Source organism: Ornithorhynchus anatinus, chromosome 17, assembly GCF_004115215.2.
Source record: "Ornithorhynchus anatinus isolate Pmale09 chromosome 17, mOrnAna1.pri.v4, whole genome shotgun sequence".
NCBI lineage: Eukaryota > Metazoa > Chordata > Mammalia > Monotremata > Ornithorhynchidae > Ornithorhynchus > Ornithorhynchus anatinus.
The window spans coordinates 20,887,328-21,462,345 of record NC_041744.1 but is presented as its reverse complement, the minus strand read 5'-3'; the positions used below and the strand labels follow the sequence as shown (position 1 = coordinate 21,462,345).

At 49.8% G+C, this 575,018-nt stretch overlaps 4 protein-coding genes, 2 long non-coding RNA genes and 2 other non-coding genes across 19 annotated transcripts; 4 read left to right on the top strand and 4 right to left on the bottom strand.

The window, feature by feature from the left end:
- Positions 1–238,136: 238,136 nt before the first annotated feature.
- Positions 238,137–238,274, bottom strand: LOC114818131. The gene has a single exon (XR_003765952.1). It is a non-coding gene; the product is annotated as a small nucleolar RNA SNORA7 (small nucleolar RNA).
- Positions 238,275–274,554: 36,280 nt separating this feature from the next.
- Positions 274,555–462,572, top strand: RUNX1 (RUNX family transcription factor 1). Of its 5 annotated transcripts, none has more exons than XM_029082304.1 (9): positions 274,555–274,684; positions 274,927–275,043; positions 386,129–386,388; positions 393,276–393,432; positions 408,161–408,265; positions 431,449–431,646; positions 433,861–433,926; positions 456,009–456,170; positions 458,097–462,572. In XM_029082304.1, the coding sequence occupies exons 2-9, from the start codon at positions 274,965–274,967 to the stop codon at positions 458,588–458,590; spliced, it is 1,521 nt and encodes a 506-aa protein (XP_028938137.1). In that variant the 5' UTR covers positions 274,555–274,684; positions 274,927–274,964; the 3' UTR covers positions 458,591–462,572. The 5 variants fall into 5 exon arrangements, with proteins under 5 accessions (XP_028938137.1, XP_028938136.1, XP_028938139.1 ...); XM_029082303.1 differs by having other exon boundaries at positions 433,861–433,932; XM_029082306.1 differs by lacking the exon at positions 433,861–433,926.
- LOC114818091 lies at positions 354,073–354,210 on the bottom strand. The gene has a single exon (XR_003765912.1). It is a non-coding gene; the product is annotated as a small nucleolar RNA SNORA7 (small nucleolar RNA).
- Positions 462,573–464,968: 2,396 nt separating the features above from the next.
- On the top strand, positions 464,969–468,668 carry LOC103170683. Its single transcript, XR_005661001.1, has 4 exons — positions 464,969–465,054; positions 467,962–468,105; positions 468,370–468,436; positions 468,577–468,668. It is a non-coding gene; the product is annotated as an uncharacterized LOC103170683 (long non-coding RNA).
- On the bottom strand, positions 468,427–501,886 carry CLIC6 (chloride intracellular channel 6). Of its 5 annotated transcripts, none has more exons than XM_029082656.2 (8): positions 500,989–501,886; positions 486,311–486,388; positions 475,069–475,178; positions 474,674–474,799; positions 474,468–474,574; positions 470,782–470,963; positions 469,928–470,085; positions 468,427–468,996 (listed from the first exon to the last, which is right to left on the bottom strand). In XM_029082656.2, exons 1-8 carry the CDS (start codon positions 500,992–500,994, stop codon positions 468,894–468,896), a joined length of 870 nt encoding a protein of 289 aa, XP_028938489.1. In that variant the 5' UTR covers positions 500,995–501,886; the 3' UTR covers positions 468,427–468,893. The 5 variants fall into 5 exon arrangements, with proteins under 5 accessions (XP_028938489.1, XP_039770492.1, XP_039770494.1 ...); XM_039914558.1 differs by having other exon boundaries at positions 468,427–469,225; positions 469,888–470,085; positions 500,989–501,883; XM_039914559.1 differs by having other exon boundaries at positions 468,898–468,996; positions 469,888–470,085; positions 500,989–501,882.
- On the top strand, positions 497,926–561,142 carry RCAN1 (regulator of calcineurin 1). Of its 4 annotated transcripts, none has more exons than XM_007669738.3 (4): positions 497,926–498,248; positions 555,917–556,090; positions 558,123–558,282; positions 559,600–561,142. In XM_007669738.3, exons 1-4 carry the CDS (start codon positions 497,967–497,969, stop codon positions 559,773–559,775), a joined length of 792 nt encoding a protein of 263 aa, XP_007667928.2. In that variant the 5' UTR covers positions 497,926–497,966; the 3' UTR covers positions 559,776–561,142. The 4 variants fall into 4 exon arrangements, with proteins under 4 accessions (XP_007667928.2, XP_028938495.1, XP_001513390.3 ...); XM_029082662.2 differs by lacking the exon at positions 497,926–498,248 and adding an exon at positions 527,981–528,083; XM_001513340.6 differs by lacking the exon at positions 497,926–498,248 and adding an exon at positions 552,146–552,354.
- Positions 502,960–515,322, bottom strand: LOC114817952. The gene is made up of 4 exons (XR_003765783.1): positions 515,185–515,322; positions 512,008–512,061; positions 508,549–508,870; positions 502,960–502,993 (listed from the first exon to the last, which is right to left on the bottom strand). It is a non-coding gene; the product is annotated as an uncharacterized LOC114817952 (long non-coding RNA).
- A 7,824-nt stretch (positions 561,143–568,966) lies between the features above and the next one.
- KCNE1 (potassium voltage-gated channel subfamily E regulatory subunit 1) lies at positions 568,967–569,805 on the top strand. Its single transcript, XM_001513365.3, has one exon. It carries the CDS (start codon positions 568,967–568,969, stop codon positions 569,411–569,413), a length of 447 nt encoding a protein of 148 aa, XP_001513415.2. The 3' UTR covers positions 569,414–569,805.
- The last annotated feature ends 5,213 nt before the right edge of the window (positions 569,806–575,018 follow it).

Below are 575,018 nucleotides of genomic sequence, written 5' to 3'. Positions count from 1 at the left end.
ATGACCTTGAGCAAGCCACTTAACTGCTCTGTGCCTCAGTTACATCATCTGTAAAATGGGGATGAAGACTGTGAGCGCCATGAGGGGCAACTTGATTACCTTGCATCTACCCCAGTGCTTAGAACAGTGCTTGGCACATAGAAAGCGCTTAACAAATGCCATTATTATTATTATGATGATGATTAGTGGAAAGAGCACAGGCCTTGAAGTCAGAGTAGCTGGATTCTCATACCAGTTCTTCCACTTGTCAGCTGTGTCATCTTGGGCTTGTGACTTGACTTCTCTGGGCCTCAGTCTTTTCAGCTGTAAAATGATGAGTTGTTGCCTATTTTTCCCTCCTATTTGGACTGTGAACACCACGTGGGATAGGGACTGTGACCAACCTGATTGATTTGTATCTATCCCAGCTCTTAGAACAGTGCTTGATGCATAGTAAGCACTTTAAAAGTACCATTAAAAAAAAAAAAGCAAAACTTGGCCAAATCTCTTCCAGGGAGGAGCAAATGGTATGAATCAGAGAGGCTGTCGATTTCCTACCAAATATGCCGCATCTGGGCTTTTAGCTCTTTCCTTCCTGGTCACTGTTGCTGCAGCGGCTGGCCCAGGGAAGACCCCTTTCCCCCTACTATCCCCCACCCAGTGATGGGTTTGTCATCTGTGAGGGTCTCCCTCCACAGCAGTGCATAGACAGGGATCAGACAGCCAGAGATTTGCTGCCCCTCAACATCCTAATCATCTCTCAGTGCCTACTGTTGGCTTCAAAAGAGTGTGGATGGCTCAGCACCTCCATCCCCTCTTCTGAAAAGCAGCTCAGATTGCTGATGGTGGGAACCCTGGTGTAGTGGATGGAGCACTGACCTGGGAATCAGAAGGTCATGAGTTCCAATCCCGGCTCCGCCAATTGTCTGCTGAGTGACCTTGGGCAAGTCACTTCACTTCCCGTTGCCTCAGTCACCTCATTTGTAAAATGGGGATTGAAACTGTGAGCCCCACATGGAACAGGGACTGAGTCCAACCAGATTGGCTTGTATCCACCCCAGTGCTTAGTATAGTGCCTGGCACATAGTAAGCGCTTAACAAATGCCTCATACCTTCCACTCAATCAATGGTATTTACTGAGTGCTTATTTTGTGCAGAGCACTGTCCTAAGCACCCGGGAGAACACAAAAAATAGATCACAGTACATATGATCCCGGCCCTCTAGGAGTTTACAGTCTACTGGGGGATTCAGACATTGAAATGAATTACATTCCAAAAAGTCCTGTTTGTGAAGATATTTCAGGCAGAACACCCCACCCCCCAACCCCCCCCCGGCCCCCCCCCCCCCACACCTGTAGATGAATTTCACTCTCAGTCACAGCTTCTTGGAGCAGTTATGGAAAGCATGTTTGTATGTGTAAATCTGTCTTCTAGAAGTCAACTCCATTCTAGAGGACCAAGCCAGATCTGAACCCATTCAAGGTAGATTCATTTTCCAGGGCTGCAGTTTGATTTAGTGGAAAGAACATAATTCTGGGAGTCGGCATACCTGACTTCCAACCCCAGCTCTGCCGCTTGCCTGCCGTGTGACCTTGAACGAATCACTTAACTTCTCTGGGCCTCAGTTTCCTCATCTGTAAAATGGTGATAAGTTGCCTCTTGTCTGTTAGGCTGTGAGCTCCAAGCAGGGTGGGGGCCAAACTTCACAGGATTATCTCGCATCCACCACAGCACTTATCACAAGGCTTCCACTTAGGAAGTGATTCATTAGACTGTAAGCCCGTCAAAGGGCAGGGACTGTCTCTATCTGTTACCAATTTGTACATTCCAAGTGCTTAGTACAGTGCTCTGCACATAGTAAGCGCTCAGTAAATACTAATGAATGAATAAATACCAGAACTAAATAAGAGATTTAGGGCTCTTCTGTGCTCCTCTTTCTGGGGCCAAAGGCTTTCAAGAGGGTTTAGACCTAGTTCCTTTGCTCCAGGAAAGGACAGCTGGCTACCTGAAGTCCAGAGAAAAGATGACCGTCTCCATGGAGATTGTACGGCGTACTGCCCGTAGTAAGTGCTCAGTAAATACCTTTGATGATATTGACGATTGAGTACCCAGAACAGACCTCATTTCCAAGAGCTGGAGCTCTATTGGAGAGAGTAGATGGTTTTTGGGTGGCCCAGGGAGATGGCCCAGGATATCCCAGGCCAGCTGAGGGCTAAAGGGGCAGCAGTCCTTCTGTACTATAAGTTTGTTTTGGGCAGGGAATAATAATGATGGCATTGGTTAAGTGCTTACTATGTGCCAAGCACTGTTTTAAGTGCTGGGTTAGAGACAAAATAATCAGGTTTTCCCACATGGGGCTCACAGTCTTAATCCCCATTTTAGAGATGAGGGAACTGAGGCACAGAGAAGTGAAGTGATTTTCCCAAGGTCATTCATTCAATCATATTTATTGAGCACTTACTGTGTGAAGAGCACTGTACTAAGCACTTAAAGCAGACAAGTGGCAGAGACGGGATTAGAACCCACGTTCTCTGACTTCCAAGCCTGTGCTTTTGCCTCTAAGCCAAGCTACTTCTCAGGGAATGTGTTTATTGTTCTGTCGTACTCTCCCAAGCGCTTCGTATGGTGCTCTGCACAAAGTAAGCGCTCAATAAAGATGATTGACTAGAGATCCAGATTGGCAGATTGGGTCGTGCCATCACTGGAAAAAGAGTCCCCCAGGGGTGAGTCCTGCCCCTCTGCCACATGTCCTGAATCTCTGCCTCCTTTTACGTGCTCAGGAAATGGTGCTGTCAGCACAATCACCTCTGAATCCCAAAGACAATGATAAATACGTTAAAAATGTAGTACTCCTTGATTTATCAAATCATCCTACCTAGTGAATCTATCACATTCAATAGAAACCACATTAGCAATTCCTGTTATGAGTCTAATCAATCCAAATGCCCTAGAGGTTCACCTCAATCCCCACGTTATCTATTCAAGGGAAACGGAACGGGAAATTGAAGCCGCTTTCTTCGGGGACGGACCCGACCCAAGTTGAAAAGGGAGCGAGTGGGTAAAGGGTGAAATTCCTCCTCAAGATGCAAGAGAAAGCCTCTGGTTCCTGGGCCCCTGCTTTCAGTCCCCAGCCAGGATTGGAGTGCTTAGAACAGTGCTTGGCACACACTAAGTGCTTAACAAATACCAAAACAAATACCAAATACCACTATCCTACAGTGTTCACAGCTACAGACTGAAAGTTCATTGTTCTAGACTGAAAGCTCATTGTAGGCAGGGAACATGTCTTCCAACTTTGTTGGATTGTCCTCTCCCAAGCGCTCAGTACTGTGTTTCGCACATTGTAAGCACTCAGTAAATATCTCTGAGCACCCAGTAAGCGGAGCAGAGAAGGTGTGTCTCTGGGGAAGCTCCACAGCTCAGAGCGCAGCAGTTGCTCTGCCTTCAACCGTGGCGTGACCCGGGTCCTCGAGCCCTTCCCTTTCTTGATACTGGAGTTTGGCCACTGCAGCCATTTTCAGGATGCCATTGGTCCGGTGCTCAGCTGTTCTGTCCCCTCGCCAGCACGGGTGGGCAACTGGGCACCCTCGGGCTTGTAGTTTGTGTTTTCAGCATCCGGCCTCCCTCCAGCTCAGCTCTTGCAGCCGGGGTCCACAGCTCGGGAGTGGTGCCCATGTCTGGAAGGATCGGATTGGGGGGGGTGCAGCAGTTCTGGAGTGGGTGGTGAGACATCGGGGAACCCCGGAGAAATGTTTGAGGGCAGAGGAGGGGCTCAGGGAGGCTTTGGCAAAACGGTGCGCATGATATCACAGTTCTACTCAAGTGTTACTTTGACTTCACATTTGACTCTTTCACTGGCCACCCAGAGCTGTGGCAAGCAGAGGTAGAGCCACTTCGGGGGCTGCTCTCCTTATCAGTCAGTGTTATTCATTCATTCAGTCGTATTCATTAAGTGCTTTACGGTGTGCAGAGCACTATATTAAGCTCTTGGGAAAGTTCTATACAACACTGTGCAGAGTACTAGATTCCAGTAAAATGGGGAAAGCCTTCCCTCTCCAGAAGCACCAAAGGGATTTTGTTGAGAGGGGTCGATGCCCTGAAAAGAGGTAGAAAGGGGTCTGTCTCTTCCTCTGAAAGCCTGCTGATGGACTAGAATTCCGGGTGGCCAAAACCAAGGAATCCTTGAGACCTTCTCCCAGGGATTTGGCAGGAGAACATAAGCTACTAACAGCATCTGAGTCCTTCAGCAAACGTTCCCATTTACTAGGGCTTTGTTATTTATCATGGGCCAAAGCAGCATTTTCAGTGTCAGCAACTTAAGGCACAAGGTCATCCATCTTCCCGGAAAATTCTGCCACCTTTTTATCAATGGCTGACGACAGTCCCTCTGTTCCTCTGTGAGATGTTCATCTGTGGGAACGGGCCACCTCACCCCCGCTCCCCCCTGCCACAGCCTCTTGAGTTGTAAAAAAGGCCTGATTTTATTTTTATGGTATTTGCTAAGCGCTTACTATGTGCGAGGCACTGTACTAAGTAGTGGAGTAGATTCAAGTTTACCAGATTGGACATGGTCTCTGTCCCACAAGGGGCTCGTAATCTTAATCCGTGTTTTTCAGATGAGGTAATTGAGGCCTAGAGAAGTTTAGTGACTTACCTAAGGTCACAGCAGGCAAATGACAAGACAGAAATGCACTAAGAGTTCTATTTCTCCAAGGGAAGGTGGAGCTAAAACAGCTTGGAGGGAGAGAGAGCTACATAAAACACATTTGGGTGAAATTGACCTGAACCATTTCCAGTATGTATCCACTAAGCAGGGTTAAAGCTTGGCCTAGTGAGTAGGAGAAGGATCAGAATCCCTGGTAATAATAATAATAGTGGTATTTGTTAAGCACCTACTATGGGCCAGATACGTGTATTGAATGGGGAAGATACAAGATAAGTTTGACACAGTCCCTCTCCCACACGGAGCTCACAGTCTTAATCCCCATTTTACAGACAAGGAAACCAAAGCACAGAGAAGTGAAGTGACTTGTCCAAGGTCACCCAGCAGACAAGTGTCAGATTCTGGATTAGAACCCAGATCCTCCGACTCCCAGGCCCAGGCTTTATCTACTAGGTTACTCTGCAGTAGAAGTTTCACCTTTTTCAGCCTGGAAATGAATATACAGTTATAAAGCATATGGATATGAAACCCTGATTCTCTTTCCAGTTGTTGCCCTTTTAAAGTAGAGTCCCTTCTCCCCAGTCTTTCTCTTCCAAACATCTATCGATCCATCAACACTAATAATAGACTACTTATTGTGTGTGTTTGTGTCAAGTACTGTATTAAGTGTCTGGGTGAGTACAATATAATTACTGTACAAAGTCCCTACCCACAAGGTTCTGACAGTCTAGTGGAGAAGATAAACGCTAAAATAAATTACAGATAGGAGGAAGTAATAAGGTCCACGACTCGGGAGTGGTGCCTGTGTTTGGAAGGATCAGGGTGGGGGATGCAGCGGTTCTGGAGTGAGTGGTGGGGCATTGGGCAACCCTGGAGAAATGTTTGAGGGCCGGGGAGGAGCTTGGGGAGGCTTTGGCAAAATGGTGCGCGTGATATCACAGTCCTACTCAAGTGTCCATGGAAGAGCAAGTGCTTTGACGTCATATATGACTCCTTCAGTGGCCACCTCGAGCTGTGGCAAGCAGAGGTAGAGCCTCTTCGGGGGCTGCTTTCCAATCAGTCAGTGTTATTTATTCATTCAATCATATTCTTTAAGCGTTTACTGAGTGCAGAGCACTGTACCAAGTGCTTGGGAAAGTTCAATACAACTCTTACTGTCTATGAGTACTTAAGTGTAAAGGTGACACACAAAATGTGGAAACAGCATTTGGTGGGGATCTCAAGTGAGGAGATTAGCAATTAGCCAGGGAAAACCTCCGTTTCCTCATCCTTTCTCCCTCCATCTTAGTTGGTGAGTGCCAGGGACTGGGTCCAACTTGATTATTTTGCATCTAACCCATCTTTACTCTGCTGAGGGGATCCATAATCCTAACCAGTGCAAGCTGCATTTCGTGTTGGACTCCCGTGTCCTGCCTTTTGTGGTTGACTGATGCCTATATCGACCTTTCTCTTGGTCCTCTATCTCTTTGGTATTGGAAAATTGGGATTTTTTCCCTCTTGTTTTCCAAGCCGTAGCCTGATTCTTGCTCTCCTGGGAACAATCAAGAAACCACCGATCACGGTAGTGTCTGACCTAGCTTTCCTTCATTGGTCAATTTTAGATAATTTTCCTCCCAGAGGGATTTGGGGAACTTCATTCAACTGTTCCTTATCACCAGTAGACCACATAACTGAACACTGCCAGTCTAAAGATCTTGGGCTTGGGAGTGAGGCAACTTGCTTGGCTTTTGGGTTGCTGTGTGTGGCTAGGGGTGAGTCACTTCACCTCTCTGGGCTTCAGTGTTTTCATCTGTAAAATGGAGTAATGTGGCTTTTCCCTTCTCAGAGATACTGTGAGGATAAAATGGAAAATAGATGTCAAAGTGCTTGGTAAAATTGAGTGTGCTGTATACATAGTAATTGTACTCATTATTATTATTATTACCATCCCAATCCTGAAAATCTGAAGTAATTATTGCGCCCCCAGAAACACCTGCCGTATAAGTGAAGAGGATGTGATCATACATCAAGTTAAAAAATCTGGCTTGCTCAAGGGGGATAAAATATCCAGAGGGGCCACCATAGTTTCTTTTCCACGTCACAGGATTGATGCTCATCCATCAGTTTATAAATGAAAACTCAGATCCCTGCTTTGGGGAAGAAAGGCTATTTGGGTCCCTGATGTAGGCAGGCCCTTGCAGAAGCATCCACTTTTCACTGCCAATGAGGGGGTGAAAATGGAGCAGGGATTGAGGTTTGGCGGTTGGGTGGAGACAGGTTTCAAAGAGTCAACAGTCTGGAAGGCCACCATCTTGGGTCTTTCGAGACCTAACTGGAAACTCTCACAGTTTGTCAGAGCACCTGGGATGAGCGAGGCTGAGAGTCCAGAGTAAACGACCAAGAGGGCCACCCCCCACCATTACCATGGGGTCCCGGGTCATGTGAGGAGAGGTGAATAGCTCCATCGTGTCGCAGTTATCCTCACGACGTGGCAGATGGGGAGACCTGACTGGAGCGCCTCTGTTTCTCCTGACCCTCATGGATTGGCACCGCTATGGATTTCCCGATGGGAACTAGCTTCCGACCAGCAGGCCCGGCTTCACCCCGGATCTAGTCCCCACCTGCGCCTTGGGCAAGGTTGCCCCGGTCCTCAGAAACCCACAAGGCTTCCTTCACTGGCCTGCGGGCTGTCGATGCCTTAATGAGACGGTAAGGGCTGTGTTGTGGCAGGGTACTTAGTTACTAATTGCCATTTAATCACAAGATGAATATAGTTATTTCTGTCCTCTCTAGTAGAGTGCCAGTGATATGGTAATTACTTTTGAACTAAGTACTCTAAGTGCCGTCTCCGTGGGGCTTTCTGGACTATTATGCTTGGGATTACTGTCACCTCTCAGGCAGAACTGCTGCTGGGCTGACCCCAGTGTGAGAAATTCACTCTTTCTCCTCCCCCTCCTCCACCCACCCAGTTCTCTTGCGAATGATTTTCCAGGAAATTTGAGTTTCAGTGGAGATTTTGTTTTTGAGACCAATGGCCTACTGGGAAGTCTAAGGAAGCCAGAGCTGATTTAAATAGCCAACCGGACACTAGCGGCACAGTCTGAAATTAACCGTGTAGAAACTTTTCCTTTGGTTAATCCTTGCTGGACTCGAGGTTGGTGGGAAACTTTTACATAGCCCCCTGGGAGTTTTGTACAGCAGGATGGAGCCAGAATATTGTTTCTGGTGCTTCGAATCGTGGAGTCCTCTGGGTATGTCCATGCCAGTACTGTTCAGTACCTATGTTCATCACCGTCAAATGGGGCGTTGTCATGAAACTGTTTCCATGCCTACATTCCCTCATCTGTGAAATGGGGATTCAGTATCTATTTTCCCTTCCTCTTAGCCCATGAGCCCATTGTGGAACAGGTACTGTGTCTGACCTGATGATCTTGTACCCAGCCCAGCACTTAGTACAGTGCTTAGCATATAGTAAGCACTTAACAAATAGTAGACTTATTAATATTTTGTGTCTGAGGCCGGCTTCTGGCTCTGTTCCAACAAGAGCCCGCGAGTGACCTTTATCACCAAACACCTGCTCCCTTAGTCGGACTATGCTGCACTGCAAACACTCCTGATTAAAACGGCATCTACGACCGCATGATATGATTCTAGGAAATGTTAGCAGATAGTGAAAGTGAAAAAAAGGATCCCTGACCTCCAAGCAAGTTACCGTTGGTCTGAGAAAGGCAGGGCTGATGGAGACTTAACCCCCATTGCTCCAGATCCAGCTGAGGCCCAGGGGAACTTACCAGGTGCTCATCTTGGCCGGCCGGACTGACGGACAAGGCCGCCTGGTTCCTCGGTCCACCTGAGTCTAATCGTAGTTCCCTTTTCCTCACCTCTCTGGAATCCTCCATTCGCCGATCTCATTAGTGAGGCTGGCCCGGGAAGGGTTTCTCAGACCTACTGAAGAGAATAAGACAGTAACAGCAATAATACGTGTGGTATTTATTAAGTGCTTACTATATGGGAAGCGGCGTGGCCTAGTGGAAAGAGCCCAGGCCTGGGTTCTAATCCCGCATCCTCCACTTGTCTGCTGCATGTCCTTGGGCAAGGCACTTAAATGATCTGGGCCTCAGTTTCCTCATCTGTAAAATGGGGATTTGCTACCTGTTCTCCCTCCTCGATAGGCCGTGAGCCACATGTGGGGCAGGAAGTGTGTCCAAATGGATTCTCCTGTATCTTCAGGAGGAAATACAACTTCATCTATCTACCCCAGCACTTTGTTCAGTGCATGTCACCTAGCAGGTGCTTAACAACTGCCACAATTATTATAACCATTAGATGCCCAGTATTGTACTAAGCACTGGGTTAGACACCTAAATTTGTCCTTCACCACAGACCCAGGTCATAGAGGGAGCTGACTCCAACTCTGGGTCATAATTGGGGACCATTTCAATCCTGGGGGAAGGAAACAGCTCACAGGAAAATAATTCGGATCACCCTACCCTCACCCCCATCCCAGCCACCCTGCCGTAGAAGTTAATTTGCTGGCAATTACAGTGACTTTACCGAACACTTAGAATCCCATTCGTTTACATTGCAGGAAGAGGGATGCCTCTTCAGGCCTTTTTTATTTAAATTATTGATGCTTAAAACCATGAGCCATTCATTTCCTGCTTTCTCAACACTGGTAATTGACAAGTTTGAGGCAGGTGTGGATTTGTGAAAGCACGGTTAGTTGGGAGGAGTAGGGATCCTCCTGATACTCCTTCGGTAGTGATGATAACTGGACTGTTAATTCAGGCTGCAGGCAATCATCGATCCTAGGGACTAACTCACTAGTCTCATACTTGAGCGTGCATTTAGCCACTCTTCTCTCCCCAAACACATCTCTGAAAATTCACCCCCTTCAAGAAGTCTCCCCAGATTTATTCCTTCTGAATCCAGTCACACGAATCACTCAGTAGTTATGAAAAAGTAATAATAATAATAATGTTGGTATTTGTTAAGCGCTTACTATGTGCAGAGAACTGTTCTAAGCGCTGGGGGAGACACGGCGGAAAGTCCGAGCTGGAGAAGCAGGAGATATTCTAAACTAGGTTAGAAAATCCTTGAGGGCAGGGATCGGGTCTATCAGGTAATCAGTGATATTTACTGAGTGCTTATTGTGGACATAGCTCCACTGCTTTCCTATTGGGTGACCTGGGTCAAATCTCTTAGCTTCTTGGTGCCTCAGTCTCCTCATCTGTAAAATCAGATTAAATACCTGTTCTCCCACCTCCTTAAACTGAAGGTCCTGTGTGGGGCAGGAACTGTGTCTGACCTGATTATCTTGTATCTACCCCAGTGCTTAATACAGTGCTTGGCACATAATAAGCGTGTAATAAATACATGACGATGATGATGACTATAGTTATTAATATCATTATTACCATTATTACTATTCTCAAAGCCACTGTGGCTTCTGACCTGGGATCAGAGAAGGGGTTGGGGACTATTGACCACATTTATTTGGGAATGCACGAGTCAGAGCTCAGACGGGAATGGAACTGCAGAAAACCTGATTTGGATGAATCTCCCCCTTCCCCTGTAGGTGGAGCAAAGGGAGAAACAATTCTGTCACGGGCCAGCCGAGCTCAGGAAAGCAGGCTACCGAGTCCATAAATTGGCCAATTGGTTTGTGCCGATACGAACCGCTTCAGGACCCAAAGCCCAAAACGAATGAGGGGATTGGCCTCATTTATTTTTCTGAAAATGGGAAGGGGAAAAAGAGACTCCACTTATTTCAGGAAAAAGATTTAATCCAACTGTCTTTTAATGATATTAAGTTTCCCGGAATCAATATTTTCTTCCCCTTGAATGGTTGCTGAACACCAGTTGCTAGCGGGAGGCCGGGAATCAATAGCCAAGTCTGCTGGCTGCGGAGAAGGTTTCAAAGGCAAAACGGAGCGTCGCTGAGGGACGGAGGGATTGAGTTTGAAGAGTGAGGTGGTGGTGGTCCAACCCTTTGAGACCCCCTGGATTATGTATAGTGTTGTGGCCGGAGGGTCCGGAGACATTTTTGATAGGGGCTGTGCTGCTGGGAAGCCCTGGGTGGGTGGAGAGGGCTGGCCTCGGTGTTCCAATGGGTCAGATGGGCTGGGGTGGGTTGAGCCAGTTAAGTGATTTGGTCCCCGCTGAGACCGAAAGGGCTTGCGGTCTGAGGCGGAGCCAGCGGCTTTAAGGCGGAAGATTCCACAGCCCGAGTCTTCAGAAGGCAGGAGTTGGAACAGAAAGCCAGAAGTTCTTTTTGGGCCTCTAGATCAATTCTGATATCTTTGAGTGACCTCAGCTACATCACCAGTGCTGCGAGAGATGTGATTTTTCCTGTGTACGTTAGAGGTTCAACTCTAAGATGAGTAAAACGCATTATAATTTGGTTCTTGCCAGGGCCTTGGATGCGGTCACTGGAAGAACCCAGATGTGAGACCGTGTCGGTTTTTTCCAACTCTAAGTGCTAGGGATCCCATGAAGTGTTCACGGCTCCATGGAAAGAGCTGGGAAGCCCCCAGGTCAGGCGCTCTGAGGCGGAACTCAAGCTCATGCTGCAGACCAAGCTGCTATGCGTTGGAAAATGATTCCCAGTCATAATTACTGTGGTAGTCTCTGAGTGCTTAGTTAAGCACTGGGGAACAAGCAAGATAATCAGACTGGACAGTATCCATCCACGGTGGGCTCATGGTCTCAGAGGTAGGGAGAGCTTTTATCATATCCTCATTTCCAGATGAAGAAACTGAGCCCCAGAGAAATACAGTGGCTTGCTCCAAGTCACACATCAGGCAAGGGACTACAACCAACCTCCTAACTGCTTTCCCAGACACTTCTGAGTAAGAGTCGGACACAGGGCCGATGTTTGGGTCTTCAGAGTCCCCAGGGACAAGGGAGACTCTGAACATCCGGTTGGTGGAGGCGGGGTGGGAATGGCTCTTGTCAGACCCTCTCCCTCTTCTGAGCTTTCTCTCACCCAGGGGTTTGTCCTCCCTTTGTTCCTGACTGTTTACCGAGCATGTGCTGTGTGTGCCAGCCATCTCAAGGGACTGGAGCCCTCACACCAGTCACCCATTGCAGCCCTGGTGCTGCTACTGAGTTCCCTTCTATGACCGGGTTTTCCTGGGCCCAGTGTATGCACAAGATGATACGAGAGATTCCCGGTTACAATCCTGGAGAAGCAGTGTGTCCTAGTGGAAGGAGAATGGATCTTGAAATCAAAGGACCTGCCTTTTAGTCCCAAATCTGCCTATTGTTTGCAGCGTGACTTTGGGCAAGTCATTTGACTTCTCTGGGCCTTAGTTTCCTCTACTTTAAAATGGGGATTAATCTCTGTTTTCCCTCCTACTTAGATTGTAAGCCCCAAGAGGGATAGGGACTGTGTCTGACCTAAATGACCTGTTCCTACCCCGGTGCTTAGGCACGCTTAACAAATGCAATGAAAGAGAAAACAAACCCAAAACTTCCCTCTGGCTTTGGATGACGGGGAAGCTCGACCTCACACCCGGGGTACAACTCAGATAGATCAACAGGCACCCGGCTTCAGGGCTGAGTGGACAGGGGAGGGCTAACCCGCTCTCTCTGGCCCTCACGAAGAGATGGGTGCTGGAAGTGATGTGTTTTTAGAGGTCCCTACCCTAACGCGGCACAGGGAAAATATGTATGGAAGGAGTGGGGCTGGGCTTGGTATTCTCAGCCCAGAGAGGGGCAGCTCTGCCCAGCAGAACACTGTCAGCCTCTCTGTTGGAGCCTTCCACTGCAGGAGCAGGCCACTTCTCCAGGTGAAGTGTGGGCAGCAATGTGACAGGGAGAATTTGACAGCTGAGCTGAGTCCAAAGAGGAACAAAAGACTCTGTTGCTTCTCTTGATTCTCTCTGCCCAAGAGTTTCAATAGTGTTCATTCATTCAATAATATTTACTGAGTGCTTACTTTGTGCAAAGCACTGTACTAAGCGCTTGGGAGAGTACAATGCAACAAGAAGCAGACACATTCCCTGCATGGTTGTGATATTTATTAAGTGCTCATTAGTTGTAAGCGCTGGGGTAGGCACAAGGTAATGAGGTTGGACACAGTCCCTGAACTACATCGGGCTCGCAGTCTAAGCAAGAGGGGGAACAGTTATCAAGTCCCCATTCTACAGATGGAGAAACTGATGCCCAGAGAAGGCAAGTGACCTGCCCAAGGTCATACAGCAGACAAGTGGCAGACCTCGGATCAGAACTCAGGTTCTCTGACTCGAGGCCTGTGTTTTTGCCGCTAGGTCATGCTGCTTTTCCGATTTCATTGAATGTACCCGGAGCTTAGCACATAGTCAGGACTTAATAAAAAGCATAACCAACATGAAATTCTGTCCCTAGTAGCAGGGGGTTGGCTTTTTCCTGTGCGATTGGAATTTCGCTTGGACTTGGAGCTGATTCCGATGGGGGAGACAGGCTGAGGAGACTAGTGGGGGAGCCGGAGACCTTGGAGCAGTCTACAGAACACACCCAAGTTGGCATGGTCTCCAACCATACCCCTCCTAAAACGAACGATTAATGGTTGAAAAAGTCTGAAAAATGGATATCCCTTTGACCTTTCTAAGGTTTGTCATTTAGTTGACATACCCATTACCTCAGAAATCAAATGTGTTTGTCTAAACATTATTCTGATGTTTCGTTTGGGCACCAAAGGGCAGACAGCTGACCACTAACTCGCTGACAGTGATCAATTCAGTCTCAAATCTTGTCACTTTCACTGTTTATTCCGCTATCAATCTCCTCTTTGCCTGCCACCACAGCCACTTTCTGCTGTTCAGGCGCTTTTAAACCTAACAATAATCCAATTTAGAATTGATCAATGAGAATGTGTGGTCAGTAAGCAAAATGACAAAGTCTGCAGGCAACCACTGACCACACTCGGGTGATACGTTTTACACGGGGCCGCGGGCGAAATCTGAAATGTTAACAGCTCTCGACCCTCTTGTCTCTAGAATTCGCGGCTGTCTCTCCTCCTGGCCACTGTCTAGTGGGAGACTTTTCTGTTCCCGAGCCAAAGGATGGGCCAGGGCCGGCCGCAGTCAGCCAAAGTCAAAGCCGTGGCCTGGCATTCGGCTCTTATTGCAGCCTAGTGGACGCACCGTGGGCCTGGGAGTTGAGAGGGAGAGAATCTCCCTCATCTGCTGGGAGACCTCGATCAAGTCACTTAACCTCAGTGAGCCCATTTCCCCCACTTTTTTGACCGTAAGCCCCATGTGGGTCGATGACTGTGCTTGGCACCTAGTGGGGGCTTAACAAATGCCCTAAATTAATGTATCCAACCCTACTACACTTGTTCAGCAGAGACGCCTCATTTGCTGTGTTTGGAAGACGAGTTGTTTCTCATCCCAAAAAGTAGCTGAGTGGGTCCTCTGTCCCTCTCCGGGGAAGGGGGTTCGAGAGGGAAACCGAGGCATCAGAGTGGGACGGCTGCTAGAAGAGGACTGGGAGCAGAATCATCTCGATATGGGGCAAAGAACCGTTTTCACTTTCTTACTTCCCAAGACTGCTGTTAAAAAGAAAACTCTATGTCCAAAAAGAAAAATGTTATGTGAGCTTGTACAGTCAAGCCCGGACCTGAACCTGGCTTCTAAAACCTTTAAAAAAAAATTTAAGAACTTTGAAAACAGTTTTAACCTACCACTTTATTACAGTGGGACTTCTGGTTGAAAAATCCTACGCCTCTCGGACAGTCCAGGCCAACACCCACCGGAGTCCCTGTTGCTAAATCAGGCACAGGACGGCCGATGGTTTGGTTTTCTTCCAGACAGCCTGATTTTCAGCTGATCTGTCCCCTGTCCGGTAAGGTTTAGGCCCTGGGTGCTTCCGTGACCAGTATTTTTCCTTTTGGCCCCCGCCTCCCTCCCTCCTGCTGCAGCCAAATTCCACTGCTCCAACGCTCGAACGTGACCCTGTGCTCACGAGGACCAGGGAGGGGAATATAAAGGATCTGGGGCAAATTAGGGGAGTCAGTGGTCCCCTTCCCTCCCTCAATCCCACCCCATAGTTACACTCAAGGTCTCAGTGAACTCTTCTTACATGTGATAAATGGTGCTTCTGATGTCACTTGGTCATTCTGTACTCCTGGTGTGATGCGTGTGACATGGCACCATCCACATATCCAGTACTCTAGAGTGCCATAAAAATAATAATGATGATGGTATTTAAGTGCTTACACTGTGCTAAACACTGAGATGGGGTGGGGTGAGTCTCTGTCCCACATGGGGCTCACAGTCTCCACCCCCATTTTATAGATGAAGTAACCGAGGCCCAGAAAAATGAGGAGACTCACTCAAGGTCATACAGCAGACAAGTGGCGGACCCAGGATTAGAATCCATGTCCTTCTCACTCCCAGGACCATGCTCTATGCCGTACTGTTTCTGGTGGCCCTCCTCATTGGGCCACCTGGAGCAAAGTTTAAGCCGGTGTAGACACATTTTAGAAGAGATATTTTCTTCTACTTGAGGTAGTTTTTTTCCTCAATTGTTTTAGGACAGATTATAAGGAAAATAGCAGCATGGTTTAGTGGATAGAACACTGGCCTGGGAGTCAGAAGGTTATGAGTTCGTATTCCAGCTCTACCACATGTCTGCTGGGTGACCTTGGGCAAGTCACTTAACTTCTGTGGGCTTCAGTTACCTCATCTGTAAAATGGGGATCAAGTGTATGAGCCTTATGTGGGACAGGGACTGTGTCTAACCTGATTAGCTTGTATCTGCTCCCGTGCTTAGAACAGTGCTTGGCACACAGAAAGAGATTAACAAGTTAATAATAATAATGATGGTTTTTAAGTGCTTACCATGTGCCGAACACTGTTCTAGAAGCTGGGGTCGATACAAACTAATCAGGTTGTCCCACGTCGGGGGTCACAGTTTTAATCCCCATTTTACAGATGAGGTAACTGAGGCACAGAGATGTGAAGTGACTTCCTTAAGGTGATGCAGCTGACAAGTGGTGGACCTCGGACTAGCACCCACAACCTCTGACTCCCAAGCCCATTCTCTTTCCATTGTGCCATGCTGCATCTCATAATAATAAAGTATCATTATTAGTAGTATTAATTAGAGCCAGAAGGGAGCTTGAAAAGTTATTCCAGTCCAATCTCCTGCCTCCGTGTGGGTGAGTGACTGTACCATCCAGGACAGATATTAGTCTCTTTCCCGAAAGGTCTTCAGAGATGGAAACTCCATGGCCTCCTTCTGTGTAGCTTGTTCTGGTGTTTTATCACCTGATAGGAAGTTCTTCCTTACGTCTAACTGAAATCTCTCCTGCTTTCTCTTAAGCCCATTTATTCTTGCACAGAACCCAGTGGAGAACACTGTAGGCTCACGTGCAAAATCTTCTATTCCCCTGCATATTTGTCAGCAGCTTTTCTTTCTCAGGACCCGGTCCAGGTCTGAGCAACTTTGGAGTCGGCAGTTTGTGGGTGGAAAGACGCTCCATCCATTAATACAAATGAGTTTTGTGCTTGCATAAAATAAATTATTCTGTTTCTCCCAGGAGAGTGCAAACACATCTTAAAACACAGTCGACACCAACCAGGTCTGCACATTCTGAAGTATCTATAATCATTTTCTCATACATACATCTCTCTCAATGGACATCGGTTTGTTGTTAAGATAATAACATCTCAGCAGTACGGTCTTCTTCGGCTGGCCTGTTCAATACATTTATAGAACGTAATTAAACCATATCAGCACCGTGACAGGAAATTGATAACCTTTTAATTATTTTGGGATAGCCGAATGTGTAATCATTTCACCTCCTAAACTTCAAAAGAAAGGGGAATGTTTTGGGGGAAGCTAGAAGTGAGAATACCCCAACCTCTCCTTTAGCTCATCCTTTTTCCTTTAGCAAGGTAGTGATCGGGCAGGGTTTCTTCCACACTATCGGAATACAATTTCAAGAGCTGTTCCTGGATGTAGGGAACCACCTGACTTTCATTGACCAACTGATGAGGAAACATTTATCTTCCCCATTTGGGGTTGGGACGGCAGCAAGAGAGAACCTTGGGGCATTCATGATTGTCTTGGTGTCAAATGGGCAAGTGAGACAGGCAAATATCTACTTCAGAAAGTCAAAAGGCATAATGACCCTAGAACTTCTGTTTTCATAGGGGTTGAGGCGTCGCAAAGGGAAGAAGACTGTAAACTCACTGTGGATAGGGAATGTGTCTACCAACTCTGTTGTATTTTCCCAAGCACTTAATACAGTGTTCTGCATAGTAAGAGCCCAATAAATATCAATGATAGACTGAATTGAAAATGAACCTGATCCTTCTGGAAAGTGAGTTGGTTCAGTGGTATATACAAACTCGATTGGATGCTCCCAAGTGCTCGGCACAGTGCTCTTCTCAAGGTAAATGCTAAATATCAATACATGGCATTGATGGACACATGCAGAGAACAGCAGGTGTAACATTTGAGAGCAGCAGCTATAGAAAAAGGGGTGTTGATTCTTTTTCATTGCATTAAGGGAGCGGGTTTTCCTCTGTAGCCAGGTGGGACTTGTGTTTGAAAAATCAACTACTTAATTTTCAGCCGGAATTCCACTCAGCACAATTACTGGGGGGCATGGGACCACTCTGTTAAAAAGTCCCCAACCCAAGTGATCTTGATGTATTATTGTGCCTTTATTAAATGTATTCACCGGGTCTACCCACAGCTCTTAACTGGATACATTTTACAAGGAAATTAATATTCTGCCTTGTGCACGGACACTTACATTTTTTCTCCCTCTTAAAGAGATTGCCGGCAATTTCTTAAATAAGAGCTTTCCCCCCTGGAAACCAGTTTATTTTTCACTGACCTCTTGCCAAACCTTAGTTTCCTAAGCGGAGTGTGGGGAGAGGAAGGGGGAGAGTGAAAATGCCACTGTGGTCACCACACTGCAGGCTCCTTCATCGAGATGGAAGAGACATGCAATGTGTCATTCCTCCCTGAGGCGGCCCAGGTTAAGAGTTCCCAACTAGGTCTTTCACCCATCACTTGCCACCTGCTCGGGTAGAGAAGGGGGTTAGAATGCAGAGAAGTCATGCGGTCTAGTCGATAAAGAAATCAACACCCTCGTGCCTGATGATCACAATGTTTACAATGTGGTTGGGTTGGCTTTCTGTTGGAAGGTGAGGCACTCACCTGAGCAAAGGCTGGGCACTAGTTAACCGAGCAGGGTAGGCTTCTCCAGAAAGGTTTCGATTAAGTGCTTACTTTGTGCTAAGCACTGTTCTAAGCACTGGGGTAGATTCAAGTTAATCAGATTGGACACAGTCCCTGTCCCGCAAGGGGCTCACACTCTTAATCTCCATGTACAGATGAGGTAACTGAGGCACAGAGAAGTGAGGTGATTGTCTTAGGTCATATAGCAGACATGGGGCAGAGCTGGTATTAGAACCCAGGACCTTCTGACTCCCAGGCCCGTGCTCTATCCCATATTTCTCTCTGAAGAAAAAAAAGCCAATCTTCAGGGTCTCTTTATCTTGGGCCATCCACTAATGAAAAAAGTGAAGATGTGAACTTGAGCTCCTAATTGTATACCATCAGATCCACCCAGCCGTGCCACCTCTCCCAGTGCCCAGAAATGTCGCTCTCTCAGGAGCAGCTGGATCTTCACTGTGGGCAGAATTTCACCCCCAGAACCAAGATGAGTTGACACCAGAACATGATTTAAAGCTAGTCAGAATAAGGGCATTCGTAGTTGTGTTTTTGGTAGGTTGATCCTAATCAATCCATCATTCAGAGGTATTTATTGAGCTCCAATGGAATGGTAAGCAGGGTTCTAGGGACTCGGGAGAGTACGAGAGGAGGAGGAGATCTTATCCTCCAGGAGCTTAGATTTCTGTACTGTATGGAGCCAGACATCATAGGATTCAGGTAGCTAAGGAACTGTTTTCCTCCTGCTACACTGCAGGAGGGTGGTAGGTGAAGCAGCATGGCCTTTTGGGGAAAGCAGGGCCTGGGCATCGGAAGACCTGGGTTCTAATCCTGGATCTGCCACTTGTCTGCTTTGTGACCTAGGACAAGGGTCTTAACTTTTCTGTGTCTGTTTCCTCATCTGTAAAATGGGGATTCAGTTCCTGTTCTCCCTCCTCCCTAGACTGTAATTCCCGTGTAGAACGAGGACTGAGTCTGACCTGATTATCTCGTATCTACCCCTTAGCTTAGTACAGTGCTTGGCACATAGTAAGCGCTTAACAGATAACACCATTGTAATTTTTATTAGAAGGAGAGGGAGGAGGCTAAATTCCCATTTGAGAGTCTTCCCTCAGAAGCGACTTTTGGTGAGAAAGGAAATACACTTAAATCTGCCTTTACCGGCTGAGGTTTTTGACCTCTGCCTCACTGTCTTCCTCTAGGACTGGGGTCCGTGTCTCCCACACCAGCACACATTTAAAGGTACCTTTCCCATCTTGATCATCAGCCCAGCCCCACACCGGAAGGTCTTAGTATTTGGTGTTCAAGCATGTTTTTCCAAAGATTTTCCCTGCTGCTTGGGCCTAGGAAGACACAGGTTGGTTTTAGAACTTGAAAATCCTGGGAGATCACCCGTCTGTCAATCAGTCAATTAGTCAATGGTATTTATTTAGTGTTTACTATATTCAGAGCACTTTACTAAGCATTTATTCTCCCTTCTCCTTAGACTGTGAGCCCCACCTGGGGCAAGGACTGTGTCCAACCTGATTAATTGGTGTCTACCCCAGTGCTTAGGATGGTACTCGACACATACTAAGCATTTAACAAATACCAAAAAAAACAAAAAATAAATACAACAGAGTTGGTAGATATGTCCCCTGCCAACACTGAATTTACAGTCTAGTCTGGAAGACAGACATTAATGCTTGTTACCCTAACTCCAGGCCAGGGTGCTGAGAAATGCAGGGAAACTGGATGAAATGGATTGGAAACTCCAGGGACATCCTGAGCTCTAAAATGTCTTTGCTTTTTAAATTTTTTTTTTCATCAGATCATCTGAGGTCTAATTTCCTGAAGATCTATCAAATGCCGCTTGAATCAACTTAAAGCCTTAACCTCTTCCCATCTGTCCATGTAAAACTCCTAGCATTTGACAGCTTTTAAGTGCAGTAAAAATTTTTTTCACGTACGATTTCAAAATTCAGATACTGCTTAAGTTCATCTCTTGGGGGGATAGTTATATTCCCAGACCCTTTCAGGGAGAAGATAGTTATTTTTTGTTGTTGTTGGAGGTTTTTTTTTTTCTTAAGGCAGAGGGGAGTCTCGATACTTGTTTGAAATGTCCTCTTATCTCGTTGGGGTAAAATAATGACTGAAGTTGGGGGTGAATGGGGAGGAAATGAGGAGATGGCTAAATCTAAGGGAATCATGGAGGGCTAAGGATGGGTCCTGGCTCTGCTCCCGTCATTTGCCTGCTGTGTGACCTCGGGTAGACCACTTAACCTCTCTGGGTCTGTACAGAGGAGAGAATAATCTCCATCTAATTGGGCGATGTGACTGATGTGCATGGAACAAGTATTAGAGATGAACCTCGCTTTTGCTTTCCTGCCCTAGAGACCTCTGGCTTCCTGGTCCACTGGGGGTACTTCTGACTTGTAAGCTAACAGAATCTTTGCATGGTAGAGGTGGGAATGAAGCCGCCCCGAGAGGGAACTTTATGATCACAGATGAGTCACCAAACCCTGTGTTCTAGTCACCCCATGCGGGAAGGGAGCTCAATTTTGTGTTTTTGTGCCTGTGAGGATAATCAGAGTAATTGTGGTACTTGTAAAGTGCTCACTGTGGGCTAAGCGCTGAAGAAGATAAAAGATAATCAATTCAGACACGTCCCTGAACCGGGTGGGACTCTCAGTCCGAAGGGGAGAGGAAACGGGAAATTCATTCCCATTTTACCAGATAGGAAACTGAGGCTCGGAGACCTGAAGTGACTTGTCAAGGTCACCCAGCAGCCGAGTGGTGGAGCTGCCATTGGAACCCAGGTCCCCTGACTCCCAAACCCGGCCTTATTTCACTAGGCCACGCCGTGAGGCGGAAATACAAAGCAACACTTGGTCGGGCTCCCCGCTCTCCTCGCTCACGTCCTCCTGCTCCCCAGGGAGAGAGTCGACGCTCTGGAGCGGTGACAGGAAGAAGGGGTGGTTTGGGCCCGGTCCCCGTCCACCTCCGAAGCCCGGGCCCCGCGGTGGCATCGGGCGGTGGCCGCCTGGACCAGTGACTCCCTCGTCTCGGCTTTGGCCGCCTTATGCAGTTCTTGTCTTCGCCTTTGGGGGTCATTCTGAGATTGAGCTGAGACCTGGCTGGCTGGCTGAAAGAGCAAGTCCTCCAGGCCTTTTCTCCTTTTGGTGGAGAGATTTCGTATTTTTGGGGGGTCCTCAAACCTTTCATTCATTCAGCCATATTTATTGAACGTTTAATGTGTGCAAAGAACTGTCCTAAGCGTTTGGGAGAGTACATTATAACAAGGCCTTCCCAAACTGAGCTCCCCTTTTCCCTCTGCTCCCTCTTCTCCCCCTCTCCCTTTCACCTCTCCTCAGCTAAGCCCTCTTCCCCCCTTTCCCTCTGCTCCTTCCCCTCTCCCTTCCCCTCCCCTCAGCACTGTACTCGTCCACTCAACTGTATATATTTTCATTACCCTATTGATTTTGCTAGTGAGATGTACATCGCCTTGATTCTATTTATTTGCTATTGTTTTAATGAGATGTTCATCCCCTGGATTCTATTTATTGCTACTGTTTTTGTCTGTCTCCCCCGATTAAACTGTAAGCCTGTCAGAGGGCAGGGACTTTCTCTATCTGTTACCGATTTGTACATTCCAAGCGCTTAGTACAGTGCTCTGCACATAGTAAGCCCTCTATAAAGACTATTGAATGAATAATGAATAAATAGACACATTCTCTGTCCACAGCGATCTTTCAGTCTAGAGGGGTAGACAGAGAGTAATATAACCTGTATAACTCTCGTTATATCCCGGCTAGACTACTGTGTCAGCCTTCTCTCTGACCTCCCTTCCTCCTCTCTCGCCCCGCTCCGGTCTATTCTTCACTCCGCTGCCCGGCTCATCTTCCTGCAGAAACGATCTGGGCATGTCACTCCCCTTCTTAAACAACTCCAGTGGTTGCCTATCGACCTCCGCTCCAAACAAAAACTCCTCACTCTAGGCTTCGAGGCTCTCCATCACCTTGCCCCTTCCTACCTCTCCTCCCTTCTCTCTTTCTACCGCCCACCCCGCACGCTCCGCTCCTCTGCCGCCCACCTCCTCGCCGTCCCTCGGTCTCGCCCATCCCGCCGTCGACCCCCGGGTCACGTCCTCCCGCGGTCCTGGAACGCCCTCCCTCCTCACCTCCGCCAAACCGATTCTCTTTCCCTCTTCAAAACCTTACTTAAAAATCACCTCCTCCAAGAGGCGTTCCCAGACTGAGCTCCTCTTCCCCCTCTACTCCCTCTGCCATCCCCCCTTTACCTCTCCGCAGCTAAAGCCTCATTTTCCCCTTTTCCCTCTGCTCCTCCACCTCTCCCTTCCCATCCCCACAGCACGGTACTCGTCCACTCAACTGTATATATTTTCGTTACCCTATTTATTTTGTTAATGAATTGTACATCGCCTTGATTCTATTTAGTTGCCATTGTTTTTACGAGATGTTCTTCCCCTTGACGCTGTTTAGTGCCATCGTTCTTGTCTGTCCGTCTCCCCCGATTAGACTGTAAGCCCGTCAAACGGCAGGGACTGTCTCTATCTGTTGCCGACTTGTTCATCCCAAGCGCTTAGTACAGTGCTCTGCACATAGTAAGCGCTCAATAAATACTATTGAATGAACCTGTAGCAGAGGCCGCTGATCTGAACGAACTAATACTCAGCTGAACGCCTTCAGTGGATTTATCTGGGGGAGTAGTGACTTTGAAGTAGGGAAAGCAAGCAGCATTAATAAAAACTGAGGTAAAGCAGTCAGCTCAGGTAAAACTGCCTTAGTTTGTTGGATCTTATAAAATTACATAAATATATATGTATATATATATATGTTAGGAGAAGCATCGTGGCTCAGTGGAAAGAGCCCAGGCTTGGGAGTCAGAGGTCATGAGTTCGAATCCCGGCTCTGCCCCTTGTCAGCTGTGTGACTATGGGCAAGTCACTTCACTTCTCTGTGCCTCAGTTACCTCATCTGTACAATGGGGATCAAGACTGTGAGCCCTACGTGGGACAACCTGATTCCCCTGTGTCTACCCCAGCGCTTAGAACGGTGCTCGGCACATAGTAAGCACTTAACAAATCCCAACATTTGTTGGAAACTACAAAATCAACCCCTCTGGGAGATGGGGCTGCATTTAACTCGGGAGCTTAGATCCAAGGAAATTAAACATAACCAAACAGAGTAAAGCAGAATGGTCTGTCGGAGAGAGCCCGGGCCTGGGAGTCAGAAGACCTAGGTTCTAATCCCTGCTCTGCCACTTGTTTGCTGTATGACCTTGGGCAAATCACTTAACTTCTCTGTATCTGTTACCTCATCTGTAAAATAGGGGTTAAAACTGTGAACCTCATGTGAAACACGGACCCTATCTAATCGGATTACCTTGTATCTGCCCAGTGTTTGTACAGTACTTGACCTGGCATATAGTAAGCGCTTAACAAATGCCATTACCAAAAAAATAAAAATAAGAGAGATTCCCCATGCAGAAAGCCATGATTCTCAAGGGGAAAATCTCCGAAAGAATCCAGGATCAATAAGAAGCTTCACATTGAATTAGGTGAGGAGAAGGGAACCGTTTTCTTGGATAGAAGTGTCCAATTCAATTTCTTTTAAAATATTATCGTTTAATTCACAGATGAATAATGGGAGATGGAAGACCCATTGAAGGTTAATGCAAATTGTAATATCGCAAAGGGAGAGAATTGGGACAGATGGGAGATTAGTGGGGTAACTAGGCACTGTTGTCATCTCTATGGCAATTTTTGCCAGGATTTCCTGACTCCATTTCCGATTGTTCCTGGAATTTCCCTGACCCTCCCCCTCGCCCCTCCCTCCTCTCCCCCTCTTCTCCCTCTCTCTCCCCTTCTCCCCTTTGTCCCCCACCCTTCCTCTCCCATTTCTTTCTTCCTAAATCTCTCCCTTGTCCCCTTAAACCACCTCAACCCCTTTAGCGCTCTTTGTTTTATTGTTAACTAATTAATTGATTAATAATAATAATTGTGGTATTTGTTAAGCACAAGCCAAGCACTGTGCTATGCACTGGGGTAGATACAAGATAATCAGGCTCCACATAAGGCTCTCAATCTAAGTAGGAGAGAGAATAAGTATTGATTCCCCATTTTGATATTCCACACCCTTCGTCCCCTGCTTTGGCTAAGATTCTCTCCGCTGGCTCAGCACACTCTTCTCATCTCCATTCCACTAGCCTACTCTGGTCCTTGCCCTTGACTTAGGAGAAGCCCTTACCCTTTAGAAGTCAGAGCAGGTGGAAGTGGTCCAATGCAATTCCCAGATCTCAACAGGGAAGTCAGCAGCCTGTGCCCCTCCCTCAGGCCTAAAATTGGAGGGGAGGGGCAGCACCCCTCATTGGGAGCATCACCTTGTCAAAAGAGCATGGGCTTGGTAGTCAGAAGACTGGGGTTCTAGCCCCAGCTCAGTCCCTGGCCACCTGCTTGTGACCTTCAATGTGTCACGTCACCTCTCTGGGTCTCAGTTTTTTCACCTGTCAAATGGGGCCGAGATCTCTGTTCTCCCTCCATCTTAGATTGTGAACTCTGTGTGGGACAGGAACTGAGTCTGATTTGATTCTCTTGGGGTTATCCCAATGTGTAGTGAAGTGTTTGCCATACAATACATAACTAAATTAATTAATAGATATCAAAATTATTATGGTTAGAAGCTGGTCTTTTGGCTTCCAGGGTGAGAGAACAGGTTGGTCTCAGAGGCCTAGATGTCCATCCTGGATGTAGTTGCTGCCATCGACTTCCCCCAACTCCTCTGCCTTTTCCCAGGCAATGACAGCCCCCTTCTACTCCCACCCCAAGGACCGGTCCTACTTAAGTAGAAATACACGTGTTCATTCCCATTGCCCACAGCCCACACACTTCAAACCACAAGTTACTGAAAAAGATGAAGTGGTGAATTCTTTGGGGAAAGCTCAAAATAACAAGAAAGAAGTGACTTTTTAAGGTATCACCATCCATGACAGCTATTTTTATGAGGTCTCTTGGGAGAGTAAACCGTGCAATGAAAATATATCTGATGCGAGCCTCTAATATGCTGCACTCCAAGGTGCTTTCCGGCATGGGGGAGGGGTTCATTGTGGGGACGGAAGAAGAAGGAGGAGGAGGAAGAGGAGGATAAAGTAGGAAGGATTGGGGTAGGGCCTGAACATGGCAGGAGTGTTTGCTGAAAGGAAGTGGAAAACGATTCAGTTGAACTGTAGAAATTTCCTAGGTGGGTTTTTCACATACAAGCTTTTATTTTTTTAATCCCCGCTTCAAATTTCTGCTCCATTTCTTTTTAGAACTCATCTTTGTGAGTAGATTATTATAATTATGGCATGTGTTAAGCACTTACTATGTGTCAAGCAGTTTGCAAAGCTCTGGGGTGAATACAAGAGAATCAAGTTGGGCAGAGTCCCTGTCCCACTTGGGACTCACAGTCTAAATAGAAGGGAAAAGTCTAAGTAGAAGGGAGAACAGGTATTCAATCTCCATTTACAGTTGAGAAAACCGAGGCACAGAGAAGTGAAGTGACACTCCCAAGGTCACGCAGCAAGCAATTGGAAGAACCAGGATTAGAGCCCAGGTCCTCTGACTTCTAGGGTCCGTGCTCTTTCCACTAGACCACGCTGCTTCTCGTAGATATTCTTAAGCTTTTCTTTGGAAACCCTGTTTGCTGCAGGGTAGCTTGGGGTTATGGCAGAAACAGAAAAAGAGATGGACAGATAGAGGGATGGAAAGCGGCAGACACAAGAACAGTCAGGCACACACCCACAGACACAGAACAGATCCCCCAAATGGAAATCTTTCGGTCTAGGCCGTGAGAAAATCCAAACACCTGCCCTGGCATTCCTGGCTGGGCACGGTCTGTGCCGTGACCTCCCTTTGCTCTAATAGGGTAAGTGAATTCTCTCCTTCTGGCCTCCGTGGGTGTAGTTTGCTTTCGTGTCTTAATTTGATATTAGATTTCTGATACCAGAGTCTGGATCAGCCAGGGCTGGCTTTTATCTCTATCTGGGAACTAAGATTGGAAAGAACAAAAGAAAAGCAACATCACCTAGCAGAAAGAGCACGAGCCTGGGAGTCAAAGGACCTTGTTTCTAATCCTGGTTCTGACAATTACTTGCTGTCTGAGCTCAGGCAAACCTCTTAACTTCTCTGTACCTCAACTGCCTCATCTGTAAAATGGGGATTAAATACTCCTCTCTCCAATTTAGACTGTGAGCCCCATGCAGGAAAGGGATAGTGCCCAACCTATCTACCTCAGCACTTAGAACAGTGCTTGATACATACGAGCGTTTAACGAATACCATTAGAGAAAATGTCATTAGCAAACAATACAGTGGAGAGGTTCGCTTTGAGCTCAGGTTTCGGTGTGGGTAGAGCCGACACGTCACAGTGCAGCTCTGTGTCATGACTCCCATTTTTCCCGGCCCCATTCAATACTTGCCTGGCTGCATCCTCCAACTCTGGACAGCCACAACAGGGATGTTTGGAGGAATTCTTAGGAGAGAGTTTCTCCACAAATAGAGGGAGACTGAGTCAAGGAGGACTTCCGCCAACCCGGTATTCTCAATCTCTCATTGCCAAGCTAGGACATCAGATTTGAAACACTTTCACTCACTGGCCAAATCAAGTTAAGGATGAACGTAACTTGGACAGAGGTAATAGCCTCTTAAAGACCAGGGACTTGGAGTGATTAAGGAGATCCAAATTAGGTGGGGTTAGTCTGGGAAAGCTTCCTGCAGGAGGTAGAGTTTTAGTAGAACTTGGAAGGAATGAGGGATGCATGTTGGTGAAGGAGAGCAGGGAGGACTTTCCAGGTTTTGGGAATGGCATGTGTAATGAGCAGTAATGTATTTGTATCCCTGATCTTTGGAAAGGATGGGTAGATGGGAACTTCTCCCAGAATGTCTTTCTGGCAACCCAAACCCTCCCGTATGAGTCCAGCTCCTCAGGAGCCCTGTGACCTTTCCCAAGTGACACAGGTCCCATTGCCTGAAGAGTCCTGCTCTCTGGAATGAACTGTTCTATTCACACCTAGCACTTGGGGTTCATGGAAAAATAAGGTGTTCAAGGCCTGCTGGAACTCATGGATCAAGGCAGAAATATCTTCCCCCTTCTTCCACTGCCCTTCCAAAAACCGAACTCTTTTTACGTGATGCCTTTCATACTGTTTTGGCTGTATCCCTGGCCACTCCCCGTCAACTGATATTCATCCACTCACATAACAAGGCTGAGCTAGGTAATCTAGCAGTGGAGCGGGATTAGTCTTTCCTCCCTTTGAGGGGAACCAAGGGTGATCAGGAGATCAGCGTTGGTGTTAGGAGCCATAGTTCAATCAATCTCATTTATTGAGCATTTACTGTGTGCAGAGCCCTGTACTAAGTGCTTGGGAGAGTACAATATCACAGTCTCTGCCCACAGTGAGCTTACAATCTGCCTGCAGGCCAAGCCCTCTCTGCTTAGGCCCTGCAGCTGCAGAGGGGTCTTGGGGAAACTGCAGTGCTGGACAGCACCACGGCAATAAAAAGTTCACTGCCGCCCCAAGGTGACCATTGTGCACTGAGCCTGGTATCGGACACTGGGTGAGGGTCAGAGGGAGGAGATGATCACACCCCATTACCAGAGGAGCTGACTCACTAATAGGGGAGACAGGAGAGATAAACTGACATATAAGTAGTCATATAGAGAAGCAGTGTGGCCCAACAGAAAGAACATGGGTCTGGGAGTCAAAGGAGCTGGGTTCTAATCCTGGCTCTGCCACCCATCTGCTCTGTGATCTTGTACAGTTCACTTCATTTCTCTGTGCCTCAGCCACCTCATCCATAAAATGGGGATTAAATCCTAATCTCTATCCTACTCAGTCTGGGAGCCCCATGTGAAGAGGGACTGTGTCCAACCTGATTAACTTTCATTTACCTTAATGCTTAGAACAGTGTGAGGCACACAGTAAGAGTTTAACAAGTACCATTATTATTATCATTATTATTCAAGTGCCTCGTCAGAGGCGGAAAGCAGAAGTATCCAATTTAAAGATGTAGGGAGTTGGAGTGATTAAGGAGATCTGAGTTAGGTGGGGTTAATCTGGGAAAGATACCTGCAGGAGGTAGAGATTTAACAAGCGGTATTGTCTTTGTATCCTTGGTCTTTATCTCTCAGGGCCTGACATCTATATCTTGTTGGTTTTCCCTTCTTTAGAAGGCATGAGAATATGAGAAAGAGCAGACTGAGTGGGTTTGGTCTGCTTTCGGTCATATGTACTGTGAGCACAGGCTCTCTGCCTGCCAGATTTAGGAGCAGGAGTGTTGCCTAATGGAAAGGGCACAAATCTATTCCCTGCTCTGTGACGTCAAGCAAGTCACTCACTTCCTCTTTGCCTGAGTTTCCTCACCTGTAAAGTAGGGATTCAAATGGAATCACGCAGTAAGCAATAGGTAAATGGGGATTCAAATGGGGGTCATCCAGCAAGCAATTAGTAGAGCTGGGATTAGAATCTAGATCCTTTGACTCCCAGGCCTGTGCTTTTTCTACTAGGCCACTCTGCTTCTCTAACAGTTGCTGCTGGCTTAGCTCAAGGGCCCCCGCTTTAAATTGACAGGGTAGGAGCCGCACCCCCAGCTCAGCCCGGTACGTAGTCCAGCCAAGGTACATGCACACACACACCCGTGAACACACCACAGGCAGCCTCTCAGACCCCTCATTCTGATGTCCTTTTGAGCACAAGGGTTCCAGTTTCATCAGTAGCTGAACAGGTGTGAAGATGAACAGCTGATGTAAACAGAATACTAGCCACAGGTCTGCCCACCGGGCTAGGGCCTACCACGTTCCCGGGATTGGCCAGAAGAGTCCCTTCCCTTCTCCCTTTAAACAAGGAAGAACTGTCCATATGGAATGTATCTTGGACATCTTCAGGCTAGAGAGGTCGGGTTTATGGCTTCCAACAACTCCAGAGATCTGGTCTCCCTCCCTCTGTCTCTCTCTCACTTTCTCTCTCATCCCACATTCCCACATTTTCCACATTGGTTGTTTCAGGGCGGCCCAAATTGATCCTTTCATGCCTCAACTGTTCCCTCAATAGCGAAACCATTGTCTTAATTGCATGGCATTCACAACCCAAACGAATGCTCAGCCCACGGTAACACAACTGCCTAGGCTCCCTCAAACTGGTTTAGCTGGTTCATACACGGGGGCTGGTGTCTGGCTGAAAAGCATTTCTAAATGCACATGAACACTCTCTCTGCAGCCCCTGGTACTTCCTTCACACCTACTGACAAGGGTTCCTCCTCCAAGACTGTCTGAACACCACGCAGATGCGTTTGGATTTTTTAAAGTGGCACTTGTTAAACGCTTATTCGGTACTAAACACTACTAAATTCCAGGGTAGATTCAAGATAATCTGGTCAGACACACAGTCAAAGTACGAGGAAGAACCGGTATTGAATCCCCACGAGGAAACTGAAGCACAGAGAAGTTAAGTGTTTTGCCCAAGGTCATACAGCAGGTAAATGGCAGAGCCGGGATTCCAGGTCCTCTGGCTTCCAGCTCATTTTTTTTCCACTACACCAAATTTTATACATATATTTTTAAGGAAAAATTCATCTTACCTACTTTTTCCCCCGCTGTGGCAAATACAACAGAATACCACAATTAGTCAGTGCCAGTTCAATTTCCTGTACCCCTTTCATTTGCCTTCCTTAAAGAGAAAAGTTTTGGTACAGGAGATATCTTACAGTGTAGGAATTGTGTTTTCAAAGTACCTTATATTTTGGGAAAATTGCTTGGTTTCCCGGGGAATAATTGATTAGCTGGGAGATGGTTCCAACATACCACCACAACTCATACTTTTCAATACAATTTTCTATATTGCTATGTCCACCAGTAGCAAACCATTTTATGCACTTCACCCTCACTGCTATTTTAGTTGATTAAGAACCATAAAGCTGTAAAAGGCCCCCCAAGACACTGACGACCAACCTGTACAGTAAAGCTGAGATAGAGATCTCCCCCTCTTCTAGACTGTGAGCCATTGTTAGGTAGGGATTGTCTCTATCTGTTGCCGAATTGTATTTTCCAAGCATTTAGTACAGTGCTCTGCACATAGTAAGCGCTCAATAAATACGATTGACTGAATGAATAAACAACATAGCATCACACCTTGCCTGGATCAGGCACTTGTGCACGATCATTTTTTTCAATTAATCTATTTGCACCAACTTGGAGATCGTGTTATACCAGAACCGACTTGTGTCGACGGAAAAACGTTGTCGAATTTTTCCATCGGGACCTATTGGATCATGTAGTAAAAACATGGGTTGTAGTGGATCAGGTTGTATGGTCAGAAACTTTCCATTTAGTGCTCTGTTTCTGCTCTTGACAGCTGGGGTGGGGTCTCCTACAGCCCCCTGAAAGCTCAAACCCTGAATCCGCTACCTATCTCCGGAGAGGAGACGCGTGTTTGGTGCCAAGGGATACATGCTTGTACCGGCTGCTTTCCCCTCTCAGTACTCTACCAGTCTCAGCTATGGGAGGGAGAGTGAAGCAGAGGCCTTCTGCTACAAGTCAGAACTCACCCATTCTAGGCAGCAGCGACATGGGAGAGAGTCAAGAGAGGAGACTTGAGTTTACTGTGTGGAAGGTGGCGATGGTAAACCAATTCCGTATTTTCACCAAGAAAACTCTACGGATACACTACCAGAACGATTGCAAGTGGATAGCAGGGCATTCTGGGAAAGATGTGTCCGTGGTGTCGCTATGGGTTGGAAACGGCTCAACGGTGTAAGACAAGGCAAGAGTGGCTGCTTCCTTGAGGCCCCAAGGTCTGAGACAGTGGGAGTCCCCACGCGATATTGCGGACCCAGTCGCCCGGCAGGCAGTGATTCATGAGCTCCGGGTTTCCCCGAGGAGACGACGAGGGCCACCTAACCGTTGGGAGAGTTGCTTCCGGGGGCCCCTCTGGACTTGAGCAAGCAAGAAAGCCACTATGCTCCCCTGGATGTTAGAAGATATTCCCCCAAAGCTTTCCTTTGCCTTAATATTCCATAATGTTGTGATGCTTTTAGAGTCAATAACCCATTAGTAATCAAGAGATGTATAATTTATTAATTACACTCCACATTAATATTTCATCTTTTTGGTTGCTGAGCATACTTCTAAATCCACTTTTTAATTACATTTGAAGAATATAAATCTTCCAGGCAACCATTAGAAAAGTAATTTTTCTGCACATTATGATTTCAATTACTTTAAAACAGCTGGTGGTGAACTCCTGCGACGATACTTGGTAAAGTAACCGTCTCACATCAGCCAGACTCTTCCCTCTTTGGAAAGCTAATTGGCTGTTCGAGCTAAGAGTCGAGGGGGTGTTATAAAGAATTTCCAAAGTGGGGGGGAGATGGGAAAAGGATGGAAAATGTGGGTTCTGCCCTCGCTCCCTGCTTGTCACCACCAAGTTGGGGCTGAGGAGGGCGACTTCTGAACTACAGCTACACTGAGCCTGGATTCTTCCCGGACACCATACTGAGCCAGAGACATCAGGGAGCTGTGGGGATTTTTAAACTGCAAAGTATTCGGGAGCCACTTGGGCCAGGGTGAACGCCATGACTCTTAGTGCCCGGCTTTGCTGTCCTGATTCCTAGGCAGAGGACATGCGACGTGAGAAGCAGCGTGGCTTAGTGAAAAGAGCACGGGCTTGGGAGTCAGAGGATGTAGGTTCTAATCCCGACTCGGCCACCTGTCTGCTACGTGACCTTGGGCAAGACACGTAACTTCTCTGTGCCTCAGTTACCTCCGTCCCTGTCCCACAATGAGGCTCACAGTCTCAATCCCCATTCGACAGATGAGGTAACAGAGCCCCAGAGAAGTGAAGTGACTTGCCCCAAGCCACACAGCAGGCAAGTGGCGAAGCTGGGATTAGAACCCATGACCTTCTGACACCCAGGCCTGTCCTCCATCCACTCCACCAGCCTGCTTCTCTGACCCAGACAGTGGCACCTGGATGTTAGGAGGGACTACCTGATGGATGCCCTTCTGGTCATTGATCCTCATGGCTGGAAAATGGTGGCCCAAGTGCATTACAATCCATCAGGCAACTAGTGGAATTTACTGAGTGCTTACTGAAAGGTTTGTACAGTTCTTACTGTTTAAAAGCAATAAGACTAAGGACTGTTCTAACTCTTGGAGTTTCCAGCCTAATGGGAAAGATGAACAGATACAAAAATTATGCACAGACCAGGAGAACAAGGGGACAGTTGTTAAATGCTTAACTATGTGCCTTGTATACACTGTGCTAAACGCTGCAGTGGATACAAGGTAATTAGATTAGACAAGGTCCCTGTCCCACTTAGGGCTCACAGTCCAAGGTGGAGAGAGAATGGGCACTGATCTCCATTTTATAGGTGAGGAAACCGAGATACGGGGAAATGAAATAACTTCCTCAGTGCCAGATGTCAAGTGTCAGAGCTGGGATTAGAACCTAACTCTCATGGCCATGTTATTTCCACTAGGACACACCGCTTCTTTAGTACAAATACGTTAGGATAAAATGACTCCAGCTCTAGAGGCTCCGAGAGCCAGTTAGCAGTGGAAAACGTCGATCAATCCCGTTGAATTCTAGCACCACAGTCTCAGGACAGTCTCAGGATGGGGGCCGGAGGGATGTCTTGGAACAGGGCCTTGGATTCACACTTCAGCTTTGAATAAGGTGACATTGGGCCCTGCGGCCAGAAGCTGACACTCTCTGCCCTTTGAGCCCCCTCCCAAAAGTCGAGTGGTCCCAGGCGGTCTCTGTGACCCTGGTACACACCCAGGGCTGGTACCTGGAGACTCTGGGGGAGGACTCAAGCTTCTTGCAGGAGGTTTGGTCGTTTTCTTTCTCTTGATTTCTGGTGGGAGAGGAAAAAGTGTGCTCAGCGGCAGACCTCATTTCTTTTTCCCTCCAACATATTTAGCTAAAAAGAAAAGAACGGTCCTAAGAGAATGTTTGTATTTTGGTGGCAGAGTGAAAAAGGTTTTCTGAGCACCCCCACCTTCAAGCTAGTGCTGGATTTTTAGTGAGGAGAGAGGCCCATTCAGTTTCACCTGGAGCTAGGCTGAAATGTCCTCTCGGAACCGTACCAAGCCTCTGCCTTTGATAGCACGTGTCAAGGGAGCTGGGTGGACAAATTGCGTTCCCTCTCAGGCTGGCCGGCGAGCCGGAGCCTGAACACGGTGAACATCTGGAGCAGATTAGTACCTGACAATCCCCAAGTGATGGCCCTCACAAGGAGCTGTTTCTCCTAAATGGTGCTGCAGACTGTTCCTGGCTGGGGATGTTTTTTGGAATCACAATACGTCCGTTTATAAGGCTGACGGTAGTGCTGCCGTCCTGGGCTCTGAGGAAGATGGAGGGAGGGGGAGAGGGGTTTCTAGTTAAAGCAGTGGAGTCTGTTGGGTCAGTAGTCAGTGAGAAGGAGGAAGGGGTGGAAGAGGATCGGGGAGGGAGAAATGTTATGGCTAGATGGGCCCTAACTCTGCAGTGGCAATTTCTAGATTGGGGATGCATAGATAGTGGACTGTCCAGAGCAGAAACAGTGTGGCCTACTGGAAAGATCCCAGGCCCGAGAGTCACTGGGCCTGCGTTTTAATCCTAGCTCTGCTACTTGCCTGTTGTGTGACCATGGGCAAGTCACTTGACTTCTCTGGGCCTCAGATTCCTCTTCTATAAAATGGGGAGCCCGTACCAATTAGAACGTGAAGCCCATGTGGGATAGGGACTGTTTCCAGCCTGATTATTGTGTATCTACCCCAGTTCTTGTTATGGTTCTTGGCACGTAATAAGCACTTAACGAATATACAGATATTACTGTTGTTATTAGCAAGAAGCAGCATATTGTCCACTCTAGCAAATGGTTAAAAATGGAGACAAGAAATTTTGTCCTCTCCAGTCCCCTCGCGGTCATGACAGAACTGGCTAGGGCAGGCCCACTGGGCCTTCAGCTGGAAAGAAAGCCATAAAATCTTTCCAATCTTATTGCGGTCCACACGCCTCTTTACTTGATGGGTTATCATCTGAGTGTTTTCTAACTCCACTCTCACTTTCCAATCTCTCTCCATCATAGTTATTCCCTGCAGATAACGTATTGATTTTTATTTTCCTCTCTCTTTGGCGGGATATCTCCTCCCCGTCCGCCAGCCCCATGTGACTCTTCTGACTTCCTCCTTCCCCTCTACCTTCTCCTGTTGTTTCAATTAATACACGGTTGTGTTACTTAGAGGAGTAATGCCCAGATCCCCACCCTTGGGTAGACTTCAATATGGGCCTTGTCCGGAGAGCTGGTAGGGGCCATTCAAAGGGCCGGGACCCAGAGTGGCTGATGGGACTGAATTGACGAGGGTCACACTGAAGGGAGTCCTGGGTGGTCAACCCCAAGGACTCACGAGAAGACCTGTGGGAAAGAGTGAGGATCATGGAGGGCTGTTTGGCAGAGGAAGCAGTGCATTGCTCAGAGTTGAGGAAAGTGTATGTTATCTCTCTTGAATGGCTTTGGGTGTGAGTCTGCATCACATGCATCTTGTTCTCTTTGTCCGTTAGTCCCCCTCGCTCATCTGGGACCCATCAATCACTGTTTACTGTCATCTTGTATTCTTGTACACAGTAGGTGCTCAATAAATACGATCGGCTGAATGACTTCTTCATGAGGCTCATGGTTCAGTCCTATTATGTGCTCTTATTGGCCAAGGGCTTATCTAATCTTCCTATTGTCTTATTCGGACATGAGTGATAAGATGTTGGCTGCCTTTTTTTTTTTTAAATCCACTTGCTACATCCCTATTGGCGAAGGGAAAACAAAAATTATGAGGTATCAGTTGGTATGTGCCCCAGTTCCCTCTTATTGAACCAAGGCTGGTTGATCCCCTCTGAACTAGTCCAGAGGCTCGTTTCATAACTAAGAGGCTGGGGCCATTTCAGATGGGGAATTCCTCAGACTGGGGAGGACCCAATTCAATCAATCGAACAATCGGTGGTATTGATTGAGCGCTTACTTTGTGTCAACTGCTGTGCAAAAGTGCTTGGTTGAGTACGATACAGTAGTAGACTGGAGCTAATAGTCTAGAAGGGTAGACAGGCATTAAAAGAAATTACAGGTAAGGAAAGCCACAGAGTCCAAATGCTGTGGAGGTGGAAATCGGATGAGTACCTCAGGTGCTCAGTGGTCATAATAATAATAATGGTATTTGTTAAGCACTTACTATGTGCCAAGCACTGTTCTAAGCACTGGGGTAGTTACAAGGTAATCAGGTTGTCCCACGTGGGGCTCACAGTCTTAATCCCCATTTTACAGATGAGGTAAATGAGGCCCAGAGGAGTTAAGTGGCTTGCCCAAGATCATGCAGCAGATGAGTGGCAGAGCCAGGATTAGAACCCACAACCTCTGACTCCCAAGCCCACTAACCCACCTTGCTTCACCCCTGGGGGTCGTTTACCGTAACTCGTCCCCATGGGAAATATCTCTCAAATTCTGCCCGGCAGAAGTTGGGGGGACACCTACTTCTGGTTTGGGAAAAAAACAGTTCCCAGGGAAATCCAGAGACCCACAGGGGCTGGACTCTGTAACATTGTATGGTTAACTCCTCCGAACTAATGTTCAGTGTTAACGCTCCACAAACCCAAAGCAGAAAAAAGAGATCCTTGTGCTTACCTCCCTGCCTTTGCAAGGTGAAAACTCAAGTTGATCTGTCCATTAAGGAGGCCAGTAACAGGTTCTCGGATTTTTCATAGGACATTAAAAGAGTGATACATATCGAAGACATTCTATTACAAAGGAACTCTAATCAATGCTGAGAACATTTGCCATAAATTATTCACATTTGTTATAAACTACTCAAACCCTTTAAAAATTAAAAGTGTACGGGCTGTAATTGGGAAACTGGAGCGGGGCCGTCTCACCTTGCGAGTTTTAATACGATGAGCCGGTGTTTTGTATGGCAGCTGAGCCGATTCAGTCCAATGGCTGAGTTTAGACTTATGAGAAATAAATCACCGAATGGACTTACATCTGATAAAACATGATCCCTGCTCCTTATTGTGTGCTCTCCGCTCCCCACACATTAATTTTTAATGCACCATTTCAAAATAAAGTCATAATGTGAGTCATAAATCACCAAACTGTGGTAATAAACCACTTTGGTTTATATTAGCTGGATACCGGTGTTTCTTAAGTATGTCCACCATTAGCAAGGCCTATCTCAGCTTTCTGCGTGCTCCCCGTTTGCTCAATTTCTTCCATTTTAAGTGGTGGAAACGCGGAAAGCAGTGCGGGAGGTACTCATTAGAGATAGTCTCATAATTGAATTCAGGACAAATTTGGACCTGTGAAAGCAAGAGCACTTTTGAAAATGGTAGCACTCTAACCCCCGTTCTACCTGAGAACACCAAGCGGGCACCCTCGTAACCGGGAGAGGGAGAGGAACTCTGCCGGAACTGGAATCAGAAAGTCGGTCCTCGAAGGGATTCAGATGAACAGCGGTGACTGAAGCAGGGAGGAACAGGGGAGGGGCTGGAGGTCCCCCTATGAATCTAGAGAGGGTAAAGAGGGTGTTTACCACGAGTTACAGAGAGGACGCATCACCCGGGTATGGGGATAGAAAAGGATGGTGGGCAATTGGCCTGTTCCCCCTCTACTTTTTGTCTAGAACACGGGGTCACGATTATGGAGCATTCTTTCTCCCTGGCGCCCTTGACCGGCTATGTGGCTTGGGTTTAACTCAGTTTCTCCAGTCACCACATTTGTAAAAAGGAGATCAAGATTGTGAGCCCCATGTTGGAAATGGACTGCGTCCAACCTATCTTAGTACTAAGTGCTTCGTACAGTGCTTTGCACACAGTAAACACTCAGTAAATATGGATGAATAAATCCTGTATTTATCCCCGTGCTTTGTACAGTGGCTGGCATAGAGTAAGCACTCAAAAGACAGCATAAAAAAAGAATTAGGGAAAGGTTAGCCCAGAGAGGTTAGGTGACTTGATGGCGGGGATTGTGTTTTCTAACACTATAGTGCCCTCCCAAGTGCTGAATCCTCGGCACCCTCCTCAGTATATATTATTGATTGATTAATATCACGTTGCCTCTGAAATAATGCTAATAATGATAATTATAATAGACTGTAAGTGTGTTGTGGGCACGGAATGTGTCTGTTATATTGTTATATTGTACAATCTCAAGCACCTAGTACGGTGATCTGCACACAGTAAGCACTCAATAAATATGATTGATTGATTAAGGATTTACTATGTGCCAAACACTGTACTAAGCCCTGCGGTAGGTACAAGATATGATCAGTTCAGACACAGTCTCTGTCCCACAGGGCTCAAAGCATAAGGGGGTGGGAGAACAAGTATTTAAATTCCCATTATAAAGATGAGGTAACTGAAGCACAGAGAAGTTAAGTAACTTGCCCAAGGTCACCCAGCAGGCAGATGGGGGAACTGGGATTAGAACCCAGGTCTCCTGACTCTCAGGCCCATGGTTTTTTTGCAGGCCTTGCTACTTCTGGATTGTTTCTCAGAAGTTCTAATAAACCCCTTTGATCCTTAGGGAGGAGGATGTCACGTTTCCCTTCTTGAGTGTCCATCGTTGGCTCTCTTCATTTTATATTCCCACACCTGCCACTGAATAGCTGACCGAGATTGAACTCTTGTGTGCACATTTGGGGGTGGATGGGACTTGTAATTAGATAAACTAACACCCACCCACAGAATTTAGCACCTAAATAACTCAGAGAGAAGAAGGAGAAAGAGTAAATCCCATTTGAAAGACATTTCCTCAGCTCAGGGAAGCAGCCAAACCCATTCACGAAGCACGGAAGCTTGCTCTAAAGCTGGCACCAGACTTTCACAGAAGAAAAACCTGAGCAGCTCTGCCTCTCACTGGGGGACAAGGAGAAAGCCGAGCTTTGACCTCAGAAAGGAATTAGATCTTCATTTCCAGAAGGCGCTTTAGAAAAAGACTCCCGCACTTGGAGTACCTTCCCTAAATGGACGATAGAATCTGTCAGAAAACCGCAGGCCGCGTTTAGTAGAAAGAAAATAGGGTGAGGTGTGCGAAGGTAGTGGGTAGAGAGGAATGATCAGTCCAGGGGAGGGGAAAAAGCCTTGGCATTCAGGGAGGGAAGGATCGACTTGCTTGGAGATGACAATATTTATAACAGTGAGGCCTCTGGGAGAGTAGGTGCTCAATAAATGCTATTCATTGTCTGAGTGAGCACCCATTCTATGCTTACATAGATGAAGGAAGAGGGTTTTTTTTGTATTTTTTTTCTTTTTTGGAACATAGAACCAAGATTATAATATGTCTGTTTATCTAGGCAGTGACAAACCCACAGAAGGTGCAAAATAAATGGCAACATTCAAAAGCAGAAGAGCAAACCTGTAGGTGAGGGAAAGCTTGGGAAAGAAAGGAAAAAAATAACCTCTCTCAGCCATTCCCTGGAGGAGTAGCATAGCCTTATTAAAAGAGAAGAGGCCTGGGAGTCAGAGAACCTGGGTTCTAATCCCAGATCTTCCAGTTCCCTGCTGTGTGATCTTGGCCAACACACTTAACTTCTCTGTTTCTCAGTTTCCTTATCTGTAAAATGGGGATTCAATGCCTGTTCTGCCTCTTTGGACTGTAAACCTCATGTGGGACAGGGACTGTGACGGGATTAGCTTGTATAATACTAATACTAATAATGGTGATATTTGGTAAATGCTTGCTATGTGCCAGGCACTGTAATACGTGCTGGGGTGAATACAAGAAAATCGTGTTGGACACAGTAGCTCTCCCACATGGGGCTCACAGTCTTAATTTCCGTTTTACAAATGAGATAGAGACACAGAGAACTGAAGTGACTTGCTGAGGTCACATAGCAGATTAATGGCAGAGCCGTGGTTCTAATCCAGATCCTAATCCAGAACCCAGAACCTAATCTAATCCAAAACGCAGACTCCCAGGCCCGTACTCTATCCACTAGGCTATGGCGTTTCTCTTTTAAAACAGTGCTTGACACATAGTAAGCGCTTAACAAATACAGTAATAATAATTGCCTTAGAGCTGGCTTACAGAACAAGTGTTATCGAGAACTGTAAACTCTTTTAGGGCAGGGATCATGTCTACATAGCCAGTTGTATTTTGCTCTCCCAAAGGCTTAGTACAGTCCTCTGCATGCAGTAGGTACTCAGTAAATACCACTGAATGACTGAGCAATTACGTCACCACCGTGCACAGCCGATTCACTCATCCATTCAATTGTATTTAATGAGTCCTTACTATGTGCAGAGCACTGTACTGAGCACTTGGGTTCCAGCCCTTGAGAAACTTGCAAGGTTACATTCTGCTGCCTTTTTTGTCAGGCTCCTCCCTCCAGCCTTCTTTCAACCAAGCGGGGGCTGGAGAGCCAAAATTCGGGACTTTCTCTTAGAAAGAAAAATGACTCATTCCTACGTATGGTGTATTTAGAGCCAAAGATGTGTGTACCTATATTTATAATGATGTGAGAATAAATATTTAGGGAGATGTATATACTGAGTGAGCATATTTACATAGACTTTATATTTGCATCAATGTATGTACAGTAGGTGTATATATTTACATTGATGTAGCTACCACCTGTGTATATAAGTACAGAGATGTACCTACCATTTGTGCAGATATTTACAGAGAAGTGTGTAAAATGTGTATGTATGTGTATATGTATATAAACATATATATGTGTATACATTATATATATATAGAGAGAGAGAGAGATGTATTCTGTGGGGAGTTGTGTATAATTGTATATATATGGAGGTCTGCCCAAACACATATGCATGTGAGTATACAAAGAAAGTCCCAGGAAGTGGATAGCTGTCAAGTAATGTACCATGTCTACCATCTCTGCGCTCCTCAGAAACTCCTGTGATTGTGTCCATTCATCTTCACATCCAACCATTAGCTTTCAGGCATCTGGTCAGCTCTTTCCCCACTACCTAACCTCGCTCCTCTCCCAGCCCGCGCACTCCTCGCTAACACCAACTTACTTCCAATGCCTCAATCTCGCCTGTCTCATCGTGGATCCCTTGCTCAAGGCCTCCCATCTGCCTGCAACTCCCGTCAACTCCACAGCCAACAGACTACCACCCTCCCTTCTTCAAAGCTTTACGAAATTCCTACCTACTCCGGGAAGGCTTCCCTGACTAACCCTTTGTCTCCTCCCCCTATTCTCCCTCCCTTTTAGGTCATCCATGCCCTTAGGTAAGAATGATAATAGTAATAATAATGGTATTTTTTAAGCACTTACTATGTGCCAAGCACTGTTTCAAGCTCCAGGGTAGATACAATGTAATCAGGTTGGACAAAATCCCCGTCCCTTGTGGGGCTCACAGTCTCAATCCCCATTTTACAGATGAGGTAACTGAGGCACAGGGAAGTTAAGTGTCTTGCCCCAGGTCACAGAGCAGGCAAGTGTTGGAGATGAGATTAGAACCCACGACCTCTGACTCCCTAGCCCATGTTCTTGCCACTAGGCCTTGCTGCTCCTCGTCCCATCCCTAAGGATGTCACTCATCCCATTCCTAGCTCCACCGCACTTTTGTCTACATCTTCAAACTCTGCCACTTCCCCGCATTGTGATTTATTTTCATCTCTCCCATACTAAATTGTAATCTCCTTATGGGCAGGGATCAAGTCTACCAACTCTATTATATTGTACCCTCCCTAGTGCTTAGCAAAACTCTCTGCTCACAGTAAGTACTCAGTAAATAGATAGATTGATTAATCACAGTGGCTTGAGAGGGCATTAGACTTGCAGAAGAAGGAGAGGTGAGATGGAAAAATTATTCCACAAGGAGCCTGAGCCCTTTTCTTCCAGCTACCATACCTAATTTTTTAAAAAATGATATTGGTTAAGTGCTTAATACATGCCAGGAACTGTACTAAGAGCTGGGATAGATAGAAGCTAATCAGGTTGGACACAGTCCCTGTCCCACATGGGGCTCGCAGTCTTAATCCTCATTTTCCAGATGAGATAATTGTGGCCCAGAGAAATGAAGTGACTTGGCCATGGTCACACAGAAGATAGTACTAGTAGTAGTAAGTGAAAATGTTCACTGTGAGAACTGGGTCTAGGTACCTATGGAATCCAGAGCGAGAGGAAGTTTACAGTTTCCTTGGGGTCTGCTCATGGGCTTCCCAGGGGTTCATGGTACCCCTGAGTGACCTGCAGAGTCAAGCCCTCCCCACCCCCAACCCAACTTGTCACTTAGTCTGAACCCCCTGAGTCTTCATCCTGGGTGTACCCTGGAGCATTTCAAAGTGTGAGCTCAAAATCGAGTTCAAACAGCAGCTACGGAAGAGAGCTAATTTAGGAGCAATTCTTCTCTTAATTGGATACTTTGGCGCTCACTTCCTTGGTTGAATGAGTTTAGCTTGTCAATTGATGGGATTGGGAAGATAACGCTTTTCCTCTCCAGGAAATGGAGCCCCATGTCGATATCCTAATGGACAGCCAGCCCTCTGCCGGCAACCCGGGGATCCACCGCTCCATTCCGATCCGTCTTGCGAGCCGAACGCAGCAGCATTTGTTGTTTTCAGGGATTCTGCCCGATGGACAGGCCCCAGACAGTAGAACTCAGATCCTCCTTTTCCCCTCCTCCAAAGCCCCTCCTCTGCCCCTGTCAGGAAGCCTTCCCTGACTAACCCCCATCCTCCACTCTGTCCTTCCCAGAGATTACCTGTGCCATTTCTGTCCAAATTTCATGGGTTTGTATCCAGCTTGTGTTCTCATTTTTTTGTTACGTGTCCGTCTCCTAGCATGAGACTGTCGATATCCGGACACAGCATCACTTACGTTTGCCAAGGGGAAGTCGGGAATCGAAGGCTCTGAGCGATTTCACGAGAAGACCGGTCCAGGATCAAAACCAGGACGTTTGGTTGCATTCCTGAGATCAGGCTCATTTTGAACTTTTGCCATTCTTCTCACCGAGCCAAATTATAAAACGAACAGCAAGGACTTATTTATTAGCACGTTCCCTGGAACCTTCTCCGACATTCTTTGAAAATGTAACCTGTGAGGTATTGATTAAGATGCCGGTGATTGTACGTTGAGTCCACAAAACCTCCAGTGCTTCTCAGAACTTGGGTCAGCACAATCAGATTTCTCTTCTCCTTGCCTCCTTTTAAAATTGTTTAAGCAGTGTTACCACTTAATTGCTAACTCATCTGTAGCAGGAAACGATTACAGGGAATAAGTCCACGCACTGCAACCTGGGTTCCAGCAGATTATTTGAAAACAATATTTCCTTAAGATAACAATTTTGATAATGATGCAGGAAGGAAATATATTTGCAATTAAATGTACGTGCTTTAGCCCAACAAGCAATAAAAAGCTTAACACTGAGCCCTTGTGAATTAAATGCCGGAACCACACTGGACAAAAGTCAAGGTTCTGCTGACACATTTATTTCTCAGTAAATGAATACTGTTTAGGTTTAATGCATTTGTGGTTAGCAATAGTTTAAGAGATCAATGTAAATTCATTCTGAACTAGTAAATAAGGCTTTAATGAAACTTTTGACAGCCAGCTTTCACACCTCAGGTATCTTTATCTTTCCAAATGCTCCAAGAACCCCCAGCATGCCCCACTCTGCACCCACTGATGCACCGTTGCTTTAGGATGTTGCTTGACGTTTGTTGGATTTGTGCAATTCACGTTAGATTTCAGTAGCTTGGATTTGTTTTGTATTTTCTCTCTGTGTCTTTTACACATGGAGAATAATTTCTTTCTGGTTGGTGTTCCGAAATGTTTGTGTGAGAATAAATCTGTGGAATATAGCCTCAGTTCCCCCAAACCTTTTCGTAGTTCTACAAGCCCTAAACTTATACATGTTTCTTCTCTAACTCCAGTTTCCTTGGGAATTCTCTATTTCACAGGGGGATCTTTTTGCAATTTTCATTCTTTACCGAGGCAGATAGCTCTTCCCACTTTGTGGAGGATTTATTGGCAACCCCCTCCAGCTCGGGCAGCGCTTGGATTTACAACTCAATTGGTTCCCAATAACGGGGCTGAAATTGCAGAGTTGCCCATCTGAACCAGTTTTCCCCTGGGAACAAAGCACCGATTGGGGGTTTGGTCCTCAAACCCGGGTTGGAGACCCCACCTGTACCTAAATGACCCAGAATTGTGTAGTCAATTAGAATTGAGCGATAGAGCTACATGACTGCATTTATATAAAGTCAGGGAGGGTCCAAGATACAGTAGCTCATATTCGCTTCATCAGAAGTAAGATGGTTTCGACTCTCCCTCATTCAGCCTCTTCTACCCCACCCACTCCCACACTCTTTAAACTCTTCCCTCCCCATCATTTTTTATGTGATTTGTTAAGGGTTTACTATGTGCTAGGCACTGTACTAAGAGCTGGAGTAGATAAAAGAAAATCAGGTGGGACACAGTCCCCATCCCATGTGGGGCTCACAGTCTTCACCCCCATTTTATAAGTGAGGTAACTGGGGCACAGAGAAGTTAAGTGACTAACCCAAGATCACACAGCAGAAAGTGGCAAAGCTGGAATTAGGACTCAAATCCTTCTGACTCCCAGAATCGTGCTCTATCTAACAGATGCCCTGCTATACTAAGATTTCCTACATCTACCCTTTTTTCAACAAGGTTGACATGGGTCTGGCCCTTGAGAGATCTAGCAACTCTTAAGGGTAGCCAAAGTTGTCTTTGAGCACTAACTTTATTTAGTTCCCCTCTCTTTTCCTCTGTGTACAGGGGATGAAAAACTCTGGAGAAGTTAACTCTAGCAGAGTTAACACACCTTCCACCGTGGTCTGTGGGATGGGATGAGGAGAACATCATCAGTAAGTCGAGACAAGTGAATTTCTTCAGGTTCATCCCTGAGATAAAACAAGGAACTTGCCAGATTTACAAGTGAGGCTACTCTGTAATACCTAGAGAAGGACACCACTGCATTGGTGGAGTAATGGTGGGAGAAAACTTTGGGGTCTTGGGGGAGTATTTAATAGGTGGGAAGTAGGGGTCATTCCTAATTCTAGTCTCTCTCTGATGAGCACTACAAAAACTTCTGAATAAAGTCCATCTCTTTCCTTTTCATATATGACTTACCACCCCCTTCAAAGCTTTTTTAAAATCACATCTCCTCGAAGAGACCTTCCCCTCTAAGGCCTTATTTTCCCTCGTCACTCTCTCTCCCACATCACGTATACACGTGGATCCATACCCCCTAAGCATTTGATATTCATCCCACCCTGAGACAGGTGCTAATGTATTTATGCATAATTTAATGTCTTCCATGCCCTCTAGACTGTAAGCTCCTTATCTGCAGGGTACATATCTACCAACTGTGTTGTATTGTACTCTCCCAAGCGTTTAGGACAGTGCTCTGCATACATTTAGCATTCAATAAATACCATCAATCGATCGATTAACTAGATGGGTGATATTGGTAATGCTAGGGTCCCAGGAAACAGCTTGTCTGTAATGGCAGTGGTATGGTACTGCATAAAACTATCTGGAGAGAGAGCTCATCGTCAAGTTTCTGAAGGAATTGGGAATTAATTTTGCGGGGGAAGAGCCATTGGCCTGAATGAGTTCACAGTTATCGTTGGTCATCTGCTTGCTTTCGAAGCCCATTAGGTTTCGTCACTGGTTAAATTTGAACTGGTTTTCTTGAATCTACAGTGCTCCCACCTGGGAGAAGAAATCAGACCTAAACAATCAACTAAGAGTTCGTAGTGAATCATAGCTATCCAGAACTGAAAGCAATCCAAAGAGATCATTCAATCCAGTCTCCAGCCTCCACATGCGGAAAGGCCATAAATCATTGTCTGTTTATTGTTATACGTTACTCTCCCAAGCACTTAGTACAGTGCTTTGCACACAGTAAGTGCTCAATAAATACAATTGAACTGCATTGAAAATCATCTGGAACCACTGACTGAGGAAGTTTAAGGAAGACCTGTGCACCTGCCAGACCAAGGGTGAACGGATCACACCCGTTCTGTGGAGGGAGAAACTGAGACTGGGAATAATTAACCGGGTTTCACACCCAGACTGTGGTGGAGCCTGGAACACAAACCCAAGGATTCTGCTCTGACTTGTCAGATGATTTTGTCTCTGGTACGGGAATGTTTTAGATTTGTCTTTCAAGAGGCACAGAGAAAGAGAAGATTAAGTTGTGGCTAAGAACTCATTAGGGAAAAGGGTGGGTTTGGGGGGTTTTTTGTTCTTTTTTTTTTGGCCAAGAAACAAGTCATTTACTGTACTTCTTTTCAAAACATTCCTGCGAGACATCCAGGTGAGCCTCTTGAGGTACGTACACGACTGATTTTACAGTGCAGCATGTCAGCTAGGCTGATGCTGACATTTTAAGTAGTTTACATGAGTGTGTTCAGACTTGTAGCTCCTGATGGGTCTTAAATGCCACGAAGGGGCATGGAGGTTTGCAAACTAATTCTCAAAGTAGCCAGACCTAGAAAACAGTTGGACCAGTAAGCCTCGAAACAAAGCATTGTCCATTCTCAAAACAATAGTAAACGGGTCTCAGGTGGTCTTAGGTTTCAGCAGGAGGCTATTGGTCTGGAATGTCTTAAGAGGTGACTGACTCAGAAGGAGATAATTTCTGCGGGGCGGGATTCTGGATCCTGGAGTTCACGTTTGATGAAATGGTCATGGTAGTTAACTCAGGCTGCATCTTCTTGGGGACATTCTGCATTGATTATTTTTTCCACTGGATCCACTTTTCTGAGGCAGCATGAAACCTGAGTGGGTAGGAGAGTGTCAAAGAGAAACAAAATGGCTGCCTAAGGTTTGGGTCTTCTCCGATTGGAGGGCAGTGAGGGTCTGGTACCATTGGCTAAGAAGTCTCTTCTTAATGCTCGGCACCCAGTAAGCATCTAGTAAGGGGTCATTCCTAATTCTAGTCTCTCTCTGATGAGCACTACAAAAACTTCGGCACCCAGTAAGCACTCAATAAAGGGAACACCTCTATCAACTCTGTTGTATTTTACTTTCTCAAACACTTAGTACAGTGCTCTGCACAGAGTAAGCGGCGCGGGAAGCAGCATGGCCTAGTGAATTCATTCAGTTGTATTTACTGAGCACTTACTGTGTGCAGAGTGCTGTACTAAGCACTTGGGAGCCAGAGGACACGAGTTCTACCCAGGCTCTACCACTTCCCTGCTGTGTAACTTTGGGCAAGTCAGCTGCTGCAAAATGGGGATTCAGTACCTCTTCTCCTTCTACTTGACTGTGAGTCCCATATGGCGCAGGGATGGTGTCCGGCCTAATTGTTAAGCTTGCCCCACCCCCTTCAGACTTGCAGAAGAAGAAGAGGTAAACGAGTTTACGTTTTAGAGGACGAGTTTAGAGTCTAGTGCATAACGCACAGTGAGAGCTCCCTTCATTCATTCATTCAATTGCATTTATTGAGAGTTTACTGTGTGCAAAACACTGTACTAAGCAATTGGGAGAGTACAGTATAACAATGAATAGATACATTCCCTGCCCACAATAAGCTTACAGTCTAGAGACGAGCTTACAGTCTAGAGTTATATACTCTTCCTACCACTGCTACCTCAGGGCCCCAAAACCTTCCTAAATCCGATAGCCACCAACAGAGAATTTGAAATTTTTGCTGGGTCTCAATCTTTCCTTTTGGTCAGGGAGGGATCCATCGCTACTTCTTTGTCTATTCAGGATAAAATGTAAAAATGGTGATCCCACTGGTATAAAACACATTAGCTCTTCTAGGACCTGACTGAAATGCCAACCGCTGGAGGCTTGGTCCTCCCCCTTCCCACTGCTGCAGATTGGGCCAGGAGCTTGTGAAAGTTGCAGTCTTCCTAAAGTTCCACAGGGGTTTCTCTCCCCTCCCCTCCAGTGGGAAGGGGCTTCTCCACAGAGATGGTAGGTCAGGGAGGGAGCTGTGGCTATGCAAAGTCCAGAGCCCCGAGAACAAGGGGGTCCCAGGCTGCGTGACTGGGGCTTCAGTCAATCTAGTAATAGCATTTATTGAAAATAGAAGCACAGTACGTTTGGGAGAGTGCAGTAGAGTGAGGAGACACGGTCCCTGTCTTCAAAGAGTTTATAATCTACTTGTGCAGAGAACACTATACTAACCACTTAAGAGAATAATAATAATAGCTGTCATAATTGTATTTGTTAAGCGCTTATAATGACAACAATAATAATTATTATCGCTACGGTACTTGTTAAATGCTTACTATGTGCCAAGCACTGTTCTAAGCACTGGGTTAGATACAAGTTAATCAGGTTGGACACATTCCCTGTCCCACATGGGACTCACGCTCTTAATCCCCATTTTACAGATGAAGTGACTGTGGCCCAGAGAAGTTAAGTGCTCAGGGCGCTGTAGTAAGTAGGTAGGTAGGTGAGGTATAAGCAAATCGAACGTGGTCCCTAACCCACATGATTTTGAGGTAATCAGGAGAGTACAGGCAGAGAGTTAGCAGACACGGCCCCTGCCCTCAAGTAGTTTGCAAACCTCGGAAGCCTCACTTTCTGTCCTTTCTCTCTCTGGCCTCCAGCAGTCTCTGCTGGAAACTCCTGCTGGGAGGTCACAGGGGATCATTCCTCTGCCGGTGTCTGAGAAATGAAATTCTCAATCCCTGGCAGCCCTCGTGGTGGATCTCAATGAGACCCCCAGAGGAGTCTGGGATATTCTGACAAAAGCTTGGGGTCAGGGTTGCAGGGAGAGGGGCTTCATCATGGGCTGCTCCATACACGTTCTCATCCACTGAGAATGCCGGCTTCTCCAGAGAGCAAGTTTGAAGAATAATGAGCTCCAGAGTCGGGAAACTGGGCTTCCAGAATCTTGGCAAAGATTTCAGAATTCAAGAGTGACCCTAAGGGTCATTAGGTCTTCAGTGCCTTCTTGGAAAAGTGACATTTGGTTCCCCTGGCCTCTGAAGCTTCCTGTTTCTCTGTCCACCCAGCCCCCGTATTCCTCCCCCGCGTTCCGGGCCCATCAAGCTGCCATCACCGGCGTCGTGGCGGTGGTGGTCATCGTCATGTGGTTTTGGAGGCCTCCAGAGAGCCGGCCACAAATGCACACACACACAGGCTCCCCTGTTCTGCCCGTCCGCGGCACGATGAATGAGCCTGACTCTTGCTTTGTGTGGGCTCTCGTCATACTCCTGCGGGCACTGGGCCGGGGGCGGGCTGGTGAAGCCAGGGGTAAAGGTCAATCCCGGAGAGGACAGAGGGCAACCTCCCACCGTCTCCGAGGGCTGGACACAAACCGCCTTCCACCAGGTGGCCCTGCCTTCTCTCTCCCGTTCCTGCTCACCCGCTTCCTCACGTCACTCTTTCCCAGAGTGTCCATCCATCCACACACTCGCCCTCGCTAGCCTCAACGGACAGCACAGTTGACCGCCTGGCATTTGCCAGCTGATGAATCTGCCCTCAAGGCACAGGAAAGGGATACGGTCCCCACCACTCCCTGAGACAAATCGAATCTTAAATTTATCCAGTTGATGTTGAAGTTAATTGGATTTGCTCTGGTGTGAGAGAGCTTTGAAAAGCAGCATCGCCTAGTGGAAAGAGCCCAGCCTAGGAGTCTGAGGGCCTGAGTTCTAATCCCACTCTGCCACTTGCCTGCTGTGTTTCTTTGGGCCAGTCACTTGACTTCTCTGGGCTTCAATTACCTTATCTATCAAATGGGGATAAGATTCATGTTGTGCCTCCTAATAGTAAGTATAATTGTGGTATTTGTTGAGCGCTTATTATGTGTCAAACACTGTTCTAAGTGCTGGGTACATAGAAGTTAATCAGATTGGATTAGTCCTTATCACATATGGAACTCACAGTCTAATAGGAAGAATTATCCTTAGACTTTCAGTCCCATGTGGCTCAGGGGCTAATTATCTTTTATCTACCCCATACAGTGCTTAGTAAGTAATAATAATAACAATGGTATTTGTTAAGCGCTTACCATGTGCCAAACACTGTTCTAAGCGTTGGTGTAGATACAAGGTAATGAGGTTGTCCCACGTAGGGCTCACTGTCTTAATCCCCATTTTCCAGATGAGGTAACTGAGGCACAGAGAAGTTAAGTGACTTACCCAAAGTCACACAGCTGTCAAGTGGTGGAGTGGGAATTAGAACCCACAACCTCTGACTCCCAAGCCCGTGCTCTTTCCACTAAGCAGGAGAGACTTATATTTTATATTATTATTGTTATTACCATTGCTCCACATTGGTGTGTTTTCTGGTTCACTTGAAGTCAGCCTGCCCCACAGTCGTTCACTGGTGGAATTTCCATCTTAACTGTCATGCCACATCCCAGGCAACTCCCTTCCCTTTGCTCCTTCTCACTTAAAAAAAATTCAGCTATTTCATGGCATTTCCCAAGGGATAAAGAAAAACTTGACAGTTTTAAAGAGTGCTATTCATTCAAGTTTTTTTTTTTTTTAAAAAGAGGCTTGGCATGTTTCAACAAAAGACTCTTTACTCAATGGATGCTGGTGCCGGGAAAGGGAGAGCTTTGAGTTGCGCCTTTTTGAAGGAAGGTTTGGCCCAGGAGAAGACTTCATCCATCACCTTTGTGATTCTGTTAGATGTTTGGTATCGGGGTTGATTCAGGCTGGCCTGAATGCAGGGAGGCAGTGAGGCCTAGTGGAAAGAGCTTGGGAGTAGAAGGATCTAGGTTCTAATCCTGGCTCCACCAATTGCTGCCTGTGTGACCTTGGGCAAGTCAGTTTACCACTCTAGGACTCAGTTTCTTCCTCTGTAAAATGGGGAAAAGAGAGATTGTAAACCCAGTACTGGGACAGAGACTGTGTCTGATCTAACCCAGTGCTTAGCACATACAGAGTGCTTAATAAATGTCAAAATCACTTACTTTATTTATTAACTCCAACTGGCTTCTATTTGCACTTGACAAGGGAGAGAAAAGCAAGAAGGCTTCAGCCCAAGTGCTTTGATTTATTCCAGGATAGGGTACACAATTGAGATGACTAGGGATTAAAGGACACAATTCCTGTCCTTGAGTGAATGACCATCAAATGAGAGACAGGACAGAAATAGAGATACTGGAAGATGAGTAGATCAGATGTGCATGAGAAAAAGAAAGGACATGTCCGATCCATAAGCGCTCAATAAGTCAACAGTCGTTTTATTGAGTACTTACAGAGTGAACAGCCCTACACTTGGGAGAGTATTATCATAATAATAATATTGGTTAAGCTCTCACTGTGTGCCAAGCACATAGTGAACGATACCAATTCTGGAGTAAGTGGACGGGCCAGGGTCAGGAGGGGTTAATCTCAGAGCACTTACTGGAGGAGGTAGCGTCTGAGCAGAGCTTTTGTGTCAGGGCCAGTGTACCACTCCATTGGCTGTGGAGGTGAGTGGTGCCACGTCAGAGCCAGAGTGGTCCCTTTCCGGGCATCGAGCCCGGGGGGTGTTGCAGTTGTCAAAAGCAGCAGGCTGTGGAACGATATTCTCATTGAGCAACCACAAAAAGCATTTGGGGAATTGGTGCTGTCAGATGCGGGTGCTCGACTGCAGTGGCCAAACGGTGGTAATTAATACATAATGATACTGCAAATACTAATGAAATTTGTAATGTGATTGCTATTAATACATCACAGGCATCCATAATGACTTGAATAGCACACTCAGCCTCTGTAGGATTCCACCTCTCCATCACACTGGGCATCAGGATCCAAGAGATTAGGGAATTTTGCCCTTGTTCAGCCTCAGAGTTGCTTTTAGTGATCTTTTCTGAAAAGTAAATCCCCAATCCTGAAATGGTATCACAGTTTCCTTCATATTGTGGGTAATCAGCATTAATATTCCTATCCCTTCCTGCTGCAGGCTCACTGTTCCTTCATGTTCTGGATAACTAGCATCGTTATACCTATCCCATTCTGTAACAGGTTCACTGTTTCCTTCTAATTCTGGACCACCAATGTCATATACCTATCCCATCCTGTGACAGGGCCACCTTTTCCTTCATATTCTGGATGACTGGAGCCAACATAATGCGTGTTCTTGAGGAGCTGAGTGGATGCCAGCAAGTTGGCAGGGTAGAGTGTAATGGAAATGGTGATTCAAATTCAGCCAAGACAAGGGCACTGGGAAGCAGTGGAGTCTATGCAATTTTAATATGTTAGTCATTAGAGAAAGCTGTTCACTTACCCTGCTTCATGGCAAGGAAGGCCCAGGCACACATGATTTGCCGCTCCTAATGGTGTTCCCATAAATTCCTACCCGCCCATTTCCCTCCCACTCACGTTGGGCCTAGCTGAGAGGGAGATGCTGTGGCTAGCGGGGGGGAGAGGGGCTGGCTCTGTCCTCTGTGGGGTCTTCCCAGTCCTCCCTCCTTCTCTTCTCAGCCTTTCACCCTCTCCACCCTGGCTATTCCATTGCCAGAGGGAGCAGAGGGGTTGGGGGTGGTTTCTCCTGTTCACATGTCAGAATCTCTCCCACCCAGAGACGGAATGACTGTGGGGGTCAGCACCCCCTCTCCGGATGAAAGCCTCAGATCCTGTTTCTTCACCAGCTGGCTGGGCTGTGATGAAGATGTGACTGGACAATTAGCTGAGGGAGAGTTGATTTAAAAAAAAAAATCCATCCTCGTTCTGAAATAGAAATGAAATGGCCAAACGGCCTGATGATGTTGGCAACGGAAAAATGACCGTCCTCTAATGGGGTTTGGAATGGAACCACTTCACAAAAATAGGTACAAAATACTAGGGTAATTATATGAAAAGGTCATGGAAATCATCAATTTAGATGAATATGATATGAGAAATATGACTTGAAACTTCCAGTAAACTATCTCCAAGAGATTATTTGAACCACAAAAAGTGGTTTGCATTTCCAGCTTAATAGCCAAAGGCAGAAGGCCATATCATGCTCTTGGTTTGTGAGATCTCATTGCATCACATCCCTAATTGGAATCGTTCAGGGATACAAGCATGCATGTTCATTTCGAGCAATCTACCTGCTGGTAGCTGAGTACAATCCAATTAGACCGAGGGCTGGGGTGTGCTTGCTGATGAGTGCTTACGAGCTCCTTCACAATAAAATGGCAATTAATCTCTTTAAATGGAAAGGGAAGATGAGCAGCTTTCTGTTTCTCAGTCCATAATCAAGATCAAGGGAGAATTTTGTAAAAAACATCTTCTCTGAGAATTGTGCGAGATTCTCTTCTTGCTCGGACCCAGAAATTGGAGCTGGGAAGATCTGTTCTATTGAAAACCACTCAACTCGTGAAAGTCTCTGAGGGGAGAGAACTTTAAGAAAGTGGAGATTAGGAGTTTACGTTTAGCTGGGATCCAAAAGGGGAGGAAATCCAGGGAATCCCTGAGGCAGATGTTTCGGCAGGGTGTGAAAGGAAGGAAAGAGCCACTTTGCTCCTTCCAGAAAGGAAAGGGGTCAGGAAACAGTGATTCTAGTGAAGAAGAGGGACTCTTGCACGGTTGGTTTCAGGCATTTGGACCCCCTAAACAAATCACTGGTGTTTATTATGTGCTTATTGTGTGCTGAGCACTGAACTAAGCACTTGGAAGAGTTCAGTGTAGCAGAGTTGGTAGCCACAATCCCTACCCTCAAAGATCTTGCGATCTAGTGCTAACTAAGCAGGAAGTCTGATTTCCCCACTCAGGCCGGGCACCAGTTTCCAGAGAATTTCCATGGCAGAGGCCGGATGGGGCAAGCCTATAGGAGCAGGCTTCGAAGGGCTCCCCAAAACTTTAGTTCTGATTCAATGGGTTGAATTCTTCTAATTGGATTTGTGAGGTGTGACCTCCACTGCCTAATTTTAGGTCTGTTGTTCATTCACCATCTGAACTGGAGATGGCCAGGCCCAACTATTGTGGGCAGATTTCTTTAGGCTTCCCTTCAGAACAGTTAAAGCAGAGAGGTGTTTCACAGGCCTCCAGATTGACATCAAACAGTCAACAGAATCTAAGTGAGCCAGAGTGCATGGAGTTACTGGGGGAGACTGACAGGAGGATAACAGATTTTCCAATCTGTCAATCTGAAATATTTTTTTGAATCAGTTCTTGGGAGAGCGCCATGATAAAATCTGCTGGATCGCAAGATCCTCGAAGGCAGGGATCGTGTTTAGTGCTGACTAATTAATGAATTAATGATGGTATTTAACTAGCCTGTCAGTAGCACTGACTAATGGAAAGAGCCTGAGCCTTGGAGTCAGAGGACCTGGGTTCTAATCCAGGCTCTGCTACTTCTCTGCTGTGTGACCTTCGACAAATCATTTAACTTCTGTGTGCCCCAGTTTCCTCATCTATAAAATCAGGCTAAATTACCTGTACTTTATACATCTGATTTAGATCGTGAGGCCCACGGGGGCAGGGACAGTGCTTGACCTGATTATCACTACCAACAGCACATGGAACAGTGCTTGACGCATAGTAAGTGCTCAACAAATACCATAAGGACATCACAGATTATTAATATATTATATGACTTAGCTATTTACTTTTATTGTTATTATTCTACTCTTTGTGGGCAGAGATTGTGTCTATTTTATTGTATCGAACTCTCCCAGTTGCTTAGTACAGTGCTCTGCCCACTGTTATCTCTCAATAAATACCACTGATAGATGGATTGAATAGGAGAAAGACACACTTTCCAATCACTTAGTCTATTGACAGTATTTACTGAGCACTTTCTGAGCACAAGGCCCTGTTCTAAAGACTTGTGGGAATATAAATGAAGCAAGACACACGTGTGCTCTTTGCCTGCCACTGGAGCTGCCAACCTAATGGGAGCTGAGGCCCCTCAGGCCTCTAAGAAAGCACTTTGCCTCTCGACCACAGGTCAAATCTCACGGCACCGGGGAGAAGCGGCTCCTCTGGGCAGCTTGTGTACACCGCTTAAACCCAAGGGCATCGGCTCCCTGGAGTGACCTCACCCCCCGGCCTCCTCCGACTCCAGCCTCGCCAGCCCCCACGGCCTCCGGACAAAAGGCAATCTCTTTTCAGACAGAGCACGGCCTCATACGCCGTGAACTTAGCTCCCTCTGTTTGGTGTTACTGATCCGTTAGTCTAAATATGGCACATGGCAGTTTGATGGAAATCATTTCCAGTAAGGGAGGATGTTTCCTCAGCAGTTTTGAAGTTGGCTCTGACTCAAGCGTCCTCAAGGGAGACCATTTAACTGGTCATTAGGGAGACAGCAAAGAGGCATGGAGGAATTTTGTAACAAAGATGTTCATCCTGTGGAGAGAACACCCCCCCGCCCCCGCTGGCCCCCGGGAGACTCGTCCTGGCCGATGACTCTAGGTACGCCGGGGAGATTTCATTAATGCCGTTGGAAAAGGGCTGCTGGAACCGATTTATTATTTGTGTATCATTTTAGAGAAGCCGTGCTGTACCAGTTCCAGCTCAGCCATGGAACGTTCAGCTTGAAAACCCGGCTTTCAAACCAACAGCAAGTAAACATTCCAGCAGATGAAGATACCAACTGCAGTACTCTGAACTGGGAGGAGAGAAGGACTGGGAAGAAAGGCCTGGTTTTTCTTGGCAAAAATCTTTGCGAGCAACTGTTACTGGTGACGTACAGTGCTTTGGCCCAAAGCAATGGCTGGGTACTGACGTAGGTGAATCTTGGGATTCGGGAGGCAGGGAAGTTGAACTTCTGAAGGAGCCAGCAACATGGGATTGTTGTCAGCTCCATAGCATTTCTTTGCTCATCCATAATTTATCCCTTTTTTTAATTAATGTCTGTCTCCCCCGCTAGACCATAAGCTCCTGATGGTCAAGGAATGGGTCTACCCACAGTGATGTCTCCCAAGCATTTAGTCCAGTGCTCTGCACACTGTAAGCGCTCACTTAGTACCACTGTATAATCGATTGTCAGGGATTCGGATGAGTAGCTTGGGGAAGAGTGAAATATAGGATTGATCTCATGTGTTAGGGAATGGCAGAGGTGGACTTCCGCCTGAAGGCAGAGGGATGAGCTTGATGGACCTTCGATGACCCTCTCAGATTGGACAGGCAGGTAGAGAAGGGAGGCCCATGAGCATGCTGGACATAGTTGTGTTTTCTGAAGGTTTGGAGCACTGTTGACTTCGAATTTTGAAGGAGGAAGGAAAGAAAAGGAAAGTCGAAGTGTGTGTGTGTGTGTGTGTGTGTGTAGTTGGTAAGAGTGGGAAATATAATCTTAAATGGAAGAAATCCACATCTACCACTGCAACAATTGAGCAGCACCAAGCCATGGCTCGCCAACTAGCAAACGCTGTACCTAACCACAGCGGTGGCCACAAAATTCACCCTGCCTGCGGCCGACCTTTCCCGATCACAAGATGCCCTGCACGATCCCTGACAGTTCCCTGACAGGGCCTGGCTTTCCCGGCCGTGCGATTCCACAGTCACCATCAGATTAGTCAGGGAGACTGTCTTTTCAACAGCACTGGATATTTGGAAAGTTGAGTAATGTGAACTAGATCTTCTAAAGGGCTCCTTGAGCCCGCTCTGATTTCTCTTGTTTTCAGGCCCTGTATTGAACACAGGAACAGTTGGTCCAGTTTAGAGGTCGGTCTCCATTGTCAGTTTTCACACTGCTGACTCTGAGGGGGCTGGAAGTCAGCCTGTAACCCAGTAAGAATCTGAATCAAAATGAAGGCTATCACCCCCTCCCCTCCCACCCTCACCCCTACTCCCACTCTTTCTATCCTGGTCATGGGTGTTTCTAGCCAGCTGGCCCACAGCTGGAAGGATACTGGTCAATTTGAGGATGGCTGGGGAGATTAAACGGTTGGAGAGAGTTTTGGGGAGAAAGTCATGGTCTGCAGGATCTGGGGCTGCAGGAAAATCAAAGATTAGATCCTTAAAAAGAGAATTTTGGATTTGTCCCAATGGAACTTATTTAAGTCCTTGGGCGAAGGTAGAAGCAGGTCATGGAGGCATTTGGTAGAAAGGAAATGGAGGCAGGATTTGAATATATATATATATATATATATGTATATATATATAGTCAGTGAGATATATATAGTATAGTGCTTACTCCCATATAGACATGATGACATACATGGGGTATGTATGTCTATGCATATACATATGTGTGTGTGTGTGTGTGTGTGTGCTTAAAGCCTGCTTTTCCATTCAACTTGGAAATGTTAGCCATTCAGGGAGAACAGGGTAGAATATCACCATAATATTCACTATCCATCTGTATTATGAATGCACCCACAGGCTTGGCAGTAGGTCCCGGCTTAGAATTCCAGAGCAAACAATTCTAATAATAAAAAGAACACACACACAAAAATCCAGGAAACCAGGTAGCATCTGTTTAAATTACCACCAACAACCAATCTGGGCTCCACATTGTGTTTGCATAAGTCCCTGTAATGCATATTGAACAAACTCTCACTCCGCAGATTATTGACCCAATTGTGTAAACACATATTTAGGGAGCTTTTAAGATGTCCATTCTGAAAGATTGTTTATAGCTCGGTGAAGGTATTAACTGTCTCTCAATGAAATGCGTATTTGTGAAAGTTTTAAAATGTGGGTTATTAATGACCCCCATCCCATAAATCCAGCTGTCGGGGGTTTGAAAAGAATCCCCCTGATCTCACCTGGAATGGACACTTGGGAAGCCGGGGTCGTCTTTTGGGCAGAGTCCAAGGTCACTCACAGACAGGGGTCTAGTGGTCACCGGGGTGGGCCAGTAAGCTGTTTGCGGAGGCCCACTCTCAGACGAAACCTCGCCCTTGTGTATCGTGGGGTTCATAGTGCTGATGAGTGCCCGGGATGGTTTTGGATCCCAGGCCACTTCCACCAGAGGCCTTCGGTTTTCAGGCCCTCTGTCCACTCCCTCCATCTTACCTATCACCCATCACTCGACTACTTGCACTCGTCTCTCCTCCCAAGCCCACCTTCTGACCCCACCCCTTTATCATCCTGTCTCCTTCCAACAGTTTCCTCACACTGCCCCTACATATTCACCACACATCCACTCTCTCCGCTTTCAAAACCCTCCCCAATCCCACCTCTTCCAAAAAACCTCCCCTCGCTAGTAGAAGTAGTGATCATATTCATTGAACACTTACTATTTTCTTTTTTTTAAGGTATTTGTTAAGCATTTGCCATGTGCCCTAAGAGATGGGATAGATACAAGCTAATCAGGTTTTATACAGTCCATGTTTCACATGGGGCTCACAGTCTTAATCCCATTTTACAGATGAGGGAACTGAGGCACAGAGAAATGAAATGACTTACCCAAGGTAAGTCAGTGGTGAATCTGGATTTAGAACCCAGGTCCTTCTGACTCCCAGGCCTGTGCTCTATTCCCTAGGCCATATTGTGTGCAGAATAGTGTACTAAGAGGTGGGAGGGAATACATGGGTGAGAATCAGACACAGTCCTCGCCCCTTGGGGGTGTCTCATCCTAAAAAGACCAATTAACAGTACCCCAGTTCTTATTACCCTCAGTATCTCTTGCTTTTATGATTTTTTTCCCTCAAGCTTAACCTCAGTATTTGTGGACATTTGTATATTTGATATTTCTGGCAACAAACAACCCCCGACTGGGCAGCCCGGTGTCTCACTACATTTAAGTCTTGCCCACTGCCTTCTCTCACTCCTCTCAGCTCTTTCCCTCACATCCCTCCATTCCCACAGTCTCACCACTCAGCAAAGACTGCCCTTTGTAATAAAGAGAATCTAACAGCAAAGTGCACCCTTGTTTCTCTAAACGCTGAAGGCTCCATCCACCTTGGTGTCTGGGGACTAGCCCCTCTCCTACAGAGTTCAAATGGTTACACAAATTCTCCGCGTATCTCATTAATCCTCGGGTATCATTATCCCCAGATTATAGCCAGCGAAGGTGAGACACAAAGGGCTGGAATGATGTTACCCACGAACCCCCAGTGAGACCTAAAAGGGAAAGCTAGCCAGTTTAACCAACCCCTGGTCACTTGAAGCTGCGTGCAAGGAAGTTCCTTCGATCCTGTGGCCATTTAAGGGCTCTCGGTTCAGAAACGCAAAAGCCAAAGGAGGGTCTTTGGGGTTGAGGCTGTGGGGGTTTCATTTAAGGGGGCACCTCACCCACTGTTCTTCCCGACTAGTTTCTAAACTCCTTAAGGGCAAGGATCATGACTACCACCTCTACCAACTCAACGAAGCAGAGCGGCCTCGTGAAAAGAGCATGGATTTAGCAGTCAGGAGACCTATGTTCTAATCCCACCACTGAGCTGCTGTGAGACTTCGGGCAAGTCACTTAACTTCACTGTGCCTTCCCCACTGTAAAGTGGGGAAAAAAAAAACCTGTTCTCTCTCCTATTTAGACTCGATGCTCCATGAGGGGAAGGCACTGTGTCTGACTTGATTGTCCTTGGGTCTATCTCAATGATTTAATCCTGATGTCATTATCCTTATCACCAATGGTATTTATTGTAATGTACTAAGCTCTTAGGAGAGTGCAATATAACAGGATTGGCAGAGACATTCCTTGCCCACAAGGGGCTTACAGTCTGGGGAGGGAGTCAGACAGCATTAATATTATCATTATCATTGTATTCTCGCAAGCATTTAGTACAAAACATGATAAGGGCTCAATAAATACCACTGATTGATTGACCCAGCATGACCCAGTGAAAAGACCTCAAGGCTGGGAGTCAGGAAGCCTGGATTCTCATTCCAGTTGTGACACTGGCTGCTGGGGGATCATGGGCAGATGCTCTGGGCCCCGATTTCCTTATCTTTAAAATGGGGAGACACAATCCCTGCCCCTCACTGGCGTGTGGTGCGGGGACCAAATGACGTAATTGCTGGGAAAGCACTTAGAGGAATGAAGGGGTTTTAGGCAACTGAGCCATCACTGACTCTTGAAAAATGAATTTGCAATGGACCCGTGAGTGACAGAGACAAGAATCACTCTCCGCGGCTCTCCCTCCTCCCCTCCGTCTTGCACTCCCCCAGGATCTGCAGGGCTGTTAGAGGAGTAGGTTGCATGCCCCATCATGCACTGTTGGTGCTGACTGGCTGTTTGGCAACCCATTTCCCAAGCAGGGGAATGGGGAGGGGGCGATACTTAACCCTTCATTATCAGGGTGTCTCCCATGTCAGGAGGAGTTAGGAGGCTTGCAAGACTTTGAGTTTGGGGGTCAATCTTAAATGTTCTTGGTTCCCGGCTCGGGATGCCATCTGTCAAATTTGCCACATGTGCCTGTGTGAGAAGAAAGAAAAAGATGGGGGCTGGGAAGGGGGTGGGCAAACTCTTGATGAAAATGGAGGCAGGGCATTGGGCCGGGTGATCGCTACGGGTCCCTTCTGATTCTAAAATTCTAGATGCTCGTCCCCAAAGCATCACCTATCTTCCAAATTAGTGTCTTTTCCCCTTTGTCCCCAATCTCATGGAAAATAAATTGCTCTCCATCTCAGTTAAGATTTGTCCCTACTTTCATCTCCATCATCTTCATCATCGTTATCGTGATCATCGTGAGTCTCTTCGGAGAACCCACAGGTGCAGCACCTACCTTGGTCTTTACCACTAATTCATCTATTAGAGTTGACAGAGAAGTAGCATGCCTTAGTGAATAGAATTGAGGGCTGCCAGGGGACCTGGGTTCTAAACTGGGCCGTCTGGCTTTGGGCACGTCACATAACTTCTCTGTACCTCAGTACCGCATCTGTAAAAATAGAGATAAAAATCTCTGCTCTTTGTCTCTCTTAGCCCCACTTGGGAGAGAACTGTGTCTGAGTTGCTTGAGTTGTTTCTATCCCAAGGTTTAGCACAGAAAAAAAAGTACCACAATTATTTTTATTGTTATTATCATTACTATTGTTATCAGTCAATCCACGATATTTATTACGTTCTTACTGTGTGCAGAACATTGTACTCAGCGCTTGGGAGAGTACAATACAACAGAGTGGGTAGACACAATTCCTGTCCGCATGGAGCTTACAGACTACAGGAAGAGACAGACATTAAAATAAACCAGGGGCAGGGAAAACAGTGGATTGTAAGGGTATTACTATAGTAGTCACAGCCTTGTATATATATTAGAAATAAAATTGAGGGAGAAACAGGAGAGAAATCTTTCCATACTCCTGGTAACTTCTAGTGCATGCCCTTAGCTCTCCCAAGCAAACCTCATAACTGCCCAGAAATGTTGAATCTCGTACTATTCCACTGAGAACACGATTTCTCAGTCAATAAATCTCTACTGTGTGTGGAGCACTGTGCTAGGCGCTTGGGAGAGTATGATGCTGTAGAGTTGATAGGCACAGTCCCTGCCCTCGAGGAGCATACTTACTCCCCTGCTTGGATCATCTCCCTATTCAGCTTTGCCAAATCACGTCTCTCTCCTTCTCCAAAGCCATCCTAAAAAGTTATCTCCTCCCGGCAGCATTCTTTAATTCATCCCTCACCTCTTCTGGTTACGCTGCCTTATCAGCCACCTCAACCTCCATGTGTTTATCAGTACCCTTATTTATTATTTAGGAAGATCATATGTTTTTATCCTTTCTTCATGGTGGGGTATTTGTGAATTTAATGTGTCTTTCCTCTCCCATTGGATGGTAAATTCACTGAGGACCACAGTAGTGTCTTCTACTTTGGTTGTTTCCTAGGTGCCTCCTTTAATGCTCTGCACACCATAAGTGCTCTGGAAATATCATTGATATAAATTTGGATACGCTCCCCAACTCTCTTCCCTCACACTTATGGAGAAGTGGAAAAAGTAAGATGTGATAGAAAAGCATGAGTGGAATGAGAAAACAAACAGGGTGTGATGTTACAGGTTTTGTTCAGGGCAGGAAAATTCACTATGGAATGAAAATATCGCCCCATAACAAACTGGATTTTGAAAGTTTCCTGAGAGAAAAGTATGGGCTGTACATGCTCTGAATCTTTAGGGACCAGTCGTAAGATTCTGGTTTAAGAATAAACATACATAAACTGTCCGAGGACAGGCATCACTCTGGTTTATGTCCGAAGGAGAGTACGGCCCTTAGCCGAGGGTGTGATTCTCGTGGCATAGTTGTGGTTCAGTGAATGAGAGGATTCCGAATCCTGACCCTCGCGACGCTGCTTATCACCTGCGGCTCAGAAGCGAGACACCACGTCAAGTTAACCACAAGGGTCCCCCAGTGGCCTCTGTGGGAAGTCACTATCTGCCTTTCGGAGGGAAGGTAAATACCTGGTTGATAGCAGCTCTCAGGGTCACCCTTGGAGGTCAGCGCTCCTCCATGGCTGCTACTTGGGTGGGGAAGACGTGTCATGTTGACTTGTGGTGAACCTCAAATCACTGTGAGCATTGGGAGAGCAGCAGCAGCAGAATTATTCATGTGTTCCACAGTAGCGGGGAAAGGGGTCGGGGGCGGGGGAGTGGCGGGCGGGGAAGGGGAGGGGCACGGTTCGGGGAACCTCTACTATTAGTTTGGGCAAAGAAATGCTGAGCTCATCCAAAAATAAGAAATATGGGAGGAAAAGCCCATGGCTCAAATTCTCTGGATGGAGGATCACGAATGTATCATTGTGAAAACATTGGTGTTAACCAATTTCAGCTAAACCAGCCTCCCGGTCAGCGGCTCTGTTAGGGAGAGCTGGAAGCGGGCCTCCCCTGCAGATGCTTTTAATGGGGGAAAATGGTCATCTGCTGAGAAAACCTAGAGGGTGCGTGGGCTCTCTGGATCTATGTTTTATGACTGTCCCGGGGGCTACTTGACTTCCAAGCAGACTCCCTCTCATCTCATGCCTCACTCATTTTCCATCCCAACCGTCTGGGGCTCAGTGGATGGAGATCTTGGGATGTGCTACTGCCTCTGGGTGGACGGGACAGGGATGGTGACTCTATGGGAAGTAGAATCCTGATCTGAATGGGCCGTGGATCCGATCCAGGGATGGAGTTCCTTAGTGGTCTTGCATTTCTGATGAACTGAAGGTGCACTTCTCTCCTTGGTGGATGGTTTTGAGTTGGTGTTTGGTTGACTCTCTGGCTGAGTTTCTGGGAATTAGAGCTGGCCCTCTGCCCTATGGCTGAGGGATTTGCTAATTGTAGATCTGTGTCTTTGAAAACATATCCAGCCCCTGGAACATCTGACACTCTAAGGGTCCAAATGCGATCCTGGTGGTATTTTCTTTTCCATGGCATTTAAGTGCTTTCTATGTGTCAAACACTGTTCTAAGCACTGGGGTAGGTGCAAGTTAATTGGGTCGGACACAGTCTCTGTCCCGCATGGGGCTTACAATTTAAGTAGGAGGGAGAAGTAGGAGGAAGTAGGAGGAAGCACAGAGAAGTTAAGTGACTTGCCCTAGGTTACACAGCAAGCAATTGACGGAGAGGTTACACAGCAAGCAGTTGAAGGAGCCAGAATTAGAACCCAGGTCCTTCTGACTTCCAGCCCTGGGCTCTGTCCCCTAGGCCATGCTGCTTTCTCACTCTGGTGGTCAGGGAATCCCTAACTTCTGGGCCTGGACCTCTGGAGGGGATGTGTGGATCAGGACACATCAAACGCTGGCAGGCAGCTAGGGGCATGGTGGTGAAAGAGAGCTTTGGTGAGGTCTCGTCATTTTGGTCAGTTCCTGTCAGTGTCTGGACGGCTTTGTCGGTTTCCAGGACCTAATCTCCTTTCCCCATCCCTCCCCCCACCTCCTCCCCACCCGTAGGGGCAGACGGTATACGCCACTGTGGTTGGGTTTCTCGGAATGAGATTGGCAAGGATTACCAAGAGCAGATGATTCTCATTCTCAGTTAATGTTCTGGCAAAATTCTCTTCCAGGGTGTCCTTTCCTCCTTTCCTCCCTCCACCCCCCACCCCCACCAAGCTGCAACCCACCAGGAGATTAAACCAGATTCGCTTCTGGCTAATTACATTTGGCAAATTCATTTCTGCCCTGGCCGGAAGAACCAAAGAAATGTCCCGTGGCATCAAGCTACCATCGGTGCAAAAAGACGCACCGGGCCAGAGAGCAGGCGATGAGACTGTGGCACGTCAGTTCATCTCGATAGGAACGATTGCAAGCCGAGGCAGGGAGCCCACGTCTCCGTATCGGCAGCCTTCAAATATTTAACCTCTTGTATGTTAACGACGACTCCCATCAATTATTTCATCATATTGAAGTGCTGCCTTCTCAGCAATGAAAATGGGATCAAAGCCACCGGCGGGGAAGGGAGGTGATTTCTTGTCTCGTCTGAAGTCGACAACACCTGTTATTATGAAGTGAGACGTTGCCCGGAGCGGTGGCTAAAGGCGTGGGGCGTGGGGCAGGATGGGGCAGACACTATCGTCCCCCCCTGCACCTTCCTACCCTCATTTCAGGGGGGCCTGAAACCAGTCTGTCACCACTTAGGGGTTAAATCCGAGTCTGGAGATAAGCCGTCCCATGTCCTCATTTTAACTGCTGAAAATGAGACGTACAGAATTCCGCTTCCTTATTTCAACCGTTGAAACTACACACTAGCCATTTCACTTCCTTATGCCTCTCACGCCAAGCCCCGGGTGTGAAGCAGCCTGAAGGCATCTTCCAGGAGGACTTGAACTTTCTTTTCTCCTTTCTTCGCGTGGCCTTCCAAAGTGCACAAGTCCATGGACGTCATCATCAAAAGCGTCAACAAAGTGCCTGTTTTTGCAGGGCCATGAGCTGACCAGAGAGTGGTCAGCAAAGCTTATAGTTGTGGGAAATTTAAAAGTGGACCCGGATTCTGCAAACGTGGTGGCTATTTTCTTTTATCGCACTGTTGCAGGGAAAATTCTCCAACCATTCTCCACAGTGCTATCATTCTGCTCTGAAATTATTCCGTCATGGATTGATTGCAGACTTTTCATCGCAATAGTGTATTTTAAACAAAAAAGGCTACTCGGCCTCTGTCCTAAAATCATCATTTTAGAGCAGAATTATAGTGAGATGGGTGTTTCAACACCATACGGTTCACTTAGCCGACATAGTGGCTGTACACCCAGAGTTATAAGATGAGGGAAAGTGCTTTTGCTTTACATCTCAGGTTTGGGAAGAGTCTTTCGTCATTACATGGGATCCCCCTGAGGGGTTTTGATAAGAAATTTCCAGACCTCTGCAGACGTCAGAATCTCCTACATGCCGCTGTGTTAATAAACTCAACCATCTTCAGGAAAGCCGAAAGTCCTTCAGGGAAGCCGCGAAAGTGTCCGGCGGGTTCAGGGTGGTCTGACTTAAAGCCAGCAGTCACCCACAGTGCTGGCTGGATATCCGCTGAGGTCAGAGCCAGGCATTTGCAGGGAGGATGGGGGGAGAAAGCAGTGCACTCTCCCAGAGCCCTTTGCTTCTCACCCCAACCCTTCCCGCTCCACAGCGCGTACATATGTTTCTGTATACGAGCTGTACTTTATTTTTGTGTCTGTCTCCCCCGGCAGACCGTTGGCTCCTTGAGGCAGGTAAAGTGCCTACTTGATCTATGTGAACTCTTCCAAGCACTTAATATAGTACAGTAAGCACTCAATAAATAGCACTGGTGGATTCCATGCCCTAGAGGAGCTGATAGAGTAGATGTAGACAGGCAGAAAGACCCCAGGGATATAGGCGGAGAGCGAAACAAACACATCGGAGAAATCAGCCAACCCTCAATTTCAGTGCCGTGGGAGAGCTGGGAGCTGGGAGTCCGGAGTCTAACTGGCAGGGTCCGTTACGCCAGATCCTCCATTCGAACCTCCCTCTCACTAGCTCCATTACCTCAGTGATTACATGGCTTTGTGTTCCAAAGCAGCTAGATAGAAACCGGCAAATTCAGTAATTAAGTGACTTTAGTGGCGGAATATCCCTTAGGCTCCATAATACAGAACACCTCACCTAATTGGGACCCGCGTAATCGGGAAATCCACTTATCCAGGATGTTCTCAGGGAGCTGATTTATCCCTAATGATATTTAATGGCAGCCGCTGCTCCTTAATGGGGGATGATAATTCCATGTAATTGGGGGGGGGGGCCTCAAGGTGATTGAATGCTACTTAGTGGTTCTGCATTTGGGTCTCTGTCTGACTCAGACAGGGGCTTCCTCTGTCTGTTTCCTCCCCGGCAGTCAGAGTCTGGTCTCTCTAGCCAGAGAACTTTAGGAAGAGTACAAGCCCCTTTTCCTGTCCCCGCCTCTGGCCCCTGGCATGGTTTCTGGCTTGGTTCAGGGAGAGGTCTGTGGGGAAGCTGAGAGGAGAAGGAGCTGGACAGGTGGAGATGGGAACTGCCGGCATCTCAGCTGCCCTGAGGTGGAGGCAGAGGGTGCCGCATTGAAGGAGCATCAGACAGGGATTTGGGAGACCCAGGTTCTGTCGCTGGCCCACCGTGTGACCTTGGGCAAGTCACTTCACCTCTCTTGGGCTCCTTTTCTTCATCTATAAAATGGGTATAAGATTTCTGTTTTCCCTTCCTCTCAGAGTGGGAACCCAAGGAGGGTACCTGAACTGATTAATTCATCCGATCGTATTTACTGAGTGCTTACTGTGTGCAGAACACTGTACTAAACATTTGGGAGAGTACAATTCAACAATAAGTAGAATGCCCTCAATGAGTTTACAGTCTAGAGATTATCTTGTATCTGAACCAGTGCTGAGGACAGTAATAAGCTCTTCATAAAGGCCATTAGAATTAGCATTAATCTTAGCATCTCAACCTGTGATAATATAACTGGACTGCCATGGATTCCAGGATTCCGGCAGCCACTCGAAAAGTTTTTTTTGGGAGCTGTTGGAATGCTGCTTCCAGCTGGGGGCAGAGGGGACCGGCAGCCATGGTGGCTGCTTCCTGAAAGTGGGAACAGGGAAGCAGAGGGGTGGAGGAAGCGGTCACCCTTCTTGTCTTTCACTGTCCGGGGTCTCCACCACTCCCTCTGCTGAGGTTTCAGAGGCTTCTTATACCTGACGTGGGCCCAGCAAGACCCCTAAGGTTGGGGGGGATAGTGAGCGGCAATTACCCTGAGCCCCATTTCTTGACTGGAGCAAATGAAGTGTGGCGGCCGGGAAGGGTTCACTAGGAGACGGGGCTGCTGAGCCAAGAGTGGAGGAGGAAGAGGAAGGGGAAAAGGCTGTTGGAGGCTGACTGTCTCAAGTTTTCTCTGTGGAGTTGGATGTGAGGCCTCTTGTTTGGGAGAACTCTGGGATGTGAGGCCTCTGAGACACTGGAGGGGGAAGTTGGGGAGAGAGGAGGCCACTGCACAGATAGGAATCAATTCTGGGACACTCTTAGGCTGGAGCTTCTGAGGGTCTAAGAAAATGGCCAAAAGAAATCACTTAACTCCAAAAGAGCCTCAGGAGAGGTTTCCCCTCAACCCCACTACTTCCCCACCATTGGGTACTTCCGGGGGTCTGCATGTGCACATCAAGGCCTCACCTGCTGTTTACAGATAGGAGACAAAGGTGAGGAGCTGCAAGGAGGCATTTGGGATTATAAACGAGGAATGGGTAAGAGAGAGACAATTCCGGCAATTGTGGACAGAGTGCGGGGCTGAGGGAGAGGATCCAAGTTCTGGTTATGGTCCTTCCCCATAGCTGCTGGCTAGCCTCAGTCGATTCACTTGTCATGCTGTGGTTGGAAAAATTCTGACAGCATTCAAAAAGTTTATGAACTTACGGTGGCCCATGGCTAATTTTGGGTGGGGGTGGGAAGCAGATTCTCTCTGGACACTGACTCTCCACCAGTCAGACTACTGACCGATTGTGCAGAGCACCTTTCTGTAAGGGGTTAGGGGAATACAGAGGAGCTACTGGACTCAATCCCTCTTCTCAAGGAGCTGACAATCTAGGTGGGGAGATGGACACAAAAATAAATTACACGTAGGGGAAGCAACAGAGTTGAAGTATTGAGGTAGGTAGGGTATGAGTATCGAAACGCAGAGGTGACACAGAAGCCCTCAAGTGACATTTGCAGGGAAAATGGGGTGGGAAGACGGTAGTAATCAGGAAAGACCTCCTGGAGGAGAGGTGATTTTTTGGGAGGATTTTGAAGATGGGAGAACAGTGCACTGACAGATGAAGTTAGAGTTAGAAGGGAAGCTGTGAATGAGGGGTTAGAGAAGAAAGAAATGAGAACGAGACCCAAAGAGCAGGTTGGCTTGAGGGGAGACAAGTTTGTCAGTTATGGGGTCGCTCTGGCTGAAACGTCCTCCTGGGCCCCCAGCTCCTCATTTTTCACCTACGGATGTCAGTTATGGGAGAACAGACCACCTCCTCACTCTCCTTTGTGCTGATCTAGTCTTTCCCAACCTCATCCCTCAGCTTTTGTGTCTGCCGAAGGGAGATCAATGACAGTCCCGAAGCCTAGAACGGATGAGTCCCAGAAGGATCGGGTTGAATCAATCAATCAATACTATCGATCAAGGGCCTCCTGAATGTAGAGCGTTGTACTAAGCGCTTGGGAGAGCACGATGCAAGTAATAGAATTGATCCCGGCCCTTGAGAAGCTTTGAACCTTCCCAGTTTGGGTACCCGTGCCCATTTCCAAACCTCACCTGGATACGTGGGGCTTGGCTAGTGGAGCCTCCTGTCTGGCGGGAAGTTATTGCGATGTCTTGGAATCCAGGTGTAAGCTCCCTGTGGGAATGTGTTTTATGCTTCTGTTACCCCAATCCATCAGTGGTATTTATTGAGCGCTTATTGGGTGCACAACACTGTACTAAGCTCTTGGATAAGTACAGTAACAACAGAATTGGTAGATTCAATCCCTGTCCACAAGGAGCTGATAGTCACCCTTACCTAAGTTGCTTAGTAGAGGGTAAGGCATTCAGGAGGCACTCAATAAATAGCCATCGTTACTACTACTGCTCGACTCTGGCCACCACAGTTCTTTGTGGTGGCGTCCCATAAACTCCAGACCTGGAGGAAGCTCAGCGATCCCTTGATCCAGCCCCCTGCCTCGAGGTAAAACAGTTTCAACCATTCTTCCCATCTCCGAGATTTATCGGTTATTTTCCACGCAGGGCGGAGATCTTATGGTAATTGGGATCACTCGGAGATGCCTTCCATGAACGTGGGAGCCCCGGTTGATGGCAAGCTGGGGTACCCGAAGCCGCTGATATCATTGTGAGCCGAGGGCAGTATAATAATATAATAATAGTAACCATGGGTACTTGTTAAGCGCTTACTATGTCCAAGAACTATTCTAAGTGTTGGGTATGTTAAGCAGGTTGGACACAGTTCCCTGTCCACATGGATCAAACTCTTAATCCCTATTTTACAGTTGAGGTAGCTGAAAACGAGAGTGAAGTGACTTGACCAAGGTCACACAGCAGATGGTAAACATCATGCAGGTTCTCTTCCACTTGATTTGATATTGCTTTCCCAGGGAACTTGCTTCTGGGCCCAAAATGGTGCGATGCTCCTAAAGAACTTCTGCCTTGGTTTCATTATTTTTTCAATGGTATTTGTAAAGTGCATATTATGTGCCGGTCACTGTACTGAGCCACTGGGGTAGATACAACATAATAGGGTTGGACACAGTCCCTGTCCCACATACGGCCTCACAGTCTTAATCCCCATTTTATAGATGAGGAAACAGCGACACAGAGAAGTTAAGTGACTTTCCCAAGGTCACCCAGCAGACTAGTGACGGATCCCAGGTCCTCTGACTCCCAAGCTTGTGCTCTTTACACTAGGCCACGCTGTTTCTCACTTGAAACCTTGTGACTGATAGAAATGGGTCACCCTGCTCTCTGACAGTCTTATTATGGGGAAGGAACTTGGGCCAGTCACACCCCATGAGACATTACGTACCGATGAGTGGCACGGTATCCATTCATAGTGGAAGGGGAGCCGGGGAGAGTCGGGGTGGGGGGAGCAGAGAGTCAATTGCTGCCTTCTCGTTGTTGACTCTTGGGTTCCGCTGGCCTTGTTCTCGGGCGAGTCAGCCGCAAACTGAAGGGGAACAACCCCTGACAGGCCATAATGAAGAGATGTACGATGTCTCAGATGTATTCGAGGGAATCTTTCCCGCTTGTGGTTTTGTATATGGTCATGGTAAATAACCATCAGGCTGATCCTGTGGTCTGGCCTTTACTGGGAGCACTGGACCACGGGGGACTCTTTGACCCTAAATAACCCACCCCGTCACGGAGCCCGAGACACGAACACATCAAAAAGCGGCTCGGGAGGGTCATCCATGGCCCAGGACCGGTCCCCCAGCCCCCCACACCGCTTCCTCCCACGCTTCCCCCTCCACAACCACCCCCCTCCTGACCCCGAGGAATCTGGAGCTCTGTACAAGCCGAGGCCTCCCGAGTACCTCACTTTGTGTTGGTGTTGTTCACCGAGAGTTTCCCCTTTCCCATGGCTGTTCCTGCTGATTCTCCTAATAATGAGCCCAAGTGGGAGAGAAGCTGACGGGCAGAAGCCTATGAGTTGCACCTCGCAGGGGGATAGCAAACCGAACGTCTTGACAGAAAGCATTCAACCCGAACTGAAGCGGCATTCGAGATTGAGGGTCCCTGTCTCAAATTATAGCTCAAGCTCCAGGATCCGGGCCCAAAGGGACTTTTCTCTCTCTCGCTCGCTCTCTTCCCTTTCTGAACTGAAAATGAGTTTATTCTTTTGGTGAATCCTTATGCTGGTGAGCAGTTGCAGCGGGAGAGGTTCCAAACCCTGGGTCTGCCCAAGAGCGGCATTACAGCTACAGTTACGGCTTTAGAGAAGTAATATCAATTCGGAAGGTACCTTTGTGAACCTGCTGGACGTAAGAGAGAGGGGTCATGGCTCCAAGGAAACTTAAGCTGTAGAATGGTGTCCTAGAGGTTGGATATAATGGTAATGGTATTGGACTGGTATTTGCCGCCAAGAGATCGATTGATTGTAGTATTTATTAAGAGCAGACCGTGTCCTGAGCCTGAGGAGGATATGCAAATAAAAACAGTTCAGACACCATCCCTGTTCCACAAGGGCCTCACAGTGTAAGTAGGTGAGGACAAAGGAAAAGAAAAAAATGTTAACACTGGACGTAGACTTTGATCTCATTGTGGGGAGGGATCTTGTCTACCAGCCTCCATTGAATTATACTATCCCAAGCACTTAATACAGTATTCTGTGCACAACGAGTACTCAATAAATTTCATTGATTGAAATTTGATAAAAGTAAGCTTTTAAAGGGCACAGTTAATGTCTGCTTACTGAAACTCCTCTCTAACCAGTGCTTAGCACAGAGTACTGTGCACAACAGTGCTTAATAAACACCACTGATTGGCTAATTGGTTGGGAGCTAATACGAATCATGCAAACAAAAACATTACATGAGGAAACAAAAAATTGGTCGTCTCCTTGGACTGACCCCTGACCAAAACCTAAAGGAGTCTAGATTATTCATCAGGTACATGGTGGGTGGAAGTCCAAGATGTTTTCTTCTCAGAGGGATACTCTCAGATGCTTGGTTGACTCTTTCCTGGTGTAGAAAATTCGATTCAGTCAGGAGTGGGGACCGGTCTTCATGGGCTCCAGGGTTGGTTTCTTGCTCTCCCCAGGCTGAAACATGAGAGAAGATGGAGCTGAGGAAGAATGAGAAGTAGGGGGCTTCTGGTAATTGTAGTCTCAGGGTTGGAACATGAGAGAAGGTAGATTGGAGATATGAGTAGCCAGGGGGCTTCTGAGACATGTAGTCCTGGAGTTAGAGCCTGCACATTATAAATGATTTAAGGTCCGTTATAGCAGCTCCAGTCACTTAACCCAGAAGACTGGGGCTCCTAGTCCCAGCTTTCATGTTAGTGGACCTAAACACAGCCTTTTGGGGGAAAGGACCCTCTGGTCTGAAAGGGAGAACAGGCCCCTTTCAACTCCAGGGCTCCAGAGCTGTAGCTGAATTTGCTCACCAGAAATTGTCTCCTTGATGTTGCATTTCACGATCAATTTGACAGGCTACTTTGAAGAAAAATCCCCCCTCACATGCCTAGGCAACAGAGGCCTCTAGGAAGGCTGTTTATTGAGTTAGGAGGGCAAAAACCTCGAGCTGCTTTGAAGCCGGGGAAACCAGAGCGGGATGTGGGCTGCAGTGGGCTTCTCCACTGGAAGGTAGCATGTCTCGCTCCCTACACCTTTATGTCATACTGTGAGCCGCCTGTTGGGGAAACCCTCCTCCTTGTCCATTGGATGGGGGCTAGCTGGGAATGGGGAGGGCAAAATGGCTGCTCTTCAGCTGGGGGTGGCCAAAGTGACTGTCTTTTTCCCAGATCTTGCCCCTCTTTCCTTTTTTCTTTCTCTTTCCTTTCTCTCTCTTTCTCTCTGAATTCCTCTTCTCCTCTCTCTGAATCCCTCTTCCCCTCTCTCTCCCAATCTCCCTCCATCCCCCTTTCTTTCCTTCTCTATCTCTCCCTCTCTCCATCTCTCTCCATCCCATTCCCTCCCTTTCTCTCCATCTCTCCCTATCTCTCTATCTCACTTTCTTGCTCCATCCCTCCCTATATCTCTCCCTATGCCAATCTCTTTCCAACCCTCTCTCTCTCCCTATCTCTCTCTCTCTTTCCAAATCTCCCTCACTTCATCTCTCCCTATCTCTCTCTATCTCTCCCTACCTCTCCTCTCCCCCTGCTCCATCTCTCCCTATATTTCTCTATCTCTCCCTCTCCCCCTCTTGCTCCATCTCTCCTTATCTCTATCTCTCCCTTTGCCCCTCCCCTTCTATCTTCCTCTCCTCTCTCTCCATTTCTCTCTCCCTCCCTCTCTCTCCCACACCCTCTCTATTTCACACACGATCAAAGCCCCCAGCAGGGTATCCGATGACACTGTGCAGCACCAAGAAAGAAGCAACCAAGAAGTATTATGTCAGCATAGAAAATTCCACTGCTGTGTTATGCAGGTGGGAAAATAACCTCTCATCTGTGGGAGATGTGGGTACCCACTGGCCATATCCTCAAATAAGTCAGACCCTGCCCTTTATCTCCTCCCCCTCTTCTAGGCTAGTCTCTCCTAGGATCCCTAGATTCTAGCTGAAGCAGTCCAGGAGACCTCCAGCGGCCCATTCCATTTTCAGCCACTCCAGAGTCTGCTGGGAGAATTTGGACAGGTCCTTTAAGCTCTCTGAGCCTCAGTTTCTACATCTGTAAAATGGGGACGATAGCGGCTCTCCCTCCCTATTAGACTGTGAACTCCAAGTGGGACAGGGACCGTGTCTGACCGGTTACCCCATATCGACCACAGGGCTAAGCGTGCCACTTGGCCCTTAGCAGGTGCTTTATAGATTCCAAAATGAATTACTTTAATATATAAGCTGGTAGTGGGCAGGGACTGTGTCTACCAACTCTGCTATATCAGACTCTCTTAAGTGCTTAATACAGTACTCTGCACCCAGTAGGCAATCACTAGATACCAATGATTGATCGAGATCCAGATTGAATTCACCAATATTATTATATAGTACACTCCCAAGCATTTAGTACAGTGCTCTGTTCATAGCGAGAGCTCAAGAAATGCCATCTCAGTTGATTGACTGATGGGTGGACAGACTTGGGGAACACCAGCTTCTCCCCTATTCGGTTGACAGAGATTCAGAGAAAGCCCAGTGCTTGTTGTCTTCCAAGTGACCTGGCGGAGACAGAGCGGGGTATTGATCGGGGAATTGATCGGGAATCAGCCCTCCCAGCTCCTTGCCCGGCCGCACGGCCTATGAGGAGGAATTTCATGCTCCTCGTTGGAAACATCAGGTCGTGGGCCCGTCTTGATTGGTATCTCAGAACAGAATGTTTTCCTGGGGCTGTGCCAGTGGTGCCTTTCTGTCTGATTTCAAAGTCCTGTAATTGAGTGATAATTGCAGGATCCTATTTTGAACACCACCAGAGCGAGGCCTGATAAACTTTGTAACCATTTAGATAGAAATCTGAGAACTCTAAACAATTTATTTACAAAGAGAAGACACTGATCTGTTTTGACGTATCTCCTAAATTGTCTCTCCTGGACCGCAGAGACAACACACAGGCACGGATCTAGGAGGAGTCAATTAGCAATGGCGGGGAATTGCTTCTTTCAGATCTGTCCCTCTGGGTAACCAGGGTTCAGCCCAGCTGGCCTAATGCGCTGGATAGTCCCCTGCCTCCTCTCCGCCTTCTTCCTCCTACTCAGACTGTGAGCCCCATGTGCGTCCCGATGATTTCGTATCAATCCCAGTGCTTAGTATAGTGTTTGGCATGTACTAAGAATTTAACAAATACCAGCACTGAGGGGTAGCAAAATCCTAGTTTAAGGTGAATTTTTGGAGGAGTGTATGTGTGTATTACTACACGCGTATAGGTTGGTTAGGTTAGCTTAAGTATGTATTGGGGTATGTGTGTTTGGAGATACATGTGTGTGGCATGTATGCAGATATGTGTGTTTGTGGTGTATGTATATGGTGCACAGGGTCATGTGTATGTGCTGTGTGCACAAGGGTGCTTTTGGGTAAAGGCATGATGTATGGGGGCATGTAACCTTATGTTTGTGTGAGTGCATATGTAGATACGCACTTGTGTGGAGGTGCAGATACATGTGTGTTAGGGCAAATAGGTGTAGATTCATGTATGTGAGGAGTGTGTGAATGGGTGCGTATATGTGTGCTTGTGTGTGTGTGTGTGCATGTGTGTATTCATTTGGGAAAGGAGTGTGCAGCTCTGGGAATACATTTTGTAAGTATCTATCTCTCTACTGGATGAGGAACTATACCATTACAAAACTGGGAGACTGACTTGGCATTTAATTGTCCCATGCAGGTTCTTTTTCAAGCCTATCCGTTTTTTTTTCTTTTTTCCCTTGCTGATTGCTTGTTTGGAATATCACCTCCTGCCTGTTCCTCCCTCCTCTCCCAGGACCCTGCTCTAAAATTACATATTGGCTAATTCTTACGTCTTTAACCTGACGCTTTGAAAGGAAGCGCTTTTATCTTCTCCGTTACACTGAGTGGGGGGTGCGGGGCAGGGGGCGGGGGAGAGCTGTCTATTGCTTGGCCTGCACATTTTAATCCTTCCCCCGGCCCCTGTCGGAGGTCCCCCTCCTCTCAGCTCTCCTCTTCTTCCCCATCAGAGCTGGTACCAGCATCCTGACGGCATCTGAGGCCCAGTTAACAGCCTCGAGGAAACCTTGGAAGGTCATTTCCTTCCCGCCCAGCCAGCCACAATACTGAGGCTTTCCTGAGAGATAATTGAAGGCTGTTTCTCAGCCTTTACCCACCGGAGTAAGCCAACCTGGCTACAGTCCCTCACTTGCCGGGGCAGGGGGCAGGAGGAGGCCCCAAGAGGCTAGGGTGTGGGTAGGATGCGTGGATTTGTGCAACACACACTGTGTGCAGGGCAGAGTCCACAGAACTATCCTTTCAGACCCAAAGGCCCTGCTCGGGGGGTTTCAACAGGAATAGGAAGCCCCTCACCTGAATTTTGTTCCAGCTGTGAGCGAGAGTGTTAGCAATTGTCTTTGCCTTGTTTTTTTGGTGTCATCTTTGGTAAGCGCTTACTACGTACCAGGCCCTGTACTAAACAATGGGGAAGATACAAACTAATCGGTTGGGCACAGTCCGTGTCCAAGTGGGGCTCATGGTCTTAATCCCCATTTCCAGATGAGGGAGCCAAGGCCCAGAGAAGTGAAGTGACTTGCCCAAGGTCACGCAGCAGACAAGTAACGGAGCTGGGATTAGAAGCCGGGTCCTTCTGGCTTCCAGGCCCGTGATCTTTCCACTAGTCTATGCTGCTTCTCTACGTGCTGCTTCTTTACCTCCATTGAGTCTTCACTCACTCAGTGGAGAAATTCAGAAATGAGTTTCAAATGTTGAGATCGAGATGGGAGCGTGGGACCCTTTAATCTAGTCAGGAGATGGGTTCCTGGGCAGCCCTCCAGTACACAGTGTGTCATAAATTAGATGGCTCCAATTTTTTCTCATCGTCTAGTGATTTCCCTGAGACAAATAAACTTTCCACTGAGCCCCTACTGATCTTGCCTTTCAGAGAAGGAAAACATATGTAAAAACCTCACTCCCGTGCCTGAATCCGGGTACCCCTTCCTGCTAGATTTTAATCTATCAGTGGTATTTATTGAGCACCTAATGTGGGCAGAGTACTGTACTGAGTGGATGGGAGAAGGCGATGCAAGAGAGTTTGTAGACGTAATGCTTGCCCTGAAGGAGCTGACAGTCTTGCGATAAATACCTGACACTGTTTTCTATTTTACTGTTACTGATAATAATAACTATCAATATCAATAATACTTAATATCAACATCAATAAACATTACCGATCGATCTGTGAAAGGTGGAATTATTATAAATTGATAATTTACCTCATCTGTAAAATGGGGATTGAGACTGTGAGCCCCACGTTGGACAGGGACTGTGTCCTACCCGATTTGCTTGTATCCACCCCAGTGCTTAGTACAGTGCCTAGCACATAGTAAGCACTTAACAAATACCTTATTATTATTATTCTTGGAGATATAGCTGCTGGGAGGGGCATTTTACAACCTTCCCTTTTCAACCTTTAAGAATCACCTCACTGTTTTGTTTCTAGAAACCAGGGTTAAACCTGAAAAGAGGCCAGCGTTGGGCAGATTGTATCAAGCCACAGACCACGTAGTGAACCAGGATTTGGGTGCGAGTTGAGCATTAGCCACGCTATCTGATTCTAGATACTTTGATGACTACTATAACTTATGTTAGGTGAAGTAAGTCAGGACATCATAGTACACACTCATATCGCAGATCTTTGAAGAAACGATACAGTGGGTGAATGTGTTTCTGGGAAGACTGTCAAAACCTCCAGTGGTTGCCCATCCACCTCCGCATCAAACAGAAACTCCGTACGCTGGCTTTAAAACTTGAATCAGCCCTCTACCTTACTCGCTGAACTCCCTACAACACCAGCCTTCTCTCATCTAATACCAACTTACTCTCTTCACTTCTATCTCATCTATCCCACACCCACTTACCTACATCCCTTCGGACTGGAACTTCCTCTCTCTTCGCATCCTACAGTCTGCTCTCGCCCACCTTAAAACTCCCTAAAATACATCTCCTCAGAGAGACCTTCGCTGACTAAACCTCGTTCCTCTCACTGTCCTCCCCTTGCGTCAACTATGCACTTGGGTATGTACTAAGTATTTGATTTCACCCCAGTCTGAGGAAGCATACAAATATTCTAGTATTCCACTATATCCAATTTGTATTTATTTAGTGTAGCCCCCTTTAGACTGTAAGCTCCTTGTGATCCCAGTCCTGAGGAAGCATTCAAATATTTCTAATTCTACTGTACCCTATTATATTTATTTTATGTCACCTCCCCAGTAGACTGTAAACTCTGTGGCCAGGGTTCTCATTGGCAACTCATATAGTACTTTCCCGAGCGCTTAGTACAATGCTCTGTACACAATAAGCTCTCAATAAATACACTGATAGATCGACTGATTACCAGGGAATGTGCCTGCTGCTTTTAAAGCTCCTTGTTCCCAGTAAACTTAAGATAACAGGAAATGTCTAACGTTACAATTCAATACCCTGTGCAACACTACTCGTGCATGACAGGCAACGAGTGGGAAGGTAGCTTGCTTGAACAAAGATTATGTTATCTCAGCCTAGGAAAACTGAGTTTGCTCAACTCTTAACTGCAGTAGCCAAGATTCATTCATTCATTCAATCGTGTTTGTCGAGTACTTACTGTGTGCAGAGCACGCTACTAGGGTTAGTAGAAAAGGAGCGTGGCTCAGTGGAAAGGGCATGGGTTTGGGAATTGATAGATTCTACTCCCGGCTCGCTTCTTGTCAGCTGTGTGACTTTGAGCAAGTCACTTCACTTCTCTGGGCCTCAGTTACCTCGTCTGTAAAATGGGGATTAAGACTGTGAGCCCACGTGCGACAACCTGATCACTTTTCTCCTCCAGTGTTAGAACAATGCTTCCACATATAAGTGCTTAACAAGGCCATCATTATTATTATATTAAATCAATAATAAACTGTCAATTCTCTCTACAGTGAACTTACAGTATAGAATGGGGAAAAGATGAAACCAGAAAGTGATGGGCTGGGAAAGCCTGGGCCATGAGGACATGAACTCCTCTAGACTGTAAGCACCTTGTTGGCAGGGAATGTGTCTTTATATTGTTACCTGCACTCTGCCAAGTGCTTAATACAGTGTACTGCACATTAATCTCAATAAGTAAATGATGACTCCGGGGAGAGGTGTTAGGCTTAGCAGAATCCCTTGAGTTGGTCAAAAGAACTCAGCTTCTCCTATCTCTCCTTCGGTGTTGGTGCTGGAGAGATGGGCGCAGATTAAGAAGAGCATACTGTATCAATGTCTTTCCTCCATTTCAGAAATAGAGCAGAAATAGGGAGATTTGTGAATGTTCAGCTGAGAGATGCCACAGGGGCTGGGCTGAGACTGGGTAATGATGGGTCAATTTTTCTCTCTTTTGCAACATGGCCTGAGTGAAGCGGGGGTTGCTGAAAGTGATTGGACAAAAACCTAGCTTAGTTTCCAACAGAGGGGCTACCTTGGGAGGAGAGGGAACTACTGGTCCTTAGGTTGAGCTGGAGGGAGCTTCAGGAGAAGGACCGAGTAGCTGTGGAGAGCAGCTAGAGCTTTAAGTGGCTGTTTGCTCAAGTATGGAAATGGTCAGCTCTGGAGATTTGGGTTCTGGGCTTTCAAAGGTTGAGAAATGCTTTCGGAACACAAAAGATGGTGACTTGGGACCCTGTGTCCGAACTACATGCATACAGTCTAAATAGGAAACAATGGGCAAATTCCAGGTGATTTTGTTCCATGAGCAGCATTTATAAATACGTTAATAAACAAGTGGAGTTTGCAACGAGAGTTCAGTAGACAGACTCACATTCCGCAGTGAATCAGCAAAGGCACCAAGTGGGGATCCTTCCTGCAGGGGATAATTGAGAACCATTCCACAGAAAACACAAGTTTTGGCATTGGCTGTGCACAATTGCTGGTGACTTCTGACCTGGGCAAATGCTGCCAACAGTGTGACCGGTCAAAATGAAGAAATTAATGTGTGCTCCCTCCCTCTCCCTCCCCTCATTCCTTCTATCTCATTCACCCCTCTCCTCCATTCATCCTTCCCCTCTCTCAAAATCCTTTCTCTGACATCCTGCCTTCCTTCCACACCCATCTTTTTCATCTCCTCTTATTTTTTCTCTCCTCTTTCTCTCTCTCTTTCTTTCTCTCTCTCCCTCCCTTTTCTCTTCTCTCTCTTCCTTTTTCTCCTCCCTCTTCTTCTCCTGCTCTCTCTCCCCTGTCTCCCTCTGTCTTTCTTCCCTCTGGTAAACAATGACAAGCCACAGGGCTTCCATTAGCACAGCTAAAATAAAGAGTCACTTTGAATCCCCACTTCAGAAAGTTGGGTCAGTCCACAATCTTTGGGAGGGGAATCTGCCAAGTAGAAATCCGACGTTTAATCAATGCACTTGCTTTGCAAGTTTAAAAATAAACAACCAGCAAGACTGCGCTTTCTTCTTTTCTCTGGCAGTAAACACAAACGTTTCTCACTTGGAGCCTAAATGAGGCGGTGCGGCGGGAAAGGCTACTAAATGTGAATTCTCTGCTGGGAGTATCAGTTCGGGAAAGTTTTCTTCTGAAGAAGCATTCTGTTTTCCTGAGGACTTTTTGTCCCATCCATTCATCCGTACTTCTAGTGGAACTCTTTTCATTGAGTCCAGCTTGGGGCAAAGTATAATATAATAAATCACTGTGGTATCTGTTAGTGGTTATTGTGTCACACTGTAATAAACGTCGGATAGTTATGAGATAAATCAGGTCCTATTTTAAATAGGAGGGAGCAAAGTTCATGATTCCACTTTGTAGATGAGGGAACTGAGACATGAAAGCTGTGACTTGCAAGGTCAAACGCAGTAAGTGGCAGAGCGACATTAATGATAATAATAATAATGTTGGTATTTGTTAGCTACTATATGCGACATGGTTCTAAGCGCTGGGGTAGATACGGGTAATCAGGTCGTCAGTATGTGAGACTCACAGTCTTAATCCATTTTCAGATGAGGGAATTTAGGCCAGAGAAGTAAAGTGCTTGCCACAGTGACACAGCTGACAAGTGGCGGAGCTGGGATTCGACTCCATGACCTCTGACTCAAGTGGCTCTTTCACTGAGTCACGCTGCTTTCTCTAGAACCAGATCTCTTGATTCCCAGGTATTCTTTTCCACTACGTGCGCTACACAAGTAGAGAGCCCATATCATTTATTATATGCCCAAACTTGTACATTGAATCTGTTATCAGTGTACATGTTTGTTTAAGGAACTGTTGGGTCATTCTTTCTTCTTCTTATATTCATATATTATAGTATATATTATAGTATATTTATAATGTATTATATTATTTATATTTAACAACATGTGCTATTGTTTACAATGCATCGAGCAATGTACTAAACTGGGGCAGATCGGTGAGACACAGTCCTGTCCATGGGGCTCACAGTCTAGGGTAAGGAACCAGATCACCATAAATCAATTAGTCACTAGTTTATTAAGAATCTGTATGCAGAACATTGTACACACTTGTGAGAGTGCAAACAACAGAGTGGTAGATATGTTCCGCCACAGTGGAACTTCAGTTTAGAAGGAGAACACATTGAATTCCCATTTACCTGTGAGGAAACAGAGCGTAAGAAGTCAAATGATTTAACAAGGTCAACTCAGGGCAGTAGCAGAACTAGAATTAGAACTCAGGTTCTCTGACTCAGGGTCTGTGCTTTTTCCCCTAGAGCTAATTGTTTATTATGGTTCTCTTTTGTCAGTATTTTTGAGCACTAATGGGGTAGAGCCTTTACTAGACACTTAGGAGAACACTAATAGAAGTAGAAGACATGATCTACCTGAAGGAGCTTAAAATCTAATGGGGAAGAAATTAGATACAAATTACCTACATAGATGGAATGGAATTTATTGAGTGTTATTTGGTGACTTATCCGAGCACTGGGAAAGTACAGTACAAGTAATGAGACATGTTCCCTGCCCACAAGGAATTCCATCTAGTGGAGACAGGAACTTCAAAATATTTCAAGGATTGGTTAGGGTAGAACAAATATGCGATTGGAAATATCAGAATCAGTGACTGAAGGACAATTGAAATTACATATGCGTAATAGCCGAGGATGGGTAAAATCCCTATGCATAGATAGGAACTTGAACACTCCCCCTATTGACTTTTATTAATTAACTTGTGAAAATACCTGGTCTAAGTAGACAGCCCTACACCATTCTCTTCTTGCTCCCCTTCTTGTCCCTACATCTGCTCCCTCCGTGGCTAGATTCCCTCCTCACAGGCTGGCTCTGCTGCCTCTCTCTCTCCTCACATCTGTCCTGATAGTTCCGGGCTTTCGAGGCCCAGCTCCCCTATTTCCTCCTCCTCTCCTTTGCCTCTTCTTGTTCCTGCTCCTCCAATGGTGACCCAGTTCTCCAATCTCCTTTGCTTGGAAGCCATCTCTGAGCCAAAGGCCTCGTGGACGACACCTACCCTATGCACCCCTATGTCTATGACTTGACTTGTATCTGTTTTCCTATTTCTGGGACCCAGGGACCTCAAAACTGTGGAAAACCAACATGGAACCTGAACTTGCCAAAGGGCAAAGTAGCAGTTATCCCATGAGCCAACTAGTACCAGGAGTGTCTTTCTGAGGTGCCGATTGCAACCTCTCTTTCAGGGCAAGGCCCCTAATGGGCCTAAACTTCAGCAAATTTATACTCCACATGAGAAATGGGGGCCATCATTTGGGACTTAATTATGCTATTTTTTAAAAAAATTCCCATTATCATGCTGTTGTGACTCCCAAGGATTCATCTGCTTCATGAGAAAAAGATTCAGCCTATACGGGAGCTCCCTAAATTGTCTGTCTGATGGGAGGAAATCTCCAAACAGGAGTCTGGATTCTTGACAAGGTGGGATTTGTGTTGGGCTCAAATGAAGAGGAGGATCTGAAGATTAGTAGAGAGAGGGAAGAGATCATTAAAAGGGAAAGTGAAGAAGAGAAACAGTGTGGACTAGGGATAGAGCACAGGCATGGGAGTTAGAAGACCTGGGTTCTAATCCCCACTCCATCACTTCTCTGCTGGGTGACTTTGAGCAAGTAGCTTCATTTCTTTGGGCCTCAATTACCTCATCTATAAAATGGGGATTAATACTGTGAATCCCATGTGGAATGTGTCCAACCTGATGATCTTGTATCTACCCTAGCATTAAGTACAGTGCCTGACACACAGTAAGCCCTTAACAGTTATCAAAAAAAAAGAGATAAATTGAGCAGTCCCCCATAGTTAATAAGGAAAAAAAAAAGGATAGGCAGGCAAGTTGATATGCCTTTTCCATTATAAATAGACTGTAAGTTCATTTGTAGGCAATGGGTCTACCTACTCTGTTACATTGTACACTCCCAAACATTTAATATGGTTCACTGCAAACAGTAAGAGCTCAGTAAATACCATTGATTGATTGACTGATTGATATAATAATAATGTTGGTATTTGTTAAGCGCTTACTATGTGCCGAGCACTGTTCTAAGCGCTGGGATAGACATAGGGGAATCAGGTTGTCCCACGTGGGGCTCACAGTCTTAATCCCCATTTTACAGATGAGGGAACTGAGGCACAGAGAAGTTAAGTGACTTGCCCACAGTCACACAGCCGACAAGTGCAAAAGTCTGGAAAAGAATTGAATAACTAGAAGAAATACACAGATTCATTGTTTCCTCTTTGCTATATAATTGTATAGCTGCTCTGATTAAAACTCATTTTTGCCCACTGACCTTGATGTAATAATAATAATAATAGTGATGATGATGGTATTTGTTAAGTCCTTACTATGTGCCAAGCACTGTTCTAAGCACTGGGGTAGATATAAGGTAATCACATTGCCTCACATGGGGCTCACAGACTTAATCCCCATTTTACAGATAAGGTAACTGAAGCACAGAGAAGTTAAGTGACTTGCCCAAAGTCACACAGCTGATTAGTGGCAGAGTCAGGATTAGAACCCATGACCTCTGACTCCCAAAACCAGGCTCTTTCCAATAAGCCATGCAGCTTCTCCTTCTTTATGTAGAACACCATGGTTTCCTGGGGAAAAGTCTTCATTTTCACCCATTTTTTTCAGTGTCTCCCCAAACAGACAAAAGAAACACCTGATGCTTTGTGTCTTGATGGAGACTCTGAGTGGGCAGAAAGAATAGATCTGAGCAATAGATTGAAACACGAGTGAGAAAGTCTCTGCACATCAGTTTCTTCAGCTGTAAAATGGGGATAAACTACCTGTTCTTCCTCCTTCTTAAGCTGTGGGCCTCACTGGGGGAAAGGGACTGTGACCAATCTGATTATCTGGTACTGGTGTCTGGTATCTGCTCTCCAGAGTTCAACACAGTGCTTGGCACATAGTGAGCACTTAATAAATGTCATCATTGTTATTAATAAATACTATTGATGAATTACTATTGTCTCGATCCCAGACCTCCCATCACCCACCCTCCCTGCTCCTGGGCCAAGAATGCAGCTGGACACGGTAATGCGGCTTTTATTTCCCACTGATTGAGATTAAATAAAAGCACAAGGCAGCGATGTATTATTCATGGTTTCTTTGTAATGGAATCCAGAACCCTCTTGACGCTGAGAATACCTCAATACTAGCTCAAGGCAGAGGAGACACAAAGCGAGTCAGTGGTGCCAGATATTTTGTAAGACTTCGCTCTGTCGGCGGGAGGAATCCCCCATCACAAAGTCACTAAGGAAGCCAGGGAGCTGACTGGGAAAGGATGGACTCGAAAGAGAATCACTCCCTTCATGTCAGAAGTGTCGAGGTGTTGACGAGATGAGATTTCAATCATAACACTAGCAAAGGGAGCACATCGCTTCAACTCAGCTCTGAGCACGGAAGACACTTTCCTGCCAAAGGAATTGGCCTGTAGGTAAATAAATTCCTGTGAGGAGACCAGAAGCCCCCAGCGTACGGTCTCGGAACTCGTATCTGCTAAGCCGGGGAAGACGACTCGCCCCGGCTTTATCTGAGGCAGCTCCGTCCTCCCGTCTAGACTTTCGTGTTCTGACACATATCCAGAGGGCAGGTCGTGGCTGCTCAAACCCCCTACGTCACCCTTCTCCATCCTGATACTCGATCCTCTTCCTGCCCTCACTCCTGCCTGCCAGGAGCCTCGCTAAGACCTTAAATCTCCCCGGCTTCCCAGGGGACCTCAGCCCGTGAAACTCCTGTGAAAACTCAAGAGCCGCTGAAAGCAGAATTGATCTATTTTTTTTCCCCTTCTCCCCCTCTGTAAAGAGGCTTAGCAGGGAAAGGAGACATTTGGTGGTGGTGTTGGGAGGGTGGGAGGCAACTTGTGGTGAAAGACTGATCTAGGGCCCAGGGTTGAGAAAAAGAAAAAAAAGAAGAAAAAGAGCCACGTTCTTCTAATGCTTTCCATTGTTGTTTTGGTTGAAAGAGAGAGAATCAGAGGCGAAGTAGCTCGACTTAGTAAAAAGAGCTTGGGCCTGGGACTTGTGTTCTAATCCCGGCTCTGTTGCTTGCCTTGCTGTGTGACGTGGGGTGAGACACTTAACTTTTCTGGGCCTCAATTTCCTCACCAGTAAAATGAGGGTGAGATACTCGTTCTCCCTCCCACTTAGATTGTGAGCTCCATATGGGGCAGGAACTGGGTCTGATCTGATCCGATCAGTGTGGTGGCATTTCAGATTCTAGAACTGTTGTGAGGGTAATAACTTGCTGCTCTTAACTAAGGCTCTCTGGTAAAAATGTCCCTCTATCCCAAAGAGGAGACACTTCCTGACAGGATTTTTTTTCTGCTCATCCCTCCCCCCCGCACCACCACCACCTGCCTCTTCTGAAAGGCTGAGCAGCTCAGATTATCCCACTGAACCAGGCCCAGAGTTGAATTTATCTGAGGGTTTCTCCTTAACTCAGCAGCCACAGGATTTCTTTATGACTTCCCAGCACTGCTGGCAGCTCTTGCAGTTTGTCTGTGGTGGTGAGACAAGCAACGTTTCCGTCTGTGTCACAGGAGAAAAACAGGAAGCTCGCACACTGTCAAAACTGGCTGGAAGTGCTGCAAAATGCTCTGATCCTGACGCGCATTCATGTTCTTCTCATAAAGCTTTAGCTTTGTGTGGGGAGAGATCCCAAGATCTTTTTTTTCCTTGTTATTTTATTCATTGACTTGTCTGGATGCCAGGGATGCCCAAAAGTGATAGGGAGAAATGAAAACATAGCAGCGGGACTTAGGAGAAAGAATATGAGTCTGGGAGCCAAGAGACCTGGGTCCTCATCCCAGTTGTGTGTGTCTGGGCTGCTGCATGACACATTGCTAAATCTTTCTTGGCCTCAGTTTCCTCAACTGTAAAATGGGGATGAGATGCCTACCCTCCCTCCCTCTTAGACTATGAACCCTGTGTGGGGCAAAGATGGTGTCTGATCCTCTTGCCTTGTATCTTCTCTAGGGTAGATTAGCACATAGTATGCACCTGGTAAATTCTATTATTATTGTTATTTAATATGGGGGCAGGCGTAAAATAGTGTGGCGTAGTAGAAAGGACACAGGCCTGGGAGTCGGAGGACCTGTGTTCTAATCTTGGTTCTGCTGCTTTGCCTACTGGGTGATCTTGGGTAAGTCACTTAACTTCTCTATGCCTCTGTTTCCGAGTCTGTGAAATAAGGATTCGATACCTCTTCTCCTTCCCCGTTAGATTATGAACTCCAGGTGGGACAGTGACTGTGTCCAGTTGGATTATCTTGTATCTTCCCCAAGCTTGGCACATTGTAAACAGTTAGCAATTACCGTGACTACTATTATTGTTATAAGAACCGGAGCCACCTCAGAGAAGCCATCACATAGTTATCTGTGTCCTTGTGAAATGTACGTTGTATGTCATTCTGAGGCCTGGCCAGACGGGCTATAAACCAACCAAACACTAGTGTGGCCTAGTGGAAAGGGCACAGGCCTGGGGGCTAGGAGACCTGGGCTCTAATCCCAGCTCTGCCCCTTGTCTGCTGTTTGACCTTGGGCTAGTCATTTTACTTCAAGTGTATTTATCAAGCACTTACCTTAGGCAGAACACTATACTATGTGCTTGGGAATGTACAATACCACAGAGTTGGTAGATGCGCTATGCGTTCCCTGCCCGCAATGAGTTTGTAGTCTAGGGGGGAGAATGACATTAATATAAATAAATAAATTATGGATATGAACATAAGTGCCGTGAGCCAGACGGAGGGGTTAAATAAAGGGTGTAAATACAAGTTTGAGGGTGGCACAGAAGGGAGCGGGAGAAGAGGAAGTGAGGGCTTAGGGAAGGCCTCTTGGAGGAGATGTGCCTTCAATAAGGCTGTGAAGATGGGCAGTCATTGTCTGTTGGATATGAAGAGGGAGGGAGTTGGAGGCCAGAGGCGGGATGAGGGCGAAAGGTCAGCAACGTGATAGACGAGATCAAGGCACCGTGAGTAGCCGAGTGTGCCGGCTGGGATGTACTAGGGGAGCAGCGAGATAAGTTAGGAGGGGGCAAGGTGATGGAGTGTTTTAAAGCTGACGGGGAGGATTTTCTGTCTGATGCAGAGGTGGATGGGCAGCTGCCGGAGGTTCTTGAGGGGTGGGGAGATTTGGACTGCTTTAGGGCATGTTACAAAACCAGGGATTAAACCCTACTTCCTCCTACTTAGACTGTGAGCCCCATGTGACACAGGGACTGGGTCAGGGCTAATTATCTTGATCCTGTCCCAGCGCTTAGCGCAGTGCTTGGCACATAGTAAGCGTTTAACAAATATCAGCATGCTTATAATTACAGCCCGCCAGGCCGATAATAATGATAATTATGGTATTTGTTAAGCGCTTACTGTGTGCCAAGCACTGTTCTAAGTGCTGGGGGAGATACAGGGTGATCAGGTTGTCCCACGTGGGGTTCGCACTTTTAATCCCCAGTTTACAGATGAGGTAACTGAGGCCCAGAGAAGTGAAGTGACTTGCCCAAGGTCACAAAGCAGACAAGCGGAGGAGACGGGATTAGAACCCACGTCTTCTGACTCCCAAACGAGGCCTCTATCTGCCTCAACACTGGCCTTCCCCCACAGTCCTCTGCTCCTCCCACTGTGTCTGCCCTGTGCCTTGTACATTTCACATACATCCTCGGACGTGGAGCACGTACACAACGTAGAACCACGCACCCGTCCTTCATCAGAATGGAAGAAAGATCAGAAATAAACCATGGCAATGGGCTGTAGTTGCAATCCAAGGAGGAAAGAACTAGTCCAACATACGTGTTCCTGTCTGTTTGCATGAGACAAATCCAGCAACTCACCAGCTTAGAGTTGAGAACCCAGGAGATGGGAATGGAGACCCTGGGAATATCAGATATAAATTGAACTCTAATCACATTGAGGATTTTATGTTAATGCGATACCGGGAAACTCTCCTCTCACTCTTTGTCTGTGACCCTCTTCCTCCCCCTTTTCTGGATGCTAAGTAGCAAACTAACACACGGCGAACATCCATGAAGCTAATACACACGTTTGGTTGAGAACCCCGAGAGGTGCTTCTATGGCGGGGGGTCGTGTCTCTCCACTTAGAGTGTGTTGGGAGAAGAATCCATTAAAGGGAAAACAAGATCGATAGAACAATTAGGAACCATTTGATCATATAATGATGCCAGCTGCAGGATGGGCCACAGGGGCTCCCTTTGAACTCCCAGCGTGCTCCTGCTCTCCACGTTTCTTAAAGTTACACCCGGGGCTTCCTGCCTGACGACGAGGATATTGAAGACAGGGAATTAAGCCCCGTATCACTCTTCGAATGGGAGGCACCAACCCAGTCTGCTATTCATTTTTGTTTTAAATACCTTGAACTCTTTTTGAGGCGGGGAAATGATATTGCAGTCCCATTATTTTGGGGGAGGGTTGAGTTGGATTTCTTGCCCTTTCTTCCCCGCCGCTCTGCCAGGTGAGGAATTTGAGTCAGGTGGTGTTGGTTTCAGCCAGAGCTGGTTTCAGATGGGCAGGGCAGTGGGTGGGTGAGGAACAAGGAGGGTGAGGTGGCTACTCAGAAGCACCCAAAACGGTGTTGGGGGGGAAGTGATGATCCACCCATGGGGTGTTAGTTGGGGTCTTGGAGCCTAGTCATCTGGGTTGGTTGGCGAGGGATGGCTCCAGTGAAGAAACACTCTCCCTCAAATTGTCACGTAAACTGGCATGTGATGGCATGGGAAGCAGGATTGCACAGTGAATAGAGTGTGGGCCTGGGAGTCAGAAGTTCGTGGCTTCTAATCCCAGCTCTGTCACTTGTCGGAGTGACTTGGGCTAGTCACTTCATTTCTCTGGGCCTCAGTTCCCTCATCTGGAAAATGGGGTTGGAGACTATGAGCCCCATGGAGGACAGGAACTATGTCCAACCCGATTTGCTTGTATCCACCCCACTGCTAAGTACAGTGCCTGGCATAGAGTTAAGTGCTTAACAAATACCATTATTATTATCATTATTAAGTCACTTCACTTCTCTGTGACCCAGATACCTCATCTGCAAAATGAGGATTGAGGCTGTGAGCCCCATGTGGGACAGGAACTGTGTCCAACCCGATTTGCCTGTATCCACCACAGCGCTTAATATAGTGCATGGCACACAAGAAGCACTTAACAAATACCACCGTAATTATCATTATTATTATTATTATTATGGCAATTGAGGCACCGCCTGATGGTCATGATGGTGAGAATTTCCAGTATGTGCATATCTAAATTGTGTTTAAGGCTTAATCTGCATTTTTGCAGAAAATTAGATCACTTCCAAGTGGAGACAGAGTCGTCTTCTTTCAGAGCTGCCCATCTCCGGAAACTATGAAGCCTTTACATTAGTGTGGGCTTCAGAAACATTTCATAACACACACATCCACGCCCCCCCACATGTGTACACGTCAGTAAATCCGGTTGCCCACTACTTTTGATGAAGGTAAAGTCGAAGGTTGGCCATGGCTAAGAACCCCAGTTTTCACGGAGTCTGAATCCGAGCATCTCTGCCGACTCTCGTGCCTCAGGAATTTGGAGATGGTGTTGGTTTATTTTCACTCTGCCATGGAGCAAGTCGTTGGGTGAGGAAAGCATTCCTGATTAGCTGAAACTTTTAAACTGATAAGGACTAACACCCTGCTGCTTGGGTGAATAAGGCTGGGAGTGGCGATCCTGGGTGAAGAAGCGAGGGCCAAGGAGGAAAACAATGTTGTCGGTGGTGATAGGAAGGTGAAGGAAGTGGGGACATGGCAGGATGTCCTGATAACTTTCTCTTTTTCCCTCCTCCCTGTCTTGCAACGCCCCAGGAGGGCCTTGAAGAAAACTCTCACTTACGGCTTTACTACTTCCTCCACCTCTTCCCTTGAGCAGCTGGATCTGTATTTGATTTCTTTAGAAGCCACTGATTCTTTTTTTTTCTACAGCCTTGCCCATTTTTATTGCTCATAATCCCCCTCCTACTGCCACATCCGGAAATGTAATTCCAGCGTTAGGCAATTCTTCAAACCTTTTCTCTAGGCAGCGGCAAATAACGTTAACACATCTGTTATCTCTGTATTCCAGTTAGGGAAACTCCTCCGACCCTCTTCAAACTTAGAAAGTGTATCACAAAAAAAACTGTAACTGACCATTTCTTTTTAATACTTCTTTAACTTTTGAGATTTTTTTCCCATAAGTTCTTACCCTATTTATTGGCTAATAATCGAATGGGGTTTGTAGAGTGCCTATCAGTACACGATCAATTAACCAGTCGTATTTATTGGGCATTTAATGTGCACAGAGACTGTACTAAGCAGTTAGAGTGCAATTCATTTGCTTATATTTATTGAATGCTTACTGTATGCAGAACACTGTACTAAGACACATCCATAACTCACAAGTAGCTTGCAGTCTAGAGGGGGAGACAGATATTAAAAATAAATTATGAATATGTACGTAAGTGCTGGGGCTGAAGGCCGGTGAATAAAATGCCAAGCAATAATAATAATGGTATTTATTAAGCACTTACTCTTTGCCCGTCAAAGAGCAGGGACTGTCTCTATCTGTTACCGATCTGTACATTCCAAGCGCTTAGTACAATGCTCTGCACATAGTAAGCGCTCAATAAATACTATTGAATGAATGAATGAATGAAGTCCTCGATCTAAGAAGGAGGGGAATGGGTAGTTTATCTCCATTTACAGATGAGGAATTGAGCGCCCAGATAGTTAAGGTCATAGAGCAGGTAAGTGACAGAGCTGGGATTCAAACCCAAAGCTAGAAACCTACCTATACTGTGAGCCCCAAGTGGAACCTGATTAGCTTATATCTACCATAGTGCTCCGTACAGTGGCATGTAGCAAATGCCGCCATTATTATTATCATAACTAAGCACCCCTTTGGCCTTAGGCAATATTGCCTCACCTAAAAAATGAACACTGCACTAATGATTGGGGTAGAAACAATTCATTAGATCAGGCACAATCCCTATTTTTCTGCCTCCTCCCCTACTCAGAACTCACATTCTAAGTCAGGGCAGGAAATTGCTTTATCCCCATTTTAGAGTTGAGGAAACTGAGGCATAAAGCAAGCCAGTGGCAGAGGTTGCACTAGACTCCTGGATTTCTCAGTCCCATGCCTTTTTCACTAGGCCACTTAGGTCTCCCTAAAGAGGGATTTAAATGGATCTGGGGTAGAAATAGTTTCTCCCGACGTTTAGTTGAGTAAGTACTTTCGCCACAACAAGCTAATGAGTGGAAATCATTATGGATACCACAAACTCCCGCAAACATAGATCTCATTTATGTTTTACAGCTGACACAAGGAGCCAGGAGGGGGGGGTGAAGATCTAAAAAGAGATGTGATTAAAAAGGAATTTGGTTTGCGTTTGACTAAAGTTATCCCTCTACAATTATAATTGCAGGGAACAGGTCTACCAACTCTGTTGTATTGTACTCTCCCAAACTATTAATACAGTGTTCTGCACATAGTAAGCACTCCATAACTGTGACTTGATAGAACGAAAAAAAATTAAAATGAGCCCAAATCCCCACCTTTATAGCCTCGGACATGAGTCAGATTGCCAGGATTCACTCACCACTCATCAATCAACCAATATTTAGCTCTTGTTGTGGCAGGCTCCGAACCAAACGTGGGCTAATCCATAGTAGGAGACTATCTCTGACTTAGAGGAGCTTAGCCTAGCAGTGGGGCAGACACAAAGGAATTTACAGAGAGGAGGAAGAAGCGAACAGAAAAACGTCTATGGAGACGTTGTAGCATGGGTACATATCTGCGCCATCCCTTTCCTGTCTTTTGCGGGCCTTTGCATCTGGGCATCTTTCTAGAAAAGGCCAGATTGGTACGGATCCCCCCTTCCCCAGGTGGTCTTCAAGAGCACCATCAATTATTTGCCAAGTGCTTAGTACAGAGCTCTGCACACAGTAAGAGTTCAAGCAGTGTTGTCTAGTGGATAGAGCACAGGCCTGGGAGTCAGAAGGACCTGGGTTCTAATCCAGGCCTCGCCACTTGTCTGCTGTGGGACCTTGGACAAGTCACTCAACTTCTCTGTGCCTCTGTTACCTCATCTGTAAAATGGGGATTAAGGTCGTGAGCCCTATGTGGGACACCGCTGTGGGCAGGGTATGTGTCTATTTATTGTCGTACTGTACCTTCCCAAGTGCTTAGTATAGTGCTCTGCACGCAGTAAGCACTCAATAAATACGATTGAATTCATTCGTTCGTTCAATTGTATTTATTGAGTGCTTACTGTGTGCAAGACACTGTACTAAGCTCTTGGGAGAGGGCAATATAATAATGAATGAATAAACCTACCCCAGGGCTCAGAACAGTGCCTGGCACATAGGGAGCAATTAACAAATACCATTATTATTAATTATGTAATGATACCACTGATTGATTGACAAGATGGAGCCCAGCCAACTCCAGCTGGTAGTCAGGTGCCCATAGCTGCATAGAAGCAGGATGGTGTAGTGGATAGAGCAGGGGCCTGGGAGTCAGAAGGTTATGGGTTCTAATCTCTGCTCCACACCTAATCCCTGCTCCGCAGCTTGTCTGCTTTGTGAACTTGGGCAAGTCACTTTACTTCTCTGGGCCTCAGTTCCCTCATCTGCACAATGTGGATGGAGACTGTGAGTCCCACCTAGAACAGGGACTGTGTCCAACCCCCTTTACTTGTATCCACCCCAGCGCTTTGTACAGTGACTGGCACATAGTTAAGCACTTAACAAATATCATTCTTACTATTATTATGATTATTATTAACACAACATGGTTATTATTATCATTACTACTTCTCCCACCTGGGAACTGGGACGTGAGGATGCGAGGTCGCATGGACTGCCGCGCGAGCCCTCCAGCACCGCTGTCTCATCCCATGCACAGGGAGGGGCAGTCTCTGGGGCTGCGTGTGGAAACAAGGGGGGTGCAAGTCATTTAACTTCTCTGTGCCTCAGTTACCTTATCTGTTAGATAGGGATTAAGACTTTGAGCCCCATGTGGGACAGGGACTGTTTCCAACCTTATTAGCTTGTATCTCCCCCAGCAATTAGAGTAGTGCTTGACACATAGTAAGCATTAAATAAATACTATTATTATTATTGTTATTACAGTACTCACTGTCCACTGTGGAGGCTTTCTCAGTCACTATAATGATGATAAGGCCACTGACATTTTCAGTCCCTATAGTGCAACCTCTTACCTCTGTCTCATTATAGAGAGGACTGTTTTCAGCTGGCGATCCTACAGAGGTATCATGCCACTTTTAAACTGGGCTTTTCCCTCTTCGATTGTTGCGAATTGCAAACAATTACCAGCTTGTTATGTTTAAATGTGTCTGCATAAGTATGACCCTAAATATTCAGAGGGGCTCATTTGTTTGGGCAGCGATTAGCTTGGGCCACTTGTCTCTGGACAGGAATCAATCACACAGAATGCAAGTAGGCTAGAGAGAGAGAGAAAGACATTACCTTCGGCCCTCAAGTCCACCTAAAAAGACTTCCAGAAGTTGAACCACTGCAGTGCTTTTTGGGGCAATGGGTTTCATTTCTCTTCCTTCATGGAGATGATCTTGTCACTCATTCTTTCAAATTATTATTTTTTCCCTGTCCCCAGTTATATGGAAGTTTCTCAGCCATGAGATATCTTGAGTCTTGTGTGGCTTACAATCTCCAAGTCTCAGACACTGAGATCCACTGAGTTTAAAGCCAATTCCAGTGAGGAGAATGAAAAAGGCCAAGTTGGGTCTGATGCCAGTCCTAATCACAAAACGGGCAAGGGGGAAAACTTGGTTTTGATTCAGCCTGTGAAGAATTTTTACATCCCACCTCTTCTGGCTGGGCGGCTGACCTGGTCACCATTTTCTGTTCTCTTTCTAAACCCATCAGTGCTTTGGGAGAGATGCTCTTGAGGAAAACCAAGAGCTACACATTCTGTCCAGTGCCACACAGCATCCAGTAAAAAGGAACTCTTTTTTTTAGAGGCTGGAATCCAACAGAATTAAACTTTTTTCCCCAAGAAAACTCTGCCAAAACTCCAGATGTAAATGGCTTCTGAAATCAAATAGTGCCAACTCAATTTCACATGAAGCAGGATCAAGCCTGGAACACCCTCTCCCCTGTTTCACCAAATGTCAAGCCAGTTTGGATTATCTCTTCCTAGGCATCGTAAAACTTGAAATTACCTCCAACATAAGATGGATAATAATCAATTAGTGATATTTATTGAGGGCTTTTTGTGTGCAAAGCATTGTGCTAAGGGTTAAGTGTACTAAGGCATGTATGTGTCTGTATCTCCCCTGTCTTCTCATCAGATTGTAATTTTCCTGAGGGCAGAACCTTCCCCTAAGGACTTCGACCAGTGATCTGAACATAGTAGACCAATGAGAATGGGGAAGTGATTCAGTCGGATTTTCTGGCAGAACTACTAACTAATTCAGCAACATCCAGTTCCTTGAAATTTCTTGGATTTTAAAATCCATTCTGGGAGTTTTCAGAAGCAACCGGACCCTTAGCTATGGATCACCGGGCCTTGAGGGCATTTGGGAATGCATTTTTGACACGGGCTGTCAGGAAGCGGGGGACCATGCTCTTATTTCTTCAAGTCAGCGGGACACGGTGTGTCTGAATGAGACTAATCCAAACGGAGGGGAGTGGAAGGAAGCCTGGGGAAGAGTTGGATGGATGCGGTGACCAGCAATTCCAGGGCAAGGTTGGGAGCAGAGAAGAAGGGAAGAGAATCCTGGAGAGCTGTGGCAGATTTGAGAGGAGGAAGAGATGACAGTGGTTGGGTGGGGTGAAGAAGACTTCTTTGCCACTTGTCAGCTGTGTGACTGTGGGCAAGTCACTTAACTTCTCTGGGCCTCAGTTACCTCATCTCTAAAATGGGGATTAAGACTGTGAGGCCCATGTGGGACAACCTGATTCCCCTCTGTCTACCCCAGCACTTAGAACAGTGCTCTGCACATAGTAAGCGCTTAACAAATGCCAACATTATTATTATTATTCTTTTGGAAGGGCGAGCAGTAACTTCCCAGGTAAACCAGCCGGCTCTCTGCCCACATCCATATTGTTTCGCTTGGATCCGGTCCATCAGAATAAAGTCCCTAGGGCAATGCCAGTTCCCTGCCTTTGTTTTGCCAGGGCCCCTTTTTAGATTCCGTAATGTCTCAGCCTCTCCCCAAGCCCCAGCCCCAATTCCCTGAGCAGTGATGCTAGGGCCTGGGCCCAGCTGCTGCGTAATTTACTTAAAGGTGTGGCCTGTGGCCCTCCCTAGTAATTTATTCTCCAGCGCCTGGGTAAACATTGCAAAAGCCACTTGGATAATAAAACTCTAAGACTGTAATGAGGAGCTTATTCTAAGTAGATTGTCACTTGAAATGAAAAAGGGAATCTCCGTACCAAACGCCCGAGCCAAACCAAAATTCAGAGGCGGGGAAACTCCCGGGAGTTTGGAACTCTGGGCTGGTCTGTGTCCGGGGTCAGTTGGCCTTCAGTCTCTGACGGGTGGGTTCGGGATGGACCGACGGGCTCGGATGCTCCAACGGGAAGGCCTGAAGTGTCCCTGGCAGCTGCGCACAGGGGGTCGAGTGAGGTGATCCTGTCAGGAATGGACAAACTCGAAAATCTTGCTCTCGAGCTTTAGAAGTTGTGGCATTTGGTGACTTCCATCAACTGAGCCAACTCTTGAAGTTAGCTGTGACATCATCTCGGAATTGGGTTCAGAAAGATGGGCCTTATCTGGTCATCTCGTATATAGCCCGGTGTTTAGCACACAGCTCAGGGAAATTCTAAGCGTTTAATAGATACCTAATTATTCTTGTCACTACATCTGCTTCAACTACCATGTTGCTTTTTCATGCAGGTCACACATTCACTGCACATACCTGCAACACCCACTCACTCTGTTTCACCAAATGTCAGTCTTTAGAAAGGTCTCCTCCTCCGCAGGAAGCATTCCTGATGAATTCGCTCATCTTCCCCCATGTGCCTTTCCCTTCCACCCTCTCAGCACCTCCTTGCATTTGCTTGCTTGTCTTTTATTCTTGACTGACTTGTTATTCCACCTAGCTTGATTATTCCCCATCTCCCACGCACTGTTTTTTTAAACTTTTATATTTTATAGTTTGTTTTTTCCCTCTTTAAAGAGTGAAGCTCCCCGAGGGCAGGACTCGGGCTTGTACTCACCATCTTGCATGAACTCATCAACGTGGCGTCGAGAAGGGTGGAGATTTTAGCTGAGCAGAAAGGGGTTTCTGGAAGTCCTTCTCGCCACAGCTGCTGCTCAGAGCCCACCAAATGCAGGGGCTCCCAGGGATTGGTAGAGTGACATCCCTAAAACTCTCTGCTTCCGGGAGATAGTTGGGCACCTCCTCTTGGTGACACGGCCTTGAAGCTGACTGTTGGGAGAGAATCTTTTTGGGTTTGGTTTCGGCTCGCCTCCGGCATGACTTAGTAGCCGGCATGGGGAGATCAGCGTATGGCAGAGCTCCCACCGCAAACTTTACACATAGGGCAGCTGGCTCCCGCTCCGAACCGGCTTCTAAGCCACCCCACGCCAAGAAGATGGAGGAAGGTGTGGAGCAGGTAGATTGAAGCAGAACTCTGATTTGCTGGCAGTCATGAGAATATTTTAAATCGGCCCTTTCGTGGACAACCCCCCCCCCCCACAAAAAAAAAATATGTGTGTCTCATTTTGGGAATTAATACAGGATTAATCAGGATGTCTTGGTTTTTTGTGCCCTTGATGAGTTGTGTCATCATGGGAAACATGACAGTTACTTCATAATAATTGCGGTATTTCTTAAGCACTTACTGTGTGCCAAGAACTCTGCTAAGCACTGGGGTGGGTACAGATAATCAGGTCAGAACCAGCCCCGGTTCCACATGGGACTCACAGTCTAAGAAGGAGGGAGAATAAGTATTTAATCCCCATTTTACAGATGAGGAACTTGATGCCTAGAGAAGTTCAATGACTTATCCAAGGAAGTAGGGTGGCTGGGATTAGAACCCAGGTCCTCTGACTCCTGGGACTGTATTCTTTCCACTTTTTTAAACACAGTCAAGGGGTGCATCAAGTGGCTGGCTGCAGGGACTGGGTGGGAGCATGGGAAGCTGAAATGAGTGAGGGTCGGAGAGATGGCCAGAGGGAAGGGTGGAGTAAGTAGGAAGGCCAGCAAGAAACCAGGGAGGAGCAGCCTGGCCCTCTGATGTACCCCCAGCTTCCCCCACCCACCCACAGGCCAGCTCTTTTCCCAGCCCCGATTGACCAGGAACCCCTGCATTTGCCCAAGAGTTCCAGATAACCTAACCAACCAGCTTCCCTGCAGTCTAAATGCAATAGATTGTTAAACAGGCCTGAGATAGCAAGATAAAGTAGTTCATTGTTTCCAGAGTTACATTTTTTTTTTTTAAAACCAAGTGTCGGACACTTAAGACAAAGAAACAAGTCATTTTAGCACTCAGCCATAAATTGCCATTTCTTTAATCTCCCAGTATCCTTTGAGAGCAGGTGGTCCTAATCCCAGGTGGTCCACGTCCCATAGGGAGTCCCTGGAGAAAGAGATGACTGATGTGTGGGGCAGCAATATTTCCATCTGCGGGTGAAGCCATGTCTTTCCCTCCCCTTTCCCTGTCAGCTGTTGGTGCTAGATTCCCTCATCCCAGAATCCCTGGCAAGATCCTGAAGCCTGCCAGTGGGCCCTAAAGATCCTGAATGGACCTGGGGACCCAGTAGCTCTCCCTCCCAAGCCGCAGCCCACATCATGCTCCTCCTTGCCCGAGCTGCCAGTGATATCATGGTGCTTGAAGCAAATCCTTCTGAACCAAAGGCGGGAGACATGGGACAATTAGACTGTTCCCCTTTTAGATTGTGAGCCCATTGTTGGGTAGGAACTGTCTCTGTCTGTTGCTGAATTGCACTTTCCAAGCCCTTAGTACAGCACTCTGCACACAGTAAGCGCTCAGTAAATACGACTGAATGAATGAATGAATCCTTGCCACCGCATAATGAAAACGAGGCAATTCTGCAAATTCCTCAGCTGGGCAGAGAGAGCCTGCTTGGCAGACACTCGTGCCGTGAAGTGGGTTGTGTGGGCAGAGAGACTTTTATGGAGGATTTGGCTGAGGGAGAAGGCACTAGTAATGACAATGATATTGTGGTATTTGCTAAGGACATACTCTGCCAAGCACTAGGGTAGATAGAAAATAGTCCACTTGGACACAGTCCCTGTCCCAAAGGGGACTCGGAGTCTAAGGAGAAGGGAGAAGTTTAGAGGCCCAGAGAAGTTTAGAGGCTTGCCCAAGATCACACAACAGGCACAAATTAGAGACAGGACTAGAATCCAAGTAAACATAATATCTGCCTCAGTGATATTGCCAAGCTCCAGACCATAATTCTAGTTATCCTTGATATCTTTTAACTCCGACTACAAGCACCCCAACTTAGGTTTTTTTTTTTTTTTAAGACTGCTGCCTCAGACATATACATCACTTTGTTTCATGTTACTTCAATTTCTGAATTTTTGTTGATGAAAAACCTTTCACAGTAAATTGAGTTTTTTGTATTGAGGGTTACTTTCACATCATTTCCTAATGGGAAATTTTGGAGCTGAATGTAGGGATAAGGTGATTTTTGAATCCTCGGATGAGACAGTGTGAGTTTTTAAGCATAGTTCTCTTACTTTCCTTGTCTAGCAAAGGAGTAAATGGAAAAGGAGATTTTTCCTTTAAGCCTTTTTTTTTTGGGAAAGAAAAAACCTTGCTCCTGGAACTCAGGGCCTTTTTTGTTTCAACGGGCCAAGATGTGGGCACAGAGCTGTGATGTGCAGAGGTCGGTTGTTCCACCTTAAATCCCAAAAGGGCGAAGGGTCAGCGGGCAGCTCCGACAATGATCCCATTACACAAATGAAATGGGAAAATGCAGGGAAATCCCATCCTTCCCTGGGGAGCGGCTCCACTTAGAGGTTAGAGGAATCGCTCGACACGCACTTACCCCGGCCGGCCTCCGTCAGGGTCGCTCCTGACCAGCGGTTCAGATTATCAGCCCAAAAACTGGGGGCACCTACTGCCTCTGGGGGAGCCTAATCTGAAGCCCATTGAGTGACCCAACCGGAGGCTCCACCCCCACGGGAAGAGTGGAGAAGGGGGAGCAGGAGGTGGGAAGTGCTACTATAATGTTTGGTTTCTATTAATTAATTATTAATTAATAATGATAATAATAGTGTGCCATTGTTGAGTGCTTACTATGTGCCAAGCATGTACTAGACACTGGGTTAGATACAAGGTAATCAGGTCAGATGCAGACCCTATCCTATATGAGACTCAAAGTCTAAGTAGGAAGGAGAATGGATACTAAGTATCCATTTTATAAATGAGGAAGATGAGGCACCGAGAAGTGATGTGACACGTCCAAAGTTACCTAGCAGATAAGTGGTGGAAAAGGGATTGAAACCCAGGACCCCGATTCCCAGGCCCTGGCTCTTTTCATTAGGCCTCACTGAGGAGTCGGAGCCGAGAATGGAGATTCCCGGGATGGAGTGGGTAGGCCCGAGAGGCGAGTAGCCCCTTCACACGAATTTTACCTGTCAGCATGAGCCATCCAGGCCAGGGCTCTTAAAGGAAGGGCTTTAAAAAGGGAGCAAATACTTTCTGCACTGCCAAGAATTAGAGAACTAGAGAAAATTTTCTGGGAAAGTTGAAAAAAAACAAGCAGCAGGTCCCAGAAACTAAGGTCGAGGTGAGAAAAGTCCAGACTGAATTGCTGAGGTGGAAAGAGCGCTATCTAGCATCCATGGTTGGAAAGCAACATCTCCGGTCCAAACTGGATCACAGAGGCTGCCCCCCACTCACTGGCATGGAGGGTTTTGGGGACCCAAGAAAGAGAAGGCGGTGAAATGACTGACTAGGATGTAGGGTGGGTTTTTTTTAATGGCATTTTTTAAGCTCTTACTATGCTCCAGGCACTCTTCTAAGAGCTAGAAAAGATAGACGATAATCAGCTTGGACACAGTCCCTGTCCCACATGGGACTCACAGTCTTCATTTCCATTTTACAGATCCAGGATTGGAGAAGAAGTGAGGTCTAGTGGCTAGAGCATGGGGTCAAGAGTCAGAAAGACTTGGGTTCTAATCCTGATGCTCACATGTACTTGTTGTTTTACCCTGGGCAAGTCACTTCACTTCTCTGTGCCTCAGTTACCTCCCTTATAAAATGGGGATTAAGACTTTGAGCCCTATGTGGGACATGATAACCTGATTAGCTTATATCTACCCCAGCACTTCGTTCAGTGCCTGGCAAAAAGAAAGCGCTTAAATATCAAAGCAAAAGGAAACCAAAAAAAGCCGGGTCCGTTAACTCCCGGATTCACGTGCCTTCACTTAGGTCACGTTGCCTCTCATTCCCCGCTATCTACCTTACCTACCATTTAGGAGTGGGGAGGGTAGAAAGGGTTCTCACATGCCTCTGCCTTCTGGTTCCTGGCCCAAGGATTGCTGCACAGTTTACAGGACAGTGATCAATATTCATTGATATGTTTTTTATTCCAGGAAGAAAGCAGAGCACCAGTAACAAGCCCCTCTCCAGTCACTGCCAGGCAGAAGCTTCTCATATTCCACCAAAGCCTCAGACTGGTGTTATAGGGAGTAACAGTGTGTCTCTGTGTTTGTCATTTCCACTGTTTTTTTAGTATTGTCTTTGGGAATCCCTCTAAACTTCGATTCGCCCTCCGTTGCCTGGTTTACATGCCAGCTCGTAACCTCCTAAAATCTGAGCTGGGTCAGGGGCCCTTTAAAGAGAGATTTCACTTCTGAGTAAATAATAACAACAATGATGATTGTTGACAATAGTTAACTGCTGACTATGTGTCAAGAGCTGTTCTAAACTCTGGTGTAGATATAAGCTAATCAAGTTAGACACAGTCTCTATCCTGTATGGGGCTCACGGTCTTAATCCCCATTTAACAGATGAGGTAACTGAGGCACTGAAGTGACTTGCCCAAAGTCCACAGCAGACAAGTAGCAGAGCCGGGATTAGAACCCAAGTCCTTCCACTCCCAGGCCCGCGCTTTATCCACTAAGCTACACTGCCCCAAAATGGACAGCATGTCCGGGGTGGCAAAAGCCAGGTCAGGAAGCCAGTGGCCGCCTCACCGACAATCGGGGCTGAAAGTGGCGACAACCCTAGCTAGCAGGGAGTGTCTAAACCAGGCTACCAACCACTGAACCGAACCGCTCCGAGGGTCGGAGCTGGAACCGGTCCCCATGAAATATATGCTGATGGCATCAGCCAGACTGCCGTAATCAGGAATGACCGCCAAAGTGTGAACTGGGGCTTCTGGGTAGGACTCGATATCGCCTCTCACCCACCCCGTCGGATCCCAGGCTCCTCATTGCATTGGAAAGCGTGCTCTCTTCGGGTAAGTCGGCGGCTCCACCGGGAGCTTCCAACCAGAGGGATGGCAGGGTTTGAGCCTGAAATAAGTGTCGTTGACCCCACCACTAACACTAATTTCTCCCCCGCAATTCCATGTAGAAAAGTAGCAGTAATCCGCTTCACTAGAGAGCAGTGTGCTGGATCGGAGTAGAATCAGGACTGGCAGGGGTTTTTAGCTCTCGAAAGCATTTTAACCAAATCCTATGGGAAAAGGTTCCCTTCCCAGCCAAAGAGGGAGCAAGTTCCCAGGCCAGAGTGGCAGAGAGAGAGAGAGTGCTTCCAAGGGCAACAATGCCACCCCATTTTGCTGAATATTCCTGGCCCTTCTCCATCAAAAATAAGAAAATCAAGAGTGTCTGAATTCTGGCAGGTCCTCCTTGATTTAAATATTACTCAAACAATGGAATTTATTAATAATAATAATAATTGCATTTTTTAAGCACTTTCTCTGATTCAGACACTGAACAAAACACTGGGTCTAGACACAAGGTAATCAGGTCCCACATGGGACTCACACTCTGAATAGCAGGGAGCACAGGTATCGAATCCCCGTTTTGCAGATGAGGAAACTGGGGCCTACAGAAGTGAAGTGGCTTGCCCAAGATCACGCAGCGGGTAAGGGGAGAAGCAGAAATTAGAATCCAGGTCCTCAGACTCCCAAACCCGTGCTTTTTTCACTAGGCAATACTGCCCTTACCGTGTGTAGAGCGCCGTGCTAAGCACTGGATAAAAGTATAGTGCAGTAGAGTTGATAGACACAGTCTTTGTCCACAAACAGCTTACGATCTACGGCTTACGACTCCGGAAATAACGATAATCAATGTAGTATCTGTTCAGTATTTTCTATATATCAAATACTGTCCTAAGCGCCGGGCCAGGCACGTATACAGTTCGGACCCAGTCCCTGTACCACCGGGGACTCCCGGCCTAAGGGGTTCCTTCTTCCCCGTCTCAGCAGCAACCCCCCATGTGATGGTCGGATGGTGCTGATGCCGGCCCCCTCGGCCCCGGCCCCTTGCCGCTGAGAGAGAGGCTGCCAAAGATCTCTCTGCTGCGTGACTAGGATTCTGTCCCACTGTGGATATTTCAGTTTTAAAAGTGAGATAAGCCCTGATAGTGATACCGCATTAAACACATCTCTTATTGATCCTCTCTAGCCTTGCGAAAGAGCTATCCTGCATTAAGTACCTTTCACTTGAGCATGGCTGATGGGACCACAAATGTTAACTGCCGGGACTAAATATCCTCCGAGGTCAGCCGGCAGGGCGATCTGGAGGTCAGCGAGTGATTGTTTCCCGGCTAAGTAACAGTAGGGGACTATTTACCCTCTCTGCCCTCTAATGCAGACGGAGGGCAGGGAGCTGGATCACTGGGGAAACATGGGCAAATTCAGTAAATAGTTCTAAGCTTCTCTAGCTCGCTCCACCTGGACCTTCCACACCGCACCCCTCTCCCATCCGGATCAGGTGCTGTAAAATCCCCTGACTGTTTATTGCCCCCGTCCTTCTGCGCCTACCCCATACTGAATTGAACTCTCCCGGGCCCCTCAGGCCACGGACTGGCAAAGCTCATTCTCCTTTCTAAAGCGATTGTTCTGTTGCTGGCCGAAGCGACACGGTCCACTGGAGTCAGGAGAAGTGCTTAGTATAGTGCTCTGCACACAGTAAGCGCTCAATCAATAGGATGGAATTGATCTGCTTTGTGCCCTTGGGCAAGTTAAGTAACTTCTTTGGGCCTCAGTTTCCTCGTGGGTAAAATGATGATTAAATACCTGCTTCCCCTTTCCCTTAGATGGGGAGAGGCTGGCTCTGATCTGATTGTACTGTATCTGCCCTGACTCTCATCACAGTCCTTGGCCTGTAGTAAGCACTCAACAACACCACAATAACGATCGATATCATCTTCCTGCGCTTCCTGGGTGGCTCCCTTTGGTGACCTCATTCTCTAGCCTGATTTGTCCATCTCCGGTCTCCACAGAAGCGGGAAGAATTAGAACCCACACCCTCCCCTCTCCCTCTCTTGAGGCCGCTACCTCGGCACTGGGAGCTTAGAGGCCTCGCCAACAGGTACCTGGCCCTACAGGAGGGAATGAGTCTTTTTCCTAGCTGATGAGCCATCCTGGATATTGGAGTGAACACTGCCGGGCCTCGTTCGGCTACCGGGACGAGGCCCAGAGCGGTCTGGCTGGGCAGTTCCGGCTTGTGCAAGGAGACAGGGTTGTAAAGGAGGACGGTGTGGATTTGAATTGGGAGAAACTCTCCCCGGGATCCAGAGCCGGATCAAGTTGCAGGTTATCGGTACCGGACATCTCCCAGAAGTACTTGGGATGATGTTACGGCGGAATTATCACCCCAGGGGATCAAACGGGAGTCGGCTGGGTTTCCTCTTTCAGAGCACCATCCTGGCATCGGGGACGATCCCGGCTACTCCGGCCCCCGGTCCCCAGGTCCACCTCCTGGGAGCGGGATGGTTCCGAGCACAGCGAGCACTGTCAGCTGGGGAAAGGGGATGGGATGAGGAGAGGGGGAGGGAGGGGCACGAGTCCATCAAAGTTCCAGGCAGCTGACCTTCAGGAGTCAGGTTAAAATGATGCTTTTAAAATCGGCATATTGTTGACTGTGCCGGCCTCTGTTGCTGGTTGATTTATTTCAATTTCTCAACTCCTTTCAGTACCTTCGCTATGCAATTTTCTTGCTCCCCCCAAAATTCCTGGAACTGTAAGCCTTTGGGCCCAAGCTTGGCTGCGAGACCCAGAGCTGGGGCAGAGGGAGTCTCAGTAAAGCTGGTCTTGGAGCCAGAGTTAGAGGTCTGCACAACGGTTTGGGGGAGGGGGCATGTTGATGGCTGCGCTGGAGGGAGAAGGGGAAGCTAAAAAAAGGCTCCTGCTGCTGCTGACCTTGCCCTGACCTAGAGGTCACCCCAGTTCACAAAGGACCTAGGAAGTCACAGTGGCCTAATAGAACTAGCTACAGGATCGCAAGTCAGAGTCCAGGTTTAGAGTTCCAGCTCTGCCTGTGCCCTGCTGGGTGGCCTTGGCCAAGTCACTTGTCCCTCTGGGCCTTGATTTCCTCATTTGTGAAAGGGGGAGAAGCTAGATTATGAACGCTGTGAGGTTTGGTGGGGGGTGAGCCTGGGGTGGGCCTCTTTGAAACCCTCCTCCTGCTGCTGATAATAATAATGATGGTATTTGTTAAGCTATGTGCGAAGCACTGTTCTAAGCACTGGTCTTACCCTGGCCTAGAGGTCAGCTAGCGTCCTGGGGCTTGGGCACTTCCCAATTTCACAAAGGGCCTGGGGAGGCAGTGTGGCCCAGTGGAAAGACCAAGGAGAAATAGGACCTGGCTTCTAAACGGTGTGACCTTGGTCAAGTAATTTCTCAGGGTCTGTTTCTTCATCTTTAAAATGGGGATTTGGTACCCCATCTCTCTCCTTCTTAGATAACGACTTCAATGCAGAGAGTGTCTCTGACTTGATTAATTTGTATTTACTCCTGCTTGACGCACAGTAACTACAACAATGTTGGTATTTGTTAACCGCTTACTATGTGCAGAGCACTGTTATGAGAAGCAGCGTGGCTCACTGGAAAGAGCACGGGCTTTGGAGTCAGAGGTCATGGGTTCGACTCTCTGCTCTGCCACTTGTCAGCTGTGTGACTGTGGGCAAGTCACTTCACTTCTCTGTGCCTCAGTTCCCTCATCTGTAAAATGAGGATTAAGACTGTGAGCCCCACGTGGGACAACCTGATTCCCCTGTGTCTACCCCAGCGCTTAGAACAGTGCTCGGCACATAGTAAGCGCTTAACAAATACCAACATTATTATTATTATTATTCTAAGAGCTGGGGTATATTCGGAGTCATCAGGTTTGTCCCACATGAGGTTCACAATCTTAATGCCCATTTTACAGTTGAGGTAACTGAGGCACAGAGAAGTTAAGTGACTTAGTAAGCACTTGACAATTACCAAAATCATTATTAATAGGGACAGGGATCGTGAACATTTATAGCCTGTATCTGTCCCAGAATTCGGCATATAATAAGTGCTTAATAAATGCTGAAATTATATGACTGCCCTTAACATGACTTCTTTCCACTTTTGGCTGTAAGCCCCAGGTGAGACAGAGATGGGTCTGAACTGATGAGGGCTTAGTTCAGTGCTCAGCACATAATAAGAACTTAATGCCACAATTATTAATTACCATCCTGGAAGACCCCGCCAAATGTTCCTAATAATAAAAATAAGAATTACTTTTATTAAGTGCTTACTATGTACGGTACTCTATACCAAATGCAGGGTAGATAAAAGACAACTAGGTTGCTTACTGTCCCTGCTTCACATGAGGCTCACAGCCTAAACGGGAGAGAGAACAGGCATTGAATCCCCATTTTTCAGATGAGAAATAAAGTCACAGAGAAGTCTGGGAACTTGTTTGGGGTCCCACATAGTAGGCAAGTGGTAGAGTTAGGATCATATCCCAGATTCTTTGCTCCCAGACCCACGATTCTGCCACTGAACCTTGTTGTTCCTGTGAAATTCATCGGCATTTGATTTGTTTTTTCCTTGCTTTTGTCATTCCTGAAATGAGCTCTTGGGCTGGAATTTTATCCTGGGGATTAGCAGGTCCTTTCAGAGAAATCAATTCTGAGGGCCAGACATTGGCTGAGTGGTCATTCCTGGCCAAATTGAAATGGCTTCTTTCACCCTCGGACTCCGTTCAAAGAGGGGAAACCTTTAGGCTTTCAGCAGCCGGGGATTCCAAAAGGAAGATTTTAATGATTATCACATGAAGGTGGGGGACAAGACTGTTTAACTTCACAGGTTTCCCTCTAGGAGTTGGATTCTGTAATGCTAAATCACCTGAGCCACAACATACTGTAAATAGAGGCGAGAGAGATGGAATTTCTGTCCAGTTATTATCAGCAGGAATCCTCCCCTTGGACACCTTTCATCCTCTGCTGGAAACCAGTGCTCTTTCTCCCCCCTCTCCAAGCAGCCCAATAGAAACCTCCCTACCCCCCAATTCCCTCCCCTACCTTAGAGTAACAAAAAGCATCCAGTCTTTGGAGACCCTTTAGGGTCTACTGTGCTACAAGTTGGCCGGCCTTGAATGTGTTGACAGACTGAATGGCTGCTTTATCTCCCAGCGTCTGATGTGGCTTCTGTGTCAGACACGAAGCAGACAGGGAGAGGGGGAGGTAGTTGGCAGGGAAGGCAAAGAGGACTGAGAGAAAGCAAGTAGACGGAGAGCTTCTGGCCGGGGCTTAGCTGCTTCAACATCAGCTGTCGGAGAGTTTTGGGAAGAGCACGAGTTAAACGACGAGCTGGAAAATGTGTTTCCTTTGAGATTGCCCGAAGCGGTGGTGTTCACGACGCTTCGGGAGAGGGTTAACCCTGGGTTGTTTCCCTCTGTCTTCCAGGGCCTTCCAACTTTGCCTCTAATAGACAGCATGGTCCAGTGGAAAGAGCAGGGGCCTGTGACTCAGACCACCTGGGTTCTACTCCCAGCTCAGCTCCTTGCCTGCTGTGTGACTTTGGACAAGTCACTTCACTTCTCTGTGCCTCAGTTACTTCATCTGGAAAATAGGGGTTGAGATCCAGAGCCCCACGGGGGACAGGGACTGCGTCCATCCTGATTTGCTTATATCCACCCCAACGCTTAATATCATTCCTGGCAGAGAGTAAGCGCTTAACAAATACCGCCATTTATTTACTTTTTTTAAATTTCACTTCTCTGAACCTCAGTTTCCTCGTCTGTCCAATGGGGATTCAATCCCCATCCTCCCTCCTACTTAGACTGTGAGCCCCAGGTGGCACAGGGACCAAACTCTAGTACCTAGCCCGGTGCTTGGCAAATAGTAAGTGCTCGACAAATACCACTCTTAGTGTTATGCCACCGATGAATGCTGCAAGGTAAATTGTTGATTCATTAACCCGAATTCTCATTCAGGGAACCCAAGGGTGGTTCCCCAGTGGGAGCTCAAACAAGATTCCTACTTTCATTCATTCATTCATTCAATCATATTTATTGAGCTCACCTGGGGCCTGAGATGTGGGCCGTGGAGAAGGCTTTAGTGTCTGGTAAGTGACACTTGACCTTGAAAATTTGGCTTTTTTGATATTATCCCTGGCACAGACCTTCATCCGAGTCCTCTAAACAAATGATCCAACTATTAAGGTTAAAAAGAGCAGAGTTGGCGATATGAAAAGAGTTCCGTGGCAGAAACCCCAGATTTGAAAAGTCCTCTTGTCGAAAAATATTTCAAACATAATCCCCCTGCCGTAGCTTCCCGCCGACCCAACCGTAGCCTCTTTCAGAACTTTGGCTGCTGACTGAAATTCACTGGTGTCTCCTTTGTAAATTCTCATATTTTCCACTCTGATTAATGAGGGGCTTGTAGGTGTATTGCAAGCTGGTCTGCTTGTGATTTAGGCAGAAAAACATTCAGAATTAGCCATTGTGTTTCTCAGAACCCTCTCTGCAGTTTTAAATCACAATCTAGTGAGTGAAATGAATGTCTGCCTCTTAACATCAAATGTGAGAGTTCTTCTAAAGAGACAAGATAGAAATTCTAGGGAGAGGAGTGGGAGTTGCGGGGGGGTGGGGTGGGGGATGAGAGGATCTCGCAGCATTAAATACCACTTTCAGGGAGAACAATTAGTGATGTAAGTGTATTCTTGAAAATGAACTGCTTTAGAGTGAGATTACTTACAAGCATCATCTCGGCTAAAATCTCCATAAAGGGTTCCGCAGTTCTGAGAAGTCGTCTTCTGAGACAATGCTTATTGGAATTCATAGATAGTATTTCATGTTGTACTCTCTGAAATTAGCTAATGTTCTGGTCATTCTGAAGCCTTTAAAAATGGGCAAAGTCTCCAGGGTCTTGGCAGAGGGGAAACGGGGCGGTTGATGTGCTACCAGTGAACTGCTCCTCACAACCATCTATTTTAAGACAACACCTCTGGGATGCATCTTCTTTGAACTGGCTCATCCAATCTTTCCTCTCTTACTAAAGTCTCCCCATCGACAGTTGATGGGCATCTGTCCGACCAACCTACCAATAAGGTTTCAGATATCTATTTCTAGAGGTTACGGATGTCTCGAAGTCCACCTTTGTTGTGGTTTAAATAGCTCTTCTATGTGATCTTTCCCATGACTTCTCCCGGGGCCATTTCTAACGCTCAGCACAGAGTTGGGGGCAGGTGGAGGGGAGAGAAAAGGGCAGATTTTCCAACCTGAAACTCCTGCTGAAGATGTTTTTCGTTCACTGGCAGTGGGGGAATTGACTTCCATTCCTAGGCACTGGGAGAACTGGTTTCCAAGTATTTGTGAGCACTAAGAAGAACTATCCAAAGCACTTATGTATGTATCTATAAATTGTATATTATTTCTATGAATTCATGAATTCATTCATTCGGTCATATTTATTGAGCACTTGCTGTGTGCAGAGCTCTGTACTAAGCATTTGGGAAGGACAATTTAGCAACAAATGGAGACAATCCCTGCCCACACGGGCTCACAGTCTAGAAGGGGGAATGTCAGCCTCTCCCTCTAGACTGTAAGCTTGCTGTCGGCAGGGGACGGGTCTACCAACTCTATTGTATTGTACTCTCCCAAATGCTCAGTACAGTGTTCTGCACACAGTAAGTGCTCAATAGATACCATTGATTGATTGATATATGTGGATTACCTGCATCTCCGGGGTGGAGAAAAACCATCTGAGCTCCTGCGCGCTGGGAGAGTGTGCCTTGTGTTGTTTTCTTCTAAGTGCTTATTAAGGTGCTTCACCCTCAGTAGATGCTCAGTAAATACCACTGAGTGATAGACTGGCTCATTGGATGAGTTCTTCCACATGATGATACGGCTTGGGTAAGCATAACCTTCTAGAAGCAGTTAAGGTGGGCAGGTTAAATGACTTGCCCAAGGTCTCCTAGCAGACAAGTGGCAGAACCAGGATTAAAACGCCCAGTAAGTGCTCAATAAATACGATTGAACGAATGAACGCACGACCTTCTGACTCCCAGGCCGGTACTCTTTCCACTAGGCCATGCTACTTCTCATGCTTCACTTTGCTCAATAAATACCATTAAGTGATAGATTGTGTGGTTCCTGAGGACTTCACTTATTGTGTAATCATGTTTTTATCTAACTGCTTACTATGTGTTAAACACTGTGCTACAGATAATCAGGTCAAGACACAGTCCCCCTCTCTCATCGGGCTCACAGACTAAGAGGGAGAACAGGTATATAGTTCCCATTTTACAGGTGAAAAAATTGAGGCACCGAAAAATCAAGTGACTTGCCCAAGGTCACATAGCAGACAAGTGGTGGAGAACCTGGAATGATAATTACGGTATGATAATTATAGTATATGTGGAGCGCTTGCTATGTGCTGAGCACTGTCTTAAGCACTGGGGTAGATACAGGGTAAGCAGATTGTCCTACATGAGGCTCACATTGGAATAGAACTCTTCTAGATTGTGAGCCCATTATGGGCAGGGATTGTCTCTATTTGTTGTTGAATTGTACTTTCCAAGCTCTTAGTACAGTGCTCTGCACACAGTAAGCACTCAAAAGATACGATTGAATGAATGAATGAACCAGGTCCTCTGGTTTCCAGGCCCATGATCTTTCCATTAATCCACGCTGCCTATGTTATTTACACACTAGTGTCTATTACAGTGCTGAGCCCAAAGTAAGCACTTAATAAATACCACTTAATGAGTGAATGAAACGGTCTGAGAGGATCTTGAGATTCTCTGGTGATGGGTACAGTCAGTGCTGGGGATCTCAAAAGTCCGAGCTTTTGACGCACAAGAAAACAGAAGGGTCAAGCAGCATCACGCCCAACAGTCTGGGTGACTTTTTCCTCATTTGAAAGTTGGAGGCTGTCCGTCACTGTTGCCACAAAGCCAGTGCCGGTCTCCCTCGAAATATCACCCGAGAGCTTCCCCTGGACCCAGAAAACTGCATTCCCACATGCCCCCCGGCTCAGCCCCATCGGAGTTCTCAAGGGCCTCAAGTGAGCTAAAATAACATGGAAAGCCCAGCTGCGAATGGCAGAAAAGAGCTTTCTGGCTGGGGAGAACAAAACAATGCATTTTCTTTTTTTTTTCTTAAAAAGGGAGGCCATTTATCTAATCCAAACCAAAAGTCAGTTGAGAGGTAAGATTGGTGGTGGTGTCGTGTTCCCTTCGGTTGGGAAACTGCCCTTTATCTTGGGGCCAACAGATGTCTCAGATAGATGAGTTGCGATGAATAAATGGTTCAAATGAAACAAAGGTAATATCTCTCTTAGACAGAGAATGATGCCTTGATAGAACAGGACAAACAGGAAAAGCAACCAGGAGGGCTGAGCGGCCCAGATAGGCTGGGAAAGGGGACCCTCGGTGCTCGGCCCGGGGCTGGCTTACCCAGCCGGTTGTGGGGCTTGCCCCATTGTCTGGAGAACAGCGGCCTGGGAACGAGGTGACTATTGATCTGTTTGGGCAAGAAGACTTTGCTTCCCACTACTACCACCGGCAACCTCTTCTGGGTGGGATTGACAGTGGGTTGGGAGGAAAGGGTGGTGGGGACGGAAATAGAGTTGACGGAGATGTGGTTGGGTTGAAGGGCTTGGCCCAGCCAGGAGCTGATGTGAAAGAAGAGCAGTGGGATTTATGAGTCTTTAAAAATCATTTTTAAAAAAGGCAGGAGTTTTAGATGTCATTTATTACATGAGCAGGGATTGTGCCTTCCAGCTATTGCAGTGTAATTTCCTAAGTATTTATTGCAGTGTTCTGCACACAGTAAAACCTCAGTAAAAATGTATTGATAACAGACTCCTTCCTCCAGGTTGATAAATGCCTCAACTCTCTGGACATATGTATGGGGAAGCACTGTGGCCTATTAGAATGAGCAGAGCTGGGCGGTAGGGAGCCAGGGATCTAATCCCAGCTCTTCCACTTGCTTTCTGTGGAACCTCGGAAAGTCACGTAACTTCTAGGGGCCTCGGCCTCCTCTTTTCTAAAATGGGAATTAAATGCCCGTTCTCCTTCCTTAGACCGTGAGCCCCACGGTCAACTTTATCCGTCCCGATCGTATTATTTCTTCCCCAGCGACTGGCACATAGTAAGCACTCAGTACCACGGATGATGATATTATTATTAGATGATCTTTTCTTTAAAATCTCCAAGACAGTGCCGCTGAAATGATAATTTGGTCATCTCTCAGCGTAGGCTGCTCGGGGAGAGATTGGGTGGTTTGTGGATGTGAAATTGGGAGAGCAGACTGCTTTTCGTCCCAGGTGGAAATACAGAGATGGGAGGTGGTAGTGTTTATCTTTGCAGCTTAAGACCTGGGCACTCAGAGTCCCACATCCCAAACACTGGAGTAACAGCATCATTCTGGATTTGTAAGGAGCCATTCTCCAGAGGGCCTGGGGGCACTGACCCAGTTTGTGGTGTTAGCTGGCTGAATGGTCTCTGGGCACAGCGCAGGTTCTCAGATTCAGCCGCTGCAGGCATCAAGTGTATAAGCCATGGACACACATCTGTGGGATTTGGAGAGTTAACTTGAAAGGGATGAATCTGGGATGGAAATTGGAGTAAACTCAAATAAATGGCCCCGAGGGCTGCTATTCTACAACCTAAATATTCCCAATTTCTTCCTTTTAAAAAAATGATATTTGTTAAGCACTGTGTGTTAAGCACTGTTCTGAGCTCGAGGGTAGATACAAGCGAATTAGGTTGGACACAATCCCTGACCCGCTTGGAGCTCACAGTATAAGTAGTAGGGAGAACAGGAGAACGGAGGCACAGAGAAATTAAACGACGCTTCCAAGGTTACATGGCAAGCACTGGGCAAAGCAGGGATTAGAACCCAGGTCCTCTGACTCCCCGGCCCATTCTCTTTCCACTGGGTCATGCTGCTTTTCTGATCTTGCTGCAGGTGACAAGCTCTGTCCAGATTCCTTCTAGCCTGTGAACTCCTTGTGGGCAAGGGACACGTCTAGCAAGTCTGTTGTATTGTACTCTCCCAAGCGCTTTAGGATAGTACTCTGCACACAGGAGGTGTTCAGTAATTACCATTGATTCCAACACTTCCTAGGACTGAAAATCAGTGAGGGAGAACAGAGGGACCTTCCCTAATGAGGATGGCATTTGTTACGTGCTCACAGTAATAGTAACAAAAATAATCATAGGAATAATAACTGTGGTATATGTTAGTGGTATTCGAGAAGCAGAGTGAGCTAGTGGAAAGAGCGAGGGTCTGGGAATCAGGGGATCTGGGACGAATCCCAGCTCCACCACTTGCCTGTTGTGTGACCACTGATGAGTCATTTGTCACCTTAGTGCCTCAGTTTTCTCATCTGTGAAATTGAGATTCAATACCTGATCCCTCTCCTACTTAGACTGTGAACCCCATGTGGGACAGGGACTGAGGCTGAACTGATCATCTTGTGTCTACCTAAGTGTTTAATAAAGTGCTTGGCACAGAGTAAGTGCTTAACAAATACCACAACTATCCACAATTGTTAAGCACTTTCTGTGAGCCAAGCCCTGTCTGATCACTGGGGTAGATAACAAATAATAAGATCAGATTCAGACCCTGCCCAATTTGAGGCTTACTGTCTAAGAGGGAGAGAGAAATGGCAAATCACTGCTTTCTTAAGAATGGCACATTTTGGATGATGAAATTTTGTCATCCTACAGGCAGGCGTTCCTATGCCAATGAGCAAATTCTTGTTCTTGCCTCGGGAAGAGAAATAGAAATGTTGTTGGGCAATTGCAGAGTCGTGACCTGATCTTCGTTTTTACAAAAGGTCCCAAGATGGTGTAGTTCCTGACTCTAACTCAGTGGAAAGGCGAGTTCCTGCTTCTAGCCTAGCAGTCAGAGGCTCGAAGGCAGAAGGTAGGATTTCCCAGTGAGCTGGTGGGTGGTGAGAGGGCCGAAGTAATCCTTCCCCTCTTTCCGCTTTCACAGTTCTTTGCCCTAGTGCTCTGTGCATCTCCCCCCACTCCCCATTCCCAGAACAAAGGGGGAAAAGTCTTATCTTGGCACCCCGTGGATTTTACTTGAAGATTTTACTTGAAAGACATGATGCTGGCTAACAGCACTAGAACAGAGAAACAGCTCAGTAGGACAAGAGCTCTGAGGGTGGCTAAGAGGCACTGAAAGAGAGCAAGAGATTGCAGAAGTGGTGGTTTTGTTTTCCCTGGGCACGAGAAGCGTGTCGATCTGTTTCTGCCTGCCTCCGAGAACCGTGTCTAGAATTCTCCGCGTAAAACAAAAAAAGCCTGTCTGTGTTCGCTGTCCACCATGCTCTTCTTTACGAATAGACGAGTTCACTTTATTTTTAGGACACTTTATTCCGAAGCCCACCCGTGAAAGTATTTGAACAGAATAATGGCTGTAGCTTCTTTCAGGGCTCATTTTTTGTGGAACAGAGTAGACAGAGTCAAGCCAGAGGGAAGCCTGCACAGTCAGTCATTTCAATGCATTTCAATCGTATTTGTTGAGTATTTACTGTGTGCAGAGCACTGTACTAAGCACTTGGGAGAGTACAATACAGTAATAAAGACAGACAATCCCTGCCCACAATGAGCTCACAGTCTGTGGGTGGGGAGGGCCGGGGACAGACATCAAGTAAACAGACATCAGTAGAAATAAATATTCATTTGAGTAGGTCTCCGTTTTCCCAGAGTTCTGTTAGCTCCAACTTGGGTTTGGTGAACCTAACCTGCGGGAGCCCAGGGGGTACTTTGGGATTCACAAAACTGGATTCACACAGGATCCGAAAATCTGGGCAGAGAGCTGCTCACCCTCGTGCTCTTAAGCCTTCCAGCGTCAGTGTCCTAGAAATGTCTATCGTGGGCTCCTCTTTTGCATAGAAAAGTTCCAAAACCTATCATTGAGATTGGAGTACTAGGTTTTGATCAAAATCGGAGAGATGTTCATAAACTCAAAGACCCAAAGAAGAAGGGACTATCTCTTGGCCCTCATTAAGAGGCTTGAATCGAGATTACCCTCCCGCCCCCCGGCTCCAGGCCCGCATCAGGGAAATTTACCAGTCCCACGCCCACGCCATCTTCGCCAAAGCTGCCGGTGTCGGTATTCACCTCCAGGAAAAACGGTCTCTCCAGGACCTGCCAATATCGGCAGGTTTCAATTCCCTCCCAATGGTTTCTTCTGCATCATGTCATTTGGGTGGCTCGTGGTGTGATAAGCTGCTGAGTTCTCTTGGCCGGGGATGACATTTGGCCAGCTCTCTAGGTCACGTGAGTGTGATTCAGGTGTGCTTTCCATCCTTGTGACCACTTAGTGCGGCTGTGAGCCCTCTGGCCTCTCTCCAAAAACCGCCGTCACCCGCTGGCTCTGGGGAGAATGACTGGCCAGCAGGGCTGATGTTGGACTTTGTGCCTCTCAAGATCAAAGATTTGGGTTCCCGGTCCCGATTCTAGGTTCGGACCAGTTCCAGTGGGGGCAGGAGAGTGGGTCGACTGTGGGAGGAAGCCGCAGGGAGAACCGTCTTTTCAGTGTGCAGGCTGTGGGATTGTGGGTGGGATCTCCATCTCCCGATGAGAGTGCACCTAGGTATTCTGGAAGAAATCCCTGGCATTAGGACTATCACGGTGTGGGGGAGTAAAGGTTCGTATCGATGTTGCCAGGTCGATTTCACCCGACGATCGTTCTGAAGTACTGCAAAGACTTTCAGTCGCCTGATGAGGTGTCTCATTCTCTGACACACAAGCAGTGTGGCTTAGTGGAAAGAGCCAGGGCTTGAGAGTCAGAGGACGTGGGTTCCAATCCCAGCTCTGCCGCTCATCTGCTGCGTGACCTTGGGCAAGCCACCTCACTTCTCTGGTCCTCAGTTACCTCATCTGTAAAGTGGGGATGAAGACTGTGAGCCCCACGTGGGACAACCTGATGACCTTGTATCTACCCCGGCGCTTAGAACAGTGGTTGGCATATGGTAAGTGATTAACGAATACCATAATTATTCATTATTATTATTGTTAAAGAGGACCCGACTGACCATCGGTTTGTAACATGCCACTGCTGGGAACCCAACACGGATTCATCCCCTATTTCTCGATGAGATTCGGGACCACAGTAAATGTCCAGTTCCTGGACTTCCCTCCCCTCTCCCCGTTCCTCCTTCCTTCCTTGATGTTAACTGGTTTAATATTCCAGGCAGGATATCAGGATTACACTCCATGCCCCCTGCTGGTCTCCCGATAAAATGATCATCCTCCCATGGGAGTGTTTCAGCTTCCAGACCTATCGGTAACATTCCAGACTGGAAATACTGGGGGGAGAAGAGAGGGAGCCACCAAGCTCTGTACTGAACGCGAGGGATTCGTTCTTCGACCTAGTCTGTACCAAACTGAAGAATGCCAAAACCTGTAGCAGTTCCCCTTTTTCTTTTTACTGCCTCGTGGGATTTCTGGGGGTGGAAAACGAGAGCTTGAGATCTGACCTGGGTTATTTCTTGAGCTCTCCGAAGCTTCTTTTGGCTTTTCATCTTCCCTGATGAGGAACTGCATGCCCAACTCATTTCTCTGATTCAGAGAATAGTTTTTGAATGGCTTTATTTTTGTTTTTTTTTAGTTCAGAAATATCTCAGCCTTTTCCTGTATTCAGCACGGATGCAGCAGATGGTAGTTTATATACATCTCTAGGTTAGATGGATACACGCATAGTGTGTGTATACATATACATATGGTTACATTATATATATATATATGTATTTGTATACATATATCTCCCCTGACTTGGAAAGTACTTAACATTTCCAAATCAAGCTTGTAGCAATTAGAGCTTGTTGTACAGTGGAGAGGATTGTGTTGACTGAGCCAATTAAAAGATCAATTAGTGCAGGGCAGAATGCTTCAAGAAATAGCTCCGGGTGACATTGGCCCAATTGTTCAGTCCCTTCAGAGGAGAGAGATTTAATGGCTTACAAATTTTGGAACAAAGGGTCTCCTGTCTTGAATTTCGAAGGGCTTTTTATTCCCCTTTAAACATTTTAGTATCTTATTATAGAATTAAATGTAGGTGCTTACCGGCATGTACTAAAGGTCAGTATCTGGTATCGGAAAAATTCCTTTTCTGCGAGCCACCCACAGTGAATAAATCCCCAAGACAAGTTTGTTGACGAAAAACCCTGTTTCTGCTGTTAGTGTCCAGTGGTCTCCGAGAATCTTCCTCAATGTTGGTATTTGTTAAGCGCTTACTATGTGCCGAGCACTGTTCTAAGCGCTGGGGTAGACATAGGGGAATCAGGTTGTCCCACGTGGGGCTCACAGTCTTAATCCCCATTTTACAGATGAGGGAACTGAGGCCCAGAGAAGTTAAGTGACTTGCCCACAGTCACACAGCCGACAAGTGGCAGAGCTGGGATTCGAACTCATGAGCCTTGACTCCAAAGCCCGTGCTCTTTCCACTGAGCCACACTGCTTCTCCTGAAGAATCATTCAGGATATAATCATTCAGGATATAATCATTAGTACGAGAGACGGACTGGCCTGGCTGAAAGAGCATGGGGCTGGGAGTCAGAGGACCTGGGTTCTAATCCAGGTTCTGCCACTTGCCTGCTGAGTGACCTTGGGGGAGTCACTTAACTTCTCTGGACCTCAGTTTCTTCTTTGGTAAAATGGGGATTATGTTTCTGTTCTCCCTCTTCCTTAGTCTTCGAACCTCATGGGGAACAGGAACTGTAGGCAACCTAATTATCTTGTATCTACACCAGTGCTTAGTTCTGTGTTTGCTTTGTACTAAGTCCTTAAAAATGTAAGAATTATTCTTTTAATTATTAGAAACATTTAGAGAGGCTCCGTGGAGTGGAGGAAAGGGGGATGGGGGATGGTGGGGGAGCTGTGTACAATCTGATTGTCTTTTTTATATGGCATTCATTAAGCACTTACTGTGTGCCCGACATTATTCTAAGCCCTGGGGAAGATACAGAGTAATCAGGTTGGACACAGTCAATATCTGACATGGAGCTCACAGTCTTAATCTCCATTTTAAAGATGAGGTAATCGAGAAACAGAGAAGTCAAGTGCCATGGCCAGAGTCCCACAGCAGGCAAGTGGTAGTGTCGGAATCAGAACCCGGTTCCTTCTATAATAATGATGGCATTTCCAGGCCCATGCTCTATATCCACCAGGTTGTATGCCTTCCCCAGCGCCTTGTACACAGTAGTTGCTTCACAAATGCCACAATTATTATTTACTGGATGCCTGCTGCCTGGACCTCATTCTATTGGGTGCTTGGAAACTTGCAGCAAAGAAGCTGCTGCGGTCCTTGTCTGGGAAAAGTTTAGGACCAGCTTATATCTTGGAGATGGTTAATGTTTTGGGCCGACTGGGCTGTCTTCCACCTTCCCATGATCTTGTTTAATCCTTCCCATGGAGTTCAGTTAGTAACCCGCCCTCTGAGCCAAGTCTGCCATTTCTAGTCCTCCAGAAACCCTGGGAGCCTCACAATCGATGGGAATCATGTCAAGCGATGGGCTGATTTATCCCTTAGGGCCATCGGGGTGAATTTATTTGCACTGATGTCTGTCTCCACCCATCTAGACTGGAAGCTCATTGTGGACAGAGAATGTGTCTGCTTATTGTGGTATTGTACTTTCCCAAGCGCTTAGTATAGCGCTCTGCACACAGTAAGCGCTCAAGAAATACGATTGAGTGAAAGAATGAATGAGTATGAGGAAGGCTCATGCAGGGAGGTCTACACCGAGCCTGCCAGGTCCCGGGCTAGTCCAGAGCGGCAGGATCGTGAGCAGGCACTATTAGTACTCGATTCACCCTTGAGGGGTGGAGATCCAAGGGTAAATAAAGGTGGTTTCCTTGAGCATCTGTCCAAGCATTAGTTCAACCAGACCAGGCACTATAAAGATCTCTAAAGGGACCCAGATAAAAATAATCTAAGACACCAAAAAACACCTCTGTCCCTGGTTAAAGGGCAAGAAAGAAAGAAATGAGTTGCCCTTCACGACCCTCAATTCTCCCCTCAGTCAGACTCCCAGTTCAGAGCTCTGTACCCTCTGGCTCAGTGAGGAGAACAGGGGTCTAATGGATATCATGGAGAAGGAGAGCAACAGACTACCAAAAACCTGAAGCTCTCAGTGTATTCTGATCATGAAAATTTCAAACAACTGAATTCAACTTGCGACCGCCTCAGAGTCGGTCTGGGTTAGAGCCGGGGTATGCCTGGGGTTAGAGGCAACCAGTCAGGATTAAGGACATGGGTTAGGGTTAGGAAGGAATGATTTGTTTATCGATGCTTCACCTGGCCAAGGCTGGCATGTTGAAGATTGAATTATCAGACAGTTAACTGGCCACCGACCTGCAAGTGTCTGATTTTTGACTATTTGTTTTGACCCTCTCTGTAATATTTTTTTCCTTATAAATGTCTCTTAGATAAGATCTTTTTCTTCCCTGTTATGTTTTCCTAAAATTTTGAAATTCTAATTTGCCAGGATTCCTTTATTTGGGAAGGACACAAGGGGCGGGTTTTGAGTTAGTCCTGTGAGTAGAAAATGGTTGTCATTTTTATATTTGCTTAAAGAAATGAGGAATGCATTCTTAATTCCCAGTAAGTACCATTTCTCTAAAGCCATGATTGATGACTCCCCATTGTTTACAGGGAGGAATAACCCCCGTAGAATACAAGTCATATCTGAAACTAAATATTCCTTAAATACCGCTAAAGGTTTCCAGTAAAACCACTGAGAGTTCTTTCCTTTTGATCTTCACGCAGCTCCGAGGACAGACACCACCCCATTCCTCCTAGATAATACTCTGTTGTTATTACGCCACTTAAGGAGGGAACGGAAAAGTATATCCAGTTCATTGGTCTTTTCTTCTTTGTGAACACATTTAATCCAAGCCTTTAGTGTGTGAGTCTGAACAGGGATATAATCTCCTCAGGGAGACAAATAATTTGCCATAATCCATGCTGAAATACTTTGATCTTTCTGTTTAAGCTTTCCAATTGCCGAAGAATATTACAGACTTTGTCTAATTAGTCCCCTAATCAAGGAGAATAAAGAAATACAGGGAGGAATTGTCATTGGAATCCTGGACCTAGCCGGCAGTTAAAGAGAATTTTCGGCCCAGCGTGTACAACTTCCAGAAACCCCCAGATTTCAGAGGGAGTTGTAGGACCAGATGGGGATACCTGTCTCAGAGGAAGAAGGGAGTAAGGTGGTAGTGGGTGGGGAATGTGGGGAGAGATGGATACAGAGGGAGATTGGGTCTATCCTTAACTCTGAAACCTAGAAGCTAGGCTCACCACTCATGTGGAACTTTGAGTTCCTTTCCCTCCAAAGAGGGTTTCAACCTCCCCATGCTGAGCCGGATTGGTTTGGGACCCAGCATCCTTCATTCACTTCTCTTGTACCTTTTCAGAATCCATAGTGATTTGCTGTGACTGACCCTCATCCGGACCTCCCTGCAAAAGTAGGTCTGGGACTGGGGTGCCCTTCTTCCCCCCAAGCCCCCCAGAACCAGTCCCAGTGCACTGACCTCCACGCCAGCAGCAGGTGAAAACTTCTGCTCCCAGGTGTGATGAGCAGACTTGTTTCACGTCCAGCACCAATAGGTGGCAGAGCGATCTTGGCTACGCTCAGGAGTTGAGCTTGTGGTGTGAAAAGGTCCTGGGCGAGGCGGGGAAAAGGATGGAGGAAGAGCTCGGAACTGCCGGTTGGTTTAACGATTAGGTAATAGAAGAACGCTTTTGTTAAGTCACCTGCTAAATATAGAGCTGGAGGGTTCCAGTGGATTGCAATCCCAGTCCCACACTGTGCATCCAGTGTGCTGAGTTGGCCCAATGTGTTAAACGAGAACATCATTTGATTTGCTACTAGCATCCTTCTAACATCCTTCCAAGATTTCTCTGCTGGGGAAAGAGAAGCAGCCAACTAGTCAACCCGACATCTCCAGCAGCTTGGCTCTGAAGCTGTTCTGGAAGTCAGGCTCCTTGCTCCTGATTTACCCTTGGAGTGATTAGAGGCATCCGGGGTTTCGAAGACATGCTCGAAGAATTGGAGATGGGGAAGATCAATCCCTTAACTTAGGGTTTCTTGTGAGGGGCCATCGCCCCTCCATTCCAGAACCAATCCCACTCATGTTGGTTGAGTAGCGGGTGGGGAATCGGAGGGCTATTGTGGGGGCTCGACCCAGGAGCGGGGAAGAAACAACCCAGGGACAACGGGCTGGAACAGAGTCATAAATGGAGGAGAAGACCCAAACGTCTCCCAGACACCAACCCCCCAAGCTCCCAGGATCACCCGACAGAGGCATTCTCTTCAGACCGGCCCTCTATCCATAGCAGATGGCCCATCCGGCGGCTGTTTGATATTTTCTTCCCCCACGTGGCATCCCCTGATGTTCAGTCCATCAGTGGTATTTACTGAGCACAGTTGGAAGCGTTCTTTGCCAACTGCAGATTGGTCGTGGTTGTCTGGGGCTCTGCACACAGTAAATGCTCAGTGAATACCATCGATTGACTGTAGGGCTGTGGGAAGGAGGGGTGGGGTCACAAGAGGTAGGCACTCAGGGCCCCCCCATGTGGCAGGGCCCTGCACCTCTATCCCTGGTCCCCTCTCCACGAAACAGCTGGGCTCTGGGGTCCAGAAGGGGTCTCAGTTTTTCCCCACAGAGTCCAGCCCTTTGCCTGGTGATTTTTCCCTGAAACGTTCATTTCCTCCCACGGCTAATGCCCTTTATCTCTTCTCCTTTCCTGAACTAATGAATCTGTTCTCTTCTTCCCTGGATTAATGGGCTGCATTCGCACACTGAATGGAGCCGAATGGCACTTAACCATCCGGGACCCCTCCTTCCCATTTCCCAAGAATGACTTCCAGGTCTCCGGCCGGTGACGTTCATGTTCAGTCACATTTACAATCGATCACGGTTTGGGGAATGCAGGTTGGGGCGTGGGGTGTCATAGATGGTTGCTGGAGACCTCGTGTCTCTCGAGGAGTAGGGGTCAGATGCAGGATGGTGTGCAGGCAGAGAGTTCCCTGGGGCAGCCTTAGCTGTAGGTCAGAGTCAGCTGGCCACCCGAGAACTTGGAGCAGGCGGCCAGCCCCCCAAGCAAGATTGGGCAGAGGGTCTGGGACCCTCTTGGGGGGATTCGTGCTGGGAACCCTGGCTCCCGGGTTGGAATCTTCTGAGATCCTGAGCCCCTGGCTTCAGAGATGTGGCCAGATGTGATTTGTGAAGCACTTACTTGGTGGCAAGCATAGTATTAAAAGCTGGGGTAGATACAAGATAATTAAGTGTAGATGCAAGATAATTAAGTCGGACATAGTCCCTGTCCCACATGGGGCTCACATTTTAAGTAGAAGATATTAAGATATTGAATCCCCATTTTACACATGAGGAAACTGAAGCCTGCAGAGGTGAAATGATTTGACGTCTGTCTCCAGCCCTCTAGATTGTAAACTCGTTGCTGGGCGGGGAATGTCACTCGGGCTGAGTTCCGACAGAGTTCTCTTTCTTTCCTCTCAGAGTTCCTCTCAGGCTGTGAACCCCCTGTGGGATGGAACCCGAGTCCACTCTGATTATCCTGAATCTACAGCAGGGCTTAGCACCATGCTAGGAACCTAATAGGTGCTAAATACCAAAATAATGAGTTAGAGGGAAAGCTGTGGATGGTGTTTTCATCTTTCTTGAAGACAGTGGGAACTGTGCTGTCCTTGGACTCCACTTTTAATAATTATGCAATGTATTAAGCACAAGTTAAATATTAATCTCTAATAGAAGTTTTTCGGATTATTCTCAGAGTGGTGAAGTGATTTCTCTAAGGTCACACAGCAGCAGGCAAGTGGCAGAGCAAGAACTTGAATCCAGGTCTATTGACTCCCAATCCCAAACTCTTTCCACTAGGGCCACAGAAGAGCCTCTGTGGAGCTTTTAGCCGGCTCTATCTGCTGTCCTGCTGGAAGCCCAGGTTCTCTTTCAGTCAATCAATCAATCAATAGTATTTATTGAGCACGTACTGGGTGCAGAGGACTGTGCTAAGCACTTGGGCAAGTACAATGTTACAAGGTTGATAGACACGTTCCCTACACATAAGCTTTCAGTCTAGAAGGAGAGACAGACATTCATATAAATTAGGGGTATGTCCCCTAAGTGCTGTGGGACTGAGGGAAGGGTGAATAAAGGGAGCAAATCTGGAGAACACAGAAGGGACTGGGAGAAGAGGAAAGGAGGGTTTAGTCAGGGAAGTCCTCTTGGAGGAGGTGGGCTTTCAATAAGGCTTTGAAGGCGGGGGAGTCGTCCGTCGGATTAGAAGAAGGAGGACGTTCCAGGCCAGAGGCAGGACGTGGGTGACAGGTCGGCTGTGAGATAGACAAGTTTGAAGTACAGAACCCTGTACATCGATGGGGACACCAGGTCCTAACTGCAGTGATGAATTCCACTAAAGTTGAGGGAAAATCTGTGTCATCCCTCAGACAAGTCCTCCTGGGGAGCTTCACATCTGATGTAGGCAGGGCTCTGGGGAGGTCACCGATGCCAGGCTGAAGCCTACCTGACCGTGGAGGCCTGTTTTGTCTACAAGAAAACCAGCCTCTTCCCAGGAAAGTCAAGGTCCTTGCAACCCTGGGGCTGACTAGTAAAGAATACATTATCTATCCTGTTCAGCAGTTACCACAGGAATCTTTTTGGTTAAAATGCAATTCAGACTGAGATGAACTCAAATAACCGAAGTACCCTTCATTTGTGTTAATTTTTTTAAGAAAGCAAAACCTCAAAGCCCAAATTGATTATTCTCTGTGTTTAGCTGATGGGGGGAAAAAAATAGAAATTTTCCATCTCCTGCCCCACTAGATTGGGCCAGATTGATGATCTTTAAATACGAATCATAGAAATCCAATTAGCTGAGTCTCCTGGAGGGGAATTGTTTGTTCACATGACTTCAAAGATGGATGGAGCATTTTTAATATTTTGGTAGTTGTCAAAGTGATAATAGTAGCAATTACTGAACACTTAGTGAGGTCCACTATACTAGATACTTGAGGAGTACAGAATAACAAAATGACATGTTCCCTGCTTTCAAGGAGCTTACACTCTTACAGGGGAGAAAACCTAAGAATATTTACCTCAGTGTAAAACTGAATAAAATGGAATGAACACATATGCCTGAGTGTTCAGGAGCGGGCATTTAATATCACAAATGTTAGAAACGGATGAAGGGATTAGGTAGTTCAAGGCATTGGGCCCTGATTTCATTTCCATTTTTATTTTTCCCTAATCTCTCTGCTGGTGGAAATGCCTGCACATATGAGTTTGGGTCTTTCTCTGCACAGATGTCTTTGGATATCTTCCTCCCTTCTCCCTTTCCCTTTTCACCTCAATCAATCATTTAATAGAATTTGCTGAGCACTTACTGTGTTCAGATCACCGGATTAAGCCTTTGGGAGAGTGCAGTGGAGTAAATAGGCACCATCCCTGCCCATAGAAACTTACCACCTAAGCAGGGAGACAGACACAAAAATATTTTACTGACAGGATGAAGAAGGAAAGGGGTGATGGACATGCGTTTAGCTCCCCTTTCAACGGAGCTGAGTATGCTGTCCAACTTCTCCATGGAATCCTGAAAAACAGTATTTTTCCCTTTCAAATGATTCTTCGAGGCATTGAGGCCCAAGTTATTGACTTGTTGAAGGATAAATGCGAAGAAACTCTACCACTCCAGGGATGTGTCGGTGGTAGGAATATTTAACATCTTCCTGTGACAGAACAGCTTCCCAATCATGCTGCTGAGGCCAGTTCACGGAGCCGTCCCCGACTTCCTTGGCTTCCTCCCACAGCTGCTCTTCACCCCGCTCTTCCTCCTTCTCCTCTTCCTCCTCTCTCTCCCCACCACAGTTCCCATTCTCTGCTCCCAACCATCCCAACACAGTGGATATATTTCCCAGCTAGACCCATTCTGGGTCCCAGCCCGGGCTTCCGTTCCAATCAGACTCGCCTCACTGGGGATGTGCATTAGGGGAGAACTTGGCTGGAGAAGGGGAAGACCTGTTCAGGGCTCTAGTATTTATTGAGTCTGTATCTAGTTAAACCCCTGCCTCTTCTGTGCATGGGGCTATTTGGTATGCCCTGCTGGTTTAGGATTTATAGAACACGTAGAGAGCAAAGGAATGTTTCCAGCTCCTCCACTTACTGTACCACGTGACTTTGTGTGAGTTACTTCAATTCCCCATGTCTGAGTTCTTCCTCACCCTGTCCCCCCGTCTGCCTCTGGGGAATTATCTGTTAAATGATGGAGATATTCTGCTAAAATGCACGCTATGAGAAAGCTTCATTATCATCCTTGTCATCAGCGATAATGGGACCGTCCCATAGAATTTATCAGGGAAGATGGGGTGGGGAGGTGGTGGCTAAGGACATCAGAAATCACCAACAGTCAACCCACAGGACATCGAGGATTGACTCCAACAAATACAGAAGACACTGGAAAGTCACTGGAAAGCTCACGGTTCCCCACTGTTCTGGTGCAGACGTGGTTGTTGAGCATTCCAAAGACACACGCCCATCCAATGGGTTTTTCCCCAGATCGGGGCTTCCCTCTACCATCAAGTTTATCAGCATATCTGTAATTTATTTGTTTTATCCGTTTTTTCATCATATCTATTATTTATTTATATCAGTGTCTGCTTCCCCCCTAGACTGTAAGCTCACTGTAGATGGGGAACATACCTACCCAACTCTGTTATATTGGTAGTACAGTGCTCTGCAGACAGTAAGCACTCAATAAATAAATGCAACTGATTGATCAGCTGAGCAATACCTCCCGGCAATGCTGGTTTGCGGGCACTGGACAGGAATATGTCTGATGGACATAGAGTTTTAGTCACAACCTAGAGATTGAAATGGATTAAGGAAGCAGGAGTTTGGCCAGTTGCAAGGAAAAACAAAAAAAAAAAACCCACCCAAAACAGAGGCTCCAGGCCCCATTCTTGAAGGAATTTCATGTTTGGTAAAAAAAAAAAAAAAAAAAATTCTCACCAGCTCTGTCTGGGACTAAACATTCCCTTGTCTTATGTAACTCCAACGTGTCTCGGCAGGCGGCTGGGTGCACCAGAGAGAGTTGAAGTGCAGTTTACTTTGAGGGGGAGGGGAGCCCCTTCCTTGTGACTAGCTGATAGGTCGGTCCCGATGAAAGATGTGTCTCAAATTATGTCTAAGTATCAGTCCCGGCCCTTGCCAGAAAGTTGGAAGGTACAGCTAAGCCCGAGACAAGCCAAAGATCTGTCTCAGTGCTCTGAGCCAGAACTTGAGCCCAGGCACTGGAACTGATTCCCTATCCACCATAGGAAGAGAAAAAAACAGAGAGGTAGAAAAACTCATAACGTGCCACAGAAGGTCAAGGTGACCACCAGGAAGCCATACCAAATGAGTCTCCCCAGCTGCGCTCTCCCTCCCTTCCAGTTCATTCACGGGCACAGAGCGGAGGCGGTTTGGTTTGTGACCCTGGCCGGCCTCCAGACCCGGTTTCCCTCCTGCCTGTCCCAGGATGTGGCTCCCATAGATGGCTGGGGAGTTGTACAGTCGGCCGCACTGCTGCCTCTCTATAGTGTCCGCTTTCCCCGACCCTTTCTCCTCTGTCCCTCTCTCCCTGGAGCAGACGGCGAGACTTTCTCCGCTTCAACCGCAGCGGGACAGAACTCTGCTCCTGGTTGTAGCCGAAGTGCATTGGGTATTTTCCCCCTGCAGTGCCCACAGGCACCCCTAGGCCTGCGGGAAAGGAGACCAGGCCCTCCTGCCCCCCAGGAAGATTGAGCCTTTACCCCATGGCCTGAGTTCACCCCCAAACCTGAGATCTGATGTTATCATTTCCAATTCTCCCATTTTGAGAAGAATCACATGATTTGCCAAATGGTCAACTGATGATACTGTAAAGGCTGTGGTAGCCAGGCAGGAAACCTCCTTGAAAGAGAAGAAGAAAGACCCAATGAAAGGGGGAATTCCAGAGGCACAGGAAGACAGCTATCCTGGCTCTGCCACTTGCCTGTTACATGACCTTGGGCTAGTCACTTATCTTCTCTGGGACTCCATTTCTTCATCTGGAAAATGGGGATTCTCTTCTTGTGGTCCCTCCCCATTTAGACTGTGAGCCCCTTGGGGCAGGGACTGTGTCCAACCTGACTACCTTGTATCTACCCCATTTCTTAGTAGTGTTTGGCACATAGTAAACACTTTTGGGAACCAGCCTGGAATAGTGGAAAGAGCACAAGCCTGGGAGTCAGAAGACCCGGGTTCTATTCCACGCTTCGTCACTTCTCTGCCGTGTGCCCTTGAGCGAGTCACTTAACTTCTCTGTGTCTCAGTTCCCTCAGCTGCAAATTGGTGGGAGGGGGATCGATACCTGTTCTCCCTCCTACTTAGACTGTGATCCCCACGTAGGACCTGATGATCATGTATTCACCCCATTTCGTAGAACAGTTCTTGGAACATAGAAAGCGTGAGACAAATACCACCAACAGTCTTCACAGATGCCACAGTTATGAGTATTAACTGTCCAAAGCAAGAGAAACAGTAAGCACACCAGTAGATGGAGATTGAGAAAGCAAGTTCAATTCCAGAGAGGGAGAGAGAGTGTGTTTGTGTGTTGGATGTCTATGTAGTGTAATTTAAAACTCCAGAGGTAATAGCCACTTACTTTAAGGAAATGAGACACCACCTCTTCTGAAGGGTGAAAGAAGAGAGAGTTGGATGGCCAGGTGGTTGATCAAGGTCTTCCTCTGCTTTTCTAGCACCTGAGATCACACTTTCAGGCCTGAGGGAAATAAGAGCTAAGTATGACTGGGTTCCTCCTTCGATCCCTCTTGTTGGGAAACTGGTGTGGACTTTCATTTGAAAGTACTGGGTGATCTGGAGGCTAAACGTTCTGCGGGGAACACGGCTCTTAAGCATTCCCCCTTGGTCTCTCCTGCCTGCTTATTTCTAATTCCTTCAACTCCCTCTTTGGTAAAACGAAGGTGACAGCTTGAACAATCCGAAATGGCTGGATTTCCCTCTCTGTGTCCAGTGTGAGTGTGAATTCGACCCCGGCGCTTAGCGCTGTGCTTCATAAATACCACTATGATTATGATTGTTGGGTAATATAGCTACCTTCTTACTGGGGGCATTTCCTCTTAGATGTTTTGACTGGTGGAGAGGTAACTTTGAATCACCCATATTTCTGCTGTGATTCAGGGAATTATACCGGTTGACACGTATAGACCAGAAATGTAAACATGCTATATACACTGGCGTTTTGGGACTTCTTAATTGTGTGCCTCTTTTAGGAGAGCTTTTGAGGTTAGAGGGTTTAACAGGGAATGACCGAATTCCCGATATTTTCAGGCGGATTGTTTTCTCCATCGAATAATAGAGGACTACGGGATCCAATTAGGATGTTATTCAAATAATTTGTAGATGAGCATTTTTGAAACGGCCATCTTCAGAAAGCAGGGATAGGGCCTTGCAGCTCTCCAATTATTCTGAGCAATTAGGGGAGATCATCAGACATTTCTGAGGTCTCATTAGCAGAAGTGTTGGTTGTTACAGACATCTTCCCAGATCACAGTCGTGTCTGGGTCTCTGGCCGCCCACACAAGCTTTGGAGCGAGTTCCTGTAGACAGTGAGTCACTCCAATCGAGACAAAGGTAGCTATTTTCACAGTCTGTTTCTCCCTCCTCTCTAGAAAGTCATCCGTTACTGTTTTTCCTCTAAAACAGAGACTGCAAATGCCCATCTTGGAGTGGAAGGGCTCTCGGATTTTTTTCCCCCTAATTTGAATCCCATCATTAGCTTAACATCGAGGGCTGGACTTCCGAGATTTCCCAGCAGTAACCTGAGTGGTGTGGAGCAGTCAGTCCAGTTAATAGCTGTCCTCGTAATTCCAGATTTGTGTCCACAGAGAGGCCCGAGGTTTTTACCGGTGCTCGGCTCTGAGAGAGCCCTCTTCTAAGAACCCATAAAAATGGTGTGAAACGCTTGAGCGGTAAATCGGGTTGCTTGGCAGACAGAATTACAAGGTTTCTCCTCGTGATTTTGACTTGATGAGGCAGTTTTCAGTCCCAGAATCCTGGATTGTAACTGTTCTGGCCGAGAACCCTGGGGAAGCTGTTCTGTGCTATTCCTTCCCAAGCGGTGTCCTGTTCCTCTCCGCCGAAGACCTCCCCCGCTCCGTCTCCTCTTCCCTGGAGCCTCGGGCTTTCTAAGATGGTAATGCTCCACCCTGGAATTGGGCGGAAGCCAGGAGCTTCTCTGAACAGGGTGGGAGCCTCCGTGCTGCTCTTGGCCCAGGCTCGGTCAAGTGCAGAGAGAAGAAGGAGCCCACCGCTCTCTGTCTCCAAGCCGGCCCCCAGCTGCATTCAGCACCTCAGGGGCTCGGAGAGGAAACTCCAGATGGATTCCCAGGAAGCCAGCGACAAGTTCCTCTCAGAACTGGACTTTCAACTATGGTCCAATATGGGGGCCCTGAGTCCCCCCCGCCAGACTCCTAGTCCCAATCCTATGGGGCTATTTTTTAAGCAGTCCTCTTGATATGGTGACCACTTGCTGCTCTAAAGGATACCATAATAGTATTTGGGGTATTTGTTGTATGCTTACTATGGGCCAAGCACTGGAATAATAATAATGGTATTTGTTAAGCACTTACTATGTGCCAAGCAGTGTGCTAAGCACTGGGGTAGATACAGGGTATTCAGGTTGTCCCACATGGGGCTCACAGCCTTAATCCCCATTTTACAGATGAGGTAAATGAGGCACAGAGAAGTTAGTGGCTTGCCCAAGATCATACAGCAGACAAGGGACAGAGCCAGGATTAGAACCCACATCCTCTGAGGCCCAAGCCAGTGCTCTTTCCATTAAAATCACTTCACTAAGGCCAGGGGTAGGAATAAGGTAATTAGGTCAGACCCAATCTCTGTCCCCCTTGGGGCTCACAGTCTGAGTTGGAGGGAGAACAGGTACTTAATTGCCATTTTACAGGGGAGGAAACTGAGGCTCAGAGAGGTTCAAGATCACCCAGCAGGCAAGTGGTGGGGTCGTGAATAGAAACCAGGTCCTCTGACTCTCTGTCCTATGTTCTTTCCACTGGGCTATGCAGCTCATGATGTAATGGTGTCAGAAAGACACACGCAAAGGTTCTTTTTGGGAATTGACAAAACCTTGACAGTGTCACTGGGGGTTCCTCCGCCCCGCCCCCTCCCTCCTCTGCCAACTGCCTCCAGTGCCTTTGAGTTCCAGGGCCTCTTGGACCTAGGCGACACCCCTCAGCCATAGAGCATGGTGGAAATTTCACCGAGGCCGTGGCGGTCCCCCCGAAAGTCGATCTGGGGACCTTGTGCCCACTGGCTGGCCAGTGCGGTCTCCCTCCTGGGTCTGAGGTCAGCTCCCATCCCGGGGCTGTGGTTTTGAGGTTCTCCCTTTTCCCGAGGGGAGAGAAAAGAGGGTTTTGTAAAGAGTCACTCCTGAGTTCATCTCAGGTCCTCAGCAGAGCTTCAAGAACTGAACTAGAGGAAGGGAAAACCATGAGTCAGAAAATGATCTATGTGAGGAGTTACCTGGCTCCCTAATTTCTGGTTCCATCCCACTTCACTTGGGGTTTTTTCTCTCCCACACCCTCTTCCTTGTTTTCTCTCTTCCCCTTTCTTTTCCCTCTCCCTCTGTCACTGTTTCTGCATCCCTATTGCTAAAGATTTCTCTCTTCCTCTTCATCTTCCTCTTTCTCCTTTCCCTTCCTTCTCCCACACTCTCCCTTCCTCCTTTCCTCCTTGTGAAATAAGAAATTCCCTATGAAATGACGATAGATATGAAGAAAGCGTACTTAACAACCTCAACTTTGCCAAGGTCTTTAGGGATTAAATTTCCACCCTATCGTCAAGCGATAATCTAAAGATCAGGGCCATGTTGTTACTCTCAAGGACCTGCCTGCATCGGCATCTTTTACTTTTCCTCAGGTTAGGGGGATTATTTGATATCTCTTAAAAAGTCATTTATGATTCCCCGTTGATATCATTTTTAAAGAGAAAACCCTAAGGAGAAGATACGTCAATGATTTGGGGTTGGGGGAGGCCCAGCCATACAGGAAGTCTGTGTCTTTGGCCCCTGGCGGGCAGAAGAGCAGAATAACCAGCAGAGCACGCTGGAGCTGGTTGGACCGTGGGAGCTTTTCGAAAACCTTGCCTTTGAGGAATGCATTTAAAGGAGGGAAAGTCTGACTTATTTATAGGCTGTGTTTTACAGTGCTACTTTGTGTCTGTCCCAGTACTGTCTAGAGTACCGTCTATAATGGCTGATCTCTCGTGCATTGGTTTATCTCCCTTTCGGATCACCCTTTGGTTTTAGGGGGAAAAAAAATCACCTGAGACTTTCGTTCCCAAAGAAATGGCTGTGATTTTACGCAAAGGGTGTCCGGGTTCCCATCGATAATCACTGTCCAGATGGAGGCAGGAAGGCAGCCGTGGTTTTGCAGCAGGGCTATGCCCCAAATGCTTTTAGTGTGGGGCTATGGATAAAATCTGAGCAACTGGGTCTTGCGGGAGGAAGCCCACTCCCAAGTCAGGTACCAAAATGGGAACCCGGGTTTAGAAAATCCTGGGATAGAGTTCACTGTGAAGAGGTGCAGATGAGGGGTAGGGCAAGCCAAGACTTAGAGGCATCCTGAAGCGGGGATGACAGCTGAACTCTGAAAGGAGGTTCATTCATTCAGTGGTATTTATTGAGTACTAACTTTGGGCAAAGCACTGTACTAAGCGCTTGGGAGAGCAACAATAAAACAGCAAACACAATTTCCCTGCCCACAGCAAGCTCACAGTGTAGAGAGAGCTCTACTGCCCCATCGCTCTTCACCGAATCGGGTCCAACGACCTCATGGGACAGGGCCAAGCTCCACTGCCGTCTTGTCAAAAGGGTGGCCACTGGGGGCCCTCAGGAACACTGGCCTTTCTTTGCTGAACCGACTCACAAACTCCTCTCACACATACGCACACAGACACCCAAACACACACACACACAGTCCCTGGCAGAGTCCGGGACCGCTGACCTGTAGACCGTCTAGTGTGAAAACGGACACTTGGTCATCCTACTTGTTATTGTTACTGACTGTATTTGAGTCACTGGATTCAGCTGTTCAGCCATGACAGGCACTTCCCTGACAGGATGTAGAATCCCATACGGGCAGTTTGAACATCCCCTACAGAGATTTCCCTTGAGCCCATGGGAATGGTCAGGAAATAGATGCTGGACTATGGGCAATGAAGAATAAGAGATTGTCAGTGGAGAAACAGAAAACCTCATTAATTTGGACTAATTACCAGTAGGGAAGTTGCAATTCTCAGCCCACTCGCTGCAGGTTCTCCTTAAACAAACTTTGTTGACCATGGTATAGTTCAACCAGTTGCTGCTGTAGATCCAGACTCGTCTTCCTCGGGCAGCAGTGAAATTGGTAGAGGGGAGGGTGGGGCTGGGGGTAAGGAGACAGCTTCTCTCCTCTCCATGTGTCTGTTTATTGTTATATCGTACTCTCCCAAGCACCTAGTAGAGTGCTCAGCACACAGTAAGCGCTTAATAGATGTGATTGACTGACTGACTCTCCAGGCCAAACTTCAGTCTTCTCCACCCACAGCATCTTTCTAAAATGTCATTCTGTCACCATGCCTCGTCCTCTATTCTTCTACCTCCAACCCCTTGCTCATGCATCTGATGGACTGATTCCTCTACCTAAAATCCCTCCCCTTTCAAGTCCACCAGACCTCAGCTCTCCTCCTCTTGAAGGCCTCCTGAAATGTCCCCTCCTCCAGAGGCCTTCCCCTGTGAGTTTTTTTTCTCCCAGGTCATTTCTTCCCAACTGCCACTTCAGCCTCCTGAAGCACTTGTGTACACATCAATTTACAAACTCTATTTGTTGAACACTTATTTATTCCCTTGACCATCTTACCGTTCCCCTAATGAGCAGTTCATTCTCCATCTCCCTCTGTATTAGTAATAGTATTTCTAAAGCGCTCACTGTGTGCAGAGCACTGAACTACGTGCTAGGAGAAAATGTCAGATCTGGAAGACCATTACTCTCCCCCTTTTCGGAAACCTCCTGAAATTACATCTCCAAGAATAATTGCTAGAGTTCTTATTATATGTCAAGCACTGTACTGAATGCTGGGGGAAGACATAAGATCATTCATTCATTCATTCAATTGTATTTATTGAACTTTTCTCGCGTGCAGAGCACTGTACTAGATGCCTGGGAAAGTACGATACAACAAGTAACAGTGACATTCCCTGCCCACAACGAGCTCACATCCTAGAGATAATCATCAATACAGATAAATAAAATTACAGATAAGTGGTTTAGACACAGTCCCTGTCCCAAGTAAGGCCCACACAGATTATGGGGGAGGTAAAAACAGGGATTTAATCCCCATTTTATTGATGAGTAAACTGAAGCACTGAGAAGTTAAGTGGTTTGCCCACAGTCATTTAGCGGGCAAAGTGATGGAGCCAAGATTAGGATCCAAGTCCCCCTGTCACCCAGGCCCCTGCTTTCCCCCTAGTCCACTGTGGGTTTTACAAGAGATTCATTTCTACTCTGCTCAGGTTTTACTCTCCTAACCAACACCAAGCCACTTGAACACTTGTGAACTCATAACCCTCTCATAGAATTCAGTGCTCAAGTAGTAAGATACGGAAGATACGCGTCTAAGATACGTAGACACTCCTTTTTCCATCTTCCTCCAAACTGCAATTTGTTTCAGCATCTGCTTCCCCTGCTCAATTGAAAGCTCCTCGAGGGTAGTGTGTCTATGATTTGAGTGTCCACTCTCCCAAATACTAACTATGGTGCTTGTACTAAGTAGTGATTTTTTTGATTCATGGAGTCTGAATTATAAATTAAAGAGGTTTAATGACATTTTTCTTCAAGTGAAAGATGAAACGATGATGATTCAATGCCAATATTGTCTCAAGCAGGGTTGATTTGATCCATCTTTAGCAATCTTGGAAAGCTGTGGAGAATTCCGGTTAATGGGAGATGGAACAGTGCCTGGACACATTTCATCTACTTTTGACTGGATGTTGGGATTGTCACCATTTAGTTCAACACTGTTACCTGAAAATGATTTGTTTTCAACTGAAAAGAAAGATAGCTAGGAATGGTTTTCCTGGAGAAAAGAGGGATCTGAGAATGATTTTTGAAATTACCATCCCCCAAATCTGATGCAAATTTTAAATGAATCAGGTGCTCTGAATCAAGATGGGATCGCGATCTTTGTTTTCCAAGCCCTTATCCGCAAAATATAACTACCTTTCAGTCAGCAGACCTGATCTTAAACTCTGTTTCTCTTGTTGCTTTCGATGTGCTTATTAAAATGGGTCACGTCACAAATCGGTTAAATTCCAGCTGGTTTCACTGTGGTTTGATTCATTCTCTGTGATTAACTCAGTGTAAATATAATCAAATATGCTTACATGAGACTTGATGATTTAAAAGTCATTGTTCTGAAGGTCGCTTTTCCATACTGGCTTCTCTCCTATGTCATTCATTCATTCATTCATGCAGTCGTATTTATTGAGCGCTTACTGTGTGCAGTGCACTCTACTAAGCGCTTGGAAAGTCCGATTCAGCAATAAAGAGAGGCGATCCCTGCCCACACCGGGCTTACAGTTTAGAAGGGGGAGGCAGACATCAAAACAAGAAAACAGGCCTCAATTTAAATAAATGGAATTATAGATCTATGCACATCAAAACAAATTAACAGGCATTAATATAAATAAATAGAATTATAGATATGTACTTATATACACAAGTGCTGTGGGGTGGGGAGGGGAGTGATAGAGCAAAGGGAGAAAGTCGGGGAGATGCGGAGGGGAGAGGGAACTGAAGAAAAGGGGGCTTTCCCTTGCTGCCCTCAGCCTGGGATTTCCTCCAGGCCTCACTTCTCGAAGCCCTGGATCAAAATGCTCAGGGCTTTGAGAGCTCCTCTTTCACTCTGTCGACCCTTCCACGATGATAATAAGGCAGTGTCGGTGTATGATTGCCCTCGCTGAGCTGCACTTTTCCCGTCAGTCAATCAGTATCATTTACTGAGAGCTTACTCTGTGCCAGTGTACTAACTGCTCAGACGCATACGGCACATGAGTTGGTTGTTCCCTACCACTAGGACAGCGGTGCAGAAGTCCCTACCTGTTCCCCTTTTTAGGGCAAGTGCCAGGAACAAGTGAGACCACAGACCGGCTCATCTTGGGAAAGTGACCTGAGAGCCAAGTGGGCTAATGGTTCAACCTGAGACGCCTTCCCCAAGGATGGGTCCGGCTTGTTGGTTTTTTGGCATCTATTGCACTATCCCCAAGTCCTACAGGAGAAATGTGCCTCGAGAACTGTGTGACTTTTACAGCTGGGTAGCTAAAGTTTCACGGGGGAAACCACAAACCAATATAGTATAATAACACTGGCAGAGAAAAGAAGAAAGAAAAAAAAGCCCCTCGCATTCAGTACAGACTGTAATTACAACCCGAGAGGCAGTGGCCGACAGATAAACCAGCTCCAGATTGCGGCGGCAGTGGGGAGCCGCACTGAGGAATCCAAAATAAAGGAGATGTGCGAAGCAAGCGTCCTCCCTCCAGAGGAGAACTCTACGTCGTGGCTTGTGGACCTCTGCCCTCATGGCGGAAACAGCCGGCGGATGCTGAGCCCTCACCCCCAGACTTCTCTCTCATCCCCTCCCTGAGAGAAGCAGCATGGCCTGGTCAATAGAGGACAGACCCAGGAGTCAGAAGGAGCTGGGTTCTAGTGCTGACTCCGCCACTTGTCTGCCGTGTGACCTTGGGCAAGTCACTTCTCTGTTCCTCAGTTCCCTCATCTGTAAAATGGGGGTTAAGACTGTGAGTCGTGTGTGGGACGGGGACTGTGTCCAACCTGATTACCTCGTATCTACCCCAGTGCTTAGAACAGTACCTGGCACATCGTAAGCACTTAACAAATACCATTTAACCAAAAAAAAAGAGTGGTCAGTGACCACGGGGGTCATCGTTGGTAGGCCCACCATGTGTTCAGCAGGAGGAGAGAACATAAACCCGGGGGCCTTCCCTGACTCTTTTTCTCGTCTCCCAACATGTGACCCCCTAACTTCCACCTCAGCCCTTGGTAGCCTGCCACGCACTTGTTTACGCACCACCACCTGCAGCACTTTGGTACATTTGTCTCCTCTGCCAAATTATGTAAACACTCACTCAGCTAGTAATAACAGTGATTATGGCGGTACTCGTTAAGCGGTTACTATGTGTCAAGCACTGTACTAAATCTTGGAGAAGACCCAAGATAATCAGGGTAGACATATTCCCTCTCCCGTGTGGAACTCAGAGTCTGAGGGAGGGGGGACAGGCCCAGTTATGATTTTTTGCAAGTGAGGAAACTCAGGCATGGAAAAGTTAAGTGACTTGCCCAAGGTCACACGGCTGTCAGGGGATGGAGCTGGGATTAGAACGCTAGTCCTCTGACCCCGAGGCCCGTTTCTTCTCCATTGGGCCATGCTGCCTCTACATCCATTTTTCCTTTTTCTCTTATGTGGAGCTTTTTTTGGTGTCCATCCTCCCCGCTGGATTGTCAACTCAGGGAAGGCAGGCATTGGGTTTCCTAAATTTATTGTACTCTCTCAGTGCTTAGTACTCAAAATCTTAAAGGTGGTGGAGAAAGGAACTGGAGACAGACCCATAAGGGAAAAATAACCAGAATAAATTAATGAAGCAAAAATAATGAATTACAAGGTAAACCATAAGAATGTAAGTTCTTCAATACATTACTCATAATAATAATTGTGATATTTGCTAAGTGTTTACTATGTGTCAAGTGCAAGGATACGTGTAAGATAATCAGGTCAGGCACAGTCCTTATCCCACACGGGATTTATAGTCTAAGGGGGAGGGGGAACAGGTACTTATTCCTCATTTTACAGATGAGGAAACTGAGGCCCAGAGTAGTTAAATGACCTGTCCAAGGTCATTATCTTATTTTTCTTGGACAGTTTGCCTCTAGCAGATGAGGCCTTAGGGGTGTCAAGTCTCCCACTTTCATGATACCCTGCCCCAGGTGCTACTATGCTGAGGCGGGAGAAAATTGTCAGCCCAAGCTATAAACGAGCGGATGAATAAATCAGTCGATTATCGATGGGCCCGAGCACTAGCCTCAGCAGGCAGGGAGCTGTGAATGACAGAGTCACTTCTTTGGCGAGGTGTGTGGCCTAGGGGGAATGGCTAATAATGATAATAATGATGGTATTTGTTAAGTGCTTACTATGTGTCAGACACTGTACTAAGCACTGGGGTGGATACAAATAAATGGAGTTGGACACAGCCCCTGTCACATATAGCGCTCACAGTCTCGATCCCCATCTCAGAGAGGCACAGAGAAGTGACTAGACTTGCCCAAGGTCACTCAGTGGACAAGTGGTGGAGCTGGGATTAGAACCTATGTCCTCTTGTCTCCCAAGCCCAAGCTCTACCCGCTATGCCAAGCCAGTGGCGGCCAGGGAACCTGTCTGCCAGCTCTGTTGTATTGTACACTCTCAAGTATTTAGTACGGTGCTCTGCACATAGTAAGCGCTTAATAAATACCGTTAATGGTGAAACCGATCATAGAGGAGAAGCTGGAGAAGCTGGAACAGTCAGCATTCGATCAAAGTTGAGGAAAAAGTACCCCCTTCCGACGCTCTGTCCTGACAGAACGTCATCTCCAGACAGAACAATAGACCGCTAACTCCGCGATTCAGAGTCTAAATTTTGCCGCCCTTCATGAGAGCGTTTTTGATGGTTGAACCTATGACTTGGATTTTTCACATCCCCATCGCCTCCTCTCCACACTCAGTGGCTGCTTCACCAGGGGTCTTGCTAGGTTGCTTTTTACCCTCTAGCCTTTTCAGACCAGGGCCAAACAGGAGTCAGAATCACCCCTAAATCCCCCTTAGCTGCTGGGAGCTGACTAAACCCAACCACAAAATAAACCACTATAGAAAGTGAATTAGGGTAAGAGTATACCTTTGCATCCATGGCTATCTGGGAGGTACAGATTCGTCACATAACAGCGAATTGATGTAAACCACAAGGGTTTAACGCTAGCCCCGGGGGAGTTGTTGACATCGTTTTCTTAATATCCTTCAGAAAATATTCTTTAGAATTCGGAGAGCCTCCTCCTCCCGCTCATAAACTCTTTATGAGTGGGTTTGGGTTTAATTCGAGCAGGAAGTTAAAGTTAAGGCAACTTGGACTCTTTAGGTCTCCCTGCTCGCTGCCACCCTGGCAGGGGGGCTTGGAGAGGTTTCTAAGGTGCGGAGAACTTCGCTTAAGGGGGAGGATGTTGGAGAAGGATGATTTCCTTAGCTCCTCCTGTTGGGCTCTTTGGGGGCTGGTGAAATTTGGCAAGGTGCTATTTGAAGCGTTCTTTGGAAAAGGACCAGAGTATGGATTCTCTGTTTCCTTCTTCACTTGCCCAGCCTCTCCCTTTCCCTGCTCTCCTCTCTCTCAGTCTCTCTATCGCTTCCTGTATCTCTCTCACTTTCTCTTCTGGGGGCAGCATAGCCTAGTGGAAAGAGTATGGTCCAAGTTAGGAGACCTGGGTTCTAGTCCCAGCTCTGCCACTTGCCGGTTATGTGACCTATGGCAAGTCACTTAATCTCTCTGTGAAATCGGACTTAAAATGCTTGTCCTCTCTCCCCATTAGATGGTGAGCCGCATGAGAGACAGGGTCTGTGTCCAATCTGATTATTGATCTCAGTATTCAGTACAATGCCCGGCACGTAGTAAGCACTTTATAGATACCATTATTATTATTATTATGGCTCTTCCACCTCTCTTTATTTTTCCCTCTCTCTGTCTTAATTAAAGTGTTTATCTATAAACTTTATCTGCTTATGAATGCACAGAACTAGTCTTTTTATGAAGAAGGTTGTTGCTGACGGTGAGCTTTGATTCCCGGGGTCGAGTGGCATAAAAAAACCAGCAGGCCATCAGTAATCCCTTCCCTTATGCGCCATGAATAACGTATTCCCCGATGGGCACGTGCAGATTGTCTTTTTCTGAGGTTTTGCACTTGCTTTGTGCCAGGCACTTTTTCTGACTCCTTCTTCTGGCATCGCGTTCTTCTCGTAGTTGCTCTTCTTAAAGGCTGTCTCCTGTTCTGATTGCCCTAAGGGAGGCGAGTGTGGCCACAGCTGCTTTCGCTTCTGCTGTGGTCTCCCAGCAAGCCATAGCTTTGCCAGATTGTTCGAAGTCGGGCTTCCCCGTGTCTCTTCAAAAGGATTTCTCTGTGTTCCCCACACAAAACAAGAGGAGAGTAAACCACAGAAACCCGAAAGGCACGGGTGCTACCAATCGGATTCTTTGGACAGATTCTCGGGAGCAGAAGTCTCAGAACCAAGAGTCGTCCGTTGCTCTCGATGGGAAACCCCATCAGCATCTGTCCATCAGGACCGATGCATTACAGCTAGTTAAGACCGGTCTTGACTGATTCTCAGAGCTGTGACCCACTTGCAGGAGAACAACCGGGGTGAAGGAAGGAGGGAATGCCCAAAACAGAGAGGGGGAAGGAAGACGGAGTCTCTGAGAGTCAGAGATGCTGCAGTCTACCCACACCGCCTGACCTAGAGAAAAGGCAGTCGAACTCCCAGCGCTTAGTACAGTGTCCAGCACATAGTAAGCGATTAACAAGAACCGTACTTATTATAGGAATTTCTGCTTTCACCTGGGATGTCATATTTGATTTGGGCAGCTTTGTGTCTTTTCTCACTATCACGGGAGCATCTAAAGAATCAACGCAAATGACTGGCGGAATTTGTCATTGTTTCGTTGCCCTTAGGCCTGCTTCATCATGACCGCCTTGCCTCTCTCCTGATGTGAGGAAAGAGCTCCCAGAGGCTCTGTTGAAATGCAGTTCAAAGTACCACTGTGGTCTCATTCCATTTTGGAAGGGGGACTGTCGTTGGAACAGGCTGTTGACCTCATCATTTTGTCTCTGGGGCGATATGGATTTATTAGTGGACGAATGGTTCATAAGAGGTGACTTGAAAGAAAATTAGGGGTGCAGAGGGAAAAATGAGGGATGTGAGATGGACACTCACGAGGGCCACCGTGCCTCAGCTTCCTCAACAACCCCGTGACCATGGTCACTCCCAGAATGCTTAGCTGGATGGACCATTGTTCTGGCCCGGTGACGCTACTGCTGATGGTTTATGATCTATGGGTGTCTACCTTCAGTCACCAGCCTTCATTCTCTTTGGTAGAGTCATATGTGATTGGTTTAAATTTCCTTTTCTCCCTGGTATGTGATTCGGGATTAGTGTGTACCCTCCAAGTTTAGGAAACAGAGAACTTTTCAACAGGGTAAATTTTCATCATTTTCCAATATCACCCTTCATCTGAATTGCATTTTTGCACCATCTGAAAATGACACATGGATGTGGCATTGATTGAAATGATTAGACAAGGTATTGTGTCTGCACAAGTCATCCAGGCTAGGGAATCAAAAATAATTTATGTTCCCAAGGAGATTCTTCAGTGGAAAAACCTCTCCTGGAACTGGGTACAAGTAGCCCCTCGTAATAATAATTATAGCAATAATTATTGTGTATCTGTTGAGTATTTACTATGTGCCAAACTCTGGGGTAGATACAAGATAATCAGGTTGGGCCTAGTTTCTGTCCCACATGGGGCTCACAGTCTAAGGAGGAAAGGAGACCATGTGCTGAGTCTCCATTTTACAGATGAAGAAACTGAGGCCCAGAGAATGAAGTGACTTGCTCAAGGTCACACAGCAGGCACGTGCTGAGCCAGGATTGGAACCTGGGTCCTCTGGCTCGTAGGCCTGTACTCTTTCCACTAGTCCATGCTGATCCCTGCCCTCGGCGAGGTCGCAGGCTGTGATGGGAGGCAGGGAAACCACATAGACAAGCCGCATCGACCTGTGCTAATCTCGTTCTCAGCTCCATCTGAGCAGAGGTCCCAGGGTGGCGCGCTGGTTTCCACGCTGCTACGCACTTGGACTGTAAGGCAGATCCAGCCCCGCAGATCCCTTGGGCCCCCCCAACCCCACCACGCTTCATTGATGTCAGAAGGAGATTATGTCCAAAGATTAGTTCCAAGTGGCCCTTTAACAATTTGAAAGCAGAGATTGAGTCTGGAGTTAGCATGACGTTTTAGAAAATGTGAAGTATTTCACATAACTGAAAGCAAGGCAGATTCCTGGGGTGGGATTCAGATTGCACAATACATGGAGGCTTCCTGGAAGCTGGGAACATCCCTTCATGTTACAAGAAAGACCAAATCCCAAGCCAAGTCTTTCTTATTCCTTTGGGATTAAAATGAAGGCAGTGCCTTTCAAAGGATCTCTTGTGCTGCAAGGTTTTGGAATGTCTTTTGAGTGAGAAATCTAAGATTGTATTTGTGTATTTAGCTTATTCGCTTTATCCCCATCCCAAACATCTCCTACCCGCGTTGTGCGTTCGCTCATTTATTTCCCAGTGACCCAAGGGAAATGTTCTATTTGACTTTCGGGTGGGAACACTGACTCCTCGAATGGAAGTTGTCAAAGTTGTTGCTGAAGATAATTTATCTGAGAACTGAAACGGGAACCTCTTTCTTAAGCATGAAGGCACTGCTTGTTGGCAGATGAACCATCATGAAAACCAAATTTCAGGCTAATTTGGCTCCCTCTTTGCTGAAGTCCTGGAAGGCTGCAGAGCTGGTTGAAACAGAAAAGATAGGAGTTTTGTCATTGTCTTTGCTGTATTATTTTTGTGTTTTTATCATGGTATCCCTTTTTACTTCCCTTCTCCCTCTTCCACCTTGGTCCGGCTCGTGTCTAATTCTCTCCCACGTCTTTCTTACCAAGAGCTTTGAACAGGACTCGGCACATGGTTAGACGCTTAATAAATACCATTTCTCCTACTCTGCTTCCCCTCTCCAACACACCTTCTAGCAACGTATTAGAGGTTCTTGCTGCTTCCTGTCCCAGACAAGTTCTTCATTCATTCATTCATTCATTCATTCAATAGTATTTACTGAGCGCTTACTATGTGCAGAACACTGTACTAAGCGCTTGGAATGTACAAATCGGTAACAGATAGAGACAGTCCCTGCCCTTTGACGAGCTTACAGTTCTTGAAAGCTGAGGAGGGTGATCAGTGTTTGAACTCAGTGACGACTGCAGTTGTCCTCAGAGGCAGTGAGGCCTAGGGGATAGAGCACAAGCCTGGGAGTCAGAAGGTCATGGATTCTAATCCCACCTCTGCCACCTGTCTGCTGTGTGGCCTTGGGCAAGTCTCTTCACTTCTCTGAGCCTCAGTTACTCCCCTGGAAAGTGGGGATGGAGACTGTGAGCCCCACATGGGACAGGGACTGTGTCCAACCCGATTTGCTTGTATCCCCCACAGCTAAGGTATAGTGCCTGGCACATAGTAAGCATTTAATGAACACCATAACACCATTGCTATTATTATTATTACCACCTGTAATTTATTTTAATATCTGTCTCCCCCATTAGACCGTAAACTCCTGAGGGCAGGGACCATATGTGCCAACTGAATTGTACTCTCCTGAGCACTTAGTACAGTTCTCTGTGCAAAGTAAGTGTTCAATAAATACCAATAACTGCTTATTATTATAATTATTATTGTAATCATTATTATTAATGTTATATTTAAGTGGCAAACACTGTTCTAAGCGCAAGGGTAATCAAATTGGACACAGTCCCCATTCCACATAAGGCTCACAGTCCAAGTCGGAAGGTGAACAGGGATTGAATCCCCATTTTACAGTTGAGGAAACTGAGGCACAGAGAAGTTAACTGCCTTGCCCAAGGCCACACAGCAAGCAACTGACTGAGGCGGGATTAATCAGATCCTCTTGACTCTCAACCCTATGCTGTCTGTACAGTGCCTGGCACATAGTTATGCACTTAACAAATACCATAATTAGTATTACTAGACCATGTTGCTGTCATGGATTAATTGATAGCTTTCATTTAGGCAATTTGCCATCACATCAGGAAGGTCCTCATTTTATTTTCTACCCTGGAAAAAAGAGAGAGAGGCTGTGCAAATTGCTGTTTCCATCAATCAATCAATCAATGGTATTTATTAACACAGAGAGTTCAACAGTAGCAAGACACTTGCGTTCTGCCCGCTGGGAGTTTACAATTTAACTGAGAAAACAGACCAAATTCTTTACGTATTGTGAAGGCAGGAGGAAGACTTTAGTAAGAAGTAGGACATTTCTCTCGGGAAGAAATTGCTGGAAAACAAAACTGACTGGACAAATGTATAAATGATTGAATAGAAATATACTTCTTGCGGAAGTGCCAAGGCAGGGAATAAAATAAGTGCTAAAGCTGGGTGTTGGGTTGAGAGTAATGAAGCCTGTGGGATTGGTTTGGTTTACTTCAAGCCAAACACTATACTAAGCGCTGGAGTTGATGTAAGATAATCGGGTAAGATACATGGTCATAGGTTCAAATCCCGGCTCAGCTGCTTGTCAGCTGTGTGACTTTGGGCAAGTCACTTCACTTCTCTGTGTCTCAATTACTTCATCTGTAAAATGGGGATGAAGACTGTGAGCTCCACGTGGGACAACCTGATCACCTTACATCCTCCCCAGAGCTTAGAACAGTGCTTTGCACATAGTAAGAGCTTAATAAATGCCATCATTATTATTATACAATCCCTATCCCACATGGGACTCAACATCCAAGTAGGAGGGAAAACAGGTATTTAGTCTCCATTTTTATGGATGAGGAAACTGAAGTACCGAGAGTGAATTGAGTTTCTCAAGGCCACACAGCAGGCAAGAGGCAGAGCCTGGATTAGAACCCAACTCTGACTCGCTGTACTCTTCTGTCGCTGAGTAGCCGAGGGATAATAATAACAGTAACAGTTGTGATATTTGTTAAGCTCTTACTATGTGGTAAGTGCTGCTATAAATGCAAGGTAATACTATTGGTTAGAGTCCCTGTCCCAGGATCTCGGTCAGTTCCGAATACAGCCAAATTTACCTGAGCAAATGCCAGAGGCCAGAGCCGTTTTTAAACCCTCTGCAAATATGGTAAAGAGGTCTCAATATTTAATACTCGTACCATCACTCTGGTAGCGGTAGCTGTGGATTCTAGTAAATTAACCACAATCTGGGCACCTTTAAGAGGAACCTGTGGCCTCTCTTGCAGTGAAATTTTTAACCACTTAGACTAGATGCCAACAGACTTCTTTTCCCAAATGGCTTTTTCTTGTGACCTATTTTCATCCGAGAAGGAAGGGTTGACACATCTTATGTGAGGTTATTTTCCAACACCCTCTAACTGATGAGGCCCAAACAACAATCAGTGGTATTTATTGAGCACTTACCGTGTGCAAAGCATTATGCAAAGCACTTGGGGAAGTCCAGTACTACCGAGTTGGCAGACATCTTTCCTGCCCTCAAGGAACTTTCAGTCTAAATGGGGAGAGGACACAAAAATAAATTACAGATAGGGGAAATAGTAGAGTATAAGGATATGGACATGAATGCTGTGGCACTGGGGAGAGGTGAAGGGATATGGTCACTTGAAGAATCCACTCTTATTTTCTCCTGATTGTTTTAAGGATTCTCAAAATCACCTGGCTTTGCTGCTATTGCTGTTATTTGGGAGATTCCCAGCTAGAACATAATAATAATAATAATAATGTTGGTATTTGTTAAGCGCTTACTCTGTGCAGAGCACTGTTCTAAGCGCTGGGGTAGACACAGGGGAATCAGGTTGTCCCACGTGGGGCTCACAGTCTTCATCCCCATTTTACAGATGAGGGAACTGAGGCACAGAGAAGTGAAGTGACTTGCCCACAGTCACACAGCTGACAAGTGGCAGAGCCGGGATTCGAACTCATGACCTCTGACTCCAAAGCCCGGGCTCTTTCCACTGAGCCACGCTGCTTCTCTATCATGAGGTCTATCTCTTCCACCACCACTTGCCTTTTGCTGTTGAGTCGTCTCCGATCCATAGTGAGGCCAAGGATGCATCTCTCCCAGAACGCCCAAATTCCATCGCGGTCATTCTGTCGAATATCCACAGAGATGGAAGTGGTTTACCATCGTCTCTTTCCGTGCGGTAAACGTGAGTCCACCCTTGACCATCTCCCATGTCGCTGCTGCCCAGCACAGGTGGGTTCCACTACTGCCAAGAAATTTCCACCAAGTTTTAGATTTCTTTAGGCCTAGGCCTCTCACTTCCATGGAGCTACAGTCCAAACTTTTTCTCTTCTCAACTGGCAGAGGGTACCTCTCCTGCCCCACTCTAAATCCTTCTGAATCCAGACTCCAAAGCAAATTCCATGCTCAGAGGGGAAGGAGTCCAGGAAAGACCGACACCTCTAGAGGAAGACGGGAGTTTTCTCTGCAATTGGCATGTGGTGGTTCTCTTCCTTGAAAAGGAGCTTTCAAAGGCTGGCAACACAGTGGGTTGAAAACGGATTTTCCTTCGGTCCCCAATGGGGAAATAAATATTGTTTCAAATCACGTTTCACCCTGGCGATTTGTCTGACAGAGGCGAAGAGATCCGACTGGCCGATTAATATCATGGCAACCCTTGCAGTTTAGGATGTCTCCTCACTAGCAAAAACACACCTGTAAATAAGAGCTGCTGGTTTCTTGTTGCTACTAAATACATAGTCCTTTCAGCTGGTTGAGGATGGAATGAGAAATAATTAGACATTTAGGGGCACGTTTGTTTTCTTTTGATAAATAAGCAGTTTTTGGGTTAGAGCTAGAAATAATTGAGAAGGGGGAAAGGGGAAATGCAGTACTTAGGAAAAGCATTCCATATCAATAGGAAGACAATAAGCAGTGTTTCAAACCACAACTCCTGGAAAGGATGTTGCTTCCTCATGCACTGGTAATTAAAGAAATCCTTTTGCTGCTGACTTAAAAATACCATTTTTGGCTTTTCAAAACAGAAATTCAAATCCTTTCCCTTTTTCAAAGAAACCACTTTGAGAGTGGCCGGAAGTTAACAATTTTCTTTTTATGAGGAGTCAATCTGCGAATTACTCAGGGAAATCCAATTCTGTTGAATCCATCTCTACTGACTTGATTGCTGACTCGCCCTCTAATTAAAAGCTTGATGTGTTTTGAAGTCAGTTCTCAAAGGGGCTGGAGTTTCCTGGTTTGGGCTCTTAACTGTTTTGATCTGTCACTGGTCATTTGGTGGTATTTACTGAGGGCCTACTATGTGCTTCACACTGTACTGAGCACCTGATAATAATAACTGGGGGATTTGTTTTAAGCGCTTACTATGTGCTAAGCAGCATATTAAGTATTGGGGCAGAGAGAAGATAATCAAGGCGGAGACAGGCCCTGTCCCACACGGAGCTCACCATCTAAGGGAGAGGGAGAACTGGATTCATTCATTCATTTGATCGTATTTATTGAGCACTTACTGTGTGCAGAGCACTGTATTAAGCACTTGCAGAGTACAATTCAACAATAGAGAGAGACAATCCCTGCCCACACTAGGCTTACGGTCTAGAAGGAGGGAGACAGACATCAAAACAAGTAAACAGGCATCAATATAAATAAATAGAATTATAGATATATATACACATCAGAAGAAGTAAATAGGCATTGGTCAATTTTTTGATTCTTGCAGTATAATACTCTGGGAGGAGGCATATGGATTAATGGTTGCACAGGCAGATCTCCTCAAATGTGGGAATTGTAGCTTGTTTTTTTAAAAATGGCATTCATAAATGGTATCTGTTAAGCACTCACTCCGTTCCAGGCACTGTACTAAGCATTAAGGCAGATAAAGGATAATCAGGTTGGACACGGCCCCTGACCCACACTGGTCTCACAGTCTAAATTCCCATTTTACAGATGTAGTACCTGAAGCACAGAGAAGTGAAGTGACTTACCCAAAGTCACACAGCAGACAAGTGGGAGTTTAGAACCCAGGAGCTTTAACGCCCAGGCTCTTTCCACCAGGCCCCGCTGCTTCTTCATTTTCCTGTAGAAATCCCTATTTGGGAAAAGTTGATCTGCGGTTCTCACCGTAGCCGCCGTTACAAACACGAGCACAACCTTTTCTTCCAACACCATATTGCCCTCTCTCTAAATGGGCTGGTGTCATAAGAAAAGCATCCTCGTCTTCCCTAACATTACCCCTGCCAAGGGGCAGAGAGGAGAAGACGTGTGGTGACGGGAGTTCTTCTATGCAGCCCTTCCAGAGAAAACTTTGTCCTTTCATTTCATTTGTTCCCCCACCGGCACCTGGACTCTTGGGAGTCAAAAAGTCAAGGGTTCTAATCCCAGCTCTGCCACTTGTCTGCTGCATGGCCTTGGGCAAGTCACTTCACTTCTCTGGGCTTCATTGACCTCATCTGGAAAATGGGGATTAAGGCTGTGAGCCCCAAGTGGGCCAACTTGATGACCTTATATCTACCCCAACACTTAGAACAGTGATTGGCACAGAGCGCTCAACAGATACCATCATTTCATTTTTATTTATTTTTTCTCTGTGCCTCAGCTCCCTCACCTGTAAAACAGAGATTAAGACTGTGAGTCCCATGTGGGACAGGGACTGTGTCCAGTCCGATGTGGGTGTATCCACCCCAGAGCTTAGTATCTGCCTGGCCCATAGTAGGCACTTAACAAACACCACAATTATCATTATTATTATTCTTGCACTTCGGCAGTGGTTGGTCTTTCCCCTCCCTTGACTCCCCCCAGCATTCCCTACCGTCTGCCTCAGTGGACTCCACTGGCCATGAGGCTCAGCAAGCCCCATCCACAAAACACACCCAGACATCATTTCCTGAACAGGAATTTCCCCCCTGCAAAGGAGAAACCCGGAAAGGCTTGTGAAATATCCTCAAGCATATTTATCCCTGCACGTGCGCAGTGTGGATGAGTATTGGTCAGATTCATTCTTTTCAGCCACACCCGCACCCAGTATGAGGCTCCCTGCCTAGAATGTCCTCTCTGACCTTGAAAGGCACCTGTATCGATCATATTTATTGAGCACCCACTGTGGGCAGAGGACTGTACTAAACTCTGGAGTTAGTAGACGTGATCCCTGCCCTCAGTTAGGGTCACCGTCTAGTTTACCTTCAGATACATATGTATACAAATGTGTGTGCTTGTGTCTGTGTGTACACAGATATCTTTAACTGAAGACTGGTGAAAACGTCTCCATTTCTCAGCTCAACACCGGTTTGCGAAATTCCCCTTTTCCCCATGTGCCCCTGGAAAGCGTCTCCTTTCCTGAGAGAAGCCCGGCTGGGTGGGGAAGGGGAGAAGGAGCTGGCCATGCTGTCAGTCTTCGGCGTTTTCTTCCTGGGGAAGCCAAAATACATATGTATGCAGTTGCTCCTCTGCTCCCACACCAGCCCCCCTTTTATAGGATCTTGGATGCTTATGGCTGTTTGTGTAATTGCTTCTTGTAAACGGTCTCCTCCTCTGTAACACTTTACAGTAAGCTGCTTGCCCGTGCCATCTGGTATCCAGTTGTTGCAACCGGGTTTCCAGGATTCGCATCCGTCATTTACAAGAACCTTTTGAACCTGTAGAGAAGGAAGTCTTTGGAGTCCTCATTGAGCACCGGCTGCCAGACCAGCTCGGGGGTCCGGGGTCTTGGGGGCCAAGGAGAGCACTCAAGGCTGCCGGTGGGGCGCAGTACCGTCCTCGAGGTGGTCCAGGTGATTGGACATGGCGGCCGGAGGCAGAGGTGTCTTGGGTGGGTGGGGATCCGGTGGGTGGGGATCCCTGCCAGAGCTGCTCGCCATGGACACAAACACAGGCACACGTGATTCCTCCCCTGATCCCCTGGCTGGCCACACTCTAAGGTTGGCTGCATGCCCGTCCACCCTACTGGCCCAATGACAGTAGGTCTCACAGTTATGATTATTACTGTATTGTAATGATATAATAATAATATTAAGTGCTTACTCTGGATCAAACATTGTACTAAGCCCTGGGATTGACTCACAATAATCAGGTCGGACACAGTCCCTGTCCCACATGGAGCTCACAGTCTAAGTGCGAGGGAGAACAGGTATCGAATCCCCATTTGACAGGTGAGAGAACTGAGGCACATCACGGAGGTGATTGCCCAAGGTCACCCACAGCAGGCAAATGGAGGAACTAAGATTAGAACTCAGGTCTCCTGATGACTCCCGGGTCTGTTCTCTTTCCACTGGGCCACGTCTCTAGATCTAGGGGTCAGAGCCTTTTTCTCCCTGGGTGAACATGGAGAGTCATCTCTGGGTCCTGGCTCCTAACTATCTCATTTTACCCCACGGCTCCCTAGTTGCAGTCAGTTAAACACTCATTTATCGCCCTGTGACAAGCAACATGGCCTAGTGGAAAGAATGCAGTCCTGGGAGTCAGAAGACATGGGTTCTAATCCCGGGTCTGCCACTTGCCAGCTGTGCGATCCTGGTCTTCACTTTTCAGAGCCTCGGTTTCTTCATCTATCAAATAGGGTTTAAATCCCTGTTCTTTCCCTACCTTAAATGGGGAACCCTGGATGGGACAGGGATTATCCTAGATCTGCTCGGGCCCTTTAGCACAGGGCTTTGCACCTAGGGACCCCTTAACAAATCTACAATTCTTCTCAATCAATCAGTGGTATCGATTGAGCACTTGTCTGCTGTGTGACCTTGGGCAAGTCACTTTACTTCTCTGAGCCTCAGTTCCCTCATCAGTAAAATGGAGATTAACAATGTTGGTATTTGTTAAGCGCTTACTATGTGCCAAGCACTGCTCTAAGCGCTGGGGTAGATACAGGGTAATCAGGTCATCCCACTTGAGGCTCACAGTATTAATCCCCATTTTACAGATAAGGTAACTGAGGCACCCAGAAGTTGTGACTTGCCCGAAGTCACACAGCTGACAGTTGACGGAGTTGGGATTAGAACCCATGACCTCTGACTCCTAAACCCGTGCTCTTTCCACTGAGCCATGCTGCTTCTCTGGTTACCTCATATCTACTCCAGTGCTTAGGACAGTGCTTGGCACATAGTAAGCACTTAACAAATACTGTCATCCTCATTATTATTATTATCGGTACGGTGTTCTGTGTCCTGTGTGACACAGAACAGTGTTCTAAGTACTTGGGAGAGAATGGTGGATTTGGTAGACAAGACCCTGCCTTCGAGGAGCTTTCGGTCTATTCGCAGAAGACGGTTAAAATGAATACGGTTAAGGGAAGGAGCCAAGTATAAGGATGTCCAAAGGAGTGCTGTGGGTGTAGGGCGAGCGTGATCGACGTTGTTATGAGGAAGGCGCTCTTGGTAGGGGGCTTGGAGTGTGTCCTGGGGAGGCTCTGTAGAGTTATTGCCCGGACGGGGAGTCAGGGCAGTCACTTAAGGGTGAACAGACATTTCGGCTGCAGGTCCAAGATAAGCAGAAAAGTTCTGGATTCCACCGCTCGGCGTTCCAAGTCAACATTCTGCTGAAAAACACCAAGAGTGACCAAATATTCCGAGGGACAAACTGTTCCTGTTCCGGATCCAGGGGCTCTCAATCCCCCCCTCCACCGCCCCACCCTCCCCGGTGGGAAAGCGAGAAGAGAGACGGAAAGGGAGGGAGAGAGCCCTGAAGGAAGCGGTGGGCTCCCCAGGAGGCCGAGTCAAGCAGGGGGTTGGGTATTGGAAGCAAATGGAATTTCCTGGAATGTATTTTAGTGCCTGTCTTTCCTACTGCATTGTAAATTTCTTGAGGGCTGGCAAAAGAATTGTGGTATTTAAGTGCTTACTATGTGCCAAGCACTGTACTAAGTGCTTGGGTAGATATCCATTCATTTGGTCGTATTTACTGAGTGTTTACTGTGTGCAGAGCACTGTACTAAGCGCGTGGGAGGGGACAAAACAACAATGAACACAGGCCCTGCCCACAACGAGCTTACAGTCTAGTGGGAGCATATGAGATAATCAGGTTGGACACAGTCCCTGCCCAATGGGACTCACACTATAAGAGGTAGGGAGATCAGGTAACTCATCCCATTTCACGGATGAGGAAACCGAGGCAATAGAGAAGTGAAATGACTTGCCCTGAGTCCCACAGCAGGTAAACATAAGAAGCAGTGTACCTCAGTGGCAAGAGCCCGGGCTTGGGAGTCAGAGGTCGTGGGTTCTAATCCCGGATCCGCCACTTGTCGGTTGTGTGACTGTGGGCAAGTCACTTAACTTCTCTGTGCCTCGGTTCCCTCAGCTGTATAATGGAGATTAAGATTCTGAGCCCCACGTAGAACCTTGTATCTGCCCCAGCGCTTAGAAGTGCTTGGCCCACAGTAAGCGCTTAACAAATGCCATCATTATTGTTATTATTATTATTATTATTTTAAGAGCTGGGATTAGAAGCCAGGCCCTCTGGCTCCCAGCCCCATGACTTTTCCAGGAGGCCACGCTGCCTCAAGCATCATGTCTACTCTCTTTTTTGTACTCTCCCTTGAGCTTAGTACAGGAATCTGCTTAGAGTAAGCTTTCAGTAAGCTTTCAGTTAACACTATTGACTGACTGATTGAAATAGACCCTACCAAGTGATCTGGGAGTGGATTGTCCACTCTCCGGTCTGTTTGAGGCCGACTTCCAAAATCACCCTCCACTCTTTTCCCAGGACTACAGCACTGCTTTCCCCACCTAGGGTTCTCCTGGACCACTTCATACACAATTTCTAGCCACCATTTAACCGGACAGGGATACCTTTTCTCATTGCCTTGCTGGATCCTGTCTTCTACCCTCCTCATCGTTATCAATCAACCACATTTACTGAGTGCTTGCTGTATGCAGAACACTGTGCTGAGCGCCTGGGAGGGGACAGTACAACAGAGTTGGTCGACATATTCCCTGCCCACGAGGAGGGATGCAGAGATGACTATAAATAAACTACGGATATGTACGTAAGTGGTGTGGGGCTGATGGAGGGGTGAATCGAGGGTGCAAACCCAAGTTCAAGGGTGATGCAGAAGGGAGTGGGAGAAGAGGAAATGAAGGCTTAGTCGGGGAAGCCTTCTCGGAGGCCTCATCGACCAAGAGCACTGGACTGGGGCAGAGTAATGCAATAAGTAGTGGAACATAAAGAATATATAAGAAAAATAGAAGGTCACAGTGCCTGCCTCCTAGGAGCTTACGTTCTACCGGACCACCTTCTGTTGTCAGCTGCCACTTCTCTCCTCTATTTGTTCGATCGAGAGACGCCAGTAGACCTCTCTGGGAAGGAAAAGACAGATCCGGGAGAGGAAGGCGGTGAAAGAAGCGATGTCTTTCTAGAAGACGGAGGGAGTGCTGTTTCCCAGGGGTCTGTTCGGAAGCCAGGTTGGGTAACAGTTGCATCGGTGACCCAGTTGATGGAGTAGCAAGTTTGCTCTTGCAATTCACAGACGACACCAAGGGACAAGGGAGGGGTGAATTTAAATGATGGATTTAGTAATGGGCTTTAGCTTACACTGTGCAACTCGGGGGCTCAGTCGTGTACGGGCAGCTCGGTAATCTTCTACGCTGATAGAGTCTCCCATCAGGAAGGATGGATGAGGCGTCAGGACTGAGAGACTGAGAGGAGGAATTGATTCCAGTGCCAGTAATTTGGGCGGGCCCTGTTGCAGTGTCTCGTCCCGGGCCAGTTGTGTTCCCGCCAGGGCCCAGAGGGCATGGAGCAAGTAGGCGGATGAGGGGAACGGCACACTGCAGAGGGCAAGTGTGATCTTGGTTGGCATTAGTTCATTCAGTCCATCAGTTCAGCATTTACTATCTGCATAGCACTGGGCTAAGCTCTTGGGAGAGTAATAATAATAGTAATAATAATAATGATGGTATTTGTTAAGCGCTTACTTTATGCCAAGCACTGGGGTAGATACAAGGTAGTCAGGTTGTCCTACGTGGGCCTCACAGTCTTAATCCCCATTTTCCAGATGAGGTAACACAGAGAAGTTAAGTGACTAGCCCTAAGTCACACAGATGATAAGTGGCAAAGCCGGATGAGAACCCACGACCTCTGACTCCCAGGCTGTTTCCACTAAGCCTCGCTGCTTCTCATGAATGAGGCATGGAGAAGTGAAATCACTTGCCCAAGGTCACACAGCAGACATGTGACGATGAGGGATTAGAACCCATCACCTTCTGACTCCCAGGTCCTTGGTCTATCCACTATTCCATGAGTACAGTATGGAAGAGTTGGTAGACACAATCCCACCCCTCAAGGAGTTTACATTCTATACAGATCTTCCCGGAGCAGGGCTTTCATAGCAGAGCTACAGTTTTCTACAGGATTAGAGAGAGGCTGAGAGGGCCATGGGAGGGGAATGGACAATAGCAGGACACCCAGACAGCTGTTTTTGGAGAGCTGAAATGAGGTCAGACCACCACCAGACCAAAAGCACCACCAAACCACCACAGACCACCATCCTTCCATCTTCAACCCCCCCTCTGAGAAGCCTTCCCTGCCTAACCTCTCTTCTCTCCTCCCCCAATATCACCTATGCACGTAATAATAATAATAATGATAATAGTATCTGTTAATCGCTTTCTAGGTGCCAGACACTGTATTAAGCACTGGGGTGGATAAAAGCGAATTGAGTTGGACACAGTGCCTGTCCCACATGAGGCTCACAGTCTCAATCCCCATTTTCCAGATGAGGCAACTGAGGCCCAGAGAAGTGAACTGACTTGCCCAAGGTCACACAGCAGACAAGCGGTGGAGCCGGAATTAGAACCCATGACCTTCTGACTTCTGGGCCCTTGCTCTGTCCACTAAGCCAGGCTGCTTCCCACATTACACTTGGGTCTGTACCCCTTAAGCTCTCAGATACCCCACCCCCACAGCTGTCCTGAACATATCCTTACATTCCATCGCTTCCCCTCGCCATCATTTATTTTAATGCCTGTCTCCCCGACTAGATTGTGAGCTTCTTTAGGGCAGGAATTGAGTCTGCCAATTCGACTGCATTGGCCCTCCCAAGCGTTGAGTATGGTGACGGACACCCAGAAAGCGTTCAGTAAATGCCAATGATCTATTACTCTAAAGACACTGTGAGACAAGACCTCAGCCTAGCAGTGGGTGGTTAGGAAGCAGCTACAGAAGCCAGATCAGTCCAGTAAGGCCCAGTACTCAGAAATAGGTAGAGTGTCTTGGGGCAGAGACTCCAGGATGATCATAAGAATAATAATAATAATAATAGTACTTATTAAGCGCTTACTATGTGCCAGACACTGTTCCAAGAACTGGGGTAGATACAAAATAATCAGGTTGGGCAGGGTCCCTGCCCACATAGGACCCACACTCTTAATCCCCATTTTCCAGATGAGGGAACTGAGGCACAGAGAAGTAAAGTGACTTGCCCAAGGTCACACAGCAGACAAGGGGCGGAGCCAGGATTAGAACTCATGAGTCCCAGGCCCATATTCTATCTACTAACCCACGCTGCTTCCCATAACATCATGACACCACCTGGAGGGAAAGGACCTCGGCCAAGTCACGTGACTTCTCTGTGTATCAGTTTCCTCAACTATAAAATGGGGTTACCCGTTCTCCCTCCTACTTAGACTGTGAGCCCCATATAGGACAGTGACTGTTTGATCTGATTAAGTTGTACCTGTCCCAGTGCTTAGGATGGTGTCTGACACATAGTGAGTGCTTAACAAAGACCATTTTACAAAAATGCAACAGTGGAGTCAGGGACGATCTCTCCCTGCCCCGAGGGTGGCAGGGATTGTTGGACATCCACACGGGTTTATCAGCCACACCCGTGGCACCCCGATAAAATCTCACCCGGGTAGCGTCGCCTTTGACTCCCACACGACAGCTACATCCACGCCGGCCCTCAAGCACGCTTCGCCATCAGATAACCCGCCCCAGTTGAACGGTCCTTAATGCTGCAAGCAATTCAGCCTGGGAGTTATAGAATGATTCAGTCTGAGAGCTGGAGGATAAAATAATTCACACGGGGCGGGTCTAAACCAAGCCCAAGGGACCAACCAACCCTGAAGCTTAAACAATAACACTGGAAGGTATTAAGATAACAGCTGTCTGGTGAAGCACTTCTCAGGGCCCCGGCGTCCTATTCCAGCGGCTGGTTCTCCCCTGGATTGTCAAATGCCATGGGCAATTTGGGGTTCAAAAGAGGTCGTCGTTTAGGTGGCCCCCAGGGGAATCAGAAGGCTGTCAGAGGAAGGGAGTGACAAGAGGCTTTACTGGTCAGTTTGGAATCAATCCCTCCATCAGTGGTATTTATCAAGCGCTTACTGTTTTTTACTTAGACTGAATTTCTTTTTAGAAAACGTCACCCGTGGGAGTGGACCGCACCACAGGTACCCCAGATGATAGGCTCTCGTCAGCCAATGTGAAAGAATGCTATTGAGTTTAATCTTATTTTATTTATTCATAAGCTATTTGACTTATTAAGAATGGCACCGGGCCACAAGCATTGATATGATGCGGCACCTTACGTGCGTTTATTTTGTATATAGCAGAATCCAAAAGAGTATTCGAAAATAGAGCTTTTTTTTTAAAAAAAACAACCTGTAAGTTATAAAGCTTGGGAGAGTACAGTACACTAGAGTTGGTGGATACGTTCCCAGGAGTTTACAGCCTAAGAGGGCAGGCAGACATTCAAATAAATCACAGACATATAGGCGAGTGCGGTGGGGCTTAGGGGGAGGTCGAATATCTAATGCTTAAAGGGTTTCGGATCCTTTAAGAAGGACCCAGAAGGGTGAGACAGTTAGGGAACAGAGCGCTTAATTGGGAAAGGCCTCTTGGAGGGGATGTGATTTTAACAAGACTTTGAAGATGGGGAGAGTGGTGGTCTGTCATAAGGGAACGGGGAGGGAATTCCAGGCCAGTGGGAGGACATGGATAAGATAGCAAAATTGAGGTACAGTGAGTAGGTTGGCGCACCTACTTATACCTACCCAGGGAGGATATAAGGGAAATACCAATAATAACAATAATCATAGTAATAATTTTGGTATTAGTTAAGCGCTTACTATCTAACAAGCTCTGTTCTAAGGGCTGGGTAGATACAAGGTAATCAGGTTGTCCCACGTGGGGCTCACAGTCTTAATCCCCATTTTCCAGATGAGGTAACTGAGGCCCAGAGAAGTTAAGTGACTTGTCCAAAGTCACACAGCTGATAAGTGGGGGATCCGAGATTCGAACCTATGACCTCTGACTCCCAAGCTCAGGCTCTTTCCACTGAGCCACGCTGCTTCTCATAATGAGAGCTTAGGCCAATCAGAAAGTTCACCCAGCAGACTTTGCCTTTGGAAACTAACGCGACAGGAACCAAAGGGGTTAGGATGGACTGGCCCCATTGTCCGGAGTGAATGAATTTAGTCATCTTGTTCTCACCGTGAACCTAGGACTTTCTGGCTCCTAATCTTTAACCTCCACCACACTACGACCCCGTAGTGCAGGGCGGGGCCGGGGGCAGCCGAGGCCACAATCATGAGAAATTACTTAGACTTCATTTGGCATTAATGACTCTACGAAGATGATAACTTAATTGCCTTAATGGCGGGACCTGGCATTTCCCCGGTCCATCTAGATGTTTCTGACAGTTTCCTGCCACAGTGCACCTCCTGGGGAAAATTTCTTCCAGGAGCAAGTTGGGCTCAGTCAAGGCTGTGATACATGAGGATTCAAGGGGGTTGTAATTTTTTTCCAACCAAGTGGCCCTATTTGGATTCAGAAAAACCTCTCTGGATTATTTTTAGTTGGCCATCTCAGTTCTGTCTCACAGCAGGCTACCTAGGTGCCCAACAACCACCCCACCACCCCAAAATTCCTTTTATAATCAGTTTTAAATTTTAATAACCTAGAATGTGTCACTGTACTATCTTGGGGATTGCTTTTATTAGCACATTGAATAATTCACTTTACTTACCTTTCACAATAATTTGTGTATTTTTTTTTCCCCCTGGAAGTTGGCCAGTGCAGTATCTGATTTATGTTTGTTTTATAGGATGGGCTCCTGCTTTACTCTGAAACATTGATTTGCCCGTCATTCCAAATTTAAAATCGGTAATGCAGTTTTCTTGTGGTACTTAAGGCCATCCCGGGATAGCTGCTAAAGATAAAAATAAGATCCTGTTGCTAAGAAAAATTTAGTCACAGATTCAGGTTTTTTGGAAGCCCGTACTTAAATTGCTAAAGGGCATCATTACTGTTTTATGGTCTGCAGAGAAGAGTGTGTCTTGCCAAGATCGGAATCTGCTTGAGAACTGTAGGGTCTGGGGCTTTGAACCACGTTTGAGACTTTGTGTCCAAGTTCATTTATTCTTGGCAGATGTCAACTTCCTGTTTTGAAGGAAAATGGCCTGAAGAGGCTCAAAAGTTTGAGTGGGTAGCAAAGTGACCCTTACAAACAAACTTTTTCTGAGTTAAGTGAAAATGAATCTCCGGACTCACTTTTTTAGTTCAACCCATGGGAGTCCGAAGCACCGGGAGGGAGATGTGTCACTGTATACACCGGAGAGGCTCACCAAATCTTGGAAAGCCATGAGGATGAGATGAGGATGGAATATTTCTTGCTGGATTCTCCCCCTTCTTGGAGACTTTTGATGTCGATGGTGTTCCCCCAGGTTGAATCCATGGCAGCGCAACTCAGCTTCACCCGCCGATGGTCCTTCTGTCTCACAGGGGTTTAGAGAAACTCGTGGTCCATCAGTCGTCCATAGTGCACCAGTGGAGAGAATGTTAGTGTGTGTGTGTGGGGGGGCGGGGAAACGTTTGAAATGGCAGATGATCTTCCCCTGATAGAGAGGGTGGGTGTCCGGGAGGACAACTCTCTAAGGTTCTTCCAAAGCATCCTGGGGCCACAGTCAGAGAAGGAATCCGGAATGGGAACGATCATTGGTCTGGCGCCGTGACAGTGAGTGTCTAGAGTCTCTGTGTGTGTGTGTCTCTCTCTCTCTCTGTCTGTCTGGGTTGCCACTCTAAGCTCTGATGAGTTCACAGGTTCATAGGTGTTGAATCCCTGGGCAAATTGATATACAGAGAGAGGAGAGGTAGCTTGCCTTCTTGGACTCCCAGATGCCCCCGTGTTCTTCCTGCCTCAGTCCTATCTCCTGGAAAGCAGGAGATACAGTGGTCTCAGGAGGGGATGCGGTTTACCACCCCACCCCCCACTCCCAATCCGTAGGGTGGCCCCTGAGAGCCCTCAGGAGCACAGGTGACATCGTATGCATTTTGGGGGGCGACCAGTGTAGCACGGTGATGTCACATGTACCATTCGGCTACAGTGTGATAGTTTTATGCGATCCTGGGGCTTTTTTCTGGGGAGACTCCTGATCCTCCCACTATTGGTGAGTTGTCGCGTTTCCTTCTCAGAGCCGTACCAACTCCGCTCCGGGTCTGAGTCGTGGGACTTGGCAGGCTGCCACCAGGGAGGGAGACTCAGGGCAGAAAAACAAAAAGATGTTTTATATATATGCATATAACAGAGTGTGTAGACAAGTTCCCTGCCCATAAGGAATTATTCCCCTAAGGCCGAGGAACCTGACACTCTCCCTGATCTTATTCCTCCACTGGTCTTTCAGTATTTATCACAGTCTTTTCCTTTCATGTTGCTTCATGTTTTTATTGCTTCGTCTGTCCTTACGTGTCTGTCACCAACCACCTGTCCCCTCTATGTCTGGAGGTCGTGAGCTCTTCGGAGACCAGGGACTGTGTCTAGTTCTCACTGGAGGATTTTTTTTCCCAGCACTTAGTACAGTAGATGGACTCGAGGAGGGTTCACGGTCTTTTGGTTAGTGCCTATGATGTGAGTTTTTGTCTCTTCAGAGGAAGTGGGAGGGAAAAAGATGATTATTTTTTTTTGGCAATCACTTATGTATCACTGCCCTGTCAAGAGAATCATGGGAAATACTTTTTCTCCTCCTGATACTCCGCTGCCTCTCCACTCTCTGTCCCCAGATGCAGAGGCCAGGGATTAAGAAAATAAACAGAGAAAATCCCGAGAAAATGGAACAAAGCGCTCTCTGATAAACCTTAAGTGCCTTGCACCAAAAGAAGCCTTTAAGGAAGGGGCCCCTTCTCGGGCATAAAAACCTATGGTTCAGTATTGAGATGTTCGGGTCTTCAGAGGAATGTTTCACAAATGCCATCTCAAATGAACATGTGGTAGTTTAGCTTGTCATCCCAAAACAAGCACGAGGGCAGACCGACCTGTGGCTCCAAATAGGATCGCAGACCCTCTTATGCTTCCTTTCAGGTTGGCGTTTGCCCCCCTAATTTCAATCTGACCATCCATTAGTTTATTCTGGATTACCTTAAAATTGGGGAAATCATTGAGATTTCTAAAACCATAAGGATGGAGAAACACAGCCTCAGATTCAACAGTGACTGGTAAAATAGTTTTTGGATGAGAGGCCTAGTGGAAAGAACAAGAGATGGGAGATCGGAGGACCTGAGTTCCAATCCTGACTCTGCCATCTGCCTGCCGGGACCGTGGGCAGGCCACTTCTCCATACTTCAGTTTCCTTATCTGTAAAAATAGGGATGAAATATCTGCTCTCTGTCCTCTTTAGACTGTAAATCTTGGCGGAGAGAGAGGAAGTGTACAGTCTGGTTGGATAGTATCTAACCCAGAGTTTATTAGTGCCTGGCACGTAATAGGTACTTGAAAAATTCAACGATTATTATTATTATTACTATTATCATTATTATTACTTATTGCAGCCCAAGATCTTTGTGGGCAGGAAACGTGTCTGCTTATTGTTATACTGTACTCTCCCAAGTGCTCAGTACAGTGTTCTGCACACAGTAAGCACTCAAGATATCCTGTTGAATGAATTGATGCAGAAGAGCATGCTGGTGAATTGGGGTATAAATCCTCATTTTTGGGGTTAGCCTACTTGGGCGAGGTTAGGATTTAAAAATATCGGTGCGCATCCATGCCGCGTGTTTGTGTTGGCAGGCGGGGCCACCAGCTGCTGCCTTTTCCCGTCTGAGACCATTTCACCGGCTCGCTTGATGTTGTGTTTAGGCGGACTTCTCGGTCATCCAGAACCTCGGTCCTTCCTAAATTAAACGGCATCTTTGGGGAGAAACTGCATCCTGAGGAAGAGGTCCAGAGCACCTGTGGCCAGAAAGCCCTCAGGACGCCTCGCTCCGAGAGTGTTCCCGACAGCAACATTTTTTCGGGGTCCTGACTGCCCTGGGAGGTGCTCCAAAAGGAACTAGAGAACTAGCCCTCACCCCTCAGGTTTGGGGACGATGGGCCGGGTGCCCAATCAGACCAGCTTGAAATCGACGCCTTAGGTGGTTCGAAAAAAGCAGGGTGGCTGAGTGGAAAGAGCATAGGACTGGGAGCCCAGAAACCTGGATTCTAATTCTGCTCTCCCAGGTGCCTGTTGTGTGACCTTGGGCAAGTCACTTGCTAGGTTGTGCCTCGGTTTCTTTATTTGTAAAGTGGGGATTCAATACCTGTTCTCTCTCCCTCTTGGTGAACCCCTGTGTGGGACAGAGACTGTCTGATCTGTTTGTATTGTATCTACCCCAGTGTTTAGCACAGTGCTCAGCTCATAATAAGCACCGAACAAGCACCACAATTATTAATTTTTATTATGGCCATTTGGGGGGACTGTGGGTGTAGGAGAAGGGTGTGAGGGTTGGTTCTGAGGGGGCCTCCTTGGGGTTGACAGAGTATGGGACCAGGACCATTTTGGGGGAGCCACTGGTGAGACAAGGATGTAAAGATGCCTCTCGCGGGTGGTGGGCAGGCCTTGTGTCTACTCTGTGGATGTTCCCTGTGATATAGGTTGGAGGCAGGCCAGGTTGGGGGATGAATAGAAGGTTGATTAGTCTCTTCCTACTCACAGAGGTAGATATTTTGCCATCACAGAATTAGATGTTTTCCCAGCCAAACCGAAAATGATTCATTCATTCAATCGTATTTATTAAGCGCTTACTGTGTGCAGAGCACTGTACTAAGCACTTGAAAAGTCCAATGCTTCTATTGCCCTTCCCATCTTTTCAACCTTCTTTGAAATGATCCCACCTCCTCCAGGAAGCCTTCCCTGATGATTTCCCAATACACCAAGCCCTACCATCCCAGTAGTCTCTGTTGATTTCCGCTCGCCTATTCATACCCATCCTCAGCCCTTATGCACATATGCACATTCGCATGTACATTCGATGGATTTCTTCTGATGTTTCATTCTCTAGTACTTATTCAATCCTCAGTCTTCCTCTTGCCCCTACTCTTGGCTAATAATTGGGTACATCTCCCCTGTCCAGTGATAAATACCTCGTGGGCAGGGAATGTGGGTTTTCTCATCAGCTGTACTTGGCCAAATGCTTGGTATAGTGGTTGGTCCTCCTTAGGCTCTCAACCAGTCCCCCTGATCGACCCCTGGACTTAGGTATATATACTTGGTGTAGATATCTCTATGCTCAAACGATTCCTTCTTCATGGAATTTAGTTTAGAGTCAGTCTCCTCTGCTAGATACTAAGTTCCTTGAGGATAAGCAACATGTCTACCAACTTGCCTGTACTCTTCCACAGGGCTTGGCACATAGAAAGTGCTTAACAGATACCATGATTATTACTATTATTCCAATCCCTCAGTAAAATGCTTTACACAGAATAAGCCCTTGATACGATGGATTGATCGATCGATTGGGCAGTTTGTATTCTCTCATCTCTCCCGTCGAGGTCCTTTTCCTATGATTCTCTGTTTCCCAGGAACTAAGTGCAGTGGCCTTGATCATCACTCTTGACAATAATGAATGCTGCCCGATCCTCAAACTAGTATGCTAGGGGGCACAGCCCCAGAGCTTCAGCATGTTCGAATTCCTCACACTGAGTTCCACTTCTCTGGTTGTTGATGGGCCAAGTTGATTTTCAAAACCAGCAGCAGCAGCAACACAGTTGTTACGTCTGGGTCCCTAACCAGCGAAGATCTAGCAAGCTGCCACGCAGTGGGGTCCGGTGAAGAGAGTGCGGGACTCGGAGGACCTGGCTTCTAATTTCGGCCCTGCCATCTGCCTTCTGTGTGACCTCGGGCCAGTAACTTAACTTCTCTGGGCCTCAGTTTCCTCATCTGTGAACTGGGGATTTAAGAGAGAAGCAGCATGGCTCAGTGGAAAGAGCCCGGGCTTGGGAGTCAGAGGTCTTGGGTTCTAATCCCGGGTCTGCCGCTCGCCAGCTGTGTGACTTTGGGCAAGTCACTTAACTTCTCTGTACCTCAGTTACCTCATCTGGAGAAAGGGGATTGCAACTGCGGGCCCTAAGTGGGACAACCTGATCACCTGGTAGTCCACCCCCCCCAGCGCTTAGAACAGTGCTTAGCACATAGTAAGCGCTTCCCAAATACCACCATTATTATCATTAGCCATTCATCCTCCCCCTATGTCAGGGGTCTGCACCCGACCTGATTATCTTGTACCTACCCCAGTGCTTGGCACATAGTGAGCGCTTAACAGCACCATTATCATTTTTAGCCAGGCCGGTGAGAGGAAGGGCGCCCCCTGCTGGCGTGGCCGAGCACCCGGGGTCGAGTTTCTCCCTGAAGAAGTCTTTGCCTCAGTTTGTCATCTAGCTCCAGGCGGCTGCTCTGTTGCAGAAGGTACAGGACAGGATGGGGAATGCCAACAGGCACTCGGAGTCAGAGGAAAAGCCCAGCTAGGGAGGATGGCAAAGTTTTCCGGCTTGGCTCCGCTGGCTCCGCTCGAGTCTCTCTCCAGGGGAGATCTCAGTGGTGGGTGGGTCTCTCTTGTTTTGTTTTGTTGGGTTTCGAAGCGCTTACTATGTGCCGGGCACTCTTCTGAGCACTGAGGTAGACACAGGCTAATCAGGGTGGATGCAGTCCTTGTCCCAAGGGGGCTCACGGTCTTAATCCCCATTTTACAGATGAGGTAGCTGAGGCACAGAGAAGTGAAGTGACCGGCCCAAGGTTACACAGCAGATTAGTGGCAGAGCTAGGGTTAGAATCCAGGTCCTTCTGACTCCCAGGCCCAGCCACTATCCACTAGGCCAGGCTGCTCCCCTTCCTTGCGGGGACATACAAACACACACTCAATTACTAACAAGGCAGTCGGGAATATCCTGAGCATCTCCTGGGTACTGGGATTCTGTCCTGGATGCTGAGGAGAGGTGAACTAATAAAAAAAAAGTGGTATTTATTGAGCACTTACCATGTGAAGAGTAATAACAATGATAATAATGATAAAGTTGTGGTATTTGTTAAGCACTTGCTATGTGCTAAGTGCTGGAGTAGCTACAGGATCATTGGATCCCACATGGGTTTCCCAGTCTAAGTAGAAAGGAGAACAGGTAATCCCCATTTTGCAGATGAGGGAACTGAGGAGAAATGAAGTGATTTGCCTAAGGTAACTAATGGCAGACTAATGGCAGAGCCCCACCCGGGATTTGCTTGGAGCTTAGCATAGAGCCTGGCACGTATTAAGTGTTTAACAAAGACCACAGTTACTATTATTAGCGGTAATAGTAGAGTCGAAAACAGACTGTCCAGTAAAAAAATGGGATGATTGGTCCCATAGATAGATCTGGAACGACTTTCTACAGACTCCCCTAGGCGGCAAGCTCTCTGTGGACAGGGAATGTCTATTTAGTGTTATATTGTAGTCTCCCAAGATCTTAGTACAATTCTCTGCACACAGCAAGCGCTCGATCAATACAAGTGAATGAATGCACGAATGAGTGGATGCAGAAAGAGGGATCCCTGAGAAGTGGATCTCGGAATGGAGGTTCCGTGAGGTCCTAGAGCGGTAGTCAGGAAGAGTGATGTACACTGGGTACACAGCACTGTGCTAAACTCTCGGGAAGCAGCAAGCCACCAAATGACACGTTCCCTGCCCACAAGGAGGTTTCACGCCAACAGGGAAGACGGACATAAAAATGTTTATGTGGGACCAAGTCCCCAACCCGAACCAGTTCATGTGCGCCGACAGTGGAAATTTTGGAGGCATAGGGGTCTGGCAACCCGTCAAGAAAACCTTTTCAAAGAACTTCAACCGTTTTACCACTTTACTGTAATTGGGCACAGAGAAACTTACTGTTAGCACCTGGCAGTTGAGATAATTATCCTGTTCCTTCCAGCAGTATAATAGACACATTGTTTGCCCGGCGCGGTGCGCTGGAGTGCACTGAGCAAATTGAGAAGTCAGTCTGAGGGCCTGAATGCATTGTAAGGCACAGCCTTTGATGTGATTCCAGCCTTTGGTAGTGGACACGGGCTGTGAGAAATGAGTATGTCAGAAGATCTTTGTCTTTTCACCTGTGAGGACACTTCTAACATTGCAAATCCCCGCCTTTATCTGCCTGGAACCGATTAAAGCCAACACTGCCAGCTGTCAGCAAGGGGAGCTCGCCTGAGTCTCAACGACACGCCTCACCAGCAAAGGCGAGATCGGATAGCCACCGAGCTGAGACTCAGGGCGGTGCAGAGACCCGACTGTCACTTCTCACCGACACCCACACCTATCTCCCCATCCCAGCTTTGAGTCCCGGAGGAATGGTCCCAAAACTGAAGTCCGTTTCCTGGACCGGAGGACGCTGCGGTGTGGGAGAATCATTCCCACGGACTTTGATGCAGTTGGAGGACACAGGATTTCATAATAATAATAATAATAATGTTGGTATTTGTTAAGCGCTTACTATGTGCAGAGCACTGTTCTAAGTGCTGGGGGAGATACAGGGTAAGCAAGTTGTCCCTCGTGAGGCTCACAGTCTTAATCCCTGTTTTACAGATGAGGTAACTGAGGCACAGAGAAGTTAAGTGACTTGCCCACAGTCACACAGCTGACAAGGAGCAGAGCCAGGATTCGAACCCATGACCTCTGACTCCCAAGCCTGTGCTCTTTCCACTGAGCCACGCTGCTTCTCGTGGATTTGAAAGTCATGCTGGGGCTCAGAGATGATTTCATCTCTGGGGTGATGAACTCGGGGTCACCCAGGCCTCCCTGGGCTCCTTTTGCAGGATTCCAGCGTCAAACTTGGTTTTACTCTTCCGAGCGCTCATTACTGTGGTCTGCGCTCAGTAGGAGCTCAATAAATGCAATGGATAGGTTAATTACTTGTAATTCATCCCCGCCATTCCCTTCTTTCTAAAATGAAAATCAGACCCTGAAAGGTGTACACTATCAAGTTTTCCTGTCCATTGCTGAGAAGTCAGTTTGGCCTAGTGGAGAGAGTATGAGATAGGAGATCTGGATTCCGATCCTGGCTCGGCCATTGCCCTGCCTGGGTCCTTGAATAAGCTACTTAACTTCTCTTCATTTCAGTTTCCTCACATGTAAAATGGGGGTATTATTTTCTCCCCAACTTTGACTGCTAGCCCCATTTGCAATGGAGACTGTGTCTAATCTGATTGTAGTATATCTACCTCAGCGCTTAGCACAGTGTTTGGCACCTAACAAGCACTTAGCAAATGCCACCTTCATTGACTACAGTCAGCCCACTTTCTTCCTTCATCCAACTTTGGCTCCCGCTTTGGGACTAAAAGGCAAGAGAAATCGGGGTTGCTCCAGGATTAGTGATTTCTTGAGCCCAGAGAGGGAGAGAAAATCTATGGCAATAAGGGAAGAATATCCATTTTAAACTGTCCTAGGAATAGATTTCAAGGAGTCATAGTCTCAGTAAAATATCATTTTGTCCTTCGATAAACTTAATCTTTCGAAATTAGGAGTCATAGAGTGACTTGGGTCTGTCAGGACAGTGCTGCTGCTGGCGAGATCCCATTTGGTGCAGGTCATTTATTAATAACAATTATAGTTATAATAATAATAATAGTGGTATTTGTAAACACCATACTAAGCACTGAGGTAGATATAAGGTAATTAGGTCCCACATGAGGCCCATAGAGCAAGTAGGAGGAAGAACAGGGATTCAGTTCCCATTTTAGAGATGAGGAAACTGAGGCACAGAAAAGTGAAGTGACTTGTCCGAGGTCCCTCAACAGGCAAATGGTGGAGTCAAGATTAGAACCCAGGTCTTCCGATTTCCAGGACTGCACTCTTCCGCTAGGCTGCACTGGTTTAGCAGGACACTGACAGTTGATGGGTCAGTCAAACCCCTAAGGTAGCCTGGGGAAGCTATTCATAATCTTGATAGAATCTAGTCCATCTGGGCAAGTAGTAACATTTCCAAATTGGAGGAAAGGTGTCGGCCCCTAAGGATTGATGGATTGATGGAATGATGGTTGGATTGAGCAGGGGCAGTCCCATCTGGGGAAGAAAGGTGGGAAGGCAAGCCAGAATCGGAGAGGGGGGATGATGCCCCTTCCAGAATCCCAGAGGGTTTTGGGCCTCCTTGAAGATCATTTCTGAGAGGTGGCAAGTCAGAGTGAAGGGGGAAACCCACTCCATCTCCCTCCCTAAAATGATCTCCTGAAACAAAATCTGGGTTTGGAAAGCTATGTCTCCAGTCAGAAAAAACAGCCTGAGAGAAGTTGGGATTCGATCTACATGCTACCCCAGAGCGCCCCACCATAACACAGGGGGCCAGCCAAGTGGAGCGATAGAGCTGTGCGTCCTTGGCTAAGTGACTTAACCTCTCTGAGTCCCAGTTTCCTCATCCCTCAGAAGGGGATAAAATAAACTGTGAGCCTCATATGGGATGGAGCTGTATCCGATCTCATAACCCAGTAACTACCCCAGCTCTTAGCTTAAAGTAAGTGCTTAATAAATGCTACAGTAATAGCGATTATAGTTGTGAGGAGGCGGCAGAAGAGCTGGTAACATTTTCTATATTCCACCATCTCTCAGTAGCCCTGAGGATAACTGACATGGGAGCCAGCTGACAGGAAATTAATAATAATAATAATTATGACTTTTTTAAGCTCTTACTATGTGCCAGGCACTGTACTAAGCGTGGGGGTAGATACAAGCAAATCAGTTTGGACACAGTCCCGGTCCCACGTGGGGCTCAAAATCTCAATCCCATTTTACAGATGAGGGAACTGAGGCCCAGGGAAGTAAAGTGACTTGCCCAAAGTCACACAGCAGACAAGTGGTGGAGCCGGGATTAGAACCCATGACCTTCTGACTCCCAGGCCCTTGATGTATCCGCTACATCATGCTTCCTACCAGTCAATTGCGTCCACCATTTGGTGATGGAACCCAGAAGACCCCGGGGACCGAGGTGGGGGGTCAGGTGATTGCCGAGGGAATGAGGAGCAGGCAACTGGTCTGAAAGGATCTTCGACCTCCAGGTAGACCTGCCCAGGTAGAGTTCCTGGAGCCAGCCCAAGGGCATGATGGGCGTTGGGCATGATTTCCAAAATGCCAATGTCGTCTTCTCAGTCAATTCCGGCCCCACTGAGTCTATGGCCGATTCAGGCCCCGAAACTGGTTTTTTTTTCCCCTGAAACCGTCTCTTTGATGAGCCTTCTGGGCCCCTACCAATCACAGAATCCTAAAGAATGACAACTTCTTCCTCGGGAAATATGAGGAACCTAAAAAATCAATCAATCGGTGAGAATAATCAAGTGCTTACTATGTGGTGGGCATTCATTCATTCAATAGTGTTTATTAAGTGCTTTCTGTGTGCAGAGCATTGTACTAAGCACTTGGGAAAGTGCAGTACAGCAAAATAGCACAGAACTCTATTGTGGGTACCCATGATCCCTCTCCTCAAGGAGCTTACAGTTCAGTGGGGGAGACAGACATGAAAATAAATTATAAGTAGTGTAAGCTGCAGAATATAAAGATATGGACTTAAGTGCTGTAGGATAAGTATCAAAGGGTTTAAGGCGATGCAGAGGAGAAGGTTGCCATCCTAGGCAAATCTTTTCGAAACCACGAGTTTATATTCAGTGCAAAATCTGTCATTTGAAAGGAGCAGATGAGCATCAGCTGATATTTACGTGGCAGGAACACCAGGCCGTCTAGGCTGCGTGGGAAAGCCGTGACTACGCCCAGTGTGGGCTTGCCCAGGAACCGATATCGGGGATTAAACTGTTTATATTAATGTCCATCTCCCCCTCTAGGCTGTAAGATCACTGTGGGCAGGGAATGGGTCCGCCGACTCTACTTGCCCAAGCACATAATATAGTGTTCTGCACACAGTAAGCGCTCCATAAATACTGCTGAAAAAGTTGGTAATGATTGAACTGGGCAGAGCTATTTCCAGATCAGTGAATCCATCAAATGATATTTATTGAGCGCTTTTGGTATGCAGAGCACTGTACTGAGCACTTGGGAGAGTACCAAACAACTCAGAGATTCCTCACAATGTTGCTTTTGTGCTTTAAGTATTTTCTTTGGAGAGCAGGAAGTTTAATTTGGTAAAGGAAATTAAACCGAAGGTGGGGGAAATCCAACTGTTTCCCAAGCTCTCTCCCAACATGCGCCCTAAAAGTAATCATAATCCTAATAATTGTGGCGCTGGTTAAGTGCTTACTAGGCACCAATCACTGTTCTAAGCTCTGGGATAGATAAAGGTTAGACATAATCAGTTTGGAGGCAGTCCCTGACTTAATAGTCAACGAGGGGAGGGAGAGCAGGTGTTTAATCCCCATTTTTCAGATGAGGAAACTGAAGCTCACAGAGGTTCAGTGACTTGACCAAGGTCCCTTGGAACTCCTTTTTGGCAGGACAATCTTGTGGCGAAGCGAGTTTCACGAGGGTGTCTCTCCCTGGTCACTTCTGTCCACATCACCCTGAGAAGGAAGCAGACCAACAGCCCCACACAGAAGCACTCGCACAAACACACAATGTGCCGTTCAGAAAACAGTGAGTAACGAAGACAACTTAAGTTCAACCACAAAATCCACAGTTGCTCCTCGCAAGCAACAAAGACAAGCACCAATTATTTAACCACAGGACTACAGAATCATTTAACCACAGTATCCACGGTACATCACCCAAAATATTCATTTAACAGAAGAGGAGTTAACATCCCCAAACGAGGTAAATACTAACCGAGAGACTCTTCCTTTGGGCCTCAGAAACTGGATGCCTGCCTGATGCCGGAAGCATTCTTGGGAGCCTGACAATAGAGCTTGGAGACAGTAGGTCTTGCTGTGTAATTCCAGAATCCCAGGCTTCCGTCAGCTTCCCCTTCCTCCTCTGGCTCTTCCCCACGGACACTTCGGTTGAAGATCCTTTAGGAAAACTTGCCGAAATCGAAACTTTAAAATCCCAACAATATACAACATTGGTCTGAAAACCAATAGACAACAGTCTAGAACGAGGGCCTGCCATTTGCAGAGCACTGCGTTGGGTGCTGGGAGAAGGAAGCCCCTCTCTTTCCCCTCCTGCCCCCCTGGCATTGAGACTCTGAGCATATGATAGGGCAGTCAGGGCGGACACACGGATGCAGATCCACCAGTAGAGATGAAGCCAAAGTGTCATGAAGAGAAGCAGCGTGGCGTAGTGGATAGAGCCAGGGCCCGGGCGTCAGAAGGTCCTGAGTTCTAATCCCAGCTCCACCACTTGTCTGCTGTGTGACCTTATGGGCAAGTCACTTCACTTCTCTGTGCCTTTCTGTAAAATGAGGATCGAGACTGTGAGCCCCACATGGGACAGGGACTGTGTCCAACCTGATAAACTTGTATCTACCCTTGTGCTTAGTAGAGTTCCTGGCAAAATAAGGGCAAAACAAATACCAAAACTATTATTATTAAGAGCAGAACAGAGGAGCGAGGATCCGGGCAGTGGTTCCTCTGAGCTCTGAGATGAGACGCTATTGATAGTTTTATCCTCAGGAGCCAGAGTGACCGACAGAACGTCACCCGCGGTCTGCTCCCCATCGCTCCCTGTGAAGATCAGCACTTGCTAGGTTGTTCTTTTTGACTCTGCTCCTGACAGTTCCTGGACCGATTTGGACTCCTCTTCTTATACTCATGACCTTCTTAACACCATGGATGAGCCCAGACTCCTTGAACATCCACCATAGATAAGCAGTATTTCAAGTTTTCTTGCCTCGAAAGGAACAGCATGCCCTAGAAGAAAGAGCATAGGCCCGGGAGTCACAGGACCTGGGTTCTATTCCCGGCTTTGCCATTTGCCTGCAAGATGACCTGGGGCAAGTCACTTAACTTTGTGCCTCAGTTTTTTCACCTGTACAATGGGAAGTCAATCCCTGCTCTCCCTCCTGCTTACACTGTGAGCCCCATGTGGGACAGGGACTGTGTCTTACCTGATTGACTTGAATCTATTCTATCAGATCAGTACTTGTCACAGAGTAAATGCTTAACAAATATCACCCACATAAAAAAGAGAAATGTTTTTAGCAACTAGAGTGGAACTTCCATTCTAAGTATCTAAGTGTCTATGTTCTTCCAAAAATCACCGCATCCTCCAGCAAGAGATCCATGTATTCAGTGAGGTTGGTTGATTGTTGCCGAATTATACTTTCCAAGCGCTTAGTAAAGTGCTCTTCACACAGTAAGTGCTCAATAAATTCAATTGAATGATTGAATGAATGAATAATAATAACAATAATAATCATAATAGTGGTGTTTGTGAGCCTGGGATAGTTGCAAGATAACCAGGACCCACATGGAGCTCATAGGAGGGAAAACAGGTATTGCATCCCCATTCTGCACCTGAGTGAATAATAATAAGAAGAAGAATGATAGTATTTGTTTAAGGGCTTACTATGTGCTAAGCACTGTTCTAAGCTCTGAGGGGGATACAAGATAATCAGGTTGTGGGGGTCACAGTCTTAATCCTCATTTTACAGATGAAGGAACTGAGATACAGAGAAGTTAAGTGACTTGCCCAAAGTCACACAGCTGAGGAGTGGTGGAGCGGGATTAGAACCCATGACCTCTGACTCCCAAGCCCGTGCTCTTTCCACTGAGCCATAATGGCATTTATTAAGCACTTACTGTGTGCCAGACACTGTTCTAAACTCTGGGTTAGAAACAAGATAATCGGGTTGGACGCAATCCCTATCCTACAAAGCGCTCACAGTCTTAGTCCCGTTTTTACAGATGAGGGAACTGAGGCACAGAGAAACTAAGTGACTTGCCCAAGGTCACAAATCAGGTACATGGCAGAGCTGGGAATGGAACCCAGATCCTCTGACTCCCAGGCTCTTTTTCTTTTCACTAGCCCAGCCTGTTTCTCATTCCCCAAAACAAGCCCATGTTCAAAGAAACAAGGGACAGCATTGATGGAGGGTCATCATTAGGGTCACTGCGGTAACCTTAATAAAGTCAAAATCACAGACCTGATTTCAGTGCCCTGTTTAACATTGGTATCAAGAATGAAGCGGCTGTTTCGTTCACTCTTTAGGTACATGGGCGTTTATGACACACCCAATTGTAGCAAAGAGCACACCCAACTCTTTACCCCATCCCGGTTGGTTGGTTATTTCCAGGGTTATTCATAAGCAGTAGAAGGATGTTTAACTGTCATTAGTCGCTGTAGTTAATCTGGGCTCATCTGGAAAGGTTTCCTGGAAGAGGTGGAGTTTTGGTGGCACTGGGAGGATTAAGGTAGCCATGCCAATTTTCACCAGCCTACAGGCCCAGGCCTGAGAGGAACCGATCAGGCCCCAGGGGGAAGCAGGCAGTCCACTCAAAGCAGCCAGCAAATTTCGCAGGCCACTGTTGTATTTCTGGTTCACAGTACCCTCCTGCATCATTCCTGGGACTCTACGAAGCCGGGCAAGCTGCCGATGGCCGTTTTTGAGGGGGGCTGATGGATTTCTGGACAAATCTGCCAGGCTGGGTGAGGGTCTTGGCCAAAGCAAACTTCTCCCCAAACAAAATCCTGGAATTCACTATGGAGAATTAAGGCACATGTTGGCATAAGGTTCCAAATGGGACTTGTAGGATGTAGACGCCAGCACGAAGCCGTTGCCAAGGCCCCTTGATTAACACTCATTATGGTAAAAGCTTTACATTTTCCCTATTGTACAACATCATTTAATCTCATTATGCTAAAAGCTTGGCTCCTTATCTCATCTTTCCCCTTTTTACAAATCTTTATTCATCTCCCACTCAGTGGTTTTCAGTTGTTTTCTCCCCATCCTCAGTTTGGGCTTTGGGCCATGGACATTCCGCCTTCTGGAGCTTCCATTCTTTTTATTTTTATTTAAATCACCCCTCCAATTTCCAAGCAGAGCTCCGTTTCCTTCCCCGCTTCCTGGGGTCGAGCGATTTGACTGGCTCGGAGGTGGTGTCCGGCAGCGTGATCGGCTAAGGGGGTTGGGGTCGAGGAACGAAGCCCCCTCCCCTGTACTGTCCAAACTCCTGCCTCCCATGGAAACAAATGGCCCTTGGTGGGGGGTTGGTGATGAGGCGGTTACCTCCTCCCACCCTCCAAATCAAACCCACGGTTGCTCTCACGGGAGTGGATTTCCAGGCTTAACCTGGGAAGGGTGAGACCTATCACTGGCCTTCCGCCTCCCATCCTTGGCCCCCTGCCACGATGTCCCCACCACAGCAACCACTCTAACCCCCGCCCAACCTCCCGCAGCCAAACCAGAAGACTCCATGGGGAAGACAGAGTGGGCAGATTGGCCGAAGCAGGGAGAGAATGAGAAAGTGAGAGTTTCACAGAGTTGGAGAAAAGGGAGGATAATAGGAAAAAAGAAAGAGAGAGGCAGGGCAGACAGAGAAGGCCCTTCAGGAGCGGACTGGGAGAGGAGGAGAGGGACAGGAAGTGGGGAGGAGGCATGACCGTGATAACAATGGTATTTATCAAGCGCTCACTATGTGCTAAGTACAGGGGTCTGGAAGAGATAATCAGATCGGCCACAAACAGCCACATGTAGGGCTCTCAGGCTAAGAGGTTGGGAGGTGAAGTATATCATCTCCTATTTATAGGTGGGGAAACTGAAGAATAAAGAAGTTAAGTAAAGTGCCCTAGAATCCGCATCAGGCAAGTGGTGAAGTGGGATTAGAACCCTGGTCTCCTGACTAGCAGACCTGTGCTATCTTCAATAGGTGACATCGCCATCCCCCCCGGGAGGGGATAGCAGGGACAAAGAGTGACACAGGCAAAAGGAGATTGGGAAGGGGATGAGAGGTGGCAGGAAGGGAGAAGAGAGACAGGGTTTAAGAAAGGGGGTCACTGAGGCACAGGAAAGTGAGTGACTTGCCCAGGGTTCACTCATTTGATTGTATTTATTGAGCACTTACTGTGTGCAGAGCTCTGTACTAAGCACTTGGTAGAGTACAATACCACAATAAACAGACACATTCCCTGCCCACAGTGAGTTTACAGTTTAGAGGGGGGAGACAGACATTAATAGAAGTAGACTGTGAGCCTGTTGTTGGGCAGGGATTGCCTCTATCTGTTGCTCAATTGTACATTCCAAGCACTTAGTAGAGTGCTCTGCACACAGAAAGCACCCAGTAAATACAATTGAATGAATGAATAAATAAAGTCACCCAGCAGGCAAGCGTCAGAGCTGAGATTAGAACCCAACTTCTAATCTGACTTCCAGGCTGGTGTTTTTCTGTAGCCCCACTTAACTGAGAGCTCCTTCCTTAGAACCTTCTTCTAACTTCTCAATGTCTCAGTTACTCCATCTCTAATATGGGGATTAAGACCGTGAGCCCCATGTGGGGCAACCAGATTCCCTGCTGTCTACCTCACTGCTAAACACAGTGCTCGGAATATAGTAAGTGCTTAACAAATACCACGGTTTTCTTTCTTCCCGCCTACCCCACCCAGCATATTGATGAACTTCTCAAGTCACTGTTGGTTCGGCGCCCTGAAATATGAACAATTTGCTAATTGCCTTAAATGCCTGTAATTACTGGGGAACTTTGTCGGCTGTGGCTTGGGCATTGGTTATTTACACATGGGTCACATCAAGAACCCTGGCGCTTGGCAGCCAATAAACAGAGTTAGACGGGTCTCAGCCTTGAACTCACCCTCTAGGCCGCTGGGCTGCTTGGTTTCCCCACCCTGGGATATTTCTGCTTTGGCAAGGGCTGGTCCAGGCGTGGGTTTGACCAGGGCAACGGAGACCCTCCTCCCCCGGATGCCAATGGGTGGCCCGGGGGCAAAGCGCCCCGCTCCATGGCCAGAATGTGACCGGATCCGCCCACGGCTGACTAGCCCGAGAAACCCTCTCAGTTTTGAAGGCACTAATGTGACCAGGCTCGCCAGCCCACTGGCTAACACGAAGGGGTACGGGTGGGATTCGGGGGTCGGGGGTCTCCTGTTTCAGCCAGATCCAGCAGGTCCCGGTCAGGGATCCAGCCCACCGGGGGTGGGGGGAGAAGCTCGGGGAAGAGGGGCCTTTCTGACCTGGAAATGCGATTGATCGGTCAATTGATCACACCCTCGTCCGAGGGACCCCAGCTGGCCTGCTATCTCTTTGCTCTGGGCCACGGAGGATGAGGCTATCCAGAGTTAACTAGTCACTCTCCCCCACATCAGAGCTGAGCACCCCTGGGCCGGAGGGAAGGGACACAGCTGGAGATGGGAAAAGCCTGAGGCTCCGTGGCATTTGGGGAGGGAAAGACTAGGGCAAAAGGAGAATGATGGGAATAGTGTGAAGTGTAGAGCCATGCTTGGGCTTAGCATGAGGGATGGGGCTGGTTTGAGGGGTAAGGGAAGAGATTTAGTTCGTATTAGGGTTAGGAGCACGGATAGTATTCTTTCGAGTGGATTTGAGAAGAGCCATGTTCTGGTGGAAAAGAGCACAGATTTGGGAGTCAGGAGACCTGGGTTCTAATCCTGTCTCCACCACTTAACTGCTGTAGGACCTTGGGAAAGTCACTTAACCTCTTTGTGCCTCTGTTTCTTCATCTTAACCAATGGTATTTATTGGTCACTTACTGTGTGCAGAGCACTTCACTGCAATCTCCTTGAGGAGATTGTCTTGTCTTATGCCGTCGAGTCGTTTCCGACCCATAGCGACACCACGGACACGTCTCTCCCAGGATGCCCCGCTCTCTGTCTGCCATCGCTCTGGCAGTGGATCCACAGACACTTCTCGGTAAAAGTACGGAAGCGGTTTACCATTACTGCCTTTCGTAAACTTGAATCTCCGCCCTCGACTCTCTCCCGTGCCGCTGCTGCCCAGCGTGGGTGAGTTTTGACTTGTAGCAGATGGTCTCTCTTCCCCTGTGCTGTATGGTACAATATGTTGTATGGTACAATATGATAGAGTTGGTAGACTGGAACCCTGCCCTTAAGGAGTTTATAATCCAGTGGGGGAGGCAACGGTTAAAATAAATTCTAGCTAGGAGAAGCAGCTGCCCCACGCACCCTAGTGTCTTGGAGGACGTCCTGTGACGACTCAACGGGCAGGACTGAGATACCGCCCGCACCCAAGACAGGGGATGGCGGCCTCTCCGTCGGAAGAGACCGAGGCCTCCCGCCCCGGCGGGGCCCGATTTAATGACGAGCTGGATTAATCGGCCAGGTTGCACAACAGGGGGTGCCTTTGAACTTGATGGGGGAGTGAACGGTAATTATCGTCTATAAGAACAGAGATCCCTTTGAAATAATGGAGCATTAAAATTCGGCATAAAAGCCGTCGAGTGGCTTCCATCTGGATGGCAAAACAGCTCCGGGCCAAAAGGGTGCCCGACCTAGAAGGGGCGTGTGGAGGGAAGGGTGATGTTTGCCCACCTGGCTCCCAACTCTGGGGCTCGTCGTTATTTTTGTTGTGGGTGTAGCTAAGCCTAGAACTACCGGGAAGGCACTTGAATGGGGAGAGTTAGAACAACACCCGCCCAGGACTGGTTTGGGGAGTTTAGTGGGTGTGCTGGGTGCAGTTTTGGGGGGAAGCAGGGTTTACCACCCTAGGGGGCAGGCGCTCGGGTGAGACCCACGTAGGGAGAGCAAAGTAAAGGGATAGAGTCTAGGGGTTCCCTCTCCCCAAGGAACGTGACTCGAGGACCCAGATGCTCCCTTCCCAGAGGAACGATCCAGGGCGGCCCATCGGCTCAGTCATTCATTCAATCATATTAATTGAGCGCCTACTGTGTGCCGAATGCTGTACTGAGTGCTTGGGTGAGTACAACATAACCTTAAACAGAAACATTCCCCGTGCACAACGAGCTTACAGTCTAGAGGACTGTAAGATCGTGCACCTGCCCTCGGGAAAGGAGGCCAAGGTTACGTCCCGGTTTACAACCCCATGGCAGCGAGGGAGGCGGCTCTGTGCCGGGGACTGTCACGACAGTAGCTCCGACCCTCACCTCACGGAGGTGGCCATGGTAGCCTCCTTGCATCGCAGCCTCAGAGTGTCAGGGGAGCGGAAAACGACCGCCATGCCTGAAAGGCCGGTGGGTGTAACGTGGACCGATGGTGGGGAGATTTGAAGACTAATAATAATATCTGTGGTATTTGTTAAAGCACTTATCATGTCCCAGGCACTGTACTGAATGCTGGGGTGGATACAAGCCAATTGGGTTGGACACAGTCCCCGTCCTGCATGGGGCTCACGGTCTTAATCCCCATTGTACAGATGAAGTAACTGAGGCACAGAGAAGTGAAGTGACCTGCCAAGGCCATGCAGCAGACAAGTGGGATTAGAACCCATGATCTTGTGACTCCCAGGCCTGGACTCTATCCACTATGCCATGCGGCTTCCACAGTGGGCAGAGAATGTGTCTATCACCTCTGTTATATCCTCCTTCCCCAAGTGTCTAGTATAGTGCTCTGTGAGCAGTAAGCGCTCAATAAACATGATCGACTGATTGAAGGAAGGGTGAGTTTGGAAGTGTCACCCCAGAGCACACAGAGAGTAATAAGAGGGATTTGGGGTGCGGGATTGAATTGGGGTTGCTGGCCTTTGCCACAAGGCAGGAGCTGGAAAAAGACAGGGGGAAGGGAGGATGAGTCTTTGTGAGTGGGTCCATAAAGCTGCCCCGCTGGGACCACTGATGCTAAGAGCTTAGTACAGGGCTCTGCACGCAGTAAGCACTCAACAGATACGATCGAATGAATGAACTGATGCCACTCTTTGGTTCTGCTGCAGGAAATCCCACTCTGTGGAGGTGGGATTTCCTACTTGGACCTCGGCACTTTGTCACCAAGGACGAGGAAAGGTTGGAGGAAGAGTCTGGGAGTTAGAAAGAGCAAGGATGGTCTGAAGAAGAAGGGCAACAGGAAAGCAGAGAGCAGCAGGTGGTCTCCCTGGGAAAGACCTCCCTCCCCCTCCGTTGCTGCTTTTCTGCCCACCACTTTTCTAATAATAATAATAGTAATAATATTTGTTAAGCGCTTACCATGTGCCAAGCATCCCTACCTACAAGGCCCAAAGAAGCCTAGGGGACGTCCCATCTGCTGTGGGCAGTGAATGTGTCTATTTTGTTATATTGCACTCTCTCAAGCCCTTAGTACACAGTAAGCGCTCAACGAGTACGATTGACTGACCTCAAGAAAACCTAGTCTCTTTAAGTAGTGCCCTGGGGACATAATCCTTAAATCATTTGGGAAAAAATGGCAACATTTGACCCATTCGACTGAGAAAAACAGGGCAGGAGCCAGGTGAATTTCTAGGCATGATAAGAAATTTCCTGTCATCCATCGTTTGGTCTGCCACTGGATCACACTTGCCGAGGCAGATCAAAGGAGAGTGAAAAGCGATCTAGCAAGTTGTGGAAGTACAGCTTCCCAGACCTACTCCAAATAATGCTATCTATGCTTTACTCTCCTCATTTGGGTCTTGCCCAAACTCCCACCCCCTGGGTGGGAAGCTCTGTTGCCCCCTGTTTTTCCAGGATTCAGCAGCCCTTGGATCACCAGTTAATCTGACAGATTTCCTTAATTCTGCCAAAATTAAATCACGCATGTCACCGACACTTTAAATAAGAGTCAGTGCTTCTCTTCGTCCCTCTTCCCCACTTGGGCCGTGGGCCTCCTCTTCGCTGTCTGTAAAATGGGTTAACGAGCCCTGCTCCTCTTCACTTTCTCTATCCAGGGAGAGAGTGAATGAGGTGATTAATGTGTTGGAAAATCTCAGGAATACAGGCAACAATATCCTTTTCTGACTTAAAAAAAAAATCATTATCACATAGTATTTTGCACTTAAGTTTTAAATGCCATTCATTTACATGAAACGAAACCTTTGGTGACCATCTCCTTTGCTACAAAAGCCTCCAAAAGATGATGCCATCTCATGGTCTCAGCAACCCACTGAGTAACTCATTACTCTCTTTTATTATTAATAATAGTCATAATGATGGTATTTGTTAAGCACTTAATACGTGCCAAGCACTGTTCTAAACACTGGCGTAGATACAAGGTAATCAGGTTGTCCAACATGGGGCTCACAGTCTTTATCCCCATTTCACAGATGAGGTCACTGAAGCGCAGAGAAGTAAAGTGACTTGCACAGAGTAACATAGCTGACAAGAGGTGGAGCCGGGATTAGAACCCACGACCTCTGACTCCCAAGCTCGGGCTCTTTCCACTCTGCCATGCTGCTTCTCGTCTTTAAGAGACATACCTCCCTTCACAGAATTACCCATTAGCAGTGTCCCCTCCTCATGGGTCCCTTCAATCAATCAATCAGTCAGTCACTGGGATTTATTGAGTTATACTGTGTGCAGAGCACTGTACTTCATGCTTCAGAGAATGTAATACAATAGACTCATTAGACATGTTTCCGGACCACAAGGCGTTTCTTTTTGAAAGGACCAGACTGGCTGAACTCATTTAGAAGGATTTAATGTCGTTCACTGGTGTCCAGGCTCCCTTTCTGATGTCTCCTTTGTAGCGTTCCGCTCTCTTCTCCCACTATACCCCAGCTCACACTTATCACTCCTCACCAGCTGATCTCCCAGATGAGCCCTTCTCCGATGGTCTTGCATGGGCCCTACACTCTGCCGGCTCCTTCCCCCATCAGATTTTCCAAACGGTGACCCTTTCTATCTGCAATGCCTGCCTAAAAATATTACTTCTATGGGAAGCCTTCCCTGACAAATCCCCCTCCTTGCTGGAAGGGGGATCCCATCAGCCTCTTATAATACTATATGTCAGCTTATCCTTTCCACTTATTGTTGGTTGACTTGAATTACCCTGTAATTACCCTGTAGTTACCTGTATCTACCCCAGTGCTTAGAACAGTGCTCTGCACATAATAAGCGCTCAACAAATACCATAATATTTTTTTTTGAATTTTTGTCATCTGTCTCCAGCCTTTCATCTCTGTTCTTTCTGTAGGGATCCAACAGGGGCCCCCTTCCTGTCTTCCCCCATTAGGCTGTAAGGAGCAGGAGCTGTGTTTAGGGGTGCACCCATCCATTAATTAATTCAGTCATTTATTTGATCAGTCGTATTTATTGAGCGCTTACTGTGTGCAGAGCGCTGTACTAAACTCTTGGAAAGTACAGTTCAGCAATAAAGAGAGACAATCCCTGCCCACACCGGGCTTACAGTCTAGAAACTGCCACAGACGGTTATCCCCATCCTAGAGAACTTGGGGGCCACTGTCAATCCTGCATTCCAGAGTGGGGCAGTGGCCCTCTGAATGAGATTTTTGGTAAATTTGAAATGGTAAATTTGGTAAATATGAAATGGTTTCTTGGGAATTTTCCCTGCAGAACCTCCCTCCTAGGGAAGATCTGAGTGGAAAATCCCTGAGAAGTAACCTAATATGCAACAACAACAGAGGCATGGTACATCCCTTCCTGAGCCCTGCCTCAGCTCACCGCTGCCAACGAATAATAGTCACAACAATAATAATAATAATAATGGTGGACTTTACTTTCCAGGCAATGAGCTAAAGCACTGGGGTAAATAGAGGATAGTCAGAGCAGATCAAGGTCCTGTCCCACATGGGGATCACAGTCTGAGGGGAGGGAGAACAGATATCGAATCCCCATTTTACAGATCAGGAAACTGAGGAATAGAGAAGGATCTGAGGAACTTGCCCAGTATCACAGAGCCGACAAGCGGTGGCACCGGGTTTGGAAACCAGAATTCCTCACCCCCAGCCCTATGCTCTCTCTGTAAGGCCACGCCGCTTTTCAACTCTTCGTAACAACCAGGGACCCTAATATAAAGTACGGACACCAGTGGGCTCTTCCAGTTTCTGATTTCTTTTCAAAAGCAAATGGTCATTCGGAAGAGTCCTTCTGGATGGGGCGAGGGAGAATCTCAGCCGAGAGCGCTCCACGGAGCAGAAGTCTGATCTCTGGGCCGATATTCCACTTCTACGTCTCGGTGCCCACATTGGCTAAGGGGCTCTGTGGGTGGCCAGGGACAGTTACAGAATCACTTTCCCTGAATCTCCCATCCAAGGAATGGGATGCTCCCCTCCTCTCTCTCCACCCCTCCTCCTGCTCCCTTCCCCCCTTTACTTAATAATAATAATAGTGGTACTTGTTAAGCACTTACTAACACTAGGGAAGATACAAGATGATTGGGTTGGACACAGTCCCTTTCCCACATAGCACTCCCAGTCTCAATCCCCAGTTTACAGATGAGAAAACCTAGGCACAGAGGAGTGAAGTGACTTGTCCAAGGTCACATAGCAGATAAGCGGCAGAGACGAGATGAGAACCCAGGTCCTTCTGACTTTCACACCAAGGATCTATCCACTAGGCCACGCTGCTTCTCACTTCCACTCTTTCCCCTCTCTCCATCCTCTCCTACCCCTCCCTTCCTCACTGCCACCTGCCTCTCCCCTTTCTGCTTCTGTGCCTGCCTCTCCCTTCCTCCCTCACGTGTAGCTCACGTTAACGAGGCAACGCTTGTAAAGGCCTTTGAAGATGAAAAACGTCAGGGGAGGTTATTGTTATTGTTTTGGGTAATGGGCGATTTTGTTCGTCCTCATGCCCTCCAGAGGGACAGAGACATGTCCTGAGCTCTTCCACGGTGGATTCCAGGGGTAGATTTTATATCTCAATAAAGAGTCTGAGCCTGGGAAGCTTTCCTTCTTGTTCAGAGCGGTGTTTTCTGGACCCTCCCCATGCAGACTTCTGGTTTGGCGTCGCACAATAAGCGGTCAGTAAATCCCATCGATCGACTGACCGGTTCACAAACCGGGCCTGAAAGGACCGAGGAAGGTGCCACAGAGGAGGTAGGAGGTGTCCACCTCCCCGCGGGGCAACGTCTCTTCTCGTTATCAATCAACCCGTCACCCACTCTGCCCACGTGTTTCCTAGCTAGTTGGGAGCTGGGAATGTGTCTGCTAATTCTGTTTTATTGTGCTCTCATTCATTCAGTGCTCTGCACACAGTAAGTGCTCAATAAATATGATTGAATGATTGATTGGCCCCGCGAGGCTGGGGTGTCAGGGGATGACTTCAGGGTGGGGCTGAGCCGAGGTAAGGGGCAGGGTCTCTGCCGGAATATAACTATAACAAGCAGTTGGGGGAATACAGTCCAGTAGAGTGGGTAGACATGATCCCTGGCCTCAAAAGCTTTCCGTCTATTGGGGGAGGCAGATATTCAAATCAGTTACAGACAGGGAAATGGCAGAAAATGAGGATTTGGCCATAACCACTCTGAGGTCTCCCACAGCCAGGGGTGCGGTTTAGATGAGTCCACTCGTCCTTCCTGCTCTGGCCTCGTCCTTCCTCTTGCTCCGGCTATTTCCAAATCATTTTTCTCTCTCGGTCTCCCCCCATTCTAGTCTGAGCTCCTTGAGGGCAAGAGATGCAAGTTTTGCTTCTGTTGCTCTCTCCCTAGGGCTTAGCACAGGGTCCTGGGCATAGTAGGTGCTCAATTCATACCACTGCCAGATTTGTGCCAGGGGCAGAGCAAAGAGAGTGGATGAGTCATTCGGAGAGCACTGTAGACTTTGGAAAATCCAGCAGGAGCTATTTATTGAGTGCCTTCAGTGTACAGAGCTTGGGAGAGTAGAATAAAATTATTAGCAGTGATCCCTGTCTTCAAAGAGCTCATGTAATGCAAGAGTGGAGGTTTATTCATTCATTCAATCTTATTTATCAAGCGCTTACTGCGGGTAGAACACTATACTAAGCACTTGGTCCCCACTTTGGGGGCCCTTTATATGGGTTTTGGTCCTTTTTTCCCATTACATCCTGGGACCTAAGCATATTGGAATAAAGGGGCATATTTGGAGTGAATGTTATCTTTGCAGAATCCAACTTGTTTTTGACATAGGAAAGTAAGTCAAGCATTTCTGACTGTCTGTAGTTTTAGCAAATGTAGACTTTCAAACCAAACTTGAACAGATCGTGTCAGAACGACCGTTAGTTTTCAAAATCATGGCTCGCAAAGGGAATGGCCGGAAAAAAGTGATCAGTGAACCCTCCCACCCTCCCCAACTTCATGTGTTCATTCCCTTTAGTGAGACCCTCAGGATTGAGAGAACTTCCAGGTGAGAGTTGATTATGGGCAGGGAACGTGTCTGCTAATTTTGTTATATTGTACTCTCCCGAGTGCTCAGTACAGTGCTCTGCACATAGTAAGCGCTCAATAAATAGTTTGATTAATTGATTTGACTCAACTCCTTGTAATTTCGCACTCCTTTGACAATGTTGGGAGGTGCTACTGTACCGTGATGGTTAAAACACACAATTTTCAAAGGATCTCAGGGCCCATCTGACTTGTTCAAGGAAGAGAAGCCTGGTGAAGACTGATATCTGATCCTGTGATTCTAGAGCTCCCCCTGTTTGCCCCCAAAGCAAGCAGCCCTAAAGATCTGACCAGGGCGTGGAGTAGCCTACCGAGAATAGAACACGTGTTTGAGTTGCTTTATCATTAGTGGTGGTGTTTGGCACAGCCCCATCCACACTCCCTCTTTTCCTGGTCCCCTATACCCAGCAGGAAACAGTGCAGAGTGGCCGATGGGGGTTAGAGGGGCATCCTGTGGCCAGGGGATAGAAATAACTCTGTATATGCTTCCAGAAGCCAATATCCTTGTTCATTTTTGCCACCCGTGTATCGAGTGAATCGGTGGTTATTTATTGAGGAGGACACTGTATGAAGCGCTTGGTGGAGTATGATACAGCAGAGTGGGTAGACGTGTTTCTTGCCCACTCTCTCTCGGGCCCCCAGCAGCTGCCGGGGTCCCGGGCCCCCACCTACTAGGGCAGACCACCTGGGCCCCGCCTGCTCCACCCCTGGAATTCGGTTGGTGAGTGGAGCCGAGTGGCAGGTGTCACTCAGGCCCGTCGGTGGGCAGGGCCAAATGGCAAGTATCAGTCAGGCTGGGACTGCATCCGGTTGACCCTCTAGGAGTGCTGAGCTAGAGAGAGCTGAGAATCCTCTTTGGGCCGGGTGGGAGAAAGGGTCACCTCCTGAGCTCTGGACAGCTGCAGCTGAGACTAACGGTAACTTAGCGCCGGACAGCAGCTGCTCCTGGCTGGCTCCCAGCTCTGGGAGTTCCTGATCTGAGTGATCCCGCACCTCCCCGCCCAATTGACTGACATTTTGTCCTTTGAAGGTTAGTCCGAAAGACAAACTCGTAATATTTGTTCGGCACTTATTATATGTCGAGCACTATGCTAAGCGCTGGGGTAAATCCAAGATAATCGGATCAGACGCCGTCCCTGCCCCGCACGGGGCTCATACTCTGAGAGGAAGGGAGAATAGGTATTTTAATCTCCACTTTACAGGTGGAGAAACTGAGCCCCAGAGGAGTTAAATGAGGCCCCAGGTCACGTAGCAGGAAAGTGGCAGATCTGTGATTAGAACTCGGATCTTTTAGCTTCCAGACTAGTGCTGTTTCTGGTTGGCCAAATGCTGTAGTTTTGGTGGCCTCTTACTGATGCAAGAGACCCCAATGGAGACATTAAAGAGAACAAGGAAATAGGGACATCTCCAGATTCATGGGGCGGGGGGAGGCTGGAGCAATATTTTAAACAACTTTAGGAACTATGCTGCGAGATATCATTCTTCTCTATGCTATCAAAACTCTTTCTGAAGAATGATTCTCTTTTCAAGGAAGGGGGCTTCTTCTCTTTACTATTACTGTGTTGATCGTGATTATCCCATGTCCACTCCAATGCTTAGCACAGTAAGTACTTGTCACATAGTAAGCACTTAACAAATGACATTATTATTATTACTTTTATGGTATTTGTTAAGTGCTTACTGTGTGCCGGGCACTGGGGTAGATTCAAGATAATCGGGTTGGCCACGGGCCCTGTCCCACATAGGGCTCACAGTCTTCATCCCTATTTTACAGATGAGGTAAATGAGGCACAGAGAAGTTAACTGACTTGCCCATGGTCATATAACAGACAAGTGGCAGAGCTGGGATTAGAACCCAGGTCCTCTGACTCCAAGATGTGTTCTCTTTCCACTAGGCACAAAGCTTCTGCATTATTATTATCGGTTATTAATGGTTTTTTAATTTTTTGTGCATATGTGCAAATGATTGAGTTCTTGTGTTTATGTAGGTGAAGGAGTGTTATAGAAAGAAAAATCAGTTAGTGGCATTTATTGAATGCTTCCTGGGTGCTGAGCACTGTCCTAAGTGTTCAGGAGAGTCCAATACAACAGAGGTGATGGACACAGATCCCTGCCCTCAAGAAACATAGAATCTAGTAAAGTCAGGGAAGAAGAGATGCAACTCCGGGGTGCCCCCATTGGGGCGGAGCTGGGAAATGGCCCCCCAGAAGAGCCAACGACCCCCACAGAGATCATCCCCTGCCCACGGTCCCGCTCGGGTCTCCCTGGCAGCTTCTTCAACCGTGACCACTCCCACTTCCTCCCATGAGTGAGGTCCCCAGTGCCGGGCGGAAAGCCGGCTTCCCCTCTAGGTCGTGGCTCTGACGTCGTGGAAATGTGAGCCTCGAACCTGAGAGCTCAGGTGTGTGATGAGGAAAGAAGCTACCCTTGAAAAGGACCCTGTCTAATCCCACTGTAAGAAACATGCATTTTTAATCATTATCATTATTACTATTGCTATTATTAGTAACTGCAAATCATAGTATTTGTTAGGTGCTCACTCTATTCCAAGCACTTTGCTAAACGTTGGGAAGGTTGCAACACAATCCACTTAACACTCATCCATACATTAGTTTTTGTATTTGATTATTAATTAGGCTATTTAGCCCTGCCATATTTTTTACTCTGACTTGCTATATCCCTGTCCTTCCTTCTGCCCCCGCCCCCTCGATTTGCAAATCAGTTTTGTCCCTCTCTCCATTAGATTATAAGCTCCTTTAGGGTAGGGAATCCATTTTGAATCCACTGTCCTTTCCCTGGAGCTTAGCCCAGGGTTCTGCGCTCAGTAAACCCCACTGATTGACAGCCTGAAGAAAGACGATGAAAAGATTTTTTTGAAAAAATCCACAGACGACAAGAAGAGACAACTGCGAGTCAGATTGGCATTTCGAGCGTTTCCAAAGTATTCCCACCACAGATCGAATGGAAACCCTATTCTGCCAGGGTAGAAGTTACCCGTGTCTCTCGGTTTATGAGTGAGGTCAAGACGACCACGTTGCCGGTTGGCTATCAACCCCCGCCTCCTTCAAGCCCAACAGCTGTTTCCAAATTTCCCAGAGACACCCAAGAGGAGGGTATGGAGTCAACATCCCAGCCTGGGACCGTGACTCACGGCGGGCCACGGAGGGGGCCAGGGAAGCTGGCCAGGGTGGGGAGCGGGACTGGGCAGGGCCCCGGCAAGAGTCGGTCGGGTTGAATCGCAGAATTGCGCCGAGTCATCCCCCGATGCCTGCTTGCTCGACCTCAGCTGGTGGGGGGATTTTGAGGTGGATTTTTCCCCTCTGTCCCCGAGCAGGGGCGGGAACTGCACACCGGGCAGCTGCTGCTGCTGCGGGTTTGAAATAGCAGCGAGCCTGGTATCTGGAAGCGCTCGGGGCAGGCTGTCTTGCAGGCTTGTGGGATGAGACGCTCAGCCTGGAAAATTATGGCTCCAGAGCAGGAACCGACTGCTCACTGTCGGGAAGTGTAGACCGGCAAATATGAAGGGATGGTGCATTCTGCCTTTCTGCTCAGCCCCCTCCTTCCTCAGCTGGGTTTCTTGACGAAAAGACTTCGGGCTGACGAGCTTCTTTAAAGGTATCCAATGTCTCCTATGGACCTCTTCTGAAGGTCTTCTTTCTGGATCCACCAAGAATTGGCACCACTGACAGGGAAGTTTAGAAAATTCCCCGTGCCCTGCAAGACTACCAAAAGGCCAACTAAAGAAGGGAGGAGAGAGAGAAGGAGAGTGAAGTAATAATGATAAGTTTTTCTAAGTTGTATTTTAGTACTCACTATATGCCAACACACTGTGCTATGCACTACGGTAGATAATGTTACGAGCAGATCAGGCCCAATCCCTGTTTCACCCAGGGCACACAAAGGAAGTACAGGTACTGAATCTCCATTTTACAGATGAGGAAACCGTGGTCTGGAAAAGTTCAAAAGGAGAAGGCGAGCAAGGTAGAGATAGGAGTAAAAGAAAGGAAAGTAAAGAGGAATCAAGAGAAGGAGCGTGAGGATAAAAGGAAGGAGAGAGGGACAATGAGGGAAAGAAAAAGGGGAAAAGAAGGACAGAAAGGAGGGAGAGAGAGAGAGCCGGACAGAGCCGAGCTGAGCTGCTCTGCCTCACTTTACTTAATGTCAAACTTCCAGTCACTCACTGATTTGATGGTGACAGACAAGCTGGAAGACAGATCAGGATTTGAATTGTTAACCAAAGGAGGCCTTTGATTTCAAGCAACGATAGCTTGCTTGCTCAACTGGCTGGTTTCTAAATATTTATTGGGCGGAACTGCCAAAGGGCTCAAACTCTGCCCAAGGGAGCTCATAGTACGTTCCCCTGAGAAATGCATGGGTGTTTGGCTCCCTGCATTCGTACATTCGCTTGTTCTTTTCACGCTTTTGGCCACAGTTTGGGGTAAGGAGTCAGGCAGGGGAGGTCTCTCCATTTTGTCTCTGTCTTCTTTCTTAGACTATAAGTTCCTGGAAGGCAGGAACCTGTGTCTTCTCACTCCCCTGTACTTATCGAGGTGTTCTGCATACAAGTGGTTGATAGCAGCGTGGCTCAGTGAAAAGAGCCAGAGCTTGGGAGTCAGAGGTCATGGGTTCGAATCCCAGCTCCACCACTTGTCAGCTGTGTAACTGTGGGCAAGTCACTTCACTTCTCTGGGCCTAAGTTCCCTCATCTGTAAAATGGGGATTAACTGTGAGCCTCACGTGGGACAACTTGATTACCCTGTATCTACCTCAGCGCTTAGAACAGTGCTCTGCACATAGTAAGTGCTTAACAAATAGCATTATTACCTTAAACTCCTTGAGGCAGGGACCGTGTCTTCTAATGTCGCCGTTCTCGCCCAAGAGAGGCTCCGCACCCTGTCAGTGCTCAATAAATACTACTGATGAATTGATTAACTAATTGACCATATGCAAGGCACTGAGCTAAACCTGAGGTAGATTCAAGAGAAGCAGCGTGTATCAGTGGAAAGAGCACGGGCTTGGGAGTCAGAGATCATTGGTTCTAATTCCGGCTCCGTTGCTTGTCAGCTGTGTGAATTTGGGCAAGTCACTTAACTGCTCTGTACCTCAGTTCCCTCACCTGTAAAATGGGGATGAAGACTGGGAGCCCCACGTGGGACAACCTGATTACCTTATAACCCCCCTCCAATAGCTTAAAACAGCATTTGGCACATAGTAAGCGCTTACCAAATTTCCATTGCCATTATTTTTATTATTCAAGGTAAACAGATCTAACCCATATGGGGCTCAACAAGAGGGAAAATGGATATTTCGCCTCCTTTTCACCAGACCAAGAGAGGGTAAATGACTTGTCTGAGGTCATGCATGAGGCAAATGGCAGAGATGGTTGTTTTGAACAGGTCAGATGTCCCTGAATCCCAAGCCCAGATCCTTCCCACTGAGCCATCTCTCCTCCCAGCACCGCCCTCCTTTTGTACTTTCCAAATGTGTACCAGAGAACTTAGCATTGCATTTAGTAGACATTCAATAAAATAATAATAATGATGGTATTTGTTAAGCCCTTACTACGTGCCAAGCACTATTCTAAGCACTGGAATAGATATAAGCTAAACAGATTGGACACGGTCCCCAGAGCTCACAGTCTTAATCCCCATTTTTCCAATGAAGTAACTGAGGCCCCGAGAAGTTAAGTGACTTTCCCGAGATCACACAGCAGACAAGTAGCAGAGTCAGGATTGGAACCCAGGTCCAACCAAGGGGAGAGATGCTAGAGGGGGCAGCTATTCAGAGAGCAATCCCTCAGACCTCTTGTGGTGAAATTCCCACTCCTCACTGAAAAAAGTTTTAACGATAATGATCAAGGTATTTGGTAAGTGCTTGCTGTCTCCCAAGCACTTTTCTACATCCTGGGAGATCCAAGACCATCAGGTTGGACAAAGTCGCTGTCCCATGTGTGCTGCCAGTCGAAGGGGAAGGGTGAATAAGTAAGTGAATCTCCATTTTACAGCTAAGGAAACCAAGACCCAGAGAATTCATTCATTAGTTCATTCAATTGTATTTATTGAGCACTTACTGTGTGCAGAGCGCTGTAGTAAGCACTTGGAAAGTACAATTTGGCAACAAGTAGAGACATTCTCTGCCCAACAATGGGCTCACAGTCTAGAAGTGGGGAGACAGACAACAAAACAAAACAAGTAGACAGGCATCAGTAGCATCAATGTAAATAAATAGAATTATAGATATATATGCATCATTAATAAAATGAATAAAATAATAAATCTGTACATATATATACAAGGCTGGGGGGCAGGAAGGGGGATAGAGCAGAAGGAGGGAGTCAGGGCGATGGGGAATGGCAGAGGAGCAGAGGAATAGGGGGGTTCAATCTGGAAAGGCCTTCTGGAGGAGGTGAGCTCTCAGTAGGGCTTTGAAGCGGGGAGAGAGCTAGTTTGGTGGATGTGAGGAGAGAGGGCGTTCCAGGCCAGAGGTGGGACATGGGCCAGGGGTCACTGGCAGGACAGGCGAGAACGAGGCCCATTGAAGAGGTTAGTGGCCACAGAGGAGCGGAGTGTGCAGGCTGGGCTGGAGAAGGAGAGAAGGGAGGTGAGGTAAGAGGGGTCTTTGAAGCCAATAGTGAGGAGATTTTGCTTGATAGAGAAGTTAAGTGATTTGCCCAAAGTAACCCAGTGGGCAAATGGCAGAGATGAGATTAGAATCCAGGTCCTCAGACTCTCAGGCCAGGAATCTTTCCACTTGTCTACGCCAGTCCTCAGGCCATTAGTGATGGAAATAATAGCAGTATAGGAATCATATCCAGAAATGCGAGTATCTGAAACTATGAGTTACGGTAGTATCTCAAATCACCTACCCCCTAACCATTAACCCCCGTTGAATCGATGGTCACTCGAAAACCATTTTCCCCTAATCAGTAAGCACTCAGTAAATACCACTGATAGATTGGTGGATTGATTTTCATTTCTCTGGCTCAGTTTAGACTAGAGGAAGGGTCAGTGTAGACACTCAGCCGGAGACCCCGCCAGCCTCCCCCAACTCCGGCCCTCGGAGCCCTCGGGTAGCTCCCGTGGCCTCCTGGGAGCCCGAAGGCCTCCAAGCCGGGGCCCTCCCTCTGTCCGGACGGCCGATTTCATGCCACCAGGAGGGGCCGGCCGGCCGAGGGGACAGCTGTAGCCGCCGCCTGGTTATCTAATCCCTCACACGAGCCGCGGAGGCCCGAACCCCGAGGAGTCAGGGGAGCTTGGCTTTTTATTCACAGGGAAAAACAATCCCTATTGGCAGCTGAAGAGGCAGCCCCACAGGGGACCAATTATTCTATTTTGTGCCGTACAAACTGCAGCAGTCTGCTGCCAGCAGCCCAGGAGCCTCTCCGCCGGGCTTTGCCAACGGGGGCCGGCCCGGGCGCGAGACACAAGTTGTCCTTCATGTCAGAACTGCTGCTAATGACATGGAGAACCAACTGGGGACTGCTGAGGAGCTCTTAATTAGATAAACACGGCTCGGGGAAAATGACTGCCCGGTTTTCGGCGCCCGAACCCGGCTCCCGTCAGATTTTCAGAAAGAGGAAGGAAGAAGCAGCGAGCATCTTTGGGACCTGATTTCAGTCCACCCACGGCCTCCTGCTCGGGCCCACTTGGGCCGTTGGAAGCAGGGTGGCATCTTTTGGAACTCAGAGGCAGCGGACGCTCGTTCCGCTCTTTCAAAACCCGAAGCGGGGATAGAGGAGTTCATGTCGGGGCTCTGAAAGACTCTTATTATCGGGTGTCCCAATTAAAGGCAGCCCTCACTAACACCAGGTTATAGACACAGGTCTGATGGACTTCTTCCCTTTTAGGCACAGGAGACTCTGATGATTCATTCAGAGAGCCCTCTGCTTGGCTCACCAACTCCCCTTCCTCTCGGACCTGGATGGCTCCACACCAGTCACATAAAGAAGCGGTTTCTTTTACCAGGTGAAACTAACAGGCTACCCAAGAGTTTGGAGTGGGGTTCAGCAGGGAGAACACAGATCGAGGGACACTACTTACTGAGCCATGTCCTCTGAGTTCCAGCAGAATGGCAGTGAGGCTTCCTTCACCGATTCGACAGCGTCTACTGAGAGTGTACTGTTGTGTGCAGAGTATGGTACCGAGCACTGGGGAGGAGTTCGTGGGTGGTCTTTCAGACACCGTCCCTTGACCACAGTAGGCTCATAATCTAAGAGGAAGGTCTGCAGTGAGGCCGACAATGGACAAGGGAGGGACGATCAAACAGATAGATTGAAAATTACCTAACCATGACCTCTTGACTGTCTTGGACACTGTGGACCAATTTCTCTTTCTTGAAACACTTTCAGATTGGGGTTTTGCTCATATGGTATTCCATGGGTTCTCCTCTTCCCTCTGATCACCCCTTCTTGTCTCATTTACTGGTTCTTTCCCTCCCGTCTCCAACTGTTGGTGCCCTCCCAGGCTCTGTCCTGCGTCCCCTACTCTCTGAAGGAGCTCATCTGCTCTCAGCTACCACATCGACGAATCTCCCCGGTCCAAAGCCTTGTCGTATCCTGGTTATGCTACCGTCTTAGCCTCCTCACTGGTCTCCTCACCTCTAGCCTCTCACCCCTTTCTTATTTATTTCGCTGCTGCCCAGGTCTTCTTCATGAAAAGATGCCCAGCAAACATCTCTCCACTCCTCAGACATCAACAATGGCCACCCTTCTCCCACAGGGCTTTTCACCAGGCTCTCCCAACCTTATATGTTGGCTCTCTTTGCACATCACTCCCTCCCCAGCTGGTCCCCTTTCCACCTTCTAATCCCCCCCTCTAAATCTACTTCACTGTCGATCCTCATGGATCCTCCTGGCTGCTCCTTCTCCCAGAGTTCCCTGCTCTGTCCTCGGTAGCACTAGGCTCTCACCTCATCTGTCACCTCTCATCTCTCTCACCTGCCACCCCCTTTGCAGACCCAGGATTCCGCAGGGTGGGGATTCACCAGTTAGCATGGGAAAGAAATATAGAGCTGACAGAATCCCTAGTCATAATGATGGTATTTGTTAAGTGCTTACTATGTGCCAAGCATTGTTCTAAGCCCTGGGTAGATACGAGGTAATTAAGTTGTCCCATGTGGAGGTCACAGTCTTAATTCCCATTTTATATATGAAGTAACTGAGGCCCAGAGAAGTTAAGTGACTTGGCCAAAGTCACAGAACTGACAAGTGGCGGAGCCGGAATTAGAACCCACAACCTCTGACTCCCAAGCCCATGCTCTTTCCACTGAGCCACACTGCTTCTCAATCATGATTCCTTCTCAGTCATGAAGAAAGAGGGGCTTTGAGGACGGGGTTCAAGGAAAGGGGAAGATTGATCTATCTTCCTTGGACTTTTCCTCAATTTCTTAGCGGTTTAGAACAGCTACAAGGTTTCAGATGCCCAGAAGGTTTGTGAAGGATGGCTGCTGCTGCTTCTCCGTCTCCCTTCCTTGCTGTGTAACTGGGCTGGGACTCCAGCCCCGGATAGCCCGGGTAGAGGGTGGCCACTCATCCAGGTGACCGACCTTGGCTCTCAGATGGAGAAGAAGTCACTGAGGCAATGGGGGGCTTTGGGGTGGGGGGGTGATGCTTCTGTTTCTCCCTCTGTCCTATCTTTGAGTAGGTGAGAACTGTAGCTACCTGGGAACCAATGAATGACCTTGGCAATCATAATTTATGCTAATAGTTGTGATAGTTGTTAAGAATTTGCTATGAGACAAGACCTGTGCTAAGCATTGGGGTAGATGAAGTCTTCTCAAAGTCCCTATCCCACGAGAGGCTCACAGTACGAGGGGGAGGGAGACAAGTATTTAATCCCCATTTTACAGATAAGGAAACCGACACACGGAGAATGACTTGTACACAGATATATATCAGGAAGGTTAAAGCACTCGTCTTCTGACCTTATGTCCTGTCCTCTTGCCACTAGGCCATGCTGCTCGCTGTATTTTATTGCTGCTTTTATTGCTGTATTGCACTTTCCAAGCACTCAGGACACACGGGAAAGGCTCAGTAAATATGATTGAATGAATGAATGCTTGGCCAAAAGTCCATGGACATATACTGGCAGGGTAACCCAAAATAAATCAGTAGTGTTTGTTGAGCACTTGCTCAATGTAGAGCAGTGTACTATGGTATTGTGCCATAGAGTCCGTAGACACGATCCCTGCCTTCAAACTGTGCCTAGTGCCAAGGACTTATCTGAAGAAGCCTCTGAGGCCATTGAGAAATTCATTTCTCCCTCCCTGAGCATTTTCTCCTCTTGAACAACTGTGCGATGGTTCTACAGACCAAACCGCAATTACCGAGTTTATATTTAGGATGCTGACTTGTGTCGCCAATTTAGAGAAGATGTGGTTAAGCTAACAGTCACTTCCACTGCTTACATTTCTGACGTTCCAAATTAAAAGCAAAAGTCACTTTTTCTACCGCAACGAAATAATTTTCCATTGATTCAGAAGCAGAGCTAATGGACACTTCACCAAAACTTGGTCCTCAAAATCCCAGGTTGGACTCCATCTCACCTCAGTCATCTGTAAAACTACTTAGAAGAAACCCAGGGGCGTGAGGGTTCTCTCCCAGCTTAAAGGAAGCCAGAGGGCAAACTGGGGTCCACATAAGGAAAGTGACCACCTCCTTTTCCCCCGCAAGATTCGGCCTCCTCCTCTCCTGGAGGGGAAATGGTCAAGAACGTAATGGCCAACCACCACCAAGCTTCTTTCCTCAACCATGTTGAAAACTGAAGTTCAGGTATTGACAAACTCAGCCATTTACAAAGAGTTTTGGAATCAGGGATCTGGTCTGTGTTAGAAAGAGCAATAGGGTGGGTGGGGCTAAAGCAGGGGTTTGGTAGTGGTTGACTCTTGGCTAGTGGGTAGTTTAATCTCTGATGACGGATGGATGTGTCAGTACCTAACTCTTAACTCTATGTGTGTGATTGGCAACAGGGCAACATGAGAGGATTTTTCTTGTTTCCTTATTAGGGCAAAATACCCAGTCTCTCATGCTTTGGGAGCCAGGGCAGCTTGATGGCGGCTGAGGCTTCCACATTGCGGCAGCGGCTGGTTTGAGATTTGAGGGAGGACCTGACTTCCTGGCAAAGTGAGGAGAGGTCTGTGAAATGGAGGTGGACCCAGTGCCCTCTTAGAGCTGTGCTGGGTCCAGGAACCAGAAGAACCTGTTCCTAAAGGTCACTCCCCAGAGGGCTCCTCACGTAGTCGGGGGGGATGTTTGCCCCCTCAGGAGAACCCACTTCAGCCTTGAATTGGGATTTACCCACAAGGCACTGGGAGCTGAATGTATTCCTCCAGGGAAACTATTTCACTCTGCTGGAAACATTTTCTTTCCAACCACCAGAGAAAAACTGTGGCTCGAGGGACTTCTTGGCAAAATAAATGTACTGAAAACAAGTTTCTGCTTTTTCAGAATGCCAACAGTGTATGTTGGCCTTAGCCTATAGAGGGGGTGAAACGAATTAAGGGAGACGGCAGGGGCCTTTGAAGTGTGAGACTCTGGACTTCGTATTTCATTGTTAAGGCAAAGTATTCAACCACTCGTGTCGGAAAGGTTAGTGATGAGGTAGCCTCTGTAGTTTTATTTATTAAGTTTGGTTTGGGCCAGAATCCCAATTCTTATTCTCTTTTGGGTTCAGAAAACATAATGTATAGCATGTAGGAATTAAACAGTGTCAAAGACTTCTTCCACTTGCCTGCTTTCTCAAGGAAGACATTAACCTGACAAGTACTGCTCCTCAGAATAGGAAGAGAGAAACAAACTAAAGGAATCTCTTCTTTCCCAGTTAGTATGGGAACAGAAGGTGGAGAAAGAGATTTTCATCGGACCTTATGGGCACATCCAAGGCAAATAGACAAGTTTGATGGATTTCTTTCAAGAGGTGAATGACGGTGGGTCATCGGTGAAGTAAGCTTTCGATAGGAGCCCGCTGTAAGTAAGAGCAATTCAGCAAAGGGGATTAAAGTGTGTCAAGGTGGAATACAGTCCATTTGCTGAATTTTGAGAATCTGAGCCACCTGTTATCGACAGATGCTGAGAATGAGGAGCTGGCTTTCAAGAGAACCACAGACTCTTAGAATCCTGGAGCCAGAAAAGACCGGGAGATGTCATCTGGTCCAACTCCCTGCCTCCAGATAGACATCTGGGACAGGTTGTGTCCTTTTATTTTAAGGTCTTCATGGATTCTAACTTTGATAGTCAACCTTCCAATTCACAACTTTTTTTTTTTCATGTCTTACCCAAATTTCTCCCCCTGCCATTTAGACCTGGGTTTCAACTTAGCTGACCTCCCAGATCTACCTCAATTCTGACCCAATTTGGACCCTAAGCCTTTGGAGACTGGGTTTTGCCAGAACCAGGTTTTCCACCTCCAACTCTTTGGACATTGAGGATGGACCACTCCCGACAGGTCATGCCAGGACTTTCATTACTCTGATACTTGGCATGAAAGTGCAAATAGAATGGAAAATTAATCTGGGAAGGATAAATCTGTATTGCATCCTGGTTTCAGTGAGAACAGCAGTGAAGATTGGGAGAGAGTTGGCAGAGAACCTGCCTTAGGATTATCTATCCATAAGAACATCAAAGAGAAAGAAGCTGGAATTAAGTGATTGACACAGCTGTAGATTCCTTGGGTGCAATTCATCTGGGATTTTTCAGGCGACAAGAATTAGGAGGGATTAAATAGAAGAGAGTCATAATCTAGAAAATGAGTAATGGGAACAAGTAATTAATGACAGCCATGCCACCTTGGGCTACAATACCATGCTCCCATTTTCCAAGTAGGATTGGTTCCTTGAGGACAATATTTGGATGGGGAAATAATAAAGTCCCATGAGAGGGGATCTCAACAATATCTTAGCTCTGCCATCGTTGGAAGGGACAGTTGTGAAAGTGATTTGGGAGCCTTGTCTAGAACACTTGGGACCATGAGGAAAGTGCTGAGGGACCTTGGATGTGCCCTTGAATGCGTCCTAGCCATATCGTAACCTGGAAAATTTCCATCCTGACTATTCCCCGGTTGACTCGGGTTTGTCTCAAGAGCTCAGCGGTTCCAGATAGGAACACAGGTTCCTTTTGAAGACCCTGGATCTTAAATACTCTCCCGCTAAGCCATGTGACCATCTTCCCTCATATGTGTGCCCAGAAGATCGTGGGTTTCTAAGTGATGTCCAGACCAGGTGGGAGGCTGACCATCTCCTTCATTATCGCGGTCATCCACATGCTTTACTGAACATCTACTGTGTGCACTACAGTGTTCGGGCCGGCCCATACCGGACAGGCATGACTCGTTATGATCTGGCCTCCAAAGGGCCTTGAGATTCGTGGGCACAAGGCACAGTCTCACTGGACAGTGTGTTGGGTCTGGGGAGATCAGACGTTGGCCGTTTCCCTCCTGAGCAATCCCAAGAACGGTGCTCTGCATGCAGTAAGCGCTCAATAAATATGAATGGATGAGTGAAGCAATCAATCAGTAGTATTCACTGTGCACTTACTACATAAACCAAGCACTTGGAAGAGTACAGTACCCTTAGCAGACACAATCCCTGCCCTCAAGGACTTTAGAGTCTAGAGGCAAGTTCAAAATACTCTAGTACTCTTCAGATAGAAGAGAAAAGGACAATGGATAGGAAGATGAGTAAGTGTTGAAATAGTAGGTTACTTAGGTCACTTTGGAATTGCTCTCAGTGAGTTCATAAGTGAATTACTGGGTCAGAAATGCTGAGGTTGTAGATATTGGAGTGATGTGGAGGGCTCAGCTGAAAGCTTCGTTCTCAGCAGACAGGGGCTCTGAAGCCAGGATTGGGTCTGGGAAAGGAAGCCTTCACCTCAGGCATATATTTCTCTCAATGAAACCCAGCATTGACCTTTTTGGAACACAACAGAAGGCTGACCTGTTCCCACAGGCCTTCCCCTGATTGATGTGGGAGGATTTTCTGGGGTGGTGAGTTTGGGATTTACTGGGAAGTTTTTTCTGACTGCCTGTCAATGGAGAATTCTGCATTGTATGCAAATGTCCCTGGATCAGGAGTGTCTCCTCCCCCTCACTGTCACTTCCAGCCCTGCCCAGCCCTCCAATTCTGATGGAGCTGGGAGTCCCTGGCCTTCTCTCTGAAGGCACAGTAAGTCTGGGAGGAGGGGAAGAGCAGAGGGAGCAAATCAGGGCGAAACAGAAGGGAGTGGGAGATGAGGAAAAGAGGGGCTTAGTCTGGAAAGGCCGCTTGGAGGAGATGTGCCTTCAATAAGGATTTGAAGGAGAGGAGAGAGTAATTGTGGAATTTGAGAAGGAAGGGCGTTCCAGGCTGCTAAGCGTCGGCGGGGAGACAGGCGAGATCGAGGCACAGAGAGAAGGATACCACTGGAGAAGTGAAGTGTAGGGCTGGATAGTAGAAGGAGAGAAGCGAGGTGAGATAGGAGGGGGCAATTTGATAGAGTGCTTTAAAGCCAATAGTGAGGAGTTTTTGTTTGACACTTCCAGACAGCAGTCATCCAGCAGGGCAACTCTGGAGGCCTCCAGGTCTCTCCATGTCCTCAACCAGTTTACTGCGTTGAATGGTAACCAGATGTCCCTGTATAATAATAATTATGGTACTTGTTAAGCACTTTATGCCAGGTGCTGTTCTAAGCACTTGGGTAGATAAAAGTCAGTCCTGTCGGACACAGTCCCTGTCCCACATGGGACTCATACTCTTAATCCCCAATCTACAGATGAGGTAGCTGAGGCCCAGAGAAGTGAAGTGACTTCCCCCAGGTCACAGAGCAGACAGGAGGTGGGTCCTGAATTATTACCTTCTGACTTCCAGACCTGCGCTCTATCCATGAAGCCTTGCTGCTTCCTTCTCTCTGCACAGCTTCTAATGGTCAGTCAGTCAGTCCATCGGCCGGAGACGTGGGCAGAGCCCATCAATCGGCTTCAACCCGGGGTCCGGGTGCATGTTCCAACAGGTGGCCCGGACGCACTCTCTGGGCCAGACTGTCCCCTGATCCTGGACGGCCGTCTCCCAAGGGGAGCAAACCTTCCCACGGATGAGCTCAAAAGTTTGCCCTTGGGAAGACTCTGCGGCGGGTTCCTGTGGGAACCCTTCTCAGACCACACATGCGTCTGGGTTTGTGCAATAGCGAGTTGGTGAAATTAGCCATTTCCTTTGTGCAGAGGTCAGCATGGGGCCTACCGGTCAGGAACTCTCCCGGGCGCAAGCAAGCCCTTGCCCGAGAACTGTCCGACTGCTGCACCTAGAGGAACCGGGGGCATCTTGGGTCCAGACGCTAGGTTGGATTTCCAGCTTCACGAGGTCCTTTGGCCTCATCCCGGATATGCTGACAAGTCTCCTTTGGTCTCAGTTTCCTCCTTCTTGGTCCTCGCATTCTTCAGGAAGCAGCATAGACTAATGGAAAGAGGATGGGCCCAGAAGTCAGAGGACCTGGATTCTAATCCCATCTCTGCCGCTTACCTGCTGGCTGACCTGGGGCAAGTCACTTCACTTCTCTGTGCCTTCATCTGCAAAATGGGGATTCAATCCCTGTTCTCCCTCCTACATAGACTGTGAGCCCCATGTGGGACCTGATTATCTCCTACCCACTCTGGTGCTTAGTACAGAGCTTGGCACATAGTAAGTGCTTAACAAATACCACTAGTATTATTACTATTCAGATAAATAGGGGTTTTGTTGCCCCAATTCCCCACACCAGCTGACCAAGCCGATGGGCGATAGGAAACTCTGGAAGATGAAAGTGCTATCGTGGAACAATTCCCAGAATTTTCATGCCACTTTGATTCCCCAGAGCCTTTCCCTTCAGAGATTTCACTGGTCCTCTCATCGTTCCCTTCTTCACATAGTGGGTGGCCAACACATGGAATTCATTATCACGGGAAGTTTTTAAGATGAAAATATCCATAGCTTCAAATATCCATAGCTCAGATAGAGACGTAGGCCAGAGACTCATCGGGGATTGAGAGGAGGGGAGTTGGAGGGAGGAAGTAAAAGGTGAAGGGTGTTCCACTTTCTAATGGTGAGGCTGGACATCCAGGAGAGCAACCATCACTTAGTTCCTCCTGTGGGACTGCTGTCAGAGACCAAATCCTGAAGTGGATGCGGGGAAGCAGTGTAGCTCAGTGGCAAGAGCCTGGGCTTCGGAGTCAGAGGTCATGGGTTCGACTCCCAGCTCTGCCACTTTTCAGCTGTGTGACTGTGGGCAAATCACTTAACTTCTCTGTGCCTCAGTTACCTCATCTGTCAAATGGGGATTAACTGTGAGCCTCACGTTGGCGACCTAATTACCCTGTATCTACCCCAGCGCTTAGAACAGTGCTCTGCACATAATAAGTGCTTAACAAATGCTAACATTATTATTATTATTATGTAGGTCTGAGCAAATAATGCCATGGCTTAGAAGTCTGGCATAATCCCCGTCTACTAGTCAGTGAGGAAACTGAGCCCACGGAGGCTAAGTGACCATTTGCCCTATACTAGGTGGCCATTGGCATAGTTGGGGGTACTGGGGCCTCTCAACCCTAGGGGAGCATCATTACCTGGACCCACTGGATATATAGTGGCATTTATTGAGCGCTTACTATGTGCCCAGCACCGTATTAAGCACTTGAGACTCATTAATACTCATTAATCATGGTATTTGTTAAGTGCTTACTATGTTCCAGGCATGTACTAAGCACTAGGGCGGATACAAGTGAGTTGAGTCGGACACATTTCCTGTCTCTCATGGGGCACATGGTCTCCATCCTCATTTTGTAGATGGTCTCCATCCTCATTTTGTAGATGAGGTAACTGAGGCCCAGAAAAGTGAAGTGACTCACCCAACGTCATACAGCAGACAAGTGGCAGAGCTGGGATCAGAACCCATGTCCTTCTGACTCCCAGGCCTCAACCCTATCCACTAGGCCATGCTGATTCTCTTTTTCTCAGTTACCGCTTAGTGACTGGTTTCTAAGAGGTGTGCTAAAAGGATATTTGTAGAGAGGTAAAATATATACAGTGAGTATAACGGCTATGATCAGGTCCACCAGTATTGTACCTTTGAGCCATTTCTTTTTTTATTAATAATAATAGTAATAATAATAATGGGATTGTTAAGCCAATGTGTCAGTCACCATTCTAAGCGCTGGGGTAGATATGAGGTGCTCAGGTTGTCCCATGTGGGGCTCACAGTCTTAATCCCCATTTTCCAGATGAGGTAACTGAGGCACAGAGAAGTGAAGTGACTTGCCCGAAGTCACACAGCTGACGATCGGCGGATCTGGGATTAGAACCCACGGCCTCTGACTCCCAAGCCCATGCTCTTTCCACTAAGTCATACTGCTTCTCTAATAATGAAAATAATTATCATTATTATCAGGAGGCAGAAGGGAGGGAGAGTCCCAGGGGTCAGAACCCAACGAGGAGAGGGATGACCTGGTCTGAGTGCGGTTACTTCTACTTCCCCTCCGCTCCGAGCAGCTGCTCCACAAGCCACAGTTGAAGGTGGTTGATGCCACGGCCTTGGGCTCTACCAGTGTCTTGGGCCATTTGGTTCCCAGCATGCCTGTGCGATTAGAGTCAAACATGAAACTCTTCCAAATGATCCGAATCCAGAAAACTATTGAAACCCAATGACATCCGATCCTCCAGGAGATGCACCCCACCTGGAATTCATTTCCTAATTGAAATTTCTTGAGTTTGTGAGTTGCTCGTGGTTTTCCGTAGTCATGTCTCCTCATTCCAAAGGGAAGGAGTGATTGCATCTGCAGGGAGTGGGAGACGGCGGGGGAAGAGCTAACCGGTTTTCCCCAAAACGTTGCAGAGATCCACATGCTTATTAGAGGCTGTCACGGAATCGGCCTCATTGCCCAACTGAGACCCCAGGAGGACATTCTCCTGGCAGTTTTGACCACCATTTAACAAGGAATCGATAGATGGAATTTGTTGAGCCCTTTCTGCTTTCAGAACACGGTACTAAGGTCTTGGGAGAGTACCACCGAGTCGATAAGCACGTTCCCTGCCCACAGCGAGGTTGCAGTCCAGAAGGCTGAGAACCTGCTGCAGTAACGGAAAGCTGGGCAGACAGTTTCGGTTTCTGTTTTTTTCTTTTAAGATTGCCTTCTTTAGGGAAATGCAGATATCCGGCTCGTTTGATTTTTGTAAATTCCAACCCCCACAATGAAATTTGAGGTCGCATTGCTCCTTTCTGAGTCCCTCTGGGAGTGTCGAGTCATCCCACGTCATTTTTCACCATTCCTCGCCCTCCTGTGGCATGTCAGACTCTCAACGCTGAGCTGACAGCTGTTAGCCCACAACCTTGGATGCCCTCTCCGCTCGGGGCTAATGTCCAGACTGCACAATCGAGCTGTGGCCTGTCGCTCCCCTGCCAGAACACCGGCGGTGGCATGACGCCCCCACAGCGCTTCAGTTTGGGGGGCAAACCCCCCGTTCCCCGATGGGTCACGTCCCCATCAACCACAAAGGTCGGTGATAGCGACACAGCCTCCTGGGATTCCACAGAGATTCCTGGAGTGCTTTAGAAGCCGAGCCCGATGAGCTCAGAGGGGTGGGATTCTCTTTCTGGCCCTATTCAAACGTAGGAGGCATCCAGCCTCATTCCCACTAGTGGACTCCTCTGGAGGGTTTGGGAAAAATTCATGGATCTCCGCCTCTGGGTTCCTTTCAGTGAAAGAAAGCCGGGCCTACAGAACTTTAGGGACACGGGGGTTAGCATGGTTGTGGTTGTGGTTATTGCGGCTGTTGGACCATGAGCCTGGAAGATGAAGTGCCTGAAACTTGCCTCTCTCCTTGTATTCAGTCTTGTCTTTGTCTTTTTATGCATTCCCCCCTCCCCTTTTTTTTTAAGTGTTTCACCTTTCTTGACTGACACTGCCTTCCTTCTAGAGTTTTGTGGTTTGTAATCTTCATTTTTTTTTGTGCTATTTGTTAAGTCCTTGCTTCATGCCCAGCCCTGGGTAGAGCTGGGTAGATAGATAATAATAATAATAATGTTGGTATTTGTTAAGCGCTTACTATGTGCCGAGCACTGTTCTAAGCGCTGGGGTAGACATAGGGGAATCAGGTTGTCCCACGTGGGGCTCACAGTCTTAATCCCCATTTTACAGATGAGGGAACTGAGGCACCGAGAAGTTAAGTGACTTGCCCAAAGTCACACAGCTGGCAAGTGGCAGAGCCGGGGTTCGAACCCATGACCTCTGACTCCAAAGCCCATGCTCTTTCCAGTGAGCCACGCTGGTTGGACACAGTCCCTGTCCCTCTTGGGGGCTCACAATCTGAAGCCCCAAGTTACAGACAGGGGTAACTGAGGTCCAGAGAAGTGAAGTGACTTGCCCGAGGTCACACAACAGACCTGTGGCGGAGCAGGGATTAGAACCTAGGTATTTATGACTCCCAGGCCCTGGCTCTATCTACTGACTTGCCATTTGATTTTGAGTAGGGAACTGCCCAGTGAGCTAGAAGTGAAATCTGGATAGGGTCCAGATATAGGTGTCACTGCCTTTAAAGAAGTGAAATGACCCAAACGCTATCAACCTCTGGTTCACCTGCAGCCTAATACCCCATGTAGCCCCATTCTGACAATCTCTCCAACATGTGTCAGCCTTCTTGATTTAGTCCGCTACTTCCTCCTTGTCTACCTTCGTGTTGTTGGCCAGGGTGCTCCCCAGGCAACAGAATTCTGTTTAGCTCCGGACTGCCCATATTAACTTTTCGTTGTGTTTATGGCTTCCCCAATGCAGACGTACCTCAGTTTTCCTTTAAAGTTATCATCGGCCCAAGCCGCCTGGCTGTTTCAATAAAGTGGTTTGACTGTAAGCACCTGGCGGGCAGGGATCGTATCTACCAAGTCTGTGGTATTGTACTTTCCCAAGCACTTAGTATCGTGCTTTGCACCCAGTGAGCGCTTAATAAATGCTACTGATTTGCACGTCTTCTCAGTGTGGGCCAGAGTCACCAGCATTTGGCAGTTCCTGAATGACTTTGGATGATGAAGTCGGTTGAGTCGAGCCAAAGGTTCAGAAGCATGTTCTAATGGTTGCAGCCGAGTCTCCAGAATGAATTGAACAGGGCCAGGCCTACTCCATAACCCTGCTTTATTCCATCGGCAATGGATTAGACAGGGTGTCCTCTCTGATCACCCCTCTGATGCTTATGTAATCATTCATTCATAACCTCTCCCAGCACTTAGGGATAGATGTAAAATCAGCTGTGCCATCGATATAGTTATTCAGATCGCTCTGTTTGTAAATATTTTTGGGTCGGTCTCCCCCATTAAAGCGTATGCTCCGTGCGGGCAGGGATCGTGCCTTACATTTTTGTTTTGTCCCAGTCGCTTAGTGCAGTGTATTGAACCCCGTGGGTACTCGATAAATACCTTAAACATTGCTCAGAGAGTCTTATAATCTAATGGAGGAGGGAAAATGGGTGGAAATCCCGGCACCAGGCCTTCCCCTACAGGCTGACCACAGTGGTTAGAGTTAAACAGGCCCAATTCCCATTATTATTCTCATCAGTATTACTGTTGTTTTCACTCTTATTATTATGATTGATTATGGAGAAGCGATACAGCCTAGTGGAAGGAGCACCGGACTGGGAGTCCGAAGTAGGTTTAAACCGGACTCCACCTCTTGTCTGCTGTGTGACTTTGAGTAAATCACTTAACTTCTCTGAGCTTCAGTTTCTCCATCTGTAAGACAGTGATGAAAGAACTGCTCTCCCTCACCGCTGTGGGCCCCAGGTGGGACAGGATCTATGGACCTAGCCCACTGCTTAGCATAATGTTTAGCCCATAATAAGTGCTTAATAAACAGGCCAATTAGTTGTAGTGGTATTGTTATTGAAATCATCATCATCTTTTTAAAAAAAAATTGAAATTCTTCAGTGTTTAGTTCAATGCTGAGCTCTGTGGCCAGACACTGAACAAAGACATTGAGTCAGGCACTATGTATAAACCCTGGGGGGGTGGGGGGGTGGAGGGCAGGAGGAGGGTTGCTCAGAGTCTAAAGGAAGACAGAAACTGTGGGAAAATACAGTAAAAGACAACAAGAAAAAGGAAAGGCCCATATAAAAATCCACAAAAAATGTCGAATTCTGAATCAGCTTGAAGAGCAAAAGATAAAATGGTCTTGGAATTCTACCTGCAGTATTGTAACAGCTTTGAAATACATTGAAGGAGACACTCTCTCCAACAAAATAGGCCGAAAGGCCCTCCCAATTCAGTCCCAAGATCGACATGCATGCTCTCTTCTTCCCAAACCCAGCAATAGCAAACACTTTGAGGAATAATTCTCCACCACTGTGGCTTATAGGGACGACGATTGGAGAGTTCTTTTATTCTATTAGTATGGAAAGGCTCCAGGAGGTACTTAGGACAGGGGCATTTGGATTCTAGCTCCTTGATTTGACCAGGCACACTCCCCATCCCCCTTCACCCATGGAAATGCCTCGAGACCATACCGGAGCCCACTCTGAGAATTATCACCCATGTTTCTCGGTTTCATCTAAGATCTCCGGCGGCGTCGGTCCAGAGCTTCATCCCGTGCGGATGCGGGAGCGTTCCGAGGGAGTGACATCAGAATGCAAATCAGACCCAAATGTTCTCTTTGGGAAAGCTGCTTGGGGCGGCTTGCTGACCAAGGCTCCACATTTCTTTCATGTGATTTTTCTGGCCCCTACACACTCACACCACACACGCACACCCACACAGACACACACACATATAGAGATGCACACTCACGGGCACACTCACATGCACACACTCCCGTAAAGTGATACCCGTAGAAGCTGTGTGGAAACGGGAGCCGGGGCCAGTAATGCCTCTTTCCATTCCGGCAGTCGGGACCTCTGCGTCGGGGTTTCCAAACGCGCTGTCTGGGCTGCTTACACTGGTGATTTGGGGCCGCTCTTAGCCGGTTTTGACTATTTTTGAAATGCAGCTGTTGGGTTGAAACATCTGATAGTTTCTCTTCTCCAGGATGGCTTGATGCAAGATGCCAGTAAACGATCACTTGTTTCGGTTCTTATTAGTGCCAAGGAGCTAATATTAGATGGTGGACCCTCCCATCCTGGCCCCACCTTTCTGCTTTGATTTAAGAGCCTCGAATTGCTCATCTCCAAGCAAGAAAGCATCTCGAGAAGGCATAACAATAATAATAATCATAACTGTGGTATTTTTTAAACACTTCCTATGGGCCAGGCATTTGTTCTTCCGTTCAATTAAATTTCTTGAGCGCTTACTGTGCAAAGCGTTGTACTGAGCACTTGGGAGAGGACAATACGACAATAATCGGACACATTCCCTGCACCGTACTAAGCACTGGGGTAGCCATAAGATAATAAGATAGAGAAGCAGTGTGGCTTAGTGGAAAAGAGCATGGGCTTGGGAGTCAGAGGTCATAGGTTCAAATTCCGGCTCTGCCACTTGCCTACTGTGTGACCTTGGGCAAGCCACTTAACTTCTCTGTGCGTCATTTACCTCATCTGGAAAATGGGGTTTAAGACTGTGAGCCCCACGTGGGACAACTTGCTTACCTTGTACCCACCCCAGCGCTTAGAACAGTGTTCGGCACATAGTAAACGCTGAACAAATACACTTAAAAATCTTATTATAATGAGGTTGGACGCAGTCCCTGTCCCACAAGGGGCTCTCAGCCTAAGAAGGAGGGAGAACAGGTATTGAATCACCACTTTACAGATGAGGAAACCAAAGCACAGAGAGGTTAAGTGATTTGCCCAGGGTCACACAGCAGAGCTGGAATTAGAACTCAAGTCTTCTGACTCTCAGGCTCATGCTTCTTCCAGTAGGCATCTCATCCACACCCCTGCTTCTGGGACTACTTCAAGATATCCTTGAAATTTAGGATTTAAAGCTTCTCTCAGCTGCCGGTGCCCGGGTCTAACAATTCCCCACCAGCAGAAAATCCTCCCTCAGTCTCACAGTCAAGATCACAATCTCTTCTTCACCTTCTCACCTCATCAAATAAGGAGAGCTGCCGGTCACCACCCCTTTTAAACATCTTTCAGATATGTAAGCGCCTCCATCTGAATGCCCCTTTGAGACTAGTATGGGGCTTTGCACAGTGAAAATGCTCAGTAAACGCAGTAGTGACCGAAGAACATTATGAAATCCATCCTCAACCCTTTTCTACTCCAGGTTCAATAATCCCAGTTCCTCTGACCTGGCATCATGTCCATCGTAGAGTTCTTTTTCCCTCCCTTTTTGACCATCCTCTGAACTGTGAAGCCAAGCGCCAGACCCAGGACTCTGGGAAGGGTCTGGCCAAGGCAGAGGAAGTGACGAGAGGAGGAGTGAGGAGGATCATAATAATAATAACGGTATTCATTAAGTGCTTACTATGTGCCAAGCACTGTTCTAAGCACTGGAGGAGATACAAGGTAATCAGGTTGCCCCACGTGGGGCTCACAGTCTTAATCCCCATTTTACAGATGTGGTAACTGAGGCACAGAGAACTGAAGTGATTTACCCAAAGCCGCACAGCTGACAAGTGACAAAGCCTGGATTAGAACCCACGACCTCTGACTCACGAGTCCAGGCTCCTTCCACTAAGCCACATTGCTTCTTCAGCATGAATTTCCCCAAAGGACTTCTCTTCATAGTAGCCCCTAATGAAGCAGGCTTGGCTTTTGAGAGGACTTACAGCAGTTCACCACAAGCCACATGTGGCTAGTCAAGCATCCGGATCAGCTCTCTGGACACCCCCCCCCCTTCCACTCTCCCCCCGTCTCCAAGAGTTAGTAGACATGATCCCCGTCCTCAAGGATCTTCCACTCTGGTCAGGGAGACAAGATACTACTATAAATTACAGGTAGGGGGAAGCAACCGAGCTTAAAGATATATAGGTAGTATTGTCGGGGAAGAGAGTGAGTGCTTAGGAGTTGAGAGAAGCAGTGTGACAGTGGAAGGAGCAGTGCTTGGCACATAGTAAGCGCTTAACAAATGCCATCATTTTTATTATTATTGAGGATTCAAGTGTGCAGGTGGCTCTGTAGGTGAGAAAATAAGGTGGGAAGATGAAAAGTTAGTCAGGGAGGGCCTCTTGGAGGAGATGTTGAAGATGGGCAGAGCGGTGGTCTGCCAGATGTGAAGAGGGAGGGAATTCCTGGTGTGCGCAGACTAGACTGCCGTGAACCAGAGGTCAGTGGCATGAGACAGATGTGAATGAGACCAGGGGTGCAGGTTGGGATGGATTTTGTTTTCATGAAAGGTAGATGTGGGGGCAGAATCCAAGAAGCGAGGAGCAGCGTGGCTTAGTGAAAAGAGCACGGACTTGGGAGTTGGAGGTTGTGGGTTCTAATTCCGGCTCCGCCACTTGTCAGCTGCATGACTCTAGGCAAGTCATTTCACTTCTCTGGGCCTCAGTAACCTCATCTGTAAAATGGGGATTCAGACTGTGAGTCCCATGTGGGACAACCCGATTACCTCGTATCTACCCCGGCGCTTAGAACAGTGCTAACAAATTCCATCATCGTCAGAATCGACCAGGGAGACAGTAGTCTTTTCTCCCCAAGATGAAGCTGTAGGATGTCTCCCTTTTTTCTCCTCCGTCCATCCCTCCAGTCTCACCTTCCCCGGCTGGCTACTGTGCAGAGCCGCTCGGCACCCTCCGCACTGAGGGGTGTCGGGCAGGCAGATCATGTTGTTACTGTGTTTGACAGTAGCCGTAACTCACCACCAGATCCTGGAACCCGAGAGGCGCGAGGTCCGGGGATCTCGCCCACATCTGGTTGGAGCTACTAAAACCGGCCGCCGGGCTGGGCCTGGACCGACCGGCCGACCGCACGCCTTGGAAACCCAAGCCTCCTGGAAACCGAAAATCTGACAAGGAAAAATGTACCGCCGTCGTACAAAGTGTTGAGGTAATGGGTCTGCTCTTCGGAAAAGCAGCTGCTTTTCCTTCTTGTTTGTTTGCTTTAAAACGGAGGGAGATTCTGGTTGCCAAAGGAACAAAAAAGGATACAGTGTATACGGCTCGGGCTAACCCACTTCTAACAGAGGCAACCGTCTCTGCCTGCCAACGACCTTAATCCCCTTTGTCTGGATAGTTTATTCGCTGAAGTTTCAAATCCTCTGATCCAACACGTACTTTATCATGTGTTTCCCTTGATCGGTGATATCACCCATCCACCTACACAGGCTGATTCACTGAAAATGGCCCAAGGTGAATTCTGGTCGGCAACTCTCACTGGCCCAGACTTCTGGCCTGGTGAAGTCGGAATTCAGTTTAACCACCGAACCCAGGCCATTCTCAGGGAGAGAGTGTTGTCATCTCCACCGACACTGCAGCTGGATTGTACACTCCTTGAGGGTAGAAACTGTCTCTTCTAGATCCCTTGTACTTTCTCCAGCACTTAGTAATAATAATAATAGTGATGGTATTTGTCAAGTGCTTACTATGTGCCAAGCACTGTTCTAAGCGCTGGGGAAGATGCGAGGTAATCAGATTGGCCCACGTGGGGCTCGCAGTCTTCATCTCCATTTTACAAAGGAGGGAACTGAGGCACAGAGAAGTGAAGTGACCTGGCCAAGGTCACCCAGCAGACAAGTGGCAGAGGCAGGATTAGAACCCACGGTCTCTGACTCCCAAGTCCGGGCTCCTTCCACTATGCCATGCTATCTCTACAACTCACTGACTCTATTACAGGACACTAACTCTCCTGTAGTCTCCACATGCCTAATTCAGTGCTCTGCACACATTAGTTTGTAAGCTCCTTGGAAGCAGGGTTATGTTTGCTGACTCTCTGTGGTCTCAGAGCACTCAGTACAGCACTCTGCCCTGAGTGAGCACCCAGGCAATACTATTGAAGGATTGATCGCGGAGGAAAAAGCAACAGTACGCATTTGGTTTGGGCAGCCAAGCCACCACCACAAGAAGCTTTCAGAGATCACTTTCCTTCCAAGCTTTCCGCCCATTCCGTAGCCACCGCGAGATGGGAGGTTCAGAGCCGGCACTGGGGGGAAGAAGTGGACAAGTTCAGGAGGAGGCTTGAAAGCTGAGCAGATTCCCCGGACGGCCATTCCAAATGGAATGGATCCGATCCCATGCTTCCCGGAACCCGATGCTCAGCCGAGGGGCGGGGGTGGCCTGCGTTTCGATATCACGGGATAACGCTCGCTCCCTTTAGCCCCCGGGGGCTCTGCAAAAATCACCTCTGGTTAAGAACTTCAGCTCGCTGGGGGAGGGGATCCAGAGGGTGGCATCGTCAAACCATTGTTTAACCACTGTGGGCACTGAGGTTGAAACTCCCAAGGCAGTTGGGCTATACAGTTACACTCAAACCGTGCATTTTCCAGTCAATCCTTTGGTTCCTTTGGGACCCCATGGGGCAACCAGAGCGTGTTTCAGTATAAGCGAGACGGGTGGACAGTTGATGGCTGAGCCCACTGGAAATTGCGGAGAGCAAGCTGTGCTCTGAGGCCAGCCTATTGGTCTAATCGGGCAAACAGCAATCGCACCACCTTGAATTTAATTAGCAACCTCATTCTGCCCTGTCTTCTCAACTGCCTAACTCATTGATCTTCACACTCTGCCTGTAAGATCCTTTTTTAAAAAATGATATTTGTTAAGCCCTTCCTACGTGCCAGGCTCTGTACTAAAGCCCTGGGGTAGGTAAGGCATAACCAGGTTGGATACGACCCCTGTTCCGCATGGGATTTACAGTCTAGGTTGGAGAGGAGAGGATTTCTTCCCCATTTGAAAGATGAGGTCACCGAGGCACAGAGAGGTGACTTGCCCAAGATTACATGGCAGACAAGTGACGGAGCAGGGAATAGAACCCATGTCCTCTGATTCCCAGGCCCGTGCTCTTCCCACTACACCACACTGCCCCTTCTGGGAAAGGATCATGTCTACCCACTTTTTTTTGTATTGTTCTCTCCCAAACACTTAGTATAGTGTTCTAATACTAATAGTAATAATGATAATAGTGGTACTTATTCTTCCAGTCTTTTTTATTGAGAGCTTACTGTGTGTAGAGCACTGTACTAAGCATTTGGAAAATACAATTCAGCAACAAATAAATTGCTTACTATATGCAAAGCACTGTACTAAGCACTGGGGCAGATGCAAGATAACCACGTTATTCCAGGCCAGTGCTCTTTCCACTAGGCCATGCTTCTTTGTGCGCAGTAAGTGCTCAATAAATGCCACCGATTGAGTCATTGACAGTCTCTAATTGGTTTGAATGTCTGCCTCTCCCTGAAGACTTGGAGCTCCCTATGGACAGAGATTGCATCTCCCAACTCCATCATACTGTACTCTTCCAGGTGTTCAGCACATTGTTCAGCACACAGTAAGCCCTCAGATATCGTCGATTGATTGACTGACGGCCCACCCCTGGATCTCTTCAGCTTTGGTATTCAGTTGAGCTTCAATCAATCAAAAAATCAAGTGTATACTATGTGCAGAACACTGTACGAAGTGCAATAGAGAGTACCACAAAACATCGTTGGTAGACACCTCCCCTGCCCAAACATGCTCACAGTCTAAAGGACTTTTACAATCTAGAATACTCAGAAGCCCTGGAACCACAGGAGTCCTTTAGAGAGCTCTAGAGGAAAGGAAAGGGATGTTGACTGGTCCTCACTTAATCGATCGATCACATATAATTTAATCACTTACATGTGTCAAGCACATATCTGGGGGTAGATCTGTGTTAATCAGGTCAAACACAGTCCCTGTCCCCCGTGGGGCTCACAGTCTACATAGGAAGGAGAAGAAGCATTGAATCCCCACTGTGTGGATGAGAAAACCAAGGCACAGAGGAGTAAAGTGAGTTGCCGCAGTTCACTCAGCATACAGGTGAGTCACTCAGGATAAAAGAGAAGCAGCATTGCCTAGTGGATAGAGCACGGGCTTGGGAATTCTCCGGTTCTAATCCTGGTTCAGCCACTTGTCTGCTGTGTGACCTTGGGCAAATGAGTTAGTTTCTCTGGGCCTCCGCTACCTGTAAAATGGAGATTAATACTGTGAGTCCTGTGTGGGACAGGGACTTGATTATACCCCAGTGCTTAGTTGAGTACCTGGCACACAGTAAGCCCTTAAAAAAAAGTGTGGGGAGCTGAGATCAGAACTCAGGTTCACTGACTCAGGCCAGTGGTCTTTACACTAGGTCCAGCCTACGCCTACTCCCTCTCCTTTCCACTGCCCCCGCACTTCCACCCCTTTCCACCTCCCTTAGCCCCCTGCCTACCCAGCTGCAGCCTCTCTCAAATAAATATCTCAGCAGCAGCCTCGGCCGCTCAAATCCCCAAGCAGGAAGGAAAACAGAACCCGTTATGGAAATCATGCCCGAGTGACGCTCTTGTGGAGCGTTTACCAACCCCTCCAACCCTGTCCCCCCCGTATCATCCTCACAAATTAAAACGGAGCCCAGGAGGTGGCTGCCGAGCTAACAGAGGCTGGCTGGAGCCTAGAAAATGTTTACCGTATTCCTAGGAGAAGTGGTTCTTCTCCACTTCCTGTGATCAAAAAAAGCTTGTTAACAGCTCTCACTGAAAGCCAGATCTCCCAACCCTCGATTTCTCTACACATGGGCTGAATTAAAAACGGGACGGGGGGAGTTTCGCCCCCAGGATCCAGCCAAAGTAAATGGAAGTTAAGTGACAGGCTCTTTTCTCTCCTCCCCTCCAGTAAGGCAGTGAAACGAAGTAAAGGAAACCGAGGAAACCTGAATCCAGCTGGCACCGCGGAGAAATTTTGATGCTAGCATGATTTGAAGTTTTAATTACCGCGGTGCTCGGGGAGTCACCGGATGGCCCCACCTTGGGCCTCTGGTTTGCTGAAGGCATTTTACAAATGCTTCAGGGGGTGTAGAGGAAAAAAAACCAAGGGGGTGGGAGGGGGCCCCTTCAGACCTGCCATTTTCTTGATCCTCGTCAAATTAAACCTATTAGATGTATTTCCTGTGGACCCCATTGCTCCAGCAGGGAGCTACTCCGATTGGATTTTCAAGATTCCAGGACACCTGAACACACACACCCTCCCGTTGAAGGGAAGGCCTGTTCTCTGGAATCCTGAGAGGGCCAGGAATTGCAGTGAGCTGCGGGACATCATGGGAGAACGTTCCCTGAAAGTTGGGCCGAAGAGAGGTCAAGGGGATGATTTTCAGCTGATCTTCGCCTTGTCAATCAGATACCTTGCTGTGTGGAGTTTGGATTTTTCAGCACCCGCCCTTCCTTCTTCCCAGCTCCCACTTCTGGGTCCTGGGGCTCAGAAGCAGCCCCCAGATTGACAGGGATCTGGGAGGGGAATGCAGCTGCTCTGAAGTAAGTGGGGGGAAGCAAGAGGTTAGGGTCCCCTTGGATAAATGCTCTGGGTTAGGGGGGACTCCCGCAAGTTCTTGCATATGATGACGTTATCACGTTTGGCTGCGTGTCTGGTTTATGTCACCCAGAGTCACATGTATCTTGGTGTCTGGAATCTGGGAAGAGTATTTCTTTGGTGGGATTTTAGGTGAATGTCCACCCATTAGCCCCATAGACAGTTTCCAACAGCAACCTTGATGTGAGGATAACTCAGTCCCAGGGCTTGAGGCTGTAGCTCTGGATTAGTTGGGTGTTTCTCTTCTTCTCAGTGGCACAACCTATCAGAATATCAACACTACTTGAATAGCAGTGTGGCCTAGTGGATAGAAAATAGGCCTAAGTGTCAGGGATCCTGCCTCTGCCACTTGCCTACTGTGTGACCTGGAGCAAATCGCTTTGATTCTCAGTGCCTCAAATGGCTCATCTGTAAAATGTGGATTCGATATCTGTTCTCCCTCCCACTTAGACTGGCAGCCCCGTGTGGGACAGGGACTGTGCCCAATCTGATGGTCCCATGTCTACCCGAGCATTCAGCACAGTACTTCTCATGTAGTAAGCACCAAACAAATGCCCCCACTGTTCCGTGCTTGTTTACCTGTCTCCCCGTGTAAGACAGTGAGCTCTTGATGGCATCTCGCTTTCCCATGCATAGAGTCCACAGTGCAATATTCTACCCAGCCTGGATTCTTGGAAAATGGTTACTGGAATGATAGGCTCCCTTCAAAGCCAGTCGAATCCCCAAAGCCTGGATGGCCAGCTCATTTTCATCCTCTCTCTCCTGTTGGGAATATGTCAAACTTCCTCATCATCATCCCTCTCACCCTTCTCCAATCTTCCCTCTCTCTTCTTTTCTCAGAGAGAAGCAGCCCAGTGATATCTTTCAGCTCTTTATTGAGAATGTGTCTTTTGGCATTCTAAAAATGCACTTATCCAACCCAGTGGTTGCCAGCAAGCTTTTCCACTCCTCACGCTTCCTGGGAAACTGGGAGAAAGCTCAGTTTAGAAGTGGATCAGTTTCTGAGTCACTAGTGGGGTTCTGTGCTCTTCTTCCCAGGTTCTTCTGGTACTATAAACATTTTTATGAAAACAGAATATCTAGTCTGCACTTCAAGAGTCCCTCTCCTCTCCAGCTCATGTCCTTCCCGATGCCCAAAGTCAGAACCGTCCTAAAGGGCAAATAGAGGATTTTTGCTGAAAAGCAAAATTCCACTCTAACCACACCAACGTTTTCAAAGGCTCCCAACAGAATAGTTTCTAAATGGAACATTATGTCTGATTTTTCTATTGCATCTCAGTGGGGAACTGAAATGGCATAGAGCTGTGAGCTCAGCCATCAAGTTTAATATAAAAAAATAATAATTGTGGTATTTGTTAAGTGTTTACTATGGGCCAGTCACTGTACTAAGCGCTGGGGTGGATACAAACAAATCAGATTGGACACCGTCCCTGTCCCACATGGGGTTCAAGGCCTCAAACCCCATTTTACAGTTGAGGGAATTGAGACCCAGAGAAGTGAAGTCACTTGCCCAAGGCCACACAGCAGACAAATGGCAGAGCTGAGATTAGAACCCAGGTCCTTCTGACTCCCAGCCCGGTGGTCTGTCCACTAAGCTGTACTGCATCTAGTTTCGAAGGATGGGTGGTGGCGGTCAAGGCTGATAACTAGATACTTTAGAAGGGGGGTTAGCCAGCGGGTGTATTTTTTCTGCAGTGCTTTTAATGTGCTCATCTTGGCCTCAGTTTCCCCCTTTAGTCACAGTGGTGATGATGGTGTTTATTGAGTGCCCACCACGTGCTCACTGTGCTAAGAATCTGGAGTCAAGCTACACTGGGCTCTCTAAAGCTGTGACTGGATGGAGGCCTGATACCATGGGGCTCCTGCCTGCCTGTGGTGCCCAATAGGCTAAAGGTGCCAGACAAGCATGCCAATCTAGCTGATGAGGTTTTTGGAGGAGGAGGATGAGGAGAACAACGACAGAACTGCCCAGGTGGAACCCTTGCTCAGGGGGTTGGGAGGATGTTAAAAGGAGCCAGCTGTGAAAACCTGTGGAGGAGCCTAGGGGTGCTGGAGTCAGTCAAGGAGGACAGGGGTTCTCTTCTGCCAAAGGCTCAGAAACAAATGACCCTGAGAGAAGGACCAGACCCTGGCAGCAGGACAACCTGGGTGCCCCAACTGGACTCTCCCCCTAACTTCAGGCCTCCCGAATTCTGTGGAAAGCCCTGGCAAATAACTACTTGCCCATGGTGAGTCCGTGTTTCCAAATAGGGTTGGCCACGCATACATGGGCCTATGCTGACTGGTTGCAGCACACAAGGGAATTAGCCCATGCTGGCAGCAGTCAGGCTCATTTTAAGGCTCATCTTTCTTATTCCTCCCCCAACCAAGAGATCTTAGCTTGTTCTCTTGTTGAGAAGAAGTCTCCTTCCCACCCCTTTTTTGTTTTTCAGGGGGCAGTTGGGGGAGCATGGAAATGATTTCCATTTTATGGGTTTCTCTCTGGCTGGACATAGTAAGCTCAGGTGGTCTGTTCCTGCACTAGAGCTGAATTAATGTGAGAGGGCCGAGGTTAATAATAATAATGATGGCATTTGTTAAGCATTTACTACATGTCAAGCCGTTCTAAACGCTGAGGTAGCCACAAGGTAATCAGGTTGTCCCACGTGGAGCTCACAATCTTAATCCCCATTTTACAGATTAGGTAACTGAGGCACAGAGAAGTTAAGTGATTTGCCCAAAGTGACACAGCTAAGTGGCTGGAGCTTAGATTAGAACCCATGACCTTGGACTCCCAAGCCCGTGCTCTTTCCACTTAGGCACACTGCTTCTCTGTTACCAGTGGTGTTACCTCTCTGGCGCTATTCTCTTCCTCACTGGACTCCAGTTTCTTTTGTCAGAGGCCCTCACAGGGTCTGCGTTCATGTCCTCTAAAATGGGACGTGCCCAAGACCTTTGGGGAAGGATTTAGCTGATGGAAACAATCTCTCCTCCTCCTCCTCCTCCTCTGATTTCATCCATCTGCCTCCATCCAACTGTGACTTCTGGTGCGTTCCAAGCCCGTCTTCTGACTCCATGAATGCCCCTAGGGGTATTTCCAAACCCCAGTCATCACTTTGCTCTCTTCCCTCGTTCACCATCAGTTGCTTGGTGGGCTGAGTTAGCGTATCAGTGATTAATGACTCAGTGCTATTTCAGGAATCCCCAGGATTTTCCATGTGCTGAGTCACCTAACAGTTTTCCAGCTCCACCTGTTGGAAGCAGGATTCTGGCACCCTTCCAGGTGCCCTGAATTGACCAAAGGTTCCAGCCGTTGATATGCAAATCAGAAGGTGTTCATTTGTCCATCTGTATGGTGATTTCTTTTACTCTTTTACCATCCTGCACTCCTCGCTTGTCGGATAATGCCGTGAAATTCATTTCCTCCGTTATATCGATCAGTGGTATTTACTGAGAGCTTACTGGGTTCAGAGCACTGTCCTACATGCTTGGGAAAGTACAATTCAATAGAGTTAGTAGACATGATCCTTTGGCCTCAAGGAGTTTATTGGCTAGTGGTTAGATAGTTTCCATCTGCTTTAAAGCCAAATGCCCCTCCTAACTTACATCACTGATCTCCTACTACAGCCCAACCTGCCCACTTTGCTCTTCTAGCACTAGCTTGTTCACTGGGCCCCGATTTCATCTATTTTTCCAGCCACATCCTCTTTCTGACCTGGAACCCCCTCTCCTTCCATATATGCAAGACCCCCGCCCTCCCCCCCTTCAAAGCCTTATTAAGGTCACATCTCTTCCAGGAGGCCTTCCTCGATTAAAACCTCTTTTTCCCCGAGGCCCAGCATCATGGCCTAGTAGATAGATCTGGGGCCTGGGAGTCAGAAGGTCATGGATTCAAATCCCAGATCTGCCACTTGTCTGCTGTATGACCTTGAACAAGTCATTTAACTTCTCTGTGTCTCAGTTACCTCCTCTGAAAATGGGGATTAAATCCTCCTCCCTCTGATTTAGACCCAGAGCCCCATGTGGGATTGGGACTGTGTCAAAACTAATTATCTTGTATCTACCCCAGTGCTTAATTCAGTGCCTAGTACATAGGAAGCACTTAACAAGTACCATATTTTTTTTAAAAAAAGGATAGCAAGTCACAAACTTTCCTTATTGTTCTGTTCCTCAAGAATGTTACCCCCTGTGGTTTTGGACAACTGACTGTATTTGGAGCCTACTGTGTGTGTTGATTACTCTACTAGGTCTTTAGGATAGATACCAAATTATAAATCGCTGACTTACCCCTCTAAGAGTTTACGTTCTGCTGGATCTTCCCATTTGTAGGGACTTTCTCCTTACTTCTGGCTTCTTTCTTCCCACTCTGAGCATCAACCAGTCAACCTATGGCATTTGTGGAGCACTCACTGTGTGGCAAACACTAGGCTAATCTCTTGGGAGCCGGGCAACATGATCCTTGCCCACAAGGATCTTGCAGTCTGCTGGCCATCTTCATCATCACTGTTCACAGTCTACGCTGAGCATTCCCAGAATGTGAAACACTGTACCGAATTAGTCACTAAGGGTCCATTTGAAAAAATAGATGTAGAGCCTACGCTTACAGTTCTCTCTTTTTTGAAACATCTCTCTCTCTCTCTCTCTCTCTCTTTTTCTCTCTCACACTCACACACCGAGAATGAAAAGAAAGGGGGGTAGACTGAGACATTGCCTCTTTCCCACCTTTATTTATCAGGGAAAGATTTTCTGTGCTATACCCAGAAACTAGCCCATTGAGATTCCATAATTTAAAAAAACGAATGAAAGGAGAAATTACCTCTCATTTTGGCAGGTCACTGAATGGATTTAGAAAACCCACTGAGGCTGTGTTCTATCTTCCATTATCTTACTAACTTTCCATCTACTATGGAAAATGGTCTTCGCTGATTTGTATTAAACTCCTTGAGGGCAGGATTTGTGTTTTCTAACTCTACTGTATCCTCCCCAGGGTTTAATAAAGTATTCTGCTACTAGTGAAAACATTAGGTGTTACATAAGCGCAGATCATTAATATGAATGTGATTATGAGTCATTCGAGCTCAGATCATTAGAAGGTCCCCAATAGCTAAAACACAATCCAGAAAACATTTGCTTGCAATTTATTTTCGAAGTATGAAAGCAGAGCATGGGGGATCAGTCAGTCTGGGGGAATGAGAAAGTGGTCAAGGCCAGCAGAGACCTGGCGACTTGGTAGAAGTCCAGAAAGAAACATTATCGTAACTGCCGGCGGTCTGTGGAGTCTCGTCATGTCTGAAGTTGTTTTGATGAGCGAGGCTGGCACACACACTGGCTGGACATGTTTCAGGGACCTTCTATCCCTGCCGTTCTGAGGCTCTAGAGAGGTGCAGTGAGGCGGTTTGGGGAAAGTGGAGAGCCCAGGCATCTGGGAGTCATAGACCCAGGTTCTAGTCCCCTGATACTGCCTGCCTGCTCGGTGACTTCGGGCAAGTCGCTTGACCTCTTCATGCCTCAGTTTCCCCCTTCTGCCAAATGGGGCTGATAGTAAACTACCTTTCCTACTTCACAGGGACATCATGAGAGCAAAATGACTTTGAATCATTCAACTATTCATTGAGTGCTTACTGTGTGCATAGCACTGTTCTAAGCTCTTGGGAGAGTACAATACAATAATTGTGGCATTTGGTAAATGCTTAGTATGTGCTGGGGAAAGTACTATGAGCTGGAGTGGATACAAGCAAATCAGGTTGGACACAATCCCTGTCCCACAGAGCTGATGGACAAATTCCCTGCTCATAACGAGCTTACATTGTAGAGGGGTTCAGATGTTAATATAAATGAATAAACTGTGAATATGTACATAAATGTTGAGGGAAGGGTGAACAAAGGATGCAAATCCAAACACTGAGTCCTGTGACTCCATTGACTCCCACAACCAATTGTGACTTCATGAAAGTTCAAGAGACAGTCTGTTGCTTCCCCCTCCCTGGAAGAGATTTCGGTGTCCCTCTCCCCTCTGGACTATAAGCTTCTCAAGGGCAGGCTTATCTCTAGTAACTCCATTATAATATTCTCCCATGCTCTTATCTCAGGACTCTGCTCAAACTAAGTGCTCAATAAATCCTTTTGATTGATCGGTTGATTTAAGTGCTATGGGATGTTGTGGATACTTATTTAGCCGGCATGGGTGTGAGGTGGCAGTTGAGGGTATATAAACTGGAGGATTTAGAAAGTGGGGGGATAATAATCATACCTTGTTTAATGTGGAACACTTTTATTTTCCCAAAGCCTTTTCACATCGGTTAACCAATTTTATCCCCACAGCATTCTTGTGAGGTGGGTAGAGCCAGCTACTATCATCCCCATTTTACAAATGAGGAAAATGAAGTTCAGAGAGGTTAGGTGACCTACCCAAGGTCCAAAGCAGTCCAGGGCAGGGCCGGGCCTATAAGCAGCATGGCCTAGTGGAAACAGCACAGATTTGGCAGTTGGAGAACCTGGGTTCTAATCCTGGCTCCAAGACATGTCTCTTGTGTGAAGTTGGGCAAGTCACAACTTCTCTGTGCCTCAGTTACCTCTTCTGTAAAATGGGGATTCAGACTATGAACCCCATGTGGGATTATCCCGTGTGGGATCATAAGTATCTACTCCAGTGTTTACAACAGTGCCTGGGACATAATTAACAAAATTAACAAATTAAAGTATTTAAAAAAACAGGTCTTCTGACTCCCAGCCCTAGTTCTTTCCACTGGACCACACTGCCAACCGTATGCTCAGGCCGAGAATGAGTGGGCATGAGGCAGGCAAGCCTCCAGGCCACGTGTGTGTGGATATGGCATGTTCAGAGTCAAGGCGTACAGGAAGAGAGTCAGATTTCCCCAACCCTCTCTGTTGACTGAGGATCATCTGTGAGCGGTGTCAAACCCTTGGGACCAAGGCACCTTGTTAAATAGAAAATCAAGAAACATTTAAACCTTCAGTCCTTAACAACAACAATAGTACTGTTAAGATCCTGTTGTCACGGCAAAATGAGAGTTACCAATTTGATTCTCCTTTGGAGAGATTTAGCATGTGTTAAAAGCATCAGGTCCCCAAAGAGTCCATTAAAATAACAGTGATTTGGTCCTGGGATCTGATCCAGAAATAGAGTTGTAACAGGGAAATAGATCTATCAATCTTCAAAAATTAATTATTCATAAGTCTACCGTTTTGTGCCGAGAAGCGAAGAATTCCATAATCGAGATGCACCTCTCAAGATTATTCCCACAATTATTTTCCACGAGCACATCGGGTGGGCTGGAAACTCTTATGTGAAATGTGCTGAGGTAAAAGAATATCCCTCCTTTGGATCCTGTCATTTCTACTGATCGTTGTCCCCACCTCAGCTGGGCAATTTAAAGCTCTACTCATCTCCTAGAAAGTCTGACCGGAAGTTGGGTTTCGGCGGGGATTCCTGACGGGTCGACAGATGTTTGCAATACATGCAATTGAAACTGCAGTCGGAGAACTGGGCAAATGTTGTCACTTGAGGGGAGAATTTTTTTTCCTCAAAAAAGCCCAGAGTCATATGTTCTCGTGGAACTCCTATGAAGCTGTGGTAGGCTTTAATGTGTGATCTTTGCCTGAGAGGGGACTTTCTCTCGGGCCTTCTCCTTCCTCTCCATCCAAACTGCCACCACACTAATCCAGGCTCTTGTCATAGCCTGCCTCAACTACCTTACCAGCCTCCTCACTGACCTCTCTGCCTCCCGGCTCATCCCACTCCAATCCATGCTTCACTCTGCTCCCTGGAGCATTTTTCTAAAAGATCATTCTGCTGCACACAACTCCCCCCACTCACAAACTTGCAGTAGTCTTTCATCCATCCCCTCGTCAAAGAGAAGCTCATTATCGTCCGTTTTCAGGTACTCCACCGACTCTCCCCCTCCTAGTTAATCTCGCTTCTCTAACCTAACGGAGTTCTCACGCTTTGCTCCTCTAATGCCACCCTACTTACTGTGATTCCATCTAGTCTCTGTCACAACTGACTCTGAGCTGTCATCCTTTCTCCTACCCAAAACTCCCTTCCCCTCCCCATCCGACAAACCACCCCCTCCCCATTTTCAAAGCCCTACTCAAATCACGTCTCCTTCCAGACACCTTCCCCGGCTATCCTCTCGTGTGATCACCCTATTCTCCTTCCCTTCTCTGTTGCCTATGGACTTGGATCATGTCCACGTTCACACCGTCATACTCTGCTGCTGCCCCTCTCTGTTCTTTTCACTTGAAATATCTGGCTCCTGTCCAAATTATGATGATTCCCTGCCCTCGAGTATTATATTGAAAGCATTAAGAGAAGCAGCGTGGCTTAGTGGAAAGAGCACAGGCTTAGGAGTCAGAGGTCGTGGGTTCTAATCCTGGCTCCGTCACTTATCAGCCGTGTGACTTTGGGCAAGTCACTTTAACTTCTCTGTGCCTCAGTTACTTTATCTGTAAAGATGGGAATTAAAACTGTGAGCCCCTCATGGGACAACTTGATTGCCTAATATCTCACCCAGCGCTTAGAGCAGTGCTTGACACTGTTAGTATTTTAGGGTATTGATGCCTGATTACTTGTTTTGTTTTGTTGTTGTCTCCACCTTTTAGACTGTGGGCCCGGTGTTGGGCAGAGATTGTCTCTATCTGTTGTCTAGTTGTACATTACAAGTGCTTAGTACAGTGCTCTGCACACAGTAAGCGCTCAATAAGATTGAATGAATGAACATAAGTGCTTAAATACTATCATCATTATTATTAATACAGTGCTCTGCATACAATAAGTACTCAGTGCCACTGATGAATCAATTGAGATGAACTCAAGTTGCTCTTGAGAGTTTCCTAACATTCCCTTCCTTGTTTTGTTTAGGTTTCTTTGTTCATTTGTTTTGAAGAAGGTGGTAGGGGGAGTTTTTGGTGCGATTTTCCAAACACCCGCAGCCCTTACAATTAATCCACCCAGTGGCACCTTCAACAGTGAAATTAAACCATGTTGATCCTTGTGTGAGCAAGGCCAGGTGTCTCATGGTTTTACCTTCCTACTTAGATGAGAGCCCTCTCCGAACCTAGAGTCGGGTAAGGCGGGGGGGTGGGGGGGTGGCAAGTGGGGAGGGGGTACACACTACTTTTGTTGCTCAACATTTGCACCATGGAAAACGTGTTAATAAGAACTCCAGAAATGACCAGGGGCACTCCCCTGAAAGGCAGGGAATAAGATCTAATAAGCACGAACTTCTTTAATGTAACACAAGACTCATCTCTTCTCCCTTAAAACAGAATGCCTTTTGGGAAAGGGGGGGGATATTTAAACAACGGCTATCAAAGGTTTAATGATTGCTCGATTGGACACAGTTCAAACAATACGGGCAGGAAAGAATGTACAGCTGTCAAGACTAAGCAGAAGCGGGTCCGGCTCAAAAGTGCTCCAGACAAATCACTGTACATCATCGGCTGGTTTTAATTAGTGGCAGACCCTGCTCTCCCCCTCCTCTCTCACCCCCTTCCCCCCCTCCCCGCCCCCCACGGCTTAGGCGACTTACAGTGATTGGTAACGTATTGTCTTGTTTGCTGCCTGTCCTGGTGGCAGTGGAAGACGAGAGGGGGAAGAACCTGAGCCCAAGTTCAAAGCCTATTATGACATCTAAAATCTAAAGGATTCCTTGAGATTTTTATCTCAGGACTTGGTTAGAAATCAGTTTGGTTTCTGGGTGCCCCTCGCCGTCCCGTGACAAGCCAGGCGTCGTCCTACTAGCTTGCGTGTGACTGCGTGTGCCTCGTTCCACCAGTCCATTGTGAGCAAGGGTTCTGTTCTAAGGAAATCTGAGATCTGAAGGTCAGAAGCCTCCATTCCCAGCCAGAAGCCTTCTGAAGCTTTTGATCCGAATTTGGGCTGTACGCTTCCTTTCACGGTGGACTCAGGCCCATCTGACCCATAATGATAATTGTTATTGGAGTATTTATTCAGTGTTTACTGTGTACCATGCCCTGGGCTAAGCACCGAGGTAGATACAAGATGGGGTTCATGATTTAAGAGGCGGGGTACTGGAGTTATCTTATCCCCATTTCACCCAGAAGGAAACTGAGGCCCAGAGAGGTTAAGCGACTCGACCGAGATCACACTGTAGTTGGCGGCAGGGCTGGGATGAGAAACTAGGACTCCTTATCCCGAGGCCCGTGCTCTTTCCATTACGCCATACTGTCGCCCACTGATCCTTTCCCCTTGTGGACAAGGTAGAGAATAATGGACCGGAATGCTAGGCCTGCAACAGACAGCTGCCTCTCGTGATGGGGTAGATTGAGGAGAAACAATGGGGCTGACGGCATCCAGCTTCCGCTAAGTCTTCCCATGTGTCTCTTCCTTTTCGCAGTCTGAAATACATTTGGGCTTTTCTCCCCAAGGCCGGGAGGGCCAGGTTGACCTTCCTTTTAGGCAGAAATCGGAAGGTCTGGTCCATGTCCCATGGCAAGGTTTGGGGCAGCTTGCCAGAAAGAGCTGACTTCTTGAATTTCAAGTGCCCTGGAAATCTAGAACTTCACTTCCTTGAAAAGCCAGCTCCAGTCTGGAGTGAGAATAACCCAGGAAGAGAGAAATCCGTGGTGAATGGCTTCAACCTCCTTCTTTTCCAACAAATCCTTCCCTGGGCAATTTGGGAAAAACAGACAAGATTCTTGGAGTTTTGGGTTTTTTTAAGTGATATCTGTTAAGCCCTTACTATGTGCCAGGTGCTGTAATAAGCACTGGGGTAGCTACATGATAAACAGGACACAGTTCCTGTTTCACATGGGACTCACAATCTCAATCCCCATATAACAGATGAGGTCACTGAGGCACAGAGAATTAAGTGATTTGGCCAGGGTCACATAGTAAACAACTGGTGGAGCTGGAATTAGAACCCAGCTCCTCTTACTCCCAGGTCATGCTCTTTCCACGAGGCCATGCCGCTTCTCCTGTTGGGACTGTCCCAGCAAAACCATCCAGCCCCAGCTTCTCTCCCACCCGCCAACTCTGCTGCCCTTCCTCAGTGTCCATTCTCGGGCTGCATAACTAGTCTAGAACCCTCTCGGTCCATGCTTGGTTCACACAGGTCATATCCCTCTTTGGATGACTCTGGTCTGTGGTTGAGCACTATAGACACCCCAGGGGGAATGGAGACTGGAACCCAAGTCTTCCGATTCCCAGAGTGGGACTCTCTCCCCCGGACCAACAGCATCCCCTGCAGATGCTGCTTGGTCTCTGCCCTGGTCCACCAAGAGGCGACCTGAGAGTGGAAAGCAGCCCCTGATTCCCAGTTTTCTAGGCGGCTAAAGCAACCCAAACCCTCCGGAAGGGCCAAAAGTGAAATCTGAAGGGATCTGGACGCAGGAGATATACTAAGGCGGCAGGCGGAGGTCTTCAGGAAAATGATGGATTCTAATTTTGCCTGAAAATATGTTTTCTATTTCCTTATTTTGGAGAACCTCACTCATTCATATGGATGTTTGGAGCAGAGCCCAAGCAGATCTGATGTATATAGCAGGGCATGTAATGAGCATTTCTCTGCCCCGAACGTGCAAATATTGGCGCCCTGGCCGGGATTAGCATGGACACCCAATTCTCCGGAGAATTTTGCCAGCAGACCACCCAGACGGATCAGAAGGACAGAAGGAGGAAAGCCACAATCTTTTACAAGACATGGAAGCCCCATAAATATTTCCACATCTGAAAGAGCCTCCAACCAAGAAAAAAAATGTTTGTTCACTATTAAATAATGTAGCCCCTTAGAGGGGTTTTACTTTGTCAGAGGAGAGAGAGTGGAGAAACACAGGCAACAGAAGCACAATTATTATGTTGGTATTTGTTAAGCGCTTACTATGTGCAGAGCACTGTTCTAAGCGCTGGGGTAGACACAGGGGAATCAGGTTGTCCCACATGGGGCTCACAGTCTTAATCCCAATTTTACAGATGAGGAAACTGAGGCACAGAGAAGTTAAGTGACTTGCCCACAGTCACACAGCTGACAAGTGGCAGAGCTGGGATTCGAACTCATGAGCCCCGACTCCAAAGCCCGTGCTCTTTCCACTGAGCCACGCTGCTTCCGGGTGGGACTCTTCGATACCAGTCGAGGGGCAGAAGAGAATTTTCCTTCCGGTTGTTCCCCGCAGAGCCTGGAAAGTCACGAACAACCATATTGATCTTAAGCTTGGTCCTTTACAGCGCTTCTCCCACTTAGGACATTTTTCTCTTTTCAATCGAGTGGAAATTAAGTGCCATCCAAGCTGTAGAGTCCACATTGAACAGGGGAAGAGTCAGCTTGCATTTCCAGCTTGACCCAAGACAAAGCAGCCCCATTCACGCGCTCTGAGGGATTCCAAGACTGACTGAGACATTGGAAATGAGGATGAACCAGAGTAGAATAGTTTAAATGAGTTCCGGATGTTTTTTGTTTAATGGTATTTAAGCACTTGCTATGTTCATTCGTTCAATTGTATTTATTGAGCGCTTACTGTGTGCAGAGCACTGTACTAAGCATTTGGGAGAATACAATATAACAATAAGCAGGCATGGTCCCTGCCCACAATGAGCTTACAGTCTACACTGTTCTGAGCACTGGGGTAATAATAATAATGATGGCACTTGTTAAGCCATCATTAATTAATGATGTAAATCAGGTTCAAAATAGCCCCTGTCCCACATGGGTCTGACAGCTTAGCACAGTGCTCTGCACACAGTAAGTGCTCAATAAGTATAAAAGAATGAATGAATGAATGAGAGAGAACAGGTATTGAATCCCCATTTTATAGATGAGGAAACTGAAGTCCAGAGAAGTGAAGGGGCTTACTCAAGGTCACACAGCAAGCAGTTGGTGGAGCCAGGGATTAGAACCCAGTTCCTCTAACTCCCAGGCCTGTGCCCTTTCCCTTAGCGCACACTGCTTCTCTGTCATCCGGGGGAACCGTGCCATAAGGAGAATGAAACAGCATCGCGCTCAACGGTTTCGCCTTCTTTTATGGAAAGTGGGGAAATGTTCATGAAATTTGAACCGTAAAATAACTCCTTGGTCCTCAGCAGTCAAGGTGATTTTCCCCTGAAGCAGCTGACTGTTAAATAAGGAGAAACCAGATAGTGGCTCTTTGCCTTGGGCCTCCCTGTACATGCTCTGGTTTGTGGGTGGGGAGAAAGATCTCTCCCCATCTAGTCGTGAACAAGGTTATCTAGGCCCATCTCCCAACATCCCTTGGCCCAACCCCATGCCTCATCATGCCTGATACTTAGGAAAGAGAGTCGGTGGGCCCTTCTCTCATGGTCTAGTGGAAAGGGCCTGGACCCGGGAGTTGGAGTACCTGGATTCTAATTCCCCATCTTCCCCTTGACTGCTGTGACCTTGGACCTGTCACTCAATTTCTCTGTGCCTCAGTTTTCACCTCTGTAAAATTGGCATTCAATATCTGTTCTCCTTCCTACTTAGACTGTGAGCCCCATGTGGCAAAGGGACCGTGTCCAACCTGATCACCCTGTATCTACCCTGGTGGATAATACAGTGCTCGGCATCTAGCAAGGGCTTAATAAATACCAAAATTTTGTCGGGGGGTTTTCCTGGAAAACCTAAAGCAAGGATATTTTCTGCCTTTTCCCTGTCAAGGCCCTCTTTGGTATATGAGGGAATGAAAATCTCTAGCTCCAGCCCCTGCCACTCAGAGCTTCCCCCAAGGAGCACTCAATGTCTTTTCCCCTCCCCTCTGCAGAAAATTGTTGAGGGCTCAGACCGAAAGGAACTCCAAAAAAGAGACCGGAAGTGCACTTCTACACTACCCATAGGATTTCCCTGCCAGACTAGGCGCCGGGACTTCTTTCCACTAGGCCAACCACCGGGCCTCCCTAAGTTCTGAAGCCTTAGACCTACTTCTGGAGTTCCCTATGTGGATAGTGGAATCAGTTCACAAAATGGAACCAAATTAGTTCTGTTATTGGAAGCAACAAACCAGACCTGCCAGAGAAAGTCCCATTCATAGCTCCTCTGGTGCAGTTTCCACCAGAACTCCCACCCAATTCCCTGGTTTCCATAGAATCCATCAAATGTGTTTGCACTCCAGACTGGCCGCCACTTTTCTGGATGCAGAAGGGGCTTTTGTCAGCTCCTCTAAGATGTGTCCAAATCAGAAGAATATTGAACTTCTTTGGAGTTCCCAGGCAGAAATCAAAAATAAGAACAACTTGTAGAAGTGGGTTTGTTCCCTGAGGGCTCCCAGGAGTATGAACAATGCTGTAACTGCAATCCAGGGGCCTAGAACAAAGTAGTAGCCTGATTTTCTCTCGCTCTGATATAGGACTGGCCGGGAAATCAAAATTCCTGAGTTGTCTCACTATCAGCCCATCTTGGTCTTCTCTCGAGAATCCATATGTGCTGGGCCTGAGGATCAGGATAGACCTTTCTCTTCCCTTCCGTCTTCCCTTCCCCATTCTCTACCCCCTCCAAAACGTAAGCCCTAGGAGGAGTGACCATTTCTGGGATGCCCCAGGTGGTACAGCTGAGACTGTGATTTGGGCAGAATCCTGGATTGGGCCGACCAGTCCGGCACCGTCTGGAGCCTTATGGTGCCATGAAATTACGATCGGGACCCAACCACTCCAAACTTCCCAGAACCCCTTGGATCTGGATGACTTGGGTGGGTCTGGGGCTCACCATCGTAGACCCTCTCCCCACCTCTAAAAGATCCCTGAGATTGAGCAGTTCCAACTGCTATAATTAAGCCCACCTCACCTCTTTAGGAGAGAAACAGTGGCGACACCTCATACACCCTGCCATTTCCGGCTCATTTGCAGACTGCAGTTTCTCTCTGAGTGTTATCACGGTTGCCCTGGTGATGGGGGTTTTAGAAATTCCACTGAGCCCTCCTCCAGCTCCAACCACACCCCCCACACACCCCATAGATCCCAAGACAGAGGGGCATCATACACCTTTCCTATCTCAAGTATCAGGCCATGTCAGTAATGCAAATCTCATTAGGACTGTTCTTGCTGGATTTTCCTGTCTCCATCTACACAGAAACACGAATGTGGCTACGTTTAGTCAAGGTCAGGCCGGTGTGCTCGTTTGAAGATAAATTTCCGGAGACACAGGAGGGTGTTTGAAGACCATATTTAGCACTCTGCTGAGTTCCTTGTGCATGAGGGGAAACATGTTGTATGATTTTGCTGTTTCTGTAACTTATTACCCAAAGAACTTGCCCATCCTCCTGAGGAGTTGCTCTTGTGGACAAAATTTTGTCTTATGGACAAAATTTGCTTTCTCGCTAAAATTTTTGCCCCCCTTCTCCCTTTCAATCCCCCACTTTAAGGAAAATAGCCACGGTCTTGGGAAGGGTGAAAGTGTCGTTTTAAAGGAGAAGCCCAGTTGGGGAGGGTGTGAGCGTGAGCTGTTCAGACCTGCAATCTTTCGCTCGAGTGAGCTCGAACCCCGCGGTGATGGGGAAATTGACCTGGGTTTGGCGGGCAGAGGGCTCCAACGGTGAGGTCTGCAGCTGTTCTTCCAGCTTCACCACTGTGGATTTCTTTTCATTAAAAGAGTTTTCCTCCCCAGCTGGCCCCCGCCTTAGGTCTCATGAAATGGTCCATGATTCCCGGAGTTGTTGTTTTTTTTCAAATATGCACCCTAATCGGAGGCCCTGGTGTGGGCAGAGAGGCACAGAAAGAGGGGAAACATTTGTAGAATGGTCACCAACTGAGGTTTCTTTCACTTTCTTTGTGCTCCCCCCTCCCCTCACTCCTCTCCTCTGTGTCTTCCTCCTTTTTCTCCTCCTTCTCCTGCTCTTCCTCTTCTTCCTCTTCCTCCTCTCTGTCAGCATCTCTCAAAGGGATTTCCCCTGCAGATTGGGATTTTTCAGAATTCACATTTGGCATCTCCCCTCAAAACCTTTCATTCATTCATTCGGTCATATTTATTGAGGGTTTTCTGTACCAAGCACCTGGGACAGTATAACAATAAACAGACACAATCCCTGCCCACAAGGAGCTTACCGTCTGGGAAGGGAGGGAGACAGATATTAATATAAATAAATTACTGAAGTTTACGTAAGTGCTGTTGGGCTGGGACAGTGACGCAGAAGGGAGTGGGAGAATAGAAGAGAAGGGCTTAGTCAGGAAGGCTTCTTGGAGGAGATGCGCCTTCAATAAGGCTTTGAAGTGCAGAGGAGTAACTGTCTGTTGGATATGAGGGAGGACGTTCCGGCCAGAGGCAGGACATGAGTGAAAGGTCAGCAGCGAGATAGATGAGACCAAGGTACAGTGAGAAAGTTAGGGTTAAGCAAAGCATTAAGGGAGCAAAGTGTGAGGGCTGGGTTGTAGTAGGAGAGCAGTGAGGTAGGAGGGGCCGGAGTGATTGAGTGCTTTGAAGCCAGTGGTGAGGAGTTTTGGTTTGATGCGGAGGAGGATGGGCAACCACCGGAGGTTCTTGAGGAGTGGAGAAACATGCCAGGAAAATGATCCAGGCAGCACAGTGAAGTATGGACTGGACTGGGGAAAGAGAGAAGGCAGGGAGCTCAGCAAAGAGGCTGGTACAGTAATCAAGGCAGGATAAGATAAGTGCTAAACTCTTAGCTACTTATGGTCAGAGAACATATCTTCCAACTGTGTTAGACTGTACTCTCCCAGGTGTTTAGTATTGTGCCTGGTACTTAGTAAGTGCTTAACAAATACCATTAAAAATAAAATCAATTTTTAAAAAAAACTTGCTGTCAGCCTTCAGAACCACTCACATCTGTGAAGGGATCTGTTTTGGTGTGTTGAGAATATGTTGGCGTTATTCCAGTGGTTACAAAAACCATATTTGTTAAGAGCTTACTATGTGCCAAACACTGTACTGAGCACTGGGGTTGATACAAGATACAAGATTAGTCACAGTCCTTGTCCCTCAAGGGGCTCACATACAAAAAGGGAGGGATAACAGAAGGCAAGTGGTGGAGACTGGATTAGAACCCAGGTCCTCCTGACTCCCAGCCCATATTCTATCCATTAGGCAATGATGTTCTAGAGCTTTCACCTTCTCTACTCAGGTGCCTGTTAACCCCAGCATCATCCCTGGTGGGCTTTCAGATCTTTTAACCTCCTCCTATCTCTCCACACTCCCCGACTTTCTCCCGCAAACACCATCCCCATACAAGTCGCCCACGAAGGCACTAAGGAGTTGCAGGTTTTGCCGTGGGTTGGGAAGCCTTCCTGCTCTGCTGCTTTGCGCAGAGCCCCACTGGCTCTCGGGCATTCCCGGGGCCCTGGAGACCCTCGGGAGGGACCGTGGCCGAGACCACCAAGGCTCCTTTTTCGGGATGATGAATGCAGAATGCACTCCTCGCTTGGGTTTCTTTAGTCACTTCATCACTTTTATACACTAATTGACCTCCAGGTTTCCTCTTTCTCCCTAATAACATTCCATTGTCCAATGATTAGTCTGAAAAGTTTCCTTTGTGACTTCCAGAGCAATAAATAGTTCTCTAACTAGCTGCTCATAAAGCCACTCCATCTAGGTCTGGGAGAAACTTAAAGGGGATGATCTTCTCTGTCTTACTGGCACCTACCTTCCCTCCTGGTAACGATAGTTTACACCTTCATCTTTAAGGCTGGGCCGGTTTTTCTCTTCACCGAAGGAGTTACGCAAGGCACCCCATCCACAAGTCACGGACAGTGGAACTCTCTCACTTTTCACCAGATAGGTATTCTTCCTCTCCCTGTGACAAGCGGATCATTTGAAAATCCATCCAACCAATTTGACTATCGACTCCAAATCATCATAAAGTCCCAGGCTCTATGAGGTAGCCCCTTAATAAACACGGCTGCAGAGCGAGACAGACTATTTAAGAAATGCAAAATCAATTTCTCCCTCAGAGAAACTAAAACCCTCAGAGATTCTTTAATTTTACAAGAGCTGCAGTAAATATGCTCTCCCTGTCTTCTTTTTAAAGTTGGTTTTCAATCAATAATATTTATCGAGCACTTTCTGTGGACTGAGCACTGGACTAAAGGCTTGGAAGGGCTTACAGTCTAACCTAGGAGACGGGAACAAAATCACTTTCAGGTAGAAGAAGAGAAAAGGAACAGCCTGTTCACTCTGTTCCTTTAACACCAACCTACTCTCTGTACCTCATTCTCATCTCTCTCATCACCAACCCCTTGCCCACATCCTCCCTCTGGCCTGGAACTCCCTCCCTCTTCATATCCTACAGGCCGCCACTCTCCCCATCTTCAAAGCCCTCTTAAAATCCTCCAAGGGGCCTTCCATGACTAACTCTTCAATTCCCCCTCCTATTCACCTTTCCCTCTGTGTCCTCATGCTCTTGGGTGTGTACCCCTTAAATACTTGGATACTCTTCTCCCCGCCCACCCCACACCAATTTGTCCGTATCCTTATTCTCTGCCATTTCCCCTACCTGGAATGTATTTTAGTGTCTCTACCTCTAGACTGCAAACTCCTCGAGAGCGGGGATCGTGTCTACCGATTCTATTCAGTCAGTCAATCGTATTTATTGAGCACTTACTGTGTGTAGAGCACGTACTAAGCATACTAAGAGTACAATACAACAATAAACAGACACTTTCCCTGCCCACAGTGAGCTTACAGGCTAGAAGGGGAGACAGAAATTAACATAAATAAATAAATTACAGATAGTAATTTGCTGTAGGGCTGGGAGGGGGGATGAAGAAAGGGAGCAAGTCAGGGCAACACAGAAGAGAGTGGGAGAGGAGGAAAGGAGCACTTAGTCAGGGAAGGCTTCTTGGAGGAGATGTGCCTTCAGTAAGCCTTTGAATAAAACTCCATTATGTTGTACTTTCCCAAGTGCTTAGTACAATGTTCTATACCCTCAATGAATGCGATTGATTGAATGATTTGTGCTGAAACAGAGTATCATAAGCCTGTCTGTATAGACGTGTTACCGGTGGATGGGAGTTCAAAAGCTCATAGTTAGCACGAAATTGCTGAGATGGCAGTTGCAGGATATGGGATATTGTTTTCTCCGTCGTGCAATAGTTGCACCTGTAAATGGAAATAATTCATATTTAATGTTTTTAATGAATATTAATTAATGAATCCTGGGAAGCACCCTCGCCTAGTGGATAAACCACGGCCCTGGGAGCACGAGGTCCTGGGTTCTAATGCCAACTCCACCGCTTGCCTGATGTGTGACCTTGGGCGAGTCACTTAAGTTCTCTGTGCCCCAGTTTTATCAGCCGTGAAATAGGGATTCACTACTTGTTGTCCCTCGTACTTAGACTCTGAGCCCATGTGAGTCAGAGACTATCCAGCCTGATAAACTTGTACCCACCCCAACACTTAGAACAGTGCTTGATACGTAGTAAGCTCTTTACAAATACCATTAAAAAAAAACCTCAATTAGTGGGAATACCTAGACTAGGTATTCTGATACTGCTCAGCGTCGACAGATAACCCAGTGACGTAACCAAGTTTCCAGGTTCTCCTTCAGTGGATCATTCCTTGCAGAGACTCACCTCATCAAGTGGCTTAGTACCAGATTGGGTCTTTCTCATTTTGTTCTCTCGAGTTATCTAAATTTATTTAATCTAGAGACACTCTTATCGCTGATAGAGTTTGTCCAACATGTTCGCTATTGTACATCAATTATCATATTCAAGGACTTCGAGGTCTGATTGCCAAGAAGTAACTAGCAACCCTTCCAAATAAATGTGTTTTGAGGTTAATGAAATCTCTTCCAGATCAATAATGCTAAGAGCGACACCGTCACTTGGGCATGTTAATAAATAAAGAAATAAAGCTGTGCTGACTGAGAAACTGAAACCTAAAATAGATTATAGCATTTTGCCCTGAGGATTTGGCAACGATTGAAACGAAGTGTTTTGAAACAGAGCAAATTGGCATTTCGCTGACTTTTAATGTGCTGTCTTTCCAAGCAAGGCACCTGGTTTGACTATACAAAACAGCCATTCAGAATTATAGTCTGAGCTTTTGTTCTGCAAAAGGTAAATGAGGGCAGCGTGAACGCTTCCAGGAAAAGCTGTTTTGACTTTTTTCCCTAGTGAGAGCTGTCACGAAAAAAAAAAAACTGGCACTGACAGGAAATCAGGAGTCTTTTGAGGATGTGTGGTTTTTAAAATTATTTTTTAGGAGAGAAATTCACGCAGTGCTAAGAATCGCTCCACATGGAATTAAATTTAACCAGATAAAAATATCTCCGACTTTTGAGCATACACTATTCCTTAGGGATCCGGGACCCCTAGATCACCTCCTCCTCGGTACTTCCTTCCCCAGCCCCACCCTGCCCCCTCTCATTCTGTAGGGGTGGTCTTCCCAATCTGCTTTCAGTGGGTTCTGTGAGATCCGCTCTGCTAGAAAAAGACGTTCCTAAACCTCATCTGATTATCTTGTATCTTCCCCAGTACTTAGTATGGTGCCTGGCCTAGAGGAAGAGCTTAACAAATACCACCATCATTATCCATCATTGTTGGTGTTATTATTATTATTACTAACATTACCTAGGCTTGACAGTGAGGGCAATACATACTCTACTGCACAAGACAGGAATGTCCTACCCAGGCTCAAAACCAGGGAATAGGCCAGCCCAACACGAGCCAACTCGAGTCCCGATCAGATCCATTCTCCGGCCCTGTCGGGCAGAACTTCAGGGCCAACCGAGCGTGGGAGGAGAAGGGAGACCACAGATATAGCTCCTACTCCCACCCCCTTAGCTCCCACTCTTCTTGGGCCTCCCCTCAGTTTAAGGCACAAAGTCTTTTGGATGCCATCCCTCTTCCCTTGAACTTGCCCGGTCATGTGGGCGAGGTGTCCGTGTCAGTGTGGGTGCTTGTTCATGTCACCTGAGACGGGTCGCTGTCACCAATCGGCGAAGCAGCGAGCGAAAACGGGAATAGGAGTCTCCTTGCCGCTCCAGCTCTAAGTGGGAGGCTTGTGGGATGGTGATGACAGCGACAGCAGCAGCAGCAGCAAGCTTTCAGTCGGTTCAGTCGGTCTCAAACGGAAGGACTTTCCCCAATGGCAGGGGAGAGAAAAGAGAGGCCACGGGCCAAGCCTCTGGCCTGGCACAGCGTGGGGGTTGGGCTGCAGAAAGGTGGCCAGAACCCTGCTCTAATGAGGCTCGTATTGGCCCCCCGAGTGCTGGTCTGGTCTTGTGCAGACTGTCCTGAGGAGCTGGTCCAGGCGTTGTGGCTAATCTAGGGGGCCGGCAGCTGGACTGCCTCCTGGCCAAGAAACGCGGCCACTCATTGTTGGTCAAGCCGCACTGGCCGGTCATCTCAGAAATTCTGAGGTTGAAAAGACACTCTCCAGTTCCCCCATGGCAGACACCTCAAGCATTCAGGCAGCCCCACTGAACTAGGGGGAACGTCAATGTCCTAAGCGCCTCACTCTGGGATCCAGAGTCACTGATGCCCATCCATCTCCCGAGAAAATGGCCTGGCACTTCGCGGACCCTCAAGCAGTAGGGGTGGAGGGGAACGGTGGGCGTCGGAGGCCCACAGCATTCTGGGTTGTCCACGCTACCATTCCCAGAATGCTGTGAGAAGCAGCGTGGCTTAATGGAAAAAGCACGGGCTTGGGAGTCAGAGGACGTGGGTTTGAAATCTGACTCTGCCACTCATCTGCTGTGTGACCTTGGACAAGTCACTCAACTTCTCTGTGCCTCAGTTACCTCATCTGTAAAATGGGGATTAAGACTGTGAGCCCCACGTGGGAGTACTTGATTACCTTGTAACTACCCTAGTGCTTAGAACAGTGCTTGGCACATAGTAAGTGCTTAACAAATACCATAATTATTTTTATTATGGGGCCTAACCTGAGTATGCTGCAGCTCAGCCATGAGTAATCCATGTACACTGAACTCAGAGGAGGCATGACTCCTTGTGAGCAGGAAACATCTTTATCTACTCTTTTTTATTGTACTCTCCCAAGTGCTTAGTAGAGTGCTCTGCACACGGTAAACACTTAATAAATACCATTGATTGACTGGGGTCAGCACAAGGGAGACCCACCTATTGACTGTGGATATTAGTGGATAGAGTACGGGCCTGGAAGTCAGAAGGACCTGGGTTCTAATCCCGGCTCGGCCACACATTTGCTATGTGATCTTGGGCAAGTCACTTCACTTCTCTGAGCCTCAGTTACCTCATCTGTAAAATGGGGATTAAGAGTGTGAACCCCATGTGGGAAAGGGACTATGTCCAACCTGCTTAACTTGTATCTTCCCCAGCGCCTAAAAGAGTGCTTGGCACATAGTAAGCACTTAACAAATACCATAATAACTGCTTTAACAAATATAGTTATTATTATTATTATTATAGCACTGGGATTCTGGAATATACCTCTTCAGGTGGCTGTCGATTTTGCTCAATTACATTTTTTGTGGGGAAATGGAAGGTGGACATCAGTGGGTACCAGAGGTCCCGAGGAGCCAAGACCTTGAGTGAGGGGAGTTTGCAGTGAGTTGGCACAACTGTTCCACACAGGAAAGGGTCTGTAGAACTCTTCAGAGGTGATTCTGAGCCCTCAAAAAAGAGAGAAGGAGCTCCTCGACTTTTCGTCGAAGCAGCTCTGCCATCAGGGGAGGCTGGCAAGGCAAATCTAGAGTCTCCCTGAAGGACATGGCCTCCCAGGCACTGAGAACCCACCTCCCTCCCCCTCTCCCACTTCCCTCGGATAGCCAAGGGGCCGGCCCGGTGACACTGAGAACGGGGGGAACTACCAAACTGCTGGGCTCATCCATCCCAGCGCCGCTGAGCTGGCTGTCGACCCTGGCCTCGGTGCCGACTGCACAAGGGTGGTGAGCGATGGGGCGGGGACCTGGAGAATGGGACACATTCTCATTGTTGGAAGAATTTCCAAATCAGAGTGGAATTTCCAAACTCCTAGCCTGAGGCTTGCTTTCTGTTTTTTCTTTTTTTTTCATTTGGATGAATACATACACTGTGCTCGCCTGGGTCTGTTAGCGGTGTCTCTCTCTCCTCCCCCACCCCTCACCTCCCTCCAGCTCGCTCCCCCCCCACCTCGAGCGCTAAGGCAGAGCCCGCCAGGGTTTGATCTGAACGCCTTGACGCCGAAGCCGACTTGGGCCATTCTCACCTAAGCCTCCAGGTGTGCTCTGATCCTATCCAGCAACCGGAATGAAACTCCCCGAGTCACAGCCCCACCCGTGGGAGAGGAGCCCTCATCTGCCCAACTCTGGGTCTTTGGAGACGAGCCCGGAGGGAACTTAAACCCCAGTCCCATCTGTTAGGAGGCTGGGGCCTCTCAGAGACTCTGAACGCTCACAGTAGCAGCCAGAAGGCTTGATCTTTCAATCGGTGAATTGTTTGGGTTACTCAGTTGGTAAACACCTTTCTGTCTGGCTCCCCTGCTTGAGTGTAAGCTCCTTGTGGGGAAGTAATGTGTCACTTCTTGGCTTTGTACTTCCCAATCACTTAGTACAGTACACTGCATCCAGTAAGTGCTCAGCAAATGTCCCTGTAGTAGCCAGAGGCCGTTGGGAGTAATAATAATATTAGCCTGTTTTTGTCTAGCACGTCTACTCTGACTATCTCATTTTATCCTTATGGTGCCCTTGGAAGTCAGGAGAACAACTGTCCTGTCCCTGTTTTGCAGATGAGGAAACTGAGGCACAAAGAGATTAAGTGAGACCATGCTTATTAGGGCAACCCTGAGAAGCCTGAATCTTGCCTGAGCAGCAGAGCAGTCTGGACTGGGCCACTACAGGGACACCTGGGCACCTTGTAGTAGCCATAGTCCAGACTGGACTCCCCACAGCCCCTTGGAAGCATAAGGACCTCTTGTGTGTCCCAGGATGGGAGAGCTCCAACTGGTACTCTTTTCAATGTTGGCTTTCACATGGAAATTGGTCAGATCGAGAGAAACCCAACCCAAAATTTGATGTGGCCCAAGTCCTTCCAAACACAAAGACTCCTGAGCTCTCCCCCTCAAAGAAACTGAAACTTGTATTGTTTCGTTCTGTTTTGCTTTGCTGTCTGTCTTCCCCGTTTAGACTGTGAGCCCATTATTGGGCAGGGAATGTCTCTTTCTGTTGCCAAATTGTACATTCCCAGCACTTAGTACAGTGCTCTGCACATAGTAAGTGCTCAATAAATATGACTGAATGAATGAAATCACCAAGCTGATAGATTTCAATTCTGATGCTTCATCCACTTATCTTTTTTATGCCCCAAACCATCAGGAAAGAGAAGGACGAAGCCGTTTCTAAAGTGTGAGGGTGTGAGTTCTCCCTTGGGGGGATGGAAACGGGCAGTGCTGTGGCTTGAGCTGTGAGACCAGGCCCCTCTGATTCTACAGCTATCCCAGCACTTCCACCCTCTTGACTTTCACCTTTCCGAACGTTGACCTCTAATCTTTTCAGGCCCACCCTGATCGGTAACAGGTCCATCCCCTCAATCACCTTAGTTGTCCCCTTCCTCCTTTCCGTCTGGCAACTGGAACAGCCCACGGTATTTCAGGTGCACCGTGCACCACGGTTTCAAAAAAGGTTAAAACTCTCCTTTCCGTCGTTGCTTTTGGTAGCCTTCCTGCCGACACCCCACACTAGCTGGGCCCTTCGGGCCGCTACTACCTCTGAGAGGGGGTGACCGCTATTCTGAGCTCTCTTCGGTGAGTAGTGCTTGGTGGAAGGTGCTTGGTAGAACTAATGAGCTGGAAAAAAATGCTTCGTGTTTTCCCTCGGGTGGAGAGGTGGGCAGATGTCTATAAGGGACAATGAATACACATGTTTCTGATATGCCTGGAGTTGGCTCACCCATATGGCATTCGTCTCAGCGGGATTGACGTCCGACAAGTCTTTTCGGCCTTTATTTTTTTGGAAACCGGTGAAGGGTTTTCCTCCCTGAAATCGGAGCTGCATTTGGCTCTTCTGAGTCCTCAAAGGTTTCCGCTGCTTCTCTGTCTCTTGGTTTGAACATCTGTAGGCACTGGAAAAAATTCCAGGCTCTGCCTCCAGGGGCCCAGACTCTCCCCAGACAGCAGGGAGACAATGTCCCCAAGCTGGCAATCTTTTAAGGTGCCGGGTTGGACTGAAGTCTCCAGAGGAAGTAGAATCAAATTTGCAGGGAAGAAACCTCAAAGCGTTTGAGGTGAAGGGGACAGCCCCAGGATGCTGCTCACCCAGTTGTAGAGGGCCAGGATGAAGGGGCAGCCATAGAAACCTCATTCGGGATGCAGAAGAAAACTCTTCTTTATATGGATCCATGACTGCGATAAGCTCTGGAGGCAGAAAATACCAACCACTGGAGAAGCATTTGGATAAATTCCTGTTCCATAACGAGTTATTATGGGCAGAATTTAGAGGTTGTGAGAGGGAATTGTTATGAGTAGTTCAGAGGCTCAGGGTCTGAGTGTTTTAGGTGATTCTTGGATGATAGTTCCATGATGGATAATTAGAGGGCATGCTAGACAGTACGTGACAAATCACGTGAATGAGTGGAAGCAGGTAAACCGTACACATCCTCCCAGCATCCTTTGGTGCCACTCCACTGACACCTTCCCAGGCTGAATGGGCCATTGGATGGACCGGTCATGACCCTGCCCGTGGTGCTATGTCGAGGAGTGTCTTTTGGGCTTTAGTCCACAAGAAAAGACCCTATCAAAATTCCCCAGGAGAAAGTTTCCCTTTGGTTTTCCCTAGAAAAAATACTTGTGAGAAAAAATTCAGCAAATCCACAGTCGAATGGCTCTAAAGATCTTTCTTAAATCATCCTCACATATTTCCTGAACACCTACCAGGACTCCCCCTAGCCCCCTGCTAGATTGGGTGAACTCCTTAAGGGCAGGAATCATGTGTATCTATTATTGTCCTCTCCCAAACATTTATAATAGTGCTTTGCACTCAGTAAGAACTCAATAAATACCTTTGATTGATGAACATTTCATCAGGGAAAGAGATCTGGGCCATGAAAATCTTGGAGAATCTCTCAGTGAAACGCAGCATCTGTGAAATCTCTCTCGTGATCAGACAGTTTAGAGCAGGCTAAGTCTTGGTGTAACATCTCCTTGATGATCACGCAACTCATCTCCCATTGTGTTTTGCAACATTTGTACTTTGAAACAATCTCTAAGAGCAAATCAATTTTCCCCAAGCCCCACCCACCCAACTAAAGTTTATCTTGTTCTCGATTTTCTCCCGGAACATACCATCCACAGATGAGGCGGTCCTGACTTGTAGGCGCAGAGAACAATCTTGAAAAAAAATGTATTCCTGGCTTCTCTCTATTCATTTCAACAACCCTTTTGTAAGAATGAAAGAACCACTGTGATATTCCTTAAATAACTGTGGGATGAGAACACTGATCAGCTATGTCCCCGGTGGATATCTGCACAAGGTGAGAAATGGGATGCGAAAGGAGTTGATTTTCTAGTAAAATCCCCGGCAGTCTAAAAATTCAAACAAAGAGCTCTCTCATTCTTTCTCTTCTCTCTGTTTCTCGCTCATGTCTCTCTCTCTGTCTTCCCTTTTTCCCAAGATCCAAAGATGAGAAAGATCAACTGGAGGAATGCATTAGAGTTTGGAATAGATTTCGGGGAGCTGAGAAATTAATCCCCAGAACATGAACTGTGGGCTGAGAAGCCTTTGAGGGAAAGCTTTTCCATGGCTGACGAAGTCCTTGCCCTGCTCAGAAACTCTCTTGCCAGTGGGTTGACTCTGCTTCGGCTGAAGTTCCCCCAGGCCAGCTTGGAGGGTCGATGGGCTCTGAAGGGAAAGAAAACTAGGAGGAGGCTTTTAGGGGAATAACCGGTCAACCCAGAAGCAGAAGCATGGGGTTGGACACACGGGTTGATCTTTCTCTCTAGAAGGAAAAGAAAGCACCGAACACTTAACCAAGTCTTCGAAACTTTCTCGTGTTTAAGAGCTAACTTACTTTGCTGCCGAACCAGTTCATGAAATCTAATTTGCGGGAAATGGTTTGGGCTTTCACTTTCTGCCAGTGCAAATATCAACCCGGAAAAACAATTTTACACTTGTTCTCCAACAGGGTAGGATCCTTCCTGGGCAGGATGAGAGTCATCTGCACAGTGTGGCAGTCCATGGAGGGAGGGTAGGAGGGTTGCCGGAGGCTGAAGGGAGTCGGTTTTTCTAACCCAGAAATCACCAGGTCTAGATAACCCTTGTCCTCAGTGGCTGCACTGCCCAACTTGGGTGGACGACTGAGGCTCAGATTTTCCTCGAAATTTGTAAATATTTTAATGTCTGCCTCTGTTTTTAGAATGTAAGCTCTGCATGGGCAAGAATTATGTATTAGAGAAGCAGCGTGGCTCAGTGGAAAGAGCACGGGTTTTGGAGTCAGAGGTCATGAGTTCGAATCCCAGCTCTGCCACTTGTCTGCTGTGTGACCTTGGGCAAGTCACTTCACTTCTCTGGGCCTCAGTTACCTCATCTGTAAAAGGGGGATGAAGACTGTGAGCCCTACGTGGGACAACCTGATTCCCCTGTGTCTACCCCAGCGCTTAGAACAGTGCTCTGCACATAGTAAGCGCTTAACAAATACCAACATTATTATTATTATTATGTTTTGTGATTCTGTTCATTTCCCCAAGTCCATAGTACAGTACATTTCAATGAGCACTCAAAAAATACCATGACTAGCAAATTAACTCTCTTCCCCTCTTCAAAGCCCTACTGAGAGCTCACCTCCTCCAGGAGGCCTTCCCAGGATGAGCCCCCCCTTTCCCTCTGCTCCTCCTCCCCTCCCCTTCACCCCCACTCCTGCCCTCTGCTCTTCCCCCTTCCCCTCAGCACTATGCTTATTTGTATATATTATTTATTACCCTATTTATTTTGTTAATGAGGTGTATATCTCCGTGATTCCATTTATCTTGATGATGATGTTTTGTTTTGTCCTGTTTTGTCTCCCCTGTTAAGAGTGTGAGCCCATTACTGGGCAGGGATTGTCTCTATCTGTGGCCGAATTGTACATTCCAAGCACTTAATACAGTGCTCTACACATAGTAAGCCCTCAATAAATACTATTGAATGAATGAATTATCCTCAACTATTACTATTACTGCTGGTCATCCTTGGGGCTGGCCAACACAATATAAATCTCCCTGAGACTGCCAGCAGCCATCCAGATGAGCCATTCTTAAGTGGTATTTACGCTAACTAGCAACATCCAGCAAATAAGGCCCTCTGTCAGGATCCCCCTGGCATTTGCCAACTGCTAGAAGACCTCTCCTCTGTAACCAAGGGAGAGGTGGGGAGGGAGAGGCACAAGGAAGGGCTTTTCCGAGAATATCTGTCTTCCCCAGCTCCATGTTCTTATTAGGAAAAAACTTTTCCATGTGCTCAGTCAAGGACACTCGGGCCCATCTCATTTCTCTCAAAGAATCTCCGTCTGTTTTAGACACAGAGTTGACTCTCTTTCCAAGCCTCCTGCCAGAATGGGTTGCGAGGTTGGGATGTCAACTGCTGGTAGGGGGACATGATAAAGGCTTGGGATTCATCCACAGGACGGTTCCCCACCGCTCATGACCCCCAAATCCACCCCTGGGAGAATGGTCTCTCTTGGCACCATGTGAACTGGATGGAGTGAGACCGGGGAATCCAGAGGCCTTTTCACTACTGGGAATAGTGGATGCAGGAGGTGCTAAGGAGCCAGGCACCATGACACACCACCAGCCACGCAGGCCCATTAGTCAGTTTCCATCACCATTCATCGATAACCAGAAGTGTGCTTCTTCCCAATTCCCATTTCCTCCTAATAGTGAGGTCTTGTCTTGTGCTGTCGAGTCGTTTCCAACCCATAGTGACACCAAGGACACATCTCTTCCGGAACACCCCGCTCTCCATCTGCAATCATTCTGGTAGTGTATCCATAGAGTTTTCTTGGTAAAAATACAGAAGTGGTTTACCATTACCGCCTTCTGCGCAGTAAACTCGAGTCTCCGCCCTCGACTCTCTCCCATGCCGCTGCTGCCCAGCATGGGTGAGTTTTGACTTGTAGCAGATTGCCTTCCACTCGCTAGCCACCGCCCAAGCTAGGCAAGGAATGGATAGGCCTCTGCTTGACTCTCCCTCCCATAGCCAAGACTGGTAGAGTACTGGGAAGTCTTCAGGTGTGACCCTGAGAGGGGTGGTAGTGAGGTACACGGTCTGAAAATGTTTTTGTCAGAAAGACAATCCATCAAGCCATCTTGGTCAAAGCCACATACCCACTCCCAATTCCTGAAGACCTCGGAAGCGGGAATGCACCCCAAAGGAAGCAAAAGTATCTTTCATGAGGCCGACTTGCTTTGACTTTGTGGTGTTTGTCCATCGGAGTTTGTCCTTTGGGTTAGGTGGTCAGACCTCTGTCCATGACATTGAGGTCTGAGGGGAAATTAAATTTTCCTCAGACTGAACCTGCACCGACAGCAGACCTGGGCCTCTGGGGCATTAGGGGGGTTACCTCCCCTGACTCCAGGGACGGATGGGAGTCCTAAGAGGCTGGGAGAAAATGGAAGAAGGAGGGGTTGGCCCAGTCTCCAAGTTCCCCAAGGGCCAGGTCTTCAAGCTTCCACCCCTTATTCCACCTCCAACAGTTAATAAATCAGTCAATCAGTGGAATTTACTGAGCATATAGTGTGTGCAGAGCAGTATACTAAGCACTTGGGAGAATAAAATAAAGTAAGTAAACCCAATCTCTGCCCCCAAAGAGCTCCCAATCTCGCAGGGGAGAAGGGCTTTACTCTAGCATGCCTTCCACTTCCCCTGGGTCCTGGGGAGAGGAGAGAAGTGTCGGGGAGGGTGGAAAAGGAGGAGGAGACAGGAGCCCTTCTTAGTGGGTCTGGCAGGTGTGGGTCGAAAAGTGCATGTTGTGGTGAGATCTGCAGGCATCTGAGGGCCTGTGAAGTTCTGAGCCTGTGCGTGCTGTGGTGAGAGGCCGTGGGCATCTGTGCCATGATGAGAGGTTGTGTGAGTGTCTGAGCGTGCGTGGGCAGTGGTGAAAGTCTTTGTGGGTCGGAGCATGTGCGTGCTGTGGTGAAAGCCTGGGGGGTGTTTGGAGATTGTTGTGTGTGTGTGTATGTGTCTGTGTCTGGTGTGTTTCTGAGTGCCATCTTCTGTGGTGAGTGTGTGTAAATCTGAGAAGATGTGAGGTGTGGTGGGAGAAGAGCTCATGTGTATGTGGTGTGTCTCTGTGAAGGTGGGGCTAAATTTGGAATCCTGGACTCCCAAAGCTGGAGAGACTGCAAGAGGTTTTCTGATCCATACCCCTGCCTCCAGGAGGGGGTTAATTAAACCATCTAGGGAAGATAGCCATCTTTTTTTTAACCTTAAACGTATCCAGAAATGGAGGCTCCACAGCATCCCATGGTAGCCGGTGTTTCTCCCTTGCGGTCCACACCTTCTCCCTTTTGTCTAACCCAATGATCTCCTGCTGCAATTTAACTCCTCCTCCTCTTCTTTGGCCCTCGAAGAACATAGAAGATTCCTAGTCGGTATTCTCCTCACAAAAACCATTCCTAGGCTTGAGGACAGTTAAATCACCCTTCACCCTTCTCTTCTCCAGGCTAAACACCTCAGTTGCTTTAACCTTGCCTCATCCTCTCATTGTTGTGGCTCTTTTCTGGACTCTCTCCAGTTTCTCCCCATCCTTTTTGAAGTGCAGTGACTAAAGCGGGAAGCTGAACTCTAAGGAGGCTCTGCCTGGGGCAGGAAATAGTGTCAGGATCACTTCCTGACCGACCCTGGCATGTTACCTCCCAGTGAGCTCGCCTAGGTTAAATACCAGCACTACCTTGCTGACTCACGGTTGGCCCCTGGTCAACTCTAACCCCTGAATCTTTTATGTGTTTGCGGGTGCTGAGCTGGGATCCTTTGGGGAAACGAGGGCCGCGTCCTTCTGTGGGTTATAATGTGCACCTTTCCCCATGAGATTTTGGGTCATCACCTACATGGAACGAGCAGAGAAGAAGACGGGGATGGAGGGTAAACCAGGTGAGGTGAGTTGGATAGGGCAGGGCGTCTCTATGGATATTGGGGTTTCTGAGCTTCATGATTCCTGAAAACTATTTGCCTGTCAGCATAAACCCAATCGCCATCATAGAACGCAAAGCCCAACGGACTAACAGTTCAGGTAGTTGCAAGAATGATTACAGGTATGTCAAAAGAGGAGCCTTTGGTCTGTTATGGATTGTGCTGTGTACCGCTTAAAAACACTTGACTAGACACCCCACCCTCAGCCCCACAGCACTTAAATCTATTCTGTAATTTCCTTTTCCGTCTGTCTCCCGCTGTAGTCTAAGCCGTCTGTGGATGGAGATCATATCTACCAACCGTGTTGTATTGTACTCTCTCAAACCACTTAGAGGTGTTCTGCTCAGAATAAGTGCTCAATCAAAGCGGTTGTTTGATAATGTTGAGATTAGGATAGGGGTAATCAAGGAAGGTTTCCTGGAGGTGGAAGTGAACTTGCACTGCTATATAAAGGCAGAGAAGGGAAGGAAGTTCCAGATCTCTGGGGCAGCTTGGGCAGGAAGACGGGAGGGTGGACTACATGGGCACGGGGCCAAAGAAGCAAGGTGGGGCCGTAGCAGAGATTGCACTCCGGGAGATAAGAGGAAAGGAGTTAACCATGCCTCGCTTCAGGTAAGGTCAGTCAATCGATAGTACTGACTATCTACCGTGTGCAGAGCACTTTACTAAGTGCTAAGGAAAGAACAATCGAATGAGTAGGCATGGCCCCTGCCCTCAAGGGAATAAGAAGCTGAGTTAATCCAGGAAGGCCTCCTGGAGGACATGTGGTTTCCCGGTCCATGGGACCAAACCACCGCAGCCTCCTCTGCGTCGGATCATTTGTAAAACTTAGCTGCCGAGTTCTCAGGTCCCACAGTAATAAGCAGTTAAATAGGTGGGGACGCAGGAGTCTCTGTGCTGTTGGCCACATGGGGCCCGGACAGATGGGTGAGAATGTCTCCATGCAGTCCAAAGCCAGTACTAGTAAAGCAAACCAAATGCACGTCCTGTCAGGCAGCAGGCTGCGTGTCTACCGCAGAGTCCCTTTGCAGCCCCTAATTCTGAACTGAAGTCCTCAGTAAGCAAGCCTGCCAATATCAATCTCCTGTTTGCTGGGGAGAGAGTAGCATCTCTTCCCGGAATCCTCTTTGTCTAAGTGACCCACTTCAGGATTGCCCTGTCCCCGGGATTGGACAAAGGGCTAGAAAAGGCACTCTTCTCTTTTGCATGTACTTAGGGCACAGGAATCTCTTTTCAGTCACATTCACGCCCATGGATGGAATCTTGTCTTTTTTTTGCCATCTTTGAGAAGAAAGAGCACTGTAGCTAGGCCAGACTGGTGCCACAGAATCAAACAAACAGTGGTATTTATTGAGCACCCACCGAATGCAGAGCGCCACACCAAGCTCTTGGGAGAATGTAATAGGGTTAGGAGGCATGATCCTTGCCCGCAAGGAACTTACGCAGAGATTAAAGACAAGTCAAATTCTAGTCAATAGCCAAACTGAAAATAGAGTTCCCAAATGTTCCGTAGAAGAAAAATTTGCGTATAATTTTATTCTAAGTTCCCAGAGGAAAGAAAGCATTCCCCCATCAGGACCATTCTGTCCCCCTTGCTTGGTGACCTTTCAAAGGGCCTTGATGTCTCATCTCATTCTCTCTGATAAACATGTTTGTGTGTGTGTATGTGTGTGTGATTGTGCAGCATGCCAGGCGCCAAGATGCTGCTCTAATTGCTTGTCACTTCATCAGATCTGACTAATAAAAGGTCCCTATTGACTCACGGTACTGTTGTTTATTTTCTTTCAGTCCAATAAATTTCCAGCATCCCAACCAGGAACTGTTGTAACTCCTCCTAAATCCAGTAGAGAATTTCTCTCCCGGTTTGCCTTTGTCTCCCTTAGTGACTGAATTTTCAGTCTCCTGGGTCAACCCTGCCTCTAGGCCTCCAGGGCCAAGCTCTCCTAACCGCTCTGTGCCTCGGTTTTCCCACCTATAAAATGGGATGGTACGAATGTGCCCTCTACCTACCGCAGGGGGATTTATGAGTTGATGTCTGTAGGGCGTTTGAATGTCCAAGATGAAAGGCCTGTATGAGAACAAAGTCATTGTCTCATTATTGGATTTTAAAGCTCTGTAAACACTGAAAAGGCTTTTTTTATATAAATATCTAGAACAACATTAAAAAGGAAGTGGTCCTTTATCTGGTCGTTTATGGCCCCAGACTCTTTTCTTTACCCCACTTCGTTGGTCATATTTTGCATCATCACTTCTTCCGTCTGGCTGGGCATAGAAGCCAAGAGTTCCCATTCAAGAATGTGGAATCCTAATAGTAGTAAAAGTAATAATAGCATTTATTGAACGCCACCGGGTGCCAAGCACCATACAAGGCTTTTGGGAAGGTTTGCCAAAGAGCAATATTCTTTCCCTGTCTACCTGGAGCTGACACCCTAATAATAATGATGATGATAATAATAATTGTCGCATTTGTTAAGCGCATATCACATACCAAGCACTGTGCTAAGTCAGTCAGTCAATGGTATTTATTAAGCACTTACTGTGTGCAGAGCACAGTACTAAGAGTTTGGGAGAGTACAGTATAACAATAAACAGGCAACTTCCCTGCCCACAGTAAGCTTACAACCCAAGTGCTGAGGCAGATAGATTTAAGACAGTTTGGTAGATTGTGAACACCCCCGGCAGGCTCAATCGAAGTAGGAGGGAAAATAGGTATTTAATCCCCATTTCCCAGATGAGGGAAGTCAAGTGAGTCACCCACGGTCACACTGTAGGCCAGGGGTGGAGCTGACATTAAAACTCTCTTGCTCTGACTACCAGGCCCGTGTTCTTTCCACTACAGCACTCTGGAGCCCTTCCTGGCCAGACCCACTCCCAAAAGCCATCTCCCTCTCTCCCTTCTGTAACCGTTCTCATCAATACCCAGAGCTCGCAAGAAAGCTCTTGGACGAGCGGTGAAATCTAGTGGCCAGGAGAATGGCAGGGTCCAAAAAGGGAGCTGGGCGCATGAGCCCCTGAGGCCCCTCCACATAAAAAATGGAAGGACACCTGACCCTCTTCCTTCTCTCCACCAGGAGTTACATCTCCGGGACCCTCTCCGGTTGGCCGACGTCTCCCACCCTTCTGGAAGAAAGGCTGCACTGGGACCATCTACTGGACACTCTTGGTGAGTCAGGAGGACCTCATTTGACCTCCCCTCACCCGCTCCAGAATGGATCCCTCTACTGAGACCCATGACCATGAGGCGGCTGAAGCAGAGGTTGCATTGTTATGGGCAGGGAATGTGTCTGTTATGTTGTTATATTGTACTCTGCCAAGCTCTTAGCACAGTGCTCTGCACACAGTAAGCGCTCAGTAAATACAGTTGACTGACTGAGTTCCAGCCCCTCCGGCTGCCACTGGGACTACGGATCTGGAGAGATTCGTGTTGGGCTGAACTCAACTTTTCCAATGTCCCATGTCTAGCTGAACTTTGTAGCCAGACATACTGGCAGGATGACTGGGTTTTCCTTGCCTAAATTGATTTATTTTTCTGATTTCTAAAATTCCCCTGGAACCTTAAGTAGTCTCCAGGCTCATGCTTCATTCATTTCACAATTTAGCTACCCTAGGCTGAACACAAAGCACAGGGTTTGTGTCTGCTCTTGAAGGTCTCCTCCTCATATATTAATATTTGTGGTATTTTTTAAATGCTTACTATGTGCCAGGCACCGTATTAAGTGCTGGGATAGATATAAGGTAATAAGGTCAAACACAAGGCCTGTCCCACAGGGACACAGTCTAAGGGGGAAGGAGAACAGGTACTTAATCCCCATTTGAGAGAGGTGGAAACTGAGACCCGGAGACGTTAAGTGGTGGATGTCACACGGCAGACAAGGGGGAGAGTGGAATTAGAACCCAGGTCCCCTGACTCCCAGACCCTTTCTCTTTCATCTAAGCTGTGCTGCTTCCCACCGGTGACTGTTGAGACTGTAAAAGAACAGTAGAATACAGTTTATGGAGACAGTCAGGAAACCAGAGGACTCTGTGATGGATTTGGAAGGGACAGCTAGGGGCAGGCTAGGGAAGGGGACCACTTCTGCCATTCAGACTCTCTCCCTCCTCCTGGTCCAAACCTCCTCCATTCAAGCTTCCCTTGTTCCTCCCCCGCAACCCCACCTGCCTCAAACTTCTTTTGAAATGAGGAGCATCTGGGTGCTGCTGGGAAACAGAGGCCGGCGGGGGGTTCGGGGAAACAGACTGAAAAGCAGGCTGACGCCCTGAGAGCGAAGATACAGTTTGTATTCTCCGACCAAAGGCTATTCTCCGACCAAAGGCACCTTGGTGCCATCCCTTCAGCTACCAGGGTAGCTGCAGTTTAAGGTTGACTCCCCAAGCAGCACTTCTTTGGCCTGGGTTAAGAATGTAAGAATCCAAAGGGGAGTTTGTTTGAAAATCGTTTTCCTCCCTCATTAATCATTACGTACTACGTGGTCAGATAAATCTTTCATTGTCTCCCAAAAAAGTACTCCGGGAAGTGAGGTATGAAAGATGTTTACCTTTCTACCTACATGCACAGGCTTTGGGGGAGTAGGGATATGGGCATGTATACACACCCACACACCCGCAAACACAGCCAGTTTGAGAATAACCAAATTTAAGACATCCTCTCTGATAGCCACTCCACGTAGCACAGGGTGCCTTTTCCCTATTGAGAAACTCTGTTTACATGGCAGAAGAGTTTTTTAATATATATGCAAAGAACGGTAACGAGACACATCTGGCCTGAATATAATCAAGTCAGATTCCATCTAGTTTCAACAATTGAGAATGCCAAGGCTAAAGAGAACTTACCGTAAGTCATCGTTGGAGTTCCTCTGAACTTGCCGCCCACACAGGAAACTGCCTGCAACAGGTGGTCGGAGAAGCTGGCGGATCACGCCTGGCCCACTCCCGGCTTGTGGGCTACTGACTCACCGCTGAGCTATGAGCCCCAACAGAAAGCTCTCAGATAAAGGGGCCAGGGCCACAAAATGGCCACCCTGGTGGAAGACGGGGGCCAGGGTGGGACCAGTTGCCGGTTCATAGAGCGCCACTGCCGGGCCTGGGTCTTCTCTGACTTTTCCACCACCCGGAAGCAGGGTGGGTGGAGCCGGGCCCAGGCGGCGGGTGAAGAGACGACTGGGATGGGGGTATAGAGGGGCAGGGGCCCCGCCATATTACGTGTCTGCCGGCGGCGGGGCCAGGTGCAGTCAGTCATATTCTTTGACGCTCTTCAGCTCAATGTCCTCACCCTCGCTGCAGCAGGAAGGCCCAGTCGACTAACATCTGCTGACTGGAAAAATCGGGGGGGAGCTGAGGTTTTTCGGAAATGGTAGAGGAGAGAAATGGGGAGCCAGGGATGGTCCAAGTAGGAGAGAGGGGAAGGGCAGGAAACCTAGTGGGGAAGCAAAAGAAGGAAAGGGGGGAATCCTCTCTAATAATGTTGGTATTTGTTAAGTGCTTATTATGTGCAGAGCACTGTTTTAAGCAATGGGGTACATACAGAGTAATCAGGTTGTCCCACGTGAGGCTCACAGTTAATCCCCATTTTACAGATGAGGTAACTGAGGCACAGAGAAGTTAAGAGACTTGCCCGCAGTCACACAGCTGACAAATGGCAGAGCCGGGGTTCGAAAGTGAGCTCTTATCTGGTGCACCTTCTGCCTGCAGCACACTCTACTGAGTGCCCAGGGGAGCTGACAATCTAAGGAAAACCCCTTTTCTTACAAACAACCAAGAATCGGTGTTCTCTGTATATGGGTCATCAAGCAGAAGTGGGTTCATCTCCGAGGATGGAAACCTTCCAAGGAGGTACCTACGTGGACAGAAAGGGTGACTTCTGAACTTCCTTCCAACTCAATCAATCAATCGATCATATCTATTGAGTGCTTACTGCGTGCAGGGCACTTGGAAGAGTACAGCACAGCAATATAACAGACACACTCCCTGCCCACAACTTGAACTGCTTCCATAAATTAGAATTCAGGATTATAATAATGATGTTATTTATGAGGCGTTTACTCAGTGGCACACGCTGGGCTAAGCACTGGAGAAGATAGAAGATAATCAGATCGGACACAGTCCTTGTCCCACACAAGGTTCCCGGTAGATGAGACAGGGAAAGCAGGTATCTGGTCTCCGTATCGTAGGGGAAAAACTGTGGGAGATTCCCCCTGGACAGATGGGAGCCGAGGGCCAAGCTGGGTCACGGACTGAGGTCTCCTGTCTCCCTGTCCTGCTCTCCTTTCTCTCGGAAGAACGGTCTTCCCTAGATTATGGCTCCAGTTCAAACTGGGGGAAATCATAGCCCTGTTATCTCAGCATTACAAGGCTTCTATCAATGGAATTTTCCTACCTCTTGCCTGGGAACAACTGCAGGAAACAAGCGAGTGTCATTTTCACATGTACCGAGCCAACTCCCCTGGCCTGGATATGCATTCAAATCCCTTGGCCCTGACGATAGAATGTGAGTTATCCAAATGACTACCCTCACGTTGGAGTAAATGTATTTCAGTGGGAGTTCTGCACACCGCATTTGGCTTTTCTGCAAGACGGAAGGGAAAATCCTCCATCCCCGGTCCTAACCGACCTCGGCTACTCCTGCCGGGACAAGCCAAAAGGCCCATAGACTTCAGATTAATAGAGTGCAAATTGCCTATTGTCTGCTTTCCATTGGCAAGAAGGGGAATCTGGACAATCTTGCCTCTGGCCAGATGGGGCTGTCTTTCCCATAGTGCACCAAGAGGCCTTCTCTAGCCTGGTTTTCTGCTTTGACCCAAATGCAGGATTCCCACCGCTCTGGGTCAGCACCCTACCCCGACCAGCACGGGGAAGGAGCCGGTGGCCCAGATCATCTCCGAGGGAAGAGAGAAGCACAGAAGTCCCCTTGGACAACGGGCAAGGAAACGGGAAGGGGGAGCTTAAACGGAGGGTTCTCGTTTTTCCACCTCAGACATTTGATGCGAAGATACTTGTGTGTAATTTAGAGGGCTCCAGATGTTGCCACGTCTCTAAGGGATGACTAACTAAAGCAGCCTGACAGCCCGCCAGGACGTACCCTAGAGTAACCCGGAGCTGTCGGGGATGTTGGCTGTCAAGCTCGGGTCAAGCCTTTTACCTGGTCGGATGAAGACGCGTGATGATTTTCATCCCTCCCGTGGGTTCTCTTCATCACTCTTTTTCCGGCCCCACGTTGTTTCCACACAAATTTATAACCCTCGCTATCATGTGAACAGCACGATCCAGGCATCGTCGTTTGCAACGGAGACATCAGGTGGATTTTTATTTTTGCCTGACGGAGTAGTGGACTGGACAGAGCCCTGAGAGAGTGTGCAGACTCTTGGTCTAGACCAGTGGTAATCCAAACCCATCATTTCATCGATCAAGTGCATCTGTTGAGAACCTTCAGAGCACCAAACCAAGTTCCTGGGAGAGTGCAAGGAGCCAACCCAAGGCACGGGGCAGTACGGTCAAGTGGGCAGAGCAGGGGCCTGGCAGACGCAGGGCCTGGTTTCTAACCCCAGCTCCGTCACTCGTTTGCCCTGTGAGCTTGGACAGGTCACTTCTCCGGGGCTCAGTTGGCTCATCAAAAAATGGGGATTCGATAGCTGCTCTCCCTCCTACTTAGACTATGAGACTCATGCAGTACCTGATGATCTTGCAGCTACCCCAGTGCTTGGCACATAGTAAGCACTTAACAAATACCACAATTATTATTATTATTAGCTAGAAGACACAGTCCTTTCCCTCAAGGAGCTGACAGTCTAGCAGAGAGAAGTAGTGTGGCCTTGTGCATAGGGCACAGGCTCTAGCAGAGGGAAGTAGTGTGGCCTCGTGCATAGGGCACAGGCCTGGGAGTCAGAGGGATCTGGGTTCTAATCCCAGCTCTCCCCCTTGTCTGCTGTATGACCTTGGTCGAGTCACTTCACTTCTCTGTGCCTCAATTTTCTCATCTGCACAATGGGGATTAAGACCGTGAGCCCCATGTGGGACAGAGATTGTGTCCAACCTGATTACCTTGTGTCTACCCCAGTGCTTAGAAAAGTGCTGGAAACATCATCGTCGGAGGGAAAGACTAGTCACATTCCTGCCGGCGATAGCTCGATAAGTACCTGCTGAATGACTGATCCGAAGCACTGAGGATACGCTCCTTTCCCGGGCCTCCACTTACCTTCCTTCCAACTCGATCCCATTAGCGGCTACCCATTCCCAGACTCTGGAACGAACTGGAGAAAAGCTCGTAAGATCTTCTGCGCTCGGACACATAGTTCAGCCTCACTCTTCAAGCTCGGTCTGAAGACTTGGTTCATTCATTCATTCCATCGAATTTATTGAGCGCTCACTGTGTGCAGAGCCCTCCACTAAACGCTTGGGACAGTACAATATAACAATAAACAGACACGCCCCCTGCCCACAACAAGCTTACAGTTCAAGGCAGGGGTTTAAGTTACAGTGGGAGGGATTTGGGTCAGACAGTGGATAAGGCATGAGGTGCGTGATCTCGTGAGCTCCTTTCCCTCTCTGAGATTCCCTCCCCATCCCCCGCCACCCAACACACACCTCACACACCCACACATGCCTGAGATCCTCCAGAAACAAGACCTTTTCAAGATTCACTTCCAAGGAAGAAGGAAGAAAAATACCAGTGAATAAAGGGCGGAACACTCCTTACTGGAGCGTTGGAAATCAGATTTCAGCATCTGCAGCTGTTGGTTTTCACGGGCCCCTTAGATTTTAGACGAGCCATTTTAACATAATCATTAATCCAACTGATCTCAGATTATGTCGTGGCCATAAAGGCCAACGGACTGAAAGACCGAAACATTGAACCAAGTGTAAAACACATCCCAATTAAGGAAAGCAACACTTCCCTTCTAGGGACCTTCCCTCCCCACTCCCCGGATTCAGAAAAGGGGGCTTGTAGTTAAAGTGATGTGTTTTGGCTAAAAATTCTGCTTCCAGGCACTTCGTTCAGTACTCTGCACAGAGTAAGTGTTCAGTAAATATGGCTGATGGCTCGATTGATTGATTGATGGCAAGAGAAGGTTCATTCATTTGTTCAGTCATATTTATTGAGCACTTACTGAGGGCAAAGCACTGTACCAAGCGTTTGAGAGAGTACAACAGTAGACATATTTCCTGCCCACAACGAGCTCACAGTCTAGAGGGGGAGACAGCAGTGTGACTTGTCCTCCGCACGAGAATGATGATGATGATGATGGTATCTGTTAAACGCTTACTATGTGTCAAGCACTGTTCTAAGCGCTGGAGTAGTTACAAGATCATCAGGTTGGACACAGTTCCTGTCCCACATGGGGCTCGCAGTCTTAATCCCCATTTTACAGATAGGGTAACTGAGGCCCAGAGAAGTGAAGTGACTTGCCTGAGGTTACATAGACGACAATCAGGGAAGCTGGAATTAGAACCCAGGTCCTTCTGACTCACAGGGCTATGCTCTATCCACTAGGCCAAGCTGCTTCTCATAAGAGAGCAGAAGGCTCCTCATTCCTACGCAGGCCAAAGACTTCGTGTTAGGGAGGCCATCTGTCAAGTTTCAGGCCAGGCTTTCCAGTTTCCAGCAGCCTGAGCAGGACGGATTCAGCGCCATACGCCTTCGCGTCTGATGTCTTCACGTCAAACCCCCGGCCCACCTTGGATTTGGTCCCTGCCTCCCAGTTCCATGGCTCGGCTCAGCAGCTGAGTTCATTCAGACCTGGCAGGGGGAACAGAGGCTCAGGAGCAAGCTGAAGGTGGGGAGGCAGAGCACCCCCTCCCCCTAAATCATCTGGGTCAAGACCTACTTGGGCCAGGCCAGGCGGGCACCTGCAAAAATAGTGGCCCTGGGATGTCAGGGTCTCAACTATGGGAGGGAGAGTCAAGCAGAGGCCTACCCATTCTATTCCTAGCTGGGGCAATGGCTAGCAATTGGAAGGCAATCTGCTACAAGTCAAAGCTCACCCATACTGGGCAGCAGAGGCACAGGAGAGAATCGGGGGTGGAGGTTCAAGTTTACTGCATAGAAGGGGGTAATGGTAAATCACTTCCATGTTTGACCAAGAAAACTCTGTGGATACAGTACTGGAACTATTGCAAATGGAGATGGAGCATTCTGGGGGAAATGGGTCCATGGTGCCACTACAGGTTGGAGATGACTCAACAGTGCAAGACAAGAGACGATGTCAACACGTCCCACCACGTGTTGTCAAAGCATGTGGGCCATCACAGGTGCGTTGGGCTCCGGGTTTTTGGCAGCGGTCACTGACCATTCTCCTTCCCGGACTGGCCCTCACACTCAGTTTGATTGCCTCTGGGGTTCGAGACATATCAGGCAGAGGTAGCCGGGCCAGGGGGCAGGGAGGAGAGGGTCTTCTGACCGCATTGATTCCCCAGCTCAGTCCTCCCACACAAGCCTGGGGAGCACAGGGCCACCTCGCCTTCTCCAATCAGTTAATCCCTCCCCTTTGCTCTTCCAGTCCATCGTACAAAATGCGGGCGGGATTCTTCGAGCGGCCAGAGAGAAAGATGAGTAGCCGAGCCATCCTGAGCTTCCAAGATGGTGCAGCCGACGGGGAAACCGCACCCGGGAATGTAAGTGTCTTTGTTCAAACTCAATATTTTTTATTGAGTGCCTTCTGGGCACGGAGCACCGTCCTAAGAGTTTGGATGAGTACAGAAGAGTTAGACGATCCAATCTCTGCCCTCAAGGGCTTTACAATCTACAGGTGAAGAGAGACATAAAATAAATTTACAGCTACAAGGAAGGAGGGAATGGAAAACAGATACGTCGGTGAGTAAGAACTTAAATAGTCGTGTGTAAGCTGGGTGGTTGTGGATGATCAGGTGCTGAGGTGGGAGTGGTTAGGATCTGGGGAGAAGAAAAATGAACCAGGGAAAGACTTCCTGAGAAGGAGAGATTTCAGAAGGGTGTTAGAAATGGGGAGTGCAGGAGACTGTTGGGTTTGAAGGGTGAGAATTCCAGGCAGAAGGTGAGCCTCGAGCAAGGATCAGAGGTAGGAGATATGAGGATAAGGCACAACAAGGAATTTGGTTTGAGACAAGTGAAGAGTGTGAGCTGGGGTGTAGTGGGTGAAGAGAGTGGATAAGTAAAAGAGAGAGAGCTGGCAGGAGATCTGGATGCCATTGTTCAGGAGTTAAGTAGTGGAGTACGTATTACCTCATCTCTTTTTGAGAGTGAATCTCACACACTTCATTCAGTGACGCAGAGAAGTGCACCTTTTCTGCCCCTCCTCCCTCTCCAGATGACATGACAGGCTGGAGTTGAGATAATTAGCTGCTCTGAGCTTCCTTCCAAGGCTGAGTTAGCACCTCCTGGAAGAGCTGAAACAAAATCCATCCCGTTTGGTTGCTTTAAGGGGTTACGATCACTTGAGTTTGAGTTTCATGTCTACCGGGCGGTTGTGAAAACAGGCTTTATTCTTGATTCCTTTGATTCTGCCTCGCGACACTTTGAAGCCCACGGGTTAGAGACAAAAAACAAGAAACCGTGTTCTTCGGAGACACTTAATCCACCGGGATATATTGAGAAGTAGCAGGAGAGCGGAGTCTGTCCGTTCTGTAAGGGGGAGATGATGGAGAAGGGAAAAGGGGAATTTAAATGCAGGACAGCTGTAACAGCACCGGGTTGGTTTCAGATTCTTGCCATAGCGTGCTCCCAAAGCACCTGTTGATTCTCCCCTCTGACTGGCCCTCGCCACAAGGGTGGGGAGGCGACCAACGGCCCGCTGGACTTCCCCGTGGCAGGACGGCTTGGGACACTCATGTTCGATGGCTTAAGGTCTGCCCCTCCCGCTCCGATCTCTCCGTCCAGTCTGCCGGGCCCACCTACCCAAGAGGCCCCAAATAGTTTGTTTTGCCCACACTGCCAAATCCCTAAATGTTGGGTTTCTTGCAGTTAATTGGGGATTTGTGGCTTTGTCGGAGCAGGTTGATAGGGATCTGGGCAAAGCCCGGATTAGGGAGGGGGAATGAGGCAGGCAGGAGCAGGTGGGGTCCCAGAGTGGGACGGGCTTCACTCTTTCATCTGCCCCAGGAGGAAGAGAAGGAGGGAGACTTTCAGCAGTGGTTGTCGGGGGTAGCAGCGGAGGCCGGAGCATGGCCTAGAGGCAAAAGTGTTTAGACCCTTCAGGACTAGAGGGCATCTTCGGCCCCCTACTTCAGACCCCCCAGAGGGACCCCCTCCCTCTCCACTCCATCTCAATGGACCGAGACCAACCCTGCCTTTTCCATTCCCTCTAGCCCGTCCTCCGAACATTCCCAGAGGCCAGGGAAGGTAGCGACCTCGAGCTGAGAAGGTAGGACAGGGCTTCTAGCACCTCCAGGTCAAAGAGGATAGAGCACAGGCCTGGGAGTCAGAAAGACCTGGATTCTAATCACATCTCTGCCACTTGTCTGCTATGTGACCTTGGACAAGCCACTTAAAGTTCTCCAGGTCTCAGTTTCCTGCTATGTGACCTTGGACAAGCCACTTAAAGTTCTCCAGGTCTCAGTTTCCTAATCTGTAAAATGGGGATTAAGCTTGGGAGCCCATGTGGGACAGGGAGTGTGTCCAACCTGACTGGCTTGTATGGTTAGAATAGTGCCTGGCACATAGTGAGTGCTTAACAAAGACCATAAAAAAAAAAGCTGCCAATCACATGGATTTCCAGGCCAATCAGGAAACCTGCCACCTCGTCTCCACCAGCCATTGTGAACCAAACTAAAAACCTCCCAGTGGCCCGAACCTCTCTGCTGAGTTGAAACCGAGGTTGAGAGCACACTGCCCGCTCAATAGCAAGCAGCAGTCCATTCCTAATTTTTTCCAACTGCCAGTCTGGGCCCTTCCCATAATATTAGTGACCCGACGGCCTCCAGGCAAGTTTGTGCTTCTAAGGAACCATAGTGAAAATGTCACGCTTTGCTTCACTCCCTCGCCTTTGTGAGAGTGGGGACACCGAGAGAGGAGGTCACTGCAAGTCACTACAGATCCGGGCCGTTTCCACAGCTGGATAAATTGGGTGGTTGCAGCTGGATAAATTATTAGAACAACAGCATTTGTCTGAGAGTTTCCACATTCATGCCAGGAGGTCACTGAAATTGCTCCCAGCTCCTTCCTCTGTAGAGTTGCTGGAAGTTGTTGTTTGTGTGTGTATGTGTTTGTGTGTGTGTGAGAGAGAGACAGAGAGAAAGAGAGAGTAAAAGGGAGAGTATGAGTGAATGCTTGCGCATTCAAGTGGGTCTCAGAAGCAGATTGGGCACCAAACCCTTACAATCCATCTGTTGGTATACAGCCTGGGCCGCAGCTGAAGTTGCAAATGGGCTTGGGTTACAAATCCCCAAACTGTCTCGTGGGCAGAATGTTCTCGGGACAAATCTCAATCAGAGAAGATCTGGGGAGGGAGAGGGGGAGAATTGTATCTGGGTTTTTAAGTGATTCCCCCCCGGCTCCGTGATGTGTGTTCCCTTTTCTCTGAAAAAGGCATTGTACTCCATCGTCACCCCCAGTCCACTTAGCCATGTTGCTCGGCCCCCAGCCCCAAACTCACACAGGTGCGTTGGGAAGTGGGTGCCACAAAGAGGCCCAGAAGACTGGCCTGCTCTTTTCACAGCCCCAAAATTCTCCCACCAAATTCTTCAGCCCATGATATACCGGCCCCTACTTTTCTGAACATTAGGAAGAGGTTATACTTTTCTCTGTGATGTTTGGGACCGAGTACACGTTTCAGTGAACATGACTGAAAAAGATCACAGTCCCAAAAATCTCGGAAAGCATTTGAAGCCGTAATTTTGAATGACCCTTGGCCTTTCTTTAAGAGGCAAGTGAACAGCCAAGGGCTGGTTGCCTCTGCATCTCTGTTCTTTGAGCCTTCTTGATGTCAGTGTTGGTGTCTCTAAGTGCCATGTCTCTCTGCCCTCCCAAATGGTGTCTCTCTGCTTTGTGACTTAGAACCTTAAGCCCTGCCAGTAAAGGTTGAAGTCAGTGGTACATTCAGTTCTGTATTCTACCTCTGACAGTGCTGCAGTGGCTAGAATGTACATTCCTCAAGGGCAAAGATCATGTCTACTTTCTCTAATGTACTCTCCCAAGTGCTTGATACCATCCAACATTCATCCTAATGGTTGGGAATGGGCACTGTGACACCCTGTCTTTTATTAATATTATTAATCATAATCATAAATTGCAGTAGTTTTTAAGCTTTTACTCTGTTCTAAGCCCTGGGATAAACAGGTCAGCCATGGTCCACTCCATCCCTCACTTTGCCTGATGCCCATGAATTTCTCCAAACTCTTCTTGGAATTGCCGACATGTTCTGTCTGCAAAACTTCCTGCGATAACAAATTCCACATGTTTCCACCCACTGGGTGAAAAAGTTTTCCCTTTTATTTGGAACCTGCCACCTTCAGGCTTTAGAGTTTGTCATGAGTCCAGCTGGGTTCTCCCATGAGATCACCCCCTCCCAGCCGCCCAGGAACACCTGCTCTCCGTCGCTCTTGATCTGCCAGTAAAAAAGTTTGGAAATCCATCATTTGTATTTAGACTCTTTATAGCATCCCGCTGCCCACATCCTTCCCGGTGTTGTCTATGGCCGTCTGGCTTTCGATCAATCAGTGGTATTTTTTGAGTGCTTATTGTGTGCAGATGGTGTTTATTCGAGCGCTTACTATGTGCAGAGCACTGTACTAAGCCCTTGGGAGAGTACAGTGCAACGGAATTAGCAAAGATGTTCCCTGCCATAACTAGCTTACAGACTAGAGAGGGAGACAGACATTAATATGAATGAATAAGTAATTTTTAATAGATAATTTAAAGATATGTACGTAAGTGTTGTGGGGTTGGAGGTGGAGCAATTATCAAATGTCCTAAGGTCACAGATCCAAGCACATAGATGACAAAGAAGGGAAAGAGAGCCGGGGAAAGGAGGGCTTAATCGGGGAAGACCTCTTGGAGGGGATGTGACCTTAATAATGCTTTGAAGGTGGAGAGAGAGGTGGTCTGAAATACAAGGAGGGGAAAGAGTTCCAGGCTACAGGGAGGACGTGGGAAAGGAGTCGGTGGCAAGAGAGCTGAGGTCAGGGCACAGTGAGTAAGTGGAGTGTGCGGACTGGGCTGGAGTAAGAGATCAGTGAGATGATGTAGGATGGGGCGTACTGATTGAGTCCTTTAAAGAGCACTCTATTAAGCGCTTGAGAGCATACTATGCAATAAAGTTGATAGACAGGACTTCAGTCCCAGCCCCACAGCACTTATGTACATATCCATAATTTATTCCATCTGTTTATATTAATGTCTGTAAGCTTGTTGTGGGCAGCGGATGTATCTGTTTATTGTTATATTGTACTCTTCCAAGTGCTTAGTACAGTGCTTTGCACCCCGAAAGCACTCAATAAATACAATTGAATGAATGGATTTATGAGCACTTACTGTGGTGCAGAGCACTGTACTAATGATGTGTGAGAGCACAATACAGTAGAGTTGGCAGACATGATTTTTGCCCTCGAGGAGCTTACAGTCTAGTGCGGGAGATAGACATTAAAATAAATTGCAGTTGGGGGAAGCAGTGGAAAGTAAGTATACGTACATAAGTGAGTATCAGTGCTTCACGGGTACAGACCCAAGGCATAGATGATGCATAAGAAAGGGCTAAAAGGATGGACAAATGAAAGGTTGAAAGCAAAAGCTCAAATTTTCATCTCCAAGTATGTTGATGCACCAAAAAGAGGGATGTAGAGGGAAAAAGATGCTTGCCAGCAGGGTCACCCTTAAACAACAGAAAGGATGTCAGAGAATTCCTCCCAGAATCCTTGAGTACCCCTGTCAGAGGCAGACCAGGAATCTTGTCCAGGATTGGCACCGCTTATGGTTATATGCCACAAAGCAGAGGGAGGCCAAAGTAGAGGCCAGAGAGACATGGAACTTGGAAAGACAAGAAGCCCTGAAAAGAAGGTTCATCGAGGAGTGATACAGAGCCAATCTTTCTCTTGATTCTCCACCGATGACAGAGATGGATCTCTGCATCCCGAATGTAGGCTTTCAGGCAGAAATGGGGGTAAAACGGCAGGGCCACAATCTCAGAATCAGCCCGATTCCCCTTTTCTGAACCAATCCGACTGTGTAGGGATTTCAGTCTGGATCCAAATGGGTCTTGTTCAAGCTTCTGTTGGGTTTCAGGAGTCAGGGGATGAGAGCCTGAGGCTCTCAGTCCCATTCCACAGTCCACCGTGATAAGGATGACGTTGCTTCTTCATGGCGATGATTAACAAAGAGAAAGTCATCAGATGCAAAATTACAGTTTATCAAATGGCTCAATTATTAGGCTTTACAATGCCTGCCCAGAGTAGACTGCAGATCGGTTCCAGAATCTAGACAGTCGACGTCTCCTCTGAATTCTCTCAAAGTCAAATGGCAAGGGCCTTTCTTTTCATCTGTCCTTTTGATGTCATTCCACATCAAACCTTTCTATCTAGGGGACCCAAAAAAGGCTCCAACAGCCAAGAGCGGCCAGGCTCCAGCCAGTCCCCCGTTGTCCCGGGGCATCGTGTACATCATTCTCATCTTATTGATCTTCATGCCTGTCATCATCCCCATCAGCAGCAGAATCTCCAATGTTGAGAGTCTGCCATTCACAGACTAGGCTTTGGGGAGCAGGTAACGGCAGTAAAAAATATTCTCACTGCCCACACCTAGGCCTCACCTCCTCCTTCCTCACCTCTCCGTCTCGACAGCAATGTCCATTTCCTGCCGGGCAACACCTGGTCAGTAGTGAGCCAAAGTGAATGCCATTTGACCCTCCATCCCGCTTGACTTTGAGCATGGAGAGAGAAGGGGCGGGACTGTTCGTCCTGGAAAGATGGGACTGAACAAGAGGAAAAGCGTTGAGATTAAAATAGGAGAGAGTTGGGTTAGTTGAAAGAGGAACTTCCTGATGCACAAGTCGAAAAGTCAGAAGGCTTAGCGGGGTTGTGCAGTCTCCATCTTAGGCATCGTTAAGGAAAAAGAGATGTCCCCCCATCCCTTCACTGATGCTTCAGATATTTATCTGGCTGGAGGCAGAGGCTGGACTAGCTGATTTCCCCACCCTGGCCCTGTTCTGAGCTTCTCAAATCTGATGCGATGTTGGAATATATACGTTTGTTCGCTATGATAATTGCGGTGCTTGTTAAGCACTTACTATGTGCTAGGCACTGTACTAAGCGCTGGGGTGGATACAAGCAAATCGGGTTGGACACAGTTCCTGTCCCACGTGAGGCTCACAGTCTCAATCCCCATTTTACAGGTCCAGAGAAGTGAAGTGACTTGCCCAGGGTCACACAGCAGACCAGTGGCAGAGCCAGAATTAGAACCCATGACCTTCTGACTCCCAGGCCTGTGCTCTATCCACTATGCCATTCTGCTTCTGTGTACTTACCATCCAGCATAGTCCTACTTCTCAAGATTGATCATGTCTTTGGAACATCTCCCCCAACTGAGGCAGACTGATCTATTTTATTTTCTTTCTCCTAGGCTGCAACTGCAATAAAGCAGTGGGGTCTAAGGAGAAAGTACTGAGCTTTATGGGCTGGGTGATCTCGGGCAGGGTCCTTAATGTCCCTAGACCTCAGGTTCCTCATCAGAACAAGGGGGAGCATCCCCTTTGCCTCTCCCCATCACCCCTCCCCTTCCTCCAGAGGCTGAGTGAAGATAGATGAGATAGCTGAGGTGAAAGCCCTTTGGGGAATGAAAGCACTGTATAAATTCAAAGCATTCACAGCGTGTTACTACCATTATTATTCAATGATGGGGGAAATGGTTTCTTTATGTAGTTTGCAAAGTGCTTTGAGATCTCTCTGGATGAAAGGGATTAAATAAATACCTCCCTCAGAGGGGTGTTGTGAAGATTAATTATCTAATCTCTGGGAAGCTCTCTGTTATCCCAGGAGAAAGACTCCATATAAATGCAAGGTATTATTATTGTTCTGTCAGTAGATCATTCATCTAACAGTATTCCCACAGGAAAGCCAAGAACAGTCAAGCTATAATTCTCCTTGAATTGCTCTGGTCGGTCACGATTTAAACCTCAACTCAATTTGATTTTTTTCTAACTCATCTGAGTAGGCCCAAACTGGCAGATTCGGATGACCGGGAGAGAGCCTCGCCGATCCACACAAGCCGGTGGTTCTCTATCTGTCTTATCTCCTGGAAATGCCTGGGTCCTGGAGAACTGTAGACAGCTGATCTCGGTCTGAGCAGAGACCACCTCGAATCGATTCTCTGCATTTGAACTTCTTCACCAATTAGACAGGATCATGCAAATACCAGGGCAGAGGTTCCTTGGAGCCAGCTGGATGGAAGCAGGCAAAAGTGTTACGATGACAGGTTTGAACTTGCACCCGGACCCTCTGCAAGATGATTTTCCGCTTCCGGGGCCAGCCGGAGGCCACCCCTTCGGACCTGGAAATATAGAGGGCACCGGCTTGGAGGCTGGAAATAGCCAGGATCACGGCTCTCGTTTCCTTCTCGGGCACCCTGAGTGAAGCTGGTCCCGCCTCAAGCCTTCGAGTCTGGTTCAAACTAGCTTAGGTCCAGGCCTTTGAGTCCTGGATCTTCTGATCCATCCCTTGTAGGTACTTTTCTGGGATATTCAGACCTGATTCCCAAGCACCTGTCGCCATAGGCTCACCAACCCGCATCAGTCCAGTTCAGAAACCTCTCATCCTTCTCCCCGTGTCAACACCCGGCCCAGCCCCGAGAGTAAACCAGAGACCTACGACTTGCTGCTTCAGCTACCAATCGATCGGACAGTGGTCTTTATTGAATATAGCATCAAACACGTACTGTGTGTAGGTCATTATTATCAAGATAGTATTTATTAAGCGCTTTGTGACTCTCCGGAGTAGATACGAGATGGTCAGGTCAGGCACAGACCCTGTCCGATGGAGAGTTTGTAATCTAAGAGACAGGGAGAGAAGGTGTCTTATCCCCATTTTCCAGGTGAGGGAACCAAGGCACAGACAGGGTAAGCAAGCCCGTTGTGGGGAGGGAGCCTGTATCCCAACTCTGTTTTATTGTATTTGCCCAAGCGCTTAGTACTTATCAATAAATAGCGTAGCGTAGTGGATAGAGCACTGGACTGGGAGTCAGAAGGTCATGCGTTCTAACCCTGGATCCTACATATAACTGCTCTGTGACCTTGATCAAGCCACTTCACTTCTCTGGGCCTCAGTTACCTTATCTGTAAACTGGGGATGAAGACTGTGAGCGGGTCCTATGTGTGGGACAGTGACTTTGTCCAACCCGACTAACTTGCATCGACCACAGCACTTACAACAGTGCTTGGCACATAGTAAATACTAAACAAGTACCACTGTTATTATTAAATACGATTGTTTGATTAAGGAACTTGCCCAAGGTCTCAGTAGTCCAGCGGCAGAGCTAAGATTGGAGCCCGGGTCTCCTGACTCCCAATTCCCCGGTGTTTCCACTGAATCTCGCTGCCTCTCACATCTGGTCCGGCCCACTGTTTCCGGACAGAAAAATGACTCAGTCACCCAGGAAAGGCCAAGGCCCATCCCCTCCCTCAAGGTAGCCATAAAAGAGATGCCACGATCTTTCCCGCTGGCCCCAGTCCCAGGGTTTTATCACCCAGGTTCTGCCATGTGTCCGGCAGAAACCTTTCATTAAATCTGGTTCGTTCCTGTCCTGCCATCAGTCTTGAAGGAGAATGGGAAGCCAGTGGACCCTAGAGGAAAGCTTTCTGAGGAGAGGTGGAGTGTTCTGAACAGAAGAAGCCATTTCCTCCGGGTCAGCCAAGGGGAGAAAGATAACAGATCCCTCTCTTCCCGTGCCAACTCCACACACTCATCCCCACCCAGCCGCATCATTCTCCCCAGTTTGACACGGCAGCGGGCCTAACACAAAGGCACGTCGTCTCAGAGCCTGCAAAATCCCCTTCTGACGGCCGCCTGAACCGTCGGATGACAGAGAATGAGAGATGACTTCTACCCAGAAACAGTGGGGTCAACCTATGGGGAAGCGGGAGCCCAGGGCCCGTTGCTAGCGGGGTGAGTCAATGACAGGCGAGAGAGCATTCTCTGAGCTGTGTCATCCCTTGAGCCTCCTCTGTGTCTCATTTTCTGTTGAAAATGAAGACGGGAACACCGCTTAGGTCTCGCTCCCGGAACCCTGTGCTCCCTCCCCAATCTCGGCCCGAAAGCTCTTTCCGTCTTGGGTCAGCCGGCTGGATGCTCTTCTCTTTCCCTTCTCTGACACTGGGGCTCAGGCAGCCGAATGGAAACTCCTTCTGAGAAGCAGCGTGGCGTAGCGGATAAAGCACAGGTCTGAGAGTCAAAGGGTCATGGGTTCTAATTCCGTGTGACCTTGGGCAAGTCAATTCTCTTCTCTGGGCCTCAGCTTCCTCATCTGTAAAGTGGGGATTGAGATGGTGAGCCCCATGTGGGACAGGGATCTTGTCCAACCTGATTACTTAGTAACCACCCCAGGTCTTAGTAAACATAGCACATAGTAAGAGCCTAATATGTGCCATCGCTATTATTATTATTATTATTCTGGGCAGGGGACATGTCTTCTACTTCTGCTGAGCTATCGCAAGCGTTCAACACAATGTACTACACTCCGTAGTGGCTTCATAAGATCAATTGCTACTAGGCACGTAACTGTCTGGTCCTGAAGTGATACCGGTCACTGAAAATCCAGCGCAGAGGGTAGCCTGAACTGTTCCCCGCCTTGCCTAAGGCTGGAAGGCTCCTTCAGAGGTTGACCTTCGAGTCAGCCAGCCGTGAGAATGAGCACAGGGGTGTGGTAGGAGGCTTCGGGAATTTTGTCCCCAGGGAGCGGAGCTGGGGACCTCTGATTGGCTGCCACTGGGCGGGGCAGACCGGGGAGAGCGGGTAACCCTTTTAAAGGTACTTTCCTCCTCCGGTCTCGCCCTTCTGAGAGAGTCTGCTCTCCCGCCGGAGCTGTTGCCATTCATGGAGGTCCTCTCCATCCATGGAGATGCCAGGGCTTGGTATCCCAAGTCTACCTCTGACCCGGGAAAGCTTTCTTCAGCCCGTTCAGTTTCCTTCCCGTCCTCCTCACCGGCAGGAATGAAAAGCGACGGCGTTCATGAGTTTCGTATCCGGCCTCAGGTGGTATCCCCCTATGGTAGGGGGTGGAAGGAAAATGCCCAGTGAGCTGTTGCTCCAAAAGGCCCAGACCTGGCTGAGTTCAGTAGAAATCACCACTGCACTCACTCCTCAGTTTCCCTGCATGCTTTGAAAGTGAGGTTGTCTCTCGGGCCTGATGTTCTCTGGAGCAAGATGTTCTTGGCTTCAGGACACCAGAAAGTGGTTTTTTTTTGGCTTTGGGCCCTAGGATTTCCCATCCCCAAAATAGCAGTGTGCCCTAGTGGATAGAGCAGGGGCCTGGGAGTCATGAGGACCTGGGTTCTAATCCCAGATCTGCCGCTTGTCCGCTGTGTGATCTTGCGCGGGTCACTTAACTCCTCTGGGTCTCAGTTTCCTCATCTGCAAAATGGGGATTATACGCCTGTTCTCACTCCACATGGGCTGGGGACTGGATCCCTCCTGATTATCTTACATATACCCCAGCGCTTAGCACAGTGCTTGGCACATGAGAAATGCTTAACACTTAATAAATATTATTATTATCCTCTCTTGGGCAAAAGCCAGAAGGGCCCTTGAGTCTGAGCAGCTTCCACAGAGCAGGATTTCATTTTTCATAGGAAGGCAGTCCAGACTGAAAAGATTTGTAGCACATCCTATAGGTTTTATGCAACTCTAGCCTGATGATATAAGTGAAAATGAATAAGAAGCATGTGTATTCAATCCCTAGAGGAGCACCAGTGTTGAGAGGATAGGGCAAAAGTGGTTTGGGGACTTGCCGAATTTGAAATTTCCTTGGGGGGTGGCGATGGTGGAGGGCGCAGGCTGATGGTTTAGCAGTCCCTCACCTGGAAGGGTGGGGTCCCTCACTCCCGGCACCACCGGCCAGCAGGGGATGGGTCATTCCCTGTGTCCTAAAGCCCTCAGTTAAGACACTTCCCACTTTGGAGCAAGTGGACTAGGCCTGGGTTTCGGATTCCTTCCCTTTTGGTTGTTGGCACGGGAAGTGTAATCTAATACAAAATGACATAAAATTTGGGAAAACTCACCAATCTGCCAACCCCTCGGATTTGGAGAGGTTGAGTGAACGTCAGTTTCCCTCCCCTCGCTGAGTTGCCAGGGGACCGGTTCGGAGGGCGGGGAGGAGGGGAGCCAGTGCTCAGGGTGGTCTCCCGAGGGGGTCAAGTTCTGCCACCTCTCCCCTCCCTCCAGTTCATCAGTACACCCTCATTTCCCTCCTTTCTCTGCTGGTGTTTGAGTGATTCTCATAGCGTTTGATATCCACCTACCTACGAATTAGCATGAGGGTTCACGACAATTACTGGCCCATAAATCAGTAGTGTTTATTAAGCGACAGCCCCTTTAAAAGCTGTGACAAGTGAGGGATTAAATGGCCACCAACGTCCAAGTGAGACTGGGTTTGACTGAAAGCCACGGCACGGGGAAATCCAGCATCCCGGCTGAAATTCCATCCTCCACCTACCGCGAGGCCCCTGACGTTCCCAGTCAAGCCAACTGATAGTCCCGTGATCCCGCCTGCCATTTGCGGAGTTAATCGCCCTGTGAAAGAGCCAAACGTTTAGGCTCGAGAAGCTCTGACCCTGCCCAGCCTCACACACCAATACCAAACAGTGCCAAGGACCGAATTTTAGCTTTGATGCTGAATGGAATTGAAGCCAAACCATTAGTGGTGATGGAGGCGGGGTATTAGCAGGAAGAGGGTGATGAGGACTGAATCCCAACTTTCCGCTGGATTGGGCCTGCCTCTCTGACAAGATCATGAAAGACTTCGACTCTGAACCCAACAGACCTCAGAAGGGAAAAGGTAGAGGGCTGGGAAAATCAGACAAAGAAAACATTTATATTTAAATGCATCTCGAGTGGATTTAAGGAATTGGGGACTCCAAGAAAAGCCTGGCAGGAAGAGAAGAAATGAAAGGAGTCGAATCAAGTCTTCTCAGCTAAATCCAGGACGGGTAGGATTTCATAGGCACCCAGCAGGGTGCGAATTCTGGTTTCTCCTTTTGTGAAGAGGTGAAAAGCCTCAGGAGAGCTGAACGGGGACTACCACTGGCAGGCAGGGAAGTTAAAGACCAGTTTTAAAAACACAGAAGGGTCCAGCCTGCGGCAACGGGACCCGATCTGCTGACACGAGGCAGTCTCTGACCAGAGACCGCAGGCTGCAGTCCATCTCTCCGTCTCCTCCACCATCCCCACACACATGGATGGAATTCACTCTCAGCTGCATCAGTTTCTAAATGCAAAGAACAAATATGCAAATTCATGCACGTTCATGCTGCTGTGCAGGTTTTCACAACTGGTAATGGATGTAGAGGCTTGATGTGGTCTGTGTGTGTGGCATGAGGGATGATGGGGGTGGTGGAGGGATCCCGGTGGAAATAGCACACGATCTGGGAATCTAGAAAATCTAGAATCCTGCCGCCGGCCAGGTGAGTGATCCAAAGCAAGCCATTTAACTTCAGTTTCTGCATCAGGATAGGGTCTGGGGAGCAGTGGAAAGGAAATAAGTTAGACCTCCAGAGGAAGAGCGAGAGATGAGCCTTAGTTGCCCTGGAAATATCTCCAAAAACTGGGGCTGGGGCAGGAAGGAAGAGATGGAAGCATGAAGACCAGTCCCCCGGCTAAAGGTGATGCTGGGAGAAGAGGACAGGCATCCGGGTTCTCTGGGCGGCAGCATCCACCCAATGGGTGGAGGGAGCTCACCGTCCCGGCACTGCCTCGGAGATGAGGTTGGAAGGCGCTCGCCCCACCCCCCACTGTGAGAAACAGCAACGTGGAGTCGGGGCACCTAGAGTTTCCCATCCCACGGCCTTTCCAAATGGGACAAAGACCAAGGTTGGCCACCTCCCAGCGAGAGCCGTTCCAAGAGACCACCGGATGTCTGCTTTTCCCATTTTTCTCCCAAGCCCATCATCTCCCCTTCCTTACCTAATCCCCCCACTCGCACTGGCACAACCCCTCGGAGCTGGAAATGGAAATATTTTCGTCTGTATGTAGTGGAAAACACCCGTTTCGACAGGATGTTTGAGATCACAGGGACTGACCCGGACGCGGGCCGGGGCAGACTTGAAAGCCCGGCTATTTCATTCACAAAGGTTTGCCGGGAGCAGCTCTGCCGCCGCCTAAACAGTCACGCACTCCCCACACCGCCTCCGACTCTCCCCCGCGTTTCCAGAGCCGAGGCGCTAGGCAGACCCGGATCCTCCATGGACCGGAGCCACGAGCGGGGCTGGGAACGATTACCGGCTGGAGAGAGTGTTCCTCCGCGAGGGACCCCTCCCGACCGACTCTTACCCCATAATAGCACTGGTTGGGGCTAGCGGGGGGCAGATGAGAGGTATGGAGGGGTGAAGGGGCAGGGGCAGATACGCCCACTTGTTTTTTTCCCTTTGGGGCAACAGTTTCGACTGATTTTGATTATCCTGGCGCCAAATAAATGAAAACATTTCGGAGACGTATAATCATCCATCACTGTGGAGAAAGGAAAAATGTTTCATGTACAGCATGTTTATAAATACACTTAATGAAAAAGGAACAACGCTCCCCTTCCTATCATTACTGCTGCTGCTGCTCTTGCTGCTGTGGGCCAGAGAAGCCGGCTTCTGAGGACATCTTTCCTCTGCCCTCCCACCCAGAGTCTTGGGAAGGTTGAGCCCCTGTCTCTCCTGTTTTCGCCAGGCTGTCGCCAGCGGAAGGGGCTCACAGTCTGAGCGGGGTCAGCGGGAGGTGGTGATGAAAGCAGAAGGCACCTGCTCTTCCTCTTCTGCTTCTTCCCCACACTGCAGGAGATGAGTTTGAATTCAAGGCACTCGCGGAAGCTCTGTGTTTACCCCAAAGTGTGTCGGGCAGGGCCTGGCCAGACCGAGGGTGTGGCCATGGCCAGGAGGCAGGGAGCAAATAGTTGTGCATTTCTCTGTGTGCACGTGTGTGTGTGTGTGTGTTGCCCATTTTGCCTGGTCCTGGTTGTGATGCCCTCCTGGGTCCATCCAGGCAGCAAAGAAGTGTCAGCTCCACCAAACTAAAACAACAAAGGTGGCCGGCCTGGCCTTCATTCTCGACTGACTGTGTTCAGGGGCTGCCCCATGACCCAGACACTCCGTCCGGCCCTCTGGCTCAGAGCCAGCCCCCGTGGGCATCCTGCCACCAAGGCGGGTTGAACGTCGGCAATCCCGTTGGCCTCACCCACTCGGCCAAACTCCGGGGCTGGGAAATTGCAATGCAGCATGGCATAGTAGATGGAGCACAGGCCTGCGAGTCAGAAGGTCATGGATTCTAACTCCATCTCCACCACTTGTCTTCTGCATGACCTTGGGAAAGTCACTTCACTTTTCTTGGTCTCAGTTACCTCATCTGTAAAATTGGGATTGAGATTGTGAGCCCCACGTGGGACAGGGACTGTGTCCAACCTAATTTGTTGGCATCCACCCCGGTGCTTAGTACAGTGCCGGGCACATAGTAAGCACTTAACAGATACCATAAAAAAAAATTGACCAATCCATTGCCACACATTGTGATCCCACCAGATCACGTTAAGCACTGCCCCTGGGGGAAGCTATTCCCTATCCCACGGTCAAGGGAGCAGAGTCCTATCACTCTAGCAAACCTGTACATCCGGAGTTCCAGGTTCCATTCAGACTGCTGTGTCATTCGTGCAATCGAAGCTACTTATCGAGCACCTACTGTGTGCAGACCACTCAACTGAGCTCTTAGGACACTACGACTAAATTAGTAGATTTGATCCCCATCCTGGGGGACTTTCCGATCTCCCGAGGGAAATAGGCGCTAAAGTAAATTACAGAAAGGAGAAATTGCAATAGCTACGTTGTTGGCTCCTCGCTAAACACTAAGCTTCTTGAGGGCAGGAATCTGGTCTATCTACTTTGATGTACCCCCCTAAGTGTTTAGTACAAGCAGTAAGCACTCAATAAGTGCCATTAAAAAATGCCATAGGAGGAAGCGATGGGAGGTATAAGATGTATACACCATAGGAGGAAGTTATAGGATGTATAAGATCCTAATATAGTGCTCTGCACACAGTAAGTGCTCGATAAATAAGATTGAATGAATATATAAGTGCTATGGGGGGCGATTGTGAGTGGTGCCCCTACTCCTGCCCTCTCAGCCCATGCCCCACCGTGAGAAGGCTCCTGTTTAGCATATCCAAGCGCTGAGCCTCTTGAGAAATCCCCACCCTCCACCTCCCAGCTAGGAGAATTGACTGCAGAGTAGCCTGGCAGTAGCCTCCCCTCTTCTAGACTGCAAGCCCGTCGTGGGCAGGGATTGTCTATTATTTGTTGCTGAATTGTACTTCCCAAGCGCTTAGTTCAGTGCTCTGCACACAGTAAGTGCTCAATAAATACGACTGAATGAGTGAATTGGCCGGAGCCGAGGGCACAGTGGGTCACTGGGCAAGTCTTTCAACACCTAGTAGAGAAACCAGTTCCATTCTCGGTGAAGAAGCCAACGCAGAACCATCAAAGCCACCAGCGGGAAAGGCCACATTATTACAGTGATTTCATCATGCGATGAAAGGACAGACAGGTTGGAGGCTTTGGGGATTTGCTACTGAAGCTCCCCAAGTTTGACATCTTCCCCTCCCACCCCCGACTAAACTCCAGGCTCTCCAGCTTCCCTTGTCAGCCGGACCGCCGGAATCTAGGCCTCCGTCTCCATTGTCTTTGCTCGACCTCTACCGCTTGTGTTTTGGGTTCCCTTGCGAGACGGTGTGCATCACTAAACTCGGTCTCTGTCATCAAACTGTGGGCACCCTGAGGGTAGAGCCTGGGTCTTCTTTCTCTTCTCCCCTCTGGATGGCCGAGAAGACTCTTCAGATATTAAAATATGTATCTGCCCCAGTACAAAGCACATGGCTTGACACATAACAAATACCAGAATCATTATTATCCGTAATATTTTTATTTTCATGATTAGGAGATGCATCATTCTTTTCCTTCATGTTTTCCCACAGGCCTGATGACATGGGGTTGGCTTAATGCTTTGCAAACTTTCCCCAAGGCAGTCCATATCCAAGTACTGCCTCCCCTCCCCCACGAGTGACTAATTTTTCCTGCTTACTGAAATTTCTTACCATCACTGCAATTTTGTCTGGTGTGCGCTCTAACGGTAACCTCTGGGATCCCTGGCAGTCACCTGAGGGGGAACATTACCACGTCCTGGGCAGAGGGAAGAAGCTGGGCTTCCCAGCCCTCCAACCCCCAGTCACCACCCTACCTAGGGTGATGGGGGACTCTCCCCTAGCTTTGAATTGCCCATTTCTTATTGAGAGCCAAATTCTTCCCTTCCAACAGATGCAACTTGAGACAAAATCACAACTGGTTAAATTTAGAGCACAGGAAAAAAAATCCAAACCAGGACTATTGTCCCTCTGTTTTGGGCTCTGGCTTTATCAGTGCATCAGGAGCGGTCCCGGGCTCTGCCGATACCTCCGGCAGGGGAAGAGAGGGCGAGGGAGAGAGGAGGTGGCCGGGATTCCTGCAGAACTTTGGATAAAAGGTAGTCAATTAGAATAGAAAACAATTTCAAGAGGGGGTGGCTGGGATTCCTGCAGAACTCTGGGTAAAAGGTAGTCATTTAGAATAGAAAACAGTTTACAATTGCTTCTTGGGATTTTTCCCTGGAAGAAACCAGAATGAAACCAAATCCTTAGAAGGTAACTTTCAATTTCTCCAAATCTGAAGAAAGCAAGCCACCTCTCCCCTTATTGCTCCCCTTCCTTCTCCTTCCTCCAGCTCCCCCAGAAGCCCTTGTGCCTGATCTCCCTAGAGTCCTGGGGTCACCACAGGACAAAGAGTCACTCCCTGGAAGAGCGATTGTCTGGGTTCCATTCTAAGGTCCAGTCTCTGAGATTTTTGTTCTTGGAAAACCGGCAAAGCCTCAGGAGGGCCGTCCTGTCTCTCACTGCAGCGATCCGGCTCAGTTGGGCGGCCGCCAGGAGCAGATGGCCGCGTGTTTGCTGACAGATTTTCAGCGACGGATTATGCAAGAAATGTTGATATTTTCCCTACATTGTTTTGCCTCTTCGATCATCAGCATGGCCTGTTGCTTCCCTCCTGGCAGCTGCCACGCTCTCGTCCTCTCACGAGCCCTTCCAAGCTTCTTGTTTGGAGTTGTTTTTTTAAAAGGCTTTTTAAAAGGAAGACAGAGGCTCTTGGGCAGTTCTTGTTTTCCAGACAGCTGTGTTGAGGCACCAGCCTGGAGGCTTTAGGATTCCTCCTTGACACTGGCCACACCTCAGAGCTGGAGGATGGGCTCCACTTCCCCACTCCCTGACCCCTGCCCCTGGCTGGAACTCTTCCCAACTGCCTCAAGTTAGGGCAGAGCTGGTTTGAAGCTGCTCTCTCTCTCACCCCTTGTCTCCCTCCAGGAAACTGGGGGCCAACGGATCAGCCGCTTCTTCCCCTGGCCCCAGGCCAGGGCAGGCTCTGGTGGGTCCAGAGCAGAGCAGCCTCCGGGTCATGCCAGGACAAGGTCAGCCCCTTCTCGCCGTCCCCAGAGCAGGTGTTCGCTACTCTACGAGGTTGCTTCCCTGCGCTGCCGGGTCTACTTTTAGCCCAGCAGCCTCAGTGAGGGTGGGTTGGTGGGAACTGGGCCTCCCCCAGCAAGCACTGGGTGACCTTGCGCCGCCACCTTCAGGCCTTTGGCTTTGAGCATTTTGGGAGCCGTGGTCGCAGAGACACTTGGGGTGGAGAGACCCTCCACGGTCTGTTCCACTATCGGCCCTTATTAAAATCATATTGCCTGGCTGACTGGCTGACTGGCTGACTGATTGGCTAACTTACATATTGCGTGACCGATTGGCTGCCCGACTGACGTAATAACTGGCTAACTGATTGACTGGCCGACAGACCGGCTAGATGACCGGTTGACTGGTTGAATGACTATCTGACTGTTGGTTGAAGATGACAAGAGCGATGGGGATCTTGTAGGTCCAACAAATAGAAAGAGACCCCTCTTTCTCATTCCCTCTCTTGGTCTGAACTCTGTCTCTCTCAGGAGAGGTTTGGCCTGAGGGGTCGTTTCGACTTGGTGACCGGTAGTCTTTAAAAATACAGGCCAAGAGCTGGACTAGATGCGATAGAAGGAGAGACCCAAGGAGTCACACTTTCCACCGCCCCAAGGACAAGGCGTACTGCAGCCGTCTCTCTGCCTCAGCAGGCTACTGAGGAACTGTTGCCCAGGTGTTTGGTCTATCGTTTCCATCTCTTATCTCTTCCCAATCACGCTTATTGGGTGGCCTTCTGGCTGCCAGGAAAGTGGGATCAGGACAGGCTGCGTGTTGGTTCACGCAAGCCTGCCAGAGCCAGCCGAAGGAGCATTGCAGGAGCTCAGGCAGCGTCCCGGCTTCCTCTCGCTCTTGGGGAAAGGTCTGAAGGTCCCACCCACATCCCAGTACAGGATTCCAGCTTTCCCCAACCCTCCCAGGCAGGTAGTCTCGCTGGCCCCCCTCAGGAGCCACCGTGCAGTAGGTGCCCCATTAAGGCTACTGAGAAAATCTATCCCCAACAAAGGATATGGCCCAGCCCTTGGCCCTGAGGGGTCCCAGACCCACCCCACATTCAGTTAGCCAAACGCTCCGACTGCCCATGTAAGCCGAACCTTCAGACTTTGGGGACTTGGCTGTCGCAAGAGAGTCTACGCCTTTCAGATGGGGGCCCTGGCTGGGGATGAAAGACAGAGGGGGTAACTTGTGCCCAGAGCATACCACCATCTGCAGCGGCACCGAGAGCCGGAGGGCAGATGCCTCGGGTCCCAGTCGCGGGCCTGCAAAAACTCAGGAGATGAGACTAGTTCCGAGAAGCAAAGCAGGTGAAAACTGAGAGCCCAGTGCTGCTTGGAGAACAAAACCTGATTTCAGGCCAACAACCCCTCAACAAGTCAATGGAGGGGACAGGTGCCTGGGGGAGGAAGAGGAGGCTCCCAATTTTGTTGGGTCAAACCTCAAAATGGGAAAGTATTCTAGAAGCCCCTCCGGAACAGACTGACTCAGAGATATCGGGCTCGATCCCTGGAGATGTGGGTCCTCTTCAAGAGGGATCTTCTGCCCCACAAGGCAGGCGCTGTTCTTCCAGGTCAGGAAGCTCTTTCACCCCAGTCCACTCAACCTCGAGGGAAATAGAGTTGTTTGAGCCTGGGGAAGGGACCCCAAGAAGCAGTGGGATCCAGCAGAAAGAGCACAGGCTGGGTTCAAATCCCGGCTCTGCCATTTGCCTGTTGTATGACCTTGGTCAAGTCCTTAAACTTCCCCAGGTCTCAGTGTCCTCATCCATGAAATGGGGATAAAATATCTGATCTCCCTCCCCTGTAGAATGTGAACCCTTTAAGGGGTAGAACCTGTGTCTGACCTGATTATCTTGCATCTAGCTCAGAGCTTCACACTTATTAAGGAAGAGCTTAACAAATAGCATCACTACTACTATTATTATTACTATTATTATTATCGTCATCATTGTTAGCAGGAGTAGTATCATCAATGCCTTGGCCTGCTGGTTAATTCTGCTGGGGGAGAGGATGATTCATCTAAACTCACAGAGAAACAGAAGGAAACAGAAGCAGCCTGGCCTATCGTGGAAAGAGCACAGGCCTGGGAATCAGAGGACCTCAGTTCTAATCTAATGCCGCCATGTGACCTCAGGCAAGTCACTTCACTTTTCTGGGCCTCAGTTACTTTATCTGAAAAATGGGGATTCAATACTTGTTTTCCCTCCTGCTTCGATTCTGAACCCTGTGTGGAACAGGGACTGTGTCTGCCCTGATCGTCTTGTCTCTTTCCCAGCGCTTAGAACAGTGTTTAACAAATACCAGTAATGATAAACAGACCTTCTGGGATGGAACTCACCGCACTGTGAGAATGTGACCTCCACTGCCACTGCCAACACACATGCATACTCATGCACATACATGCGTGTACACACAAGTACACACACAAACACACAGGGGAGGCCAAGGGCATGGGAAGGAGAGGTGTCGGAAAGAATATGTGACAAGTGCATACTAAGGTCTGGGATAGATAAAAGATAACTTCAGAGGACACAGTCCCTATTCCACATGGGCCTCTGAGTCTAAGGAAGAGGGAGAACAGGAATTTAATCCCCATTTTATGGATGAGGAAACTGAGGCCCAGAAAAGTGAAGTGACTTGCCCATAGTCACCCAGCAAGCAAGTAGTGGAGCTGGGATTTAAACCCAGGTCCTCTAACCCCCAGGACCATGCTCTTCACAGTAGGCCACACTGCTTCCCAGAGGCTCTGCCCACAACTAGGGTTTTTCCCCAAATGGGAGCGTGGAAAGCTCTCTCTCCATCTTCTGCCACCTAAGCAAGAGTCCGGTTCTCCCCAGCTTATCCAGCCCTGCATGTCAGTCTGGCTGAAGGAGAGAGGCCAGACCAGAGCATCACACTCCTTTCAGGCAAATCATTCTGAGCCCCCTCCGAAACGCCAACACCCAGTCCTGGCGGCTGACCAGTAAGAGAGAGCCATCTGGCCACAGAGCAGATGGCACTGGGCTGAGGTCTCCCCTGGTCGGGGTCTCTTCCAGTGGGCAGGGCTCGGCTAGCCCGCCAGGTCCCATCCTACCAGGGCATCGCGTTCTGGAGGATCCCGTCGCCTCCGTCGGTGGGGCCTAAAGGTCCGTTTTTCACTGGGCTCCTGCGTTGCTCGGAGACATCACACAGCGGTCCGTGGAGGAGAAGGCTGGTCCCAAATTATAACCAGGGGGCATATTCCGGCTTAGCTCTGGCCTGTACATTAATTTCTGCAGTGGCACTACCAGGAATCTTCCAAGCTCAGATGGGATTTTTATCGAACCATTAAGAGTGGAACTGGGGAATGTTGAGCCTCGCCCCCCCACCCCACTTTTAAAATAGGAACATTCCAGATTGCAGCCCATTTGGAGAGTTTGGTCTCTGGCGACTTGAGGTCCCACAGACTCGTGGCCCTGGCTAGACTAACGGACTACAGTTCCTCCAGAGGACAGAAGGGGGCGACTCTGAGGGCCTCTAGAGCCCATTTAAGAGCTGGAAAGGTGGGGGGCAGAGGGCAAGCATCGCCCCCACAGGAATTGCTGGGGGACCCTTTAAGGATTACCAGACCAGGTAGGTGCTGCTTCTGAACAGAGTGCCTCAAGTTTATACAAGCCACCATCCTCACCCAGAATAGCCGGCTCCCAGCCTGGTCTTCGACTTGTATGTAATAATCACTGTGGTATTTTTTTAAGTGCTTACTATATGCCAGTCACTGCACTAAGCACTGGGGTAGATACAAGATGCTCAAGTGGGATAAAATCGTCCCTCTCCCAAAAGGGGCTTACGGTCCAAGAGAGAGGGAGAAGAGATATCGAATCCTCATTTTTAAGAAACAGAGCCCCAGAGAAGGGAAGTAGTGGAAGGCCCATAGACCTGGGAGGACCTGAGTTCTGACTCCGCCACTTCTCGGGTGTGAGACCTTGGGCAAATCACTTAATTTTTCTGTGCCTCAATTTCCTAACCTGTAAAACGAGGATTCAATCCTGTACCCTCCTACTTAGACTGCAAACCCCATGAGAGACAAGGCCTGTGTTCAACCTGTTTATCTTGCATCTACCACAGTACTTAGTTCAGAGCTCGGCGATAAGTGCTTAACAAGTACAATTAAAGCAACAACAAAAAAATTAAGTGATTTGCCCTGGGTCACACAGCGGGCAAGTTGAGAATTTAAATTTGCTGGAATGATCAGAGATACTAAAGCCTGATGGAGTTTCTCTGGGAAGGCTTTGTGGAGGAGATGGGGCCTCAACTTGAGGGTGAGGAGGAGGAAGGGCATCTTAGGTAGGGGGGATGGAATGAGAAATGCTCTTTGCCTCGGGTGGAGGTGGAAGCAGGGAGTTGCCAGGGAAGGCCTAGCTAGGGGGCAGCGGAAACCACATGGGTAAGTGTAAAGGAGAAGGTGGCCGTTTGAAGGCCTTGACGTCAGGAGTTTCAAGGTTTTGGGGGAGCAGGGCACCGTGCCCCTCACCTCTCTCGTCCCAGACCCAGCAGAGAAGGTAAAAACGTGGCTGAGAGCCATCCGGTTGATGTGAGATAAAGGAGGACCCTAAGACGACCAACTCCCACTTCCCAGAGGCAAAACTCTCTCCTCAGTTTGAGGGGCCCAAATCGACTTCTCTCGGCCTTTCCGTTGGGCAGAGGAGCCCTGCCCTGGCCATGGGCCACAAGGCCCTGTCACAAGCCCCCTTTCCAGGTTCCAGAGGTAGCCAACAAGGCTGCCGGACTGGGCCGGGCTGAGACAGGTGCGAGGTGTCTCGCGGATTTGCATGAGACGGACAAGCCGGCGTAGAGAGAGGGAAACGGGAGTGGGCGTGTCAGTCGTGTCTTTGTTTGGAAATAAACCCACTGCCTTTCCTTCTCCCTCCAGTGCCCTCCCAACCCAGAGGTGGGGAGAAAAGCAACGCATGTCATTCTCTGCCCGGTCAAGATAGAAAAATCTTGTCTTGTCCTTTTGGTCTGGTTCCAAGTGTCCTTATCTACAGAAATCCCCAAACCCCAGAGGATCATCTGTCTCTCTCTGTAGACTGTAAGTTCCTTTCGGGCAGGAATAGGGTCTACCAATTCTATTTTATCGTGCTTTCCAAAGTGTGTTGTGCAGTCCCCGCATCCAGTAAGTGCTTGATAAATGCCACTGATGGATCGATCGAAGGTCTGAGCACGGAGCAGCTGCCAGAACAGAGAGGCTCGTCCATCCCCATCCCCTCTCTAGCAAACGTTTCTCCCCCGACAGTTCTGGTTCTACTTTTTCAGCCTCGTTGGCCCTATTCAGTTCCTCGGCAGCAGCTGAGGTTTCGGGGAGCTGCTGCCGGAGTCCTAAACCACCGGTTACTCATCCTCTCTGGGCAGCCGCCTGATCCCAGGGTTGAATTACTATTGAATAAGCAGCCACGGAACCTTTATCAAAACGATCAGTCATTCCCCAAACCAGGAACAGCCAACGACCGCAGAAATAGAGTCGTGTGAAATTGTCAAAGAACATTTGTAGAGAGAGGTTTTGTGAGTCATTTTTTTTTTTGCTGCTGCTGCTGCTTCTCCTTTCTTGCAGACTGTCCTCTGCTATTTCCATGTTCGAGCTAAGAGAGGGCAGGTGGGGCTTGGAGTGGTAAAAAAAAAAAAGAGTTAAGTTGACATCACTCAAGTCACATGATGGGTCGGGGCCAATGGAGTTGGGCTGTGGAAAGGGGAACAGTTAAATTTGTAATTGGGGTTGTGTGAAACACTTCTTTGGGGCCTCATAAACAACCACAGAACCACAAGTTGGGTACCGTGGCAGTCACAGAAGAGTGGGTCAGGGATATCGGTCAGCGGGCAGGGCAAATCATACTGAGTAGAAACCACAGAGTTTCGCAGAGCGGTAAGCATCATCAAGCCACAACCAAGCCACTACTCTTTCTTTTTTTCTTCTTCCTTTCTTTTTTTTTTTTTTTTTGGTCTCGACAGAATTTGAATATTTGTTGGAGAGCAAAGAACTTTTCTCCCAGAAGCTTCTCGGGCACCCGAGAGGCCGAAGCAGAGGGAGGACCGGCGTCGGGGTGGGGAGGGGGCAGACTAGGGTTCGGGGCCAAATAATGATCAGCTCGGGTCTTCCCTTCTAAGGTGAGAGTCCTCCTAGAGCCCCCCGCTTGGAGAAGAGAATGCAATTTAAGGAGGAAACGATGGCCGCGGACAGCATCTTCGAGTCATTTCCTTCGTACCCCCACTGCTTCATGAGAGGTAAGTGCGCCGCGGGCATTTCCATTCGACTTTGCGTGCTTTGGTGGAGAAAGAAATGGGAATCTGTGGGACCTGGCCTGTCCCGCAGCCTTTTTCCTCGGAGGGGCCCCAGCCCCAGCTCAGGGTTTGAGGCTGAGGTGATTGAGTTACTGGTGCGCCGGACTTCCGCCCTTCAGCAACAGATTAATAAATAATTTGATGAGGGGCAGGACCAAGCATTCTCTCGGGGCTTAAGAATCCGTTCCCAATCAGGTAGGTTGTGTTGGGGGTGGAGGGTCCAGAGTCGAGACCACCAGAGTGCACGCACCGAGCTCTGGAGGCTCTATTTTGCCGCCGCTGGCCTGGATGACTCTTTCCCGAGTCATCCCTAGAGGTCGAGGGAGGGTCCCGTCCCTCACCGGTGCCCGCCGGCCCAGGGGTCCGGGGCCAGCACATGCCAGAGGGGGAAGGCGCTCTAGGGTTCTGGCCGCTCTGCCCGCCTGGGGAAGGAGGAAGCTGCAGCTCTCGGCCTCGGGGAGGGAAACTTACAAAAACTGAAACTGAGAAGACCCGGCCACTCCCCTGGCCAACGGGGCAGCAGCGGGCCGCTGTGGGGGGCATGGGGTGGACGGGTGGGACCAGGCCAGGCCGCTGGCTCCCGGCCACCGTTTTGAAGCTGGCAGCCCCTCCCGGGCGAGGGGGGGAAGGGGCCGTAGCGTCCGGACTTCTCGAGTTCAAACGGTAATAAAGGAGTTTCGTGAACCTGGTCGGGTATGCCTTCTTCGGTTCCCGGCAGTACAGATGCTTTAGTCATTAGTTATTCAGATTAGTAAGCATGCAGGCCGGTGTGGAAAACCTTCCCGCATTCCCACACCAGACGCTTTAGAGATCCCAGACTAGAGCTGGCTGTTGGCGGAGGATGACTATTTTTATTTTTAACGAAAAGCTGGGGAATCTGCTGCCAAGGGCCACGGCGGTCAGGCTCCCCACAAGGAATGGAGCCCGCTGGAGGGGCAGAAGAGGGAAATGGGCCTAACAGTGTCAGTGTGACTCATTAGTTATTCACATTATAGTGAGTGCGAGTGCGTTGGGGTGGGGGGCTGAGGGGGAGAAAAAGGGGGGAGATGTGCACGGAGAGTCTGACACGCCTGGTCGCAGCAAACCTTCCCCCTTCGCTGGTGCTCAGAGCCTTCCTCCGATTTGCAAACCAGTGGGCTCCTCGTGGGGGAGGAAGGAGAGAAAGAGTCATTAGCAGACTTAAGGCCTCAGATGAAAGGTTTCAAGTCCCTCTTTACTGGCAACGCAGGAAATTTGAGCAGGGCTGAATCACGGAGCCCCAGAGTGAGTCACACATCAGCTAACGAACGAACGGTACCTCTCGTGGCCGGCCGCTGCCCGGGCCGGGAGGCCGACCTGGAGGAGAAACCCCAGACTTATGGTGAGAAGCTGTGAGTCGCTCGGTGGACTCCAGCTCTCTGAGCATTTCCTCTGGGCGGCTAATGAGCAAAGGAAGCAATACGGTAGGCGAACGAAAAAACGACCTTCCTGCATCAGCACAGCCTCTCGGCATCCCCGCCCTCAAATGTTTATTATTTCCTATTTTATCAACTCCGGAAAGCTTATTGAGGAAATTTTAGTACATTCAGGGGGGTAATAGGTGGGATAGTGAAGTGGACCGTCGGCCGGCCATAAACGGGTCCCGGCAGGCCGAGCGGGGAGAGCAGGGAGGTGGACGGGCCCGGATCTCCCAGCCCCGGCGACCTGCCCGTCAGCCCGATCCGGGTCTGGGAGGGGCAGCTGACCCTCTAGGTGAGCTGGGGTCATGGGGTTGACCCAGAAGCGGTCTAACTGCCTACCAGTTTCCTCCCTTTGGCTAGCCCCAACCTGAGGCCTTTCAAAACCGGGGACCGTCGGACTTGGGATCTGCAACAAGAATGATAACAACCATTCCCACAGACAGATTGTTCTCTCCCATGTTTCTCAACCCTGTTTACACAGCATTGTCCCAAAAGGCCCCCTTTTCTGCTCCTCTGAAATTTATGGCGTTTCACTCGCCTCCAGCCCAGAAACTGGGAGCGAAATGGGAAAGGATCCGCCTTCTGGCTTCCAGGACCCCGGCCTTTATCAGCCGGGGCAGGAGGAAATCCATAACACACGCTCTCTTTCTCTCTCTATCTCTCTCTGTCTCTCTATCTCTGTTTCTCTCACTCTCGTGTGTGCTCTGGTGCCCTTGCGAAAATTGGGAAGAAAGGGGGAAACCATGTGGGCCTTGAGCAGCGTCAGCCTCCGCAAGCCTGTCATACTAAATGAATGTGGTACACCACAAAGGATATGGCTCTTTTTCTATCACACCGCACCAGCTCACCCTCGCAGCTCTCTTCGGTGAAGGCCGCCGAAATGCTATCGAAATTCCCTGCTGCATCACCTCTAGGCACCGAGACTGAGAAAGTGGGCTCCAGCCTAGCAGTAGAAAGAGACAGAGATCGAGACGGAGAGAGAGAGAGAGAGAGAGAGCGCTCTTCCGGCACCCTGAACTCAGCGTCTCTCTGAAGAGCGGAGGTGGGGAATTGGAGGAGAGCAGTTCGGTTGGTTGGTTTCTATACCCTACCTCAAGGAGCCCCGTTCTTAGAAGTGGCTTAGCGGTCGCCCTCTTTCTGTAGCTTTGACCTGCCCTTGAGTTCCTAGAACCACAGGTACAAAATCTCAGCGCAGACGACGGGGCCACTGTTCAGTCTCTCAGAGGCCTGGCACAGAGCAATACCCCCAGTAGGCGTTTGACAAATATTGGGACTGCGACTGCTACTCTGCTATTACTCTTACAGCTGCGTGGGCTGCTGCAAGTCTTTCCACCCCTCACTCAATCAATCAGCCGTGTTTATTGAGAGCTTACCTTGTGCAGAACTCTCCGGGAGAGTACCACAGAGTCGGTAGATACGATCCCTGCCCTCGAGGAGCTTACGGCCTAGCAGGGGAAGGAGGCCTGTGGCCAGGGAGACGTGCGGGGAGGGCAGCGGGTGCTCTCTGCTCCAGGCCGTGCCTGGGCCGCTGCTCTGAGGGAACCAAAACCCAGACGCCTCAGGCAGACGCTAATGCATGGAGAGAATTGGAACCTTTCCCCTGGCTCTCCACCTCTGGGGACATTAGCCGACCCCCGAAGTGACTCAGAAGCACGTGTAAGGACCGAGAGGCACTTGCCAGTATCTCCTGGAGAGCGAGCCACTTGGGCCTTTATAAGGCAGGCATGTAGGGCGTAGGGCTTCCTGCCGGGCCCAGAGGGACCGGCACCGATCCGGCTCATTTGTAGGCCGGGGATGTGACCGCTGGAGAAATGTTGGAATTCTGCCTCGGGATGAGCCAGAGCCTCTGATTGGTCCTTGAAGCAGCATGGCGTTGTGGATAGAGCATGGGCCTGGGAGTCAGAAGGTCATGGGTTCTAATTTCAGTTCCACCACTTGTCTGCTGCGTGACCGTGGGCAATTATTACTATTAAGTCACTTCACTTCTCTATGCCTCAGTTACCTCATCTGTAAAACAGGGGTTGAGACTGTGAGCCCCACATGGGACAGGAACTCTATCTAACCTGATTTGCTTGTTTCCACCCCAGCGCTTAGTAGAGTGCCTGGCACATGGTAAGCACTTAACAAATACCACGATAATCATTATTGTTGTTATTATTATTTACATAATTAGTCATGCTCCGGGTATTATCCCTAGCAGATTTTTTAACTCTCACCTGATTTTGACATCCCCGCCTCTCTTTAGGACCCATTCACCTGGCTTGGACAGGTCTTCTTCCTCCTGGGACCAGAGTAGAAGCCGAGCTGCCATTACTCTCCTCCACTAATCAGTCAAGGACATTTATTGAGCACATACTGTGTAGAGAGCACTCTACAAGTCGCTAGTGAGAGCCATTGAGTATCTACCAACTCTATTGTATGGTACTCTCTCTGAGCATCTCGTACAGTGCTCTGCCCAAAGTAGGTGCTCAATAAATGCCATAGATCGATTGATTGAGTGGGTGAGTGAGTGACCAGGTCCGGGGTGGAGGCGTCCAGTGCTTGGATAATTGTGATACCGTCCACCTTTGCAGTCGCTGAGAGAGTTCAAGGGATGATTAGAAACTTCATAGCTGTAGCCACTGAAGTTTCATGTGCAGGGGTGGTCCCAAGAGAACGGCTGGACAGCAGAGCTCAGGACCAAAGGGCAAAACCACCTGCTCTGCTTAGTTGCCTGCACAAGGAGAGGGAGTTCAGACAGGTTTTTGTCAGGTCCACTGATTGTCCTGGCTCCTTGAGCCTCAAAAACTTCTGGCTGCTTTAAACTCCTTTCCTGCTATTTGGTCAAGTCAGGAGAAGACCCATCCGCTCCCCTCTGGCTCTTGGTAGCAGCCTGACCTGGTAGAAGGAACATGAGCCTAAGAGTCAGAGGACCTGGGTTCTAATCCTGCCTCTGCCACTTGTCTATTGTGTTACCTTGGACTAGTCACTTCACTTCTCAGGGCCCTAGTTTCTTCTTCTGTAAAATGGACATTAAATACATTTTCTTCCTCCCACTTAGAATGCTAGCCTCATGTGGGACAGGGACTGTGTCTGTCCTGATTATCTTGTATCTACCCCAGGGTTTAGTACAGTGCTTTCCACATAGTAAGCGTTCAACAGATACCACATTTATCATTATTATCATTACATCATTATTATTATGTGGCGATGAATAGTGGCTTCAGAATAACAGACAGACTGAGAGGAGGAGAGAGGGAAAGGGAGAAGATAAAGAGACAGGGGCTTCGCTCCTTAGATCCTGTGAGGAAACAAGCACATCTCTGGTTTCTCGGTGGCCTGTTGAGGGTCCTGGAGCAAGCGTCTCTAGAAAGTGGAGCCTTTGCTATCAGTTGGCCCTTGGGGGCTTGTCGAGGCCAGTGAGCCGAGCCTCTCCATCATCATCCTAGTGAGGAGCCAGTGGCCACCTTTCTTTTTAATTTTTTTTATGGTATTTACCAAGCATGTACTATGTGCCAGGCACGGTATTAAGCCCTGGGGTAGATACAAGATAATCAGGTGGGACCCAGTCCATGTCCCACATGGGGCTCACAGTCTTAATCCCCTTTTTGCTAATGAGACCTCTGAGGCCCAGAGAAGTGAGGTGACTCACCCAAAGTCACCCAACCACCAAGGGGAAGAGCAGAGATTAGAATCCAGGTCTTCTGACTCCCAGGCCCGTGCTGTATCCATCAGGCTATACTGCTTCTCCAGGGGCTATGCAGAGAAAATATGAAAGAGTGTCCCGGTTGCATTTGAATTGACTCAAGTAGGACAGTCAGTAGTTTCTCGTTTCTTCTGAACCTCAGTCCCTCGCCGTATCCTTCAGAAGTCATTCATGGCTTCTCCACAGCATCCTTCCCCTTTGTCAAGCCACCTTCTTTCCCGACAGCAGAACTCTATGCAAAGCCCACCTCCTCCTGGAAGCCTTGTGCGATGTGACCTGACCCTGGTGCTCATAATCCCTCTGGCTCCCTCAGTCTCAAATTCTACCTCTCTAGTCGTGTCAATGTGCAACGGCCTCTGTGGGTTCTCCTCCATATCCTAGGTCTCTGCTACTTGATTTTTACCTGCAGATATAACAGAGATTGCGCAGATTATAGAAGCTGCAACCTAGATGGGGAACAGAGATTGCATAGATCCTACCGTAGATTACATCCAGTAGAACACAGATTGCAACCGAGATTGCATATGGTATAATGTGAATTGTAACGTAGATGACATAGATGATAGATCTCATGAAGAAAGGGAGTCTGTTAACGGCTTCAGAGTGGCCCCCATGTGTGTCCCCCCCATATGTGCTTAATGTGTCCTGTTGCCTGGTATTAAGAACCAGATTCCTCTGAATCTTGGCTCTCTTGCTGTACCTTTTCTCTCCTTTTCCCTCTCCCCTGGCCTCCGAGCGTAACCCAAGTAGCCCTTCTTACTCCCCGAGGCCCAGGGCAAATGCAACCTTTCTGGACGGAGTTTGGCATTTGCGTCTCTGTTGTCCGGAGGGAAAATATCCCTGAGTGGAGAGGCTCGTGAAGGTTTCCCTTGGCCACGTCTGTTCAAGTGGGAACTGGTGCGGGGAGACCTCCAACAGTTCATAGACGGGCGCACGAAAGCTCCTGGCTTCTCACGGAGAGGAAATTGAGCTAGAGAATCTCATCAGGAGGCTGACGTGCCAAAAGAGAAGGCAACCCGATATCTGAATTGCGCAGTCTTCCCCCTTTGCGAGAGATACGTTCCCCTTCTCTCCTCATCTCCGGGCACTGCTTTCCCGAGCCGTGCCGAGAACAGGGAGATAAGCCTTGCAGTAGAGGGTGCTGAAATGCATGCGAAGCGAGCAGTGACACATCCATTCAATCAATCAAATCGCACTTAATGAGCATTTACTGCATGCAGAGTATTGTGCTAAATGCTTAGGACAGTACAGTAGAGTCGTATCCCCGATCCTCTGGGTCACCCTTGCACTTAGAATAATACTCTTAATTTATCCCACCCTCAGCACTTCTGTACATAGCCGTAATTTATTTTAACATCTGTCTCCCCCTCTGGACTTTGAGCTTCTTATAGGAAGGGAACATGTCTACCAACTCTGTCATATCGGACTCTACCAAATGCTTAGTATAGTGCTCCGCGCATGGGAAGTGTCTAATAAATACAGTTGATTGATCCCTGGCCACAAGAAGTTTATAATTCCTACCCTTGAGGGGAGTACAGTGTAATTGCAAGTACAGTTTAATAGTACTGACTGAACACCTACTGCCTTTGGGAGAGTACAGAAGAGTTAGTAGGCCTGATCCCTGCCCTTGGGGACCTCACAAAGGGGAGAGAAATGAGGCCCTTGCTTAAAATTGAAAAGAGGTCGGGGGTTTGAAAATGCAGCTGAGAAAGATGCTGGGTCACTGAGCTTTTCAGGATATCTGGGTCGGGTCCGTTACCCAGCTCACAACCCCTGACCAGTCAGACCCCCTGTGGTGGGGGCTCTCTACCCTTTGAAAGATTGGCACTGGAGATAGAAACAGCCCCTTAAAATACCCTGCAGGGAAAGTGTGCTCCCTTTGATGAGGAGACGTCCACCTCCCTTTGTTTTGAAAGAAGGGAAATGGTAAATCTTAACTGGTCAGGCTGGGAGGCCTGGGGGTTGCTGGATTGGAGATCTCAACCAATCGATCAATCCATGGTTATTTATCAAGCACATACTATGTTACAGGGCACTGTACTAATCACTTGGGAGAGTATAGTGAGTCGGTAGACATGTTCCCTGCCCACATGGAGCTTACAATCTAGAGGCAAGACAGACATTAAAATAAATAGAATTCCCCCAGTCTAGGAAAGAATTTCTCAGGGAGTGAGGCAGCTACAGAGGGGACAAGGTGGGAGTCGAAAGTGCCCACTCGGGAGCTGCAGAGCTCCCTTTGCTCTTCTCACTTTGGCCAACCCGACACAAGGAACAAGTGTTAATTTCAAGATGAGCATTTCTCTGTAAAAAGAGAGAAAAAAAACTGGGCGCCCACGTGTGAAACGATCACAAATCTTCTTGGTAACTTCTATCTCACGACCACATCCTTTGGAAGAGAGGGAAACTTTGCAGCTTCTAAGCTTTCCTGAATTTCCCACCATGGCACGGTACCCACTTAGACTGCAGAAATGGATTCTCGGGCTCCTTAACTTTTCCTGTTCAGCGCCCGGGATCCGGCCTGAGGCCAAATCCTGGCTTTCCTAGGTGGGCGACCCTCCCCGGGAAAGCCAATCTGACCATTTCTAAATGGGCATCCAGACAAAGCCCTCTGGTGAGACAAGGTCACTGGTCACTGGTCAAAGGTCACTGCTCCTACTAGCACCGGACCCAAATAGATTTTACACCATCCATAGAGTGTGTCCTGGTTTTCCATCTGTGAGCCGATTCATCTGTACTCTTGGTCAGGCCCGTTCGCAAGGACCCAACCTGTAAAATCCCAAACCAGGTTCTAAGTCCTGGGTACAAGCTAGAGAAAAACTCTGTGACAGGGAGAAAAACCAGGATGAGACCTCCTTTGATCAAGGCCTTCTGGTTTTATACCAGATAGTCTAATTTTCTAGCCCCTGTCTGGTACTATTACAGCACCAGAAGTTTCGTTGTCCGGTATTTTAATTTTCAGCACCTGGCCTCCCTACGTCTTGGCTCCAGCCGCCGAATTCCAAGGCTCAGAAGCAGTGCCCGTGTTCACAGAGACCAGGGGAGGGAACCCTGAGGCTCTGGAGTAAGGGTCAGGTATAGTAGCCCCCTGGGGACATGGCATGAACCTCAAGATTTCCATTAAAGGGTCTGAATGGTTTCACTAGGTTATGTTGTGGAACCTGCCCAACCTCTGGGTGGGCTAAGGCATGTAGGGTAAACTTGGGTGCTGTGTGTGGCCACCCCAGACACCGAGGCCTCCTTGACAGGAAATAGTAACGAGATTGGGCCCAAGGGCACTTTCAGTCTGGATAGCCTGCATCTGAGGGCCCCTCCTTCCAATCCCTGGGAGAAAGGATTTGCCAAGACCTTGGAGAGGTCACCTCATCCCTGTGGCTTCCTCTGGAAAATTAAGCTACCCTCAAAAGCCATCCAGGTCAAGAGCCCCGACGTCCCCAAAGGACCTCTTCCAGTTGGGCCGGGTTGTTAAGTGCCCCAACGTCACCAGAGGACCTCTTCTGACTGGCCCAGGTTGTTAGAAAGCCAATTTCCCTCTTGATATGCATTCAGTCCCCACGTTCCCAGGGGTTCCCTTCTTTGCCTCTCCAGGGTCCCTGAGGGCAAAGGTGGTTTGCGCTCTTCACTTCTTGTACGGGCAACCCTCCCGTGGGCAAAAGCCTTCCCGTGGTCCCAGCCCATCCAGCTCAATGAAAATACAATTAGCCCAGCCGCCTCTCTCTCCCGTCACCCTAATGAGAACAAATTAAAAAGGAGCGAAGCTAATTACTCTTGCTCATAAAAACCCGACGCTCCATGCAGGGCGAAGCTTGGGTCTCCTCAAAGTAGTCTCTCTCTTCTTTTATGGGATTCGTAACTGGCTGGGGAAGGAAAATCCCATCCTATTATATTTGCTATCTCATCCCAGGCGGCCTGTTGGCAGGCAACTTCCTTTCACGTGTCCGCTCGCCTCGGCCTCCCCTTCCAGGACCCCATACCCTAGCCCTCGTGCCCTGCCGTCAAACACTTGCATCCCTCCTGCGAGTCCGTCATCCTTCCCCGATGGGCTGGCTTCTGAAATCTGCATCCTGCAGCTCAGCTTACATCGGTTTTCACCAGCCCCCGGGCAGGCGTGGGGGCTGCACCCAGATGGAAGCCAGTAGAGCCATTTCAGGAGGCTGCGTCTCCCCACTGGACCTTGGGGAGGCCAGTGGTCCAGGCATTTGGCCTCTAGAGATTAGACCAGGCTGCCAAGTCACGGGCAGGCCTGGACATCTCCTGACGGGTCAGGATACGCTAGGGACTGTTCAGTGTGCCACCTTCAGCCGGGGCTCAAATTAAGCAGAAGTCAAGATCCACTATGTGGCCAGCAGCCAGTCAGACCTGTCATTTGAGAATTCATTCAGTCGTATCTATCGACCGCTTCCTGTGTGCAGAGTACTGTACTAAACTCTTCAGAGAGTACCAGCTCGCTGAGGGCAGGGAATGCGTCCGTTACATCATTATATTGTACTCTCCCAAGCTCTTAACACAGTGCTCTGCCCAGAGTAAGTGCTCAATAAATTGATAGAATGAATTAATCAACAGGCATATTCCCTGCCCACAACGAGCACATTCCCTGCCCGCAACAGTCCAGAGGGAGAGACAGACATTAATATAAATAAATAAATTTCAGATATGTAAATTAATTTCAGATATTGAGAACATTTTGTACCTTCCACTATGGGCAGATCCCTTATCGGAGGGGTACGGAATGGGGCTGGGGAAGAAGTCTTGGTCCTGGAGGAGCTGGTGTTCTTAAAGGGGAGTCAGGACAGACACCCAAGTAGGGCAGAACACCAGTGACTCAGGCAGAAAACTTGACAGTTGTAGAAATGTTAAAAAAAGAAATGCAGCCTCCTAATTTAGAGGTATCTCCTAATGCTAGTTGGAGTGGCCAGAGGCCTAAGAGCCGGGAAGACTTGTTGCAGGAGTTGACTCTTAGGGCAGGTTGGGAAAGATGGGCAGGAGGAATATGGGCAGAGGAGTAGGGAGGGCATTCCTGGTGGTGGGGAAATACCCTTGCTGGGTTGGGGAAAATCCCCATTATGAGAAAGCTCCCTCCCTTTCTCCTTGATCCCACAACCCTGTCTCAGGGCTGTCATCTTCCCCACTGGGCTGAATATTCTGTCACACCCTGCCCCATTCGGCCAGTGCCCTGTGAAAATCCACAAAGGTTTTCCTTTCCAAAACCTCTCAGCAACAGCCTGTCACTCAAGGGTTTCGTCGGCTCCGAGCCCAGGGCGGGCAGTGGCCGTCCGCCCAGAGGAAGAGCAGTTTTGGCCTGATCGTATGACTGGAGAAAGGAGGCGCCTGGGAGGGGGATCACCTGGCCCAATAGATTAAGGGGCTGAGCTGGGCTGGCAGGTCAGTACCCGGGTGACTACCGACGGGCGGTGCCTCGGGCTCCGTTTCTGCTCTGGACAGAGACCCTGTTGGCCTGGTGCCCACCCGAGGAGGGCAATTGGTGCCCTTGCCCAAGGGTTACCTAGAGTATGTCTTCCCCGGGACTCCCCTGTCGGGGTCAGCCATCGTCGAGCCCCGTCCCTGCGGGGAGAGGAGAGCCTTCTCTGGGCGCCGGGGGTAAAAATCCGACCCCGCCCGAAATCCAAAACGGTTATCTCTTGAGGGCGGTTCCAAAAAAATCAGGCTCGGAACTGGGACTGGGCTTGGGCTGGAGAAGGGATGAGGTTAGAGGACTGTGCTCTGGGGTTGAAGTTGGGGATGAGGTTGTTGGGGTGGAGTCTAGGTTTAGGAGTGAGGTTAGGGCTTAGGCTGGGGTTAGGGCTCCAACCACGGTTGGGACTGGGGTTAGGTTAGAGTTGTGACTGGGGTTGGAGCTAGGGATGGGGTTGGGGTTGTGGCTTGGGTTGTGGCTTGCGTCAGGACTGGGGTGAGGGTTAATGAGGTGGGAGATGCTACAGTCTGGTCTCTAGAACCACAGCCCATGACCTGATAGGACAGAAGCTTCCACACCAGAACCTTTCCCCAGAGGTGGCCGGGTCATCGCTCTCAAAGGGGAGGCGTGGGGCTGACCTCCCCCCACTCCTGGCTCCGCGCCCCCTTCCCTGCCACGCTGGCCCTCCGTGGCCCTTCTCCTCTGCCAGAGCCAGACTCCGGGCTGCACCGGGGGACGTTTTCACTTCTCTGGAAACCTGCTCGAAACAGGCCGCGCGCCTGGCTCGGGGTGGAGCCGAGCTGCTCTCTCTGCAGAGACCCTGGGATTGTGCCGGTCTCAGAGAAAGGCATCCTGTTTGTTGAAAAATAAACCGTCAGTTAGAGCGGAGTTGCGAGAGCGAGAAAACCACAGGCCTGCGCCGAGCTGATAACGGGTCTGAGCAGCTCGAGCAGGAGTTCCGCCTCCCGGCTGGGCTGATGAGAAAGTCTTCTCTGTCATGGGCTCTCCTTCCTGTTTGAGTCAGCCCAGACCCCGGACATTTCTCGCCTCTGCTTTCGGGGCGCATGCCCCCTTTCGCGGAGGGAGGCGATGGCCAGAACCGAATCGGCCAGCCATGAGGGCACTGCGGGATCTGTCCGGAGCCGCCCTGAGTGACAGAGGGAACGGGGGTGGGGGAAGCAGGGTGATCTAGTGGAAAGAACGCGGGCCTGGGAGTCCAGGACATGAGTTCTAATCCTGGCCCCACTGCTTGTCTGTTGGGCACTTCTCTGTACCTCACTTCCCTTATCTGTAAAATGGGGATTAAGACTGTGAGCCCCATTTGGTACAGGGACTATGTCCAACCTGATTAGCTTGTGTCTACGTCAGTGCCTAGAACGAAGCAGCGTGGCTCAGTGGAAAGAGCCCGGGTTTGGGAGTCAGAGGTCATGGGTTCGAATCCTGGCTCTGCCACTTGGCAGCTGTGTGACTGTGGGCAAGTCACTTAACTTCTCTGTGCCTCAGTTACCTCATCTGTCAAATGGGGATTAAGACTGTGAGCCCCACGTGGCACAACCTGATTTCCCTGTATCTCCCCCAGCACTTAGAACAGTGTTCTGCACATAGTAAGTGCTTAACAAATACCAACATTATTATTATTATTACAGTCCCTGGCACATAGTAAGTGCTTAATGAATGCCATAAAAAAGAGAGGGAGAGAAGACATGGTCCCTGCCCTCAAAGGACTGGGTATCTGATGGGGGAAGGCACGCAGATGAACGTTTCAAGGGACAGGGCCTGTGTCAGATTCCCCACTGAATGCTCTTTCCCAGTGCTTAATAGTGCTTAAAATTATTGCTACTAAGGGACAGAGGAAAGAGAAAACACAGCCACTGCTTTTAAGGACCTGACGGTCCGATACGGGGCAGGGGCCCACACAAACGCACACAGACACATCATTTACTGAGAGCCATGGGGAAGGGCCAAGTGTGAAGAACACACAATCCTTGCCCTGGAAAAAAAAGGCAAGTCTCACTCAAATGTGCACAAACATGTCAAGAAAATAGAATCGTGAAGCTCGGCCCCACTCCCCCCAGGAGCACACACTGATCTGCAGCGATAGATACAAGACCCGAGGGAGGAGAGGCTGGAGGGATTGGGTCAACGGTCCAGTGGGGGTCAATCCGGGATGGTGAGGTAGCGAGAGGGCGAGAAATCTCCGAGCCTGAACAGACAGGTCGGTCCAGCCGGAACCAAAGGGAGCCCAGAAGTGCGACCAAGTCAATGCCCAGTCAGTGTGGCGAGGCGAGAGGAACAAAGGAGCAACTTTCCCCCTTTTGGGGGTTTGAAAAGGTGATTTCCCCCTTCTCCCTTATCAGCTAAGCAAGGCAAATGAGAGCAACCACAGTTGTCAGTTGTACAGGTGACCAGGTACCTAAGGACTCTATTCAGGAAAATTGGTCAGGGCCTGTCCAAAAAGCAAGCCAGGCACCAAAGAGAAAGCTGGAGCCGAGGGGTGATTACTGATGGATCTGTAGGAGGAAGAGAAGGAGAAAGAGAGGAGGAGGAGGGGTTGGGAGGTTGGGGAGGCGGAGGATGAGGAGAAAGTGATAGAGGAAACAGCTGGCAAAGTCCAGCGGAAAGGGAGGCAACAGGGATTATGGAGAGAACATGGACCCGGAAATCAGGACACCAAGTTTCTAATAAGAGTAATAATAATTATGGTATTTGGTAAGTGCTTACTATGTGCCAAGTACTGTTCTAAGACCTGGGTAAATGCAAGGTAATCAGATTGTCCCTCCTGGGGCTCCCAGTCTTAACCACCATTTTACAGATGAGGTAACTGAGGCACAGAGAAGTTAAGTGGCTTGCCCAAGGTCATAGAGCAGACAAGTGGTGGAGCCGGGATTAGAACTCAGGTCCTCTGACTCCCAAGCCCATGCTCTTTCCATTAAGCCACGCTGCTTCTAGTCCTGGCTCTACCACTGACTGGCTCTGTGGTACTTACAGTTACTGAGTACTTACCAGGAGCCTAGAGTTGTACTAAGCCCTGGGTTAGATACAGGATAATAAGGCCAGACACAGTCCTTGCGCTACCTGGGCTTCACAGACTAAGTTGGTGGGAGAACAGGTATTAAATCCCTGTTTTGCAGAGGCTGAGGCACGAAGAAATTGAGTGACTCAGCCAAGGTCAGACATCAGGCAAGGGCCAGAGCCGGGATTAGAACCCAGGTCTTCAAACTCCCAGGCCTGTGCTCTTTCCACTAGGCTCTGCTGGAGTCTGTTAACCTCTCTAGGCCTCAGTTTTGTCGTTTGTAAAATGGGGATAAATAAGAGCTGCTTCTCCCTATCTCATGGGGTGTTGTGAGAACAAAGTGAGAAAATGATATAAAAAATGAACTGGGGAAAAAGTGAAAGGGCTCTACAAATTTATGGTATTATTGTTATCCAGTCAGTTCCATTGCCCTCGAGGGGTCTCCGTAAGCGTCAACCTCAAAAATCCCATTTATATTGGGTCAGCGTCCGAGGTCCCGAGGGCTAACTCGTTTCCACCTTGGTGACCCAGTTCCCTCCCCTACCACCAGCTCCTCCTGGCAGAGGGCCAGGGGTCTTCCAGACCTCCAACTCCTTCTCCACCCCACTCCTGTACTTCCTCTGATCAATACTGTGCCTGTACTTGAACATGGCCTCCTAGTCCCCGTGGCCCTCTGAGCTTTATCCCCAGTAGACTGAAAGTTGGAGCTTCTGTGGCGTTTCCCAAAGGCCGACCTTAAGAGCTGTGCCCCTTTGGGGAGTCCGGTGTGGAGTCTTGTCTTGTCTTGTCCCGCCGAACTAGAATCTTAATCAAATCTGGTCGATCATGTTGCCTCCAGGAAGCCTTCTCATTTCCCCACTCTGCTAGCCTTCTGCATCGCCTATGCACGTGCGTTCACTCTCCTGAGCACTTTGGTCTTCACCCCACCCAACCCCCGGAGCACTTACATCCACATCTTTCTACTCCGCTACTTCCCCAGCTGTTATTTATTTGAATGTCGGTCTCTCCCCCTAGACCGCCAGCTCCTTGAGGGCAGGGATTGTGTCTGCCAACTTTTAAATTGGACTCTTCCAAGTGCTTAGCGCAGTGCTCTGCACCACGTAAGCATCCAGAAAATACCTTTGACTGATTGATAGTGCTTGTTCCCCTCTCTCCCTTCTCCCCAGCCTCCAACCTCCCCGTTCAGGCATAAACACCTCTCCCTGCAAATCGCCTCTGTCCTGTGAAGGCAGTGCGTCACTTCCAACTCTCTGGCGGCCCTGGAGATTTCATGAAAAATTAACCACAATAAAAGTAACCATCATCCACTTCCTCATTCACCCGTTCTGAACCTCTGAAATTTTCTTCAGTGACTGGCTGACCCCCTCAGCGAAGTGCCGTTATGGGTAGGAATCCCAGGCAAACCATCTCCCACAAGGTGGGAGCCTACCCTCCGCCAGCCAAGGGAGAGAAATCGGAAGAGGGAGAGGGGTGGCCTGGATTTTTTTCTAAATGTAAAATTAATTCTTGGGGGAGTTTCCCTCTGGAACAACTATTCTGTGGGGAGAATTCCCTGAGATCAGGTTTTCAGCTGGCCTGTCCCCTGTCCAATCTGGCTGTGGCACCCGCCAGCTACTCTCTCCCTCCTCTTGGCTCCTGCTGCCGAGTTTTGTGGCTCGGAAGTGACACCAGTGTTTGCCGGGACCTGGACGGGAAGAGCAGTGACCGGCGCGAGGGTGTTGGTCAAGGGTCTCCCCGGAGAAATGTTCTAGGTTTTCATTGTTCAGGAGGCCTCAGGGGTGTCACGTTATGGAGCATATGACACCATCACATGATTCCGCGTGTCCAGTGGGATGCCCCGGATCGTCACGGGTGTCTGCTGTCTGCCAGGTTTAAGAGGGGCCACTCTGCTCATCTTTAGGAAGTCGACATCTTCCTCTCCTCCCTCCTTACTGCCACTGCTATCGGTAGAGAAGTGTGTTCTGGCATCATTTTTTAAGGGGTTTTGAATGAACTGACAATTTTGAGAGCCTCAAAGTTTAGAAAAGTCTATTAATCCCCCAAGTGAACTTCTGAACAGGGCCAAGTCTCTCACTGACTGTTTACCCGTTACCTAATTTGTCATTCAAATGACTTTGCCCTGATAAGGTCTTTCCATAGTCAAAGATCCCTTGGCTTGTTCATTTTATTCCTGCTGAAAAAGTTGGTGCTGAACAACAGGAACACTGTCTCCTTCTCAGAAGCCTCCCAATTTGCAAGTGTTTGTTTGCACCAGCTTTTATGGCACAGAATGGGTTGATTATTAATCAGAGGGAAAGGGACAGGTGATGGGTCACCTCTGGAAGATTTTGGAAAATAGGTACAACTTGCTGGAGTCTGGGACAGTCCTGCTTGGGGCAGAGAGAGGGATGAAAATACCTAACAAGTCCCAGAGTTCGCTACATCCCTCAAATGACTCGCTGACTCCAAATTCCCTGCTTTTTCTCTCACTGAGGAGATGTGCTACGACTAAATATCTGTTCTCCCTCCCACTTTGAGTGGGAGCCTCGTGTGGGGCAGGGATTGTGTCCAAGTTGATTGTCTTGTATATACCCCAGTGATTAGGAGACAGTGCTATGCACTTTACAAATTCCTCCAATATTATGATTGACCCCCACGTTCCTTCCGGCTTAGCGGGGGCTGTCCCAGAATCCTGTAGGTTGCCCCGGTGTCATTTTAGAAAAGTATCCAAGTGTTTTTCAATTGGGATTGTCATGGCTCAACTGGTAAATCAGCAGCAGCGTCGTCATGTTTTGGTTATTTTGCGGATTTGTTAAGCCCTTGCTAGGTGTCAAGCACTGTTCTAAGTGCTGGGGTAGATACAAGGTAATCAGGTTGGGCTCACTGCCTGTCCCACAGAGGACTCCCGATCTAAATTGGAAGAAAGAGGATTTAATGCCCATTTTACAGACGAGGTCGCTGAAGCACAGAGGAGCTAAGTGACTGGCCTAAGGTCACCCAGCAGTTAAGTGGCAGAGCTGGGATCAGATTCCAGGTCCTCTGACTCCCAGCGGTGCTCTTTCCACTAGTCCACACTGCTTCTTTAGTTGTACTTGCTAAGGGCTTACTATGTGCCAAACACCGTCCTAAACACTGGGGAAGATACAAAATCATCAGATTGGAGCCAGTCTGCTGCCTAGTAGGCTGATCATTTGAGCCAAGACAGACCCAGTTCCAGGACTGGCTCTCTCAAATGGCTGTCCTTCTGCTAGGGGAATGGAGTTCAGTCCATGCTCTGGGTAGGTCATCTGAGATGGTTCAGATGTTGGTGGCCAGATCCTTAACTACAAGCTTCTTCCCCCCACAATCCCATCCTGCTCTCCCGGGCACCAAGAGGGTCGGGGAAAACAGGCAGACCCGGGAGAGTTCCTCACTGTCTCAGGGTTCGCCCCCCAAAAAATGACCAACCTATCTCTTTTTTACAGACTATGAAAGTTTTCCCGGCCAGTCAATTGGATTTGTGACCATAAAATCCTCACACTGCCAGGGAACACCTAGAGTCATCTGGGCCAGTCCCCTGTCTCCAAACAAGAGGTTGACTAAACCACAGTTTATTTCCTGTGGTTTGCATACAGTTGCAGGCCCCTCGAGTCGTCTTCCCTGGAAATCGGATCACCAGTGTCGAGGGTATTTGCTGGGAGGGTTGGGGGGGATCATTCAAGGCTGGAAATGTATCAGGTAGAGGCTGCTTCCTTATGTGGGGGTGCCACCCCCACCCCCACCCCCGCAGTCAGGCTGGGGGAAGTTGAAAAAAGCAATCATCTCTGGGTCCCCAAAACGCCCACCCATGTGTGCGTCACCTCCTTGAAGTGAACAAAAACTCTCATCTGGTATCAGTATCGATATCAGTATGCATATCACCGCTATATCCTGAGCCCCTAGTAGGTGCAAAACGCAGTCCTGGGGGCCTCCTGTGCTTGGAGCCTATTGGGTGCAGAGCACTACACAGACCATCTACTGTTTATTGAGCATCTAGTAGGTGCAGGTGACCGTACTGAGCATTTACTAGCTATCCAGCACCTGTTGTGTGCCGAGTGGTAAATTAGGGGGCCTGGGGAACATAGGAAAAGTGCAGAAAATGTTATCCCCATTCTTTTGGGAAACGGTGTGTTTTAGTGGATAGAGCAAAACCTGGACGTCAGAAGGACCTGGGTTCTAATCCTGGCTCCACCACCTGTCCGCTGTGTGGCCTTAGGCAAGTCACTTCACTTCTCTGGGCCTCAGTTCCCTTATTTGTAAAATGGGGATTAAGGCTGTGCGTCCCATGTGGGACAGGGACTGTGTCCAATCCGATTAGCTTCTATCTACCCCAGCGCTTAGAACAGTGCTTGACACATTATTATTTATTAATCATATTTAATGAGCACTTACTGTGTGCAAAGCACCGGACTAAGCGGTAGAGCGAGTACAGTATAACATCAAACACATTCTCTACCCACAATGAGCTCACAATCGAGAAATGAGCTCACAGTCTAAGTGCTTAACCAATACCATTGTTATTATCATTATTATTATTATTATTATTAAAGTGCTTCCAGTCTAATGAGGTTGGTCAGGTTCCTTATACCCAGTTTCCCTCTCTGCTGCTGCAAGTAGTGAACTCTCCCAAATGCCCATAACTGCAGGGTAGCATCCAAGTACGTCAGTACCGGGAAAAACGTTGAAACCCGACGGTTCAAGTGAGCAAAAGAACATCTTTGAGAACTATAATTATCTGAAAAATAGTCTCGGAGCAGAACGGTTAGTTGTTTGAGAAAGGTGCAAGTGCCCGCAAAGGAGCTCCCAGCCCTACTGCTAATTTGAACCTGGTGTCGGGTAAGAGGGCTTTCGCCGGCAGGTCGGATTTGCTTCAGTCATACACACCGCCCCCACCCCCCACCCCCAAGAACCTGATTCCAAGTTTGTTTCTGTCCCACTGCCTAATCCCAGAGCACCTGCCAGCAGACACCCAATAACCAGCTCTTTAGCACCCAGAAAAAAGCGCACAAAAGCAAGGGCCGCCCAGAGTGGGGCTCGGGTTACGGCCCAGCTGCTCTCTGGGATCCCTTGAGGTTTTTGGGGTCCCGAGCTCGCCTTTGTGGCTCTCTGTAGGCTTTGCTCACAGCCAAGGAAACCCAACTCGACACCTCTCTTGGAGGCGGAGGAGAGACGGGGACCTGGGCTGACCTCGTGACCAAACCTGGGGCCTTGGATGGGGGCGGAGGCTGGCTGGGAGGGGAAGGGGGGGAGAGGGCCTCTCCCACCTCTCTGACAGAATGGTATCTTCTTCATCACAAAAGAGGGAGGATGCTGAGATCAGGAGAAGCAGCTTGGTATGATGGAGAGAACGCAGATCTAGGAGTCAGGAACCCCGGGTTCTAATCTTAATTTCCTCAGTACAGTACTCTCCACACAATAAGCACTTAGTAAACGCAGTTACTAGCAGTAGCATAATCCCAGCTCCGTCTCACCACTGACTTTAAAGCACTCAGTCACCTTACCCCTTCCTATCTCACCTCTCTACTCTCCTACTACAATTTGGCCCGCACACTTCACTCCTCTAATGTTAACCTTCTCACTGTGCCTTGATCTCGTCTATCTCGCCGCCGACCCCTCGCCCACATCCTGCCTCTGGCCTGCAACGCCCTCCCTCCTCAAAACCGACCGACAATTCTCTGCCCCGCTTCAAAGCTTTGTTGAGCCACATCTCCTCCAAGAGGCCTTCCCTGACTAACACCCCATTTCCTCTTCTCCCACACCCCTCTGCATCACCCTGACTTGCTCCCTTTGTTCTTCCCCCCTCCCAGCCCCACAGCACTTATGTGCGTATATGTCATTTATTTATTTATATTAACATCTGCCTCCCCACCTCCAGATTGTAAGATCGTTGTGGGCAGGGAACATGTCTGTTTATTGTTGTATTCTCCCCAGCGCTCAGTACAGCAAACGTTCAGTAACGTTCATTCAGATTGAATGAATGAATGAATGAATGAGGAATGACTTGGGGTAATTCACTCCACTTCCCTAGGCCTCAGTTGCCTCCTCTGTAAAATGAGGATTCAATCCCGATTCTCCCTCCCCCTTAGACTAAGCTGACCATATTGATTCATCCCAGTGCTGAGCACAGTGCTCAAGCATAGCAGAAGCTGAACAAAAAATGATTTTATTATTACCATTATTATTATTATGAAACAAACAGTCCCCAAGCCATCCCTCCGGCAGGCGGCATGACCCGGGCTGACCTCTCGTTTGTGATGGCCTCCAGCTCCACCGCAGGCTGGCTGTCCTGGCCACTTGCATCTCTCACCTCGGAGACTCCCGGGGGAAGGGGTCAGTCCCCATCTGACCCGTGCGCACACTGGGAGGGGGCCCGGGGGGTAGCTTGGCGTTGACCCGATCCGCGGAGCCGCCTCACCGGTAGACATCTGGAGGTTGGTTGCTGGGGGGAATCACGCCCAGGTGGGGATCTGCTAACATGGGTCCAATTAGCCAAAAGCCAGGGGGCAGGATAAGAGGTTGATAAAAATAGACATTTTATTACAGGAAAGCCAAGGTTTCATGGCTCGTTCGGGCCAAATGTGTCAAATGAAGAACAGGCTGGGCTTGGGGGCAAAGGGTTTGGGTCGACATCTCCACTGGGGCAGAGGATTTGGGTAGATACATAATTCACGGGGATAAAAGAGAGTCGGGGACCGCTAACTCACCAAACGCGGCTTTGAGGACACGGGCAAGTATCTATTTGCAAGGCTGTAACATTCTTTTTTCCTCGAATCAATCGATAGCATCGGTTGAGGGCTTAGAGCACTGTGCTAAGCATTTGAGAGAATACAATAGAGAGAGTAGATGCGATCCTTGCCCAAAAGGAACTTAGAGTCCGGCAGAGGGGACGGGCACTAAAGTAAGTTGTCGAGAGGAGGAAGTTACGGTGTGTAAAATGTGTGGGTAAATGCTATGGGTGACTCCGAAGGAATCTCTGCCAGGCTGTCCAAATTTGTGCCAAGCCAAAGGAGATGCATTTCAGAGCCAGAAATGCCAGGACATATTCCTGAAAGCAGAAAACTGCCGAAAGGTGCTTCCGAACAAATCGGTGTTCAGCCAACTGAGGATGCAGCGTGAGCCCGTGTGCGAAGTGCTTACTCTGTGCTAGGCACTGGGATAGAGTAGAATCGGAGCAGTCATAGTCCTGGTCCCACTTGGGGGTCCAGCAGGAGTCTCCCTGACTGTGTGACCGATTCTGGCCCAGCATGTCCGGGTCCTTGGCCTGCAATGCGACTCAAGCGATCATTCAATCAATCAGTCAATCAGTGGCATTCATTGAGCGGTTACTGTGTGCGGAGCCCCGTACAGAGCGCTTGGGAGAGTATGGTCCTAGTGGCTCGTTTCCAGACTCAGAGCTGAGGTGTCTGGACATCGCCTTCCCTCCGTGGCTTCTGACCAGAAAGGTCCTCGGTAATCAAGTTTTAAGAACAGAACGTCTTCCGAAGAAGCCGAAAGGCCAGCGGGGCCGGCACAGGGTTAAAAGATGCAGTAGTATTTTCCTTCTCAGAGATCAGATTTCTCTTTGACGCTGCTCTGAATTCTTCAGGGTGAACAGCAAAACCTCTGGTAATTGGCTGTTATTCAATGCACACACGAGCCGCTTTCTTCCTGAGACATCTGCCTCACACCTACCAGCGGTGGACTCTCTTTTGAACCAGTAGCTCTTTTCATGCATGCCCCTTTTTGATGTCCTAATAGAAGTGTAATTCCATCTTGCCCGGGAAGCCTCACTTTTGGAGAAACCAGTAATTATCCTGCCATAATCATCCGAGCCCCACTCAGCAGCCGGTAGATCCGTAGCCGATTTGTGGACTAATTGAGTTTTGTGAGCCCAAGTGGACGGCAGTTTTCCAGTGAAAGCAAACAAGAGTTTATCTACCTCCCCCGTGAGAGTGTAAACTCCCTGGGGGAAGAGAACATTACTCTGTACCTCCCAAGCACCCAGTACGGTCTACCACACCACATGGGTGCTGTGTAAATACTTCCAAAAGAATGACCTCCTTGTTTTGTATTTTCCAAAAGCTTGGTATGATGAGCTGGTGGCAATGGGGATCCAGCGGGGGCTATTCCAACTAAAGGGATTGAAGTCATCAATCAATCAATCGTATTTACTGAGTGCTTTTGGTGTTCAAAGCATGGCACTAAGAGTTTGGGAGATTATGGTATAACACAGTTGGTGGAAGCATTCCCTGTCCACAATGAGCTTACTGTCTAGAGGGGAAGACAGACCTTAATATAAATAAGTAGGTTAAATTTCAGATATGTATGTGACCGCTACAAGACTGAGAGAGGGTGAATAAAGAGGGCTAATCCAAGTGAAAGGGCGATGCAGAAGGGAGTGGAAGAAGAGGAAATAAAGGCTTATTCAAGGAAGGCCTCTTGGAGGAGATGTGTCTTTAACGTGCTTAAACGGTCCATTACCTAATGCTCCAAACCCGAGGTAGAGGAAAGCGGGATTCTCTTGGAATCACATCTTGTGTTTCTGGTTTTGTCATTTTTCAGAAAGTGTTAAAGAGAATAGTTCTACTTGCAACAAGAGTTTTCTGAACAGTCGCTGGCTTCTAGAGTTGCTGTTGCTTTCCAGGAGGTTGAGGCAGTCAGTCGATCAATCTATCCATCAGTGGTATTTATTGAGCATTTACTGTGTGCAGAGCACTGTCCCACTGTGTGCAGAGCACCGTACTAAGTGCTTGGGAGAGTCCAGTACAGTCAAGTTGGAAAAGAAGCCTGAGGGGAGGTCCCAGAGGGAGGAGGGGAGGGCTGGACCTGACTGAACCTCAGGCCTGAGTCCTGTGCCCATTCTCATGATGTCACTGGGTAGTGAGCATGTTAAGAGCACAGTGCTCTGCACATAGTGAGCGCTCAATAAATACGAATGAATGAATGAATGAATGAATGAATAAGAGTCTTAAAAAGACAGAACATTGAGGGCCCTGGGGACAGCGCGGTTCTTTAACGGCCCTGCCGGGTTGGTAGAAGAGCCAGACCGGGCAGGGGCAGTCTAGGGGAGGGCAGAACCCTCTTTCTACTGCTCAACAGAGTGGGCAGTCATCCGCTGTGTCAACAGATAGTTGGGTTTACAACTGGCTTGTCCCCAAGCCACACGAATTCAGAACCAGATGCTACTTTTCCGCCAAGTTCTACATCTCAGATGCTGAGTCTGAGTTCACCCAGGCCAGGGAGGGAAGCGCCAAGTCCCTGGCAAGTTGGGAGAGTCGGGATGTGCCAGAGGGTCGTTCTAGGTCAGCACCCCTTTAGGCCGAATCGGGTGTCCTCTTGCAAAATGGTGGCCCAGTGACACCATTACCTCGTGCTGCCTGGTGACATAAGTGTATGATGTCACAGCCGTCTCGGGGTGGGAGGGCCATCACTGTCCACCCCGGGCGGATGTTGAGGTGAGAAACATCCCCGTGTCTGTGTTCCCGGAGCCCCCTCAGTACAATAACGAACTCAGACCCGGTGGTCCCCAAACAAAGCAATCTGGCACCGGGCAGGGATCCAGCAGCCCCTCTAGAGCAGTGAAGTTTATTCTAATGGGCTCCCACCCATTCCCACCACCAACCTGGAAGTCCCGTCCGCAGAGACTGGGCAGGGAGGGAAAGAGTTGGAAAAGTGGAGAGGGTGCCCAGGCTCATCCCCAACCCTAAAAATCTCATCCAGGAACTACCACCAGCTTTGGACGCCCGGTGCACTGGGAGCAACCAGAGGGACCGGGAAGGTGGGGGGGGGGGGCCCTACGGTATTCTCACATCCCTAAACAGTTCAGTATGCTCCCCCTGACGAATGTGCCTCGGGTTTAAAAATAAACGGGGAGTCAGAGAGCTAGAACTTCTCGGGGCCGGCTAATTAAACATCAGTCGGCTCTGACATCAATTGGTCTTGAGTCTGGGATTGAGAATGGGCTGCTTTGAAGGACAGAAAAGACTGTTTCCTGAATCATAAATTGAGTCTCGCAGGCCCTAGTGGCATTTCCAGGACTGCAGACAAGCTGTTGCTTCTTACGGACGTCTTGAAAAAAGAGGAGAAACTTATGTGAGGGGAAGCTTTCCTGGGAGAGTTCAGATCAAGGGGATGGAAACAGAGACAGACTCAGGGACTCAGACTCATCTGTAAAATGGGGATTGAGACTGAGCCCCACGTGGGACAGGGACTGCATCCAACCCAATTTGCTTGTATCCACCCAGCACGTAAAACAGTGCCTGGTACATAGTAAGCCCTTAACAAATAGCGCAATTATTATTCTTATTCTCTATGTCTCAGTTTTCCTCATCCATTAAATGGGGATTAAATACCTGTTCTCTTTCTCCTGTCGACTGTGAGGCCCCATGCATCTCATCTGATTGTATGGTGCAGCCCTTGACACACAGTAAGGGCTTAACAAATACCCCAATTTTATTATCATTATTATCAAGAGAAGACAATGCTTTAGATTAAATGTAGCTGTCAACAGTTGCATCAGGGATGATAAACGATTGTGCCAGGCCCTCTCTCACCAACCCAGGAACTCCTCCCAGCCCCATCATCCTTTGAACGAGTGAAAAAAAACATCCCCCAACGTTCTGTGAAATGTTACTCAACATTCTAACGGTGGCGCCCGGACCTCCCTCAGCTTAGATTAATTACTTTGAAATTCTTCAGATGTGAAAAGATAGAAACAAGCCAAACCTAGAGGTGAAATTGGGTGGGGATGTTCCCCTGGAGTCATTCAATCATTCACTCATTCAGCCGTATATCCTGAGTGCTTACTGTGTGCAGAATATTGTACTAAGAGGTTTGGAGAGTACTATATAACAAAAAATAGACACATACCCTGCTCTCAACTTGGAAGTAGTATGTTGCTGAAATCCTGACCTACTCCTAAATTCCTTCTATTTCACCTCAGGAATCTTTTAGATTAACTGATCTTAACTGACATCTTGTCTTCTCAGTATTCAAAAACCAAAGGTAATACCCAGTAGGTGATAATATGTATAATTTTCTGCCTGTGTCAGTAGATCCTAGAAGGGTTTGGAGAAAATTCCACCCAGTTGTTCCATGATGGAACTCGATGGGACATTTGGGTCGGAGAGGGAAAAGCTGGAGATGTTAAACAGTCCATCCCTGGCCGTGAGGATGAATGACCGAGGAGAGAAGCAGCGTGGCTCAGTGGAAAGAGCACGGGCTTTGGAGTCAGGGCTCATGAGTTCGAATCCCAGCTCTGCCACTTGTCGGCTGTGTGACTGTGGGCAAGTCACTTAACTTCTCTGTGCCTCAGTTCCCTCATCTGTAAAATGGGGATTAAGACTGTGAGCCCCACGTGGGACAACCTGATTCCCCTCTGTCTACCCTAGCGCTTAGAACAGTGCTCGGCACATAGTAAGCGCTTAACAAATACCAACATTATTAGAGAGATCATCAGCCAGTTGTCCTTGGAAGGCTCAGAGCCCTCTGGATAGACTAGCCAGACCGTGGAGGAACTTCAGGCCCAGGCTAGTGATCACCACTGCTCACGGCCCTTATGGCACAGCCACTGGAGGCGTTTCCGGGTTGGGGCCTCTAGTGACCGAACCTCCACTGGGCCTGGTTCTTCTCTCCAGAGAACATCGCCTGTAGTCGGAGAGACAGCGATGATGTCAGACTGCAGTGGCGGGCATGGGCCGGGGTTGAGGGGCGGGGGGGCGGATGGGGGAGATGGGAGAGGGAGGAGGGAAAGAGGGAAACTCTCACAAGATCAATTTGAAAGAAGCCACAGATGAGTCACTTGGAATAGAAGGCTTTTTCCCTTTTCGTCCGTTCATCGTCAAACAGCAGATCACAACCCAACTGTGTGAAGCGGCGGACTTGTTTTGCCCGATGGATCTACAAGGGCCGAGTCTCCACTCTGGCCCTCTCCTCGGGCCTCTGACTCACTCTCATGTGTCCTGGTCATCCCTCTACCAGCTGGCCCTTGGGGCCCCACGGCTCAAGGTTTGCTCCCGGCCACCCAAGAGGAAGGTTTCGGCAGTGACCAAACTCCCTGGTGTTCTTGGGACCTCTCAAGTCTGTAACCTCATTGTGGGCAAAGAACATCCCTACCAACTCCACTGTGTTGTACTTTTCCAAGTCCTTAGTACAGTACTCTGCTCACAGTAAATACCACTGATTTATTGATGAGTTAATCCAGAGGAAATAAACTGCCCTGCTGCTTGTTAATAAGAATTAATAACAATTGATTTACCAATCAATCGATGATATTTCCTGAATGCTTACTGTGTGCCGAGCACTGTTCGGCAATCTTGGGAAAGGGCGACACAGAAGAGTTGGTAGACACTCTCCCTTCTCACAAGGATCTTAGGGTCTTGAGGGGAGACTGATGTAAAAATCAATTACGGATATGTACAGAAGCTCTGTGGAGGCTGAGAGAAGATCAAATAGCTTAAGGGGTACAGAGTCAAGTGTCCAACCTGGTTACCTTTATTTACCCCATTACTTAGAACAGTGTTCGACACACAGTAAATGCTTAACAAATACCATGATGATGATACTGATGATAAATTGCGGGTATACACTGAGGTGCCGTGAAGGTGGGGTGAATGACAACTGCTTAAAGGGTACAGATCCAAGCTCCTAGGCGAGGCAGAAGGGTGTCATGCTAAAAACCTGTGGGTTCTGGAAATAGAGTCAGGCCAGAATAGATAGAAATTTCTAAGCTGATCAAGGCTATCTCTTCCTAGCTCTACTTGACCTTTCTTTCACTCCATGAATGTGGTGAAGAGAAATAGAATAGAAAGGAAGGTGGTGATTTTATTCTCTGTGTACGTTTCTCCTCCATTAGACTGTAAGTTAACTATGGGCAGGGAAAGTGTCTCATGCTTCCGTTGTATTTCCCAAGTGTTTAGGGCAATGCATTGCATCAGCACGTGCTCCGTAAGTATCGTTAATGCTATTACTATTAGTAGTTATGGTTCTGAGCTGTCGGGAATGCAAGCCAGATGCCTTTCCCATCAGGCGGCCTCCACCCTGCCTTCCGCCGATGGGAAGGCTACAGGAGGAAGGTGAGAGAGCTGGATGGTGACTTGGTTGGGGGAAGGATTCCTTTAGAGGGAGGGTCATGGGTCATTCCCACCCAGGGCAAAGGAAAAGAAGCTTAACGTGCGGAAGTGGGGAGGGGATGGTCCCTGAGAAATGCTTCCCCATTTCCCCATTTCATCCAGAGAAGCTAAATGATTTGCCCTGCGGTCACACAGTAGCCCTCAACATCAGCTACTCCTCAGTCAGAGAACGGCTCTCCCCTCCAAATCTCCCCTGATCACCTGCCCCGCTCTCTGCTTCCTTGTGGCACGCAGCAGGGTCCCCCACCCCAAAGAAGAGCCAGAAGGTGAGAGGACTGTCATCCACAGCCTCCTGATCAGCCCCGATACTCCGGCCCACTGGGCAGAGCCCAGCATTGGAGGGTCCTGGATCAGGATGCCAACGGGAAAAAAAAGACTCTTGACAAACTCTAAGCCCAAATGAATGCCGGGTGACTCTTGCCAGGGAGGGACAGACTTTCTCCCTCCCCAAGCCCATGCCCTCCTGTGGTCTCTCTGGGGTCTCAGGCAGCAGCACACCTCCCATCGGTGTGTTCCCACCCACTCTCGAGCTGGCACTGGCTCTGCCAAGCAGATGCCAAGTGTTTCCCAAAGAGGAGTCATCTCAATCCACGGGGCTTTTTGGAGAGACTGTTGCCCCAGTCCGATTGTCTGTTTCTAGAGCTGGGGCCCCACTGGGAAAACCTGAGGAAAGAGGCCGGAATCTTGCATAATATTGTGATAACATCTACATTTCCTTTACACAAGATTTATGATCTTGTGATGTATGAACTCTGGCACACACGATCTTCGTCCTGTCCGTCTCTCTTTAGGCCTCTCTTGGGCTGCGTTGGTCTCCCTCTAGACCTGTGTATCTCTCTTAGGTGTGATTCGTTCCCCAACAGAGTTTCCCAGCTCCTGCCCAATATTTTGGGTGTCTGCAGACTGGGGAGCGGTATTAGTGTGAAGGAGGCTGAAAGGGAAGAGAAAGCAGCAGTAGACAGACACACACACAGAAAGCGACAGAGACAGCACTCATTTGTGGAATTTGCTAAGCCCTATCCTAAGCACTGGGGTAGATAGAAGATAATCATGTTGGACCCATTCCCTGCCCCACGTAGGGCCCACAATCCAAGGGGGAGGGAGAATAGATATCGTTTCCATTTTACAGATGTGGCAACTGAGGGCCAGGGAAGCTAAATGATTTACCTGAGGTCACACAGTAGGCCAGCGGTGGAGCTGGCATTAGAACCTGGGCTCCTTGACTTCCAGGTCCATGCTCTTTCCACTAGCCATGTTGCTTCTCATGTTGAGATATAAATGTATTTCTATGTGTATGTACTTATAATTTTGACCACTCTAGTGTAAGTATTTTTATGCTTGTTTCCCCCATTAGAATATAAGCTTCTGGCAGGTAGGAAGTGGTCACTTCTTTATTCGGCAGTTCCCTGGCACCTGCTATTACTACAACTACAGATTTAGGGTGGAAGCTTCTTCCCCACCCCCATCCTCACCTTTTCCTCCTTTTACCTCCTCTTCCTCTCGTCTTCCTTCTTCTCTTCATCTCTCTCCGCAGAGCCAGACCCCAAAAACCATTCACAGTGACGATAACCAATGAGAGCTAGGGTTTGCAGCCTCTCTGGGGAGGAGCACGAGGCTCAATATGGCCTTTGGTCGTCCGCCACAGGTGAGGCAAAACACCCAGAAACTTTGGATCCCAGGACACTGCAGAGAGGGAGGCGGCCCAGGTGCCCCAAGCTGGAATGATCCTGGCAAGCAAGACCAGGGTGCTGCCCAGAGGGGGAGACTGCGTCCGCCGCACGCGGTGAGCTCCAGGCAGTGGTTAGTTGGGGTATTTGCTAAGCACTCACCGTGTTCCGAGCACTCTCCTAAGCACTGGGGAATATTAAAGAGGTGGAATTGGACCCAATTTAATGGGCAGAGAATTCTGGGCCGGCTCGCCGGTGGTTCAGTCTGAGCTTCCCGGTGGGCTCCAATCGGGCTGCCTCCACCGGCTCCCCACAGCGCCCGAAATTTCCCACTTTGAGGCTTGCTTTCTCACCACCGTGGTGTAGTGACTCTGGCAGGGAGCTGACTGCCCCCCCTCCACACAGACACACACAGACCCCAGAACTTGGCTGGGCTCTCTGCCAGGGTGTGGGAAGGGCAGGCCCCAAGATATGTAAACAGGAAGTGATTCCTCCAGAGGGGTTTTCAAAATAAATAGCTAAAGGCCAAGTCCAGCTCCTCTCATCCATTTCAGGGACAGTCAGAGGGCAAGACCCTTCCCCCTGCCGTCCTGCCTCAGTCGCTCCATCTGGCCCCATGTCCTGTCTCTGACAGAGTTCCCCGGGTACCTGGAGGAACGTCTGCCTCCCTGGACGACCAGCCAAGATCCCTACATCATAGTCGGGGGATCCATCGAGCGATGTACTACAGGCGCCTGGGAGAGACCAAGGGAATCACAAGACACATCCCCATGCCCTCAAGGAGCTTCCCCTCTACAGCCTTCATTTTCTCTATCTGCTAAGCACTTTCTGTGGACCAAGCATGTTACCTTGTAAACACATAGTATTTACGGGGTAAATACAAGTCAGTCGTCTCCTTGTCCGACATGGGGCACATAGTCTGAAAGGAAGGAACAGCAGGTAATGAATCCCCATTTTACAGGTGAGGAAACGGAGACACAGATGAGCTGCCTTGCCCATGGTCACACATGGTCACACCTGTTCTCCCTCCTACTTAGATACTGAGCTCCATGTGGGACAGGGAATGTGACTGATTTGATTATCTTGTATCTATTCCAGCAGTTAGTACAGTGCTTGGAACATAGTAAGTGCTTACCAAATATCATTATTATTGTTATATTATTATTATTCTGCTGGATCAACCTGATGACCTGTGCGTTCAGTCAGAGGCAGGACACAGTGAGTGGAAAACCAATTAGATTTATAATTGCTAGTTTGCTCTTTCGAGAAGTAACTGCAGGGAAGAACTTTGGAAAACTGGAGCTGGGGGACTCTTGATGGGTAGATGGAGGGGGGCAGCATCATTTTGGAATTAGCAGCTTGATAGCCATTTCTCTTGGGCTACTCTATAGACATCCCTTCTCGATCTCCTTTTCTTTCCTGTGCCTCTTCTTTCTCCTTGTTCATTCAGTCAACAGTATATATTGAGCTCTTACTATGTGCAGAGCACTGTACTAAGTGCATATTCTCTTTGTCCTCTTCCTCCCCCTCCTTGTCCTCCTCCTCCTCCTCTCCACTCTCCTCTTCTTCCTCTTTACCCTCTTCTTCTTTTCTCCTCTCTTCCATCTTCTTGTCCTCTTCCCCCTCTTCTTCCTTTTTCTCCTTGTTTTCCTTCTCCTCCTCCTTCTCTGCCTCCATAATCTCCTTCCCCATCTCCTCTTAGTATTTTCCTCTTCCTCCCTCTCCTCCTCTTCCTTCTCCAACTCCTTCACCTCCTCCTGCTCCTCCAGCTCCTCCTCCTTCTCCTGCTCCTCCTCCTCCTCTTCCCGGAGCCGGTTTCCTCTCTGGCCAAGGAATGAGCCACGTGGCTCCTTCGGGGAACTGACAGCCTGGTTGCCAGGTTCGCCCAGAGCCGCGGGGAGAGTGATACATAGCCCTCATTCCAGCTGGGGCCCGGGCCAGCTGCCTGGACGGGAGTCGCCCCGGCCCGCCCTGGCCAGAGGCCGGGATCGGCCACCGTGGCCACGAGTCGGGCTGCGGCAGGGATGGCATCAGGCCGGCCGAACCTCAGCGGCGGCATGCGTAGGCGTGGGTAACGTTATTGTCATCTTTATCATTAGCAACAGAACGGATCCAGGCCGATGGAGAGAGGGAGCCGTCCTCTAGTCGGCTGAGAATCGGAACCCTGGGCCGTGGGGTTGGCTGAGAAAGCCGATGTTTAATTGCTGCTCCCTTCCACCAAAACCTTGAGTCGGGCTTCCAAGAGTGGTGTTTGGTTGCACTGAGCCATCCACACTCTCTATTAATCTATTGTATTATGTTGGTATTTGTTAAACGCTTACTCTGTACGAAGCACTGTTCTAAGCGCTGGGGGGGAGTACAAGGTGATCACGCTGTCCCTCATGGGGCTCACAGTCTTAATCCCCATTTTACAGATGAGGTAACTGAGGCCCAAAGAAGTTAAGTGACCTGCCCAAAGTCACACAGCTGACAAGTGGCAGAGCTGGGATTAGAACCCATGACCTCTGACTCCCAAGCCCATGCTCTTTCCACTGAGCCATGTTGCTTCTGTAAGTATTGACTGAGCACTTCATGTGCGCAGGGTACTGTACAAGCGCTCTTCCTTTCTCCCTTGGTCAATCCAGTAGAGTGGATCCAACCATCTCTGAGCACTTAGTACAGGGTTCCGTGCGCAGAAAGCGCTCAATAAATACCGCTGATTGATTGATTGATCTCAGAGCAACCTCTTCAGCAGCAAGTAAAGTCACGGTCTCATTTGCTCCGGTGCCATGCAGGTGATGAGGTTTTCCCTGATCCTGAAACTAGAAATCCAACATTGTGGCCTAACAGAAAGAACTTGGGCCTGGGAGTGCGAAGAACTGGGCTCTGATCATTGTTCTGCCACTTGCTTGCTGTGGGATCTTGGGCAAGTCTCAACTTCTCTGTGCCTCAGTTTCCTGGTCTTTAAAATAGAGATTCCATACCTCTACTCCTTCCTTATTTGGGACAGACAGAGATTGTGTTCAAACTGATTGTCTTGTATCTACCCTAGCGCTCAGTGATAGACTTGGCACATAGTAAGCGCTCCACCAATACCACTTATCGTTATTATTATTTTTATGGTATTTGTTAAGTGCTTACTCTGTGCCAGGCTCTATCCTAAGTGCTGGGAGAAACAACGTGGCCCAGTGGAAAGAGCACGGGCTTGGGAGTCATAGGTCATGGGTTCGAATCCCGGCTCCCCCACTTGTCAGCTGTGTAACCTTGGGCAAGTCACTTAACTTCTCTGTGCCTCAATTACCTCATCTGTAAAATAGGGATTAAGGCTGTGAGCCTCATGTGGGACAACCTGATTACCCTGTATCTACCCCAGCGCTTAGAACAGTGCTCTGCATATAGTAAGCGCTTAACAAATACCAGCATTATTATTACAAGATAATCAGGTGGGACACAGACAGAGGGCTCACTCTTTTAATTCCCATTTTACAGATGAGGTACCTGAGGCACAGACAAGTTAAGTGACTTTTCCTAGCTCACAGAGTAGACGCGTCAGAGCGAGGATTAGAACCCAGGTCCTTCTGGCTCCCAGGCCCGTGCTTTCTCCACTAGACCACGCTGCTTCTTGGATATACTTTGACCTTTATTAGAACTACAGTAATACTCAGGAAAATGGTTCCCGTTGGGTAGGTATGGTGAACTGAAATGGGGGCACACCCAAGCCGGCAGTCCAGAACAGATGCTCTAAAAGTGTGGGAAGTATAAGGTCTCAAACAGGGTGGCTCAGTAGGGGGTGGCTGGGAGACCACTACATGTTGGTCTGGTGGGCAGTGCTAGGCGAGGCCTCGTTCTCCTTGAGCAGAGGCTTCACCAAGATCGGTGTGAAAACTGGGCCCGGGCAGAACAAATCGCTAACTGCAAACTCCTTGAGGGCAGGATATGGTCTACCCATTCTACTGTACTCTCCCAAGCACTTAGTCCAGTATACATTCAATAAGTACCATCGTTCGATGGCTTATCACAGCAAGGGTCTTTCCTTAAAGCCAGACAGCGGGGCAGAGTGCGTTGTCACACATTGGGATTTTCAACGACACGACATGGGTCTCCTTGGCAGGGGGTCATCTTTAATTTCATTATTTGTTGAGCGCTTACTTTGTGCCAAGCACTGTTCTAAGCGCTGGGGGTAGATAGAAGGTAACCAGGTTGTCTCATGTGGGGTTCACAGTCTTAATCCCCATTTTACAGATGAGGTAACTGAGGCGCAGAGAAGTTAAGTGACTTACCCAAGGTCACACAGCAGACAAGTGGTGGCGGCGGGCAGTTATAAATACCATCATCATGATCATTTTTATCTATCGATTGATCTTTCATAGAAATGCTATGTAAATATAAAAGAAATTATATGAAAATCAGATGAATAACCATCACGCCTACTCATCCTCCAAGCTTAAGGCCATGGGTGAGGTTTGACCTAAATCATTATTACTATTATTATTATCAGTATTTTATTTGTTAAACTTTTACTATATGCCCAGATGGGGTAGATATAAGATAATCAGGTCCAGCACGTTCCCTGTCCCACACAGGGCACACAGTCTAAGCGGGAGGGAGAACAGGGATTGAAACACCATTTTACAGATGAGGAAACTGAGGTACAGAAAAGCCAAGTGGTTTGCCGAAGGTCAGCCCAGCAGGCAAGTGGTGGAGCTGGAAACAGGGTCCGGTTTATCCAGCTCGGACGTCCACATCGAGCAAATTTTCTGGATAACCGATGAGCCGAATCATTGCGAGACCTCTTCTCCCCTTAGCCCACATAGACCTGGACCCCACTTGGCCCAAGGGGGAGGGTCTGGACAGAAGCCAGGTGTCCGGGTCGCATCCCACCCAGGTTCTGGGTGCGGAAAGGTTTCATCTTTGGAATGAGTCACATCTTTGGATTTTGAACTTGAAAACAGGCGCAGCGGGCCACAGGCTGTGTAATTAAAGGGAGAACTGGCTCGCCAAGACAGTCCTTGGCTGGCCGAAGGATGGTGAAGCTCATATTCCCGATGACATGACATCATGGCTTCTGGGAGTTGGCGGGGGGCGGGAGGGGGAGGTGCGGGCGGGGGTCTCGCACACACACACACATCTGGAGCTTGTCCATTAATAGCTGCGATGCAGAGAGACAGGGAATTGCATTTTTGCTGACATTTTCCATAAAAATAGACAAAAGCTCAGCGATTTTTTTTTCCATCGGAAACATCCTTGCCGCGTGTTTAATGAGTACGCCACAACTACGTCCCGCCGTATATTTTACAAGTGAGATCAGAGTGTCTCGGTCAGCGTCGGGCCGTGCATTCCCTGAGCCAGCTTTGGGCTACTCGGCAGAACGGGAGAGGGAGTGGGTACAGTGAACCCCAGCGAGGGGTTTAGGGCACACAGTTTCCCTTCCTGCTTTTTCTGGTGTTTTGCCTGGTGGCTTTGGGCAAGCCCCCTAACTCTCCTGGGCTTCGCCTGTAGGTGTGGGAACGGTCGAGGAGGTTTAGAGGGATTCCAGCCCTCTTTGTCTAGAAACAGCAGCTGTAGACGCAGGCCAAGTCTGCTTTGGACAGGTTTATTTTTGGGAAAGAGTGTTCTAGAGTTCGCTATCGCAGGGTGGTCCTGCCGGTTGCAAGTATCGCCAAGTTCAAGGGGACTTGGGTTAAATTTGCAAGTCACTTAGCTTCTCTATGCCTCAGTTTCCTCATCTATAAAATGGAGATACCTTTTCTCCCTCCTTACTTAGAGTGTGAGTCCCAGGTGAAGTGAGACTATGTCTAACTTGAATATTTTGTATTTACCCCAGCACTTAGTATGATGCTCAGCATATGGTAAATGCTTAATAAATACCATCAAAAAATTTGCAGCCACAGCGAGTCCCTCGAGGGAAAGCGAGGGTCGTTGAATGGCCCATCTCTAGCCAGGAGGGTGGGTGTCTTGGAGGATAAACAGCACACGCATCCTCCAAGAGCCCCAGGGCCACTGTCTTTTGGGGTTTTATGGTGTTTGTTAATAATGTTGGTATTTGTTAAGCGCTTACTATGTGCAGAGCACTGTTCTAAGTGCTGGGGTAGATACAGGGTAGTCAGATTGTCCCACGTGAGGCTCACAGTTAATCCCCATTTTACAGATGAGGGAACTGAGGCACAGAGAAGTTAAGTGACTTGCCCACAGTCACACTGCTGACAAGTGGCAGAACCGGGATTCGAACCCATGACCTCTAACCCCCAAGCTCAGCTTCTTTCCACTGAGCCACGCACACATACTATGTGCCAGGCACTGTTCTAAACGCTAGGGCAGATACAAGGTAACTGAGTTGAACACAGTCCCTGTCCCACAGAGGGCTCACAGTCTTAATCCTAATTTTACAGATGAGGTAACTGAAGCACAGAGAAGTTAAGTGACTTGCCCAAGGTCACACAGCAGACAAGTGGCAGAGCCGGGATTAGAACCCAGGTCCCTCTGACTCCCAGGCAGAATGGCTGGTCGGCCCATGGTTCCGACCCAGCGAGGACACTGCAGATGATTTCACGTAGGAACGGGAAGCCTGCGGTTGAGAACGTCTCGTGCGCCTTTGCCAATCCTCCTTTTCGCTCACTGATGTGAAAAGGTAAATGCTAGACTGCACCTTCTCCAGACTGTCAGTTCGCTGTGGGCACGGAATGTACCTACCTACTCTGTTATACTGTACTCCCCCAAGTGCTTAGTGTAGCTCTCCGCGCACAGTCAGGGCTCGATAAATGACGACCGAGGATGTTGATGAAGCAGCGTGGCTCAGTGGAAAGAGCATGGGCTTTGGAGTCAGGGCTCATGAGTTCGAATCCCAGCTCTGCCAGTTGTCAGCTGTGTGACTGTGGGCAAGTCACTTAACTTCTCTGTGCCTCAGTTCCCTCATCTGTAAAATGGGGATTAAGACTGTGAGCCCCATGTGGGACGACCTGATTCCCCTATGTCTACCCCAGCACTTAGAACAGTGCTCGGCACATAGTAAGCGCTTAACAAATACCAACATTATTATTATTATTATCGTCCTCTCTTTGATGCATATCCACCTTCCGGTGGGCGAACAAAGTCATCTCACGTTTGCCCGAGGAGGCCACACAGGGCACATCAGAAGCGCAGAGTGCCCGGGACATCCTGGGTACCCAGGGGCACCCCTCCGTCAGCCCCTCTGAGCCCCCGCCGGCCTGGCCCTTCCGCGGTGGCGAGCCAAACGCTCGTTCCCCAAAGTCACCGTAACTGTGGCCGCAGAGCAGCCTGAACTGGATTTAATTGAATCTTAACTCCGTGATTCACCGAACAAAGATCTGACTGTCTGGCCTGGAAGCCTCCCAGCTGGGAGCTTATGCATGTCAGCCTGGTCCAAACCGAGGTCACTGCTCTGCCGCCGATTGAAGTTCAGAAAAACCGAGGAGCGTTAATTAAGGTAGGCTCGGGACCAGGACCCATCCCTGGGCGTCACCCCTCCGGAGCGGGGCTCCCACCTCTCATTCCGATGAGTTTTATTATTATTATTATTATTATTAATAATGATGATGGTGATATTTCTTAAGCACTTACTGTGGATCAAGCATTGTTCTAAGCGCTGGGGTAAATGCATGCTAATCAGGATGGGCACAGTCCCTGTCCCTCAAGGGGCTCCTAGTCTTATTCCCCATTTTACAGATGAGGGAACTGAGGCCCTGAGAAGTGAAGTAATTGTCCAAGGTTACCGAGCAGACTTGTGGCGGAGCCGGGATTAGAACCCCCAGGCCCGTCCTCTATCCACTAGGTCAAGCTGCTTCCCTAAGCCTTTTACACTGGTTCTTCGTTCCAGAAAGCCCAGATTCCTAGCAGAAAAGCCATCGCTGGCCCATACATAGGCTGCTAGACTGTTAGCCCCTCGGGGGCAGGAATCCCACCTACTGAGTCTATTGTGCTCTCCCAAGTGCTTCGTACAGTGCTCTGCACACTATAGGTCGTTAGCTCCTCGGGCAGTGTGGCTTTGTGGAAAGAGCCCGGGCTTGGGAGTCAGAGGATGTGGGTTCTAATCCCAGCTCTGCCACTTGTCTGCTGTGTGACATTGGCCAAGTCACTCAACTGCTCTGTGCCTCAGTTACCTCATCTGTGAAATGGGGATTAAAAATGTAAGCCCCACTTGGGACACTCTGATTACCCTGTTTCTACCCCAGAGCTTAGAACAGTGCTTGACACTTAGTAAGCACTTAACAAATACCAGAATTATTATTATTATTCTGTCTACTATCTCTATTGTACTCTCCGAAGCACTTAATACAGTTCTCTGGTGCTTAGTAAATGCTGTTGATGGACTGTCCTGGGGCTAGGGAGATTGCCCCATGATATTGCTCGGAGGGGAGAGATTTTACTCCCCCATGGTAAATTTTGCTCTGCATCCCCTTAGTGTACACAAGACTTAGCAGATCATCTCTGAGATGAAACCTTTAACCTGATGGATTTCTTGTTTCAAGGGGAAGTATCCAAGGATCTTCAGGCTCAGAGGGCTCCGATTGGAAAAAAATGTAAAGAGAGGTTGAGTTATGATGGTACTGTTCGGCTGACTGTTGGAGTCAAAGGTGATGCTCGTGGCAGTGAGACTTTATCCATGAGTGTGAATGTGTGTGGAGGCAAGAGGCTGGGCCGGATGACCTCTTGCCCCCTCCCGACTACCCCCCACACACACCTCTTTCAGCCTTGATCGTTTAGGGTTCTTGCCCTATAGATAAGGAGAGGTTTTCTCAGTGGACTCACTGGGGTGCCTGGACAGGGAGCCTCTGGTCTTTCTCTCACCAGTCCACTCCCACAACATCACCGTTTAGTGGCCCATCAATCCAACAGTGGTTTTTGTCAAGCACCTAGTCGGTAGCCCCGATCCCTGCACTCAAGGGACGTGCAGTCAAGAAAAAACAGACCATTCACCTCCAGCCCAGGAAGTGATGACTTTGTGCCAGGGAAGAAGAGTCACATCACCCAAAAACGAATTGTTCCTTCCCAGACCCCAGTTCCGCCCATCTTAGGCAACACCTCCGAGTGCCTTGGCATCTACCGTCTTCCGCCCCACCCCACGCTCCCCTGCAACCGCCACCCTGGGACCTCTGACCCCGCCCTTGACACTCCTGGCCCAACCTCACCCAAGAGGAAATCGAGGTCTCCAGCCCAGGGGTGGCCAAAAGGGAGTCGTGGACCATGGCGGCCAAAGAGAGAAAGTCACAAACCAGGAAGGTCAGAGAGGAGAGAATGAGGGAAAACATGGGCGATGAGAAAGAGGAAAAAGGGTCAAAGAAAAGAAGCAAAGGGCAAAGAAAAGAAATGAGAGAGAAGATGAGAAAGAGGCTCGAGTCATAAGGAAAGGAAGGAAGAGAGCGGACCCAGAGACTCACCGGGTGGCGTGGAGGAGAAACCCAAGGTGCCGGATGGGTGGGGACAGAGAACTTTTCCAGAGCCCACAGTGGTGACCAAAAAATGCCATCCTCGCCCATCCACCTTAACCGAGGCTTGTTTCCTTTCGAACCCCATGAGCTAACTTGTTGTCGGGACTGAGTCAGCCCGAGAGCCGGGGACCCAGGTGTCCCGGTAAATGGGTGTGATTAAGGTAGTCAGTTTCCTTTCAAGGGCGAGCAGGAAGTGGATGTTTTAATCCTTGCAAATCTCCAGTTGAAGAAGGAACAGTATTCAGTGCTAATGATTCAGGAAGCTTGGCATAAATGTGCATGAAACCCAACTCTTAGTAATGAACATAATAAAAATACTATTATGGAAGTAAGAGTCAGCCTCTAATCATGGTTGCTCTTCTGCCCACTTGCTCCTCCAGTCAGTGGTATTTACTTACCATCTCCCATGGGGAGAGCACTGTACTGACCAGGTGGGAGAGTACAATGGAGAGATGAGGCATGATCCCTGCCCTCAAAGAGCTCGAGAAGCAGCATGGTGACAAAGCAGGGACCTGGGAGTCCGAAGGTCGTGAGTTCTAACCCCGGCCCTGCCGCTTGTATGCTGGGTGACCTTAGGCAAGTCACTTCACTTCCCTGGGCCTCAGTTACCTCATCTGTAAAATGCAGATTGAGACTGTGAGCCCCACTTGGCACAGGGACTGTGTCCAGCCCGATTTGCTTGTATCCACCCCAGTGCTTAGAACAGTGCCTGGCACATAGTAAGCGCCATGCCATCATTATCTATTATTTATTTACAGTCTGGGGGCGGGGGGGGGGGGGGGGGGGGGGGGGGGGGGGGGGGGGGGGGGAGACAAGCAGATACAAAGTTGTTTGCACTAAGGCAGGAAAAGAGCTATGTAACTAATTACAAGAACATAGATAAGGGAATGAATAACTAAGGGTTTGGAGCATATAAATCAGGAGGCTGATAGCCTCTCAGTGTGAAATAAATCCCCATTAAATTGCAAGCTCTTCACGGCAAGAATCACATCTTTCCTTCCGAAGACTGTAAACTCTGGACTGTAAGCTCCTCCTGGACAGGGATTACGTCTACCAAATCTGTTGAATTGTACCTTCCCTAGTGCTCTGCACACAGTAAGTACTCATTAAATGCTACTGATTAACCCACTGATTGATTGATCGATCGATTGATTAAGCCCTGGGGCCCAGGAGAGGGTCTGTTCACACAGTCAGAGCGCCACCCCTTCTGTGGGTACAGAGGAAGCAGGAACTCTCTGTCTGTAAAATTGCACGCCGCACTCTGTGGGGCCTGTCTCAGCACCAGTGAAAAGCAGGCCTGCAGGGCATCTAAGACAGATGACCACCAAGTGGAACATGCTGGATTCTTCCGGAGAAGAGACGGGGAATCCAGAATTCAATCTGGAATATATAATAAATTATAAATAAATAATTATGGTATGGGTTAAGTGCTTATTATGTGCCAAGCACTGTTCTAAGCACTGGGGTAGATACAAGGTCATCAGGTTGTCCCATGTAGGCCTCACAGTCTTAATCCCCATTTTACAGATGAGGTCACTGAGGCACAGAGAAGTGAAGTGGCTTGCCCAAGGTCACACAGCAGACAAGTGGCGGAGCCGGGATTAGAGCCCATATCCTCTGACTCCTAAGCCTGTGCTCTTTCCTAAACCATGCTGCTTCCCAAATCCAGATGTCACAATGGAAAACTTCTCTACGAAAAAATGGATACACTGTTCCCACTTGAGGACCAATCATGGGATGAGTCTATTTTTCAGATTCCATGATCCATATTAGAGAGGCTCCAAACCAGTCAATGTCAAGGCAAACAATTCCCTCCTACTTAGACTGTGAGCCCCATGTGGGACAGGGACTGTGTCCAACCTGATTAACTTGTACCTACCCCACCTCTTAAAGTGGTCCTTGACACATAGGGAAACACTTAACAAATAATAATAATACTAATGATAATAATAATAATGTTGCCAGAAGTCCTCGTGGGGTCAGTCGCCTCTAACGGTGGGTCAGAAACGGTCTCAGCTGGCTGGACAAATGACCCAAGCCGGGGAGTTTTCCCTGACATTTGCCCGAGCCCGCTGGGTGAGCCATAGGAAGAATTGTGGATCATTCCAGTCGGATGTTCCTAAGCCCTCGGCCTTACCGTCAGCAGTGTCCGTGGGAATGATTGACATCTGTGACTGATCCCCGGGATTTTCTTTAGGAGAATCTTGACTCTCAGCTGAGATTTCATCCCCCGAGGCCGTGTATTTTGGCAACTCCTAGACCCGTTTCGCCTCTCCATCCCATTTGAAATTCAGCTCTTCTTCTTCCTCTTCAATGATTCCCTTGGCAATTGAGGCCAAATAAACAGTTGTGTAAACCCCGGGACTCGGGAAGAATGCTGGATGGAGTTTATTTACGTTAGCCGATACTATTTTCTTTTGGGTCTCAAAAAGCGGACGGCCTCCAGAGCAAATACGGACTCTCCTCTGGGGTGTTCGGGGGCTGTTTGGGTCTCGTCTTGTTACGTTTAGAAACCAGGGCTCAGGGGGCAGAGTGGGGAGGTTGGTTGGAAGGCAGAGTCCAGGCAGGCTTCGAAGTTGGCGAGTTGAGCGTCCAGTGGTAACTCGGTAGCAAGACAACATTCGGTGGAGGGTGGGGTTCCAGTAAGCTCACTGTGGGCAGGGAATGTGTCTACCAACTCGCTCATATCATATTGTCCCAAGTGCTTAGAAGAGTGCTCTGCACAGAGGAACCACTCAGTAAATATGATCAGTCAAATCCCAGATTTGTTAGTCCATCTATTTGGTCTTCCCATTGGCATCAGGGTGGAACCTTTTGGGGAAGAAGCCGTTTGCACTTTTCCCCTCCTTGGGATGGTGGAGAGCTTCCAGACTCCTTCTGGCAGGAAGAGTATGAGCCTGAGTGTCAGTGGATGTAGGTTTACATCCCAGCTCCTCTTGCCTGCTGCGTGACTTGAGACAAGTCACTTAACTTTGTTGGGCCTCAGTTTCCTCATTTAATAATGTTGGTATTTGTTAAGCGCTTACTATGTGCCGAGCACTGTTCTAAGCGCTGGGGTAGACATAGGGGAATCAGGTTGTCCCACATGGGGCTCACAGTCTTAATCCCCATTTTACAGATGAGGGAACTGAGGTGCAGAGAAGTGAAGTGACTTGCCCACAGTCACACAGCCGACAAGTGGCAGAGTTGGGATTCGAACTCATGAGCCCTGACTCCAAAGCCCGTGCTCTTTCCACTGAGCCACGCTGCTTCAAATAGGGATGAAATACCTGTTCTTACTCCCCCTTAGAATGTGAATCCCTGTGTCCAACCTGATTATCTCGTCTCTCCCCCAGTGCATAGTACAGTTTTAGGCACCTAGTAAGCGCTTAACAATGTACATGTATGTACATATCTGTAACTTATTTATTTATATTAATGTCTGCCTCCCCACCCCCAGACCATAAGCTCACTGTGGGCAGGGAATGTTCTGTTTATTACTGTATCGTACTCTCCCAAACACTTAATACAGTGCTGGGCACACAGATAGAGCTCAATAAATATGATCGCATGAATGAAGTGAATGTACTTACAAATTCCACAACTATTGATTATCATTATTATTACAGCTGTAGTTACTTAAAATCGACAGTTATCCACAACCGACTGCTTCGTGGGAGGTCATGTTTCTTTATAACAACAGCCTAGGTGTTCAATCTGCCCTCCTCTTCTCAGGCCTAGCATTTATTAATGGTTTTTTTTCTGATATCTCTGATCTTGGGGAAAAGAAAGCTAATTTCTCATTAAGATGGCAATTACAGGTTCTGAGACGTACTTTTCCTCCCTTCATGTTCTGGCCTTCACGAAGACTTTCTCTGCTGCTTCCCTCTGGGTGGGACAAGGGCGATTCCATCCAGGTGGTTGGGAAAATCTCTGGGCTGGAGCTTGAGATCTGAGACTTTCTGGAAGGGAAATCCGACGAGAGCAGTATGGTGTAGTGGATAGAACACGGGCCTGGGAGTCGGAAGGTCGTGGGTTCTAATCCCGGCTCCTGCACTTGTCTGCTGTGTGACATTGGCAAGTCATTTCACTTCTCCTGGCCTCAATTACCCCATCTGTAAAATGGGGATTGAGACGGGGACTGTGTTCAGTGCGATTTGTTTGTATCCACCCCAGCGCTTAATACAACACCTGGCACATAGTAAGCACTTAACATACCATCATTAATTAATTAATCTCCCTCGGTGATCAGGAAGATGGAGGAGTCGAGGGATTAGCAGGCATGCGCAGGGGATTGAACCCCCAATTTTCTCTTGTGGGGGTGTTGGGGTATGATCTGGTCTGAGAAAGACTTTAGAGGATACAAGATCTCTGGACCACCAAGGTCATTTGCTCATTCATTCCTCCCAGGGCTCTTCTGCTTCCCCAGTGCCCCAAAGATCCCAAGGAGATCACTCTTCTCCTCCTCGTCAGCATCGTCACCCAACAGTCTTTGCAAAAGTCATAGCAGTGATGGTATTTATTGAGCTCCTACTTGGGGCAGTTCACTATACTAAGCGTCTGGAAAAGTACAATGAAGCAGCACAATATACATTGTTGTTCACAAGGGTCTCGCCCATAGCAAGGAGCCGACACAACTGCAGGTTGAAACATCTCACAGAATGCATGTGTGCCTAAATGATCCCTGACACATTTGCCAGACGATCTTCAAGGGATTTGATTCTAAGACTTTTTATCCCCTTCCAGGAGGGAACAATGGAAAATCATAATAATTGTGATGTTTGTTAAGGGCTTAGTATGTGCCAAATACTATACTGGGTGCTGAGTAGATGCAGGAAAATCAAGTCCCACGTGGGGCTCACAGTCTAAATAGGAGAAGAATTAGGTTGGGCTGCTGGAGATGAGGAATTTTTGTGTTAAGATTGCATCCTTCTTTTAGGGCTCCTGATAGGCCCAGTGGCCCCTTGTTTGACAGCTGTTGCCTGAGTGGGCTCTATTCCCCCATGCCCCTCACTACCTGCCTACCTGGTCTCTATCAATCATGTGACCGGGACAACATGGTTGATGTGGAACAGGTCCAGCAGCGGGCCTGGTGGCGGGTCTTCCCTAGACCACTGCTCCTGTGTAATTCCAATTTTGACCCGAGGGATTGATGTTTAATGACTCACCTAGGTCAAAAATCAACTTCCCCATTTCTCTCAAAGTAAAAATAGTCATCCCCTGGGGTGACCCAGCTGACACTGAGTATCCCCAAAAGATCCACATGTGAGGGCAGAAAACCTCCCTGCCCAGTGGGAAGCTCCTCGTGGGCAAGGACTGTGTCTCTTGCATCTCATCTACGTTCCCAAGCCCTAGTTTAATGCACTGAACCCTACTACCGCTATTCAGGGAGCGTACGGGCCTGAGGGAAATCAAGTCAGTGCCCAGACAATCCACCTAAATGTACTGTTAGTAGGCCCGACAACAGAATGGCCGGATTTCAAGGCCCACAGGAAACTACCAAATAAGGAAACGCAGTTGCGTCACTTTCGCGTACATCCCTTGGAGTAAATGCCGTGGGCTCATCAAACTCTTAGCAACTAGAGAGGACCAGATATTTTCCATGTTGCCTGAACACTAACCACTGAGTCCCCAGCCCGGTCATGAGGCCACCGAAAAGGCCCTTCTGCTCCCCGCCTTCCCACCCATCTCCCACCTCCCCCTCCTCCCCGCGTCTTGATCAGCGTCACCCAGTGAGTCAGTTCCACAGCCTCAAGCCTCCAGACTCCTTCCTTGGGTTCTAACTGGCAGGTTGCCTAGTGACCGGGGGATGTTTTTCCTCCAGTGAGCAATTTCTAGAGTATTTTGAAGACGACATTGACCCAGTTGAGGTTGAGGTGCCTGGCTGTCACAGCTCCAGCTCTGGCAGTCCGGCATTAGATCTGAATTCCAACCGCCATCCTCTAGACGGTAAGCTCCATGTGGGCAGGGAATGAGTCTACCAGCTCTCTTCTCTGGTACTCTCCCAAGCGCTTAGTACAGTGCTCAGCATGCAGTAAGCGCTCAGTAAATACACTAGATTGATTACCTTGGGAAGAAACGGGGTACCCTGGAACGTCTCCTGGTTTCTGAAGTCGCACCTTCTCCAACAAGCTTTCCCCGATGAATTTGCCCTGCTCCAAACCAGAGAGAACCCATCAGCCTCCTCGAATATTATGCACCGATTCCCATCCTCAGCACTTATGGATATATGTTCGTTCGGTCTTAAAATCAATCGTGTACTTCAGTTACTCTAACTTGTAAAGAGTTTTAGGTCCATCTCTCCCATTGAAGGGGAAGCTCTTTGTGGGCAGGGAATGTGTCACTTCTTTATTTTGTACATTCCAATCAATCATATTTATTGAGCGCTTACTCTGTGCAGAGTGCTGTACTAAGCACTTGGGAGAATAGAATGTAACAGAGTTGGAAGACACATTCCCAAGAGCTTAGTACAAAACCCTGCATCAAGTTAGTGCTCCTTAATCGCTGTTACTAATTCCATTTCTAATGCTGCTATTAATAATAAGAATAATGTTGGTATTTGTTAAGCGCTTACTATGTGCCAAACACCATTCTAGGCGCTGGGGTAGATACAAGGTCATCAGGTTGTCCCATGTGGGGCTCACAGTCTTCATCCCCATTTTACAGATGAGGTTACTGAGGCACAGAGAAGTTAAGTGACTTGCCCAAGGTCACACAGCTGACAAGCGGCGGAGCCAGGATTAGAACCCATGACCTCCGATTCCCAAGTCCGAGCTCTAATGATTACATCCTTACCAGCTGTTAGGGAGAGAGACGTGTGGACTTGTGACTAACTGGGGAATCAAAGACCAAATCACTCCAGTAGCCTCAGGATCACCATCACCAACTAGTCTCTCTCAGCCACTGTCCCACTCTGGAGAAGGTTTGAGTCTTGTAGAGAAGACGAGGAAAGACCGACATTCCTCTTCAATGTGCACACATCATTATGTGGATGAATTAAGGGGGAGGTGGTTTGTGCTAACGAGGGGTTGGATGGTTGGTCTGTGTTAATCCCGGAAAGCTTCCTGTAGAGGGTGGGCTTTGAACTGTGATTTTAAGCTTACCCGGATCCCTTGCATTCTTATTTTCCACCAGCAAATGATGCTTCTGGGTGAAATGATTGTTGTTTCCCAAGCAACTTATCCAGTTAAGCGAGATACTACCATTTACATTTTGCTTCCTTCACCGTTGGTTAGAGGGGTTTATCAGTGCAACTAAGTTTTCTCTTGGAGGGAGAGAGAACTCCCTTATTTTATTCTATTCCGACTTTCCCGAAAGAAACCCGGGATGGTGATGTCAGAGTTCATCGTCGCATATGTTTCCAATGGGACCGCTGCTGGTTTTGAATTATTCTCCTCCCAGCTCCCCAGCTCAGGGAAGTCTCCTGCCGTACCCCTGGGAGTTTCGTCATGCCACCGTCTTTAATTTCACCCCTCAGCTGTGGGGATGGGGGCCCGGATGAACGAGGGGACATCGGAGATGGCGGCCCGCTGACCCGGGGAGCCCCCCGACCCAATGTAAAAGAGAAGCAACCTGACCTAATGGATAGAGCACGGGCCTGGGAGTCAGAAGACCCCCTGCTCCACCACTTTTCTGCTGTTGACCTCGGGCAAGTCACTTAACTTCTCTGAGCCTCAGTTACCTCATCTTTAAAATGGGAATTTAGAGTGTGAGCCCCATGTGGGGAAAGGACTGTGTCCAATCTGATCAGCGTGTATCTATCCCTGCACTTAGAACAGTGCTTGGCACATAATAACCACTTAACAAATACCATAAGCATTCTTATTATTACTTCCTAGTTTTAAAAAGCGCTGGACCTTCTTAACTTTCCCACAGACAACTCTGAGCAATCAATCAGTCACTCAATCCATAGCATTTATTGAGTGCTTACTTGGCACAGAACACTGCATTAAGTGAATACAATTAGAATAAGTAGGCCTGACCTCTGCCCTCAAGGACCTTTTGGGCAAGAGGAAAACTGGTTTACAGTTCAGCCCGGAAATATCAAGAGTGGTGCAATCAGTCGATAGATCAATGAATTAATTGTATTTATCGAGTGCTTACTGTGTGCAGAAGACTGTACTAAGCGCTTGGGAGAGTGCAATATAACAATATTCCCTACCCATCATGAGCATACAGTCTAGGGGGCACCCAGGCAGATACTAGCTCCTCGAGATCGGGATGCAGCTCATAGAATTCAGTGAACAGGTAGGCATCCCTACTGAACCTCTCTCTCTCCTTTTTGTGTGTGAAGCACTTACTATGTGCCAGGCACTTTACTGAGCACTGCGATAGATACACGATAATCAGGTTGGACCCAGTCCCTGCCCCATGTAGGGCTCAGGTTTAATCCCCATTTTATGAATAAGGGAACTGAGACACAGAGAAGTGAGATGACTTTTCCAAGGTCACACAGTCGACGCGTGGTGGAGCCGGGATTAGAAACTAGGTGTTTCTGACTCCCAGACCCCTGCTCTATCCACTAGGCCACGCCACTTATCATACCAAAGTGGTTTCTCAACCATTCTCTTGCCTTCCAGTCAGCTTATATGGACACCACAGGTGCCAAAATTGAACCGTGGCCTCATTTATCCGGTTATTTTAGGTGAGGGTACCATGAGGCTTCATTCATTCAGTCATATTTATTGAGCGCTTACTGTGTGCAGGCCGCTGTACTGAGCGCTTGGAAAGTACAATTCGGCAACAGATAGAGACAATCCCTTCCCAATGGGCTCACTGTCTAGAAGGGGGCAGACGGGCAGCAAAATAAAACAAAGCAAGTTGGCAGACATCAATAGTATCAATGTAAGTAAATAGAATTATATATATATACACATCGTTAATAAAATAAATAGAATAATAAATATGTACATATATAAGTGCTGTGGGGCGGGGCGGGGGCGGGGGGACTAGAATTCTACAGGCTTGAATTCTACAGATGATTTACTAGAATTCCCCCAGTTGTAACAGTCTGCACCGGCTGTTGGCTGCCTTAGGATTGCAATTCAGTGCTGTGAACACGTATTCTCCCTTAAAGAAGAGTTGGTTAGTTGATAGTTTCTTCCTTTGAGAATGTCAGATGAGCATCCACTGTGGGACTTCGGGACCTGAACCTTCGTGAAGTAATTGATGATAACGATAATGGTTTTAATTATGGAATATATTTAATGCCTACTATGTACAAGCATTGTGCTAAAAACTGAGGGAGATTCACAATAAGAAGATCAGGCACAGTCCCCGTCCTTCCCAGGGCTCGCCATCTCAGAGGCATTACATTTTCTAGCCAAGGAAACTGAGGCCCAGAGAGGTGAAGTGACCTGCCCGAGGTCACACAGACTTGAACTCGAGTCCCTTGACTCCCAGCTCCGTGCTCTTTCCACCGGGCCACACTTTGGCTCTACAGTCGGAGCGACAGAAACGGAGAGGAATATGATGGGGAAGGCCTCGGGGCCCTGCCCCCGCAGGTGGTCACCATCTCATACCACCCAGAGCGTCTTTCCATCCCTTGGGCAAGGGGCACCCCAGAGTTTTGCTTTGAGAAACAGATTCACACGGGCCTCACGTCTAAACCGGGATTCGGCCAGAAAAAAACCCCACCGAGAGCCGTCAAAGCCAAAACTCCCCCCAACCCGCACAGGCTTCACCTGGTCTTGAGTCAAAACCACACCGAGGCCCCAGGCCCCTGCCGATTTCGATTTGAGGTAGCAGGGCCCCGGCCAGAGCCTGGCCGAGGTCCTAAAGTGGGGGAAAGTCGGGCAGAGGGGAGGGATGGTGGGAGGAGGAGCCTCCCTCGGGACGGTTTAACAAACCTTCCTCACGACCCTCCCCCTGGCTGGCCGAATAGGTTCCAATAGATTGACCCCAGTTGGCAATGTGAGGAACGGGCCGAGAGGCGGGGGAGGCCGGCCACGTGAGCCTTTTTCCCTCCCAGAGTCGATGAGCCTCCCAGGTACCGGGCTGGCTGTCTGCCAGGACCCTTTCCCCACTGGCCACCACTCCCCCCGACCCCTCCGAGGCCCACCCAAGTTTTGCAAAGCCACACTGTTGTCCTCTTATTTCCACCTTAGTCAGTTGCCCAGCACGGAAAGAGCCAGGGATAGAGAGACCGGAGACCTTGGTTCTATTCACTTATTCATTCATTCAATCGTATCTACTGAGTGCTACGGTGCAGCGCACCGTTCTAAGTGCTTGGGAAAGTACGATACGACAATGAAGTCCCACCCAGCTCAGCCACTACCTGTTGTGTGACTTTGGGCGAGCCACTTAACCTCTCGGGGGCCAAACTTCCTATGAAATGGGGTTAAAACCCCTGCTCTCTCTCTTAGATTGTGTGTCCTGGATCTGATCTGATTATCTTGGACCTACCGCAACGCTTAGCCGAGGGTTTAGCCTATAACGTTACAGCATGCACTCTTGACTTAGTCGATATTAAAGTGGTTTTCTGCCACGTCCAGAGTTTTTTTAATTTTTCCTTTTAGTATCCCAGTCTTCCGGACCCTTTCCTCAAAGAGGGTCACTTCTGTCTCAACCGCCTCCACAGACCAGTCTGCTTGATTCTGCAGACTCTCGGCAGACTGCTGCTAAATTGCACTACTAGAGACTGGGCCTCAGTGGATCTTTAGAATATGTGTTCTGCTGTCTAATGATAACAATGGTGTTTATAATAATAATAATGATAATGGCAGTATTGAATCCCCATTTTACAGATGAAGCAACTTAGGCCCAGAGAAGTTAAATGGTTACACTCCAGGCAAATGACAGAACTAGGTTCGATCTTCCAAGGCTCAGGAATCGCTCAGCCCCGGTTCTGCCAGGCCTCCTGTTGTGACCTGTGATGTTCAGGTGATGCTCATTAAAAGGGCTTGAAAACCAGATTCACTGCTCAGTTAGGCTGCCCCGCTAGGTAGACAAGTGAACCCAGGGTTTGTCAAAAAACCTTTATTTTATTCTGCAGCTTATGGGTCGGCTCTGTATCTCGTGCCTCCCCTTCTGGCCACTGAACTTCATCCCAAACTGAGTCTTCCATTTGCCGTTATCCACCGTTTGGTGTTAACCGTGTCTGTACACGCACATATACACATTCACACACCATTCTTACAGATAATCAGGCCTATCTTCTCCTCTTGGCTGAGATTCAGAATAATACTAATGGTATTTGTTAAGCACTTATGTGTCAAACACTGTCATAAGTGCTGGTGTAGATAACAGGCTAATCAGGTTGGACACAGTCCCTGTCCCAGATGGGGCTCTCAGTCCTAATCTCCATTTCCCAAATGAGGTAGCTGAGGCACAGAGAAGTGAAGTGACTTGCCCAAAGCCCCACAGCAGACAAGTGGCAGAGCAGGGACTAGAACCCAGATCTTTCTGTCGCCCAAGCCAGTGCTCTATCCACTAGGCCATTAATGTACCACCACTTTAAAGAAGCATGGCTGAGGCTGGGGCTGTTTTCACCACCCACCTCTGGAAGAGGCCGGTTGTCGCTCCGGTTTACAATGCCAACACCCGGCCTCCTGAGATCGAAGTGGTCAGTCATTCTCTGCCCTCTCCCTAAATCCGGACTGTCCCCGCGACACCCCAGAAAGTCCCAAACCTCTGCCAATTTCCAGAGGTCCAGGGAGTGGGTGAGTCCTATTCATTGAAACCTTACTGTGTGCAGAGCACAGTACTAAGATCTTGAGAGGGGACAGCATAACGAATGTAACAGCCACATTCCCTGCCCACAATGAATTTACAGTCTAGAAGGCTGCAGCCTTCTCCTCCCAGCCTTTATTTCGATCCCCGGCACAAAGCCCATTCCAATCCCCCAAACTGCTCTGAAGCCCACTGGGCCCATAACACATCTGGGTAGACGACCAAGAATCCTCCGAGACATCGGGGAGGCTGCAAGACGCAGAGACGCCCTAGAAGCAGTGGGCTTCCTCCCAGCCGCAAAGCTGCCGACGCCTCCATCCGATTGGTCCTTGGAAGAAATCTCAAAACTCTCAAAGCAGACCCGACCCTAACTAACATCGCCGAAGCCCCCCGATCACTTTGGAAGGAATAACCGAGGATCAGTTTTGCTAAGTAAGCGTGACACCAACCTCTGTCATCTTTCAGTTTCCATTCCATCTTGACTTATTTGTGGAAACATAATTAGATTTCTCTTTCCCGTTCTCTTCCCCCTCCTCCTCCAACTGATAAAAGACCGTAAATCCTGAGTATCAGCCACGCATACGGTCACTTGTGAACTGTGCCGGTTTATGCTCTCTACACCATGTGCAAGGCGAAACTTTAAAGGCCCGGTTTCTTATTGCTGGCATGCAGGAGAGTCCCTGAGAGATATCATGTGGTCTCCTGGCAAAAGTACAAAGTGACTCTTGTTGTTTGATCTACTGTCTTAAACTTAAATGCCAAAACTGACAATTGGGTCAGGCGGGAGAGAAAAAAACTGAGTAGTAACGCTTTTTTCATTTCCTTTTCCTATTTTTCTTCTTTTCATCTTTTCCTCTCTATCCCCCATCTCCCTATCTTCCTTCCTCTCCTTACACTGAGCTGATGAGGCAGACTTGGCTGTGCTCAGGAGAGCAGAGGAGGAAGAATCCACTTCTGGAGGTTCCTCTCCTCCGGGGGCACAGTGAGACTTCTCTCCAGATATCTTGCCTTCCCCTCTTACTCCCATGCTAACACCCCCGAACTGTGGAAATCCAGTCCTCCTGGACCACCAAAATGGACCTCGCAAGGCCCAAAGCCTCCGGCACCACTCGGAATCTCCCCGCCCCTTTTGTGGATAGCAGTCTGATGTAGTATACTCTCCCAAGCACCTAGTACACTCTTTTGCACACAGTAAGTGCTCAGTAAATACCACTGATTCTTTGGCTTCACAAAAAGAGAAAAGTTCCCTTGGCCACTTCTGGCTTTGAACATTAGGCAGAAGCTTGGCACTGCGCTTCAAAGAATTTAGAAGACAAATGAGAACTGAAGGGATACAACCCTTAATGTAAGTCGTCTCCCTTCCGCCCCTGCCCCTCCCCCGACCTCGTCCCCTGCCCGCTGGGAGGAAATAGTAATAAGTAATAATAATGGAAATAGTAATAGGAAAAGCTGGTGCTTCTCATCCTGCATTTCAGAGGTGCCTGGGTTATTGACATTCTGGCCCCAAGTCTCCCCTCGTTTCATGGGAATTCCCAGAAGGCCAATCCTTCTGATGGTTCCACCTTGACTCTTTCCGGCCCCATTTCAGCTGGACTCCCTCACGGAGTCAGATCAGGAAATCTTTCCATCACCCTGCCCGTCCCACCCAAAGTGAGAAGCCGGTGGGCCTAAGCGGAATCTGCTCCCGGCTCTGCCGCTGGCCTGTAGGGTGATATTGGGCAGGTCACTTTATCTCATCTGCAAAATGAGGAGATGAACACATGTTCCCCTCCCCCCACGTATACAAGTAAGCCGTGAGGATAAAATGAGACACTGAATGTGAAAGCAGTTTGGAAAATCAAAAGCATCAGATCAATTGAAAACATTCAGGGTCCCTCCTCCTTCCACTGCGCCGGGCAGCGCCACAGATCTGATCACTGGCTCATTTTGCAGGCCACTGCAAGTGTGATGGAGGTCCAGCTAAGGGACAGTGATTCCTTAGGTCATTCGGTGTCTAGTTGCAAATCAAACGCCCACCGCCCCCCAGACCTGAGGTATCCATTAAGCTTCCCTGCGGCACTACTAGCTAACTTCCTGTAATGGCTTCTCGTTCAGTTTAACACACTCTATCACACCTGAGGTGGCCCTTTTTTCCTGGCCTCTAACCGCACCTTCCTGTGTGCAGTGAGAGCGTTTCCCCTTCACCAGGTAACATAGGTGGGGTCGATGGGCCGGGCCAGGGCGGCCACAGGGCAGTTGTTCGGCCGGTGGTGGCGGATGCTCTGTGTGGCCGGGGCAGAAGCCCTCACCCGGGCACCCCGGCACCCGTGCACCCGGGCACCCGTGCTGACACATTTATGAGCGGGGTTGACGGATTGCCGGTCTTATGGTCTGGAATGACCCGGTGATGAAGAGTTCATAAATAATTCCCCCGCTCCAAACAAAAGCTCGTGAGGCCCTGGGGAGATAGATGCAGACACGTTGGCTCTTTACAATGTCTCAGGCGGGAAGTCGGCATGACAAGAAGCTCGGAGTCCTTGGGTGAATTTCTTACATTTCCCGCTCGGGGGCCGGGAGAGGGGAGTCCGAGGGACCCAGGGGAATGTCCGGGGGAGTCCGGGTTGCAGGATTCCTACCCGGAGAGCTGCAGTCAGGTCACAATTTGGAAGCAAGTTTGTGAAATAGTAAAGCTCCAGGAATGCTGCCTTGGACCCTTCAGAGGTGTATCATCCCCAATGCTTAACAGAGTGCTTGGTACATATTAAACATTTAACGACTACCACAATTATAAGAAGGGGAGATGCAGCAGAGTCTACCGGAAGGAATCCGGACCTGGGAGTCTATTATCCGTTGGAAACGTGTTCTCCCTCCTTCTTAGACTTCTTAGATGGGATACAGCCTATGGTGTATGTATCCTAGTGCTTACTGTAGTGCTTGGCATATAGTAAGTGCCTAGCAAATACCATATTTATTATTATTATCTCTCACTTCGGGGGTTTCTTATAGGCCCATGGACTTTGTCCTTCCTCTTCTTTCCAATATTCCAAAAATTTTTCTCTAAAAAAGGACACTATTTTTGACCAAGGGCTGAGAAGTGGCCCACTCTCCCCCATTACTTCCAGCCCCAGTGTCCCTGGACTGAAGTTCAGGGTTCATTTGGAAGCTCAGAAGGCACAGGTCTGAACCCAGAGAAGATCTAGAGAAGCAGCATTCCCGGCTCCACCATTTGTCTGCTCTGTGACCTTGGCAAGTTATTTAACTTCTCTGTGCCTCAGTTATCTTGTCTGAAAAATGGGGATTGAGACCATGAGTCCCACACGACGGGATGGGGACTGTGTCCGACTCAATTTGGTGTACCCACCCCAGCTTTCAGTACAGTGCCTGGCACATAGTAAGCGCTTAAAAATACCCTCATTAATATTATTATTATAAATGCGGGTCTGGACCTGCCCCTTCCTCCTGCCGTCCTCTTGGCTCTCCCATCGCCGACACCAGAGAAGACATCGACTTGCCCCGCATCCCCGTCCCCCGGGCCCCAAGAACGAGTTCTTGTGGATGGGGGCAAAACCCCAACTGGTGGGAAATGAGGGGCGGCGGACGAGAGACAAATCTGGAGGGCCCACCCTCCCTCCACCCATCCAAATCCATCCGGGGTTCGGGGCCCATAAACACTTGCTCCTTGAAGGCTCTAGATGTGAGGATTTGACAGCCCCCGACCCTGCCCACAATCATTTGTCATTTGACAATCATTTCTTCTCACGTCCCCGTAACCAGACGTTCATGCGCGTGCACAAACCCACTTGCATACTGACACAGACACATACATCCAAATACATACACGCGCATACGCACAGAGTTGAGAAGGTAATTGCTGGGCAGACCCTTTGGAGGAATGAAATTGCCCCAGTAAATTCAATTAGAAGAAAAAATGGTGATAATCATTGCTGGGACTCCCCGTTCTGTGTTTCCCCAATCTTTCTGGGGGTAGGAAACCAAAATCAAAGTCACCCCGGGAAGCTTCCTTGGGGCCGGGGGCTCTCTCTCTCTCCTCTTGGAGTTCACCCATCTCCCCACCAGGTGGACCGCCAGTTCATCCCCCAGACCCTCAGACCCCCATGGAAACCATCTGGGGGGTTTCCAGGAAAGGTCTGGTAGGTCAGCGCCCCAGAAGGAAAGTGGTTGTGAGAGAGACAGTTAGCAAAGAGGGGATGTTTGTCTAATTGCCACAAAATGTTTGGATAGTGTACAGCAGGAGCTTGTTTACATTGAAAGGATTGGTGTTCCCTGCTCTGGGATTCTGGGGAGTTCCACAGGCCGGCATTGTGGGTCTTCGCAGGGAGAGTTTACATACCCAGGCAAGGCATACATGCGTGCACATATAAACACACACATACACACACACATCTCACACGTATCAGTGAATAAATGAACTCTCCAAAGCTGAAGCCCCCAGAAGAAGATGAGAATCCGAGAGTGGGATGGGATTTTAAGAAGAAATAGATCGTCCCTAGCTCAATTCTCCGGTCTGTGGGCTGGAGAACTGGTGGCCTTGACCTGTGGAGGAGAGGGAAGTGGGAGAGGGGTTCTCCCCACGCTCCTTCAAAGGAGTGTGACTGGACACATCTCAGTATCTGCAGGGCCACACAAACTCTGGGGTACTCCTCAGTTAACCTGCCATGTGGGGATGGGATGGGGATCGGGGGCCGGAGGGGGTGACCTATTTTGTCAGGAGCAGCGATCGCATTTGGCTATGTTGCCTAACCCCAATCTGTTCACATTTCTGTAGAGTCACATGGAAGCTGGGCGGTGAGGGGTTGCAACCAGGGGCCTGGTTTGAGGGGAGAATTGTGTGGAGGGGAAGGGGTAGACATTGCCTTCCTTCAACAGTAATAATAATAATGATCATGATAATGATAATTGTGGTATTTTTTTTACCACCCAATCGGTGCCAAGGACTGTTCTAAGTCCCGAGGTTGATATAAGCATAATTAGATCATCCACAAACCTTGTCACATGTAAGGCTCACGGTCTAAGGGGAACTAAAGGTTTTTCCCCCATTTTGCAAATGAGAAAACCGAGGGCCAGAGAAATGAAGTGACTTGCTCAAGGTGACGCAGCAGACAAGTGGCAAGGCCATGATTATGAACCCAGGTCCCCAACTCCCAGGAGTAGTAATAAAAGACTGTGAGCCCATGAGCCCCATGTGGGGCAGGGACTGATACGCTCCTCTTCTGTCTCCTCCGGTGGTGTTTAGCCCAGTTGCCGTAGTAAGTGAGCACGGTGTCGGGCCCTAATAATAATAATAATTGTGATATTTGTTAAGCGCTTACTCTGTGCCAGAAACAGTACTCAGCACTGAGAAGCAGCGTGGCTCAGTGGAAAGAGTGCGGGCTTTGGAGTCAGAGGTCATGGGTTCAAATCCCGGTTCGGCCACTTGTCAGCTGTGTGACTTTGGGCAAGTCACTTAACTTCTCGGTGCCTCAGTTACCTCATCTGTAAAATGGGGATTAAGACTGTGAGCCCCACGTGGGACAACCTGATTCCCCTGTGTCTACCCCAGTGCTTAGAACAGTGCTCGGCACATAGTAAGCGCTTAACAAATACCAACACTGGGATGGATACAAGCAAATCGGGTTGGACACGGTCCCTGACCCACGTGGGGTTCACAGTCTCAGTCCCCATTTTACAGATGAGGTCACTGAGGCCCAGTGAAGTGACTTGCTCAAGGTCACACAGCAGGCAAGTGGCAGAGGCAGGATTAGGACCCATGACCTTCTGACTCCCAGACCCATGCTCTATCCATTACACCATGCTGTTTCCCTACCAGAGTCCCTAACACGGTGCACTGTGGCTGGGATGTCCGTCCGCTCCCCTGCCCGGTAGTCCCCACCTCTCTGTTCCCCTCACACCTGTTGACCTCACCTCCTCCAGACTGCCCCCAGCTGCCCGGGGAAAACTGAAGGACTCAATCAATCAATCAATCAATCAAAAATCAAGGTCTAGTGGAAAGAGTCCAGGCCTGGGAGTCAGGGGCCCTGGGTTCTAAACTCGGCTCCCCCACTTACCTGCTGGGTGACCTTGGGCAAGTCACTTCACTTCTCTGGGACTCAGTTCCCTCATCTGTAAAATGGGGATTCAATACCTGTTCTCTCTCCTACTTAGATCGTGAGTAGCTTAGTGGAAAGAGCCCAGACCCGGGAGTCAGAGGACGTGGATCCTGATCCCAGCTCCACCATTTTTGTGCTGTGTGACCTGGGGCAAGTCATTTCACTTCCCTGGACCTCAGGGAACACATCTCTTAACTGGGGATTAAGACCATGAGCCCTATTTGGACAGGAACTGCGTCCAACCTGATTCCGTGTACCCACCCCAGCTCTCAGTACAGTTGCCTGGCACATAGTAAGCGCTTTACTAAAACCATAAAAAAAAGAAATAATCAGTGGTGTCTATTGAGTCCTTACTCTGTGCAGAGCACTGTGCTCGGTCCCTGTGACCGGGCCTGCGACGGTTTTTCCTTTCACACGCTCGAATCCCTGCCTCCCTGCTCTGGCAAGTGTGTGCGTTTCCTGCTGGCTGATCCCTAATTTCCAAAGAGTTGGGTGAGGTTTTTATTATCGATAATTATCATACTTAGTGTGTCTGCAATGCTTCCCGCCTTCAAAGCGCCAGGCAAGTGGCCTCCTAAACCCACCACTCCCCTGCTGGGGTATGGGGTGGGGGAAGCCTGCGGACCCTCCCACACAGCCCACCTGTGGGAGAAAAAAGGGTCCCAGAGCTAGACACTCCCTCCCAGGAGGGACACAGGGCTTGTGTTCGTCACCCGTCTTCCTCCGGCACCCGCATCTTGGTGCCTGGAGAGGGAACTTCCCCTCAAGATGGATCTCGGGGGGAGCCCACATTCCACAGAGAAGGAAATCCAGAGCGAGCGAGAGTTAGGACCGGAGGTCCGTCACAAGGAGAACTCTTAGGTTTCCAGGGCCTGGGCCAGGCGAGCCAGCTGCAGGCGGGGCACGTGGACATAATAATGTTGGTATTTGTTAAGCACTTACTATGTGCCGAGCACTGTTCTAAGCGCTGGGGTAGACATAGGGGAATTAGGTTGTCCCACGTGGGGCTCACAGTCTTAATCCCCATTTTACAGATGTGGACATCTCCACAGAGATTGAGATGAGACAAATCCATCCTCTTTTAGGGTTCAGTCAGAGACTTCATCATGCAGTGGTATTTATTAAGCGCTTTCTGTGTGCAGAGCACTGTACTAAACAGTATTACAATTACAATACAACAGTAAACGGTGACAATCCCTGCTCTCAGTGAGCTCACAGTCTAGAGGGGGGGAGACAGACATCAATACAAGTAAATAAAATTACAGATCTCTACATAAATGCTGTGGGGCTGGGATCCTCTGCTGTCATCTTGAGAGACTTCCTCCCCTACCAGGCTGAGGATGGAGATTGTATCTACTGATTGATTCTGCTGCATTTTCCCCTGTGTCTAGTACAGGGCTCTGCACACAGTCGACTGCAAGCGGCTTGAGGTCGGGAATCATATCTACTAATTCAGTCAATCAGCAGTAGATAATGAGCGCTTACTGTGTGCAGAGCATTGTGGTAATAACTCGGAAGAGTACAGTACAGTAGAATGGGTAGACACGACCCCAAGTGAATCTGCAGTCAATTATAAATGTGGGCAGAGATTTGGCCTCTCCCAAGCGCTTAGTAAAGTGTTCTTTACTCAATAGATTGTAAGTTTAATGAGGAAACAGCTTGTCCTAGTGAAACCGAGCGCAGACCTGGGAATCAGAGGACCTGGGTGCTAATCATTCGGTCATTCATTCAATCATATTTATTGAGCGCTTACTGTGTGCAGAGCACTGTTCTAAGCATTTGGAATGTACAATTCGGTAAAAGATAGAGACAATCCCTGCCTAACAACGGGCACACAGTCTAAAAGGGGGAGATGGACAGCAAAACAAAACAAGTAGTCAGGCATCAAAATAGATAAATACAATCAGAGATATATACACATCATTAACAAAATAAATAGAGTAATCAATAGGGTAAATAGAGTAATCCTGGCTCTGCCACTTTCCTGCTGTGTGACCTTGGAGAATCAATCAGTCGATCGGTCGTATTTATTGGGCGCTTACTGGGTGCAGAGCCCTGTACTAAGTGCTCGGGAGACTACGATGTAGCAGAGTTGATAGACACATTCCCAACCCTCAGTGATCCTATAGTCTAAACAAGTCACTTCTCTAGGGATTTAATGCCTGTTCTCCCTCCCCCTTAGACTGTGAGGCCCACGTGGACAGGAACTGTGTCCAAAGTGGTGATCTTGTGTCTGCCCCAGTGCTTGCCAGACAGGTAAGCACTTAACCAATACCACAATTAATTACAACAAGAATGGGGGCCGCATCTATTAACTCTGCTGGTCTCTCTCACGCATTTAGTGTAGTGCCCTGCAGACAGTAGGTGCTCAATAAACCTGGAAAGACACAGGCTGAGAAGGGACGGGATTGGGCAGGGCGAATGAGAAATTGTCTCTCAGCAACGCCCCAAACAATAAGATGCGTAGGCTCCACTGCAGCTTGACAAGGGCAGGTTTGGAAGGTAGCAGCTTGGCCTCATGGATAGAGCACAGGCGTGCGAGTCAGCAGGACCTGGGTTCTAATCCTGGCTCTACCACTTGTCCGTTTGGGTGACCTCGGACAAGTCGCTTCACTTCCCTGGGCCTCAGTTACGTCATCCGAAAAGTGTGAGCCCCGTGAGGGAGGTGGACTGAGTCCAATCTGATTACTTTGTATCTACCCCAGTGCTTAGAACGGTGCCTGGCACGTAGTGAGCGCTTAACAAATACCATAAAAATAGCAAAAATGGTCTTCGGAGGGTGGAATTCACCACCCTCCCCGCACCCCGGCAAGGGTCTGTGTCACAAAATCTATTGACGGGTCCGAGAGGGTATTGGGTAATTCTGTGAGTAAGCAATCTGTGGGTGGGAAATTAGAGGGAAATCAGTTGGGATGCAGAGGAGAAAATCTTGGGATTTCGAAGACCCGTGCCCAATCATACTGATGGATAGTGGTAGTAATAACCCCCCGCTTTAGACCGTAAACTGGAATGATATCTGCCAACTCTCTTCGTACTCTGTTCTCCCAAGCACCTAGGAGAGTGCTCTATGCATAGTAAGTGCTCGTATTAAGCACTTACAGCGTGCCAAGCAACGTATTAAGCATTGGGTGTTCGAAGCTGGCCCACGTTGTGTCTGAGGGAGAGCTGGGCCAGTTCCGCTCGGGTTCCCGAGCTCTCGAGGATCTGAACGAGGCTCGGCTCCGGTGAGTCAGAGGGACCCGTTCCAGGTCAGCCGAGACGATGCGTTATGCTTAGCTGCTGCAGTCTCCGTGGCCACAGCCAAAGCTGGAGGCTAAAACCCAAATCTGGGATTGGCCTGACATTGCCTGAGTTTAACGAGCGAAGGTTTTTGTCAGGATTTTTTTTTTTTGGTTTTGGTTTTTTTTAATTTCAGGTACACTCTTCTCACCTTTCTTGTCCCATCCTGTTCCGAGTCTGGGAAAGCCAAAGGGGACGAGACAGAAGACATCTTTTTGCCTAATTCCATTTCAGGCTCGTGCCAGAGTTGCTGCCAACTTTTCCTAGCGACCTAGGGGAAGGAGCGCAGGCCTGGGAGTCAGGTGACCTGAGTTCCAATCTCAGTTCAGCTACTTGCCCGCCGTGTGACCTTTGTCAAGTCACTTAACTTCTTTGAGCCTCAGTTTCCTCAGCTGTAAAATTGGAGATAAGATACCCGTTCCTCCTCCCGTTCAGGCTGGGAGCCTCTTGTGAGACAGGGAACGTGTCCGATCCGCTTATCTCCTGTCTAACCCAGCTCTTAGTACAGTGCTCAGCACACAGTCAGCGCTTACCAAAGGCCACCGTTATTATTTCCCTGCCCCGTTGGAAAAGTGCAGAGGGAATAACCGTGGCTTTTTTTTGCCGGAATAAATTTAGCCAAAACTGCTCTTGACAGTTAACCAGGTTGAAGCACAGTTGACTTCTTGCCGTGTTCCGGAAAAGCGGCGAAATCTTCCCAGTAGCCGCTTAATGCAATTACTTGATTAGAGAAGAGCATTTTGTACCCTAACCGCTACAGGAATAAGCAATATAGCTGTCAATAATTTCTCAGCGAGGCCTCGGGTACGGCGGTCCGCATCCGACCGCATCTTTACATGGTCATTAAAGCATTTCCATCAGCGCTTAAAGATGCACTCGACGATGCCGGGAGAATCTTAAGGGACGGGTCTGGGATATGGGGGTGATCTTCCCCTCGGTCAGCTTCCAGGATGACACACCAGAACTCAGCACACCGGAACTCAGACCTCGGTTGAAATCAAGTCGCGTCACCCTCAGCTCTGCCTTCTCTCTCTCTCTTCTTTTTCCTGTGGTACTGGTTAAGCACTTACTGGGTGCCAGAAATTGTATTCGACTCTGCGGTAGATACAAGTTGATGAGATTGGTCACAGTCCCCATTGCTCTTGGGGCTCATAGACTCGACCTCCGTTTTACAGACGAGGTATCCGAGGCACGGAGAAGTGAAGTAACTTATCCGAGGTCACGCAGCGGTCAAGTGGAGGAGCCGGGATTAGAACCCGGGGCCACTGACTCCCAGGCCTGTGCTCTTTTCACTAGGCCCCCTGCTTCATTTGCTCCCTTCTTCATCCCAGTGGAAAGAGGAAGGAGGGAGGGTTGCAGTCCTCTCCATCTCTCCCCTGCTTCTCCCACCGCATCCTTTTGTTGGGGATTTTTCTGGGAGTGGAAGCTGTATTATCTCTCCCAGATCCACCGAATGTCCCATTTGGTAAATCCCTAAATTTGGAGTCCCTTATGAGGCACAGAGTGGCCCAAAGAGCATAGCGGGGCGGTGGTGACACACAAAATCAAACAATCAATCAATCATATTTATTGAGCGCTTACCGGGTGCAGAGCATCATACCGAGCATTTAATGGCAACCTACCGGGCTGACCGTGTGAGCCGTCTGGGTTCCCCAAACCCAGGTCTGTTAGGATCACTTTAGAAAGGCCGAGAGCCCAGCGGTAACCAAAGAGGCACTCAGATCCCAGGCAAGGTGACCTAGTGGCCTGACTGACGGAGCAAGAGACTTGGAGTCAGGAGACCCAACTTCTAGGCCTAGCTCTGCCATCCACCTGCTGTGTGACCTTGGGCAAGTCACTTCATCTCTCCGTTCTTCAGTTTTGTCCTCTGTAAAATGGAAGATCTGTCCTCCGCCCTCTTCAACCGCGAGCCCCACATGGTACGGAAACCATGTCCGATCTGATTTTTTTTTTTGGATCTGCCCTGGCACAGCGTTCGCACATTCCCGAATAAATCCTTATAGATTTTATAATGATATTTATTCAGCGTTTTCTAGGTGCCGAACACCGGGGCAGTTACAGGGCAATCGGACACAGTCCCCGTCCCACACATCCAAGGGGCCCGACAGCGACAGCTCTCCCGGATCGAGCGGGAGGGGTGCGGTGGGGGCCCTCCAAAGTCCGGGCCCTTGGGCAGTTGCCCTCCTTCCCCCTCCCCTAGGGACAGCCCCATCGGCCGCTGTGGTTTCGGAAGCGAGGAGGGCGCTGTCAGCAACCATTCAGTAGAAGTGGAAATATGTGAATTTTGAAACAGAACGCAAAACCACCAAGGCCTAACTCAGCAGCAGCATAAATTTAACTCCTGGCTGACCTCAGAGGCAGTCCACTGCACACCGAAGTTTCCGTTCCGCTCACCCAACCCTGCATTTTCCAGGGACGGTTTAAAGGCCTCGTTTGAATGCCTGGACCTCTCCGGGCTGTTTGACCAGTTTGTGACTTGGATTTCCAAATCGCCCGTCAACCCACTGAATGCTTGGTCAGCCCCTGACCCTACCGGGGCAGAACACGAGAGGGGGAGTCAGGAGAGCGGGCTTCTAGTCCCGGCTCTGCCATCTGCCTGCTGTGTGACCTTGGGCGAGTCACTTGACCTATCTGTGCCTCAGTTGCCTCCTCTGTAAAATGAGGGTCAGAGATCTGTTTTCCCTCTCTCCCTAAGTTAGGGATAGTTCCAAACCCTAATAACCCTCTAGACTGTAAGCTCACTGTGGGCAGGGAACGTGTCTGTTGTATCATTGTGTTGCGCTCTCCTAAGTGCTTAGTACAATGATCTGCACACAGTGAGTGCTTGATAAGTATGATTGATTGACCGATTGATAACTGAAACCCTAACCCTAACTCTTCGCCCCCTTCACCCCCACCCCAGCCTCTTCCAGGCTGAGACGAACGGGTCTGGCAGCGGGTAATATCAGAACTAGAAGAGGGTCTGTCCTGAGGGGCTTAGCTTCACTTCTCTGTCAAATCTTTCTGCACGGTCCCTCCCCTGCCCCCCGCCCCCCAGAGCACAGCTAAGTCAGCCCAGTCAGAGGGCTCACTAACCTTTCCTTCCAAACCTCCCAGGAGAGAAATCCTGCCGCTTCCCCCTTGGTAGCCTGATCCAGAAGGTTCTTCCTCTGGTTTAATCTCAGTCCTTCCCACTGTGGTCCTGCGGTAGAAGTGGGCAGAAGCCGCTGGGCCCAACCTGCTCTGGCCCTGATCCACGGTGGGGTGATGTGAGGTGTTCTTCTCTCCCGTCTGCCGGGATTGGGCAGTTCACGTCCCCCAGCAGGAGGTGACCTCAAGAGGTCACCAGGTCCATCCCTCAGCCTCCAAGCTGCTAGAGAGTTGCCTGAGTGCTCTCCTAAGTCTCATGACATCCAGGGCTATGATTCCCCCAAGATTCCCTGCTAAACCAAGTCTAGTATTTAACAGTCTTCAACAAGGGGACGATCGTCCTTAACTTTCACCGAAATCCCTTACTCTGCCTAGATAACCCCTTCCCTACTATGTTAGCCTTAATGGAAAGAAGCGGCACAGCTCACTGGAAAGAGCACAGAGCCATGAGACCTGGGTTCTCATCCTGGCCCTGGCCCTTGCTGCGTGACCTTGGGCAAGTTGCTTTACTCCTCGGTGCCTCAGTTCCCTCATCTGGAAAATGGGGGTTAAGACTATGAAACTGCATTCAACTTAATTAGCTTGTACCTACCCCACTGCTTAGAACAGTGCTTGACACATAGTAAGCACTTAACAAATACCATAATTAGTAAAATGCATAGCAGTTGCCAAAATACTTACTATTATCAGACTATTACTAGTTCTGTCTGTGCCCGGAAGCCTGCTTCACCTACCTGTTTTCCAGAAAAGTTGGGCATGCCCATCCGGAGTGGCCTTCCAGCTATCCCACAGGCAGCTCCCCTTCCCCACCCTTCCTGGAATATCCGATTGGGTAAGGGACCCGTGTAAGCTCCTTGTGGAGAAGGAATGTATCTACCAACTCTACTGTACTGTACTCTCCCAACCGCATAGTAAGATGTTTTGCACATGGTAAGCGTTCAGTAAATACAGTCATTGATTAACCAAGCGAGGCTCCTGACTGCAGACCCCAAACTACGCAGAGATCGGGAGCGGGGGTCTCATTGGTAGCTTCCTGAGCACCTCATTGAAAAGGAATCTCTTTGGGTTGGTTTGTTTTTTTCTCTTCTGTTTGTCTCCAGAGAACTATAAAAGGCGGCGGACCTAAACTACTGTAAATGCATGGCAAAGGGCCAGGCTTCATGTCAGAAGGGGTGAGGGGGTGGGGGTGGGGGGAATCCCCTCTTAAATTAATATTAAGGGAGGGCGTGGAGCGAATGGGACGTGAGGAGAAAGAAAAACAAACTAGAAGCACCAAATGAGGACGTCCTATTGGATGTCAGTGTCCAGGGCTTTGATGTTGGGGAAAGAGATTAAATGTCCCCCATAAAGGATTGGGCTCCGGTGGTCTGTCCTGGCTCCTCTCACTTGCACCACAGTGTGACAATTCCTTTTCAAACATTAGAAATTGACCACATTCTCAAGCAGAAGTTTTTATAAAGACATCAAAGGGAACACTTCTGGGAAAGGTTTGAACATAAGAGCAAGTTAATCTACATCCCGAGTCCAGAAATGTTCTCGCTCTGGTCCCCGGTGAGGAGGAGTCAGGGGCAAGAGGCCGGTATTGGGGAGTCCTGGGGGGCTCCCAGACTCCCTCCACGAACACGGCACTGCTCTTTCCACTTGCATAAATGGAGCCTAGGCAGCTCTACCTCCACGTCTCCTGGTATCAAGCCCACCAAGCGCAGACGGGACTTGTCCTCAGAACAGTCCTGGCCCCAACGGGGAATATTCTGGGAAGAATATGGAGGCAGTGATCCTTCTCAAATCTCCCTCCCTCAAGGTTCCGACGGAGAAGGTAGGGAGTGTAATTCATCAGTCAGTCGGTCAGTAGTCATAATGGTAATGGCGGTAATAGTAATAGCAGTAATAGTATTCATTAAGCACTTACTAGGTGCAGAATGCTATACTAAGTGCTGGCAAAGAACTCCCAGGATGGAATTAGGTATACTTCCTGGCCCTCTTGGGCTCACCATCACCGATGGGGATTACGGTACGATATTTATTAAGTGCTTACTATGTGCTCAGCATTGGATGGATGAAAGATAATCAGTCCGGACCCATTCCCCATCTCACGATGACTAGGTATTCTTATTCCCCTTTTGGAGATGAAGAAGCTGAGGAAAAGGGAAGTTAAGTGACCGGTCCGAGGTCAACAGCAGGCGAGAGTCAGAGTTGGAATTAGAACCCGTGTCTCCTGACTCCCGGTCCACTGCCTTTCCGATCAACCAATAGTACTCCTGGAGTGTCTAATGTGTAAAGAACTAAGTACAGTACTCTACTAAGTACAGTAGAGTTAGTAATGATGATGATGATGTTGGTATTTGTTAAGCGCTTACTATGTGCCGAGCACCGTTCTAAGCGCTGGGGTAGACATAGGGGAATCAGGTTGTCCCACGTGGGGCTCACAGTCTTAACCCCCATTTTACAGATGAGGGAACTGAGGCACAGAGAAGTTAAGTGACTTGCCCACAGTCACACAGCTGACAAGTGGCAGAGCTGGGATTCGAACTCATGAGCCCTGACTCCAAAGCCCGTGCTCTTTCCACTGAGCCACGCTGCTTCTCCAAGTAGACTTGATCCCTGTCCTCTAGCAGGAAAGACAGATGCTAAAATCATTTCAAGTTAAAAAAAAAAAGAGAATGGTGTTCCTTTGTACAGTGATATATCCCAACTGAGGGATTGTCTTCTAAGACTGTGTGGTCCCCACTTAGAAAGCCCAGAGACGGCGGGAGGTGGGGGTCTAGACTGTAAGTTCCTTCTAGACAGGAAACGTGCCTACCAACTCTGCATTCTCCCAAGGGCTTAGTACAGTGCTCCGCACACAGTAAGCACTTGGTAAATTTCATTGATTGATTAAATATGACTGATTAGAAGAAAGGGATGGAGAGGGAGAGAGATGAGAAGAAGGCGGAAGGGAGGACCGCCTACCATTGAAAGCCCAGAAATGTCTGGTCACTGTGGTCCCCAGTGAAGGATATCCAGAGGGTTTGGGGAGCAAGATTTCAAATGGTCCTCCTGCCGAAGGTGTTGGGGCGGGCCCCTTCTTCTGAGGCCTCAAAGCCGCTGTTTGTCAGGGTTTGATGGTTTGAGGGTCTAATGCCATGATGGTGCTGTGGTGGGTTGTTGCTTCCAGTCTGCCAGCAGTGGTCCACTGGGGTCGGTTTTGAATTAGTTGGGTTAGCTGTGTTGGCCGTGTTGGTTGAGTTGGTTGTGCTGGATGTGCTCTGTTGGGTTGGTTGTGTTGGAGAAGTTGGTTGGGTCAGCGGGGATGGTGGGTTGTTTGGGTTGGTTAGGAGGTTGGGTCTGCTGGGTTGTTTGAGTTTTTGGGATAGATGGGTTGGTTGGGCTGATGGGATTGGTTGGATGGGTGGTTCATCCCTCCCCTGCCCAAGTCCCAGGGTTTCTGTACCCTCTAGATTCCAGTGGCTGAGCGGGCTATCTGGATCCAAATGTTTTCCATTAAATAACCCACCCAGTGTCATTAAAAGAAAATCATTGTCTACAGCCAAACATCAAACAATAGAATTACTTTCTAGACCATTAAGAAACGAGAGTCCCTGCATCAATCTTGCCGTTATCTGGCATCAGGAAAGTGGCCTTCAAACGGAATTCGGGGGAATAAAGCACTGCATCACAGGCCATAGAGCAGCCAGGCTGACGTTTCAAAGGTTTCTTTCGTTGTCACCCTAATGCAACACACGTGCAGGGACAATGGCATGCAAAGCCAAGACTGGCAGGTGAGAAAAACAGGGCATCAGCAAACCGAGTCAGTGCATCTTCTCCCCGGATCTCGTCAGGGCTGCCACCCTGCTGAGACCTCCGGTGTCCAGAACGGGGTCTGCTTCTACAAGGAGATGACCCACCTCCCTCTCATCCACTGAGACCATGTCAAGCTGGAGGAGACTGGGCATTCCCAGAAATCTGGGGCCATGCTCAGAATCTGGCGGGAGGGAGACCAAAGACCAAGGGCCTGGAGGAGGGTTGACGGTCTTTGTCCGTACCTTTCGCGTCTCCCGGCCCTTTGGAGAGTCCACGGAAACACTGGGAGAGGCTGAGCAAATTTCCAGAGGTCGGTATTTGGCTGTGGCTGTGCCGGCCCTCCTGCATCCGATTTGCCAGGACCATAGTTCATTCATTCCTTCATTCAGTTGTTTTTATTTAATGTGTGCAGAGCTCTGTACTAAGTTTTGGGGAGCGGATAATCCCACAATAAACAGACACATTCCCCGCCCACAACGACAGAGACGGGTCTACCAACTCTAGTGCACAGTACCCTCCCAAACACTTAGTACAGTGCTCTGCACCCAGTAAGCTCTCAATAAATACTACTGATCAATTAACCGGTTGATGGAGACTTCAGCTCTGGACAGCGGGATGGGGGACAGTGACGAGCCTCAATCTTCTCCTGTAGAATCAGTCAGTCAATCATATGTATTGAGCACTTACTGCGAGCAGAATAATTTCTAGGACATTAAAATTCTGGGCCACAGAATAATAATAATAATAATAATGGCATTTGTTAAGGTCTTACTATGTGCCAAGCACAAGCTCTGGGGTAGAGACAAGGTCATCGGGTTGGAAACAGTCCCTGTCCCGAATGGGACTCACAGTCTTAATCCCCATTTAACAGTTGTGGTGACTGAGACACAAAGAAGTGAAGTGACTTATCCAAGGTCACACAGCACACAAGTGGCAGAGCCGGGATTAGAACCCGTGACCTTCTGATTCCCAGGACAGTGCTCTATTCACTATACTATGCTGCTAACCAATGGAGTGTGTGTGAGGATAATGAGAATCACAGGGCTGTGTTGTCGACCTCACTTTGGGGCTGGGAGAAACCCAAAGAGCATTTGTCGAGTGAAAAGTGTTGTGGGAGGGATCTAGGAGGAATTGACACCACAGAGAGACAAACTTTTCTCCAAGGTTGGGTTTGTGCAGGGGCCTCAGGAGAGAATAGGGATTTGTCAGCCAAACTTCTCCTTCAACTGAGGTGTCTATTTTGCCCTCAGACTTAAACGCAACAAGAAACTTGTCCAGTCTGACACCACATCACAAGCATAAAAGAAGTAATGTTGGTATTTGTATTTGTTAAGCGCTTACTATGTGCAGAGCACTGTTCTAAGCGCCGGGGTAGACACAGGGGAATCAGGTTGTCCCACATGGGGCTCACATTCTTCATCCCCATTTTACAGATGAGGTAACTGAGGCACAGAGAAGTTAAGTGACTTGCCCACAGTCACACAGCTGACAAGTGGCAGAGCTGGGATTTGAATTCATGACCCCTGACTCCAAAGCCCATTCTTTTTCCATTGAGCCATGCTGCTTCTCTAACAAATAACAAATCAACAAGCTTCTAGTTCTTATCATATTTGTTGCCAGAGAGGTGGGGGGAACTGGGGAGAAGGGGGCTCCCTTGAAATAATCTGGGAGGGAGTGGATTAGTTGATCTCCTGCAGGTTGGGGCCAGATCTGGATTTCAGAGCAGGAACTTCTTCTGCAAGGGTAGAGAGAAGATTAGAAAGTGACACAGGTGTCGAGGCAACGACCGTTTTGTTTCCTTTTGGTGTTTGTGAACCCGGTGGGTGACGCAAAGACTTTCTCTTCTCTAAGAAACTCACGGCCAACGAGGGCAACCTTTTAAGGAGTGATCGCGGCTTCTCCCTCTGTCTCCTTTGGCCCAGGTTTTCTTCAAACAGTGGTGTTTATTAGGTACTTACTATGTGCAGAGCACTGTACTAAGCACTTGGGAAAGTACTCTCTGTCTCTCACTCCCTCTTGCTGTTTAATAATAATGGCATTTGTTAATAATCATTTCTGCTAAATGGTTACTAAGTGCCAAGCTCGGGGTAGAGAGCTATAAGCAGATCAGACAAAGTCACTGTCCTAAAATGCAGCTCACAGTCTAAAGGGGAGGTTTTGAATCCCCATTGTACAGATGAAAACCAAGGCCCGGAGAAGTTAAGCGCCCCGTCCAAAGTCACCCAGCAGATAAGTGGCAGGGCTGGGATTAGAACTCAGGTCTCCAGACTCCCAGGCCCATGCTCTTTCCACTGCACCACACAGACCACATTTTCAAAGGTGCTCCGGAAAGCCAAACGGAGACTTCAGGAGCGTTTCTGAAATCAGACTGTCCGTTTTTCCCAAGGAACAGGTGTAAATAGTCTTCTCCTGGACCAAAGGGGAAAAATAGTTTTGACATGGAAATTTCCGAATGTTACACGGCCTGCTGAAGCCAAAGGCCAATATTTAAAGAGACCTAAAATGAAGTGTCTGTCTTCCCATCCCTGCTGGCGGTAATTAGCCATTCAGACTGCACTAACAGCTGCCTGGAGGCAGAGAGCCAGGCCCGAGCGTTCGCTCCGTCGATATTTCCTGCCACATCGTGTTTTTTCACTTCATCCACTCCACTGTAGGGGAGGTCTTGGACTCCAGACAACAGGGGGAACAGGAACCGGGAGTGGGGTGGGGAGAAGTTGTCGGGGGAGGAAGGGGGTGGCGTATCCCCCTCCCAAATTCAAACGTCTGCGCGACGATCGGCCTTGCGTTCTGAACGCGTTTTACGTCCACTCAGATTCTGTTGCTTTGTAAAATCACGAACATCTGTTCCACAGGAGATGAATTTGCTACCAAGCACTACTGTTAGATGGCTCGCCAGCAAGTTTCATTGCTGCATGTGGTTTCTGTTTTCTTCTTTAAACAGTTAATTGTGTTTTATTCTTTCTTCTATAAAAGCTAAATTTAGCCAAGTTCGGGACTAATCTGAAACATTTTATGGAAACGGCAGAGAGTTCTTGTTTAAAAAAAAGAGAGTCGGCTTTCTAAGTGGTTATTACCAATGCACACGGAAACAGAGAGAGGGAGGCGGCCACGGTTTTTGAAGTCTTCCCTCTCCCAAAGCTTCTTTGATGTCTCTGACCATGTAAAGATCTGAGCCCAAGAGGATGAGGCTTACATTCGCTCGGCCATTTGCATGGAAATGTTTGTGGACGAGGAATGGAATGGAACCAAAATAATAATAATCATGATATTCATTTAGTGTTTCTTGAAGCACTGGAGTAGATTCGAGATCATCAGAATGGGTACAGTCCCTCAAGGGAAGGGAGAGCAGGTAGTTAAATCCCCATTTTACAAATGAGGAAAGTGAGCCAGAGAGAAGAGAAATGATTTGACCAAGGTGCTTCAGCAGACAAGAGGCGGTGGGTGGATTAGAACCCGCTCTCCTGATTCCTAAACTGTGCTCTTTCCACTGGCCATTCTGCTTCTCAAAAGATACCAGTGTGCTATCTCTTCTCGAGCCACCTCTTCAGTCTGGACTACCCTTCCCCAGAGGCAGTGGGTCCGTACATTGGGCTCCACTGCCGCCTTACGTATGAATCTGTAATTATGTATTTCTACTAATGTCTGTCTCCCACTCTACACTGTAAGCTCGTTGTGGGGAGGAAATCTCTCTGTTTACGGTTATTTCATACTCTCCCAAGTGCTTAGTACACACAGTAAGTGTTCAATAAATACAGTTGAATGAATGAATTAATTAATTAATTAAAGTGAGATCGTGTGGGAAGAGAGGTCACCTGCTTCTCTTTGGTGGCTGGGGTAGTTCTGGGGAATGGGTGAATAGGATCGGGAAATGCCTTTCCAATGTTTGATTTGAAAGAGGGACGCAGGAGAGCCTAGGTGCCCAAAACACGCTACCCGACACAGTTTGTACAATACTCTCCAGTATCTCACTCTTCTGTCCAGATCTACTGCATAAATGATGGCGAGCGCTGGCCTAAGTGATACTGTGTGGATCGCGAAAATTGATAATTAACGTGTCCACCAAAAAAAAAAACACCCAACAACAGACTTTCAGGAGCTTAAAGTTTTAGGTAAACATGATCTCATGATTGCTCCCAAGGTCCTTAGAAGACCACCCTGTGTAGAAAGATGTAATGTAAGCAAACACTCAGCTCATAGCCCAGAGAGGAGAAGAAGGAAGAGGAGTAGAAGTAATAAAAAGAATAATAGAGTAATAATTGGGATAGTGATATCTGTTGCCAAATTGTACATTCCAAGCATTTAGCCCAGTGCTGTGCACATAGTAAGTGCTCAAGAAAATGTAATGGATTGAGGGTAATAATAATGATGATGATAATGGTACTTGTTAAGCGCTTACTATGTGCCAAGCACTGTTCTAAGCACTGTGGTAGATACAAGGTCATTAGCTTGGCCCCCGTGGAGCTCACAGTTTTCATCCCCGTTTTACAGATGGGTAACTGAGGCCCAGAGAGGTGAAGTGACTTGCCCAAGGACACACAGCAGACAAGGGGCAGAGCCGGGATTAGAACCCCCAACCTCTGACTCCCAAGGCTCTTGCCACTAGGCCGTGCTGCTATAGTAGTCGTAGAAGACTATAAGCCTATCAAATCGTGCCTCCCAAATCTGTCACTTTCTACTTTCCCAAGGACTCTGTACAGTGCTCTTCGCAGAGTAAGTACTCAATAAATACCACTGATGGAGTGATTGCCTGATAGTGGAAGTGGAATTATTAGGAGTAGAGAATAGAAATAGCTGCAGTTTTAATAGAAGTAATATTAGCCACAGCAGTAATACTAGTATTAATAGCGGGATTAGTAATAAAGTGGTAGAATAGTAGTAGTATTAGAAGTAGCTGTAATAGAAATAATATTAGGTGTAGCGTTTATTAAGTGCCTACTCGGTGATGAGCACTGAGGCCAAGCCAGGCAGTAGGTCCCCACAGTAAATACTGAGAAGGCTAAAATAATGTTGGTATTTGTTAAGCGCTTACTATGTGCAGAGCACTGTTCTAAGCACTGGGGTAGATACACGGTCATCAGGTTGTCCCACGTGAGGCTCACAGTTAATCCCCATTTTACAGATGAGGGAACCGAGGCACAGAGAAGTGAAGTGACTTGCCCACAGTCACACAGCTGCCGTGGCAGAGTGGGGATTCGAACCCATGACCTCTGACTTCCAAGCCCAGGCTCTTTCCACTGAGCCACGCTGCTTCTGCAGGGACAGATACCGGCCCCCGCCCTGCCACTGGTGTTCTGCCTGCTTCCAGCCTACCTTCGTCTAGTTGGCTCCCAAACCCCATCGATGAACCCAGGTGACCGATGTGCGGGACTCTAAGCCGAGCACGCTATCTGCAGCCGTGAGGTGGAACCCCACCCGCTTCCTCTGAGGTTCAGCTCCGGAGAGACCTAAGAAAGGAAATCTTAACGGTTATGGGAGAGCTGGAAAAATGGGCCCCAATGGAGAGTTTTTCACAGACTTATTTCTGAGTCAACATTCTGTGTCAATACGGGGTGAAGCCACACCCTTCCACCCTGGGTCCAGGCTTGGAGATGGCCGGGAAAGCCCCAACGATCTACTCGCATTTGAAATCTGGGAGGGGAAAGGAACCAAAATCAGCAGGAGCGTGACCTAGTGGGAAGGAAACAGGCCTGGGAGGCAGAGGATCTGGGTTCTAACCCCAGCTCTGCCCCACTATGGGACCTTAGGCAAACCATTTAGCTTCTCTGGACCTCAGCTACCTCATCTGCAAAATGGAGATCAAATTCCTGTTCTCCCCCAGTTCGGCTGAGTCCCATGTGAGACAGGGACTGTGTACAATCCAATTGTACTATATCTATCTTGGCTCATAGTCAGCACTCTTAATAAATTATTATTATTATTATTATTATTAACTAAATTCCCCACCCCACCAACATTTCTAAACATATTACGTAAAGGCCCAGAGAAACAAGGAGAATAAGGAGGCAAGTGTGTTGTGGCAGGGAGTGAGGGAAGCAATCTCAGGATCAGGCAGTCCTCAGTTCCCTTCTTACTCTCCAGGTCCACCCTGGTTAAAAGGAAATAAATAGCAGTAATCCCCATTTCTCCCTGCAAGAAACTGAGGCGGGCGACATGTGACCTCTCCAAGATTTCTCTCCCATCATGATCCATTTTTTAAATGGTTGCCCAGGGAGACCCTCTGAGGTACAGTCAAGGGGTTGTCCATTTGGGTGTGTTCCAGTAAAAGACAAGACCTAGGAAAACTTGTAACCATCCCATCCCACTTGTTTTTCTTTACAAAACAAGTTCACACTCCAACTCCCCTTTGTCCGCCCGCTGTCACCTCGGGTCACCTTCCAGATAATGGCCTTCAGGCTAAGGGGACCTAGGGAAAAACAGGGTTGAACCCAGCGCCTCTGAGAAGTGGCAGTACTGGATGGCCTAAACACATCTCTCTGTGAACTTCCGCCCACACTTGGAACCAAGCCGGAGCATGCACTGGCAAATTCAAAATGGCAGGACCCAGAAATTTGTCCTCACCCGACTCCAAAGGAAAAACCCCCAATACGGCGACTCCCTGTAAATCGGCTGGTAATCGCTGCCATTTTATTGCTCCGGCCAACAAAAACCTGCCGATTAAAATACTTCCATGAGCAAAAACTCCTGAGCAAACAGAGACACTCCCTCCCAGACCCGTCTCTTCCGCAAGAATAATATTGAACTCCACTTCCTGTCCAAGGCTCCTGAGGGTGGTGCCTTAGGTTTAGGCCTAGGCCTGCTGGCCAAGTACATGATAGAGAAGCAGTGTGGCCTAGTGGAAAGAGCTGACGGCTGAAAGTCAGGAGACCAGGGCTCTAATCCAGGTTCGGCCACTCCTGTGTGATCTCGGGCAAGTCAGTTAATTTCTCTAGGTCTCAGTTTCCTCATCTGTAAAATGGGGATTGAATATCTGTTTTCCCTCCTACTTAGACTGTGAATCCCCCATGGGGCAGAGACTGTGTCCAACCTGACTATCTTGAAGTTATTCCAGTGCTAGGTAAAATGTAAGCACTTAGCAAATGAACAATAATTATTTGGTTCTGGGACGAGGGGACTCCTGAAACATTCCCGGGACCCCAGAGATCCACCGGGTTTGGACGTGAGTCAGGAGACCTGGGTTTTAGTCTCAGCTATGCTACTGGTCTGCTGTGTGACCTTGGGCAAATGCCTTAATCTCTCTGGGCCTCTCTCTCTTCATCCATAAAAAGGGGATAAGATAGATTGTGAGTCCTAATGTGGTGATTACCTCAGGGCTTAGCATACAGTAAGCAGTAGTAAAGGCCACAGTGACTACCGCCTCTCTTGAATTCAGGCCTTCCCAGTCCCCACAGGAGGGGCGTTTCCCACAGTGGCTCGGGTCCAGCGTGGTTTCTCGACCCTCCAGAAGCTGGGACCAAGGGGCACAGCCCTAAGCATGACACTGAGCTCCAATCCGGCCCCATCCCAGCCCTGGAACTCAGAGCAACCAGGAGTGGGGATTTGCAGATCAGAGTGGAGCTGCCATTTATGGGAATTCCTGGAATATTTGCCTGGCTGTGGGGTTGTACGAGAGGATTTCAGTCGACTGTCTTCTTCCCTCCTCCCCTGTAACGGACAAATACCTACTCACTGGCTCCAACCAAACTTCACATCTGCAGCTGTGGACTAGAATGGTGTTCACCATCTCCTTTTGCTCTGGAGAGGAGTCAGCTGAAGCCCCTGATTCTGAGCATGCTGGATCTGGACCCCAAGGTGGAATTTCTAATTGTGGTATTCATTGAGCACTTACCATGGGCCAGGCTCTGGACTAAGAGCTGGAGTAGATACAAAATAATCAGGTTGGATGAAGTTCCTGTCCCACATGGGGCTCACGGTCTAAATCGCCATTTTACCAATGAGTTAACTGAGGCACAAAAGAAGTGAAGTGACTTGCCCAAGGTCACACAGGAGTCACGTGGTGGAGCCTGGATTAGAACCCAGGTCCTTCTGACTTCCAGCCCTGTGCTCCAACCACTAGGCACGGCTTCTCGTCAGCTGGCCACCTTGACGGGAGAGAAGGGTGGAGGCTCGTCTTCACACCTCGCTGTCACCCCAGAAGGCTTCTGGGGACCCCTGGATGTCAGAAAAGGGCCGACTCACCTCCACAGAATGCAGGGAGGGACCCCTACAGGAGGGTCACCCTAAGCATTGGATTCAGGTTAAGGATAGCCACCTCCCTCCAGATCTCGTGTCCACTCTGAAAGAAACAGTCCATGGTCCCTGGTTGGACAGACCACTGATCGGCCCCAGGGACCGACGGCGTCACTTGCATTCTTCTCTTTTAATTGAAAGCAGCCAAAGTGGGTGACTCACCCCAAAGAGACCAAGAATAGGAGAAAAAACAAGCTAAACAAACCGAGCCCATCTCCTCCCTTCACTCAGCCACTGCCAAAAGGAAGCTATCCCTGGTCCCCTCCCCACTCTCTAAAACACCGGTGTCACCCATGACCCTCTCCTCCCTTGCAGCTTATTTTGGAAGTTGCCGTCTCCGAGCGTGCGCTGACTGTCCGTCTGTCTGTCCTGCTTCCTCTCTCCGATCCTGGGCCCCTAAACTCCCCCGATGCCCCACCACCCGGCTCGGTCCCAGGCAACCAAGGGTGCTTCGCAGAGATATTCGGGGCAGCAACCTAACAGAGAGAAGCAGAGTCGCCTAGTGGAAGAGATCAAGGCTGGAAGATCTAGCTTCTGATCCTATTTTAGCCACTTGCCTGCTGGGTTGCCACTTAACTTCTCCGGGTCTCAGTTTCCTTATCTGGAAAATGGAGATTGACTACCTCTTCTCCCCTTTAGATGATGACTGTAAGCAAGTTGGGGGCGGGGAATGTGTCTATTACACTCTTGTACTGTACTCTCCAAAGTGCTCAGTACTCTGCACATAGTAAGCACTCAATAAATGTGATTGACTGACTGAGGCCCAGGAGGGACAGGGGTTGGGTATGATCTGATATCTACCTCAGGGCTTAGCACATAGGAAGCACTTAATAAATACCGCAGTTATCATTATTATTGTTATCAGTAGAATTAATAGTAATAGCAGTTGAAGTATCTCCCTAAAAGATCTTGAGGTAGGGGACCGCATTTAGAGTTCTAGGTACTCAATCATTCATTTATTCATTCAGTCGTATTTATTGAGCGCTTACTCTGTGCAAAGCATCGCACTAAGGCCTTGGAAAGTACAATTCGGCAACAAGAAGAGACAATCCTTGCTCACAACAGGCTCGCCATCTAGAAGGGACTCTTTCTCCTCAGTCAGGTAATCAATCAGTAGTATTTATTGAGCGCTTACTGTGTGAAGAGCACTGGACTAAGCGCTTAGGAGAGCCCAACAGAGTAAGGAGACCAGATCCCTGCCCTGAAGGAATTTAGAGGCTGGCAGGATTATTCTCCCCATCTCTGCCGGAAGGCCACTTCCGTCAGCATCTCTAGCCAGTATCCGTGTCGAACAGCTGCACAAATACCTAGTGAAACACAAATCATCTGCCTACAGCTTTGAGTTCCGAAATGACGGTGATGGTGGGAACATCCTGGTCAACTGGGTCTGGGGGGGAAGAGGGTGGCTGAGAGAGCTTGGGCAAGCAACACTCTGTTGCACCGGTTGTCTCATACCACACCCCCCCGTGATCCTGGAGGCACCAGACGCCCTTTCTAAGATGTCTGGTCTCCCAGAATCTCTACTCCACCAAGGCCATGGGAGACCTGACTATCTTGTATCTACACCAGCGCTTAGTATAGTTCTTAAAATATAATAAGTGCTTAATAAAAACCACTACTATCATTATTATTATTGCCACAGAGAAGATGGCAATATCATCCAGAAGGTCTGATGTCAAAGGACCCCGATTATTCCAGAACAGTAACAGTACTTAATCACTGGGGCATCTGTGAAGCGGTTCTTATGTGCCAAGCACTATACTAAGCACTGGGATAGAGGCAAGCACATCGGCCCCATGTGGGACTCACAATCCGAGTAGGAGAGCGGATGGGCATCGAATCCCCATTTTACAGATGAGGAAACTCGGGAAGCAAAGTGACTTGTCCAAGGTCACACAGCAGGCAAGTGTCAGAGCTGGGATTAGAAACCAGATCGCCTGACACCCAGGCCCTGTGTGCTCTCTCCTCTAGTGGGTGAAAGAGTCAGATCGTTGAGACCCCTGAGCATTTAGGGGTTTGAGTTCCCCAGGTGTGTGTGTGTGTGTGTGTGTGTGTGTGTGTGTGTGTGTGAGAAAGAGAGATTTTTGCGAGGAGGCTCCCCAAGCAGCTGCAGAACGGGGCCCTGCCGAGGAGGAGCCAGCCACAAGCAGAGAGGACAGAATAAACTGTTTAAAGCCGGAGTGAGGCCCAGCCTCAAACCTTGTGGTCTATGGGTGTGGGCTGCTGGGGCAGGGCGGCTGTGGCTGCGGCAGGCAGACCAGCCCGGCATGCCTCAGGAGAAGGTGGCAGAGAGGGCCGCCTGGGGACCGGGATACCAAGAGGCAGCCTGGCTGGAAGCGGCGCCCGGCCCGGTGGCTGGGGAAGGCGGCCGGCCCGGGGAGGCCATGGGCACATCCAACCCATTTTACCGGGCCGCCAGCCCAGCCGCACCGAGAGGGATCCGCGCCTGGTTCCCCAGACCAGGTTTGGAGCTCCCCGTAGGTACGTGTGCTTGTCTCCTGGAATGTTATCGTGGCGGGGTGGGGTGGAAGCTTACGGTTCGTCTTAAACCTCAGTCCAGGCAGAGCTCCGTCTGAACCTGAGGGCCCCGGCCGCCCCTCCAGGGCCGACATGCTTCTGAATCGCGGAGGGAGAAATTTATCAATCGCTTTAATTTATTGAATGCTTACTGCATGCAGAGCACTGATCTAAGCACTTGGGAGTGCTTGGGGGATACTATATCAATATAAGAGAGTTTTAATTTTTTAATAGTATCCGTTAAGAGCTTACTATGTTCCAGGTACTCTTCTGAGCACTGGGGTAGATACAAGATAATCAAGTTGGACACAGTCCCCGACCCACGTGGGAACAGTCACAGTCTTAATCCCTGTTTAACAGACGAGGGAACTGAGGAACAGAGAAGTTAAGTGACTTGCCCAAGGTCACACAGCAGGCAAGTGGCTGAGCTGGGACTAGAACCCGGGTCCTTCAGAGTCTCGGGCCTCTGCTCTCTCCACTACCACACTGCTTCTCAGTGGAACTTCTCAGGGTTGGTAGACACATTCCCTGCTCACAAAGAGCTTACAGTTTATACAGGGAGGCAGGCATTAATGTAAATAAAATAATGACCGATAGATACGTAAGTGCTGTGGGGCTGAGGGAGGGGTGAGGAAAGAGAGCAAATTCAAGTTCGAGGGAGATGCAGAATAGAGTGGGAGAGGAGGAAATGAGGGCTTAGACAGGGAAAACTTCTTGGAGGAGGTGTGCCTTCAATAAGACTTTGAGGGTGGTGAGAGTAATTGTCTGCTGGGCGTCCAGGCCAGAGGCAGGACGTGGACGAGAGGTCGGTGGCGAGACAGACGAGAAATGAGGAATAAAAAACAAACCCGCTCAGGTTGGAGGGTGAGTTGAGGGGGGAAGAGGGGCCACCTCGTCACTTCTGCCCACTGACAGGAATGATGAATCCCCACTTGGTTCCGACTGGCCCCGTTCTAAAGTGTGGCGGAGCTACCCTCTGGGCAGAAAGGATTGAGGACGGGATTGAGGTGCGATGGGGAGGAGCAGGAGCTGGCTGCTGTGGGATGAGGGACGCGATGTTGGGGGAGAGGATTTGGAGGGTCCATGATGAAGGAGGAGTGTCCTGGCAGGTCGCTGAGCACAGAGGTTACACTGGAGACCGTGAAATTCAGCCCAGAGTCCAGGGGAGGACCACAGAAGCCTTTTAAGAATCTTTGAAGCCGGGGGCAGTCAGGGGAGGGAGAAGGGGGACGCAGGACAGGTTGGTGTATGACTGGGAGTCTTCTCTCTCTTGATTTTGGAGCAGACAGCCCAAAATAACCCATTGCTATGAAGCTCTGAAAGCCACAAAGCTGTTTCTCTGGGTTTGTTTCTGGACTGCGCAGCCAGACCCATTTCCAAACAACCTTTTCTAGAACTTTCTCAAGCTTGCTTCGGGCCAGAAAAATCTGAGTCTAATAATATTCTATCCTGCCGAGCTTCCAACCTAACTGCCACTTCCTGGATCTCATTTCACTCCAGCTCAGTAGCCGACCACCTAATTGCACAGGGAAGACTTTTATCTCGTGGCTAATTGGACCATCATCTTTCCCCCTCCAATAGAGAATATTCCACTGGAAATGCCCCAGACGGCAGGAGGGGGGCCACTCCCAAAAACCTGAAGGGAGACCATCAAGCCCACAGAACTTGAAGGTCATATCAGAGCTTCAACAGAGCCCCTCCCAGAGATGACAGGCTTCCCTAGTAATTTTGTGTCTAGATTTAGGAGTCGGAATGTCTTTCTCCCCTTGTCCAACAGCAAGGCTTTAGTTGGGTGCATGGATAACCAGTAGGCTTAAGGAGGACCGTGTTTCTTTCACGTGGTTTTCCCAGCCCATTCACCTACAGAGCTCCCTCGAAGCTGAGTGTGGAAACCTAACATTTGTTTCTCTCTGTGGTCTTCTCTCTGCAAGACTAACCATCCATCTATTCAGGGGCATTTCTACGGTTTGGTCTTGGTGGTGGTGTTCCCAGAACCTGCGAGGCAAACCGAAGCTTTCTTCGGCCCAGTAAAACTCCTCCATCAGTTCAGTGGTATTTATGGAGCATCTGTTCTGGGCAGGGCACTGCAGTAGACACTGGGAGGAGGAGTGGTTGTAGTCTCGATGGTATTTATTGAGCAACCACTCTGTGAAGAGCACTGCACTCGATGCTGGGGAAGAGGATGTGGAGGAGGACTGGTATTGTAGGAATTGTAATAGTAATAGTAGAAGCAGTGGGTATTTATCGAATGACTGAGCCCCTTGGGAGACGAGATCCATGTCTAATTCCCGCTGTATACTCTTTCCCGGTGCTTAGCGTTGTGCTCTCCACTAAGTCTTGTCTTACGCCGTCAAATTGCTTCCAACCCATAGCGACACCACGGACGCATCTCTCCCAGAACGCCCCGCTCTCCATCTGCAATCTTTCTGGTAGTGGATCGGTAGCGTTTTCTTGGTAAAAGGTCAGAAGTGGTTTACCATCGCTGCCTTCCACTCAGTCAACTCGATTCTCCACCCTTGACTCTCTCCCCTGCTGCTGCTGCCCGGCACAGGTGAGTTTTGACTTGTAGCAGATGGTCTTCCCCTCATTGGCCACTGCCCAAGCTAAGAACGGAATGGGTCGGCCTCTGCTTGACTCTCCTTCCCATAGCCGAGACTGGTAGAGTCCTGGAAACTCTCCAGTTGCGACCCTGAGAGGTGACTGCTCTAAGTAACCACTTAATAAATATTATTACTACTACTGAATACAATGTGTTTGTACTAAGGGCTTGGCAAAGCGCTAACAAGCTCAAGGATGATAATTCAGACACAATCCCTGGTCCCGAGGAGCCTCTCAGCCTAAGAAAAAGGAGACGTTGAAATGATAATGAAATTAAAAAAGCAGAGCTGCTTGAGAAAACCCGCTCTCCTCAGCAAAGAACAAAAGTAAAACCTTCAGTAAGCGATTGCCTTATCCAAGATGGATTGTTTTCATATGACCCTCCAGTTTGCACTTGCGCTGTGCCCGTTTTCTCATCTATAAAATGGGGGTAAGGTTCCTGTTCCACCTACCTAATACCGGGAGCCCAATGAGGGGCAGGGACTCTGTCTTATCTGATTATCCTGTCCGCACCCCACCCTGTCATTCAGTGCTTGGCAGAGGTTAAGCACTTCATAAATACCACCACTGACCGGATGAGGGGAGCTTCCCAGAAAAGGAAAATAGGGATATTGCCTTGTCCAAACGACCTGCAGGTTGGCATTGACCAGGCCCGCCACTCAAAGAGGCTGGCTTGGCATCTTTCTGCTTGGCATGTCAGAAAATCAATTGGGGGTATCAGCAACAATTCTGATCCTTTCTTCCATCCAGAGAGCCAGAGAGGGACAGTAAATAATTCATAGTGTCTCTTCTTCTTCAAAACTCTTCTATTCTTAACCAAAATACCTCCCAGAATATGCATTATTGAATCTGCCTGCTGGAATCTCTTATTACCCGCCGTCCAGAAAATTAAGGCGGCAGAATTAGCTGTCTGCAGGTGCAGGGCTTTTCTAACCCTTCCTTCCGGACTAGCGGGGGAGGGCGGGGAAGCATTTGGAGATTTTCAGTGTGCTGATTTCTGAGTGGGTGGGGACGGGCCTGGGGCTTCCTCATTTTGACCTCTGTTCTGAATCTGCAAAAGTCAGTCTCCTGAGGAAACTACCAAGCTTCCAAGTCTTGCCGACTGAAAAATTTGACACTATTTTTGAAAAGGCTTATCCAAACATGGGCTGGTGTCCTGCCGGTACATCCTTGCTCTGACTAGAGTCTGTCCACTTTCCAAGAATAGACATGTTAACGTACGCAATCGAACGAGGGCCGTGAGTCATTTTGGTCCCCAAGGTCTTGGTCAAGGGGACAGGAGATTCCAGCAACCATTTTCTGGACCAGCTTCAGAGCGCTTAGTACAGTGATCTGCACACAGTGAGCTCTCAATAAATGTGATTGATTGACTGATTGATTGATTGATTGATACCATAGAACTGGATGAATTAACCCTCTGAAATGTATGGGCTCAAATATTTCTCCTGGGCTTAGTCTAAGGGGGCAGTAGGGAGAAGTCCCAGAAGACCTTGAAAAGCCTGGAATGCTCCCCATTCCTTTTTTGTGCTTCACGTTCCCCGGAAGGTGGTAGATCAGAATTACTCTGGAGACAGTTCTTCAGCTATTTCCTGGCCCGCTGCTGCTGCTTCAGCCATTCCACCTTCATCTCCTTCCTCCTCCACCTTCCTCTCCATTTTTGTCTGCCCCTTGCCTGTTCTCATCTCCTCTCCATCTCCTCTTTCTGTTAACACATTCTCCCCATCTACTCCTCCCTACCATCACTTCCTTCCCATCTTTTCCTATCATCACCTCCTCTCCATCAACTCTCCCTGTCATCCCCTTCTCCCCATCTACTCTCCCTGTCATCACTTCCATTCCATCTACTCTCCCTATCATCACCTTCTCCCGACTTACCCTCTCTATCATCACCTCTTCCCTATTTACTCTCCCTTATCATCCCCTCCTCCACATCTACTCCCTTAACCCCCTCTCCTCCCCAACTACTCCCCCTATCATCACCCTCCTCCCCTTCTTCTCTCTCTCCCTGTACCTCCTCCCCATCTATTCTCACATTTTTCATCCCCTCCTCCTTGCCTATTCTCCCTGTTCTCACTTCCCAGGCCTATTTGTGTGTCCGGTTGCTCTCAAATAAGAACGTAAGTAATACCATTCCCGGGTCAGTCCAATGGCCCCTCCGGTGGCAAGAGGTCAATCAGAGGAACCATGTGCTAGTCGCTGTCCTGCACATTTTCTTAATATTGGGGATGGAGAATCAGCGTGGCTTAGTGGCAAGAGCATGGGCTTGGGAGTCAGAGGTTGTGGGTTCTAATCCCGGCTCTGCCACTTGTCAGCCGTGTGACTTTGGGCAAGCTACAACTTATCTGTGCCTCAGTTACCTCATCTGTAAAATGAGATTAAGACCATGAGCCCCCCCGTGGGACAATCCTATTATGTTGATTCTACCCCAGCACTTAGAAAAGTGCTTGGCACATAGTAAGCACTTAACAGATACGGTCATTATCATTATTATCACTAGCTTTTCCTTTAATAATCCATTGTGAACAGCTCATCTGTGAATTGGCCTACATATTTGTTGGTCTTGGTGGTGTTGTCTATACCTTCAGACTGTAGACTCTTGGTGGGAAGGAGCCATATTTTAAGCCTTCAAGTCTGTGCAGCGCCTACCCTGGCTCAGGGATCTCACTTGTTCTGCTTTACTAGTTCATCTCTTTCAGGATTGCAAAAGGTGTTTGTGTTGTAATCTTCAGTGCACTCTAGTCTCCATCAACTTTACCCCCAATTCTCCAGGACCTGGGGGACCTTTTTTTCCTTTGTAATATGGAAAATTCAAAAGAACTGTAGTACTTGTTAAATGGTTGCTATGTGCTAGGCATAGTACAAAGTACTGAAGTGGATACAGTATAATCATATCAGACACAGTCCCTGCCCAACATGGGACTCACGGTCTGAAGGGGAAGGAGAACCATATTTAAGCCCTATTCGCAGATGGAATAAACTGAGGCACAGAGAATTGAGGATACTTTATTGTTTGGCTTATGAAATGAAAGCCATATTAATTCCATCTCTCTTGCTTCAAAGACAGGTAGGTTGGGGATTCAGAAGCTCCAAGCAACCAACTGGGCTAGTGGCCTACTGTCCGGGGACACTTTGGGTTCTGGTGAGCCCTAGGTCATGAATGCTAAGGGGCCCCTGACCAGTATTTCCCCCATCATGCACTCCCATCTGCCCCCTTCTCCACCCCTGGCTCCCTTCCTTCCCTGACACACTTTTTGTAGATTGGTGTCAAGGGGATGTCGGGAGGGGCAACAATGCTGTTAAGATGCCCCTGGTAGGCCTATCCACTGGACTGTGTTGGCCATGGTAGCCTGAATACATGCCCCCTCCAAAAAATTTCCCAGTATATCCAGTGAGCCACAGGCTAGTGGGCTGGCTCCGAAGCCCCTCTGGCTCTTCATTACTCCATCAGTCAAGACCCAGGAAGGGACAAGGAGGTGAGGGACTTGAACAGCTCCTGGAGACCCCAGGTCCATCTGGGGCCTGGTCCATGAGACCAGCCTAGAGTAAACCACTGTGAGAGTGAGCCAGAGTGTCGGTCTTTCTAGTCACACCCTCATGCGTGGAGAGGATCTTACCGTTGGCCAGGTGATCTTGGAATGCGATCAATCTGTCCAACCATCAGTGGTATTTGTGAGGGCTTACTGTGTGCAGAACAAGGGAGTTCAACAGACCTAGTAGACACCGTAGAAAGGGCAGTTTCCTCTCTCTCTCTTCTTCTCATTAAGTATCTCTCTCCCTCCATTAAATTCCTTTCCTTCCTGAGACCTATTGGCAGGTGCCAATAATAGCCAACTATCCATCATCAAGTCTGCTCTGCAATCCCCCATAGTGCTCAGCTCTATGGTCCGAGTGTCAGAACAGACCCAGCCCCTGCCTCAAGGAGCCCCCAGACCCACTCCAGTCAGGACAGACCATCAGACCGTCCACATCCACCTGGCTTCAAAGATTCGGAAGTGACGGGAATGAGTTGATAGGGAAGGAGCGGGCTGGAGGGCTGGAAGTTGAAGGGATGGGTATGATCATGGCAGGCTTCCTGGAGGAGGAGGATGCCTTCAGGATGGGACGAGGCTGTTGCCCAGTACAGAAGAGACTACCAGGGCAAAGATTTGGCCATATAAGAGGAAGGATTGCCCAGTACAGAAGGGACTACCAGGGCAAAGATTTGGCCATATAAGAGGAAGGATTGACTGCCCAAAGGCTACTCACGATTTAGGACTTTCCTCCTCTCTTTGCCAGGCCAAGGGATAGATCCTTCGGTGTCAGGGGATCGGGTTGCTTTTCCACCTGCTGCCCCTTACTCCCCAACACCGTGACCCCGTCCCCACCCTCAGGTTGCTCCATCTCAATCACTGCCTGGCCAGACACTCCTAGACTCCCCACTGCTTTTGCCCCAGAGAGGGACCCCTCGGGTTCAGCTCTCCCCCAGCAGCCCCACCTGTAAGAGGCCCATGCTCCGCTGCCCGCAGAGCCTAGCACTGGGCCGGACCGGTCCGGTCAGCCACAGCAGCAGCCACCCCAGCTCCGGGTCAGCATCTTCGGTCGCTAACCGACTTGTCAGAAAATCAATTAATTACTCTGCTGCGGCAGCAGAGAGTGCCCCACTGAGCTGCCGTGTGAATAATTAAAGACAGCGAGAGCGGGGGGCCGGGGCCCGAGCCGAAAGCCTGCCCTCAGAGTACGCGGAGGATGCTCCTCCAGCCTTGGGGCCCGATCGATAACATCGACGGAGGGAAGGGCGCTGAGGGAGGCGGGATCATCAGGCGGCAAGGTGGCGGAGGTGAGGCCGGAGGGGGCCGATGCGGGGGCTGGGGGCCGATGGTAGGGCAGGAGTTGGGGCTTGTAAAAGCCTTTTCCCACTTTCCCCTAGGAGCAGGCTAGCATCTTAGAGAAAAGGGATTCAGTGCTATCAACGACTCTTAGCCCCCAGAATTGAGTGGGACCGTCAACTTGTCTGGCCCCCTGCCTCCAGGAGGGCAAATTACCAAACCAGCCAGGATGGTTGGATGTCTCTCCAGGGATGGGGTCTCGTCAGTCTCTTGGCTTCAGCCTCCTTCCGCCCCGGTGGGAAGCTCTGCTTAGGGGCCACTGGCTGAGTCTGCTGTAGAAGCACTTGAACTCGGGTTGTTGGTGATTGAGTGTTGAAGAACCTCAGGGTATGGGGAAAATCCCATTACAGGTAAACATTGATTCAGTGGGAATCTGTGGGGTAAGCGGGAGATGGTTCGGGGTAGTAAAAGGGTTTTGCAAGAACGCAACCATCAAATTCCAGGAGAACTGGGATGTTCTTCCATTGGGTTATTATTAATGATGATAACAATAATAATAATTGTGGTATTTCTTAAATACTTGCTATGTGTCAAGCGCTGAGGTAAATACAAGATAATCACGTTGGACACAGTCCTTGTCCCGTGTGGGGCTCACAGTCTAAATGGGAAGCAGAACAGGCACTTAATCCTCATTTTACTGATGAGGAAACTGAGGCCCAGAGAAGTTATATGACTTCCCAAGGTCACACAGCAGGCCGGGATTAGAGCCGGGATTAGAGAGAGCCCTGATCCTCTGATTCCCGGGCCTGCGTTCTTTCTACTAGGCTGTGCTGCTGCTCAAAGCAGGTCAGAGAAACACATGTTCTACCAGAGCTGATTCTGACATGTTCTACCAGAGCCTGGCAATAGCACCCTTAGACCAAATCCCCTAAAATTCCCTCCAATGGGTCCTACCAGGGTGGATTTGCTGTAGAATTAGGGAACAGGAAGTTCAAAATAGGGAGAGGGGTCCGGGGGAGACAAAGACCCCCAACAGGAAAGGAGATATAGGGTAATTATTAATAATAATAATGGTACCTGAGTGCTTACTATGTGCCAAGCACTGAGGGAGAGACAAATTAATCAAGTTGGATGATAATGTTGGTATTTGTTGGTATTTGTTAAGCGCTTACTATGTGCAGAGCACTGTTCTAAGCGCTGGGGTAGACACAGGGGAATCAGGTTGTCCCACGTGGGGCTCACAGTCTTCATCCTCATTTTACAGATGAGGTAACTGAGGCAGAGAGAAGTTAAGTGACTTGCCCACAGTCACACAGCTGACAGGTGGCAGAGCTGGGATTCGAACTCATGAGCTCTGACTCCAAAGCCCAGGCTCTTTCCACTGAGCCACGCTGCTTCTCCCGGGGCTCACACTCTTCATCCCCATCTAACAGATGAGGTAACTGAGGCTCAGAGAAGTGAAACGACTTGCCCAAGGTCACACAGCAGACATTTGGCAGATTCCAGATAAGAGCCCAGGTTCTTCTGACTCTCAGGCCCGTGCTCTATCCACTAAGCCAAGCTGCTTTGAAAGAAAGCATTGGAATGGATCCAGAGAAACCCGGAAGGGTCGTTTTCCCCGTTCTGAACCCAGACTCCTTTGCCGGAAGGAGGGTTTGGCTTGCTTTCGTCCCTGGGAACGAATGAGCAGGCAAGGGAAGAATGCGGGAACCGGTGAGGAAGAGACCATCCATTAGCATATTGAATCTGGAGAGCATCCTGGCAGGGAGGTCTTGAGGCTGTCCTGGAAACGCATGCAAATCGGCACTTGGTAAAACCTGACCACCCCCCCCGGCCCTGTTTAGCTGCCAGGCCCGATGCCAGCATTCCTCACACCCGGGCACCACACACTCCTGGCTCTCTCTCTCTCTCTCTCTCCTGCTCGCCACTAGGATGGGACGGGTCGCCGTTACTTTGCAAAAAGGAGAAGCCGCCCGAACGGCAGAGAAGGCAGCCGGGTTCTCGGCTAGTCGGCCTTCGGACCGTAAATGAAAGGTTCCAGGTCCCTCTCCTCCCCTCTGCCAAACGAGAGTCTGTCGTCTGCTAGTCTGTCTGGGGTGCCCTCTGATGCTGGGTCGGACCTGGGGCACCCTGGGAGGGTCAGAGGGAGTAGAGAGACAGGAGAGGCACACGCGGGCACACACACAAACACGGCAGAGGGATAGAGGGAGGAAAAGCTCCAGCCCCTGCCCCTGAGGAGCTCAGAGCTCAATGCTGAAGTTCTGGCAGAGACAGGATACGTCAGTCTGTGGGCAGATGGGAAAGGCCAGGACCGGACATCCCGTAGACTCCCAAGAACACCAACTGCGGAAACCCGTAGACACGTTTGACAACGACAGGAGGTACCTGTTCGAGAAAGACTTCTTGAAGGAAGTGAGTGGCAGGAGCGGAGGGAGGAGGGCATTCCCAAGGGGAGCAGTGGGGAAGGGGGGAAGCACATGCAGTCTCTCGGAAGTGAGGACCCCCTCTCTCCTGCTCACCCAGGAGAAAAGACTAAAATCCTAGGGGTCTTGGCCCCGAGAAACCCTGTTAATTGTCCTGCCTATGCCACCTTCTGGAAAGTCGAGTGGTGCAAATCTTTAAAACTCTGGCGACGGACTTCATCCAGTACAGAAAGCAGAGTGCGGGCTGTGGTAACAGTTTTCTTGCAAGTGTGCAGGTGCACGTTTTGGCGTCCATGTGTGGGCACGGGTGTATGTGCGCGTTCGTGTGTGCAAGAAGAAGGCAGGAAAATAATTGCGGTATTTGTTAAACTCTTTTTTCTGCAAAGCACTGTACTAACAGATGGAGCAGATACACATTAATCAGGTTGCCCAGAGTTCAACACGGGGCTCAGAGTCTGAGTAGGAAGGAGAACAAGTAATTCATCCCCATTTTACAGATGAGGGAACTGAGACACAGAGCAGTGAAATGCCTTGTCCAAGGTCGCCCAACAGGGAAGTGATGAAGCCTGGATTAGAAGCCAGGACCCCGATCCCCAGGCTTGTGCTCTTTCTACTAGGCCCCGCTTGCTTCCCCTGGCTGCTGTCTTTCCATCCTGCTTCCCCCTGCCCCGAGACCCAGGTATGGCCCTTGCGCCTGACCCCAGGTGAAAGGAAGGGTGGAACCCCAAAAGCCATCAGAGGCGATCCAGACGCTCCTGGGGGCACTGTCCCCCGTGGGGCTGGCCGGTGGGCCCGGCCCCCAAAGGATCGGATTGCCGCCCTGCAGCTCGGAGCCCACCCAAAGAGCTTTCTGAGACCAGGCGACCATACGTCCAGTCCCGGAAGCCCCGGAAAGATGACTGAAAGGGGGTCCGGGACCCCGGCTTGCCCGCAGCACGAGCTCCACTTGCCCTGGAAATCCAGGGAGGCCCCAGAGGAAATGGCGGGCTATCACTCGCGAGCCAGAGCCAGGCAGATGCGAATGGGGGCCGCCTGATAAACCCCGAGGACTCCAGCCGCCGAGATCCGCCCGTTCAGAAGGCTGACCGCCCCCCCTCGGCTCCCCCCCGGCTGGGCACAGAGCATTTTATCTCTCCTCCGGCCAGGGAAGATAGCCGTGGCCGGCCAGGGGGCTTATCTGGCTCCCGACACGGAGAGATTGTCCCTTTGCAGAACCACGTGCCTGCCAAGCCCAGGAAACACCTTGCAGCTCGAGTTTCTGCAATCCCTGCCCGGGACCCATCCCAGCCTGGGGTGACAGTTGAGTCACCACTGTTACAACATCGAATTGGGCAACAGTTGTGCTCCCTCATAGAGACTAGGGGGAGTTTTCTGTTCCTGAGGAAATAAGGCCTATTTTGGTCTAGATTTCTTCTCCCCCTTGTGTCTATATTAAGAAAGGGTCGAGGAAGAGAGAGAGAGAGAGAGAGAGAGGAAGAAGAATGAGCTCTAACACGGTCTGTTGGACGCTCCTTTCTCGAAGAGGCTGAGGGGATGTGGTATGTGAGGTAGGAAGCAGGAGCCAAGACAATTTTTAGCCAATAATCCACCCTTCGGCCGGTCAGGTCGCAAAATGTGCTTCTAACTACGGTATAGTGATTATGGTATTTGTTAAGTGCTTACTGTGTGCCAGGCACTGTTCTAAGCACTGGGATAGATACAAGATAATCGGGTTGGACACAGTCCCCGTCCCACATAGGACTCACACTCGTCATTCCCATTTTCCACCTGAGAGAACTGAGGCATGGAGAAGTGAAGTTACTCGCCCAAGGTTATGCAGCAGATAAGTGGCAGAGCCGGCATTAGAACCCGTGGCCTTCTGCCTCCCAGCCCTGTGCTCTATCCACTAGACCATGCTGCGTATCCGTTAAGCTAAGGGCCCAGCACTGGGCTAAGCACTGGGAAAAATAGAAGATAATCAGATCAGGCACAGTCCCTGCTCCCACACAGGATAGGGGGAGCAGGTACCCCCATTTTTAAGGAGGCCGAGGCCCAGAGAGGTTCAGTGACCTGCCCAAAGTCACCCAGCAGGCCAATGGCAGTGCCGGCATTAGAACCCGGGTCTCCCGACAACCGGTCCCGTGCTTCCAGTCTCTGGCTCTTTGCGGTGGCAGGAATGCCTCTCTCTGAGTGGCTCCAAATGACGAACTGAGCTTTGGCTTGGCATTTGAAAGGGGAAATTTGGAAAGGGAGGGAAATATTCATCAGGGAAGGAACTTCCTCTCCCAGCAGTCTCTGGGAGAGAAAGAAAGAGTGTGTTGAATCATCTTCCCTGTGCTTAGGCATTACCTTCTCCCGCCGGGCCAGTTCCCCAAGAGTTTTTCTCCTCCACGTGGGAGTTAGACATAATCGGAACTGATTTTGCCTCTGTTCCATGACTTAAAGGCACCATATATATATCACTTTCCCTTCAGCTGTTTGGATGCAACGGACCAATGAGTTGATTATCTCACCCAGCCTAAGCCTGTCCTGATGTGGTAGGCCTTGTCCTCTCAATCAATGGGTGGTATTTATCGAACACCAAACACGTGACTGTTTAAACCTAAATAGATCCGCATGAAGGCTGAGGGTGCAGATATAAGTAGGGTGGATGGGAGAACGGATCGAGAGCCAGAGGGAATCTCGAGGCTCCAATTCATTTATATAATATCTAGACGGTAAATTTGTTGCGGGCAGGGAGCGGGCCTGCCAACTCTCTACTTTCCCTAGCATTTAGTATTGTGCTTCGGACACAGTAAGCAATCGATAAATGCCACCGATCGAGTGATTGATTGATTCAGCAGCTGGTGGCTTTTGATAGGGTTCTGTCAGTCCCACACTTCAGGGAGGGCCAGATTCAGACTTCCCTGACAGGAAGTCAGACAGAGGACTCCAGAAGCCAGAAATGCTCCATCCCGCCAGTCTCCTCTCTAGCAATATCACACACAAGTACACACACGCACACTCAGACGCACACTGGGGCAGGCTGAAGTGCTGGGAGGGAGGGGGTGCTGTTGGGGTCATGAGACTTGAGGGGGTGGTGTGAAAAATTAATCTGGGAAGGCTTCTGGGTGGAGGTGGGTTTTCAGGAGGACGTTGAAGTCGGGGAAGGCCGGGCCCAGCAGTTCTGAAGGGCAGTACATAAGGTGGGCTAACTTTCGAGTGGGGAAGCACAGATCAAGGGGTCTGTTCCACACACCCACTCATCTGAAAGGGATAACGCCAACTCCACACAACCACAATAAGAGTTATGGGTAGGACCCCCAGTGTTGACCTTATGTCCAGTGTTGACCTTACGTCCAGCCCCGATAAGGTCGATCCGAAGTCTTAACCCACTGGTATTCTAATTTGGGTTGGGGAGGAGAGGGGGACACATTCTGATTGGTAAAGGAAAATTACTAGACCCTAGATGCCTGCAGCAGAAAAAAAAAATTGAATTCTCTTGTGAGTTTGCTGAGTGAAAACACATACACACACACACAAATACACTCTCTCTCTCTCTCTCTCATACACACACACACAAATTTACAATAAGTCCATAGCTCTCATGCCTAGTAACGTTCTCGGGAAGCGAGAGAGGAGGGTGGAACCTCATTTCCACCTCCCGGTGACCAACCCCTCCGACAGGTCTGGTCTCCCCATCCACTCGCCGGCCCTGGGCTCGGTCCTGGACGAGACCTGGTCCTTCAGGTGTCTCGAGGAAAGTCCGGTTTTCCTCTCTGCTCTCGGAAAAGGTCAGTGTCCGTGAAGAGAGACCATCGGGAAGTGGGCGAGGGCAGTCCTGGCAGGGGCACACAGACACATGCTAAGAACCAAGGGAGAACACGCCAACACAATCTTCCATGGGATCGTTTGGCGATTCCTCCCCGTGTGGGACAGGGACCGTGTCCAATCTGATGATCTTGTACCTGCCGTGGCACCTACTACGGAGCCTGGCACCTAGTAAACGCTAAACAAATACCTCAGCTATTGTTATTACTACTATAATTATTATGACCTTATTATCTTGACCTCTTTGCACTGTATAATGCTGGGGGTTGAGGGAGGCTCTGTTGTCTGAATTATGGGGGGATTTGTTCATGAGCTGTGTGGTCGCCAAAACCGCTTTTGAAGACTCTTTAAATTGTGGGGCGTTGGTTAATTCTTTTAGTCCTGGATGTTCACACAATAGCCTCAGTGGAGTATCCACTTGGCCTCGCGGTTCAATCGAGTGGCGTGGCTTAGTAGAAAGAGCACAGGCTCGGGTGTCAGGAGACCTGGGTTCTAATGTTAGTTCCTCCTCCTGCCTGTTGTGTGACCTTGGGTAGGTCATTTCACCTCTCTGTGCTTCAGTTTCCTCGTCTGTCCAATGGGGATTAAATTTCTGTTCTCCCTCCCCTGTAGACCGTGAGCCCCGTGTGGGACAGGGACCAAATCCAACCTGATCATCTGGTGTCTACCCAGGGTTTAGCACAGTGTTTGGCACACAGTAAACATTTAACAAATACCTCTCTCATATTATTATTGGAAGCAGTGTTGCCTAGTAGATAAAGCATGGTCCTGGGAGTCAGAAGGACCCGGGTTCTAATCCCGGCTCTGCCACTTATCTGCTGGGTGACCTTGGGCAAGTCACTTCACTTCTCTGGGCCTCAATTCCCTCATCTGTAAAGTGGAGGTTAAAGACCGTGAGCCCCATTTAGGACAGGGACTCTCTCCAACCTGATTTGCTGGTATCCACCCCAGGGCTTAGTACGGTACCTGGCACAGAATAAGCACTTAACGAATACCACGATTCTCATTATTATTATTATTATTATTATCTGATTGAGTTGTAAAGAATTGTTGTATTTGGGCTGATGGATCAGTTCTTAATATTCCAGAAAACCACTAGTTAGAAGGAAAGGACCACTTGGTTTATGCTGCTTGATTCTTTGTTCGTCTTCGCGGCCAATTTTTCTTTCCGGCCTTTCTGGGTCTGTTCCCGATGATCTTTTGGTGGGTCTCGTATGTCATCTGTAAGGGTCAATTGGGAGCAAATGCCGCATCTCCGAATAGCGTCTTCCTTTTCATTCCTCTTTCGGATTCAGCCGTTAACACACTCCCTCTGTGGAGCCTAGGAGAGAGCGAGAGCAAGAGGGGAACTTCTTTCAGAAAATCATCCCCAGAATTGTTTATTCGATTCATAAATTAGCTTGGCCTCTTTGTACTTAAATTCAATTGGTTGTGATAATATTTCTCCGTTTAAGTGATTCCCATAAAAACCGCACTAACACAATAAAAATTAGCCGAGCAGGGCTTTTACTTAACCGTGAAACAGAGAGAGCAACTCATCAGGCCTAATTTCAGTTTCATAACAAGGTCGCCACGGGGAAAAACAGATTTGAAACAGTCATGGAAGTGCTTGGTGGGTTGCGGATCGGACGAAAACATGAATTGTTTTGAGAAAGTCTATCGTCTCCGCGGGTTCTAGAACGCCATGGCTTCCTCCCACTCCTGGGTCGGCGGCTCTAAACTAGTTCTCGGCCAAAAGGGGTGAGTGTAGACGGTCATTTTTATGGTGGACACACCCTTTGCTCCTTCCCCGATTTAGTGAGCTCACCAGAATTCACAAAACGTGGCCTCCAGTTTGGCGCACAAGTGTGGTGATCTGCATCGCCGTTTATAGGTGTTTTTGCCCGTGACTTCGTATTTCCCGGGTCCCGGCAGAGACCTCACCTCCCAGGCAAATTCAGGAGCTCGGGTTTGCCCATGGGGTTAAGAGGACCACCCCGTAAGCAACACAGCATGGGCCCGTGAGTCAGATGGACCTGGGTTCTAATCCCAGCTCCTCCACTTGTCTGCTCTGCAAACTTGGGCAAGCTACTTCTTTCCTCTGGGCCTCAGTTACCTCATCTGGAAAATGGGGTTAAAGGCTAAGAGCTTCATGTGGGACATGAACTGTGCCCAACATCATTAGCTTGCATCTACCCCAGTGCCTAGTACAGTGCCTGGCACAGAGTTAGCGCCTCACAGATACCATTAAAAAAAAAAGGCCGCCAACCAGGCCCCAAGAACCACACGTGGGAGCCCAGGAGGTTGGGGCTGGACCGAAGTGACCACAGAGCCTGTGCCGGGCTCCTGCAAGGGTCCCCTGGGGACCTCTGGGTCAGCAGAGGGGCATCTCTGTCTCCTTCCTTGCCCAGGGCAGGAACCTAGAAAGAGGTCACATCAGGGCGAGGTCAGGGCGTAGGAGGGGGCGAAAGAAGACAGATCAGAAGACGGCTTACCGCAACTTGGGGTGCCTCGCTGTTGTGTGTGTGGTACGTGTCATTTCTGTGTGTGTGTTTTTGTTTGTGAGAGAGAGGGAGTGTGTGTGAATCCTTCTTCTGAGCCCTCTGGAGGTCTGAGCAGGTAGTTTCTAAGAGCGCCCAGAAAGCAGGGAACGGCTCAACTAAACAATTCTCCCCATCCTTGGGCTTGTGGAGAGGCAGGAGAGAAGGCCCAGGGAACCACATTCCCACCCCCAAGCATGCCCCGTGACCCACGGCACCTCCGGACACTCAGCACACCGGGTCTCGTTTTCTGCTACCGCGGTGGCATGCCGAGTGCCGAAGCGCCAACCTCCCGTCGCAGGGAGGAAACGGCATAGAGCCGCCGGGTCGTTGTGGGTCGGTCACTGGACCGCAGCTAGCCTGACTGCACCTGGGCCGGGACCCTAAGGCGTCATACCCTCCTGAAATCCCTCCTTTCCTCCTTGAGGAAAATACTCCTAAAGGGAGATGAAATAAACACTCCCATTATACCGTAAGTTTTTTGAGGGCAGGGATCGTGTCTTCTGACTCTCTCATACTCTCCCACGTATGTAGTACAGTGCTCTGCACTTAGTAGGTGCTCAGTAAAGGCATGTGCTTGATTTCCTCCTACTGTTTCTCCTCCTAGAAGTGGGACGGAAGGGCAGATGGCTAAAAAAAGAGCAGTTTCCATGCACTGGCAGAACTTGGTCCAATTATCAAGTTCCTGATCCAGGAGGTCGAAGGGGAACTATCCTCTCGTCCCCCACATCCTGTTCCCGTGCTCATGGAGGTGTTGACTTTATTATCCTCCAAGCCTACTTACCCGAACCTCAGCTCTCCGGACCTTTCCCCGCCATCCAAGCTCAACCAGTAGCCCCATCCCGTAGCCGTGTCCTTAAGAAATCCATCAAGTCTGGATCCCACCCTGGTGTGGGACTGAGAAGCCGGAGCAGGGGAAATGTCGTGTCAATTGGGCAGGGAATGTGTCTGCCAACTCTTATACTGTACTCTCCCAAGTGCTTAGTACAGTGCTCTGCACACAGTAGGGGCTCAATAAATATGATTGATTTATTGATTGGGGCTACAGGACTCAGAGGCAAAACATGTGAGCCCTCCCCCGGCCAATGTTTCTTCCACGACCATCTTGTATTCTATCCAGGTGGACACACAGGTGGTACAGAGATGAAGTCCCCCTTAATTACCCTGAAAACTCATTAAGGACAGGGAACACATCTGCTAATCCTGTTTTACTCTCCCCATAGCTTAGTAAGCGCTCAATAAATATCATCGATTGACTGATTGATCTTGTATCTGCCCCAGCGTTTAGTACGGCACTTGGCACATAGTAAGTGCTTAAGAAACACCGCAATCATCATCACTGTTAGAAGAGGAGACCCTAATTCAATCCCCAACTTTCAGTGAAAAAGCATTGTGTGGGGGAAGAACCCATAATGGAAAAATACCTGCATATCTGAACCAGCGTATTGGATCATTTGGATAAAGTTGGTTAGCTGATAATAATTGCTATAATTGATTGATATAATTGATATAATTATAATTGATATAATAATTATGATGATCCATTAATTATAACAGATTATCCCTGATCACGGTGATTGACTGGTAATGCCTGATATTGGTAATAAATTGATCATAATAATTGATGACTGAATCATTGAATATTTGATGATCCAGGAAAAGATTCAAGATTCCTCATCCCCTGTCCTTTCTTCTCCTTCTCTTCCCTCAATCAACTGTATTTATTGAGTGCTTACTACATGCAGAGCAGCATACTAAACGCTTGGAAGAGTACAACAGAATCAGCAGACACGTCTCCTGCCTATAACAAGCTTAAAGTCCTCCCAAATATATACAGTCCTGGTCCCACCCAGCCACCAACCCCAGAACCAGGTGGAGGGCAGAATTTCAACCCTCGTGGGGGAGGATCGATTCTGAGGTCGGTGACCTTAGTGGCTCTTTAGTGCTCGTGCCGACGGCTGCCATATAGAACTGGGCGCGCGGAGACACTGCTCGTAGAGAATGTTTTCGTCGACGCAAAATAACACATCAGGAGTGGCCCTCGCCTTGCCTCGTGCAAGGGCTGCCCACTGTGGATGGAGGGAGATTTATTGGCAACCTTAATGGGTTTCTTCCAGCCCACAAGGAGGAAATAAACATCTCACCTTTGGGAGGAGAATTAACGCTTCCTCGGCCTCACCTCCCAGCATCTGATTCTGGCCTCTGGGAAGTGATGAAAGAGAACGATGGGTCTGTGGAGGGGTGAGGTAGGGATGTGCACCATATGTGTGCATGTATCTTTGTGCATATGGGTGTGTTTATACGTGTGTGGTGTCCCTCTCTGCTGTGTGCAGCTCAACACTCATGGGCGGGTGCCCTCTAGACTGTAACTTCCTTAAGGACAAGGATCACGTCTACCAACTGTTTGCATTGTACTCTCCCAAGCGCTCAGTAGAGTGTCCTGCACCCAGTAAGAGCTCAATAAACACCATCGATTGATTGGACATGCTGGGAGCTCTCTAGACTGTGAGCTCGTTGAGGGCAGGGAATATGCCTATTTGTTGTTGTATTGTACTCTCCCAAGCACTTAGTACAGTGCTTTGCACACACGAATGAATGAATGAATGAAACATGCCCCCAAATACCAGATTTCCCCAAATCCCATCCCTGTTCATCCTTGTCCGATGATGAGCCAACCTTGGGTGAGTGTGTGCTGGCCTTAACCACAGTGGGGGTAGGGAGGGGGTGTGGATCCACTCTGGGCCACGCTCTATAGCCTCCCCGGGCTTCGACACAATGTTCCCACCCCAACCAGATGTGCCAGAATCAGCTGGACAGCTTGGGGTCGGCCAGTGAGTGACCACCGCGGAGTCTACCTGTCAATCAGTCTATCAAGCCAGCAAGCGAGCAATCGTATTTCCTGAGCATCCGTACAGAATACTGTTCTAAGTACTTGAGGGAGTTATAATAGGAGTATAATACGTGAAGTGGATACGATCCCTGCCTTCAGAGAGTTTACAGTCTACCCAGCGAGGCAGATGTTAAAATAAATTACGGCTCAAGGAAATGGCAGTATATAAAGCGTAAGGGGTCACTTACGCTTTATATTCTGCCATTTCCTTGAGCCGTAATCTGTATCCACTCGGCATAAATGCTCTGGAGCTGGGGTTGGGGTGAGTAGCAAAGTGCTTAAGGGGTACTTAATCAATCAATCAATCAATCAATGGTATTTATTGAGCGCTTACTGTGTGCAAAGCAGTGCATTAAGTCCCTAGGAGGGTATACTACAACAGAGTTGGAAGACGTGTTCCCTGCCCACTAGGAATTTACCGTCTATGGACGGAGACTGACGTTAAAATAAATGCAAAGGTAGCACAGAAAGGAGGGAAGTAGGGTGGGGAGATGAGAGAGGGAGAGCTTCCTGGAGGAGATGTGATTAGAACAGTGCCTGACACATAGTAAGTGCTTAACAAATACTATCATTATTATTATTATTTCCAGAGAAGACATGTTCCCTTCCCAAGACGAGCTTACTAATAATACTAGTAATAATAATAATATTACTCGTTAAGCCCTTACTATATGTTAGAACAGCTCTGGGGTAGATACAAGGTATTCACTTTGGAAACAGACCTTATCCCACACTGGGTTCACAGTCTTCCCCGGAGAGAAAGGGGACAGGGAGGCGGTAGGAGCGGAACGTTGGTTCGGTGCTCCAGCGGGCCATAAGCGTTGTAGGGGCGGGGGAGAGACAGAGGAAGGGGAAAACCTCCCATCCCTACCGCAACCCAGGGGACATGTATCTGTGACCCCTTCGGCGAGAGAGGAGACCTAGGATTTCCACTCCGCGCATCTGATTTACTCGTGAGGTGATGTCAAGCACGGTGGCAAGGGGGAAGGGCATAGAACACCTCCAACGCGAAACCCAAACACCGGTAGATTAAAAAGATCCACCACTGGGACTCGCAGAATGAGTCAGCAGGCACCCCCTCCTCCTCGGCCCCCTCCTCCCTGCCCCCCACCGCACCCCACCGCCCGCCCCCAGAGCCTCCAAGCGGCAACCCTGCGGGCAAGAGAGTGCTCAACCTTGGGAAATTCCGCCCTCCCTCCCCCCGGGGCCTGAAAGCCAGTGCGGTGGATTAGGAGATGGCACCACTGTTTGAATGCTTTCCTGAAGCCCTCTGCCAAGCTGCCCAACCTAGAAACTCTGAGGAGAATGCAGGCGTCAGCAGGGCCGATCGTGCCATCTGCCTCAGGACCTGGGCTGTGCAGAGATTACCCCCATCACACACAACACACACACACGCACACACATACACACCGCCGTCGCCACCCCTCCCCGTCCCAGGGAGCCGGGGGGGTGGAGGCGGGCTCCTCCTCTGGCTCCCACGCTCCCCGGTGTCAGACCCGAGCCGGCGGGGACGCTGGGTGGCACCGGACCCGGCCGCCCGGGAGACTGACCGGCTCCCGTTTCCATCGGCCTGCAGGTAGCGCGGCCCCGGTCGCGGGCCCGGGACATGTGGGGGCCAGGCCGGATGGGGCACCGGGATGGCCGGAGTCCCCGCGGAAGGGTAGGAGTTGTGGTGGGCATGCCTCCGGTCCGCCCATGCCCACGGCCCCACCTCTCCCGGGGCCAACTCCCTCCCTTGGCCAAGATTTCAAGGGGGCAAGGCCGAGCGAAGGGAGGATTGCCCGAAGCATAACGAGGCGGCGAGTGCCCAGTGCAGGTCCCAGAAGGCGTCGGGTCCGTGGGGGCAGTGGCCAGCACGGGGCACTGTCCCTTTGAGGTTCTAGACGTGGGTGAAGCCATCGCTTTTCCCCACAGCCATCGGGGCCAACCCCCGGCCTCACTCAGTCCAGGCCAACTACCAGACCTGCCTGAGGGCTCCCGGGAGGGACTGGCCCGACCCCAAGAGGGTCCTTTCCCACCAGTTACCTCGTCATAGCCCGCCCACCCCTTCCCGTCCCCTGCATGCCCAGCTGGGCACTTGGGGAGCAGATCCCAGATCAACAAACTGTCTCTCAAAACCCAGTGAGGAGAAACGGGTGTTTTGGGGTCTTTTGGCCCGAACCTAAAAGCGGAAGCTTGACTGAAACCTCCAAGTCCTGTTTTAAAACCCGTGTCTGAGGGGCTTCTCGGTCCCCGGACCCGGAGCCTCTTCTTCTGGTCAGAGCTGCAGATCTCCGGGGGAATTACGCGGCGGCGCAGGGAGGGACGAACGGCTATTAAAATAATGTCGGCGGTGTCCCCGCACCCAGAGGATCAAAGTCGCTTGCGTGGAACCATCGGTAGCCAGTGGAATGTTAAGTGGAAAAGAAACAATTTATGAGATTAACTTGTGGCCGGGAAGACGCATTTGTGGCGTTGGTCATGGTTAAGAAGCCTCTGCTGGCCTGTTATTGTTGGGTGTCTGGTGTTGCATTGTTCTCCTCTCCCATCTCGTCCCAACAGTGACGCGGCGGGGATAACTCGGAGCTCAGTCCCTGGATCGCTCCCGTGAGGAAGGAGAAAACTGGGCCCCTCCCAACTCTGCCAGCCTTCCAGCCACCAATAATGGTAGCATGGCCTAGTGGAAAGAGCAGGGGCCTGGGTGTCAGAAAGACCTGGGTTCGAGTCCTGGCTCTGCCACTTGACTGCTGTGTATATTCAAAGTAATCAAGTTGGATACAGTCCCCGTCTCACGTGGAGCTCACAGATTTAATCCTCATTTTACGGCTGAGGGAACTAGGGTACAGAGAAGTGAAGTGACTTGCCCAGGTTCACACAGCAGATGAGTGGCGTCCAGGCCCCTTCTCTTTCCACTGGGCCGTGCTATCATTATTAGTGGCTGGAAGGTGGGCAGAGCTGGGAGGGGACCAGTTTTCTCCTTCTTCGTGGGAGCGGTCCAGGGACTGAGCTCCAAGTTATTAGGAACAGACTAAAGGGAAAGAGAACAGGTTTGTTGCGCTGGCTGGATAAACTAGAAGGTCAGCTCATGAAGGCCAGGGTTTGTGTTTATTAATAATAATAATAATAATAATGATAATAATAATAATGGCATTTTTAAGTTCTTGCTACGTTCCAAACCCTGGACAAAGCACTGAGGTGGAAACTAGATCATCAGGTCAGACACAGTCCTTGTCCCACACAGGACTCACCGTCTAAGGGGGAGGAAGTACAGATTGTTTTTTTAATGGTATTTGCTAAGTGCTTATTTATGTGCCAGGCACTGTTCTAAGCCCTGGGGAAGAGACAACCTCTGTTCCACGTGGAGCTCACAGTCTTAATCCCCATTTTACAGATGAGGAAACTGAGGCATAGAGAAGTGAAGTAACTTGCCCAAGGTCACATAGCAGGCAAATGGCAGAGCTGGGATTTCATAACAATCCCACCTCTTCTAACCACTGAACTCCTTCTCAAGCACTTCGTACAGTGATCTGTACACAGTAAGCCCTCAAGAAATCCTATTTTTAAAGTAATTGATGGATTTTGCTTCCACGTAACAGTGGCTTGGTCGAGGCCACCCAGTCCCAACTCACCCAATGGGATATCCCCCAAATGCAAAGCCTTTTTTTAATGGTATTTGTTAAGTGCTCACTGTGTTCCAGGCCCTGTGCTAAGCGCTGGAGTAGATAAAAGCTAATCAGGTTGGACACAGTTCATACCCCACAGGGGCCTCACAGTCTTTATGCCCATTTTACAGATGAAGGAACTGAGGCACAGAGAAGTTAAGTAACTCACCCAAGTTCACACAGCAGACAAAATGGTGAAGGCAGGTTTAGAACCCAGGTTCTTCTAACTCCCAGACCCGTGCTCCTCTATCCACTCGGCCACGCTGCCTCTAAGAGCCTCCTGGACCTTTTAGTCTTTTACCGTCCCAGAGGCCCAGAGCTTGGGTCAGGCGACCTTTCATCATCATCAGTGGTATTTACTGAGCGCTTACTGTGTACAGAGAACTGGGAAAGTACCGTACAGCAGAGCTGAGAGACATGTTTCCTGCCCACAACAAGCTTACTTTCAAGATCACTTCCGGCTTTGGGATTCTAAGGGCTAAGCTTCTGAATAGAGCCACTTTGCCAACATGATGCTCCACTCCAAACTACCTGCGATGCCTCTGAGCCCGGCCCCTGTGGTTCCTGGAGCTTCCCGACTCACAGCTTAGGCAAGGCTGAGGGAGGACAGACTGTGGCCAAATCTTCGAGAGGGTTACACAGACACGTCAGCTTTAAAAATTTACCGCAACCGAACAAAGAATCGGTGGAAGAAGAGAGTAGAGAAGAGGGGGAACTGCGGCGGACAGAAAAGACGGCAGGTACCCCCAAGGACTAGGGAAGAGAACTGGGAGACGAGGAGGGGAATGGAGGAGAAAGGTAGAGAGAGACGAGGCAAAAGGAATGTAGCGGTTTAGCTCTCCGCGGGCCCAGCCTAAATCTCGCTGCCACTCGGCAGCTTCGGCCACGGAAGGGAGGCAGCACGGCCTAGTGGAAGAGCCTAGGTCTGAGAGTCAGGGGACCTGGGTTCTCATCCTGGCTCTGCCGCTTGCCTGCTGTGTGATTTGGGCAAGTCACTTCGCTTTTCTGGGCCTCAGTTACCTCATCTGTAAAAATGGGGATTAATATAACAATCAATCAATCGTACTTACTGAGCGCTTACTTTGTTAGAGCACCGTGCTAATCATTTGGGAGAGTACGGCGCAACAATATGAGAGACAAATTCCCTGCCGACTTACGGTTACGGTTAGAGTTTACGGTTTTGAAGGCAGCTTACATATTTCTTCTTCTCCCCCCTTAGACCGTGAGCCCGTTGTGGGACAGGAACTATGTCCTACTGAATTATCTTATATCTACCCCAGGTCCTAGTACAGCGTTTGGCCCATGGTAAGGGTTTAACAGATACCACAATTATATCATTACATCAATCGAAGTGCAACCCCGCTCTGTACAACTCGCCCGCATCCGTCTTGATTTTGGAGCAGGAGAAAAAGCCACCTAAACCCCGTATAGGGATACTGGGGGCGGGGTGGGAGGCATCGGGGTGTGGTGCAGGGGCAGGGAGATAGGGGGTCCGGCGACATCCATCCCTGACTCACGCTTCCAAATTTTCCCCGTTCACGGCAGCGCCGAGGGTTTTCAGTATCGTTGATTCTAAAGTGACGGTTTCTTGGCTGTGCGTTCTGCCGTCTAGTCGATCTGACTGTTTCAGACGGTTTTTCCTGCACGCTCAACTTATCTAATGCTGTGGAGCATCTGTTATTTCTTCTTACCTTATCATTCTTAACTAGTGAGAACAATGTTCCCCTCATAGTCTCGCCCCCCCCCCCCCAACCTCCACTTTCATCCCCTCCTTTAGAGTCTCCTTTTATGTGCTTGTAAACCACAATCTTGTCCCTTTTAGCATTCTTTTTTTTCCAGCTGATACATATTTAATTCCTTTAATCTTTCTTTCTAAATCAGCCTCCTCTTCCACCCCTTATCTGAGCTGCTCGGTTTACTCTGTCCTATCCTCCAGCTCGGAGAGCCCAAGTCCCTTCATTGCAGCTAGGTTTCGTCCTTTTTTGAAAAACTGGAATTATTACCTCCTTCCTCCCGCTGTAAAAATCTGTTTCAAATGTGCTAGTTTCACATCAGCGTGTCAGAGAAATACATCTTGAGCTGAATTTACTTGTTTCAGATGCCAGGCTAAGAATCCTAGGAATGTTCAACTATCTGCCACTGGGAAAATGCTTCAATGATGTGCATTTTAACATATTCTTCAGAGCTAAGGGATAGGTACTGTCATTTAGAGCTAATCCTCTGTGAACGTGGGGACGGAACAAGCAAATAGTCCGATGGGAGAAAGTTGACTTAATTTTATTTCTTTGGACCACTTTTCTTGAAACTGTGCCATGGCATTATCCTTTAAACCCTAAGAAAAAACATCCAGAATTCCTATTTGTCCGACAGGAAAAGAAGGCCAGCAGAGAACAATTCTTTCCAGTTATACTGTAACGGCAGCTGCTGTATTCGAAAAAGACAAACTAGGATGTTGAAAGCTAAAATAAGAGTGAAGTGGTCACATTTTTAAAAAAGAAATTTAATGCTAAGTGAAAAGAAACCACCTGAATGTGTTCTGTCGCCTCAGGAGAAAGAAAACATTTCCAGGGTGACTTTGCTCCTTCTAAAATATTTTGTTTTCAGAGCTGTCATTTGACTTTAAAAAATCCCTCCCCCGCACCATTTTTATGATCTGCATTGGCATCTACCACAGTCTAAATTTTTAAAAGACTACAAATTACGTTTGGTATGAAATTTGACCCTCTCCTCAAATTCAAGCAGGGGGTCCCAGATTTTTGCCGCTTTGACCCAAGGGCACGTCCCTGGAAGGTAGCTGAATTGCGTTGCATTACGTAGGCTAGAGATTGCAGGAGAATCGTGTGCCCCAGACACAGAGATTCGGGGGTGACTTTGGGAGGACAGCACTGGCCTGGAGAGTCACATAGCATGCGCATGTGTAACTGCTCAGTTTTAGTCAGCGTGTTACTAATGTTTTAAAGCCACACAATGTGCTGGGAAAATTCCCAAGCGTTCAGAATTCAAGGAAACCCTGCATTGGCATAGAAAAAGGAGGCTATTTTCAAAACAAGCTTGAATCCATTCGATTTAGAATCCACCAGCTTTCAGTAAATCCGGGAGCATCTGTCGTTTCATTCAGACAGCTCACTCGTTTCACCAATTTTTATTGTTTCAGAATGTTTACAATGGATTGAATCCTCATAGAGACTTTAACGGTATGGCGATTCTAATCCCATTTCCTTTGGCAGCAGGCATAAAGATATAAGCCAAGAGCTGATAAACTGAATTAACCAAACAATTAAACCATGCTTTCTGCTGATTCAAATATTGTAAAGACAGTTCTTCGTGGCATGTCATATAAAACATTCAAATGAAACCTTAACTAATACCTTCATTCCTCCAGCGTTTACCACATCTGCATTCGACTATTATTAAGTGACTCCTCGTAAGAACGCTCTCTAATGTAAAGCTTGGCTTCTGTCGGTTATAACCCATTTTATTACCTTTGTTATAGTAGGAGTTGGTTTAAATATGCACAGCGCCAGCTAAGTAGCACCAAGTTTTAATGAGGCTGGGAGACCTACCCCAAACCAGTCTAAATTTAACTGATTCGATTTTTAAATTCCACGGTTTGCTGCGACTGATCTACTGTAGTGTGCGTTTAATAAAATTAGCGCACGATATTGGACTTGACAAACTACACTATCGCAACCTGTAAGCGAGTGACTTGAGAAAGATGCAGAAGGTTGAAAGCCTCCAAAATGCAGTACAGAGTCTCCGATCTTTCTCATTAAACAGTTTCGAACAGTTTGGAACTGCTCGGAACTGTCTGGAATGTGTTCAGGATATATTCTTGTGTCCCAAACTCCGCGTTTACATTGGGTGTGAGTGTGTGTGCTTTTGCAGTACAGATTTTCGGTAAGATTGTCCTCCTTGGACAAAAATCCAGATAATAATAGGTGTGCAAAATGAGCGTCACCTCTTCCTGCAGAGGGGATCCTGGAAAATAGAAGGAAATTAATATCAGCACAAAAGAGGGGAGGGAGACGTAACTTGGATTTAAAGTAAGAGGAGAGGAGAATTTTCAGTCATCCCCCACAAGCACATTTTCCTGTTGGAAAACTTTTGGTGGGTAAAAGTGTTTCTTCACATCTCGCTTTTTGAACATCATCTTGATAGGGGAGTGCGGGGCTTTTCAGGTTTCTGTGCTTCTTCCGAGTCTTTAGACAGCACCCTCCCAAGGAAAGAGAACATCGCTTTTGCTTTTAATTTCTCCTTGCGACCAGCTGGAGAGTAAAATGCATCGTCTATATTGGTGATTTTTTTTTTGAAGACCATTTATAACTCTTCCCCCATCACACCCACCCACCTCTCTCTTGCCTTCATGTGCAAACAGTCTTTGGAAAAAGTTTGAAAAAACTTTTTCCCCGGGGGCCAGGCGATTGGATGGGGCTCCCCGGTCACAGTCGTGCGTGGGTGTACCGGGGGTTCGGGGGGCTGAAATGGCAGGGGACGGGGGTCCGGGTGGTCTAGAGGGGCAAGCCCTGCTGCCCGATACAGAGCAGTGGGTCATGTGTGGGGTCTTTGCCCACCTCAAGTGGGGAGGAGTTGGGGGGAAGATTGGTCCCTGGAAGGGCTGGGCACTGCGGTCCTTTGCGCTGCCCATTCCCGGCCCCCACGGGGAGTCGAGGAAATGGAGGGGAATCCTCTGGGCTTGCTGGAACCGGTCCATCCCTACTGGGTCGCCCTCTCTCACCCATCTCTAACCGGCAGGGCAGGGATAAACCGAAAGAAAAAGGAGCCTATGGCAGTCCGACCCCTGGCCCTGGACTCTGCTACTTGTCTGCTGGATGACCTTGGGAAAGTCACTCAACTTCTCTGTGCCTCAGTTACCTCCTCTGTAAAATGGAGATTGAGACTGTGAGCCGCCCCCTATCCCCACCGTCTCCCTTCCACCTCGTGGTATAGGGACTGTGTCCAACCTGATTTGCTTGTAACCATCCCAGCGCTTAATACAATGCTTGGCACGTAGTAAGCGCTTAACAAATACCACAGTTATTATCATTATCTGTAAAGGGGACGGGTGCTCATTGTAGGTAGGGAATGTGTCTGTTTATCGTTGCATTGGACTCTCTCAAGTGCTTAGTACAGTGCTCTGCACACAGTAAGAGCTCAGTAAATATGACTGAATGAATAAATCGGATGTTTGCCCTGCTAGAAAGCGGCCCCTTCTGTGCCATCCCCGTCTTCCCGCTCCTCCCTGCCCTGCCCTGCCTATGCGACATCCCGTTTCTGCCCCTGCCCTTTCCCGTTTCATCTCTGCCCCTCTCGCTCCCTTCCTGGGCCCTGTCCCGGCTCCGCCACGTGGCTGCAGTGGGACCTAGGGCAAGTCACTTCACTTCTCTGGGCCTCAGTTCACTCATCTGGAAAATGGGGATGAAGACTGGGAGCCCTATGTGGGGCAACCTGATCACCTTGTATCCCCCTAGTGCTTAGAACAGTGCTTGGCACATAGTAAGCGCTTAACAAATACCACCATTATTATTATATATTATTTATCACCCTATCGTGTTAATGAGGTGTATATCTCCCGGATTCTATATGACGTTGCCTTGTTTCTGTTTTGTTCTCTTTTGCAAGGCCGTCTGTCTCCTCCGTTTAGACCGCGAGCCCTTCAGGGGGCAGGGACGGTCTCTATCGTTGCCGAACTGTCCATCCCAAGCGCTTAGTCCACTGCTCTGCGCATAGTAAGCGCCCAATAAAGACGATCGAATGAATGCAGTAAGCGCTTACTAAATGTCATCAGCATCGTCATTTTACAGGCGAGGTCACCGAGGCCCAGGGAAGAGCCGCGACGTGTCCAAGGTCACACTTTTTGTCCAGTCTCTGCACCAGCCCCCAAATCTAGGGCCTAGGGGGAGGTTCAGCGGGAATCCCCCCCACGCACACACCCCTGGGGTGGGTTGGGGTCCCTCGGACTTTCCCCCCGGCCTTGCCGGAGGCTGGTGAGGGGGGCCAGGAGGAGCAGGGGCCTCGGGCCCGGTAAATTGGGCGAGTGCAGGGGGCCAGTGGGCGAGCGGGAGCTGCAGGCCATGTGCAGGGCTGCGGGCGCCCTCTGCCGGCCCGAGGCTCTCCTTCCTAATAATAACGCTGGCATTTCTTAAGCGCTTACTATGTGCAAAGCACTGTTCTAAGCGCTGGGGAGGATAATAATAATAATGTTGGTATTTGTGAAGCGCTTACTATGGGCAGAGCCCTGTTCTAAGCGCTGGGGAGGATAATAATAATGTTGGTATTTGTGAAGCGCTTACTATGGGCAGAGCCCTGTTCTAAGCGCTGGGGAGGATAATAATGTTGGTATTTGTGAAGCGCTTACTATGGGCAGAGCCCTGTTCTAAGCGCTGGGGAGGATAATAATGTTGGTATTTGTGAAGCGCTTACTATGGGCAGAGCCCTGTTCTAAGCGCTAGGGAGGATAATAATGTTGGTATTTGTGAAGCGCTTACTATGGGCAGAGCCCTGTTCTAAGCGCTGGGGAGGATAATAATAATGTTGGTATTTGTTAAGCGCCTCCTATGTGCAGAGCACTGTTCTAAGCCCTGAGGGAGATACAGGGTCATCAGGTCGTCCCACGTGAGGCTCACAGTTAATCCCCATTTTACAGATGAGGGAACAGAGAAGTTAAGTGACTTAATGTTTGTATTTGTTAAGCGCTTACTATGGGCAGAGCACTGTTCTAAGCGCTGGGGGGGGGGGGATACAGGGTGATCAGGTTGTCCCGCCTGGGGCTCACAGTTAATCCCCATTTTACAGATGAGGGAACTGAGGCCCAGAGAAGTTGTGACTTGCCCAGTCACACAGCTGCCACGTGGCAGAGCCGGGATACAAGGCGATCAGGTTGTCCCACGTGAAGCTCACAGTCTTAATTCCCATTTTACAGGTGAGGGAACTGGGCCCAGAGAAGTGAAGTGATTTGCCCACAGTCACACAGCTGACGAGCGGCCGAGCAGGGATTTGAACCCATGACCTCTGACGCCCAAGCCCGGGCTCTTTCCACTGAGCCACGCTGCATTTATTCGATCTTTATTGAGGGCTTACTATGTGCAGAGCACTGGACTAAGCGCTTGGGATGGACAGTTCGGCAACAGATAGGGACCGTCCCTGGCCCCTGACGGGCTCGCGATCTAAACGGGGGGAGACAGTCGGCCAGGCGAAAGAGAACAAAACAGAAACAAGGCAACATCAGCAAGAGAAATAGAATCCAGGAGATATGCACCTCATTAACAAGATAGATAGGGTGATAAATAATATAGTACAACAATGGTGGTATTTGTTAAGCGCTTTCTATGTGCAAGGCACTGTCCTAAGCGCTGGGAGGGATACAAGGTGATCAGGTGGTCCCACGTGGGGCTCCCAGTCTTCATCCCCATTTTCCAGAGGAGGGAACTGAGGCCCAGAGAAGTGAAGTGATTGCCCAAAGTCACACAGCTGGCAAGCGGCGGAGCCGGGATCCAAATGAGCATAGTGCTTTGGGGAGGGGAAGGGGGAAGAGCAGAGGGAAAGGGGGAATCCCAGTGAAAAATCGACTCCCACGCCCGCGGGTGGAATGCTGGCTTCCCCAAGGAGGGGAAGAGGGGCCGGGAGGGAAGGAGGGTGGGAATTGCGAGCCAGGCCCCGCCCAGAGCCCACCCCTTAGCGGCCCTCCTGTGTCATTCCCTACGCCCCCATCCACCCTTCCCTCCCGCTTCCATCCTCCGGGATAAAGAAGCAGGAAAAGGGGAATCCGATGGAGGGGCTGAGTCGCAGGGTGCTGCCGAGGGTGGGCGAGAGCAGACTCCCCAGCCCTCCCCTTGAAGCCGGCTGGGATGCCCGGAGCCCGTTGCGGGCGGGGATTTTATCTCTATATGTGCCGTTTTCTACTTTCCAAGCGCTCAGCACAGTGCTCTGCACGCAGCAAGAGCTCATTGAATATGATCGAATGAATAAATGCACCCTGCCTCCAGGCCCTCCCCTTGGAGCCGGCGGGCAGCCCCGCTGGGACGCACAGAGTCCGTTGTGGGCAGAGATTTTCTCTCTTTATTTGCCGTTTCGTACTTTCCAAGCGCTCAGTACAGTGCTGGACACGCAGTAAGCGCTCATTAAATACGATTGGATGGATGGATGCATCCCAAACCTGGCCTGCTCCAGCTTCCCTGCCACTTTAGCTGCAAAGCGTGGGGCCTGCGGGCGTGGGGCAGGCAATCATCCACTCGATCGTATTTATTGAGCGCTTACTGTGTGCGGAGCACTCTACTAAGCGCTGGGGAAAGTAGAATCGAGCGGTAGAGACAACCCCTGCCCACAACGAGCTCACATTCTAAAGGAGGGGGAGGCAGACATCAATACTGGCCTAATGGATAGAGCCCGGAGTCAGAAGGTCACGGGTTCTAATTCCGCTTTGCCACTTGTCTGCTGGGTGACCTGGGGCTAGTCACTTCACTTCTCTGGGAGTCAGTAAGATAATAATATTTATGGTATTTACAAGCGCTTACTATGTGCCAGGCACTGTCCCCCTAGACTGTGAGTCTGCTGTGGGCAGGGATTGTCTCTATTGCTCTATTGTACTTTCCAGACGCTTAGTACAGCGCTCTGCACACAGTAAGAGCTCATTACATACGATTGAATGAATATTACGCGCTGGGCACTGTACTAAGCGCTTATTAAAGATGATTGAATGAATGAATGAATACTAAGAGCTGGGCACTGTACTGAGCGCTTACTAAAGATGATTGGACGGATTAATGAGTAAATACTAAGAGCTGGGCACTGTACTGAGCGCTTACTAAGGATGATTGGATGGATGAATGAGTGAATACTAAGAGCTGGGCACCGTACTGAGCGCTTACTAAGGATGATTGGACGGATGAATGAATGAATACTAAGAGCTGGGCACTGTACTGAGCGCTGGGTTGCGAGACCCTGAGCCCCACGTGGAACAGGGACCGTGTCCCACCCAATTTGCTTGGATTCTTTCATTCAATAGTATTTACTGAGCGCTCACTATGTGCAGCTTGGAATGCACAATTCGGCTTGGATCCCCCTCGCCAGCGCTTCGCACACTGCCGGGCACATAGTAAGCGCTTCAGAAAATACCATAATTACCCCAAGTCAACCGACGCGGAGAGAAGTAAATGACGTTACAGCTGAAGCAGCGGGGCTCAGTGGAAAGAGCCCGGGCTAGGTAGTCAGAGGTCGTGGGTTTGAATCCCGACTCTGCCCCTTGTCAGCTGTGTGACTGTGGGCAAGTCACTTCACTTCTCTGTGTCTCAGTTACCTCATCTGTAAAATAGGGATTAACTGTGAGCCTCACGTGGGACAACCTGATTACCCTGTATCTATCCCAGCGCTTAGAACAGTGCTCTGCACATAGGAAGCGCTTAACAAATACCAACATTAATTCTCTGGGCCTCAGTTCCCTCATCTGGAAAATGGGGATTAACGGTGAGCCTCACGTGGGACAACCTGATGACCCTGTATCTCCCCCAGCGCTTAGAACAGTGCTCTGCACATAGGAAGCGCCTCACAAATACCAATAGTATTCTCTGGGCCTCAGTTCCCTCATCTGTAAAATGGGGATGAAGACTGGGAGCCTCATGTGGGACAACCTGTCGACCCTGTATCTACCCCAGCGCTTAGACCATTCATTCATTCATTCATTCATTCATTCATTCATTCATTCATTCAATAGTATTGACGGAGCGCTTACTATGCGCAGAGCACTGTACTAAGCGCTTGGAATGGACAGATCGGTAACAGAGACAGTCCCCGCCCTAGAACAGCGCTCTGTTAAGTGCTTAACAAATACCAAGGGCCTAACAAACACCAACGTTCTCAGGAGGGGCGGGGTGTCTGCAGAGGTGGACGGGGCCGAAAGGGAAGGGCGTTTCAGAGCGTTGCGGGGAGTGTGCCGCGGCGCGCTGCGCTTCTCATCGACACATTACGGGAGCCGGGCCGGACGGTAGCGCGGCGGCTCGCGGACCCGTTCCCGGCGCGCGCGAGGCGGGCGGGCGCGAGCCCGCGCCCCGCCCCGGAGAGGCCGCTGATTGGCCGGCGCCCTCCCCTTATGCAAATGAGCTCGGGGAATGCCATTCCTCCGGCCTTCTTACTGTAAAAGCCAATTTCATTTCCAGTCAATCTCATTCATAGAGCCAGAAGGCGCGGGCAGGACCGGCATCCTCCGCGGCGGCGGCGGCGGCGGCGGCGGCCAACAAACCGTCCTTGCAGCGGCGCGCCGGGCCCGGCGGGACCGCCCGCTCCACCCGCTCCACCCGCTCCACCCGCTCCACCCCACTCCTTCCAACCGGAAAGAATCGCAAGACTTTTCCAAAAAAGAACCCCCCGCCCCCAAACAAGCGAGCTCTCGCTATCGAATCATCCCGCTTATTCCTCCGACTCACCTCCCTCGCTCGCATGGGAGAGCGCTGCTTTTAGGTGGGGGGGGGGGGGGAAGAGCACCCACCACCACCTCTCTTGGGTTTTTTCTTTTGACCGTTTTAACGAGCTGTCGTCCGGGCCGGATCCCGTCCTCTCCTGGCTGCGAACTTTTGGTGGCTTTTTTTTTGTGGTTGTTTCTCTCTCTGCGGGTGCCTGTGAGTTTTTGTGATTTTTTTTTTTTTTGACAACCCCGCCGGAGGAGGGGGTGTGTTGTGTTTTTTGGGGTTTTTTTTTGCAGGAACGCTTCGCAGGCGCTAGGGTGGCCGCAGCCCGGCGCCCGTGTTGAGCTCCAGGGGCTTTGAGGCCGAAAGCAGCCGCTTCCACCTGCTGCGGTTTAAAGCCGGCTCTGCCTCTCTCCGGAGAGATCGGTGGTTTAAACCGAACCGGGGGAAGATCGTCAGATATTGCAAAAGTCGGCCGGGACTCAAGGAGCCGGGGAGGACCGGCGGGGGCCTTCCGAAGAGTGTTGCGTGTGCGTGTTCGGGTGCCCGCCCGACACCTAAAAGCACACGGGAACCCCCACGTTTAACCAACACCCCCCTAAAAAAAAAAAACAAGTTCTGGGAGCGAGACAGCGGCGACTTCTTTCCCCCCTCCACCCCTTCCCCCAAACTTTCCGGGCACGGAAGCGTCCTGCGAGAATTTCTTCGGAAGATGATGACCGATGCTCCTCCGGTCCGGCTACCGCAGCTGATTTTCAAGGCCGCTTAAAAAAAAAAATCATAATCATAATCCGTATCCGGCAGCGAACATTAATGGATTTCTGTTGTGTTTAAATCCTCCCAAGATTCTCTTGTAAATATTTGATGAAGTCTAGCGTATGCATGCGGGTGCCTATGGCTACAGGCGTATATAGTGCTGACCTTCGGGAGACTCGGTTTGGACGTTGCCTTTGAGGTCTCGAAACGATCTTAACGGGTGGAAGGCGGCCCCGCGTATGGACGGGCCCGATGTATTTTGTCTTCTATCGGGACTTTAGAAAAATCACCTGGAAAAAACTCACAGGCGATCGGCCGCTGGAAAGTCCCCGGGCGTGCGCGTCGGGCGGTGCGTGCGAGAGACGGGAGTTTGGGGGGTGGCCCGGGCTGATCCCTCCCGGCCTCAAACGATTTTAGGAAGCTCCTGGGAGTCGTGCGGCCAACGGGAAGCAGGAATCCCACCCGATCCCGAACTCGGAGACTTCAAAGGAGAAGGAAGAGGGGGTTGGCTTCGGGGCCCCATCGTCGATTCCCCGCCAACGCGCGTCCCGAGGCCCAGGAGGGAGAGAGGCGCTCCCGCCCCCCAAGTTGCCGACGCTTTTCCGATTTTGCCTCCTCTCCCGGGACCGCCCTTAGGGATAGTAGGGATTTAGCCTCTACTTAGTCCTCCGTCCCCTGCCCCGTCTCCCGCCCTCGTTTCATGTGGGCCCGGCCGGGACCGGTCGCCGAAGCCCGCCCTCCGTCGCCCCTCTTTTGGGAGAGTTTTGACTCAAAAGGCCTGTTGTGATGCGTATCCCCGTAGATACCGGGACCAGCCGCCGCTTCACGCCGCCCTCCACCACCCTGAGCCCCGGCAAGATGAGCGAGACGCTCCCGCTGGCGGGGCAGGACGGGGGCGGCGCCGCCCTGCTGGGGGGTAAACTGAGGAACGCCGACCGGACCATGGTCGACGTGCTGGCCGACCACCCGGGAGAGCTCGTCCGCACCGACAGCCCCAACTTCCTCTGCTCCGTGCTGCCCACCCACTGGAGGTGTAACAAGACCTTGCCCATCGCCTTCAAGGTAGGCCAAGCTCCCTCTTTTTCCCACCCTCGAGGGGGGCGAGTTGGGCAGGGAGAGGGGAGGGTCACTGAGGGGGTCGGGGGGGGAGGGAGGAAAGAGGGACCGATGAGGACAGGCCGGTGGCTGTCTGCCTCTTTTCTTTGGTGGTCCCTCTGCCCCCCTCTAATGATGATGGTATTTGTTAAGCGCCTACCACGGGCCCTCTGCCCCCCTCTGATGATAATGATGGTATTTGCTAAGCGCCTACCACGGGCCGTGGGTCCGTTGCCCCCCTCAGATGATAACGATGATGGCATTTGTTAAGCGCCTACTACGGGCCTTGAGCCCATTACCCTCCTCTAATGATAATGATGATGGCATTTGTTAAGCGCCCACTTTGAGCCGTGAGCCCTTGGCCCCTTTCTAATAATAATGATGGCATTTGTTAAGCGCCTACTACGGGCCGTGAGCCCATTACCCCCCTCTAATGATGATGATGATGGTATTTGTTAAGCGCCTACTTCGTGCCGTGAGCCCTCTGCCCCCCTCTGATAATGATGATGGCATTTGTTAAGCGCCTGCTACGGGCCGTGAGCTCTTTGCCCCCTTTTCATAACAATAATGATGGTATTTGTTAAGCAACTACTACGGGCCGTGAGCCCATTGCCCCCTCCTAATAATAAGAGAATAGAATAATAATAAGAGAAGCAGCGTGGCACAGTGGAAAGAGCCCGGGCTTGGGAGTCAGAGGTCATGGGTTCCAGTGCCGGCCCCGCCGCTTGTCAGCCGGGTGACTTTGGGCAACTCACTTCGCTTCTCTGTGCCTCGGTTCCCTCATCTGGAAAATGGGGATTAAGACCGTGAGCCCCATGTGGGACAACTTGATTACCTTCTATCTACCCAGCCCTTAGAACAGTGCTTAGCAAATACCAAAATTATTATCATTGATGAGGATGGTATTTGTGAAGCGCTTACTACGTGCCGTCAGCCCATTTCTGGGGAGAGATTATCTGTTGCCAAATTGTACTTTGCAAATCCGTAGTACGGCGCTCAGCACACAGGCAGCGCTCAGTAAATACGATCGCATGGATGACTGAATGTTTTCAGGTGAGGGTGGTGATTGCGAAGCGTTTGCTAGGTGCCAGGCTCTGTAGTAAGCGCTGGGGTGGATCCAAGGCACTCGGCTTGTCTGCTGGTTGACGCTGGGCCAGTCAATTCATTTCTCTGGGCCTCAGTGACCTGGTCTGTAAAACGGGGATAGAGACCGGGATCCCCACGTGGGACGGGGACCCTGTCCACCCCGATTCGCTCGGAGCCGCCCCAGCGCTTAGTACGGTGCCTGCCACATAGTAAGCGCCTAGTGATAATGATGGCATTTGTTAAGCGCTCACTATGTGCAAAGCACCGTTTGCTCTGCACATAGTAAGCGCTCAGTTAATACGATTGAGTGAATGAATGAACAAAATGCCATCCTTATCGTTACTGTTATAATTACTGAGCGCCTCCCGGGCGCAGAGCACTGTACTGAGCGCCTAGGAGTCAGGAACGGCGGCCGCGAAGCGGACGGAGACGGACTAGTCGGAGCGAAGCAGTTGGGGCCTGGGACAGCTTAGTTAAAGCCCCAGCTTTAATTAAGTGAAGTAACTGCCTCCACCCCGCTCAGTTTCCCCCTTCGGCCCAAGGCCCTGGGACCCCCCCCCCCCAATACCTATTATCCTAATTATTCTAACAATTCCCACTTCTCCACCCTCCCTATAACGCGGTGGCAGCCACGAATCCGCTCTCTCCCCTCCCCAGAATCCCAACCCGGGACTCCTCCTTCTCCAGAAACCGGACTGGCCCGGCCCCGGGGGTGTGAACAGCGCTTGGCACATAGTAAGCACTTACCAAATGCCATCATTCGTATTATTAGGGAGGACCCCGGAGAGTCCCCTCTCCAGGAAATGGGAGGGGGGGATCCCGGGGTCCCTCAGTGTCCAGCCTGGCGTAGTGGGCAGAGCCCGGGCCTGCGAGTCAGGAGGTCCTGGGTTCCAATCCCGACTCCGCCACTTGTCTGGTGGGTGACCTGGGGCCTGTCATTTCACTTCTCTGGGCCTCAGTGACCTCATCTGTAAAACGGGGATGGAGATCGGGAACCCCGTGCGGGACAGGGACCGGGTACAACCCGCTTTGCTTGTCTCCACCCCGGCGCTTAGTACGGTGCCCGGCACAGAGGAAGCGCTTAACAAATAGCATAATCGTCACCATCCCGAGCTCCGGGTGGAGGAGAGGGTTTCAGCAAAGGTCTCCCCCGGGTGGGGGGGGCCTTATTTCATTCATTCGTTCGATCGCATTTCATTCATTCAGCCGCTCCTATTTTAGGCAGCGCTTACTGGGTGCCGAGCGCTGTACTAAGCGCTTGGAAAGTACAATACAGCAATTAAAAGAGACAATCTCTGCCTCCAAAGGGTTTACTTTGGGAGCAGATTAATTCAATCGTATTTATGGAGCGCTTACTGTGTGCAGAGCACTGGACTAAGCGCTTGGAATGGACAGTTCGGCAACAGATAGAGTCCATCCCCTTGCCAGCCCCTTGCCACCCGCTCGGACCTTCGCCAAGCCGGGCACCGGGGCGGGTGCCAGGGCCGCTGGGCACGGGAGACGGGCCTTCCCTCCCTCCCGACCTTCGGGGGACATTCCCAGGGTTTTCCCAGGGTCTTCCCGGGGGAGGGAATCTGCTCCCTTTGCTCCTTGGCACTAGGAAGGAAGGGAATTTGGGGAGGCATCGAGCTGGAGGGTCGGCCTTCCTGGGTCCCCCCTCCATCCCCTCGCCCCGATCCCCCCGAGGGCGCTTGCCAGGGTCCGGGTGGGAGGGGAGGTCCTGCCCGAGGGCGTCTCCCCCATCCCCGTCCACCCCCCGCCGCCCGATTTCGGGGCAGGCTCAAGTGCGCTCCAAGGACCGGCCCACCGCGGCGCCGGCACCAAAGGGAAAGGAGGAAGGAAGGGGCAAAATGCAATAATAATAATAATTAAAAGATAAAAGGGGGCGAGGAAGAGGTGTTGCTTTCCAGGCCCCTTTTCGCCCCCGCGTTGATTTCCGTTGCTCCCCCAATTTGGGCCCCCGGCTGGGGGGGGTAGAGGTGACCCAAGCTGTTAGGATCATCCCCCACCCCCGGGGTCCCGAAATCAGGCGGAGCACCCATTCGTTTCTCGGAAACGAAAGGAGGCGGCGGGGCAGAGACAACCCACGGCCGCGGTGCCAGGAGAGGCCCAACCGGGAAAACCACCAGGTGGTGGAAAAGGGGTGCCCCCTCAGCCGGACCCCAAAGCTGTCTCCAGAAACCCCATGGAGGGGGAAATGGGCAGGGATGGTCTCTATCTGTTGCCGAATTGTCCATTCCAAGCGCTTAGTACAGTGCTCTGCACATAGTAAGCTCTCAGTAAATACGATTGAATGAATGAATGAAAGGAAAAGCACATCCTAGACCCCTTTCCTCATTTCCCACCTCCCCCAGCCCACCCCGGGGGCCAACAGCTCCCCTCCCAAAAAAAGACTTGGGGAAAAGACTCCTGAACTTCGACTGTGCTGGATGCTGTCCTTTAAGAGACCCGAGCCCCTTCCCACGATCAGAGCTTTGGAGAGAGAAAATTCCCAGCCTCCTCACCCACCCCCAAGCAGATTTTTAAGAGGACAAGCCACGAGTGCGAATCCAGAACTGTGTAGATCTTTGAACGTCTCCAGGAACGGCAAGGAGCTGCTGTGGTTTGGGTCGGCCAGCATCACCAGCCTCGCCACTTAGAAAGCCTGATGAGTTGGATTCAGAATTCCACTCCACGGCCGTCTTTGGAAATGCTGGAAAATTAAGGGATTGAAACTAAATGAATTGTAACCGGGGTTTAGGAGTAATGAGGGTTTATTTAAAAGGCTAGTTTGGAGCTGTGCTCGGACTAGTGAGGAGCAGCTTTGGGCCCTCCGGCTGGCTACGGAAGGGTTGATTTTCTGTCTAGTTCGCTGATATTTCTTTAAAAACAGAGCAGTAAAAGAAAAAAAAAAGGAATTACAAGATATCGCTGGCCAGCAAGTCCCTTCTTGTCTGTTTAGTCTGCTTCGTAATGTAAATGTTTGTATTTCTGTACCTATTGTTTATGGCTTTTCAATCCAGTTTCTCTCTTTTTCTTTGAAAAGTTAGAAACTTTTTCATTCTTCTTTTTCAAATTGCCTCTGTTGGCGATCGTGCCCGCGGGGTATTGGAAGGAAAAAGTTGTATTTAAAAAACCTTTTTAACCTGTACGCTTGCGTGTATGAGAGCTCGAGTGGCCCGTTCCAAATCCTGGGAATAATATTGATTGGATTCGTGTGGGCCCCGAAACCCCGGGCATACACGAGGCCCTCCCCCGGTACAGTCCGAACATCAGTCCTACCGCTTCGGATTCTTTCGCTCCAAATGATGTCTTTGTTCTGCATTTCCTAGGCGGGGTGAGGATACAGTGGTCAGTTTGGACAGCCAAATTGCCAAAGACCCCACTGTTAGGAAGAATGGAAAAAAAAAAGAAAAGCACAGAGACGAGACATTTGAGAGGGAAATCTGTTGTGAAGGTGATCCAGACCACATGTCGTGGATCGTATTTTAAAGTAACAAAAAGAATAATGATGATGATAAATCCGAGAGTCAACAATGCGCTCTTCACCCTGAAAGACTTGTTGGTTGACCCAGACGCAGTATATTGACTAAATCCTGTGAACCAAATAAGGAAGCTCGGGTCAACGTAGAGAGAAGGGGAGAAGGAAGCCAGTCTACAGTCTGTGCTCAGAGAGGGCATATCAACATTATGAGCTAAGCTAAATATGGGGAAGTGAAACCAATGAAAAATCAAGAAAATATAGAAGAGATCCAGCAGAACCGACACAGAGCCGCCAAAAGAAACATTTTCAAATAACCATTCCCTGTGAGCAAAACTACTGAGCAAGGAAACAGACAGGCTGGGGTGGTTTGTGGAAACAAAGGGCTTGTCTTATTGCTGTTCAAAATTAAATGTGATATAGAGGTTTTGGGAAGAGTCTCGTAGACCTAAACAGAGGGAGCCCTAGTGACAGAAAGCCAAGAGGTATTTAAAAAGAAACCGGAGAAATCAGCAGCTACAGATTTTTAGGGCTTTAAACAACAGGCAGAAGACCCAATTCTTGGATGAGATGGAGCTGGGGGTGGGGAGAGTGGGGGAAGAGATAAGAGGAAGGGAAAGATGCTCACATAGTTTAGGATACCGTAAATCTGCTGGTCGGGGCCTGGGAAAGAATGTCACTAACTTCAGACAGGTGAAGGGTTGGCTACTGTGTGAGGAGCCAGATCTTCCCAATACCCTTAACTGCAGGGTTGAGTCCGTTATGATTTAATGAGGGGAGGAAAAAAAAACACGCCGCCATTTTGAAGACAGCGGGAATCATCAGAGAAGGACATGAAAGAGAAAGGAGGTGGATGGAGATTTGTGGCGATCCAGAGTCCGATATTGAATGAAAATCAAAATAAGGGAAAATCCCCTTGAAGAATCTCAGCTGAAAAAGTTGGTCAAAAGTTCGGCCCCTGGCCGAGTAAAACCAAGGAGGAAAACTAATGGCGGATTGTTGGGGTTCAGGGTTCCTTCACCCGACAATCCAGAGGAAAAACAAATAAGAATAAAATAAAAAGAAAATAGCCATTACAAGATTAGGGGAGGACCCAGAGTGGTTTCAGGGCCAGCTGCCCACCTTCGGCTTCACCCCCACTGGGAAAGGGAGAGCAATATCGGGGAAATGGAAGCAGGCCGGCCCTAAAAACCATCTGTGAATGAATGAAATTGCCACGTGATCAGAACGTTTTGGTCACTTGGGCAGAACCTCTTAAAACTAGGCCAATAGAGGACAGGAGAGGGTGACAAGATGAATTTCCCCAAGACAGTTTAAAATAGTCATGAAGATGGTTGAGAAACTCAAAGTCGTCAAGACCAAATTGAATCTAAATGCTATCAGTTGGGGTGATGGCACCTAACAGCTAAAAGCCAGGGAGTTTCAGGTGTTGGGGAACCTGGAGCGAGCGAGACATTCTCCGCCGTTTGCTTTCATGGGCTAGAAAGACATAGAGTTTGCAGAGAGAGAGCATAACATTACCAGTTACTGTTCCATCTTTAACCAGAATTCATTTTCCATGGTACTGAGTGAGAGATGGAAGCCATAAGCTTTCTGCATTTAATTTTTTAAAGTAAGTGGTAATATAAGTGCAAATGTCTATTTGCTGTTGATCTCCAAATTTGTACCAAGCCACATCTGTAACTTGCTCAATAATCTTGAGGGCCTCCTTCAGCCTAAAAATAATAATGAACAGAATCACCATTGTAGCTCCCCGTTGTAATGGGAAATTATCCTTAAAAACATCTCCCCCAAAAAAAGATTTGTTGGGGACCCTAAACCAAACCGAGCCAGTGTCGCGACACAGAAATTCAGATTGGCAGAGGGAAATTCCGAGCCCTCAGAAGCCCAATAAAGCAAAAAATTGACATATATGAAGTCCTCTTGTGCAGTTGATCATTTGTAGACTAGCAGTCAGATGATTCTGGGGCATTTGCAACTTGCCTTTCGGTCTGGCATCCGAATCTTGTCTATTTGACTCCGCAGGTTGTTTCCGGGGGATAGTTCCCATGTGGGTGGGCTTCCCACTTGGAAATCCCTTTGAACCCTGCAAGATTAATTTGAAAGTGCCGCACCCCTCGAACAGCTGTTTGGCTCTTGACAGAGCTGGGCTGGAAGTAAGCAGTGATTGCTGTTCCTTTGAAAAGTAGAAATCTCGACCCACGCTTAAATTTAGAAAGTTAAACCCCTAACAGTGGCAGAGAGAGTCCACCACTAAAACTGACCAAAGCTTCTTTCCTTCTTCCTGTTTTCACCCCACTCATTTTAGGTGGTGGCTTTGGGAGATGTTCCCGACGGGACTTTGGTCACCGTAATGGCCGGGAATGATGAAAATTACTCCGCAGAACTGAGAAATGCAACGGCAGCCATGAAAAATCAAGTCGCAAGATTCAACGACCTCAGATTTGTGGGTCGGAGCGGAAGAGGTACGTGCATGCATCTCCATGGCTGTAAATGTCTTTGTGGCTGAATAAATATGTGGTTTTGCTGACCAGATATTTCACGTACCTCCATAGTGACTAGCTGTTTAGGCGACCTCCCGATTTCCGGGCCCACGGAACCCGGGAGGCTTTGGGTCTTTTCTGGCTTTGGCGTTTCAAGAGCTGAGATGGTATTTTACCTGTTTGCGGCACTCAGGAAGATTGGTTTGAGAACGGGTTTAAGATTGCCAAAGGACGGATCGGATATTTCGGGACACGACTAGGTGATTTAATTTCTATTTGAAAATAGAATCCGGTAAATCGGAGGCCATTACTGGGAGAATAGTCATCTGAAATTTTGTGGCAAGCTTGGCTCGGGACTCCCAGTTCCTCCTGGGAGCAGGTGTGCTTAATCGTGGAGAGTGTAGGTAATATCTGGGCTGTGGGATCATGGCAGCAGCATTTTTTCAAAAACGGTCCTGTGTGGCCCATCCTGGATCTTTTCTGCTTTGATGGTGAGGACAGCGGGCCCAAATTTAGACACTGTGATTAACGCCAGTGTGGACCTGACCCATCTGGGTGTAAGGCTTGCCGTGGGTCCCTCAGACCGACGTACAGTGGGAGAACCCAGTATTTTCTTTAGTTTTAGTGAGCCTCTCGGTCCAAAAGCAGCACAGAAGAGCAAAGCCGCGAAAGGACAATGTCGTTCGTATAATACTGTACAGCAGCTTGAATTTTCTCCGTGTCGGGGTGGATGGTATCAAGCGAGCAAGCTTTTGGGTTTGGAGGTGTTTAGGACTGGTTAGTTCTTTTGGTTTTTTAGAAGGGAGGTGGTCCGGTCAGCCTTTCACATTTTTCTCTAAGCACTGTATTTCTCTCTTGATTTAGATATGACCTGATTTTTAAAACAGCTGACATATAGGGAAGGGGTGTCCATTTAAGGGGCTGGTACGACAGATTAGGGAAGTTTCACTTCTGTGGTCTGAGCCTGGAATACACTTCTTGAGACCTGAAGTGCTTATGAAGGGTACTTCAAAGGCCAGTTTTTGTTCACATTTTGAGAAACAAATATGACCAAAAATTGCACACCGAGTTGGATAAATAAGATGCTGCTAGCCCTTATTTACCAAGAATATGCAGGTAGAACCCAGAGGCCTGCTCTCATTAAATAAGTAGTCTCAGATAGAAGGATAATTTTTTGTTGTATGTTGTTTTTTTCAATCTTAGCTCTTTGGGACACCTGCAAAATGGCACGGTTGGGGAAAAAAAAAAACCCTGAGATTCATCGTACTAGGGATAATAACAGGGTAATGCAGACCAAATGACATCAATTTCTTGAACGCATGAATGAGGCTGTAATGTAGAAAGGTATCAGTCATTAAACATGTTCACTTGTTATATGGAAGGTCCCCACCTTTCAGTAAATGGAATTTGCATTATGATTCAGAGATGTGTATTTAGAAAACATTTGAAGACTTCAGATGAATAGCTGGCAAAGTGGTGGAGAAGCTCATAAAAGGAAAAAAAAAAAGAGTTTACAGTTTATTTCCTCACCAGACCAGGCGAGCACAGCGCAATCATGGTTATCTCCTGGCTGATTTTTAAGGTTGGGATTTGAGATCCGAGGAAGAGAGGTAGTTTTTTCCAGGGAGATTTTGTCTGGCTCGATCCCTGTTTACGCTTTATCAGAGAGGCGCTTTTCATCCCAAAAAAAGCCTCCGGACGTGCTTGAGGTGCTCCTACCGCCCACCACGATCTTATAAATGGGGTTATTTTTGGAGATTTGCCTGGTTTTATTTTTTGGGGCGGGGGGGGAATGACAAATAATGAGATAATTAGGAAAGTTTGCCCGCTCCCTTCTCAGTCTCACAGATCTAATCGCCTCCGCCCCTTTGGCGAGCCCTCTTTTGAGTGGGTGACCCATGCAACAGCGAGAGCTGTTTTCCAAAGGTGTGAATTTGTTTGCCTCCGAGTGCGTGATTTTTGCCGTGCCGTGGCCCTTTCTACGGGTGCCTACACCCCAGGGAGCTCACCCTATCAGTAGGCACGGCTCCCCGGGCACCTCGGAGCAGGAAGACGAATCGAAACTCCGTCTCTGCCGGGCGTAGTGTTTGTGTTGGAGCTGGCTCAGCTTTCCCACCTGTGACCGCGAGAGGCCCATCATCTGGACGAGCCCCTAATTGAGCATTTGAGTCAGTTACGGTCACTGGGCTCTTTGTGCCCTAAGTGATTTCTAATCACCGCCGCAGCAGAGTGAGAAAGGGCTTTCAGCTGGGACAATTCAAGGCAATTTCTCCCTTTCCTTCAATCCGCGTCAAGTAGAATTTCAGATTTTGCCCTTCCGAAGCCTGCCGGAATGCTGGCAATTTGCTTCCATTACTGGGAGAGGAGACGATTCTCACTAATTTTAACAATTAGTTGTAATTCTTTCTCCGGCCCGAATCCCATTCCTTTTAAAGTATCATTACCTCCTATTAAGGGATCTTAAAACTATCTACGGTTTCACGTGCTGATCTTTTTCCACTGTGTGCACCAAAACATGCAATTAACATGGGCCCGCCACAGAGCCGGGGGAGGAGGGGAAAATTCTCCCAGGATCAGGTCAGTTTTGCTCTTCTGTCGGTCTTGGTTGGGTTTGAGAGAAGGCCCGTCTGGGGTTCCGCCTTGAGGAGGGAGAGCACCTCTTTCCTTCACTGAATGCCAACAGATTGGAAGAGCAGAGTCCCACAGACCCAGAGAGGCGGTGAGCTTGGTTTTCTCTCTCCCTCTCCCTCTTTCGTGGTCTTGATCTTTCTCTCTCCCTCTCCCTCTCGCTCCCTCTCCCTCTGCCCTACAACACCAATCTGTCTGGGCACTGGCCGGCAGCCAGGATCACCGCTCCTCACCTCAGGTTCAACAGGAGACTGGGAAAACCTGCCCGTCTGGCTTTTCGAAGGCCTTTGCCGAGCTCTCCCCCAAAACTGTAGTTTAAGACATTGGCGCCTCCGAGCCTCCTTGTCCGATCGTGGCCCTCTCCCGCTTAATTCACTAATGTTCCCATTTTGTTTTCGATCAGACATCGGTTAGCCCTCTCCCGACCAGACGAAGTCTGGCCTCCTTGGGCCTGGCGGTAGTTCTCGGGGACGGAGCGGAGGCCGCAACTCTGAGGAAGCCAGACCCAGAGGGCACTCTCTTTCCGCCGGGGAATCGGGAGGCCAAATTTGGAAACAAAGCAAAATCCTTCGGGTCTAAAGCTACAGTCAGCTGGGAATCTGTGGGTTGCGAGGGTCACCATGGTTTTTGGGGGGAGCCCAAGAGAAGGCCAAGCGACCACATGGAGAGACACGGAAAGGAGGAATCGTGCTGCACCGTGGAAATGGCTTCAGTTTGCCTTCGCATCGCTAGGCGGTCGGCCCCGATTAAACGTCCCCGGAAACATCGTCACGGGTTTAGCCGAGGAGATTGCTCAGTCGTTTTCAGAACCGGTAGGCCACTGGAGTTCCTGTGCCCTCTGCCTCCCGCTCCCTGAGAAGGATCGGAGGCCCCTCGAGGTGTCTCTTGCCCACCATTTTGTAGGTCCCGAGGTTTCAGTCTGGCTGGATGGATGGGACTCGGCAGGGATCTCTCCCCCTGAGAACCGACCCAACTTTCCATTATCCCAGAGCCTTCTTCTGCGAGCCTGGGTCTCGGAATCGGGCAAGCGCTGGTTGGAGGGACCAGGAGAGGAGGCCCAGTTCAAAGCCGTTCAACGCCCACAGCGGAAACGCCCGCCAATGGCCATCTCTGGCAAAGGCCGTGGGCACGGGCGCGGCCTCCCGCAGTACCGCAGTGCGGAATCCAGGACCCGCCCCTCACTTCTCAGGCTAAACCTTCTCCCGCCCGGCGCCATGTCGGGAGCGGGACTTGGATTTCTTCTTGGAAACTGGGCTTCAAATTTATCTCGCCTCACACCTGCCAGGAGCCTTGCTCAGGCCCAGAGTTCGAAAAGGGGCATTCATTTATCCCACAGAACCCTCCCATATCACCATCTCTCACCTGATTCCTTCTCCTCCCTCCACCCCACCTGCCGTACTTAACTCCCTATCCTTCCGCATCTTGGATGACTACCTGGTTGCGTTAAACTTTTCCCATCTGCAGGGTGTTTTTTTTCCCTGACCCTGGGTTGTTTTCCATCCTCTGGGAAGTACTTCAGGAGTCTTTCCTAACCTCGATAAGTTTAGGGACGGCGGCAATCCATTCGAAAGGGGAAAACCCGCCAAGGGTTCTAATGGAAAGACAGTGTTTTAAGGCTAAATGCCGATTGTGGAATCGGAAGGGGCTTCGCCCGTGTGACTCCCTAGAGAGTTTATGGGACAGAGACCAGATCTCCATCCACCCTGATTTCCAAAAATGCAGAGGTTCTGTGATGTCGTCACCCCTCGCGGAGCAGTCCTATAATAATGGTGTTGTTTGTCGAGTGCCTACTACGTGTCAAGCACCGTACTAGGTGCTGCGATAGATACAAGATAATCAGGTCGGACCCAGTCCTGTCCCCCACCAGGCTCATCGTCTAAGTAGATAGGAGGGCATGTATCAAATCTCCATTTTACAGATGAGGAAATGGAGGCCCAGAGAAGTGAAGTGACCTGCTCTGGGTCACACAGTAGGCAAATGACCAAGACAGGGTTAGAACCCAGGTCCTCAGACTCCCAAGCCTGTGCTCTTTTTACAGAATCACGCGACTCTTTGGTGAGCTGCAGGTGTCAAACCCTGGGTTGCTCCGTCAGTCATCACATTGACAACGAAATTTACAAACTAGGCTAGTGTAATGATGCTCGGGTTGATTCCAATTGGCTTTCTCTACCACAGAACTATTAGAAGTCTTTTTCCCCCATTTTATTGTTCTTTGCTGGCAGGTTTTAGTCAACAACCTTCTTTGCCACAGACTCCAGCGGACGGATCGTAATAGACCAGGTGGGGTGAGAGGGAAAAGGTGGCCAGTCCTGGGATTCCAAGTCCCGACTGGCTTCCGAAAGATGCGGGCTAAACACGCTCCCCTGGCTGGGGGTCCAGGGAGAGAAATCACACTTCCACTTAGTCCGTGTATATTGCTTTTGGTTTTAAAAAAAAATTCCCCCTTTCACCTAGCAGATAGAACCACACCAGCTCTCGCACCAACGGCTAGGGAAGAAGTGTCTGTCTCTCCTCCTCATTCAGTCAGATGGTCTTCCCGGCGGAAGCCAGGCGGCAGATCCCAAAGGGGAAAGAAGTGATGCCCTGAAACAGTACCCAGTAGAATCTGAATAAGCGATTTCTTGTTTTGTTGTCCGAAGTGGCATGGCCTCGGGGCAAGAGCCCCGGCCTGGGAGTCAGAGGACCCGCGTTCCAGTTCCAGTCCTGCTGCTGACTTGCTGGGGGACCTGGATCGAATCACTTCACTTCTCTGTGCCCCGGTTTTCTCTTCTGTAAAATGGGGATTCAATACCTGTTCTCCCTCCCACTTCGACTTGGAGCCCCATGTGGGACGGGGACTTTGCTTGACCTATTTTATGTCTACCCATAACCCGGAAGAGTGCTTGGCACATAGTAAGTGCTTATCCCATACATTGTCATTATTATGATTATTATTACTACTAATATTACCTGGTGATGCAGGACAGACCGAGGCCATCCTCTCATCGAGAAACTCGGTAGGAAAATCACCATGGGACCGGTGGACTCAAATCTTCCACTGCCCCTCATCTCCTTGGTCAGATTCGTGCATTTTGCGGGTGGAGAGAGAGCCAGTTCCCTTTGGATCCATCAGTCAGGGAGCGGCGAGGAGAGAAATAATGGTCGAGTGACTTTTAGAGCTTTCTGTTCCAAGAGCGGGCATTTTAGGCGTAAACAGACATCCCCGCCAAGCGTCGGCTGGGCCGCCGCTCCTTCAGGTCCAACGGCAATAAATCCAATTTCGGGGGGAGGAGCTAAGGAGAGGCAATAGGTGCCCCCACCAAGCAGCCCAAAACAACAAGAACTCATATTTGCGGGTGGAGGGGAGGAGCCGAGTGTCTGCCTGCTGTGGGTCCTGTTTTCAGTGATCATAAAACAAGTTCAGATCAGCAAGAGGATGTTTGCGAGGAAAGGAGAACCTCACAGTGAGATTACATACTTTCAGAGGCTCGCTTCGCCTTTTAGTGATCTCTCTCCGTGCGTGCCTGCGATATGTGTGCGTGAATGTGCGTGAACGGGCTTGCGTGCGTGTGTATATGCGTGCCCGCGTGCACCTCTCTTCTCCGAGAGGTCGTCACTCAGCTTTTCCCAGGGGGTGGGGAGGGGGATGCCGCACAAATCACAACTGTTAATCTGCAGTCAAAATCAAGTAATTAGCAGAAATTAATAAATTAGCCTCCTGGATTTAATGAGTGACCGAATTTAATAATGGAGTGAATGATTCCAAAGACTCTTGACTTGTCAACTCCCTTGGAGAGGAACAAGAGTTGTAATTCGTGAATACGAGTGCGGGTACAGCAGGTGTACATGAGTGTGTGTGTGTTTCTGTGTATACTTATGTGTGGTAATAATACAAATGATAATAATAATTGTGATATTTGTTAAGCATTTACTATGGTCCAAGAGCTGGGGTAGAGAAAATAGATCAGACACAGTCCCTGGTCCACATGGGGCTCATTGCCTAAAGGGGAGTGAGGACAGGTAAAAGATCCCCATTTTACAGATGAGAAAACTGAGGCATAGAGAAGTTAAGCAAACATGCCCAAGATTGTGCAGCAGGCAGGGGGCAGAGCCAGGATTAGGGCTCATTTCTCCCGACCTCCTGTCACCTCCAGGCCCGTGCTTTTTCCTCCAGGCCCTGGCGCCGTTCGTTCTTTGACCGACGTCTCAGCCTCCCCGGGCACCCTCATCTCCGCCTCCCCGGGCACCCGCCCCGTTCCGAACCGGGCACGGGCCCTTCACAGCTCTATCCGAAGCGAGTTCCCTCCGTCTTCCCCAGTGCCACCCGCCACCAAGGAACCATTCATTTAGGATCCACTTAAGTGGTGCTGGACCTTTTTTTTGTTTTTTCCCCTCGAAGAAGATGATGCAGGCAAATTTCCTGTTTATATTTTAACTTGGGCTAATCCCTGCTTTTACCTTCAGATTTAAGGCGGCCATTAAGAATGCTAGAGCCTTACACATTCCCCTCCCACCGCCCCCTCTCCCCCCCGCATCTCCCCGGGGAGCCGGGGGGTTGGTTTCCACCTTCGGTTAATGGGTGGCTTGCCGCAGGGCCGGGTGGTGTGTGGCTTTAATTGAGTCACTGTGTGCAGACAAAAGAGACCTTCCGGGGCTCCAGGGGAAGGTTGTACGGTAATATGTGCTGGGTGGCTGCACTGGACGTTCAGTGCATGCCTATCGGATGGCTCTCGAGCGATAAGCAGAGGAGACGGGTAGGGCCGGCCCGAGGGGCCGGGGGCCGGGGGCTCCAGCTCCAGGGTTTCTGCAGACAGGAGAGCCCTGAGCCCACCATAGATCGTGTCCCTCTCCTTTTGGGCACCGTCCGGTTCCTTTACGCCATCTCGCCGACCGAGGCGTCCGTCGCTCTGAGGGGTCTTCAGAGTCAGTGTGGGCGGGGGCAGCTTGGGTCCGGGTGTCCGGCATCGTCACCTCTTCCCCCTGGGTGGTAAATCTCTGCGGGCGGGGATCCCGTTCTCTGGTTTCTGTTTTGCTCTGCCCACTGCAGGTGCTCAATAATAATGGTAATGGTGGAGTTTCCTAGACTCTCACTCTGTGCCAAGTGCTGGGGAAGATCCAGTATAAGCAGATCAGATGTGGTTTCTGTCCCAGCCCAAGGGGGAGGGACCACAGGAATTGAATCCCCATTTCACAGACGAGAGATTCGTTCATTCAGTCGTATTTATTGAGCATTTAGCGTGTGCAGAGCACTGTACTGAACGCTCAGGAGAGTAGAGTGCAACAATAAACAGACTTATCCCCTGACTACAACGAGCTTACAGTCTAGAGAGATCTGAGGACCAAGGCAGTTAAGCGATTTGCCCAAGATAACACAGCGGGTAAGGCGGAGATGGGATTAGAGCCCCGGTCCTCGGACTTTCAGGCCCCGCTGCTCCGTAAATACTATTTATCTGATAGATTGTTGGCACTCTTGTGCTTCTCCTTTTGGAGTCCGTGCTCCTTACCCCCAGCTGGGAGTGGCCAAGGAGGAAATAGAAAGTCGTGGGCAGACCCTGAAAGAAACCCACCCAAGGTGAAAAGAAATCAGGCGGTGGGCAAACTGGGCCTAATTGAAAAAAAGAAAATCAGTCCCAGCCAGACTTATCGGCATCTGTGATCCAGCCTCTGGGAGGCTTGAGCTGGGGGGAGAAGCGTCAAGGGCCAGTGACCATTTGTGGGCAAGTCCTTTTAACCTGCCTGCAAGTCTGCCAAAAGCCCAGCACTGTGAGGCAAACTTCTTGTAATGAAACCTCTTTCCAATCAGGATCTCCCTCACTCCGCCCTCACGGCCCCAGATTGCTCCCTCCAGTTCGCTTATACGGAGGCTTTGGTTTGTAAAAGGAAAGCTTCCGGAGAAAATGTAAACCTGCCCGTTCGTTCGGCTGAGGCATTAGCTCTCGCCTCACCAAATGGCCTGCAGGCCTCGGGGGCTGAGATCGCAGACAGAGCGGGAAGGGAAGGAAGGAAGGAAGGAAATTTTCACCTTGGACACTTTGAATCCAGGATCTTCCCAGGAGAGGTGCCTTTCCCCCATTCAAGCCTCCAAACCGCTCACACAAGTAGCAATGTCAGTTGGTATTATTATCATTATTATTATAATTATGTTTGTTAAGCGCTCACTATGTGTCGAGCGCTGTTCTTAAGCATCGGGGTAGCTACAAGATAATCGGGGATGACACAATCCCTGTCCCAGGTGGGGCTCAGAGTCTGATTGGGAGGGAGAACAGTCATTTAGTTTCCATTTTACGGATGAGGAAACTGAGGTCCAGAATAGTAAAGTGACTTGCCCAGGGTCACAGCAGGCAATTGGCAGAGCTGGGATTAGAACCCAGAAGCCCTGACTGTCCCCAGCCTATGCTCTTTCAACTAGACTACGCTGTTCCAGTGAACTGAACTACGCCAGGCTCAGCTCCCAATCCTCAGCAGGTTTGGGACCCCCAGTGATAACACTACAATAGACACCCTATGATCATAATCAGCCTCTCCAGCTTAATAATTATAATTATTATTACTATTATGGTATTTGTTAAGCTCTTACTTCGTGCCAGCCACTGAACTAAGCGCTGGGGTGGATACAAGCAAATCTGTTTGGACACAGTCCCTGTCCCATGAGGGGCTCCCGGTCTCAATCCCCATTTACAGAGAAGGGACCCGAGGCCCAGAGAAGTGAAGTGACTTGCCCAGGGTCACACAGCAGACAAATGGCAGAGTCGGGATTAGAACCCAAGCCCTTCTGACTCCCAGGCTCGTGCTGTATCCAGTAGGCCACACTGCCTCTCTTCCTGGTCCCCAGCAACCACCTCTCCCCAGGATGTGTAAAAAAATTGCAGAGCGAGGCCTTTGTCTGCTCAGCTCCCGCGGCCCTCAGAGACTCACCTCGGCTTTTTCCACCGAAGTCCATTTCTGAGGCTTTTGCTGCCCTCGCAAGCTCTGAGTGAGAATCCAGCATCGGCCCCTTCCCCTGCCTTTCCCGGCATCCCGCCCGGCTGGCTGTGGGAAAGGAAAGCTTCGGAGATAATGAATGGACTCAGTTAAGTTGAAGATACCGACGGTCACCGTTAGCCAGGACCCCAAGACATGCCTCCTCTTGTTCCCCATCCGTGACACCCATAAGTGCTCAGTAGAGTGTTCTGCACTCAGTAAGTGCCCAGTAAATACCAATGAACAAAGTTACGTGAACCTGAATTCATCGCCTGGTCTCCCCCAGACCCTCATCCCCCGGCAGGGCCCCCGTCTCCGCCCAAGAGACCCAGACCCCCACTCTCAAGAGAGAGACCCCCCCCCTCCGTCCCACACCCCGGCTCAAAGTTTATTCCCCGTGGCGAGCGGTCCCCAGAGGGTGGAGGGATGATGGTCACCTCCTTCTCTGCCCACACCGCCACAGCGTGGGCTTAGTGTGTGTTAGCGTGTTCCACACCCTTGACATGACCATTCATCTTCGCCACCGCGCATGGCCGGTTGCTATGACAAGGGTCCGAATCAGCTAACGGCAGGTGGCCAGGTCCACCTCCATCCCGGCTGCTTGCTTAGTCACTTTGCAACGGGTGCCAGCGCGTCTCTCTCTGTTCCATCTCGGGCCCTTCTCCGCTCAGACCTATTCATGTCTTGGGGAGCTAGTTTCCCCTAGCACCCTCCAGTCCTCATCAGGGGCATAGCCACATTAATCCACTGAGACCTGGGTTCTAATGTTAGTCCATCACTTGTCTGCTGTGTGATCTTGGACAAGTCACTTACCTTCCCTGTGACTCAGTTCCCTCATCTGCAGGATAGGGATGCGACATCGGTTGCCGAGTTGAACTTTCCAAGCGCTTAGTACAGTGCTCTGCACACAGTAAGCACTCAATAAATACGATTGAATGAATGAATGAATCTGTTCTCCCTTCTTCTTAGCCTGTGAGCCCTACGTGGGACCTGTTATCTTGTTTCTACCCCAACACTTAATACAGTCCTTGGCGTGTAGTAAATAGTAAGTGCTTAACAAATACCACGATTATTAAAAAAAACAGATCAGATCCAGATCCGCCTCCGGCTTAGTTGTCTCGCAGCTCCATCTCGCTTTACTTTCCCTTGGCCCTGCCTCTTTGGGGGCCGAGGAGAGCAGTTGGGAGAGGCCCTCTCCACCTCCACGCCCACGCACTTAAAATACCAGGACCGTTGGTCATTAGAGAAGGGAACACCGTCGGATCGGGAGCATCCGGGAAAGGGCCCCGCGACGGAGCAGGTCGAGGAGAAGGAAACGGCCCCGTGTCGGTGAGGCCGGCCCGCTTAGCCAGTTCAGCGGAGCTGCCTTCCTGCCCTAAAGGAAGCTGGACCTCTGCTCCTGGGGGGCAGAAAAGCAATGCAGGGGGTGATAGTTTGGGCAGGGGGTGGATGGAGCGTGTGATGAGGGACGGGCGGAGATAAAAGATTGTCCGTATTTTTCTGGACCCAGAGAAGATACGTTTCTCCACGCAAAGGCGAAAGTTGTACCCATTCCGGGTACCGTTTGTGGTCTCTGAAGCTCCCGTGGAAATGTCTGAGAGTGATGGAAGCAACTACGGGATGCTTGTGGCTTCTCCTGCCCACTCAACTCTTGATTATCAATCAGTCAATCAGTCAATGGTATTCAGTGAGCATTTACTTCATGCAGAGCCTAGCCCGGATTATCTGACATGAAGATTATTCAAGGCAGCGACTTTTCAAAATCCCAGCAGCCGTCGAGCGCCTTCTCTTATGCCAGGGCAGTGACCCTTATCCTGCAGCTGTGACTCCCTTTAATCAGGCACTCAATCAATTGATCTCCTCCTCTAGACTGTGAGCTCGTTGTGGGCAGGAATGTGGCCGCTGGTTGCGATAGTGTACTCTTCCAAGCGCTTAATACGGTGCTTCGCACTCAGTAAGGGCCCTAGTAAATATGGTTAAATGAATGAATGGTATGAATTGAGTGCTTATTGTGTGCAGAGCAATGTACTAAATCTTTGGGAGAGTACAATGCAACGAGTTGGTAGACACGTTTCCTGCTTTAGGCTCGCCATCAGCCCGGACGTAGAGAGAACTGGAGTGATGGCCCAGGGTCCCAGCCTCTGGGCCCCTCCCCTCTCCACGTGAGCAGCAAAGTTGGGAAATTTTGGCTTGTAGTTATGTAGTGTCTAAGTGCTTACTGTGACCAAGCACGGGGTTAGATCGAGCGTCTACTATAGTGCCTGGCATATAGTAAGCGCTTAACGAATATCATCATTTTTATTATTATAGTATAAGATAATCAGGTCAGACACAGTTCCCATCTCACGTGGGTTCTCTGAGATCAAGGGAGAGAACACGTATTTATTTAATCCCCATTTTACAGAAGAGGGAACTGAGGCTCAGAGAAGTGGAGTGAACTTGCCCAAGGTCCCGCAGCAGGCAAGTGGCAGAGATGGGATTAGAACCCAGATCCGCTGACTCCCAGGCCCGGGTTCTTTCTTCTCGGCCATACTGCTTCTCGGTTTGTTTATTCAGTCACTGTTTTGGCTCCGTTTTTGACTCTGCTTCTGAGTGAGTTTGAGGCAGAAGTTGTAATGATTTATTAGGCTCTTACTTTGTAGAAAACACTGCACTGTGCCCACTTGTTTCTCTGCGGGCTTCCTCCCCCATGAGGAGGAGTGTTTGCCAGGGAAAGATTAGGTCAGCTGGTTAGGGGGAGAGAAGGCATTTCCCTCTCCCCCCATCATCCGTCCAAGTCTTCTTGAGCCCACCTGCATAATAATGGTACTTATCAAGTGCTTACTATGTGCCAAACACTGTTCTAAGCACCGGGTTAGATGCAAGTTAATCAGGTTGGACACAGTCCATGTCCCACTGGGGACTCACGCTCTTTATCCCCATTTTATGGATGAGGTAATTGAGGCCCAGAGAAGTGAAGTGACTCGCCAAAGGTCACACAGCAGACGTGGAGAAGCCGGGATTAGAACCCAGGTCCTTCTGACTCCCAGGCCCGGGCTCTGCTATCATGGGGGATCCTGCCCCGCTCCCTTTGCCCAGAGTCGCTGGGTCCCCCGCCCCGGGCCTTGGGTGCCGTGGCGCCCCCGTCAGAGGGAGGACGCACATTCCGGGCTAGATTTTCAGCTCTTCGCGCAGGTCTTAAGCTCGGGGAGGTCAGGGATCACGTCTGCTGTCTCCACTGTCTTCTCCCAAGGGCTCTACAACCAGTTAGCTCTCAATAAAATAAATACTACCGACTGACTGACAGATCGATCGATTCTCTCCCCCCATCCCTACGGAGCTCCCCGACGCGGCCGCCGACTCGCTTACCACCCGGAGCCGGCCCCGTGCCAGCGGCCAAGCCAAAACCCCAAGCTGAGGCCTGGATGAAAGACTCGGCCAGCCTCGTGGGACGAAGCCATGGCCGTCCCTGAAAAAGCCCCACAGGGGCAACCAATCTCTGCCGGAGGGTCAGAGAGCATCCTCCCGTGAGCCGCAGCCTTTCTCAACCTCAGACCGACGAGTCCACTTACTTATTTATATTTATTGACTTATTTATTTTTACCAGGGCCCGGCAGGCCCGGGCCTCCCTGGGTGCCTGACATCTCAGACCGAGACGACCAGTCAGCCGGCCGGTATTTTTCCTGGGCAGTGGAGGGGCCGGGCCGTGACTCCGCCGTCGGGATCTCCTCGGAGAGGGGCACCCCCTGGGGAAGCCCGGGACTCCCGAGGTGCCGCGCCGGCTAAAGGGGGGTAAGGTCGAGAGGTCAAACCCAGAGGTCCTGGCGCCAGGTGCGGCCCCAGAGGCATTCTGGAAGATTTCCTCCCGGGCAGCCCCTCTCTCCAAAGGCCTCTCTGTCACCCCGAGTTCAGGGAGTCTGGGAAGACGTGATCTTTCGAGGGCCCCGGGTCTGGAACACTCAGAATAATTTTAAGTGAAGGAATCGTGGGATGGCGGTAACGAAGGTTTCATCCCGCTCGTCTTCCGTGCCGCGCGACGCGATGGTAGTGAGGCCTGCCGCCATCTCGCTGTCAACAGGGTGTTTCATCAGCCACGTCAACCAAGCCCAACTGAACTCCCGAAAGGAGGCAGGACATTCAACTAAGCACCTTGGAGTCCAAATTAAACACCAGGCCCCCTGCCCACGGTGGACTGAGAACAGCCAGACGGATCATCTCTCTGCCGATCGACCGATCTGTGCAGAAACACGCAGTGGGTTGTGGATTGTGCAGGGAGTTGGTTGCAGAGTGCGTGGGTTCAGTGGGGTGACCTGGAATGGCGACGTAAAGGGGAGAAAGGCCCCGGGCACAGGGCACTCCAAAAAGGCAGGTTGGCTGGACCCGGGTGGTCTGGACCAGAGGGGTTGAGGGGGTGAAGAAAGCAGAGGCGGTGAGCCTGCTGGCGGAGAACTCTGAAAGTCACAGATACAAGCGCGTGACTCCACATCTGGTGGAGAGGCCCCGAAGCTGCCCGTTGGAAGCTCTGGGAGAGGACGTTGAGTTAAATAGAAGAATCAAAGCCAAAAATTCTTCAAACCAAACCATAAGAATTATGGTGGTAATTGTTAAGTGCCTTTTATTTGGCAAGCACTGTACCGACTGCTGGGGTATAAACAAGATAATCAGGTTAGGGAACGGTCTGTCTCCCATGTGGGGCCCCCCGTCTAAAGGGGAGGAAGATCAGGTATTGAATACCTGTTTTTCAGATAATAATAATTATATGGCGCTTGTAAAACCCTCACTAGGTGGCAAACGCTGAACTGAACGCTTGGATAGACACAAGATAATCAAGTCAAACATGGTGCCTATCCTACATGGGCGAGAAGAGGGAGAAGGGAGAAGAGGTACTGAATCTCCATTTCACAGATGAGGAAATGGAGTCACAGAGAAGAGTAGTGACTTGTCTGAGTGGTAGCGTCAGGATTAGGACCCACGTCTCCCGACTCCCAGGCTCGTGCCTTTTCCACTAGGCCACGTCGCTTCTCAGGGTCTCCACTCCGGCAGCGTCCAGGCGTGTGGGCCGGGTGGTCTCGATCGGTCCACCCTCCCCTCCCAACCCCGCCACCTAAACAGAGGGAGTGCCGTCACCGTCATAACGCCACAATGCCTTTCTCTCTGCTCGCAGGAAAGAGCTTCACCCTGACCATCACGGTCTTCACCAACCCGCCGCAAGTAGCCACCTACCACCGAGCCATCAAAATCACCGTGGATGGACCTCGAGAGCCCAGAAGTAAGTCGTGCCGGTTCTGATCTCCCGGGGTGCCGTGCTCAAACCTAGCGCCGGGGAGAGAGCGATCGCCGAAGGCTCTCAGGGTGCAGAGGGTCGCTGGCGCAGGATGTTCCGACGACGGGCCGCGTGAGGTGCGTGGAAGGGCAGGCCGGGGCCCCCGGGCGGAAAAGAGGCAGGTCGGCTCCCGTCGGGCTCATAGTGCTTCCTGTCGCGCTCAGACCCCCAGCGGCCCGCTTGGCTGGGGGAAAATCAACAGCTCCTGCTCCGGCTTTGAGCGGTCGGCGGACGGGAGGAGAAAGTATGTCTGCTAGATGGTGCCTGACGGCCCCTGTGTATGGTTTGCTGTACCTCCCGTGGCTTTAGGACTAAAGGAAACAGTAAATGGGGAGAACGGCACTTCAAACCGCCCGCTGGAATTTACTCCACGGACCCCTGGGTTCCCGGGCAGTTATTCTCGCCAAATGGAATCTGGGGGCCGGAGGAGAGGCCACGGCTGGGGCCAGGGGGAGGAGATGAACGATCGGCCCTCTCCGGGGAGAGACCCACACGCATTTCTCACAAGCCCGGCGTCCGAGGGAAAACCCCCGAGCTGAGGTGAAGTCGGTAGCCGGGGCCACTCACCTCTTTCTGTCGGCCGTGAGGTGTGGATCGACCCACACTGTTAATTTTAGGCCGGAGAGTGGACGGTCGTAGCACATTTTCGAGATAGAAGCGAGAGCCGAGGTTGTCCCTTTCGTCCAGCCCACCCCCACCCGCTGTTTATTTCCCAAAACTCTACCCCGGGGATCAGGACCTCCAGATCTGCCCGGGCCGCTCGCCCTTCCGGAAAGATCCGTCTCCGGGCTTAGAAGTTAGAAGGTCTGCCATATTTGCTTACTGTGGCTCATCTCCCCTACCAGCCCACAACAGTATAGGAAGGTTTTCTGGGAAATTCCGTATGTGAGGAAATTCACGCATCCAGTCCCGAGAACCCCATTCTCAGAAAGTAGAGAGAGCACGTCTCTCTGTGCCGAGTAATATCGACGTGGTGTCAGAGAGACTTTCCCCCGGTAGCTTGAAAGATGACATGAGATATTTGAGGGGCCCTTTTTCCAAATGAAACAATTCTCACCGCAATGAAGCAGCATGGCTTAGTGGCAGGAGCACGGGCTTGGGAGTCAGAGGAGGTGGGTTCTAATCCCAACTCTGCCACTTGTCTGCTGTGTGACCTGGGGCAAATCGCTTAACTTCTCTATGCCTCAGTTACCTCCTCTGTAAAATGGGGATTAAGACTGTGAGCCCCACATGGGACAACCTGATGACCTTGTATCTATCACTGTAGAACAGTGCGTAGCACATAGTAAGCGCTTAACAAGTACCATTATTATTATTATTATTATTATTATTATTATTATTTAGCTTCCTTGTGCCTCAGTTTCCTCAATTATAAAATGGGGATTAAATACCTCTTCCCCCTCCTAGTAAGACTGTGACCCTCAGGCGAGACAGGGACTGTGTCCCTCCCGATTAACTTGTAGCTACTCCAGCGTTTAGAACAGTGCTTGACACATAATAAGTGCTTTACAGATGTAACAATAATAATATGAAGTAATAGTAATTATTGAATTAAATTCATTTATTGAATCCCTACTGCATACAGTCTACTCTATTAAGTGCTTGGGAAGGTACAGCAGAAGCCCCAGACATGTGCTTTGCCAAAAATAATAATAATAATTTAAAAAACACTTACTAAGTGCCAAACACTTACTGGACACCGGGGTAGGTACCAGATCATCAGATCAGACGTAGTCTCTGTCCCCCATAGGGCTAACAGTCCAAAAGGGAGGGAGAACAGCTCTCTGATCTCCATTTTACAAGAAACTTTTACACTCCAACAGGTGCTGGAACACGGCACTTCATGCCAATCGAGAGGGTAAAACGTTTTGACTGTCTGCAGTCAGGCAGTCAGCAGGTATTTTCGGAGCACCTAGGGGGCTCGGGGCCCATGTTAGAGAGCAGATTTGGTCTCTGCTTTCAAGGCGCTCCCTGCCCATTAGTGAGATAAACCAGACCAGTATATGTTATCCACGTAAATTCAGACAAATCCATACAATAATTAGAAGGGGAAGTGGAAATGGGAGGAAGTCGATACTGGGTCAAGCTGGGGAGCTGGAAGGGAGGCGGAGTGATAATAATGATCACTGTGGCAGTCGGTACACATTTATAAGTGCCAAGTACTGTACTGAGGGCAGTGGATAATGCAAGATAATCAGTTTGAAAGCAGTCCCGGTCCCGCATCAATCCGTCAATCAGTCGGAGGTGTTTATTGAGGGCCTAATGTGTGCAGAGCACTTTACTTCGAGCTTGGGAGGGGTACATCGGGGAAGACTTCCCGGAGGACGAGTTGGCATCGAGCGAATCGGTCAATCCGTGGTATTTATTGAGCACTCACTGTGTGCCGGCCACTCTACTAGGCACTTGGGAGAGAACGAGACAGTTGATAGGTTCCCTGCCCACAAGGAGTCCCCATTCTAGAGCCACGAGGTGGATGGAGGAAGGAAGGGAATGAGGATTAGCCGTGAGGAGCGGAGAGACCGTTTCTTGTGAGAAGGAGGCCCAGGCGGGGATTGAAGCGAGGTTGGAGAGGGAGGAGCGTAAGGGCCGAGCGGGAGAGGCTCCCGGCAGCTTGGCAGAACTCGCCGTCGCGGGATGAGCGGATCACACACCTGATCTCTCCAAGTGCTTCTCAGAACCATTAGCGTAACCCAACGGCAACGGCCCAGAAGCGGAGTGGGTGTCCCCACCTGACCCGTCCGGGCACCAGGCCCGGCCCTCTGGAGAGAGACGGTCCCGGTGATGTCATAGCCCAAAGTCTGTTTTGTCAAGTCGCCCTCGCATCCAGGACGGGGAGAAATTTAATTAAAAATTCAAAAGGTGAATAAAGCAAATATTGACAATTTCTGAGGACAGCTCCTTCCCCTCAGGTTCAAACAGCCTCACTTTATTTGTGCTGGGCCTGGCCTGAATTCACCAGAGGGGCCTGGAGTCCAGTCCTCTGTATTCCAGGGGACTGGAGCTGGGGAAGAGGAAGACTGCCTCTCGGGGAAGTCTCCCCCGTCCCCCGAGATCCCGGTCATCGATGCCTCCTCGGCACCCGAACTCTGCCTCGGCGCCGGGCCCGGCAGCCCCGCGTCGGCCGGAAACGGTTTGACCCGGCCCGGGCGACCCCCGCCTAGCCGCCCGGCCGGACTTGTCCTCCCGCTCTTTCCGGGCCCTCTCCTGGAGAAGGCCAGAGCTCTGGTGATTCCCGTCAGATTGACGTGGCCCTAGGCCCGGCCCTCCCGAAAAGAACCCCAGCCCCATTGTTAACCCCCCCGATGGGTAGGCCACCATTACTGCCAGAACAGCAGCCCCGGTGATGGGGGAGTTCAGAGGCAGGCCGGGTTCCCGAGGCCCCTCCGAGCCGACCGACCGTGGCATGGGTCGGGCCCTTGTGGGCCCGCTTTCATCCATCTCCAACGGTTCCGGGACCCGGGGCCGGCTTTAGGGATCCTGGGCAAGTCGTCCCGCCTCTCCCCACCCCCGGGCGGAGACGGGACGATGGGGTTCCACGGCGACGGAATCCCGATCTGCCCCCCCGACGCCCAGGTGTCCGGCCCAAGCGGGGTGGAAACATTTTATTTCTCCCAGAATATATAACGAGCGACCTTGGGTATGCGCGGGTAGCACTAGAAGAATCAATAGAAAAAATAAATAACCACAGGAATGCTAAATAATTCAAGGGTCCAGTGAATAAGTATATACAACATAACGTCTTCGGGAGAGTAGGCCACAAATTTCCGTTTCAATTATGTAGGAAGCTTTCTTTAACCTTATTTAAATAGTACTTAAAGTGGGTCTATATGAATGCCGTATAAACGAAGGTGTATTTAATACATATACACAGACTCTTCTCCGTGATAGAGTCATTCGGGAACTTACGGTGGCACCCTGCTTCGCCTCTTACCACATGAACATCACGCCAGAATACCGTAGTGGATTTCTTCCCGGGGACACAAAGCCCCTTCCTGTGCCATCCCAGGGTCGTTATCACCAGCAGTACGGCAAGTTCCTGCTGCGTGCAGAGTAATGAACCGGTCAAAAACAGTCAGAGACACCATCCCTGCCTGCGGGGAGTTTACTGTCTCACAGGAAGGCAGGAGACTTAGGTGGGTGGATATTCCCTGATTAAAAGTGCAAAAAGAGACATAAAAAATGGCACAGGGGAATAGAGAAATCAAGAGCAATCCAGTGGGCAGCTTCATGAGCCACAGAGGTGACTTAGGGAGGTGATATGTGCAAAGAGGGAAGAGGAGGAATCTGGAAAAGGCTCCCAGAAGGAGATGACAGGACAGTTTGCGGGTGGCGGAGCTGACCTGGCCTGTGGAGGAAGAATCGAGAGAGAGGGACAGTTAAGAGGCGAGCCGCAACCTAGCCAACTTCTCCAACTGCATTTCTCCTAGTAAGGGAAAACCGGTTTATTTTGCCTTTTGGACGCTTAATCCGTCTACACCCCCCCCCGTGCACCCCACCCCTTCGCCTTTCAGGGGTGTGGTCTTCAGTTACCTGGGGAGAGTTCCCGGACAAAATGCTGTCACCTGGTTACCGTGGTGTTGTCTTGGTCTCCGGGGCGCTGGCTTGAGCCCGTGTTTACCTAGTCTGGGTCTGATGGTTGTTCACCTCTGAAAGTCTCCCTGGGGAAAAGTTCCTATCGGGACAGGTCTGGTCAGCTGACTTGTAAAAGTTCCCAAACCCTCCATTCCAGCAAGGCCGTGGAGAGCTCCCTTGATGTTGCCTCCTCGGAGCACGGGGGCGGAGGGGAGTGTGTATACGTACCCCCTGGGTATACACATGGCCTGTTGTTCGACATACCCTCCTGGTTGGTCACTAAGCCAAAGGCCTCCAAAAACACGCTCCCTAGCATTCATTCCGCACTTTCAAACTATTTCTCCACCGGGAGACGTCGGCCTTCCATTTTTCATTGAAAAACTCACCTCGGACTCATAAAACACGATTGTTTACCTTAGATGCTTTGCTCCTGGGAGAAAGCCATTAGCCATAACAGACTGCAACGAGCTGTGCCTCATAAAAAGGAAAAATGAGGAAATGCAGAAGAAATATGCACTCTGTTCTATGAGCTGTCGTGACCAGGGTCTTTTGACCTAGCTTGAAATTCCTACTTCCCTCCTCTCTCTCCCTGGTTCTTTTTCTTTTAATGTGCTACTTTGTTCTTTAAATGTGCACAGTGGAAGGGAAGGGGTCAGGAAGAAATTTAAGAGGGCTTGAAGCTTAAGGCTGATCTGTCAGGTTCTGCGTTCGGTTTGACCAACGTCAATCCGCTGACAGATTGTAGGATGTGCTCACCCCGTGACCTTTCCCGAGGTTTTTTTGATTTTCAGTCAGCCCTGACTGGGTGCGGAGCACTGTACTGAGTACTGGGCAGAAATATACAGGTGAAAATTGGACACGGTCCCTGGCCCTTCCTCACAGACCGCACCTCCTGCGTTCAAAACTCCCCAAGTGACCCAAGAGTCAGAGGACCTGGCTTCCAGTCTTCACTCTGCTGCTTGACCGCTGGGTGACCTTGGGCAAGTCACTTGATTCCTTGGGGGCCTCAGTTCCCTTCTTTGCAAAATGGGGATGAGATACCTTTCGCCCTCCCGCTTAGACTCAGCCCTCTGTGATAACTGCATCCGACTGGATAAACTTGTATCTACCCCAGCACTTAGAACAGTGCTGAACACGTAGTAAGCGCTTATTATTAATTAATTATTCTGCTATATGGAATATATTTGGGGCCGAGACAGGCCAGCAAAGGTAAAAAGCCTTTTGGGCCCCAAAGAGAAAGTTTTTTTGCTAGGTAAATTGGGTTAATCCACTCTCACTCCCTCAGCCCCTATAAAGACAGCGAATGGGAACTCATGGGTTTGGGGTAGCCACAGGTTGGCTGGACTCATTCCTTTTCATCTTGGGCACACGGGCGGGGTTTTTTTCCGATCTTTCCCCTTGGGAATGTCACCTTGATTTTCCTTCCCTTCGACCAGTCCTTATCAACAGGTCTGCACTGAGCAACTCTAAAGGCCGAGCCTTGGTTCTTGGTACTGTTTATTGAGCGCTTACTATGTGCAGAGCACTGTACTAAACACTTGGGAGAATTAGCAGGCACGTTCCCTGCCCGTCACGAGCTTACAGTCTAGAAGGGGAGGCAGAAGGTAGATGTATATGCATACGCATATATATATATGTGTTTGTATATGTATGTACATATATGCATGTAGACACTCATGTCCCTACGTGACACACACATAGAATGCCTGAAATAGGCTGCTTCCAAGAGCTTAGTACAAGGCTCTGAATGCTGTAGGTGCTCAGTAAATAGCAGTGATTCGTCCCTCCCCCAACACCCCAAGGATCAGAAAACAGGACCAGAGCATTCCTTGGATTGCCTGCAGCCCTGAACTCTCAAGAGGAGGAAGTTACAAAATGATGAAGTGCCATACTCTCACATCGAAGTTCCCAAATGAACACTTGTCTTTTCCTCTCTCTGTTTCCTGCTTAATCTTGTGTGAGTGTGTGTACAAACAGGAGAATCACAACCCCTCTTGATAGGGTGGATCAGATCTCACTCTTCAGGCTTGAAGGAGAGTGGATGAAGTGAAGAGAAGAAATCTTCGTGGAGGCAGCAGGTTGGCGAGGACCGAGGTGTCCTGTGGGGGAGTTTTGAGGAAGTGATTGAGGCAGGAGGGTAGAATCGTGGCTTGACTCCAGGTTCCGAACAACTGCTTATCAGATTCCTTCATTTACCGCTCGATAGGCGCCGAAGATATTTGACCAACTTTGGAACTCTCGGGGGCTGCGGAGGGAGCTTCCATTTCCTCCGGCAGCCTTGAAAGCTCCCTGGCTAATGTGGGGAGGAGGCGGAGAATCAGGTAGTACTGAGGAGAACTCATCCCTTGTGCAGCGGTTGAGATCAAGCCTGACCAGGGTCCCGGGAACAGTCCCGGAGCAAATCGCTCGAGAGGCCTTTCCCGGAGAGCTCTGCCATCCTCGGGCTCACCCCCACACCGTGATCTAGTCCAAATCTTGGCTCCTTTTCATTTCTGAATCTGGCGTGATTGTGCTGCTCTAACAGCATTCAGCCGACCCGGGCCCTCCTCCCTTCCATGGAATCCTCCCCCCCACCCCGAACCCTTCCCCCTACACAGACACTGACCCTAACCTGGAGCGAGGAACAAATCCATCATCCGGAAAGTCAGGAACCTCTGGATGGCAGAGTTTCTCTCTAATAATAATTGTGGCATTTGTTAAGTGCTTACCGTGAGCCAAGTGCTATAAAAACGCTGGGTTAGATACAAGATCATCCGGCCGGATACGGTCCCTGTCCCCCATGGGGCTCAAGGTCTAAAACGGAGGAAGAACAGCGTGGCCGAGCAGATAGATCAAGGGCCTGGGAGTCAGAAGGAACAGGGTTCTGATCCCAGCTTTGTCGCTTGTCTGCTGTGTGACCTCGGACAAGTCACTTCACTTCTCCAGGCCTCAGTTACCTCATCTGTAAAATGGATAATAAGACTGTGAGCACCATGTGGGATAGAGACTGTGTCCAACCGGATAAGCTTGTATCTACCCCAGTGCTCAGTACAGTGCCTGACACATAGTAAGTGCTTAACATACCATAAAAAAAAAGAGGTATCAAATCCCCCTTTACAGATGAAGAAGCTGACGCCCAGAAAAGTGAAGGGACTTGCCTAAGGTCATGCAGCAGGCAAGTGATGGGGGGGATTCATTCATTCAATAGTATTTATTGAGCGCTTACTATGTGCAGAGCACTGTACTAAGCGCTTGGGATGAACAGGTCGGCAACAGATAGAGACAGTCCCTGCCGTTTGACGGGCTTACAGTCTAATCGGGGGAGACGGACAGACAAGAACAATGGCACTAAACAGCGTCAAGGGGAAGAACATCTCGTAAAAACAATGGCAACTAAATAGAATCGAGGCGATGTACAATTCATTAACAAAATAAATAGGGTAACGAAAATATATACAGTTGAGCGGACGAGTACAGTGCTGTGGGGATGGGAAGGGAGAGGTGGAGGAGCAGAGGGAAAAGGGGAAAATGAGGCTTTAGCTGCGGAGAGGTAAAGGGGGGATGGCAGAGGGAGTAGAGGGGGAAGAGGAGCTCAATCTGGGAAGGCCTCTTGGAGGAGGTGATTTTTAAGTAAGGTTTTGAAGAGGGAAAGAGAATCAGTTTGGCGGAGGTGAGGAGGGAGGGCGTTCCAGGACCGCGGGAGGACGTGACCCGGGGGTCGACGGCGGGATAGGCGAGACCGAGGGACGGCGAGGAGGTGGGCGGCAGAGGAGCGGAGCTTGCGGGGTGGGCGGTAGAAAGAGAGAAGGGAGGAGAGGTAGGAAGGGGCAAGGTGATGGAGAGCCTCGAAGCCTAGAGTGAGGAGTTTTTGTTTGGAGCGGAGGTCGATAGGCAACCACTGGAGTTGTTTAAGAAGGGGAGTGACATGCCCAGATCGTTTCTGCAGGAAGATGAGCCGGGCAGCGGAGTGAAGAATAGACCGGAGCGGGGCGAGAGAGGAGGAAGGGAGGTCAGAGAGAAGGCTGACACAGTAGTCTAGCCGGGATATAACGAGAGCCCGTAATAGTAAGGTAGCCGTTTGGGTGGAGAGGAAAGGGCGGATCCTGGCGATATTGTAGAGGTGAAACCGGCAGGTCTTGGTAACGGATAGGATGTGTGGGGTGAACGAGAGGGACAAGTCAAGGATGACACCGAGATTGCGGGCCTGCGGGACGGGAAGGATGGTCGTGCATCCCACGGTGATGGAGAAGTCTGGGAGCGGACCGGGCTTGGGAGGGAAGATGAGGAGCTCAGTCTTGCTCATGTTGAGTTTTAGGTGGCGGGCCGACATCCAGGTGGAGACGTCCCGGAGGCGGGAGGAGATGCGAGCCTGAAGGGAGGGGGAGAGGACAGGGGCGGAGATGTAGATCTGCGTGTCATCTGCGTAGAGATGGTAGTCAAAGCCGTGAGAGCGGATGAGTTCACCGAGGGAGTGAGTGTAAATGGAGAACAGAAGAGGGCCAAGAACTGACCCTTGAGGAACTCCAACAGTTAAAGGATGGGAGGGGGAGGAGGCTCCGGCGTAGGAGACCGAGAATGATCGGCCAGAGAGGTGAGAGGAGAACCAGGAGAGGACAGAGTCCGTGAAGCCAAGGTGAGATAATGTATGGAGGAGGAGGGGATGGTCGACAGTGTCAAAGGCAGCAGAGAGGTCAAGGAGGATCAGAATGGAGTAGGAGCCATTGGATTTGGCAAGAAGGAGGTCACGGGTGACCTTAGAGAGAGCAGTCTCGGTAGAGTGGAGGGGACGGAAGCCAGATTGGAGGGGGTCTAGGAGAGAATGGGAGTTAAGGAATTCTAGGCATCGATTGTAGACGACTCGTTCTAAGATTTTGGAAAGGAAGGGTAGTAGGGAGATAGGACGATAACTGGAGGGGGAAGTGGGGTCAAGAGCGGGTTTTTTTAGGATGGGGGAGACGTGGGCATGTTTGAAGGCAGAGGGGAAGGAGCCCTTGGAGATTGAGTGGTTAAAAATAGACGTTAAGGAAGGGAGGAGGGCAGGGGCGATGGTTTTAAGAAGGTGAGAGGGAATGGGGTCCGAGGCGCAGGTGGAGGGGGTGGCACTTGCGAGGAGGGAGGAGATCTCCTCTGAGGATACTGCAGGGAAGGATGGGAAAGTAGGGGAGGGGGTTGCTGGGGGGGAGGGGAGAGGCGGAGGGGTGACTTTGGGGAGCTCAGACCTGATCGTGTTGATTTTCGTGAGGAAATAGGTGGCCAGATCATTAGGGGTGAGAGATGGGGGAGGGGGAGGAACAGGGGGCCTAAGGAGAGAGTTAGAACCCAGGTCCTCTAACTCCCAGCCCCATGCTCTTTCATTAAGCCACATGGCATCCTGGCCCAGCTGACTCAACTGCTGATGCTCAGGGGGAGGGGGACGTGGCCTGTGCCCGTCCCACGGGCTCACCTGGGGTCTCTGTACCCCCTCGCCCAGGTTGGGCCTGGCCCAGCCCATGATGCCTGCCCACACTCCTCTATCCTTCCATCTCTGGCATCCCCGTGCACCACTGGGCTGGGATTTGGGAGTTAGGCTTCAGCCAGGAGAAACGTTACCCCTCTCGAGCCTCGGCCCGGCTTCCCCCCGGGGCGGGGGTCAGACTCAGCCACGACTGGGTCTCCCCGAACCCCAGCGGCCGCCTTCCCGCCCCGCTCCTCGGGTGACACATTCCCGCGAACGGGTTTTTTGGAAAATCACCCCAGTTGGTTCGGTAGGTGAGTCACGCCCTCGGCCTATCGGCTCGGCCGCAGAGTAAATAAGTCGGGGCGTCGGGGAGGGAGAAGAACCGTTAAAGGGTGAATCATCTGGGAGGGCCGGGCCGGTCTCGAGACAAACCCAGTTGGCCAGCCGGAATTAAAGGGCCGGGAATGTTTGCCCTGGGGAAGGGGAGGCAGGCCCGCACGCCTCAGTCGTGGTCCCCCAGGCTGCGGGGGTTAGGAGATGCCTGTTGGCCTCAGTTTCCCCCCTCCCCACGTGTGTGAAGACGTAGCAGCCCAGAGACAAGATGGGAAGGTGGGTGTGATAGCAAGACTAGTCCCTTCCCTGATGGTGATCTCATCGCTCCTTCACCCCCTCGCTGGGAGGCAGGGAGGGGTAAGGAGATTCCCTTCCCTACCCGTCCACCCTTCTCAGGCAGGAAAACTGAGGCCCAGAGAGGTTTAGCCACTAGTCCGAGGTCACCCAGCCATCCGGGGCGAGACTTTAGCCCTCCCGAACCCAACACTCCCTCTACCCACCCCTCGGATGACCTCGGACGAGTCACTTAACTTCCCTGGGCCTCAGTACTCTCATCTGTGAAACGGGGATTCCGTATCCGTTTTCTCACTTAGACTGTAAGCCCCATGGGGGACAGGGACTGTGTCCGACCTGATTGTCTTTTATCTCCTCCCATGTGAAGTTGGGCAAGGCACTTCACTTCTCTGGGCCTCAGTTACCCCATCTGTAAAATGGGGATTGAGACAGACTGTGAGCCCCACATGGGACAGGGAATGTGTCCAACCCGATTTGTTTGTATCCACTCCGGTGCTTAGTACAGTGCCTAGCACATAGTAAGCGCTTAACAAATACTACAATTATCATTATTACTATTACCCCAGCGCTTAGTGCTTGGCTCATAGTGAGCCCTTAACAAATATCACGACTTTTTTCTTCTTATTATTATTTTAACTACTAGATCAGGCAGCTATACATCTGCTCACGCCCCCAAGGGAAAGAAACAGTTTTGTCCTCCTCCAGAACGGCATCCCAAGGGGAGGCAGGCGGGCCCGATGACGTCCCCATGCCTCTTGCAACGTGGAAAGAAAAATATCCCATCCCCGCGGCCCCTCACGGAGCCCCTCCAGGCTGCCTTTCCCGAGGCCGGGCTGGTCTGAATCTTCAGTGCCACACGGTAGCCCCAGGTGGCCACCGACCCCACCTGAAATTTTCCGAGGGGAGCGTCACCTCCCAGCCCGAGCATCCCACGAGCCCTGGCCCCCTTTCCTCCTCCCACTGTCCCTCCCGTTCCGTTCGGGGCCTACCTGCTCTGCCTATCTGCGCGATCTAGCCGCAAACAGTTTGGGTTGACCACACCACTTCCCTATTGAAAGTTAATACTGTTTGACTCATTCTCAGTCCCTAACCTGGAGCCAAAGAAAACAAGCCAAAGAATAACCTGCTTGTGTGTGCCGTTTGGAAAGCGCTCAGAGGCCCGGCTTTCAAAATACTCCACAGTAGCTCACTATATCTCTCGTTCTCGGCAGCCGCGGGGGAAACGAAGGAAGCGGGAGAGGTGAAAGAGGGAGAGAGAAGTGGTGCGGTGGGAGGGGGCGGTTAGAGCCCCTGGAAATTTATGAGCTTTCATTGAACTGGAATTATGCTTGTGCCCATCGGAGTAGCAGTACAGAGAAGCGACTGTTTCAGGGGTGAAAAAACACGTTGAGAACAGCACCGGGCACATCATTCCACGTGGCTCGGCAGGGCCGCCCGGGGTGGACCGGCAGTCTCTAAGCAAGGCCCAGCCCGGAATGATGAGGATGTGAATAGTGGTATTCTTTAAGTGCTTACTGTGTGCTTACTAAGCGCCGTGCTTAGCTCTGGGGTCGCTAGAAGGCAGTCGGGTTGGAAGGAGTCCCCGTTCCACATGGCACACGCACCCTAAGAGGGAGGGAGAACGGGTACCGAATCCCCATTTTACAGATGAGGAGAGCGAGGCCCAGAGAGGTGAAGTGATTTGCCCGGAGTCACACAGCAGACAAGACAGGCAGCTATGGCGTTTCCCAAGGGTCTAGCGGGAGCCCTCAGATTTCCAAGTGGAAAGAGTTGCCCTAGGCGGAGGCTTGGGACAAGAGGGACTTGGGAGGGAGGAGGAGGAAGCGGGGGAGAGGCGTCTCAGCATTTCTGCCACATGCTCCACTTCTGTCCCGTGGTCTTTCTAGGTCCCCAAGGAGACTTGATCCCTGGGCTGGGGTCTTCTAAAACTCACACGCCCAGGCCACTGCCGATCCTTCCGGGTTTCCCTACGCAACATCTTCCAAATCTGCCCCCTCCTCCCCACCCAAACTGCTTCCCGCCCCCACCAGCGTGAGTTCCGGTCTTGTCACGGCTAGACTATCGCGTTAGCGTCCTCGCCGGACTCCAATCCCGGAGCCTCCAGCCAATCCCGCCTCCAATCTCTCCTACTCGCCATCCCACAGGTCATCTTCCTGAAGCATCGCTCGGCCCACATCTCTCCTCTCTTTAAAACCCTCTGCTGCCTTCCTGCTTCCCTTGGCATCAAACAAAATCTCCTCACAGTCGGCTTCACGGGCTCCCCCCGCCATCTGGCTCCACCTTCCCTCTCTGCTCTCTTCTCCCGCTTTTCCCCAACCCTCCGTCTTCGCTCCTCCCAAGCCGACCTTCTAGGTGTCCCTTGCTTCTGACTCCTCCCCTCCATCCCCATCCCCCCCGGCTCAGCACATCCTCCGACCCCACATCGGAGAGATCACAACTCTCCCCACATTCGAATCCCTCCTTAAACCTCACCTGCTTGAACAAGTTTTTCCAGATCGATTTCCCAGCAACCTGAGGTCTGATTCAGGTCCGGGTGGGACCAGAAGTAAGCCCTGAGCTGAACGAAAATAGGGTGGCCCCGAGGGCTTCTAGCCCCAGCAACCCAAGGGCCATCCACGTAGCCCGTGGCCCTCCAAGGCCACCCTGACCTGTCCCCGGGGTGCCGTTTGAAGAGGGGTAGCGGAGGGAGGCGACTAAACTGGGTTCAGTTGGGGACTGGGCCGGTCCCCGGGTTGTGACCCGCGAATCCCACACGCCTCAAGCCGAGACCAAGTTGGCCCCTCACCTGAACAAGTTTCTCACTGATAAGTCAGCCCCAGGCACACGGACAAGAAGGAAGGAAGGGAAAACTGGTCACCGGTCCCAGAGATGTGCCGGCATTCCTGAGCCAGCGGCCGGCCTGGCCAGCCCATACTCTGCCCTCTTCCGCCACCCCTCAGCCAGATAGGCAGAAATGCCATCAGGTCCCTCCCCAAACCTCCACATCCCCAGCCCCTCCAGCACCGGGCATCTAGATGCGAGCGAAGCCTAATGGAAAGAGCACGGGCCTGGGAGCCGGAGGACCTGGGTCCTAATCCTGGCTCCACCACTTCCCTGCTGGGTGACCCTGAGCAAGTCACTTCACTTTGCTGGGCCTCAGTTACCTCATCTGTAAAAAGGGGATCGAGACTGTGAGCCCTACATGGGACAGGGACTGTGTCCAACTTGACTTGTGTGTATCCACCCCAGCGCCTGATACAGGGCCTGGCACAGAGTAAGCGCCTAACAGATACCGTCATTATTATTTTTATTATCTTGGGCAACCCACTTCTCAGGGCCTCAATAATCTCATCTGCACGGTGGGGATTCAATTCCAGTTCTCCTTCATACTAAGACAGTGAGCCACACGTGGGACTGGGCTCTGTCCAACCCGATGGCCTTGTAGTTATTCTAGTACCTGATGCTTGGCCCAGAGTAAGCCCCAAACAATCATCTCAGTTATTGTGACTTACTCTTTTGATTTAGTCCTGACTATTTTTATTTCGTGCCGAGAGCGCCGATTTGGAAAGGCTCACTTACATTCCTTCCCCTGTTTTCAAAGCTCTTCCCTGCCACCGTGCCCAGAGCCCCTGGGCTAGTAGCCACAGACATGAGACAGGGGAGAGGTGCTGTTTTGGGAAGAGGAGCCGGGAGGGTATTCCAGGCTGTGGGGGGGAAATGACAGGGCCCTACCGAGTATATCAGTTTGGGGTTTGTGCCAATTAGAGCTGTGTTTGCCTGGAGGGGTGAGGAGAGAGAGTGTGTTATTTGTATTGATGTCTGTCTCCCCCCCTCCAGACTGTCAGCTCACTGTGGGCAGGCAATGTCACCGTTTATTGTTGAATTGTACCTTCCCAAGCGCTTAGTACAGTGCTCTGCACACAGTATGCGCTTAATAAATCCGACTGAATGAAGATGGAATGAATGAAAAATGGCAGAGAATGGTTTGTGTTGTAGGGGTCCGGGCAACGAGCCCATTGTGGCAAGAAGGTGAGAAGTAGCTTGGCCTACTGGTTAAAACATAGGCCTGGAAGTCAGAATGACCTGGGTTCTAGTCCCGGCTCCACTACTTGTCTGCCGTGTGACCCTGGACAAGTCACTTACCTTCTCTGTACCTCAGTTACCTCATCTGTAAAGCGGGGATTAAAACTGGGAGCCTCATGTGGGACAGGGACTGTGTCCTATCGGATTACCTGAATCTACCCCAGTGCTTAGAATGGCGCCTGCCATAGCGCTTAACAAATACAATTAAAAAAAGAAACAAAAAAAGTGTGTCTGGATCAGGAGCACTTGGTGAACTCACGGCCTTCCGGAACAATGGACAGTTGTACGAGAGATTGTGGAGTCATCCCCCACAACTAATAAATCCATGAATCTCTATGTTGCTTTTATTCCTTAAAGAATCTTGTTTTTTTAAAAAAATGGCATTTGTTTAGCGCATTCTATGTGCCAGGCACTGTACTGAGCACTGGGGTAGATGCAAGCTAATCAGGTTGGACACAGTCCACGACCCACACAGGGCTCACAATCTTAATTCCCATTTTACAGATGAGGTAGCCGAGGCCTGGAAGTGTCAAGTGATTTGTATCATGGTCACACAGCAGACAAGTGGCAGAGCCGGGATTAGAATCCAGGGCCTTCTGACTCCCAGGCCCGGGCTCTATGCCCTGGGCCACGCTGCTTCTCGTAGATGGGTCTTCCCATCTACTCCCTCCCCAGGTGCTCTGCACGCAGTAAACGCGTAATAAATACAGTTGAATGAATGAACAGAGAAGGAAGTTTCAAGGATTGTTCACCTAGAGCAATCAAGGACCAGAGAGGGAAAGAGGCTTGCCCAAGGTCACAAAGTAGACTCGGGACAGACTGAGAACTGCACTTTCTGAAACCTTGACCGAGCAGGGTCCTGGTTCCCCCTTACACGCTGAGAAGCAGCGTGGCGCAGTGGAACGAGCACGGGCTTTGGAGTCAGGGCTCATGAGTTCGAATCCCAGCTCTGCCACTTGTCAGCTGTGTGACTGTGGGCAAGTCACTTAACTTCTCTGTGCCTCAGTTCCCTCATCTGTAAAATGGGGATTAAGACTGTGAGCCCCACGTGGGACAACCTGATTCCCCTGTGTTTACCCCAGCGCTTAGAACAGTGCTCGGCACATAGTAAGCGCTTAACAAATACCAACATTATTACACCGTCTCTTTCCCCAGCCTGGACCCCGAGGCCGAATTTTTCCGAGTCACCTCTGTCTGTGCCGAGGTGACCATCTGTTCAGTTGGATCCGGGCCAGGTCAGCCCAGCGTCCAGCTGGGTCTGCCCCCTGTGCAGGATGGATCCATCAGCGGACGCCTTAATGTGCGAAATTTTGATTTTCGGTGCCCGGCCTCCCTCCGCCTCGGCTCCCGCCGCGTTTCGGCTGGGAAGCGGCGCCAGCGGCCCCGGGACTTGGAAAGGAACGCGGTGGGTCTAGGGCAAGTGAAGGCGTCAGGGGCCTCAGGATCGGGGGGGTCCCCGGCGGATTTCCGCAGAATGATGCATCCGATGTCATTACGTTAGGCGGCGTGTCCGGGGTGAGGCATGCGACATCGTGGGCCTCTGTGTTTCCGCTGTCCTTGGGGGCTGTCGTTGGACACACTGGTGGGTGGACAGGGGAGGAAGCAGGAGGACACGCTCGGTGCTTATTGGATTGGGGGAGAGCGGGGTACGTGGACAGAAGAGATCACCTTTAGCTCTTCCCCTTGGCTCCAGTTGACTCCCTGCTCCCCCTCACTCCCGCGTCCCCCGACGCCAGCCGGTGACAGCCATCTTGTAGCTCCGACTGTCCAGTGGAAAGGCTTGCCCGCTCGCTCCCCCCTCAGACCTCCCGGGTGGGTAAAATCGGGGACCCTCGATCTCAGAGCCTCCAATTTCAGGGCCGACAGGGTTTGCCGGACAGGAGAGGCAGAGAAGCTGGGACCTTGGAACGGTTATTAATTTTGCCTTGGGTCAATCACCCGGGACCTGTCTCTTCAGTTGGCTCTCCACACCATTCCTTCCTTTCTTCACTGCATCTCTGTCTCCAGCAGTGAAGTCCTACCCCCTAACCCATCATTGAAGGGGAGCCTGGAGGCATTTGGTGTGTGGGAAGTTGCAAACTCCCAAGAAACAAAGGAAGTTTTAGGCAGCAGAGGCTGATGGGGGTTGAAGGGGCAGGCACTCCAAATCCCTAGAAGGTTCTTCCTTCTCCTTTCTGTTTTGATGCACACAAGTGTGTTTTGCACCCAGCAAGGGCGTTATAAATACTAGAATTGCTAGTTTTTTGTTTTGATTTTTGTTTTAAATGGTTTTTGTTAAGGACTTACCATGTGCCAGGCACAATACTAAGCCTTCATGGAGATATGAGGTTGGACACAGTCCCTATCCCACATAGGGCTCACGGTCTTAATCCCCATTTTACAGATGAGGTAACTGAGACACAGAGAAGTAAAGTGACGTGCCCAAGATCACACAGCCCGGGCTCTTTGCACTAGGCCGTACTAGCAGACTGTAAGTTGGTTGTGAACTGGGAATGTGTCTGTTTTATTGTTGTGACATACTCTCCCAAGCACTTAGTACGATGCTTAGTAAGAACTCCATAAATACGATCGATTGATTCACTGATCGATTCCGTGAAGGTGAGTGGGAGAAGCACCATGGCTTAGTGGATAGAGTATGGACCTAGGAGTCAGAAGGTCTTGGGTTCTAATCCTGACTCCGCCACTTGTCTGCTGTGTGACCTTGGGCGACTCACTTCACTTCTCGGGGCCTCAGTTCCCTCATCTGTAAAATGGGGATTAAGACTGTGAGCCCCATGTGGGACGGGGACTGTGTCCAACCTGATTAATTTGTATCTACCCAGTGCTTAGAGAAGTGCTCAGCACATAATAAGTGCTTATAAGTACCATAATAATAATTATTATTATTATTAGAAAGGGTAAGATAAGTAGTGCCTGAGTGATGGAGGCTCCTTTCCCGGCCCCCCACTCCTCCCACCCCAATAGCACTTCTTGGATTAATGGTGGCTGAATTTGTAATAATCTCTGGAGTATTTCATCGTGGTTCAGTGGAAAGAGCCCGGGCCTGGAAGTCAGAGGTCAAGGGTTCTAATCCCAGCTCCGCCACTTGTCAGCTGTGTGACTTTGGGCAAGTCACTTAAATTCTCTGGTCCTCAGTGACTTCACCTTTAAAATGGGGATTAAGACTGTAGGTCCCACGTGGAACAACATGTGTAGAGAAACCCAAGTCCCTGGGGAGGAGACCTGTTTTCCCCCCTCCGAGCGCTTAGAACAGTGCTTTGCACATAGTAAGCGCTTAACAAATATGGGAAAACAGATCTCCCCAGGGACTTGGGTTTCTCTCCGCATGCTCAAAGATCCCAGCTGTGTGGAGGGGGGGAAGCGGAATGATAATGACGGTATTTGTTAAGCGCTTACTATGTGCCCCGCACTGTACTGAGCACTGGGGTGGATACAGGCAAATGGGGTTGGACACAGTCCCTGCCCTGCATGGGGCTCACGGTCTTCATCCCCATCTGAAGCGGGGAACACAGAGGGACCCAAGATAGTTTGACCTGATCCATTAGGTAGAAGGGTCACTTCCAACATCAAAGGGTGAATTTGGAGATCTGACAACCCTGACCCTGAGTTCTGGAAAGAAGAGTGGAAAATCCAGCAGGGGAAAATCCTACCGTTAGCTGAGTCCCGCCGGTGTCGTATCGCGCACTTGTGTGCGTGTTCATACGTGTGTACAGCTCCGCCCTCTAAGTGACAAAATGATGAGCCAAATCTGTTGGTTGCCCAAATCTGTAGTGAGAACCTCATTACAGTCAGTGAACAGAGGAACTGAGGTGACCTGTAGCTAACGCATCATCTATGACTAAACAAGTAGTTGGGGGAAGTTTTCTAAAATCTCATAATTCTGAGCATTTGGTCACCTTATTCTTTAGAGAACACAGATAACTTTTCTGGCCAAGAATGTTCATGTGCAGAAAACCCGCCTTTCTGCTGTATGAGTAATTTTTTTGTCAGACCGCCTTAGGGTTTCACTACTCAGGGGTGAGGGTTGGGGGGAGGTGGTGTGTTAAATCTCCCGGATTAGATTCCGCCCCCACCCCTAACCCCCCTAAACATGCCATCAAGTGAGTTAACTCCGCATTACGGTACAAAAGTTCTGTCACACCAGGTCATTTGTACGCTAGATAGTATTTGGATTTCCCAAAGGTCACCCTGAATAAAACCCTCTGAGAAGCATTGGCAGATGCTTCCGTTTTGGGAATAATGATAATTATAGCAATAAGCACGCCCTCCTCAAATAAAAGCCAAGAAATATTGGCAGATTATTCTTATCTTCCTTTGATTTCTGGAATAATAATAATAACAACAAAAATATAATAATAATAATGGAATGTGAGAAGCACTGGCGTAGATAAAATCAGATCACACACAGCCCCTATCCCTTCTGGGGCTTAGGGTCTAGAAGAAGGGAGAATAATAATACTACTGATATTTATTCACTTGTCTGCTGTGTGACCTTGGGCAAGTCACTTTACTTCTCTTGGGAAGCAGCGTGGCGTAGTGGAGAGAGCACGTGCTTGGAAGTCAGAGGTCATGGGTTCTAATCCCTGTTCTGCCACTTGTCCACTACGTGACCTTGGGCAAGCTGCTTAACTTCTCTGTGCCTCAGTTACCTCCTCTGTAAAATGGGGATTAAAAGTGTGAGCCCCACATGGGACAACCTGATTACCTTGTATTTATCCCAGCGCTTAGAACAGTGCTTGGCACATAGTAAGCGCTTAACAAATACCATCATCATTATTATTATTCTCTGTGCCTCAGTTCCCTCTCTTTAAAATAGGGATTGAGACTGTGAGTCCCACATGGGGCAGCGACTGTGTGTCCTACCTGATTTGCTTGTGTCACCCCAGCGCTTAGAACAATTCTTGGCACAAGAAACACCAAACACTTGGCTTAACAAACACCATAATAATTATTAGTATTTATTATGTGCAAAGCAGTGGTAAACTCTAGGGTAGATAACGGGTTAATCAGAATGTGTACAATCTCTGTCTCCCGTGGGACTCGCTGTTATTATTATTATTAAGTTTTCCCTGGACTTTTCATTCATTCATTAGGTTGTATTTATTGAGCGCTTACTATGTGCAGAACACTGTACTAAGTGCTTGGAAAGTACAATACTGCAATAAAGAGAGACAATCCCTGCCCACTATGGGTTTACAGTCTGGGGACGTGGAGGTGGTGGGTTGGGGGAGGTGGAAGGGGGGAGACAGTAAGGACCTAACAGATACCACCATTATTATTATTATTATTATTATTATTATTATTAAGAGCACGGACTTGGAGATCAGAGGGTCATGGGTTCTAATCCCGGACCTGCCACTTGTCAGCTGTGTGACTTTGGGCCAGTTACTTCACTTCTCCGGGCTTCAGTTCCCTCATCTGTAAAATGGAGCTGAAGACCGTAAGCCCCATGTGGGACAAGCTGATGACCTCGTATCCCCCCCACAGCGCTTAGAACAGTGCTTGGCACAGCGTAAGCACTTAACAAAGACCGTCATTGTGATTATCATCATATAGACATATAAGAGAAGCAGCGTGGCTCAGTGGAAAAAACCTGGGCTTAGTAGTCAGAGGTCATGGGTTCTAATCCCGGCTCCGCCGCCTGCCAGCTTTGTGACTTTGGGCAAGTCACTTCACTTCTCGGTTCCTCAGTTCCCTCCTCTGTAAAATGGGGATTTAGACTGTGAGCCTCACATGGGACAACCTGATGACCCTGTATCTCTCCCAGCACTTAGAACAGTGCTCGGCACATAGTAAGCACTTAACAAATGCCAACATTATTATTATATACCCAAGTGCTATGGGGAGGGAAGAGCAAAGGGAGCTGAGGATGAGGGGGGCTCAGGCTGGGAAGGCCTCCTGGAGGAGGTGGGCCTTCAGTAGGGCTCTGAAGGGGTGGAAGGGGAGGGTGGGTGGCTGCCCACAAATCGAGTTGGACACAGTCCCTGTCCCCCGTGGGATTGTACGTTCCAAGTGCTTAGTACAGTGCTCTGCACGTAGTAAGTGCTCAATAAATACGATCGAATGAATTATTGTGGGACAGGGGCCGTGTCCAACTCAATTTGTGGCTATCGACCCTAGCGTTTAGTCCAGCGCCCGGCACATAGTAATCGCTTCACAAATACCATCGTCATTGTCATTATTATTGCAGTATTTGTGAAGCGCTCATTGTGTGCCAGGCGCTGGATTAAGCGCTGGGGTGGACACTAGCAAATCGGGTTGGACACAGTCCCGGTCTCCTAATAATAACAATTTTGGTATTTGTTAAGCATGCACTGTGTATCAGGGACTGGACTAAGCGCTGGGGTGGAGAGAAGCAGCGTGGCTCAGTGGAAAGAACATGGGCTTTGGAGTCAGGGCTCATGAGTTCGAATCCCAGCTCTGCCACTTGTCAGCTGTGTGACTGTGGGCAAGTCACTTAACTTCTCTGTGCCTCAGTTCCCTCATCTGTAAAATGGGGATTAAGACTGTGAGCCCCACGTGGGACAACCTGATTCTCCTATGTCTACCCCAGCGCTTAGAACAGTGCTTGGCACATAGTAAGCGCTTAACAAATACCAACATTATTATACAAGCAAACCGCTTGGACCCAGTCCCTGTTCCCATAATAATAACAATAATAATAATAATTGTGGTATTTGTTAAGCGCTCATCATGTGCCAGACACTGGAATAAGCGCTGTGGTGGTTACAAGGAAACTGGGTTGGACACAGTCCCTGTCCCACAATATTAAAAATAATAATAATAACAATTGTGGTATCAGTTAAGCACCCCCTGTGTGCCAGACACCATACTAAGCACTGGGGTGGATCCAAGCAAATTGGGTTGGACGCAGTCCTCATCCCACGTGGGGCTCACAGTCTCAGTCCCCGTTTTGCAGAGGAGGGAACTAAAGCACAGAGAAGTAAAGTGACTTCTCCAAGGTCACGCAGCAGACAAGGGGCAGAGGCGGGATTTGAGGAATCTTTCTCTTCCTCGCCATTCTCCCAGGCTCCTCGCCTTCCTCTCCTTCGTTCAAACTTGGGTGGGGGGAACCCAAACAGAAAAGGAAGCGGTTTCTTCATTCAGATGTTGCACATTAATTAATTTGTTGGTTTATTTAGTCATATTGTCTGCCTCCCCCTCTAGACTGTAAGCTCCTTGCGGACAGGGAACGTGTCCGCTTATTGTGGTATTGTACCCTCTAAAGCGCTTAGTAGAGTGCTTTGCACACAGTAAACGCTCAGAGAATACAATTGAATGATCCAGGCCCTTTCCCTCCTCAGTCCAAAGACACCACCAGGCTGCAGGTGGGTATGTGAAACCTGAAGCAGCGGGAGTTTCCTTCACCCTGAGGGATAGAGGGCCTGGGAAGAAGTGTCCCGAGATGACCCCCTCAACCCTCCTACGGGGATAATAATCCTTGTCGTGTTGGGATTTGTGAAGCGCTTATTAGATGCCAAGACTGTGCTGAGCGCTGGAGTCGAGACAAGAGTATAAACTTGTTTTGGGAAGGAAGGGCGGTGACTCCAGGAGGAACGGCAGCATTGGGAGGGTCTTCCCACCCCCCAGTCCCGTCAGGGGTCTCTGGGGTCAGGGGCCGGTCAGTGATGTCCTCACCCAGAGCTGCAGAATCAGCTCCTGGGAACCCCTCGTGGCTACCCGGGCTTCCTAGCCAGCTACTGCTGAGAACAAAGATAAAAGCATAATCATCATCAGTGGTGGGCAACTACCGAGGGTGAGACCCTGTGCTGAACGCCTGGGAGAGAACATCACAAAGGCGTACAATCGATCGTTTAGCTGATCCTCCCTCGGGCTAGGCCCGGCCCGAGACCCTCTGCCCTGACGAGGCGTGTGACGGCTGAGGGAATTGGATTGTCGCGGGCTTTGCCGGTGGGTTAGAGAGTGGGAAGAGCTGGGAAAGCTTCCTGGAGAGGGTGGCCTGGAGCTGGACCGGGAAGGGACTGGCAGACTGGCGCATGGGAGGCCCTTCCAGGCAAGAGGGACCCATGGGGTAATTGGCAGCAGAGGAGAGCGATAAGAAGGGCCTGGAACGGGGCATGATGGGTGGTCCCTGAAGGTCGGGGGGTGCAGAAGGTCAGCTAGGATCGGCAGGGCTCTGAGGGCAGGGGGCTCGGGGCAGTGTGGAAACCCCCGACGTTGGGGTCAGCAGACGTGAAGGAAGGGAGATGGGTGTCACCACCCGGCCCCGGATTCCAGTTGGCTTCTGGTTCGTCCCTTCTAAACAGCCGGCCCCTTGGCCGCCCAGAGCGGGTCAGTGTCGGAGAGAGAGGGGAAGGCAGGGGCCGGGGGCGGGAGGCGGTGGGGATGGGGATGGGGGCCAAAAGGAAAGATGAAAAACGAAATCCTCCGGCTGCCAATGTCAGTGAGATTTTCTGATCTTTCTCCCCCCGCCCCCTCCCTCCCCCAATAGGACATCGTCAGAAACTAGACGAGCAGACAAAGGCCGGGAGCTTGTCCTTTTCAGAGCGACTGAGCGAGCTGGAGCAGTTGAGGCGCACAGCCCTGAGAGTCAGCCCCCACCACCCAGCCCCCACGCCCAACCCGCGCGTCTCCTTGAACCACACCACCACCGCCACTTTTAACCCTCAGCCTCAGAGTCAGATTCAGGGTAAGTACCGGAGCCGCGCCCCCCACTCTGGCTCAAGAGCTCCCGAGGGTCACGGGCCCCCTTTGGCTTACGGCCCACCCGGAGCTCTGGGGCTTGGTCGGGGCTCCCGGGGTCCTCTAGAGGCGGGAGCTGCATCTGGGCCTGGCCGGGGAGGGTTTGGGGGAAGGCGAAGGGGTGACCGTCCCCCCAGGGTCGTAGGATCACCCACAGCCGTGACACGCCACGGTTCCCGTAACTGAGGGAGGGGCGGGACGGGGAGAGATGTAAGCAGTGTGGCCCAGCGGAGGAGGTCGGGCCCGGGTGTTACAGAACCTGGGTTCTAATCCCCGCTCCCCCACTTGTCTGCTGTGTGACTTTGGGCAAGTCGCTTAACTTCTCTGGGACTCAGTTTCCTCATCTGTAAAATGATCTCCCTCCCATTTAGACTGGGAGCCCCCTGTGGGAGAGGGACCGCTTCCAACCTGATTTAACGTGTATCTACCCCAGCACTCAGAATAGTGCTCGGCATATAGCAAGGACTTAAATACCACAATGAGTCAAAACCTTTCTTCAGGGGCACGAGGGAAAATTGGCAAAGTTTCTGGATAGGAAGCTGGGATCTCTTCCTAGGTGCCAACTCTTCAATTTGAGTTTCAGGGGGCAGGGATTTGAAAGGGAATGAGGGCAGGCCTCAAGGATCTCCCGCCTCAGGAAGCCATTTTGGAGTCTTTGGTTGAAAACTCTCGGTCACCCCAGGTTCCTCGTGAGACCTAAGTCTGGGCTCTGGCTCAAGTAGCCGTGGGGCCATTGCCCCGCCGGCCTTGTGGTTTTGGCATCTGAGGTTCTGTGGGAATGGGACTGATGCGAGTTTGAGACTGATCACTGGGCGCCCATTTGCCCCCCACCCCAAACCTGGGGGCCTTTCAGGGGACACTGTAGCGTGAGCTGATCGCCCTCCAAGATCCTTGAATCTCCCACATGCTTCTCAAGTCGGGGTGGATACCCTGAGCCGGCTCGGGTGGAACTTGCTCAGGGAGTTCAACTTACTCTACCAACCGGAACGAGACGGTTTGGATCTCACTTCCCAGCCCTTCCTCCCCCTGCCCCCCGCCCCCCTCCTCCATCTCTAGATGATGGATGACATGAATTTTCATGAGGAACCTGAAGCTGGCAATCCCGCTCCACCTCCACGCCATCCTCTCCAAGGCCAGAGTGGAGAGGGTGGGGGTCCTTGCGGACCTCTCCCGGGCCCAGTTTGGCCCATGACCCAGCAGATTCCCAAAGCGCCATTTCCCAGCGAGCTCATGGGTTTTGTGAAATGAGGTCAACCTGTCGTAGACCAGGTTGGGGAGACAGGCCCTCAAAGTCCCCGGACCCTGCTGTTGGTTTTGCCGTAGTCAGTGGTCCCCAGGTGGAGGTGCCAGCGGGCCTCTCCATCGCTCTGCCCACCTATTCTGCCAAGCACAGTATCACGACTGGCCCCAGAGAGCCCCACTGGGGCTTGTGCCAGCGGCAGCCCCTCACTTGCCCACCATCTGAGCCCTGATGTTTGCTCTCTTCGGATTCCCCAAAGAACTGTCTCGTGTGTGTGTGTGAGAGTGTGTGAGAGCAAGAGAGACTGGGGTCAGTCTCTCTGGGTGAGGTGCCCTTATGTCCTGCTCCACCCGTGACCCTCTAAGTGTAACGTGGCGATGGACGAGAGCTCGAGGGCGACTGTTTCGCAATCCAGTGACCAAATTATTTTTCTGTTCCAAATGCGAGGGACACTTTACAATCAGGCAATCAATCGGTGGAATTTATTGAGCGCTTTCCGTGTGCAGAGCACTGTTCTGAGAGCCTGGAAGAGTACAACCCAATAGAGTTGGTAGACACAATCCAGCGGTGGGGACCGATGTGAAAATAAATTCCTTTTCCCCAGTCATGATCTGAACCTCTCTGGGGCTTTCAGCCTTCAGAGTTGAAACGGGGAGAAGGTTAAAGTCGCTGTCTCTCTCTGAGGCGGGCATGTCAGCCGGCTCGCCAGAGCGTCCCGCATCCAGTGTGAGGAAGCCGTTTCCGGCGTAGAACCATGGGTGGGGGCCGTATTTCAGGAGTTGCGGGAGTTTTGAGAAAATATCCCGGTGGCAGTGAAAACCCAAGGAAGGTCTCCACCTTCCCGCTGCGGCGGCGGGGAAGTGGCGGAAGATCTGAAGCACGTCCGTAACGGGGCTGAGGAAAGGGCGTTCTGGTTTACAGATGAGCTGGGAGACCATCCTTCGTGGCGAACGAATTCGGAGTGTCCGGCCTTCTGCTTCAGCTCAGGTGGCTGTAAGTCCCAGTCCCCCCCACCCCTTTCCCCTCCCCAGCTCCCCGCTTTATCCCTGAAAATCAGATCTGCACCAATATCCCACCAAACCGTCCCTCCCGCCGGCTGCAGCGGCCCGCCCCGAGGAAGGGGGTGGTGGGGCAGGCGGCTGCAGCGAGGTCGATTCGTTGAGGTTTTAAGCCATGTAGGGGCCCGCTCTTCGAGCGGGTTCTCCGAGCCCGACAGACCCGTTGCCGTTTGCGCCCCGGAGGCGAATCCTCACGTGTCGGGAGACCGGAAATCGCTGGCGTCGGGTTTTATGCTCCCTTTGTCCTCCACCAAGAACTCATCTTTGCACCTGTTTGGGCATCTCGAAAATGCGTAAGACAGACACACACACACTGATCATGATTCACTCACACACATCCCTCCACAACTGCTGTCATGACTGTCTCGCACACAGAACACACCCACATGTGTATCTACAGCGGTTCTCATGGCTTCTCTCACACCCCTTCACTACAGCCATAAGGACACACACACACACACAAATGTATCTACAGTGACTATCACAAAGCGTCTCACAATCACATACACACCCCTCCACAACAGCTCTAATAGCACGCACACATACGTATCCCTCCACAGGAGCAGTTGTGACTCCCATACACAGATACATATACTCCTCTACCACAGCTGTGATGGGGTACACACAGGCACACAACAAGACACCCACAGGTCCCTATTGAAAGAGGATTGTGGGTGAGCTGGGACCCCTGGCATTTGAAGGTCTCAACTCACCGTGGCAGAGACAGGAAACCCACCAAGGTGTGAAACCCTCTGGCCCCGCCGCCAGCCACCTCCAGTGCCCTGGGGAGGAGTTGGGGAGATGGGCCCTCCCATCTGGGAGAATCGAGGGGTCCTTGTTCTTTCTGGGGGCTGTGTCGCGCAGTGCTGAAGTGATTTCAGGAGGTGCTCTGCGGTTGCCGTTCTGCGAGGAGGGAGGACCAGGCAAGCCAGTGTGAAGGTGGGGCTGTGGTCATGTGACGTGATGCAGCCTGAACCGGGTACCATTCATTCAATGGTATTTATTGAGCACTTACTATGTGCAGAGCACTGTATTAAGCTCCTGGAATGTACAATTTGGCAACGGATAGAGACAGTCCTTGCCCAGTGACGGGCTAGAGGTTTCTGCCTGCGACCCTGGCAACGGTCATGATAATGGTATTTGTTCAGCGCTCACTTTGTCCCAAGCCCAGTGCTGAGCACTAGATTAGATTCAAAATAATCAAGTCGGCCAGAGTACCTGCCCCATACGGGGCTCATGATATAAAGGGGAGGGAGAACAGGTATTGAATCCCCATTCTATAGGCTTCTTCACCAAAGAGTGACTTGCCCAGGTCTACACAGCAGGACTAGGACACAGATTTCCCGGCTCCCGGGCCCCCGCTCTTCCCATTAGGCCACATGACAGGTCAGGGTCGGGAGCCCAGCCCCAGTTCTGGTCCGCCTGGCCCTCAGTGCTCCCTGCAGCTCTGGAACTGGCCGGTCCTCGAAGGGCAGCTGGGCGTGTCGGAGGGAACCGACGGGGCCACCGTTCGCCCACTCGATGTCTCTGTGCCCACTGCGGGGACGCTTTGTGTGGAAATCCAAGTGGGAGCCGGGTGGCGAGGTTGAGCCAGGGCCCTCAGACGACTCACCCGCTACCCTCGAGACCCTCCACAGTGGCCCCGGAGGGCTCCCCGTACCCAGTCGGCCCCATCGCCCCGGACCTGACCTTCCCTCGCCAGGCTGGGACGGGCCCCGCGGTGCCCGGACGAGCCCCTCGGAGCAACGTGCTTCGACGGGTTTCTTCTCGGGGAGCTGCCGGGCTGGGCCGCCTTCAGCCCCCCCAGCTACTGGGGGCCGGCTCGTCTGCGCGGGGCCGGGGTGCCGTAGGCCAAGGGTTTGTGGGCATGTTCCTCAGGCCCCCGAGCTGGGGAAACTGGGCCACTGAGGGAAGAGAAGAAGGGTTGATTACAGGCTGACCATAAAGAGCACTACTAATCTCAGCTCTGCCACCTGCCTGCCGGCTACCCTTGGCAAGTCGATTCACTCCTCTGGGCCTCAGTTTCCTCATCTGGAAAATGGGGGTTCAATCCATTTTTGCTCCTGCTTAGACCGTGAGGCCCGTCTGAGCCGGGAATTCTGACCGACCCAATTGTCTCCGTGACTGCCCCAGTAGACACATAGCGCTTGATACATAGTAAGTGTTGAACAATTACGATTATTACTGTTATTAGCAAAGCTGCCAGCGGCTGCCAGCCCAGTGGAGGTTTGGGATAAGCACGAGGAGGATGACTTTTTCCCTGAAGAATGGGGAAGCTACCGGGGGCGGGGGGGGATTTCCCCAGCCCTGGCGCTTCCCCCCTCTCCCAGCCTCGCCCTGCTCTGGCGGTTCTCGCAGCTTCCCTCCCTCCCACCAGGGAAGGCTTAGGGGTGAAAGTGAAAACAGCCAGGGGAGTTGAGGAAGGTGGGCGGGGGCTCCCAGCAAGGCTTCCCTGTCAGTTGGCTGGTACCCACCTACGGACAAACGAGTACACGCTCTCTCTCTTTCTCTCTCTCTGTCTCTCTCTCACTGACAGCCGCCAATCTCATGTCTGGGACTTGGGGATTGAGCCTCCGTGGCATCCCGCCAGGAGAAGATGCAATGTTTGCACCTTTAACGTCACCAGGAGTGAAACGGTCCGTAAGGACCGCCGCACTCGGGATGTGGAGAAGGAATGGGGTGGGTCCATAAAAGTTTCCAGGCAAACCTGGGAGCGGGAGGCTGGTGTCGGAGAAGGTGCTGGGGGCCAGAGGCCGGTGCCAGGCGGTTGAGGATGGTCGGGGCTTGGCAGAGGCCGGTGTTGGCGGTGTGGGGAGGGGCCTGGTGAAGACCGGTGTCAAGGGTCACTGGGGGGTGAAAACCTGGCACTGAGAGGGGAGTGGCTGGTGTTGGGGGACAAAAAGCTGGCACTTGTTGGGGGGGTCAAGTGGATGACAGCAGAGGGCGGTGGGGGACGGGTGGCCTGCATGGGGGGGGACCGGGGGAAGCGCAAGGGAGCGGGAAGTTGTCGTCGATGGGCGTCGAGGTGCTGGGGGCTGGCAGGAGGCTTGTCCTGAGATTTCCAATCTCCCCACCATGGCGGCCTGGTTCCAGATATATTGCACTCTACCAGGCATTTAGTACAGTGCTCTGTGCACAGTAAGCGCTCAGTAAGTACGAATGAATGGATGAGAAACGGCCACTGCTACCACCCGCTCACATTTTGGGCCTTCTTGCAGACCGAGGGACCCCCCCCAAGCAAGATGGATCAGTCAATCAGTGGTAGCAGTCCCGCAGCAGAATCCCCCGCCGTCACTCCCCGGGCCCTTCCCTCCCACCCCCTCCCCTTCCCGCACCCACCCGCCAGCGGCCCAGAACCGCAACCCTGCACAAACGCCTGCACGAGACTTTCCACAGCGGGAGACGCTCACGGTTTGATGCCTCCGTGGTGGTATTTTTCACGTTTTTCTCTGAAAGTCCTGCCCCCACTCGCTTTGGCATTATTTATCATTGGGCTTTGAAGCATTATAATAGCCCAATTGTTGGGTAGATTAAAGGTGCTTATTGCAAAACTCCCAGGTATAAAATCTCCTTCAGCATTTTACTGACAAATCCAGTTTCTTTCCATAGAATTCTCTCCCATAATCTCCCCTGGGCAGAGCTCTTCATGCTTTGATAGGCACGATCCAGTTACCCACGGTAAATAAAACAGAAAGAAATAAATAACTGCGGACGCTCCCTGAAAACAAACATTGATTCCATCCAGACGATTTCTATTTCCCCGCGGCAGATCTCGGGTGGTTTGGGGCCGAGGGGGGCGAGCCTGGGGAGGGTGGCTTTCGGTCAGCTCTTCCAACGGGGAGATCGAGTCAGAGCAGAAAGGCCTAGATCGTAACATGCCCGTTTTCTGTGAGAGTGTAGAACAGGGTGGACTCTGCTACAGGGGAATGCCTGCAAAGACATATGGCTACTGCTGTGTGATGTTTTGTTCCTTTTTTTTTCTAAGAAGCAGATCCCCTCTCTCTTCCCAATGTTTATGGTCGGCCAACCCCTTTAAGGGTTTCCCAGCCTCTTTTTTCACCTCCTGTGGCAAACCAGACCACCTTAATAATAGTGGTGTTCCTTAAACGTTTACTATGTGCCAAGCAGCATGCTAGAAACAGTCAGATCTGACGGTCCCTGTCCCACACGGGGCTCGGAGGCTGAGGAGTAGGGAGAGCAGGATCCCCGTTTCACAGATGAGAATACTGAGGTCTAGAGGAGTTAAGTGACTTGTCTAAGATCACCCAGCAGGCAAGTGGCGGAGCCGGGCTCAGAATCCAGGTCTTCTGGCTCCCAATCCTGTGCTCTCGCCGTTAGGCCGCACTGATCCTTGAGAGGCTTGGGGCACGGACCGTCTTTTGCCCTCCCCGGGACAGAGTCCCTTCCAGCCGGCCTGGGCCCCAGAGGGTCAGCTCAGGGCACCTCAGCAGCCGACCCTGAATTCCACCAGGTGGCTGGATGGGAGCCAACCGAGCTTCGAAATCGGGGGAGTGTTTTTTTAGACGCAAGTCCCACCTCCCTGGAAATCCCAGAGCCATGCCCCTTCTCACAGGGAGCGGAGCGGCATGTTCCAGAGCAGACGCCCCATTCCATCTACGTATTGGGCCTTATGGAAGAAACCATCCGTCACCCCAACCCCCAAACAGACCCTGTCTTCAACCACCTCTTAAGACAGGTGCCTGGGGGACTTGCCCAAACCAGCTCCCGCCACGGAACCCCCCTCCCCACCACAAAGGTTCCCATTGATCCTGGCGGCCGAGGCCCCGCTGCCGTCGAAGGCCTCCGTACGAAGCACCCCTCTCTAGCCAGCTCCCTCCGCCCCCACCCACGGGGTTACGTGAGGGATTTACGGTATCGACTGGGGGACGCAAGGAAGTGAAAGAGAAGGAATAATCTGCCGGGCTAACTCTGCCCTAGGTGCCCTCCGCCGGGGGAAGGAGCGTGCTGTTAGCTCATTAATTCTCCTGGGGTTGTTTGTAATGTGGGGACCACTCACGCTCCATTAGTACATCCCTTTGCATGTATCAGATGGCAAATTATGTAATGGCAAAGTTATTAAAATAGCTGTAAAAGTCAGCACAAGTACCGGCTCTGCCTCTGGCCCTTTTACCCCGAGAGTGGTTTATTTAGCTCGCTCTTCCAGAGGTCTGTTAGTCGGCAGCGGCACCGGGTTGGTAATGGGCCGCCGCTACCGTAATTATCTGACTTTGGAGCCCCGGTCTGCCAGATTTTAAGAGAGGAAAGTCGAGGTTTGCCAGGGTTGGAGTTTTAGCTCGGTGCACGTGAACGGGTGAAGGGTGTGGTGTGTGTTGTTTCCCCTGGGAAGCCAAGCAGCAGCATTTGTGGCCAGAGGATCTGGGGTTTCACCAGCCTTCCCAGAGCAGAGCAGTGTAGCCTAGTGGGAAAAGTGAGGGCCTGGGTTCTAATCCTGTCTTGTATCAGCTGCCTGCAGTGTGACCTTGGGCAAGTCACTTTAATTCTCTGAGCCTCCATTCCTCATCTGAAACTGGGGTTTCAGCAGTTATTCTCCTCCCTACTTAGACCGTGAGCCCCATGTGGGACAGGACCGGGCCCCACCAGATAAACCCGTATCCACCCCAGCGCTTAGAACAGCGCTGGGCACATAGTAAGGGCTTAACAAATACCTAATTAGTCCTAATTACTCTCCCTAGCATTGTCAGGCCTGAAGCCAGGTGGCGGCTTCTGGCCGGGTTCATCTGGCGTTTTGCCCTCTCTGGTGCTCGGCGGTGGGTTAGAGGCCCGGTGCAGGCCTGGAGGAGAAACTCCGGGTCCTTCCTCCTACTTGCCTCCACAGATTTCCTCTCCCCAGGCAGGAAAGGGTGCTCCTTGGGCTTCTCTTCATTTTACAGCCTCCTGCCCGAGCCTGGCCCGCTTGGGAGCCGGGCAGGGCCCATGGTTGCCGAACGCCCAGCCTCCTGCGAAAGGACGTTGCCCTTCTTACGGCGGGGCGGGGAAAGGGAGAATTCCTCAACTCAGACCCCCTGAGACCCTCCACCGGTGCAGTCGAGGGGGCGGTGGGGAGAAAAGCACCCCTCTGGGAGGGGCGAAAACAGAGTTGTGCCACAGCTCTGCCGTGTGACCTTGGGTAGGTCACCACCCACTCTGATCCTCGCTTTCCTGCTCTGTAAAGAATGTGGAGTTTGGTGCTTCTCCCTGCCTCCCTCCCCGAGAGTATGAAGAGCCAGGGGGCGAGAAAGTGCCGACGGCTGTGTGCTGGGATAGGGATTATCACGGTACTTGTTGAGTGCTTACTATAGACCAAGCACCGTGCTCATCGCTGGGGTAGATACACGGTAATCAGGTGGGACACAGTCCTGCCCCACGTGGGTCTCGTGGCCTGAGTGGAAAGGAGTAGGGTTTAACCCCCATTTTAGGCACAGAGAAGTCAAAGGACTTGCCCAAGGGCACGCAGCTGACGTGGCAGAGCCGGACTTAGAAACAAGGTCTTCTGACTCCCAAGCACACGCACTAGCCACTGGGCCACACTGCTTCCCAGAGAGGCTTATCGCCTCTCCTGAGGCTGGAGTGACCCCAGGACCAGAAGAGGAGTTTAGTGTCCCCTTCTATGCCCCCTTAAAGAGGGACCCAAAACCCCCTTCTAAATAGGAGCTTCTTCTAAATAGGCATAACTCTTCCATTTTCTCACCTGGGCACCTCTACTTTCTTTGGGCAAATGTCTATGGTGTCATGCAAAGTTGGGGCCATCCTCTCTCCCCCCTGGCCGGTGTCTGCCCCCTAGGTCCCAAGAGTCAGGGCCAAAGGAAGGAAGGCTTCACTCCAGGCTCATGGACCAGGCTTGGGCTGGCCGGGGGGATGGTGGACGGTCGGGGGAGGGTAAAGAGTCCAGTTCCTTGGTCTGGGGTGCGTGGAGAGGGATTGGGTTGGGTCCCTTTCCCCCATCCTGGGTGATTTCCAGCAATGAGTTCTCTTGACTGGCCCCAGCTCGGTATGCCGGTCCTCACCCCCGGAGCCCGGCTCCTCAAAGCCACGGGCAGCTGGAAGTCCCAGCAGCCCGGCCTGAAGGAGGTTGGGGGAGTCAGTCCAAACGTGTATACGTGTGCATGCGCGTGTGGGAGTGTGGGGGTGTTTTCATGTGCACACGTGGGCTGCAGCTGCGAAAGTGCATGGGGGAGTCAGTCCAAACGTGTATACGTGTGCATGCGCGTGTGGGAGTGTGGGGGTGTTTTCATGTGCACACGTGGGCTGCAGCTGCGAAAGTGCAACCCTTCACAAGGAAGGGCCTGGGGGCGGGGGCGGAGGGGAGGCAGGGAGGCTGTTGGTTAGCTCTGGGCCCGGCGGCGGCTGGCTGACGTCGCTACCGAAGAGGGCAGGGCACCAGAGACCCCAAAACGAACCTCAGAGATCTCTGTCCTCCATCCTCATCTCCACCGCGGGAAAGACAGCCAGCTGAGACTCGAGCCTGTGAGTTTGCTGTGGGCAGGGAATTTTTCTGCCAACTCTATTGTATTGTGCTTTCCCAAGTGCTCAGAACAGGGCTCTGCCCACAGTAAGCACTCAATAAATACCATTGATTGATTGGTCAGTTGAGTAGAAGATGAAATCTGCCTAAATATTTTATAAGGAAAGTAGCATGGCCTAGTGTGGATAGAGCACGGAATTGGGAGTAGAAGGACCTGGGTTCTAGTCCTGGCGCCGCCACTTGTCTTCTTTGTGACCATGGGCCAGGGACTTGGCTTCTCTGGGCTTCAGTTACCTCATCTATAAAATGAGGATTAAGACGGTGAGCTCCGTCTGGGACTCGGACTGTGTCCAACCCGATTAGCTTATATCTACCCCAGTGCTTAGAACAGTGCTTTGACACATAGTAAGCGCTTAACAAATACTGTTGCTTATTATTGTTATCATCGACCGCCTTTATTCATGACCCCAGAGGCTGACACCTGGGGGAGAGGGGAGAGCTGGTGTGAAGGAAGGACAGAAAGAAGTCCCTCTCCTCCTTTGGTTCCTACAACCTGTGGACCATTGCCAAACACCATTTGGTCAGTTCATCTATCAATCAATCAATCAGTGGTATTGATGGAGCGCTTCACGTGTGCAGAACACTTACCGTATGCACTAGGCTCTTGGGAGAGTACGGCACGGGGGTAGACGCCATCCTTGCGTTCAAGGAGCGTACAGTCTATTAGGGGAGGCGAACATTAAAATAAACTACAAGTAGGGGAAGCAACTAAGTATAAAGATAGGTAGAAAAGTGCTGTGGGAGTGCTGGGTATTAACTACCTAAATGCTTAGGGGATATCAACTCAAGTCCATGGGTGACCCAGGGAGGGGGGAAAAGGGACTTCAAAGTGGACTCCTCTACTTCAAACCCCTCCTGTCACTTAACTCCTCTTTGCCTCAGTTCTCTCATCTGCAAAATAGGGATTCAGTACCTGCTTTTCCCCATACTTTGAGCTTCATGACTGGTATCTACCCCGATGCTTGGCACATGGCAAGCGCTTAACAAGCACCACAATTATTAGACTGTGACCCCATGTGGGACAGGGACTCTGTCCAACCTGATTAACTTGTATCTTCCATCGCACTTAGAATGCTTAACAAATACTACGGCGATAATAATAACAGTATTTGGTAAGCGCTGTGCCAGCAGACAATTGGTGGAGCCGGGATTAGAACCCATGACTTCTGACTGCTAGGGCGGGCTCTGTCCACCACGGCCCAGAAGGACGGGAATCGAGGGAGGCCGTGGGAAGGGAGTTTTCCCCGAGACGAGGGAGGGCCGGAGAAGCCGCGGAAGCGGTGGTCACGTTGGGTCTCGTTCCCCCGCTACTCCCACGTTGGTTTGGCCGCTCCCTCCCCCCCGCCCAACCCCCGATTTAATTCTCTCCCCGCGTGTGACCAGGCCCGGGCACCCCCCGCAGTGACAGCCGCCCGGACAAGATAGGGCAGACCCAAATGGGCCTGGGCTGGCTGCTCCACCTTGCCTCTCATCTTGATATTTAAAAAAAAAAAAAATCCTAAATGTTTCAAATAACCCAAACAGGCCAGGTCTGATCTGCTCAGACTGTCTGCAGGCATCAGCCCAAGAAGCTGACGGTTGGCTGGTCCCATCCTCATCTGATTTATGGTGTGTGTGTGTGTGTGTCGGTGTGTGTTTGTGTGTGTGTGCGCGCGTGCGTGTGTGTTAAGCCTTAAATTGTTGAGTCTCTGGCTGGCTGCAGTGGTATTATGGGATGGTTGGTGCATGTTTGCAGCTCTCAGTGCTCTTGGCCTCGGATCAATTCCAGTCTCACACCTGTCTGAGACAATGAGGGCCTTGTTAGAAACATCTCAGCCAAGGCAGGGCCGGCTGCTTGTTTTCCACGGCGGGGGGACGGCGGCGGGCGGGGGGGACGGCCCGGAGGAACTCGGCCTGTTGGGAAACGCTGGGCCGGGTGACAGCGTCTCCTTCCCTTCGGGAAAAGGGACGGAACAGAAATGCGGACCAGCTTCGGGGCAGAGCCCGCGGGCCGCCCGGGAGGCTCTGGGAGAACGAGACGGGGCTGGGAGGGTCGTCCCCATCCCCCGTCCACTTCCGTGTGCCCCTGTTTATGTGCCTCATCCTCTTCCCTGTGCCCCATCCCCGTCGTTAATAATAATAATTGAGGTACTTGTTAGCTGCTTACTATGTTCCAAGCACTGTACTAAGCGCTGGGGTGGATACAAGCAAATCTGGTTGGACACAGTCCCTGTCCCACGTGGGGCTCCCAGTCTCAATCCCCATTTTACAGATGAGGTAACTGAGGCTCAGAGAGGTGAAGTGAGTCACCCGAGGTCACGCAGCAGACAAGTGGCAGAGCCGGGATTAGAACCTGTGACCTTCTGACTCCCGGGCCCTCGCTCTATCCACTACTCCATGCTGCTTCTGACTGATGGTAGTGAGTGCCAGAGTCCTGGGCTGAGATGTTGAGCCCTTCCCTCGCCTGCACTGAAACATCATTTCCTGAGAGTTTTATGTCACCCATGTCTTCAGGGGAAGGAAGAGTCAACCTGGGGAAAGTCAGGGCCCGTGGGCCCCCTCGATTCCCAAAGCCTGCTTGTGCCTAGGCTACGTCACCACCCCCTGCCAAGCCCCTCCTGTGGCAGAGCCCTGGACTCTGTGTCTGCCGTGCTCTTTCCTGAAAACCCACTGTGCATTGAGCATTTTACTGGATGCCTACTTTGGGCAGAGCACTAGAATCAGCCCTTCAGGAGAGCATAATGAAGTCGGATGACCCTGCCTTGGAGTAGCTGACGAGCCTAGAGAGGAAATAATGTCCAGCTAAGAGAGAGAAGAGAAACTGCATAAGTAGCAGGATAGGCCCAAGTGGACAGGATGGTCGGGACAGTATAGCCAGTGTAGAGGAGGAATCTGAGCAAGCAGGGGGAGCAGAGAAATGAACGGGCAACGACGTTCCCAGAATAGGCCCTCGGCACCAGGCCCGCCGGTTTCTTTGGATGGAAAGGTTTGTCGGCTGGAGGTAAACCGAAAGGAAAGACTTCTTCACCCAGCAGGGAGTAAGCACCTGGAATTCATTGTCCCAAGACATCGCGTAGGCCAAGAAAGCTGGTGGGTTTACGAATCAGTTAATCAAGCATAGGTATCTATGGGAGAGAATCAATCAGTTGTTTTTTTTGAGTGCTTCCTGTGTGCAGAGCGCTTTACTAAGCGCTTGGGAGAGCATAATTGACAGAGTTGTTAGGCATTATTACGATTATTTTGCTATTTGCTAAGTGCTTGCTCTGTGTCAAGAACTGTTTCTAAGCACTGGGATAAATATAAGTCAGTCTGCCTGGACACAGTCCTTGTCCCTCGTGGTGCTTATGGTCTAAATAGAAGGGAGAACAGGTACTAAATCTCCATTTTACAGATGAGATTAAGGCCCAAGGAAGTTGTGATGTGCCCCAGGGCACCCAGGGGCGAGAAGGGAAGCCCGGATTAGAACCCAGGTTTTCCGAGTGCCAGGCCCATGCCCAGTTCCACTAGCCACACAGGGAGCTGACAGTCTAGAGGGAGAAACAGCCATTAAAATAAATTACAGATATGTGCACACTTTGAGGCAGCGGGCCAGGGGAATATCAAGTGATTAAGAGTACAGATCCAAGTGACGGAGAAGGAAGAGGGAAGAGATGAAATGAGATTTTAGTTGGGGAAGGCCTCTTGGAGGAGATGTGTTTTCAGTAAGGCTTGTGAGTCCCAGGCTAGAGGGAGGATGAGGGCAAAGGGTCGGCAGCAAGGCAGACGAGACTGAGGTAAGGCGAGCAGGTTGGCGTTCGGGGAACGGGAGCGTGGGTTGGGTAGTAGTAGGAAAACGGCAAGGAAAGGTAGGAGGGAGAGAGCTGATTGAGTCCTTTAAAGCCGATGGTAAGCAGTTTCTGTTCGACATGGAAGTAGACGGGCAACCGCTGGGTCTTCTTGAGGAGTGGGGAGACGTGGATTGAACTCTCTTTTGAGAAAAATGAACCGGCAGTAGAGTGAAGTACAGACCGGAGTGGGGAGAGGCAGGGAGGTCAGCGAGGAGACTGGTTTAGATGGGCGGATAGAGTCTGCGACAGCCTGCGGAGAGAAAGGTTTGTGGGGTCAGGCGGCCTCTCCGTGACCTTGAGGAAGACAGCCGGCTCCCGGCTCTTCCAAGTGACCTCCGGTGTCACTGTCCCAGAGGGCGTTATGGCCCTGACCACGCTTGGCCTTCCTTCTGGCCCCGCCTCCCTAGGAAACTTGCTTCATCCCAGGACCGGTTCCCGTCTTTGCCCTCCGTCTCTGACCACACTGTTTCCCAGATCCACAGGCATTCATTCCAGGCCAACCCTCACCAGGAGCTCTGCCCGCTATTTTGAGAAACTGAAGTTTGCAGACCTTGTGGGGTAGGGTCAGACTTGCCAGTTGAATAGTTTGTGACCTGTAGAAGCACCGTGACCTAGTGGAAAGAGCACAGGTCTGAGAGTCGGAGGACCTGAGTTCTAATCCTAGCTTTGCCAGCTGGCCGCCCCACGGCCTTAGGCAAGTCACTTATCTGTCTACCCACTCTGTTATATGGTTCCGTGGTCTTCCTCCAAGCGCTCTGTGCACAGAAAACGCTTAATAAATACGATTGATTGACTGATTCTCCGTACCTAGGTTTCCTTATCTGTAAATTGAGGATTCAGTACCCGTTCCCCTTCCCACTTAGGCTGTGAGCCCCTTGTGGTTCAGGGTCTCTCTCAGATCCCTGCGCTTAAAACAGACAGTAAGTGAATTATCGTTGGTAGTAACAGTGATAATAATAGCAATAGTACTAAGAGCAGACATGCAGGAAGAAAAACGTGCTTAACGGATCAAAGGTTACAATCCTGGAAGCAAAGCGATTTGGGGATTGGGGATTGAGGCAGAATTTAGATGGGATGGGCCAAAGTTGAGGGTTGAACGTATCCTAAGGTCTTGTTACTTCCTATAAGCGCCAAGTGGAATCTGTTTATAATGCAGTGTATACAAATGTGCCTCTACTCGGGGAAAGCAAGCCAGATCCAGAAAAACTTCACAGAAAATCCCCCGGCCCCAGCGTAGTCACGGGATTAAGCCTCCTTCCCCGGTGAATCTTCTCACGGAGCGGCTTCCGAGCAGTTGGATTGTTTCGCGTTTCCTTTCTGCTCCCTGGTTCTGCCCACCTTCCCCTGGGAGTCCTTGCAAGGAGAGGGAGGCCTAGACCAGGGAGGAGAAACGAGGGGCGTGGATAATTTCCAGGCTGCCGGCCGGCCACCTGGTCCAGGGGACCCCAAGACCCCTTCGTCCTGGCCCATTGCGCTCCGCGGGGCTGGAAGTTTCCGGCTTGTTGAGGGTCCGTCCTCCGGCTCGCAGGCCCTCCCCTGGCGCCACCCCTTGCCCTTCCCGGTGGCAGTCGCTGTGCCCATCACTGTTGCCACGGATGCCCGGTCATCTGCCCACGCCACGTCCGTTGCTTCAGCCCGCGTTTTCCCATCACCGAGGGCCGCCGCGGCGTATCCTTGGGCCCCACGCGTGGCCCCGGGCCCTGCTGACCGCCCGCCTCCCCTATCCTCAGACTCGGGTGGACCTCCGACTGTCCTGCTCTTGGCTCTTTCCTCCTGGTCTTTCCTCCTCCAGCCCTATGGTGGTGGAGGGGTGTCCCTACCCCCTCTGCCCCGCAGTGTCCTCTCATGGATCTGCCAGCGTGCTCTCCTGTGGAGCTTCAAATCGCCTCTCCCTTTCCTTCCTCCCTGCCCGTACTCCAACTTTCACTGACAGAATTTAAAATTTGCTTTTTTTTTTTTAATTAATGGTGTTTGTTAAGCGCTGGTACAGATACAAGCTAATCAAGTTGGATACAGTCCCTGTGGCTCACAGTCTTAATCCCCATTTTGCAGATGAGGGCACCGAGGCCCGGAGAAGTGAAGTGACTTGCCCAAGGTCACACAGCGGACAAGTGGCGGAACCGGGATTAGGACCCGGGTCCTTCTTCCTCCCAGGCCCGTGCTCCATCCACTAGGTCAGGCTTCTCATGCTGCTCAGTATGTGCCAAGCACTAGGGTCAAGACAAGATAATAAAATTAGACATGGTTCCTGTCCCACATGGGGCTCACCGTCTAAGAGGGAGACCAAGGGTCTTATTCCTGGCCAGTGCCCACAGTTTCCATCTCCGTGCCCAGGAGTGCCCACCCTTCCCACTCAACTGGATCTCCCAAGCATCCCCACTGCTTGTTCCAGCCCCCTTCTCCCTTCCAGGATGTCTTCCTCTCCCTAGAAGCTCTCCTGATCCCACCTCCCCCCGACCCATCTCCTCTCTCCAACCCTCACCTCTCCTCCCTCACCCTCTCCACCCCCCCCGCCCCAGCAGGCGGCAAAGCGCCGAGGAATCAGTGGCTGCCGAGACCCGAGTGTGCGGACGGAGCTCTCGTCTGGTGGAAACGTTTCCCCTCCACGCGGGGAGGTTGGGGAGAGCCGAGGTAGCAGGGGTCTCTTCCGGCTCAGTGTTCGCCGGGAGACCGAAATAAACCGATAATGAGAGTGCTAATGAACACAAAAGACGACGGTATAATGGGCTTTTGTTGGTACTTGCACTTTCTTGTTCCACGGCCCAGCGAGGACCCCGAGGAGGTGAGGTGCAGACGGGAGTTTGATCTTATCTCTCCCCTAAGGATCCCGCCTCGGGTCCGGCGGCAGGCAGGATCCCAAAAGAGCGCGCTCGGAGGCTCGGCACAAATGGTGCTTTTAGTCTTTCGTAAACAGCGCTGGCCCCGGGGCTCGAATCCTTCAAAAGTTTACCTGGGTAATTGCCTGGGCTTCAGTGGTGTCTGGCATCTCCTCGTCAGTTTAATCTGGAGGCTCAGGTGACCTGGGCTGACAGCCTGTGAAGGTGCAGGGAGGGAGGGAGGGGAAACCCAGGGATGGAATCAATCGATCGATTGTACCTAGTGATGGCTTACTGTGTGCAGAACACTGGACCAAACACTTGGGAGAGAAGACGAAGCGTGGTCTAATGGATAGAGCACGGGCCCTGGAGTCAGAAGGGCCTGGCTTCTCATCCCGGTTTTACCACTTGTCTGCTGTGTGACCTTGGACAAGTCACTTCACTTCTCTGTGCCTGTCCGTAACTGGGGATTAAGACTGTGACTCTGTAAGACTGGGTCCAACCTGATTAGCTTTTATTTAGCCTAGTAGTTAGAACAGCATCTTGCATGTAGTAAGCGCCTAACAAATGCCGTGAAAAGAATACAGTATAACAGAGTTGGTAGACACGTTCCCTGCTCTAGAGACTCAATTCCTCTTAAACAAACGTAGCTACACCGAGCCAACCCCAAGTGTTTGTCTAAGAGGGCTTTCAGTCCAGCCTGTGGAAAAGGGGGTGGCTTCACGGGCCGAGGTCAGGGGATAGAAGACTACCGGATTTACGGGAACCAACATTTCCTTCGCAGTGTCCGTTCAGGAAGGGAAGCTTTTTTACTCGGTGAAGTGGGCTGGTTGGAATTGTTTGGAGGTGTGTCGGGTTGGGTTGCGTTGGGTTGATTTGGAGGGTCGGGTTTGGTGGCGTTCGGTAGGTGGAAAGGGTGGGTTGAATTAGGTCGGCGTGGTTGGATCGAGTCAGGTCAATTAGTCGGTTGGCCGATTTGAGTTGGGTTCGGTAACATGCGTTGAATTAGGTTGAGTTGATTGTGTGGGTGGTTTGAATTGGCTGGGTAGGATGGGTTGGGTTGGGTTGAGTTGGTCAGCGGGCAGGTTGGTTGCGACGGGTTGCGTTTTGTTCGGGTGTGCTGGGATGCGATGGGGTGTGATTTTATGTGGAGAGGTGTGATTTGGTGCAGGGGGTGAAACGAACTGATCAGCTTGTTGGGTTTGGGGTGGAATGGTGTATCTGCAGACTCGTTAGCTTATAGCGAAGGGATTGAAATTTATTTTCCGACGTCCCTTGCGGACACAAGGGCCCCGGGGGTCCGGTGACGTGGACAGAGATGCCAGACATCCCGTCGACCAGATCGGAGCTCGTCCCGCGGGAGGGACGTGTCCCATCTGTGCAGGCCCAGGGGTCGGGATTCAGTTAGGGGAGAATGAGGGCCATCAGCGCACGTTGGGTGTCGGGGGGTTCTCGTGTCTCAGATGCCCCCGTGAAGTCCGTTCTGCTCTCCGATCTGGGGGTCTCAACTGCCCGGGCCCCTTCCCGTGTTTCTGCTGGCAGGGGTGGGAAGGGGACCAGCAGGGCTCCGGGCACTGGTGGCCAGGACGAGCCACCCGAGACTGGGTCTGTCCCCTGCCTTGTTTGATGTTATTTGAGTCAGTTCCCCCCTCCATGCACACACTCATACTCATACCCTCACATACGGGGCCCAGATTCTTCTAGCCAGTGGGTAGTGAGTATTTGCACCCATTCAAACCGGCAGAGGAGATCCTCGCATTGCACCGCTGACTGTCATTCTGACGGGAAACTCTGGTGTAACTCTCTCACGTGCTCGGTACAGCGCTCCACGCACGGGAAGCACTCAACACACGTCATCGATTGATTGATTGGGACATCGAGACGCTATTCCAGAATTGTGGCCCTCCCTCCTCTCTCTGTGTCTGAGAACGGAGGGAGCAGGAGAAGTAGGGGATTGAAGCCCCCACCCCACTATTCTGGAATACGTGAACTCCAAGTCCCGGAATGCTCTGGGGCCGAAGTCGAGACCGCTCCAGCTGGGGTGTGGGCGACCCCCCGCATTCCAAAGGCCACTGAGCAGCCAGGGAAAAGCTGACCTTCCTCTCCAGGACAGTCCCATTTTTTTAGACATCTGCATAGACCCCCCCCCTTCTCCCCAACCCTCCCCTCCCAGCGGTTGGGGCGAGAGCCTGCAATCCCTCTCCTTGTGCCATTTCACCGGGAAGCCCGGAAGCCGGGAGTGGGAAGAGGACACCCTCGATTTCCCACTTTCTTCACATTCCTCTCCGGCCGAGGGCGGGGAGGCTCTTGGGTAAATAACTGTTGCCGCTCAACGTGAGTCATAGCTCGCAAGACAAAGAACAATGCATCTTCACTTCGCAAAACTCAGCTCCCCCGACTTCGGCCCATCGCTGGCAACGAGAGGTTCTGCCGTCGTGTTCTTCAAAGCGGCCGTGACGCCAGCCCAGAAGGCGTGTGCTTGCTTACTCGGGGAGCGATGGTTTATATTTCATCTGAGCGGCTTATGTACCAACCTGCTAGAACAGCACACGCATTGATTGGGAAATCCCAGTTTTCACAGTTAAGTGCCCCTTGTCATTCCCGCTCCCATCTCCGGCACCAAGGGGGAGACGGGCACCCGGTCGAAGAAGCCCAGAACGTTTATGGAGCACTCAGGGCATTCCCGGGATGGGACTCGGCGCCGGGGGGATAGATCAGGAGACGCGACCGAGCCCCCACCCCCACCCACCCGGGCCGCACCGTCCGAGAGGGAGGGAGGCCCGGTTACCTTCGCCCCATTTTACAGAGGAAACTGAGGCCCAGAGAGGAGAAGTGAGTTGCCTGAGATTGCCGAACAGGCCAGTGATAGAGCTGAAATGAGAATCCAGGGGTCTTGATTCCGGACCCCGGGGGACCCCCGGGATCCCTGCTGCCTTCTCAGGTGGAGCTGAGGTCTGGAGAGGGCTGTTTTTCCTCCTTGCCTCCCAGCACGCCGTCCAGCGGCACAAAGGGAGCGAGGTTTTTACGGACAACCGGTCCCCGGATCGATGTGGCCACCGGGGCTCTTTCAGACTTGTCCTGGAGAACTCAGCGCGCCGAAGCGGTGGGGTGCGGTGGGGGGAGGAAGCAATTATCCAGATCATTTGCCCGTGTAGATTGGGCGGGTGACCCTGCCCTGCCTTGACTCGGGCCAGCCCTCAGAGGGTTGCGTCACACGTGGGGACTCGGATCGGAGATTTCCACCTCAGGAGAGTTTTGGGCTGTTGTCCTTCTCTTCCGCCTCCCTCTCCTCTTCCTCCTCCTCTTCTGTCCAGGGGCCAAGAGGGCTCTGTAGTCAGGCTGGTTCTCATCTTTTTTTGCCCCTTTTAAACAGCCTTCCCACGGAACTGAGCTCACCATACCGATGCCTCAACTCCAAGGTCCCTGGCACGAAATCCAATCAGGATGCATTAGCGTCTGGTCCCAAGAGGAGCGGGGGAAGAGGAGGCCCGGCTCCAAACTACTCTAGAACTTCTGAAGCCATTCTAGTGTTTCACCCATCCCAGGCGCGCTCCTGGAGAAACGAAGACTGCGGCCGTGAGGTCACCGCGAGGAGGGCAGGAGGCAGGGAGGCTGGCCGGGGAGGTTCGGCGGGGCCCCCCGTTTCCTCGTCGGCCAGGACGCGCCGGCGACACGTGGCGTCCGCGTCGGAGCTCGGGCAGTGGGATGGAAAAGTCAGGGCACAGAGGGGGAAAATGTGGTGTCCGTTCAGTGCTGACTGTGGGCCAGATACTATGCTAACCGCTGGGGGAGAGACGAGATAATCAGGAGGGATACAGCCTCTTTCCCACAGGAGGCTCACTGTTGAAGGGGAAGGGAGAGAAGATATTGAATCCCCCATTTTACAGATGAGGAAACTGAGGTCCAGGGAAGTGGAGTGAGTTGCCCAAGGTCACACAGCAGGCAGGTGGCCACGCCAGCATTAGAACCCAGGTCCCCTGACTTCCAGGCCCGTGCTCTGTGATGGCAGCCGCCCCCGGACTTCCACCCTCACGCTTAGTGGCAGCCCTCCGTCACCCACCTCGCCCTTATCGGCCATAACTACCTCACTCACGTCCGACCCCCCTCAGCCTTCTCTCTCCCGCCCAGACGCCCGTTCCGGTTCAGTGACCCTTCCTCCCGGGACCCGTTGAGACATGGATTCCTCCCTGGGCCCCGGGCGGCCGGTCCGGAGCGGGCCGTGCCGGTGGGGTTGTCCGGTCTCCCGCGCCGCCCTCCCCGAGCAGGCTGCCAGTGGTGTTCCTGCCGGTGCTTCGGTTCTGACTCAGATCGGCAGGCCTCCTGTCCGCTGCCCCGCCCTCCCGCCCGCCACCCCCTCACGGGACCACAATGAGCCTGGGGATCTTCAACACCCTTTTTCTCCCTCCCCTGGGGTTAGGCTGTGTTGGGGTGGAGTAGGGCGAGGGTCTCTGGACCAATAGGTGTATATGGGCACCGGATCCGAGGCTCTGCTGGGATGAGGTGTAGGTGCCCGAGCACCGGGCAGGGAGGCAAGACCTCCTTAGACCTCATGCGGAGGCCTCGTCTCCCCAGGAGTGCCCGATGCCCGCGGATCTCAGAGCGCCACGGACGCCCACCCACTCGGGCGAGACCCTGGTCAGCGTGATTATTCTCTCCCATTTTCCAGATGAGGAGACTGGAGTGCGGGGAGAGGCCCAGCCGGCTTGCAGTGCGGATGGGCAGCCAGCCTCCTTCCTTCCTCCCCGTCCCGAGGGAGGCATTTGTCACAAAACCCCCCAGGCTCCTGCCCCACGGAAGCCGACCCACCGGCGGTGACCAGGGCTCCTGGTTACGCTTTTCCTTCCGGGGTCCGGGCCCGACGGAGGCGATGGGCCCGACGAGGACGCCCCCGTCCTGCCCTGCCCTGTCCGGCCGTCCGTGCCTTCACTCACCGCCCCCTCATGGCACCCAGTGCCTCCCCCCGCCGCACCCTCTCCGGCAGACCAGCCGGCCCTTAAGGGAACCACCCGGGGGGAGCCGGGTGCCCCGGCACGGCAAGGGGGCACCCCCAGTGCTGCCCTCCGGGAGCCTCCGGAGGGGAAGTGGGGGTGGCGGAGAGAGAGGAGATCCCCTTTGTTTTCAGGGGGAGCCCGGGATTTCCAGGGGAAGGAGTTGGGGAGGAAGGAGGGCTCCCTCCCCCCTCCGCCGTCCCCGCCCTGAGACATCACCCAGAAAGGTGACTCACAGCTCCAGGCTCTGACTCACATCCTGTGGGTGTCTGGGCTTCCAGCACCCACAGGGCCTCAGAGCTGCAGGGGGCTGCCCTCCCCCCCCCACCGTCCCCCTTCATCCCCCTCTCCCCTCCCCGAGCCCCCTCCAACCCGGGGACAGCCAGGTAAAGCGGGCCCGGCCACGGTGCCCTCCCAAAAGCCCCCAGATTTGTGTGACCTTCCAGCAAAACCGAGGTCTGCTGCAGCCCCAGGGCAGAAAAAGTGGCACCCGTCACTCTCTGCGCTTCCGGTCTGGATGAGGAGCCGCCGTGGCCTATCAAGACCGTCAGGCTGTAGCGGCAGGGGACCCTCTCCTCCCTCTGAAAGCCACGGCCTCTTCTTCCGACCCGGAGGCACGGCTCCAGCCCGCCGCCTCCGGGGAGCCTTCCCCAGTCAACCCCGGTGGCGGCGTCTGCGATCCACTTCCGCCTCCCTCACCTAAGAATAATCAGCAGTAATGGTGGTATTTGAGCGTCTCCTCTCTGCCGGCCACTTCTGGGGCAGAAACAACACAGTCACGTCAGATGAGGCCGCAATGGGGCTTACCCCTGCCCTCCTTGCTGTCTGTACTGACCCTTGGCGGGCCGGCGTTAATAATCATAGTGATTGTCACGTTTGCCAAGTGCTCACTCCGTGCTAAACACTGGAGTCGATACAAAATCATCCCATCAGCCCCGCACGAGGGTCATGGTTTAAGGAGGAGGGAGAGCAGATATTTAATTCCCATTTTTCAGATGAAGAAACTGAGTCCCAGTGAAGCGACTTATCAGAGGTCACCCAACGGGCAGGCGGCAGGGCCGGGATCACAGCCCGGATCTCCCGACTCCCGGCCCCCTGCGCTTTCCACCGGGCCGGACTCCTCCAAGGCATCTCCGCATGCCAAGGGGAGAAGCAGCCATCCGGATGACTGAGGGGAAAGAATCGGGGAGGCCGAAGGGTATCTCGCGGGGGGCCGTGTCCTACGGCCGGTGACCGGACAGATCGAGCCTTCCCTGGACCGGGGAGAATGGAGTCCCCGGGCTGGGCCCCGTGAATTCTGCAGCGGCGACCGGCGCGGCCCCCTCTCGCCCCCCACCCCTCCAGGAGGCCTGGGTGTTTTCGGGAAGGCAGAGCCCAAGAGGAGGAGGTGGAGGAGGGTGGGAGAAGTTAGGATTCCCTCCCCGTCTGGGCCAAGGCCAAGCCCGGGCCACCCGCTCAAGCATGGCGGAGCTGCGGCGGGAGAGCCACTGAAGCCCTCCCGCGCCACCTACTGGTCCTCTGTGGCCGGCCACAGCCGGCCCCCGGGGTCCCCGGACCCCCCAGACCCCGGACCCCCGGCCCACAAAGACACAGCGAGGCGGAGGCCGCCGGCCCGCCCGCACCCTTCCTGGAAAGCCACCGCGGTCCCGGGAGCAGGCCCACCGGCCAGATGCGCGATCCCGAGGCCCGAGGAAGAGGGCCTTCGCCCTTGGCCTTTCTTCCTCCCCGGGCCCGGCTCCCAGAGCGGGTTTTCCAGAGGCCAGGAAACATGATGCAGCACTGGCACGGTTCAGTCGTGACCCGAGAGAAGCCTCACACCACCTCTTCCCGGCCGTAAAACATGACAGGGCCCGCGTCGTGGCCCGGGACTTTACGCCCCGGTGCGGTTTGAGGCGTGAATGTCGGGGCTGGGTGCTGTCTGCACAGCAAGACGTGAATAACTCCACCGCAATTCACAGCCTGCAGGGGTTTATGACAATTATAAAACCTCTTGTGTTTGCTTTTTAAATAATTAAGAATATTATCTGGGTGCCGTGCGTGTGTGTGTGTGTAGGTCTCGTCTGACATTAGGTACGCTTGTGTAAATATCCTTATACTCTACTATTGCTCCTATCTGTAATTCATTTTAGCGTCTTCCTCCCCCTGTAGACTATAAACTCCTCGTGGGCAGAGATCGTGCTTACCGTCTCTGTTGCAGTGTATTTTCCCAAGCGCTTAGTGCACGCGTTAAGCGCTCAATAAATTCCCTTGGTGATTGATTCACTTGCGGGTGGGTAGCTGACCAAACCAGTGGTGGTAGAAAAGGATAATTCTGCTGAAAGGAAGCGGGGCCATCGGTATCCTGCCACTTAATAGTAAGCAGCGTGGCTTAGTGGCAGGGAGTCAGAGGACTTGAGTTCTAATCCCGGCTCCCCCGCTCGTCTGCTGGGTGACCTTGGGTAAGCCACTTCACTTCTCCGGGCCTCAGTTACCTCACCTGGAAAATGGGGATTAAGACCGTGAGCCCTACGTGGGACAACCTGATGGCCTTGTATCTACCCCAGCACTTAGTACAGCGTTTAGTACAGTGCCAGTATCAGCATTGGTTTCAGTCATCGTGACGTTTGGTGAGCGCTTACCGTGGCGATGATGGAAAGGAGGGATGATACGCCCGCCCTTCCCAGCGCCCTCCCCTTCCCAGCGCCCTCCTTGCCTCGGTTTCAGAGGGGGACGTGACGCGAGAAGGGAGGCGATCCCGGGGCCGCCGTGGAGTCCCTGCCTCGGTCCGAGTCGGGGGCAGCGGAGAGAGATGACGAGGGGGACGGTGCGGTTCAACCCAGGAAGCTCAAGAGGAAGACCCCCCTCTCTGACTGGCGCAAACTGTCCCTTCTCTCCCGCAGACACGAGACAGATCCAGCCGTCCCCGCCGTGGTCCTACGACCAGTCGTACCAGTACCTGGGCGCCATCACGTCCCCGCCCGTGCATCCCGCGACGCCCATCTCCCCCGGCCGGCCCAGCGGCATGTCCTCTCTGAGCGCCGAGCTGTCCAGCCGACTGACCAGTAAGCAGCTTCCCCCAACATGCGCGGGTAACGGGGACGGTGAAGTCTCGTTCCGCAGGCTCTTGGGGGGCCGCCCACCTCTTGCCCGGGACGGCGGTTTGGGTCACCGGTCCACCCGGACCGGGCATCGGGTCCGAAGCTAGGCTGGGCCGGAGCAGTGCTGGTAAAACGGAGGACTGTAGTAGTCCGTTCTTAGACATCCTTGGGTCGCCGGTGTGACTCTGGCTCGAGGGACTCTGTCTTTGAGAAGCGGTAAGGCGTAGTGAGTAGAGTGTGAGCCCGGGAGTCAGAAGTTCATGGGTTCTACTCCCGGATCTGCCACCTGTCTGCTGTGTGGCCTTGGGCAAGTCACTTCTCCGAGCCTCAGTCATCTCATCTGTAAAATGGCGATTGGGACTGTGAGCCCCCGGGTGGGACAGGGACCCCGTCCAACCTGATTTAGCTTGTATCCACCCCAGCACTTAGCGCCCGGCAAGTAGTAAGCGCTTAACAAATATGATTACTATTATTATCATCCTTATAGCTATGGCACTCTCTCTGCCCCAGTGGTCGACCGAGCAAGCGGTCAGTGGTTTTCACTGGGAGCCGAGCACTGTGCTAAGCCCTTGGGAAAGGACACTTCAATAGAGTAGGACTGTTTTATATACCTCGGTTTTTATCATCATCTACCTCAGCGCTTAGTACAGTGTGTGACCCATAGCGCATGCCCTGCCTGGACATATGAGACCGAAAGCAAGCCCCAGCGGCCTTCCGCTTGGCCGGCCTCCCTCTCAGAAGCCAAGCGCGGAGCCCTCCTTCTCTGGGTCCTGCCCCCAAGCCGGGGGAGGGACAGGGACGGGGATAGGGACACGGTGCCGGGAGCCCTCGTCCCTCACTCCTTCCCAACGGGGTCTGAGAACTCTACATGGTGTCAGCTCCCCCATCAGTCCAGTCCGGCTGCTTTCCTGTCTTCCCATCCGTCCATCTGTTTCCCACGCCATCTACTTGGGTGCGCCTGCTCTCTCTTGCTGTCTCTCGCTCTCTCTCTCTCCTTTCCAGACAGATTCCCCACCTAGTTTGAAGACAGTGGGAGATGATTAGACATTTTTACCCTCTTCTTTCTCTCTCTGTCTGGTTGTGTGGCCCCAGCAGAGGCCGACTGCACTCACCTGAGCCTTGCAGAAGGTCTTTTCAATGGGACCGTTGCCCACTTAGTGTGTTTAACCCTTGGGGCAGCACGAGGAGGAGGGGTGGGAGGGGCCGGGGCAGGAGGTTGAGTGGGGTCGGAGGAGAGGGAGGGGGAGGGAGGAGAGCAGCGTGGCATCCTTCCCCCTACTCCGAGCCAGGCTGCTAGAGGGGAGATTCAGCTGGTGCCACATTCCTTAAGCCTCCTCAGTTGGGAAGCCTTTCCGGCACAAATCCCGGGCCCTCGTCGGCCCCAGGTTTCCCTCCCTGAGCGGATCGCCCTCCTCACTGCCCCGAGTGTGTCTGGGGAGGCCCCTCAGGTCCGGCCGAAAGGATCCAGACCCGATAGGGCCGAGGGGATAGAGGCGGGAGGTAGGGGCGCATTGAGGAGAGAGCTTCTCCAGGAGCATCCGCCCGCGAGGGAGCTCGGAAAGTGAGACGGACAGTGACTGGGTTTGACCCCCGTCCGTCCACATCCACCTGACCGCGCAAGTGGCCCAGGCTGTCGGCGGTGATGGAAGCCGCCCGGCCCGGAGGAGGCAGGGCAGGCGGGCAGCCGGGAAGAATGCGGGTGGGGAGGCCCCCGGGGTCCGGAGCGGACTCCGGGGCGGACCCCGGGGCGGACCCCGGGGCGGGACAGGGTGGGAGGGATCATCTGCCCCGCGGGGAACCAAACGTCCCCGCCGCCTCCCAGCGACTGGCGTCACCTGACTGACAAGGTCTCCTTTCTCGCCCCCATCTCTCCGCCCCGCTTTCCCGCAGCCGCCTCTGACCTGACGGCCTTCAGCGATCCCCGCGTGGGCATCGACCGCCAGTTTCCCGCGCTGCCCTCCATCTCCGACCCCCGCGTGCACTACCCCGGAGCCTTCACCTACACCCCGACCCCGGTCACCTCGGGGATCGGCATCAGCATGTCGGCCATGCCCGCGGCCACCCGGTACCACACCTACCTGCCCCCGCCCTACCCGGGCTCCTCCCAGGCGCAAGGAAGCCCCTTCCAGACCAGCTCGCCGTCCTACCACCTCTACTACGGCACGTCGGCCGGGTCTTACCAGTTCTCCGTGATGTCCGGCGGGGACCGCTCCCCGCCGCGCATCCTCCCTCCTTGCACTAACGCCTCCACGGGCTCCACCCTCCTCAACCCCAACCTCCCCAACCAGAGCGACGCGGTCGAGGCCGAGGGCAGCCACAGCAACTCCCCGACCAACATGGGCAGCACGGCCAGGCTGGAGGAAGCCGTGTGGAGGCCGTATTGAGTCCTGCTCCCCAGCCCGTCCCACGCGGCCAAGGGCGCCTCGCCAGCCGGTCCCGGAAGCCGATGCGTCTCTTTCAGAAGACTCCCTCCGTCCCCCCCCGCCCGCCGCGGGGGCCCTCCCGTCAGGAAAAGGGGTCAGCGCGACAACCAGTCCGCCCAGGGGCCCGAGAGGCCGAGGCCGAGGCCACCCCCGGTCGGAGAGAGGTCGGCGTCCGGCTCCACGTCCGCGGCCGGCCCCCGGCCCGACCTCCCTTCCTCCCTCCTCGCCTCCCTCTGCCGGAGGACCCCAACTCCGGCCTCAGACCGGAGGCCGCCTCGGCCGGTCCGCCTCGTCACCAGGGCCGGGGAGTTGCCGCCGCCGAGAAGTAGAGGAAGACTCCCCCCGGGGGCAACTGTGAATGCTTCTGATTTAGCAATGCTGTGAATAAAAAGAAAGGTTTTCTTCCCCGACCCATAGCATTTTAGCCAACTGGACTGTTCCGAAGAGTCTGGAATCTGGGTTTCCGGAGCTGCGACTCGCCCCGCTTGGCCTCGGTTTCGTCCGCGCCTCCTCCCCGGCACCTTAGAAACGGCAGAAGGCATCTCGGTAGCTGGATGGCGGCGGAGGAGCGGCCCGCTCGCGGCCGGGGCGACGGAGAGGAACGGCGGGGAGGCTCTCGGCCGCTTCCTGGCAACCTGGGTCCCTTTCAACTACTGTACTACCACGGCGACCTCCAACATATTTATGGATCTCGATGAGTAGACGGGCCTGCCGGTCGCCACTCTTCTTATTTAAACGTACCGATGTCAAGGGAGGGGGGAAATCGAGGTCTGCTCTAGTCGTTGTATGTTTCGAGGCCGCCAGGGTTAAGTGTGTCCCGTCGAAAGAGCCGGGAAAAGGCGGTGGGCTTGGGGGGGGTCGCTGGGCGACCACTTCCCTCTCGTATTCGCCCGCCTGCTCCTCCCAGGGTAGTGGGCTGGGCTGTCTCTCCCCTCAGGAGGACTGGGCCGGGCCCTCCTGCTCTGCTCCATCCCTCCCCTGGCCCCCGGCCCCGGGCTACGCCCACCCTTCCGCACACCCCACGGGTCCCCCCGCGGCGCCAGCGAAACCCACGGCCCCGGGATCCTCGCCTGCCGCCTACCTAAGGCCCGCGTCTCCCGTCACCGCTACCACCGTCATCGCGTCCGACGTGTCTGGCGGTCGGCCGGCCGCGTTCGATTAGCGGACAGGCTGGATGTGGCGGGGGTGACGGGGAGCAAGCCCGGCCGTCTCGGATCGTTATCCAAAGGTCCTCCGGAAACGGGAGGCAAGAGGGAGGGCGGCGCCCGAGGGCGGAGGAAAGCAGGACTTCAGATCAGTGTTTGATGTTTAGGAAAAATAATTTTGTTGTTTTTTTTAAGGATTCAAATTAGAAAGGTCCTTGGCTGCAGGCAGCAAACAGCTGGACTTATTTAAAGCGATTTGTTTTCGAGGTTTCTTTTATATATATATATATATATATATGCATATATATATATTTTTGCTTATTTGTTTTACTCAGATGCAGTCGCACTTTGGTAGGAAAAGTTATAAATGGAAGCCTCCCTCATTCTTGGTCAGGTTCTGCTCACCCAGCAGTGGGAGGCGGTGGCCGCAGAGGGACTCCAGTCGGGGTGTGTCGCGTTGACCCTCCGATCCCCGTGCCCCGTGGCAGACGGCCCCTACACCCCCACTCCCCCGCCCCCAGCAGCCATAGGAAATGAATGATTTCAGGCCAGGCAGAACATTTCAACGGGTATTTGCAAGCATAGCCCCAGGTTCAACGGGTCAAGCTTGGTCTGAGCAAGTCTGGTTGGCCCCTTAGAGGGAAGAAGCCCTTCTGAGTGTCAGACAAACCCCACGGCCGGGAAAACAGGGTTACGGAGGGGCGGCCGCAAGAAACCAAACTGAAGTGGATAGGGAGGCCTTTCCCTCTGAGGCATCTCCTTTGGCAGCAGCAGGAGGCCGGGATTGGTTGTGAGGGGGTGGGGGATGAGGTGGTCAGTCCCTGGGAGAACCATGGGGGCAAAGAGGACGATATACTCTCGAAGCCCTGTGAGCCAGACCCCTCCCAACCTCACGCTGCCCACCTCCCTCTGGTCAGTCCTGAGCGTTTCCAGTCGGCATCGAGACCCCAAATGGCTGCTTTCCAGCCAGTTTGCGCTCTGAAACCTGTCCCTTCCCGGTCCCCGTCCCCCTTAAAATCCTTTTGGCCCCATCACGAAGCATGAAAAATGGACACCCGAAGGAACTCGTGGGCGGTCGGGGAGTGGTCAGAGGCGAAAGAGAACAAAAGCGTTTATGGAGTCAGTCCATCCTGAGATTCCTGAGCCGTGTTTCTCTGCTGGTCCTTGCCCCCTTTCTCTCGTAGTTTCTCTCTCTCTCTCTCCCCCCTCCGCATTTCTCTCCATCTCTGTCGCTCCGGCTCTATTGTCGCTTTGCTCTCTCCTTATTCATTCAGCCGTAATTACTGAGTGCTTACTGTGTGTAGAGCACTGTACTAAGCACTTGGGAGAGTACAATATAACAATGAGCGGACACGTTCCCTGCCCACAATGAGCTCACTCTCTCTTCTTCTTGGCCGCCTCTCTGCTTCACTCCTAATCACGCTGAGATTTTCCTCTGGGTCTCTGCCTTTCTGCCATTTCGTGGCTCTGTGTTTCTCCACCTGTTCTCCTTCCTCCCTTCCTGAGCGAACAGCGGTGGCGGCAGATAGCTCATCCCCGGGACTGTTGGCCGGTGGGCCCGGGTGGGACCTCCCGGGCCCTCCTCCCGCTAAGTGAAGAACTCACGGGGTGCAAGTTTTCTCTGGCGAGTCTCTCCCTGCCAGGATGAGACCCCAAAAACCCATTTCAGTCTGCCGTGCCGGGCAGAGGCGACCCCGGGAAGTCTTAGGAGACCAGTCCACTCCGTAATTGGCAAGAGGGAGGCCCAGGGCGTCTCTCAGATCCGCCTGGCGAGGAAGCCAACCGTTTCACCAAAGCAACCATGACTTTGGGATTGAAATACCCATTTCCTCCGGGCCTTCTTTCCAATCCTTTGGAGACCTAGCCGCAAGGGGCGGTTTCAACCCCCTTTCCCCATATGAAAGTCCTTTTGACAATCTGCATAAGTCCACGATTTTGTGTCCTGACAGAGTCCCCGCGTGGTGTGCCGCCGATGGATTTCATCGGGTCGGTCTTGAGGAGGGTAGTCCCCGAAATGATTTTCTCTCTACACTAGAGGAGTTGCATCGACAGAGTTCATTGTATTTATGTATGTAAATAGACTTGAAGCTTCCTAGCAAAACATGGTTAGTGCCTGTAATTATTCCGCTTTGCCCCGGTTTTATGTCTCCTCGAGGATCTCTTCCCCGCGTCTGCCGAATACTGTAGCGAAACCGGTTTCTTTCCGCCTCGGTTATTTTAGAATGACCACCGAAAGGCTTTTTATTCACTTTTCGAAAACAGTTAAGAGCATGGTTCCTATCCCACACAGTTCACTTTGGTTAGAGGGGAAAATCACGTGCAAAAAATCCAAAGGTCGTTGGCGGGATCCGGGGCCCTCGGAGGGGAAGCGACCTCTGGCCCGAGAGGAGGACGCGGCCAGGCCCCCGGGAGGAAGGCCCCTCCGTCGGGAAAGCCACCGTCGGCAGCTCGGGCCGGACGCCGGACGCCTCCCGGCCCCGACGGACTGAACTCTCGCAGGAGAGAGGGGGGACTCGTGGGTGCCAGCCCGTCCAACCCAACGGGAAGCTAAGAGCCGGACGGGAGCTTCCTCCCCGCCGACGACCACCCTTTCCACGATGGTTCCGGGTCCCACAGGGGAGCCCACCCTTCCTGGCCAGAGCCGGGCATGGGCGAGGCCCAGCATGCGGCCGGGGAGAACTCCTTCCCTCCCTCTTTCCTTTCTTTTGGTCTCGCACCGCCGTCGTCTCTTCTGTAAATTCAATATTATAATAGTGTGGATGGCAAATAAACAGTTTGACAAGTACCACTCCCCGAAACAGTGTGTCTTCTTCGTTCAGAGAGAGGGAGGAGGGCCACGGGACCCCTCCCGGTCCACCTTCAGGGGCTCGAAGGCCTGTGTTTCCTTCTAAAAACTTTTTCCTCCTCTTCCTCGTTCTCCTCCTCCTCCTCCTCTTTCTCCTCCAGAGGCCCCCATGGCTGGCGGTGACCTCAGGTCCCAGGGGATCCACCCGCAGTTTTCATCAGGGACAAGCCCTCGGGGTGTCGGGCCCAAGGCAGCCAGCCCCCCGCCCCGCCCCATCCCCCTCCACCCAGCCAGATTTTAATTTTGATAATTCCACTTTGCATACCTCAGACTCTGCCTCCGGTTTCAACTGGGGCTGTTGTCATGATTAATTAATGTTTTCAGCGGGTTTTGAAGATGAAACGGGCAACACAAATACGGAGAAGGATTGTTTATTACAGATAATTGCCTGCCGCCTCCCCCGCATCCTTCCCTCAACCGGGTGCCGAGGGTTGTTGCGGGCTCTGGAACAAGTGCCGGGTTCCGCCCCCGAGGTGGCGAGGTAACCCTGGCGGGTGCGGCGATTGACACAACAGTGGTTTTGTTGTTTTGTTTTGGTATATGTTAAGTGCTTACTATATGCCAGGCCCTGTACTAAATGCTCGGTTAGATACCAGTTACGGAGGTTGGACTCAGTCCTTGTCCAGAGGAAAAAGAGGCCCAGAGAAACTACGTGATGCACCCACGGTCATTCAGCAGTCAAGTGGCATCGGTGGGATTAGGACACAGGCCCTGTGCTCTTCACATCAGTCCACGCCACCTCCCTCTGCATGCAGTCGACATTCAGGTCCCCAGAGACGTGATTGCACCGAGAATCGTGTCGCTGCCGCGCATACTAAACCGTAGCGGGGCCGGGAGATGAGTTCAAGTCAGAGTTGGCTAAAGATGTGGGCCCTGAGGGCCAACGGAGGCAAGTAGTCGAGGCTCATGGAAAGGGCAGAGGACTGGGAATCGGGAATCAGGGGCCTGGCCGCGTCCTCCTCTCGAGTCCTGAGTTCGACTGCCACTTGTCTGCTGGGTCATCTTGGGCATGTCCCTCAACTTGCACATAGAACAGTGTTTGACACGCAGCAAGTGCTCAAGAAATACCATAACAGCAGTGCTTTGCCCACAGTAAGCGCGCAAGAAATACGATTGAATGGATGAACAACCACCACAAAAACCCCCGTGAAGCAATTGTTAAAACGGGGATTAGAGATCCGCCCTACCCGGCGGGGCAGGTTTCATGTCCTATCTAATTATATTGCATCCACCTCAGTATTGGGCACATAGGAGAAGAGAAGCGTTGTGGCCTACTGGCAAAGGCCCAGGCTTGGGAGTCGGAGGACGTGGGTTTTAATGACGGCTCTGCCACTTATATGCTGTATGACCTTGGTCGAGTCACTTCATTTTATTCAATTGTATTTGTTGAGCACTTACTGAGTGCAGAACATTGTACTAAGCACTTGGAAAGTACAATTGGGCAACAGATAGAGACAATCCCCTCCCAACAATGGGCTCACAGTCTAGAAGCGAGAGACAGACAACAAAACAAGTCGAGGGGCATCAATAGCATCAAAATAGATCAGTAGAATTCTCGTGCCTCAGTTCCCTCATCTGTAAAATGGGGATAAAGACTGTGAGCCCCACGTGGGACAACCCCAGCACTTAAAGCAGTGCTTGGCACAGAGTAAGTGCTTAACAAATACCATTATTATTAGAGTCAGGAAGCCTTTAACAAATACTACTATTGTTATTATTATGGTTTTTGTTAAGCGCTTTCTCTGTGCCAGGCACTCGTTCCCATTTCAGAAGCAGGTGGTGTGGCTCAGTGGAAAGAGCCCGGGCTTGGGAGTCAGAGGTCATGGGTTCGAATCCCGCCTCTGCCCCTTGTCAGCTGGGTGACTGTGGGCCAGTCACTTCCCTGGGCCTCAGTGACCTCCTCTGTCAAATGGGGATGAAAAGTGTGAGCCCCAAGTGGGACCACCTGATGATCCTGGGTCTCCCCCAGCGCTTAGAACAGTGCTCTGCACATAGTAAGCGCTTCACAAATACCAACATTATTATTCTTATCCTCTCCAGCGCTTAGAACAGTGCCCTGCACATAGTAAGCCCTTCACAAATACCAACATTATTATTCTTATCCTCTCCAGCGCTTAGAACAGTGCTCTGCACATAATAAGCGCTTACAAATACCAACATTATGATGATGGGGGGCTCCCAGGGAGGAGGCAGAGCCTGCAGCCCCTAAGGCCCGAAGCGAGGCCCCCCTCCGAACTACATTTCCCGGCAGCCCCCGGGCGGCGGGCGGGCGGACTGGCCAATCGGAGGCCGCGGACGGCGTCACGTGGTGATGGAGGGGCGGCCGCTTCCGGTCGGGCGCCCGCAGTTTCACCCGCGCGTAATGGCGGCCGCGGTGGTAGTAGCGTCGGTCCTTTTTCCTCCTCCTCGTCACCCCGGGACCGGACCGGAGGCCTGTGAGTACACACCCCATCCCTTCTCTCCCTTTAATCGTAATAATAAGAAATAATGGCGTTTATTAAGGGCTTATTGTGTGCCAGGCACTGGCCTAAGCGCCGTAAACACAGGCAAGTCGGGTTAGGTACAGGCCCCATCCCTTCTCCCCTTTTAATCGCCATAATAAAAAATGATGGTGTTTATTAAGGGCTTACTGTGTGCCAGGCACTGGACTAAGCGCTGTGAACACAGGCAAGTCAGGCTGGCCACAGTCCCCATCTCTTCCTTTAATCGTAATAATAAGAAATAATGGCGTTTATTAAGGACTTACTGTGTGCCAGCCACTGGACTAAGCGCTGGGGACACAGGCAAGTCAGGTTGGGTACAGGCCCCATCCCTTCTCTCCCTTTAATTGTAATAATAAGAAATAATGGCGTTTGTTAAGGGCTTACTTTGTGCCAGGCACTGGACTAAGCGCTGTGGACACAGGCAAGTCAGGCTGGGCACAGGCTCATCCCTTCTCTCCCTCTAATCATAATAATAAGGATTGATGGCATTTATTAAGGGCTTACTGTGTGCCAGGCACTGGACTAAGCGCTGTGAACACAGGCAAGTCAGGCTGGCCACAGGCCCCATCTCTTCCTTTAATCGTAATAATAAAAAATGATGGTGTTTATTAAGGGCTTACTTTGTGCCAGGCACTGGACTAAGTGCTGTGGACACAGGCAAGTCAGCCTGACCACAGTCCCCATCTTTCCCTTTAATCGTCATAATAAAAAATGATGGCGTTTATTAAGGGCTTACGGTGTACCAGGCACTGGACTAAGCGCTGGGGTGGACACAGGCAAGTCAGGCTGGGCACAGGCCCCATCTCTTCCTTTAATCGTAATAATAAAAAACGATGGCGTTTATTAAGGGCTTACTGTGTGCCAGCCACTGGACTAAGCGCTGGGGTGGACACAGGCAAGTCAGGCTGGGCACAGGCCCCATCCCTTCTCTCCCTCTAATAATAATAATAAGGATTGATAGCATTTATTAAGCGCTTACAGTGTGCTTACTTACACAGGCAAGTAAGGCTGGCCACAGGCCCCATCCCTTCTCTCCCTTTAATTGTAATAATAAGAAATAATGGCGTTTATTAAGGGCTTACTTTGTGCCAGGCACTGGACTAAGCGCTGTGGACACAGGCAGGTCAGGCTGGGCACAGGCTCATCCCTTCTCTCCCTCTAATCATAATAATAATAAGGATTGATGGCATTTATTAAGGGCTCACTGTGTGCCAGGCACTGGACTAAGCGCTGTGGACACAGGCAAGTCAAGCTGGCCACAGTCCCCATCCCATCTCTCCCTTTAATCTTAATAATAAGGAATGATGGCATTTATTAAGCATTTATTGTGCCAGACACTGGACCAAGCGCTGGACCTTAGCAGTCAGAGGTCATGGATTCTAATCCCTCATCTGCTGTTTGATTTTGGGCAAGTGACTTCACTTCTCTGTGCCTCAGTTCCCTCATCTGAAAAATGGGGATTGAGATAACTTTGTTCTCTTCCCCCTGCCCTGACCCAGCACTTAGAACAGTGCTTGGCACATAGTCAGGTCTTAAGAAATACCACCATCATCATTACAGGCAAGTCAGGCTGGGCACAGTCCCCATATCATCTCTCCCTCTAATAATAATTATAATAATGTTTTTTCATAAGCGTCAACACAGGCAGGTCAGGCTGAGCACCGTCCCATCTCCCCCTCTAATAATTTTTTTTTTCTTTAAGTGCTAACACTGTGCCAGGCACTGGACTGAGCGCTAGGGTGGACACAAGCAAATTAGGTTGGGTACAGTCCCCGTCCTGTCTCCCCCTCTAATAATAATGAGAATAACGATGACCTTTGTTAAGCGCTTACTGTGTGCCACGCACTGGACTGAGCGCTGCGGTGGGTCCAGGCATGTCAGGCTGGCCACAGTCCCAATCCCGTCTCCCCCTCTAATAATAATGACAGTAATGATGGCCTTTGTTAAGCGCTTACTCTGTCCCAGGCACTGGACTAAACGCTGGGGTGAATCCAGGCAAGTCAGACTGGGCACAGTCCCTGTCCCATCTCTCCCTCTAATAATAATAATGATTTTTTTTTTTTGTTAAGCACTTACTCTGTGCCAGACACTGGACTAAACGCTGGTGGATCCAGGAAAGTCAGGCGGGCACAGTCCCCGTCCTCCCCCCTCTAATAATAGTGACAATAATGGTGGCCTTTAAGTGCTTATTATGTGCCAGGGACTGGACTAAGCACTGGGCTGGATAGATAAGCGGTGTGGCTCACTAGAAGGAGTATGGACTTGGGAGCCGGAGGTCATGGGTTCAAATCACGGTCCAGCCGCTCGTCAGCTGTGTGAGTCTGGGCAGGTCACTTAACTTCTCTGCGCCTCAGTCACCACATCTGCAAAATGTGGACAAAGCTTGTGAGCCCCACGCGAGACAACCCGATCGCCTTGCATCCTCAGTGATCCACACACGGCGAGCACTTAAAAATTGCCGTCGTGATTATCGCCATCACAGACGAGACCCGCTCCCTATTCCCATTTTACAGGGAAGGAACCGACCGAGGTCCAGAGAAGGAAAGTGACTTGTCCAGGGTCACACGGCAGACAGCTGGCAGAGCTGGGATTAGAACCCACGTCCTCTATTCCACTAAACACCGCTTCTCTAGATCGTAAGCTCCCCGCGGGTGGGGACGGTGGCTGCTTATCGGCGTATCCTCTGCCAAGCGCTCGGTGGAGTATCGCGCGCACAGCGAGCCCTCAGTCGACGCTACTGATTTCCGGCGGGGCGGGCGCCCGGATCGCTCTCCTCTGATGTTGCCATGGTTCGACGTCCCTCCCCCCCAAGCTGACTTTCGTGTGGTGTCCTCCCCCGCTCCCTCTTCTTCCCGGCAGCTCCGATGGCCCTCGAGCCTCCCTGCGTGAGGTCGTCGTGCCCGATAACCGCTTCTCCGGTCCCATCCGAAGCGTCCGTCGACCGGATAGACCCGTCGGCGATAATGCGTTCGAGGTATCCTCCGAGGCCGCCGCCTCCGCCAGGTGGTCCTTCTTTGACATTGTGCTAGAAAGAGGAGAGGGGAGAGGCAGGAGAGGAGAGGGGAGAGGAGACAGGAGAAGGGGGAGAGAGGAGAGGAAAGTTGGGAGGGGAGAGGAGAGAGGGGAGAAGAGGAGATTCTGCAATGCCCACAACAGAAAATGCTGTTTGTGTATTTGTAAGGTATGACCAGAGTAGTTGTTGAGTGTTTGTTGGTTGTTTTTTTTGTTTTTTAAGATCATGTTTTGATGTACGTGCTTTATTTTCAGATGACATGCAGACCTGGTTTAATGGATTCATTATGCACCTGAGAGTCAACCACAAGATTAACTGAAGGTAAGCTTTTATTTTCAGGTTTCTCTGATTGAGGAGATTATGCACTTTCACGGGGTCGCCCCGGTGCCTTGCACTGATTGATAAGGCCTGAGAGGCCCTAGTTTATTTCTCGGCTCAGATTAGATTCACTCTGTACCTAGATCCAGAGATTTTCACGGGGACACCGGTGGACCGAGTCAGCGTTCAGGGGAACGTCCCGAAGAAGATCGACAGCTAAAAGGAGTCATCGCTGTCCGTCGGGCCCAAAACCCAGTAGGACGCGGGTCGTGCCCGATGTCCACGTCTGGGAGCTCTGGGCTCGCCGCGCAGCGGTCCGACCGCAGAGGTTTCCTGAGCGGTTTTCACAGCGGCTCCACCCGATGGCCCCTTCTGCCAAATGATCCTCTCGAATCCTTAATTTCTGTTAGGGGAGGAACCCTCTCGACGGCAGCATCTAATCAGGCAAATTCACGGCGGCCTAAATCCACAGATGAAGATCTGTTTGTGACCCGCTCCCTTTGCCGTCGTCCCCCGCCAACTTCCTGCGGCTCTTCGTCTCTGCCGCTCGTCCAGGGGCTGGGCTGCCAAGGTAGGATGAAAATGGCTTAAGACGCTCTGTCCGTTCTTTTCTCCCCTAGTATTTGTTAAGCACTTACTGTGTGCCAGGCACCGTACTTAGTGCTGGGGTAGTCGGGCAGTCGATGGTATTTATTGAACGCTGCGTGCGGAGCACTGTACTAACCCCTCGGGAGAATTTAACAGCATCGAACAATATGACAGACACGTTCCCGGCCCCGGCGAGTATACAGTCTAGAGGGGGAGATAATCACAGCAATAATAACTGTACTTGTTAAGCACTCCCTATAGGCCTGGCACTGTACTATCTGCTAATCCCGGGCTTTTGCCCTGTCCCATGTGCAAACACTGCTTCAGCATGGTCTTGGGGACTTTAATCAGATTTCCCAGGGAAGGGAAAAGAAAATCACTTTGAAGCCCAATTGGTCACTTTTACTGTCAGAAGCTGTGGAAAAGGGCTCGGTGGGCCTTGATAACAGTAACGATAATACTATAGTGGTGTTTGTTCAGCAGCGTCGACATGCCCGAGACTGGGGAGGTGCTCCACGTCATCGGGTCCGAAGCGGTCCCCGTCCCACTAAGTAGGAGAGAAAACGGGGATTGATTTTTCGTTTTTCAGACGAGGCAACTCGGGCACAGGGCAGGTACATGCCGCTTTTCAACAGGAGGTTGCTCTGGACGCCCCTTACGTTTTATGGATTATATGCCGGCCACCCTACTAAGCGCTAGGATAGAAACAATCTGATCAGGTTGGATGCGGTTTTAATCCCCCTTTTACAGATGAGGTAACTGACGCTCAGAGAAGGGAGGCGACTTGCCCAAAGTCACAGAGCTGAGATTGGAACCCACAGACTGGCACGGTGGGGAACGTGAGAGGAGCTGGCGCCCCGGCCTACCCCGAGCCGACCGGTCATGGCGTCGGTCCGCTTGGCTCACTTGGTTCTCTTGGCGACGTCCAGGTAGGCGAACTCGATCTCCCGGTCCGCCGGGCACGTGTTGGTGAACTCGTCACGGGCGTAGGCGTTGTTCAGGTACCTCCACAGTCCGCTCAGCTCCGCCGGGAACTCGAAGTTGCGGTACTTCTTGGCCGCCACCTGAAAGGAAAGGACCGTTGAGTCCACAGCAAGGCCGGACCGACCGAACGTGGCAAGAGAAGGTTCTCGGCTGGGCCTGCTGTGTGACCTCGGGAGAGTCATTTAACTCCTCTGTGTCTCAATTCCCTCGTCTCTGAAATGGGGATCGAGACCGCGGGCCCCAGGTGGGACAGGGACCGTGTCCGGCACGATTAGCTTGCGTCTACCCCGGCGCTTAGGACGATATCTGGCTCAAATACCCCAGTTGTTATTTTTAACGGTGCATTAGTGCAGGTGCAGGGGCCTGGGAGTCAGAAGGTCATGAGTCCCGGCTCCTTCACTCGTCTGCTGTGTGACCTTGGGACTTCACTTCTCTGTGCCTCCGTTCCCTCCTCTGTAAAATGGGGCTGAAGACTGCAAACCCTGGGTGGGACAGGGACCGCCTCCAACTTGATTTGCTTGTATTTACCCCAGAGCCCGGAACAGTGCCTGGCACATAGTAAGCACTTAACCAGTACCGTGCTTATTATTATAATTCTTATAAGTGAGGATCCTGGCAGCCGGACAAAAGCCCAACCCTTCTTCAGAGCAGACACCCCCCCCCCCCCCCCCCCCCCCCCCCCCCAGCCAACGAAGCGCATCCCGGCGGTTTGCACGTCTCCCTTCCTGGTCCGGGAGTTGCGCGGTCACCGCCGGCCGGGGAGAAGACGTACAAACCTTGATGATATGGAGCTTGGGGAGGAGGTTGCAGTCGGCCAAGCTGAGCTCGTTCCCGTCCAGATACTTGCGACTGGACGCGGGCACGGCCGAGCCGCTGTAGGCGTCGATTTCTGCGGGCAGGGGGGCATTCAGGTAGGCGTCCAGCTTGCGCAGGGCCTTGAGCAGGCTTCTCTCCAGGCCTAGGGCAGGAAGAACAAATGCGTCAAGCCCAAAGTCCCAGGAAGAGGCAGGGCCAAAAGGGATGTGACCCTCCCAGCTCGGGAGAGCGTGTGGGACGTGACCGCGGACCCGCCGCCTCCCACCCGACGGGCGATCGATCCCTCTCGGAATTCCCAGAGGCGGCGTTTGGGGAGGAGGGAGCCAAGGGTCGGGTGATAAGTCTGATCGGTCAAAAAATCAAATGGATCGTATGTATCGACCGCTGTACTAAGCCCTTGGGACGGTATGACAGAATTATAACAGACACGTTCCCCGCCCACAGCCAGCCTACAGTCTAGAGAGAGAGAAACACACATACATTTCTGTCATCTAGGTCCGTTGTCTAAGTACTGTGAGACTGGGGTACAGTTGAATAAAGGGAGCAAATTAGGTCAACGCAGAAGGGAGTGGGAAAAGAGGGCTTCGTCAGGTAAGGCCTCTTGGAGGAGGCTAATTTGCTCCCCGAGAATCGCTGGAGGTTCGTTCAGTAGTATTTCAATAGCATTTATTGAGCGCTTACTATGTGCAGAGCACTGTACTAAGCGCTTGGAATGTACATGTCGGCAACAGATAGTCCCTGCCCACTGACGGGCTGACAGTCTAATCGGGGGAGACAGACGGACAAAAACAATAGCAATAAATAGAATCCAGGGGATGAACATCTCATTAAAACAATAGCAATAAATCGAATCAAGGTGATGTACATCTCATTAACAAAATAAATAGGGTAATGAGCAAATGAGCACAGTGCTGAGGGGAGGGAAGGAGGGGGGAGGAGCAGAGGGAAAGGGGGAAAGGAGGGCTTAGCTGAGGGGAGATGAAGGGGGGTGTAGAGGGGGAGCAGAGGGAAAACGGGAAGCTCAGTCTGGGAAGGCCTCTTGGAGGAGGTGAGCTCTAAGTAGGGTTGTGAAGAGGAGAAGAGAATTAGTTTCGCGGAGATGAGGAGGGAGGGCATTCCGGGACAGCGAGAGGACGTGGCCCGGGGGTCGACGGCGGGATAGGCGAGAACAGGGGACGGTGAGGAGGTGGGCGGCAGAGGAGCGGAGAGTGCGGGGTGAGCGGTAGAAAGAAGGGAGGAGAGGTAGGAGGGGGCAAGGTGATGGAGAGCCTTGAAGCCTAGAGTGAGAAGTTTCTGTTTCGTGCGGTGGTTTATAGGCAACCACTGGAGGTTTTTAAGAAGGGGAGTGACATGCCCGGAGCGTTTCTGCAGGACCAAGAGCCGGGCAGCGGAGTGAAGAATAGACTGGAGCGGGGAGAGACGGGAGGAAGGGAGATCAGAGAGAAGGCTGACACGATAATCCAGCCAGGATACTATGAGAGTCTGTAACAGTAAGATAGCCGTTAGGGTGGAAAGGAAAGGGCAGATCTTGGCGATATGATAAAGGTGAGACCGGCAGGTTTTGCTGACGGATCGGATGTGTGGGGTGAACGAGAGAGCCGAGTCTAGATGACACCGAGGTTGCGGGCTTGAGAGACGGGAAGGATGGCCGTGCCATCCACTGTGATAGGGAAGTCAGGAAGAGGACAGGGCTTGGGAGGGAAGATGAGGAGCTCAGGTTTGGCCATGTTGAGTTTTAGGTGGCGGGCAGACATCCAGATAGAGACGTCTTGGAGGCAGGAGGAGATACGAGCCTGAAGGGAGGGGGAGAGGACGGGGGCGGAGATGTAGATCTGTGTGTCATCTGCATAGAGATGATAGTTGAAGCCGTGAGAGCGATTGAGTTCACTGAGTGTGTATATGGAGAACAGAAGAGGGCTGAGAACTGACCCTTGAGGAACCCCAACAGAGGATGGGAGGAGGAACCCGCGAAGGAGACCGAGAATGAACGGCTAGAGAGATAAGAGGAGAACCGGGAGAGGACCGAGTCCGTGAAGCCAAGGTGAGATAAGGTGTGGAGGAGAGGGGGACGGTCGACAGTGTCAAAGGCAGCTGAGAGGTCAAGGAGGATTAGGATAGAGTAGGAGCCATTGGATTTGGCAAGAAGGAGGGCATGGGTGACCTTAGAGAGAGCAGTCTCGGTAGAGTGGAGGGGACGGAAGCCAGATTGGAGGGGGTCCAGGAGAGGATGGGATGGGAGAACGTGAGGTTCTTCAGTGAGGACTGAGGACTGAACGTTTTTGTGTGAGAGTGATCCAGGCAGCGGACTGAAGAACGGACTGGAGAGGAGAGAGACAGGATGCAGGGAAGTCAGCAAGGAGGCCGCTAAAACAATCGAGGTGAGATGGAATGAGTGCCCGGATTGATGTGGCGGTGGGTTAGATGGAGAGGGGTGGGAAAACATTGCGAGGGTTGAACCGACGGGATCTCGATAGATCGAATGTATGGGCTGAATTACAGAGAGGAGTCGAGGATAGCGCCGAGGTTACGGCTTCTGAGGCCGGTGGTACCGTCTACGGGGATGGATGGGAAAGACGGTGGGAGGCCAAGGTTCGGGTGCAAAGACGAGGAGTTCTATTTTAGTCACGTTACGTTTGAAGGGTGACAGGACATCCGAGTAGACGTGTTTTGAAGGCGGTAGAGAATACGAGACTGCAGAGAGGGAGAGAGATCAGGGCTGGAGATAGAGATGTGGAAAACATCTTTATAGAGGTGATAGTGGAATCAGCGGGAGCGAATGAGTTCTCCAAGGGAGTGGGTGTTGAAGGAAAATAGAAGGGGGATCCAGAAATGAACCTTGGAGGACATGCAGAGTTTAGGGGTGGGAGGCAGAGGAGGAGCCCACGCGGCCAGAGAGGTGGGAGGAGAACCAGGAGAGGACGGGGCGGGTGAAGCCGAGGTCAGATGATGCTTCCGGGAGAAGGGGGAGGGCGACGGTGTCCGAGAGGCCGAGGGGGATTAGTCGGGATGGAGAAGGGGCCTTTGGGCTGGGTGAGGAGGAGATCCTCGGTGACCTTTGAGAGGGCGGTCTCTGCGGAGTGAAGGGGACAGACACCAGATTGGAGGGGGTCAAGGAGAGAATTGGAAGAGAAGAGCCTGAGACAGACAGTGGGTGCAGACTGTTCACTCGAGGAGTTTGGAGAGGAAAGGTAATATGGGAAGGCTTCCCGGAGGAGGCGACAGCAAGGACAAATGATTAGAACAGAAAGACAGGACGACGACGGCGAGAAGCAGCAGGGCCTACTAGATAGAGAACTACGTGCCAGGCACTGTACTAAGCACTGGGGTGGATATAGGTAAATTGAGTTGGACACGGTCCCTGTCCCAAGTGGGGCTCACACAACCCCATTTTACAGAAGAGGAACCTGAGGCCCAGAGAAGTCAAATGACTTGCCCAGGGTCACACACCTACTCACTGCCTAGCCGGGAAAAGCCCTCCTCCCCCAAAATGGCCCAGGCTTCCAGAGAGAGAGAGATCTCCGGTAGCCTCGGGCCGGCTCCAGACCCTCGGGACAAGCCGGGAGGCCTCGGGGAAGGATTCCATTGGGCCCGATTCTGCCGAGTGCTCGGCGTCTAGTAAGCGCTCAATAAAGACTGTTTGACTCACCCTCATCGGCGTCCTTCCTGGTGTTCTTTATGAACGCGGAGAACTTGGCGAACACGTCGTCGCCGGCCGAATTGGACTCCGTGTGCTGGGCCCCGAGCTTGGGGTACCTGAGGAGGTGAAAGAGAAAGAGGTCACCGCACAGCCGGTCACCGCCGACACGGCCCGTCCCGGGAGCCTCCCCTCCGGCCGGCCGCTCCGACGGCTACCTTGGAGGGGCTAACTTTTCTTCGAGGAACTCCTCGATCTTATTCACGTCCGTCTTCACTTCTCCGTCGAACGTCATGAAGGGTGGGTTGGTGCCCGGAGCCAGATTCTGCAAGTCGGCAGGTTTCCTGGCAGGCGGAAACCACGGGGCCGGGGCAGGGGGTCAGGTGGGGCACGGGGTCAGGCGGGGCACGGGTCTGACCACTGGGGCTATAGTCAGCTCCCACCCGAGAGAAGGCGGGTCCCGCCAGACAGTCCGAGGGGCCTCCGACGAGCGCCTGCACTGGGCCGAGCGTTTGAAAGCCAAAGACCCGTCTTCTGCCCATGAGGAGCCGCCGGGCACCCGGGGAGTGCTCTGACAGGTACCGGCTCAGACGGCCCCGGCTCCCCCTCTTACCTTTTCAGGTCCACCGTGGTCACGTTAAATATGACTCCCTTAAGCCACAGGATCATAAAGAGGCGCTGCGAAAAGGGGCAGTTGCCGATGCTCTCGCCGTCGCACCCGGCCTGCGGACGGTGAGGGAAAATCAGGGCGAGGCCCTGAGCCGAGCGGGCCTCTCTCTCCCCGCCGAGACCCCCATCCCCATGCCCAACACATCCCCCGTACAGTCAGGGAAGGGGCGTTTGAGAGTGGCCAGAGCCAGTCTCCGACACTGGGCCAAGCAGAGCCAGCGGGGCACTGCCGCCCACCCCTGCCAAGGGAGAGTGAGGAAGGGGAGAAGTAGACGGATGGTGAAGAGTTCCCGTGGATTTGGAGGTTGATGGGCGGCCATCGGAGGGTCTGGAGGAGTGGGGAAGTGGGGACTGAATGTTTTGGAAAAATGATCCAAGCAGCAGAGGGAAGAACGGATGGGATGGGGAGAGACGGGAAGCAGGGACGTCAACGAGGAGCCGGTGCAGTAGCCAAGGTGGGACACGATGGCTGCTTGGATCGGCACGGGAGCATTTTGGATGGAGAGGATCGGGTAGATTCTAGAGATGCCGTGAAGGTAGAACCGACAGGATTTCGTAACAGATTGCGTTATCGAGGCGCAGACGAGTTAAGTATCTTGCACAAGGTCACACATTAAATCAGCGGCAGAGACAGGATTAGAACCCATGTCTTCTCCCAGGCCCATGCTTTCAGTTTTATTATTGTCTTTAAACAAACTTAACGCCCCGGCTATGGCCGGCCGGGGAATCTCCGGATCTCGGGAATCCGGCCTGCATCTGCCCAGCTCTAAGATGCCAACCTGGGACACAACCTCCACCACCGTTTACCACCTACCCTGCAGCGGCAGACTGGGATGCACACCGGGCCTCCCCCTCTTCATCACCAGCTGCCTCGAGTTCCCAATGACACCACACTAAGAACCACCAAGAACCCGAGAGATTTGGCCCTCCCGCCCCCCAAAGCAGAGCTGTTCCACAGGCGGTTTTCTTAACATGCCTGAAGTGCCGACTGTCCACGTAAGGCCGGGGCAAATGACCGGAAACCCTTACCCCATGGAGCTGAATACACCCCATTCCTCCCCAGCAAGTCTAGAGCTCGGGCCCAAAAATCAAGTGCGGGGCCGGGGTTGTCTGAAAGGTGTCCGCTTGAGTCCCCCGGCGAGCCCAACGCCATTTGCCATTTAGCCTGCGAGGAGATTTATGCTTTTAAAAACCCAGTGCTATTTCTAATCCGGATTTAATAATGTGGCCCCACACCAGCTGAACCTTTACCATTTAGAGAAAAAGCTTATTTCCTTGTGAAATTCTTGCGAGGAATTCTTCTAACAGAAGCCTTCCTTGTTCTGGAAAACATTACCGGGTCGGGAAAGGCAGATTATTCCCCGGGGTCTGAACGTCGCGTCCCGTCCTTACTGAGGGGGGGAGGAGCAAGTCGGCCAGGATGGCTAAGGTCCGTAGACCTTATGGCCTAATTAAAAAGGAGATGTTTGTCCACGAAGAGAGAACGAAACCGTAAACCCTCCACCTGACCTCGATGGAAAACTGTGTTCTGGACTCCGGCCGCGCGAGAGAGATAACGCCACCGTCAGATCGGCTTTCTCAAACTCGCAGACCGACAGGTACAGCCTGACTGTCCTCTCGGGAAGTCTCGCCCCGGAACACCCACCTATTTCAGCCCAAGTAAGCCGGGAATTAAGAGCCCATAAAACCTAAAGCCAGGAGTTGAAGCACAATTCCTAGAAGATTTCTACTGATCTTCCCATGGAAGTTCATTGATTTTTCTGGAAAAATCCATTCTAATAAAAAGGGAGAGCAAGTGGCATGGCCTAGCTGATTGGGCAGGGTCCAGACAGAAGGTCCTGGATTCTAATCCTACCTCCGTCACTCATCTCCCAAGTGACTTTGGACAAGTCACTTCACTCTCTGAGCCTCGGTTACCTCATGTATAAAATGGGAATTTTATACGTGAAAAATTCACTTCTCGGTGCCTCGGTGACCTTATCTGTAAAATGGGGATTAATCCTGTGAACTCCTTGTGGGACATGGACCGTGTCCAACCTGATTATCCTGTATCTACACCAGCGCTTATTACACTTCCAGGCACATAATGAGTGTGTAACAAATGCCATTATTTACAAAAAAAAACCCAGAGCCTCTCCAAGAACAACTACAATTCTCCTTTCTAATGCTCCCAGGGTCGTTTTTGTCTAAAAGGCAGACTAGACAGACCACTGCCTGACACAATATGGCCTGGATTGAATGTAGACTTAAGTTCCCAGAACAGATACCTTGTGAAATCTTATTGGTTTGAGGAGAAAATGAAAAAACAAATTGCCCTTGACCAAACTAGGTCCCTTTCTTCTTCTCCCCTTTCCACTCCTGTCACACCCATGTCCCAGAACACCTGGTCCTCCTATTCCCTGGAGATCGTATTTCCATAGAATCCCAGGTTCAGGAAAACTCATTTGATTGTACTCATTCTGTGTCCAACGTCCGACATGTGCAGCCAACCGTATTTCCAGCACCGCAACGCTCTGTACCTAGATACGTCTCGCCGGAAAAACGTTCTCTAATTCTACCATCGCGTCCTCCCCAGAACGCAGAGCGAAAACCCCTATCGGGGTGCGACGTAGTGTGTTTGGACACACCTGTCTGCTGTGTGACCTTGGACGAGTCATTTCGCTTCTCTGGGCCTCAGTTCCCTTATGTGGGGGTAAAAGACTGTGAATCCCTTGGGTGACAGGGACCATGTCCAACCTGATTAGCTTGTATCTACTCCAGCTCTTAGAACGGTGTTTGAGTAAGCACTTAACGTCATTATTATTACTATTATTGACAGTTTTGAAGAGCGGGATTTGCGCCACGCAAATCCCATTCCAGCCAATGGAAGCAGGGTTACAAAAATTCCAGAGTCTTTTGACATGTTACCCTTGGTTAAAGCTCCATGTGACCATTTGAAAATCCACAATGACAGGCTGAAGGTTACACTAAATTCTTAAAGGCGATAGGGATAAAGATATTTCCCAGCCCTTGTCTGTCCTCCAGAACCATCTCCCCCATCCCATAACTGACCCAAAATATTCTCCATCGCATTAGTTCGCTGAGGAATCTCAAGGCTTGTTAGTGGTGGGCTTGGTGTCAAGCCAGCATTTTTTCAATCCCATAAAAATCATTGTTATTTGAGGATCATCTGGGTGCAGACCACTTCCCTAAGCATTTCGGAGCGTTTAATAATTGTGGCATTTCTTATGCGCTTTCTATTTGCCAGGCACCATACTAAGTGCCGGGGCGGTTTCCGAGACCATCGGATTGGACACGGTCTCTGCCCCACATGGGACTCAAGGTCTTAATCCCCGCTTTGCAGATGAGGAAAGTGAGGCACAGAAAAGCTCGGTGACTTGCCCAAGGTGACACAGCAGACAAATGGCAGCTATAGGATTGGAAGGCAGGTCCTCTGACTCAAAGGCTCGTGCTCTTCCACTCTGCATCTTCTGCCCTTAAAGGGCTTAGTACAGTGCTCTGCACACAGTAAGTGCTCAAAAAATACCACCAATTGAATACAGCCTGGAGACAGAGAAAAGTAGGAACGGGGGAAGAAAGAAAGAAAAGAGGGGCAGGTGACTAAATAGGGGCACTATTTACACTGATATGCATACATAATATACATACATCAAAATAAAACCCAGTGCTATAGGTGTCAGTGACTGCTGAAAGGTTGAGTCGGTAAGACATGCCTGGAGGAGAAGGAAATTAGGGGAAAGCAGTGGGTTTCAGGGAGGGCTCTGAAGTCCGTACAGTGCTTTGCACATAGTAAGTGATCAAGAAATACCACTGAATGAGTGAACGTTTGTTCTACTGCATTCTCCCAAGTTCTTAGTACGGTGCTCCCCACACAGGGAGCGCTCAACAAATACGATCGACGAGGGCAACGCACGGCCTCTTTTGCAGAAGCCGGGAGAAACGGGTAACCCTCGGCCAGCCGGTTAAGCCTCCGGTATTCATCCGGCATATCCTTAGGAGTCCGGGTGCGAACCGGAGGAAAGACGGGAAAGCCAAACCCCGGGGGCCGAAGAGCGAGGCCGAATCCCCTCCCGGCCCCACTCCAGCTCCGGAAGCTACCGGGAGCCGACGGGAAGGACGTTGGGTTGGTTCACCTGTGGCACCAGGTGCACTGAGCGGGGGACTTTGATGAACTTTGGCTAAAACGGCCCAAAAGCTTTCAGTTTGAAATACCCGGATAAATCAGGGCCGAGGTTTATTTTGGAACGTCACCCCCATGTTTTGCATACATGTACGTTCACGTCCATCTCCCCCTCTACACCATAAGCTCGTTATGGGCAGGGAACATAACGGCTAATTCTGTTATGTCGTTCCCGTCCGAGCTCTTAGGAGGTACAGCGCTCTGAATATAGTAAGCGTTCAATACATACCACTGATCGAATGATACGTAGCCTGATCCTTCAGAAGATTCGTCCCTTAAATAGACTCCGATTGACTCTTCTGGAAAGATCCATCAAGGGTATTTATTGAATGCTTACAGTGGGCGGAGCGCTGTGCTGAGCACTTGGGAGAGTACAATGCAACAGAGTTGCTAGACACATTCCCTGCCCACAACGAGTTCACGGTCTAGAGGGGGAGACAAACATTAATATAAATAAATCAATTACGGATACGTACATGAGTGCCGTGGGACCGAAAGGGAACGGTGAATAAAGTACAAGGGCGACCACAGAGCTGGCGGACACTTTCTTTGCCCACGGTGAATTTCCAGTCGAGAGGCTCAGTGAAGTTGGAAAAATGGAGACTGCACTTTCTGCTCTCTTTTCCCCCCCACCTGCAACTGGATCTTAAATTACCGACGTGAAACCAATCACCAAAAACTTCCCTTCGATTTCCCCTTTTAGAAATTCCCTGCCATTTCAATTAACTGGGCTTAAGCTGTAAATGGCTCCCAGCCGTATTTCTTTTAAGGATTAAAGGCCAGCACGTAATGCACATTCCGGACCTTATTATTTCCAACGCCGTCACCCAACTCTCCTGTGCCGAGCGGGAACCCCGAAGAGGACGACCCCGGGGACGGGCCGAGAGCGGCCCGGAGCTATGGCCCTGCCCGTCTGTCGCCTTGTCCAAATCCAGATTGCACCTCTCGAGAATATGGGGATGCTGCCCTGCTTACGTGTACATTAAGTGCCAGGTTACCAAAGAAGGGCAGAGAGAAAAAAGACCCTTTTTTACATCGTCTTCCCACCTAAGTCACACATCCAGAAGGGGACATTTTCCTCTCCTGTCGGAGATGGAATAGATCCATCCTTGGGACGGATCGAGGACGACGGACGGGGAGCAGGGGGTGCGCGCACCGCTCTGCCCTCCCTCTGTTTCGCAGCGCCGAGGTCTCTGGAGACCGTGAGGACCGCTTCCCTCCGCCCCCTTCCCCTCGAGGGGCCCCGGGGAATAGTAATGTTGGTATTTGTTAAGCGCCTACTATGTGCAAAGCACTGTCCTAAGCGCTAGGGGGGATACAATGTGATCAGGTTGTCCCTCATGGGTCTCACAGTCTTCATCCCCATTTTACAGATGAGTTAACTGAGGCCCAGAAGAGTTAAGTGACTTGCCGGAGGGCATTTGATCCCCTTCCCAGTCCTCCCGTCTGATCCTCCCCTCCACAGTGGGCTTTTACCTTGACAAACAGCGAGATGTCGTGCTCCTCTCCGGGGGCCGGGGGGCCGCTCTCATCCTCCTGCACCTCCTTGTCCTCCTCCTCCCCCTTGTCCTCCTTCTCCCCCTTGTCCTCCTGCTCCTTGACTTCTTCCTCCCCCTTGTCCTCCTGCTCCTTGACCTCCTCCTGCTCCCCCTTATCCTCGACCTCCTCCCGCTCCCCCTTGTCCTCGACCTCCTCCTGCTGTTCCCCCTTATCCACCTGCTCCTTTACCTCCACCTCCTGCTCCCCCTTGTCCTCCTGCTCCTTTACCTCCACCTCCTGCTCCCCCTTGTCCTCCTGCTGCTCCCCCTTATCCTCCTGCTCCCCCACCTCCACCTCCTGCTCTCCCTTGTCCTCTTGCTCCTTTACCTCCACCTCCTGCTCCCTGACCTCCTCCTCCTTATCCTCCTGCTCCTTTACCTCCACCTGCTGCTCCCCCTTGTCCTCGACCTCGACCTCCCGCTGCCCCTCGTCCTGCCGCCCCCGTTTCCCGTGCTCCTGCCGGTGGAGGCCGGGGGTCCGGGCCGGGGGTCCCGGGGCCCGGTGCCCGTTCACGCCCTCGGGGGGGTCCGGCTCCGGCCCCTCCCCGGCCTCCATCGGGCTGCCCTTGCCCCCGCCCCCGCTCCCCTCCTCGCCTCCTTGGGTGCCCCGGCCTGCGGCCCCCTCTTCCTCCAAGTCCGTCCTCCGGGCCGCCTCCTCCTCCGGGCGGCCAGCCTGCTCCAGAGGGGCCGGGGAGCCGCTCCGCTCCTGCTCCTGCTCCTGCTCCTGCTCCTGCCCCTGCCCCTGCCCCTGCCCCTGCCCCGCGGCCATCGCCTCCGGCCGCTGGGGATTAGCGAACCGCCCAAGGCTCCGCCCAAACCGGGGCGGGACTGGCCACAGGTGCGCCCGCTCCCCGCTCCTGCCCTGTGCTGTGCGCTCCGCGCCCTCCCCCCGACCCCCACGGAGGCCCGGCTTGCTTCTGAATCTTTGGGGTGGCCGCAGAATCCTAGTCCAATTGGTCCAGCCCCCTGCCTCCGGTTACGGGTCGGGGGACGCGCCTCTCGTTTATCGCTCCAGCTCCCGGCACAATCACGACGGCGTTGTTTAGGCGCCTACTACGTGCCGGGCGCCTCACTAAGCGCTGGGGTGGATAGACAGCCCCCGTCCCGCGTGGAGCTCACAGTCTCCACCCTCGTTTTCCATGAGGCCCGGAGAAGGGAAGGGAGTGGCCCGAGATCACACAGCTGACACGGGGTGGGGATTAGAACCCAGGTCCTTCGGGCTCCCCGGTTGTTGCCTCGCGGGACTGCTGATGAACGAAGCGCTTCCCTCGGCCCGACCGGCAGAAAAGTAGTTGGGGCTAACGATGATCGGGTGCTTAATTGGGGCCATGACCGTTTTAGACGTTGGAAGAAGGGAGAGAAGGGGAAAAAAAGTGAAACGATACGGCCTTACACTCTGAGAGAGGTGACTGACAACAACAACAAATCTTCACCACACAGTCGGAATAAATAAAGCGAGCTGCTTCTCTCTTGCTCCTAAATCATCGTCTCTCGTTCGCTCTCCTCGGGAATAAAATCCCACTCCCAAAATCCCTTCCACCCCTCGCTCAATCCCTTCAATCTCTCCCTAGGCTACTGGGCCTGGCTCACTCTCTGGTATTTCTTAAGAGCTCGCTACGCGCCGGCCACTGTACTGAGCACTGGGAACAATACGCGCCAATCTGGTGGGACACGGTCGTTGTCCCACACCGGGCTCGCAGACTTGATCCCCATTTTACAGATGAGGTAACTGAGGCTCAGAGAGGCAAAGCGACTTGCCTAAGGTCACCCGGCAGCCAGGTGGCCGAGCAGGGATCAGAACCCAGATCCCGGACTCCCCGGCCCCTGCTCTGTCCACTAGGCCTTGCTGCTCAACCTCTCTTTCAAGGCTAGGTATAAACCGCCAGGTGGAATAGAAAAGCAGCATGGCTCAGTGGAAAGAGCCGGGTTTAGGAGTCAGGGGTCGTGGGTTCTAATCCCGGCTCCGCCGCTTGTCAGCTGTGTTACTTTGGGCAAGTCACTTAACTTCTCTGTGCCTCAGTTACCTCATCTGGAAAATGGGGATTAAGAGTGTGAGCCCCGCGTGGGACGTGATTACCCTGTATCTACCCCGGCGCTTAGAACAGTGCTCAGCATATAGGAAGAGTTTAACGAATACCAACATTATTATTATTATTATGCAGCTGCTGGAGGGCAGGGGTAGGATTCAGTCGGGAAGATGTGGAGCATTGTACATTCCAAGTGCTTAGTACAGTGCTCTGCACGTAGTGAGCGCTCAGTAAGTACTATTGAATGAATGAGCAGCGCCAAGGGGGAGGAATCCTTAGCTCCGGCATGGAAGATTAGGTGCTAAAGAAGGGTCTCCGCGGGGTTAAAATAGGGGTTTAGGGTCCTTCGTCACCTGGGTGCACACTCGCCGGGGATGCTTCACAATGCTTCCCCCCCTCCCTCGGACACAGGGCTCACCCTCGTCCCTCTGTTTTCCACTGGAGACGAAGGCCCCGACTGAAGGGGACGGCGATTGTCCGGTTCACTCAGAACCTCGTCGTCGGCCGCGTTTGGATCACTCATACCCAATAATCCACTCTGGAGCCCAAACTGTCCAGCTGTACCTGTCTAGATGGGCCGGATGACGAACCGGGAGCCAAGAAAACGACCGAGCGGATGGGAAAGGTCTCTCTGTCCTGCTCCTGACCCCTACACCTGCAGAGCCCCGATCCGGTTCTGTGTGGGGGCGGGTAGCGGGATGCAGAAGATTGTGCACAGGGTCTGATTCTAATCGCACCCATGCTCCGAGACTATTGTATGACCTGGGAAAGTCACCTAACCTCTCGGGGCCTCAGTTTCCCCATCAATACAGTGGCGATAATAATCCCTGCCTCGCCTTACCCCAAGGGAATGGTCCGAGGAAGAAGTGAAAGCACTGAGATGCAAGCATCTGGGAAAGATAAAAGGGCTTTACAAACAGAAGGAATTGTTACTGATGATGATGATGATTAGCAATAATAATAATAAGCAGGGGGGAGCTTTTAGGGGAGAAACTAGCAATCCCTTTCAGGCTGGTGCCTAAGCTTTCAGATGTGCCCTTCAGAGTACGCTCAGACATTGTGTTTTACTTGGAAAATGTTCTGTTGTGCACACTTATGGCTTTGTTCTGCCCAACTTCCTTGTGTATTTTGCCTTGTTTTTCAGCGGGAGTCCGTATCCTCCCTTTGCTTTGAGCGTTCCCAGTTCTCTGGGTTTGGCCATGACCCTGTCCCCCACCTCCGTCACGAAGCCTTCCTAGATTAACCTTCTGAAATCAGGGTTATTTTCTTTAAATTCAACAAGCAGTGTGGCCTAGGGGGAGAACGCGGGACCGGGAGTCCGAGGACATAGGTTCTAATGCCTGTTCAGCCTCAAGTCTGCTGGGTGAACTTGGGTGGGTTGCTTCACTTCTCTGTGCCTCAGTTACCTCATCTGTACAATGGGGATTAAGACTGTGAGCCCCGTGTGAGGCAGAGACGGTGTCCAACCTGATTATCTTGCATCTAGCCCAACACTTAGTACGGTGTCTGGCACATAGTAATAAGTATTACCAAAGACCATTAAAAATAATCACAACTCCTCCACAGAGCTTTCCCCAATTAATTTCCGTTCTCTCCAAGCTTTATCCCCCAACAACCATCCATAATACATTTCTACATATCTCGCTTACTGAAAAACTCACTTATCTACATATCCATTTTTCCTTCAGCCTCATATATGGACATGATTTTGCGTCCGTCTCCCCCACTTACATCGATATTCCTTGAGGGTAAGGGTCTACCTCTTCTACTGAACTCTCCCAAACACTTAGTACAGTGCTTTGCTCAAAGCAGGCCCTCACAAAATACCATCAATTTCAGCTTTCACCGAAAAATTTAAAGGTAGATAACCAAAACTGAGTGACTGGCCATTATGGTTCGGGGCCCAAAACACTCAAAAACAAATGCTCCTAGAGTCATCTCTGCCCCTGATGCTCCCCCAACGTCTTGCAGACATTTGTAACATTTGGCTGAGAAAAGTTGTTTGGGGATTTTTCTTGGAAAATCCCTTGGTGGCAGACACATTTATCCCTGGCCCCCAACACTAAATTAAATAATTCCAGGAATGGGTGCAAAAACCAAAACAAAACTCTAAAAGGCCATCAGATCCATTCCCCCGCCTCCGGCTGGGTAAATGCCTAAACCTCCAATCAATCGCACAATCAATTGTATTTACTGACTGCTTACTGTGTGCAGAGCACTGTACTAAGCGCTTGGAAGAGTACAGTAAAACAGAATTGGTAGACACATTCCTTGCCCACAATGAGCGCTAAACAAATACCTTAAAAAAAAAAATTAGCACCGTGGCCTTCAGGAAGATCCTGTAGCTAAAGGTAATCTACCAGAATTTTCCAGGGAGTTTTCTCCATTTTTTACCGTTCTTTCACAATGCACTTCTCTAAACACCCTGTTTTAAAACCATTTTCCTCTGAGGTCCTGCTGAATTTCATTTCTCGCACTCCATCACTCTAGAACAAGTTAGGGTCTGTTCAAGTTCTTATTTTAATGGTATTGGTTAAGCACCTACTATGTGTCAAGAACTGGTTTAAGCACTAGGGTGGATACAAGGTTATCAGGTTGGCCACAGTCCCTGGACCACGTCAGGCTCACGGTCTAGAGAGGAGGGAGTAGGATCTAGTCTCCATTTGGCAGATGTGGAAACTGAGGCACAGAGAAGTTAAGTGAATTGCCCAAGGTCACACAGCAGACAAGTGACAGAGCCAGGGTTAGAGCCCAGGTCCTCTGACTCCCAAGCCCATGCTCTACTAGGCCACACTGCTTTCTCAAGTGGCCCTAGTAAATGCTTTGGCATTAACCTTCAAGTATTCGTTGCCTTTTCATTTCATTTAATAAACAGCCGGTCTATTAAAAAAAGAAAGAGAAATCCTCAACGAAAACGTTTTCAAGGTGACTAGGAGGTCCTTTAAGAGATTAACACCTTCACCTATAAAGGTTAAGGTAACTTTACATCAAGCAGCAGATTAGCTATTTCAATATTAGGGCGGATTAAACCCAGGCGACGTGAAGGAGAAATGAGGCACCTGATTAGGGAGAGCTGTTAATTATTATCTCCCTGCTGGAGGAAAGGCATGGGGCATAATGTGGTGCAAAAGGGATTGACCAAAAAAATCAAAGAGCAGGTGAGAAAATGGTTTTCAGGACAACACCCCCTCCCCTGCCCCAGATTCATTTTGGCCTCAATTACCCGGACATCTCAGGCGGGGGCTCATGTCTACGAACCCTACTGAACTCTCCCGCGTATTTGGTACTGGAGTTGGCACAGAATGAGTGCTCAATAAATACGACCGATAGATCGATTCGGACCCCCACGATTGATCTGGAAAAGGGCCCGACACCATTCCCTCCTGGCTCTGCCACAAAGGGGTAAGATCATCAAAGTGTCTGTTTTTGAATCACACTTACCGCAGGGCGAGACTGCTTCCTCAATATGCTCGGGACCATCTTTATCCGAGGACCAGCCGTCGGTTGGCTCTTTCTCATCTGGAATAAAATGAGATGTGGTGTGGATTTACTTTTAAACAGCAGAGGCAGCAGGAATGGCGTCGCTGTCTGTACTCGGCTATCTCTGATGGAGAACAGTTATCCTTGTCTTTCGGGAACGCTTTTCCATTCGCCAGCTCACCAGTTAATAAAGCTGACCGGCCAAGCTGCTACCAACTATGAAGAACACAGTGTAGTCACAAACGTTTTCATTGCTGAGGAGTACTTTTCTGCCCCCCTCAAAAAAGTTCTCTTTTCTTAATGGCTGATATAATGTTGAGCAAATGGTAAGGACTCAAAATATACCACTGATTGATTGACTGACTTAGAAGTTAAAAACAGAACACTTTACTACATCGTTCTTACCCTCTGCCTCAACTCTCCTTTCAATTCATCTGTTCAGGAGAAAGAGAGGTTCACATCCCAGAGAAGAAGCAGCAATAAGGATTTTATGGGGTACAAAACAGGGGGAAAAACATTAGTTTGTGATGTAAATGCCTCCTGACCCCTAAAAGACTCACAATCTGGGGATGAGAGAGAGAGAGGGAGCTTTTCCAGATGAGAAAATCTGGGAAATTCTCCATGCTATGGCAAAAGGTATGAGGTAACCACGTTTCCCTTAGGCAGGAACTCTCTTTCGTGAATTTGCTATCAGAATTCACCCGATAAATCTGTGCTCCCCTAGAAATGACCAGACCAAAAGAGACTTCCTGAGAGGTTCCCTGGGGTGGACAATAATCTGAACTTTTGATTCAGAGGACGATGCTCATTTGCAGGAATCGGAAAAATTACAAGCCAGGGGATGGGAAATCCAGATGAGACGGGATGACTCTGTCATTTGCTGTGAGGAAAACTTGCTAAGAAATTGGGTAAAGTTAAGAGATTAAAAAAGGGAGCCAGTATTGTGTACAGGGTCTCTAAGAGAGGGAGCGGATGCTACCTAAACATTAGTTTCGATTTCATTTAGTTTGTTACTCAAAACTGAAACTCAGAGGTGGAGAATGTCAAATGTTTTTGGGCCCAGCTTCCTAATTCTGCTTTATCTGCAGCTCCTTCTATTCCAAGCTAGCAGCGGCTAATATTTTCTAGCTTGTAAAGACGGAGCATGAGGTAGGCTGGAGCAGAGTTCACAATTCTTGGGGATGCCAAATTCACAGATTACCCCCAATATAATCAAAAAATGCTATGAAAAGCCTTGTGGTCAGGATCTGGGGATACTACAGGAAGAAAGGCCCAATTGCCTGCTTTTATAGAACATCTGAAAAGTTTGGCCTTTTCTCCCGGTCTACCATTTATCTGTGTATCGTAAATTGTGCATAGGTTCTCCGATGTAAATGGAGGGAAGATTCAGTACTCTTGTGTCATAATGGAATGAATATCTTTCCTCTCCAACTCTTCTTCCCTCTCCCAATAACTCATTACTCTGCAAATCTACAGATCGGAGACAAGAAGTGGGATTCACTTTTTGTTTCGCAAAATCATTAACATTTTGCCGGATGCATTTTACTTTCCATTTCAAACCCCGAGTGCATTTCAAGGAATGGCTGGTGTTTATTTATTCTGTTTAAACAAATATTTTGGAGGTAAGAACAGCAGTACTTGCCATCTATGAGTCCGGCGAGCCGTTTTATAGGATCAACCTTTCTTTCAACCAGGAAGTTGAATTTTTCCAGATTGAAACAGGTTCAGATCTCACCTGAAACTCAGACCCTACAAGACATTTGACATTTTGCATTTTCACATTCCTCGTTCGTCATCTTGACCCTTTTGTTTTCACCATAAACCCAACTGCAGGTTCTGGTGAAGGTGGGGGAAATGGGATTGGTGTGGTGTGTTCAAGATTCTGAAGTAGAAATAAGGGAGAGAGTTTACAACTTCACAGCGCTCCTGTGGTTACCTGAAATGGGAGGCTTAATGTCTTAACTGGATTGATTGGATGAGGAATCCAGGGCAGTGGGGTAAGTGAAAGCTCCAGTCTTCTCCCTACTGATGATTGATGATGATGATGAGTAGATCTGAGTTTTTCTGCAGAGCGATTCCCACTCTCCTAGCCACATAAAACTATAATAATAACAATAATGGTATTTGTTAAGCAACACAATTGTTTAGACTGTGAGCCCTCTCTGAAGGCCAGGAACTGTGTTTTGGGGGGGTTAGTGTCTCCCCCTCTAGATTGTAAGCTCACTGTGGGCAGCAAATGTGTCTGTTTCTTGTTTTATTGTACTCTCCCAAATGCTTAGTACAGTGCTCTGCACACAGCAAGTGCTCAATAAATACAAACGATTGAATAAATATTCCTCCCCAGAGCTTAGGTTCTTAATGAGTCCTTCCTGGCTACAATATCCTGTACTACTAAATGCCTGGGGAAGCGCAACAGAAGCCCGAGAAACATTTCCTACTGACAAGGAGCTTACTCTCTTACAGGGGAGACAGTAAAAAATATTTATAAATGGCAAAAATTATTTATAAACGGAGTCATCCAAATAAATACATCAACTGCACAATCGGTAAGGTCTGATCTATGGGAAACTGTTTCCAGGAAGCTTGAAGGTCCAGAACCAGAAATATCCGCATGTAGGTTTCTAGAAGAAGAGGGAGGCCGGGAACGTTTCTGTGAAAGTTGGTAGGGATAGTGGATTTAAAGAAGTGACAGGCTGGGAGACATTTGTATTTTTGTGGTGAGGGGAGCGTGGATTTTTAAGTTAATTATGGCTCTCCTTGCCCTCTGGAGTGGAATTGGGTCACACATTGGATCCAATGTGTCATCTAGGCACTTGGATATGTCCTCTTTGGGCATCTGATGTTTACCCCACCCTCAACCCCCCAGCGCTTAGGTACATATCTTTAATTAACCTATTATAAATCACTGAGCACAGAGAATGTGTCTCTACTGTATTATACTCACCCCAGCGCTTAGTACAGTACTCTACACATAGTAAGCACTCAACAGATAGCATTGAATGAATCGAAAACATACTCAGGGCAGAAGTGCCAAGCTTTCTGGAAGGGAAGCCTCAGCTAGGGTCTCTCTGAGTCCCTGGCTTCCAGGCTAATTTGAATGGGAGCTCCGATTTAGCTTGAGTTCAGTATGAAATATTTCTCTTTGTTCACGGCCCACCCAGAGAACTTTATCTTCTCTGTTGTTTGGAATGACACAAATCCTCTTGTCTTATAAAAGTACTGGACTCATTCAGGTGAGATAAATCGCAAAGACAAACAAGAAGAACTTCAGATCGGGAAACTGCTTCCACCTCAGTCTTTCCATTAGGGAGCAAAATTATAAATGTTTCACATCAGAATCAGCCCACTTGGACTGATCCCTTATCACCAATGGAAACCTCTAACATCCAGAGAAATTGTGGACTCGGGTCGGGTCTATACAGTTAAGTGAAAGGGAAGCCCGGAGGAAAATGTTCAGAAAATACAGGGTTTTTTTTAAAAAAAAAATCTACTGAGGAAAAACAGATTCTTCAAGAAAAACATTGTCTACAGTGTTCTACACTAACCGCATTCATGGAATAATTGCTCAATTCTCAAGATCGCTCTGCTGGTGTACAGCCAGCAGTGGCTATTTCTGGGTATTTGGGCAAGAAAAATCCACAGCTCAAACGGAGCAGAGTTCAAAAACATTGTTTTCTGATAAGCCGTAGCAAGAGGGATGCTGAACAATGTAGAGTTGTTTAGATTTTTTTTTAAGTTGCAATTTTCGATACCTTCATTCCGCATATACGTGATACCACCCTGATCCCCTGAATATGGGATTTTTATATCAATGTTTCAAGAAACAGACCTCATTTTGGTGTGTCGAGCATGTTGCCCCAGGACTGCTCGGGAGTTAGAGAGAGAACAGACTATGCCTTAACTTTTGGTGTCATTAGTTAGGAGATTTATCCTTTAGAACTGCACTCACCCTTATTAATAATATTAATGATATTAATGATGGTATTTGATAAGCACATACGATGGGCCAAGCACTGTACTAAGCACTAGTGTAGATACAAGATAATCAATCAGGTTGGACACATGGGATTCAAGACTTAAGTGGGAGGGAGAACTGGCACTGAATCCCCATTTTACAGCTGAGGAAATTGAGGCCCAGAGAAGAACCGAGTTCACAGGGCAGGCAAGAGGCCAAGCCGGGATGAGAACCCAGGTCCTCTGACTCCCAGGCCCTTCTCCTTGGCCACACTGCTGTCTTGTCCCCATTCCTAATGGTTCTTCAGGCTGGATGGCCTGGTCATTACTCGAAGGAGATGGTACCTGTTTGAAGAAGCTGCTCACGGTGGCTCTGGAGAAGTCGTCACTGGCCGGCAGAACTCCAGGCAGAGGACCCGGAAGAGGGAGGCAGCTCAGCGCACTGGGAAGACTTCGGGGCCAAAAGTTTGCAACTCTGGCTCCAGTTCCAGTTCTGCCACTGGCCCGTGGTGCTAGTCACTTAGCCTCTCTGTGCCTCAGTTCCCTCATCTGTAAAATCATCCTTATTATTATTATGGTCTTTGTTCAACGCTTACTATGGGTCAAGCACCAGGGTAGATACAGGTAATTCGGTCAGACACAGTCCCGCTCTCAGGTGAGTTTCACAGGCTACATAAAATAAGGATAAGTTTCGTGTTATCTCTCTTGGGCTGTGAGCCCCAAGTGGGACAGAGACTGTCTGATCTGATTGTCTGACCCAGTGCTTGCCACATAGTAACTACAGAAATCGCAAGTCCTAAGGCCATCTAGGAGTGCGTCTTGGAGTCCTGGAGTCATTTGTTCATTCGTTAGTATTTCCTGAGCGCCTACTATATGCAGAGCACTGAACCAGCCGTTTGGAAGTATACAATGCGTCAAACAGACAGGATCTCTGCCCTCAAGGGGTTTATCACTACATCCACTCTGCCCTGTCCAGACGGTAATTGTACCATTCTCGTTTAATTAAAGACCTTTCCATCGCCTAACTCTCCTGCTCTTTTAAAAGCTCCCTTCCTGTTTGTTCACTCGGTCTCAATTTTTTTACGATAATCCTCCCTCTTGCCTAATCGCTGTTGCCTTTATCAAAACACTGGGCTCCTGTTGGCACTGGGATTCCCTTCCCAGGAAACCTATACAGCTGATTCTCCTCTTTTTCTTTTCTTTAAAAACCTTCTCCGGAATGGTCATTTAAGCCAACAATTGTCTCGGTAGAGAACCCCTTGCTTTGTTGAGGAATTTACATTCTAAACTTATTTTTGCTTCAGGGAAGCTGCCGGCTAGAATGCTAACCTGATACTCGCCTTGCACTGATACCCTCTAGCTCAGTCAGTGGCCTGTTTCCTTCCCGAGAGGCTTTACCTTGGAAGGCCCTTAAACGAGTCCGTGCTTGGTTCATGAGCGGGACCTATCGTATATCAGCGTGCCTCCGTGAAACGTTGGCCCATGAAGACATCCCGGCATCAGATCGCCCGTGCAGAATGTGAAGTTCAGAGGGGCCACTTTAAGCTTTGGATCAAGGCCAGAGTCTCTGGCCTCCCGCTCCTCTGGCACTTATATCTATATCTGTCATTTATTTATTTCTATTAATGTCTGTCTCCCCCTCTGACTCTAAGCGTCTTGTGGGCAGGGAACATGTCTGCTCACTGTTCTACTGTACTCTCCCAAGCGCTTAATACAGTGCTTATTTAATACAGTATTTATTAAATATGACTGCCTGACTGATTTTTGCTGCCCTTTCTTGAAGGGAATGCAAGACCCCCAGATCAAACGCTCAGTCAACTGAGCCCTCTAGACTGTAAGCTCCTTGTGGGCAGGAACTGTGCCTGCCACCTCTGTTGTGTCGTGCTTTCCCAAGCTCGGTATGTTGCTCTGCCTACAGGAAGCGCTCAGTATGTACCACGGATTGGTTGGTAGTGTTTTATTGAGCACCTACTTTATGATGAGAGATATACTAAATGCTCGAGAGGCTGCCTGGGGACCAGCGGGGTTTAAAGAAGCCACCATCGCACCGAGCCTGCCTCCCGCTGACCCAAAAAGCAAAGGAAGAAGTGAAGGATGTGATGCCCGCCCTCAAAAAGATTACTGCCCAGTTGGGGAGAATTGTACATTCCAAGCACTTAGTACAGTGCTCTGCACATAGTAAGCACTCCATAAATACTATTGAATGAATGAATGAAAATCAGTATACTTAAGAGTGAAATAATACAGCTATATAACAAACACAAATAAATATGTGAGTTCTGAGGGGGTTATTATTATTAATAATAATGCTGGTATTTGTTAAGCACTTACTATGTGCCAGGCACTGAACTAAGCACTGAGGTGGATGCAAGCAAATCAGGTTGGACATAGACCTTTTTCCTCACAGGGCTCACAGTCTTAATTCTCAATGGACAGATGAGGTAACTAAGGCTCAGAGACGTGAAGTGACTTGCCCAAGGTCACACAGCAGACATGTGGCCAAACCAGAATTAGAACCCAGGGCCTTCTCACTTACAGGTCCATGCTCTATCCACTAGGCCACACTGCAGAGGCATACTTGGGAAGGTGAGGGGGCTCCATCAGGGAATGCTTCCTGGAGGAAGTAACATTTTAGGATTGAGAGGAGGCACTTGGTTTCATGAAAATTTCATGAAATTTGGTTTCACAATGAGGTGGGGAGGGCAGGTAGGGGACAGCAGAGGCAGTAAAAGTGGTAAACAAGGGATGATTGGGAGGTTTGCCTGAGAAAAATGCAAAATGTGAGTTGAATTATGGCTGCAGAGAGCAGAAAAGCAAACCAGAACCAGGCAAAAGGCCATCCAGGCTCTTCGAGGAGTTACAGCCAGTCAATCAGTGGTATTTTTTGAGCGTTTATTGTGCTCAGAGCACAGTATTAAGGGCTTGGGGCGGGCCCGAGTCCTGGAAGAAATTAGGATGGACCTTAAAAAATAAGCAATTCTGGCAGATGGCAGGTAAAAATTGTAACAAAAGGAGAAAAACCAGTTTCCCAGCCTCGACACTGCATTCACTGGGACCAATGCACAGGTTCAGTTCACCGTGAGAAGATCTGGGGAAAATTTAGCAGGTGGGTTCCATTTTTTTATCCAGAATGCATGCACTCTCATGGGCGTTCATTTGCCTGTCAGAAGCTGAAAACTGAAGAGGGTTACGCAGGGAGTAATAGTCCCCGGGTTCCCTACTGCCATCACGAAATATCATTCAATAAGCTTCCACAGGAGACAAAGCGCTAGGAACAGCGGAGGGAGAGTTAAACAATTCAACTGCTCCTCCAGGGACCGGCAAACTGAGGAAGCAATGGTCACTAAACCCTCTGCGAAGCACACGGCCCTAGTCAGAGCTTCTCTCTCCTCCCCTCTGAGGCCTGTAGCTAGAACCACAAACCTGATTTGCAGGTTTATAAGCCACACTAGGATCTCCTTAAATTGAATCTGGAGAGCAGGGGGTGGATTATGGAAACTTTCTCCTTCACAGGTGCAGCACTTCCAACATCACCGGAGAGTGGCCCCCAGAGCTCCATAAATTCACCATCCCTTCCAAATGACGTTGAAATACAGGGAATTTCGTTTCTCTCAGTGGATGAAATTTACCGTGGACGATTAGTATCGGTGCTAACGGTGTCGATTAAACAACCCACTGGGCCAGAAAACTCCTTGGAGGGGCCTTCAAATAGTAGTTAGCTCACTCTGAAGGCTGTAGACTCGAAGTTCCCTGTAGGTTGGAGCTTTCCCATGAAATAATAATAATAATAATGTTGGTATTTGTTAAGCGCTTACTATGTGCAGAGCACTGTTCTAAGCGCTGGGGTAGATACAGGGTAATCAGGTTGTCCCACGTGAGGCTCACAGTTAATCCCCATTTTACAGATGAGGTAACTGAGGCACAGAAAAGTGAAGTGACTTGCCCACAGTCACCCAGCTGACAAGTGGCAGAGTGGGGAGTCGAACTCATGACCTCTGACTCTGAAGCCCAGGCTCTTTTCCACGATGTTCGGGAAAATAGTGAAGGGGAAAATACCGTTCTTCTGAGGGGACAAAAACTGTTGGGTTTGGGGTTTTTTTTTCCTATATTTTGGAAATTTTCCTATATTTTTCCTATATTTTCTCTCTTGTAAGATTATCAGCCACGGGGTGGCGGTGTTTACTAAACGCTGATGCCTCAAGGCCAGCAAAATCCCGGTGGAGGGCAAGGGTAGCTTTGTGCCAATCGCGTTGAAGAGGGTCAGGAGTCTTCTAAGGGCACCTAGGAGGGCAAAATATCTGCCACTTGGCCGGAGTGACACTCTTATCGATTCAGGAATAAGACAAGCTGCCGTTAAGGGGAGCAGTGTGACAATAATAATAATAATAATTTGGTTTTTGTTAAGCGCTTACTATGTGCCAAGCACCGTTCTAAGCGCTGGGTAGATATAAGGTAACCAAGTTGTCCCACGTGGGGCTCACAGTCTTAATCGCCGTTTTCCAGATGAGGGAACTGAGGCACAGAGAAGTTAAGTGATTTGCCCAAAGTCACACACAGCTGATAAGTGGCGGGGTCGGGATTAGAACCCACAACCTCTGACTCCCAAGCCCGGGCTCCTTCCACTGAGCCATGCTGCTTCTCTGCCTGGAATGGGAATCGTGTCTAACAATTCTACTGTATTGCATTTTCCCAGGTGTTTACTACAGCATTCTGCACTCGGGGAGTGTGAGCCCGTTACTGGGCAGGGATTGTCTCTATCTGTTGCCAAATTGTACATTCCAATAGCTTAGTACAGCGCTCTGCACATAGTAGACGCTCAATAAATATGAGTGAATGAATGAATGAAAGCTCAATAAATACCTCGATTAATCGATTCCTGTCCCAATGCCTAACTCATGCCACAAGCAAGTTGTATATACATATGTACGGGGATTAAAATGAAGATTAAAAGTATGAGCCCCACGTGGGACGAGCTGATTACCCTGTATCTACCCCAGTGCTTAGGATGGTGCTTGGCACATAGTAAACGCTTAACAAATACCAAAATAGTAATTATTATTATATATGTATATTCACACACAAAGACACCCGGTTCTTCTATAATGGAGGATTTATACTTGTGCAGAAAGCCACATTACAGAAAATGTGCTGTAATACTCACCCCGTGTCCGACGCTATGCGCAAAGAATATTTCTCCCCACTCCGTATCGTGTTATACCCCGACTGTTGATGGAAGAACACTCCCGAATTCTGCGTTCTAACCGAAAGGGATGGCGCAAACGTGCTGGCTGGCATCTGTAGTTGAGACCCCTCTCCCCCATCAAACCATCTGCTTCTTACGACCGGGCCCAGAGCTTGCCCCTCGCCAATCGGAGCATCATTAGACAGGATACGGTGATGCGGAGGCAACCTTCAAGTCGGATCCAGCGCTTAGAACAGTGCTTCCCACATACTAAGCGCTTAACAAATGCCATTATTATTATGTCATTGATGAAATTCATTGACCGTGGCTAGAGTTTCCCCGGTGTTGGCCAGTCCATTATACCTGTCTTCTTTAGGCTCAGCATCAGTCCACGCCACCGCCCTGGATCTACGGAAGTATTCAAAATACATTTGTATATTCTCTTTGAAAAGTATTCGAAATACATTTGTATATTCTCTTTGAAAAGTATTCGAAATACATTTGTATATTCTCTTTGAACGCGTGCTTCTGCAGCGCGGGGGCCTGGCTTGCGTCGGCCACGGGTTGTGATCGCTCTCGCTAAGGTCATCTTTAAGTATCGACGATAAAATCGGGTCCTACTGTGCAGCGTGGCTCGGTGGCAAGAGCCCGGGCTTGGGAGTCCGAGGTCATGGGTTCGAATCCCCGCTCCGCCACTTGTCAGCTATGTGACTGTGGGCAAGTCGCTTCACTTCTCTGGGCCTCAGTTCCCTCAACTGTAAAATGGGGATGAAAACTGTGAGCCCCATGTGGGACAACCTGATGACCTTGTATCCCCCCAGTGCTTAAAACGGTGCTTGACACATAGTAAGCGCTTAAGAAATACCAACATTAAGGTTGTACAGAAATCTGTCCATACTACGTCTTCAATCTAAATACCAACATCATCATTATTATTATACGTCTTCAATTCCAGTTGGGTTGACCAAACTGGCTCTGGATCGACTATGGCCTGTGAACCAATCTACAGATCGGGTGCCTGAAGGCCGATGGTTCTACCCACTCTATGTTATTCATTCATCCATTCAATCGTATTTATTGTGCGCTTACTATGTGCAGAGCACTGTACTAAGCACTCGGCACGTACAGTTCGGCAACTGATAGAGACCATCCCAGCCCAATGACGGGCTCACAGTCTAAACTCTCTTTCTAAACTCTAAGTCTATATTATCCTCTCCCAAGCCATCAGCGCAGTGCTGTGCAGAGAGTGCTCAGTGACGCATGGATGGACTGTTGACCGTCCTGCTGCCCGAGGCCTAACTATGGGCAGATTTACAGCCTGTCGTTGGACCGTTGACCGATGCCTGGGGCTTTGGGCCGGCGATGGCCATAAGCGAATCAGTGTGGCTCAGTGGCAAGAGTCCAGGCTTGGGAGTTAGAGGTCAGGGGTTCGAATCCCCTGCTCCGCCGCTTGTCAGCTGTGTGACCTTGGGCCAGTCATTTCACTTTTCTGGACCTCAGTGACCTCATCTGGAAAATGGGGATGAGGACCGTGAGCTCTACGTGGGCCAACCTGATGTCCTTGCATGTACCCCAGTGCTTAGAACATTGTTTGGCTCCCAGTAATTGCTTAACAAATACCAACTTTATGAAGTGAGGGAGCCATAGAGAAGCAGCGTGGCTCAGTGGAAAGAGCCCGGGCTTGGGAGTCAAAGGTCATGGGTTCAAATCCCGGCTCCGCTACTTGTCAGCTGGGTGACTTTGGGCAAGTCATTTCACTTAGCGAAGCAGCGCGGCTCAGTGGAAAGAGGCCGGGCTTGGGAGTCAGGGGTCCTGGGTTCGAATCCCAGCTCCGCTACTTGTCAGCTGGGTGACTGTGGCCCAGTCCCTTCACTTCTCTGTGCCTCAGTTCCCTCATCTGGAAAATGGGGATGAAGACTGGGAGCCTCACGTGGAGCAACCTGATGACCCTGTATCTCCCCAGCGCTTAGAACAGTGCTCTGCCCAGGGTAAGTGCTTAAGAAATATCAACATTATTATTCTCTGGGCCTCAGTGACCCCCTCTGTCAAATGGGGATGAAGACTGGGAGCCCCACGTGGGATCCCCTGATCGCCTTGTATCCTCCCCAGCGCTTAGAACAGTGTTTGGCACCTAGTAAGCGTTTAAAAAATGCTATTATCATCGACATCAGAAGTGTGAGGGCCACCGGAAGTCTGCCTCTGCCCACTTCAAAGATGGCCGCCGCGACGGCTTCTTCCCGGGCGGGTCACGTGGGAAGCCGCTTTCCCATTGGCTCCTGCGGGGCGGGGGGGGCGGCGAGCGCCTCTTAAAGGGCCCGCAGCGCCCAGGCGCGGAACTGCGGGGCCGGGGAAGGGAGGGAGGAGGCGCTCCGGCCCCGCCCCTCCCGGCCCCGCCCCGCCGGCGCCCCCTGCCGGCCGAGGACCGGCCGAGGACCGGCCGCGATACTGTCGGCGACCGCGACACTGTCGGCGACCGGAGGGATGGACGGCGGCGGCGGCTCGGCCAGGAGCCCCGGCGGGGCGGAGGCCCCGGGGGGCGAGGACCCGCTGCAGCAGCTGCAGCAGCAGCTGCGTCGATCGCAACAGCTGCAGTCGCCGAGGTGTCGCCGACTCTTCTCTCCGGAGGCCACCCCCGGCGGCGATCGCGACGGCGACTGGAGCTTCATCGACTGCGCCATGGAGGAGGTGGACCTGCGGGACCTGCCCAGCGCCATCATCGCCTGCGGCCTGGACCCCCGCGTCTTCCTGGACGGCCTGGGCCGGGTGAGCCTGGTGGGCGGCGTGGAGGCGGCAGGCGGGCAGCCTCCCTCCTGAATCATCGGCCATCACCCTCCCCCCAAATAATAATAATAATAATGTTGGTATTTGTTAAGCGCTGACTATGTGCAGAGCACCGTTCTAAGCGCTGGGGGAGATGCAGGGGCATCAGCTTGTCCCATGTGAGGCTCCCCAGTCTTCATCCCCATTTTACAGATGGGGGAACTGAGGCCCAGAGAATAATAATGATTATGGTATTTGTTAAGCGCTGACTATGTGCAGAGCACCGTTCTAAGCGCTGGGGGAGATCCAGGGTCATCAGGTTGTCCCATGTGAGGCTCCCAGTCTTCACCCCCCTTTTACAGATGGGGGGGACTGAGGTCCAGAGAATAATAATAATGATTATGGTATTTGTTAAGCGCTGACTATGTGCAGAGCACCGTTCTAAGCGCTGGGGGAGATTCAGGGGCATCAGGTTGTCCCATGTGAGGCTCCCAGTCTTCACCCTTCTTTTACAGACGGGGGGACTGAGGCCCAGAGAATAATAATAATGATTATGGTATTTGTTAAGCGCTGACTATGTGCAGAGCACCGTTCTAAGCGCTGGGGGAGATTCAGGGGCATCAGGTTGTTCCATGTGAAGCTCACAGTCTTCACCCCCCTTTTACAGATGAAGGAACTGAGGCTCAGAGAATAATAATAATGGTATTTGTTAAGCACCTCCTATGTGCAGAGCACCATTCTAAGCGCTGGGGGAGATACAGGGTCATCAGGTTGGCCCACACGGGGCTCACAGTCTTCATCCCCATTTTCCAGATGAGGTCACTGAGGCCCGGAGAACTGAAGTGACTTGCCCAGAGTCAGACAGCTGACAAGTGGCAGAGCCGGGATTAGAACCCACGACCTCTGACTCCCAAGCCCGGGTTCTTTGCATTAAGCCACGCTGCTTCTCTAATACCCCAGCGCTTAGTACAGTGCCTGGCACATAGTTAAGCGCTTAACAAATACCATAGTTAGTATTTATAGAGCACTTACTGTGTGCAGAGCACTGTACTAAGCGTTTGGAAAGTACAATACAGCAAATAGAGACAATCCCTGTCCACAACAAGCTGACAGTCTAGAAGGGGGGAGACCGACATTCATTCCTTCATTCAATCGTATTTGAGCGCTTACTGTGTGCAGAGCACCGGACTATTCCGTACAATTCGGCAACAGAGACGATCCCTGCCCAGTGACGGGCTCACGGTCTAAAAGATCGATACAAGTAAATAGGCATCAACGTCAATAAATAAAATTACAGATATATACATAAGTGCTGTGGGGCAGGGAGAGAGGGGAAGAGCAAAAGGAGCGAGTCGGAGTGACGTGGAATGGGGTGGGAGCTGAGGAAAAGCGGGGCTTAATCTGGGAAGGCCTCCTGGAGGAGGTGCACCTCCAGTAGGATTTTGAAGCGGGGGGAGAGTGATTGTCTGGCGGATTTGAGGAGGGAGGACGTTCCAGGCCAGAGGAAGGATGTGGGCCAGGGGCCAGACAGGTGAGATGGAGGCCCAGTGAGAAGGTGAGCGGCAGCAGAGGAGCGGAGGGTGCGGGGTGGGATGGAGAAGGGTGGTGAGGTAGGAGGGGGCGAGGGGATAGAGGTGACGACTTGGGAGGGGTCTACCTGTTTCAACTGGCAAAGGCTTCAGGTAAGGCAGGACAACTCCCCACTGGGGTAGATCCGCAGGCCGTGGAGCCAGAGATTTCCTGACTGGGGGAAACTGAGGTAGGAGAGGAGCAAGGGAGATGGAGCCAGTGCAAGGCTGACATCTTCGCATCCCTCCAGATCTGCCCATCTCTCTTCGTAACAATGCTAATCATAATAAATATGGTATTTAAGCGCTTGCTATGCGCCAAACACCGTTCTAAGCGCTGGTGTAGATACAAGGCAGTCGGGTTGTCCCACGTGGGGCTCACAGTCTTAATCCCCATTTTACAGATGAGGTAACTGAGGCACAGAGAAGAGAAGTGGCTTGCCCGAGGTCACACAGCAGACGGGTGGCGGAGCAGGGATTAGAAACCACATCCTCTGACTCCCAAGCCCGGGCTCTTTCCACTCAGCCACGCTGGATTATTAACCCACTGTTGATCAAGGACCCGTCAGCACCTTCGAGGTAGAATAATTCCCACCGAGGCAGGGATCATTCATCAGGGTGGCATTGCCCTGCTGAGTTTTGGAGAGAGATCCGCTATTTCCCTGACCATCTCCTCCAACTTGCCCACTCTGTCCCCCTAAACCTGGAAGGAATACACCAGTTCTCCTGGCGCTGGGCTTCTGAAAAAGGGCCGTGTGGTGTCTCTGGATATTGCAGTGTTTCAGTGAAGGGTGCCAGTTGGCCCGGTGACTAACGAGAGAGACGTGATAAAAACCCGTGCCCGTTGCCATCCAGCTAGATGCAGGCACAGCCGGGCCGCGTTGCTCCGTGGAAAGCCGACGATCAGAGTGACAGGTCCTTCAATGGGTGGATTTTTCCGACACGGATCTTGCCTGTGAGTGGGTTTGCCCACCCCTGCCAGGAAAACCGGCGTATGCCAAGAACACGGCACGAGAACCCGGTGGAGATCGCCGGGCCCTAGGCTGCTACCCGACGTTTCGATTATCCGGGCGGCTTTGCGTCCCACTTACCTCGGAAACCGGGCTTTCTGCCGAAAGATATTTAAATAACCATCTGTCCCGTTGGAAGATGTAACGGCGGATGGGATTTTTTACCTGCATGTGGGGGTGGAGGAAAAGGTTGATTAAAACGCCGACGGTCACGTCCACGGTACGCGCACGTCGAGGTTGGCGGGTTGGTTGTGGTGCCGTCACGTTTGCCGTCCGTCACGCTCAGTGCCGTTTTCGGTTCTGTCCTTGGTGCCGCAGTCTTTTCGACGCCTCCGCTGACGCGATTAGACCGCTTCTGCTCCGAACCCCGACAGGAGATTTAAATATCGCACGGGCTTTTCTAGCCACCCGGTAGTGTTTATGGAATCCTCACGGGCCTGCCGTGCAGATGAGCGAAGTTATCAGTCAAGCCGTCATTTTTTGCGCGCCTTCTCTGGGCCGAGCACTTTACTAAGTGCTTGAGAGAAGATAATAAGAGATGGAAGATCCCAGTCCTCCAAGAGCTGACAGTTTAGCCGGGAGATGAGGAAGTGAAACATTTCGCAATAGGAGCAAAGAAGGAGCAGGGCGTAGGTTTATGAATTAGTGATTAAACAGTAAGCCATCGGAGGAGGAGCAGGACACCGTGATCCTTGCCCAGAGGGTTCCCAAGCCCTGGCAGAGTGAAACGAGGGTGTGAGGGTGGCACCTGTTTTGGAGGTTCCGGGCCAATGGTGACAGATGAACTGCAGATGGAGGGCAAACCTCCCCCACTTTGGATTTCTAGACCGAGGCCTGCCCTGTTGAATTGCCCCCCGGCAACCCTGGGATTAGTCTGGAGGGCCCCAAGGTCACCTCCGCATTTGAGTGATCTGTGAAGACGGGTCCAGTGAGGGGCCAGAGGTTCCAGGTCCTTCATAAATGGGTTCCCACCTGCTCTGGCTTCAGAAGATGATGAAGGCATCTCTTTCTCTCTCACGTTCTCCCTCTCTCTCAACCCCAGTCTCCTCTGAGTGATGATTTGTCGTCACTGCAAACAAAACCACCATTATTTTTTGAACCCAAAATATGGAGATAAAAACCATCGGTACTTTTTCGAGAGCCAAACAAGAACGTTTACTAAAAGGGCGTGGGCAGAGTCCTAAAAGCTGCGGGGCACAGTGGGAAAAGTCCAGATCTGAGAGTCAGAGGACCGGGTCCTAATCCCAGCTTGGCCACTTGTATTCTGGGTGGCCTTAGGCGAGTCACCTAACTTCTCTGGGTCAGTTTCCTCATCTGTAAAATGGGGATTCCTGTTTTCCTTCATACTTAGACTGTGAAACCCATGAGGGACAGGGACGGTATCTGACCTGATTATCTTGTACCTATCCCATCTCTCGTACAGTCCGAGGCATAAAGGAGGCACTTAAATACCACAACAATTATAACACTTGGGTACATCGATTTTCAAGAATTCATAAGCACAAAGTATTTAAGAAGAGATTTTGCTCTTCGGACTCCCTTATATTCTCTCAAGTGCTTGATCCGGTGCTCTGCACATAGCAGGTGCTCAATAAATGTTGTTGATGCAGACGCTAAGTTTCCTCTGTGCCTTTCCAGCCAGGGCCTCGAGTACCAAATCAGCTAGCACCTTGTCCCGTTAAACAGCCCCGAAACCGGGTGGCTGATTCATTCATTCATTCAATAGTATTTGTTGAGCGCTTACTATGTGCAGAGCACTGTACTAAGCGCTTGGAATGAACAAGTCGGCAACAGATAGACAGTCCCTGCCGTTTGACGGGCTTACAGTCTAATCGGGGGAGACGGACAGGCAAGAACAATGGCAATAAATAGAGTCAAGGGGAAGAACATCTCGTAAAAACAATGGCAACTAAATAGAATCAAGGCGATATACAATTCATTAACAAAATAGGGTAATGGAAATATATACAGTTGAGCGGACGAGTACAGTGCTGTGGGGATGGGAAGGGAGAGGTGGAGGAGCAGAGGGAACTGAGAAGCAGTATGGCCTAATGGAAAGAATACGGACCTGGCACTCAGAGGACCCGGGTTCTAATTCCAGCCTCGTCACTTGTCTGTTGTTCGTCCTCGGGCAAGGCACTTCACTTCTCTGGGCCTCAGGTTACCTCATCTGTAAAATAGGGATTAAGACTTGGGAGCTCCATGTGGAACAGGGACTGGGTCCAACCTCATGGGCTTGTGTCAACTCCAGTGCTTACTTCAGTGCCTGACACATAGTAAACGCTTAAATATCTTTGTTGAAAAAATGGCTAAGATGGGTCCTGGTGGGAACAATCGATCCATCTGTCAGTGATAGTTACTCAGTAAATATCACTGATGATGGTACTTAATGAGAGCTCACTGTGTGCGCAGCACAATTCTAAGCACTTGGGAGACTACAACAGGTTCGGTAGACACGTTCCCTGCCCACAAGGAGTTTACAGTTTAGAGAACATTTGGTTCTAGAGAGAGGTACCACGCCTTGCCTACCTTGGGTGTTTCGCTCTAAATTCTCTTAATAAGCATGGTCATGTGGCTTATCCGTCCACCATTCAATTTTTTCAGTTGTCGCATTTTAAATCAGGGCAATCTTCGCCCTGAGTCAAGCGCTCCCAGATTTCTCTGGAAAATGGCTGAATTTTTCTTTTTTTTTTTCTCACATTAAAAATCCACATCCTGCGGGCGTTGCCATTTAGGACGCATCTTCCATCTCCCACTTCAAAATCACAGGCCTTTCAAAATCAAATGTTCTTTCTTTGCACGGATCGCTCATCTCCTCCCCGCAATAAACCACTCAAAGGTTTGTTTTTTTTTTTTTTTTTTTAATGCCGAGGGAACAGATTCAGAGCGCAGCCACCTGCCATGACAGCCTTTTTCCAAGCCCCTGGACAGAGGAACGGGAACAAAAAGATAGGTTTAGCCCCTGAGTAGGGCAGGCGGACCAGAACCCCTCGGCTTTTGCATTTATACTTGAGGTGCTATTTGCTATCAGGATTTTTGATTAATTAAATGCGGTCAGATGACACACACACTTTCCCCCTCATCGCTCCGACCCCATCCGTGCGTCACTCCTGATACATTTTCGGCCCTCCTGCGCGCATTGGTCGGGAGAAAAATAGCCCCCCTCGGTGACCGTTTTTTGTGCCCAGTTGTGCAGGCGGCGTTCTCACTGTACCCAGCAGGGTGCCAGCCACTCAAAATGCAGTTAGGATGTGAGCGGGCGGAATCGCCTTCAGGTTTGGTCCTTGAAAATGCCCGTCGGCATCTAGTGCCCCAGCGGAGCCGTTGGCGACTGCATCCTGTGTTCCAGGCTGCTTCCCTCCCCAAGGTGCCACCCTGGCCTCGGGGGCGGGCTGAGGAGAGAGTGCCTCGCAGTCCTTCCTGACAAGGTGAAGAAATAGAGCCTAGGGAACAAACAGTTTCTACCTGGAAAGGCAAAAATTTCCAACAGGTTTTAGAATGGAAAAAAAGGGAGTCCTTTTGGGGTTGATTTCTGGGTCTTCTGGAATTATCTTCTTTTTTGGGGGATCTCGTGTGGGTGGATTTAATTTTTTTTATCCCCACTTCCTAACAACGTAGGCCGCAGCCCACGGCTCACTACAACAGGGAGGAGACCTTGATCGAAAACTGCATTTTTGGTTCCCTGTCATTCGGCAGAGGAGGAATTGAGGGAAGGTGGTATGGTGATAGTATCTATTGAGCAGTCACTGGGTGAAATGCCCTGTACTAATCTCGGGGGATGTAGAGAGCAGACAAGTGACTCGTTCCCTGCCCACAAAGAGTTTACATTTTAATGGGGAGACAAACTGTTTTCAGGGGACCCAAAATAAAAATCGAATTAACATGAATGTTTATCTATTTATGCATACCTCTGTAAATGCTAAGATACATATAGGGTATTAAAGGGCAGTATCCCCTAGATCTATAGGTACATATCATTAGTGTGATCGCCTCACTATTTTCATTGAACTCACTTTCCTCGTCACCTTGAATACTTTTTTCAGAACTCCCCCAACGCCCCCCAGGCTGGATGCCATCGCTGGATGTCAGCAATGCAGTTTGGAATATTTTGTCCCGTGTCTCCAGTTTCTTCAGAGGGAAATCTTGCTGACCCATCCTAGTCTATGCTTGCCGTAATTTTTAATTATGCAGATTGTTTCACTGCAGTTAGTTCTGAACCTAGGGGATGTCTGAGCAACAGAAAATCCATCGGGGACAAGTCACTCTGAGATGCCATCGTTGGGGTGTGGACGATTTGAGCCCTGTCAAATTCTCTGTGTGTGTGCGTGTGTGTACACCCTCTCCTATAGGCCAGCCCTCTTCTGTCCAGGTGAACGATGACCAGCTCACCACCTGCCCTGTTTCCCCCTAGGTTTATCCAGCTTCTTGTTTGCTCAGAGGAAATTTCCCAGGATGGGATTCTGCTCTTCCTTCCTCCCTCTCTTATTCTGGGGAACAGCCCACATGCCTCACATTCCACCATGGTGAAGCCAGGCCTACCTGCAGTCCAGGGCACGGGGCCATCGACAACGTTCAGAAAACCCAGAGCCCAAAGTCAAAGACTGTAAAATAATAATAATCATAATGATGGTGTTTTAAGCGCTTACCATGTGCCAAGCATTGATCTAAGTGCTGGGATAGATACAAGGCTATCAGGTTGTCCCCCGTGGGGCTCACAGTCTTCACCCCCATTTTACAGTCGAGGTAACTGAGGCACAGAATAATAATCATGGTATTTATTAAGCGCTTACTATCTGCCAAGCACCGTTCTAAGCACTGGGGTAGTTATAAGGTTATCAGGTTGTCCCACGTGCGGCTCGCACCCTTAATCCCCATTTTCCAGATGAGATCACTGAGGCCCAGAGAAGTGAAGTGACTGGGCCCAAAGTCACACAGCTGACAAGTGGCAGAGCGGGGATTGGAACCCACGACCTCCGACTCCCAAACCCGGGCTCTTTCCGCCAGCGCCGTAAATGTAAGCAGTCACTCTCGTCATAAGGAGAGCGGGAATTTCTCACCACCCCAGTCCACACTCCGGGGTGCAGCTGGGATGGACCCTCCTGTCCCTCTCCCACCCCCCAACCGCCTGCACCCCCACAAAAGTTTTGCCCACCCCTGGACTTGGTCCCCGGGGTCCCCGGAGCCAGCAGATGGCACCACTGCCTCATCTTCTCATCTCTCCCCCTTGGTGTGCAGGCAGCTGGGGTTACAAAGGGCCAGAACTGGAGCCTGAAAACCAATCGGTCAGTAAACGAATCAATGGTATTTAGCGAGCACATAACTATGTGCAGAGCACCGTACTGACCGTTTGGGAGAGTACAATACCACAGAATTAGCAGTCACGTTCCCCGCCCGTAAGGAGTTTACAGTCTAGAGGGGGAGACCCACGTTAGTATGAGTAGCATACTATGTAGTATCAGTAGCATAGTATGAGAAGCAGCGTGGCTCAGTGGAAAGAGCAGGGGCTTGGGAGTCAGAGGTCATGGGTTTGAATCCCGGCTCTGCCACTTGTCAGCTGTGTGACTGTGGGCAAGTCACTTCACTTCTCTGTGCCTCAGTTACCTCATCTGTAAAATGGGGATTAAGACTGTGAGCCCCACGTGGGACAACCTGATTCCCCCGTGTCTACCCCAGCCCTTAGAACAGTGCTCTGCACATAGTAAGCGCTTAACAAATACCAACATTATGAGTAAACCAGTAATTTGTAATCTCTAATGATAGGTACCTTAGGGGGTTTGGGGTGGGCCGGATAGCAAACGTCCAGAGGTCACAGATCGACGTGCATAGGCGCCGCAGAAGGGAATGCTCACTTGTATATATTTTATTACCCTATTTATTTTGCTAATGAGGTGTCCATCCCCTTGATTCTATTTATCGTGATGTCTTGTTTTTGTCCATCTGTCTCCCCGGATTAGACTGTGAGCCCGTCATTGGGCAGGGATTATCTCTATCTGTTGCCGAATTGTCCATTCCAAGTGCGTAGTACAATGCTCTGCACATAGTAAGCGCTCAATAAATACTATTGAATGAATGAATGGAAGGGAGCCGGGGAAAAGAGGGCTTGATCGGGGAAGGCCTCTTGGAGGAGACACGACCTTAGCGATGCTTTGAAGGTGGAGAGGGTGGAGGTCTGGAATAAATGGAGGGGGAGGGAATTCCAGGCTAGGGGAGGACGCGGGAAAGGGGTTGGCGGCGAGGGAGATGAGATCGGGGCACAGTGAGTAAACTGGCGCTAGAGGAGTGGAATGTGCGGGCTGGAGGAGAAGATTAAGCGAGATGAGGTAGGATGCGGGGAGCTCACTGAGTGAAAAGCCTCACTATCCCAATGGGCCTGTAAACTGACTTCTGAAACAATTTAAACTCCAGGCTCCAGCCTGGCCCCATCTCCCAGCCTTGGGCCCTAATGGCTTTGTGGGAGTGAATGGCCTTCAGCTGTCTCCCGGAAAATAGCCCTCTCGGAGAACAGGAGCCAGAGGAGCTGGGTTCCAATTCCAGCTCTGCCACTTGCCTGTTGGGTGACTTTGGGCAATTCACTTCACTTCTCTGTGCCTCAAGACCCTCATCTGTAAAATGGGGATTCGATACCTGTTCTCCTTCCCCCTTAGACTGTGAGTCCTGTGTGGGACAGAGAAGGTGCCCAGCCTCATGTTTTGTATCTACCGCAGCTCTTAAAACAGGGCTTGGCGTTTTATAAGTGCTTAACAAATACAATGAAAAAAAAGAAAAAAAAAAAGGAAAGAAAAGTAAACCAGCAAGTAAGGACCAATAGCTAGTACTGTTAAAATGACCGTACCCTTAGAGATGTTTCCTTACCATTTTTTTCCCTCTTTCCAACTAAACTTGGAAAATGGCCATGTTATCATTTAAATTGCAGTCCCATGTGAGCCCCATGCAGAACAGGGCCTGTGTCCAACCCAATTTGCTTGTATCCACCCCACGCTTAGTAAAGAACCTGGCACTCAGTACAGAGCCCAGGCTAAACCCCACTTTTCCTCATCTCCCACTCCCTTCTGCGTCGCCCTGACTTGCTCCCTTTGCTCTTCCCCCTGTCCCAGCCCCACAGCATTCATGTACCTATCTGTAATTTTATTTATTTCCATTGATATCTTTCTCTCCCCCTTTACACTGTAAGCTGGTTGTGGGGAGGGAATGTCACTGTTTGTTGTTGTACTGTACTTTCACAATCACTTCGTATAGTGCTTTGCACACAGTAAGCATTCAATAAATACAATTGAATGAATGAATGGTACATAGTAAGTGCTTAAGAAATATCACAATTATTAGCAAATGCTACAATTAAGTATCATCACTGTATTTAGGAGAGTACAGCATAATAGAGTTAATAGAACTATTCCCCACAAATTGTCTGTTGTGTGGCCTTGGGGAAGTCACTTCACTTCTTTGTGCCTCAGTTCCTTCATCTGTAAAATGGGGATTGAGACTGTAAGCTCCACGTGGGACAGGGACTGTGTCCACCATAATTTTCTTGTATCCACCCCAATGCTTAGTAAAGTACCTGGCACACAGCAAGTGCTTAATAAATACCACAATTACTATTATTAAGGAGGTTACTAAATATATAGTAGAGGGATATTTTGTTGGAGCTGCGTTCCCCACATACAAATACAATGAGTGGACAAGACAGGGAGCTGAACAGACCAATTTATCTCACAACGTCAGCCTTACCTCTTGACGTCCCACGATGGGTCAGATCAGACAGGTGGAAAATCCTCCTTCAGGGAAGCGACCCTCCTCTCAGTTCAGGCACCAAGGCTGAACAGAAAATCCCAGGCGAGACACACAGAACCTCTCTTCTGCCTTTGCCCCAGCGGAGGACGTTTATGCCCTAAAAGCCCTTTAGGACAAAACCAATCCGGGAAGGAGGGGACTCTTTGCCAAGGTCATCTTAAAGGATCTTTTCATTTCTCAGGAGTTGGCCAGGATCAGAGGAAATTTTGTTCTGTGGAGGCTTTTGTTAGAAAGAGGCTCCCAAGAGAAGCAGCGAGGCCTAAGGGAAAGAGCACAGAGCTGGGAGTCAGCTTTGCCAGCATGTGAAGCCACTTAACTTCTCTAGGGCTCAGCTTCCTCATCTATTAGCTGGGGATGAAGTACTTGTTCTTTCTGCCCCTTAAATGGGATCCTGGTGTGGGGCAGGGTCTGGGCCGGCTCCAATTATATCTACTCCAGTGCTTAGCGCAGTGCTCGACGTAGCGTACGTATCATGAATAGTGAGGCGGGAGGGTGCTAGGCCACTGATAGCTTGGCCTAGTGGATAGAGGGTCAGAAGGACCTGGGTTCTAACCCCAGCTCCACCATCTCTCTGCTGCGTGACCTTGGGCAAGTCACTTAACTGCTCTATGCCTGAGTTACCTCATCTGAAAAATGGGGACTAAAACCATGATCCCCGTGTGGGACGTAGACTGGGTCCAACCAGATTGGCTTGTATCTACCCCAGTGCTTAGTACCGTGCCTGGCACATAGTAAGCGCTTAACAAATGCCATTTAAAAAAAAGAGAGAGAGAGAGAACAGGATATGGAGGCGATATAAGGAAATGGCTTGGGGAATCCTGAAGGAAATTGTCAGTGAAGACTTCATCATACAAAGGGTGTGGGCTCTTGGTTTTGGGGGGAGAGAAGGCACCTCTCTCCCACCACTCCAGCAACTAGAGCAAGAGTCACAGCCTTGTGACCCTGGTAAATGGCAACGATCCCCCTCTCAGGCTGTCGGCCGAAAGCCCAGGCAGGGGAGAGCCCGCGAAAGAAAGGAATGGCTGACATTTTCTCTCCTCCTCTGCCCGCTGATTGCCCACCATTGGGTCTGCCCATTGGCAGACCCTCTGGCCAGCTGGGCAGAAGTGGCTCACAGCAGGGGGCCTCTCTGCCTCCCCATCTTTGACCTGACTTGGCAGGAGTGGAGGACGGGGCGGGGAAGAGGAGAGCAGGTGTAAGCTTACACCCCCAGCTCGGGCCTCTGAGGCTGAGAGCGGCCAGAGAGCCTCCTTAGTCCGGCCCTCCTGTGGGTGTGGAGAGGGTTTTTTCTTCTGGTGTGTTTTCTTTTCCTGGCAGGACACCTAATGACCTATTAATTGGGACGGAGTCTGGAAAAAACAGTTTCTTTTCATTGACTGGACTCTAATTACCTGCTTGGCGGGGGCCGCGTTTCGCCTGCCCTGATCCTCGGGGTTTATCCCACCTGATTTTTCGTCCAGCCCAGCTTGAGACCGGGACTGGTGGGGGTGAGCGGGTGGGTTTTGGGGGCAGTCTCGGTCACCAAATACTTCTAGGGCAGAATGGGTGACAAGCGGGTGCAAAATCAAGGAGTCACAACGGCTCAGTCTGGCTTAAGATCCTCCCTGACTCCAGCTGGCGTTTAAAGCACTGCTCTGGAAGTTTTGCATTTCAGCCTGCCGAGGGTGGGAGTTTGCTAATTCTCTTGGGACCCTGGATGTTCAGAGTCAGCGTGGCCTCGTGGGGAAAGGGCCCGGGACTGACCGTCCGGAGATGCGAGTTCTACTCCCAGGTGTGCCTCTGGCCTGCTGTGTGACCCTGGGCAAGTCACTTCACCTCTCAGGGCCTCGGTTTTCAGCTCTAGGAAATAAGGATCAGCCTGTTGCTCTCTCTGTCTCTTACATTGTGAGCTCTGTGTGGGACAGGGACTGTGTCTGATCTGATTATCTTGGATCTACCCCAATGCGTGGCACCATGCTTGACACAGAGTAAGCACATAATAATAATAATAATAATAGTAATAATAATAAAACTTCTTCTTGATTACCATGCTTTCCAGCTCTCTTCCAGTTAGCCTTCCCCGGTTAATCAGTGGCATTGATTGAGCGCTTTCTGGGTGCCGAGCACTGTACTAGGTGCTTGGGAGAGTACAGTACAGCAGAGTTGGCAGACGCGTTCCCTGTCCGTAACAAACTTAGGCCCGCGTTTCCCCTCGTCCTTTTCCTTTCTGCTTTGCCTTTGCACGTGGAATTAAACCCTGGAAGCACTCGATACTCACCCCTCCCTCAGCCCCCTCAGCACTTCTGTCCTATTCACAATTTATTTTAATGTCTGTTTCCCCCTCTAGAATGTAAGCTTCTTACGAGCAGGGAACGTGTCTACCAACTCTGTTGGACTGTTCTCTCTCAAGCATTTAGTACAGTGCTCTGATTCTCTCTTCTCATCCATTTATGCCTTTGTTCCTCTGGGTTAGAGACGTTCAGCCGAGTCTGGTATCTTTGAGGCACCTTCCGAGGTCTGCAGCCGCAGCTTCCCCGGAAGATAAATCTTGTACAAGGATCTTGCAGAAGTTCATCTCAGTAGTTTAAGGCCGTAAAACCTCTGATTTTCTGACAGAAGAGGAGATAGGGACCTCACTGGAAATGCCTCTTTAGAGCTTGATGTCTCTGTCTCGCGGGACAGAGAGGTGATGGATTTAGCAATGAGGATGTTTGCACAATTTATCGGACGGCTTGTTCTACTCAGGATGTACTTCAGGGCTAAAATGAATAACGTGCTATTACTGCTTAGAGGCTCTGGGAGCTCTGTGTACACACAGATCCCTTAACCTTCAGAACTCCTTGGCAAATAGAGAAACCGCATGTCCTAATCGATAGAACACGGGCCTGGGAGTCAGGAGGACCTGAGTTCTAATCCCGGTTCTTCCACTTGCATGCTGGGTGATCTGGGGCTTGCCGCTTCCCATCTCTGTTCTTCAGTTCCCTCATCTGTAAAATGGGGATTAAGACCGTGAGCCCTTCGTGGGACACGGACTGTGTCCGACCTGATTTACCTTGTATCTGTTCCAGCGGACTCCCGGGACGGAGTCTTCCCAGCGTTTAGTGCAGTGCCTGGCACAGAGCGAGTGCTTAACAAATACTATGGGTTCTAATCCCGGCTCCCACATTTTTCTGCTGTGTAACCAGTGGGCAAATCACTTCACTTCTCTGAGCCTCATTTACCTCATCTGTAAAATGGGGATTAAGATTGTGAGTCCCATGGGGGACAGGGACTATGTCCAACCCATTTAGCATGTTTCTACCCCAGCCCCTAGTAGAGTGCTTGACCCAGAGTAAGTGCTTAACAGAGACGACAATTATTGTTACCATTTTTTCAACAAGAAAGAAAAGTCTTTTGAGGCAATAAGCAAGACCTTACCTGCTGCTGGCTTGAAATCTTCAAGACATCAGCTTCTTTCCCAGTAATATCGCTCTGGGTGGAGGAAGGAATAATGAAATCAATTAATGGTATTTATTCATTCAATCATTCAATTGTATTTATTGAGCGCTTACTGTGTACAGAGCACTGTACTAATCGCTTGGGAGAGCAATCAGATCAGTACTGTGATCAGATGCACCCTTGATTCAGAGACCGGGAGGGTTTCCTATATTTAAAAAAAATATATTGCTGAGAGATCATGAGCCTGAAATACCCAACTTGAGGAAAATGAGTCCTGGGGTGGACTGAGAGTGGAGCGATGAATCTGATCTTTCCCCCTCTGGGTGGCATACTGGAGGTCGGGGTAATGAATTAATAATAATTACAGTATTTCTTAAGCACTTAATATGTGCCCAACCATGTACTAAGAACTGGGATGGAAAAATGCAATTAGTTGAGACACCGTCCCTGCCCCACATGGGGCTCACAGTCCAAGGGGGAGTGAGAGTAGGTACTGAATTCCCATTTAACAGATGAGATTGAGGCACAGAGAAGTTAAGTGATTTACACTACAAGCAACTAGTGGAGCCAGAATTAGAACCCAGATCCCCTGAGTCAGTCTATCAGCCAATCAATCAGTGGTATTTATTGGGCATTTACTGTGTGCAGAGCACCGTCCTAAGCACGCGGAAGAATACAAGACAACAGAGTTGGTAGACAAGTTTCCCCACCCACAACCAGCTTACAGTCTGTGCTCTGTAACTCCTCCTCTTAATTCATTATTTAACTTATTTATTTTTAATGCACTTATTAAAATTCCTAATACTAGTTAACTTGTTAACTCATATCTGTAATTTGATTTAATATCCTTCTTCCTCAGTAATCTGTAAATTCCTGGAGGTCAGGGATCACGTCTTCTAACTTTCGTATTCTCCCGCGTACTTAGCACAGGGCTCCACACGCTGTAGGCATTCAAAAAATATTACTGATTGATCGGATCGATTTAGACGTGCCAGGGCTGTACCCAGTTTGCACATCAAGCTCTTGGAACATGAAATTGTTTGCCGTCTCTAGCGCGCAGTTTGATGGACTCCCCTAGAGAATGATGGCTTTTGTAAAGAAAATGCCGGTGAGCCAGAGGGTCGTTTTCTTGTTGGTTGTCAGACATGCAAAAACCTGCCTGGTAATACTGCGATAGAAGCAGTGTGGCCTAGTGGATGGAGCACAGGCCTGGGAGCCGCGAGGACCTGGCTTCTAATGCCGGCTCCGCCACTTGTCTGCTATGTGACCTTGGGCAAGTCGCTTCACTTCTCTTTGACTAAATCCCCTCAGCTGTAAAACAGGGATTAAGACAGCGAGCCCATGTGGGACACGGTCTAGATTGATTAGTTTGTATCTACTCCAGCACTCGGTCCCTGTCGCACGTGGGGCACACAGTCTTAGTCCCCCTTTTACAGATGAGGGAACTGAGGCACAGAGAAGGGAAGCGACGAGCCCAAGATCAGCCGGCGTGCAAGTGGAAGAATGGGGATTAGAACTCAGGTCCTCCTGACTCCCAGGCCCGTGTTCTATCGACTAGACCATGCTGCTTCTCTGTTTGCCAAGGAGTTCTGAGGGCACAGAGTAAGCGCTTAACAAATACCATGAAAAGAAGTAAATTTATAAATCTGCTACAGCTTTTCTAGAGCAGCAGGTGATGCATAGTTAAATACCTCAGATGTTCTCTCCGTCTCTCCCTCCCTCATTCTATTGCTCTCTTTCTGGCCCCGGGCCTCCTGCTGTCTTGGTAATTTCTCCCTCAGCTACTTCTCATTATCTCGCCTCACCTAGCAATTTGAAAGAAACCATAATAGGTGACAGGAGATTATATTTCTGTGGCCGAATGAAATTTTCCACTGAAGTCAGCAGAGGAAGAACAGTAGGTTGGAAAAAGAGAAAAATATTTTGCACACGGGACATGTTCTAGGATGGATGCTCCCGGGGTCAGGCCGTAATTATGAAATTGAATTGGGTTTGTTTTTTTTCTTCTTCTTCTCAAAGCTCAGTTATTGCGATGGTGGGAGGGGGTTGGGTGGGGAGGGTAATGCATGTGTGTTTTGAACCCGGTAGGAAAAGAAGTTTCCATTTTTGATCAGAGAAACCAGACTTCTGTGTTTATCACTGACTTTCTAGTTTTGAACTGCTGACTCCCTGCTGTTGGTCCAGTGGGAGAGCACTGCTCAGGGAATCAGGAGACCTGGGTTCTAGTCCTGGCTCTTCCCGGAGCTGGCCAAGGCAGGCAGAGCCTGTATATGGCTTTCACCTTGGGCTATCCCCCTCCCTACTCCTTCCTTTCCCTCTTGCCCTAGAGGGAAGACGACAGGCAGGGGCGGGGAAAGTTTAAGTGGGGAGCTTCCTTCAGAGAAGAGGAAAGGGCCATGGAGTCAGTGGACCTGGGTTCTAATCCTGGCTCTGCCACGGGCCTGCTGCGTGACCGTGGGCAAGTCACTTTGCTTCTCTAAGCCTCAGTTTCCTCATCTGCAACATGGGAATAAAATATCTATCCTCCCTCCCCCTTAGACTGTGAGGCCTGTGCGAAACAGGGACTGGGGCCAACCTGAGGATCTTGTATCAACCTCAGTGCTTGCTACAGTGCTTGGCACACAGTAAGGACATACAAATTCCACAGTTATTAATGATTATGAATCTTAGGATCCCATGGCTCAGAGCTGGGGGGCCGAGGGTGGTCTTGCCAATTTCCTTTCCTCCAGAGCACCTATGCGCCCCCCCGACCCTCGGCCCAGTCATGCGGGTTAACCCTAGTGCAGGGAGAGACCCCTGTTGTTGTTCAGTTGTGACGGGTGCACCTATCAATGCTTACAACCCAGATCGGTTCTGCAACCCGACAGCATCTGGAACATCTCCCTCCCCACCCTGCTTCCCTCACCCCTCCCTCCGCTCCCCCGGAGCCGTAAGGGCGATGAGGTCACCCTGTTGGTTAACTCTCCCTGCACAGAGTGTGACTCAGTCGGGTCGCTGTGCAGCATCCAGTGAACCCAGAGGCTTGGGAACGGGGTCACACGCCTTCATCTTCCGGGATATTAGATAGGTACAATGAGAGCCGGGAGCCGCTGGGACCCAACGGGAGTCACTGGGAGCCCCTAGACGGCCAGGGAGACCTCTGATCCCGTGACCTACCTAAAACGGAGGCGGTGCTGTTCCGAGGGAGCTGGGGACCCAGGCTGGCGGGTGGGCAGGTCCCCGTGCCCTGTTCAGCGAGACTTCGTCGATCGAGCATGGACCTGGGAGTCAGAAGGACCTGGGTTCTGATCCGGATCTGCCGTGTCTGCTGTGTGACCTTGGGGAAGTCACTTCACTTCTCTGGGCCTCAGTTAACTCGCCTGTGAAATGGAGATTTAGAGTGTAAGCCCCATGTGGAACAGGGACTTTGTCCAATACAGGTAGCTTGTGTCTACCCTAATGCTTCCAACAGTGCTTGGCACATAGAAAGGGCTTAACAAGTACCATAATAATAATTAGAAGTAGAAATACTAACTGGGTTTCTCAGCCCTGAACCAACACTCAACTGTTCGACCAACTCAACAAAGCATCGGTTGACAGAATCTCCGTTAGATTATTCATTCGATCGTATTTATTGAGCGCTTACTCTGAGCAGAGCACTGTACTAAACCCTTGGAAAGTACAATTCGGCAATAAAGAGAGACAATCCCTGCCCACGGAGGGCTCACTGTCCAGATTATAAGCTCCTAGAAGGCAGGGACCACGATCAACTCTGTCGTACTCTCCACGCAGTAAATGCTTTCCATTAGGTAAATTTTCAATAAATTGATTGCTTGATGGACTGGCCGGAATCGGTGAATCTTGGTAGACCAAACCCACCCTGTGCCGGAAATCCCCGGCCTGAGCAGAGCCCTGGAACCCCCAGCCCGTGGTGTGAGCCCAGCCCCCGGATGGGACCTTAAGTCAACTTGTAGCTGTCACCCCCCACCCTCCGCGGCTCCCGGTGACTGCCGGGAATGGGCGTCTCGGCCTCCCGGTGGACCCGCACCTGTGTCGAGTTACCCGCAGTTGGGTCTGGGTTCACCTGTGGCCAACGGCACTGGCCGCTGCCCCGGGGTCCTCCCAGCCTGGCCCGACGAACCGCGAGGGGCCACTTGGGGCCGACCCGGCGCCTGGGTGGTGTAGGGATCGGAGAGTCGGGCTCAGTCCTTGCTGAGCGCTGAGGCGAGTGACCACAACGCCTTCCCACCCTGGAGTAGTTCACCCTCCAGTGGGGGCGGTCACAGACCGTAACAGATGGGGCGGAGAAGAACACAAATCCCAGAAGCAGACCACACACAGTGCAGTTTTTCTTTGTGTTGGAAGAGAACGCAAGGATCCTTGAGACAGTCTGCCCACTTAGGAGAAAAAATATGCCCTAAGTGGATAGAGCCCGGGCCTGAGAGAAAGAGGACCTGGGTTCTGATCCCAGCTGTGCCCCTTGCTAAAATACTTGGGCAAGTAACTTAAGTTCTCTAGGCCCTATTCCCTCCTACCTAGACTGTGAGCCCCATACTGAGGCAGGGACTGTACCCAACCTAATTATCTTTTATCTACCCCAGCACTTAGAACAGTTTCTGACACATAATAAGTGCTTAACAAATAATGATAATCATTATTATTATTGTTAAAATACAGCCCCCCTTTTGGCCTTCGAGTCGTTACAGCGTCAGCCCCTTGGAGGCAAGGAGCAGGTCTGTTCCTTCTGTGTACTCTCCCCGGGGCTTAGCGCAGTAGTCTGCAAACGCAAGCCTCCCCAAAACATCACCGATGGACTGACGGCTGGTATCCGGTGAGAGCAGGGCACCCCAAAGCGGAGCCGTTCCAACCCCAGGGAGGCTCTCAGCTGGCACTGCGGCCCCTCCCTCAGCCAGAGTCCCGAATAGGGCTGCCTAGGTTTCACGGAGAAGAAAGAGCTCAGGACCAGGAATCAGGAGGCCTGGGTTCAAATCCTGGCTCTGTCACTTCAATCAATCCATCTCTCAAATTTATTAGGGGCTTACCGTGTGCGGAACACTGTTCTAAGCGCTCGGAAGTGTACGCTAGAAGAATATAGCAAGACACATTCCCTGTCCACAAAGGTCTCTTGCCTGCCGGGGGACCTCGGCTGTGTCACTTAACATCTCTGTGCTTCAGCTGCCTCATCTGTAAAATGGGGATTCAATATATTCAATATTTGTTCTTTCTCTCTCCCTTAGGCCACGAGTGCCCTGCGGGATAGAGACTGTGGCTGATTTGATTGTTTCTACCCCGCTGCTTAGCCAGCTTGGTGCCTGGCACATAGTAGATGCTTCACAAATAATTATAATAATAATGTCAGTACTTATTAAGCACTTATTTGCAAGCAATGTACTAAATGCTGGAACAGATATGAGATAATCAGGTTGGGCACAGTCCCAGTCCCACTCGCAGCTCACAAGGAGTATTTGGACTTCAGGGTGGGAAGAGGAGGAGTAATTGTATTTATTAAGTGTTTACTTTGTGCCGAGCACCATACTAAGCACTGGGAAAGAAATACAGAGGTAAAAATTAGGGAATTTTTGTAATAGTGGTGATGGTTGGAGCCGAGCCATCCACGCTCTCTCATCCCATTCCCCAGTGCCCAGCAGCCCCTACCGTGAGAGAGCGGGCCAGTTCCTGTTACCTTTCTTCCCTGAACCCCGGCCCGTCTTTCCACAGTCGGGGGGCAGGGCCTACCTGCCGCACCTCGGAGGTTGCAAAGATGCCGCTGGAAACAGCGCGTCGAGCCGACAGCCAGGAAATTTTAACGCAAGCGCCGCTCCTGATGGGATAATTGTGTGTGTCATACCACCCCGGGCAACGGTGGTTCATACTTTCCACTTTGTGCCAGCGACACTGGGCGGTTCACATATCACCTCGGAGCCTCGGGGAAGACGGAAGCCCAGCGGAATCATTCTTTCCACCCGGGCCGGCCTGCCTGCTGTCGGCCGGGGGTGGCCTGGCCGGGGTGGCCTGGCCAATTCATAATTAGTATTTATTGAGCGCTTACTATGTGCAGAGCACTGTACTAAGCGCTTGGGATGAACAAGTCGGCAACAGATAGAGACAGTCCCTGCCGTTTGACGGGCTTACAGTCTAATCGACGGGCTTACAGTCTAATCGTGGCCGGAGCGTGAACCGGGGGGAAACCGGTTGGGGACACTGGCCTCTGGGCTTCCCGGCTCCTCTGTCAGGCACAGAAGCTACAGTTGCTCTCTCCTCACGCCCCCAAAATGACACCTTCAAAACCACAGGGGCCTCTTCCCTTCATTTCTCCTCCCCTCCCATTCCTCATCCCTTCCGGTCTGTCGCTTTCTCACACCTGTGGGAGGAAAAGTTGAATGGAGGCAGAAAATAGAGGGGTGCAGACAGGGAGATTTGAGGAGGGAAAGACGAGGCCTTGGTTTTCCCCGCAAGTCCTTTGTAAGGTATGGCTACTGTCTTGTCTTATGCCGTCGAGTCCTTTCCGACCCATAGCGACACCACGGACGCATCTCTCCCAGAACGGCCCTCTCTCCATCTGCGATCCTTCTGGTAGTGGATCCATAGAGTTTTCTTAGTAAAAATACGGAAGCGGATTACCATCGCCGCTTTCCGAGCGGTAAACTCGAATCTCCGCCCTCGACTCTCTCCCGTGCCGCTGCTGCGTTTTGACTTGTAGCAGACTGCCTTCCACTCGCTAGCCACTGCCCAAGGTAGGAATGGGATGGACGGGCCTCTGCTTGCCTCTCCCTGCCATAGTCGAGACTGGTAGACTACTGGAAACTCTCCAGGTGCGACCCCGAGAGGGGTTACAGCTATTGTACATATGATTTACAGACAGACGAGATAGTGGCTAGAAGATATCTATGCATATCTACCCAAATATAGAGACCTATTGCATATGAATATATATATAGCTATATTCTATATCTACATATAAAAGATGTGAGTGTTAGGTATAGTGTTAACTGCTTCAGGTAGCTGCGTCAGGATTCATCTGGGAAGGCTTTCTGGAGGAGGAGGTGGGGAAGGAAGAGGAGTAAGATGTTCAGGAAGAGGAGTGGGGAGGCGATTCCAGGCTGCGGGGGACGAACCGTCCTGAGCCGAGCGGCGGGAGAGTCGGATGCCGGGGACCCCTCCGTTCCGGAGGCAGTGTGGGGGGCCAACCGGCATTTATGGGAAGAGGCCACTGCTAATGATGAACAGATCTGCCCCGTAAACCCTAATGGCCGAGAAAGAGGAAATAGCCTGCAGTGATAGCAGGAGAGATTTCAGCCGGACACAGGGTAGGGCTTCTTGTTCTGGGGGATGAAACAGTGGAAGGAGGTCTGGGGAGACTCCATTCATTGGTACGGGTGCCCTGTGGCCCCAGAGTGGGGGCGAATGGCCTCCAAGGGTGTGAAGCTGAAGCATTGTTTCCATCTCTCCCCCACCCTCCCACCTAATATTTGCACTTGACCCCCAGCCTAGCCCAGCCTCCATCTCTGATAAGACCTAAGAGTTCCCAAGTGGGAAAATCCTTTGCAGTTCAAAGCCTGCCTGCCAGGCACTGTACAAAGTTGGGGGGGTCATACAAGCTAATCAAGTCGGACCTAGTCCGGGTGCCACTTGGGGCTGACAGTCTTACTCCCCATTTTGCAGATGAGGAAACTGAGGCCCAGAGAAATGCAGTGACTTGCCCGAGGTCACCCAGTAGACAAGAGGCAGAGGTGGGATTAGAACCCAGGTCCTTCTGACTCCCAGGCCTGTGTTCTATCCACTAGACCGTGCTGCTTCTCTCACCCTTCTCCCTTAAAAGCCCTAACCGACCGTGGCCTCCTGCACTCCGAAAGAAAGATTTGGAGATCTTCAGAAGAGAACGAAGCCCTTACGTGGGCTGGATCGGTTCATCCTGCCTCTGCCTGGAGACGGGGAACTGCGCCAGATGACCTCTCTGGGGGCGCCTGATTTTTCTGTGAGCACAATCAGAGAGGAAAACACCATCGTTAGGACCAAATGTATGAACTGTTTGTTTTCCCGCCGGTCCGGTGGGGACTTCGGAAAGTCTCCGACTGTGGGTCCTTGTGGGATAATGATTTCCCGGTCATTATTTTTTCCTTTTGGGGATAGAAAGACAATCAATCAGTGGTATTTATTTAGCACATACAGTGTGCAGAGTGCCGTACTAAGTGCTTGGGAGAGTACAAGAGAACCACTGTAGCGAGGTTTGGAGTTTTGCCTAGTATGTTGCCGATCTTTGACTCGAGCTATATTTCCAAGCCTCCTCCTTTCCCCGCCCTTTTCATTCTGCTATCCAGCTGAACGTAATTCCAGGTCAAATACTTATGAATAATATTTTCCAGGTTGTGTCAGACCTTGGACTTCGGTCAGAAATACCTGTGTTTGGGAATTGCTTAATGCCTCGTCTGGAAGGGTTCCTTGTTTGTTTATCCGAATCTGACATCGAAAAGAAAGCCCGCAGCGATCCACAAACAGAACCGGTTTGATTCTGCCCGTAGAGTCCAGCCCACACCCCGCGTGGGTGCCCAACTCTGCCCCGAGCGGCTCCTTTTGTCGGAGGGCCTTGGTGTCTCGGCAACTTCCCTGCTCTCGCAAAATGTCCCAGAGCCCAGAGAATAGGTTTCAGTGCTGAAAACTCAACGCCGCTGTTCTAAAGGGTCCTGGTGACATTTGTGAAGTAGCGTGGCCTAGAGGAGAGAGCGCAGGCCTGGGAGTCAGAGGACCTGGGTTCTAATTCTGGCTCCGCCAGGTGTTTGCGGTACGACCTTGAATAAGTTACTTGACTTCTCTGGGCCTCAGTTATTTCATCTGCAAAGTGGGGATTCAATACCTAGTCTCCTTCCTGCTTAGACTGTGAGCCCCATATGGGACAGGGACTGTGTCCAACCTGATAAATTTGTATCTATCCCAACATTTTGGACAGTGCTGGACACATAGTAATTACTTAACTAATCGTAACGGTAATTTGGGTTCCCCACCTCGATTTTAAGATCCCTGAGGGCAGGCAGAGATCATGTCTACTCTCTTACACTGCCCTAAGTGTCTTACTACAGTGCTGTGCACCCAGCAGGCACTCAGACAGTACTTCTGGTGGATTCCCCCGCTTGCTTGCAGGGGGTCACTGGGCTTTCTCTGGTGTCTTTCCGAATTCACCATCAGGTCCAGTGGGAGATTGTGGAAACTCTCTCTCATCTCCTCCTTGAAAAGACTGCAGGTGACGGAGTATTTTCATAGGGCTTTATCTGTTTCCTTTTTAAAAAAAAATGCCCAGGTCTGAATACATATGCACCAGCCCCTAGACAACACGACTCGGGTGAAAGCAGAACACAGGTATTGCCCTTCAAAGCCATCTGATGAGCCACCAACTCCCTCCTTTGCCCTCAGAGAGTTGTCTCATGGTCGATCGTAAGGTTGGCGCTTGGGTGGACTTATACGTTCTCCTGCCCTCTGTCCTTGCCCTCTCCTTTCCTCCACTTCCCCCTCTCTCTTTCCCATTGTTCTTCCTCCCCTTCCTTCCCTCTCTCCCTTTCCTCTTTCTCCTCTCCCCAAGCCCCATCCCTCTCCCCGACATTCCCATCACTCCTCAGTTCTCACTTCCACCCGGTCTCCCCCAGAATCCTCTCCTGGGAGTTTCATTCCGGCCTGCCGGGAAGAATAGAATAACTCAGGCCGGCAGGCAGGATAATCACATCCCTTTGCCCCTCCAGCAGATAAGGTGTCAACTTTCAGCCCTTGAGTGAGGGCATGACTGAGAAGGAGTAGACAGGCCCTTAGCACACCAAGGCAAATCACATTTTAGGCTCCCACCCTCCAAGTAAGTTCCCTTTTTGAAAGATGCCAAAGAATCTCTTGGGGGGTGGAAAAGTCAATTTAAGGTCAGTTTCCTTCCTTTCCTTTAGAGTTTGTGCAGCAGAGAGTTTTCCTCCCGCTGCTTCTCTGCCCCTTGCGCCCATGGAGTAGGTAGGGACCGTGACTATGAATTCTACTGTTCTCTCCTAAGCGCTTGGTACAGTGCTCTGAGCCCAGCAAGTGCTCAAGAAATACTCTGGCTTGCTGGTGCTCCCATTCTGGGCCTATGTGGCTGAGAAATGGGTGCCCCCCCCCTGGCCTGAACAATAGGTAGTCAACGTGACGAACCGTGCGGCCGCCCTGCGGGTGATGTTTTCTACTGAGGGGCCGAATCACCTGCCTCCCCCTTTATGATGCCATTTGAGAGGTTCCACTGTGGTTTGCAAGCACTGCACATTGTCGGTTGGCCCGGGTGGGGGTGAAGGGAGGGGATCAGGAATACAGACCTTCCTCCTCCTCTTCCTCCTCCTCTTGCCCTCAGGACAATTTTTAGAACCAGTCAGGATTCATCCAGGAAGTTTTCCCACTCCTCAGGGGCTCTATTTATTGCATAGGGGAAAACTCCCGAGTGGTGGAGGTATATTATTGTTATTATTACCCTAGAATTTTAGTACGGTGCTAGCCACATAGCACTTAGAAAATTCTATCATTATTATTGTTGTTGTTGTTATTACAGTTGATCTTAGACAAAAGCAGCACTCCCAACAATCATTCACGCAGTTTTCCAAACAAATCCGACTGTCGGATCACAGAGCCGTCTTGGGTTCCCGAGAGCCCCCATTTACTGGCCAACTACCCCACTGTAATCTCCGAAACTGTGACGTGAGAAGCGTCAGCTCATCCTTCTAGACTGCAGGCTCGTGGTAGGCATGGATTGTGTCTGTTGACTTATATACTGTACTCTCCCAAGAGCTCTGCCAACAGTAACCGCTCAGTAAATACGATTGAATGAGCGAATGAATGAATGAGTCTCCCCAGATGCCGATTTCCGAGAGGAATGCCGAGTGGATTCTCACCCAGTGATGGCAGCCTCTTTCAAGTGACGGTAAACTCTAATCCTACCACTCCTTTTCCTTAGTCTTTGACTAAAGAGTTCCTAATTCCCCAAGTGCAAAACGACACAGGTCAGCTGTCGTTCTTGGAAAACTGTCCGTGAGCAAAACAAGAGCCAAATAATGGTTGCCAAGCTCAGAAAATGTCAGAGGGAGGGCATAGATTCCCTCGCTCCAGTTCAAACCCGGTCTAAATTTTAGGATCGGCCACATTCTAGAGCAGGTAACCCTGCCCGGACACACCTAGGCAACTTGAAAGAGAGCACCGGCCCTGTTTTCCCGTTTCGCGCTTTCTTCTGCGGCTCGATGCTTCGGTTCCCCTTGAAGGTGGGCAAGATTTCAGAGATGGGGAACATGATATTTAAAAAGGTGTGAGGGTTGGAGGGAGCTCCTTGGATCCCTGAGGTTAAGTAGTTCGTGTAAGGTAATCTCACTCACCTAGTACAGTATCAGTCGGCTTAGGTTGGCTGTGGCGGATGGCTGTCAGCCCCGGGGTGGGAGGTTGGGAGGGCCAGGTCCTGGGAAGCAGCTGTCATCAGTCATTCGGTCAGAAGACCTGGGTTCTAATCCCGGCTCCGCCGCTTGCCTGCTGTGTGACCTCGGGCAAGTCACTTCACTTCTCTGTGCCTCAGCTGCCTCATCTGCAAAATGGGGAATCGAGACTGTGAGCCCCACATGGGACCGGGACCGTGTCCAACCCGATTAGCTTGTATCCACCCCAGCGCTTAGTACAATGACTGGCAGACAGTAAGTGCTTAACAGATACCATAATTATTAACAAATACCATACCATAATTTTTAGTCAGGGCTTAACAAATACCATTATTATTATTATCATTGTTGTTGTTCAAACCCAAGAAAGAGGCTTTACTTCTGTCAGAACCCCAGCTTCTCACGGTCCATCGCTTCTGTGTTGTCATTGTTTGGGGTCAGTCAAAGAAAACGGTCAATCCAAATGAGCGGAGCCCTGATGATGACAACACGCTGTGGGTTTGGGGGAAACTGTCCACCCGGCGGTCGAGTCGGGCCCGCGTCCCGCCGAAGGCCCGGCGGTCCGCGTCACCTTTGGAGAAGGACGACAGAATGAAGGTGGTGTCTGGCCCTTGGCTTTCTTTGGGGCACAGGCTTGGGTCTCACAGAAAGGAGCACGTTCCTTTTGGCTGCCCCGCTGAAACTTGGGAGCCTCTGGAAAAAGGGGCTTGAGAAGGCCGGGGGAGCGGGGAAAAGACAGGGGGGCTTACGTTTCCATTAAAATAAGTAGCACGACGAAACTGATGCCGTCTGAGCTAACGAGCGCCTGCGGAAGCCCCCACCGTTGGGGTTGTGGACCCTCTCAGTGGCCTCCTTAGAGATTCTTCTTGAGGGATGGTCCTCGGTCACGTGATCCCAGAGTGGAAGCGGCTGAGCTTTCAGCGAGCCATCTCCGCACAGGGTCCGAGGCAGGAGAGAGCCCGGGAATTTTAACCTTCGAAGCGTTTGGGACCCCAGACGGTTAGTGAACTGGAAAAATAACGAGCCCCCACCTCAAGCAGAGGAGACAGATACTTTTGGGTCCGCTCCCGTCCCTCCATCTTTCCCCAGTGTTCGGCTCGTCCTTCCTCTACGGGAGTTTTTCCGAGTGGTGTGGCAGATGTTTTGAGAGCATGAGGGGAAACCTCGTCGGGGTCTCGCCCTCCCCATAATGCAAAACGACCTGATGGAGAAGGGTGGGTGAATGCATTCATTTGATCATACTTACTGAGCGCTTACTGTCCTAAGCACTTGGGAGAGTACAATATAACAATAAACACACATTCCCTGACCAAAATGAGCTTACGTTCTAGAGGGGGAAGCGTTCAATCCACGAAGAAAAAGTCAGTCGCTCTGGTTGACGTCCAGGCCTTTCCCAATAATAATAATGATGATATTTGTTAAGCGCTTACTATGCGCCAAGCACTGTTCTGAGCACTGGGGGAGATACAAGGTTATCAGGTTGTCCCAAGTGGGGCTCACAGTCTTAATCCCCATTTTACAGATGAGGTAACTGAGGCACCGGGAAGTTGTGACTTGCCCAAAGTCACACAGCTGACAAGTGGCGGATCCGGGATTAGAACCCACGACCTCTGACTCCTCAGCCCGTGCTCTCTCCACTAAGCCACGCTGCTTCTCAAATGACACCCAAAAACAAAGGGAGGAAGAATCTCGTACAGCACCGTCCACTGCACTAGAAATAGTTCTGCCCCGGACGAAAAGCAGGCCGACTCTCTGGATGATTTTTTTTTTTTCGGTCCTAAAAATAAAGATGATAAAAGTGGGCCCTTGAACTGTGAGTTTCCTGCTATAGAAGGACTCAACCTGGAAAGGATTAATATGCAGCAAGTCGATCCTGTGTTGAATGGATTTTCAGTTACTGGGTCTTAAAATATAGACAAAGCCACTTTTCTGACCACTGTCTCTAGGAAAACAACCATTATTCTTCTTGTTCCTTTATTTCTCCACCAGCTCCCCCTCTGCCACCCCCACAATTTCATTGTGTTCCATAAACAGACGTTCCGTATTTCTGACGTCTTTGTGTAATAACCTTAATGTCTTAGATTTTTAACACACTCTTTTCCTTTTGTTGTCATTTCAACCATATTTTTCTTCAGGATACTGCACTGGCCCTTTCCAAATATGCTGTGCTAAATATTTTAATTATTAAGGGGTTGCAAAAGAGTTTCCATCATAACCCCCTTGTTTTCATCTGTTCTAAACTCCCCCCTTTCCCCCCGCAAAAAAATCATAAATTCTCCTTTGGGGGCTAAAGTCTGTTTTGTAAAGGCAGTTCCCGTTAGGCTGATGGCCGGACGCTGTCAGCGGATTTGGAATAAATTTATCAACACGATTATTTTAATAGTCTTGCCACTTTGCTTTCGAAAGTTTCCCAGGTTCTGCCAAACCTACGGGAACCAGGAAGCCAAGAAGAAGAAGAAGTGTTCTTCTTTTGCTGCTTCTCTTGAAGTCAGAGGGAGGGGCTCCATCGGGCCCCCTCTGCGGTTTCCGCGGGTGGGCGAAGCCAGACGGTGATCGTCTTTTGCTTCTCGCTGACGGGGTCCAGCCGGGGAGGCCGGAGAGGGGGACCTACTGAGGACAAGGGCCATTCAGCTCCAAGGGTCAAAGATGGAGGGGAGAGGGGAAGGTCCTCGCGTTTGGGCCTTTGGCAGGAAGAACAGCGGGAAGGTGGATTTAGGAGCCACTGGCTGGAAAATTGTAAGCGTAAACTTCCCCCAAACTCTTTCTTCCCTGATGGCATCCAACGGTCATCCATCCAGTCTTCCCAAATCCCCAGGCTGAGGGCTGAAAGCAGGCAGGCAAGAAGACACATGGTCCTTGCCCTTGAAGGGGCCGACTGATCTTATGATGGGAGAAAGAGGAAAGATACGCACACAGGTCGACACAGAAAGGTGGAGGTAGGAGACCTCAGTACCACCAACCCTCAGCCCTGGATCGCCTCTACATTCCGCCTCCTTTCCTCCTGTGCTCGAGCCGCAGAGCGCTGCTGGCAGAAATCTAGATATCAGGCCCATTTCATTCACTGCAAGTTTATCCTTGGATGCTTTAACTCTGCCCCCTCCTCTGCCCAGCAAAGCTGTTTCTTCACACTTATTGACACCCTTGCCCATCGCCCTTTCCAGTTGTTCCAGACATTTAATTCCCTCCTCAGCCTCCCTGTTCCCTCACCTCCCCCATCACTTGCCCCCAAGACATAGCCGCCTACTTCCTTGACAAAATTGACACTATCAGGCATGAGCTCCCCAAAAATCTCCCTGCCCCTCACCAGGCCCATTTTCCAGATGAGGTAACTGAGGCACAGAGAAGTTAAGTGACTTGACCAAAGTCACACAGCTGACAAACGACGGAGCCGGGATTAGAACCCACGAAGACTGTGAGCTCCTCGTGGGACAGGTTCTGTGTCCAACCTGATTACCTTGTATCCACCCCAGTGCTTAGAACAGTGCCCGGCACATAGTAAGCATTTAACAAATACCATTTTCTTTTTTCTAATGTAAATTACTAGGGGGTAGCTAAAAGAACAGGGACACGTTGGGAAATGTTGAAGGCCGTCGATAACGCTCAGGTCTCTGAACCTAGTTGGCCACGGCAGTGAAATTTCCAGCATGTCCCTTATCTTCCGCCTTGCCTGAGAATGTTATAAAAACAACCTGGCAGGGAAAGTGTAACTAGACTCACTGCGGGGGTCTATATTAAGATACTGGTCTGAACATGTTCTTCTGTCCTGCCCATTATTCAGAGACAAATAGGGAGAATGAGAGTTGGTCCCGTAAAGGCATTCTAAGCCATGAATCATTGAGATTATTTTAAGCTCTTGAACTGTACTTGGTTGATCTGGAAAATGTTTCTTATTTCCCCCGCTTCCTGGCCTAGGACCCTGTTATGAGTTTTCAGACAATTCACCCGGCTTCCTCTGACCTCTCTTTCTTCCCCACTGCAGCTCAGCTCAAGGCCTTGGTTCTTTCCCAGAAAATCCTGTTACGATCCCTGGCTCTCGACTCTGCGGCATCTGCCTAGTACTCACCTCCTTCCCCATGAAACTCCCTCTCCTATCACTTAATGATAGTAATAGTAATAACAGTGGTATTTGTTAAGCCATTACTATATGCCAAGCACTGTATTAAGCGCTGGGGTAGATACAAGATAATCAGGTGCCACACGACTCGGATAAGGCACTGGGTGTCTTTGTGTCTGGTTCTCGTAGTTAAATCATCCAGGCTTCATCCGTCCCGAGGCCGAAACAGCAACCGTGCTTGCAGGGCCATGGTGGGGTACATAGGAGAAGGGTCTGGGGCGACCCCTCCCTCCCCCGTGACTTGCTCAAGGTGCAGAGGGTTTCAGCGAAGAACTTCGGCGTGTGTCCTTATGACGTCACTGATGTTACATCGGCTCCGAGACATACGTAATGTAACTTCCTCCTTTTGCTTCCAGGTCTGCAAAGGTGGGGGGGGGGGGGGGGGGGGGTCGGGCATTTCCGGCTTCCGTCCGTGTCTACCCTTTTGGTCTGGTCCGAGCATGGTGGAAGCGCGTGGAAAGGGAGGTTCGGGAAGCTGGAGCATTTGCAGTAGATCATGCCCCAAAGCAGATGATCCCCTTGGAGAAAGCTGAGCATTGATTATGGAGGTGAGTGGGCTTTGACGGCCTTGGAAGCAAAGACCCTAGAGGAGTCCGAGGTAGAAGGAAAAGAAAGAACAGTGAGTTCTTTCAGTGAGGGACTAAGTTTGCAGTCCTAAAATCTGAGGTTGTGAACAAGGTGAAGTTAAAGAACTGTCAGGGCCATCAACCCATTAAACTTTTAGCAGCAGCCATGCAGTAAAAACGTACTCATTGGAATCCCCTTTGCTCTTCATGAAATATTAACACATCTTGACATTGGTTGGGATTTTTCAGCTGAAGTTCAGAAGTCACCAGTCAATGAATCGGTGGTATTTACTGAGCACTTACTCCATGCAGACCACTGTACTAAGTGCTTGGGAGAGTAATAATAAAAATTTTGGTATTTGTTTAGTGCTTACTATGTGCCAAGTGCTGTTCTAAGCGCTGGGTACAATACGACTGAGTTAGCAGGCGTGTTCTCCGCCCATAACGAGTTTACAGTCTAGAGGGGGTGACAGGCATTAATATAAATAATTTATAATATATAATTTAGGGAAATGTACATAAGTGCTGTGAGGTTGAGAGTAGGGTGAATATCAAATGTACAAAGGTCACAGATCGAAGCGCACAGATGATGCAGAAGTCTTCCAATGGGACTACCATATATTCTTCTAAATTCATATATATGTTTCTCAGTGCTTGTTCTTCACTTGACCATACTGACTGAACACGTTGAAAACTGACATTTTTCAAGAGTGTATTGTTGAAGCCACCTCGCCCCCTCCTGCCTTACCTCATTGCTTTCCTATTACAACCCAGCCCACACACTTCACTCCTCTAATGCCAACCTCCTCACTGTACCTTGATTTCATTTATCTTGCTGCCAACCTCTCGTCCACGTCCTGCCTGTGGTCTGGAACACCCTCCCCCTTCAGATCCAACAGACAGTGACTCTCCCCACCTTCCCTGACTAGGCCCTCATTTCCTCTTCCCCCACTCCCTTCTGCATCACCCTTGAGCTTGGATTTGCATCCTTTATTCACGCCTCCCTCAGTCCCTCAGCATTTACGTCCATATCCATAATTTATATATATATATATATATATATATATATATATATGTGTGTGTGTGTGTGTGTCTTCCCCCATTAGACTGTAAACTCACTGTAGGTAAGGGATGTGTCTACCAGCTCTGTTACACTGTACTCTCCCAAGTGCTTAGTACAGGGCTCTGCACATAATAAGTGCTCAATAAATACGACTGACTGCCATCCAAAGGGTTAATCACTGAATAAAGCAACCTCCCGCCAGGCTCTTGGGTAATGTTAAGAAGATAGATTCTGCTCTTGTTCTAGAGTCCTTTACCGATCCTCAGCCTTTCCCCCCAGAAGCCTCGGCTCCACCTTGGCTCAAACCTAACCTGGAGCACTTTGAAACGTCTTGTGGCTGAGGGAGGGTCCACCCCTACCGTCCATCCCTTCCAAGACGCCTTATGACCCTTCACCTCCTCATCAGCCCCTACGTCTATTTTGACTGATTTTCACTTCACACAGGAAGCCAGAAACAAGAACTTTAAGAAAGCCACCTAGGAAAAGGGAAGTCTACTGTTACAGGGGAGCAGAGAGAGCTGGGGCGTGGAGAGGGTGGCATTGGAAAAATCTATGAGAGGTTAAAATGTTTCTTTCCAACTTCAATATAGCATGCTGATCTGGGCGGTTTCTCTCAACCTTTTTTTTTATTTTTAAATTAAATGAAATCGGAGTGGGTTCAGCCCAACTGAACCTCTAAAACATCTGCTTGTACCCAATATACCCCTCTAGGTCTTAGTCAGAAAATCCAGTTATGAATGGAGCTCATTAGTTTTCACTACTGAACTGGCAACATCGCTCATTTGTCTCCCAAGATTATTTCCTCCGAAGGGGTTTCTTGTGATCTCATTTCCAGTTTGGAAAAAAATCCCTCATTTAGGGAGATTTGACAGATAAAGCTAAGGGGTCACAGGCCCAGAAGACCCATCCCGAACCTCGTGACTCGCCGCCCCCAGACCCGTGATCGTCCAGCGTTCGATTCCGCCTTGTTTCTGCGGCTGGCGTTGAGGGGGCAACTCCCAGTGCCCAAGCTCCCCATGGGTGGCACCCGGGCACCTCTGGAAACTGAAGTCGCCCCTCTGAGACTCTGACTGGCTACAGGGACCCGGAGAAGGGAATGTAGAATTGACCCCCGGAGAAACAGCTCAGGAACTGAGGGACTCCGGTCCCTCCTTTCCACAATATGCCACCACAGTGGCCAGGGAGGCCGTGTCCCATGCCCAGCTTCAAAGATGGTGGCCTGCAGGAATCCATGACTCGTTTAGAAAATCCAGAAGGCTTCATTAACCCACCAGTCACTCAATTCATGGTATCTATTGCACGCTTACCATGTGCAGAGCACTGTACGGAGCGCTTCGGAGAGTATAATACAACAGAGTTGCGTTCCCTTTGAGACCTGATACGATGAATCCCCCTGAGACGCTGACACTGAATGGAATCTACTTGGGGGAAGGAGGGGGCAGTTTACAAAGTAACTGAGGACTCTGGACTGTCTCATCTCCCCATCGATACAAGGAATGGTCTCCCTCAGAACTGTTCCCGGCAAGGAGGGAAGTCGGATACGGTTATGAATCACTTATGGAAAACTTCTCCGTGGAATGAATTAGTCAGAAGTATTTCAGGGACCGGCGTAAGCTGGCCGCTATCAGGAAACAGTGTGACTTTCCATGATTTTATGAGCTGCAAATCATGTGGCATAACAAGTAGAGATGCAGTTTCTTGCTGGACCTTTTTTTTTTTTCTGTTCTTGAGACGAAACTGGCATACACTGTGGGGCAGAGCCCTCATTTCCTTTTCTCTTTGTCTTCATCGCCGGTCAGCAATCTGATTTTTATACATGGCATCCTTTTGTGGGGGAGTTTCCTCTTCTGGGTTTCTTCAGAATGCCCCACCTGCTACTCTGTCACGACTGAGATGCACTTATTGACACTGAGATGCATTTATTGACTCCGATAGAATCAGTAGTAAAAATGGGAAGTCCTGGCTCCTCTTTTTTGAGGTTCAGGGGGGGATTTTGCAAGAGGGAGTTCTTCTGTATGTGGGGAAAAGTGTCTATTGGTCCAGGATCTGACTACTGTTCAGTTGTAGAAGGGTTTTGGGGACTTCACAGTGTTGCCGTGACACTTGAGAAGATCCAGTTCAGGTGTGAGAAGATGAGGAGGTGAAATAAAGATCTGTCAAGGGCTGAGACATCGCTTGACCTGAAGATGATTTTGAAACCTTTCCTCAGATGGGGGAAGAGAGTTTTTGCTGTCTTGTTGGTTCATCATTTAAAGCGGTTAACGTATAACCCAATGAAAATGCCATGTAGAAAGTAGGAGAGTATATGTCTGTAGTATTCTGGGATTGCAGTTTTCAGAATTTTGATCTAAACCAATACATAATAATATAAAAATTAATATGATGTTGGGAAGCACTTACTCTTTGCCAAACACTGTGCAAAGAACTAGAGTGTATTCAAAACAATCAAATGGCCCACATGGGGCTCACAGTCTAAAGGGGGAGGAAAGAGGACAAAATATTGGATCCCTGTTAAACAGATGAGGACACCAAAGCCCGGGGAAGTCAAGTATTCTGCCCAAGATCAGACAGCGGGCAAGTGGTGAAGCTGGTCTCCCAGGCCCTTGCTCTATCCACTAGACCACACTGCTTTTCAAAGAGTATGGACCGGGAAGTCAGAGGACCTGCATTCTACTACCAGCTCTGCCCCCAACCTGCTGTGTGACCTTGGGCGAGTCACATCATTTCTCTGAGCCTCAGTATTTTTCTCATCAATAAAATGGAGATTTAATGCCCGTTCCCCCCCTTCTGCTTAGACTGTGAGCCTGATTAAGAGTGAGGACTGTGTCTGACCATATTATCTTCTTTCTACCGTAGTGCTCAGTACACATAGTAAGCGGTTAACGCACACCAACGTTATCAATGATTATGATTGTTATGATCATTATTATTACACTGCTCTGAACACAATAACACAAAGTTAATCCACTGATTGAGAGCATGCCAAAAACAAAAACCACGGTCCAGGAAGCTTAGAATTTAATGGACAAGGCAGAAAAGTCCAAATTAGTCACAAATAGCGGCAAGAGAAGAGTGAACAATGGGACAACAGGAAATGGATAAGTAAAAAGTTTAAATGAACCAAAGTGTTAGGAATGGGTTTGTATACTGAAGTGCTCTCAGACTGCCTTGGCAAGGAGGAAATTAATGAGAGGAGGTGGGTTTTGAGAATGATTTGGTCCTTATGATCAATCAATCTGTAGTATTTACTGAGCGCTTACTGTGGGCAAGCACTCTACCACGCGCTCGGAAGAGTGCAACACCCCAGAGTTGGTAGATACAAATGGAAAGACTCATTGTTGATAAAGCACCAAAAACCTTTTTCCCCGGACCTAGAAGAGAGCCAGCACATTACGACAGAAATGCATCACTCTCTTCTCCCGCAAACCCCGGGTGAAGTTGGGGTTGGAATCTGGTGACGATCTCCAACCTGACCTTCAAGACAATGCCGGTAACCCCTTCCCTTTCCCCACAGCAGTAAACGGCTTCGTAGGTGACCTTCCCCAACTGAGCCATGGCTGGAATTTCCAGATTAGTGAGCTGGCTTGGGGGCGTCTTTATTTCAAAAAGCAAGAGAATATGATCCATGGACTGAAGTCATGGTTTTTCCAAGGAAGAAACTGTGGCAGGCATTCTTTTCTACAGGGGCAAATCTGGGTGAGTCTCTTCCCGTTAAAAGCCAGCCAGGCGAGCTGTCAAAGCTCTGCTTCAACGGGGGCAGCGTGTGTGGGGCGAGATTAAAAATGTAGTCATCTTTGGTGAGGCTGGCCAGGGATGGCATTCCTCTTACGGCAGTCGGCATTTCTGAAAGCTTTCCGAATGTTTTCCAAGGAGCCTCCGGGCGGAAAGAGCTCGGCTGCAGAATAGTTGTGGGGGTTCTGTGTTTGGCCAGCATCATTTGTCCTTCAAAAGAATTTTGTTTTGTTTTTTGGCTTTGTTGTATAGCTTCTGTAGACTGTAAACTCCTTGTGGGAACGGATCGCATCTTCCATCTCCATTGTGTTATACTTTCCCAAGTGCTTAGTACAGTGCTCTGCACATAGTAAGCACTCAATAAATACCACCTATTGACTGATTGATTGTCTTTAGTGACCGCCTGTGGATATAGGCAATATTTGTGGGCAACTTACATAACCTCTCTGGGTGTCAGTTTCCTCATCCAAAAAATGGGGAGAAGATAGACAGTCTTCTATCTACCTCAGTGCTTTTTTTAAAAGTGTGTCAAACACTATTCTAAGCACTGAGGTAGATACAAGTTAATTAGGTTGAACACCAGTCTTCTGTCCTGCGTGGGGATCAGAGTATAAGTAGGAGGGAGAACAGGAGAACTAAGGCACAGAGAAGTTAAGTGACTTGCCCAAGATAGGATTAGAACCCAGGTCCTCTGACTCCCAAGCCCAGGCTCTCTCCACTTGGCCAGTATGCTTCTCAAGTAAGCACATAGTGAGCACTCACTAGAAAAATCATCAACTCTTTCCCCCGCAGAGCTCTCCAAGCCAACGGCAACTATAAACGTGTGGTCACGTAGGGAGTGTGCATGGATATTTTTAACTAGCCAGGCGCCAGTAGCGGGCCACCTTGTATGGCATTTTCTCCCTCACGTCAGGCTCTTGAGTCGGGATCACGGAAGGCCTACCCGTGGAGGCAGCCTTTATCGAGGCCAAGCCCTCTGGATGGAGCCGAGTAGGGTTCCCGGCCGAGCCAAGCAGAGAGATGAGAGATTTGGGACGCCCTGTGTTCGAGTGGTCAGAATCACGTCAGTAAGGATACAGTGTCGCAAACTCCCCCCCCCACTCTCCTAGCTTTCATTGCAGAAGACTGATTTAATCGCTGTTTTGGATAGCCAAACATCCTGTTATTCCAAAATTAATCCAGGTGAGTCTGTGACTCTTCTTATCCGGCCATCAGCAGGCTCCCCAGTTACCACTAATTTATTAGGTCCAGTGGCTACACTGCGGTCTCGTCCCCTCATTTCCTCACCCAGGCAAGGCTCAGGGCATCCCATCAGCCAGTCGGGTGGAATTTACTGAGTGCTAACTGTGCACGGAGCACTGTACTAAACGCTTGGGAGAGGAGAAAACAACAGAGTTGGTAGGTGTGATCCTGCCCACGAGAAATTTACAGTCTACAGGGGGAGACTGACAGTAAGATATAATACGGAAATAGCAAAGTGGGTCAAGAAGATTACTATCAGTCGGGTGCAAATTTCCGGTGCCTTATCTCATTTTGTAACAAAGCCCTGAAGAGAGGATAACACTCTTTCCTATTACAAATTTTAGGTTCCCGGGGCAGTCAGGCACCCACCCCACTGACCCTGTAGAGGTTCAGCCGAATAACAATAACTGCAATACTGCTGTGTGGAGATCGAACCTTTATCAGCATTGAGATTGAAACTTCATCTCCTGGGGTGTGTCATGAGACGGTGCCAGGCCTCTGCCTCGCTAGCCTTTTGGGTGTGATCGATTGAGATTTTAAACCGTAAAATCACTGAGCAGGTAGGAAACGCTTAATAAGGCAAAAACCTTGGACGTGATCACACACAGTTGGATCTCTGGGCATTCCTCTCTGTGTGAACTGCAGCAAGTCCCTGAGGCCTTCTGGGCCTCGGTAAAATGGGAACAGTCCCCCTCTGCCTTCCTCTCAAGAGTGTTGGCAGGACAAATAAGATGAGGAGAAAGTGCTTTAGACGTTTGAAAAGCGCCAGGCAGAAACCAAGGTGCTGTTTCAGACACAGCCCATAGCAACTTAGAACTGTCGTGTTCTTCCTTGTTGAATTTCCAGATATTCAGTTTCTGGTGAATCGGAAGGAAATTATCTGCTGGGCTCTTTCCTGACCGAGTTCTACCAGAGAGTTGCTAGACCTGTGTTTTCCTGTGCCGTGCGTGGACTCAGGCAAAATAGGAAGTTGAGCCATTTTTGCCTCAAATGTTTTTCCAGACACGGGGGATCCCGAGGCAGTTTCTCTCCTGGACTTTCAACACTGTATGTTGACCTTTCAGGCACGAAGGCAGCATTACCCGAATTCTTCCAGCAGGACGTACTGGGCTATTCCCGGCACATCTCATCTCGGTGGGTTCGTTGGGCCGCTGTGATTGTAAGCTCCCCTGCTCGACCCGAAGCTCCCCGAGGGCAGGGATCCTGCCTTCTGACTCCACCGTCCTCTCCCGAGCGCTTAGTACAGTGCTCTGCATTCAGCAAGCACCCACTGAACCCCGCTGCCTGATTTCAAAACCAGGTCGAGAAGATAAAGGAGTCCCTCTGTCTTGAATAGAAAAGCAGATCCTCAATCAGTAATGATAGTAGTAATTCTGGTGTTTGTTAAGTGCTTACTATGTGCCAGGCACCGTACTAAGCGCTAGGGTCGACACAAGCAGATTGGGTTGGACACAGTCCCCGTCCTAAGTGGGGCTCCCAGTCTTGCTCCCCATTTTACAGATGAGGTAAGGGAGGCACAGAGAAGTGAAGTGATGTTTCTGAGGTCACACAGCAGAAAAATGGCTGGGCCAGAATTAGAACCCAAGACCTTGTGACTCCCAGGCTTGTGTTCTACACAGGACGCCATGCTGTTTCTCAGTGTCTAGGCATCCCCAATTTGGGAGTCAACTGGAGACAGCCCGGGAGTATCCACCCAGGCACATAATAAGCACTTAACAAATTGTCTTGTCTTGTGCCGTCGAGTCGTCTTGGACCCGTATCGACGCCACAGACACATCCCTCCCTGAACGCCCCACCCTCCGTCTGTAGTTGTTCTGGTAATATATCAAATTTACTGTGCGGAAGGAGGCAATCATAAACCACTTCCGTATTTTTACCAAGAAAACTCTATGGATATACTTAAAAAATACCCTTATTATTTTTATTATTATTACGTGTGGCCCTGAATGGGGTGCTGGGAGGAAGGAGACAAACTCTGGCTTCTGGGTCCATCTAATGTGGGGGGAAAGAACAAACACAAGTCATCTCCTTGCAACAGGAGATGACTACTTGATTGGTAGCCCTGTGGAGGACTACCTCTGACCTGATTATCTCCTATCTACCTCAGCGCTTAGAACGCTGCTTGGCAAATAGTAGGTGCTTAACAAATGCCATTTAAAATAACCCCAGAAAATACAATAAACTTTCCAGAAAACAAGACCAACTCAGTTCAGAGACATTTCGAGGAGGGTTCTGAGAACCCTGCAAGGCTCGGCTGCTGGAATGACGGGCGCTTTGACTAGAAGGTTTGAAAAAGGTAAGGGCCCTGGATTGGAAGAATAGTAATAATAATAATTGAGGTATTTGTTAAGCGCCTGCTGTGAGCCAAGGACCATACTGAGCTCTGGGATAGATCCAAGATAATTACGTTGGACACGGTCCCTGTCTCACATGGGGCTCACAGTCTTCACCCCCATTTTACAGATGAGGGAACTGAGGCACAGAGAAGTTAAATAACTTGTCCAGGGTCACCCAGAAGACAAGTGCGGAGCCAGGATTAGAAGCCAGGTCTTTCTGACTCCCAGGCCTGTGCTCCATCCACTAGACCACGTTACTTCTCGAAGGAGAGGTGCAGGGAGGACTTCCCGGCGGGAGGGGATGACCGGAGTTTCGAGGGTGGGGAGCGGCTTGGCCTGGTGGGAGTGGAGCGGGAGAGCTGGGATGTCTTTCCTTTGACTCTCCCAGGATCTGTGGCCCAGCAGTTGCCGGGAGTTCTACCCCGTTCACAGGGACAATCAGCAACTTGCTCCACCCCTAATGAAAAGCTGCAGTGACCACACTAGTCAGGCAGATTTCTGCCCATTTTATAACTCTGGCAAGTCAGAGCATCACCTGAATTGCCGCCAGAGTTGAGGAAGATAAAAAAAAAATCATAATCATTAGATAGCGTCATAGGGTAAGTCCTGGAAAGTGCCTCCTTGGCAGATTTGGAGTTTGGGGAAGCAGACGGCCAAGACCACGGCTAATGACAGGCTGACGTTTTCATCAAAGAAGCCATAGCGAGAGACCCGTGCGGAAAGCCGGGAGCCGGAGCCCGAGTTCTGACAAGCCACGGTGACCCGGAGTGAAGTCCAGAGAGGCTGAGGCATGTCGGGGTGAAGCAGATAGGTGGCCCAGGGCGACTGTGGGTCGGGAACGCCGCGGACCAACAGCCTCGTAAATGAGCGTTGGAGGTTGTTTTCTGACTCCTGGAGACTTGCAGACAAGATCTCATAGGGCCTGCAAGCCCTGACAAGGACTGCTGGGTGTACGCGGGTCTGGGGGGATGTTTTCCTCTCCAACACGGAGAAGACCGTCTTCCTGCCTTTCTGCTCCCACCCCCCCGGATTCCCGAGGCAACAGGCCGATTGATGTCTTTTTGGGGATGTTTGCCAAGCACCCTGCCGTGGGCCCCAGTCGATTCCGGGTCAAGCCAGGCGCTGCTGCTGCTGCTGTCAGTCCTTCGGTCAGTCAGTCATAAGGATTGAGAGCTTACTGGGTGCACAGCACTGAACTAAACACTTGGGAGAGTACAGTATAACAATATAACAGACACATTCCCTGTCCACAACAAGCTTATAGCCTAGAGGACGCTGACCCATGGTATAGTGGATAGAACACGGGCCTGGCAGTCAGGTCATGGGTTCTCATCCCAGCTCCTCCACTTGTCTACTCCTTGGGCAGGCCACTTCACTTCTCTGTGCCTCAGTTACCTCATCTGTAAAATGGGATGAAGACACCGAGCCCTTTGCAGGATAGGGACTGTGTCCAAACCGATTTGCTTGTATCCACCCCAGCGCTTAGTACAGTACCTGGCATATAGTAAGCACTTAAATTCCATTACCATCATTATTACCAAGCACCTATCTCACTGTCCCGACCGTCCCCTTCCCAATAAACCAGCCCGCCCATTCTGAGAAAGGGAGGGGGAGACACAGAATTAGGGTGCAGGTGTACCCAGGCCTGTCTGGGACCAAATCTAAGCCCCGGGGGGACACCCCTAAATCTCTTCATCCTGTGGATCGGATCCGGGTCCCAGCTTCCACCTCGCAAACCTGCACTTTGTTTTTTAAGTGGTATTTATTAAGCGATCTCTACGTGCCAGGGATTGTACTAGGCACTGGGGAAGATACAAGCTATTCAGACTGGACACCATTCCTGTCCCACATGGGGCCCACAGTCAGAGCTGGAGGGAGAAGGATTTAATGTCCATTTTACAAAAGACAAAACTGAAGCACAGAGAAGTAAAGCGACTTGCCCGAGGTCACTCAGCAGGCAAGCGGCAGTGCTGGGATTAGAACCCAGACCTTCTGACTCCCGTCCTCTTTCCACTAGACCACACAGCCTCCCACTGGGTAAGGGTTAAGATTCATCAATCACTCGCTAGTATCATCGAACACCTACTGGGTGCAGAGCGCTGTACTAAGCACTGTACTCTTCTCTGGGACAGAACAATAGATTTGGTTGACATGATCTATTCCCTCAAAGAAGAAACAACCTTGTGCAGATGGTTCTTTCTGAGAACAACTTCCAAGGCTGCCTCGGTGAGATCTTTCAAGGAAAGAGAGGAACCATCTGTCCCGAGTGATTTCTGGCTAGAGGCAGGGGGTTGGCCCCTCATGACCCCTCTGAGATCCCAGGATTCTCACATCCAATGTCGCCTAACTGTCGACGGGCCTGAAGCCTCACAAACCAAAAACCGAGAGACACAGTAGAAGTGCCAGCCACCGGTGGCTTTATTGCCTGTAACGTCACAATGGGGCACGGCTAACCAGAACCTTGACAGCAGTGCAGAAAGGCAGAAAGAAGCAGCTACGCTGGCCAGTGACATTGACCTCCAGAGTCAACCAGTTTTTGAGTAACAGTAATAATAACAGTAATGTTGTTAAGCGTCATGTGCAGAGCACTGTTCTAAGCGCTGGGGTAGATACAGGGTAATTAGGTTATCCCACCTGAGGCTCACGTGAGGCTCACAATTAATCCCCATTTTACAGATGAGGTCATAAAACAGGAAGGTGTGAGTACCCAGTGGGACCAGATCATCCTGCCTTCGATAAGGCCAAAAGGATCTTTTATTTGGCAGATAGATTGCCAGCGTGGAACATTTTGGGATTCGATCTGTGTGTTTTTCCTCAAGGGTTAAAAAAAAAACACCCTAATAGTAAGCTTGACATCTTAATGGGATTTAGATTCACCGAACTTTTTGAAATGTGAATCTGACACATTTTCCAAGCGTCGCTTTCAGAGGGAATTGGAAATATACTCGGTTGACGGCGGTAATGTTTTACTTGAATGCCACAGGGACATTCTGAGTGAACTGAGAAATATTATTATTAATAATACATCGACAAAGCCATAAACTTCAAAACCTATTTTCTGGTTCAGGCAAACCGTCGGGAGTTAGTTCAGAATCTGCTGGCACCGAGAAACGGTAAAAGCCACCCTGGTTCCCATCAAGAGTCCTTCTGAAAGACTTAGTGGAAAATAAAAGCATCTAGTTTAGCAGCAAGGTATTTCTTCATTAACTGGAGTTCCCCAACAGCCCGCCGTAAGGTATCCTTTCCAGCAAAGGACGAAGTCTACGGGGGTGGAGGAGATCTGATTTATTTACCGATTTGCATTTTTCAGCACCCCCCCCCCTTCCATATTCTAAAGGACTTGGGACCAGGGCCCAATTTTGTTCAGTTAGCCAATATACACATGTGTTTTTTTTCAGGAAACTGGTTAGTTAGGGTGACCAAAGTTCAGGTGAACTGGCTTTCTTGCAGCCACAAACGTGTTCAAGCCCACCCTTTTTCCTTATGACTTCCCCGATCCGGGAAGATGGTAGCGGCTCTACTTCTGGGAAGGAACCAGCCGAGACAGAGGTCGAAGGATGCATTTATGGGGGCACAGAAAATGGATGGCAGAACCCTATTCTCTGCTTTCCGGTAGTAGTTGTATTTACTAAGCAGGCTCTGTGTGCAAAGCCCTGTGCTAGGCATTGGGGAAGAAAGAGAAGCGGCATGGCTTAGTGGGACGAGCACGGGCCTAGGAGTTAGAGAAACTGGTTTCTAACCTCTGCTCTGACACCCTCCTGTTTTGTGACCTTGGGTAAGCCACTTAACTTCTCTGTGCCTCAGTTCCTTCAGCTGCAAAATAGGGATTCAATACCTGTTCTCCCTCCTGCTTAGACTGTGAGCCCCCTGGGGGATCTGATTAACTTGTATCGACCCCAGAGTTTAGCACAATGCTTGGCACAGAGCACTTAAAAATATTATTATTACTATTACTTAGACTGTAAGCCCCATGTGGGACCGGATCTATCCTAATTAACTTGTACCTACCCCAGCACTTGGAAGAGCGTTTGACGCACAGTAAGCGCTTCACAGGTACCATAAAAGAAAAAAAGACGCAATTGAGGTAGAGATCCAGTAACCTAGAGCACCTCCATCTCCTCGCCTAGCCTTTCTCTTTCATGGCAACGATCTCACCTGTTGGATTGGGACAGTTTTGCTCTTTGGCGTTTCCTGAGGGAAATGTTACGGATGGAAAGGCGTCTTTCAAACGGACTTATTACTAATGGTTCACCGTTTTTTTTTTTCCAGATACGACATTTAAGCAAAGACCTTGTAATGGGTCAGACTACTTACACCTTTCCTGTTTCCCCTTGCAGTGGGAAAAACACACATTATTCCATAGTACAATAATACACTTGTGTCTCAAGTGGAATCTCGCCATTTTCTGGTGAACTAGACAGTTCAGGGGAAAACCCATCGCGGTGGCAAAAAACTGCTTCCTCCAATTCTTCAGTTCCCAGTACTTTCCATGGTTGCTGTTTGTCTGCACTAGATTGGAATTGCTGTTTTAGTATTTTGTCAATTCCGCTTCTCTTAGGAGGAGTCTTCCCCACATTCTTTTGCACACAAACACCATTTTGTCTCAGTCTGGTAAATCACTTTCATTCAAAACCCTCCAGGACGCTACATCACACTCTGCCGCTTGCCTTCTATATGAGCTTGGTCAAGTCACTTCACTTCTCTGAGCTCAGTTTCCTCATCTGCAGAAAGGGGATTTAATACCTGCTCTCTCCCCACCTTAGATTGTGAGCCTCCTGTGGGACAGGGACTGGGTCCAACCTAATTGCCTTATATCTATCCCAGAGCTTAGCAGAATGCCCGGCACACAGTAAGTGCTTAATAAGCACTGTCATTATTATTATCACTATTATTGATGTTGTCAGGATTGATTAGACTGTCAGCCCGTCAAAAGGCAGGGACTGTCTCTATCTGTTACCGATTTGTACATTCCAAGCGCTTAGTACAGTGCTCTGCACATAGTAAGCGCTCAATAAATACTATTGAATGAATATTATTATCATTCTATGCTTCTAAGGAATCTCCCCTTCTTAAAAACAACTTTGGGGAGCGAAAATCCACGGTTATAGTTTTCTATACCGAGATAGTCCAGTATTTTCCTGCACGATATCGTTTAGCATCCCGGGGTCTGGCCAGACCCGAAAAGTCAGTTCCAGAGAGGGGAGAATCGAGCTGTTTTCCTGGCCGGACACTAGAGTTTGGAGATGAGTGTATCCCAAGAATGCCTGTTTGGTAAACAAGTCTCTACCGGATGGGGGCTGTAGGGTGTATACCACAGGGGCCTTGGGGGGTCCTTTTTTGTGATCAGGTTCGATCTCGGCCCTCAGCAGACAGGAGTAATGAGTATTGAGCACCTATTGGACGCAACACGCTGTACTGAACACTTGGAAAGTACAGCTGAAGGGCAAAATATAGTCCCTGCCCAGAGGGAGCTTATATTCTAGCGGAGGGAGCTAAGCAAAGAAATAGTAAATGGACATATACACATATATGTGGACTATATGTGCATATACATATTTTATATACATATTAAAGGAGGCTAGTAGTTCGGTCTGCTCTTTTGTATCTTCCACAGAAGGGGGCAGAGGTTGGGGTTGGAGGAGAGGCTCTCCTCAGAAAGTCGGGAAACCACAAGGCAGAAACCAGAGCGGCTGCAGCCGAAGCAATAAGGGCAACACAGGCCTTGCCTTTAATTAATGTTGGTATTTGTTAAGCGCTTACTATGTGCCGAGCACTGTTCTAAGCGCCGGGGTAAACACAGGGGAATCAGGTTGTCCCACGTGGGGCTCACAGTCTTCATCCCCATTTTACAGATGAGGGAACTGAGGCACAGAGAAGTTAAGTGACTTGCCCACAGTCACACAGCTGACAAGTGGCAGAGCTGGGATTCGAACTCATGAGCCCTGACTCCAAAGCCCGTGCTCTTTCCACTGCGCCACGCTGCTTCTCCACGTTGCCTTTGACATACACCGGCCCAGAAAACACCAATGTGTGAAATGTGGGGAGGAGATTTTAGGCTGGGCACCTGTCTTACCAGTCACACCTGTTCCTGAGAAGCAAATCTCCCCGGAGGAGCGCCGTCCTCCAACTTCATTTGGGGATCCTAAGACACTGGTTCCACAACCCCTTTTTCTCCACCAAAAGTCCCTTTTTCTCTCTCGATCTTTTGCCCCAACAGCAGGCTCCATCTGTTTCCATCAAAAGCCACAAAGCCCCGAATATGTACTTCCTCATTCTTAGAATATCTTTCTCAGTCGTGCTCAGAGTCTTCCCCACCTTCCCCGCTCGGCTTAGAACATATGACATGAGTGACAAGACCAGGTGCCTGGATGGGGTGCTTTCCGAGTGGCACAGTCACTCCAGCGGGTGAAATGTCTGCGTCTGCTGGGGACCCCGGCAAAGCTTGAAATTTTGGGGGGTTTTTACAGTATTTGTTAAGCTCTTACTATGTGCCAAGCACTGTTCTAAGCGCTGGGGTAGATACAAGGTAATCAGGTTGCCCCACATGGGGCGCACAGTCTTAATCCTCATTTTACAGATGAAGGAACTGAGGCACAGAGAAGTTAAGTGACTTACCCAGAGTAACACAGCTGATAAGTGGTGGAGCTGGGATTAGAACCCACGACATCTGACTCCCAAGCCCGTGCTCTTTCCAATAAGCCGCACTGCTTCTCAAGAAGTTGACCTTGAGAGAATAGTGGGTTTGCTTTCTCTAAAGTACCTGCATTTGTTTGCTGTGTCTTAAAATTTTCTTCTCTGGAGCTCCAGTCATCGCACTCACACCCCGAGCGGGTTGGGCTTCTACCTGCTGAGTGTGGAGAAGCAGTGTGGTCTAGTGGGTAGAGCACAGGCCTGGGAGTCAGAAGGAGCTGGGTTCCAATCCCGGCTCTGTCACGTGTCTGCTCTGAGACCTTGGGCAAGTCACTTCACTTCTCTGGGCCTCAGTTACCTCATCTGTAAAATGGGGATGAAGACTGTGAACCCCATGTGGGACGGGAACTGTGTCCAACCTCGTTATCTTGCATCTAACCTAGCGCTTAATGCAGTGCCTGGCACGTAGGAAGCTCTTAAAAGAAACTATTAAAAAAAGCGAGTGGCAGGCCCTCAGTGAAGCCCATTTAGTCCCACCGTAGTGTGAAGGGAGAAGCACCAGAAACAGACTGCGTGTAAAGCAGTCAATCAAGAGTATGTATTGAGCCCCTCCTGGTAGTCAGAGGTCCTGGATTCTAATCCTTCCTCTGCCAGTTGCATGCTGGTGACTTCGGGCAAGTCACTTCCCTTCTCTGGGGCTCCGTTCCCTAAGCTGTAAAATGGGGATTCAAAACTTGCTCTCCTTCCTACTTAGACTGTAAGTCCCATGTGGGACAGGAACTGTGGCTGACCTGATTAACTTTTGCCTTCCCCAGTGTTTAGTTCAATACTTGGCACATAGTAAGTGCTTAACAAATACCCCCATTATTATGACCTGTGTTGATGTTTTGTCTTGGGTTCCCAGTGCAACGATATTTTCCTGTTGAGCAAGTCGGCATGCAACCCGCTTTCGGCGTCAATGAGCATTAACCAAACACGTTCTAGCCCTGGGGGAGGGGGACTGTTCCTTGGTTTGTTTTGAGTCTTGCAGGTTTCTGAAATGGGGGTGAGTCTTCCACGCTGTTTTAAACCCAACGGGACATCAGCCAGGTGGCGTGTGGGAAGGTCATCCATAAACTGACCCCAATATACTCATTTTCAGAGTGACAAGCACCATCCTTCCAAAAGCCAACTGTCAGGTGACAGTCCGCATATTGCTCAGCTCCTGACGATCCAGTCAAAAGTTTCTGAGCTTTCCTTTGAGTTTTAAAATGAGGTGTGAGCAGGAAATGGCATTCAGAGTCAGGGGGCTGAGGCTGTGAGGGTGGGAGTGGAAGTAGGAGGGGGCCTGTGAGGGTAGGGGGTGAAGTGAAAGGAGCCTGTGAGGGTTGGAGGGATGTACGGATGGGGGGGGGGGGTGGCAAGGGAAAATGAGAGGAGCATATGATGATGGTATTTGTTAAGCGCTTCCTTGTTCCAAGCACTGTTCTAAGCGCTGGGGTAGATACGGGGGAATCAGGCTCATAGTCTTAATCCCTATTTTACAGATGAGATAACTGAGGCCTAGAGAAGTTAAGTGACTTGCACAGCTGATAAGTGGCGGAGCCCGGGATAAGTGACCCCCAAGCCCGGGCTCTTTCCACTAAGCCACATGGGGGAAGTCCGGAGGGTCGGCAAGGAGGGAGGCGCAGAGGCCTCCAAGAGGCAAAGGAGCCCCAGCCCCCAACCCCAAAACAGTCTTCCAGTTTGGGGCAGCCTGGAAAGACCTGCCGGTAGCTAGCTGGTTTTTAAGACCACCTACGTCTGTGCCCCAGCTCTTCACAACACCTTCCTATTCGGACACAGTAATAGTAATAAGGACATCACTATTGAGTTCACTGTACCAGGTGCTTAGGAAGTAGAACAGAAACACAAGACGCATTCCCTGCCCACAAGGTACTTGGGCTCTAATGGAATTCAGTAGGACTTCAATCCTCCTGCAGCTCACGTCCAATCAGGGGAAGTGGATGATCTTTTGAATCTTTGTCATCCAAGCCCCTGCACTGGAAACCGAGGCGACCACCACCTGCTCCCTCCGCCCCGGAATTCTCCCCTTCCTGGGTCACTGGGGTGCCAGGGTTGCCAGGCACACAGGGTGAAAACTCCGCACGGCGCCGCTTCGCTTCCAACCCCCGTGACGGGAACATCCAGGACAGGGTGTTCTAATCCCAGCTCTGCCACTGGCCTGCTGTGTGACCTTGGGCAAAGCATATATATATTTTTTAATAGTATTTGTTAAGGGCTTACCGTGTGCTTTACACTGTACTACGCGCAGTGATAGATGCAAGATAATCAAGTTGGACACAGTCCTTGTCCCACATGGGGTTCACAGTCTTATTCCTCATTTTACAGATGAGGTTACCGAAGCAAGTTAAGTGATTTACCCAATGTCACACAGCAGCCAAGTTGGCGGAGCGAGGATTAAAACCCAGGTCCATACTCTTTCCGCTAGGCCACACTCCTTCTCTCTCACCTTCTCTGGACCTGTTTCCTTATTTGTCAAGTGGAACAAGAATACCTGTCTCTCCCTAACTCAGGGATGTCGTGAAGGCAGCGGTGAGATAAAGAACGTGAAAGTGCTTTGGGGAAAAAAAATATTTTAAAGCTCTCCACAAACACCAGATATCTTGTGGGTCAGGGTTAGGTCTTATAGTTTGCAACCAATAGTAACAAAAACTATACTGAAGCAATAAACTTTCCAACCCTGCAGAAGCCTCCTTTCAGTCTTTACCCCGACTCTTCCCACACCCACCCCTGCCGCCCCCTTCTTTTCTGAATTTTATTTAATTTTACATCTACTGGTTCTGGAGAGTCTACGATCTGAGCGGTTTTGCATCCACCTTGGGGGTGGGTGTAAAGTAGGGAAAGGAAAAGAACCGACTCGGATTTTACGGTGGAATGTGGGCCACCCATTCTGAAAATGGTTCATGCAGCCGAGATGTGGATTCCTCAGAGGACCGATCAGATGCTTGGGGCAGGGAAAGATTTTCTTTTTTTATAGTCATGATTCATCTCCATAACCATTCCGTCCACGCTTTCCTCTCCTCCGCCTCGCCCCGAACACTCCTCCTCTTGGCCTTGCCTCCTCTTACTTGCCTCTACTCGACTCTCATCCACCTCCCGATCCGGCCCTGGATTACCCTGAAGGCCAGCGGACTTGGTAGGGTGCGAGAGCTGAGCCCCAGAGCTGGACACCCCCAGAGCTGAACACCTCAAGCTCAAGGGCCTCCGTGGGGCACGGCAAAGCAAAGTGTGAGCCCATCTGTCCCCACCTTCTAGATCTCCACGCTCCCTTTCTCTCTCCTCCACACCTTGCTGCCCCGCCTGCATTGGGCCACTCTGAACCATCTGCACAGGACAACCGCTATGCTCTTGACCCTTTTCCCCACTCCCACCCCTTGTGTACATCACATCTCAAAGCCTAGCTCCTCCAGGAAGCTTTCCCTGATTAACCCCACTTATTCTCCAGCCCACCAGCTAGAGATGGGCATAGGTGTGGGCCCAATTTCTTGGGCAAGGTCAGGCAAAGAGCTAAATTCAGACCCTCTTTTGCCTCCCCTCCCCCCCCCCCATTTTGGGACCACCAAGGCCCAAGAGGACTGAAATGTGGCATTCAGACCAAAATTGGGACCACCGCACATTTGTGGTTGCTACTGCGGGCTGCCGGCCGGAGGCTATAGTGGGAGTGGTGGAGAGTCACCCCTCTCCACCAGATCTCTCCACCTCTCGTGCCGTGGACCTGACTGAACCCCTCCCAAAGCAGCAGCAGGAAGGAGCCCCGGGGAGCACCGGGTTTCAGAGCGAAGGTGCCCCGGTGCTCGGCACCAAGGCTTGTGCACACCGCTCCATTTTCAGATCATTGAGTACGCTTTCGATTTGCCCTTGGCTGTTTTTCATCTCAGACATTCCAAGCACTCTCAGTTCCAAGAAATTCTGGTGGGGGGTGGCTAACCCCTGGGTCCTAAGGAAAAGTTGAGGTAATAAGGTAAATGAGATGTGGAATGAGGGGCAGGGTGGAATGAGATTTGAAACCACAGAACTGAACAGGGAAGATGGAATCTTAGAGATTTAACTCCTGGATGAGTTAATTAATCCCTCCAAGGACAGGTTACCAAAAGGTCAGCTTCTCTCTCTTCAAAGATGGAAATTCCTTATTACAGACAGAAAATCCTCTCTCTCCGGGCTAGGAATTCGGAGAGCGGTTTTCTCCCCCAGGTAGTGGGGACCGAAGTGGAAGGATGGAATCAGCAGGGGCTGACCTGGGGGCTCCTGCCAGGGGCCGGGAGTCAGGGCTTCTGTGCCCCTGGGGTCATCCCCGACACATCCATATCTCTGCCTTGGGCCGGGCCGCGTCGCCCTCCAAGAGCTGGACGATGGAAGCTCGGGGAAGGCAGTACCATGGTGTGTGTTCGGTGTGTTTGGCACCCTGGACACAGTCTATGAGCGTGTATGACAATTCCATACCCCCACTCCTGGAACACGAGTGGTGCCATGTTTTTCCTTTGTCTGACAAGTTGGGGCCGGAGGGCGGGGTGCTGTCCCCAGAAGTAGGTCAGTTTTGCCTTTTCCTGTGCTCCCTCCTTCTTAGACAATGTGCCTGACAAGTATGGCATGTAATCTGCTTATACTGTATCACCCGCAGCGCTTAGCACAATGTTTGGCATGTAATAAGCACTTAACAGACACCCCCATTATTACTATTCCTTTTTTTCCCCTAGGGTCTCTAGTATCCACCCTTCTTCTGATCCAGCCCAGATGGAGATTGTGCTCGGTTTTTCCTAACTGGCAATTTGTTTCCCCAACTTCACCCTGCACATCAAAGTTCTAATTCAGTTTCTCTCTCAGGTCAATTAATTTGGCCATAAAATACCAGCCCGAAGCACATTTCTGTGGCAAAGTTATAGACTCCTTGAGTTTACCGTGGAAGTTCTGAGGTCCCCCAGAGGTCTTCATTGGGTTTGCTGTGATCAGAACGACGGACTTGAACATAACCTTCAGTTCTCCTAGAAAGCAGGGGGAAGCCTCTTGTTAAGGGAGACTAACTCCACCTGGTCAGAATAGGTTGAGGGATGGTTTGCATGTGTGACGTCAAACTGGCCCCCCTAAAGAACTTCTTAAAGCTTAAAGCGGGTACCGACTGTGTCAACGAGACGCACTTGCAGTTCCCGGGGTGGTTTCTGCAAGTTCCACGAACTGGTACGACAGGAACCTCCTAAAGGGGACCTGAAGAAGCCAAGAGGGGAAGGGTAAAAAGTCTCTTGCACGGGAGAGAGGTCAGACACTTGTCTTCGTACTTGTAACAACATCGACTCTTCCTCTCCATCCCTCAGTGGTATTTCCTGCCTGTAAGCACTGGGCTAAGCACTTGGGAGAGTTCGGTAGAGGTTAAAGACACAGGTTCCTGCCTTGGAAGAGCTTACAATCTCCCCCAGCCTTCAAGGCTGGTGTAAAGTAACAGTCTCTCGGACAAAGGAAGCCCGAGATGGCGGCTTTCTCCGTTAGAGCGGAAAGCAGCCACAGCGCCGGCCCTGGATGGGAGCATGGTAGAGGGAGGTGGGGACGGGAGCCGGATTGTCACCTGGGTCTCCAAAGATCTAGGCGGTGGGTGGTCACAGCTGGCGGTACACAGACCTCAGGCGGCCAAGGCCCGTTGGTTTCAGGGGGGAAGGGGCTGGCTAATTAGATGGCGGGCAACATAGGGAGACCATTCAGTGACCGTCGTCAAAAGCTCCCGCCCCAGTGATTCCGCTGTGGGATCCCTCGGCTCTGAATAGCATAAAAGCGTGCCTTTAACCAGTCTAAAAAAAGGCTCATTAAACCCACATTGATTCACTGGTATACTGTGTTTAGCTTTTCAGGATAGAAGAGGTGGTTATTCTGCTGAGAAGGGGAAAACCCTCAAATTCCTAGATGTAGAACCTTTGTGAATTATTTCCCTCCACCACCTGGACTGGTTAGCCAATGGCTTGGTTTTCTGACGTCCCTTAGCATTTTGAGTTGGCCCAAATACTTAGGGTTAAAAAACTGAATTTCAGCAGCGATGGGCCAAGTTTCGGAGGGACAGCATTTTAAACGATTACTTAAAAGTGACTCTTACTTTGGGGCTTTTGTAAGGCCGGCGGAGTTTCCAAGTTGAAGAATAATGAGCGGCCATTCAGATCTTTCCAGATTGGAACTCGCGGGTAAAGCAAGTCTTATGGTTTGTTTCTCATATCCCACCGAAATTTGGCAGGAAGTCAGAGGGGGCTGCAATTGAAAACACACTCCAGACCGTGGAAACTTTGTTTTACCTTCTTTTGGATTAATTGCTGTATTTGTTTTTCCCTGAGTTGGACACTTTCTGAATACTGGCAAAGTCCTTTTGAGATTGAAAAACAAAGCAAAAAACTAATGGCCCCAGCTCATTTTGAAATACTTAATGGAAACTTTATATCCCAGGCCCCTTCAGAAAACCTCTGACCATGACTTGGGTGGCTGTTCTTGGGGAGAGGTAAGAGTCAAGATTGGTATTAGGCATCGAGATCCTGAACACAGAGCAGGCCCCTGACAGGAACCTGAATGGTTGAAGATTGGTTTGGTTTTTTTCCTGTTGCTCTGGGTATCTATTAAACTCTTACTATGTGCCAAGTCCCATGTGCCAACTTGAGATAACCAGAGCAGAACTCTGTCCCTGCCCAACTCGGGACTCAGAGTCTAAGAGGGAGAACAGTGGTGCAGAGAAGTCGACCGACTTGCCTAAGGTCAGCCAGTGGCAGAGCCGGGACTAGAACACGGGTCTCCGGACTCCTCGGCCTGAGCCGTTTCCATTAAAGCCATCTCAGGTTGGAACCTTCCGAACCTCCGTCCTGCCCGACTCACCCCAGGGGAAGCGGACTGTGATTTTCAACCTTTCTCATTCCTGGCACAGGCCCACCTCTCTGTCAGGACGATCCCTGAAAATCAGTCTTTGACTTAGACAGTTCCCTCCTCCCTGCGCCCTGAGCAGAGAGATTCAAAAGGCCATCCTGCAGCTTGGAGACCTCTTGGCTCTTCCGATTCAGGGGTGTCCTGTTGTCCCCACTCCAGTCCATACTTCACTCTGCTGCCGGGATCATTTTTCTACAAAAACGTTCAGGACATATTTCCCCACTCTTCAGGAACCTCAAGTGGTTGCCCATCCACCTCTGCAGCAAACAGAAACTCCTCAATCAGTCAAGCCCCTCCTATCTCACCTCTCTACTATCCTTCTAAAACCCAGCCTGCACACTTGGGTCCTCTAATACTGATCTTCTCACTTACCTCAATCTCGTCTGTCTATCTAGCCACCAGCTTCTCGTCCGCATCCTGCCTCTGGTCTTGGACGCCCTCCTCCTGCTTCATATCCGACAGACAATTACTCCCCCCTGCTTCAAAACCTTATTGAAGGTACATCTCCTCCAAGAGGCCTTCCCTGACTAAGCCCTCTTTTCCTTGTCTTCCACTTCTTTCTGCATCACCCTGAAGAAGCAGCGTGGCTCAGTGGGAAGAGCCTGGTTTTAGGAGTCAGAGGTTCTAATCCCGGCTCCGCCACCTGTCAGCGGTGTGACTTTGGGCAAGTCACTTAACTTCTCGGTGCCTCAGTTCCCTCATCTGTAAAATGGGGATTAAGATTGGGACCCTCACGTGGGAGAACCTGATTACCTGTATCTACCCCAGTGCTTAGAACAGTGATCGGCACATAGTAATTTCTTAATACCAACATTATTATTATTATTATTCCAGCCTTCACTTCAAGGGACAACACTGATGTACATATTTGTAATCTTTTTTTATTTATGTTAATGTCTGTCTCCCACTCTAGGCTGTAAACTCATTGTGGGAAGGGAATGTGTTTGTTATATTGTACTCTCCCAAGTGCTTAGTACAGTGTTCTGCACACAGTAACCGCTCAATAAATACAACTGACTGACTGACTTGTTTCCTTGTCAACTTCCATCACAAAGGATTCTCTCAAAATGCCTTTGGCAACTGCCTGAATTATCTAAATGGGAAAGAAGTCCGTGAGGGCATCCCGATTCTAGCCACCGGGTTATCGATCGATCGGACGTCTGATCAACTAATTGGTCGATTGTATTTATTCACCCTCTTCTTTGTGAAGAGCACTGTCAGCTGATCGGTAGATAGCATTTATTGGGTGTCTGCTGTGTGGACACTGTATTTAAGCTCTTGGGAGAATACAGAAGAGTTAGAGGATAGGATCCCTGCCCTCAAAGAGTTTACCAGCCAGGAGGGGAGACACACACGAAATAATTAAACAAAGGAAGAAGGAAAGTGGCTACTGAAGTGAGGGCTTACAAAAGTGCCTTAAGTGACCGTGAGCACGTAAGCGCGTGCTTAGTGCAAAGCGTTGGGGATAAAACGAGGGGAATGCATCAGGGAAGACTATGGGAATGATCATTAGCGGGATCCTCCTGAAATCAAATCCCATGCCAAACCTTTCTTGTAAGCCAACCCAGTTTAGCAGACGTTTAGCCAACCACTGGGAAAACTACATTTCAAAATGAATTGAGAAAAAACAAAAAAGATTCATTGACAAAAGGCAGATTGCACAACCCATTTACTACCCATCCGAAACTCGCAGCAAGTTTTTCCGTCTGCGCCAGGATCGAGTTCCTGGCAGGGGGAGGTGGGGGGGGGGGGAGAAAGGGGATTTGTTCCCAGGTCTTTCGAAGGCTGGAATGACACCCTAAAAAACCCTTGCTCGCTTCTTCTGGCCAAAGACCCTGCTGTAACATTTTCCGTCCCCAGGAGGGTGACCGGGTACCCGCCTGCAAGCCCTAGCAAATGGAAACCCAGCTAACTCTGCAAACCTCAGCTGTTTTTCCATCCTCCCAAAGAGAAGTTAATTAGCATAGGGAAAATAACTAACGTGCTGACGTCATTGCTTTCCAGTAGGCCGCTTACATTTTGTCCATCTGCAAGCATGCAGGACTTTGTTCAGGAATGTGCTAGTCCTTAGAGGATGCTCTGAAGCTGCTCTCTCTCTCTCCCTCCCTCCCTCCCTCCCTCGAGGGGTTGGACCTCTTCCTTTATAAACACGCTTTACGGAAAGAACCTACGGCTTCTTGGGGAAGGCACCCCGTGTGGATTTTATCCGTCCGTGCCGTGGCTGGGGGAAAAGAGCGAGATGCACTTTAGAAACTTTAACTACAGTTTTAGTTCCCTCATCGCCTGTGTGGCAGACAGTGATGTCTTCGGTGAAAGTGAGACCAGGGTAAGCCGGGTGCTGCTGAGTTGTTTTGGGGTTTTTTTTGAGGGGGAGAGGGGGAGAGGGGCGAGGTCCAGGGCCTGGAAAGACTAGGGGAGAGGGTCAAGGGCTTCTGTTGGAGGTTCAGGCTTTGACTGTGCCTAAAGAAACACGGAGGAGCTTTTTCTGGAGGGGCAGGGGAGCCACGTCTAAGAGATTGATTGTTTGGAAATGCATGCGTTCTCTCCTCCTCCCTTTTGGAGCAACACGAGGTGGAAGAGAGCACCTCACCCTTGAGGTTGCAACTGAAACCCAAAGATTTTGGGTTTCCTGGGGGGTCTCTACCAGGGACTAGAAAGCAGTAGAATTGGCATTGGCCGGGGAACGGCTTGGGAATCACCCCGGTTATTTCCAGCAGCAGTTTTTCAAGGGTGTGTCGGGCTAATCTGAAGGCGATGGAATTCTTTCCGCTTCTCACTGATAACTGGCCGAGCATGGCTGGCTTTTTCTTTTTTTTTAACCCTCCCCCGCCCCTGTCTCGCTGTGGGTGAGAATGAGGCGGGAGCACTAAAGTGTGAAATTAGGGGAGTGATCGCGGCGGTCCCGGCTGGAGTCACCGAGGTGAGCGAGGCTGATGAACGCTGCTGCCGCTGCCATTCGCTTTGGAGGAATGGAGCCGAATCAGCCAGAGAGCCCATTCGGGTTTTCTGAAAATACACGGTTGTGGACTCAACCGTCTACCTTGAGTAGAGCGTGAATTGTGAGTGGGAAAACTCCTGGGTGGGTTTCTGAATGGGAACGAAGGACAGATTCCCAACCAAATACTGTAGGAAAAAATGCACCTGGAGATACCGAAATAAACCGTGGCAGTGTTTTTGAAATCGATTTACGAAATGCGATTAGACTGTGAGCCTCCCTTCTGGGGTTTGCGTGAGGTGGCAGGAACTGCGTCCCGCCTCGTCACTGTGTATGAACCCCAGTGCTTAGCACAATGCTTGGCAAATTGCAAATGTGTAATAAAAACCATAATAAATAAATAAGCCCTATTGAAAGAGCAGAAACGTTTTCTCCGGCACTCGGTGGTGAAAGATTCTCTTTCTCAGTCACTACAGTTAAACCTCTGGAGGGAATTCTTAGAACTCTCAGAGGGCAAGGGGATCTGTTGTTTAATCTGAAATAATAACGATAATGATAATATTGTAATTGTATTTAAGTGCTTACCATGTGCCCTATTTGTAATTTATTTTATGCCTGTCTCCCCCACTAGACTGTAAGCTCTTAGAGGACAAGGATCACATTTACCAATTCTGTTGTATTATACCCTTCCAAGCATCGAATACAATACCGTGCACATAGTAAGAACTCGATAAATACTACTGATGATTGATTGATTGATTGATGTGTTGTACACCAATCTAAGCACCGTGGACTCACACAACAGTGTGTTCATGGAGTTCCACAAACACCGTTTGTTGGTTCTGGTATTTAAATGCTACCCGGGTGTGTAAAATGTGACTTTCTTTAAAAGGACTCCAAGAAGCTATAGCGGTTTGGTCAATAGGCAGTGTTTATGCCCTGACCCATCCCGCCTGGGGAGCGTTTTTTAGTGGAGTTCTAGGGAAAGACAGGGGCCCTCTCTGAGAGGAACTAGCTGTGGACGCGCGGGCCAGTTTTGTGAAAGGAAAAGGATGGTGCAGGAAACAGGGACAGTTTTCAGCAGACCACTTAAGCGTCTGAAAAGCAGCGGGCTGTTTCTGCAGCGTCTTCCCGGGGCCACCCTCCGATCGGCAGCTTCCTCGACGCAGCCTCCCCGAAGCTCGGCAACGAGCCGGCTGCCGGCGAGAACGTGGGAAGGTCCCGACTCGCGAAGCCCGTGGGAGGGGTAGCCCGTGGGCTTCTTGCCCTGGCTCGTTTCCTACCCTGCTCCTCAGACACTCTGCAAGGAAACTTTCTGCAACCCCAGTCTGCACCCAAACTAAGAGGCGCAGACCACTGATAGAAGCACTTCTGCCCATTTACACTTACGCACGCTACAGTTTCAACACTTAATCATCTCCCTTTCCTCTCTCTTCTTCTGTTTATTACTTCAATGTCTCCCTCCCTAGGTGGATGGCTCCTTGAGGGCAGTGATAGCACCTACTGACTTTAGGATACTCTCCCAAGCGCTTAATACCGGGCTGTACACATAGGGGGTGCTCAATAAAAGCGATCGACCTGGTTTTGATAACCAGCCCGGGGGGTTCCTGTTAGCCCACCGAACTTGCCCCATGCCATATTCCCAAGGGCGCCTGTCTTTGAATCCTGCCTCCCCAGTCCATGAGATGGCTCCGGGGAAAATTAATCAATCACAGGCCATGGTTGTTGACCAGCCTCCTGCCCCAGAGCACTTCTCCAAAACACACCTCAGTCTCATTAGCTCGGGAGAAGACAGCTGAAGCCAAGAGAGATGCTTGTGAGCATGTCTTTAGGTGGAGCTGAGCACGAAACAACTCTGATTAGACGTCTCCCCACACCCCATTTTAGCTGAACATACAATTCTCCCCAGCTCACGAGATACCCTAACCTGTGAGGAGATAGTTTAATCTCTGTATTTGTTCTGAGATGGCACAGCTGCCTATGCTGCTAGGTGTTTCTCTGTCAGCTGTGCCAGGGTCAATCACTACCAGGCAGCTAGGCTCTCTGGAAAAGGCTTTGGGAGGAGGGTACCTTGAGCTGGTCAGGCAGTCCCTGGCACTTACTGAGTGCCTAAGGTGAGCAGTCCACTGTACTAAATTCTTGGAGGAGAACAGTAGAGCAAAAGGATACAATCCCTGCCATCAAGGAGCATCTAATCCAACCGAGGTGTTGAAAGAAGCTCAGCGATCAGAGCTTGGCTCTCTTGAGCTTCTATAGCACAACCCCCTGTATATTCCTCATCATTAAAGCCAGTACAGGCATAGTGTTTTTCCTTCCCAAGACCTATCTAGACTCTAAGCCTGTTGTGGGCAGAGAATGTGTCTGTTGATTGTTATATTGTACTCTCCCAAGCACTTAGTACAGTGCTCTGCACACAGTAAGCGCTCAATAAATACGATTGAATGAATGAATACCTCGGTCTTCCTAGCCACTCCATAAAGCCACAGAGGTCACATCCGTAAGAGAAAGACTTCAGGCGGGGGCAGGGTGGGAGATCCAGATTTTTATCCGATTACATCTGGCTAAACCAGAGAGAAGCAGGTGGGCTGGTCGCCCCAAAGGTCAGGAAACCCATGCTATGGCCGGGGCCGAGGGCCCACCTTAGAAAGTGCCGAGTTCCCGCTTCCACGGGGGAGCTTCTGTGACTGAGAATATTTCTCGTGAACCCGCAAAGAGCGTGGAAAACTGGTGACTTTTCACATGATGCCCCACATCCCTTTCGGACTCTAGTGTCTCCCGTTTGCTCCTTATTTAAAAGCCAGAGGGCTTCAGGTCAACTGGGCCCTATAAGCAGCAGCAGCCATGAGCTGGAAGTAGGGACTGGCCCCCAAGAGAGTATTTCCTGTAAGTCTCAACCTGTGAGCTTTCTTCTATTACTATTCTTCCAATACCGTTACTACTATTTCTTTTTCAGGCCAAATTTGAATCCCTCTTCCGAACCTATGACAAGGATATCACCTTCCAGTATTTTAAGAGCTTCAAACGAGTCCGAATAAACTTCAGCAACCCCCTGTCGGCGGCAGATGCCCGAATCCAGCTGCACAAGACTGAATTTCTCGGGAAAGAGATGAAGTTGTATTTTGCTCAGGTGAGTTGAAAATGGCAAATCCACTGAAAGTGGATTCTCTCTCCCACTTTGTCCCAAATAGTCCCTCTCAGTCTCCTCTCGAGTCTTTTAAAACAACCACCACCGGGGCTTCGCTGGCAGTGAGCTAAGTTGGACTGGGATTTTGGGGGAAAGCTCCTTTTCAGGGATGTTTCAGTGGTTCCTGGAGAGAAGAGGGGGGTGGTGAGAGACGGGATACCTTAAACCAGCCACAGGTCCACTCGCCCTGGGGCAAGTAGAAAAGAAACCCACCAGCCTTGCTTTTGATTCATTGGCCCTTGTGAGAGGAAGCTGGCCCAGGATGGAACACTTGTCCCCACTGGAAAATGGTTTTGTTTTTCCCACTCTAACCTCCCATCATCACCTACAGTCGCACCCACGATGGGAGCCTGGTCCTGGATCATGGGGAGCCTTGGGGCCCAGAGAAGACCTAGCCCAACCCTAGTTTTGTACAGTTGGAAGCTGGTGACCAAAGCAGTGGGGTGGGGCTAGTGCAGATGGGGAGCTTGGGTAACTGAACAGAACCCAGTTTGGGTTCTTTTTCATTCATCCATTTATTCCTTCATTCAATCGTATTTATTGAGCACTTACTAGATGCAGAGCACCGTACTAAGCGCTTGGACCCGGTACTAATTTCTACAAATTCCCCCTCCACCTCCCAGGCTGGGAGTGAAAGGAATGTGCAATTGAGCTTTAATTCCCCTGGGGTTTTCTCCAAAGGGTTGAGGGATGGCAGTGCCCACGCACGGCCTCCTCTCGGCCTCCCCTCGGCCTCCCCGCCTGAAGCACAGACCGAGGCCCCGCCACATTCGTGCGCTGTTCTCTGCTGCCCCCGTGAGCTCCACAACAACAAGGCAGAGACCTTGATCTTTCTGTTCCTCCACTCCCTCTCTTCAAAGCCCTTCGTTACCTCTCGCCGCCTTAGACCATTCCTGTGGCTTTTAGACAGCTCTTCAATTTTCCTTTTTATTCCTCTTCCTGAGAAAACATGTCCCCGAGCACTGCCCTCTCCCCCACGCCCTGGAAGCAAGGCACCCCAGGAGTGAGCCCCCCATCGATGACAATAATAATGATAATTATGGTATTTGTTAAGCCCTTACTTAGATTAGCATATTTTGGACACATAATCAGGAGGACCGATTCTCTGGAGAAGACAGTAATGCTAGGACGAGTCCAGGGAAAACGCGGAAGAGGCAGACAGGCAGCTAGATGGATAGAGACCATAACAACAATAACGGAAGAACCTTAGAAAGGTTGCGGATTATGGCAGAAGACAGAACGTTCTGGAGAAAGTATAGCCGAGGAGTCGCTACGAATCGGAAACGATTAAGCGGCACATGATAATAATAAGTGCTTACTATGTGCCAGGCACTGTACTAAGTGCTGGGGTGGGTACAATTAAATCAGGGTGGACACAATCCCTGTCCCATGTGGGCTCACAGTCTCAATCCCCATTTTACAGATGAAGTAACTGAGGCCCAGAAAAGTGAAGTGACTTGCCCAAGGTCACACAGCAGACAAGTGGCAAAGCTGGCACTAGAACCCATGACCTTCTGACTCCCAGGCCCGGGCTCTAGCCATTAGGCCATGCTGCTTCTCACTGATACTGACTGCCCTGTCGGGGCTAGGGAATCAGATTTTCAGTGACCACTGAGGGTCTTGCCTGATTTTTCTAAGACCCTAATTTCTTTCAGGCCCCAGGCTGTGGGTGTCCTGCCAACATTTTTGGGAACTTGAAGTCCTTTCTATTCTCACCCCCTGACTCTTGCCACTCCATCTCTGTGGAAAATCCAAGGCCGGTTTAAGGCATCTCACCTCTCAACCCTCCCTTCTCTCCAGTAACCATCAAACATTCGGCCCGTCCCTTTCAGACAGCCACCGCCCACGCCAGCGTGGCCTGGAGGAGAGAGCACGGGTCCGGCCATCGGAAAGATCTTGGTTCTAATCCCGGTAACTGCTGGGCACAAAAAAACGTTGTGCGATAATGTGTGTCTGTGTTGTGTCTCCCCACAAGACTCTGCACATAGGGAGCGCCCACCTGGCCCCGCCCAATCCAGACAAGCAGTTCCTGATCTCTCCCCCTGCCTCTCCTCCTGTGGGCTGGAAGCAAGTGGAGGACGCCACGCCCGTCATCAATTATGACCTCTTGTATGCCATCTCCAAGCTGGGCCCAGGTGAGAACTACCATCGTGCCCCAGGGCACCTGGGCGGGCAGGCGGGTGGGGAGAAAAGGAGACTCTGGTCTGAGATTCAGAGCTCTCACCCGGTGACTCCAAGACCATTATTTTCCACAGTTCCAGGGCCCAAGACTGCCTCCTGTTATCGGTGGTCTGGTCCCCCGCCAATAGCCATGAGATTGAGGCCAACGAGGGGCATCTGGATAACGTGCCCTTTTGGATGCAGCCTTAGGCAGGACGCTGCTGTTCCCTCAGAAGTTTTCTCCCTCATATCCGCCTCCATTTCCATCAGGAGCCTTCACGCATTACCTGGGATGGACCAGCTGGTGTAAAAAGGCCACGCACTGAGGGGTTGGCCTGCCTGACCAGGACCGGAGTCAGGCAGGGCCAGCTGCAGGCCTGTGGAGACCAACTCTCTCCAGGCAGTTTTGAGTCTGCTCTAGGAAGACCCAAATAGTCTGATGAACAAGATGGGACGGTGTCGTTTCCCCACACACACACACACAAACATTCACCGTGCTAAGAGTACAGGGACTGTGATCTGATTGTACCGCATCTACCCCAGCTCTTAGTAGTTAGTGCCTGCCACGTAATACGAGCTAACAAATACCACTGTTAATATTATCAATGCTATTATTATGAAGACGACGACGTGGCCCCTGCTTCGAGGGGCTCACGGACAAACAGGGCAGGCAGCCACAGCCCGGACAGCAATCTGAGTCCGGAACAATTCTGACTCAAAGCTCACAGCCTCCACACAGACCAAAGTCTTTCCGGGAGGAAGAGGGAAACCCCACAAATTACCTCTAAAGGATCCACTCCTTGTCGGCGAGCCCCGACACCCTGAACGGTTTCAGATGCAAAACCGAGATGGAAACGGCCACTTAGCTGTCGTTTTCCGGACCAAAGCGGACCGTGCTTAGCCCTCTAGCTTAGAGCAGTGAGGAACGTAGGCTTGATCCCTGCCCTCGAGGTGCTCATATTCCTGGACTCCGGGAATACAGTCGATTCGGTCACTTCTGGGACGGGCCGGAAAGGGAGGGGTGGGACAGGAGGGGACGGAGAGGATGGATCGGGGAAGGCTTCCTTGAGGAAGTGGCTTCGCTGCAGTTTACACGGAGATGGTGGTGGAGGGGGCGGACTGGCTCGGAGAGTATGGGAGGGGAGGGGGAGCTTGAATCACCCCTTGGAGCAAGTGCTCGGTGGCGCCGGGCTGGCTCCAGGGTACCCTTCAAAGTGCTTAGTACAGTGCTTTGCACCAAGTGAGCACTCGACTTGATTGATGGAGCTGTTCTGTGACCGTCTCACCCACAGGGGAGAAGTACGAACTGCACGCGGCCACCGACACCACCCCCAGCGTGGTGGTACACGTGTGCGAGAGCGACCAGGAGGACGACGAGGATGACGAGGACGAGGAAGGCATGAAGAGACCCAAGCCAAAAATCATCCAGACCCGGCGGCCCGACTACACCCCGATCCACCTCAGCTGAACGGACGCCCGGCCGGGCCGCGTTCTGAACCGCCGGGCTCGGGCGAGATCCATTTTCCCCGGGAGCGGCCTGCCCCCGGACAAGCCGGCGGCCGCGGTGGGAGTCGGAGCTGAGACTCCACTTCCCGCTCGGCCGCTACGTTGTCGTCAGCCCCAGTCGCGAGGGGAAACTTCCCAGAGCCCCCGGAACGGCCACGGGGGTGGGGGGAGACATCCAGGAAGGAATCGAGAAATCCGAAAATAGTGTCTTGTCTTTCCTTTCTTAGTTCCTTTTGGGGTGGGGTGCTCTGTTCTTTCAGAGGAGCGGGCCTGGGTGGGGAGAGTTCGCCGTTCGACCGGGCCAGGGGTTCTGGCTGAAGTCGTCGGCTCGGAGAGCTTCCGAGAGCTGACCGTGGGGGAATCGTCAAGTGTCTCTTTTTCTAACGTTTTATTGTTTTGTGCATGTACGTTACTGATTCGGGAGTCAAACTTTTGCGTCATCGTCTGTAGGGCTTCACGGTCCTCGCTTTACATTCTGGGGGAGCTGAGAAAGGTTTCAGTTATTTATTGCCTATCCAGATCCAAGCGCCTCCAGCCGGAGCGCGGCAGAACAACCTTTACGGATCAGGTTATTAGGCGCGATACGGACTTTGCGCTAGTCAAAAGAAGTGGATCTGGATTACAACCGTCGGGTTGTAGCTTGCAGAGCTGTGGAAAGAACAGGTTGGGGTTTTTTGTTGTTGCGGTTCTGTTTTTCAGTTTTACAGGTAAGGTGGGTATATTGAATTTTCTCCACCGACACACAAAAATCCTCTCACACCTGTCAACGCAAACCAATTCCGCACGTCCACAGCGGTGTCCGCTGAGGCGAGAGGCCGGTCCCCGGAAGGCCCCGAGGGCCCCAGGCAGTGGGCGATGCTGCCCAAGTTTCACCAGGGGATCGAACTCAGAAACGGGGGCACAGATTTTGAGTCGGGGGGGTGGCAGTGCATTCTGCTGCTACTCCCCCCTGAGACCGTGGGCAACTAGACACGTGTGTGCTTTTATCCTGGCGGCCAACTGTCCAACTGTGTCGGATAACTCTCCAACACGGGCACGTCTTTCAGAGATGCCCACCACCCAGAGACGGCACAGGCCAAAGAGGTCCACGGGGCTGGTTTTCTTTAAGAACAGACAAGCCTGCATCCTTCTCTTCAATTGCCATTATCTGGAAAATGGTCACCTAACTCTTGGTAGCCTGTTTACAGCATGGGGGTGGGGGAAGGGGATGACTGTGCCCAGCTGTTCAAGTGTTTCTAGTTATCAGCTTTTCAACTGGAGAACCTAACTTCAAAATATTTTTTTTAACTACATTCTCTAATAAATTGGTACAACATGCTATTTGTGGAACGGCGGTCTGGTGTCGTCGTCGGGCAGCGGGGGGCCGGATTGGGGCGTTCCCAGCAGGGAAGGGCCGGAGCAGCGGGAGGGTGGGAATTCTCTCAGGTCGTCCTTGGCCCGGGGGGATTTGGGGAACGGGGAAGAGGCGGGGGGGGGGGGGGGGGGGGGGGGGGGGGGGGTTTGCAAGCCAGGGAGAGGTGGAACCACTCGGAGGGCTCGAGCCAAAGATGAACGCGATTCAGGCTAGAAGTTAGGATGCCACGGGGCGGGGGGCACTGACGAGGCGCCAGGGAGGGGGGTGAAGAAGAGCAGTGCCCAGACGGTGGCTAAGATAACCCACCCCGCCAGGGCACTCTTCCCCGCAGGAAGCCATCTTGGAGCCGGCAAACGGCTTCTCTCCACTCCTGCTGCTGTGCTGTCCCCGGGGTCCACCTCTGGACCCGCTCCCTGGACGTCAGGCTCAGCAGAGATCCTGGAGCCAAGGGCCCCCCTAACCCTCTCCTTCTCAACCAGTTTCGGGGGCTTCCACTTCTCCCAAAATGGCTTGATCCCAACCCAGACGAATATGATTCTCCTGCGTTTTCTGTGGAGAAGCAGCGTGGCCTAGTGGAAAGAGAATAGGCCTGGGAGTCACAGGGCCTGGGTTCTACTCCCCACTCTCCCAATTGCTTGCTGTGTGACCTTGAGCAAGTTATTTCACTTTTCTGTGACTCAATTCTCCTCTTCTCCCTCCTACTTAGACTGTGAGCCGAGAAGCGTGTCAAGGACTATGTCCAACCTAATTAACCCGTATCTGCCCCAGTGCTTAGAACAGTGTTTGACCCATAGTAAGAATTTAACAGATACCATAAAAATAAATATAAAGAAACAAAAAAAATTGATGACATCCTGGGCAAAATCTGTGATGTTCTGCTTGATTCACATGCCAGATTTGGTGAGCAAGGCATCAAAAAGTTCACTCCTTCAAAGTGTCAGGCCTTTTTCTCTCATAGACAAACTGAGCAGAAGTGCTTCATGTGATCTTAATAATAAGAAGAATAACAACTGTGGTGTTTGTTAAGCACTTACTATGTGCCAGGCACTCTTCTAAGTGCTAGGGTGGATACAAACAAATCAGGTCGACAAAGTCCCTGCTCCAGAAGGGGCTCACGGTCTTAATCCCCATTTTACAGATGAGGTAACTGAGGCACAAAGAAGTGAAGTGACTTGCTCAAGCCTACCTGGCAGACAAGTGGCGGAGCCGGGATTAGAACCATCACCTTCTGACTCCCAGGCCCAGTGCTCTATCCACTACGCCATGCTGCTTCCCCTAACCTTAACCTTCCCTTAACCTTCTATGCCTCGATTACCAGATTCCTCAATTTACCCATCTATAAAATGAGTTCAGATTCCTGCATCTCATATTATTAATAATAACAATAATAATAATAATGATAGTATTTGTTAAGCCGAGCACCGAATTAGGTCTAAAGGGGAAGGACAACAGGAATAGGTAAGTGATTTGACTAAGGTCACAGCACACAGGTGGTGGAGCCAAGATTGGAACCCAAGTCCTCTGACTCGCAGGCTAACGCTCTTTCCACAAGGCAACACTCCCTTACGTGGTGAGCCCTGTGTGGGTCAGGGACTGTGTCTGATCTGATTCCCTCGTATCTAACCTCAGCACCTAACACAGTGCTTGGCACTGAGAAAACCCTTCATAAATACCCTCATTAATGCTGGGAAAGGGTCAGCAGCCTGGCCTGCTGGCAGCCGGGAGTCTTGAACACCGGAAGCACCGTGTTCTGCCATCTGCCTCTTGGGAAGACCAACATCATTCTGGATGTCCAGAGGCTGCAAAAGCTGGTCTGTCCCTTTTTGTTTTTTAAGGTATTTATTAAAATCTTACTATGTGTCAGGCACCGTACTGAGCGATGGGGCAGATATTACCTAATAAAGTTGCACACAGTCCATGTCCCACATACGTCTCACGGTCTTAATCCTCATTTTACAGATGAGGTAACTGAGGCACAGAGAAATGAAGTGACTTCCCTAGGTTCATGCAACAGACAAGTAGCAGAGTCGGAATTAGAATCCAGGTCCACCTGACTCCCGGGCCCGTGCTCTATGCACTAGGCCACATGGCTTCCTTGGGCTGATCCCTGCTTCTCCAGCCAAGGTCCCATGCCTGAAGGTGACTTTGACCTCCTCAGTGACCTCCTGGCCGGCTCTTCCACCATTCCCGAGCGCCTTTCCCCACGCTAGCCGTGCTCTCCGACACAATAGCCCACTGTCCCGCTGCTACAGATCTTTCTTTTCTCTCTGAAGCAATGGCAGTCCTGCCAAGTCCTGATTAAATTTTAATCTCCTTTCTGAATCTCACCAACCTCACCCCCAAACGGCCGGCTACTGTGCCCTTCTCTGAGAATTCAACTTTTTTAAAAAGGAAGATCAACTCCGGGAGGGTGCAAACTGGAAAAACAATTAGATTTACAATGCAGAGAGCGGCGATACGTTCAAATGTCCGTCTCGGCTGGAGTTTACTGGATCTTTCAAACCTGCGGTTCATCGACGGATGATCTGAACAGGCTGCAGGGCTTTCTGGTCAGGATAACATTGATTCCCTTGGGGACCTCAGTTCTCCTGCCTGAAGACTGGGGACAAGTTCGGCCCCGCCCATGGAGAGGCAGAGGGGCAGAGGGCAGATGGACACGGAGCAGGGCATCTTCTACAGAGCCCTCGGGGGATCCCCTCCCCGGGCTCCACCTTGGGGACCCCGGGGCTGCCGTCCCTGGGTGACCCCGGGAGATGTGGGCCAACGTATGGCCCACTGCATTTTCTGCCTCGCCGGACAGCCCGGTGAAAAGCAGAGGAGAAAACTTATTTTGGTCCAGTCTGAAGTTTGTACTCGCATTTAGAGCATCCGGGCAGCTAAGGGACCAGGGATCTCTGACCCTCTGACCCGATGTGGTTGCACATCCACTCCCCACAGGGGATCTCAAAGCGCCTCTTGGTGGAACGGAGAGCGTGGATTGGGGAGGGGTCGACATGGAGAAGAGAAGGGGGCAGTTGGAGAAGCAGGGAAGTGGCAGTGGAGATCTGGGCTGGAATTTTGCACATTTCTAAGCAAGCCTCCCCAGGCCAGGGCCCCGCCCCTTCTCTCTCCGCCCCCAGCCCCGGCTCCGGCCCCGGTTCCCTCTGGACGGTGGCTCCTCGCAGGCTGCTCCACCAGCCAGACTTTGCTCTCGGTAAGTAGCAGCTGGGACATTCAGGACTGTGGGACCCTGCCCGAAACAAGTTCTGGCCCGGGGGGGTGGGGAATGGGCGCTCAGCTCGGGACACCCTTCACCCCCGACCCCCGAAAGGGTCTGAGACTAGGAGAAGCGGGAGCTGGTGGGGTGGGAGGTGGAAAGAAGAAGGGGGAAGAAAGGGAACGCTCCCAAGACCCCCTTTCTGGGAGGGGGCGGGGGGGGGGGGCGGCTTTAGGCTCAGTCAGGGCCAGTGTGGGATGGAGGGAGTCGGGGTAGAGGAGAGGGGTGAAGGGCCGGCAGGAGGCTGGAGGGAAGGGATGTCCAGGCAGAGGGGGAGGTCCAAGGAAAAAAACCTGAGGGGGAGAAAGAGCTGTCCAGGATGAGAGGTGTCCGGGAGAGAGCTGTCCACGGGGACGGATGCCCATGTGGATGGATGTCCAGGGGAGGGATGGCCAAGGGAAAGGTGTCCCAAGGGAAAGAGAAGCAGTGTGGCCTAGTGGAAACAGCATGGGCCTGCGAGTCAGAGGACGTGGGTTCTCATCCCGGCTCTGTCACCTGTCTGCCGTGTGACTTTGGGCAAGTCACTTAATTTCTCTGTGAGTCAGTCACCTCATCTGTAAAATGGGGATCGAGACTGTGAGCCCCATGTGGGACAGGGACTGTGTCCAATCTGATTACCTTGTATCTCCCCCAGCACTTAGAACAGTGCGTGGCATATAGTAAGTGCTTAACAAACACCATTATCATTATTATTATTATGCCCACGGGGAGGGATGCCACCGGTGGACCATGTCCAGGGGAGGGATGTTCTAGGGGAGATAAAGCCGATTGATCGACCGGGAGAAATATCGGGGCGGGACACGTAGGTAAGAGATGTCCACGGGGAGGGATGTCCAGGGGAAGGGGTGCTCACGGGGGGGCAACCGCGGGAAGAGATACCCACAGGAAGCCCATCCTGAAGCAGAGAGAGATACTGGACAGTTCAAACGAAAGCACAGGAGCCACGAAGAACATTTCCTTCTCCCTGGAGGACTCCCGACCTAGGAGTTAGCGTGCGTGTGGCATAGGCAACCACGCATCTTAAATGGATGACAGAGAGGAAGACGCAAGGCCGACATCACGGCTCCTGCCCACGGCACAGAGAGCACAGCCTCTTCCGGAGGGTGGGCGGGAGAGCCCAGAATGGGACAGGGGATGTATCCAGAACACCTTCTAAATAATAATAATAATAATGTTGGTATTTGTTAAGCGCTTACTATGTGCAGAGCACTGTTCTAAGCACTGGGGTAGACACAGGGGAATCAGGTTGTCCCACGTGGGGTTTACAGCCTTAATCCCCATTTTACAGACGAGGGAACTGAGGCACAGAGAAGTGAAGTGACTTGCCCACAGTCACACAGCTGACAAGTGGCAGAGCCAGGATTCGAACCCATGACCTCAGACTCCGAAGCCCAGGCTCTTTCCACTGAGCCACGCTGCTTGCCCAGGGTCACACAGCAGACAAGCGGCGGAGCCAGGATTAGAACCCATGACCTTCTGACTCCCAAGCCCGGGTTCTACCCAATACAGCATACATTCGACAGCTATCTACTGAGGAGGGGACAGAACATGGATGACCTTCAGAGCCATGACCGTTATCGTTCATATACCATAAATTATAGATCAGTTTCAGAGGCATAGTATGGTTTATTCCTACAGCGTTCGCAGTTACAATCCTGCATCCAAACATACAGGGCAAATAGGTAGCCATATCAAGAGTTCACCCTCTTATGGAGTGCGTAACCTTACCTATTAGACAGCATCGAACATACAGGATTTGCTTATTTATTCTCATGGGTCTGACCTTGATTTTTCTAGATTTTCAGTTTGTTGATCGCTTGACTAAGTCAGGACCGCTGAATCAGAGCAGAAGCCCTCGCGGGCAGGGAGTGCGTCTCCAGCTTCTTTATATATCCCTAAGAGCTTAATTCAGTAAACTGTACCCAGTGGGTGCTCGATAAATAACACTGATCGATCGGACGGTTGAATCTCCATCCTGTACGGCTCGATCGCGGGCAACTCAAGGGCTGGGGAAATAGTTCTTTCTACGGTGTAGCAGCTGGAACTGATGCGCTGTGGGTGAGGAGGTGGGGCGGGGAAGAAGGGAAGAGAATAATGGATATGAGTTGAGCAGGTGCCTAAATAGTCAGCTATGTAAACCGAGTTTTGTGTGTGTTTATAAGTGCATAGTTGGCTTAGAACTGCTGAGGTGATAGCTGGGAGCTATGATTTGGGATAATGCCTCTCCTGCCATGTTGACGCTCTAATTCCTCGCTTTTGCAGAGGAGACGGCGGGCAGACCCCCATGGGGACGGCTGAGACGCAGGTGCTCATTTCGCCGGGCCCCAGCAGGAAGTTTGATCCCGGCTCTGCCGCCTGTCCGCTCTGTGACCTTGGGAAAGTCATTTAACTTCTTTGTGCCTCAGTTATTTCATCTGTAAAATGAGGATAAGAGTGTGTGCCCCATGTGGGACAGGGACCGTGTCCAACCTGATGAACTTGTAGCTACCCCAGCGCTTAGAACAGTAAGCTTGGCACACAGTAAGCGCTTAACAAGTATCATAATTTATTATCTTTATTATTACAGTGCTCTGCACACAGTACCTACTCAATAAACACCACTGAGCGCTTAACAAGTATCATAATTATTATTATTATTATTAGTTGTTCTGCACGTAGTACGCACTCAATGAACACCGTTGACTGATTGATTGCGGAAACGTGGAGGCCCCGAGGGGCTGGGCCGGAACCCGGTGACACGGGGTGTTCCTGCCTCGACCGGCCGTTATCGGACTGATATTTGATTAGGCACGGAATGTGGAAGGAGCGCCCGTGCGCGGGTAGTCGTCTGTCCCGGGGCTGGTCCCAGGGGGGTTACAGCCGCTCTCTCTGCAGAGCAGCGTGGGGAGGTGGGCGACTGGATCCAACCCAGCAAGCCCCCGCCTGCGTCCCCACCGGCCAGGTGGTCAGTGCTTTAGCCAGGGAGTCGGCCTAAGGACCTCCCGAGAGCCCCGGTCTCTGGAGCCGCCTACCTTCTCTCCCCAGCCCCGATCCAGCCCGGCCCGGGTTGGGGAGCCCCGTCCTCGCAGAATGGAGGTCACTGGATCCTGAGTCCACTCCTCTCCCCGGCCCCCTGCCCCTGGCTCCTGGCTGAGGAACATTCTCTCTCTCTCTGGTAGGACCACTGAGGTAAGTGTCAACCTCGCCCTCTGCTTACCTCCCTCGGGCCCTAATAGCCCCCTAGTAGTCAGGCTACTCGTTGAGTACCCACTGGTTGCAGCCCACTATATTAAGCACCTCAGGAAGTACAACAGAAGTGCGAGGGACAATCCTTGCTCACAAGGAGCTTCCGCTTTAACAAGGGGCAGCAGGGGGATCCCAGCTCTGCCACCTGTCAGCTGTGTGATTGCGGGCAAGTCACTTCACTTCTCTGTGCCTCAGTTAACTCATCTGTAAAATGGGGATTAAGACTGTGAACCTCATGTGGGACAACCTGATTATCCTGTATCTACCCCAGTGCTTAGAACAGTGCTCTGCACATAGTAAGTGCTTAAATACCAACATTATTATTATTATTATTATTATTATTATTATAAGAGGAGGAAACTCCACTCCGCGGCCTTGGTGATTCTGCATGAGGGTGAGGGCGGCAGCCCAGACAGTTAGGAAATGTCTCTGTGAGAGGGAGTTCCATCTTGCTAGGTGGCACCCCACACCCCACTCTTCAAGGAGATTTGGGGGTCTTTCCTCTTCTGGTTCTGCCACTGTGGGCATTATTCACTTGAGTCGGTCCCACCCGCCACTAAATGGGGAGCATCTGGAGGGCAGGGACCAACTGTGTCTTCTCCTTCCTCGCTGACAGCTCCTTGTACAGGACAGGAAATATAATGTTGACTTGTCCTTTTCTCTATATTAAATCGCTTACTATGTGTCCAACTGTCTAAGGGGTGGGGTAGGTAAAGTTAATTAGGGTGGACGCAGTCTCTGTCCGGCATGGGGCTCGCAGTCTAAGTAGGAGGGGGAACAGGTATTTAATCCCCATTTTACATCTGTGGAAACTGAGGCACAGAGAAGTGAGGTGATTTGCCCGAGATAACGGCAAGCAATTGGCCAAGCCGGGGTTAGAAACAAGGTCTTCTGATTCCTAGGCCTGGGTTCTTTCCACAAGACAATGCTTCTTCTCCCTCTGTTTGTCTGTCTGTCTGCCGTCTCCAAGTGGGGTGGGAGGAGAGGAAGGAACCAGCAGGGGAGGAGGAAAATTTATCTGCTTGTTTCCCAGGCCCGATGGCTTCCTCTCCTCACTGGCACACCTGAGCTTGAGCTGAACATAAAGGGCAGGAAACCCAAGGCTCAAAGTGCCCGGTATGCGCTTCGCCCGTGGAAGCGCTCGGGATAGACATTTTACTGATGCCGACGCATGCCGAAAAACAGTTCTGTGTCATCATGTCTCTTTCTCTGTCTCTCTCTCTTTCCCTTCTTCCCTCCCTCCCCAACAAGGAATCCCCACCGAGGCAGTGGTTCCTGCCCTGTTCACACTTCTCCTTTGGTTTCAGAACTCTCCGCTATGGCGGGAGGCCGTCAAGAGTGGAGCGAGGAGGTGGCACTTCTCAATAGCACCGCTACGGGCCCCTTCCTGCCCCAGCTGGTAGAGGGCTATCTCCAGCTGGACACCAATGTCTCGACCGGCAGCACCCCCAGGACCACCCCCGACCACCTAGAGGCGGTGTACATCCTCATCCTCCTCGGCTTTTTTGCCTTCTTCACCCTGGGCATCATGCTGAGCTACATCCGCTCCAAGAAGCTGGAGCACTCCCACGACCCCTACAACGTCTACATCGAGTCCGACTGCTGGCACCAGAAGGACAAAGCCTACTTTCAGGCCCGGTTCCTGGAGAGCTACCGGGCCTGCTACGTCATCGAAAATAAGATGGCGGCAGAGCAGCCCAACGTCTACCTTCCCGAGGAGAAATTCGCCCTGCAGGTGGACGCAAACCGGGTGGTGAATCCCTGATGGACCCAGCAGCTCAAAGTACCATTTTCTGCCTCTTCACACATTTCTGTAATCTTCCAGCTGGGAGGCAGGAGGTGGGGCTTTGAGAGAGGTCACAGGTGACTGGATTATATTTTCACCATTTTTTAAAAATTATTTTAGAATTTCTTTTAGATCCCAACAGTGGAAGAATGTCCCAAGAGGGACCGGAAACATTCTGAGATAGAGTTGCCCCACAGAGCCCCTCTCTCCTGGTCTCAGCAAATTTAGAAGAGGGAGAGAGTAGGAAGGAGGTAGGGGTTTGTACCACGAGCTATAGCAAGCACGTGGGGAGATCCCTAGTATGATCCACTGTCCGTAAAGTCTCTGTGAGCAGGGATAGCATCTACCAACTCTAATCAAAATAATAATCATTGTCGAATTTGTTAAGCACTTACTGTGTGCCAGGCACCGTACTAAGCGCTGGGGTGGATACCAGTAAATCAGGTTGGACACAGTCCCTGTCCCATGTAGGGCTCACAGTCTCATTCCTCATTTTCCAGATGAGGTAACTGAGGCACAGAGAAGTGAAGTGACTTGCCCAAGATCACACAGCAGACAAGTTGCAGAGCTGGGATTAGAACCCATGACCTTCTGACTCCCAGGCCCGTGCTCGATCAACTATGCCACGCTGTTTCTCATATGCTATTGTACTGGACTCCCGCAAATTCTCCGTAAAGTGCTTTTCACCCAGCAAGCGCTTAGTAAGTACCACTGATTGATTGATTCTTAAAGTCCAAAACTCATGGTCCAGACCCAGAAGGCCGAGTGTCCGGGGCAGCCGGGGCTCTGAGCTCCACCCAAGGGGGAAGGAGTGGATCCCCTGGTAAAGCAAATGGGTACTTCCTTCCTCAAAGGAAAGGTTCTCCTCGGGGTTTGGACGTAGGGCCGCCAATCCAGCTATCCCCATGACTGATCCAATAACCTGTGGCCCAGAGGAATGAAAGGAGAGGGGTGGGAATACTGAGAGCGAGCTGCCCGTCTGCCCTCTGACCCAAGGGCATGGTGAAGGGGTGGGCCCGCCCAGTGGAAACACGATCCTCTTAGAAAGTGCTCAACTCTCCGAATCAAGCCAGAGCTATCCGCTCCAGGGATCTTTCAGACACTAATCACAGAGAGATCGGATAAACACAACCTTGCTGTTCTCCCAAGGGGAGGCGGGGTGCAGGCCGGGCAGGAGGCCTCTTCCTAAAGGGAAATCCTGAACCACGGCAACCTTTTGGGATTAGTCCTATCAGGGAGGTGGGCAGGGGGGAGTTCCCTGCCCACGATTCCCAGCGGTCCCCCGCAAAAGGGCAAATGGGAAATGAGATCCGTGGGATTTCAGGGGAGTGTAACCCCCGCTGCTTAAGATTTCTGGGACTCAAAAGAGAGCACAAAACACCAGAAGAGTCAACTGTCTCCCTTGGCATCTAGAACCCAGGCCCTCTTCTCTTTCTCACCTCATTCCCCTTATCCGTCAGTCAGTGTTATTAATCTAGTGCCTACTGTTTGCAGAGGCCGGTACTAAGCTCTTGAGAGAGTCCCCTGGAGTTAGAAGCCTTCCCTCAAGGGACTTCCAACCGAATGGGGGAGACAGATACTGAAATAAATTAGAGATGGGAGGAAAAAGGAGAAGGGGGGAGATGAACATGAATTCTGATTAAAGAATACTATTTTCACAAAAGCCAATCACTCGGTTATCCCCGAATTTAAATTTATACCAAGCATGTCAGGTTTGCTGTCCAAATGCCAACATGCGTCATTGCCTTGTATTTTTATCATAAAGCTTGACTTTTCTCATAAATGAACTGCTGTTTTTCCAGGCACTGAACATTATGATTGAAAGAACATTGGCAACTTCCTTCCTCAATCTGGTGATTTCTTCTGGAAAGGACTGTTCTTTGCTCTTTAATATTAGTGTCTGAAGGGAAGAGGTGGGCTATGAGGAGACTTAATGGGCCAGAGAGGATAGGGAGGGAGCTGTAAGACTTTTTGTTGGGTAGAAATTAGTAGCCATGTTGCCCAGGGGAAGTGAGTCAGAGGCCTCTTTCAACATCCCTGGCTTTAAGTGGACCGACAAAACCCAGAAGGGCTGAGCAGAGGGGGATGGGGGCTCTCAGGGGCCATTGGTGCTGAATCGGAAATCTTCCCTTAGTGTTCAGCTCCTCCCACGCCTGGAGGCGAATTTCACGCTCAGTAATGTTGTGTCTGAGTATGACGGACAAGGCAAGATCCACGTATATGGAACTAGAAACCTAAATTCCAGGTTCCTTGGTGAGATGCAAGTTTACATTTCCCTGTGTAGCTCGAATAAAAGGCGAAGTTATGCAAGGCCATGGTTGATGTTATTTTTCCTGAAAGGGGAGGGGGCAGAGAAGTGTGGGGTGACGGTATGTGGCGGGGGTGGGAGGGGGAGCGAGTGGGAGGGGAGAGGTCAGTCACCGAATGGCATTTCATACACCACCACGCTCTCAAGTGGAAGGGTGGACGGGGAAGTGCCCTCTGAGGGGAAGACCTGAGTTGGGAAAGATCGAAGGGGAGAAGCCCGCCGGAGATTTTACAAATTTTCCAGGGTTTTGAGCGGATCTGAGGATCAATTCTCTGGTGAAAATAATAAAGATGAAAGTCCTATTTGTTACGTGCTTACTGTGTGCCATTCACCGAACTAAGCGTTGGACTAGATACTGGACAGTCAGGTCGAGCACAGTCCCTATCCCACATGGGTTTCCCAGGCTAAGAGGGAGGGAGAACAGGTATTGAATTCCCATTTTACAGATGTGAAAACAGAGGCATAGAGTGAAGTGATTTGCCCAAGATCAAACAGCAGCTAAGCGGCAAAGCCAGGACTAGAATCCTGTTCTCTCGACCAGGTGCCATGCCACTTTTTCCCCAGATCTACTTTCCAAATCCCGAGCGAGCTCTCCTTCACAGCAATCTCCTTCCAGCCTCCGCGATATCCCCTCATGGACATCCCGCCAGCCCCCCGAAGTCAATACGCCCCGAACCGAACTCTCCAAATCATCCCCTCCGCCACAGGTTCCCATCACAGCAACCACCACCAGTGCCCCCCATCTCCGAAGCCCTCGATCTCGGCATTAGCCTCTCCTTCCACCCTCCACGATCCGTCCTTGGCTCGATCCCGTTGGCTTTCCCTCTACAGGTATTTTCAGGATCCTCCTCTTTCTATCCAGTGAAAATGTCACCTTGTCATATCCCAGCGGCCGCCTCGCTGGCTCCCTGCCAACAGCGGCGTCAAGTGAAAAGAAATCCCTGTTTTTGACCTGGTATGTGCTTGTCCTTTTCAGAATTGATCCTGAGAGAGGATCCTGAAGCCATGGGCCACCCCCTCGCCCACCCCCGGAGAATCACGGGGCTGGTCACCAAACGAGGACGGCGTTTAGTACGGTGCTCTGCACAGAGTAAGTGCTCAATAAATGCAACTGAATAAATGAAGGGAGTGCCTGGAAGAACAGTAGCCATCCTGAGTCACTGTGGCTCATCACACAAGTGGAAATACCATTTTCACATCCGCTATTACTGTAAGCTCCTAGAGGACAGGCACCGTGGCCACTATCTATTATGCGCTCCAAAGTGCTTAGTTCAAGCCTGTCCAGGGAGAAAGCACTCGATAAATACTATTCCTTGGGGGATGGGCCCGCGGCCCTTCCATCCATCAGTTAATACCATTTCCTGAATGCCTGCCGTGTGCCAAGTAGCGTACCGAGGTTCTAGAGTTAAGAGACTCTGTCCCGGCCCTGAGGGAGCTTACTACCTTTAGCACTCGCCTTTCCCCTGATCTCAGTCCCTCTGAGTACATACGGAAAACATCGCACAGCCCAGAATGCAGACGCGGACTTCTCTGGGACCCTCGACGCCACCGAGCCGGAAGGGAGCTAAAAAGTCACGAGGTCCAGCCCCCTGCCTCCAGGAGGATGATGACTAAACCATCGCCGCCGGCTGGATGCCCGCTCTCGGTTTAAAGATCTCCGAGAAAATCAACACCACGACCTCCCTCAGTCACCTGCTCCCATGTTTCATCCTCTGTTGTCGGGAGGTTGTTCCTCTTATCCACCAAAACTTTCTCCTGCTGCAATTGAGACTGGCGCAGCAATTACCCCTACATTACCGTCTAGATGATGTCACTGTTGTTTGTGCTCCAACATACCTTTCGGGCTGTCGGTCTCTGACACCTGCGCCTCAGCTCTCTTTGCACGTTTGTGTTTGTGTTCCTCATGGTGTACCTGGGTAGCGTCCACCTCCTGGATGGCAACGCCCGAGCCTTCCCCGTCATGCCTGGCCGCGGGGCCAGGTCGGGGCTCCGCACCTAAGGATATACAGGACAGACGGGGCCCGAGTGAGAGACGGTGCCCGCAAGGAGGGCGGATGTAATTTACGGCCACCTCTGCTCTCCTCCGGCCTCGTGACTCCTCTCCACCCCCCACCCACTCTTCCTTCCAATGTTTTGCCCCGGGATTTTCGGCGTAAACCGAGTGGGCGGTGCCAGGTGAGGAGTCGCCGCCTCATCTCCTGTCCTGTGCACCGGGACGGACCCACCCGGCCGCCCCTGGGGACAGGTGTCCGGCCGGGATGGGCAGAAAGCGGCCTGGCGCTACTGTGCCTGGCATCTCTCCAGGACAGATGAGAAGGCTCCCCGCCTCTTTCTTTTGGGGGTGAGGCTGCTTAAAAGCCCCAAAGGAGCTTTGCCGCCCCACAGCAGAGCTCCGGGCCCGAGGACAGAGCCGTCTACGGCATCCTGCCCGTGGGTAGGCTGGAGTCGCGGGACCCACGCCAATCGGTTGGGTGGGAGGGAAGGGAGGAGGGAAGGAGCCTCCGGTAGGCCCGGCCAGGCTGACCTTGGTTCAGAGCAGCGGCGGCAGCGGTTCCGGCTTTGCCTGGCTTGGCTCTTGAAAGAAACGCGGTCGAGGGGTCGATCCCACAGCCTGAGTGGACACCGCTGCCTGCGCTGAGGAGAAACGGGGGAAAACAAGGTAAGTGGGGCTGTCCCTCAGAAGTCCTCAATCGGGACCAAAGAAACCTGGCTAAGGGAAGCCTCCGACGGCCCCCTCCAACTCCGGCTGCCCAGACGCGTGTGATGTCACGTGCGGTTCACTGGGCATGGAGCATAATATCGCTTCGGAAGCCTTGGCCGAAGTCTGCCCAGACCAAGGGCATGTCTCTGGGTGGACCCTGACACCCCACGTTCTCCCGAACAGTTGAGCTCCCCACATAGGTCCTGGCGAGCACAGGTACCGCTTCCAAGCCGTGGGACTCTGCATCTGAAACCAAAGAGGAGGGAGGTTAGGGTGCTGAATGTTTAAATCCCTGCCACCGAGGCGTCCGTCACTTTATCGGTACCAAGGGAGGCAGACCGGCTGAAAATCAGACTGTTGGGCATAAAGCTGGACTGATCGATCCCCCCCAAATCCTGCCCCAACCAATCTACGAGGAACAGGAAGCCCAAGCTGCCAGGTCAGCTGGGATCTCCCAAGAAGAACAATAGCTTTAGTATCTGTTGGAGCAAGACCGGTCCAGGAGTAGGTCCGCTCCGGGATTCGGCCAGGGCCATATCCAGTCTCCAAGAGCTCGAATTGTCTCATCCATGGGT

Bases quoted from the DNA above. Each gene is read 5' to 3' on its own strand.
- KCNE1 (XM_001513365.3), top strand. From the start codon at position 568,967: ATGGCGGGAGGCCGTCAAGAGTGGAGCGAGGAGGTGGCACTTCTCAAT.
- RCAN1 (XM_007669738.3), top strand. From the start codon at position 497,967: ATGGACGGCGGCGGCGGCTCGGCCAGGAGCCCCGGCGGGGCGGAGGCC. The intron at 556,091-558,122 runs GTGAGTTGAAAA...TCTCCCCACAAG, and splicing joins TGAAGTTGTATTTTGCTCAG to ACTCTGCACATAGGGAGCGC. The intron at 558,283-559,599 runs GTGAGAACTACC...TCTCACCCACAG, and splicing joins CATCTCCAAGCTGGGCCCAG to GGGAGAAGTACGAACTGCAC.
- CLIC6 (XM_029082656.2), bottom strand. The intron at 475,179-486,310 runs GTAAGTGTGATT...CACCGTCCGCAG, and splicing joins GGAAGCAGTCTCGCCCTGCG to GCCGGGTGCGACGGCGAGAG. The intron at 470,086-470,781 runs GTTTGTACGTCT...CTTTCCTTTCAG, and splicing joins CCAAGCTCCATATCATCAAG to GTGGCGGCCAAGAAGTACCG.
- RUNX1 (XM_029082303.1), top strand. From the start codon at position 274,965: ATGCAATTTAAGGAGGAAACGATGGCCGCGGACAGCATCTTCGAGTCA. The intron at 393,433-408,160 runs GTACGTGCATGC...CTCTGCTCGCAG, and splicing joins TGTGGGTCGGAGCGGAAGAG to GAAAGAGCTTCACCCTGACC. The intron at 433,933-456,008 runs GTAAGTCCCAGT...TCTCTCCCGCAG, and splicing joins CTGCTTCAGCTCAGGTGGCT to ACACGAGACAGATCCAGCCG.